This window comes from Drosophila sulfurigaster, chromosome 3 (genome assembly GCF_023558435.1).
Source record: "Drosophila sulfurigaster albostrigata strain 15112-1811.04 chromosome 3, ASM2355843v2, whole genome shotgun sequence".
Taxonomy (NCBI): Eukaryota; Metazoa; Arthropoda; class Insecta; order Diptera; family Drosophilidae; genus Drosophila; species Drosophila sulfurigaster.
The window spans coordinates 23,412,316-23,964,940 of NC_084883.1; the positions used below are offsets into that span (position 1 = coordinate 23,412,316).

General features: G+C 38.9%; 76 protein-coding genes, 5 long non-coding RNA genes, 3 other non-coding genes and 2 pseudogenes across 192 annotated transcripts; 36 read left to right on the forward strand and 50 right to left on the reverse strand.

The window, feature by feature from the left end:
- The first annotated feature begins 17,505 nt into the window (after positions 1-17,505).
- On the forward strand, positions 17,506-48,444 carry LOC133845576 (diacylglycerol kinase 1). Its single transcript, XM_062280065.1, has 19 exons — positions 17,506-17,583; positions 19,673-19,755; positions 25,437-25,635; positions 25,816-26,005; positions 26,092-26,273; positions 30,246-30,371; positions 30,569-30,693; positions 32,939-33,047; positions 33,432-33,563; positions 33,998-34,209; positions 37,224-37,355; positions 37,587-37,779; positions 37,957-38,043; positions 38,113-38,324; positions 38,475-39,542; positions 46,297-46,452; positions 46,533-46,761; positions 46,826-47,007; positions 47,584-48,444. Exons 1-19 carry the CDS (start codon positions 17,508-17,510, stop codon positions 47,671-47,673), a joined length of 3,783 nt encoding a protein of 1,260 aa, XP_062136049.1. The 5' UTR covers positions 17,506-17,507; the 3' UTR covers positions 47,674-48,444.
- A 2,175-nt stretch (positions 48,445-50,619) lies between these two features.
- On the reverse strand, positions 50,620-53,139 carry LOC133845582 (ubiquitin-like-conjugating enzyme ATG10). The gene is made up of 4 exons (XM_062280073.1): positions 53,022-53,139; positions 51,149-51,245; positions 50,949-51,093; positions 50,620-50,893 (listed from the first exon to the last, which is right to left on the reverse strand). Exons 1-4 carry the CDS (start codon positions 53,096-53,098, stop codon positions 50,625-50,627), a joined length of 588 nt encoding a protein of 195 aa, XP_062136057.1. The 5' UTR covers positions 53,099-53,139; the 3' UTR covers positions 50,620-50,624.
- LOC133845580 (uncharacterized) lies at positions 51,328-53,038 on the reverse strand. Of its 2 annotated transcripts, XM_062280069.1 has the most exons (5): positions 53,022-53,038; positions 52,851-52,960; positions 52,623-52,764; positions 52,078-52,558; positions 51,342-52,012 (listed from the first exon to the last, which is right to left on the reverse strand). In XM_062280069.1, the coding sequence occupies exons 2-5, from the start codon at positions 52,910-52,912 to the stop codon at positions 51,519-51,521; spliced, it is 1,179 nt and encodes a 392-aa protein (XP_062136053.1). In that variant the 5' UTR covers positions 52,913-52,960; positions 53,022-53,038; the 3' UTR covers positions 51,342-51,518. The 2 variants fall into 2 exon arrangements, with proteins under 2 accessions (XP_062136054.1, XP_062136053.1); XM_062280070.1 differs by lacking the exon at positions 53,022-53,038 and having other exon boundaries at positions 51,328-52,012; positions 52,851-53,014.
- Positions 53,140-53,303: 164 nt separating the features above from the next.
- LOC133845581 (proteasome subunit alpha type-6) lies at positions 53,304-54,515 on the forward strand. The gene is given in 6 exon segments (XM_062280071.1): positions 53,304-53,459; positions 53,523-53,623; positions 53,694-53,743; positions 53,745-53,871; positions 53,932-53,939; positions 53,941-54,515. Coding segments are annotated over 5 exon segments (735 nt in total). The 5' UTR covers positions 53,304-53,459; positions 53,523-53,547; the 3' UTR covers positions 54,415-54,515.
- A 69-nt stretch (positions 54,516-54,584) lies between these two features.
- Positions 54,585-56,718, reverse strand: LOC133845577 (deoxyribodipyrimidine photo-lyase-like). Its single transcript, XM_062280066.1, has 2 exons — positions 56,572-56,718; positions 54,585-56,515 (listed from the first exon to the last, which is right to left on the reverse strand). The coding sequence occupies exons 1-2, from the start codon at positions 56,601-56,603 to the stop codon at positions 54,910-54,912; spliced, it is 1,638 nt and encodes a 545-aa protein (XP_062136050.1). The 5' UTR covers positions 56,604-56,718; the 3' UTR covers positions 54,585-54,909.
- A 233-nt stretch (positions 56,719-56,951) lies between these two features.
- Positions 56,952-63,599, forward strand: LOC133845578 (uncharacterized). 2 transcript variants are annotated; one of them, XM_062280068.1, is made up of 3 exons: positions 56,952-57,111; positions 61,783-62,613; positions 62,679-63,599. In XM_062280068.1, exons 2-3 carry the CDS (start codon positions 61,886-61,888, stop codon positions 63,094-63,096), a joined length of 1,146 nt encoding a protein of 381 aa, XP_062136052.1. In that variant the 5' UTR covers positions 56,952-57,111; positions 61,783-61,885; the 3' UTR covers positions 63,097-63,599. The 2 variants fall into 2 exon arrangements, with proteins under 2 accessions (XP_062136052.1, XP_062136051.1); XM_062280067.1 differs by lacking the exon at positions 56,952-57,111 and adding an exon at positions 60,226-60,463.
- An 821-nt stretch (positions 63,600-64,420) lies between these two features.
- Positions 64,421-67,578, forward strand: LOC133840491 (origin recognition complex subunit 1). The gene is given in 4 exon segments (XM_062272349.1): positions 64,421-65,718; positions 65,721-65,877; positions 65,934-66,779; positions 66,842-67,578. Coding segments are annotated over 4 exon segments (2,745 nt in total). The 5' UTR covers positions 64,421-64,581; the 3' UTR covers positions 67,447-67,578.
- Positions 67,475-70,777, reverse strand: LOC133840490 (uncharacterized). Its single transcript, XM_062272348.1, has 7 exons — positions 70,511-70,777; positions 69,879-70,437; positions 69,686-69,816; positions 69,413-69,627; positions 69,140-69,354; positions 68,335-69,068; positions 67,475-68,280 (listed from the first exon to the last, which is right to left on the reverse strand). The coding sequence occupies exons 1-7, from the start codon at positions 70,678-70,680 to the stop codon at positions 67,503-67,505; spliced, it is 2,802 nt and encodes a 933-aa protein (XP_062128332.1). The 5' UTR covers positions 70,681-70,777; the 3' UTR covers positions 67,475-67,502.
- A 123-nt stretch (positions 70,778-70,900) lies between these two features.
- On the forward strand, positions 70,901-73,502 carry LOC133840494 (uncharacterized). Of its 2 annotated transcripts, XM_062272354.1 has the most exons (4): positions 70,901-71,563; positions 71,617-72,072; positions 72,132-72,488; positions 72,545-73,502. In XM_062272354.1, exons 1-4 carry the CDS (start codon positions 71,162-71,164, stop codon positions 73,499-73,501), a joined length of 2,172 nt encoding a protein of 723 aa, XP_062128338.1. In that variant the 5' UTR covers positions 70,901-71,161; the 3' UTR covers position 73,502. The 2 variants fall into 2 exon arrangements, with proteins under 2 accessions (XP_062128338.1, XP_062128339.1); XM_062272355.1 differs by lacking the exon at positions 72,545-73,502 and having other exon boundaries at positions 72,181-72,265.
- A 190-nt stretch (positions 73,503-73,692) lies between these two features.
- LOC133840496 (zinc finger protein 486) lies at positions 73,693-75,830 on the forward strand. The gene is made up of 4 exons (XM_062272357.1): positions 73,693-73,982; positions 74,041-74,376; positions 74,436-74,795; positions 74,854-75,830. Exons 1-4 carry the CDS (start codon positions 73,719-73,721, stop codon positions 75,688-75,690), a joined length of 1,797 nt encoding a protein of 598 aa, XP_062128341.1. The 5' UTR covers positions 73,693-73,718; the 3' UTR covers positions 75,691-75,830.
- An 81-nt stretch (positions 75,831-75,911) lies between these two features.
- Positions 75,912-78,098, forward strand: LOC133840495 (uncharacterized). Its single transcript, XM_062272356.1, has 4 exons — positions 75,912-76,404; positions 76,467-76,568; positions 76,625-76,987; positions 77,054-78,098. Exons 1-4 carry the CDS (start codon positions 76,021-76,023, stop codon positions 78,074-78,076), a joined length of 1,872 nt encoding a protein of 623 aa, XP_062128340.1. The 5' UTR covers positions 75,912-76,020; the 3' UTR covers positions 78,077-78,098.
- Positions 78,099-78,174: 76 nt separating this feature from the next.
- On the forward strand, positions 78,175-79,869 carry LOC133840497 (elongation factor Tu). The gene is made up of 3 exons (XM_062272358.1): positions 78,175-78,652; positions 78,705-79,470; positions 79,536-79,869. The coding sequence occupies exons 1-3, from the start codon at positions 78,263-78,265 to the stop codon at positions 79,733-79,735; spliced, it is 1,356 nt and encodes a 451-aa protein (XP_062128342.1). The 5' UTR covers positions 78,175-78,262; the 3' UTR covers positions 79,736-79,869.
- Positions 79,870-80,466: 597 nt separating this feature from the next.
- LOC133840488 (unconventional myosin-Vb) lies at positions 80,467-88,385 on the reverse strand. 3 transcript variants are annotated; one of them, XM_062272342.1, is made up of 17 exons: positions 87,865-88,385; positions 86,398-87,211; positions 86,088-86,326; positions 85,521-86,009; positions 85,363-85,456; positions 85,076-85,305; positions 84,846-84,869; positions 84,661-84,774; positions 83,705-84,591; positions 83,071-83,615; positions 82,874-83,009; positions 82,653-82,750; positions 81,864-82,563; positions 81,661-81,792; positions 81,086-81,608; positions 80,800-81,024; positions 80,467-80,744 (listed from the first exon to the last, which is right to left on the reverse strand). In XM_062272342.1, the coding sequence occupies exons 1-17, from the start codon at positions 87,892-87,894 to the stop codon at positions 80,607-80,609; spliced, it is 5,418 nt and encodes a 1,805-aa protein (XP_062128326.1). In that variant the 5' UTR covers positions 87,895-88,385; the 3' UTR covers positions 80,467-80,606. The 3 variants fall into 3 exon arrangements, with proteins under 3 accessions (XP_062128326.1, XP_062128328.1, XP_062128329.1); XM_062272344.1 differs by lacking the exon at positions 84,846-84,869; XM_062272345.1 differs by lacking the exons at positions 80,467-80,744; positions 80,800-81,024; positions 81,086-81,608; positions 81,661-81,792; positions 82,653-82,750 and having other exon boundaries at positions 82,324-82,563.
- A 285-nt stretch (positions 88,386-88,670) lies between these two features.
- On the forward strand, positions 88,671-91,786 carry LOC133840492 (DNA replication licensing factor MCM4). Its single transcript, XM_062272350.1, has 6 exons — positions 88,671-88,875; positions 88,941-89,251; positions 89,316-90,238; positions 90,296-90,667; positions 90,728-91,547; positions 91,609-91,786. Exons 1-6 carry the CDS (start codon positions 88,803-88,805, stop codon positions 91,702-91,704), a joined length of 2,595 nt encoding a protein of 864 aa, XP_062128334.1. The 5' UTR covers positions 88,671-88,802; the 3' UTR covers positions 91,705-91,786.
- A 347-nt stretch (positions 91,787-92,133) lies between these two features.
- LOC133840493 (oxysterol-binding protein-related protein 9) lies at positions 92,134-102,273 on the forward strand. Of its 2 annotated transcripts, XM_062272351.1 has the most exons (15): positions 92,134-92,580; positions 94,482-94,610; positions 95,279-95,500; positions 95,572-95,649; positions 97,171-97,426; positions 98,018-98,141; positions 99,291-99,725; positions 99,792-99,943; positions 100,006-100,107; positions 100,168-100,342; positions 100,402-100,537; positions 100,614-100,700; positions 101,234-101,355; positions 101,454-101,559; positions 101,623-102,273. In XM_062272351.1, exons 1-15 carry the CDS (start codon positions 92,458-92,460, stop codon positions 101,707-101,709), a joined length of 2,334 nt encoding a protein of 777 aa, XP_062128335.1. In that variant the 5' UTR covers positions 92,134-92,457; the 3' UTR covers positions 101,710-102,273. The 2 variants fall into 2 exon arrangements, with proteins under 2 accessions (XP_062128335.1, XP_062128337.1); XM_062272353.1 differs by lacking the exons at positions 92,134-92,580; positions 94,482-94,610; positions 95,279-95,500; ... (1 more) ...; positions 97,171-97,426; positions 98,018-98,141 and adding an exon at positions 98,817-99,033.
- On the reverse strand, positions 92,225-94,247 carry LOC133840501 (elongation of very long chain fatty acids protein 7). Its single transcript, XM_062272362.1, has 5 exons — positions 94,116-94,247; positions 93,951-94,041; positions 93,644-93,737; positions 93,333-93,579; positions 92,225-93,274 (listed from the first exon to the last, which is right to left on the reverse strand). The coding sequence occupies exons 1-5, from the start codon at positions 94,129-94,131 to the stop codon at positions 92,904-92,906; spliced, it is 819 nt and encodes a 272-aa protein (XP_062128346.1). The 5' UTR covers positions 94,132-94,247; the 3' UTR covers positions 92,225-92,903.
- On the reverse strand, positions 95,651-96,780 carry LOC133840500 (uncharacterized). The gene has a single exon (XM_062272361.1). The coding sequence runs from the start codon at positions 96,683-96,685 to the stop codon at positions 95,672-95,674; it is 1,014 nt and encodes a 337-aa protein (XP_062128345.1). The 5' UTR covers positions 96,686-96,780; the 3' UTR covers positions 95,651-95,671.
- Positions 102,274-103,434: 1,161 nt separating the features above from the next.
- Positions 103,435-110,577, forward strand: LOC133840489 (protein transport protein Sec24A). Of its 2 annotated transcripts, none has more exons than XM_062272346.1 (10): positions 103,435-104,029; positions 105,179-106,976; positions 107,032-107,158; positions 107,216-107,715; positions 107,781-108,006; positions 108,070-108,692; positions 108,752-108,978; positions 109,046-109,143; positions 109,204-109,342; positions 109,406-110,577. In XM_062272346.1, the coding sequence occupies exons 2-10, from the start codon at positions 105,201-105,203 to the stop codon at positions 109,515-109,517; spliced, it is 3,828 nt and encodes a 1,275-aa protein (XP_062128330.1). In that variant the 5' UTR covers positions 103,435-104,029; positions 105,179-105,200; the 3' UTR covers positions 109,518-110,577. The 2 variants fall into 2 exon arrangements, with proteins under 2 accessions (XP_062128330.1, XP_062128331.1); XM_062272347.1 differs by having other exon boundaries at positions 103,435-103,604.
- Positions 110,578-114,763: 4,186 nt separating this feature from the next.
- On the reverse strand, positions 114,764-116,561 carry LOC133840498 (sal-like protein 3). Its single transcript, XM_062272359.1, has 3 exons — positions 116,524-116,561; positions 115,355-116,463; positions 114,764-115,291 (listed from the first exon to the last, which is right to left on the reverse strand). Exons 1-3 carry the CDS (start codon positions 116,545-116,547, stop codon positions 115,255-115,257), a joined length of 1,170 nt encoding a protein of 389 aa, XP_062128343.1. The 5' UTR covers positions 116,548-116,561; the 3' UTR covers positions 114,764-115,254.
- A 7,614-nt stretch (positions 116,562-124,175) lies between these two features.
- Positions 124,176-147,051, reverse strand: LOC133844443 (protein spinster). Of its 14 annotated transcripts, none has more exons than XM_062278430.1 (11): positions 141,607-141,764; positions 140,080-141,035; positions 139,871-140,012; positions 130,144-130,501; positions 128,731-129,057; positions 128,382-128,643; positions 125,995-126,093; positions 125,787-125,933; positions 125,578-125,722; positions 125,300-125,469; positions 124,177-124,989 (listed from the first exon to the last, which is right to left on the reverse strand). In XM_062278430.1, the coding sequence occupies exons 1-10, from the start codon at positions 141,629-141,631 to the stop codon at positions 125,369-125,371; spliced, it is 2,562 nt and encodes an 853-aa protein (XP_062134414.1). In that variant the 5' UTR covers positions 141,632-141,764; the 3' UTR covers positions 124,177-124,989; positions 125,300-125,368. The 14 variants fall into 14 exon arrangements, with proteins under 14 accessions (XP_062134416.1, XP_062134414.1, XP_062134413.1 ...); XM_062278429.1 differs by lacking the exon at positions 141,607-141,764 and adding an exon at positions 141,195-141,352; XM_062278427.1 differs by lacking the exons at positions 128,382-128,643; positions 141,607-141,764 and adding exons at positions 127,943-128,204; positions 141,132-141,351.
- Positions 147,052-149,784: 2,733 nt separating this feature from the next.
- On the reverse strand, positions 149,785-156,468 carry LOC133846105 (uncharacterized). Its single transcript, XM_062280856.1, has 8 exons — positions 156,389-156,468; positions 155,221-156,137; positions 155,013-155,154; positions 154,726-154,853; positions 152,038-152,119; positions 150,858-151,759; positions 150,651-150,792; positions 149,785-149,977 (listed from the first exon to the last, which is right to left on the reverse strand). Exons 1-8 carry the CDS (start codon positions 156,420-156,422, stop codon positions 149,841-149,843), a joined length of 2,484 nt encoding a protein of 827 aa, XP_062136840.1. The 5' UTR covers positions 156,423-156,468; the 3' UTR covers positions 149,785-149,840.
- Positions 156,469-158,651: 2,183 nt separating this feature from the next.
- LOC133846106 (uncharacterized) lies at positions 158,652-163,766 on the reverse strand. The gene is made up of 8 exons (XM_062280857.1): positions 163,684-163,766; positions 162,486-163,402; positions 162,278-162,419; positions 161,964-162,097; positions 160,410-160,491; positions 159,229-160,130; positions 159,021-159,162; positions 158,652-158,846 (listed from the first exon to the last, which is right to left on the reverse strand). The coding sequence occupies exons 1-8, from the start codon at positions 163,727-163,729 to the stop codon at positions 158,713-158,715; spliced, it is 2,499 nt and encodes an 832-aa protein (XP_062136841.1). The 5' UTR covers positions 163,730-163,766; the 3' UTR covers positions 158,652-158,712.
- A 1,511-nt stretch (positions 163,767-165,277) lies between these two features.
- LOC133844448 (serine protease inhibitor 42Dd-like) lies at positions 165,278-167,136 on the reverse strand (annotated as a pseudogene).
- A 1,990-nt stretch (positions 167,137-169,126) lies between these two features.
- LOC133844445 (serine protease inhibitor 42Dd-like) lies at positions 169,127-170,893 on the reverse strand. Its single transcript, XM_062278442.1, has 4 exons — positions 170,768-170,893; positions 169,559-170,505; positions 169,353-169,494; positions 169,127-169,279 (listed from the first exon to the last, which is right to left on the reverse strand). The coding sequence occupies exons 1-4, from the start codon at positions 170,823-170,825 to the stop codon at positions 169,155-169,157; spliced, it is 1,272 nt and encodes a 423-aa protein (XP_062134426.1). The 5' UTR covers positions 170,826-170,893; the 3' UTR covers positions 169,127-169,154.
- A 953-nt stretch (positions 170,894-171,846) lies between these two features.
- On the reverse strand, positions 171,847-172,928 carry LOC133844449 (leukocyte elastase inhibitor-like). The gene is made up of 3 exons (XM_062278448.1): positions 172,587-172,928; positions 172,378-172,519; positions 171,847-172,114 (listed from the first exon to the last, which is right to left on the reverse strand). The coding sequence occupies exons 1-3, from the start codon at positions 172,848-172,850 to the stop codon at positions 171,981-171,983; spliced, it is 540 nt and encodes a 179-aa protein (XP_062134432.1). The 5' UTR covers positions 172,851-172,928; the 3' UTR covers positions 171,847-171,980.
- Positions 172,929-173,852: 924 nt separating this feature from the next.
- Positions 173,853-174,223, reverse strand: LOC133839953 (alpha-1-antitrypsin-like; the record flags this gene model as incomplete). Its single annotated transcript, XM_062271609.1, has 1 exon — positions 173,853-174,223. A coding segment is annotated over one exon (351 nt), but the record flags the coding sequence as incomplete, so codon positions are not given.
- A 1,664-nt stretch (positions 174,224-175,887) lies between these two features.
- On the reverse strand, positions 175,888-182,565 carry LOC133844446 (serine protease inhibitor 42Dd-like). 3 transcript variants are annotated; one of them, XM_062278446.1, is made up of 4 exons: positions 182,444-182,565; positions 181,248-182,179; positions 181,046-181,187; positions 175,888-176,108 (listed from the first exon to the last, which is right to left on the reverse strand). In XM_062278446.1, exons 1-4 carry the CDS (start codon positions 182,496-182,498, stop codon positions 175,984-175,986), a joined length of 1,254 nt encoding a protein of 417 aa, XP_062134430.1. In that variant the 5' UTR covers positions 182,499-182,565; the 3' UTR covers positions 175,888-175,983. The 3 variants fall into 3 exon arrangements, with proteins under 3 accessions (XP_062134430.1, XP_062134427.1, XP_062134428.1); XM_062278443.1 differs by lacking the exons at positions 181,046-181,187; positions 181,248-182,179; positions 182,444-182,565 and adding exons at positions 176,200-176,341; positions 176,402-177,333; positions 177,602-177,723; XM_062278444.1 differs by lacking the exon at positions 175,888-176,108 and adding an exon at positions 180,721-180,958.
- A 970-nt stretch (positions 182,566-183,535) lies between these two features.
- Positions 183,536-184,735, reverse strand: LOC133839955 (serine protease inhibitor 42Dd-like; annotated as a pseudogene).
- A 164-nt stretch (positions 184,736-184,899) lies between these two features.
- LOC133844447 (serine protease inhibitor 42Dd-like) lies at positions 184,900-186,740 on the reverse strand. The gene is made up of 4 exons (XM_062278447.1): positions 186,619-186,740; positions 185,419-186,350; positions 185,217-185,358; positions 184,900-185,135 (listed from the first exon to the last, which is right to left on the reverse strand). Exons 1-4 carry the CDS (start codon positions 186,671-186,673, stop codon positions 185,011-185,013), a joined length of 1,254 nt encoding a protein of 417 aa, XP_062134431.1. The 5' UTR covers positions 186,674-186,740; the 3' UTR covers positions 184,900-185,010.
- Positions 186,741-188,923: 2,183 nt separating this feature from the next.
- Positions 188,924-190,855, reverse strand: LOC133844319 (serine protease inhibitor 42Dd-like). Its single transcript, XM_062278246.1, has 4 exons — positions 190,748-190,855; positions 189,531-190,450; positions 189,329-189,470; positions 188,924-189,209 (listed from the first exon to the last, which is right to left on the reverse strand). The coding sequence occupies exons 1-4, from the start codon at positions 190,770-190,772 to the stop codon at positions 189,064-189,066; spliced, it is 1,233 nt and encodes a 410-aa protein (XP_062134230.1). The 5' UTR covers positions 190,773-190,855; the 3' UTR covers positions 188,924-189,063.
- A 1,030-nt stretch (positions 190,856-191,885) lies between these two features.
- LOC133842553 (alaserpin-like) lies at positions 191,886-195,747 on the reverse strand. 6 transcript variants are annotated; one of them, XM_062275698.1, is made up of 4 exons: positions 195,609-195,747; positions 194,151-195,112; positions 193,948-194,089; positions 191,886-192,022 (listed from the first exon to the last, which is right to left on the reverse strand). In XM_062275698.1, exons 1-4 carry the CDS (start codon positions 195,631-195,633, stop codon positions 191,901-191,903), a joined length of 1,251 nt encoding a protein of 416 aa, XP_062131682.1. In that variant the 5' UTR covers positions 195,634-195,747; the 3' UTR covers positions 191,886-191,900. The 6 variants fall into 6 exon arrangements, with proteins under 6 accessions (XP_062131682.1, XP_062131680.1, XP_062131679.1 ...); XM_062275696.1 differs by lacking the exon at positions 191,886-192,022 and adding an exon at positions 192,063-192,276 and having other exon boundaries at positions 195,609-195,746; XM_062275695.1 differs by lacking the exon at positions 191,886-192,022 and adding an exon at positions 192,394-192,975.
- A 498-nt stretch (positions 195,748-196,245) lies between these two features.
- On the forward strand, positions 196,246-198,321 carry LOC133843791 (serine protease inhibitor 42Dd-like). 4 transcript variants are annotated; one of them, XM_062277484.1, is made up of 4 exons: positions 196,246-196,279; positions 196,825-197,720; positions 197,789-197,930; positions 197,990-198,321. In XM_062277484.1, the coding sequence occupies exons 2-4, from the start codon at positions 196,854-196,856 to the stop codon at positions 198,208-198,210; spliced, it is 1,230 nt and encodes a 409-aa protein (XP_062133468.1). In that variant the 5' UTR covers positions 196,246-196,279; positions 196,825-196,853; the 3' UTR covers positions 198,211-198,321. The 4 variants fall into 4 exon arrangements, with proteins under 4 accessions (XP_062133468.1, XP_062133470.1, XP_062133469.1 ...); XM_062277486.1 differs by lacking the exon at positions 196,246-196,279 and adding an exon at positions 196,309-196,398; XM_062277485.1 differs by lacking the exon at positions 196,246-196,279 and adding an exon at positions 196,575-196,722.
- A 5,752-nt stretch (positions 198,322-204,073) lies between these two features.
- Positions 204,074-204,796, reverse strand: LOC133843486 (uncharacterized). Its single transcript, XR_009894513.1, has 2 exons — positions 204,310-204,796; positions 204,074-204,238 (listed from the first exon to the last, which is right to left on the reverse strand). It is a non-coding gene; the product is annotated as an uncharacterized LOC133843486 (long non-coding RNA).
- Positions 204,797-206,333: 1,537 nt separating this feature from the next.
- On the forward strand, positions 206,334-243,832 carry LOC133845667 (GTP-binding protein Di-Ras2). The gene is made up of 7 exons (XM_062280208.1): positions 206,334-206,518; positions 223,570-224,226; positions 228,078-228,245; positions 228,839-228,948; positions 235,964-236,154; positions 242,536-242,647; positions 242,753-243,832. Exons 2-7 carry the CDS (start codon positions 224,062-224,064, stop codon positions 242,826-242,828), a joined length of 822 nt encoding a protein of 273 aa, XP_062136192.1. The 5' UTR covers positions 206,334-206,518; positions 223,570-224,061; the 3' UTR covers positions 242,829-243,832.
- Positions 233,374-234,860, reverse strand: LOC133844357 (microfibril-associated glycoprotein 4-like). 2 transcript variants are annotated; one of them, XM_062278305.1, is made up of 3 exons: positions 234,648-234,860; positions 233,633-234,591; positions 233,374-233,574 (listed from the first exon to the last, which is right to left on the reverse strand). In XM_062278305.1, exons 1-3 carry the CDS (start codon positions 234,732-234,734, stop codon positions 233,454-233,456), a joined length of 1,167 nt encoding a protein of 388 aa, XP_062134289.1. In that variant the 5' UTR covers positions 234,735-234,860; the 3' UTR covers positions 233,374-233,453. The 2 variants fall into 2 exon arrangements, with proteins under 2 accessions (XP_062134289.1, XP_062134290.1); XM_062278306.1 differs by having other exon boundaries at positions 233,633-234,585; positions 234,648-234,859.
- LOC133845668 (uncharacterized) lies at positions 235,932-246,946 on the reverse strand. Of its 2 annotated transcripts, none has more exons than XR_009894802.1 (2): positions 246,733-246,946; positions 235,932-236,181 (listed from the first exon to the last, which is right to left on the reverse strand). It is a non-coding gene; the product is annotated as an uncharacterized LOC133845668 (long non-coding RNA). The 2 variants fall into 2 exon arrangements; XR_009894803.1 differs by lacking the exon at positions 246,733-246,946 and adding an exon at positions 236,745-236,849.
- Positions 246,947-247,020: 74 nt separating this feature from the next.
- Positions 247,021-248,412, forward strand: LOC133845665 (deoxyribonuclease TATDN1). Its single transcript, XM_062280207.1, has 5 exons — positions 247,021-247,104; positions 247,205-247,245; positions 247,305-247,488; positions 247,544-248,146; positions 248,208-248,412. Exons 2-5 carry the CDS (start codon positions 247,227-247,229, stop codon positions 248,311-248,313), a joined length of 912 nt encoding a protein of 303 aa, XP_062136191.1. The 5' UTR covers positions 247,021-247,104; positions 247,205-247,226; the 3' UTR covers positions 248,314-248,412.
- A 1,500-nt stretch (positions 248,413-249,912) lies between these two features.
- LOC133845664 (myb-like protein Q) lies at positions 249,913-291,907 on the reverse strand. 29 transcript variants are annotated; one of them, XM_062280180.1, is made up of 20 exons: positions 290,771-291,907; positions 280,106-280,442; positions 264,673-264,734; positions 263,713-263,786; positions 261,085-261,542; positions 260,757-261,014; positions 259,895-259,975; positions 259,454-259,762; positions 259,328-259,342; positions 259,019-259,133; positions 257,778-258,797; positions 255,459-257,333; positions 254,524-254,663; positions 253,946-254,260; positions 253,553-253,804; positions 252,912-253,254; positions 251,616-252,521; positions 250,688-250,839; positions 250,481-250,577; positions 249,913-250,254 (listed from the first exon to the last, which is right to left on the reverse strand). In XM_062280180.1, the coding sequence occupies exons 2-19, from the start codon at positions 280,175-280,177 to the stop codon at positions 250,482-250,484; spliced, it is 6,543 nt and encodes a 2,180-aa protein (XP_062136164.1). In that variant the 5' UTR covers positions 280,178-280,442; positions 290,771-291,907; the 3' UTR covers positions 249,913-250,254; position 250,481. The 29 variants fall into 29 exon arrangements, with proteins under 29 accessions (XP_062136164.1, XP_062136167.1, XP_062136177.1 ...); XM_062280183.1 differs by lacking the exon at positions 250,481-250,577 and having other exon boundaries at positions 255,459-257,279; XM_062280193.1 differs by lacking the exon at positions 250,481-250,577 and having other exon boundaries at positions 256,350-257,333.
- LOC133843392 (uncharacterized) lies at positions 271,442-272,350 on the reverse strand. Its single transcript, XM_062276911.1, has 3 exons — positions 272,078-272,350; positions 271,829-272,005; positions 271,442-271,773 (listed from the first exon to the last, which is right to left on the reverse strand). The coding sequence occupies exons 1-3, from the start codon at positions 272,324-272,326 to the stop codon at positions 271,603-271,605; spliced, it is 597 nt and encodes a 198-aa protein (XP_062132895.1). The 5' UTR covers positions 272,327-272,350; the 3' UTR covers positions 271,442-271,602.
- Trnak-cuu (transfer RNA lysine (anticodon CUU)) lies at positions 274,246-274,318 on the reverse strand. The gene has a single exon. It is a non-coding gene; the product is annotated as a tRNA-Lys (tRNA).
- On the forward strand, positions 274,639-276,992 carry LOC133843314 (acid-sensing ion channel 4-A). Its single transcript, XM_062276815.1, has 6 exons — positions 274,639-275,234; positions 275,292-275,585; positions 275,646-275,742; positions 275,800-275,991; positions 276,051-276,275; positions 276,334-276,992. The coding sequence occupies exons 1-6, from the start codon at positions 274,882-274,884 to the stop codon at positions 276,589-276,591; spliced, it is 1,419 nt and encodes a 472-aa protein (XP_062132799.1). The 5' UTR covers positions 274,639-274,881; the 3' UTR covers positions 276,592-276,992.
- Positions 288,327-289,828, forward strand: LOC133843736 (uncharacterized). 3 transcript variants are annotated; one of them, XR_009894536.1, is made up of 3 exons: positions 288,336-288,560; positions 288,617-289,247; positions 289,383-289,828. It is a non-coding gene; the product is annotated as an uncharacterized LOC133843736 (long non-coding RNA). The 3 variants fall into 3 exon arrangements; XR_009894535.1 differs by having other exon boundaries at positions 288,327-288,560; positions 288,617-289,828; XR_009894537.1 differs by having other exon boundaries at positions 288,327-288,560; positions 288,639-289,828.
- Positions 291,908-292,288: 381 nt separating the features above from the next.
- LOC133841206 (probable cytochrome P450 6u1) lies at positions 292,289-294,085 on the reverse strand. The gene is made up of 2 exons (XM_062273557.1): positions 293,045-294,085; positions 292,289-292,984 (listed from the first exon to the last, which is right to left on the reverse strand). Exons 1-2 carry the CDS (start codon positions 294,081-294,083, stop codon positions 292,563-292,565), a joined length of 1,461 nt encoding a protein of 486 aa, XP_062129541.1. The 5' UTR covers positions 294,084-294,085; the 3' UTR covers positions 292,289-292,562.
- Positions 294,086-294,234: 149 nt separating this feature from the next.
- LOC133841212 (probable Ufm1-specific protease 1) lies at positions 294,235-295,485 on the reverse strand. 2 transcript variants are annotated; one of them, XM_062273563.1, is made up of 3 exons: positions 294,775-295,485; positions 294,552-294,697; positions 294,235-294,329 (listed from the first exon to the last, which is right to left on the reverse strand). In XM_062273563.1, the coding sequence occupies exons 1-2, from the start codon at positions 295,342-295,344 to the stop codon at positions 294,572-294,574; spliced, it is 696 nt and encodes a 231-aa protein (XP_062129547.1). In that variant the 5' UTR covers positions 295,345-295,485; the 3' UTR covers positions 294,235-294,329; positions 294,552-294,571. The 2 variants fall into 2 exon arrangements, with proteins under 2 accessions (XP_062129547.1, XP_062129546.1); XM_062273562.1 differs by lacking the exon at positions 294,235-294,329 and having other exon boundaries at positions 294,503-294,697.
- Positions 295,486-295,833: 348 nt separating this feature from the next.
- On the reverse strand, positions 295,834-297,723 carry LOC133841208 (phosphorylated adapter RNA export protein). Its single transcript, XM_062273558.1, has 5 exons — positions 297,569-297,723; positions 296,725-297,508; positions 296,573-296,664; positions 296,246-296,510; positions 295,834-296,185 (listed from the first exon to the last, which is right to left on the reverse strand). The coding sequence occupies exons 1-5, from the start codon at positions 297,614-297,616 to the stop codon at positions 295,986-295,988; spliced, it is 1,389 nt and encodes a 462-aa protein (XP_062129542.1). The 5' UTR covers positions 297,617-297,723; the 3' UTR covers positions 295,834-295,985.
- A 570-nt stretch (positions 297,724-298,293) lies between these two features.
- Positions 298,294-300,691, forward strand: LOC133841202 (protein SDA1 homolog). Its single transcript, XM_062273544.1, has 3 exons — positions 298,294-298,849; positions 298,906-299,067; positions 299,121-300,691. The coding sequence occupies exons 1-3, from the start codon at positions 298,376-298,378 to the stop codon at positions 300,639-300,641; spliced, it is 2,157 nt and encodes a 718-aa protein (XP_062129528.1). The 5' UTR covers positions 298,294-298,375; the 3' UTR covers positions 300,642-300,691.
- LOC133841213 (RNA-binding protein 8A) lies at positions 300,646-301,448 on the reverse strand. The gene is made up of 2 exons (XM_062273564.1): positions 301,276-301,448; positions 300,646-301,218 (listed from the first exon to the last, which is right to left on the reverse strand). Exons 1-2 carry the CDS (start codon positions 301,334-301,336, stop codon positions 300,782-300,784), a joined length of 498 nt encoding a protein of 165 aa, XP_062129548.1. The 5' UTR covers positions 301,337-301,448; the 3' UTR covers positions 300,646-300,781.
- Positions 301,449-301,697: 249 nt separating this feature from the next.
- Positions 301,698-304,957, forward strand: LOC133841203 (phosphopentomutase). 3 transcript variants are annotated; one of them, XM_062273545.1, is made up of 5 exons: positions 301,698-301,841; positions 302,209-302,371; positions 302,437-302,538; positions 303,013-303,289; positions 303,357-304,957. In XM_062273545.1, exons 2-5 carry the CDS (start codon positions 302,232-302,234, stop codon positions 304,695-304,697), a joined length of 1,860 nt encoding a protein of 619 aa, XP_062129529.1. In that variant the 5' UTR covers positions 301,698-301,841; positions 302,209-302,231; the 3' UTR covers positions 304,698-304,957. The 3 variants fall into 3 exon arrangements, with proteins under 3 accessions (XP_062129529.1, XP_062129530.1, XP_062129531.1); XM_062273546.1 differs by having other exon boundaries at positions 301,734-301,841; positions 302,221-302,371; XM_062273547.1 differs by lacking the exon at positions 301,698-301,841 and adding an exon at positions 302,040-302,058.
- A 1,546-nt stretch (positions 304,958-306,503) lies between these two features.
- LOC133841204 (vang-like protein 1) lies at positions 306,504-309,245 on the reverse strand. The gene is made up of 2 exons (XM_062273549.1): positions 308,567-309,245; positions 306,504-308,508 (listed from the first exon to the last, which is right to left on the reverse strand). The coding sequence occupies exons 1-2, from the start codon at positions 308,793-308,795 to the stop codon at positions 307,004-307,006; spliced, it is 1,734 nt and encodes a 577-aa protein (XP_062129533.1). The 5' UTR covers positions 308,796-309,245; the 3' UTR covers positions 306,504-307,003.
- Positions 309,246-309,397: 152 nt separating this feature from the next.
- Positions 309,398-314,107, reverse strand: LOC133841200 (tetratricopeptide repeat protein 37). 2 transcript variants are annotated; one of them, XM_062273541.1, is made up of 13 exons: positions 313,940-314,107; positions 313,675-313,886; positions 313,341-313,533; positions 312,690-313,285; positions 312,551-312,628; positions 312,089-312,500; positions 311,846-312,028; positions 311,606-311,790; positions 310,754-311,542; positions 310,256-310,687; positions 310,026-310,200; positions 309,769-309,956; positions 309,398-309,704 (listed from the first exon to the last, which is right to left on the reverse strand). In XM_062273541.1, exons 1-13 carry the CDS (start codon positions 314,027-314,029, stop codon positions 309,545-309,547), a joined length of 3,693 nt encoding a protein of 1,230 aa, XP_062129525.1. In that variant the 5' UTR covers positions 314,030-314,107; the 3' UTR covers positions 309,398-309,544. The 2 variants fall into 2 exon arrangements, with proteins under 2 accessions (XP_062129525.1, XP_062129526.1); XM_062273542.1 differs by lacking the exons at positions 313,341-313,533; positions 313,675-313,886; positions 313,940-314,107 and having other exon boundaries at positions 312,089-312,486; positions 312,690-312,829.
- Trnay-gua (transfer RNA tyrosine (anticodon GUA)) lies at positions 309,404-309,494 on the forward strand. Its single transcript is given in 2 exon segments — positions 309,404-309,440; positions 309,459-309,494. It is a non-coding gene; the product is annotated as a tRNA-Tyr (tRNA).
- A 158-nt stretch (positions 314,108-314,265) lies between the features above and the next one.
- Positions 314,266-315,998, forward strand: LOC133841209 (uncharacterized). Its single transcript, XM_062273559.1, has 2 exons — positions 314,266-314,626; positions 314,682-315,998. The coding sequence occupies exons 1-2, from the start codon at positions 314,361-314,363 to the stop codon at positions 315,763-315,765; spliced, it is 1,350 nt and encodes a 449-aa protein (XP_062129543.1). The 5' UTR covers positions 314,266-314,360; the 3' UTR covers positions 315,766-315,998.
- LOC133841210 (NSFL1 cofactor p47) lies at positions 315,848-317,679 on the reverse strand. The gene is made up of 5 exons (XM_062273560.1): positions 317,477-317,679; positions 317,184-317,392; positions 316,679-317,104; positions 316,268-316,612; positions 315,848-316,203 (listed from the first exon to the last, which is right to left on the reverse strand). The coding sequence occupies exons 1-5, from the start codon at positions 317,576-317,578 to the stop codon at positions 316,071-316,073; spliced, it is 1,215 nt and encodes a 404-aa protein (XP_062129544.1). The 5' UTR covers positions 317,579-317,679; the 3' UTR covers positions 315,848-316,070.
- A 162-nt stretch (positions 317,680-317,841) lies between these two features.
- LOC133841205 (aldehyde dehydrogenase, dimeric NADP-preferring) lies at positions 317,842-325,706 on the reverse strand. 7 transcript variants are annotated; one of them, XM_062273554.1, is made up of 12 exons: positions 325,689-325,706; positions 324,520-324,593; positions 324,054-324,112; positions 321,481-321,661; positions 321,195-321,416; positions 320,968-321,131; positions 320,681-320,911; positions 320,421-320,618; positions 319,436-319,551; positions 318,777-318,912; positions 318,567-318,717; positions 317,842-317,990 (listed from the first exon to the last, which is right to left on the reverse strand). In XM_062273554.1, exons 2-12 carry the CDS (start codon positions 324,535-324,537, stop codon positions 317,976-317,978), a joined length of 1,491 nt encoding a protein of 496 aa, XP_062129538.1. In that variant the 5' UTR covers positions 324,538-324,593; positions 325,689-325,706; the 3' UTR covers positions 317,842-317,975. The 7 variants fall into 7 exon arrangements, with proteins under 7 accessions (XP_062129538.1, XP_062129536.1, XP_062129534.1 ...); XM_062273552.1 differs by lacking the exon at positions 317,842-317,990 and adding an exon at positions 318,278-318,393; XM_062273550.1 differs by lacking the exon at positions 317,842-317,990 and adding an exon at positions 318,278-318,393 and having other exon boundaries at positions 318,558-318,717.
- A 7,731-nt stretch (positions 325,707-333,437) lies between these two features.
- LOC133841201 (protein wech) lies at positions 333,438-339,577 on the reverse strand. The gene is made up of 5 exons (XM_062273543.1): positions 338,916-339,577; positions 336,398-336,788; positions 334,443-336,333; positions 334,222-334,374; positions 333,438-334,154 (listed from the first exon to the last, which is right to left on the reverse strand). The coding sequence occupies exons 2-5, from the start codon at positions 336,703-336,705 to the stop codon at positions 333,984-333,986; spliced, it is 2,523 nt and encodes an 840-aa protein (XP_062129527.1). The 5' UTR covers positions 336,706-336,788; positions 338,916-339,577; the 3' UTR covers positions 333,438-333,983.
- A 1,680-nt stretch (positions 339,578-341,257) lies between these two features.
- On the reverse strand, positions 341,258-343,945 carry LOC133842507 (uncharacterized). Its single transcript, XM_062275618.1, has 2 exons — positions 343,023-343,945; positions 341,258-342,400 (listed from the first exon to the last, which is right to left on the reverse strand). Exons 1-2 carry the CDS (start codon positions 343,261-343,263, stop codon positions 341,499-341,501), a joined length of 1,143 nt encoding a protein of 380 aa, XP_062131602.1. The 5' UTR covers positions 343,264-343,945; the 3' UTR covers positions 341,258-341,498.
- A 1,313-nt stretch (positions 343,946-345,258) lies between these two features.
- LOC133846251 (mesoderm induction early response protein 1) lies at positions 345,259-347,638 on the reverse strand. Its single transcript, XM_062281084.1, has 3 exons — positions 346,808-347,638; positions 346,127-346,734; positions 345,259-346,025 (listed from the first exon to the last, which is right to left on the reverse strand). Exons 1-3 carry the CDS (start codon positions 347,517-347,519, stop codon positions 345,555-345,557), a joined length of 1,791 nt encoding a protein of 596 aa, XP_062137068.1. The 5' UTR covers positions 347,520-347,638; the 3' UTR covers positions 345,259-345,554.
- Positions 347,639-348,155: 517 nt separating this feature from the next.
- On the forward strand, positions 348,156-360,753 carry LOC133846247 (lysophospholipid acyltransferase 6). Of its 3 annotated transcripts, none has more exons than XM_062281078.1 (8): positions 348,156-348,862; positions 357,846-358,069; positions 358,139-358,307; positions 358,382-358,552; positions 358,926-359,273; positions 359,332-359,664; positions 359,734-360,001; positions 360,100-360,312. In XM_062281078.1, the coding sequence occupies exons 1-8, from the start codon at positions 348,764-348,766 to the stop codon at positions 360,174-360,176; spliced, it is 1,689 nt and encodes a 562-aa protein (XP_062137062.1). In that variant the 5' UTR covers positions 348,156-348,763; the 3' UTR covers positions 360,177-360,312. The 3 variants fall into 3 exon arrangements, with proteins under 3 accessions (XP_062137062.1, XP_062137063.1, XP_062137061.1); XM_062281079.1 differs by having other exon boundaries at positions 359,734-359,986; XM_062281077.1 differs by having other exon boundaries at positions 348,160-348,862; positions 359,734-360,753.
- Positions 354,206-356,258, forward strand: LOC133846256 (proteoglycan 4-like). 12 transcript variants are annotated; one of them, XM_062281095.1, is made up of 3 exons: positions 354,206-354,635; positions 354,699-355,621; positions 355,652-356,258. In XM_062281095.1, exons 1-3 carry the CDS (start codon positions 354,626-354,628, stop codon positions 356,162-356,164), a joined length of 1,446 nt encoding a protein of 481 aa, XP_062137079.1. In that variant the 5' UTR covers positions 354,206-354,625; the 3' UTR covers positions 356,165-356,258. The 12 variants fall into 12 exon arrangements, with proteins under 12 accessions (XP_062137079.1, XP_062137088.1, XP_062137085.1 ...); XM_062281104.1 differs by having other exon boundaries at positions 354,208-354,635; positions 354,699-355,555; positions 355,625-356,258; XM_062281101.1 differs by having other exon boundaries at positions 354,213-354,635; positions 354,699-355,668; positions 355,729-356,258.
- Positions 360,754-361,783: 1,030 nt separating the features above from the next.
- On the reverse strand, positions 361,784-363,644 carry LOC133846261 (activating signal cointegrator 1 complex subunit 1). The gene is made up of 2 exons (XM_062281116.1): positions 363,252-363,644; positions 361,784-363,189 (listed from the first exon to the last, which is right to left on the reverse strand). The coding sequence occupies exons 1-2, from the start codon at positions 363,491-363,493 to the stop codon at positions 362,388-362,390; spliced, it is 1,044 nt and encodes a 347-aa protein (XP_062137100.1). The 5' UTR covers positions 363,494-363,644; the 3' UTR covers positions 361,784-362,387.
- A 206-nt stretch (positions 363,645-363,850) lies between these two features.
- Positions 363,851-365,617, forward strand: LOC133846255 (putative methyltransferase C9orf114). The gene is made up of 2 exons (XM_062281091.1): positions 363,851-364,691; positions 364,748-365,617. Exons 1-2 carry the CDS (start codon positions 363,980-363,982, stop codon positions 365,512-365,514), a joined length of 1,479 nt encoding a protein of 492 aa, XP_062137075.1. The 5' UTR covers positions 363,851-363,979; the 3' UTR covers positions 365,515-365,617.
- A 107-nt stretch (positions 365,618-365,724) lies between these two features.
- Positions 365,725-370,917, reverse strand: LOC133846257 (palmitoyltransferase ZDHHC20-B). Of its 6 annotated transcripts, none has more exons than XR_009894852.1 (8): positions 370,101-370,911; positions 369,911-370,032; positions 369,612-369,718; positions 369,304-369,541; positions 369,013-369,172; positions 368,813-368,942; positions 367,365-367,876; positions 366,857-367,283 (listed from the first exon to the last, which is right to left on the reverse strand). XR_009894852.1 is itself a non-coding variant. In XM_062281109.1 (8 exons), the coding sequence occupies exons 1-8, from the start codon at positions 370,234-370,236 to the stop codon at positions 367,682-367,684; spliced, it is 1,014 nt and encodes a 337-aa protein (XP_062137093.1). In that variant the 5' UTR covers positions 370,237-370,912; the 3' UTR covers positions 367,529-367,681. The 6 variants fall into 6 exon arrangements, 5 of the variants coding, with proteins under 5 accessions (XP_062137094.1, XP_062137092.1, XP_062137090.1 ...); XM_062281109.1 differs by lacking the exon at positions 366,857-367,283 and having other exon boundaries at positions 367,529-367,706; positions 367,781-367,876; positions 370,101-370,912; XM_062281110.1 differs by lacking the exons at positions 366,857-367,283; positions 367,365-367,876 and adding an exon at positions 365,725-366,340 and having other exon boundaries at positions 369,013-369,148; positions 370,101-370,917.
- Positions 370,918-371,538: 621 nt separating this feature from the next.
- LOC133845701 (cAMP-dependent protein kinase type II regulatory subunit) lies at positions 371,539-407,994 on the forward strand. The gene is given in 11 exon segments (XM_062280246.1): positions 371,539-371,690; positions 373,852-374,110; positions 399,226-399,448; positions 404,999-405,099; positions 405,101-405,181; positions 405,433-405,533; positions 405,775-405,870; positions 406,457-406,604; positions 406,947-407,022; positions 407,081-407,266; positions 407,691-407,994. Coding segments are annotated over 9 exon segments (1,119 nt in total). The 5' UTR covers positions 371,539-371,690; positions 373,852-374,110; positions 399,226-399,237; the 3' UTR covers positions 407,810-407,994.
- Positions 407,995-412,911: 4,917 nt separating this feature from the next.
- Positions 412,912-416,959, reverse strand: LOC133845700 (transitional endoplasmic reticulum ATPase TER94). 3 transcript variants are annotated; one of them, XM_062280244.1, is made up of 6 exons: positions 416,785-416,959; positions 415,849-415,954; positions 415,307-415,753; positions 413,616-415,205; positions 413,393-413,547; positions 412,912-413,322 (listed from the first exon to the last, which is right to left on the reverse strand). In XM_062280244.1, exons 1-6 carry the CDS (start codon positions 416,799-416,801, stop codon positions 413,229-413,231), a joined length of 2,409 nt encoding a protein of 802 aa, XP_062136228.1. In that variant the 5' UTR covers positions 416,802-416,959; the 3' UTR covers positions 412,912-413,228. The 3 variants fall into 3 exon arrangements, with proteins under 3 accessions (XP_062136228.1, XP_062136229.1, XP_062136227.1); XM_062280245.1 differs by having other exon boundaries at positions 415,849-415,951; positions 416,785-416,958; XM_062280243.1 differs by lacking the exon at positions 416,785-416,959 and adding an exon at positions 416,043-416,275 and having other exon boundaries at positions 415,849-415,951.
- Positions 416,960-417,231: 272 nt separating this feature from the next.
- LOC133846324 (uncharacterized) lies at positions 417,232-418,381 on the forward strand. The gene is made up of 2 exons (XR_009894863.1): positions 417,232-417,393; positions 417,474-418,381. It is a non-coding gene; the product is annotated as an uncharacterized LOC133846324 (long non-coding RNA).
- On the reverse strand, positions 417,617-420,341 carry LOC133846321 (flotillin-1). Of its 2 annotated transcripts, XM_062281227.1 has the most exons (8): positions 420,200-420,341; positions 419,811-419,886; positions 419,385-419,739; positions 419,220-419,231; positions 418,640-419,110; positions 418,441-418,584; positions 418,215-418,379; positions 417,617-417,912 (listed from the first exon to the last, which is right to left on the reverse strand). In XM_062281227.1, exons 1-8 carry the CDS (start codon positions 420,249-420,251, stop codon positions 417,895-417,897), a joined length of 1,293 nt encoding a protein of 430 aa, XP_062137211.1. In that variant the 5' UTR covers positions 420,252-420,341; the 3' UTR covers positions 417,617-417,894. The 2 variants fall into 2 exon arrangements, with proteins under 2 accessions (XP_062137211.1, XP_062137212.1); XM_062281228.1 differs by lacking the exon at positions 419,220-419,231.
- A 116-nt stretch (positions 420,342-420,457) lies between these two features.
- On the forward strand, positions 420,458-428,359 carry LOC133846319 (uncharacterized protein DDB_G0283357). Of its 6 annotated transcripts, none has more exons than XR_009894862.1 (4): positions 420,458-420,593; positions 422,285-423,385; positions 423,438-423,781; positions 424,371-424,750. XR_009894862.1 is itself a non-coding variant. In XM_062281223.1 (4 exons), exons 2-4 carry the CDS (start codon positions 424,746-424,748, stop codon positions 428,103-428,105), a joined length of 2,376 nt encoding a protein of 791 aa, XP_062137207.1. In that variant the 5' UTR covers positions 423,621-423,781; positions 424,371-424,745; the 3' UTR covers positions 428,106-428,359. The 6 variants fall into 6 exon arrangements, 4 of the variants coding, with proteins under 4 accessions (XP_062137207.1, XP_062137208.1, XP_062137209.1 ...); XR_009894861.1 differs by lacking the exon at positions 420,458-420,593 and adding an exon at positions 421,817-421,954; XM_062281223.1 differs by lacking the exons at positions 420,458-420,593; positions 422,285-423,385 and adding exons at positions 426,034-426,963; positions 427,028-428,359 and having other exon boundaries at positions 423,621-423,781; positions 424,371-425,113.
- Positions 420,809-422,074, reverse strand: LOC133846322 (cyclin-dependent kinase 5 homolog). Its single transcript, XM_062281230.1, has 4 exons — positions 421,832-422,074; positions 421,577-421,764; positions 421,159-421,523; positions 420,809-421,089 (listed from the first exon to the last, which is right to left on the reverse strand). Exons 1-4 carry the CDS (start codon positions 421,997-421,999, stop codon positions 420,926-420,928), a joined length of 885 nt encoding a protein of 294 aa, XP_062137214.1. The 5' UTR covers positions 422,000-422,074; the 3' UTR covers positions 420,809-420,925.
- An 837-nt stretch (positions 428,360-429,196) lies between the features above and the next one.
- LOC133846323 (natterin-4) lies at positions 429,197-430,318 on the reverse strand. The gene has a single exon (XM_062281231.1). It carries the CDS (start codon positions 430,156-430,158, stop codon positions 429,418-429,420), a length of 741 nt encoding a protein of 246 aa, XP_062137215.1. The 5' UTR covers positions 430,159-430,318; the 3' UTR covers positions 429,197-429,417.
- Positions 430,319-430,775: 457 nt separating this feature from the next.
- On the forward strand, positions 430,776-432,888 carry LOC133846252 (probable ATP-dependent RNA helicase Dbp45A). Its single transcript, XM_062281085.1, has 6 exons — positions 430,776-430,933; positions 430,996-431,537; positions 431,596-431,762; positions 431,832-432,190; positions 432,253-432,406; positions 432,463-432,888. The coding sequence occupies exons 1-6, from the start codon at positions 430,858-430,860 to the stop codon at positions 432,764-432,766; spliced, it is 1,602 nt and encodes a 533-aa protein (XP_062137069.1). The 5' UTR covers positions 430,776-430,857; the 3' UTR covers positions 432,767-432,888.
- LOC133846259 (NAD kinase 2, mitochondrial) lies at positions 432,778-435,003 on the reverse strand. 3 transcript variants are annotated; one of them, XM_062281115.1, is made up of 6 exons: positions 434,861-435,003; positions 434,357-434,603; positions 433,867-434,092; positions 433,599-433,805; positions 433,131-433,533; positions 432,778-433,068 (listed from the first exon to the last, which is right to left on the reverse strand). In XM_062281115.1, exons 1-6 carry the CDS (start codon positions 434,898-434,900, stop codon positions 432,965-432,967), a joined length of 1,227 nt encoding a protein of 408 aa, XP_062137099.1. In that variant the 5' UTR covers positions 434,901-435,003; the 3' UTR covers positions 432,778-432,964. The 3 variants fall into 3 exon arrangements, with proteins under 3 accessions (XP_062137099.1, XP_062137097.1, XP_062137096.1); XM_062281113.1 differs by having other exon boundaries at positions 433,867-434,095; XM_062281112.1 differs by having other exon boundaries at positions 433,867-434,107.
- Positions 435,004-435,047: 44 nt separating this feature from the next.
- LOC133846258 (putative uncharacterized protein DDB_G0286901) lies at positions 435,048-437,139 on the reverse strand. The gene is made up of 3 exons (XM_062281111.1): positions 437,001-437,139; positions 435,746-436,942; positions 435,048-435,673 (listed from the first exon to the last, which is right to left on the reverse strand). Exons 1-3 carry the CDS (start codon positions 437,038-437,040, stop codon positions 435,666-435,668), a joined length of 1,245 nt encoding a protein of 414 aa, XP_062137095.1. The 5' UTR covers positions 437,041-437,139; the 3' UTR covers positions 435,048-435,665.
- Positions 437,073-438,709, forward strand: LOC133846268 (uncharacterized). Of its 4 annotated transcripts, none has more exons than XR_009894855.1 (6): positions 437,073-437,087; positions 437,334-437,506; positions 437,759-437,819; positions 438,076-438,125; positions 438,318-438,409; positions 438,650-438,709. It is a non-coding gene; the product is annotated as an uncharacterized LOC133846268 (long non-coding RNA). The 4 variants fall into 4 exon arrangements; XR_009894856.1 differs by lacking the exon at positions 437,073-437,087 and adding an exon at positions 437,136-437,150 and having other exon boundaries at positions 437,381-437,506; positions 438,475-438,709; XR_009894853.1 differs by lacking the exon at positions 437,073-437,087 and adding an exon at positions 437,136-437,150 and having other exon boundaries at positions 437,381-437,506.
- LOC133846626 (small nucleolar RNA Me28S-Gm3255) lies at positions 438,163-438,245 on the forward strand. Its single transcript, XR_009894967.1, has one exon. It is a non-coding gene; the product is annotated as a small nucleolar RNA Me28S-Gm3255 (small nucleolar RNA).
- On the reverse strand, positions 438,694-439,954 carry LOC133846262 (cytoplasmic tRNA 2-thiolation protein 1). The gene is made up of 3 exons (XM_062281117.1): positions 439,798-439,954; positions 439,585-439,742; positions 438,694-439,529 (listed from the first exon to the last, which is right to left on the reverse strand). The coding sequence occupies exons 1-3, from the start codon at positions 439,843-439,845 to the stop codon at positions 438,698-438,700; spliced, it is 1,038 nt and encodes a 345-aa protein (XP_062137101.1). The 5' UTR covers positions 439,846-439,954; the 3' UTR covers positions 438,694-438,697.
- A 216-nt stretch (positions 439,955-440,170) lies between these two features.
- Positions 440,171-441,956, forward strand: LOC133846263 (transmembrane protein 183). Its single transcript, XM_062281119.1, has 2 exons — positions 440,171-440,334; positions 440,397-441,956. Exons 1-2 carry the CDS (start codon positions 440,268-440,270, stop codon positions 441,308-441,310), a joined length of 981 nt encoding a protein of 326 aa, XP_062137103.1. The 5' UTR covers positions 440,171-440,267; the 3' UTR covers positions 441,311-441,956.
- On the reverse strand, positions 441,672-445,284 carry LOC133846249 (sulfhydryl oxidase 1). Its single transcript, XM_062281082.1, has 2 exons — positions 443,671-445,284; positions 441,672-442,408 (listed from the first exon to the last, which is right to left on the reverse strand). Exons 1-2 carry the CDS (start codon positions 445,111-445,113, stop codon positions 441,908-441,910), a joined length of 1,944 nt encoding a protein of 647 aa, XP_062137066.1. The 5' UTR covers positions 445,114-445,284; the 3' UTR covers positions 441,672-441,907.
- Positions 445,285-445,641: 357 nt separating this feature from the next.
- LOC133846265 (probable palmitoyltransferase ZDHHC24) lies at positions 445,642-446,815 on the forward strand. Its single transcript, XM_062281121.1, has 2 exons — positions 445,642-445,963; positions 446,033-446,815. The coding sequence occupies exons 1-2, from the start codon at positions 445,723-445,725 to the stop codon at positions 446,632-446,634; spliced, it is 843 nt and encodes a 280-aa protein (XP_062137105.1). The 5' UTR covers positions 445,642-445,722; the 3' UTR covers positions 446,635-446,815.
- Positions 446,727-448,987, reverse strand: LOC133846248 (small ribosomal subunit protein mS39). Its single transcript, XM_062281080.1, has 2 exons — positions 448,535-448,987; positions 446,727-448,471 (listed from the first exon to the last, which is right to left on the reverse strand). The coding sequence occupies exons 1-2, from the start codon at positions 448,862-448,864 to the stop codon at positions 446,834-446,836; spliced, it is 1,968 nt and encodes a 655-aa protein (XP_062137064.1). The 5' UTR covers positions 448,865-448,987; the 3' UTR covers positions 446,727-446,833.
- A 297-nt stretch (positions 448,988-449,284) lies between these two features.
- Positions 449,285-450,356, forward strand: LOC133846266 (glutathione S-transferase E14). 2 transcript variants are annotated; one of them, XM_062281123.1, is made up of 4 exons: positions 449,285-449,507; positions 449,562-449,762; positions 449,829-449,951; positions 450,036-450,216. In XM_062281123.1, exons 1-4 carry the CDS (start codon positions 449,364-449,366, stop codon positions 450,066-450,068), a joined length of 501 nt encoding a protein of 166 aa, XP_062137107.1. In that variant the 5' UTR covers positions 449,285-449,363; the 3' UTR covers positions 450,069-450,216. The 2 variants fall into 2 exon arrangements, with proteins under 2 accessions (XP_062137107.1, XP_062137106.1); XM_062281122.1 differs by having other exon boundaries at positions 449,288-449,507; positions 450,055-450,356.
- Positions 450,357-457,526: 7,170 nt separating this feature from the next.
- LOC133846267 (muscle-specific protein 20) lies at positions 457,527-458,558 on the forward strand. Its single transcript, XM_062281124.1, has 3 exons — positions 457,527-457,678; positions 457,818-458,150; positions 458,219-458,558. Exons 1-3 carry the CDS (start codon positions 457,649-457,651, stop codon positions 458,408-458,410), a joined length of 555 nt encoding a protein of 184 aa, XP_062137108.1. The 5' UTR covers positions 457,527-457,648; the 3' UTR covers positions 458,411-458,558.
- Positions 458,559-463,407: 4,849 nt separating this feature from the next.
- Positions 463,408-464,053, forward strand: LOC133843439 (uncharacterized). Its single transcript, XM_062276994.1, has one exon. It carries the CDS (start codon positions 463,480-463,482, stop codon positions 463,975-463,977), a length of 498 nt encoding a protein of 165 aa, XP_062132978.1. The 5' UTR covers positions 463,408-463,479; the 3' UTR covers positions 463,978-464,053.
- Positions 464,054-465,281: 1,228 nt separating this feature from the next.
- LOC133846253 (PDZ and LIM domain protein 7) lies at positions 465,282-470,903 on the forward strand. Of its 5 annotated transcripts, none has more exons than XM_062281086.1 (6): positions 465,282-466,219; positions 467,991-468,142; positions 468,234-468,325; positions 469,131-470,023; positions 470,091-470,158; positions 470,224-470,903. In XM_062281086.1, the coding sequence occupies exons 1-6, from the start codon at positions 466,013-466,015 to the stop codon at positions 470,327-470,329; spliced, it is 1,518 nt and encodes a 505-aa protein (XP_062137070.1). In that variant the 5' UTR covers positions 465,282-466,012; the 3' UTR covers positions 470,330-470,903. The 5 variants fall into 5 exon arrangements, with proteins under 5 accessions (XP_062137070.1, XP_062137074.1, XP_062137071.1 ...); XM_062281087.1 differs by lacking the exon at positions 465,282-466,219 and adding an exon at positions 467,805-467,913; XM_062281089.1 differs by lacking the exon at positions 465,282-466,219 and adding an exon at positions 467,842-467,907.
- Positions 470,396-509,983, reverse strand: LOC133846250 (calcitonin gene-related peptide type 1 receptor). The gene is given in 11 exon segments (XM_062281083.1): positions 470,396-473,474; positions 473,841-473,969; positions 478,491-478,614; positions 479,024-479,200; positions 480,449-480,675; positions 480,743-480,869; positions 483,178-483,269; positions 483,342-483,448; positions 486,620-486,730; positions 486,856-486,994; positions 509,023-509,983. Coding segments are annotated over 10 exon segments (1,887 nt in total). The 5' UTR covers positions 486,986-486,994; positions 509,023-509,983; the 3' UTR covers positions 470,396-472,811.
- A 966-nt stretch (positions 509,984-510,949) lies between these two features.
- LOC133846264 (uncharacterized) lies at positions 510,950-512,170 on the reverse strand. Its single transcript, XM_062281120.1, has 3 exons — positions 511,477-512,170; positions 511,216-511,412; positions 510,950-511,141 (listed from the first exon to the last, which is right to left on the reverse strand). Exons 1-3 carry the CDS (start codon positions 512,145-512,147, stop codon positions 511,047-511,049), a joined length of 963 nt encoding a protein of 320 aa, XP_062137104.1. The 5' UTR covers positions 512,148-512,170; the 3' UTR covers positions 510,950-511,046.
- Positions 512,171-514,437: 2,267 nt separating this feature from the next.
- Positions 514,438-516,081, forward strand: LOC133843521 (uncharacterized). The gene is made up of 4 exons (XM_062277120.1): positions 514,438-514,834; positions 514,902-515,529; positions 515,605-515,798; positions 515,874-516,081. The coding sequence occupies exons 1-4, from the start codon at positions 514,570-514,572 to the stop codon at positions 515,978-515,980; spliced, it is 1,194 nt and encodes a 397-aa protein (XP_062133104.1). The 5' UTR covers positions 514,438-514,569; the 3' UTR covers positions 515,981-516,081.
- The last annotated feature ends 36,544 nt before the right edge of the window (positions 516,082-552,625 follow it).

The window sequence follows — 552,625 nt, forward strand, 5'->3', positions numbered from 1 at the left end:
AAATATAAAGTAAAGTTGTATCAAATGTTAGTAAAAAGTATTAAAGGATTAAAGTAAAGTTATATCAATTTGATGTAAGAAGTATTAAGAGATTAAAGTAAACAATAACTGATACACTAGTTGAGTCAAAAGCATCCTTTATGCAACACATTTATTTATGCGTTTACTTTAAAATACAATCCAAGTAAGTACTTGATGCATAAGCTGCATGCAAATATTTGTATATTCGTCATTGCAACGGCGCAATGCCAAAGTTCAAGTAATGCGCCGTTTAAGATAAATCAACAGCAGCAGCAGCAACGGAATAACGGAATAAGTTAACGAAGCGAAGCGCACTGAGACAATAGAGGCACAGTATGAAAGAAAGCCAGAAGGAATGAATGAAGGACAGCATAGAAAGAAAAACAGAGAAGAGCAGCATCAGCAGCAGCAGCAGCACAGAAAAGCAGCAACAATAGGATGAGCTCAACTTGACTTGCGGCTAAGCGTGCAATGTTAAATATCAGCATAGGGATACCAAACTAGAGTACGACAGAAAGAGAAAGAGGGCGATAGCAAGCGAGAGAGCATGCGAGAGTGTGGAGGAGAGAAATATTGTAAATAAACAAGACACTACAAGTCAGAGCCAGAGCTAGAGGCGTAAAAGGTTGCCTGCTAATTTATGGCTACTGCTCACACACAAACACACACACACTCACACAGACACGCACACACCAAGACAAAACCATGCTGTTAAGCACGTGCAATTTGGCAAATGAGCATTGCAGTGACGTCATAAGACTAGCCACACTGATAACGGTGCAGCATCGTGTGCTCTTACTCGCTCTTAAAATGCCATTCGCATCGAAGCAAAGAGCCATGCAAAACGGAGAGCGAATTCGCTGCGTAAGTGAAAGAGAAAGAGAGAGCGAACAAGGCGACAGCGTATAAAAAGGCGCGCACACTGCAAAAGCGCCTCAGTTCTTCAGTGGAAGTGCCGGTGTAAGCAAGCAGAAAAAAGCGCTTGCAGAGAGAGCTTTAGAAGCATAAAACACAGCCACAGCAACAACAACAAAACTGTGTGTGTGTGGTGTTCCAATATGTCTATAAAAAGTTAATAAAATTGTTAAATATTGCAGAAACCGAACCAACTAAAGTTATATTTTTGTAAACAAATGCAAATGAAAATGTGGCTTAAACTGCGTGCGGCGCGTGTGTGTGTGTAAATATGTGAGTGTTTTTTAAATACAAACAAAAAAAAAAAACAAAACCAAAAGTTAAATACTCGTATTTAGTTGTTAACCAATTAACTGATACTACGAAACGAACTGCGCAGCAAAATATGCTAAGAATCAAAGCACTCAATTGACACTTACTGGCGAGTAAAAAGAGCAATTAATATTTAAACAATAACAACAACAACAAGGCGAAGAAAACGAGCAGCCAACAATCAAAGGTAAGAGAAGCACAAGGCAACAGCAACAGCAACAGCAACAGCTTTCAGTGGGCTGAGCGCAAGGAGTAGAAATTTTCCAGGAAATATGTTAATTTCACATGTAAATAAAAAGAGAGCATGCAATAAACACACACACACACATATGAATTTATACACCTCACACAAAATCGCTTAAACAGTTCCTCAAAGCGTCTTTCGCAAGCCAACACAAAAAAAAAAAGACGAATGAGAACGAGAAATGTTAACAAATAAACAAACATTCAGTCAACATTGAAGGCGGCATGGCAAGAAAAGCCAATGTACTACGTACTCGACTCGACTCGACTCGACTCGAAATCGTACTCGGTCCAATGATGACATAAAAAATGAGCACAGGCCCATGAAGGCAGGCGGCAGACAAGCAGACAAAATAAAATATATACTTGTGCATATCAAAATAACAGAGAAAACGAAAAGTGGAATGTAAATAAATAAAAACGCGCTCGTTAATAGTACTAGGTACAACATGCCGTAGATACTTCTCGGATACAATTTACAATGCAAGCCATTTTCCAAGGGGCATAACATTTATTCGCATGATTCGTTTTTATTATTTTTAAAGCATCATCGAGCGCAGCGCAGCGAAAATTAATTGCGAATGGATTCTTTATGGACTCGCACACAAAAATGTTAATGTTGAAATGATGTGTTCGGAATTGGCAGGCGACAAAAATGCTTCGAAAATTCATTTCTAAAAATACACTTCGCCTTTCGATACAATATTATTCCCCAATTGAATTCACACCTCAGATATGCAAGTTGAGGAATCTATTTGTTGGTTTGCCTTCCTGTCTGTCTGTCTGTCTATTTGTTGCTAATAACTATCAGCAGTAATTAAGTCAATTTTATTATTCACTTGCCTCATAAAAGCATAATTTACGGCTAAAGTTAAGCCTTTTATGCCGCTTGTGCGACACAATAGGCACATTAAAGCCCAATAACGTATACGCCCCGTGGTGCGCAGGTATTTCAAGCACCACCACGAGCACAAGCACAAGCGACGAGCAACGTCAGCTAATAGTTTTGCGCAAGGTGCTGATCTGTTGAAATATAAACGAGTATGTATTTTGAGCAAGATAAACACACACACATCAAACATATATAAAAGTCGTTTTAAAAATAAAACGCATTCGTTGTGCGGGGAGGAGGCGGCGGAAAAATCATTCAATCAGAGATATTTTCCAGTTACAACAGCATTCAAAGTGTCATGTTTTATTAGTTGACTGCTGACTGATGATTGACGATTGATGTTTTCTGCTTTGAATGTGATTCATGCATCTTTAAAGTAAGCGAAATAATTTCAAGAAATGACTATTTAAAGCTTCTTCGTTTTTTTGCGACTTTCTAGTCTGATTGATGCGATGGCATTTAAGGCAAATCAAATTAGAATCTGCTCAGTCTGAGTTTCCATCTCATTCGCAGACCAAAAACAAAACACAAACAAAAACAGAAACAAAAAGCAACAAAAACAACTCTGACGCTGACGCTTGTCACTGTTGATGTTGCTGCTTGTTTGTTGTTGTTGCTTTTATCGTGCTGAGCTGTTTTTGTTGTAGTCTAATTTGCGATAAACTGACACAAGATTGCAGCTACTTTATTCAAATTATGTGATAAGCCGCAACGTCGCGCAGCGCCCCGTAAAGCAAACAAAATGTGAATGGAAATACGACAAACCAAAAGAAAACATGAAATACTATAGTATAGTATATAAAAAAGAATAACAATAAAAGCAAAAAGTTGCGACAGAAACCCCAAAACTAAACATGGGGCGTGGCAGTGATTGCCTCTTAAAAGTTTCCCTCTCTCTCTTCATCGCATCCCTCGAAATTTCCTTTCCGACACTTTTCCCTCACTTTACCCACTCTTATATTTTTTGTTGTTTTGTTTGCCGCGCGCTGATTACAGCTGATAATTTGCCTTTCGATAGTAGTACGTGGTGTGGCGAGTGCCGTCGGCAAACGAGGATGAGCCAAACGCTGAAGCTAAGCGAGGGGGGAAGGGGGAAATAGCTCCAAAAACACGTCGAAGTGCCAACTAATGAGCATTTAATGCGTCCATTCGAGCTTATCGAAAGAGCACACACACACACACACACTCGCACACACAAAAAGCACTCTTTTGCCACGCCCCCACGCCCATGGAAACACCCATCGATCAGCTAAGAGAATTGGGTAAAGTGAATGAAAATCAATCTATGTCACGTGTGCCTACGTTTTTGCTCCTCCTTCTTCTCCTTCGTCTTCTTCGTCTGTTCACATCAATGAAATGAATGCACTGCGTCTTTAGCACGTATACGCAACGTTGTCCGCATGCTACTATTAAGGCAGAGCAAGGAGTACAATCGAGCTATAGTCCAAGGTGTTAATGTACACGCTCGCATTCACAGCGCTTTTCAATTCACATTCATATGCGTGAATGAGATTTTGATGCTGATTGAGTGCACAGCAAGTATACGCACCGTTGTCTGCTTGCATTTGAATTGCAGATGGAAAGTGTTGCTGTTGCTGTTGCTGTAGTTATTAAATATACACACGATGTTGTCTTCGTTCGCATTGTAATTGTTTCGGTTGCTCGAACCATTAAACATACTCCTTTAAGTGCATAACAAGCATACGCACTGTTGTCGCGAACTAGCACCAAATGTTAAATTTCATTCACTGTGGGATTGGTTTCATAAGCTGGCGGCAGCAACTTGATTAAACTGTCATCTTTATGCAAGAAGAGCACTCAAGGGACAGCCCCAGAAAAACAACAGCAACAAGAAGAATTTCAATTTCACACATTAAACAAGAGGCAAATTATTTTAAGAGCACACTTGGCTAACAAACTCACACCGAGACACGCACACATGTGTGTGTTGTATAAAACTTTACCTTGTTGGCCACTTTGCAGCTCTTGTTTGGACAGTTTTCAGCATGACAAACACATGTTTGAAGTGCCTGGGCACAAAACTGTGGCACGAAATAAAGTTGTTACTACCACACAACAACTCCCAGTTCAACGCTGCAGGCTGCATGTTGCATGTTGCCGCATGTTGCAAGGTGCACACATACCTACACACCATTTGACATTCTTTGCACTTGCACTTAACTTTATTTGAGTTTCTTCTTTTGGCAACTTTATTAAATTGACAACTTTTATAACAGCTAATGATGGCAAAGCAAAGCAAAGAGATAGAGTGGGAAAAGAACTGTAAATATTTGTTAATACATCAAAATGATTCATAGTATAAATCTATTATTTTGCTGACATTATTTATTAACTACAATTCTTTTACAATCTGCATATTAAAGGAGCTTATCGTTTTATCTGTCTGATAAGCGACACTTTTGGACGGGGGAAAATGCATTGCTCGTGACAAAGCAACAACTTAACTTCTGTGCAAATATTTAGCGAGTGCTTTTTAGTTATTCATGGATCAACATATCCAACTTGTTCGCTCTGCAGGGTATCTCTCATGTGTGATCCCACTTGTCTGTTGTGTTGTCTGTTTAAATATTTTGTGTATTATTCATAGCGACTAATTTGATTAATTTCCCATATTTATTTCGCAGCATGCATTAGACAGCCCCCAAAAAGCAGGAGGAGAACCTTGAGTGGCGCACATTCTATACCCTGTGTTTTTTGTTGGTTTTCTTTTTTGGGTTTCCTGTCACCATTCTGGACGAGAGCAGCAAGAACAGAAAAAAAGGTGGGTAAACAGTTAATATAAATAGCAAAATCATCATGTTCATAAATTGTAAATAGCCGACGGTTGACGGGGTCGAGGTGAGGGGCAAAATGAGGAGAATACAAGAAATTCCTAGCTCCAAGTACATCGCTCGTTGAGCTCGTTGAGTTTCTGGTCCGCTGTGGCCCAACCTTAACCCCGAGGCCAGCTACGTGCTAAGCCTTCCTATACTATATATGTATATGCATACTCGTACACGTATAGTATATAACTGTATCTGGGTTTTGTTATTGTTTTTTTGTGTTTGTAGCCAGGAGCAACTCGTAAATTATTTGCGCGCGTGTTCAACAAAATGTTGAATAAATAAAAGTGGCATGTTTGTTGCTGTTGTTGCTGCTGTTGCTGCTGCTATAAAAATTGGAGAACGCACAAAATGTTCTCTACGATTATGCTCGTAAATGATTAAACTCAGTTTTGCTGCCACTTCTATAACTATTAGCATAATCATGTGTGATTCTATCTGCATGTGTGTGTGTTGCTTTTACGACTTGTATTCGAGAGTGGTGTGAGGGAGAGAGAGAGAGAGAGAGAGGGAGAGATGGCAAGGAGGGGCATAAAAAAAGCACCATTAAAGCCGCGGCACAAATTATGGTCATAAAACAATTTATCAAAATTTGTGACATTAACTACCCAAGCACACATCAGTCATGGATCCAACAAACGAGGATTCCGCAACAGGATGCGTGCACACACACACACACACACACGCACACGCTCACACATGCATTCTTCTGTTGTATGTGTGTGAGGCTGAACATGCTCATTAGGCGTAAAAATGTCATGACCACAGCCACACACACAGCCACACACACTCACTCACACACACACACTCAGACACACACACACACTCAGACACACACACTTGAATGGAGCATACATTTTAGTGTCATAATTATCTCACTTATTGAAGCAGAACTTCATGATACAGACTCTGTTTTACAGAGTCAATAACTTACTGAACAATACTCTGTAAGTGAATGTGAAAAGTTTGAACTTTATAAGTAGCGAAGCAGGTTCACTTCAGTTGACATTTCAATTATCTTGCACTGCAATTTAATTTTTATTTATTTATTCAAAGTTGAGAAAATCAAAGTAATTAATGAACTCTAATGAAAAAGTTTATTGTAGTTTTACCATTATTAGTTACTTCACAAATTCTTATACTAAATAAAATACATCATAGTATTACATGAGAGATTATATCGTAAATAAGTTAAAATTACAAGAAATAAGACTTTGAGATGTAACTAATTCAGCTAAATTGCAATTTGTAGGCGGTTATTTTATTTTCTAATTTTATTTATTTAATTAAAGTCGATTATCCGCACTCAACATTGAGAGAAACTAAATAATAATAATTAAATTATTTAAATTATTAAATAATAATTACATTACTTAAATTCCAATTTAAGTACTCAAAAAGTTCAAATAAAATTATTATAATATGGTATATAAATGTAAAATTTATAAATATGAATTCTGTGGGAATTTAATTTATGTTAGCCAATCAGTCAACAATTGAAAAAACAACCCATTCAGGTTGCTAGCGTAATTCAATCATTTGATTTAAATTCAATTTTAATTCAATTCAAGGCTAGACTAATAGTATTAATTTATGCTTGCTCACTAAATTATAATTTAGTTAGTTGTTTTTTTTTTTTTTTTTTTTTTGTTCACTCAATTTTAACATAGCTGTCAAAATAATAATTTGATAAACATTTTAATAGGTCTCTTTATTGATTTCTTTTCGATCGTTACTGACTCACTCTCGCTTATCACCGAGCTGCCAACTTATTGTTAGTACGAAGTGCTGCCAACGTCAATGAATTATCGAATAGGCGCTGGAGCTATCGATGTATCTCATTATCGATATACCTTCCTTAAGCTCTATCGCAACTTATCCACTACAAAATAGAGAATTATTTGCAGTGTTTTAATAACAATTTATGCATATACAATGAATCATTTAACATAATTTAATAATTAAATATGAATTAAATTATTTAGTTAATTAAACCTATAAATTCACATTAAAAATATATAAATGAAAATATTCAATTACCAATTAATTTATTCTAAATTATATTATTATATTAAATAACTTAATTGCTTAATTGAAGCACGCTCTAAATTCCCAAAGTCTAGTCTGCAACTCTATAAAATTGTTAACTTTTGCGATTGTTGCATTTAATTGTTGTTGAACCAAGAAACGTTTACGGCGCTGTGCCATCAATTACAATTAGCATTAAATGAGTTAAAGTTCGCTACACCCCTCAGCTAACGAGTGTAATAATGGGAATCGAACGTGACAGGCAACAGCAACAGCAACAGCAGCAACAAGGACACCGAGGACAATGAGGACACAAATAGTGGCAAATAGACAAATGGAAGAGCCGTGCCATTTGTTGCAAAACTGTTAACTGTTTTTCTCTATTGGTTTGTTGTTGTTGTTGTCTTTTTCCCCTGCTGTTGGTTTCTATTTTTACACTCGGTCTTGTTTGTGGTATTGGAGCAAGCATTGATGACGCCATCGTGGCCGCAGAGTCGTCCATTCTCCGCTCTCCCCTGTCCACTGTCCGTCGTCCGTTGTCCGCAGTCCATTGTCCATTGCCATTGTCCGGTTTTACGAGTCCAGTGCTCATGTTAATGAGATGCAAATAAGGCTAACCCACGCTCCATTTACGATTTGCATATGGCCGTACCCAGGCCACCTTCCTTTCTGCCCCCTGCCCCCTGTTCCCTTGCCACATGCCACATGTCGCTTGCCCCACTTTGCCACTTTTCCATTTGGCATATTTGCGCTTTACGACCAAAGTGACGTTGACGCGTCTCATTCACTTTCCTCTCTCTCTCTCTCTTGAGTTGTGACTCCTTCTCTCGCTCTCTCCTTGCTCACTTTCTCTCTCACACATTCTTGCTGCCTCCCTGCGTCTGTCTGAGTGCGAGTGTGTGTTTGATTATTTGGCCTGTCAGAGCAGGATATGTGTGCCAAGGAGTTCACCGCCTTTTGCCAAATGTCATTTGTTGAGGTATTTGCTTTAGCATACAGAAGCACCACCGCACCGCCAGCATCGCATCACAGCATTTCGCACCACCGCACAACGTATGTCAAATGTGCCAGTCAAAGTCAAAGTCAAATTCTTATTTGTATGCGTGTGTGTTGCACACTCCAATTAGGCGACAAAAATGCTGCTCGACGAGCGTTTTGTCATGTCTGTTTGATTTATTCGATTTTATGCGCCCGCACACATTACGTATACGCAGCGAGTACTTGAGTCACAAACAAAAAACAACACTTGCTTTCTCGCCAACTAATTGCCTACTTTTAGGCGACGTTGCAAGCTGCTTTTTGTTGCACCGAATAGAAGCGTAATCGCCCCATGAGAAATGTCAATAAACTAACTCACAGACACACACATAGAGAGAGAGAATCAAAACACTCGCAAATAACGAAAACAGCAACATTGCATTACCAAAATAATAACAACAACAACAACAGCAACGCGCTGGCAGAGACAAATCCGTTAGCTGGGCGTCCTCTGACGTCGCGCTGTAACATTTAAAGGCCATTTTCGTGCTGCGGTTTTTCGGGCAACAACAAAACGAACGAACGAACGAACAAACGAACGCAAAAACAGCAAAAATATAAAGTTCTGACGTCAGAAGCTGCTTCTGCTGCTGCTGTGGCGATGAGTGGTAAGCAGAATGCTTGCGTTATACCATATAGCGTCTATATCTATATCTGTGCATCTATGTTTGTGCTTGTGGTTGTAAATGTAGCTGTGGAGGTAACTGTAGTTGTAGTTGTTGCTGTAATTTTAGTTGTAGTTGTATTTGAGGTGACTGTATTTGTAGCTGTACTTGTATTTGATAGCTGTGACTGTATTTGCAGCTCTATTTGTATTTGAGGTGACTGTATTTCTAGCTCTACTTGTACTTGTATTTGTAGCTATATCTGTACTTGTATCTGTATCTGTATCTGTACTTGTATCTGTATCTGTATCTGCAGCTGAGTGTAGTTGTCAGACTGCGTGTATATTTTCATGCCAGCCGAGTGCTTGTGCTATTTCAGTTTCAGTTTGTTATTGTTGCTGCAAGCTGAATCGATTTCGATTTCGATTACGATTCGCCACACTCACAAACACACTAACATAAACACACACACACTCACACACATACACAAATATGCAGGCTGTCTGGCTGATGGCAGTTACACGTTGTGGCTGAGGAAATGACCCGTTACCAATTCTCATCGCAACGCCCAAATGATCTTCATTTGCGCATTCAAGTGCAGCACTGTAGGTGTATGTGTGTGTTTGTGTTTAGCTTCCGGACTTCTTCTTGCCACTTGAATGTATTTTGCTACTCTGCTGGCGTCTATTTACACGAAACTTCCGTGTTTATGCACTGCATTGCACAGCAAAATGTAAGCAAGCAAATCAAATCGAAGCAAATGTGCTGCTGCACTTAACTTGTCTCAAATCAATGCCCAAGTAAACACACAAATAGTTCAATCTTGTTAATTGCCAAGATTCTGCTTACAAACACACACACACGCCAACAGCTGTTCTATTATTATTGTTGCTCTTGTTGTTGGCAGGTGTTTTTGCAAATGTCTAAGGTTAGCCATAAGATCATTCTGTATTTTTATATGCGCCAGCCAACTCGCTGATGCGGCTGCTGCCTCTCGATTCATTTCTCTGTCTCTGTCTCTGTCTCTGTCTCTGTCTGTCTGTCTGTCCGTCCAGCCAGTCCGTCTCCATCTCCGTCTCCATCTATTTGTCTGTTTGTTTTGTTTTTTTTTTTTTTGTTTTCTGTCTATTTTTATAACGCTCAGTGGGGCCATCGAAAAGTCTGCTCTCCAGTTTTGAATGCCCGCCACGCTTGCTGTTTATCGAAGACAAAACAGTTTTTATTGTTCAAGAAATTATTTTCAGTAACACACACACACACACACCAATGCTGAGATTGATATACAAAGTTTCATTGGAAATTTTGTCCGCCGTCGATCAAAGTGAAAAGTGAAAAGTCAAAAACCAAAGGCGAAAGGCGAAAGGCTTCAACACCGCAAATTGCCATGCAAAAGCGTAAAGCGAAATGCGGAAATATGTTTTAGCACATCGCGTCTGGCTTTCCTAGGCCCCCCATTCCTTACACTTCGTTACAGACGTGGCCAAGACGCGGTCGCGGTTTGCTTCCGCCTCGTCGCTATTTTTGGGCCGAGCCAAGCATTAATTACGTATTCACGGCACGTACTTTGACAGGACTTTCGGGGGTAAATACAATTACTGCAGCCACTGTAACAACGCTCGCTCCATAAACAATTTCATTTCGCGCCTTTCCAACTCTGGCCTAGCAACACAGCTTAGCCGGCTAATTAACAGCAATTAAACGAGTTCATTTCCTTAAATAACTCTGCAAAAAACACAAAAATATTTAAAAACAAAACAAAACGTAATCAGCACTTGCAGCTCATTGTTGACGAGCACTTGAGCATTCTGCATAAAATACAAATAAAACTAATTTTATTTTTCCATGATAAAACCTAAAAAAAGAAAAGTGAAGCAAGTAAAAGCGAGAGAGAGGCAAAGCAAACAAAAAGCAATTGAGCGACGCTGTTCGCGTCTTTAGCTGACAGTTTGTTTTTTTCATTGTTTAATTTTGCGCTGGCGTTGGCCATGGCTTAAAGCAGAGCAGGGGTTGGGCTGTGGTGCAAACACATTTAGAAAGTTGCTAGGCAAAAATGTAGACAAAACTTTGAGCTCAAAGCGTATACTTGATGTGCAGCATGTGGTTAAAGCGCAAACTTGAAGATAAGATATTAAAATACTTGCTTGGTTGCATGCATATTTCATAATTGAAACCATGCAATAGCAGAACAGATAAGTTGCGCTCTGTCGCACATTGCGTATGCTTAATATGCACCTTTATTTCAGCAGCAACATAAATCAGAATTGTCTTATTACTGAATTGCATTGCACCGAATGCTGCGTATACTTAATTTAGTAACAAAAATAAAGGCAGCTTCAATATCTGTCAGTTTGATCGCATTGCATATACGTAATTTGCATACATTACGCCTTGATTGCGTTGCTGCTTGGATCACATTGCGTATACGTTATGTGATTGCCGAGATTACGCATTAGCTTGATCACATTGCGTATACGTATTAAGCTGATTCCGTAGCAACTGCAAGCGAATCACAAAACTTTAGACAATATATATGTATATAATCGTATCTATATAGAATATTCAAGCAAACTACTCGAACTACTCGCTGGCATTCAGTGTCGTTAGATTTTTCGTTGCAGCTGGTGCTTTTGGCATTGTTGACATTTTCATTGGTTTGGAGCGTCAAACGGCACTTAGGGGAAAAATCTACGCGCAAATCCCATTTATATTTAATTTTTCATTTTGAAACGTTTGCCGTCATACTTTGTGCACTTGATCCTCGTAAAGACAGGACGTGACATTACATGCCAAGACTGACAATGACAATGAAGCCAGCGGCGGGCGACAACAACAACGACGACGACGACAACGACGACGACGACGTTAGACGATGGACGAAAAATGCACGGCCATCGGATGTGAACAATAAATTTGATTCAATTGCTCTTGAGCACTTTGGTATTGGGTGAGCCTTTTGCAAACTAGAGTCCCTTGTCGGCACTCTCTCTGTCTCTCTCTTCCCTCTCTCTGTCTCGCATTTCCCGCTCTTTTGTCTGGCGTCTGCCTGACAGTCTGGCCGTCTGTCCGTCTGTCTGTCTGTCTTAGGTCGCTGTCACAACGGTCTGTCCCGTCCTGTCCTGTCCTGTCAGTGTGTCGCCGCCTGATTGTGCATGACCAGCATTCGATAAAGCAGCTGAGCTCAAGCGCAATAACAATGACAATGAGCTTTTTCGCCCATTCGCTTTGGCAGCAGTTTTAGCCGCTTCATCTGCGCCTTTGACAGGCCGGAAGTGAACAGCACAAAGAGCATAAGATACGCAGTTAGAAGCGCGCTTCCTGTGCGCAGTTATTCCATATACATAATATTTTTAGACAGTCGCCAGTTGTAAATTGTTGTTGTTGTTGTCTGCACCTCTACTTTTAATTGTCACAGCTTGCTGTTGCTGCTTGGTCTGCTCTGCCACAGAAACAGACCAGAAACGACACCAGCTCAGCTTAACTGACAGTTTATGGCTGAGTTTAAGCCGTTTAACTGCGTGCTGCCACATGCAGAAAAAAAAAGAACAAGCAAAAGTGCACAGCAAAAAACATTTCCATAAGCTGCTGGCCAAAAAGTTGTGTAGTTGTGTGTGTGTTGAGTGTGGGCAAAAATTCATTCGTGGCATAAATCCATGATATATTGTCATTTGCTTAACCATGCAAGCAGCCAGCTGGAAGAAGATGCCGCAGTCCCAAAGGACAAAACCCCAAATACACTTTGGCTCCTGTGCACTCATCTAAAAACGAAATGAAATACACGCACACACACACACATACACACACAGAGGAATAAATGCTGCTTTTGCTTTTCGCATTTATTTCTTCATGCTCTTGGCAATATGTTACATTACACACATTTGCATATATGCGTGTGTGTGTGCGTGTGTATGTGTGTGTGCGGAGAGAGACAATGGCAGTGCACACAACTGATAAACAATAATGTCAATTTCATGTAAGCAAATACGTATTCGGATGTAAAACAAACAGTTTGCCAGCAAAAAGAACAAAAAGCTACATAGCAAAAAGGTATGATTGCAAATGTCTGTATATACATGTGTGTGTGTGTGTGTATAGTTTTTTATGCATATTCAAATGCTTACACTTTGCGAAACATTGCAGAGAGAACTTAACACTCTTTATTGCAATAAAAACTTTGTAAATAATGAAAATATTATTTTCTTTTTAAATTAATTTCATTATTTGTCTATTAGATTAAATTATTTGTATAACTTTTATATCTAAACAGAATATGAAATGTTATTTAATATTTATTGTAGAGCGAAGTGAGTTTATTTCTTCTATTTTAAATAGACTTCAAATTTAATTTAATAATCAACAGTATGTATGTCAATATGCAAAACAGTAAAGAGTCAAGTAAATTCAAAACTTTTCAAAGCTAAAAATTAATTTTAAATTAATTCAATTATTTCTCTATTATATTAAATATGTATTTAGATGTAATTTAATATTTTTTGAAGAGTAAAGTTAGTTTTTTGTTTAAATTTAATTATTTAAATTTATTTTAGATTTATAACATTTCATTCGATTAAATGAGTAACCTGCTATTGAAGGACAGCTTCAGCTAATGTTTAATTTACAAATTATTAACATAGACTATATTAAAAAGGTAGTGAGAGATCCTTTTAATTAAAGACTATTTAAATTTCTACAAGATGTTCAGCATCTTCTTATATGCAGACGTATTTTCAACAATGGTTCATTGCATTGCATTTATTCTTGTTTATGTCTAAATTGAGTACAATTATAAAATGTAATTTGATAATCAAAAATATGTATAAAGATAGGCGAAATCTTGTACAGTAAAAATTTATTCATTTTATTTATTTGATAATTCTTTTAAATTACTTTTAATTTTCTATTATATATATAGATAAATAGATTTATCTGATTGCTTGGTTACTTTGAACAATTTACAATATAATTCAATATTCAACAATATGTCAATCCATAAATTGAATGTGTAAAGAAAATAAACTTTAGAATGTATTTACTCATTTTGAATTCATTGCCACATATTTAGTAAGTGTGACGAGTTTATGTTTGTTATTATTTATCTACCTTCACTACATACAATTTATATCCCTAGATTTCAGTTCGCATTAAAATTCATTTGCTGATTTGCACTTGTTCAAATAATTTATTCATCAAGTTTTTTGTTCCGCTCGATAGCAATTGATTGTGTTCAATAATTTAAGCGGAATTTTCAAATAATTCAAGACTTTAGCACAGGAAATAATTAAATGTTTATTTGGATGAGATGATGTCTAATGATGCTTATTCGAGGAAGCGCATTACTATTAAATCCAAATCGAAAGCGAATAAAATAAATACTAGAAAGCCGCAAGCACTTCATGAATTCCCCCAAAACGTTTTATGGATATTTGCAGATGGTGTTCAGTTTTTATCATTTCCATGCAAATATTTAGATTATTGTTTATAAACTGTGCTTGTGTTTATATCGAAATGCAAAGCGTTGCGTGTTTTTTAAGTGTTGAGCTTTTTTGGGGGTGTGGTTATTCAATTCATTGCAATATTTTTTTCGAGCATTTACAATTAAATGGTTGTAGATTTTTTCTTTTGCAATGTTTGCATTTAATTTGCATTCCCATTGGCAACTGTCAACGGCCAACAGATTTATTTGAATAAATCCGAACAAACTGCAAATCAAATAAAATGAATGTCGTCGAGTTACAATCAATGCAATATTGTCACATTTGATCGATTACAAGATACTCTTTGGGTCCTCATCCCTTTTCTGCTTTTGAATGTAGAGAAATCATCTTTGTTTTATTTTGTGTGTGGTTTAGCTGCTCACACTTTTAGGTATTCAAAATATGGCTTTAATTTTAAATAAATTGCTGTTGCTGGTCGTTCTTGTTATTGGTAAATTAACTTGGTGCCCAATCACATTTATCCAATCACCACAAACCCATTAAAAGAAGCCGCAAAGTTGAATGCCACAAAGAGTCACAACAATATGCCGCTGCTTTATTTGATACACTTTTATTGCTGTTCTTATAAAATAAGCAAATACATATGCTAAAGCTGTTCCGACTGGGAGATACCCTCAACTTAATAAAAACGTATTTTCATATATAAATTGAGTGGCCAGACATACGAATAAAGTCAGAGTATACTATATTATTGGCACCAAATTTGTGTAATGGTCACACTGCTGCAGTATATCGATATAGTCTATCGATAAATACGAACTAGCGTTGGGCAGCAACTGCGTGATTTTGCATTTATTTACCAATTTATAATTTCATGTAACGAAAATTATCTTCTCTTGTTATTAAAATAAAGTAAAATTGATTTAAAAAGAGCTTAAAATAATATATGCCAGCTAAACAGGGATTATTTAAAATCTAAGCAAGACAATTTAAATCTGCTGCTGCTAACAAATTCTCAAGAAAATATAGAATCTGATTAGTCTCTAGTCGAAGTGAATATATAACTGAAATGCTCTGTTTTTGCTATATGTAGCAAACCTCAACATTTCATTCGGCAATGTCTGCGTATTATGATCTGTTCCGTTCTGCCGTGTGTGTGTGGATATGCTGGCGCATAAAAAAGCGCTTCACTGTGTTGGACATTTATATGTTAGATTTAATGGCTATTTTGTTTGGACTAAAACAATAAGAGCACCAAGTTCTTTTCTATTTTATTTTTTAACACACGCAATACATTTTATCAAACAAAAGCCAGCACAGGGGTAGGAGACCAGGAGACGAGCAGCTCGTAAAAAGGACAAACACATTCGAGAGCCATTTTCATTTCGTTTTCCATGCTGATACCGCTGCTGCTGCTGCCGCTGCTGTCTTTGACGCTTATTGTATGCGAATTACATGCTCAGAATGGCGCATACAACAACGCATAATCTAATAATATTTTATGGCCAATGGGCCTCATAATGGCCAGCATAGTAGTCAGCATAGCAGCCATAGCCGTAGTAGACACTTGAAAGTCCGTTGAACCCGCAGAGGACGATCAATAAATAAGCAATGGCTGAAATGGAAATCTCAGTCATCTGTATGTGAATTTTCTACTCTTATTGTGGGCGACGTCATCAATTTGCTTGGACTTTTCATACATAATCTTTCCGTTCTTTCTTCCCAATTGAGCTTGGCACATTAACGCCGCAATTAAGAATGTTTATTGTTGCGCATACGCCATGTATGCGCCGTTTGGCACTGTGTTTTATTTATTGCTTTGCAATGCAATATTCAGTTCTATTTCTTTTATTGTTTGGCATTTTCATTAGTTGGCAACACAGTAAAAACTTTTAATACACACACAAAAGCGTCCTTGTTGAATTGAGGGAAACAGGAGAAGCAATCAAGAGGGTGAGGGTGAAGGAGAGGGAGAGGGAGGAGTGCCAAATGAGCGTAAGTGAGCTGTAAATAATGACTACTGTCAGGCATTGAGTGTGGAACTATATTACTAGACAGTACATTAGAGTGTGGGAGCGTATTTGTATTTTAGTGTCTCACATTGTTTTATTGTCGCACACATTGAGAACACACACACACACACACACAGACATAATATAAACACACACATGAAATGAGACGTGAGCAATACAAACGACAATGTTCTTGGCCACAAGACGAAATGATAATTCAGTCAATCAGTTGATACATTTTGGATTTGGAATAGTGATCTAAATATAGCTGAGTCGAGCAAGTCGAAGCGAATGTAGAGACAAAAGCTTTATAAAAATATTTGTGAAATGAATAAATGCCAAAAGGCCGAAGCGTAAAAATAAACGAAACGCGCTCGCATCGCATCGCAAATTGAGAACGCACAAAATACAAATGCAACAAGACAAACAAACAACAACAGAAATATATAAACATTTCGGCGGGAGTCCAATTATCAGTCTATCACTTGGGCACCTGCCCCCACGGGGCGTGTGTCGTTCTCATATAAGTGTGGGTGTAGAATACGAGAGACAAGTGTGGGTATGTGTGTGTGTCTGTGTGTTTGCGACTATTCCCTAGTTGCTATCAAACAGCGCAAAGACAAATGACATGCGCCACATCAGATGACGCCACGGATATGACGAAGCACACTTAACGTACTATGGATGAGGTACAGGGAAGAGGGAGGCAGCTGAGGAAGGTCATTATCGATTATCAAAATCAAACATAATTATGGCTAAGCTCATGAACAAAAAATCATGTCGATGTCCTCAAACTTCCTGTTGTTTCTAGTTTGGAAAATATCTAAAAATACAAATCAATTTATGTTCTCTCTCTCTGTGCAGATTGAATGCGTATAAGTGTGAGTGCGTGTATGTGTGTCAGAGGTCTGCCAAACAGTTTTTCAGCAATTTAGTTTTGATTGGCTATCACTGGGGGGCACGTCCCAAATGCCCAGAATTTCCTATTTGTACTCGTATTGGTGTGTTGAAATGAATCATTTTACATTTGCATATGGTAAAAGGTAATAAATTATGCCACAAACTCACACACACAGAAACACACTCATACATTTTGTAGTTGTATTTGTTTGGCCAAGAGCGCATTACAATTTGTCTTCATTTTTATTGCATACTTTCAGGCAAATATGAATATTGGCATTGCACACAAATGGGATAAATTATCGCCGCGCGAGTTTTTGCAGCTGCAGGAATTGGCCTCATGTAAGTGCAACAATCTATATACATATACAAATATATATATATATACAATTATGATGGTATTGTTCATCAATGCGTGCGGCTTTGGGTTCAAATTGAATTGGCTTCTCATTTGCCACCAGCAACAGCAACAACATAATGCAATTTGCATTTACTCTGTGTGGATTTATTGAATTTACAATTGTGCTGTGGCACTCGCATTTCATTAATAAGCAACTCTTGCAACATTGCAACTTTTGCAACAATATTCGAGTTACGCTCAGCGTGCGGAAACCTCAATAATGATGTGCGAGAGTTTCAAGTCAAACTTGATACTGAAGCAAATGCTAAGGCTTCTTCCATTGCTGATGCTGCTACTGCTGCTGCTGCTGATGATGATGATGATGATGATGCGTTGGCATCTTTGTGCAGCAGCTTTTCGATATACTTTAGTCTGTCTGTTTGGTAATCCCAACTGCAGCTCAAGCCAAATGCTTCTCCCTGACATTCTAAAGTAGTTACCTGTGTGTTACTCGAAATTTGGCTTTGGCTTTCAACTCAAACCGGATATTGCACTGGCTAAAGGTTGCTTTCAGCTCTCGCACTTACTTCGCCCATATAACTAAGTCCACTTGTCTGTGTGCGGCTTTTAAAGGCTCTCCATTTCACTATTCCAACTTCTGCTCCCTCTCCGTTCCCCTTAAAGTATGTTGGACTGCACTTTCTGGGAGAGTGTGATTAAAAATTGTGAGTGTGTGTGTGTACTCTCTCTGTCGTAGTAATAACAATCGAGGCTGTCAAGCACAGCAGAGCACAGACACTAATATGAAGCGCCTTCTGGGTGTGGCACTTTTGCTATTAAAGTGCTCTTCGAGTGGTTTCGACTGCCGAGTGTCAACGACAACGACAACAACAACGACAGCTGTGTGCAAGTGCAAGCACTCGCAACAACACTCACAATTCACTGCGGTTGCAGCTGCCCGCTTTATGTATGTGTGTGTGTGTGTCGTACATTCATTAAGTTAATAAAATGCTGCGGCAACTGCAACTGCCACAATTTGGGGCACATCAAGTGTGACTGCAAAAACATTTGTTTGTGGTCTGTCAATGTCCAACTGACCGCGCACTAAACTAAAACCAACTTTGTTTCCATTAGTTAATTATGGCTAGAGCTTTGCATACTCACCTGACGCAGCTGTCATTTAACCCACTTCCGTGTGGCGCACTTAAGGCGTCGATTAAATTGGCGCCAACGGAGCAATTGTCGCTTGTGTCCACGCTGGAGTACAGTGGACACATCTTCAATTCGAACGCAACAAAAATGGAGAGCTTAGTAGACAGAATATAAATAACAAATTATTAATTTAAATAATATTAATAATAAAAAAAAATATCAATATATAAATAATGTAATAATATCGTTAAAATTTACCCAATATATATTATTTATCCGAAATATACTGAAATATACCAATATAGTTATGTAGTATACAAATATACTAATGCATTAAAAATATATAATACAATGCAGGAAAAATATTCCAAACTTTCAATAAGACAGGCAATAAAATAATTTAGGCTAACCAAAAACTTTATCATCTTTAAAATATACAGAATATATGTTATATACTTAAAACGTACTGAAATATACCAAAACGTATAGGCAGTAAAAAATATACCACGGCATTAAAAATGTACTATACTGAAACAAATATTCCAGACTCCACCCAAAGCAATTACAGATCGAGATTTGCAAACTGTTTTTGCCATATAAAGTTATTTTTCATAAAAATATAAATTAAATTAAATATAGTTAACAATGATTATCTTCCTAGCACACTTAAAGCTTCTTAGTTAGTTTTGACGCATTAAAAGAAGTCAGCTTAGCAACCCAAATAATTCGTATATCTTCTATGCATTGAGTATAAAATAAAGATTAAATTAAATATATTTCATGCAGCTTATCTTTCTAACACACTCAAGTCTACTTAGTCTCAAAATAAACCCAAAACATAAACCCAACACAATTTCCTCATTTAATACATAAATTGTAATTTTATGCTTTATCTTTTTATTTTTTTTGTGTTTTGTTCTTTGTTTTTATTTATGGCAGATTCGACGCGTAAGCTGCAGGATGTGCTCCAGGAGTTTTGTGCGCCAAGTGCGACGGCCACGCCCAAATGCATACCAGATGGGGTAAGTGAACAGCAAGAGCAGATTACATTTATCTTTTATGGAAATATGTACACTTGTATATGTTCTGGCAAATTTAATGTGCCAGCTCGCTTCAATTTTCCAATTAATTCACATAAAGTAAGCGACGAGGCATCGCTGTCCGAGTCCGAGTCCGTGTCCGTGTCCGAGGCGGAGAGTGAGGAGTGAGGAGTTAGGACCCAAGAACTGAGACCCGCTTCAAGGTAGTTGGACAGAAGACAAGTCAAGGTTGCCGTTGCCGTTGCCGTTACCGATTACAACGATTAGGGCTTAGGGTTACAGTTACATACATACATAAGTATTTTGGACTAAGCCCCAGATATATCTACTTGTATACTAAGCATTTAAAGTGAGCTCAAGGCTCTATTGTAAGCTGATGAAAGACGAGCCAAAGCCAAAGAACAACTAAGAGTAAGAGCCAAAACTCGAATCACACCAACACAACTGACAAGGATACGGGCCAAAGCCAAACTCCTGTCGTTTTGTCTGTCTACTATGCCAGTGCTTTGTGCTCTCTCTCTCTGTCTCTCTCTCCCTCTCAGTCTCTGAATGCATTTTGTATCGCAAAAACGAAGTGAAAGATTGAAAGTAAATCTTCTTATACATACAATAAATCACAGGCATTTTTCAAGTTTACGCCTGAATGCCACAAATTGAAATCAAGTCAGAGAGAAGCAAAACTAAACTTTTGCCATAGAACATAGGGGCGAACGGACAGGTTGATGTTATATTAAATTGAAAACACATACAGACACACACACAACATTATCAATTTGTGCCAAGAAAGGAAAAGCTTCCGATTACCTGGCAACCATAATTTAAGCAAAACTCAAGTTCCCACTTTTCGGGCCATCAACAAATGTGCCAGCAGACAAATTAATAACTTGAGGGGTCCAAGACACAGATACAATTACGAACCCACCAACACAGTCAAACAAACAACAATATAGATAGACAGAAATTTGTATTTCAATTAACCTCGAGTTTTGAATATCTGAAATATGAATTTGAAACTCTTTAGCATTACGCTTTGTGTAGTTAATGCTTTAAATATTAATGCATTAATAACATGTTGTCAAATTTAATTCATTACCAATACATTATCATGCACAGACAGCTACACACACAGCCACATACACACACACACATAATGCAATCAAATTGAGCAAATAGACAGAACACTCAACACGAGGCGCACCGAGAATGATCCATGTTTGTGTGTTGAGCAGCAGCGCATTGGGTTTGCAATTTGTTGTCAAATCTACTCAGCCATGCTCATTTAACCTCAATACGAATGCAAACAGGACAAAACACACACACACACACACACACACAGAGATAGAGAGAGAAGCAGACTGAGAATGTTATTCGCTCGCATTGGGACTGTGTATCTTTTTGGCAGTGTAACGAAATGGAAAAAAAGTATAATTAAGTTTGTTCTGTTTCTGTGCATCGCACCCACACACACACATACTCTCGCTCACCTACACCTACACACTCACACACACAAATACATATTTAGCCAGCAATTTGATAGGAAGTGAATATTTTTTTAAGCTTTTACTGCATTCACTTTGATATTGAACACGTTCGACAGACACTACGAAAAATGGAATATCTCGTTTCTATTTGGTTCTCCCTTTCACCCCCTCCTCAACTCTCCTCTTAAAAGTTCGCACTTTTTGGCGCACTACAAATATGTTTGGCATGAATTTGTTGCTGCTGGATTTGACGCGCTGAAAGTAATTCCACTAAATATTCTATCAAATGAAAAGAAAGCAAAGTGCCATGTTATGTTGAAGTTGTTCCAACTGCCAGCTAACTAAATCCAGTTTTGGCCATACGAACTTACTATATATGTATGTATGTTAGTTAGTGTGTTACGTACTTTTGCCAGTTGTCTAAAATCAAACTGAGAGCGTACTCTTCTTTTCATACCCGACCTATGTATAAAGGATATATATTCTTGATTAGCAAAAAACGGCTGCAGCTGTAGAGTCTTAGTTGAAAAATCAGGTATAATTTGTAGTCCATGGTATGTATATATACTATTTTTTAGTATTTTGTTGGTATATTATTTTAGATGTTTGTATCAACTACATTTTTCGGTACATTTTATTGAATATATTAAATATAGCTTTTGAAATATTTTAGTCTATATACCATATATAGCTTTCAGTATATTTTAATTTATTAGATTGAACAACTTTTACACCTTACGACTTTCGCACTGTTTTCACTTTATTGAGAATGGTTAGCGGGTATCTCAACGTCGAGCACACTCGTCTACAGCTTTTCCACTTGTTTTTTTCCATACCATGGAAACCAAACTCAGGCTTAAGTGAAGTTGTATGTGGCTCTCAACTTTATTGTACGTTTATTAGAAGTTGGTTTAGTGCAGGATATTTGAGAATGTCACCCGCATTTGCAGTTTGCGTACATTTTTTATGAAAAGCTGCTTATATGGCTGCTTGGTCGCCTCGCAAAACGCTTGAGGTTGCTTTCAGTTGCGTTTTCTGTTGCTGTTTCAGCTCCTTCTACAATTTCAGCTTGAACGCTTCAATTAAGTTAATTAAAAGGCAACTGCTCATGGCTGCTGTTCAAGTGACTTGTTGTTGTTGTTGTTCTTGTTGTTTTTTACTGTTCAGAAGCTGTTGAAGCTTGAAGCGATTGGCTTTGCCATTGAGTTATGTTGTCGTCGTCGTCGTCGTCCTCTGACTTGATGAAATACTGTAAATTTATTTGAGTCGTCTTTGAGGCGGGTCTTGCTCATGTTTTCCTAATGCCCAGCATAATGAATCAGTTGAGAGAGTATCGAAGCAGCAGCAAATGCTGCAAACTGAGCTGCTTGTCAAATCGCCGGCAGCTGAAAGCGGAATTAACAACATTACATCAGCGACATTGAATCCAAGCTCAGCTTTCCTCCATTTTCCCCTGCGGCTGCTGTGTTTAATATGTAATTTCAGTATGTCAAGCTTCTACTGCTGATGATGCTGCTGCTGGTGTACTTAACTCAAGTGCAAGGCACTGCGATGGCTTGGCTCAAGCAGAGCTAATCCCGCATTGCTCCACATTTGCCATTGTTGCACAATGCGCATGCAATGAAAATGCATTTTCCGCTGACAATGGAAATTTATTTTCGGGAGAGGAATGCGCACATTTGTTGTCAGTGCAGATATCAAATGTGATTTGCACTGTGGGTTACGTGGCGTATACATAATTTACGCATAGCCAGCGCCGAAAAGTATGCTATGCTCTGTTCTCTGTGCTCTGTTCGTACATAATGCATGCAAAGCGCAGATTATACTCATGGATGACTTGCCATGGCATGCGGAGATGGAGGAGGAGGAGGAGATGGAGGTGTGAGTGTGCAGCGTATGATAAACTGGTCAAATGGCCCAAAAGCGCGACACGCTCGTGTGATTATCAGCGCCCGTATATGTGAGTGTGTGTGTGTGTGTGACTGTAATGGATATCACGCATACGCACTGTTCTCCCAGACCCTCAATATGCTTGAATATTTATTCATTAAACCACGCGCTCACGCATAACGACACTCACACACACACACATTGGAATGACACCAAAACTAGAGACGCACAACGGATTTTTAGGGGCAATTGCGTGGAGCCTAAAGAGGCTGCTGCCTCAGCAGTGTTTGAGACACTCTCTCTCATTTGCTGTTGCTGCTGCTATTGCTGCTGCTTTCACACGCGTATCTCGTTGCTTGCTAAATAAATTTTGTTAACGCAATTCGCGTGCCATTATTATAGTGCGAGTGTGAGTGTGGAAGTGTGAATGAGTGTGTTATACAATATGCCTCGACTATTTCTGCCACTGCTGCTGCTGTTGTATCACACACTAAGCGTGTCGTTGCTATTTGCGCTTGGCTCCACTCTTTAAGTCATTCCGCTATTGCTCTTCTTGCTGCCAGTTTGGTGTTGTTCTTGTCTTTGCTTTGCTTTGCTTTTGTTTCTGTTTGCGCTGTAGTCGTAATATAAATTTCCATTTGCCTGTATTCAGTTTCATTATGGCCCATGCCCAACACCAAAGTGCCAGCCTCAATCCCAGTTTCGTTTCCTCTCTCCTTCTCCTTCTCCTTTTCCCATCCCGGGACGAGTCGAGAGCTAAGTAAACTCCAACCTCGGCATATACTTAATGTTGTCGGGACTGTCATATATTTTGTTTTATGCACGAAATTTAAAACGCCAAAGTAACCAAGCAACCAGGCAACCAAGCAGTCGAGCAGCATCTTTGGCATGCACTAGATTGTGTGGCTCATTATAACGATGATAATAATGATAATGCCGCCTTTCTATAAAGCGTTTTGTGGCATCTACTCTATCCACGCAATATTCAAAGAGAGCGTATCGGTTGGTACTGAAATGGGGAATTAAAATATATGCTTAAAGACTTAAGACTAAACATTTTAAATTAATGGAGTAGCTTGTATTTTGTAATTGTATTCTGCGTTGGGAAATTTATTCCATGTTTACTTAATTTCGTTATATGTTATATTCACTTTTTTGGTTTTAAAAACAATAATAAAAGTAATACAAATTGAACAGGGTAGTCAGTGAGAAGTAAAATTAACTCAGGAATTAGAATATTTATTAAAAAGATAGTTAATTAATGGGTCAGCTTAAAAGAGTGCATCTAGTTTTCAGATCTTCTAAAGGTTGTGTTTTATTATAATTCTGCTGCAACCGCTTACTAGAAAATACTATTAATAGATTTTTAATAATAATAATATATTACTATTTATATAGTATATAAACATAGTATATTTATTTGTTTATAGTGTCCCAAAAAGTATAATTTCCTAAAAGTTCAAAGTCTTATTCAAATTTGCTCTTTTTATGCAGGGTATCTGTTAGTTGAGCACTTACTATTTGCTTATAAATTGGTCTTATGTTCGCTTCATTCGCTCGTTTTCCAATTAACGGTTTGTGCCCCACTCTGCGACGAACACGCGTAATGTCTGTTGCACAATGCCGCAGCATCGGAGTCCTTGATTAACTGTCGTCCTAGGCATAACCGCAGTAACGAGTAACGAGAGCAAGTAACGAGTAGCGAGTAAACCCATAACTGGTTACTGATAAATGGTAACTGGAAAATTGAGAATGGAGAATGGAGAATGGTTATATTGTAAGAGGCTTATATCGTCATTTATGCTTATACAACAAGGCATCCTTCACTCTACAATGCGTGTGTGTGTGCGTGTGTGTGTGGAGGCTGCGTGGCAAGTATGTCTATCAATGTCAGTGCGTTTTTGTATTGACAATACGTAGCTACACGTGCTGTTGACATGTAATTCAGCCAGAGGTTCCAGTGTCACTCTTCAAGGCCTATTGTGGAGACCATTGTGGCTTTGCCAGCCAACCAGCTATCCTGTCTCCTCCTTTCCATTGCCTCCTGAAAGTTGTTGTGAGCGCACAAAAATAAAACTGCGGTAGATCCTCAAAGGACATTTACAGTCACGTACATGACGCAAGGCAACCGAAATCACGGAGAATAATATAACCATTTTTGCTATTTGGGCTCTGTGCATCAAATAATTACAAATTCCACAAGCATCGACTATATGAAACCAATTTTAAAGTTCTAATTTAAAACACTCTCACACTCTCTCTCTCTCTCTTTTATCTTTCTTTCTGCGACAGGACATTGATTTCGATGGCTTTCGGCGGTTTTTGGACGCGTTTCTGGACTGCGAGACACCGCTGGACTTGGCCAAGCATTTGTTCGTGTCGTTCCTTAAGCCAAATGTCACCCAGGCACAGCTGCATGGCAAGGCGCTCAATCAAATGGCGGCCATTAGCAGCACCGCCGCCTGTGCCCCAGTCACGTCCCATACGAAGGGTAAGCTCTATGCTTTGCTGGATACCACACATCCGCATCCACATCCGAATTCACATCCATATTCATTTTCTGTCGCTGGACACGGAGATGGATGTGAATGTGGCTGAGTAAAAGAGAACCAAGCAAAAGTCAGTTTAATAATTGCAGCACATTTCTCTTTTGGGGGGGGTTTGTAATTAGGCTCCATACCGAACATCAACAGCATTGCCGAACTGATGCCACAATGCAGCATTGTTGGCGCCGGCGATGCCCCAAATCAGGCCCAGGCACGCACCAGCTTTGTGGATAAAATCCATGGCATTACGGACAAGTTGCAGCACTCTTTGGCTCTCGGTGGCCATTTGACACATGATCCCAGCAAGACAGGCAAGTATAACTTCGTGTGTGTGTCATTTTTGCAAAACACTTTAATTGTGTCTCTGTGTGTGTGTGTGTGTTTGTTCTTTTTGCAGGCAGTGTGCATCCAATGTTGACAGTAACGCCGAGTCCATTGGCCAGTGGACCGAGCATGTTCCAGGCGAACAACGCCGCTCGTCGTTCGGTCGACTCGAGTCCATCGCACTCGCAGACGAACCACTCGCAAATGTCGCGCAATTCCTCGAAGAAGAGCAACAATTCCGTTAATTGCAAAATTGATAGTGAGTATTAATTAGATTCGAGTGGGTGCACATGAGAGGGGGAAATGAGGGGAAAGGGGGGAGGGACATCGACAATTGAGAAATGAGAAAATTACACACAGCATATGAGTTACAGTTCGTCATTGAGTTGGAGCTTCAATTAGGCGGCCATTGTGCACAGCATACAGGCCAAGTCAACTGCAATTAGCCAACTGTGGGCGTGGTTAACAGTGTGGGCAGTGGCAGCCTCAATGGGCTGTGGCTTGCCTCAAAACTTACTTATAGATTGGGTTTACGGGAGAGAAACAGAAACAGGAAGAGCGTGAGGAGTATGCAAATTGTACGCGGCATCTTGAGAATTTCAATTGCAGCAGCTGCAAGCATTTGCAACTGTCAGCGTTGCGGCTGTCACTTGTAAACTGATTACTTTGGCGACAGACAGCTCGACATCGTGACAGTCGGGACAGCTTTACAGCCAATTCAGATGCAAAATTGCATGGCATTTGCCACGCAGCACGCGCATAATAAATGAGCAAAAGGAAGACAGCAGCGTTGAATAAGATTGAGACGGAGACTGAGATGGAGACAGAGACTGAAACAGTAGTTACAACCTATACCCAAGTAATCCAAGATCTCAAACCCGGAGTCCAATTACCGACTGACAGGCAGAGAGCGAGAAAGCGAGTGAGAGGGAGAGAGAGAATCGCCCCTCGCTTTATTCGTTGTTTACTAAAGCAAATCGAAAAGTTTTGGCTTACTTACTAATTAGTGAATGGAGCCCCAACTAGAGGTAAACACAAATCCGCAGCGCTAATTCGTGAGTGCAAGAGTTCATAAATTATGCAAAAATGGCAAGCAAATGCCGAAGCTCAACTGAAAACTGAGTCCTAAAAACCGACCCAAACAAGCGGAGACAAAAGTTACGACAAAAGGCGAAACAGCAAAAGAGCAAGCAGAAGCGGAAACGGAAGTGCTGGCATAACAAAAACAAGCCAAATACTTTAGCAGAGGCCGCACTGTAAGATATCTTATAAGACTCACTAAATAATCATGTAATCTCTAACAGATTACACTAAACACTTTGATGTGGAGTGTGATTCGTAAGAAAATGCAAAGATGGCCATTCTACTTGTATTAAGTTTAGGAGATTATAAATTTCTAGTAAACATTAAAGAGAACAAGAAAAATAGCTAAGAAAAAGAATAATTAAGTAAATAGCTACAAAAAACATTTATGAAAAAGCTTGATAAAAAAATAAAATAATAATTGAAATAAAAAATACAATTCCTTATTGCAATTCTATGATCCAGAGCGTCTAATACCTAAAATAACAAGAATATACGAAAGTATACAAAATATAACAAATAATTCAAATTTATTTTACTGTATATAGAAAAATCTAAGATAATTTTTAAAATGTTTTATTCATGACAAAATACTACACATATTTCCTTTAGCAAATACCATAATTAAATAATCAAAATTTGGTTTATTTCGTCCAGGCATTTTTAGGGTAATCTAAAGTACTCTCAAGTCTTTCTCATGCATTTAAAAATACAACAAACCTTTCCTTAAGCAAATACGCTAATTAAATACTGGGTCAGCTGGTCAGCTTAGCAACCCTCGTCAAAAACTTTAGCAGGGTATTCATTAGAGCAGGCGCCAATGTCTTAGATCATGTCGTAAATCAACGCCCAATTAGAGCATCTTTGCATTTTCTCAAAGTGCGCCGCGCCAATGCGTAAAATTAACATTCATTGCTTTCCGCACACAAACACACACACACACACATACAAACAGGCAGTCACAACAAGTACACACGCTCGCATACAGTAGAAAATACACGCCTAAAAGTATGCTGCGAAAAGTTATTTCACTGGCTTCGTTTGCAGCTTCTCCTTCTGATGCTGCTGCCTTCTCTACTTCCCGATTCCATTGCTGTTTCTACAGCTACAGTTCTTACTGCTGTGGCCAGTGTTCTCCTCTTAGGATGCTGATGCTGATGCTGCTTCGTATTCGCCATTTGGTTCCATTCATTTCGCTTCGTTTGAAATGTGCACGAATGATTAATGAACGTAAATTTCATTTCATTTTTTTCTCTTTTTGCGTTCATTTTTTTTTCGTTTTGTATGTGTGTGTGTTTTTTTCTTTTTGCCTTTTGTTTTCCATTGCTTTTTGTTCGGCCTGTCGTTTCACGCATTTTAGCAGCAATTGTGAGGCTGTCTCCCTTTCGCTCACTCTCTCTCTCCGTCTCTCTCTCCCTCTCTCACTTCGAACGTCCTTTGTCCTCATTTATGCCCGAACTGGGGAAAAATTGCGTTTGGGAAAAAAGGCAAAGAACAACAACAAACAATATGAGCACTGTGTGCCTTCCTTTTTTGCCAGAGCATTGCTATTAGCATTATATATTAAGTAAGTAAAACATGGCATAGGCTTTCCGCTCATTCCCCTTCCCCTTCCCCGCATCTGACCCCTCTGCGCTCAATGTGTGTGGGCGCTGTAAGCGCTAATTGGATTAGTTTTGCTTTGGTTTTTTTCCCACATACATTCTGCATACATTCTATATACATACATACATATATATTTTATTTCGCTGTGTGCTCAGCAAATTAAATTTATTGGCTGAAATGCGTTGACATTGATCAGAACGCACACACAGACAAATATACATAAACGTATGTGTGTGTGTGTGTGTAATTGATGCATTCATCAAGCGACAAATTGTTTGCTCTGGCCAAAGATAAAGACAAAGAGCAAAAGTCTGTCCTGGGCAAGTCTCATTTAGTTATTAATATCTAATGTAAATATTAACCAATGCTTAGGCCACACTCGACGCATATATTAGCATTTATTGGCAAACTACTCCTAATGCCATTCATCGAAATGTAAACATAATTAGCTGAAATACCACACACACACACACACATACAGACAGGCATACACACCCACACACACACACATACACGTACACTTGAGAGGTCCTTCTACCCTCGGCTAAGTAATTTGTAAGCCAACACACAAGGCCAATTACCAAGAGGCTCAAATGTGTTTATATAACTTATGAGAATTTGCCTAACATCCCATAAAAGTACTTGAATTACAGCCCAAAAAACATGAGAAGAAATCACGACAACATCAACATCAACAACAACAATAACGAAAAGAAAATAATGAAAACGAAATGAAATGAAGAATACTTCTCTGAATGGGACAACTCGCATTTTTTGTCGTGTCCTTACCTTTTTCTTTTTATTATTATTATTTGATTGTTTTGTGTGAAAATCGATAGAAATGTCGTTAGCAACAAGCTTTGAAAGAGCATTTCAAAAAATAAATAAATTAATATTTAATAAATACGCATTAAATAAAGAGGGCAACATTTCGGTCTGCATCTCTCTCTTTTTTGTTGTGTTTTATAATGTTGCGGATGATGAGGAAAGTTTGGGTCATAGGTTTATATTAATGAGACTTTGCTGAAAATTTTTGATTGGGTTCGTTCTTTGCAAGCTGGCGTTAAATTGCAAAAACATTTCCTGTTTCTCTCTCTTGCTCTCCCGTTCGATGGAAAAGTTTATTAAAAGCAAAAAGGCAAAGTTGAAAAAGCTTTTGGGTCGCGTAGGTCAATTGGTGGCAATCAGCATTAAACATTAATGAGTGTCGAAGAGAAAAACAAACGAGGGACAACTTTAAGCTGTCAAATGCAGCTGCAACGCGCTACAAGCAAAATATTTATTCACTCACTCAGTCAGTCGATCAGCGAGTCAGTCAGTCAGTCAGTCGAGTACTCAATCAATGACAACTGGGGAGAGTAAACAAAACCAACTGCTCAAAAATACACGAATTCAGCGACTTTAGATTGATTGAAAGCTTAACTAACAACACAGCGAATGTGTGTGTGTATTTTTGAAAGGACTTAAACTAAAACTGAAACTGCAACTGAAACTGAAACTGTATTGTTGAAACTTGTACTTTTGCTTTTGCTTTCACTTACAGCTGACATTAAGCTGCTGACACGTAAACTCTCACACTTTGATCCTTTGACACTTAAGGTTCCGCTGAAGGATGTCGTCTGCTATTTATCACTGCTCGAGGCCGGACGGCCAGAGGATAAGCTCGAATGTAAGTAAAGCAACAACAGCAACAACAACAACAACGATACCTTTAGATGACCAGCAGCAGCTGGCTGCTGCCTGCACACTTGACCTTTGGCTGGGGCCTTAACTGGCAGTCAGCTGTTGGTCATTCATTAATTTATGCACTCATTCATTCATTTATTCATGCCAGTCGTTTATTCATTTATTCATTTGTTATTACAGTCATGTTTCGCCTGTACGATACGGACAGCAATGGCGTGCTCGACACCGCCGAAATGGATGCCATTGTTAATCAGATGATGGCCGTGGCCGAATATCTTGGCTGGGATGTCAGCGAGTTGCGTCCGGTGAGTACAAAAACACACAAAACGTAAACGTAAACGTACCTACGTTAAGCGGTTTACATTTAAAACTGATTATTGCAATCAGTGCCAATCAATTGTGTTTATACTTAATGATGGCCAAACGCAAAAACAATCAAGCAATCATCAAATGCTTTCTGATTGCTTCTCCTCTCAACATGAGAGCCAGAGCCAAAGTCCGGGTAAAAGTTTTTCAATTACTTACGAGCATTTGGAAAAAGCAATCGAAATTAATTTCATTTTATTGTTTTGGAGGCAATCCAAGTTGCCGCCAGTAGCCAGTAGCCAATAGCTGGCTGGCATTCATTTCATTCTCGACCACAAACCGAAGACCAACTGCCAACTTAAGGGACTTAATAGTTTCGACAACTAACCGAAAACGAATGCTGGCGAAGTCTTCTCGACTGTGATCTACTTGTACCCTCACACCACACAGCGCAGCATAGTTAAGTAATCGCTCAACTTGTCAGAGCGAGAGTGAACTAGAAAAATAAGTAAGCACAACAACGACAAGAACAACCAGAAATGCCCCTTGGTAGCCACATTAAGGCCACAAATAAAGTCAAAGCGCCACAAAACTCAATTAACAAAATACCCTCGGGTTATGCCGCAATGATGGCGATGACTTTAAGATACTTCTGAACTGAGAGATAGATAGAGAGAGAGAGAGAGAGACAGCATTTGGAATTGGAATTGGGGTTTCGGCTCACTGTCATTTCCATTTCTATGATGGGTTTATGATGATGATGTCGAGGCGAAGAGCGGCGAGTAGAGGGTGCCACATACTTAAAATTCAAAGCAGATATAGAAAATATTTTAATCAAAATTCTTCTGCCCTTTTACTGTGACCAGCCAGCCTGCAGAGAGTCAACGAGCAAAAGGAGTTCGTTCGTGGCATAGTTGAAACAGAAATAATAATCAAAACACTTAATGAATTGCATAATTCTGAAATTCATTTCCGGTTAAAAGCGAAGCGAACGAAACCCCCAAAGGATGCCGCATAAATTTTATGGCCGGCCATTATGAATATCGATTATGTATTTGGGATTTCTGCGCCCGAGCCCGAGCCCGGAACGGCACGGCATTAAATTGATTAGTTGGAATTCAAAGTAAAGCGGATATTGATAGTTTCAGCCAAAAACCAAAAGAGAAATGAAAAATGCACTTTGATAGTGAATTTCGTATTTCTTTCAGTTTGAAAAGAAATGCAAAAGCAATGCAAACAAGTAAGAAAGCGAGAACAGTCGAGAGACTGTGAGATACCCGCTACCCACTTTGAATAAAAGCAAAACAGTGCGGTATTATTCTTAAAATATACCAAAGTAACTTTCCGCAAAAATACTAAAAATATACCGAATAATATATTTGGTTTTTTAATATAGTACTACACCCCAAATTTACCATTAAGTGCAAAATATACCAAAATATCAGCCAAAGGAACTAAGTCCCATATTTCTTAAATAACGTCTACAATTTTTATCAGTTCGCAATTTTTTCAGGAATCATCAATTCTGTAGGTTTTACTGTACATATGTACCGAAAATCGAAACTTTAGTTTCAAAATTAATTTAGCTATTCGATTTTTGTCGATTGGCGGGGACAGTAGTGGGCTTGGTAAAAATTTGAAACAAACTAGATTTACTTCTGAACATTATAAGTGCTGAAATCTAGGTGTTCAAACGGACAGACGGACTATAGAATACATATATGATACTATATACATACATATATGTATATACTTTATGGCTATAGAATATATGTACATATATACTTTATACAGGTCTCTGCCTGTTCAATCCATTTCCATTTCCCTCGGGTACAAAGTTATAATATCCCTCTACCATATAGATATCTGGTATTAAAATGTACATAGTTTTATATCCATAATTAAATACATATAATCAGCAGGCGATGCCTTAGTAAAATCTCAAGACAATCCATGCAGCAAAAAATATTTTGAAATTACATTTTGTAAGTTACGAAAAGGAAAAGAAGTGAGAAGAGAGAAGGACTGTCGTAATAGGTTTATCTGACGAGGATTACACTTTCGCTGCAATGAAAGTCAAAGTCAAAGTTGTGGGTACTTCTGGGTAAAATTACCTTTACTTTTCTGTATTTCACTTTGGCGGCCACAGAACGTCAATCAGGAAATCTTACAGCAAGCAGCAGCGAGCAGCATCAGCAGCCAGCGGCATTTTTCACACGCTCTGTGCAATTTTCCTACTTACAGATACTGCAAGAGATGATGGTTGAAATTGACTATGACGCCGATGGCACCGTGTCCTTGGAGGAGTGGCAACGTGGCGGCATGACAACCATACCGCTCCTCGTCCTGCTAGGTGAGTGAGCACAACAACAACAAAAAAAACAGCTGCAACTACTTCGGTAGACTGCTAACTGCCAGAGCGCCAAGTGGCTGTGAAGCTTTGAATGCGTTTACCGCCTCACTGCCTCGATTGCCTCTTGTGATTGCCTCTCCCCCCTTCGCCGCCTTCTACAGTATCTGTGTCTCTGCTCTGACTGCCTCAATAATCAAGTCATTTGCAGAAGGTTCACAGTGAGCAAAAAAAAAGCAAAATATACGACATACATATATGAAATCGTATCTATTCTGTGCAATTTTTCACCTTCGCAACGTACTATATGCAAAAAGTGCTCGCATCTCCCTCTCTCAGTGTTTTATGCAATCTCCAATATCGTTCTCTATCGCACCCATTTTACAGGCGTCGACAGCACCACACTGAAGGAGGATGGCATCCACGTGTGGCGCTTGAAGCACTTTAGCAAACCGGCGTACTGCAATCTCTGCCTAAATATGTTGGTCGGCCTTGGCAAGAAGGGTCTCTGCTGTGTCCGTAAGTATCGAGAAGTACATTTAAATACATATAGTATCGTAGTACTCAGAGCACACACTCCTTGACTGCAGACAGTGCGGCGGAAATTACACATTTTCAACTTTTAATATCAAAAAGGACATTTCGCAGAGCGCACATAAGTCATCTGTCAGTCGGAGTCGAGTCGAGTCGAGTTGAGTCTGTTTGATGATTACACATGTGTGTTTCGTCAGTTTTAATGGAAAACATTTAATATTGATGTCACAAATTGAGATTGTCAATTTCAAACGAAACGAAACAGTAGCACAAAGCTGCAACAAAAAAATACCATTGATCAAATAGATTTACAAATGATTGCAACTTCAATATGCATGAATGTCAATTTTAATCACACATTGTAAATGATTAAGACATATGCGAATGCTTTAAATATTTGTTTGCTCTTCATTCGACAGTTTGCAAATACACGGTGCACGAACGTTGCGTGCAACATGCGCCTGCCTCATGCATAACCACCTACGTCAAGTCAAAGAAGCCCAAATGTGGCGGCGATCTGTTGCATCATTGGGTCGAGGGCAACTGCTACGGACGTTGCTCAAAGTGCCGCAAACGCATCAAAGCATACCACGGCATCACAGGACTCACTTGTCGCTGGTGCCACATGATGGTGAGTGAAAGTATTTTTTTTTTTTAAGTTTTTTAGAAACAGTGAAAGACAGAAAAGCTCTTCTCTCATTAAGTTATTCAAATGCCAATATTGCATTTACATTTTGTACATGAAATTTCTCTTTTTGAGTAGTCAAATTCAAGATTTCGATAACAGAATTTAGTATTGTGAAATGTGAGAAGTACTAAAAATATAGAATATTTATTAAAATACATTTCAAACGTAATCAAATCAAAGAATATGTTCCTTATGCAGTGCACAAAATTGTGTATTTTCTTTTGGTTGCCAGTAGCAATTGCAAATTTATCCAGAAAAGAAAAATGTCTTTTCTGATTACATTTTTAAAATACAATTTCTATATTTATCAATACATATGTACATTTCAAATTCTATTCTATTTAAATGTTTTGCATTTGTTGACTCAATACCAACAGAATATAGTGAATTAAAATACCATATAATAGTACAAAATGAGTGTCTGTGAAAATTCATTTTACGTTCATTTAAATGTAAGAATTTATGACTTAATGAACATTTCAAATTCATTTATTATATTATATATTGAAATGTTTTGTATTTGCTGGATTTCATAACTACAGAATGAATATTTACAAAGATTTTTTAAGAGCAATTAAATGTAAGAATTTATGCTTTATGGAGTTTAAATATTTTGAGTTTCTTCAAATATAAAGTTACTTAAAGAAAAAATAATTTCTTTGCCGACTATTTTCTGTCGGTGTGAAAGCATCTTCTTTTATGTTAGTTGCCATTTGCAAACGCAAGTGTATCGAGTTCCATCAAAGTGTTGCATTGCTTGGCATTGTGTCGTGGCAAGTATTTATACAAATCGCATGGCAGTTGTGCCACATTCCACACAGTGCACAATTCTCAACAATTTTTCAAATACGAAGAATTTCAATTATTTTGATCAACTGAGCAAGCTGTGCATGTCCCGTAGTCATGCTCCTATTTGTTTTGTCTTTTGGCAAAAACTTGTTAAGCGCCACTGATTTGAGCTACAAGGCAAGCACACACAAAGTACACACACACACATACAGTTCATGCACTCACAACTAACACACACACACACAAACTAGTGTGCCACACATTGCTGCAAATGTAGAGGGAAGTGCCACACACTGTGCAGCATCGTGGCTTGGTTACGGGTTTTGGCCACGACGTCAGCTCCAGCTTCGTTATGGCTGGCAAATTGTCACGTCTCAAAGAAATTATGCTGCTGCATGCCACACGACCAGAGGCAGTCCCAGATTCCATCTCCGACACAATCCGCCAAAGAGACGCCACCGCTGCCGTCGTGTTTCCTTCGTCTTGCCCCCGGCATGCACAACTTTCTCAAGCGACTTTGACAAGTGCAGCATCAGTCGAGATAATGCCGAATTCGTTATCTCAGACGCCACAACAACAGCAACAAGAACAATCATGTGAAGAGCTGGAAGAGAAAATGAAGAAGCAGCTGCATCCAAAATGGCGGCAGGCATCGAGCAATGCAAGAAACTTCCTTCTTGGCTGCTTCAGCTGTAAACATTTCGTAAGCTAAACGTTGCCAAAGGCTGCAGCAGTCAATATTGGCCTTTGCTTTGCGAGGGTTGCTCGATTAGTATGCAGGCATGTTATAGACTAAAAATTGGTCAGCAAACTTAGCAACGAGTTGATCACTAAATGCGTAGATTATTCTTAATTTACAGTAAAAGACATTGTTTAAAAAAAAATGTATGTAAATAAGAAGAACTACTCATTGAGGGAACAGCTTTCTCTCAACAAATTTATAACAACTGTCGACTTAGTTCATCATTTTTTTAAATTTATTTATTTATCGTAAAGAAATTGAATATCTTAGAATTAGCAATTATCAATTAAACATAAATTTTGTTGATACTTGCACATCCATATTTTACATAAAATGAAATGAAATTTTTTGCAATGTTCTTCATATTTCATACACTCTTAGGTTTATTTTATATTTATTTGTGTACCATTAATCTAAGTACAATTGTAAACTGCATTCTGAATTTATTATTACGAATTTATTATTTAAATTGTTTTGTGTTGCCTTTTGTTTATTACCAATTACCAAATGAATTTATTATTATAAATTCATTATTTAGATTCTTTTTGATTCGTTCTTTCTTTTGTAATTATAATTCAATTTTATGCTGTATATTCAAAACAACCCCAAAACTATGTTGACTAGAGGAGTTATGTATAGAGAGTTATATTCATAGGAAATTACTATAAATTATGCAAATTTAATTATTTAAATGTCGTACATAATGCACATTTTGCGCAATCATTACTCAAACAGTCTAAGTACTTAATTTAATTTACTAGCATTGAATATCTATATTTACTGGCATCAGCTTAATCGGTTTTCCCAATTTAAACTGATTAAACTGCCCACGCATAATAATTGTATTTGTATGTGCATTTTGCATTTTATCAACGTTAAATTTGCAACGTGTGGCAGTGAAAAGTTCACACGTGACACAGCATTCTGTTTGTCAGCGATAATCAGTGCAGCAGGTTAAATTGTGTTGTTCCTTAGCAAAGAAGCTGCCACTGCATAGTAAAGTGGGGAAACCGAGGGAAGAACGAAAAGCTATCCGTAGTTGAATTTAAATTAAGGATCTGCGTTTAAATCCCATTTTGAGTGCAAATTAACAATTTGGCGGAAGCGCTAACACAAACTTTTAATCGCATTCATTAAAGCAAAATGAGTGCTTAAGTAAGCGTGCGGAGGGAGAGAGCGCTCATCAAATAAATACGTATACGCCAAGGATACCAGGAAGACCAGCGCTCTCCTTTTCCAATGCACAAGTTCTGCGGCCAGCTAGTCAAGTGTAAATTGAATTTAAGGCCCCTCGATTTCATTTCGTTTCGTTTTATTTTTTAACGTGCCAGATTTTTGGCTATCTTTTTTATGACTTTTTTTTCCTTTTGGGTAATTTAATGTGAAAATAATCTCTCTCTGTCTCTCTCTCTCCCGCTCGTTTCAGCTGCACAATCGTTGCGCCTCGTCGGTGAAGAAGGAGTGCACACTGGGTGAATTTGCTGAGCTAATTGTGCCACCCACTGCGATATGCCCGGCTGTCTTGGATCGCCAGCGTTCGGTTAATCAGGCGCATAAAGTGAGTTGATCCCAAAAAAGTTAACTCTCTACTTAATTCCATTTCCCTAACCAAAAATTGGCAAACTAATCGTACTAATACAATAAACTCTCAATGCACACGCTTTCCTCGCATTCGCCTACTTGTATATTGGCTTCCACATTGTTGTTGCTAAAAAAAAATTGTGTGTGTCATTCCCACAAAAAAAAAAACAATCAATATCATCTGCTAAATATAAACGAAACCGAGTAGAAATCACAAATGCATCATCATCACCAGGCGACGCATTTCCAAATCACGCCGCCCGACGAGCTGAGCTGCCCATTGCTGGTGTTTGTGAATCCAAAGAGTGGCGGTCGACAAGGTGATCGGATCTTGCGTAAATTTCAGTATATGCTCAATCCCAGGCAGGTGTACGATTTATCCAAGGGTGGACCCAAGGAAGGTGCGTATACACCACGGCGTATGCGTGATGATTACATGCGAGCCGCAAAGCAAACACAAACACACAAGGCAACACACACAATTTAAATGCAAATTACGTAGCAAGATACTTAAATTCTGATTTCTTGGTTACGTTTATACACGCGCTGCTGCTGCTGCCTCTTGACTGTCGACACAGGACTCACGCTCTTTAAGGATATGCCCAATTTCAAAGTAATCTGCTGTGGTGGCGACGGCACTGTCGGCTGGGTGCTCGAGGCAATGGGTAAGCTCCACACAATACCAAAACACTACTGCTTCCAGAGGCATTAAATTGTAATATCTCTATACACAGACTCCATCGAGCTGGTCACCCAGCCTGCCATTGGCGTCATTCCGCTGGGAACTGGCAACGATTTGGCACGTTGCCTGCGCTGGGGCGGCGGCTATGAGGGCGAGAACATACCCAAATTAATGGAAAAGATAAAGCGTGCCTCTACCGTAATGCTGGATCGATGGAGCATCGAGGTGACCAACAATCCGCCCGTTGAAGAACTGCGCCCCAAGGTAAGTTCAAGTAACAAACTTTACAAAATGGTCTAGTGATAAAGCAGCCTAAAAAACTGATTACACAAACTCGTTTTCGTGGCTTGCAATGCGGAGCAATGAGAGAAACTAACCAGTGAGGCGTGCCTCTTGTTTGTGCACCATTTGCAGGTGACTTTGCACTCGAACATGCAGAAAGTGATTGAGTTGTCACAGAGTGTTGTGGTCGACAAATCGCTGATTGAACGTTTCGAGGAAATCCAGCGGCAAAGCTTCAGTGGCACCACGGACAACATCGCAGCAGCAGGCACAGAAACAGACACAGCTGCAACTGCCACATCGATTATGATGGCAACGGAATATTCGCAGGATATGACAACGACAACAGCAACAGGGATGGGAACGGGAACGGGTCACGATGAGGTTGCAGCTGAGGTGGCTGTGGAGTCTGCCACGCGCACCACAACCACGAAAAGCATTTCAATGTCCACATTCGAAACGCGACGCATGCACAAAACATTGACAGCCACGCTGAGCAGCAGCAGCAGCAACAGCAACACAAGCAGCTCAAGTGGCAGTGCCACAGGCAGCATCAACACCAACCTGCCGCAACAATGCCAGCAGCAACAGCAACAGCAGCAGCAGGAAATGGGGTCGCCTATGGGCAAAGGTGTTCTATTCCCGCTAACACGCACAGATGTAACTGAAAAGCAATCACTCGAGACGTTGCTCGTGCAACACAAGCAACAGCAACAAAAGCTGGCAGCGGAAGCAGAAGCTGCTGCTACAGCAGCAGCAGCAGTTGCAGCTGCTACGACAGCAATGTCGGATGAAGAGGCAGCTGAGAATAATCAGAGCGATAATAATAGTCAGTCCAATAAGCCGTACAACATCGTTAAACAGCAAATTATATTGTCTTTGGATTTGTCGGACAAGTGCGAAACTTATGGCAACAGCAACGACATCAGCAACAACAGCAGCAACAACAACAACAACATTGAGCAGCAGCATAGACAAGGCCAAGTCGCCAGCACACCACAAACACCAAAGACTCCCATTACACCGCCAACGCCAACAGCAGCAACAGCTGCCACAGCAACAACACCCACAGCAGCAACACCAACTGCAACAACAGCAACCAGCAGCAGCAACATTCCACAGAAGCCCATCAAAGTGCAATCGGACAAGGACTGCACCGTGCCCTATAACATTATCAACAATTATTTCTCCGTCGGCGTGGTGAGTACAATTTCCTTTTTGCTTTTCCCTTTTGTGTAAATCAGTGAGCGCATTTACACGACTGCAACAGCAACCATAGCAATAGCAATAACAATAATAGCAACCAGAGTGCATATTTCCTTTGATTATCTTTCCTTTGGTTATTTGCGATAGCGTACTCAATGTCGAGTCCTATTTGGTAAACAGGAAGAAAAAAATCTAGTTTGAAAAACAGATTCCAAACATTGATTCATGATTTTTTCGATCTAATAAAAAATCTTGAAATAAGATTTTTGCAAGGAGATTTTTATGCTAAATTTGCACTTTAAGATTTAAAATATCTTATTTTAAGATTTAAATCTCGCTTCAAGAATATTTTATTCTTGATTGAAAAGAAGATTGCAAGTTTTGATTAAAAAAAACTTTTCTATCCTTAAAAAAATTGTGTAGTTTTAAAAATAAAACAAGTTTTTGTTCTTCAATCATCGTTTTAAGATTACAAAATCTTTTAAGATATCGAAGTCAAGAATTTTGTTTTTGTTTGTTAAAAACTTTGAATTCCCTTCCTTTAAAAGAAGAACCTACTATAATTTCTGGTATTGTTGCTGTCAACTATAATAGATATACCGCAAATCATTGTTTATACAAAAATACAATCTATTTTTTAAAAAGTTTAATCTTAATTTAAGATTTTGCTTTCTTGATTTAATTTTGAGATTTTTCCATTCTTGAAACAATATAATCTAGAATTTCAGGATTGGACAATCTAGAATTTCTTTATAACTTTGATGTTGGTTCAAGAATAAACCTTCTTGGTTCAAGATTTTATTCCTGATTTTATCAATCGGACCTTCTTGGTTCAAGATTGATTTTAACACGTTATTTCACTCTGTGGAAATGCAATAAAATTTGCATATTCATATATACTCATACACATGTCTTGAATGCGCATAAATCCAAATCAAAAGCAAAGATCTAACTGCTCTCTCAATTATGCAAATACAGATTCCGTAATATGCACTAAAATCACACAAGGATTAAGCATAAATGGATTCCACAATCATTTGTGGAAGCTCGTAAAAATAATATTAAGAGAAATATCTCAGGGTTTACTTAACTCAAGTTGAGTCAACACACGGGATTCTCGTTTCGTTTCTCAATAATTCATATAAATGTACATTTACACTCAATCATTTATTCAGCATTTCACCACCCCGAATTTTCCTGCCCAATTCCCTTGGATTTTCATATGCAAAGTTCAGCAAACTTTCGAGCTGCAATCAAAATGAAAGTGAAGAGCTTTCTAATTCGCATTTTCATTGAATTACGCGAGCGGAAAATGCTTGAAAACCCGGAAGGATTGACGGCTAACAAAACTCTGCTATACCCTGTGCCCAGTTTGATTTGAATCAATCATTCAATAGTCGTAATATAGGAAACGCAATCGCACAACATTTGCATATTCGCAATGTTTCAGGCAAAAAGGCAAGCGCTCAGCAGAGCTGCAAAAAGTGTTGGCCAATTGAGAATGCGGCCAGAAGCGAACACAAAGAACGGCGTCGAACCATCAGAGGCTCATTTGAATCATTGATGCATCGCTGCACTTTGTGGGCAAGGCAATCAACAACAGCGAATGCACACACGCAGGACTCACAGGACTTGGCCAACAATCGGCATTTGTCTGAGGTGCAAATGAAGTATAGGAGCTTATGCTTTAAGCTTAGTTTGAGGTCTGTTTTTATCTGCTGATAAGGCATCAAAGAGCAGCATAATTACACTAATTCGATTTGGAGAAAACTGCGAACTACGCACATTTAAATTAATGCGATGAGGGTGTGTGAGAACATGTCCAGGGGCTGGAGGCAGCTTGTCTAATTACAATTTGGGCCGAGTGTGGAATTGGTAAGTGCTGCCGCGCAAAAATAGTCGCAAGGAAAACAAAACACATTGCGCCCCAGGGACAATTTGACAAAGAGGAGCACACACAGTCGTAAATAGATGCAGGCAAAGCAATAAATTGAAATGGCAAAAATGTGAGAACGGGACTGAAATTGGGTATCGAAACGATGTAAAACTGAAATCTTACAAAGTTTTATCACAGGCTAAAGGCTTTTGAATAATTTACCATGAAACGAAGCCAACAAACAACAAAAAAAAGAAACCTGAACACGAACATGAAGATGAAGATGGCGATGACGATGAAGATGGAGATAAGACGGCTCAAGATATGAAAGGCTCGAGTGGAAATCAAAGATACTTTCTTGCTACGTGCGACTAAGTAGCTGGCCAAAAAGATTTAATGCGGTCATAAACAAAGGTTAAGTGAGAAATTTACTGGCCAAGCCCAAACCACAAGATGAAGCAACCAGCAAAACCACAGCAGGAAAAAAGTTAAGCGCAGAAGGAAAACGAAAACGAAAAAGAAATTCGTAATGAAACTGAAAAGAATGGCAACTACTAAAACGGATATGTTGTACAAATCAGCAAGGCGCTGCTCAAGTTCTGTCTCAGTGTGTGTGTGTGTGTGTGTTGTGTCCTCAATGCTCTCGTATCATCTAATCAAAAAGGAAACACGCCTCCTTGTCCAGATGCCCACTGATAGTAGTGTCCTTAGTGTTTTCTGATTTTATTTGCCAGTTGTTTGTGCCTTGCTTGTGTTTGTGTGTGTGTGTGTGTGTGTTTTGTAATGCTGCACCATTTGTCAAGTGCGGCTAAAGCTGAAATCCTTTTTGTGCAAACATTTTGCACTCTTACTTACTGTCTCCTCCTCCTTCTCCTTCTCCTCGTAATCCTGCCTGCCTGCCTGGCTGTCGCGTCTGGATACGTAACTGAATATCAGCCTAATACGCAATGAGCCCACACAATTGCAAGCCTTGCGATTAAGATCCACAAAATCCTTGCCAAAATAAAAATACACACAACAAAATGCCATAAAATGCGTCTGTTTCCTAGCAAAAGTATCTTCACGTGTGTGTATGTACTGTGTGTGTGTGTGTGTGGATGTCTTCGAGTAAGGGTGTTAGTTTATTTATGACCTGATGTGCGTCTGTTTAAACTGTAGGCGTCTACAGCAAACTGTCGACGATGTCGTTGTTGTTGTTGTTGCCGTTGTGGTTGTTGCTACACTCGCAACACCCTGCAAAGTAGTCAAACAATGCGGTATGCCAAACAAAACAGTTTCCAGATTCAAGTATGAGAGTTCAATTAAAATGAGATGAAACCACACAAAATAATCTTGATTTATTTGTAGCATTAAAACGGCAATTAATAAAAAACCATAAAAGTAGTACATATATATAGTTATTAAATTGTGTCTTCAAAGTTCATCACGTACCATTAATAATGCTTAATTTTGCATTTTTTTCTATGTTATATCAATGGCAGCAACTCATTTATAATGAAATTAAATTTGTCATAATTTTTACAGAAAAACAAATACAAATAAAGCCACTGCCCGATTTAAATTACATAAAATAATGTAGATTGTATTTAACTGAAATGTGTAGATGAAACATTTTACGAATAAGTTAAATATGATAAGCACAACTTCAAAATACATTCGAAATAATTTATTTCTATTACATTTTCATTATAATTGTGTATTATTTAAAGGTATTAAAGATACACAACTTCAAAATACATTCGAAATAATTTATTTCTATTACATTTTCATTATAATTGTGTATTATTTAAAGGTATTAAAGATACTATACATTAAAAAATGTTATTTCTATTATTTTTTCTTTATAATGGTTTATTATTTAAACGCCTCAACGTGTTATTTTCAATTTTTAAGGAAAAACAAGTGAATTCAAATAAAATATCTTTTTTTTATGCATATTATATTTGCAGTATAATATTTCATGAATAAATTTTGATAACAATATTAGAACAGATCAATAATTGATGGCAAATAAAGCATTCATTTAATTGTTATCTACATTTTAAAAATATCAGGACAGCTCAGAGTATTGAGATTTATAAATAGTACGTGAATTTCTTTTTCATATAATTTAATTGATATATGGTTAATTCTCCGGCGGAATTTATCGTGTGCGACACAATTTGCAATAATTTGAAATAATTTTAAAAATATTTAAAGGCGTTATTCTTATATCTCTGGATTAACACTACTTTTAGAGCTGAGATAGATTTTAGTATCGATTAATCTACGTTGTTTTTTCACTTAAGATATTGTTACACAGTTTGCAGATTAAATAATTTGTGTAAAATATGAAAATATATATATAAAATCAGTTTGGTTTGCAAAGTCGAACTATTTTTAGAGCACTCGCAGGGTATCGTTAGGTGGTTGATATGAAAACGTCTTGCTTCAATGTTATGGTTGTTCTGCGTATTGTTGCTGCTGGGATTTCACTTGTCGGCTTCATTTCACGCAGCCTCCTGGCTGTCCCCAGCACGAAATCCATTTAGCACTCATGTACATCATATGTGAATGTCTCAAGAAGAGTCCCGAATGTAACACAACCAACTTGTCATATACGAGTATGTGTGTAAATGTGTGTGTGTGTCAAGTGGCTGCCAATGCGCAGCAGTCACAACTTTGCTCCTTAAGTTAAAGGTTCAAGGGAAGCTGCTGCTGCTCGTCTGATGTTGTTGAAGAGCAAGCAGAGAGGTGGTGAGAGGAGGTGGGAGGTGCCGTGTAATACGGCATGAAAAGTATTTCACGCTGACGCTTTGGTTTAACGTCAATTGTTGACGTTAAGCGCGAACTTGTGCGTTGTTGATGACACTGCCAGGAAAAGACCATGAATCGCAGAGAGAAGTAGAGAGGGAAGTTGGGGAGGTCAGTGGGTGGGGAATTGAGGCGCGTACACATGTGTAATTGTGTGCGTTGCGCTTTTGCCTTTCCTTTGATTCACACTACTGCCGAAATGTCAGTGACACAAACAGAGACCGAGCCGTAGGTCTTATGTATTGTTAAAGGTATGGCAGTGAAACATTTTTATGGCATTCAGCGAACTCTGATAAGGATTTCACCATTCACCACCTCCATTCTGTGGGCTGGCTTTATGGCCGAAAGGCATTCATTGGCCAGCAGCACATGCTAATAAGCCGCTTGTCATCAAGTTAGTTTCGAGCCAGGTTGCATAAGCGTCAACTTTACACGAATGGCACTTTAGGATGGCAGGCTAATTAAAAAGTTTTTGCCAACCGAACCAGCCTGTCTCGCTTGACAATTAAATTTGCGCTCCAGCGGTAATTAATCTTATTTATGATGTAAAAGCTTTAACCGCAACTTTGGCTCCAAACCAAACTCACACTACACACACACACACACACACACACACACACACACACACACACACACACACACACACACACCTACCCACCCACCACATCTCCCACAGCGTGTCGCCTTTTCTGGTGTGCTGACATGCATAATAAATGCGCCTACAAATGTGCAACGTGTCGTATGTGTAATCCAAACTGGGGCCACGGCATGTGCTTAACCCCAAGCAACCAAGCACCACACAGCCACATTTAACTAGCAGGCAATCTCAGGTATTCAGACGCAAGCCCGAAAATGCAAATATAATATGCTCCCTCATGCTGTGCAACACTCGAGAGCCTATAGGGAAACAGCCATGTGCACTGGATAGGGATGCATTGCACCAACGAAATATCCATACATCAGCTTGATTTTGTTGTAATATACTATATTCGACCACATATGAAATTCTTTTTCAAATAGTGCAATTTACTTTGAACAAAATCCAACTCTGCATTTTCAAAATATATCATTTTTACTTCGTTTGCATAATTATTGATGACAACTTTTAAGCTATGTAAATTTAAAACTATTTCTTGTTTTTAGGGTCAATTCAATGGCCTTTGTCTAAAGCTCATCTCTAAATCCTTTTTTGATTATCACTATGAAAAATATTTTAAGTTAATTAACAAACCTTTGAAGGCTTGCAATTAATTTAGATTTTCCTCCTTTTCACATTTTAAATTCTATTTTTTCAAGCGAGTTCACTTTTAATTGAAATTAAAATATACAAATATTTTTATTATTTTCCAAAATATTAAATTTCATTAAAATTATATTTATTTTTTACGATTTTTCTGCACTTGTAATTAGTTTAGACTTTCTCACTTTTGCATATTGAATTCATTTTGAGACCAGAATTCAAATTGTATTTTATTAGGTATTTTTGTATACGCCCAATTCACTTTCAATTTCAATTAAAAGATTGTTAATACATTAGAATATTTACATTATATTTAAAATTGAGTATTATTCTAAAGTTTACTGCTATATTATATTTATATGTATGCGTTCTTTTTACTTTCCGAAATCCTTGTAAGCAGCACTTGAAATTAGTTTAGGCTTTCTCCTATTTTTATTGAGACCATTCCATTCCATTCAAATTAAAAGATTGTACAAGAATTAAAATATTTATATAATTTGTCAAATTTCGTTTCCATTCTAAATTCAATTTAATTAAAATTAAAGTTACTCTATATGGATTCGTTTTTTTTGTTTTAATTCAGTTTTAAAAATGAATTTAAAGACGCTAAAAAGTTTTAGACTGAATTTTATTTCCAATCCAACTTTGCACTATTGCAAATTGATAAATGTAGCAAGTTTATATCGCGTAGTTGCCATTAGTGGCATCTGCTTTCAATTGCAGTTGCTGTTGCAGCTACGTGACCAAACATAATGCATACACTCGTATCTTTGTGCTTCAGTTTGAACAACTATAGTACTGATTGATTATTATGATTATTGTTATTATTATTGCCACAGGATGCTGCAATTTGTGTAAAGTTTCATTTGGAACGCGAAAAGAATCCGCATAAATTCAACAGCCGCATGAAGAACAAGCTGTGGTACTTTGAATACGCCACCTCTGAAACCTTTGCCGCATCCTGCAAGAATCTGCATGAGAATATTGAGATTGTGGTGAGTGATGAGATGAGATGATGTAAACAGACAAGAACAAGAACCTACTTCAATTACTTTCCATTTTCTGTGGCATGCAGTGCGATGGCGTTGCCTTGGACCTGGCCAATGGGCCGCATCTGCAGGGCGTGGCACTGCTCAATATACCCTATACTCACGGCGGCTCCAATTTGTGGGGCGAGCACTTGTCCCAGAAGCGCATACGCAAGAGTGCCGGGCCATTTGGCAAGAGCAAAAAACTCAAGTCCAGCGACAAGGAATTTTCAGCCACCAGCTTTAATTCCGTGGATCTTTCAGTGGCCATACAGGGTAAGCATTAAATACGAGTATGTTATATTAAAGACAACTCCAATAATCGACACTTTTTCTACAGACTTTGGCGATCGTCTTATCGAAGTGATTGGCCTGGAGAACTGTTTGCACATGGGACAAGTGCGCACAGGATTGCGTGCTTCCGGCAGACGCTTGGCTCAATGCAGTGAAGTGATCATTAAAACCAAGAAGACATTTCCCATGCAAATCGATGGCGAGCCCTGGATGCAAATGCCCTGCACTGTAAGTGTTTTATACTTCACTATTATTTATACCCACTAGCTATAATGGAGAAGAAGGGGGAGAAGGGGGTTCTAAAACGTTTTGACTGCAATGATGTATGTGACAGACAAAAGGAGGGAAATTCTCGATCAGATTAAAATCTTAAATGTTAGCCATGAAAGATTTTTATAATGCAAAAGCCGGCAACAAATACTTTAGTAGGCAATCTGGTATATTATGTACTTTGTGGTATATTTTACACGTAATAGTATATTAACATACCAAATATATATTTTGGTATATTTTAGATTTTTTGGTATATTTATTTTTTATATTTTTAAGATAATACCTTCATACTGAATTTAGTATATTGTGTACTTTGTGGTATATTTTACATGGAATAGTATATTAATATACATTTAGGTATATTTTTGCAATTTTTCTTTATTTTTATTTGGTGTATTTGAAAGATAATACGGTTTTCCCAAAATTTTTATTAAAATTCCCTAACAGGTTTCTGACAGTCGAGCACACTCAACTTTAGCTTTCTTTTCTGTTTATCATACGTCTTATGTATATATTTCTTGTGTTTTGCAGATCAAAGTAACGCACAAGAATCAAGTTCCTATGCTGATGGCGCCGCGCTCAGAGAAAGGACGAGGATTTTTCAATATGCTGTGCAGCTGATTCAGGCGCAGCGCATCGAGCGACTTCATCGGCCACAGGCGACAGGCCGCTGAATCCGCCGATGAGCTGGATGATGAATTTCGTAAGGTCACCAGAAGCACCACCGTCCACAATTTACCTTAGTGCATTGCACTGTGATTATTATTTATCCCAACTCCAGCTCCAACTTCCACTCCCAAAATCAACCTGTTAATATTTATTTAAATGATTAGTGTGTGAGTTGCAGAGCTTTACAATGTTAAGTCATAAAAAAGGAAAAACGAAAAATGAAAAACAAATGCTTTACGGTGCGATTAAGAGTGCTTTAAGTACGAGTGCCAACTGTACTCCGAGTAGAACTGCAACGAATACTTCGAGTACGACTTTAACAGGTACTTCGAGTATTATGAGCAGGTCTACACCGAGTATAATTTCAACGGCCACATCGAGTGCGATGTTTCAACAATTAATCCGTGGTACTAAGTCGCTAGCATTCCAGGCATTTCCCCAAATAGGATAAGTGAATAATTGAATTGAATTGAATTGAAATCTCAGAGTTATGTGCGCATCAGTGTTAACCAAGTGAAAGCTTTAGATGTACTGTAGTACACACGTATTTGTTATTAATGTATATTAGATACTGTAAGAAGACAACAACAAACACACACATACACACACACACTTAAACAAAACTTGTCCAATAATGCAACTAAAATGAGACCAAACATTGTAGTGCGATTTTTAAAAATAGTGCACAATTTGTACACACAGATTAATAAATAAATATACAACTATATATACATACATTAAAGAAGAAAACAAAAACAAAAACAAACATACATATTTACAATTAAATCCGTCGTAATTAGTGCGTGCTGTGCATTTTCTTTCGTTAATTATCGTTTTATCAGAAATTCAATTTGCTTTTGATTAAAGTTCCTACTTAATGAAACAACATATCATTGGCTTCATTTCATTTCGGCTTAAATCTCGGAACACACAAACAAACAACAGGAATATAAAATGAATAAAAAAAAAATTATATTTTATATGCACAGTACAGCGACTAACTATATTACATGTAATTCAAAATATATACATATATATATTGAACGTTATATACGTGTTATTTATTTATTATATGTACATACATATATTGTATATAGAACAATGTAACTTGATATACACAATATCAATGAAATGGTGCAGCTTTAAATGAATTTTGATAAAATGAATACATATAATGAATTACAAAAGAAAGGCAAACTACGAGTTTATAATAAGAAATGTATATTTGATATAGTCATATATGTATATGTATAAAATGTATGAAATTGCCAAAGCAAATACTCGAAAATATTAACAAAGAACAGAAACCAAAAGTACACACAACTCGAGATATGAATCGAAATAAGTTTGTTAATAGATCTTACAAATAGTAGATTGTAAATAGTTACAAAAAAAAATCTATGGGAAAAACTTTAATTATTTAATCATAGAGGTGCATTAGTCGTTTTTAGAACAATAGATCGGTAATTAATCTAGATTAGATATAGTTTAACTGATATTATCAAAGCATTCCTTTCAAATGTAAACACATATAAGTATCCTCGATTTAGATACATCTATGGAAAGTATATGCATATACTCTTAATATAATAGTTATCCAAGTGAAAGTATAGTTAATTCTACAATAAAGAAATACTCATTTTTATCATAATATATTAATGGTTCCTCTTTTTCAAATTTATTTTGTAATATTTGTAGAGCTGAAGTACAGAAAAATGCATTTTTAAACCTTATGTTTGCAATAATGAGTGAATCATAGAACTTCTTTAAAAATTGTTCCCAATTCACAAACAATAATATTATAATATGTATTCTACTCTAAATGTATGTGTAAAGAAGTGTATTACATAAATACACATATAAAATATATACATACATATTTATTTCGACTACCAAAGCAAAGCAAATATATACACTGAAGAAGATGTGTAAATAAATTAATTTAATTTACGCAAAGAACATTTTTCAATGCAACTCCTCACGCCCACAAGCAAGGGTTATCCTTATTGTGACTTGGCGTCAGGATGCAAATGCCACACAGTAGCCAGTTAACATTAATTATAAATGAGATGAACTTAACTCTTAGGAACATAAATACGCAAATGCAAAACTGCATAACTTGACAAGTGAAAGTTAATTAGGAACTAACATTAAATGCAGGCACTACACAAAATGTAGAATGCATTGTAATTAGTTGTCACTAAGCGAATTAAACTACAGACTAAAGTGTATTTATTTACAAGCATAGAGAACAAAACAGCAAACAACAAACAGCAAAACAAGCAACAAAGCTTACAACAACAACTTCAATTTAGTGAGTAGAATCCGCATAGAATTAGGAAAATACTATAAATATATCAGGATTAGCCTAATGAAAATAAATTATTAACTCAATAACCAAAGCAACGCATACTTAACGAGTGAACATAGTAATTGTATATAAATAACTGTAATCTTTACCACATTCAGCATACACACTGAGTGCTTAAATAAATATAAATAAATGGAAGTATCATTGTTATATTGCTAACTATCGAAGCAAATTCATATATGTGCCATTAAATGTAGCTTCAAGTGCTAAAATATATAAACATACATATATAATTATGTATTCCTAAGTTAAGTACTCCAATTCAGTTTGAAACTTGCCTCCGCTTATTAATGATGATATATTAAACATTATTACACATACGCAGCGTAGTACTACACTTACTATGAAATGTAGTTGATCAAATGCGTATGTATTTGTATGTGTTGTACATGTATAGGTAGATCCACAATATATATAGACAATTAAGAATCATAACCATATATATTATATGTATGAATATATGTCAACCACGCCTGTAATCAGTGTTTAAAACAACCAATAATAAAAACTATTTATCAAGTATATCATATATTTATTTATTTATTTGCGAATGCAAACCGTAAGCGTTTGCTAAATTTAATTGCACATACGGCCCATATAAACTTATAAAAGTAATTAATACATTTTCACTGGGTTTGCCAAATTGTGCCAAGACTTCAGTGGTGCGACAGGGATGAAATGCCATGAAAGGACGAAACAACACCGGATGCTCCATTTGTGTCAGCATTTGATAGAGTTCACTACGCGATGTCTCCGGCAAAAAGGTTTTCCATGTCGCCTCCAAATCCAAGAGACTGCCGTCTGTAAAAAATGTGTAAATTTATTTACTTCCTAATGCTGCTTATTATTAATTTACCTGATCTGTGCGCTTGAAAGTAGAGCACAGGCACCTGATAAGAGATGCTATAGACTATATGGTACTCTACACTTATGAGATCCTCGCTGGCTTTGCCTTTGATCTTCTGCGTATACTTCAGATAGCTGTTGGGCTCCTGCTCATCCTAAGAACAAACGGCCTTAATTATTAAGACTTACAAAACAAAGAACCTCACTTACCTTTTCACACAATATCCAGCTATCATTTAATTGGTTTGATATTTCCAGTAGCTGCTTGGCCTGATACAGAAACTCTGGCCAAGTTAGCGTTGTCATGCTGCAAACAAAATGTTAAAATTAATATTTGCTTTATAGATAGATTGATCCTTAAAAAATTAACCATTATTTACAAATAAACACAATTTAATGTTTTGTTTTTTGCCTCGTATATTTAATATTTAACCGACAAATTGAAATTGTTTTTAAATGTTAAAGCTCCTCAACTGGTTTTACTTAAAATAACACGTAATTAACTCTACTACAAGCAGTTCGGGGAACAGAATGCAGAATCTAAAACTCATTTAAAATGCCCATTGGTTTTTGCTAAGCGTTAAGCGTTGCGTGGCTCGCCATCCAGCGCCGCCACCTGGATATTTTCATTACGTCGCACTTGGACAACAGTTACGCTGCCAGCCTTGTCATCAAACTTGCATGTAACTGTGACCTCGCTCAGCTGAAATGTGAAGATTTGTGAGCCGTATTTTGTGCGCAGATAAACGGAACGCGGATCAGCCTCCAAGATGTCAATGATGCATTGCTTATGAACTTGCAGCTCCAACAGCTGTGCCTCAGCATGCTCATTGAAGAGCACGCTTAGCCGATGACTGGCCACTACCCAGTTGGGAACCCGAACTGTGCTGGGCAACGGTGGAAGTGACAATGGTGTTGGCTGCATTGCATTGCCACTCAAGTCGTCTCCGTTCAAAGCGCTGGCCGAGTAACCAGCGGCGCCATATAATTCGAGATCAGACTCCTCGCCATCGGGTTCCTGGCGTGAATCATAAAAGTCTGCACTATTCTCATTGGGAATCACGGCAGGGCGAGCTAATTGTGCATAAAAATCAATATTACAAAACACATTTCCACATAAGCAAGGTTCAACAACTTGCCCAAATCAACACTTAGAGCTGGTGCATCATAATAGGGTATATAAGGCTTAATATCCAGCACTGGTGTACCATCTACCATATCCGTGCCATAGAAGCTAATAGTGGAACCTTCGATTTTTTCAATTTCCACCAAAGACAAGCCAATGGGACAGGGACGATGCGGCGAGCGGGTCGAGAAAACTCCTACACGTTCTCCACCCAAACGAGGTGGTGCAACCTTTGCCTTGGGATGCGTGTTGTTGCGATGGAAGTGATAGATGAGCCACATGTGCGAGAAGTCCGCTAATCCTTCCAGCGAATGTTCCGGATTTGTAAACACACTGTCGCCCAATTGGACAGTGCTGCGTAGGCGACTGCCAACGCTTGATTGACGGGGCACAGCACGCTTCTCTGGGAAGGCAGTGCGTATTATGCCAATGGGTTTGAAATGGGCCACATCATCGCCACATCCATTCACACTGTTCTTCTCATTGCCGCTTGTCTGCAATCAAGTGAGAAATGAGTATAGTTGCTTAGCCTTCGTGTGTTTACCTGTCTAAACGAACCTGCTGCAGCAGCATTGTGTCCAGTTTGTCCTTGCTCTTGACATTTTTGCTGGCGCAGCCTTCACAGCGAAAATCCTGCAGCAGCCGGTTTATTGTCTCAATGTCCTTGCGCTGCACATGCTGTAAGTTGCGCACTTGCTGTCTGCACATGTAATCGAATTCAAGGTAACATAAATAACATTGAACTTGAACTTCAACAAAAACATCAAGGATTTTTTTGTATTCTACCTCAAGTTGTTAATCTCGTTCCGCGCAATTGTTAATTGATTTTTTAAGTCATCCTCATGCATTTTCGTAATGCAGAACCGCGAAACCCCGATTTTACACTAAAGTTAACACTTTAACATACGCTTAAATATTATTTGTTTTTGTTACAAGCCTCTAAAATCGTATATTTACCTTATTATTTTGCCATTCGCACTAGTGCAAATGCCAATCCAAAAATGGTTGAATACCAATAAATTCACTATTGCCATTCAAACACAATCATAGTTGTGTGACCGTGCACCGAGTAACATATACTTTTTTGGTATTAAACTAATTTTTAAGAAAAACTGAAGCTTAAACTTTATTTAAAGAAAAACAATTATTAATAATTAAACTTATTTATTTTGAATTTGGACAAATTGAGGAATAAATAATTAAAACTTTAAAAATTTATTATTGGAATAACGATATTTTGAAAATTCATATTAAAAAATCTAATCGGTATCGATATAGTGTCATCGATGTTCCGCCATCTCTACGGAATGACTTTATAAAATTTCGTCTTCACGAAAAGCCAGCCGCCAGATCAGAGAGTTACAAGTTGTTTTGTTAATAATAATTCCAAGAAGTGTAAGTACGCCATGCAAAATGAATAAACAGAAATATCTGTATGTGCTTGATTACTTTTAGCAGCAGTCAAACTACATAAAACAACAATATGTCGCGAGGAAGTTCTGCCGGTTTCGATAGACACATTACCATTTTCTCTCCTGAGGGACGCCTCTATCAAGTGGGTAAGTTTCTGATCAAACAATCTAATAACAATATAAATAATTGACTGGGACGCTTTTGGGCAATACGCAGAGTATGCGTTTAAGGCCATTTCGCAGGAGAACATCACTTCGGTGGCTTTAAAAAAGCGGTGATTGTGCCGTTGTAGCTACACAGAAGAAGGTGACGGAGAAAAACATTGTACCCGAGACGGTGACCCATTTGTTTGGCATCACGAAAGAAATTGGCTGCGTCATGACTGGCCGCATTGGTAAGCATGCAAATATTTATATATATTAATAAGCTAATTACATTAAACATCGCCTTACAGCCGATTCCCCGCTCGCAGGTGCAGAAAGCACGTTACGAGGCCGCCAACTTCCGCTACAAATACGGTTATGAAATGCCGGTTGATATTCTCTGTCGCCGTATTGCCGACATCAATCAGGTGTACACACAGAACGCCGAGATGCGTCCACTAGGATGCAGCATGGTGCTAATCTCGTACGATGATGAGAAAGGACCTAGCGTGTACAAAACCGATCCAGCTGGTTATTATTGTGGTTTCCAGGCATGCTCGGTAGGTGCAAAAATGATTGAGGCCAATAGTTATCTGGAAAAGAAGTACAAGAACAACTTGTCCGAAGAGAAGGCCATCCAACTGGCCATCACCTGTTTGTCGAGCGTTTTGGCTGTTGACTTCAAGCCCAATGGCATTGAAATTGGAGTGGTGACCAAGTCGAATCGTCAGTTCCGCATTCTCGACGAGAAGGAAATTGAGGATCATCTTACAAAGATTGCTGAAAAGGATTAGAGCGCCAGGCGTGCCTAGCGATCTATAATAGATGTTAACTCTACTGCTATTTTATACCTTGCGAAAACAAATAATAAATGCTTCTGGTACATCATAATAAATTAACAGAAATGTAAACTTTTGAACGGGTATGGTTTAAGAATGTTCAAGAAATTTTTTTTGAAGCTATATACAAAATTATTAATAATGTTAATTACTGGCTATTACAGAATGGCTGCAAAATATAAGTGAGAATGTAAACTGAAGATAAGATTCCGTTAAATAAAAAAGGATTCTTATGCGGTGAAAGATGTTTTTATGTTGGACTGCAAATCAGATTTGGACAACTAATAAATAATTTATAAAGAAAATAAGGATTTTCTGCCACTGAAAAGGGTAAAAATAAAACAAGTTTTTTACTAACTTTATCAAATAAACAAAATGTGTAATTTTTCACAATCATAATACAAGAATACCGGATTACAAACTACATTTAACAAATATAAAAATACTGCATTAATTAGCATTATTTTTGTAGGCTTTTCCACCGTATCGCATGACAAATGCTGTTACATCAAATTTTCGTTTACATCCCTGGTAGTTCATATAGCGAATCTTGCCGAATATGGCACGCTCTTTCCATGCCGTATCATGGATACCACCGACGGACCACATGCAGCCGACATAACCGTTCGGATCGCGGCCATCCAGACTGTATTTGTCGTTCAGCAATATGCTATACTCCAGCGCCTGCTCTGGTGTTTCTGTCCATTCAAGTATCTTCTTGGCCCAATACATTCGCAGAAATCCATGCATTTTGCCCTCATTGACCAGCTGCAGTTGTGCTGAGTTCCAAAGGTCGTCATAGGTGCACGACTGCTCCAGTTCGTCCAAGGTATAGCATGGGCTGCGTTTATCCTTGCGATGGGCTTCGAGACTCTGATACGCCCATTCGGACACTCCCTTCAAGCTATCGTAGTTTTCGTTGTAATAACAAAAGTTATCCGCCAACTCGCGTCGCACTATGGTCTCCTCACAAAACCCTTCCACTGAAGCTTTGTACTTGCCCGCATATCGTTTCACCTCCAGAATGCAACGCTGCGCCGAAATTTGTCCGAAATGCAACCACGGCGACAGACCGGACACTGCATCGGCCATGGGGTCATTGCGCTTTTCATTAAAATCGCGCAAGCGATGCGTGCAGAATTCGTAGAGTTGACGGCAAGCAGCCTTGTAGCCCGGCTTGGCCCACTCCACTTCATCCACGCTCATGTCACAGGTGAGCTGCTGCTGTGCAGACGTCCAATTCACAGCTTTGACTTTTGACGCTTTGCCATGTGGATGCTTAATGAGAGGAGGAAACTCGGTAAGAAATTCTGGCAACTTGGAGTTGATTTTGCTGCGTATGGTGCGAGCAGCATACTCCTGTTTCTCGGAAGTCACCCAAACGGGCACAACATTGTGGGCATCCACTTGGAGCAAAGGCACGTTCTTTGGTAGGGCTTTTGTCACATCCGTAACCCATTGACGGGGCAATCTTAAAGGCGCAAAGTCACACACGACTGCCCCGATGTCCTGGGCAGTGACAAACTCCGGCAAACGTTCCACAGCGGGGCCAAGAAGCAAATGGAATGCAATGTTCAACTTGCGACACTCTTGCTCCACTTCCTGCAATCCTCCCAGCATGAATTTGTAGTGTCGCAAGGTCGCATTAAGGAACTTTGGTACCAAACAGAATACCACACTCAGCGGTAGTTCCAGTTTCAGTGCCGTACGCTGCGCATACAGAAGTGCCCAATTGTCCTGGACGCGAGCATCGCGGGACATCCAATAAACAACGCCACCTTTGCAGGATTCCTTCACATCATTTTCTGCGCTTAGCAAACGAACGCGATTCTTTCGGAACACAAAGTCGTGCACGTCGGCTGCGGATGCTAAGCGTTGATCTTGCATATGCCCGATAAACTGATCTACATTTTTGTAGCCGGGTGAAGTTGATTTTCGTTCCGGCGAGGATGTTCTTTCCAACTCTGTTTCCTCACCACTGCTACTACTTTCTTCTTTTTTGGGCTTCTTTTTGGCAGCCCCTGAAGTGGTCGCTTTCGTACGCTTCATGTGTAGTCTGCTTACAGAAAAACTTGTAAATAATGCAATTTATTTCAAAACAGAATCAATTACGTTCTAAACAATCGAGAACCGCCAAAAAACATTGTAGAGGTGGAGAAATACTATTGACACAATCGATTATGAAGTGCTATAGCTGTCAGCTTTGAGGCTGGTAGTTCATATCAAGCAGACATTTTCAAATGCAGCAATAAAATAGTGTTGAAAAATATACAAACAATGCCGTTATACTTGAAAACCAAACAATCATTTTCAGTTTATGCGCAGAATCGCTTCCTATATTTACACTTACATTTCGCTGTTTCGTTTGTATCCAGCAAAGGAGATTTCAAAGTCAAATGTGTCCTTCTGCGAGCTGTATGCCGTGCGGCAACGGTCCTGTGTAAAACAGTGAACAAGGATTTGCAAGCAAAACAAGAAGCGCAAAGAATTATTGCATTTTCTTAACGCTCCGGAAAGCGTGTGCATGGTTAACATTTAACAAGTGGAACGAAGGCCACACTGACTATTTTGATAAATAAAACAGTTATTCAAAAGCTTGGAAAAGCCAATTACCAACGACTTGAGTCGATTTACAATTTAAATTTTTATAAGGTAAGAGTTACAACAAATTACGCGACATTACGCAATTCTCTTTAAGACATATGGACAAGTGGAAGTTTCTATACTGTAATGTTTATTCTTACATATAATAACACATAATGGAATCAGGAGTTAGCATAAATTTGATTATTGACGCTCCTTTCAATGGTCACGTAGCGCTTCCCTGACATTCTCGCTGCGTAATTCAAAAGTCGCATGCCAAAATTGGGCGTCTGCGTAAACGCACACATTCACATACACACACATACACACATTGGTAAATACTTTTTGAGCATACATACATACATAAATATACATACCCAAAGCAACATAGTTTTTGAGCACGCAATATTATGTTAATACCTATATTCGGAATCTAATCAAAAGCAGTAGTACCCATTAAAGAAAACAAACCTTTTGCATAAACAACTATTCATTGCGATGACCATATTGATTAAGTGCATAACAAATAAATAAGCTACTCGTGGCCATTCTATCAGCCCCTGGAGATTCCACTCGACGTCAAAAGTGCTCCACAGTCCAGTCTTCAAATTGAAAACAAAAGAAAGCCACACGCAGCAATTAATAAATGCTAAGAGTGCGTTGTATACAAATCTATGTTTGTGTGAGTGTAGTTATATGAGGATTGTAAATTAAATTAATATCAATAATCATAATCACAACCCGCAAAGCACTTGCGATGGATGGCCTTTTGTGCTCGTTTGCGATCGTTGAGAATAACAAAACAAAGGGCCTATAAATAGCATCAAGATGTATAGAGAGTTCATTCCGGTTAAATGCAAGCAAAACGATTACAATAAAATTTAATGTCCCATTGCTGCTGCATAATCTCTGTTACATTATTTAGATGACTTGTAAATGATTTACAGGCCGCGTTAAAAACAACTGGACTACATTTTTAAGGCGCGACAAATGCAAATCATCATTTGATTGATTAAGAAATATGTATAATTGAATGGAAGAATTCCACAGAGACTCGCAACTGAGTTGCAAATGAATTTAATTGAAAAGTTTCTCAAAAACAATAACAAGAATCAAGAATTCATTTAACATTTGAAGAACGGCAACATATGCTGATCTCACAAGTCGAATTTTAGCAATTGATCCATCCTCTTTTTTTGCAATTGACATTGTTTTCATTTATTGAACACGACAACATAAATTGAACTTAATTAATACGCATACACACATACATATGTACTTGTATATATGTATGTTTTGTAAGACTGTGCGTGTTTTTCGATAAATTCGAATTGCCAAACTTAATGCTATAAAGTTTATGGCACTTTCGCTTCCACACCCTGTAAACACAACGTGAGTAAAAGGAGTTTTTTGAGCTGAAACGACACTAAAGTCAAATCAGTAAATCTGTGCCTTCATATTTACAGGGTAAAGGTTGTTTAACTCAATTTGAATCAAAGTGAAAAATTTCATTTGTTGAGTATGGTCGTTATCATGTTCTAAAAGTGAAAGCCAGAAAAATCCATAAACATGCCTAAGTAAACAATTATATTATGTAAGCGCAAATATATTCAGACATTGAAGATAATCATGTTTAAATTATGCATTGCGTTAATGTTAATAAAACTGTAAATTTCGTGAAATGACCTCAGACGCTTTCATTAAGGTTGCCAAAAAATTTCTGAGATTTTTATTATCAGGATGCAGATACATACGTACAAAATATTTATCAATGCAATTCTGTGTGTAAATTTATACGTATGTATATATGTATCTATATTTGTGGACAGTGTCCACTGGACACAACAAAGAACAAAGGCAGTTTTACGCACAAAAGAAGATGTATGCACATTCAGTTTCTATCTCCGTATTCCGTTTTCAGCGCTACGTTACCATAACTTTGCTGTGAGCAGCAAGCTGCGGCCAATGCGCTTTTTTTTCTCCAGTCAGATGGAGTTGGGGGTGAGACAGAGAGCGAGAACCAAAACAAGAGCACAGAGAGCACATGATTTTCTATGTGTGTAAACGAGTGAGAGAGTTTGGAAGAGAACAGAGCCGGCTGATGTACTGCATACATACGAGTTTTGCACGCGTTGAGTGCGTGATAATCACGCAGCACACACATGTTTGTTGTTGTTGTTTTTGTGGTAGTGTTGACCCTCATTTTCCATTCAAACATCTCTCGCCCGGTTAGCAAACAAAAAGTATACAGATATCTAAACAAGTACATACATACATACATAGGCCTTGTTATGTATGTATGTATTTAGATGTAGTAATTTGTTGATTTGTTTTTATTTGAAATAAATAACAATTTTCAATTGTAAATAAAGCTTATCGATAAGTGTTAGACCTCAATAGATCTTATTGTTTGTATGTAGGAATAATGAAATGCCCACACGCAAAGAGGGAGAACGTGACTAATTCAGCGTTTCATATAGAGATGCCCCCTAATATGTACATATATTCAAATGCACATAAACATTTAAAAATTTATTAGAACAATTTATAAATAAAAAAATATACTTAACGCCGCTTGACAACACATCCACGCGCCGGTGCTGTTTACCCCAACAAATATCAAAATAAATAAATATTTTTATTTGTTTTTGTTTTCAACTCTATGTTTTTTACAGACTGCCTTGTATTTGTTTTGTTCAGAATTCTTAATTCGATTGGTGACATATCTATATACATACATAAATGTATCTACATATATGTATATGTATGTACATATGTATGTATGAACGCACAAATCAAAACAAAAGATAAACAAAAACAAACTGTCTACACTGACAGAAATCACTCGATTTAATATAAAATCCATCATTAGTAGTAATTATTCAATTATAGTTGTTCTGTAATTTACGGCAAATTCATGCCTGAGATTTTTGTGCAAATATTCAAGCTTATTCATTTATTTAAGATATTTCCATTTCATTTCTTAGTGTGCACGCTCAGCGCATGCATTCTCTGCATGTACACACTTATGTGTGTGTGTGTGAGCTGAAAGAGTATGTGTACAGCTTTGTTTTTCAACTCATTCCACCACTGTTGACGCCGTCGCCGTCGCTGCTGCCGGTTTATTTTGCTTTTTAGAGCGCGCATCGTCTCAGGAAAATTTCAGTTGTTCTTTGGAAGTGCGCTCGACAAGTCCAGCAACTGGATCGCAAAACTAAAAAAGAAAAATCTGTTACGCGCTGTATAAACAGTGAAAGTGCTTGAAATAAAAAAACTCTAGCAATAAATTTAAACAACTTTATAAGGCTTTATCAATATAAAAAATAAAAAACATTACAAAAAGTGAAAGAAATATAAAAAATCAATACACAATGCCGGTCGATATTTGCAGTCAACAGCACAATTTGATTAGCTCAATAAGGTAAAATACCTATTTAGATTTATATGGGAGCTTTCAATAGCCGCCATAAAATGGAAATAACGATAATGGCATTCAGCTTCCCTAATAAGTGAAATAATGAATATGAGTACAGTGATAATATATCAATTGATAATTCCCCCTGGTGCCAACAGGTGTCAAGCCAAAGGCCTTGGGGCACTTCAATAGTTCTCTGTCAAATGGAAAAGTTGACATGACAAATGCTCAATAAATAAAACATAACGAAAATTATCGTATAATTGAATTCAACTCTATTGCATATTTATATCAAAATCCACCTGTCCACTTGACCTTTCGATTGTTCTCCAACATTGTCGTGTCTATCGCAACAAAGTACACAAATAAATATTTACCTCAAAATAATCGCTATTATTATTTATGGTTTTTTGTTGTTGTTTGTAACTATTGCGGTTGGCATTGAAACAATAGTTGTTCTAAATAAAGAATTACATAGGAAGTGAAACAAAATTTGATAAGTCATGATGTGCGCATTAAAGCCAACACCATAAGGATCATATAATAATATTACTTAATGGCTCTCTATAGATTCAACAATTCATTCGTGTTGTTTTGTAATGAGATTTCAAAGCAAAATCTATTATATGACCTTGTTCCAAATCGAGGCATGTAAATGATAAACTGCCTACTCATGCCCAAAAGCTAAAAAAGCAAAAATGTTATTAAATATTGTATTTTACGGAAGAAATACTTTTAGTAGATGAAATTACTTCCTTTCTCTGTAAAACTGATGACAAATCTTACCAAAAATTTCAAAGATTTTATTTGAAATTATATATTCCACATGCACTCAAACTTTTACAATTGAATATGAGATCATCACTGAATAGAATTATTCTACATTGTTTTTCATGAAAAATTTTGTATGAAATTATATTTTTCAATTAATATTGTTACGTTTTACAATAATTTTGTAAAACCAATTTAATTTTTTCAAATCCTACCAACTAATATAGTACTAGAATAATTATAATTATCTTAATGAACTGAAAAAATGAAAATAAATTTATATAAAAATTTGTTTTTTTTTTGCAATGAACTGACTAAATCATATAACTTTTTTAGTAAAACTCAAAATAGTGAACAAGACAGTTTATTCTCGATTTAAATTTGATAAACAAATGAAATGATACCAAATTTATTTATAATATTAAGATTAATCACTTAAAAGTGGAAATCTGGATGACGAACTGGACCGAAAAATCTTATTACTCAAATTCTTATGAAAAATATTGTGAAATATTTGACATATTTTAAATGGAAATTCGTATCTCTTCTTGCAGCGGAACAACAGATACCTCATCTTTGTCGCTTAACGGACTCTCCTTGACGTCTGCTTTGCCCCCAATTGATCCCGAGCATTCGCATCCATCACATACACACAACATGAATAAGTTGTGCCGACAGGTGTCAATTGAATCACCCGGACCGGGTGTAAAGAACTGCGTTTTTAATTTCTTCGTGCCTATTGAAGATACACCGGCACATGGCGCCCGCATCAAGATCGTGTGCGCTGGAGCCTGCTATCGTCGCAGGGATCGCTCCAACTCGATAACCAGCGTGTCGTCCGTGTCATCCGAATTGAGTGATTATTGCCCATCGGTGTCGTCGATCTCATCTCCAGCCCATCAGGGCATACGTGAGGGCTCATTCTTTCCGGGCTTCGAGGTGGCTGGCGTAATTGAGTCCTTGGGCTCGGAGATCACAGAGGCCAACAACTGCGGCCTAAGCATCGGACAGCGTGTCATTGTCTATCCATTCGACGATACTCCTGCCGGTTATGCTGAGCTGATGGTCGTGCCGGATTTGAAGCACATTGTACCGATACCAGATGGTCTCCCAATGGAAGAAGCCGCAATGCTGCCGACTGGCGCTCTGCTGGCCATGAATGCCGTCTTCAAGGCACAGGCCGTGGTGACTGAGATCCTGAATCAACGCGCTGCAACGGATCCGAATAAGAAGTGCAAGATCCTGATAGTTGGCACTGGCGGTTTGGCTCTTTGGGCGGTGCGCATTGCATCCTATCATTTCGCCTCGACCGGGGCGCACAATGTGGACATCACAGTGGCCAGTCTGCGCGACGAAGGATTCCGTTTAGCTACAGAGATCAAGAAGTAAGTCGAGCATAAAACAACCTCATTAACATATATTAAAAATGAATACTTCATCTACTTCACAGTGTCAGCGTCGTACAGTGGAACGAGTGTCTGTACGAGCCACAGCTCATTGAACGCACCAAGGATGTGTGCGGCGGTGCCGTTGATGTGGTCATTGACTTTGGCACAACCTCGAGAAGTCTCCATCGTTCCATGCACTGCCTGTCGAAGGGCGGCGTGGTTCTCATTAGCGAGGAGGTGGCTGAGAAGCTGCTGCCGAAATTCTCGCGTCTCTCGAATGAGTATCAACAGGAAATCATCCCAATATCGAATGGCAGCGCTGAACAGTTGGCGGAACTGGTGCAATTGGTGGCAAACAAAAAGATTGAGCCGCCACCGTATTCGGTGTTCCCATGCGAGCAAGCCGCTGAAGTCATCCAGAAGCTGTGCAACTCCGAGATACCCGGACGCGCCATTTTGCGCTTCCACGAAATTGAATAGATGGACTAGTGTAGAAGGCGCAATGGGCGCATGCATCTATCAAAGCATTAACTCATCTTATATAGATATCTGTTAGTTTTACTCAAGAGATCCCAACACACACACAAAACACTTGACGCACCGTCGACGCGAATCTAGCGGATCAGTACAAAGTGTACAACAACCTGTGCATACCCTTCCGCTAACAACAACATGTAATAGTTATGTGCTTAATATTTGCAGTAGGACTTTTGTTTTGTACTGTTTGAGTTGGTCATCGAGCAGCTTTCGAATTGACCAGTGATTTCATTTCCTTGATTTTGTAATTATTAAGAATTTTTTAGTATTATATATGTATTTTTTGTATACGTATGTATATGAATTGTGATTAATTTTAATTTAAGCATCACACACAATATAGTGATTTTATTTGCGTACTTAGAACACCCCCCTGGCCACAAACACACACAACCAATGCTTCTTTGTTGATTTATTTGATTGTGGACGAAACTTCATTGGCCATATTAAAAAGAAGCGAAGAAAAAAAACAAAATGTTCAAAATAAATGTTATATTATATATGAAAAACCAAAATGAAATTTGTTATGCATGCGATGCAAAATGTTTGATTCGATTTGCTTGATATTTGTACTCATTACGTACCCAAAAATACATTATACTCAACTACTACTACTAAAAGTCATAAATAAAAGCATACGCATATGTACTAATACTAGTGTGCAAGCCTCTCTGATGCCCCGACAACTATATATTTCAAATATATAATGAAAACTCGTCCAAATTCACATTTATAGCCATGTGTGAGTGAGGAATGCTTACGAAATATGACATTACACCACCTATAAAAACAGTTCTTCGCTGTCTTGTGCCGCAGATTGGGACAGGTCAGTAGCCAAGAAAGTGAATGCCTTATCAGTTATGGCACATATACATATAAAATCGTGCTGCCTCGCAAGTTAACGTAGCTTCATTTATTTATCATTTAAATAGATCCGGCACGAATTTAGGGGAAAATAATATGTAATTATAGTAAATCGCCGGCATAGCTCTACTTCCTTTGGTCTATGTTTCGTCCCTACTAGGGACCCACATATCTGCCTCTAAATACTTCAAATGTTTTTTGATCTAAAGTTTGAATTCCATATGAAACAAACATAGTTCATATTATGAACTTCATAACTTTATAGTCATTCCTAAGCATCTAAGCATTCATTAAATCCAGTTCCCTCCATTGATATAATTTGATCTTCGCGCCTACAAACGAATTCAGTGTTGAATAACAGCAATCTCACGACTGTCTTGAAAAAAATCGATTAGTCGAAAACGATCGTACGATTACAATTTTTAGCGCCAAAACTAGTGTGCAGCGCGGCAAGCTGCTGATTGGTGTATTATTTATTGTGTGAAGCGAAAAGAGAAAAAAAATTGGAACGCAACCCATTTCTCCAATTGCTGACTACGAATATTTGTTTGTGTACCGTTCGCGATGGTCAATAACGAAAATGCAATTTGTGCTGGTCTGCAGCAGGTCATTTGGATCGGCAGCCACGAGCCAAACACATATGTCAAAAGTCTGGAGCATCGCAACGTTTACTTCTACAAAAAGTGTGTGTACGGATCGCTGACGCTCTCCGTTGGCGACTACATACTCGTGGCGAACGCGGACGCAGCAGAACCCGATACTGTGGACGGCTGTGACATCGCCAAGATACTGCATCTGTATGAACTGCGGGAAATGAGCAGCAAAGAATCCTGTCGTGCTATTGTCCAGTGGTACTCACGTCCTCAGGCCCTACCGCACAAGTACTTTGATGACGACGACTTGGCCATTGACTTTGACATTGAAGTCATCGAAGAGCATCGTCCCTACGACAACGACGTAGCTCTGGGATCCATTTTTCGCAAGTGTCTTGTCTTTGAAGGCAGCAGTCAATTCACTGCCGAACAGCTAATGAAGCAGCATCTGCAGCGAAGCAAAGCTGCAATACCCAATTGTCCCATGTTTGTGACGCGCTACAAATTCGTTAAGGAGAAGAAATCATCATACCGTCTCATTCCACTGGAGATTCAACTTGAAGAGCAACAGGATGATAGACGTCGAAAATCTCAAACAAGCACAACAAAGGAAGTTGGCTCAGCACGAAAATCGATTGGACGTAGGCGCGTCTCGATTGCGGCTGCCAATGTGCCACCAGAATTTGTGGATGTCAATCATTTCAATAACTGCGAGAACAAAGTTTCGCCCATCAAGATTGTCGGCGGCTCGGTGGTTCGTTTGTCGGAGAAGAAAAAGACCCTCAGTACGTCGAAGACGGCGGCTGAGATCAATGCCAATTATTTGATGGCATCGCCACTCACCGAAAAGAATCCCAAAGTCGTTACACCAAAGTCCCGGGCATCGGCAGCGCGTCGCAATCTGAATCTCAGTCTGGACAAGGGAGCAGACACCACAGCCGATTCGGATTGTTTGAACTATTCGATAGTGCAGCAAACACCCGATCCAAAGACCCCCTCAAATGACATGAAAATCAAGCTACGCGTCTCCGAACGTAGGAAGTCCACACGACTTGCATCTATCGATTCTCGCGATCCCTTAGAACTGGTGTTGGAGGCCAACAGTCATACACCCATAAAGCAGGGCAGAAAAGATTGGGGGCCAGTAATGGCGATATTTACCACACGCCCACCAAGAAAACCAAAGAGCCGCTCGAGACGTTGGGCAACGAGCTGACGCCCTCCACGCGCCGCAAAAGCATTCTCAAATCAGCAACCACACGTTTAGGTAAGTAAACTGCCTTGACGCTTACAAATCTCTTTACTAATCTCACAAACTTGCAGCCGATGGCACGCCCAGACGCAGCATACAGCTCTCCAATATTGTGGAGCAGCGCATCTTTGACAACAACGAGATTATATCGACGCCAAAGCGCAGTCGCTCCAAACTCGCCGATGATGCGGATTACACACCAAAGAAGTCAACACATAAGTCGCCAGGACGTCCACGCCGTATGAGCACCACGGGAACGAACACTAAGCAGAAGGAGGATGCGCCTATGACGCCATCACAGAAGATGAAGAAAATACGCGCTGGCGAGCTCAGTCCGAGCATGGAGCAGCGTCATCAACCTCTGGACGTCGGCCACAAATCGCAGTTGCAACTGGCGCGCGAACAACTTCATGTCTCCGTGGTACCAAAGAGTCTGCCATGCCGCGAGAAGGAATTTGACAATATCTACAGCTTTCTGGAGGGTAAAATTCAGGATCAGTGCGGTGGTTGCATGTATGTCTCTGGTGTGCCGGGCACAGGCAAAACAGCCACGGTTACGGGAGTTATACGCACACTGCAGCGTCTGGTTGAGCAAGACAAGCTGCCAGCGTTTGAGTTTCTGGAGATAAATGGCATGCGATTGACGGAGCCACGTCAAGCTTATGTGCAAATCTACAAGCAACTGACGGGCAAAACTGTATCCTGGGAGCATGCACACTCTCTGCTGGAGAAGCGTTTCACAACGCCAGCGCCGCGTCGTCTTACCACAGTGCTGCTTGTGGATGAGCTGGATATATTGTGCAATCGCCGACAGGATGTTGTTTACAATCTGCTCGACTGGCCAACAAAATCAGCGGCACATCTGGTGGTTGTCACAATAGCAAACACCATGGATTTGCCCGAACGTCTGCTGATGGGTGAGTTGCATTGAAGCATCATGCGATTGTCATACAGGCAGCTAACTAAATCGTTCTTTCAGGCAAAGTAACATCACGTTTGGGCCTAACACGACTCACTTTCCAGCCGTACACGCACAAACAGCTGCAGGAGATTGTCACAGCGCGTTTAGCTGGCTCCGAGGCCTTCAAGGGCGAAGCGGTGCAGTTGGTGGCACGTAAAGTCGCCGCTGTGTCGGGAGATGCACGTCGTGCACTTGACATTTGTCGTCGTGCCACTGAAATTGCTGACACCGGCTCTGAACCAACGGCGACTGCGGCAACCAAATGCGTTACCATGCTGCATGTACAACAAGCGCTGGGCGAAATGATAGCTAGTGCCAAGGTGCAGGCTATCAAGAATTGTTCGCGTATGGAGCAGATCTTTCTGCAGGCCGTCGCTGCTGAGGTGACACGCACTGGCGTCGAGGAAACAATGTTCCATGGCGTCTACACGCAGATCGAAACAATTGCCACGTTTATGGGCGTTGCGCTACCAGCACCAGGACGTGCTCTGAACATTTGCTCCAAGCTGGGCGCAGAGCGTCTCATCATCTGCGAACACTCGCGCAACGATCTATTCCAGAAGATACTGCTCAACGTGAGTCCCGATGACATACATTACGCATTGCGCGTGGAAGGCAACTAACATAGATTACAATGAATTAGTAAAATACTTTTTAAAGCTTTTAAATTAATTAATATTTAAGCGTCGCGTTTAAACAATTTAAAGTACAAACTCGTTGATAGGAATACCAAGTAAAAGACTAATACAGTATAACAGTCGTACAGCACTTTGGGCGAAAAGACGGAATAGATAAATAAGTGATAACGAAAGCCAACCATTAGACACAGATAGAAAGCCGCTGGCAACATGACCAATGCGGCGTACAAGGGTGCCACAATGGAATCTGCTGCCTTGGCATATGAGGGCAATGATTGGATGATGCCCACGCTGCGTAAATCCGCACGCAACGTGTGCACAATCAGATAGAGGAAGGAATGTATTTCGGCGCTATACGTGTTGAGGGTGACAAAGAAGCCAACAATGACGGGATTATAGCTGGTCTGGCCAATGTAGCCGGGTGTCAAATCAATGGTGGACAAACTGTTCGAGTTGCCCTGATAAAAGTAAAACATTCTCGCCACAAAGATGGTCATGATGATCTTGTAGACATGCACTAAACGCACCGAGAACTTGCGCACTGTTGTGCCATAAGCCTCGCACAGTTTGTAGGTCTCGTCCAGTGTGATAAGAAGCGTGGGCAGCAGCACAATATTCTGCACCTTGTACAGCAGTGCAGTTAGTATTAGTGAGCATGTCAGATTTGTTTGCAGCAGCTTCAGCAGATTGCTCTTGGGTGGACCATCCAACAAGCTCTGACCACTCTGTTGTTGCGGCAAAGCTGTGCGATAGCCGAGCACAAAAACCAGAGCAAGACAGCACCAGAAGAGCACCAACAAGGCGAGCACATAACGAGCACTGCGGGAAGAAAAAGTTACATAAGGCATGATAATAATGTCAATTCTAACTTACGCCAATTGATCGGGCAGCACGAAGAATTGCACCTGCCCATTGAGACCTCTGAAACTGTAGACTAGCATAAATGCAATGCCGTTGAAGATGGCCTGCGGCGTGTCCGTAAACTTGCGCAGGCGTGCCCAGAACAGCAGCAATGAGAAGAGCATCAGTGTGCTCTTAATACTCGATAAGCGGTGCAGATAGCGCATCAGTGTGAGCAAAATAAGCACCACAAAGATCTTGCGCTGTTGCCACAGGCAAGCCGAGGCAATCTTATGCAAATGCCGTCCATCTAGCTCCACATTTGCCTTGGTGATGCGACGACGCAGCGTCTTCAATGCAACAAGCAATATTAGTGTATTGCCCAAATAATACCAGGTCTTGTATTCAAACTCAATGAAGGAGGATGAGCCCAATGTGAAAGTGCGTATAGCATAGCAGAGCAGAAGTGGTAATGGTAGTGGTATTGATAGCTTCAAGCGGCGTGCATATAGCGGCGGCAAGGCAATCTTAATGAGCGCCTGGGCCACATCAATAGATAGATAAACGGATGCCACTATTGGAAATAGCAACAGCAGGCTCTGCAGCATGGAGCTGGTCATTAATTGATCCAGCATATGACCCACTACATTTAACATAATGCCGATAACCAGTGACAGAAGCAGCTGCCCCAGTTTAAGTATATCCAGACCCAGTTGCTCCGTTGCTACATCCAGAAACAGAATGTTCAGCACTATGTGCAGCGATGTCTGTGTATTAAAGAGTATGGAAAAACTAATTAATAAAAATATATTTAAACCTAATTATGATAATTACTGACCGCTGTTGTTAGCGCCAATCCGACAGCTATTAAACCGTAATCGAATTTCACCAATGACTCGGACAACTGTTCGGATATCTCACGTGCCACACGCAAATAATTTAGTTTGGCGTTCTCATAGTGCACTTTGCTGGCACTGCTTCCGTCGCCCAAGCGCAATGGTTGCAGCAGATTCTTGTGCAACAGCGTTGCATTCTGATACCAAGCGAAGTAATCTGAGAAAGCAAAATTATAAATAGTTGAAATATTAATTTATGGGTTATTGCTGCTCACCGCTACGACGAACACTTTCGTGGCCAAACTTGACTCTCGCCTTGTTGAGCAGATGATGTGCATTGTAGAAATAGGCGTACATCTGCTGCTCCAAAGTTAAAGTCTGCAGCATTTCCGGTATTAGGCAACCAATGGACATGGTCGGTATCTCCACAGACAAGAGCAACGCCAGCGTGGGCGTTAAATCGATCTGATTATAACGCTTTGTGCTTGCCCTAAAAATGAATGATTTTAGAGCTACGTCATAGGGTACACAATTTATACTTTACTTACGCATATTTGCTGCAGTTCTTGGAATACAAATAGAGCGGCACAGAAGTCTCAGCGGGCGTATTGCCCCCATGGCCGCCGCCATCAGCCATACCATGATCTCCAGTCAACAGCAGCAGATAGTTCTCCATGTTCTAGAGTATATCAAACATTAAATTCATTTAAATTGCCTTTTTAATGTAACAGAGTCACTTGCCTTATGGTCCAATATCTTCTTTACCGCATCATCCATCTCTTTAAGCTTGTGATTTATTTTTGGGCTGGCATGACCTTCGACATGACCAATGTGATCCAAGCCCAGATAGTGTAATATAAGCAATTTCCAGTCTTGTTTCTCCAACTCCAATTCTAATGTTCGAGTCACATTCTTGTCGCCTTCATAGAAGTCATTTACGTAAAACGAATCATTATTTTCGGCCTTGCGTGTAAATTCACTGGGAAAGAGATGCACCCATGTGTGATCACCGGCAAATGAAACGACAGCATCGCGCTGCTTCAGGCGATGCAGCAGCGAATCTTCCACTTGCTCTGTGTGTCCCACATTGAGGGCAATATCAATGAAATTCGATAGTGTGCCAGTAGTTATGCTCTTTAATCGCGGCATCGTCACCGTCGGTATATCGACGTGCAGGCTAAGCTTGAGGCAAGCCCTCTCATGGGAAACCGGCATAGTGGACTCACTGGGGAAATCATTGCGCAAGGCATCGATCAGCAATAGTATGAACGAATTGTAGCTGGACGGTGGTGGTTCAAGCCTGCCAACAATATATTGATTGATTGTAGTATGTGGACCCAGCATATGTGGCAGTTACTGATAAACAAACTTACTTTTCGCCATGCAGTGTTGTTGGACGGTCGATGGGCACACTGCTTTCTTGCTCGGTAACAGAATACGAGGCAGGAAAGAAACCAATAAGAAACAGCACGGCACCGCACAGAAACAATGTTAGCATATAGAATGTGTAGACAAGGCGACTTTTATGCTCCTCCATTGCCATGGCGTATTCATAAACATGACACAAGATTCACAACAACGTCCCGGTCTGGTTGACAGGTAAACAAATACTCAGACTTTTTTCTGAAAGATGTACTGCGGTGTGACCACAAGTAACAATATACTACAAATGCAATTTGGTTACACTACATATAAGCGATGTATTTTCGACAGCGCTTCATTTGAAATAACAAAAGTAAAAAATCTTGTTGATAATTGAAATATTATTTTGGTCGTCATAAAAATAGACTCCTCCCACTGATTAGATTTCCGCTCAAAAACGTTGTAATTTTTTATTTGTATTTATAATTAATTTCTAAAGAATCGTTTGGCTATAAAAAACATCGAAAACATCGAAGTGGAGAAACATGCCGTTCAGCAAACATTGTGACGCAAGTTGGCAGCCTGTTGACAATCAGCTGTTTTAAAGCAACATTTTGAGTAACGATTGTTTATTTTTGGTTTAATTAAATGCTATTGCTATTATGGAGACTTGTGGCTTTATTATAACCAAAGGCAGCGACCTTGAAAGTTTCCTAATGCGATGTTCGTACTGCACCATAGATGTGGCGATTGATCAATGGCACGAGTTTGTGCTGCACTTTCGTACAACTCATGGAGCTACTTTTAAGGACACCACAAATCAATTAAAGAAAGAGGAAATTATTGATGACCACTGCATTCAGGATAAATCACTTGACGTCGCTATAAGTGAGAAAGAGATTGAAACTGAACTTAGAGCACTGATAGATGCCGATGTCACGGAACCAGCCTCGCCTATTTCGAATGGAAATGAATATGAATCAGGGGAAAATGCGCCCAAAGCTGAATCAGAGCCGGACGAAGAGGTCCTGGAAGAGGCTTCTTCATATTTGCCTACAAATCAGGTACATTTCATTATTAATATATATTTCATTTACTACAATATCTCGCTGTTTAGTTTTATCCTTCGTTCTATCGACGGGATGTGCGCACGTTGACATTTATAGAGTCTTATAAGAATCAACCATGTCTTTGGAATAGGAGTGACAGCAAGTATAAGGATCCAAGTGCTTGTAAAACAGCCTACGGTCAACTTAGATCGGAACTGCACACCAATATTGGCGTGATATTCACCGACCACTCCCTTAAGGCGGCAATCAAAAAGTTGCAAATGCAGTATAACGCAATACACAATCTCGTCTTGAATGGAAGTCAAAAAGAGGATTCAGTTCCCTTTAGCCACTACACAAGATGTGCGTTTCTAAAAGCCAGCACAGAGTCCTCAAGACCTCCCTCCTCCTTATCTGAATCTAGTTCGAGCGAAAATGAATCAATGGAAACTGGATCCAATGCTGAATCAGAAGAGAATGAGGGCAAGGACGACGAGGGTTCTTCGTATTTGCCCACAAATAAGGTACATACAAATATATATACATAGATATTTACGACTTACGAAAATATTTCACTATCTAGTTTAATCCCTCATTCTTTCGACGGGATGTGCGCACTTTGACATTTATAGAAGCGTATAAGAGCCAGCCATGTCTTTGGGATATTAGCGACAGCAAATATAAGGACTTGATTGCACGTAAAGCAGCTTATCGTCAACTTATTACTGAGCTGGAAACCAGTATTGCCGTCGTATTTACTGAACATTCTCTGAAGGTAGCAATCAAAAAGTTGCACACGCAATATAATACAGTAGGGAAGCGCATTTCAAACGGAATTCAAAAGCCGAACTCAGTTCCCTTTAATCACTACACAAGATGTGCCTTTCTAAAAGCAAGCGGCGCAAACTCTAAAAATTCCTTTGAAATTGGACTGATACAGGTAATTTAAAAGCCGTCGTGTTTTTTAAATTTGTACAATAACTTTTGTTCTTACAGTTGAATTTTTCTAAAAAAAATACGCTTACAACGAACTTCATTCGCCTATATAGCAATTATCCACAACTATATGATGACAAACATAAAGACTTCTCAAAGATGGATGTCCGCAAAAAAGCATATGATGAAATAAAAGCAGCCACTGTTGCGAGTATCGGGGACGTTAGCTGCAATGATATCTATCTTGCCATACAGAGCATTCGTCAATGGAATTTCAAGAGTACAAAGCATGTTAAGGAAGCCAATGAGGCGGAATTGTTTTATTTGAAGGCTTGCGACTTCTTGCCGAACAAAACATTAAAACAAAAGCTTATTTGCGAGATCTGTCAGCAGGAGACTTCATCCGATCATGTGCTCCAAGTACATATGCACAAAGTGCACAACATTGGCGACTTGCCCTTTAAGTGCCCCTCGTGTGAACGGAGATTTGTTGCACGCAGCGAAATGGCAACGCATATGCAACGTGTGCATATTGGTAAGACACACAAGTGCGATTACTGCGAGAGATCATTCGCTGTTATCTCAGATCTTCGCGTGCATATGCGCACACACACGGGCAATAGCATACTGTGTGAGCTATGCGGCAAGGCCTTCAGATTGAAATACCAGCTTAAGGCACATATCACAGCAATACACACTAAAATAAGGGCCTTTAAGTGTACCATGTGTCCAAAGGACTTCATAAAAAAGGTCGATCTTAAGGACCACATCAAAAGTCATTTAAATATACGTGATAAAATATGTTCAACATGTGGCAAAGGCTTTACTAGCTGCCACTCGCTTATTAGGCATCGACAAATACACTCGGATATCAAGAAATTCGTTTGCAAACTTTGTGATGCGCGATTCTCTCAATTTGTTGGCCTAAATTCTCATATGAAACGTACACACAACATTGTCCGCAATAGTGCTCAGAAATCAGCTGAAACTATAGTAGCAGACGAAACAGCTATTTAAAAATAAAGAAATTGAACAAATAAACTGAATAGTACCTTGTGTTTCTGCATATTTAAAAAAATGTTTCGATAGCAAGTGGGCGCCACTTTAATCGATAGGTTGTGATTGTAATCGTTAATATTTGTTTGCTATGCAACACTTCTCTGCCAACAGCTGGACTGAGCGCATTGGATTTTGGCATAAATTTGTTGTTTTTGTTAGTTAAACCAAAACAATAATGGAGATATGCGGAAGCATTATCACCAATACGGACTATGAGCAGTTCTACTTAACGTGCTTATATTGCTCAATTCAAACCGATCTAAAGGACTGGGCGCAATTCGCGTCCCACATTAAGAATGATCATTCATTGAATGACGAGACGGACAAAGATAATGTAAAACTTGAGAATGTTTCAAAACAAAACGAAGAGTATTACACAGATACAGAGAGCATGAATGAAGAACACATTGCTTGGACCCAGGATAATGTGGAATTTGATGTAAGTTGGTATATTTACAGTTTGCTCGACTTGTAACAATATACATATTTTGCCACAGGAAAATTACGAATATCTTGAAGAAGCGGAATATGACCCGCATGCCGAAAATGCGATTGCGGCGAGTGATTACTGTACCTCCACGGACCAGCATGAACTTCTAGACAATGAGGCACAATTCACCACACTGGATAATGATGTGCAATTCGATATTCAGCAGGAGCCAAATCTGATAGAACTGGCTGATTTAAAAACTGATCACTTAACAGACTCCTCATCTGACTATGATGATGACTTTAGGCAGGAGCTCGAATGCAGTTCTAGTGATTCTGATGATGATTCCGACGACCCTACAGAAAAACGCGGCAGGAACAAGCCATTGACTTTGAAGCGCAAAGTATGGCAATGAAATACGTTAAATACGGATTGTAAAAGTAATATACATTTAATTTTCAGTTGAAAGTGTCGTTTCTTCGTCACAATCCACGGGTATTGCGCTTTATTGAAGCATTTAAGGAGCACCCCTGCCTCTGGAATCGAGATCATCCATTATTTCAGGACGAAACTGCTAAAAGTGAGGCCTACAATTCAATAAGTAAAGTTATGGATAAGAAGGCCAATGTGCTGTTCACGAAAGGCGAATTGAGGAAAAGCATAGACCAATTGCTGAATCAATACGCAATTGCTGCCCAAAATGCTGAGGAGAAGAAATTGTCTGGAATTGCTGCGCGATACTTCAATAGATGTCAGTTTCTCTCAACTTCCAATTGCTCTGCATATTTGGACGACGAGGAGGGCAAAACGGATGTTATACAGGTAACAACTTTGCTATTAAAACAATTGACATTCAGATAAAAATATTAACATTTTGCAGCTGAACTTTAAATTCATCAACGACATGACAACCAACTTTATCGAAGCCTATGGCAACTTTCCGGTCCTCTACGATAGCTCTTTGCCAGAATTCAAGTGTGTAACAACCCGATCAGAAGCTTACATTAAAATCTCAGAACAACTGGCACCTTCTATGCGCGTCAATGAAACAGAAGTGCACATGGGCATTGTAAGATTACGGAAATGGGCTTATATGTGTCTGAGACGCGTTAAGTCGAAAGTCTTGCAAAGACCCTGCAACAAAGCCGAATTGCATTACTTACAGCTCTGCAGCTTCCTGCCACCTAAAGCAGAGAGCTTTGTTGTCAGCTGCGAATATTGCGACAAACGATTCTTTATTGACTACAGTCTGCGTGCTCACATGGTCAAAGCGCATAACATTGGTGAACTGCCCTACCTCTGTTCACAGTGTCCGCGTCGTTTTATGAATGCTACCGACATGGAGCGCCATAAGTTGCGGCAGCACTGTGAAAAGATGCTTAAGTGTGACTACTGTGATAGCACCTTCTCGCTGCAGACCGATCTGAAGGTTCACATACGATGCCACACCGGCGAAAAGCCGTACATCTGTGAGTTGTGCGGCAAGGGCTTTAGACTGAAACTATTACTCGACTATCACATCAATGGAACGCATCTTGACTTGCGACCTTACGCATGTGACTTATGTCCCAAGAAGTTTCGTAAGAGAATTCTGCTAAAGACCCATATGAAGAGTCATCTCAATATCAGGGATAAGAAGTGCAACGATTGCGGCGCTACATTTACGTGTCCAGCCGGTTTTAGTCGGCATCGCAAATCTCACCAAAAGCCATCTTAAATTAAGAAACACCTGATTTGTATATAATTTATTAGATACATAAAAAGTTGACATCATGAAAGCAAAACACAATTTCTGTTATTAATAAATTACTAATTTCCATTTGATATAATGGAATATTTATTATTTTTTATAAATATTTTTATATTTATATAAATCACAGTATTGGCGGTATTGTTTTTGAATTTTTACAACACTGTTTATCAGCTGGTGGCATATGTATCGATAAGTTGATTGGAGATTTAAGATGCAACAACAATTTGTGTTTTGTTTGTTTATAATTTGCAAATTTAAAGCCATCTGCTAAAAACAATATTCAATGTGCTCAAAATGGTGGTTTGTGGAACTCTTCTCGTTCGCAACAATTACAAAGAGTTCTTCTTGAGCTGCTCGCATTGCCAACAAGATTGCAACGTTGAAGTAAATCTGGAAAAGTGGCAAGAGTTCATTTTGCACATTAGAAATGCACACAAAGTGCGCTTCGAAGATGATGATAAAATATCCTGCAGTAGCTCAGTCGAGCATAAAACTCAATCAATTCCAAATGAAGACAGTAGTGAAACTGAAATCAATGATAATGATGTCGAGTTTGAAGGGGATGATGTCAATAAGGATTGTTTAGCCGAGGAAGCATTTGTTGATTTGCCAAGCGGTCTGACTTGCGAAGATGAGGACGATAACGATAACGACAGCGAGTTCGATAGTGATGATGAGGTAAAGCAACAGTTAATAGTTTCATAATCGATTGTGATTAATTTAAATTTTTATTTATTTAGATGTTAGAGAAATGCCCTATTATGGCCGTGTCTTGCCTTATGGATGATAATTCTCTAACTGACCAGAGCGGCGAAAAGAAACACTTTGCGCCAACAGTAAAAGTAAGAATTTTATAAATTAAAAACAAATCCTTAAATGCTTATAGTATTATTCTTAGTTCAATCCTACATTTTATCGCCGCAATCCTCGAATCACACAGTTTATTGAACTATATAAGGGACACCCATGTCTATGGGATCCCAAAAATGCTGCATATAAAAACAAGGAAAAACGCAGTGCTGCATACGCCAACTTAATTGATCAGCTAAAAGCCAGTGTAAATGTTCATCTCACACATTACAAGCTGAAGAAATGCATATCGAGTCTTCATAGTCAATATGCAGTGATAACACGTCAAAAACGTACAAAAAAATTGACCAAGTTACCATTGTATTATCATGAAATGTATAGTTTCCTAGGGAAACGCTGTGATCTTGATGATGCGGAAAGTGACGAGGACAGCGACGAGAATAAAATTAAGGTACTGCATTCATTAAATATTGTGTGATTTCATATAATTATTTTTTTTCTAAACTTTGTATTACAGCTATCGTTTATGGAATCAAACCATTTGACAACATACTTCATAGAGTTGTATGCTAAGTTTCCGCAATTATACGATTCAACAAACAAGGATTTCGCCAATCTTCAGGAACGCAAAAGGGCATACATCGAAATGACAGATCTGCTCACCAAGGAAATTCCACTTGGCATCATTACTCACTATGATGTTTACGACAGTGTGCTCTATTTGCGTCAATGGTATTCCCGCAAAATCAAAGGACTAACAGAGACCCAAACAATTGGATTGTTGAGGGCCGAAAAACATTACATTGAGACATGCAAGAGCTTCCTTAAAACGACAACATTCCGCCAGAAAATTCCATGTGACGTCTGTCAAAATAGCTTCAGCACCGATCACGCTTTACAGGCACATCAGTTTCGTGCTCATAAGGTTGGCGATGGCGGCTGGTTTAAGTGCACGCTGTGCGAGAATCATTTCGAGCGTCGTTGTCATTTACAGCAGCATAATCAACGTGTTCACATGGGCAAAACGTTTAACTGCAGTTTATGTGATCGCAGCTTCTCATTTGCCAGTCAACTGAGTGCACATATGCGTACCCACGATGATAGCCACATAGCCAAACCATTTGTCTGCGAATTCTGTGGTAAATCGTTTAAGCAAAAAATTCAAATGAGCAACCATGTGACAGCAGTTCATACCAAAATTCGGGCATTTAAATGCGCTATGTGCCCCAAGGATTTCCTAACAAAACGGGATCTCAAAGATCACATTAAAGCGCATCTAAACATACGTGACAAGGTGTGCGAAATTTGTCAAAAGTCGTTCACCAACGCTAATGCACTAGTGAAGCATCGCCACATCCATCGGGAGAAAACGCTTCAGTGCAGTCTCTGCAATACCAAGTTCTCCGAGCGTGTGAGTCTTGGTGTGCACATGAAGCGTACTCACAAAATCATTCGGAATAATGCGAAAGCTCCCGAGTCACCGGAAACCACACTGCAAACACAAACATTCCCAAAAGCCGAAAATAATTCAAATAAATAAAACGTTGCATGCAAAACTAAAACCGATTCGTTAGTTTGAATGAAGTTACGTTTGGATATTTTACAACACTGATTGCAATCAGCTGCTGTTCATCAGCCGCATAGCAAGGACAGCTGATATTGTTTTGGTGAAACAGCGGCGTGCAACTTGACGACGATTACGTATGTACTGCATACATTGCTGACAATGAGGCGTTTGCTTGGCAGACTTTGGAGGCATCGCGATGCAGTTGTTTTGCAAACATTGCCACGTTCATTGATTAATGGTAGCTGGAGTTGTGTTAGTTCCCGCTGGTTTTCGAGCAGTGTTAAACCAAATCCCAGTCACGGTGAGCAGGCCCATTGCAATGTTGGCACTATTGGGCATGTGGATCACGGGAAGACAACATTAACGGCGGCCATTACCAAGATCCAATCCGGCAAAGGTCTGGCCGACTATGTGTCCTACGACCAGATCGATCGAGCGCCTGAAGAAAAGGCACGCGGCATCACCATCAATGCCTGCCACATTGGCTATGCAACCAAGGAACGCACCTATGCACACACCGACTGTCCCGGTCATGCGGATTACATCAAGGTGAGTTGTGTAGCATTGGGCAACAATTGGTGTAATGTATTATCTTTTATAGAACATGATTTCTGGTGCCTCGCAAATGGATGGAGCCATTCTGGTGGTTGCAGCCACAGATGGACAAATGCCACAGACGCGCGAGCATTTGCTGCTCGCCAAGCAAGTGGGTATTCAACGCATTGTGGTGTTCATCAACAAGGCGGATTTGGTGGATCAAGAAGTACTCGAGCTAGTCGAGATTGAAATGCGTGAAATGTTAACGGACTTTGGTTTTGATGGCGTCAACAGCCCAGTAATTTGTGGCTCTGCGTTGCTAGCACTGCGTGGTGATCAGTCCAGTTTTGGTGTGCCGGCTATCGAGCAGCTTTTGCAACATTGTGATAACTATATTCCCACGCCCAAGCGTGACATAACTGCTCCGTTTATTCTGCCCATTGACAATGCATTTACGGTGCCCGGTCGCGGCACAGTTGTCGTGGGCACCATCAAACGTGGCACCATTCTGCGCAATGCCGATGCTGATCTGCTGGGCTTTAATCAAAACCTTAAGACCACCGTCAGTGATATACAGATCTTCCGGAAGAGCGTTCCACAGGCGTTGGCGGGTGAGAATGTGGGCGCTTTGCTGCGTGGTATTAAGATTTCAGCGGTGGAACGAGGCATGTTACTGTGTGCCACCGGCTCCGAGAATATATCCAATCACTTCGAGGCGTCAATGTATTTGCTGTCGCGTGCCGAGGGCGGACGTGTCAAACCCATGCTCTCCAAGTACATTCAACAACTGTTCAGCATGACATGGAACACGCCGGCTCGTATTGATATGGGTAAGCTAGGAAGCTCTTTAATGAAAAAACATACTGAGTAGTATACATACATATATTTCTTGCAGTGCCACACGAATCCATGTTGATGCCGGGCGAGCATAGCAAAGTGCGTGTGACACTGATGCGCAAGATGGTCATGACGCCGGGGCAAGCGTTCACAATACGCGAGAATGGAATGACTGTGGCAACGGGCATGATCACCCAACGATTGCCATCCCTCGATTTGCCCAAGAACAAGTTGTCCAAGGCGACAGTTGAATGCTAAATAAGAGTTTTCGTTTATTGAGACGAGTATTCTAGATCGCCTTAGTACAAATTCATTTGTTTAATTTCAGTGTACATGTGTATGTATATATTTAATAAATAAATACATATTAATCATATTCATAATCAAAGAAATGCCAACAGTTGGTTTCAATTAAATTATACATGTTTGCAGAAATCACTTTTTGAATCGCGCTAAGTGAGAATACACATTAATACATAGAAATAGGTAAATTTCACAAAAAAAAAGAATACATAAATGGAATACAGCTTCGTTACAGAGCCAAAAAGACACTCTTTATATATATACTATAGTATATATTATTATTGTATTGTAATGTATTGTTAAATGTGTGTATATAATTATCTTAACACTTTACAAGTCTCTGAATTGCAAACGTTTAAGGCAACATATCGGCCTTTGTATACATAGAGTTTCGTTTATCATTTACTATATAATTCATCTTTCACTTTCGTTTAAGTACTTTTTTCTTTCTAAGTTAAGGTACAAGGTTTTTTTATTTATTGCAACTTAGGAATGCTTTTGTTTTCTTCGTTTTGCGAGTCTAACTCCCGGCACACAGGCGATTTAAACATATTAAATAATTATTGCTGATATTGGTTTCGAACCAATTTGATTTCAAGGATTTATCGATATGGGGCTCACTTTAAACTAAACAGGAACTACATTTAGGCAATTGCTAGGCTCTCTAATCAAACATTTCACTAACATTTCTTTTTTTTTTTTTAGCTAATTTAAATTGTATTAACTTAGGAGGGTTTATTAAATATTAAAAACAAAATGCAATGACGGTCAAATGGCAACGATAAACTAATGCTGACAAAAATACACACGACGCTATACAAAACATTTATATCTTTGTGAGGAATTCGTCCAAATTTAAATGCGACGGCAACTCAATCTCCTCCAACTTGATGTCGCTGTACTTGAACACTACCTTAAAGGGATGTATGAAATTTTGATCCATCGTAAACTCATCGACCTTGGGCTGCAATCAATAATTATTAAACTCGTTTCTATAGCAAGACTCAGTTGTACATTACCATTTGGCGTTCATTCAACTTCTGGGTTAGTTTATCCAGAAATACGTTGGTTATTTCGCTTTCGTAGTCGTCCAGCTTGTAGGATTTCATCACCTTCAGCACTTGGGCTGTATTCAACGACGTGCACAGATCGCAAATGGTTTGCACATCTTCCTCGCTCTTACGCGATTGTAATAGCTGGGATACTTGATTCAGCGGTGCCAGCGGAGCCAATACATCATTCGACTAAATACAAAAAAATGTTTAGTTTCATACGGTAGAACTTAATGGGATTTATTCGACTGACCATTTTCTTGTCGCGCACCCAATCCTCAATGCAGCCAAGATTATAGCGAATTATCATGCCAGTTTCCCACATGCAAATGTCGCCACGCAGCATCAGACAATTGAGAGCCACGGCACAGACAAAGTACAACAGTTGACTGAATATTTGCTCGGCATAGACAGCAGCTAAGCCAAAGTGCTGGAATTGCTTATAGAAATGCTCGAGCTGACCAATCAACTGTTTCCATGCCGGAATATTGCCGTGCTCCGGCGACGATTGGGCATCAAAATTGCGATTGCGCATGCCATGCGGATGACGTGTCCGTTGTATTTCATCGTTGTTCAATATTGCTGGCACAATCTTTGGATCAAGTAGACCTTGTATTTGCATGACCAGTGCCTGGTACAGATTCACAATGAGATCGAGTATGACGCGTCGATATTCAAACAGATTGAAGTTCGTCAATTGCTGTAGATTCTGTTTGTCCGTATTAAACTTGACATATTCCTCGATGTCGCCGTATTGTTTCAATAGATTCAATAGACTGCAAATACAAATTGATTACAAACGAAACGAATAATTGGCTATTGACATACGTTATTGAATTGACCAGCCAGATGACGCGGTTCTCAATCGGATGTGGAGTGCGATGCATTTTCTTGATTTGCATCACAAATTTGCTAAGCAGTTCACGCACATCTTCCTCAGCATTAGTCAGATCAGTATATCTGCGAAATTGTTTAAAAATTGTTGGAGAATTTATTCTTTTCCAATAAACTCTTTTTTCGACATTGCTTACCGTATGCACATAAAGATGAGATAGGCTGGAAAGCCGGGTAGTAGTCCAACAACGGTGCGCGGCATCAGATTACTCAAGAGGCGTTGCAAGATTTTATCGAGATCACTATTGTGGAACTTCATCAGGCCAAGCGGATTCTGTGACTTTTGTTTGGCCACATTGGCGCCCACATCGCTATTGCTATTCGCCGCCTTGTTGCGTATCATTTCCTCTTCCAGTTTGTTCTCCAGCTTGCCACCGTCTTGCCTATAAGCGGACAGCTTGGCGTTAGCCAACTTAAGCTCCTCCTGCACCAGCAGATATTGTGTGATGGCCTTCTTCAGCTCAAGACGCAGATAGCGATCGTTCTGCTTCAGTGTATCCACATTGGCGTCGTCAAACTCATCGATGCTCTTAAATAGCGCCTCTTGCATTTCACCCTTCTCCTGTCCGATGCGTTCGATAGTCTGTGTCATTTCCATCAGTTTACTGTTGTGCTCCTCTGTTATGGCCTTCAGTTCGGACTCTAATTGCCTGTTGACCAGTTTCTGTGCCTGGAATGCCTCCATCAGCTCATTGACATGGCTGCCATCGGCACGCAATTGCAGGTTATCCGGATCAAAAGAGCGAAGCGCCTGGCTCTGTTGCAACAGGACAGCCTTCAGCTGAATGCATTCCTCCCGTCTGCGACGCACCTCCTCTTGAAGTGCGGCATGTTGTGCTACAAGACGGGAATAGAAGAGCAAAAAAGATTGTCAATGTAGATGGATCAAATGCTGTCGGCGTATCACCGATCTGGGCGAATTTTACCATTGAGCTCGTTGATCTCAACACCGTGTTTAATGCTTGTGCGCAGCTGATCGTAGTCGCTGCGGAGTTTCTCGTTCTCTACTTCAAGCTCGGAGACGCTATTGGCAAAGTGTATAGCAAACAATACATAATATACATAATCAGTGTTAGACTAGAACTAATTTGTGTATCTGTTGTGTGTGTGTGTGTTCAACTAAAAGCGGAAAGGATGCTGTGCTTACCGGAATGAATCCTCGGTGGGCTTGTTGCGGCTGGCTAACTTGACATACTGCTCTTGCAAATATTTGTGCTTCTGCTTCTCCTCCTCGAGTATGGAACGAAGCTTGACCACAATGCTCGTGCTGTCAAAGAATGAATCTGCAAGGAAGCATACATCAAATATCAAAATCAATCTTGGGAAATACTCTGTGATAAGTACCGCTCTTGTTGGTCAGATCTGGCGTTCTGTTAATGTCCAATGTGTTCCTAGCCGAGCCGTAGCCAACGTCCTCATCATTTTGACTGGACGCATTGCTGGCGGAGCGTGCATGATGCATGTTATAGGGGCCGAGGCCATTGTGATGCTGCTGCATGCGACTCAGTTCCTCCTTCAGCGTGTAGTTCTCATTCTCGATCACCTCCTTGTCCTTGATGGCGCGCTGGTAAGCTTCGTTTAGTTCCTTGTTGTCGATCTCGGTCAGCATACGTTCCTCACGTTCACGCTGATTGCTCTCCGAATTCTTGGCCATGTCAATCATGGAGTCCACCTGCTTGCGTAACTCCTCGTTCTCCATGCACCACATTTGCTTTTGCGCTGTCCAGTCCTCTTGGGCATGCCCGTTCTCTTCTAGCAGCTGCATTTTTTCGTCGCGCTCCGATTCGAGTTGCTTGTTAAGTGCCTCGATTAGCTTATCCTTATCATTACAGGCAGCTTTAATGGTTTTAAACTCAAACTCTAAGTTCTTTTTCATCTCCAGTTTCATTCTACAGAAATAACAAGCAAAAAAACAAGAAAAAAGAAAACATGAAACTATAAAATCAAACAATAAGCATAACCAATTCCAGATACTGACTTCAGCACACTAATCTCGCTGGTCTTGTGCTTCAGAGAACTATTGTCGCGATTAAGCTCATCGATGCGCTGCTGCATCGATATGATCTTGTTCTCCAGGCCCATGTACTTGTTCTCCATATGCGATATGGTCTTGGCCTCTGCCTTCATGCGCTTAAACTTGCGTCGCGCCAAGAATCGTCGCACCGCCGCCTGGCAAATGATAATGTTGCGTCGCCGCTTCTGATAGGTGCGACGTGCAAGGACGCCGCGCACAAAGCGCTGTATTTGCACGGCGCGATAGTAATCCCTCATCGCAAAGAAACGTTTGCGAGCCAGCATGCCACGTGCATATTGCTGAATGCCGGCAACCGAGTGACAAAGTCGCAAATAGCGACGCCGGCAAAGCCAGCCACGAGCGTACTTGGACAGGATGAGGGCCGCGCGCACTTCTCGCATTTTCTGAGCACGCACACGCGCCATATAGCCACGAGCATGTCGTTGTATGCCCGAGATGATGGCCTGCAGCTTAAGGTAGCGACGCCGCTTGATAAAGCGACGCACCACGGACTGCACTATGGTAATGTATTTCTTGCGTAGATTGGCGCGCACTTGCTCCAGATAGGCGACCTGACCGGCTCTGAAAAATATTTGTGTGTTGCCAAACCGATACTTGTCCTCGTCCTGAATCCACTTGAGCACAATGTTGCGGCACGATAGCTTCATGTCGTTTTTGTCGATCTGATTGCGATACGCCAGCAGCTGGTAACGCATATAGAAGTCGGGATACAACCAACGTGATGGGAAACCAGCTGCCGAGATGCGTACAGTCTCCAAGACGCCGCAAGCGCGGAGTTGTTGAATGATCTTTGCCGTTTCCCACTTGAAGGCCGTCTTGTCATCGTTGGGCTAGAAGAAAGCGTAGTGTGTGTTTTATAACAGTTCGAAATCGATAAGTCAATAAATATATATATTTACTTTAATACAGCGCACATAATGTGGCGTTGTGGCATGCAACGTGGAGATCAGCGAGGCCAGACTCTCCTGGAACTGTGAGCCAACAGTTTTCTTATGCTGCTTCGATGGCACCACCTGATGGCAATCAATAAAATAATTAAAATAATTGACAATAGAACGGAAAGTAGACAAAGATGGAAACTAACTCTTCGACGCGTTTCATTGAGTTGCTGTCGGCCAGCCAAGCCAAGTTGGAGACAGTGTATTCGATGGTGGACAGTGGACAATGTTGGACAGTGAAACAGTGAACGTAGATTGGTTTTAGTTTGGTTTGGATGATGTCAAGCGTATGGAAATACAATTTAGCAATACAAAGATTTAAGATTATGCGCAAGTTTAAACAGAAGCTAACATCATCGCCGACTGCTGAACAAACCTGTTTGCGATTAGCACTGATGACAACACGACCTCCCAGAGTGGTAGTATTCTTGTTGGCATCTGTGCTAAGTGTGTCCACTTCTTCCAGACTCATGACCTGTTTGCACAGCGACATGTTCGACTGTGCCATCACATTGGTCAGTTCCTTGGACACTGTGTCGCGATTCTTCTCTAAGAAACCATTTACATCATATTCGACAGTGTCCGAAAAGTGTTTAATAAAGAAACCTAAAAGTAAATTTGGATTTATCGAGCGTTTTTAGAATAATTTGTTTGAATACTCACTTGTGGTACCAAAGCGTGGCTTTTCAAAGTGTGGAAACTTGATGCACTTGTCGATTAGTTTGCCCGCCCAGCTCTCATCTGATCCCTTGGGCATCTACACAATGTACAAGAGAAAAACAGTCAATACGGCAATGTTACTAAATTTTTGAATTACTAACGCGACACTCTTCATCCAAAAGATCAAGCACACCAAGTCGACTCTCGATGAGATCAATGCACGGCTGATTGTCGTAGAAATCAATCATGGTCCAGGTGATACCTTCCTTAAGGTATTCCTCCTGCTCCAGTTTGAAGACGTGCTGATTGAACTGCTGCTGGAGCTTTTCGTTCGCATAGTTTATGCAAAACTGTTCGAACGAGTTCACCTCGAACGTTTCGAAGCCGTAGATATCGAGCACGCCAATGAAGCTGCACTGTTTGCTACCATTATTGAGGCTCTTATTCAACACACCCACAATGTACTGGAAGAGCTTGGCATAGATGTGCTTGGCCAGCGCATCGCGTGCGGCCATTGCCATCTCAATGTTGTTCGGTATCAGCACATATTCATTGACCGACTCTATCTTACGCATCAATAGCCAGCGACGCAAATCATCAGGGTTAATCTTCAGCAGATCGCCCGTCACCTGCAGGTGCATATTGTTTTGCTGTCAACGAATAGAGAGAGAGAGAGAGAGAGAGAGAGCTTAGTTGATTACAATTACAATTAGATGCAGTTTGCTTACAAATATGTCGCAGGATTCAGTGTCTTCTTCCTCGCTGCCATCCTTGTACTTTTTGCACACCTCAATGTTGCCTAAGTGCAGAATGCCAGCCAGGATCTTAACAATATCGGCGATCTGCTGAATGGAGAAACCCAACACAGTCATGGCCTGTACCGTTTCATTGAATTGATCAGCATCCGAGACACGCTCAATGTCCGGGGCACCGCCCATATTCAAGAACTGATATTTATCCTGATGCTCTGTAACCAAAAAAGAAAAGAATTAGTGAATACAGTATGCATTGTAATCGCAATCGCAATCGCAATCTTACCCAGCACTAGTTCAGGATATTTGGCACGCGCCGCGCACAGCTGATAGAATATGTGATAGTTGCGTTCGCCCTGCGCCTGATACACCACTCGTGACTTTTCCAACAGATACGTGTGCATGGTGGCACCCTGCAGATACATGACACCCATATGATTACGGAACAGCAGCTTGGTGAACTTGCCGAAACGCGAGCTGTTGTCGTTGCGTGTGGTCTTGGCATTGCCAAAGGCCTCCATGATCGGCGAAGATGCCAGCACCTTGCGCTCGACCTGCGTCTCCGACTCCGAGCCACCGACGGCGGCAAAGTAACGCATTGCATACTTGGCCGAAACGGTTTTGCCGGCACCCGATTCGCCGCTAACAATGATGCTGAGATTGCAATTCTCACGCTCCAGTTTCGTGTACGCCTCCTCAGCCAGGGCAAAGATGTGGGGCTCCAGTTCGCCCATGGCATGGCCACGATAGGCACGTATGATGTTGGGCCCGTACAGCGGCATCTCGGCATACGGATTAAAGGCCACCAGAATGATGCCGCAATACGTGTAAATGATTTGTCGTTCACAGAAGCGCACCCGCAAATTGTAGAGCACGCCGGGCTCATGCAGATATGATAGCGTGGTCAGGTCATTTTGGCCCACCAGGATGGCAGGATTGCGCAGTGGCGGCAGATTACTGCCATCCGGTTTCACCTTGATCTCCTTGAGGGCACCCGACTCAGTCTGGACCTTAAGGCAGGCAGCTCCCATGCGATAGCTATCCTCCAACGTGGCGCTCTCCCAGACCTGCTCCGGATGGGGTATCCATATTTTGGAGCCCTAAGACAGAAAGAAATCGATGTAAATCAAGAGTTGAGCCTGACCTGCGACAATAGAGAATGAGCAAGGCCGAACAGCTTGTAAGCTAACTAAAGCCGGGGCTAAGACTCTCTGCATAACGTAAACAAATACACACATACACACACACTCGCGCACAAACATACACTGACAGAGACGCGCGACAACTTATAATTGACATCCACTCAGAATCACCCGTACATTAAAAAAAGCGCAATGCTTATCAGAACACCCAAATTCTGATAAGACAGTGATTCATTCCCTCACTCACACTACATTCTCTTTTCTAAAAATGCACCATGACACTCTCTAGCAGGCATGACATCAATAACGGCGAATAGGCGGATGGGGTCAAATAGAAGAACTGAAGAATGGTACAAATGAAATGGGCGCACAAACACAGGCACACACACATACTCTTCACTCGCGCTTACTCACACACTTGCTCACATGCAATGCACGTTGTTATTGTTGTCATTATGTATGCGTCTTTTTTTATAAGCTCCCATTCTTAACACTATTGGGTGCTGTCGACAGCGACGTTGACTGCGACAACAACAACAACATTGACAACGACAACAGCGCGCAATTGCCAACAATGCACTTGTGGGGCATCAATATAACTTGTAATATACCTTAGCGTATAACATCTCTTCGCTTGACATGATTACACAGTGAGTGTATCCGAGATTGGAGCAATCAATTCAGCACTTATTTATTTATTACTCCGCATTGACTTCGACGGCAACGGCGGCAACGGTAACAGTGAGGGAGAGGAGACGATTGATTCCAATTTTATTATGTGCATAAAACCCGTTAGCTTTTTTCGCCTTCTTATTTCCAATAGAATTTCGCTTCCAACAATTTGACTTTATTCTCTTAACTTTTTCTTGTTTTGTTTGTTTTGCCTGGTTTTATTTTAATTTATGTGGTTGTTTTTTTTTTCTTATTATTGCTTCACTTGTGTTTAATTTACATTTTTTATTATTAATTTATTGCTTTATATGAACTTTAATTTGAAAATTAAGGCCAAAAGAAATGTTGAATTAAAGAAAACGGCACAATCGTCACATAAATATATTGCTAATTTGGTAATTTCGACGACACTGATACTGTCAATAAACTTCAGTCCGCCTTGTTGCCGTCTAAACCGACACTAAACTGACGTAGAATCTGTCTTGCTAAAGGGCAGGGTTGTCACCAAGTTTCAGAGTTCAGGCCAGGCTAACAACATTCGCTCAGCTGATCTATATTATGCTGACTTTGTGTCTAGCGTATATCATGCGCAATAATTTATTATTTTCTTTTGGATCAAAAGCATTTAAATGTCGCAAATTTCGAATTTGCAATTACGCGGCATATTAAAAGATTACATTTTACAGCACTGATATGTGCAACTGTTAGCGTTTCACAGCACTTCACATAAGCGTCGCAGCTGCAACTGTCATAATTTCCCGCGCAAAGTCAACAACGATAGCGCAGAGCAGCTCATATACAGAAACGCGGCAACAACAGATTGCATTTTTTTGCGGAAGAAATAAAGTCGTAACTAACTAAAGTGCTAAAATAAAATATGTCAAGTCCCGCTCGTTCACCGAATGTGGGAGGTGCTACACCAAAACAAGGAGCGCGAACGCCAACGCGAAGTAATTATGAGCTTTATTCATTTGTGTGGATTCCGTTCATAAACAATAATTGTTGGTTTTTTTAGGAATCGCTACGCAGGATGTGGAGACGCCAATGCGCATGGGTCCAGGGCGACAGCCAGGCAGGCCCTCGGACAACATAAGTCTGCCACCCACTTCGCCGGCCAACATCAGCTTGCCCGCAACGAGTCCGGCGCGTGGTTTGGGCGGCATGAGTGAGATTGACTTGAGTTCGCCGCTCAACTATGGCACGCCGAGTTCCATGGGCTCGATACGCACGCCACGCTCTGGAATACGCGGCACTCCACTACGTGCACGTCCAGATATACGCACGGATAAGCGCATTCGCCAAGTGGCCATTGGTGGCGCCTCGGGGGTAAGTGAAGAATGTAACTAACAATTCTTGGCAGTTGCTTAACACTCTATTCGGCTTCTCGCAGCTCGAGTCCATACCGGAGAAGGGCTCGGAGACCACAGACCCAGTGTCGGAGGCTTCAGCTGGACCCCAGCTGGTTGTCTGGGGCACCAATGTTGTCGTCAGCCAATGCAAGTCCAAATTCAAATCATTCATTATGCGCTTCATAGATCCGAGTGCCGAACAGGATGAGATTTCAGAGAATATTGATGTAAATCAGCCGTTGTACTTGCAAAAGCTGGAGGAGATTCATACCTTGGAGGAACCATATTTAAATCTGAACTGCTCCCATCTGAAAACTTTTGACCAGGATTTGTATCGCCAGTTGATTTGCTATCCACAGGAAGTTATACCTGGCTTCGATATGGCCATTAATGAAATGTTCTTTGAACGTTATCCAGCTGCGCTTTTGGAGCATCAGATCCAAGTGCGTCCCTTCAATGCAGACAAAACGCGTAACATGCGCTCCCTGAATCCCGAGGATATGGATCAATTGATCAGTATTAGCGGCATGGTCATTCGCTCTTCTAACGTCATACCTGAGATGCGTGAAGCATTCTTCATGTGCAACATTTGCTCCTACAGCACTACTGTGGAAGTGGATCGTGGTCGCATTGCGCAGCCAACGCTCTGCACCAACTGTAACACGAATCACTGCTTCCGAATCATTCACAATCGTAGTGAATTCACCGACAAACAGCTCATTAAGTTGCAGGAGTCGCCCGATGACATGGCTGCTGGTCAGACACCACACAATGTCATGTTGTATGCCCACAATGATCTGGTGGATCGAGTGCAGCCTGGTGATCGTGTCACTGTCACTGGCATCTATCGTGCCATGCCCCTCAAGGGAAAGGGTCTCAATGTGAAGAGTGTGTACAAGACGCACATCGATGTCGTTCATTTCCGCAAGGTGGACAACAAACGTCTCTATGAGGAGGAAGAGGGGTGAGTTTTTGTTACAGTACTTGACTGGGACTTTAGTTAATATATTTTGTTTTACAGTAAGGATCATATTTTCCCTCCTGAGCGTGTTGAGCTGCTCCAATTGCTGTCCAAGAAGCCCGATATCTATGATCGTTTGGCGCGGGCGATTGCTCCTTCAATATATGAGAATGATGACATTAAGAAGGGCATTCTGCTGCAGCTCTTTGGCGGCACCAAGAAGAAACATGCGACACTCGGTCGCCAGAACTTCAGATCAGAGATTCATCTTCTGCTATGCGGTGATCCCGGCACATCCAAGTCACAAATGCTGCAGTATGTCTACAATCTAGTGCCACGCTCTCAATACACATCGGGACGTGGTTCATCCGCTGTGGGTTTGACTGCCTATGTGACCAAGGATCCAGAGACACGTCAACTTGTCCTGCAGACGTAAGTGATGGGGATCTTAAGAAATACCAAGTATAAATTATAATAATCTTTGTATTCTAGTGGCGCTCTTGTGCTGGCGGACAATGGTGTCTGTTGCATCGATGAGTTTGATAAGATGAACGATTCGACGCGCAGTGTGCTCCACGAGGTCATGGAACAGCAGACTTTGAGTATTGCCAAGGCTGGCATCATTTGTCAACTTAATGCACGCACTTCCATACTGGCTGCAGCCAATCCCGCCGAGTCGCAGTGGAATAAGCGCAAGAACATCATCGACAATGTGCAGTTGCCGCACACGCTGCTGTCGCGTTTCGATTTGATCTTCTTGGTGCTGGATCCGCAGGATGAACTCTTCGATAAGCGGTTGGCTAGCCATTTGGTATCGCTGTACTATGTGACACGCCACGAGGAGGAGGACACCATGTTTGATATGAGCGTGCTGCGCGATTACATTGCCTATGCTCGGGAACATCTTTCGCCCACACTGTCAGATGAGGCGCAACAGCGTTTGATTCAGGCGTACGTCGATATGCGTAAAGTTGGCGCTGGTCGTGGCCAAATCTCTGCCTATCCTCGGCAGCTGGAGAGTTTGATTCGCCTTTCGGAGGCCCATGCCAAGGTGCGTCTTAGCAATGAGGTGGAACTGCGGGATGTGGAGGAAGCTTGGCGACTGCATCGCGAGGCCTTGAAACAATCGGCTACAGATCCATTGTCGGGCAAGATTGATGTGGGTATTTTGACCACCGGATTGTCGACAGCCGCACGCAAGAAACGTGCTGATCTCGTTGCTGCTATCAAGGAAAATCTCAAGAAAAAGGGCAAGGTGCCTACGGTTCCCTATCAAAAACTATTCAAGGAGATCAAGGAAGGCTCTCAAATTGTAAGTTAATACTTCATCTGTTAGAGTTCTTTCAGTTTTATTGATATTTGTATATTTTTAGATGATTACACGCGAGCAGTTCGAAGATGCCCTGAAGGAAGTACAAGATGAGGGCGCTATTGTTGTTATGGGCAAAAATACCATTCGAATTTGTTAATTTCATTACCACGCATACAAAACATTTCATTCATTCCTAATGTTAAGCTTGAAAATTAATAAAGATTGATTTTAAAAAAAAATTATTTCAAAGCAGTCGAACGAAATGCTTTTAATATAACGTCTTTTAAATCGCCATTGTTAACAGAGTGTTAACAGCGCTACTAGAGGTAAATATTGGAACGATGGAAAGAAACATTTAACAAGGTATCAAATTAACTATTACAGCCTTAAGACCTCGAGTTAAACATTTTGCGCATTTTATTTAACAAGATTACACAATAAATAAATGAAAAATGTATTTTATAAAAACTAAGAGTTAAATGCCCGCCGATAACTTATCGATAAGCATTGAATCAGAGTTGCTGCGCGGCCGAGAATTATTCTGCTGAAATGCGAATGTGGGGTGAAAACTCTAGAAGGTTAGCTCACTCGCTCTGATGAGCGAGACAACAAGCGAACCATTAATAAGCAGGCACAAGTACGGCATAACAATAAATGCTTTGTTTTTCAAACCCCGCTACGAGCGTAGTAAAGTTGGGATTGTACGTGCGAGTAGGAGGATTGTTACGTCACAGGGCACAAGCATCAACATCCGTCTCCCTCACAACATCCAGCGACGAGCGGCCAAAGAGATCAGCTGACGAGAACGACAACGACAACGACTACGGGGAAAAGGCGAACACTGCGCTACCTCACAGTATAACAGTAACATTAGCAACGGCAGCAGCAACAACAGCTCAGCAGATGTAACATGGCTTCAACCTCGGCCGGCACACTGGAGGGCACTCTGAGCAAATGGACGAACGTGATGAAGGGATGGCAGTATCGCTTCTTTGTGCTGGACGAGAACGCAGGCCTGCTATCCTACTACACGGTGAGTGATCAACATCGTCATTGTTATCGTGCCTGATGAGCCAGCGGATGGTGTTATTTTATCTACATATACTGGCTGTCGCAGTTTTAATTGTTATCTTATCTGTCAAGCCAAAGCAAACAATCAGCTTCCCCATCGCCTCCCTTCGCTTTCCCTCTCTCTGTCTCTCAATAGACGACCAATTAATCAAATTGTTAAATTGCACAGAGACACACAGCCAAGCCCACATACATTTTGGATTCAAATTCGTAAGCATGTATTTGTATATCGTATGTTGTACAAGATGTAGTATATACATACATATATGTATATTTGTATTTGGCCTAATTAACTTCCATCGTTTTTGTTGGCACTTCTCCAGCTGCAGCACGAGATGCAGCTGCGAATTCTCTGCGACTGAGCTCCTGTTTCTTATAGGAGCCTTGGTAGAAATCGTAGAATCCATAGAACATGAGGATTATCACCCCCATAAAGTATCCAAAAACGACGAGATTAACGCCACAATTGACGCTTGCCAATATCGCATGGAAGATGATGAGTGCAAACTGCGTCATCTGCATCATGGTAATGGATTTCTTCACTGGCGTCAGAGCACGCACAATGCTCGGATCCGCCACAGCAGCGATCAAGTAATATGTGTACATCACGATGTGCACAATCGAGTTTAGAAAGACGGGAAAGAGTGCATCAGTTCCTGCGGAAAGTCATTCAATTAAATCATTGATTGATATAGATATACAGATGGAACTTACCATTGTCATTATGATTGATCAGCATATAGATCAAAGTTATTGTGGTAATGTGATGGAAGATGTGCAGTTTAGTCACTTGATTCTGCTTGTGGCGCATCACAAAGATCACCGTCTCAATCAGCTCAGATAATTTAAGCCAGAAGAGGAAGTATGCCAAGCTGAAATGGCGCTTTGTGCGAGACTCTGTCATCTCCACTGCGTTGCATTTCCAAAATAAGAATATATTATTCTCTGTGATAGTCAGAACCTACGAATGATGAAAGTAGTTAATCGCAGAAATCGTCTAACAGAATGATGTAAACCGAATTTACCTCAAAGAGAACATATATACAGCTAACAACTTGCACAATATTGTGGGTGATGATTAACTTCTTGAGCTGGAACGGTTTTCGGAACAGCATGAATCTTAAAGTACAAAAACACAGACGTAAACAAATATATACGATTTACATTATTACATAGAGTATTTCAATTGTAAATCAATAAAATTCCATTGGGAATTGATCAAACGCAATATCCACTTTATACGCAATTGAATTGTTAATTTCAGTTCGGCCAAAGTGCGTAAAGTTCGTCACGACAATGGCCCTATATATAAATAGTTGTTTTTTAACATACTCTGGTCCAATTTTAGTGACCAGCAGCAGATATATGCCCAAGACTGTAACCATAAACGTGGGAGTCGACATGGTCCTCGGATGTTCAATAGCTGAAAAAATAAAAGATAAAATTATTTTTCTCAAAAAAAATGTAAAATTCTTCAAGACAAATCTTCAAACACACATATTTGCGATTCCATTTTGGGTAGTTCCTTAAGCGTCCTTCTGGTTGAATTAATATGAATCCTGTTGGGTGCGGCTTAGGGAAGCAGAACACGAACCAGCGTGTCCGACTTATCAAAGATATGTGAGCGTTTATCAAATGCTTCACTCGAATTTGAACTGCTGGGTTCAACACGTTCCAAAATCACTAATGTATGCAAAGAGACACACTTAGCAACTATACTAAGTGCACACAATGTATTTTGATGGATTGTAGACGCAACTGTACATACGTCATAAGACAGACGGATACTTTTCATTGTAAATTTCGTTCTTTTAATCGATATGCTATTAACATTTTATTTTTATTTTGTATGCTTTCGTTCAGTCCAAGGAGAAGATGATGAAGGGCGTACGACGTGGCTGTGTGCGCCTTAAAGACGCGCTTATCGGAATCGACGATCAGGAGGATAATACCTTCACCATCACTGTGGATCACAAAACCTTTCACTTTCAGGTAAGTGTTCTGAATGAAAGAAGTTATAGCTTCTATAAGAAGACGTTTCACACGAACATGTTAGCGGTTAATTCTGACTGACGGACTGATTGACTGATTGAAACGGTCAAAATTAGTGAGCTGCAATTACTATACGGATTTGATGAAGCCATAACGCGATTCACTTCACTTCAATCGAACACATTTAACGATTGATTGACTGACTGACTGACTGATTGATTGACTGACTGACTGATTGATTGACTGACTGATAGAAATATCAACTGACAGCCTAAACAGTCATTTTAGCAGTTAGCATTAATGTACGGATCAAGAAGGATAACGCCTAAATGTTAACTACAAATGCTTCAAATCGAGGCTTAGTCTCGTATACCCCTCACACATATGTATACTAGGGACAATACTTGACAAGGCATATTTTAAATGTCTAAATGTAAGAATGAACTGAATGCCTATTAATACATATGTACCTACTATGTATATACTCTATGCTTTACTATATAGTCTGCATTATAAACATTTCGTTTGTTTTGATGATTTCCTTTCGAGTCTTTTTCGCTGATTGTCTATCTGTCTTTTTTTGTTTTGCCCCTTTCCTTCCGCTCTGGCGCCATAAACGATAAAACTTATTGGCAAACCATCGCAACAACCCACACAATCCATTGCAGGCGCGGCACAGCGATGAGCGCGAACAGTGGGTGCGACGTCTGGAGGACACAATACGACGGCACGCGAATCGTTCGCGTCTGTGGGACAGTCAGAGCGCCTTCTACATTGCTGGCGGCTACACGAAAGAGTCGAGCGGCAAGCGTTCCAATCACTTGGAGCTCGTGGCGCGACGTGTTACCGAAGCGGATGCCTATCTGCAGCTCATGATAGAGCAGACCAATGTGAGTATTATATTATGCATTATAATTGCATAACCAGTTCACTGATTACATATCTTTAATCCACGTTTCAGGCGCTGGACAAACGCATTGCTGAGCTGAGCGACACTGCCGAGCAGGTCAAGTGCAAAGCGTTGCAGGACAACGCAAGTGTAAGTATTTATTCAAATTTATTCAACAAATTGCACTGCATGGAGTGGAGTGCTGAGCAATGACAACATCTAGATGCAGTTCATCACGAAAGTCATTCGATATCTTTTGTATTTCGTCATGCGACAAGCGCCAATAATCGCCATCCACGGCCAAAAACTCAGACGTCGTCGGGCAATCCTGCACTGGCCGCACATTCACTGTGCTGCTCGCCTGGACAGCTGCATCGCGTCCACAGAGACGCAGAGAAGCTTTCAGTTGTAACTGATGCTGCGGCGTCACCAGCCAGATGACAAACACTTGATGTCTGGCATCTGCCAGCAGATGAGTTGAAGTCTTGCACATCAATACCACAATCTGCACATTGCCATGCAGTTGACCCAATTCCTGGCTGAGAAAACTGCTGAAAATCCCACTGCAAGCTGGCAAATTGAAGCCAGTGTAGTCGAGCAACCCGATAACTTGCTGCTGCTGTAGCTCACAGCGCCTGGGGTCAAAGGATAGCACCACGTGCTGATCCTGCCACAGCTTGTGAGAGTGCAGAAAGTTGCAGGCATCATCAGCGTTGCTGTGGTCGCTGACGTAGTGCAGCAACAGCAGCTGACTGTCCACGCGCTTGCGACAGTTGGCAAAGAGACATGGACGCGAGTCGCAGCTAATCACGAGTTGGTCTCGGTCCACTAATGGCAGCTTCTTCAGCTCTTCCAGCTGCCTAGAAGGCATCTCAATTGAACTAGACGAGCAGTTAGGTACCTTCAGTGGCTGCTCCTCGATGCTCTCGCTGCTGATGCTGGATGGCAAGTCCTCGATGGCATCGACATTAGTCCAGCAGCTCAAGTCACTCTGCAGTTGATGCAGCTGATTCATTCCTAGGCGCAGTTCCTTCATATTCGAGTTTAACTCATTCATGGCAGATTCCAGCTTAAAGTGTCCAATTAGCTTGATGTGCTCCTCCCGTTGCAGCTCGCAGTGCAATTTGTGTTCCTCAAATTGAACACGCAGCTTCTCAATGCTAGCCAACTCCTGCTCATCATCCATTTGTTTGGGGGATGAGGATTCTGGGTAGAAACAAAAAACGACGTGTGAGAAATGTTTACACTGAAAAAACAAACAATGATTTTGTGTCAGATTAATTTGCAGGGTAACAGATGAAATATTGATTTTCAATTCAAGTTCAGGGTTAGCGTTCAGGGTTACCCCTCCTCCCACCCCCGCCCCGTTTGAGGCGTATTATTAGATATGCATTGGGCATGAGAATTTTCGCCAAGTTGCGCCAGCTGGCGACGCGACGCAAACAGCTGCTCATTTCTTTTGCAAACTTCGTGGCACAAACTGTTTTGTGTGTTCTGTTTACAGAGACATAACCCGGCAAATCCAACAGACGAGCCACTTTCGCTGGGCAGGTACTTTAAGCAGAGTCCGTTCAATCTGGTTATTTAATTAGTAGTTGTAGTTGGCCAGTGCATTGTAATAAACGTGCGCACTTGTTTTATTTTTATTTTGCGCTCTACTATATTTTACAGGCCATGTTGGATCATATCAAGCACTCAATTGTGAGTCTACAAATTGCCAAAAATATGGCGCACCCCATCAATGGCATTTACAATGGGCCGACGACGATGACAACTACAACAGCAACAACAATGGCAATGGCATCTGGCGACGCTGGTAACATTGGAGGAGGAGCAGGAGGTGGTGGAGGAAAGGGTAGCGAGGCCATCTCGGCACTCAAGAACGAAATGGCTGGCGACGATGAGGATGATTCAGCAACGGAAAACGGTAAATGTCATCCACGTACATACAACAAATATACCACATATATTTTGGGGGTCACACTTTCGCCATTTTTGTTTTGTGCGGTGATTGCTTGCACAACACTGTGAACAGTCCGTTCGCTGTGTATTTAGGTTTGCACTGATTCCAGACAAAAATTTATATTCAATAAGGAAACAAAATTCAGACGAATAATTTGCATTGATTGCAAAAACAATTCATTGTGAAGTGAGCAAGAGGAAATCGTATTTTGGGGGTCACACTTTCGACATGTTTTATTGTCTGCTCTCAACACTGTCAAGGAGTCATTCGCTGTGACGTTCGGTTTGTTCTGAACATTCAATCCCATGCGAATGGCTAATGCGTTCATTTTTATGCTCACTGAACAAAGTTTATTTCCTGTTCAGTGTATGTGTGATGCGGTGAGTATTTTATTATTCGATTGGTTTGGTTGAGATTTGCTCAGGGTCATGCTCAAGCCGAGTGGCTTGTTAATGAGCACGAAATCGATGACATTGGGAAATGGGGCAGAAATTGAAATACAATTGATTAATTTTTTGAATGTGAAATGCATGTTTTATTAATTTGTATTGGCAGCCACGACAGCACCGTTGGGTCTCGTTGTGCCAGAGACCTCTTATTCGAGCAGTGAAGGTGAAGAAGACTTCTATGATGCCTATGATGATCCGTTCACAAGCCTGGGCAGCTCACCAATTGGCTGGTAAGTGTGCAAAGCATAAAAGCTAAAGATAAAAAAAGAGGCAAGCTGCTGACATCACAGTACGAAGCGAGATAAACAGCAATTATCTCTCTGCGTTTGACGCTTTGAGCGGTTTGCCGGCTTACTCATTTGACACTACTACATCGCACACATTTTCCATTACACATATGTATATGTGTATGTGTGCGTGCACTTGTGCTATTCTTTTCCCACTCTATCTTTTCGTCAGTCGAGCAGCGCATGCGCTCTGTGAACTGCAAGCTGCAGCTCGCATACATATATGCACATATGGTCATGTATATATAGAAAGGTGTACGCACATGCATGCATACATATATACGTAGTATTTAAGTTGGTCAGTCGCCTGTTAATAATTCATGCAATTTTGCAAGGAGCGCGTAAGCCGATTTGGCAACACTGCCTCCGTCGTTCGTCGTCACAGCTGACGAGCACCGTTTGTCGGCATCGGTCGGCACATCGTACGACGACGAGTGACGATTGTCTGAGTCCTGTGTTGGTTTGTAGTTACGTTCGTCATTCGTCTGTTGACTGTTGACAGTTTGGCTTTCTTTGTTATTCTTGAAAAAAAATACAAAAAAAAAGGAAAAAAAAAACAACAAAAAATGTTGGCTCAATAATGGCGAAATTCGCATAGGTTCGATTTAGTTTACGTTCGTGTATTTATATGCATATGTGTATTCCTTATTGTATGTGTATGTGTTGTTGTTTGATTTGTTGCGCGCAGCTGGCGCCGTGAAATATGCAACGAAGGTTTACAGTCGCCATTTTAAAGTTTTGCATGCAGCGTCCACTGCAGTCGCATCCGCAGCTGAAAGCATCACACCACCAGTGTTACCATGTTTAAGAAGTGGGTTCGGCGTGTTAGCCTAAGGTAAGCAACACTTGCTCCTTGCTCTTGCTCTGCTTCCAGTGTTGTTGTATTTTATAAATACTAAATGAAGTTACCAACAAACATGTAGTGTGCCGAGGAGGGACACACAGATAGTGAGAAAGAGAGCGAGTAGACACTGACATCATATATGTACATTTAAATTTGAGCCGCTTATTAATTATGCATGTCCTTCAAACATTCTGTGAGCCGCATTTCAATGGATTCTGTATCTCTATTTTTTGTGTTAATATTTGCAGTGCCACGCGCGGCTTTGTGGAGACATCACCCACGCACGAAAAGCCGCCGGATAACTACGATTCAGCCGGAACAACGACAGCGGCAGCAGTAGCAACAACACCAATCGCACCAACATCAACAGCAGCAGCAACACCAGCCGCAACAACAGTGACGCCGTCGACGTTACCCGAAATCGAAGAGACCGAATCGAACAAAGTGCCGAGCTCACGTTCGTCGAGCTATGACAATGGCATCGATTACGATGCACTCTACGAGGAGGAGGAGGAGATGGACCTTAGCATGGAGGCGCATGGCTCAATGATAACGCATCTGTTGTCGCAGGTGAAGATTGGCATGGACCTCACCAAAGTGGTGCTACCCACGTTCATCTTGGAACGACGTTCTCTGCTCGAAATGTACGCCGATTACTTTGCCCATCCCGATTTGTTTCTTAAGTAAGTTACACAGCGATAATGAAAGATTTTCACTTACCACTGCATAATAATTTATGCTGCCTGTAGAATCTCAGAACTGGATGACCCCAGGGATCGTATTGTGCAAGTTTGCCGTTGGTATTTGAGTGCTTATCATGCTGGACGCAAGAGCGCGGTGGCCAAAAAACCCTACAATCCCATATTGGGTGAAGTATTTCAATGTCATTGGGATATTCCAGGTAAAATATATAGATAAAATACACAATTTAAGACTGTTTAATATCTTAATTCTTGGATGCAGGTGAATCCGAAGATGGCAAGGAGGTGCATGATGGTCCCGTGCCCTGGTGTCGACGGGATCAGCTAACATTCTTGGCTGAACAGGTGTCGCATCATCCACCAAGTAAGTGTTTATTATGATAGACATTTATTTTAAGGTTTAATTAACACGATTTTCTTACAGTTTCAGCCTTCTATGCAGAGCATTATAATAAGAAAATTACGTTTACTGCTCATGTCTGGACGAAATCAAAGTTCTTGGGTCTGTCCATTGGAGTGCACAACATTGGTGAGGGCGTTGTCACCCTTGTCGATCGTAGCGAAGAGTACATTGTAACTTTCCCAAATGGTTATGGCAGGTATATATACATTTTAGATTCTAATCTTTTCTGAATAACGAGAGATATTTGGGTTACAGATCTATTTTAACGGTGCCTTGGATTGAGTTGGGCGGCTCAGTTGAAATTAAATGCCCCCAAACTGGTTACTATGCCAATATTGAGTTTCTCACAAAACCCTTCTATGGCGGCAAACGCAATAAAGTCAGCGCTGAGGTTGGTTAATACGAAACATTGTAATTAAATCAACCCTCATGGGTAAATAATGCTTTGTCTCTGTTTATGTGCTTAGATATATTCGCCCAACGATAAGAAGCCATTTGTGTCGATTGCTGGCGAGTGGAGCGGTCTGATGGAAGCCAAGTGGCATGATAAGAACGTAAGTTGCAACTGGCATGCTGTAGATAACAAATTCCCTCTGTTGTATTTTGTGTCTGTAGAGTTGTGTATTAACTAATTTCTGCTAATGTTTTACTATCAGTACCCAGTATCTGTATCTGCGACCAAATCGCTGCAACAAACAACACACAACGAGTTGGCAGCTACATCCATGTATCTATCTATCTACCTAACCTACCTATCCATCCATCAATCTATATACTGTTTAACCTGCTCCAATTTGCCTACTACATGACATGTACCTATGCGATTCTTGTACTTTTCTCTTAAATAGTTTGGGACCACTTTTCTGTGTGTTTACTTTGTTTATCTAGAAAATGAATCCTCAACCTCAAGCCTTATCTCCAAAATTTTAAACTAAATTGCCTGTATAAAGATATATGTATATTGTATATGTATTTAATTCGTAATTCCCTATGCATCATATATTGTTGTGTAGATATGTTGTGTGTGTCTATTCCACGTGAACAACGTATGTCTAAATGGTGACCATGTTCAACTTTAATTTTCTAGAAAACCGAAGTATTCGTCGACGTAAATCGCATACCCATATTTAAGAAACAAGTTCGACCAATCGTTGAGCAGGATGAATATGAATCACGACGTGTTTGGAAGGAAGTAACGGCAGGACTCAAGTAAAACTTTTATTCCTATTTACAAGCAACTAGCAACTATGTTTAAAAACAATTTGTATTATTATTAATCTTTATATTTGATGTGCCATTTCGTACAGATTCAATGATATTGAACGCGCCACGAATGCCAAATTTGTTGTGGAGCAACAGCAACGAGATCAGGCTAAGGTGCGCAAGGAATACGATCTGGCTTGGGAGCACAAGGTGCGCAATTATTATATTTAATTTTCACCTGGAATCCTAATCCTTTTGTTCTCTTATATGCAGCACTTTAAGCCGATTGGTGAGAATTGGATCTACACGAAACCGCTGAGTCAGCGCATGTATTTGCAGGAGAAGGAGGCCAAAAGATAATGAATTTATTGGGAGCAATATGCAATGCCAATACACGATGTTTTTATACACACTCACACACACACACATTGATATATCTGTGTGTGATTCATATCAAGAATGAGCCTCAACTATTTGTATAATTTCCACAAGTGCGCAAAACAAAACCCCTTAAAAACACTGACGATGATACAACGTAACATATGCAGGAAACTAAATGTTTTACAGAAATATGAATTATGAGATAGGTTATAAGAAACCAGTTGGTGGCCAGTCTCGAGTGTCCGTTTATTAATTGTAAATAGTTTAAATACGCAAAAAGTCAAAATAACAAACGAAAAGAAAGCCAAGTTTAGGTAGTTAGTTGAGAACAATAGTCGAACGATGAGAACAGAGAACGACACAATACAACATAATGGTTGATAAAATGAATCTAATAAACTGCAAGACAAACAATATACAGAGCTAACACTTTAATAGTTTCTACGCAATATATTCGTATAAAGCAACTTATTATTAAATAAACTATGTACTAGAGTGTTTCAAAGGCAATCGCAGTAAACTGCAAAACAAAGAACACCTAAACAAACAAACAAATACGAAAATACCTTTTACAAAACAATACGCTATTATAACATACACAACACACACGCAACATACAAGCACACATGCCCACCCTTTATGGGATATGTATATCAGAAGTTGTAGATTACAAAAAAAGGATTAGGTATTTAAGCATAGAAATTCTATTTTTTAAATAAAAGACTCTAATAGACAAAATACAATACATGAGATATCTAATAGATACATATATATTACAAATAATTAATTCCTGTTTTCAAAACTTTAAATGCACAATTGATTTTGTCAAATAAAATAAAAAAAAAAAGAATAATAACTTTAGTATTATATTATACTTTCAATTCCATTGTCACAATAAAGATAAAAGCTTTACTTACAAACCCGCAGCCAAAACTCCAACGAATTATTTGCAGTATGCAGTAATTAGAAACAAACAAAACACAACAAAACTAAAAATATAGAATTAATAATAGTTAGCTTCTAATTTTGGTTGGAGTTTGCCAAAAATCCAACAGCCACAATGCAAAGCTGTTTTTCTTTGTAAACTACCGAATACTCTCACTCAAAACAAAGTTAACGCAAAATGAAACGAATAAAGAATATTACGCTTTTTCAACTGTTGAATAATAATAATTGAATATACATAAATATAGGTAACTCAATATAGAGACAGCCCCACTTAATTAAACATATAAAACAATACGTACATAAAATGTGTATACAAATAATACACCAATGAGTGCATATATTTTTACGAATTTCTTTCAAAAAGTGCAAACACCCTATTCCCCATAGCATTTAAATCAGCCATTATACTATTATTGCAAATAAAAATTAAAATCAAATTGTTTCTCATTGAAAATATAAAAGGTTCACCAATCGAGCTGGTATATTTCGAATTGTGTGTGTTGCGCGCGTAGCTATTTGTTCATTTGAACTTAATCTGTGGCAAGCAGAAAAAATACCAAAATACCACACGAAGTGTAACCAGGTGGTAATTGTTGTTGTGCGTCTTGTATTGCTATTTATCGGATCTTAATACATTTTTTCAGAAATGCTACGATTTAACGCAGGGCATCACTTTAAAAAAGACATAAAAAAATTAGGTAAACATATGAACCTTTTTCTTCAAGGGTGGCAGCACCAAAGTTTGACATTTGGCAGTGCTGCCAGCTTTTTTGATAAAAATTGACGTGGCTCTAAATTTTAGTGTTTAGTTTTTAGGAGGCTGAAATTGCAATGCGAAAAAATTTGCAAGCAATTGGTCCATTTAATTAAACGTCGAAATTGGTGCTGGGAAAGGTGATAAAAGATTGCATCAGCTGCGTACTAAGGTACACAACAAGATTAGGCGAAAACGCGAAAATCGCTCAGCGAGCAAAACCGAGGAGAGCGAGATAGTGAGTGTGTGTGAGATACGAGGCCGAGGCCCGCAAAGCAGCAGCGCCGTTGTTCATTGTCAGCCAAGAAAAAGCAAAAAAAAAGTTCATTTTCTTGTGTGTTATTTCCAAGTATAATTGGTAACAAAAGTCATCACTATAGCTGCAATTCGGACAATAAATTAAGTTAAAATATTGTGGCCGAAGAGAGGCAACAGTGAAAAGTGAGTGCATGCCTCAGTAGCCAATTAAGGCGAGAAGAGGAAGAGCCAACTACAAAGTGCAAGTGCTGGTCAAGTACAGAGTGACAAACACACATACACACATTTACGTTCCAACGCCCTTTTTCCAGCGTTACAATTAGTTTGGCAACAAAAACGGTGAGCTTTAGTTATTTGCATTATTCATTTATGCTTCTCACCATAAAATTCCACCTACCATTGCCATACAACTCGTGGCTCTGCGCCTCTTCCCCTTGGCGACGTCATCAACATTGTGCTCAGTTATCTTTTATCTCGACATAGCACTTACAATAGAGTTGTTTTGTTATCACATGGTCGTCTACACTTAAAGTTGATAAAGCATAAAGCGCAACATAAAAGCGCTCTGCACCTTCTCGCCAAAAGCAGAGAGAATGGAGAGTTGAGAGCACGAGAGAGGAAAATGTAGCAAGCTTTAAGCATCAGGCCGATCAGCAGCATGCCGAGCTTAAGCTCCACTTAAGCGTCCGCAGTCTCTGCCGACGTCGCCGCAGTGTCAGTGTCAGTTCAATAAACGCTTTATCAAGTCCGCAGTCCGTTTTATTGAAATTAAATTCGTCACGCATACGTTTGCAATGGTTTTCTTTCAATTAAATTAAGGCCTATATATGTATGTACAAGATAAGGGCTTCCAATTTGCAACCAACTCAAATTGGTTACGCAAAGTGCAGTGCAAATGACAATTACTATGCACTCCGGCAACAAAAGTTTCTAATTAGGATGTTATACTTTATCGATAATTCGCTCCATATTGGATTGTCTCACTTTTGTAACCTTGACTCCATTTTTTATTTTTATTTTTTTGGTGTTAGGGCGCCATTCGTGTTGGGAGTTGAGTGCACCGCCTCATTTCAATATTGTTGTTATCGATTTCAAATCCACATTCACTATTCTACTCACTAACTGTGTTCTCGTTGTCATCCCCACCCCGCACTTGAATAAACAAGTGAATATGGTAAATACGCGTGCAGACAATGTTATTGTTAATTGTAGTATTTGTCAACACTTCGTGGCAATGACCATGGTTGGCAATTGCTGTAATTGTTGTTCAGCGTCTGTTGTTATCGGAGCACGTTTGGTTCAACACTGAGTCAACCAAGCAACTATTTTCGGTTTCTTTTGCTCTTTTTTCACATGATAAGATAACACATTGCTCGTCTTCGCTCGGCCTTGTTGGCAAGAACAAGATATTAGCTTTAAATTTGAATTGATTAATTCGTGAGAAATGCCAAATGACTAATCGAGTTTCTTTTTCTCTATTGTTTGCAGCTGCATCCCATGAATTAGCAGAATGTCAGCATACAATACAAACTTTGTGCCACCTGCGGCAAATGGCAATCAAGCCGGCTTGGTAAATGGGCAGCCTTTACCTCTTCAACCGCATCTACAACAACAACAACAACAGCGGCAGCAGCAATTGCCTCCTCTTGGGGCGCCACTGAAACCAGTGCAATTCCAACAGCCGCAGCAGCAGGTGGCGGCGCAACCAACGCAGTATCCTTTAAATGCCACAGGCCAGATTCCCCCAGCGACGCAGCCGCAATTCGATAGCAATGTGATGAGCAAGTTTATGCCGCCGCCGCCGTCAGCCCTGAGCAATGGGCCAGCGACGATAGCTCCACCGAGTCATCTGCCACCGCAAGTTCGACCACCCACGTTGAATGGACCATCAACAGCGGCTGTGATTAGTAATGGCAGTAATGGGGCACTTAGTGCAACATCCTCGCGCACGGCATCGCCAGGATTGATACCGAGCAATTACACCTTGCCCTCAATGGAGTCGGCACCAGCGCCGCCGCCCTCCACAGTGTCATCCAATGTTCAGTTTGCGCCTGGGCCGCTGGGTGCGACAGCAGTGCCCAAGCAACTATCTGATAGGCAATTGGGATCGCCTATGCAACCCCAACAGCAACAATCAAGCAGTCAGTTGGGCCCCACGTTGGGCGCCACACTACCACCTCAACAACAGCCAGCAGCAGCAACGCAACCGCCCGTCAGTCAGGTTTCCAGCTTGGCTAGCAACTTGCAGAACATGAACTTGAATCCCAGCAACAGCTTTGCGCCATCTGTGACAACATCCTTGCCGCGCAATGACTTCCGTGGAGTTGCCACGGGTTTGGCTGGCGGAGTACCGCCGCTGGATAATATTGGCGCCAATGTATTGCTCGCATCGGGAGTTGTACCCAATATGCAGAATCCCATGGCTACACCGTTTAATGCCGCCGTGCCGCCTAGTCGGAACTCAGCCAGTGTGTTTGGGGGGCAGAATGGGCCACCCAAGGCTGCTCCGAAGCCTCAGCAGTTGGATAACCAGAAGGTGGCATATGGTGTTCCTCCCGTAACATCAGCTGCGGAACAGAACAACAACTTGCAGCGCACGACGGCAGCTGCTCCGCCGTCAGCCCAGCGGCCACCGCAATGGCAGCCTCAACTCAATCCTCAGCTGCAAATGAAGCAGCCGTTCGTTGCGCAACCGCCATTAACGCAAGCTATGCCCTCCCAGGTGCAGCTGCCGCCCTTTGGTCCGCCACCAACCACGGAAAAGCAGCAGCCAACGCAGCCGCCACAGCAACAGCCAACACAATATCCCTACAAGCACGCCTATCCACAGGCAATGCCGCCGCAGCAGCAGCAGTTCCAGCCCCAGCAACAGCAGATGCCGATGCCTCCCCAGCAGCAACAGTTTCCACCACAACCGTTGCCTCCACAACAGCAACATTTACAAGCGCCTGGCATGTTTGGAGCTCAGCAAATACCCAGCACGGCACCGTTGCAGTATCAAACACAGGGTACAACGACAGCGACGGCTCCGTTAAGTGTTGCTCAGCAAGGATTTAGTCGATTGTGGGGACAGGACACCATTGATCTAATGCAGAATAGGCATATACTATCGCCCGCAACGCTTGCACCACCAAAAGTGGTGTTGCACAATCAGTTCCATGAATCCATCAATTGCAATCCCAGCATCATACGCTGCACCCTGGCCAAAATCCCCGAGAGTAATTCGCTGCTGCAAAAGTCACGTTTGCCACTAGGCATAGTCATTCATCCCTTCCGCGATGTCAACGTAAGTAAAGAAATGCATTGGCCTATACCCTAACTAATGCACTTTTCTCATACAGAGCCTACCCGTGATCCAGTGCATGAATATTGTGCGCTGTCGACTGTGTCGCACCTACATCAATCCTTTCGTCTACTTTGTGGACAGTAAAATGTGGAAGTGCAATCTCTGCTATCGTGTCAATGAGCGTAAGTTAACCAGACTTGCATTCCAATTATGATTGTTTTAACTTTGTTATTTTGCAGTGCCCGATGATTTCCAGTTTGATCCGGCCACAAAGACCTACGGCGATGTCACGCGCCGTCCTGAGGTGCGTTCCAGCACCATCGAGTTCATTGCCCCATCGGAGTACATGCTGCGTCCACCACAGCCAGCCATGTATCTGTTCCTCTTCGATGTTTCCATCATTGCGCAACAGAGCGGTTATCTGGAGACAGCGTGTGCTGTACTGAATCGCCATCTGGATGAAATGCCTGGCGATGCAAGGACTCAAGTGGGTTTCATTTGCTACGACAGCTTTGTGCACTTTTATAGCATGGCAGAGGGTCTGAATCAACCGCATGAGATGACACTGCTGGATATTGATGATCCCTTCTTGCCGCGGCCAGACAGTTTGCTCGTTAATCTAAAGGAGTGCAAGGAGTTGGTCAAGGATCTGCTAAAGCAGCTGCCCAAACGTTTTGCGCACACGCATGATCCCGGCTCTGCTTTGGGTGCTGCGCTTCAGGTGGCCTTTAAGCTAATGGTGAGTGATGATTAACAGATAGAATTATTTATGACGAATCTAATTCGAAAATTTAATGTATACAGCAAGCATCTGGCGGTCGAATTACCGTTTTTCAATCGTGCCTTCCCAATAAGGGACCTGGGGCGCTGGAGCCGCGCGAAGATCCCAACAATCGATCGGCCAAAGATGTGGCGCATCTGAATCCAGCCACCGATTTCTACAAACGCTACGCTCTGGAATGCTCTGGCTATCAGATTGCTGTGGACATGTTTCTGATGAATCAACAGTACAGTGATATGGCCACCATCTGTAAGATTACATATATTGCACAGATTTTATATCGTTTCTAATGTCTGATCTTTATGCGAACAGCTGGCGTCAGCAAACACAGCGGTGGCTGCGTGCATCACTTCCCGCTCTACCAGAAGACAAAGCAGCATATGGTAGACTCGTTCAGACAGTGCTTTAAGCGCTATCTGACCCGCAAGATTGGATTCGAGGCCGTCATGCGCATACGGTGCACACGAGGCTTGCAGGTGCACACATTCCATGGCAACTTCTTTGTGCGCAGCACGGATCTGTTGTCGCTGCCCAATGTCAATCCAGATGCGGGCTATGGCATGCAAATATCGTACGAGGAGAGTCTCACCGATGTCAAGACCATTTGCTTCCAGGCCGCCTTGCTCTACACAAACAGCGAGGGCGAACGACGCATTCGTGTCCATACCATCTGTTTGCCGGTTACAGCATCGTTGCCTGAGGTGATGCATTCGGCAGACGCAGAAGCCATTGTGGGGTTACTTTCGAAAATGGCAGTGGATCGTTCGATAGCATCAAACTTGTCCGATGCTCGGGACGCTTTCATCAATGCAACCATCGACGTGTTCAATGCATTTAAGATTGCACAAAATCTTCCATCTGGTCAATCTGGCCAGTTGATAGCGCCACGCAGTCTGGCTCTTTTGCCACTTTACATTCTGGCGCTGCTTAAGCACGTGAGTATTACCTCGAACAAACTCTTGAATCTTTTTCTTAATGTCTATTGTTATTGCAGCCCGCTTTCCGCGTGGGCACCAGCACGCGTCTGGATGATCGCGTCTATTCGATGGACTGCATGAAGACGTTGCCGCTGGACCAGCTTATGAAGTACATCTATCCGGAGCTGTACAAAATCGATGGGCTCGTGTATCATGCGCGCAACTCAAATGTAACGCAAGACGAAGACGACGATGAAGATGATAGTTTACCTGAGGTGCCACGCCTGCAATTGTCTGCGGAACAGTAAGTTTATATCACCACAAGATAAATTTTCATTTTGGATTTCTTGTTAATCTATCTTGTGTTGCAGTTTGGACTCACGATCGATATTCTTAATGGACTGCGGCACGCTAATTATGCTGTATGTTGGCATTAACGTACCTGCCGATGTTCTACAGGCATTATTTGGTTAGTTTAAAGATATCACATGGTAAAATATTTGTCCTTAATGCTGTTATACGTTTGCAGGCATTAGCTCGACGGCGGAACTCACGGACTATGTATATGGTTTACCAAATGTGGCTAGCACTGAAAATGATGTGCTTAAACGTTTCATATTACGTTTGAATTACGATAAGCCCTATGCGCCTTTAGTGCAAATCATCAGGTAAATTCTGATATAACTTTAATGTACTCAATTCTCATTATTAATTGATTTTAATTGTTTTAGGGATACGAGCACGGCGAAGGGTCAATTTATTGAGAGATTAACGGACGATCGCAGTGAATCTAGTTTGTCATACTATGAATTTTTGCAACACATTCGGGCTCAGGTTAAATAGTATATAAGCAGAAAATCATCCTACTATTATTGTATACAACATAAATACGAGTTTCTTCGATCATAAACAACTCTGGTGACTAAACAACAAAAAAACAAAAACTCGACTCAACTCGACTAAACGCAGGCAGGCCTGGCAAACCAACTGCAATCAGCCAATAGCCAATTTATAAAGAAATGCATTATAGCATTCGAATGCATAAGACGTGTACACAAGAGAGAATGTTAAATATATGATATATAATTAAATTAATACCATCAAGTGCATGCCATGAGAACAATCCATGCGCTTTTGAAAAAGCGAAAAACAAAAATAGTTGTCCCCTTGGCATAGATAATTTAAAAAAGTGCATGTATTTATTTATTTGTTAATTTGTTGCACTTAAAAAAAAAAAAACAAAAAAAACGGGAATCACCAACTAAGATTATTTAATTCAATAAATTGATACAATGAAATGCAAAAATCCCTGTCACAACATATTTAGTCGTCATAGCCTGCAAATACTAGTTAGAAGAGTCAAGAGCAAAGTAATTTATTATAGCAATAAAAATACATTTTACAATTGTTTTTTTCTTCTCCTTTTAGTCAGATTTGCTTTGCGTTTCAAAAAACGAAGCATTAAGTTAAACAATGTTCGTTCCTTCCTGCTTATCTATATTTCTGTCACTAATATTTAGCTGCTTGCAACATTCACATGTACACCACACATTGTTATTGTTTTTTTAAATCTGATTTTTCCCTTGCTTTAGCTGTTTTCAGTAGTATTTATTTTCCAAATAATAATTGTATATCGATTTAATTATGTTTAAGTTGTCAGTATGACTAAACTATGGCATGGAGTTTATTGCGAGTAACACATAACATGTAGTTCATTGTAGTTAGCCAACTTATTTCAATATTTGTATTGGGAACAGATAGATATTTGGTATTGCGTGCATTATGCATTGGACTGGTAAGGAATGTTTGTCTTAAGCTTACAAAAAAACAAAAACAAAAAAAAACATTATGCAATAAAACAGTATACAAAAGAATAAAAAGTTAGTTAATTCTTAAAAGGTAGCTGGAAAAGCTGTTTTGTATGTTTCAAGAAACAAAATGATCCGAATTATTTCATTGAATGTATAAACTACCCGAACGAAATTAAATAACTTATGCTGTACTATAAACCAATTAATCTTACATATACATATTAGAAAGCGAAATAAAATTTTAAATAAAGCATCACTTTGTTTTTCATTTATTATAAATGATTTTTTAGATTAAAATTACATAATTAAACGATTAATTGCATGTCGAATTAGAATCAAGGAAACAATTGCAGTTTACCCAATATATGGATTTAAACATGATCATTGGGATTAATCCAGAGATTTCTGAAATTATTTGAAGGTGTAAATATTTTATGAAAGTGAGGCGGGATAAACACTTACGGATTAAAATATGGCGATCGAGGTGGATATTTTTGTTTTCGCTCTACTAATTGAATTGCTACATAAAGTTTGTCGGAGTGTTTTGCTCTCTTTGCTCTCTCTATTTTTGTGCCATGATGTGAGTCCATATGAAGTTGGAGACTTTTTTGCGATAAGTAAATATTCTCGCAGTATTTGCATTCGAAGCGCTGGTTTGCCTCATTGGCTTTCCTTAACATATTTGATTCGTGATAGTATTTATAATGTTTATTTAGTTCTTTTTCAGAGCGCAGACTCCGTTCGCAAACATTGCAGTTGAAATTCTGTTGCGTCGTAGTGTTTTGACTTGGGGGTTCCAAGGAATGCACAGATAAATGCTCCTGCAGCTCATCGATGTCCGTAAATATTCGCGGGCAGAGAAAACAATTCATTGCAAAACCACCGCATTCCTCACTATTATCGTTGCTTTTCATTTTTAGTGGAGTAGTTAAATTAGCGTGTCCATCAGAGATAAAATATTCTCCATTTAGGTCCATTTTAAGGTATTTTCGGCTGTTGAAAATCAATTATAATTTTACTTGATTAGTTTACAATATTAATATTGGAATGTTCGACACTAACTTTAAGTTTTCCACGCTTTATTAGCAAGTCTCACAGAAAAAATTGCATCTATAGTCTGGTGTGTACTCCTACATATATTTATGTACACATTTATTTACTTAGAATAAGCTTCGGTGTGTTTATGTTGTTAAGATACGACGACGCACACTCTCTTCACATCCGCAGCTGATGCGAGTTAAAACGAAACTGTTGAGAATGAGAGATAAACAGAATGCCTGCTTATACGTGTAGGGGTGTTTTTTTTTAGCGGAACGAAGAACGAAGTGCACATGCCGCATTAGTGTTGGAAAACAACTACAGAGACAAGTTTCTGTATGCACTGTACAGTGTGCAGTGTGTATGCTGTTAGAGTGCAAATTTTTCGGTATAATTTTAATTTATTGGGTTAAGTGAAGAGTGTCCTTTATATCACACGTTTATTAGGAAGAAGCTAACGAAGCTTCTTCTTCTCCATTCCATTTTTCCTACCTACCGAATGACGATGAGCACATTGAAATTAAATGGTTTCAATTAGTAGCCTAATATTAGGTTAAATATTTTAGAATTGTTATTTAATTTAGGGAATTTACTAGTTACTGTTTTACCAGTTTCTTGTGTATTTATTTAAATTGTCATATTTATTGAAAAAAATCCTAAGAATTCACTCCTTTTAAATATAGTGTCATCATTTACGATGTGAATAAGACACTTTTTAAGACGTGCTCCTAGAGGACTAATTGGTTTGATGACTTCAGCTCTATTTTTCCAATGAACATTACCTCTGCAGGTAACGAATTCAAAATCTACCTGTTCCTTTTAAGGATGCAAGTCAGTTTGCTTGACATCCTGGCAATAAATTCGATGATATGGGTCATTGGAAAACCTTACACAAAAAAAAAACAAGTAAGAAAGCTACAGTCGAGTATGCTCGACTGTGAGATACCCGCTACCCATTTTGAATAAAAGCAATATATTTTGCGGTATTATTCTCAAAACATACCAATTATACTACAAAAATACTAAAAATATATTTTGGGGTATTATTATTAAAATATACCAAATATACTAAAAACACTAAAAATACCAAATGGTATATAAGACCCCTAGTAAGTAGGCGTGTTTGCCCATACAAAAGTATTTCTTTAATAACTTCGACAATTTTTATCTGATCGCAACCAAATTTTCAGGAATCATAAATACTATACTTATTATTGTATATACCAAAATTCGCAATTCTAGTTTTATAATTACGCTTGTTATTCGATTTTTTTGATTTGCGGGGGCGGAAGTGGGTGTGGCAAAAATTTGAAACAAACTTGATCTGCGTGCAAACATAACAAATACTGTCGAAGAAAAATTATAGCTCTATCTCTTATAGTCTCTGAGATCTAGGTGTTCATACGGACGGACGGACAGACACACAGACACACAGACGGACAGACGGACATGGCCAGATCGTCTCGGCTGTTGACGCTGATCAAGAATATATATACTTTATAGGGTCGGAGATGCCTCCTTCTACCTGTTACATACATTTCCTGCCGGCACAAAGTTATAATACCCTTCTACCCTATGGGTAGCGGGTATAAAAATCTAGCAGAGATTTTTGCTTGTCATCCTGGTAATAAATTCGATGATATGGGTCATTAGAAAACCTTACACAAAAAAATCTAGTAGAGACTTTTAATTAAATCTGATTGGTTAACCATATACATAAGAGATCACGAATTTTGTCAAAACTATCGAGTTTATCACGCGTACACTTGTTTTTTATTTTTAGAACTTAAAATTCACTTGAAGCGCAAGATAGAATTTCAAGGGCCTTAAGTCTTTCAATGTGTTTCCAATTTCATTTTATTATTCTGCGCACATATGGGAGGATATAAAACGTATGAAAATTCATATATGTACATATGTATAACATTACTTCATGAATAAATTGTATAACAACTTGACTAACCGCTTATCCGCTGTTTTCTTTTACAAGTGCGAAGATTAGAATAGAATCAATATTATATAATAGAAATTCCAGAGCTGGAAAAGTTTTAAGTTCTATTTAGTTCTGATATTAACCCTTAGATTTACATACATTTATTTTATTATCAACAGAAACCGGAAAGAAATACATTCTTAATAAATGACTGAACCGGATTTCATCATATTTGATTTCGATTGTTTTTCCATGATCGCACAAATCATTTATTTCTTATCTCTATTGAAATAAACACATAGATTAAGGTAATTTTATAATGTATAGATTCCATTCAAGCCACTTTGTTAGTTATGATTATTCGTGTATGTAAATAATATTATAAATATTCATCTCTACTGATTGATTCACTCTTCGATAGAACCATCATCAATGTACAACAACCAAGTAAGAAAACTAGAGTCGAGTGTGCTCGACTGTGAGATACCCGCAACCCATTTTGAATAAAAGCAAAAAAATCAGGTAATATTCTCAAAATACACTGTAAAAATACTAAATATATGCCAAACTATATATTTTGAACATCGATATAGTACCACAAATCAAAATCACAATCAATCCACAGACGGCACAAAATACCAAATTCTAAGGAAAAGTAACTAAGACCCCTAGTAAGTGGGCGTTTTTGCCCATACAAAAGTATTTCTTTAATAACTTCAATTTTTATCAATCAATTTTTAGCTGACCTCAACCAATTTTTCAGGAATTACAACTACTATAGTTTTTATTGTATGTACCAAAATTCGCAACTTTAGCTTTAAAATTACGCTTGATATTTCATTTTTGTTGATTTTCCGGGGCGAAAATGGGCGTGGCAAAAATTTGAAACAAACTTGATCTGCGTGCAAACATAACAAATGCTGTCGAAAAAAAATATTGCTCTATCTCTTATAATCTCTGAGATCCAGTGTTTCATACAGACAAGCGGACATGGCTAGATCGTCTCTCCTGTTCTCGCCGATCAAGAATATACATACTTTATAGGGTCGGAGATGCTTCGTTATGCCTGTTACATACAATTCCTGCGAGTATAAAAACGGTAAAGGCTGGGAGGCTGAAACTTGTACAATATTTTGGAATGAGATTAAAAAATGTATTTCATTCAAATTGTCTGATAAGAAAATTGAAATTTTACTATCTTTTATAAAATGAATTCATTCATTCATTCAAAATGTATCAGATTGTCAGAAATGGTAGTTTTGTTTTTCTTATAAAAAATGCTTTTTTATTTGTTTATAATATTGGGGTTTTTATTGCATATAACGATTTGTTGGCACAGAGTATTCTAGTATACTTACAATAACTAGTAACGTCAATATCGCTGCTTTCCATTTTGAATTCAGTTCTCAACTACAACCGCATTATGCTGACATGCTTCATACTTGTAAGCGTAATCACATTTATTGTTTATTATTTCCAGTAAAATAAACGATGAACAGTGTCGTGGGTTTCTGATTTCATATACATATATGATTTTTTGCTTTATCAGCACAAAACAAAAAGTTTCTTTGAAAGCGCTCGCATACTCGATTGCAGGAGGAATATGGGGCGATATTGAATCGGATTTTAATGTCGTTTCATTGCCTCCGACGATGGAGCCCTATCATCGTCATTGAATTCAACTTCCCACGACAGCTTGTCATCGCAATTGCAATGAGCACATATTTAAATATGGACTCGTTCGACTTAACGCAAATCAACATGCACACATAGTGCACAAGTATTTAAGTCGAGATTATTATGGGATGTGATTATCATAGTCCGCCCACAGATTTCTAAAAGAATAGAATAATTTTATTATTATTACTGACAATTTGACGTTGATTTGAGCAACATACGGATTGCAGAAGGGGGAACGTAATGCATATTTCTGCTTTGGCGGTGGCCTAAAGATCGACGGTTGACTGCTCTCCTCCGTGGGTGCGATGTACTTGGAGGCGGATTCCACGGCAGGACTATAATTGGCAGCGGCGACGGCATTTAGCAGTTTGGTGCTCCAAATGATTGTTTTGCTCGGCTTGATATTCAGCTCATCATCTGGCGGTGGCTGAATTGGACGTGGAACTGTTTGCCTAACTGCTGGAGATTCTGCTGCGGCTGTTGGAGCTGCAGTTGCAGCCGCAGTTGGGATTGCAGCTGAAGCCGCATCAGAAGCTAGGGTGGGAACTGGATCTGCAGTAGGTCGTGGAAGTGGAGGTAGTGCTTCTGTGATGGGACGTATGCCATGTCTGCAGGTCATATGCTTCTGCAAATTGGACTGACGTCTGTAGGATTTTCTGCACATATGGCACTTGAATGGCTTTGCCACATACTTCTGTCGGTCCGGATTGTAGTGACTCCGCACATGGAGCGTCAGTCCCAGCATCGATCTCAGCACCCTGCCGCATATTTCACAAGTGAGAGTCTCCGTTGGTTCCGTTGCTGGCATTGTGACACTTGTAGGCGGAATGGGAGTTGGTGCACCAAGGGGAATTGCATGTTCTGTGCTCGTGCTTATTAACGGTGCTCCACTGAACAGATCAGTGGGCAGCATTGATTGTGTAGTTGGTCTAGGATTATTTATTAATGTTCCATTCAGTTGCTTGGCATGCATCGTGAGGTGCTCCTTCAGGCTGTTAATGTTGTTAAACGGTTCCTTGCACAGGAAACAGGGAATATGCACAATGTATCCAGTTGGAGTATGGCCAGAATAATTGTTCGATAACATGGCCGTAAGCGATGGCATATCTTTGGGTTGCAGGTTGTGAATGTCCTGTGGTGACATTGGCGGAGTTGTCAATACAGTTGCCATTTTTCCTAAATTTGAGGTTATATTCGGTACGTTTCCTTGATCTGTCATGGCTTCCATTAAATAAGTTCCAACAAATTCCACATCATCATCACTAGTATCTGTATTGTAATCCTCACTGGACTCTGGACTCGTGGGTAGTCCAAACATCGTCTTAAACTAAGTTGGAAATCCGATTTAATATTATTGTTTTATAAACTAAGATTAAATTAAAATTACCGATTTTCCCTCCATGCTGTACATTTGTTCTGTGCTATCAAAATCTTCGATCGCGTTGTGCTCGTCTCAGAGTTTCACAACGAACTGAAAACCCTAGTCACGCTGTTTAGGTGCTTATATACTTCCCAACACAAACGCAAGCACTTACATAAGTGCATGTGTATGTGTGCACACAGACTTATGTATGTACGTGCTGAGAACTAGGGGTTACCCTACTCCGATCGCTATTAGTTTTTATTGCAGGATAGAAAACCTCATTTCTGTGCGCACATTATTTTCAATCACTTCGGTAGTTGGGGCAACGTTCATGGGCGTTTTTGTCGAGATACTTCATCTGACGCAAAACAATTTATATTCTCAAAAAGAGCGATAAGATTTTGTTGAAAATGAATCGAGACTTGAATGTATGTGTGTGTTCATATACTCAAATACAAAAGATTAAATATAAATTTCAAAAATATGCAGTTACTAACATATGTAAAGAAATCTTTATATATTGTAAGTACTTTAGAGTAATTCATACATGTGTATTTTTTATACGTTGATAATTGTTTTTTAGAGTCAATAAACTGATTGCAATGCAATTTTGCGTATTTCACATGCTCATTATATATTTTAAAATAAATATAGAATTTTAAAACGATTAGACTGGCGAGCTAACAAATTGTATAAAACCTTTTGGCAAGATTATACATTCTCACTTTCATCTCCTTTACTTTTCCGTATTTACTAAGTAGGTAGGTTAGTTACAGGTAGATAAAATAGTAGATCTCCGACTTAAATACCTGAATATATAGCGTCAAATTGATATTATGGTATATCCCCTCTTGAGTTATAAACCCATTTTGATACCATATAATGGATTATTTTGCAAACCTAGTAAATAGTGGACAATAATACTTACTGTTTATATGTTAGCTGAAAAGTTTGTTTTTTGTCTGCCACCGGTTCTTGATACCAGTAACAATTTCGTTGCCGCAATCTGTACTTGAAACAAATTGAGCTCGGAGAAGTGAATACCACGAGTTTTCGTTAAGTACTAATTTTATTGTGGAATATGCAGGGTTTATATATACAATATCTTAAGAACTAATGTTTGTTTAGGTCTAATTATTACCTGTTTATAATTTACAATGGGTAGCCTTATAATCAATAGTTATCTCATAGTTTATTAGTCTGGACAGTTGTAAAGTAGGATAACCTTATCTTATATCGCTTGCAGGTCAAATCATGCATGCTGTGGCAGATGGTGTGAAGTCGTAAATACGCAGCGGTGCCTGTTTGTATAGAACTATCTGTTACCTATGTATCTGCAGCACACGATTTTCTGCTTGTCTCGAAATCGTACACTTACAAAATATTGATTGAGTTTAGAACTAATTACTTAATATGCTATTACTTCTAAATTTAAACCAGGAATTGTTCAATTAAATGTTGTTATTTATAAATCCCAATCCTGTCGTTATTTGCGACATTAAATATAGTATTGAACTGGTAAACTTTATTATGATAATAAAACCTAAAAAAATATTACAAAAACTAAAAGAAGACAAAATTTCCTCAAGCACATTGCGGTGTGAAGTGTTGGTTTAGATAAACAAAAATGTCCTTCTCAAATAAAAAAGGGTCCTTAAAGATATTTAGGGATTTAAATTTAATGTTTATAAACAAAAATGTCCTTTTCAAATAAAAAAGGGTCCTCAAAGAGAAGTTCTTTAGAGATTTAAATGCAATGTTTACTATATAAGGCCTAGGATCCTAAGAAATAAACATAAGTGCTTTAAATGATATTGTAGCAAGACATTAAAGAAACTACCTCTTTATCACAGGATCAAAATAGAAAGAGAAATTGCCGAATATACATTGAAATGTACGCTTTAACGAATGAACGAATTTTAAGTAGTATGAATTTTGAAGTAAAACTTTATTGTGGTCAAATAAAAAATATAGATTGTCTAAAAGATAGTTGTATATGGCAAAAAACAAGCTGGTGCAGTCGAGTTTTAGGTGCTTTGGTTGGCAAACTGGTATATTTTGTACTATATGTACTATATTTTGAAAGTAATACTATATATTTATTGTTGAAAATCCAATTAATCCGATTTAATCCGCACAGATAATATTTAGTTGAGCACGGCGACTTCTCTTTCATCAATCCTTTTGTTGTATCGCTTAATCAGTTTTATATATTTTTATTTAGTTTATCAAATAAAACACTTTTGTATTTTATTCAGCAACTAGCGGACACGCTTTTATTCTTTGATGGTTTCGACGAAAGAGGAAGAGATTTAGAAAAAGTGAGGCCATGTAAGGCCAAACAACAATCGCTATTCGATATCTTTACACATATATAATATACATAAACTGTTTTAACATTTTAGTGATGATGAGATATATATGTATATACTGTTTTTGCATCCAGTGTGATGGTACATTTCCACATTTATATATTCACTACCGCATTCACTACTTGAACATTACGCATTCACGTAATTATTCCCCTAACTTCCAAATGGTTTCTCATAAAGATCATATTCTAACATAAACTCGTCGCAACGGCGACTAATCAGCACAAACAAAAATATCCTATTGCATTGATAATTTAAAGTCCAAAGACCACTTAAAACTTTCCGTTGCAATTTGATAACACAGCATAACAAGTAAGAAAGTTACAGTCGAGTGTGCTCGACTGTGAGATACCCGCTACCCATTTTGAATAAAATGAAAATATTGCGGTATTTTTTACAATATACCAAAAATTCGAAAATACTAAAAATATAACAAATGGTATATTTGGCATATCGATACAGTACCACATTCAAAATATACCATAGACGGGACAATATACCAGATTGTTAGTCAAAGCAACTAAGACCCCTAGTAAGTAGGCGATTTTTCACATACAAAAGTATTTCTTTAATAACTTCCACAATTTGTATCTGATCGCAACCAAATTCCCGAAATTACTATAGTTATTATTGCATATAACTCTAAAGTTACGCGTATTATCCGATTTTTTTGATTTGCGGGGCGGAAGTTGGCGTGACAAAAATATGAAACAAACTCGATCTACGTGCAAACATAACAAATGCTGTCGAAAAAAAATAAAGCTCTATCTCTTATAGTCTCTGAGATCCAGTGTTTCATACGGACAGACGGGCATGTCTAGATCGTCTCGGCTATTGATGCTGATCAAGAATATATATACTTTTTAGGGTCGGAGATGCCTCATTCTACCTGTTACATATATTTCCTGCCGGCACAAAGTTATAATACCCTTCTACCCTATGGGTAGCGGGTATAAAAATTACAAGTAGTTAAACTCATCTAACAAAGCTATAATCGACTGTTCTCGACTGCGAGATACCAACTATGTTTGGACATATTTTCAATATTTTTCAATATTTTTGATTTGCGGGGGCGGAAGTGGGCGTGGCAAAAATTTGAAACAAACTTGATCTGCGTGCAAACATAACAAATGCTGTTGAAAAAAAATTATAGCTCTATCTCTTATAGTCTCTGAGATCTAGGTGTTCATACGGACAGACGGACGGACGGACAGACGGACATGGCTATATCGTCTCGGCTGTTGACGCTGATCAAGAATATATATACTTTATAGGGTCGGAGATGCCTCCTTCTACCTGTTACATACATTTCCTGCCGGCACAAAGTTATAATACCCTTCTACCCTATGGGTAGCGGGTATAAAAATCGAATAACAAGCGTAATTTTAAAGCTAGAGTTACGCATTTTGGTATATACAGTAATAACTATAGTAGTTATGATTCCTACAAATTTGCGATCGGATAGAAATTGTCAAAGTTATTAAAGAAATACTGAGTTGTTTTGGCTGACAATCTAGTATATTGTGTCGTCTATGGTATACTTTGAGCGCGGTACTATATCGATATACCAAATATACCACTTGGTATATTTTTGACATTTTTGTAGTATATTTGGTATATTTTGAGAAAAATACCGCAAAATATTTTCCTTTTATTCAAAATGGGTAGCGGGTATCTCACAGTCGAGTACACTCGACTGAAGCTTTCTTACTTGTTGTAATTATGCGATCGACATATTTTAAATTTTGTACTACTGCTGCTTATATTAAATTTGGTTTAATAGGTCAACGCTGAAACACATATAGAAGAAACAATTCCCCCTTTTAAATACCCACTCATGAGTGAATGCTTTGACATTTTCTGACTGCTAGAATCATTTGAATTGGATAAAAACAGAAAACTCTTTCTATCATACTACTTATATAAATACAAACCGATGAGCACCAAATTATCATTAGTCAAATATCATACTCCAAACTTGAGTCACAAAACATGTTTCAACATTCAACATTCTCAAAGTTCGTCCTGCAGGCGCTCACAAAACTCAGTGTCGCACTCTTCGGACAAGTAGTCCACGATCTTCATCACTCCAGTACTTATTTTACCAGTCATCATGATTTATAAAAATGTCTTCCGATTTTCAACTTAAGCATCCTTCTATTTTCAGTTATTGGTTACGAAAGCGATCCAAATGAGATGAAGTGCTAAGGAATCTCTTAATGACATAAGAGTGGAAACAAAATAACAAGTCCTTTATTGCTTTAATTATGTTGTTTTATTAACTTTATATTTAGGAGTTCTTTTTTCTATTCCATCCAAACAAACAAACAAAAAACCTAATAGAATCATAAACTTTGTTTTGTATTGCCACGCTCAAGAAGAGAGCGCAATGATGAACATCAACAACACTCATGTTCCATGTTACTCGGGGCGCGAAAGCGAGAGAGGTCAATCGAGTTGTTTTATGATAATCCGTCTGGTATTCCGTTTCGCATATTGATGAATGTTATTCTTCTGGCATGGGACATTGCCACATTGCCACATTTCCACTTATTGATAAGCCCATATACAATTGCCAATTACACATCTTATTTCCCACTTTTTAAATATGGGTAATTCCATGGCGAAATTTTTCCTGTGCGAGACTTTTTGCAGTGCACTGCAGTGAAAATAACATAAACTGAAACTATTTTAAAAATAACTGAATGTTATTCTTAAAGCTTTAGATAAGCACTATATTTAGAGCTTAGATTGATAGGAACTTCATCTGTTTTACGAAAAAATATATAAATTCGTTCATTTTTTGGTTGTGCGTACGAATTGGTTAATTTTTGCAATTAACACAACAGAAAACAAAACAGAACGAAAATTCCAAAACCATTCTTAGCTCTAATTAAAGTACTTATCTATAGCCATAAAAATAAACTTTTCTTATTTTTTAAATTGTTTCAGTTAATGTTATTTTCAATGTAAAGAGTCTCGCACGGGACAAATTCCCTCATGGAATAACCCATATATAATTTCCGCATGTAAAGCAATCTTAATGTAAGTACGATCCGCCTCCATTATTTTCATTCCACTAGCATGTATTCGCACAAATGTGAATATTATGACTAAGTTTGTGAGTAGAAATTATGAATAGCTAAGCCACGATTTAGAATAAAGGCAGCCGATTTACAATAAGAGATAACGCTGCTCTCGCAAGAGTTGTGAGAGTCAGTTTGCTGCTGCTTCGTAAAACTCATCTATGTCAAACTAGAAAAGACAAATTACTCATTTAGCTCTTTTTATATTTGTGTATAGATTATATAAGAACCAAACTCATACTATACGTTTTCGTATAATCAATTTCAAATATATAATTTTTGAGCTACCAGTATGTAGAGTGAATTTGAATTTTTATTTTAATTGGCGAATATTGTATTTAATTAAATAAAGTGAATCTTTTCCGGCGGGTAATGCATATAACAGAGGAAGAAGGTATTTCCGACCACATAAAGTATATGTACATATATGTATTCTAGATCAGCGTCAACTTCCGAGGCGAGTTAACCGAGTCCGTCTGTTTGTCCGTACGAACACATAGATCTCATTGCTATAATTTTTTTGACAGTACTTGTTATTTCAATATACCAAATTCAATATTTAAATATTTTTTCGGTATATTAAGATTGTATATTTAAATGCACTGTTTTGCTTTTATTGAAAATGGGTTGCTGGTATCTTACAGTTGGGTACACTCGACCTTACCGTTCTTAGTTTTCATACTGAGCGCACTCGCATGTTTATACCCGCTACCCATAGGGTAGAAGGATATTATAACTTTGTGTCGGCAGGAAATGTGTGTATGTACCAGGTAGAAGAAGGCATCTCCGACCCTACAAAGCCTATATATTCTTGATCAGCGTCAACAGGAGAGACGATCTAGTCATGTTCGTATAAACATCTAGATCTCAGAGACTTTAAAAGATAGAGCTATAATTTTTTTTCGTCAGAATTTGTTATGTTTGCAGGCAGATCAAGTTTGTTTCAAACTTTTGCCACGTCCACTTCCGCCCCACAAATTGACAAAACTCTATTAACAAGCGTAATTTTAAAGCTAGAGTTGCGAGTTTTGGTACATACAACAATAACTATAGTCTTTGTGATTCCTGAATACTAGAACTGACAATCTGGTATATTTTTCACTCTATAGTATATCTTGAACGAAGTATCATATTAATATACCATTTGGCATTTTAAAGTAATTTTATGGTATATAATTTTGGTATATTTTGATAATAATACAGCAATATTTTGCTTTTATTCAAAATGGGTAGCAAGTATCTCACAGTCGAGCACACTCGACTGTAGCTTTCTTGTTTTAAATTTGTATACAAGAATATATTATTTTCCATCAGAATAGAAATTAAGTTTGATTAAGCTTTCATGCATGCACAGAGAGATTAATTAAAAAAAATACGAACGTAATCAATACATAATATAGGTCAAACCGCTTAACCTCCGTGGCAAATTCATTATCAGCTCGTTGTGAAGTCCTCACAAGTAATAAGCTATTTTTCACATTTTACTCGTTGTGTTGGAAAAAACACATATTATTATGGAATAATCAAATGGTTTTAAGTTTTATGGAGCCATGGAACACAAGTACAGTAGAAAACTCGATGGCTTGGTTGGCCCCATACAAACTTATATGAAAGGGATTCTGCTTAATACGTCTCCGCTTTTAGCTACTAACCGCTTATACCGACGAAATTTTTAAGAATTCAACCGGATATAGCGACGAAAAAAAAAAATACAGCGAAATAATTCCAACAAATTTGAGCATCAAATGACGTACATAATTATAAATGTATGTATTTATCAGTGATCCAGACCCTTGCTTGTATGCTTAGCAGCGATACGAAGGTTCTTACATTCCCACTAATCTCTGTTTTAGCTGACGCCTAAGGAACATGCAAGTATACGATTTATTATGGAACAACCATGCTATTTAATTAAATTTATACTTTTTTTTGTTTTGTTTAAAAAATTAATTTGTTTTGCCTTAAAAACCTATTTCGAACATGGCAACCATAAAAAAACAAAACAAAAATTTGTTTTGCTTCTTTCGGTTAGTGCGTCTTCCGGGTATAACGACGTAAAATCGTCGGTCCCTTGAAGGTCGCAATAACCGGATTCTACTGTATATTATATTCTTGAATTTATTTTCTTGGAAATGTTGCGATACTCTAATATATAAAATACTTACGAATTAAAGAACGCATACCATATAGAATGAACCGAATTAATCTCGAATTATTATATATTATATTATTTCAGATTGCTTTTATTTCCTTTTCGCTTTTGGTTTAAAGACCAATTTGTTAAACGCACTAACTACGGTTACAGATACAAATAAATGTAATAATATATAATTAAAATATTTATAATATGCATATATCTACGTATGTATATAGAGACTTCGCGCTTAACACTTATGGCCGGGCGTTAAATATATTAATTTTATATACACAATTTTTATATAATACCCCATTCATGCCTGAGATAAACGAGAGAGTTCATTTAATTCAAACTGAAATTCCAATTTATGCCGAACTATTTACAATAAATGGGGTTTGTTCATATATATTTGTTAAATCAGGTAAAACTTAAAGACAAAGGAGCAAATGTTTTTGTGGTGTAAAATTAAATATGACCTAAAAGTAATTACTTTTCTATGCAATAGGAGGAGTACAGAATATGATGATTATGACTTGTGATTCACGCGCTTTTGATAAGTGTGTAGCTGTCTGTCGTTATCAACTGATTTGATAGGAACATGCGCCCTAATGAATACACATTGCTTTTGTCTTACAAATAATACGACAAAATGTGTGTGTGTTTGTGTGTGTGTTAAATTATACGTATGCAGTGTGATTATTGATTTACGTACGTAGATGTATGTATGTATGTATGTGCATGAGGTGTATTCATAAATTATTTTATAGATGATTTTCAGTCAGTAACATTTCACCCAAAAGACCTACGCATTGAGTGCGCTGTAGGACTTCATGGATCGCTCGATATTAGCCCATTAGCTCTGGCCTGTTAGCGATCTGTGGCGGATTGTTGGATTCTGCAAGAATATATATTGGATTGAATTAAATAAGAATCAGTCGGAATTATTAAAAGATAACATTAAACGAGATGTTAGGGACAGATAAAGCGATCGCATCACGAATTGGGCAGCATTAACATTTCTACGAGAGCGTTTTTGGCGTTTTTGTACGTGTATATGTAAATGTGTATGTGTATGTGTGTGTAGGTATTATGACTATGGGATCACGGAAGTTTAACCTTCTCAACATGTTTTTCGGTTAGTTTCAACCAACGACAAACAAACGAAACGAAACAGAATTTGGAAAATTTTGGTAAAGACCACCTACCGAGAACATTTGGCCAAAATAAGTAGGTAGCTACAAATACTAGGAGTCATAGAGGCGTGGATAATGTTGTCACGCACGCTCTCGCAGTGCAATATCGGTGCACATGACCAGACACTCCGAATCGAAGATATCTTTCTTGTTCTCGCCTGGCGCCAGTCTCAATTCTTTAGCTAATGTTGAGAGCGGCGCCAAAAGTGTGCCAAAATCGAAGTAAAGAATTTAGATAAGATTGGACTTGGCATACCCCGGGGTATTTGCTAGTTTAGTTTAATGCTTACCCATAGACTCTTGAGCGGCTCTGCGTCTGTCCTTGATCACATAGCATGCGGTGAACAGGAAGAAAATTCCGCCCAACACTTCCACAAAGGTCGTGGAGAAAAGTGAATACTGTAGCGCCTCGAATTTGATAACATCCTCCGAACTCTGTGGGTGGAAGGTAGAAATTTACTTAATATACGAATAACAAAAAAAAGTGAGATTTACTTACGCCTACTCTTGGGCTCAAGGACATGTCTTTGAGAGTATTGGTAACGGTTTCCGTTGCGTTTTCCAACACTTGCGACATGCTCTGGAAACTCTGATTGCTGATCATCTTTGGCTCCGAGCTCAGATGGTTTTTAATTGCAACGGAAATCTAAAGTTAGAAAAGGTTAATTAATCAAATTGTTCTTTTCTCGTTGATTAGTTTTACTTACTGCGCCCACCAAATACGGACTGCCGGCATCGCCCAGAGCATGTGAGATTAAAATTTGGAAGGCTTCGGCAGTTGAACGGCGTGTGGGCACCACCACATACTGTATAAAGCAAGAGGTTCAATTAGTGATGTACTTTAAAGTGATACAGCTAAACAAGCAGTGTTACCGACAACAACAACAACAAGAACAACAGCATAAATTAGAATAGCAAGTAGTTACAAGCAGTGCCAATAGGTTAAAGATGTGCAAAAGCCACAGTCAAAAGTTCTACAGCTTCGAAAGCTCTCAAGAGATGGCGCCACTTCAGCACAAGGTCGCAGCGGAAACGCCAATTGGGTTTGCGTCGCCGCTTACATTAATCGAAAGTGGGAACAGCTGGCTTATGCGCGCATGGGAACAGTTCTAACCGACCGACCGTCTGCTGCGACTGACCGAAACATAATAATGTTCGACTTTGACTGTGGCAATTTGTTGTCTACATTTTCGCAAAGTTTTTCTTTTTACAACAAAAATCAAATATCTACATTAACTGTTTACTGTTATAAACAAAAAATAAATGTGTGTGTACAAGGGGTATGTGCGATGCAAGGTGTGAGCGTGTTTAGAAAAGCAAAAAAATAAAATAAATATAAAAAGCAAAGAAACATTTAAAATATTCGATATCCATTGCAATGAAATACAGCTAAATCATAGGCGTAAACAATAACAAAAGCAAACTACAAGCCTAAAATGTACAATAATAAATACTATTTATTATACATTATCTACAAAATACGGCAATGCGATGGCGCCACTTCTCAGCTCTTTTGGACCTGGTTAGATAATCAGCGCTGAGAACGAAAGGCCAATTAAAATTTGGCTATTTGCGGAGCAAACGCAAACGCAAACAGCTGAGGAAGCGAACGCACATTGCTCATACGCCGCGTAGCCAAAGCGGAACTGATGCGCGCCCCAAAATAGTCAAAGCTATTCTAATGTGCCTCAGCTGATGATCAGCTGAAAAAAGAAATGAGGTTGTGCAACTGTTTGTTGAAACGTGACTGACACATAAATAATCTCTCCCATTCCAAAGGAATGTCTAGTTCAAACTCATCGCTCGGTATGGAATGGTGGAGGATGCAAAATGGTTTTTTTTTGGGGGAGGATGCAAGAATGAATGCGTAATGTAATTTCTGACTTGCTTTTGCAGTATAGCACCCTCAGGGGGTTTGACTTCTGTTTTGGGGGTGGTTATCTCCCCCAATTCCATGTGCATAAGAATGTGATTCAACTGCAGGCGAGTCTGCTCGACTTTGAGATACCCGTAATAGTTGATTTTCATTCTATAAAACTGATTCTTTAATAACTTTCTTGTTTTTTAACCGATCGTAATGAAATTTTAAGGATTCAGAAAGTAATTAGTATTATGACCAAAAGTAAAGCCAAGTTTTCACCATTAGCTACTTACTACAATCCTTGGGATCTTGAACAGTTTTCTCATTTCAGATATTATTGTAATAGATTTGAACCATCTGCCTGTTACATGCATTTTCAATTGCACCATAAGACCCTTCTACCTTTTTCATAGCGGGTATCAAAGCTAAGGAAGTCAAGGAGGATGAGTTTAGGGGGAACTTTCACCAATGAACAAAATGAATGCACCGCAACCAAGGAATGAGGCTAAGGGTATTAGAGGGTGTGTCTATGTGTGTGAGAGTGTGTATGGAGTAAGCGTGGCGTGTATGTGTGGGATATTGTGGTATTATAACAGTAAAAAGTTAATAAATGTTTACACACAAATTCAATATCAACTAAAGTGCAAAATTACGAAAGCAAAAAGAAGTGTACATTTTGTATACAACAATTTGGTGATAGTAGTTACAAAATTAATTTTGTTAGCAATGTGTGTTTTATCATACATTCTTTCGATTGGTTTCGATTTGGTTTTCGTTGTATGCGTTTCTCTTACCAGCAAAATGTCCGCAACAATTGCCCAGTTCATGTTTAAAGCTAATTGACCGAAAAAGATTAATACATATGTGACAGCCGTTTGGCTGGAAACAATCAAACAGGCGCCGGTCAAAAGCGGAGCGCTAAGCAGCAGGCCAACGGCACAGATGACTGGATCGGCGGTGGGGAAGCGTTTCCTTAGCTTTTGCGATAGAACTGAACCCAGCGGCACGCCCAGCAACCCAGCGATCATTGTAATAAGGCCAAACACGAATGAGACTCTATTGAAAGGATGGCGGGTTAACAAGAGGCAAAAGAGGCAGGCAAAAAAAAGGTTAACAAAATGTGTGTTAATCAAAAAAGGGAGCTTTTCATACTGAGACTGAGACTGGGACAAATAGTTAGTTGCTGTTGCTGTTGTTGCACTTGCTGTTGCTGTTGTCGAGAGAGATGCTTACCAGCAACATGTCGGCGACAATGGACCAGCTCAGATTGAGCGTCACCTGCGCAATGAACACAAAGATGAAGCACATCGTGCCATTCGTCTGTGGCAAGATGAGCGCGGCAAAGACCATGGGCGCCGATATAAACAATCCAACCGCACAGATGTACGGATCACAGTTCTCGATGCGACCGCGCAATCGCTGGGCGAGCACAGATCCCAATGGCACTCCGATGAGGCCAGCGCCCATTGCGACGATTCCGAATTTGTAGCTAACACTATTCGTTGAACGCAACAACAACAGATGATGTGATGTGAAAGGACTATTCTCAGAAAGGGTCGCACTGTGCAAGGACTATACTTACTCATCCAGCTGCAGGTCCTCGTTGCCGGGCTGCATCCTGAGACCCATGTGGATGTAGGTTGGTCCCCACCAGGCGAGTGCACCGGCCACAAAGGCCACGCACGTGAACCCGGCCGTGGAGAGCATGAACGAACGATTCTTCACCAGCTCCTTGACGTCCGTCATGAAGGATGTGGGCTGCAGATTGTGCGATGCTTCGCTGGCGCCACGCTTGGGATCCTTGATGAGGAAGATCAGCACGACGGCGATCAAGCCCAGAATGGGAGTCACACGCAGTGCCCAGCGCCAGTTGTTGGCCAAATGCGCTGTCTTTGAGCCAACAATGTAACTGCGTGTATAGAAATGGGCGTAAATTAGTTGTTGAGGAATTGACGAAGTGCCATTGCATTGGCAGCCAATTGCACAAATGTTTTTTTTTGTTGCCGCCCCAATTGACCCCACTTGAGTGAATTCCACTTAATTGAGTTTAAATTTTCGCATTTGATTTGCTATAAATAACTAAAGCACTAAATTTATGTGCAATTAAACTTTCAACTCAACCCCGTAAGTGATCAAATCATCAACAGCGAACACAGCACAGCGACAGCTTCTCACGCGAGAATAGCCAAAAGTCTGTGGCAGGCAAACACGTGACTACGCGGAACTAGACAGCTGATAACAGAGCAGCGACTTGTCTCTTATCAGGCGAGTAATCATAATCGTAGCCTCGTCTGCGCAACTATCTATGTGGCACACTTGCTGAGATAGATTACCCCCCGAGTTATGACTAGACTACCGATGACCTGTATTCGAAAGTCGCCTGCAACAATTGTTTCGAATCGAATATGACACTGAGATAAGGTTCTAACAGTACTTTTATGTTCATATTTTATTGAACTCTCTGGACTTTGATTTAACAATAATACTATATTTTGATTGTCAGGGAATAATCATTATAATATGAAAGCATCAACTATGCTGATAAGGTCTGTTTATATTCTGTATTTCTTAACAGTTGCACTGTATTTAGATTCTACATGGCATAATCATTTGAATAGGAAAGTATTTCTATGATAAGGTTAAAAAACAGTCTGTTAGATGCTATTGTATTTGAGATTCTGTGTATTGAATACTCATTTCAAATAGAAAGTCAGGCTGTGATATTTTTTAATCAGAGTTTCCTAGCATTTTGTTGGAAGTTGTTAAGGATTCAGAAATTTTGAATTTAGCTTGTAAATGGCATATTTTCCAAAAGATAAAGTCTGTTAAAATACTCTTTTTTAATATTTCATAAATATGCTGTCTCCATTTTTGTACTTCCTACTGTCTTTATTTATAGAATTCGACTTCTCCTTTTCAAGACTGCTATTTCAACCTTACTATATACTCTATACCCCATCTAACTATATCATATTTCCATTTGTTGATAACTCACCCGAGTCCAGAGCCTACGGGTATGGCAAAGTAGAAAAGGGCCAGCATTTGGGATCGCACACTGCCCACAAACAGATCCGAGATGATCGTTGGCGCTATTGTGCTGTAGGAGGCCTCGCCGATGCCGACCATGGCACGGAAGGTGAGGAACCATCCAAACTGATGCATAAACGAGCCCAAAATTGTTGTCGTTGACCATAATGTGACACCCACGGCCATAAGCAGGCGACGTGGATAGCGATCTCCCAGATAGCCAAAGAGGGGGGCAAACACCATATACGAGACGACAAAGGCTGTCTGCAATAATCCCGCTCTATCGTTGTCTATACCGAAGTCTGTCTTTACATCAGTTAGCACACCTGCAAGAAAGAGAGAGAAAAAGGAGAAAGATATAGTTTACTCAAGTGCTGCTGTTAGTTAGGTATAGATTAGCGCGTGATTGTTAAATCTAGTATATAGCTAGTTGCTGGGTCTGGTGTTGCTAATTGCTTGGGTAAACGCAGTATTCATATAACGAATGTTTTATGTAAGTAAACGATCGACGAGAGAAACTATTTGTGCTTAACCTTTAATGGCCGCCCATTGAAATAAGGTAAACTTTAGCAGTTGCCTAATTACTGTTAACCTGCTGCCCTTAACAGCACTGTTAACATTCCCATAGCAGCAGTATTGATGTTGCCATGTTAAGAAATACTAACTGCAACATACTTAACATTTCATAATGGCACTTCAATGTCAAAAGGAAAGCTAATTTGTGGCTTGTCTAAATACCATCGAATGGCAGTGTAAACAAATAAAAGTAAGCAAATAATTGGTAACCTTATTCATATCGCAATTATTTTCAATTATCAGCTTGGCCAATGTCGGGCCAATTTGTTGATAAATATATCAGTTTGTTTTGTTTCTGCCAACGTTGATAAGAACAAACAGAACTGAAATCACGAATTCAGCCAGAACATTTTATAAATTATGCATATGATTTATCATTTCAAGCTGGTTTTCCGTATGCGCGTGCTCGTATTTCCGGCTGATCATCTATCTATATATATATTTGACTGTATTTATATATTTCTCATTAACTGGCGGATATGCAAGTCACTTAAATGGCCATAAATTATATTGTCAACACGACCTAGACAATAACTGTTCATCGCTTAAAATTTGAAATCAACGTTGCGTTTATTATGCTTGAATTTCCTATAATTAACGATGCACAATCCAAACGTATTCGAATTTTTATAGATACGTGCATTGGCCTTTAATAACTGCCCACAGCTAACGGCATAAGGTTCTATGGGTGCGTAAGCACTCACCAAATAATATGGCGAAGATATAAACCCAAAAAAAGATTCGTTAGTCAATGAGTTGTGAGAAATATCGAGGGGAAGGCCGGCCGCAAGAGCCGGCATTAGCAATATCAATAGCAGCACACACCAATACCAATACCAATACCATTAGTAACATTAACACACCAGCAACGATAATACAGCTTGGCCGAAAAGCTCAACAAGTTGTGACCGTCGTTCGTCGAGCGAGCGACAGAGCGAGCACGAAACGAACGCTGCGCTCGACGTGGCACGAAGTCAAACGAAGTGAATCAGCAGCCACCGCAAACGGTCGGCTGACGTTTTATGTTTAATTATTTCATTTTCTGGGTCTTTTGCACATTTCGCTTTTGAGAAATTTATCGTACGATTTTTTCAACCAATCAGCGCGTTTGTTTGGCCAGTGACGTAACGATACGAGGACGCCAACTGAGCAGCGAGCGCCACGCGATAAAAGCAATGTGGGGTGTGTAAAATACACACATATGTACATACGTATGCATCCATACGTTGTGTTGGTCTCTCTCAACGCCTGCATTGGTGAGTGCGTGTGTTTGTGAGTATGAGCTTCGATCCACAAGCGTGCGGGCGCGAGTGTGTGGGTGTGTACATGTAAGCAAGCAAACATGTACAGGCAAAAATTTGCAAGTTTCGCCCGTTCACCCGTTTGTTTATGGCATTTTTAGCATTGTGCTGTCTTCGTTGTTGGACGGACGGAGGAGCATGAGAGCCAAGATTGGCAGGGGGCCAGACGTCGCGACGAAGGCTTGGTGCGTTGTGTTCTTGTTGTTGTTATTATAAGTGTATACCAAATACAATATTGCGAGAGAGAATCGACATATTTTGCCGGTTATAGAAACTGGAGAGTAATTCGAGAACCAGTTTTGGTTGTTCTCGCTCTCGCACTCTCTTTCTCTCTGTAGCTCTGTTCCCATTGTTTGCGTTCGCTCGCACTCAGACTGTCGGTTACATTTTGTCAGACGGAACTTAAGCGCTTCCAGTTAGTAGCAGACACTTGACTAGCCGCACTTGGAGACTAAGAATGGAGATATTGCAATATTATACATGGAGTGGAGACATAAAACAAGTTAAGCAGCTCTCTGGCTCATTAATATGAATGAAAATGTTTCTGGCAATTCTGATTGGCCTTGAAAAGTCGCGCGATCTGCAGCGTCAGTTAAAAGGCTTCTTCAGAGCGTTAACTGATGTTATTAAAAAACAAATTTCCCCTTTCGTTTTATTTCGGGAAAGCTTAAAAGACTTTCATTTGGAAAAAGTAGAAATCGCTTTAAGCAGCTCTGCGCGCTTCGATTATCATAGACAAAACCGACTGACCGACCGACCGATCGCAGCCTCTCATTCTCTCCTCTTCTCTCTATCTCTGTCACTCTCAAAGTGTTAACATTTCTATTGTTGCGGTTGTTTTAGTTGTTGTTTTTGCTTATTCAATTTGTGCTTTTTACAGGTTGTTGCTGTCCACACTTGTCGTTTGTCTTCGTGCGACGGTCATTGACATAGAAAACAAAAAACGAAAATGAGAAATGCGAAAAGAAAAAAGGGAAATAATGTAAAATGCAGCTAAAAACAACACGATGTCAACATCTGACAGTTTTTGACGGCAATGCAAATCACAAAATCGGAGCAAGCATTGTACGAAAATTACGAAACGTTGAACAAAATTGCAAATGTTTATTTAGTTGTGAATATTTATGTGTAAGGTTCGAAGAGATCACAATTATACTCTGCTTATATTTAAATATAAACATATATATGTACATATATGAAAACTTATTTAAAAATTAACTAAAAGACGCCCCATTTCAGTGAAATTTTGATTGAGGTCGCTGTCAAAACGAAAGTTTTGAATGGGAATTTCAATTTTGGTTACATTTTGCAATAATTTAACCAAAAGTTTGACAATAGTTTCAATTTTGTGTTATGCAAAATGAAATAAAGCGACTGAGGGAATAAAATTTTAAATATTATCTATGAGGCGGCGTTCCAAATATTGAATAGTCAAACATCACGTAATACTTTAGCAAGTGTTAATTTAGCATATGGTCAGAATGGTCAGTATCATAGCTTTTAGTTTTCTCATTTATTTTTTGAATTTCAAATTCCAACTGCAATCGACCACAAATTGTTGACAATTATTGCACGAGTTTTGTTTGGGGGAGGCATTAAGGGGTGTTTTGGAATGTTGCCAAAAGATTACGTAGAGAAGCATCAGGCAATGCATGGCCTGTTTTCAAAATATACACAATTGTATACAGATGTCTGTCTATATATATTCACACAATTATATAGCTAAGCAAGCATATTCACACACTTATATTTAAATCTATATCACTGTTAGCTGTTTTGGCAAAAGAGCGAACAAAGTTCACTGTGAATATATAATATAACATATATATAAATGTAGTTTGTCAACAATTTGCATCAGCAGATATTTTGCTGAATGAATGAAACACCCAAAATTGTTTTGTTGGGGAACGTGAATTACAATGAGGCGGCAATGAGAGGATTACCCAGGCAATGAAATATCAGGCGATAAAATGTGGCTCGTGTCATGCGATTATTTATAAAATCTGAGATCATTTGTACAGTGGGGTCAAAGTGGGAGACTTTGAGGCCACGGCTCACGCTTTAAGTTATAATTAAACGTATATCATTAAACGAAGCAGACATCAGGCGATGTTACTTGAGTCTGAATGTGCCATAAAAACCAAAAAAGTTTCGCCACATTCAACGCAGTTTTGTCGAGTACGATACGATTATGATAATGAGCATGTCGTGGCCGTGTGTCGCAACATAATAAATCCAAGCACAATCGAAAATTTGCAACATTGAAGGTTAGCCAACCAAATTTGACTATAAAACATATGCCACTCACACAATTTAGTTTGAGCTTGTTCTGGCCACGTGCCCTATCTATGTATGTATGTATGTGCATTGCTAAATGCAATTTATTCCACGTTTGCTAAATTCAACTGCAGATAAGAAGCAAATAGTCGTAAATTGTGCGATAACCGAAGCTCTTATCAACTGTTATCAGCTGCAACCGCATCCGAACTAATTGTTAACGAGCCGATAACTTGAACAAACAAAGCCCCACACCCAACGGCTACAAGATAACATAACAGCAACGTCTCACTATCATGTTAATGTCATGTTAAAGCACTGTTAAGTTACAGATTTCAGTGAGGTGGCGAGAGGTTATAAGCTCTGTACACTGCTTTAACCTGTTGATACCTAATAACCATAAAAACAAATACAAGGAGAATGAGAAGAGAGCATCACATCATCTTTTGTTTTTGTTTTGGCAACAATGCCCACTCTCCATGAGAGTGGAGAGAAGAGTTAACTAATTACCCCCACGCCCGAATGACAAACAAAGTGGCGTGAGTGTGACTTTCAATGTACGATGAATACGAATACGAATATGAATGTGAATCATGAATAAGCATATAAATATCCCGCATGACGCTAAATCTGCATATCGCGTATGAGCTCGCATAATATAAGTATGATAAACTTATCGCTCAATTTGTGTAAATTATTGTAATTTTATATATAGTATGTAGAATAATGAGCGGTCATGAGTCTCGGACAACTTAATTTCGATTAAAAAAGAATCATACGATTGTTTGTGGTTTGGTTGGCAATTAAGGGCTTAGCAAATGTGCAAGTCAATTAAGAAAGCTTTCAGGGGCTTAAAAAGTACTGTAATTGTATTGCCAAAATGCAAGAGTATTGGTTAACGACTTTCTCGAATGTTGTTTGCCCTTGGGTTGCTTGCAGTGTTGCCTCGCAATGTTATCATCAATGACAAGTGTCATTGGTCATGTTGCAAATGTGATGATTAAGCTGAAAAGTTCAAGTTTAAATTATGCCCAACAGACAAAAAAAAACACACAAAAAAGTTGAATGTGCAAAACCGGAATGCAAAATTCTAAAATACAGTGCAGAAAGGTTGCCATTAATTAAAAATAAACACCCATAAATATAGTAGATTTCACGATGATTAAGTGGAACGTGGAGATGTATAATAAGTGTACCTAATCAGGCCATTTGTGCAACTGGTTTGAGTATTATTTGCCATGAAATGAGCTAGCGTAATCTTTCCCCATAAACAAGTTTCCAATTATTTTTCCTTACAGAGTCGAGATTGTAAAAAAAGCTGTGATTCACGCAATGATCACGCCACACGATTAAAATAGTTACAAGTAAATACACACAATTGTAACTGATAAGCAGTGGAGTGACGAGTTTCCTGGCGAGTATTTGTTGACACTCTAAATAAATATTCACTTTATGAAATTTCTTTCCTATGCGATGCAGACCTAGAATAAACAGTCTCCGATCACGAGGAACATTTGGAGTCGAAATAATACCCGCATAGCCGTCGAGACGGATTTGCGATATCGCACCATGTCAGGCGGTTATTTCGCATAATAGTGTTAAGATTTCACGAAATTTGAATAGACCAGTGATTGATTGTTGAGGAGTAAGTCGTATCATGGTGTGATATACAGAAAACAATGTGAGTACACGATAAGAGAATTCTATTAGCGCAGGTCGTATGATTCAAATGTAAACTCTGATTACTCATCGCGACGCTTGTTTATGCCGTGATATTCCGCTGTGCGCAATTCGGACACGCAGTCATAAAAATAGCTCAATTTAGTAGCTGTGACGTAACAAAATTAATCCAACGTATTACCTTGCGTTATCTTTATAAACAGTGTTTAGAGAGAGAGAGAGAGTAATGAAACACGCGATGATAACAACATCAACAAAATCAAGCTAGAACTTAAATGCGCCTGCGCATCCTTCTCTTTTGAAGCAGTGGATGTCATGTGGGCTTATGTACATACATTATAAAGATTTCAAGACACCGATAGAAGAGAGAGGACTTAGGTTATTTAAAAAAAAAATAATGGATCACCCTCTCGTAAGAGTGGATATCATGTCTTTTTATACGCATAATAATGCCCTCTTGCAATTCCGCGAATTTCGAGCCGCGCGAAGAATTTAAGAGTGCGGCAGGAATTGAAAGAGAATTATTCTAATACGGTGCACATGCAAGTGTTCGATTAATTTACTAGGGGCGCTCTCTTTATTAGAACAATAGCTCTTTTTAACTCCAATTAGAGCAAGTGATGTTGCTGATGGGCAATTTAAGCGTTGCATGCGTGACCCGCACTCTTTGCATTTGATGCAATTGCTCTCTAATCGAATTAAATGAACCCAATTGAACTTACCCGCAATTGTGAAGCGATCCATATAGTTGATGAGATTGACAAAACAAAGGACGCCAACGGTGAACCATTGGCTAACGGTTATGGCGCGGGGTTGTGTTGGCACGCTCTCGTTGCCCCTTAGTCGCTCCATCGAATCGAAATCTGATGCTACGAGTTGTTGTGACGAGTATGTCGCAGGCAAACCGTGTGGCTCCAAACCGGCAACGTCATCGTTGCTGCCACTGCTGCTACTGCTGTTGCTCATCGCCGGATTATCCATGGCTGCCGCGGCAGTTGCAAGCGGTTGATAGGCCTGATGGTGTTTCTGCGACATTCACGTGCCTCTTGTTGCACTTCTCTCTCACACACACACACTCTCACTGGCAGCGGGACAACAGCAAAACACTGAAGTCGAAAGTTTACTCAGCGAATTTGATAGCAAAACGTTGCCGCAAAGTATATGTGTGTATATTTTTGCAGTCTCTTTTGACTCTCGTTTACACACAAAAAAACACTCACTCGCACACACACACACGCACGCTTTATGCCGCGCAAACACACGCGATGCACGAGCACGAAGAAACTGTATAGGAAGCGAGAATGTGGAAATATGTGTTGGTGGCAGATTTCTATTCGCTCGCTCACTGTACAATACAAAAATTACTCTTTGGCAACGTTTCAAATCCCTTATAAATATATATAGCTTATCACTTTTGTTCTTGCACACGTATTTATTATTTAATTAGCTTTTTGAAATGCTTTTATACTCTAGAATGCACTGTTGACTAATCGAATGCGGCGTTTACTTTTTATATGCATTTGCAGTGCTTCGATTTTTATTTAATATGAAGTCCGCGACACGTCCGCATTCACTCAAAAACTAATTGGACTGAGCTTTTATAAGAAAGCTATTTTCTTCAACATCTGTGGTGGAGTGTGACCGCAAGCAACATTTCAAACAAATACATTTCAAAGCCAGAAAAATATACCAAAAAATACTAAACTCCAACACAATTTCCAGCTGGCAATACTTTTCAAAGTAAATGAGTATTTGTTTTTAAATAAAATTTTTGTTCGCGACGTTGAAGTCGTTTTAAATCCAACTGTTGGTATACCAAATTAATATATAATTATTAACAAAATTGTCAATTAAATTAAGAAAAGTTAATAGTATTTTGAACACAAGGATTTTCTTTTTGCGCATGGGTAAATTCTTTTTATTCGTTAATTTATTAAAATATAATTAAACTTAATTTTTGATGTAATATCAACAATATATTATACAAATATATACTTCCTAGTTAACCGACATGCTTGCCTTGGAACAGCAAGACATTATTTTGGGACTTAATAAAGAATGCAAACGGATGTCTAGCGAAGAAGCGTTTGCGAACGAGCATCGATACTGCCATTATACGAAGTCCTGAGGTTATTGAAATTTAATTATTAGAGGATTTAGAGAGCGTTTATTACAAGACAAATAAATTCATGTTTAGTACTGAAGATATTATTATATTGATTGTCATCATAGAAATGCATCGATATTAGATCATACATATCACATTTATGGTTTAATTAACTTCCCAGCAAAGAGCACAGTTCTTTGTCTATTGATGATATAGTAGTTAAATGGCCGATCTGCATAGAATCGATTGGGCTCCTGTGGCATCATGGGCATGGAGAACCCAACCATGACCATAGCTGTTAAAATGACAGAGACATGAACAAAACAAATAAGATTGTAGTATATAATTTGCTTATGATTGTCCAAGATATAATACGTAGATATTGGTTAGCGTGTTAGTTTTAGATGATAGATGATATATGAGTGCACCTATATAATTTACTCTTAATATGAGAGTTGTAATAAAGCAAACAATATGAACAGAACTGTATTTAATTACGATTTTTAATATTGAGTAACAACAAACTTTATATACATATGTAGAGCTAGTCATGCTGTTTAAACGTTCCAATTAAGGTACCTAATTAAAGTACATCATTTATACTGTAGACTATAGATAGTATTATAAAGTATGGAAATATTTCTCAAAATTGTTAAATTGCTTGCCAGCAAAGAGAACTGTATTCCTTGCATTAATAATATAATAACAGAATGGATGATCAACAAAGAAATCCAGGGGCGTCGTCAGTTCGAATGAGAATTTACCATTAGCAACCGTTGCTGTGAAAAAGACAAAAAAAAAAACAAAAACAAAAAAAAAACACACACACACGACATGCACCGATGTAAAGTTTTGAACATTGGGGGCAATTAATAATTAATAAAGTAATTGAAATAATTTAATTAAGCTAGAAATAAAACATAAATGAACATGCCCGATAATCGACCAAACGAGATTGCATTTGAAGACTCTGTTTGAATACTTTTATTATTATCACAAATAGTTGTAATACATATCAAAATATATATTTCGCAGTTTCAAATCATTAATCAAATATTTAGATAACATCTGGAAATTGTTGCTTTTTGCCGGCAAAGAGGATGATTCCCTGCTTATTGGCAATATAGTAGAAAAAGGGTTTGTTTGCGTAGAAGAACATGGGTGGTGGTTCGAAGTGAAGGGATGTGCCGCGACACATGATTACAGCTGTAGAATTGAAAGACATAAAACATTTGGATAAAAGCCCATTATTAATCATATACGATATAATGCAAAGTATGGATTGATGAAAGGTGAACTTAATACTAAAAGTTACCACGATTATTGCAGTTAATGTTCGTACACCATTGTAACAAGCATAATTTATTATTCTATAAAAATACCCGTAATTTAAAGATGTTTTTATAAACAATTATATCTATTTGCGATGCCATCAAAGCTCGTCGCGTTCGTTGAGTTTTGGGGCACAAGAGGCGGAAGTTCCCGCTTCGAGTCGCACAACGGTGCCCAAGAATAATGGAAGACTCTGCTGATGGACCAGCATATAGATGAATGGATGATCTGCATGGAACTCGATGGGTTCCTCGAGCGATATGATGCTGCGTTTGGTACGCACCACCACGCCTACCAAATGAGAACAGACAAGAGTGAAGAGACAACGTGAACAAACGTGAATAAAGAGGCATGCAACCTCAACGTGCAACACAATGATGAAGTGCAATTAATGAAATAGCGACAAAACTTTTAAAACTTACCGGTGGCAGCAGCTGCCTCAGTGCCCTTCTCATTCACATCGATAAAGGCCTTGTGAATAATTTTCGACACCTTCAATTCCTCTGGACTCTGGAGCATTTTGCTAAAGTCCGCTTCATTTGAGAACAAGTGAGTCATACCCAACTATTGATAGTTCCAAGTAGTGGATTAGTAAAATTCATAATTTAACTAGGGCTTATCCTGAACTCACCTGTTTAAATGTCTCTGATAACTCCACCTCGAGCTCAGACTTGAACTTCGGTAGTTTGACAATCACTTCGGTCGAGTAGAGTGCTCCTGTAATCTCGGAAAGGGGAGTGCTGCGAAGTTTCTCCTCCAGTTGTGATAGACCAGTTTTGCTATTCGGCAACACGATCAGCATGGACAAGTCCGAGTCTTTGTAGGGCAATTCCAGTGCTGTGGCATCCAGATCACCTAGGTTCGCATATCGGAAACGTTTCTTCAAGTTCATCATGGGAACTTCAATGCTATCAGCGTCGTTCAAATGGAAAGGTTCATTGCGGGTATCACGTTCTGGGAATTGATGAACCCAATTTCCTTTGAAGTGTATCGCATTTATCAACACCAATCGCGAATCCTTATCCAAAGCACTGGGCGGAACGAGATCTTTTATCAAGTTGTTGGTACGCTGTTCAACCCATGAATTAATTTGTCCTGCAGCCTCTACATTTTTGGCAAAGTCTACGGGTTCGACAGCGGATAGAAACTGTTTGGAGATCAGTGAACTGAACTCATCTTTGAGTTCGAAACCAGTCATGATATAGATCTTGTTGGCAATATGCAGAATGCTACTGTTCTCGTAATCTGCGAGCACTTTGTGGAAACTCTCGGCAATCTGTGCTTCATTGTTCGAAATCAGTCCAAGGCCGCGATCCAATTGGGCAGCTGTTTCACCTACGGCTCCCAGGCGGGCCATGGCTGCACAGGTTTGGATTGAGAAGGGTGAGAAGATGATGTTCTGATTGGGTTTCTGCGTGATCAGTTTGTTGTACACATTGATCGAGAATGTGGCCAAGCGGCGCGAGAACTCGGCTACATTGTTACTATCGGGGCTGGTCATACTGTATCTGGATTGATGCTGGACTTGGGCGAAATGCAGAGGTGGCTGTAAAAGCAGAAGCAGCAGAAGAGAGTGTGTCGCCCAGACTGTGGAGGAGAAAAGAGCATTTGAGATGTCGATGTGTGGGATAATAGAATGCGAATGATTTCATTATTTTATGTAATTCCCACTGGCTGAGTCACCTCGGTAGATGTTGTTCGTTATCTGACGTTGTTTAGCCGTTTTGCGTTGTTTGTTTAACTCACGAATTAAATATGGATTTTGTTTCAAGTGGAGCCACCGTATGTGCGTGTCTCTGTTTGTAGCTTTCTCCAATGTTTTGTTTTTTTCTTGATTTTTTTCCGACTCTAAGCGCTTCGCTCTCAGTTCTGTTTGCATTGGCGTCAAATTGCTGACTGAATAAATGCGCTCTGTTCACATTTGTTTTTCCACACAATAAACACAAGCAAACACGTAGTCTCACATGCATATACACACTAACACACATTTAAATGGATGAATATGTATACAACAGGTTTGGACACTCAGTTCATTTGATTTCTCTTAAATAACAGATTCTCTTTACTGCCGTTCGCTCTTTTGTTCAAAATTATTCCGCTCCCTAATATCATACGTACATATGTATGTATGTTAATCAGCTGTTTGTTTTTTGCTTACCACTAATTTGCAAAACTCGACGCATTTTACAATAAATGTCTCCGTTCCGTTTTTCAGAATTTAAATAAAACAAACTGCCGTTTAGTTAAATATACGTGTTGTTTAAACAGAAGCTCGATTTAGACTGTCGGCAACAAGTGAACAATAATCAATTGTCGACGTTGTACTGCTTATCAATCAGTGAATTGAACACGGTTGTTTTGAACTTACGCTTCATTGTCGACGACATACATACATACATATGTATGTATATAGAAGATTTAGTACGTACATATGTATATGAACAGTTCCGTGAGGAGGTCCGTCGCGATAATAAATTAAATTTGTTTTTGATATGATTGTAGTTGTATAAGAGTAAATTCTATATAAAAATTATAAAAACTTTATTTTAAAATTCGTTTTCAACGTATTCCGACTTATTTAGGTTTAAAACTACTTATTTTTGGCTTTGAAGATCTATATCCATTTATCAAGAGCTATAATATATTCGACAATAAAGTAAAAAAAAATTGTTGTGCATGGATATTAGTATTTCAATGTTCAAATTATATGTTGTTTTTTTTTTTTTTGTTTTGAAGGTTTCAGTAATTTTTCCGCAAAATATACTGTCTTGCGCTATCATATCATATAGAATTTAAAACTAAACACGACTTAGAAAAGGATCTCTTACCATCCGACCCATGACACGATCTGAGAAAGCAAAATCTTTCCTCTAGTTTTGCTATTTGGCAGCACGATCAGTATGAACAAGTCCGAGTCCTTGTAGAGTGATTGCATTGTAGTGATATCTACGAGTAAATCACCTAGACTATTAAAATGGGAGACAGAAAAATTTCAATTATTATTTATTTTTATTATAATTAAAAAAAAAATGAGAAGGTGACACGTGTAAATATAATTTAGTTTAATTATATTTATACAACTATTTAAATGTATAATGAATACAAATATAGAACTTATCAAATTATGCAGATCATATCCAACAGCATTATTATGAAGTATTCAATAACATTGTTATAATCTATTTAAATATGATATATTGGAACACACTTAACGGAGGCTGAAGCTGCATCTGCTGCAGTCGCATCTGCTCGACTTGCGGTATTAATTTTAAAATATACCAAATTAATATACCGAAAAAATATTAAAACAAGTAAGAAAGCTACAGTCGAGTGTGCTCGACTGTGAAATACCCGCTACCCATTTTGAATAAAAGCAATATATTGCGGTAATAATCTCAAAATATTTAAAATAAATATGCATGTATTTTCGATCGGAATTTGAAATCGAGCACCACCGACCGGGTGGTTAAAAAAAAGTTTGTACTTCGAGCAGGTTTGAACCCGGGCACCACAACATGCGCGGCTTGCACTCTACCACCTGAGCTATCGCATTGCTTAAGAACCCTTATGCATACAGATGCTAATATAGACGAGCATGTATATACGTATACGCATACATACAATACATACTTAGCAGGTGGTTTTGCTCATACAAAATATTTCTTTAACAAAATCCACAATTTTTATTTATAATTGTTGTAAATACGACTAAAAAAAAAAAAAAAATTTTGTACCCCGAGCGGACTCGAACCCGAGTCCCCCGACTACCACAGCAGTAATAAGCTTGCACTCTACCAATAGAGCTATCGCAGTGCCTCTTGCATACATATACAAATATAGAGGCGAGCATGTAAATACGTATACGCATACATACAACACATGCATAGAAAGCGTTTTTGCCCATACAAAACTATTTCTTTAATAACTTCTACAATTTTTATCTGATCGCAACCAAATTTTCAGCAATCATAAATGCTATAGTTATTATTGTATATACCAAAATTCGTAATTCTAGCTTTACAATTACGCTTGTTATTCGATTTTTTGATTTGCGGGGGCGGAAGTGGGCGTGGCAAAAATTTGAAACAAACTTGATCTGCGTGCAAACATAACAAATGCTGTCGAAAAAAAATTATAGCTCTATCTCTTATAGTCTCTGAGATCCAGTGTTTCATACGGACAGACGGACAGACGGACAGACACACAGACGGACAGACGGACATGGCTAGATCGTCTCGGCTGTTGACGCTGATCAAGAATATATATACTTTATAGGGTCGGAGATGACTCCTTCTACCTGTTACATACATTTCCTGCCGGCACAAAGTTATAATACCCTTCTACCCTATGGGTAGCGGGTATAATTATATTAAAGGCTAATTTAGGTACTATATTTAAAATATACCATAGAGTGCAAGATATACCAGATTGTCAGCCAAAGCAACTAAGACCCCTAGTAAGTAGGCGGTTTCCCCATACAACATTTTATCTTAAATATCATCAACATTTTTTACATGAGCAACCAAACTTTCAGAAATCATATTGACTGTAGATATTATTGAATGTACCAAAAATTACACTTGTTATTCGACTTTTGTCAATTTTTGGGGGCGGAAGAGGGCGTGACAAAAATTTGAAATATACTTGATCTGCCTCCAGATTTAACAATTGCTGTCGAATAAAACAAGTAAGAAAGTTACAGTCGAGTGTGCTCGACTGTGAGATACCCGCTACCCATTTTTAATAAGGGCAAAATATTGCGGTATTATTTTCAAAATATACCGATTTGCGGGGGCGGAAGTGGGCGTGGCAAAAATTTGAAACAAACTTGACCTGCGTGCAAACATAACAAATGCTGTCGAAAAATTATAGCGCTATCTCTCATAGACTCTGAGATCCAGTGTTTCATACGGACAGACGGACAGACACACAGACGGACAGACGGACATGGCTATATCGTCTCGGCTATTGACGCTGATCAAGAATATATGAACTTTATAGGGTTGGAGATGACTCCTTCTACGTGTTACATAAATTTCCTGCTGGCCCAAAGTTATAATACCCTTCTACCCTATGAGTAGCGGGAATAAAAGTAGAAGTAAAGGTATGTAAGAGTATATAAAATTAAATTGATATGGTACTGAATTACGTAAAGGGCACAATTTTTTCCATATGTAACATTTAGCTAATGCTTTCACTTCTAATGATGTTTGTGGTTATTGTTGTTTTTGAATTCTTTAAAATGTTTGCGTCGAAGTCCCAATACTGTCAACATAATGTTAACATAATGAATCAGATATTAGGAATTGAAGGCTTTACTTAAGATTGCGTTTATTGATATTAATCAGATTAAACATTTTAAATTCCCTTTGCATTTAAGGATTAAGTAGCTTTCCAGCAAAAAGCACAGTACTCTGATTATTGATGATATAGTAGTTAAATGGATGGTCCGCATAGAAATTTTTCGGCTTCTGTGGGGGTATGCGAGACCTCGTAAGTTCGTTGATCAATGCTGTTAAATAAATAATAAATAGAAACGAAATAAATGGTTAGATAAGGTTTAAACCCATATAAAAGGTGTTGGACTAGCACTAACATAAAAACGATTAACAAGTGAGAAAACTACAGTCGAGTGTGATCGACATACCCGGTTTCCATTTTTAATGAAATCAAAACAGTGCGGTATTATTTTTAAAGTTTGCCAAATTAATATTACACAAAAATACTAATATCTACCAAAAGCTATATTTGGTATATTGATATAGTACTCAATACAAAATATACCATAGAGTACAACGAGATTAACCATAGAGTACGAGGCCCATACAAAATAATTTCTTCAATAACTTAAATTTTTACCTAATTTTCAAGAATTATAAGTATTGCAGCTATTATGGGATATACCATCGTGTCCCTAGCTTCAAAATAACACTTATTTTTCGATTTGCGTGGTCGTCGATTTGCAAACGAGGTGCTTATACGGACAAATGGATGGACGGACAAATGGTGATCAAGAATATATATACTTAATAGGGTCGACGATGTATCATTCTGCCTGCTACATGCATTTTCTGCAGGCACAGAGTTATGTTACCCTATGGGCACCTGGAAAACCTTTTAACTTACCTGTGGCTGCAGCTGCCTCAGTGCCCCTTTCATTGACGTCGATAACAGCCTTGTGAAAGATTTTCGACACTTTTAACTGGTCCGGACTTGTGATCATTCTGCTAAAGTCAGCATTATTCGAGAACATTTCGGACATTCCCAGCTATTGGTAGTCTCACATAAGAATTAGTTATATTCATTGTTAGTAAGCCTTTAAACTATATATACCTGCTCAAAAGTGTTTTTCAACTCCACCTTGAATTCAGATTTGAACTTTGGCAATCTCACAATTACGTCGGTCGAGTAAAGTTCTTTCCTAATTTGGGAAAGCTGAGTTCTGCGAAGTTTCCTCTCCAGTTGTGGCAAACCAGTCTTCCTATTAGGTAACAAAATTAGCAGGGACCAGTCCGAGTCTTTGTAGGGCAGTTCCAGTGCAGTGGCATCAAGAAAATCTAGTTCCGCATATCTGAAAATCTTCGTCAATTTCATCATGGGTACTTTGATGCTATTGTCCTTGTTCAAATAAAAATTTTCATTTCTGGTGTTAATCTTTGGGAATTGATGGGCCCAGGTTCCCTTAAAATGTACCGCATTGATCAACACCAATTGCGTATCTTCATCCAAAGCACTTGGTGAAATCAGATCTTTTATAAGGTTTTCGGTTCGTTGTTCCACCCAGGAATTAATGGCACGTGCAGCCTTTTCTTTTTGGGTAAAGTCTATAGGCTCGACACCGGATAGAAACTTTTTGAAGATTAGTGAACTAAACTCATCCCTCAGCTGATAGCCAGTCTTGATGTAGATTTTGTTGGCAATGCGAAGAACGCTACTTTTTTCGAATGCTGCTAGTACTTTGTGGAAACTCTCCGCAATCTCTACCGCATTATTGGAAATCAGATTAAGACCGCGATCCAATTGGGCTGCTGTTCTGCCGCTGGCTCCTAAGCGCGCCATGGCTGCACAGGTTTGGATTGAGAAGGGTGAGAAAATGATGTTGTCATTGGGGTTGTCTGCTACAAGCTTGGTGTACACGTTGTTGGAGAATTTAGCCAAGCCGCGCGAGAATATATTGGACTGGTCTTGGCCTTGTAATAGGGCCTGGATCAGGAGCAGCATTTTTGCTATAAGGCCTGTGCCAGGGAAAATCAAATAAATGAGTATGAGAATGCATTAATTTATCTATGTCTTAATGACCACCGAATAGGACCAAAATCTGTGCGTTATTGGAAATAATTATTCTATATGTAAATTGTCCACTTGGTTCTACTTACAATATATGTTATAATTATCCTTTTCCTAGAGATTTTTGTTTCTTTTTAATTTAATGTGATAATATAATTTCATATCACTAATTGTGATTCTGTCCGATTCTCGCTTTTATTTGTATAAATTTAAATTTCTTTACTTACCACTGATTTGTGGAAGTTTATAAATCAACGCCATCACCTCTAACACCAAATACTCAAGTTGATTCCAGAAGTGCAAAATTAACTTTGCATAGAAAGTGAATAATACGAGTATTTATAGTATTCATCAATGTTGTTCTGGTAATTAGTGATTTTTAACGAAGTTAGACTCGCTATTTTCGAACGAATGATTATTCTCGCTACAATATTAATACATTTGTATTTAAGTTCATTTATGAAACAAATAGGCAATCATTTATAAATTCCTAATCAGCTTTGTCAGCTGATACGTAATATAATTGAAGTGTGGCCAATTAGATAAAATGTGATAAATCTTAAACTTTTCGCATTTTTAAAAATGTTTATTTAAAATCTTCAGAAGAGTGTTTAAAACAATAAATATTTGATACCCCATCCTTGATACATAAATCATTTTGCTGCAGCTGCCTCCTCCGCCATTCTTATTGACATTAATAAGACTAGGATGAATAATTTTTGTTATCCGTATCGGCTCCACATTGTTAATTTACACATTTAACGCAAGAAAATGTTCTTCAACTTCTTCTAACTACAACAACCGATTCTGATTTTCAATAAAAGCAAAAGAGTTTGGTTATCAGTGACACGACTAACACTTTTGTGAATCATTTTTAATACCCGCAACTGCTCCGCATTATTTAATTCATTGGTTAAGCTCGTCACAAAGTTACATTAAACAAAATAAACCAGATTATAAACCGAGGTAATTGAAGACTTTTTGAACATTATTTCTTGCACATATTACTACAGCTACTATTAAAATTATGGAGAGCAACAAATATATATAAATTTAAAATCTTTCATTAAGTTGTGAATATAAAATTGGAAAACCAAGTGACTGACAATTCGTCTCTTTCATTCACGTCGATTTGTGAATGAATTTCGACACTTTCAGATTCTCCGAGATTTGTATCATTCTGTTCAAGTAAGCTTTCAGTCATTCCCTAGAGGTAGTTTAACAAATGGATTAGTTAAGCTAATTATTAGTAGAAGTGTTAATAATTAATATACATAACTGCTTGAAGATTTATAGTATGTCAACTCTATGTCGAGTTCGGACTTGAACTTCGGCAGTTAAACAATTACGTTGGTCGAGAAGAGTGCTTCCATAATTTGAGAAAACGGATTTTGGGAAAGTTTCTTCTCCAGCTGTGGCAAACCATTATTGGTATTAGGCAACACGATCAGCAGGGACAAGTCCGAGTCTTTGTTGGGCATTTCCTGTGCCCACTGCAGTGACATCAAGATCAAATAGTGTTGCATACCTCAAACTCTTTTCCAAGTTCATCATGGGTACTTTGATGATTCTGGCATTGTCCAAATAGAAATCTTCATTTCTGGAGCCAGTATCTGGGAATTAATGCACTCCAGAAATGCCTGTGATGGAACTTGCATCAGGATCATGTTTGTCATACTGGCTGTGCCAGTATCTATGAATCTATCTATGTCTCACTTATTGTATTATTTGAATAAATTGCAATTCAAGCAGTGTAAAGAAAGTGGATAATACGAATACTTATTGTCAATGTCGTTCTGCTAATTAATGATTTTTAACGGAGTTAGACTCGGTATTTTCGAGCTTAGGATTATTCTCGCTACAATACTAATACCTTCGTGCTTAAGTACAGTTATAAAATAAACAGACAGCCATCAATATATTTCAGCCGAATTTATATAAATATGTACATATAATATATATATATTGAGATTTTCGCAAATCGTAACGTAAAAACTTATTCCAATTATTATATATTTTTATCATAAATAAAATACGATTTTTTTAAGAATGTGACACGTGTAAATATAATTTAGTTTAATTATATTTATACACTTATTTAAATGTATAATGAATACAAATATAGAACTTATCAAATTATGCAGATCATATCCAACAGCATTATTATGAAGTATTCAATAACATTGTTATAATCTATTTAAATATGATATATTGGAACACACTTAACGGAGGCTGAAGCTGCATCTGCTGCAGTCGCATCTGCTCGACTTTGGGTATTAATATTAAAATGTACCAAATTAATATACCGAAAAAATACTACAATTATATTAAAGGCTAATTTAGGTACTACATTTAAAATAGACCATAGAGTGCAAGATATACCAGATTGTCAGCCAAAGCAACTAAGACCCCTAGTAAGTAGGCGGTTTCCCCATACAACATTTTATCTTAAATATCAACATTTTTTATATGAGCAACCAAACTTTCAGAAATCATATTGACTGTAGATATTATTGAATGTACCAAAAATTACACTTGTTATTCGACTTTTGGCAATTTTCGGGGGCGGAAGAGGGCGTGACAAAAATTTGAAATATACTTGATCTGCCTGCAGATATAACAATTGCTGTCGAATAAAAATATGATATCTCTAACTCTTATAGTCTCTGAGATCTAGGTGAAAGACGGACATGGCTATATCATCTGGGCTGTTGACCCTGATCAAGAATATATATACTTTAATTATATTTCCTGCTGGCACAAAGTTATAGTACCCTTCTACCCTATGGATAAAAGTACAAGTAAAGATACATATGTAACAACTTTGATAAAAATCATTAGGAGTGTATAAAATTAAATTGATATGGTACTGAATTACGTAAAGGGCACAATTTCTTTCCATATGTAACATTTAGCTAATGTCTTTACTCCTAATGATGTTTGCGGTTATTGTTGTTTTTGAATTCTTTAAAATGTATGCGACGAAGTCCCATTACTGTCAATATAATGTTAACATAATAAATCAAATATTAGGAATTGAAGGCTTTAGGATTGCGTTTATTGATATTAATCAGATTAAATATTATATTATAAATTCCCTTTTCCTTAAGGATTAAGTAGCTTTCCAGCAAAAAGAACAGTACTCTGATTATTGATGATATAGTAGTTAAATGGATGGTCCGCATAGAAATTTTTCGGCTTCTGTGGGGGTATGGGAAGACTCGTAAGTTCGACGATCAATGCTGTTAAATAAATAATAAATAGAAACGAAATAAATGGTTAGATAAGTTTTAAACCCATACAAAAGTGTTGGACTAGCAGTAACATAAAAACGATTAACAAGTGAGAAAACTACAGTCGAGTGTGATCGACATACCCGCTTCCCATTTTTAATGAAATCAAAACAGTGCGGTATTATTTTTAAAGTTTGCTAAATTAATATTACACAAAAATACGAATATCTACCAAAAGCTATATTTGGTATATTGATATAGTACTCAATACAAAATATACCATAGAGTACAACGAGATTAACCATAGAGTGTACGAGATTGTCAGCCAAAGCTACGAAGGCCCATACACAATAATTTCTTCAATAACTTAAATTTGTACCTAATTTTCAAGAATTATAAGTATTGCAGCTATTATGGCCCTAGCTTCAAAATAACACTAATTTTTCGATTTGCGTGGTCGTCGATTTGCAAACAACATGCAGTCGGAAAAAAATATATTTGCATCTCGTATAGTTTCGGATATCGAGGTGCTTATACGGACAAATGGATGGACGGACAAAGGGTGATCAAGAATATATATACTTAATAGGGTCGACGATGTATCATTCTGCCTGCTACATACATTTTCTGCAGGCCCAAAGTTATTATATCCTATGGGCACCTGGAAAACCTTTAAACTTACCTGTCGCTGCAGCTGCCTCAGTGCCCCTTTCATTGACGTCGATAACAGCCTTGTGAAAGATTTTCGACACTTTTAACTGGTCCGGACTTGTGATCATTCTGCTAAAGTCAGCATTATTCGAGAACATTTCGGACATTCCCAGCTATTGGTAGTCTCACATAAGAATTAGTTATATTCATTGTTAGTAAGCCTTTAAACTAAATATACCTGCTCAAAAGTGTTTTTCAACTCCACCTTGAATTCTGATTTGAACTTTGGCAGTTTCACAATTACATCGGTCGAGTAAAGTTCTTTCCTAATTTGGGAAAGCTGAGTTCTGCCAAGTTTCCTCTCCAATTGTGGCAAACCAGTCTTCCTATTAGGCAACAAAATCAGCAGGGACCAGTCCGAGTCTTTGTAGGGCAGTTCCAGTGCAGTGGCATCAAGAAAATCTAGTTCCGCATATCTGAAACTCTCCGTCAATTTCATCATGGGTACTTTGATGCTATTGTCATTGTTTAAATAGAAATTTTCATTTCTGGTGTTAATCTTTCGGAATTGATGGGCCCAGGTTCCCTTAAAATGTACCGCATTGATCAACACCAATTGCGTATCTTCATCCAAAGCACTTGGTGAAATCAGATCTTTTATAAGGTTTTCGGTTCGTTGTTCCACCCAGGAATTAATTTCACGTGCAGCCTTTTCATTTTGGGTAAAGTCTATAGGCTCGACACCGGATAGAAACTTTTTGAAGATTAGTGAACTAAACTCATCCCTCAGCTGATAGCCAGTCTTGATGTAGATTTTGTTGGCAATGCGAAGAACGCTACTTTTTTCGAATGCTGCTAGTACTTTCTGGAAACTCTCCGCAATCTCTACCGCATTATTGGAAATCAGATTAAGACCGCGATCCAATTGGGCTGCTGTTCTGCCGCTGGCTCCTAAGCGCGCCATGGCTGCACAGGTTTGGATTGAGAAGGGTGAGAAAATGATGTTGTCATTGGGGTTGTCTGCTACAAGCTTGGTGTACACGTTGTTGGAGAATTTAGCCAAGCCGCGCGAGAATATATTGGACTGGTCTTGGCCTTGTAATAGGGCCTGGATCAGGAGCAGCATTTTTGCTATATGGCCTGTGCCAGGGAAAATCAAATAAATGAGTATGAGAATGCATTAATTTATCTATGTCTTAATGACCACTAAAAAGGACCAAAATCTGTGCGTTATTGGAAATAATTATTCTATATATAAATTGTCCACTTGGTTCTACTTACAATATATGTTATAATTATCCTTTTCCTAGAGATTTTTGTTTCTTTTAATTTAATGTGATAATATAATTTCATATCACAAATTGTGATTCTGTCCGATTCTCGCTTTTATTTGTATAAATTTAAATTTCTTTACTTACCACTGATTTGTGGAAGTTTATAAATCAACGCCATCACCTCTAACACCAAATACTCAAGTTGATTCCAGAAGTGCAAAATTAACTTTGCATAGAAAGTGAATAATACGAGTATTTATAGTATTCATCAATGTTGTTCTGGTAATTAGTGATTTTTAACGAAGTTAGACTCGCTATTTTCGAACGAATGATTATTCTCGCTACAATATTAATACATTTGTATTTAAGTTCATTTATGAAACAAATAGGCAATCATTTATAAATTCCTAATCAGCTTTGTCAGCTGATACGTAATATAATTGAAGTGTGGCCAATTAGATAAAATGTGATAAATATTAAACTTTTCGCATTTTTAAAAATGTTTATTTAAAATCTTCAGAAGAGTGTTTAAAACAATAAATATTTGATACCCCATCCTTGATACATAAATCATTTTGCTGCAGCTGCCTCCTCCGCCATTCTTATTGACATTAATAAGACTAGGATGAATAATTTTTGTTATCCGTATCGGCTCCACATTGTTAATTTACACATTTAACGCAAGAAAATGTTCTTCAACTTCTTCTAACTACAACAACCTCTGCTGATTTTCAATAAAAGCAAAAGAGTTTGGTTTTCAGTGACACGACTAACACTTTTGTAAATAATTTTTAACATCCGCGCCCGCAATATTTAATTCATTGGTTAAGCTCTTCACAAAGTTACATTAAACAAAATAAACGAGATTGTAAACCGGGGTAATTGAGGACATTTTGAACATTATTTCTTGAGCATCTAATCATAATGATTGATGTTATAATAGTATTTAATATTACGCTTGCTAATTTAAAATAAAACAAGTGAGAAAGCTACAGTCGAGATACCCGCTACCCATTTTGAATAAAAGCAAAATATTGCGGAAATAATCTCAAAATAAAAAAAAAAAGATACTAATATAGGCGACCATGTATATACGTATACGCATATATATATATGTATATACATACATAGAAAGCGTTTTTGCCCATACAAAACTATTTCTTTAATAACTTAAACAATTTTTATCTGATCGCAACCAAATTCAGGAATCATAACTACTATTGTTATTAGCAGCTCTAGCTTTAAAATTACGCTTCTTATTCGGTTTTTATACCCGCTACCCATAGGGTAGAAGGGTATTATAACTTTATGCCGGCAGGAAATGTATGTAACAGGTAGAAAGAGGCATCTCCGACCCTATAAAGTATATATATTCTTGATCAGCGTCAACAGCCGAGACGATATAGCCATGTCCGTCTGTCCGTCTATGTGTCTGTGTGTCTGTCCGTCTGTCCGTATGAAACACTGGATCTCAGAGACTATAAGAGAAAAAGCTATAATTTTTTTTCGACAACATTTGTTATGTTTGCACGCAGATCAAGTTTGTTTCAAATTTTTTCCACGCCACTTCCGCCCCCGCAAATCAAAAAAATCGAATAACAAGCGTAATTTTAAAGCTAGAGTTGCGAATTTTGATATATACTATAATTACTATAGTAGTTATGATTCCTGAAAATTTGGTTGCGATCAGATAAAAATTGTGGAAATTATTAAAGATATACTTTTGTATGGGCAAAAACGCCTACTTACTAGGGCTCTTAGTTGCTTTGGCCGACAATCTGGTACATTGTGCCGACTATGGTATATTTTGAATGGTGTGCTGTATCGATATACCAAACATACCATTTGGTATATTTTTAGTTTTTTTGGAATTTCGGTATATTTTGAAAATAATACCGCAATATTTTGCCCTTATTAAAAATGGGTAGCGGGTATCTCACAGTCGAGCACATTCGTCTGTAACTTTCTTACTTGTTTGATTTGTGGTGGCGGAAGGGGGCGCGACAAAAATGTGAAACAAACTTGATCTGCGTGCAAACATAACAAATGCTGTCGGAAAAAAAATTAGAGCTCTATCTCTTATAGTCTCTGAGATCCAGTGTTTCATACGGACGGGCGGACGGACGGACAGACGGACATGGCTAGATCGTCTCGGCTGTTGATGCTGATGAAGAATATATATACTTCATAGAGTCGAAGATGCCTCCTTCTACAAATGTTACATACATTTCCTGCCGGCACAAAGTTATAATTTTGTATAACCCTTCTACCCTATGGGTAGCGGGTATAATTAACTTGTGTGCAACAACAACATTGATAGTGAACACTTTATAAAGTAGGAGATGCCGTTTGTCTTTTAGTTACATTTCCTCTTGGTACAAAGTTATAATAAAACTCTACACTATGGCGTTTACAAAATGTGAAAATTTCATGTTCATATATGATACATCCAAGTCAATGTTTTTCTGAATGGAAATTAGAAACAATTAACTCAAATTTACGGTTCATTTTGAACCTATATGAAAAGTACAAGTAATTTATGTAACAACTTTGATAAAAATCATTAAGAGTGTATAAAATTAAATTGATTTGGTACTGAATTACGTAAAGGGCACAGTTTTTTTTTCATATGTAACGTTTAGCTAATGCCTTTGCTTCTAATGATGTTTGCGGTTATTGTTGTTTTTGAATTCTTTAAAGTATTGGCGACGAAGTCTCATTACTGTCATGTCAACATAATGAATCAAATATTAGGAATTGAAGGCTTTTACATAGATTGCGTTTATTGATATTAATCAGATTAAATATTATAACTTCCCTTTTCATTTAAGGATTAAGTAGCTTTCCAGCAAAGAGCACAGTACTCTGTTTATTGATGATATAGTAGTTGAATGGATGGTCTGCAAAGAATTCTTTCGCCCACGGTATTACGAGTGCTGAGACAGGTGTAGCTACAATTGCTGTTGAGATGAAAGACAGAAACAAAACAAAAATATATAAAAGGTACTGGGAAAGGATTACCTTAAAAAAGGATTAAATAGCATATAGAAATGAAAAAAAAAGTGAAATCCAAAAAGAACTTGCCACTTCTACATGCAACACACAACTTTTAAACTTACATGTGGCTGCAGCTGCCTCAGTGCCCCTTTCATTAACGTCGATAACAGCCTTGTGAAAGATATTCGACACTTTTAACTGCTTCGGACTTGTGATCATTCTGCTAAAGTCAGCATTATCCGAGAACATTTCGGACATTCCCAGCTATTGTAGTTTCACATAAAGATTAATTATATTCATTGTTAGTAGAAGTCTTTAAATTAAATATACCTGCTCAAAAGTGTTTTTCAACTCCACCTTGAATTCAGATTTGAACTTTGGCAGTTTCACAGTTACTTCGGTCAAGTAGAGTTTTTCCCTAATTTGAGAAAGCTGAGTTCCGCGAAGTTTCCTCTCCAGATGTGGCAAACCAGTCTTCCTATTAGGCAACAAAATTAGCAGGCACCAGTCTGAGTCTTCGTAGGGCAATTCCAGTGCAGTGGCATCAAGAAAATCTAGTTTCGCATATCTGAATCTCTCCCTCATTGTCATTATGGGCACTTTGATGCTATTGTCATTGTTCAAATAAAACTTTTCATTTCTGGTGTCAATCTTTGGGAATTGATGGGCCCAGGTTCCCTTAAAGTGTACTGCATTGATCAACACCAATTGCGTATTTTCATCCAAATCACTTGGTGAAATCAGATCTTTTATAAGGTTTTCGGTTCGTTGTTCCACCCAGGAATTAATTTCACGTGCAGCCTTTTCATTTTGGGTAAAGTCTATAGGCTCGACACCGGATAGAAACTTTTTGAAGATTAGTGAACTAAACTCATCCCTCAGCTGATAGCCAGTCTTGATGTAGATTTTGTTGGCAATGCGAAGAACGCTACTTTTTTCGAATGCTGCTAGTACTTTGTGGAAACTCTCCGCAATCTCTACCGCATTATTGGAAATCAGATTAAGACCGCGATCCAATTGGGCTGCTGTTCTGCCGCTGGCTCCTAAGCGCGCCATGGCTGCACAGGTTTGGATTGAGAAGGGTGAGAAAATGATGTTGTCATTGGGGTTGTCTGCTACAAGCTTGGTGTACACGTTGTTGGAGAATTTAGCCAAGCCGCGCGAGAATATACTGGACTGGTCTTGGGCGAAGGGCAGAGCAGCCTGTAATAGCACCACGATGAGGAGCAGCATGTTTGCCATACGGGCTGTGTCAGGGATAATCAAATAAATGAGTCTGAGAATGCATTAATTTATCTATGTCTAAATAGGACCAAATTGGAAATAATTATTCTTTATGTAAATTTTCTACACGGTTCTACTTATAGTATATAATTATCATTTTTCTAAAGAATTTTGTTTCTTTTTAATTTAATGTGATAATATAATTTCATATCACTAATTATGATTCTGTCCGATTCTCGCTTTTATTTGTATAAATTTAAATTTCTTTACTTACCACTGATTTGTGGAAGTTTATAAATCAACGCCATCACCTCTAACACCAAATACTCAGGCTGATTCCACAAGTGAAAAATTAACTTTGCGTAGAAAGTGAATAATACGAGTATTTATATTATTCATCAATGATGTTCTGGTAATTAGTGATTTTTAACGGAGTTAGACTCGCTATTTTCGAACGAATGATTATTCTCGCTACAAAATTAATACATTTGTATTTAAGTTCATTTATGAAAAATTTATAAATTCCTAATCAGTTTCATCAGCTGATACGTTATATAATTGAAGTGTGGCCAATTAGATAAAATGTGATAAATAGTAAACTTTTCGCATTTTTAAAAATGTTTATTTAAAATCTTCAGAATAGGGTTTAAAACAATAAATATTTGATACCTCATCCTTGATACATAAATCATTTTGCTGCAGCTGCCAACTCCGCCTTTCTTGTTGACATTAATAAGACTAGGATGAATAATTTTTGTTATCCGTATCGGCTCCACATTGTTTAACACATTTAAGTTAGATTAACGCAAGAAAATATTCTTCAACTTCTTCTAACTATAACAACCGATTCTGATTTTCAATAAAATCAAAAGAGTTTGGTTTTCAGTGACACGAATAACACTTTTGTGAATCATTTTTAACATCCGCACCCGCAATATTTAATTCATTGGTTAAGCTCGTCACAAAGTTACATTAAACAAAATAAACCAGATTGTACACCGGAGTAATTGAGGACGTTTTTGAACATTATTTCTTGAGCATCTAATAATGACTGATGTTATAATAGTATTAATATTACGCTGGCCATTTTAAAATAAAACAAGTGAGAAAGCAACAGATACCTGCTACACATTTTGAATAAAAGCCAAAATAATCTCAAAATACATATAAAAAAAAAAAATATGCATGTATTCTCGATCGAGATTTAAACACCACCGACAGGGATTAAAACTCGCACACCACAATTACTATAGTAATTATTGTATTTACCATTAAAAAAAATGTATATACAATAAACATGTTCAACTTGCACTCTACCACCAGAGCTATCGCAGTCCTTCTGAACTCTCTATGCAAACAGATACTAATATAGGCGAGCATGTATATACGTATACGCATACATACAATACATACATAGCAGGTATTTTTGCGCATACAAAAGTATTTCTTTAATACCATCCACAATTTTTATTTATAATTGTTGTAAATACGATTAAAAAACGCAAGTATCCCGAGTACCACAACATGAAGGGCTTGCACTCTCCCACCAGATGCGAGTATGTATGTATATACGCATACGCTTACATTCATTATATTCATAGAAGGCGTTTTTGCCCATTCAAAACTATTTCTTTAATAACTTAGACAATTTTTATCTGATCGCAACCAAATTTTCAGGAATCATAACTACTATTGTTATTATTGTATACTTCAAAATTCGCTCTAGCTCTAATATGACGCTTGTTATTCGGGTTTTTGATTTGTTGGGGCGCAAGGGGGCGTGGCAAAAATTTGAAACAAACTTGATCTGCGTGCAAACATAGCAAATGCTTTCGAAAAAAAATTAAAGTTTTATCTCTTAAAGTCTCTGAGATCCAGTGTTTCATACGGATGGACGGACAGATGGACATGGCTAGATCGTCTCGGCTGTTGATGCTGATGAAGAATATATATACTTTATAGGGTCGGTGATGCCTCGTTCTACCTTGTTACATAAATTTCCTGCCGGCACAAAGTTATAACTTTGTATAACCGTTCTTCCCTATGGGTAGCGGGTATAATTAACTTGTGTGCAACATTGATAGTGAACACTTTATAAAGTTGGAGATGCCTCCGTTTGTCTTTTAGTCACATTTTTTCTTGGCACAAAGTTATAATACAATTCTACACTATGGGTAGCGATTACAAAATGTGAAAATTTCATATTCATATATATACATCTAAGTCAATGTTTTTCCGAAAGGAAATTATAAACAAATTACTCAAATTTACGCTTCATTTTGAACCTATATGAAAAATACAAGTAATTTATGTAACAACTTTGATAAAAATCATTAAGAGTGTATAAAATTAAATTTATTTGGTACTGAATTACTTAAAAGGCACAATTTCTTTCCATATGTTGTTACATAGCTAATGTCTTTGCTTCTAATGATGTTTGTAGTCATTGTTGTTTTTGAATTCTTTAAAATGTTTGCGACGAAGTCTCATTACTGTCAACATAATGTTAACATAATGAATAAAATATAAGGAATTGAAGGCTTTTAGATTGCGTTTATTGATATTAATTAGATTAAATATTATAAATTCCCTTTTCATTTAAGGATTAAGTAGCTTTCCAGCAAAGAGCACAGTACTCTGTTTATTGATGATATAGTAGTTGAATGGATGGTCTGCATAGAATTTTTTCGCCCACGGTTTTATGTTACTTGAGAGAACTATAGATGAAATTGCTGTTGAGATGAAAGACAGAAACAAAACAAAAATGGTTAGACAAATTTTAAAATTATATATGAAACGTATTGGGAAAGGATTAACTTAAAAAAAGATTAAATAACATATAGAAATGGAAAAAAGTGAAATCCAAAAAAAACATGCCACTTGCAAAACAAAACCTTTAAACTTACATGTGGCTGCAGCTGCCTCAGTGCCCCTTTCATTCACGTCGATAACAGCCTTGTGAAAGATTTTCGACACTTTTAACTGCTCCGGACTTGTGATCATTCTGCTAAAGTCAGCATTATCCGAGAACATTTCGGACATTCCCAGCTATTGTAGTTTCACATAAAGATTAATTATATTCATTGTTAGTAGAAGTCTTTAAATTAAATATACCTGCTCAAAAGTGTTTTTCAACTCCACCTTGAATTCAGATTTGAACTTTGGCAGTTTCACAGTTACTTCGGTCAAGTAGAGTTTTTCCCTAATTTGAGAAAGCTGAGTTCCGCGAAGTTTCCTCTCCAGATGTGGCAAACCAGTCTTCCTATTAGGCAACAAAATTAGCAGGCACCAGTCTGAGTCTTCGTAGGGCAATTCCAGTGCAGTGGCATCAAGAAAATCTAGTTTCGCATATCTGAATCTCTCCCTCATTGTCATTATGGGCACTTTGATGCTATTGTCATTGTTCAAATAAAACTTTTCATTTCTGGTGTCAAACTCTAGGAATTGATGAGCCCACGTTCCCTTAAAGTGTACTGCATTGATCAACACCAATTGCGTATTTTCATCCAAATCACTTGGTGAAATCAGATCTTTTATAAGGTTTTCGGTTCGTTGTTCCACCCAGGAATTAATTTCACGTGCAGCCTTTTCTTTTTGGGTAAAGTCTATAGGCTCGACACCGGATAGAAACTTTTTGAAGATTAGTGAACTAAACTCATCCCTCAGCTGATAGCCAGTCTTGATGTAGATTTTGTTGGCAATGCGAAGAACGCTACTTTTTTCGAATGCTGCTAGTACTTTGTGGAAACTCTCGGCAATCTCTACCGCATTATTGGAAATCAGATTAAGACCGCGATCCAATTGGGCTGCTGTTCTGCCGCTGGCTCCCAAGCGCGCCATGGCTGCACAGGTTTGGATTGAGAAGGGTGAGAAAATGATGTTGTCATTGGGGTTGTCTGCTACAAGCTTGGTGTACACGTTGTTGGAGAATTTAGCCAAGCCGCGCGAGAATATATTGGACTGGTCTTGGCCTTGTAATAGGGCCTGGATCAGGAGCAGCATTTTTGCTATATGGCCTGTGCCAGGGAAAATCAAATAAATGAGTATGAGAATGTATTAATTTATCTAGGTCTTAATGACCACTAAATAGGACCAAAATCTGTGCGTTATTGGAAATAATTATTCTATATGTAAATTGTCCACTTGGTTCTACTTACAGTATATGTTATAATTATCCTTTTCCTAGAGATTTTTGTTTCTTTTTTATTTAACGTGATAATATAATTTCATATCACTAATTGTGATTCTGTCCGATTCTCGCTTTTATTTGTATAAATTTAAATTTCTCTACTTACCACTGATTTGTTCAAGTTTATAAATCAACGCCATCACCTCTAACACCAAATACTCAAGTTGATTCCACAAGTACAAAATTAACTTTGTGTAGAAAGTGAATAATACGAGTATTTATAGTATTGATCAATGTTGTTCTGGTAATTAGTGATTTTTAACGGAATTAGACTCGCTATTTTCGGTAGTACGATTATTCTCGCTACAATATTAATACATTTGTATTTAAGTTTATTTATGAAACAAATAGGCAATCATTTATAAATTCCTAATCAGTTTCATCAGCTGATACGTTATATAATTGAAGTGTGGCCAATTAGATAAAATGTGATAAATAGTAAACTTTTCTCATTTTTAAAAATGTTTATTTAAAATCTTCAGAATAGTGTTTAAAAAATAAATATTTGACACCCCATCCTTGATACATAAATCATTATTTTGCTGCAGCTGCCAACTCCGCCTTTCTTGTTGACATTAATAAGACTAGGATGAATAATTTTTGTTATCCGTATCGGCTCCATATTGTTTAACACATTTAAGTTAGATTAACGCAAGAAAATGTTCTTCAACTTCTTCTAACTACAACAACCGCTGCTGATTTTCAATAAAAGCAAAAGAGTTTGGTTTTCAGTGACACGAATAACACTTTTGTGAATCATTTTTAACACCCGCAACTGCTCCGCACTATTTAATTCATTGGTTAAGCTCGTCACAAAGTTACATTAAACAAAATAAACCAGATTGTACACCGGAGTAATTGAAGAAGTTTTTGAACATTATTTCTTGAGCATCTAATAATGACTGATGTTATAATAGTTTTTATACTCGTACCCGCTACCCATAGGGTAGAATGCTATTTATATTCTTGATCAGCGTCAACAGCCGAGACGATCTAGTCTAGTCCGCCTGTCTGTCTGTCCGTCTGTATGTCTATCCGTCTGTCCGCATGAACACCTAGATTTCAGAGACTATACGAGATAGAGCTATAATTCGACAGCATTTGTTATGTTTGCACGCAGATCAAGTTTGTTTAAAATTTTTGCCACGCCCCCGTCCGCCCCCGCAAATCAACAAAATCGAATAACTAGCGTAATTTAAAGCTAGAGCTGCGAGTTTTGGTTTATACAATAATAACTATAGTATTTATGAGTCCTGAAAGTTTGATTGGGATCAGATAAAAATTGTGGAAGGTATTAAAGAAGTACTTTTGTATGGGCAAAACGCCTACTTACTAGGGGTCTTAGTTGCTTTGGCTGACAATCTGGTATATTGTGCCGTCTAAGTAACAATTTTGATAAAAATCATTAAGGGTATATAAAATTAAATTGATTTGGTACTGAATTACGTAAAGGGCACAATTTCTTTCCATATGTAATGCCTTTGCTTCTAATGATGTTTGTGGTCATTGTTGTTTTTGAATTCTTTAAAATGTTTGCGACGAAGTCCCATTACTTTCAACATAACGTCAACATAATAAATCAAATATTAGAAATTGAAGGCTTTTAGATTGCGTTTATTTTTATTAATCAGATTAAATATTATAAATTCCCTTTTCCTTAAGGATTAAGTAGCTTTCCAGCAAAGAGCACAGTACTCTGTTTATTGATGATATAGTAGTTAAATGGATGATCTGCATTGAATTTTTTTGGCTTCAGTGGTTTTATGTGACCCCTTTTAGGAAGAAGTACAATTGCTGTTGAAATGAAAGACAGAAACCAAACAAAAATGGTTAGTTAAATTTCAAAATTATATATAAAAGGTACTGGGAAAGGATTACCTTAAAAAAAGGATTAATAACATAAAGAAATGAATAAAAGAGAAATCCAAAAAGAACTTGCCACTTCTACATGCAACACACAACTTTTAAACTTACATGTGGCTGCAGCTGCCTCAGTGCCCCTTTCATTAACGTCGATAACAGCCTTGTGAAAGATTTTCGACACTTTTAACTGCTCCGGACTTGTGATCATTCTACTAAAATCAGCCTTATCCGAGAACATTTCGGACATTCCCAGCTATTGTAGTTTCACATAAAGATTAATTATATTCATTGTTAGTAGAAGTCTTTAAATTAAATATACCTGCTCAAAAGTGTTTTTCAATTCCACCTTGAATTCTGATTTGAACTTCGGCAGTTTCACAATTACGTCGGTCGAGTAAAGTTCTTTCCTAATTTGGGAAAGCTGAGTTCCGCGAAGATTCCTCTCCAGATGTGGCAAACCAGTCTTCCTATTAGGCAACAAAATCAGCAGGGACCAGTCCGAGTCCTTGTAGGGCAATTCCAGTGCAGTGGCATCAAGAAAATCTAGTTCCGCATATCTGAATCTCTTCGTCAATTTCATCATGGGTACTTTGATGCTATTGTCATTGTTCAAATAAAACTTTTCATTTCTGGTGTCAATCTTTGGGAATTGATGGGCCCAGGTTCCCTTAAAGTGTACCGCATTGATCAACACCAATCGCGTATCTGCATCCAAAGCACTTGGTGAAATCAGATCTTTTATAAGGTTTTCGGTTCGTTGTTCCACCCAGGAATTAATTTCACGTGCAGCCTTTTCATTTTGGGTAAAGTCTATAGGCTCGACACCGGATAGAAACTTTTTGAAGATTAGTGAACTAAACTCATCCCTCAGCTGATAGCCAGTCTTGATGTAGATTTTGTTGGCAATGCGAAGAACGCTACTTTTTTCGAATGCTGCTAGTACTTTGTGGAAACTCTCGGCAATCTCTACCGCATTATTGGAAATCAGATTAAGACCGCGATCCAATTGGGCTGCTGTTCTGCCGCTGGCTCCCAAGCGCGCCATGGCTGCACAGGTTTGGATTGAGAAGGGTGAGAAAATGATGTTGTCATTGGGGTTGTCTGCTACAAGCTTGGTGTACACGTTGTTGGAGAATTTAGCCAAGCCACGGGAGAATATACTGGACTGGTCTTGGGCGAAGGGCAGAGCAGCCTGTAATAGCACCACGATGAGGAGCAGCATGTTTGCCATACGGGCTGTGTCAGGGATAATCAAATAAATGAGTCTGAGAATGCATTAATTTATCTATGTCTAAATAGGACCAAATTGGAAATAATTATTCTTTATGTAAATTGTCTACACGGTTCTACTTATAGTATATAATTATCATTTTCCTAGAGATGTTTGTTTCTTTTTAATTTAATGTGATAATATAATTTCATATTACTAATTATGATTCTGTCCGATTCTCGCTTTTATTTGTATAAATTTAAATTTCTCTAGCATTTTGTTTCTCATGTATTTGCAAGTTACTTACCACTGATTTGTGGAAGTTTATAAATCAACGCCATCACCTCTAACATCAAATACTCAAGTTGATTCCACAAGTACAAAATTAACTTTTCGTATAAAGAAAATAATACGAGTATTTATATTATTCATCAATGTTGTTCTGGTGATTAGTGATTTTTAACGGAATTAGACTCGCTATTTTCGGTGGTACGATTATTCTCGCTACAATATTAATACATTTGTAATTAAGTTAATTTATGAAACAAATAGACAATAATTTATATAATTGCAGTGTGGCCAATTAGATAAAAGTGATAAGTATTAAACTTTTCGCATTTTTAAAAATGTTTATTTAAAATCTTCAGAAGAGTGTTTAAAAAATAAAATATTTGATACCTCATCCATTTTACATAAATCATTATTTTGCTGCAGCTGCCTCCTCCGCCTTTCTTATTGACACTAATAAGACTAGGTTTAATAATTTTTGTTTAACGAAAGAAAATGTTCTTCAACTTCTTCTAACTACAACAACCGCTGCTGATTTTCAATAAAAGCAAAAGAGTTTGGTTTTCAGTGACACGACTAACACTTTTGTGAATAATTTTTAACACCCGCAACTGCTCTGCACTATTTAATTCATTGGATAAGCGCGTCAGAAAATTACATTAAACAAAATAAACTAGATTGTAAACCGGAGAAATTGAGGACGTTTTTGAACATACAAAATTATTTCATGAGTATCTTATCATACTGACTGATGTTATAATAGTTTTTATACCCGGTACCCATAGGGTAGAATGGTATTTTAACTTTGTGCCGGCAGGAAATGTATGTAACAGGTCGAAGGAGGCATCTCCGACCCCATAAAGTATATATATTCTTGATCAGCGTCAACAGCCGAGACGATCTAGTCATGTTCGTCTGTCTGTCTGTCCGTCCGTCCGTATGAACACCTAGATCTCAGAGACTATTCTATAATTTTTTCGTCAGCATTTGTTATGTTCGCATGCAGATCAAGTTTGTTTCAAATTTTTGCCACGCCCCCTCCGCCCCCACAAATCAAAAAATCGAATAACAAGCTAAAGCTAGAGCTGCGAAGTTTAGTGTATACAATAATAACTATAGTATTTATGAGTTCTGAAAATTTGATTGCGATCAGATTAAAATTGTGGAATGTATTAAATAAATATTTTTGTAAGGGCCAAAACGCCTACTTTCTAGGGGTCTTACTTGCATTGGCTGACAATATTGTACCGTCTATGGTATATTTTGAATACTATATGTACTATACTGTGTACTATATCGATATACCAAATATACCACTTGGAATATTTTTTTAGTATTTTTGGTATATTTTGAGATTAATTCAGAAAAATATAATGCTTTTATTTAAAATGGGTAGCGGGTATCTCACACTCGACTGTAGCTTTCTTACTTGTTAATACTACCTTGCCATTCTAAAATAATAACAATTTCTTTCCATATGTAAAATTTAGCTAATCCCTTTGCTTCTAATGATGTTTGTGATTATTGTTGTTTTTGAATTATTTAAAATGTTTGCGACGAAGTCCCATTACTATCAACATAATGTCAATATAATAAATCAAATATTAGGAATTGAAGGCTTTTATATTGCGTTTATTGATATTAATCAGATTAAATATAATATTATAAATTCCCATTTCCTTAAGGATTAAGTAGCTTTCCAGCAAAGAGCACCGTACTCTGATTATTGATGATATAGTAGTTAAATGGATGGTCTGCATAGAATTTTTTCGGCTTCATTGGTTGTATGTGACCCATGAGAGGAACTATTAGAATTGCTGTTGAGATGAAAGATGGAAACAAAACAAAAATGGTTAGACAAATTGTAAAATTATATATGAAAGGTACTGGGAAAGGATTACCTTAAAAAAGGATTAAATAACATATAGAAATGAAAAAAAATTAAAAATTAAAAAAAGAACTTGCCACTTCTACATGCAACACACAACTTTTAAACTTACATGTGGCTGCAGCTGCCTCAGTGCCCCTTTCATTCACGTCGATAACAGCCTTGTGAAAGATTTTCGACACTTTTAACTGCTCCGGACTTGTGATCATTCTGCTAAAGTCAGCATTATCCGAGAACATTTCGGACATTCCCAGCTATTGGTAGTCTCACATAAAAATTAGTTATATTCATTGTTAGTAGAAGTTTTTAAATTAAATATACCTGCTCAAAAGTGTTTTTCAACTCCACCTTGAATTCGGACTTGAACTTTGGCAATTTCACAATTACGTCGGTCGAGTAAAGTTTTTTCCTAATTTGGGAAAGCTGAGTTCTGCCAAGTTTCCTCTCCAGTTGTGGCAAACCAGTCTTCTTATTAGGCAACAAAATTAGCAGGGACCAGTCCGAGTCTTTGTATGGTAATTCCAGTGCAGTGGCATCAAGAAAATCTAGTTCAGCATATCTGAAAATCTTCGTCAATTTCATTATGGGTACTTTGATGCTATTGTCATTGTTCAAATAAAACTTTTCATTTCTGGTGTCAATCTTTGGGAATTGATGGGCCCAGGTTCCCTTAAAATGTACCGCATTGATCAACACCAATCGCGTATCTGCATCCAAAGCACTTGGTGAAATCAGATCTTTTATAAGGTTTTCGGTTCGTTGTTCCACCCAGGAATTAATGGCACGTGCAGCCTTTTCTTTTTTGGGTAAAGTCTATAGGCTCGACACCAGATAGAAACTTTTTGAAGATTAGTGAACTAAACTCATTCCTCAGCTGATAGCCAGTCTTGATGTAGATTTTGTTGGCAATGCGAAGAATGCTACTTTTTTCGAATGCTGCTAGTACTTTGTGGAAACTATCCGCAATCTCTACCGCATTATTGGAAATCAGATTAAGACCGCGATCCCAATTGGGCTGCTGTTCTGCCGCTGGCTCCCAAGCGCGCCATGGCTGCACAGGTTTGGATTGAGAAGGGTGAGAAAATGATGTTGTCATTGGGGTTGTCTGCTACAAGCTTGGTGTACACGTTGTTGGAGAATTTAGCCAAGCCGCGCGAGAATATACTGGTATGGTCTTGGGCAAAGGGCAGAGCAGCCTGTAATAGCACCACGATGAGGAGCAGCATGTTTGTCATACGGGCTGTGTCAGGGATAATCAAATAAATGAGTCTGAGAATGCATTAATTTATCTATGTCTTAATGACCACTAAATAGGACCAAATTCTGTGCGTTATTGGAAATAATTATTCTTTATATAAATTGTCGACTCGGTCGACTTTAGTATATAATTATCCTTTTCCTAAAGAATTTTGTTTCTTTTTAATTTAATGTGATAATATAATTTCATATCACTAATTGTGATTCTGTCCGATTCTCGATTTTATTTGTATAAATTTAAATTTCTTTACTTACCACTGATTTGTGGAAGTTTATAAATCAACGCCATCACCTCTAACACCAAATACTCAAGTTGATTCCAGAAGTGCAAAATTAACTTTGCGTAGAAAGTGAATAATACGAGTATTTATATTATTCATCAATGATGTTCTGGTAATTAGTGATTTTTAACGGAATTAGACTCGCCATTTTCGAACGAATGATTATTTTCGCTACACTACTAATACATTTGTGTTTAGGTCCATTAATAAAACAAATGGGAAATCATTTATAAATCCCTGATCAGCTTCATCAGCTGATACGTTGTATAATTGAAGTGTGGAGAATTAGGTAAATTGTGATAAATATTCAACTTGTAGCATTTTCAAACATGTTTATTTAAAAACAACAGAAACGTGTTTTTAAAAAAGCCTCTGCATTGTTCAACACTTTACCTAGGGTAGTTTAATGAAAGATAAGGTTCTGTGTATACGCTCGACTATGCGACAACCGCTACTGATTTTCAATAAAAGCAAATGAGTGTGGTGTATCGTTTAAGTATACTAAGAAATACTAAGTATGAAAAACTGGATCTCAGGGATAGATATGAGATAGAGCTCTTCGGTAGCACTAGTTTTTGTTGGATCATGTTTTTTTCGATTTTTGTCACGCTCCCTTCTGCCCCATAAATCGCAAAAAAAGAAAAAATCAAAACGCTGGCGTAATGTTCAAGCTGGATACAGTAATAACTACGTTCTTCACGGTTCCGGAAAATTTGACTGCGATTTTTAATAATTTTATAATAGAAACAAGTAAGAAGGTTACAGTCGAGTGTGCTCGACTGTGAGATACCCGCTACCCATTTTTAGTAAAGTCAAAATATTGCGGTATTATTTTCAAAATATTCCGAAAATACTAAAAAAATATTAAAAAAGCAACTTAGACCCCTAGTAAGTAGGCGTTTTTGCCCATACAAAAGTATTTCTGTAATAACTTCCACAATTGTTATCTGATCGCAACTAAATTTTCAGGAATCATAACTACTATAGTAATTATTGTATATACCAAATTTAAAATTTTAAAATTTCTCTTGTTATTTGTTTAAATTGCGGGGGCGGAAGTGGGCGTGGCAAAAATTTGAAATAAACTTGATCTGCGTGCAAACATAACAAATGCTGTCGAAAAAAAATTATAGCTCTATCTCTCATAGTCTCTGAGATCCAGTGTTTCATACGGACAGACGGACATGGCTAGATCGTCTCGGCTGTTGATCAAGAATATATATACTTTATAGGGTCGGAGATGCCTCCTTCTACCTGTTACATACATTTTCTGCCGGCCCAAAGTTATAATACCCTTCTACCCTGTGGGTAACGGGTATGAAAACTGCTGCTGCAGTAATAATCAATATGGCATATTTTGTAGTTTATGGTATATTTTTATTGTAATAGTGTCACATTTAACTATTTTTTAGATTTATAAAATTTTTTATATTTTAAGAATAATTGCAGTATTAAAACCGGGTATATTGCAGTCTTTTTGGCTGGATGGATAAATGGACATGCTATATCTTCTTGGGTATTGACGCTAATAAGAATATAAATATTTTACGGGTCTAAAAAGATACGAGCTATTCTAGCAACGAAATTTAAACAGTCTAAAAACATTATTTTTTTTTAAATTTCGAAATAAAATTTATAGATATTATGTTTGTATATGATTATGAAATATTTACAGTAACGAAGTCAATTTAAATTTAATTATAATAACCAAATATGTTATATTCAGATTGTATTTAAGCATTAGCAAACTGGCGTTTGCGTTAAAAAATTAAAAAATTATAGACTCGCTGAACCTTTTCCTGGAAATTTCCATTGCTGATTGACCACGACCTCTTTTGCAAAGCATTCCCAAATAAAGCGTTCTGTATTTGAACCGCATACTCAAGATTAGTCTCTCTCAATTAATACTCGTAAGCCTGCTAACCCATTGCCTTTGTTTACCCAGTGCCCATTGAAAATGTGATCAATATATTTAATTTTAAAATTCTTTAAAATGTTATGATAAAAGATATTACAAGAGCTTGTTGACAGTCTCAACAGTGAAGTCTTCTTAAGTATATCATTTTATTTTGTTGGGTTTACAAGCTTTCCAGCAAATATTATCATGTTATGATCCTTGACAATGTAATAATTAAATGGATGGTCGGCATTAAATATACGTGTCGTTGTATGTGTAACTTTTTCTATTCCTATTAAAATTATAGAAATAAACAATCAAGTGAGAAGAGAGAAACCAAGTGAATGCTAATTCTTCACACTTACCGGAGGCTTTAGCTGCCTCAGTGCCCCTCTCATTCACTTCGATAACAGCCTTGTGAATGATTTTCGACACTTTCAGTTTTTCCGAGCCTTTGATTATTCTGCTTAATTCAGCCTTATCCGAAAATATTTCGTTCATATATAGCTATTTTGTATAAGGATTAGTTAAGATCATTGTTAGTAGAAGTATTAATAAAAAATATACATACCTTCTTGAAGGTTTCTGTCAACTCTATATCGAATTCGGCCTTGAACTTCGGCAGTTTGACAATTACATCCGTCGAGTAGAGCGCTTCAGTAACTTGAGAAAACGGTATATTCGAAAGTTTCTTCTCCAGCTGTGGTAAACCGGTATTGCTATTAGGCAACACGATCAGCAGGGACAAGTCCGAGTCTTTGTAGGGCAATTCCAGTGCAGTGGCATCAAGTGCAGATAGTTCTGCATATTTCAAACGCTTTAGCATGTTCATCGTAGGTACTCTGATGCCGCTGGAATCGCTCAAATAGAAAGCATCATTTCTGGTGTATTTTTCTGAGAATTGATGCACCCAGTTTCCTTTGAAGTGTATTGCATTGATCAACACCAATTGCGTATCCCCATTCAATGTACTTGGTGGAACTATATCTTTTATCTGGTTGTTGGTTCGCAGTGAGACCCAGTAATTAATTTGGTTTGCAGCCTCCACATTTCTGTCAAAGTTTATGGACTTGACATCGGATAGAAACTGTTTGGACATTATTGAACTGAACTCATCCTTCAGCTCATAGCCAGCCTTGATATAAATCCTGTTGGCAATACGCAGAATGCTACTCTTCTCGAAAGCGTCGAGCACATTGTGAAAACTCTCGGGAATCTCTGCTTCTTTTTTGTAAACCAGTACAAGGCCGTTATCTAAATTCCCTCTTGTAATTCCTTTGGCTCCCATCCGGATCATGGCTCCTCCTGTTCGAATTGACAAGGGCGAGAAAATGATGTTCTGATTGGGTTTCTGCTTGATCAGTTGGTTGTACACTCGGAAGGAGAATTTGGCCAAGCCGCGCGAGAAATCAACCATATTTATGGTCTTTGTGCTGTCTGGACTAGACTGGTCTTGGGCGAAGTGCAGAGGTGCCTGTAATAGGAACAGGGTCAGGAGCAGCATGTTTGTCACACGGGCTGTGCAAGGGAGAATCAAGTAAATGAATGTGTGATGCATTAATTGAACTATGGGAAATTATTATTATTTATATAAATTTTACACACGGTTCTACGTATTGTATTTAATAATCTATTTGCTTGCGATTGTTTTTCCAATTTAATTTAATGTTAAAATTTCATTTAATATTATGATGTGTGATTCTATTCGATTCTCGCTTTTAGTTGAATAAATTTAAATTTCTTTCGCTTCTTGTTTCTCATGTATTTGTACGTTACTTACCACCGATTTGCGAAACTTTACAAATATAACTGAATAACTCTTTTTTTACCAACGCCATCACCTCTAACACCAAATACTTCAGTTGATTCAGAAGTACCAAATTAACTTTCCGTAGAAAGTAAATACTACGAGTATTTATAGTGCTCGTCAATGTTGTTCTCATAATTGGTGATTTTCAACGGAATTAGACTCGCCATTTTCGATCTGAGAGTTATTCATGATACACTAATGCTCTACACAATTGTGGTTGAGTACATTTAAACAAACACACCGGCATACATATTTACATTCTTGCTCAGCTTCATCAGCTGAGACTATATATTTTAAGTGAGGATAATTACATTTTTAGCATTTTAATAAATATTTCATTGAAAAATTCGCAAGAATGTTTTTAAAAATAAATATTTGATACATAAATCATATAATTTATTGGATTCATTCCACCCTTTTGAGAGGCTGCAGCTGAAATTGCTTCATTCTCATTGACATTAGTTAAGTTTATTCTTCATGCAATAATGCACTATTCTGATTAAACAAACAAAACAATGCGTTATTGATGTTAAGACATATTAAAAATACTAAGCAAATATAATAGAAATTAATTTTTATATGATCGCTAGCAATTTTCAGAAATCAAGCTAGTAGTTTTAATTGTAGATACAAAAAATTCGATTTGTTTTTGTCGATTAACAACCGTTGATGTCGAAAAATTACAGCCATTTAGTCTCTGAGCTCTAAATGATCATACGGCCAGACAGTCAGACGCTGATCAAAAATATATAATCTTTATGATATGTGGACGAAGGTGCTTCCCTCTGGTTGTACCATACATTTCCTGTTGGCACAAAGTTATTATACAATTCTATGTTATGTGTAGCGTATACAAAAAGTGAAAATTTTGTATTATGTTGTTCTGGTCACCTTTGACCTTTAGCTATTAGACACCTTTATTTAGAGTTTACGGTTTGCTTTAAACATGCATGCATAATACATTTAAAGGCTCATAGAAACTCTGAAATAGAAACCGTTGTGTTTCATTTTCATACATAATTTTAATTACACACTAGAATTAGAGCGAGTAAAATTAAATTTATTTGGCACTGAATTATATGTTTTATATATAGTATGTAATAAGTAAAATATTATAAATTGAAGGTTTTTAAATTGTTTTAACTAATAGACAAATACATTATGAAATAGATTCCCTCTTAATTTAAGGGTTAATTAACTTCCCAGCAAAGAGCACAATGCTCTGCTTATTGATGATATAGTAGTTAAATGGATGGTCTGCGTAGAATCGATTGGGCTCCTGTGGGTGCTTGGCAGCTCTGCTATAAATGTTTGTTACTGTTAAAATAAGAGATAGAAACGAAACAAATTGGTTAGATTATACCTTTTGATCAAGTGTTTTGAAAGGAGTTTGAAACATGAAAAATGTTTATTTAATATAGTAATTTTAATGTACTTTGGAAAATATATTAAATATGCTGGGGAACTTAAATAATGGTTAGCAGACTGAGAATTGAGAACAAAGTAAAAACTGTAAACAATATGCAAATTCTGCATGTAACACGAGGATGCATATATAGAAACAAAACCTTTAACCTTACCTGTGGCTGCAGCTGCCTCAGTGCCCCTTTCATTCACGTCGATAACAGCCTTGTGAATGATTTTCGACACTTTTAACTGCTCCGGACTTGTGATCATTCTACTAAAATCAGCATTATTCGAGAACATTTCGGACATTCCCAGCTATTGGTAGTTTCACATCAGAATTAGTTATATTAATTGTTAGTAGAAGTCTTGAAATTAAATATACCTGCTCAAAAGTTTTTGTCAACTCCACCTCGTATTCGGACTTGAACTTTGGCAGCTTGACAATTACGTCGGTCGAGTATAGCTTTTCCGTAATCTGGCTAAGCGGAATAATGCGAAGCTTCCTCTCCAGTTGTGACAAACCTGTCTTTCTATTAGGCAACACGATCAGTAGAGACAAGTCAGAGTCTTTGTAGGGCAATTCCAGTGCAGTGGCATCAAGGTTATAGAATGTTGCATATCTCAAAAGCTTTACCAAGTTCATCATGGGTATATCGATGCTTTGACAGTGTTCAAATAGAATGGTTCATTTCTGGTGTCTTTTTCTGAGAATTGATGCACCCAGTTTCCTTTGAAGTGAAGTTTCCTTTGATCAACAACAATCGCGTATCCGCACCCAATGTTCTAGGTGAAACTATATCTTTTATGAGGTTGTTGGTTCGCAGTGCCACCCAGGAATTGATTTGGTCTGCAGCCCTTACATTTTGAGTAAAGTCTATGGGCTCGACAGCAGATAAAAACTTTTTGTAAATTATTGAACTAAACTCATCCCTCAGCTGATACCCAGTCTTGATGTAGATCTTGTTGACAATGTGAAGAATGCTACTTTTTATACCCGCTACCCATAGGGTAGAAGGGTATTATAACTTTGTGCCGGCAGGAAATGTATGTAACAGGTAGAAGGAGGCATCTCCGACCCTATAAAGTATATATATTCTTGATCAGCGTCAACAGCCGAGACGATATAGCCATGTCCGTCTGTCCGTCTGTGTGTCTGTGTGTCTGTGTGTCCGTCCGTCTGTCCGTATGAACACCTAGATCTCAGAGACTACGAGAGATAGAGCTATAATTTTTTTTCGACAGCATTTGTTATGTTTGCACGCAGATCAAGTTTGTTTCAAATTTTAGCCACGCCCACTTCCGCCCCCGCAAATCAAAAAATCGAATAACAAGCGTAATTTTAAAGCTAGAGTTGCGAATTTTGGTATATATAATAATAACTATAGTAGTTATGATTCCTGAAAATTTGGTTGCGATCAGATAAAAATTGTCGAAGTTATAAAAGAAATACTATTGTATGGGCAAAAACGCCTACTTATAAGGGTCTTAGTTACTTTGGCTGACAATCTGGTATATTGAGCCGTCTATGGTATATTTTGAATGCGGTACTATATTGATATACCAAACATACCATTTGGTATATTTTTAGTATTTTTTAAAGTATTTTCGGTATATTTTCAAAATGATACCGCAATAATTTGCCTTTATTAAAAATGGGTAGCGGGTATCTCACAGTCGAGCACACTCGACTGTAACGTTCATACTTGTTTCGTATGTAGCGAGTACTTTGTGGAAACTCTCGGCAATCTGTGCTTCATTCTTGGAAATCAGCTCAAGACCGCGATCCAATTGAGTAGCTGTTTTACCTTTGGCACCCATGCGCGCCATAGCTGCACAGGTTTGGATTGAGAAGGGTGAGAAGATGATGTTTTGATTGGAGTTCTGCGCGACTAGTTTGGTGTACACATTGATGGAGAATTTGGCCAAGCGGCGCGAGAATATACTGGACTGGTCTTGGGCGAACGGTAGAGGTGCCTGTAAGGAGCAGCATGTTTGCCATACGGGCTGTGCAAGTGAGAATTAAATAAGTGAATGTATGAATGCATAAATTTATCTATGTCTCAATGGCCACTTAATCTGACCCAATTTTGTGCTACTTATAGTCTTCTCTCTTCGGCTGTCTTTAAAGCCGCAAATAATTTATATAAATTGTCGACACACTTCTATTATTATAAGTAGGGTATATGCAATACTCCATTATCATTAAATCTTAATAATTGTAATTGTGTTCTATTTGAATATTTGTGATTTACTTACAAAATAATTTTCTTTTTATCAAATCTTACTCGAAATACTCAAGTTGCTTTAACAAGTGAAAGAATAACTTTACATAGAATGTGAATAATACGAGTACTTATATTAATTGTCAATGCTGTTCTGCTAATCAAGCGAAATTTAACAGAATTATACACGGAATTATTCCGAATTCCGGATTATTCTTACTACGTTACATTAATTTATAAAATAAACAGGTAAACATTTAGAAATTCTTGGTCAGCTTCATAAGTTGACCCGAGATATATTTTTGCAAAATAAATATTGAATAGCGTAGGCTTGAGATATAAAACATCTTATTTTATTTGGATTCATTTCGAAATTACCGTGGGCTGCAGATTTAGCGCCTTCAAAAATGACATCACAATTGTGAATAATATTTGACATCCGGCATTTCTCCGCATTCTGTAATAAGTTAATACTAGCTATTGTGACTTCCACAAGAAACAAACCTACAGCTGAATATATCCATATTTCGTAGATCGATTTACTTTTAGATTCCAAATATTATATAACAAAATATACCTATGTAATTAAAATCCGAATGCATTAACCGTTTTATACCATATAAAATTGTGTCGTCAACATCTTCTATTATTATACTCGTTACCTTAGTTTATGCGTCTGTCCGTATGATACTTTGGATCTCAGAGACTTTAAGAGATAGAAATAACACTTCGATAGCACTTGATTTTTGTTATGTCCCCTTCTCAACACACAAATCGAAAAATATTGAAGATCGAGCGCAGTTTTAAAACTAGAGAAGGTGAATACAATAATAACGACAAACTTTGTGATTTTTTTAATAATAATAATAAATAATAATTTTATAATGCAAAAAACCGCAGCTGCACTCGGGTCTTTATTGTTTTGTTTAACAATCTGGTATATTTTGAAGTTTATGGTATATTTTAAATTAAGTCATCAGTATTTTTAAGTAATTTTTTTGGGGGTATTGTATTTGAGAAATAATATCGGAATGTTTTACTTTTGTTGAAAATGGTTAGCGACAGTTAGTGACGGTACATTACACAAGTTCCGAGTGAAAAGTAGTGATTAAACATAATTCAAAACCACCTACATTCATTATTATATATACTTTTGTCTATTTCATGAAATATAAGATTATATATGGAATATATGTATATCCACACAAAAAATATAACATTATCAGCATTGCGCTAAATATATACAAACATATTTGAATTTCATTTAATAAATGTTTTTGGCTGAACCTTTCTATGGAAATGCCCATATGGCGATTGAGCACGACACATTATTGAAAAGCATTTTCGACTAAAGCGTTCTTGATGTGATCTAGCAGTAATATTCGTTCCTTTATGCTGTGAACCCAAGATCATGGCTTAGGTACTCAATTACAGTTCTGATTAAATTCATTTTACTAAATATGTTTAATACGTTTAATTTTCAAATTCTTTTAAATGTTATATTATATGAGCTTGTTAACAGTCGCAACAGTAAAGTTCTCATGTATATTTTACATTTTATTTTGTTGGGTTTATTAGCCTTCCAGCAAATAGCACCATATTGTGATCCTTGACAATGTAATAATTAAATGGATGGTTGGCAATAAATCCAGGCTTTAACATTTTGACTCCCACGCCCATAGCTATTAAAATGAGAGAGAGAGAGAGAGAGAAAAAATATATAAATTTAAAATCGTTCCTTAAATCCTAAATGGGAAACAAAGATACACTTACCAGTGACTGCAGCTGCCTCAGTGCCTCTCTCATTCACTTCGATAAAAGCCTTGTGAATGATACTCGACACATGCAGGGGTTCTGGGCTGTTGAGCATTCTGCTAAAGTCAGCCCTATCCGTAAATATATCTGTCATTCCCAACTATTTCACATAAAGATTAGTTAAAGTCATTGTTAATAGTAGTGTTAAAACTATAGATACCTTCTTGAAGGTATCTGTCAACTCCAAACCGAACTCGGTTTTGAACTTGGGCAGATAGACAATCACTTCTTCAAAGTGGAGGGCATTCGTGATCTGCGAAATCGGAAAGCGGAGAAGTTTCCTCTCCAGCTGGGGCAAACCAGTTTTGCTATTAGGCAACACAATCAACATAGACAAGTCAGAGTCTTTATAGGGCAATTCCAATGCAGTGGCATCTAGAGCATGTAGTTTTCCATATTTCAAACGGTTTGTCATCGTCATCATGGGTACCCAGATGCTTTTGGCATCGTTCAAATAGAAAGGTAGATTCCTGGTGTTTTTTTCTGGGAATTGATGCACCCAGTTTCCTTTGAAGTGTATTGCATTGATCAACAACAATCGCGTATCCGAACTTAATATACTAGGTGAAACTATATTTTTTATGAGGTTGTTAGTTCGCAATGCGACCCAGGAATTGATTTGGTCTGCAGCCAATTTTGGGTTTTCAAAATTTATAGGCTCGACAGCAGATAGAAACTTTTTGGAGACTAGTGAACTAAACTCATCCCTCAGCTGATACCCAGTCTTGATGTAGATCTTGTTGGCAATGTGAAGAATGCTACTTTTTTCGTATGTAGCAAGCACTTCGTGGAAACTATCGGCAATCTTCGCGTTATTATTGGAAATCAGTTTCAAACCGCGATCCAATTGAGCAGCTGTGTTACCTTTGGCCCCCATCCTGGCCATGGCTGCACAGGTTTGGATTGAGAAAGGTGAGAATATGATGTTCTGATTGGCATTATTCGCGACCAGCGTGGTGTACACGTTGGTAGAGAATATGGCCAAACGACGCGAGAATTCGGGTATACCACTCCAATCTGGGCTTGTTATGGCGAAATACAGAGGCGCCTGAAATAGGACCAGCATCAGGAGGAGCATGCTTGTCATACGGGCTGTGCAAGAGAGAATCATATGTATAAATGAGTGTGTGAATTTACCTAAATCTCAATGGCGACTTAAAGCTGCATTTTCTTTTTTCAACTTATTTTTGGTGTTAAAGTTTAGTGGAAATAAAGACAGATTATTTATATAATTTTCCACAACCTTAAACTTATTAAACATTTTGGCTCCTAATATATATTGATATGCGTTATTCTGTTCGATTCTCACTTTTATTATAGTAATTTGCCATTTGTAATTCGCTTTTTCGGATTTACTTACCACCGATTTGCGGAAGTTTGTGGAGAAAACTGAAGTTTCTTTTTACCAACGCCATCACGCCTAACTTCAAACAATCAAGTTGCAAGTGCAAAATTAACTTTGCGTAGAAAGTGAATAATACGAGTATTTATAGTAATTGTCAATGTTGTTTTGGTAATTAGTGATTTTTAACGGAATTAGACTCGCTATTTTCGATCGAAGGATTATTCTCGCTATATTACTAATACATTTGTGTGTAAGTACATTTATAAATTTACATATAAATTTTCTTGATCAGCTTTATAAGCTGATACGTTATATAATTGAAGTGTGGACAATTAAATAAAATGTTATAATTGTACATTTTGTAGCATTAAAAAATATTTATTTATGAACTTCGCAAGGGTGTTTAAAAAGTAAATATTTTACAGCGCCCTTTTCTTTCTCTTATAGTCTCTGAGCTCTAGGTGTTCGGTCAGTTGAATAGACGCAGATCAAAACATGTAAGAAAGCTACAATTAAGTATTCTCGACTGTGAGATATCCGCTAACCATTAATATGTAGGAAAAAGTACGAAGGTATATAAATTGTGATTTGCGTATATAGAGATAATACCACATTTAAAATGTACCATAGAGTACAAAATATTCCAGATGGTCAGCAACAAGGAACGTTTTGCAGAAGACCTTTTTGGCATACAAAAGTAGTTCATAAATAATTTAAAAAATTTGTATCTGATCGCAATTGTAGTTATAACTTAAGAAAATTATTTTCTTATCTTTTATAGTTTCTGAGATTCAGTGTTTCATATGAACGGGCGGACAGACTGTCTGTCGCAAATGGCTATATCGACTCGGCAGTTGATGCTGGTCAACAATGTATAAACTTTATGGTTTCTTCTGGCTGTTACAAACATTTTCTGTTGGCACAAAATTATATAATTCCACTTTATGGGTAGCGTATATTTATATATAGAATTTTTTAGTAGTCAATGTTGTTCTATTCACCATTTATTTAATATAGTAATTTTAATATATTAAATATGCTGGGGAACTTTAACTGAGAATTGAAAACAAAGTAAAAACAGAAAACAATATGCAACTTCTGCATATAACATGCGAATGATGTGCTATTACATATGTATATACATACAAACAAAATCTTTAAACTTACATGTGGCTGCAGCTGCCTCAGTGCCCCTTTCATTCACGTCGAATGGCAATGTGAAGAATTCTACTTTTTATACCCGATAGGGTAGAAGGGTATTATAACTTTATGCCGGCAGGAAATGTATGTAACAGGTAGAAGGAGGCATCTCCGACCCTATAAAGTATATACATTCTTGATCAGCGTCAACAGCCGAGACGATCTAGTCATGTCCGTCTGTCTGTCTGTCCGTCTGTCCGTCCGTCCGTATGAACACCTAGATGTCTGAGACTATAAGAGATAGAGCTCTAATTTTTTCCCGACAGCATTTGTTATGTTTGCACGTAGATCAAGTTTGTTTCAAATTTACCTCGCCCACTTCTGCCCCCGCAAATCAAAACAAGTAAGAAAGCTACAGTCGAGTGTACTCTACTATGAGATACCCGCTACCCATTTTGAATAAAAGAAATATATTTTGTAGTATTTTTCCCAAAATATACCGAATATACTGCAAAAAAATCTAAAAATATACCAAATGGTATATTTGATATATCGGTAAAGTATCGATTTCAAAATATACCATAGACGGCACAATATACCAGATTGTCAGCCAAAGCAACTAAGACCCCTAGTAAGTAGGCGTTTTGCCCATCCAAAAGTATTTCTTTAATAACTTGGACAATTTTTATCTGATCGCAACGAAATTTTCAGGAATCATAACTACTATAGTAATTATTGTATATACCAAAATTCGCAACTAGCTTTAAAATTACGCTTGTTATTCGATTTTTTTTGATTTGTGGGGACGCAAGTGGGCGTGGCAAAAATTTGAAACAAACTTGATCTGCGTGCAAAGATAACAAATGCTGTCGAAGAAAAATTATAGCTCTACCTCTTATAGTCTCGCCTATATATCTGTATCTGTATGCATAGAGGCACTGCGATAGCTCTATTGGTAGAGAGCAAGCATATGCGTGTTGTAGTAACCGGCGTACTCGGGTTCGAGCCCGCTCGGGGTACAAACTTTTTTTTTTTTAACTCGAGTTCAAATCCCGATCGAGAATACATGCATATTTCTTTTTTAATATTTTGAGGTTATTACCGCAATATTTTGCTTTTATTCAAAATGGGTAGCCGGTATCTCATAGTCGAGCACACTTGACTGTAGCTTTCTTACTTGTTTATTAGTCAATGTTATTCTATTCACCATTTATTTGATATAGTAATTTTAATACTGGGGAACTTAAACTGAGAATTGAGAACAAAGTAAAAACAGAAAACAATATGCAACTTCTGCATGTAACACGAGGATGATGTGCTATTACATATGGGTAATTCTCTGACGGGTGTCGGGTGCGACCATCTTTTCAGTGAACAAAAGAAACATAACCTGAAACAATTTTAAAAATAAGAAAAGGTTACTCTTATAGCTCTAGATTAGTACTTTAATTAGAGCCAACAATGGTTTTGGAATTTTCTTTCTGTTTTGTTTTCTGTTCTGATAATTGCAAAAATTACAATGCTACTATTTTCGTATGCAGCGAGTACTTTGTGGAAACTCTCGGCAATCTGTGCTTCATTATTGGAAATCAGCTCAAAACCGCGGTCCAATTGAGCAGCTGTCTTACCTTTGGCACCCATGCGCGCCATAGCTGCACAGGTTTGGATTGAGAAGGGTGAGAAGATGATGTTTTGATTGGAGTTCTGCGCGACTAGTTTGGTGTACACATTGATGGAGAATTTGGCCAAGTGGCGCGAGAAAATACTGGACTGGTCTTGGGCGAACGGTAGAGGTGCCTGTAATAGGACCAGCATCAGGAGCAGCATGTTTGCTGTACAAGTGAGAATTAAGTAAGTAAGTAAATTTATCTATGTCTCAATGGCCACTCAATATGACCCAATTTTGTGCTTCTTTTAGTCTTCTCTCTTCGGCTGTCTTTAAAGCCGCGGGTTTTCGTAGAATGTTTTTGTTTTGAAATACAATTTTGATTAAATTAATTTTACTAAAATATGTTCAATATATTTAAATTTCAAATTCTTTTAAATGTTATATTAGATGAGCTTGTTAACAGTTGCAACAATAAAGTTCTCATGTATATTTTACATTTTATTTTGTTGGGTTTATTAGCCTTCCAGCAAATATCACCATATTGTGATCCTTGACAATGTAATAATTAAATGGATGGTTGGCATTAAATGTAGGCTTCAACATTTTGTCCTCTAAGCCTAAAACTATTAAAGTGAGAGAGAGAGAGAGAAAAAATATATAAATTTAAAATCGTTCCTTAAATCCTGAATGGGAAACAAAGATACACTTACCAGTGGCTGCAGCTGCCTCAGTGCCTATCTCATTCACTTCGATAAAAGCCTTGTGAATGATTTTCGACACTTGCAGTGTTTCTGGGCTTTTGAGCATTCTGCTAAGGTCAGCCCTATTCGTAAATATATCTGTCATTCCCAACTATTTCACATAAAGATTAGTTAAAGTCATTGTTAATAGTAGTATTAAAACTATAGATACCTTCTTGAAGGTCTCTGTCAACTCCAAATTGAACTCGGTTTTGAACTTGGGTAGATGGACAGTCAATTCTCCAAAGTGGAGGGCCTTCGTGATCCGCGAAATCGGAAAGCGGAGAAGTTTCCTCTCCAGCTGTGGCAAACCAGTTTTGCTATTAGGTAACACAATCAACATAGACAAGTCAGAGTCTTTATAGGGCAATTCCAATGCAGCGGCTTCAAGAGCAGGTAGGTTTGCATATTTCAAACGGTTTGTCATCGTCATAATGGGTACCCTGATGCTTTTGGCATCGTTCAAATAAAAAGGTTGATTCCAGGTGTTAATCTCTGGGAATTGATGCACCCAGTTTCCTTTGAAGTGTATTGCATTGATCAATAACAATCGCGTATCCGAACTTAATATACTGGGTGAAACTATATCTTTTATGAGGTTGTTAGTTCGCAATGCGACCCAGGAATTGATTTGGTCTGCAGCCAATTTTGGGTTTTCAAAATTTATAGGCTCGACAGCAGATAGAAACTTTTTGGAGACTAGTGAACTAAACTCATCCCTCAGCTGATACCCAGTCTTGATGTAGATCTTGTTGGCAATGTGAAGAATGCTACTTTTTTCGTATGTAGCAAGCACTTCGTGGAAACTATCGGCAATCTTCGCGTTATTATTGGAAATCAGTTTCAGACCGCGATCCAATTGAGCAGCTGTGTTACCTTTAGCCCCCATCCTGGCCATGGCTGCACAGGTTTGGATTGAGAAAGGTGAGAATATGATGTTCTGATTGGCATTATTCGCGACCAGCGTGGTGTACACGTTGGTAGAGAATATGGCCAAACGACGCGAGAATTCGGGTATACCACTCCAATCTGGGCTTGTTATGGCGAAATACAGAGGCGCCTGAAATAGGACCAGCATCAGGAGGAGCATGCTTGTCATACGGGCTGTGCAAGAGAGAATCATATGTATAAATGAGTGTGTGAATTTACCTAAATCTCAATGGCGACTTAAAGCTGCATTTTCTTTTTTCAACTTATTTTTGGTGTTAAAGTTTAGTGGAAATAAAGAAAATTATATAAACTTTCCACAACCTTAAACTTATTAAACATTTTGGCTCCTAATATATAATGATATGCGTTATTCTGTTCGATTCTCACTTTTATTATAGTAATTTGCCATTTGTAATTCGCTTTTTCGGATTTACTTACCACCGATTTGCGGAAGTTTGTGGAGAAAACTGAAGTTTCTTTTTACCAACGCCATCACGCCTAACTTCAAACAATCAAGTTGCAAGTGCAAAATTAACTTTGCGTAGAAAGTGAATAATACGAGTATTTATAGTAATTGTCAATGTTGTTTTGGTAATTAGTGATTTTTAACGGAATTAGACTCGCTATTTTCGATCGAAGGATTATTTTCGCTATATTACTAATACATTTGTGTGAAAGTACATTTATAAAGGAAATAGGTATACATATAAATTTTCTTGATCAGCTTTATAAGCTGATATGTTATATAATTGAAGTGTGGACAATTAAATAAAATGTGATAATTGTAAATTTTGTAGCATTAAAAAATATTTATTTATGAACTTCACAAGTGTGTTTAAAAAGTAAATATTTTAGAGCGCAGTCCCTTATTCTTATAGTCCCTGAGCTCTAGGTGTTCGGTCAGTTGAATAGACGCAGATCAAAACATGTAAGAAAGCTACAATTAAGTATTCTCGACTGTGAGATATCCGCTAACCATTAATATGTAGAAAAAAGTACTAAGGTTTATATAAATTGTGATTTGCGTATATAGAGATTATACCACATTTAAAATGTACCATAGAATACAAAATAGAGATGGTCAGCCAAAGCATCTAGGAACGTTTTGCAGAAGACCTTTTTGGCATACAAAAGTAGTTCATAAATAATTTAAAAAATTTGTATCTGATCGCAACTGTAGTTATTATACTTTAGAAAATTCTTTTCTTATCTTATCTTTTATAGTTTCTGAGATTCAGTGTTTCATATAAACGGGCGGACAGACTATCTGACGGACATGACTATATCGACTCGGCTGTTGATGCTGTTCAAGAATGGTGTCGAAACTGATTTCTGATTGTATGTAACAGCCACAAAGTTATATAATTCCACCCTATGGGGAGCGTATATTCATATATATATTATATAAATGTGAGAATTTTTTATTAGTCAATGTTGTTTTATTCACCATTTATTTAATATAGTAATTTTAATACTGGGGAACTTAAACTGAGAATTGAGAACAAAGTAAAAACAGAAAACAATATGCAACTTCAGCATATAACACGCGAATGATGTGCTATTACATATGTATATACAAACAAAATTTTTTAACTTACATGTGGCTGCAGCTGCCTCAGTGCCCCTTTCATTCACGTCGATAACAGCCTTGTGAATAACTTTCGACACTTACTATATAACTGCTCTGGACTTGCGATCATTCTGGTAAAATCAGCATTATTCGAGAACATTTCGCACATTCCCAGCTATTGGTAGTTTCACATCAGAATTAGTTATATTAATTGTTAGTAGAAGTCTTGAAATTAAATATACCTGCTCAAAAGTTTTTGTCAACTCCACCTCGTATTCGGACTTGAGCTTTGGCAGCTTGACAATTACGTCGGTCGAGTATAGCTTTTCCGTAATCTGGCTAACCGGAATAATGCGAAGCTTCTTCTCCAGTTGTGTCAAACCTGTCTTTCTATTAGGCAACACGATCAGTAGAGACAAGTCAGAGTCTTTGTAGGGCAATTCCAGTGCAGTGGCATCAAGGTTGTAGAATGTTGCATATCTCAAACGCTTTACCAAGTTCATCATGGGTACATCGATGCTTTTGACAGTGTTCAAAGAGAAAGGTTCATTTCTTGTGTCAATCTGGGATTCTGGGAATTGATGCTCCCAGTTTCCTTTGAAATGTATCGCATTGATCAAAACACATTTCATATCTCCATTAAATGTATTTGATGGAACTATATCTTCTATGAGGTTGTTGGTTCGCAGTGCGACCCAGGAATTAATTTGGTCTGCATCCCTTACATTTTGAGTAAAGTCAATGGGCTCGACAGCAGATAAAAACTTTTTGAAAATTATTGAACTGAACTTATTCCTCAGCTAATAGCCAGCTTTTTTGTAGATCTTGTTGGCAATGTGAACAATGCTACTTTTTTCGTATGCAGCGAGTACTTTGTGGGAACTCTCGGCAATCTGTGCTTCATTATTGGAAATCAGCTCAAGACCGCGATCCAATTGAGTAGCTGTTTTACCTTTGGCACCCATGCGCGCCATAGCTGCACAGGTTTGGATTGAGAAGGGTGAGAAGATGATGTTTTGATTGGAGTTCTGCGCGACTAGTTTGGTGTACACATTGATGGAGAATTTGGCCAAGTGGCGCGAGAAAATACTGGACTGGTCTTGGGCGAAGGGTAGAGGTGCCTGTAATAGGACCAGCATCAGGAGCAGCATGTTTGCCATACGGGCTCAAGTGAGAATTAAGTAAGTAAGTAAATTTATCTATGTCTCAATAGCCACTCAATATGACCCAATTTTGTGCTACTTCTAGTCTTCACTCTTCGGCTGTCTTTAAAGCCGCGGTTTTTCGCTGAATGTTTTTGTTTTCAATTACAATTTTGATTAAATTCATTTTACTAAAATATGTTCAATATATTTAATTTTCAAATTCGTTTAAATGTTATATTAGATGATCTTGTTAACAGTCGCAACAGTAAAGTTTTTATGTATATACCATTTTATTTTGTTGGGTTTACTAGCCTTCCAGCAAATATCACCATATTGTGATCCTTGACAATGTAATAAATAAATGGATGGTTGGCATTAAATCTAGGCTTCAACCTTCTGGTGTCTATACCAATAACTATTAAAATGAGAGAGAGAAAAAATATATAAATTTAAAATCGTTCCTAAAATCCTGAATGGGAAACAAAGCCACACTTACCAGTGGCTGCAGCTGCCTCAGTGCCTATCTCATTCACTTCGATAAAAGCCTTGTGAATGATTTTCGACACTTGCAGTGGTGCTGGGCTTTTGAGCATTCTGCTAAGGTCAGCCCTATTCGTAAATATATCTGTCATTCCCAACTATTTCACATAAAGATTGGTTAAAGTCATTGTTAATATTAGTGTTAAAACTATAGATACCTTCTTGAAGGTCTCTGTCAACTCCAAATCGAACTCGGTTTTGAACTTGGGTAGATGGACAGTCAATTTTCCAAAGCGGAGGGCCTTCGTGATCTGCGAAATCGGAAAGCGGAGAAGTTTCCTCTCCAGCTGTGGCAAACCAGTATTGCTATTAGGCAACACAATCAGTAGAGACAAGTCAGAGTCTTTATAGGGCAATTCCAATGCAGCGGCATCAAGAGCAGGTAGGTTTGCATATTTCAAACGGTTTGACATCGTCATAATGGGTACCCTGATGCTTTTGGCATCGTTCAAATAGAAAGGTTGATTCCTGGTGTTGTTTTCTGGGAATTGATGCACCCAGTTTCCTTTGAAGTGTATTGCATTGATCAATAACAATCGCGTATCCGAAGTTAATATACTGGGTGGAACTATATCTTTTATGAGGTTGTTAGTTCGCAATGCGATCCAGGAATTGATTTGGTCTGCAGCCAAATTTTGGTTTTCAAAGTTTATAGGCTCGACAGCAGACAGAAACTTTTTGGAGACTAGTGAACTAAACTCATCCCTCAGCTGATACCCAGTCTTGATGTAGATCTTGTTGGCAATGTGAAGAATGCTACTTTTTTCGTATGTAGCAAGCACTTCGTGGAAACTATCGGCAATCTGTGCTTCATTATTGGAAATCAGCTCAAGACCGCGATCCAATTGAGCAGCTGTGTTACCTTTGGCCCCCATCCTGGCCATGGCTGCACAGGTTTGGATTGAGAAAGGTGAGAATATGATGTTCTGATTGGCATTATTCGCGACCAGCGTGGTGTACACGTTGGTAGAGAATATGGCCAAACGACGCGAGAATTCGGGTATACCACTCCAATCTGGGCTTGTTATGGCGAAATACAGAGGCGCCTGAAATAGGACCAGCATCAGGAGGAGCATGCTTGTCATACGGGCTGTGCAAGAGAGAATCATATGTATAAATGAGTGTGTGAATTTACCTAAATCTCAATGGCGACTTAAAGCTGCATTTTCTTTTTTCAACTTATTTTTGGTGTTAAAGTTTAGTGGAAATAAAGACAAATTATTTACATAATTTTCCACAACCTTAAACTTATTAAACATTTTGGCTCCTAATATATAATGATATGCGTTATTCTGTTCGATTCTCACTTTTATTATAGTAATTTGCCATTTGTAATTCGCTTTTTCGGATTTACTTACCACCGATTTGCGGAAGTTTGTGGAGAAAACTGAAGTTTCTTTTTACCAACGCCATCACGCCTAACTTCAAACAATCAAGTTGCAAGTGCAAAATTAACTTTGCGTAGAAAGTGAATAATACGAGTATTTATAGTAATTGTCAATGTTGTTTTGGTAATTAGTGATTTTTAACGGAATTAGACTCGCTATTTTCGATCGAAGGATTATTTTCGCTATATTACTAATACATTTGTGTGAAAGTACATTTATAAAGGAAATAGGTATACATATAAATTTTCTTGATCAGCTTTATAAGGTGATATGTTATATAATTGAAGTGTGGACAATTAAATAAAATGTGATATTTGTAAATTTTGTAGCATTATAAAATATTAATTTATGAACTTCACAAGTGTGTTTAAAAAGTAAATATTTTACAGCGCAGTCTCTTTCTCTTATACTCTCTGAGCTCTAGGTGTTCGATCAGATGAAGAGACTCATTTACGCAAAATATTCCAGATGGTCAGCCAAAGCAACTAGGAACGTATTGCAGAAGACCTTTTTGGCATACAAAAGTAGTTCTAATATAATTTAAAAAATTTGTATCTGATCGCAACTGTAGTTATTATACTTTAGAAAATTCTTTTCTTATCTTATCTTATCTTATCTTTTATAGTTTCTGAGATTCAGTGTTTCATATAAACGGGCGGACAGACTGTCTGACGGACATGGCTATATCGACTCGGCTGTTGATGCTGTTCAAGAATGGTGTCGAAACTGATTTCTGATTGTATGTAACAGCCACAAAGTTATATAATTATACCCTGTGGGTAGCGTAAATTCATATATATTATTATATAAATGTGAGAATTTTTTATTTGTCAATGCTGTTCTAGTCACCATTAAATTTGAATAGGAATTAGAAATATTTGTACTTACACATGTTTATACCCGCTACCCATAGGGTAGAAGGGTATTATAACTTTGTGCCGGCAGGAAATGTATGTAACAGGTAGAACGAGGCATCTCCGACCCTATAAAGTATATATATTCTTGATCAGCGTCAACAGCCGAGACGATATAGCCATGTCCGTCTGTCCGTCTGTGTGTCTGTCCGTCTGTCCGTATGAACACCTAGTTCTCAGAGACTATAAGAGATAGAGCTATAGATAGATATAGATAGATTATAGATAGATAAAAATTGTGGAAGTTATTAAAGAAATAATTTTGTATGGGCAAAAACGACTACTTACTAGGACTCTTAGTTGCTTTGTGCTGTATCGATATACCAAACATACCATTTGGTATATTTTTAGTATTTTTAGTATTTTCGGTATATTTTGAAAATAATACCAATATTTTGGCCTTATTAAAAATGGGTAGCGGGTATCTCACAGTCGAGCACACTCGACTGTAACTTTCTTACTTGTTTTTGTATAAGTTAGTACATTTAAAGGACGGGAACAAATTTGATAAAAAACAAGTAAGAAAGATACAGTCGAGTGTGCTCGACTGTGAGATACCCGCTACCCATTTTTAATAAAGGCAAAATATTGCGGTATTATTTTCAAAATTTACCGAAAATACTTAAAAATACTAAAAGTATACCAAATGGTATGTTTGGTATATCTATATAGTACACCATTCAAAATATACCATAGACGGCACAGTGGACCAGATTATCGGCCAAAGCAACTAAGAGCCCTAGTGAGTAGTCGTTTTTGCCCATACAAAAGTATTTCTTTAATAACTCCCACAATTTTTATCTGATCGCAACCAAATCAGGAATCATAACTACTATAGTAATTATTGTATATACCAAATTTAAAATTTTAAAATTTCTCTTGTTATTTTTTTAAATTGCGGGGGCGGAAGTGGACATGGCAAAAATTTGAAACAAACTTGATCTGCGTGCAAACATAACAAATACTGTTGAAAAAAATTATAGCTCTATATTTTATAGTCTCTGAGATCCAGTGTTTCATATGGACGGACGGACAGACGGGCAGACAGACATGGCTAGATCGTCTCGGCTGTTGACGCTAATCAAGAATATACATATGTATATACTTTATGGGGTCGGAGATGCCTCCTTCTACCTGTTCCATACATTTCCTGCCGGCACAAAGTTATAATACCCTTCTACCCTATGGGTATAAAAACCGTTGTGATTACATTTTCATTTTAATCATACATACATAATTTCAATTTCACAATGCATTTAGAGCGAGTAAAATTAAATTTATTTGGTACTGGATTGTGTAAGAAAAATACTGTATCTAGATATTTTTATTTGTTTCAACTTGATCAATTTTTATTTTTATTTTTTTTTTATTTATTTGTGTTTTCTTTATTTTATACTTTTTAATTTATTGTTAATGTTTAAATGCCTGAAATTGTATTGAAGACATTAAAATTGCGTTTATTAAGATTACTTGGGCTAAGAATAATAAATTCAATTTTAATTTAAGGTTTAAGTAACTTCCCAGCAAAAAGTACAACACCCTGATTATTGATGATATAGTAGTTAAATGGGTGGTTTGCATAGAATTGTATCTGCTGAGCGGCATGTAAGATCATCGGTATGAAAGCTCTGAAATCGATTTTATTTGCTGTTAAAATAAAAGACAGAAACAAAAAACAAATGGTTATATAAGTATAAAATGTATATTTAAAGGATGCTGGGAAAAGAGTGCAATTAAAAATAAGGAAACAAAACCTTTGGACTTACCGTTGGACGCAGTGGCTTGGACACCCCTCTCATTTACGTCTATAAAAGCCCTGTGAATGAATTTCGAGACTTTTAAGCCATGTTGACTTTTGATCATTCTGCTAAAGTCAGCATTATTCGAAAACATGTTTGTCATTCCCAGCTATTTCACATAAATATCAGTTAATCTCATTGTTAGTAGAAGTGCTAATAATTAATATACCTGCTTAAATGATTCTGACAACTCCACCTTGAATTCGGCCTTGAACTTCGGCAGTTTGACAATCACTTCTTCAGAGTTGAGTGCTCTCGTGATCTGGGAAAGCGGAGTGCTGCGAAGTTTCTTCTCCAGTTGTGGCAAACCATTATTGCTATTAGGCAACACGATCAGCATGGACAAGTCCGAGTTGTTGTAGGGCAATTCCAATGCAGTGGCATCAAGATCACGTAGTTCAGCATATCTCAAACGCTCCCTCAAATTCATCATAGGTACTTTAATGCTTTTGGCATTATTCAAATAGAAAGGTTCTTTTCTGGTCTTCTTTGGGAATTCATGCACCCAGATTCCTTTAAAGTGTACCGCATTAATTAACACTATTTGCGTATTATTATCTAATTCACTCGGTGGAACTAGATCTCTTATGAGGTTGTTGGTTCGTTGTTCCACCCAGGAATTAATTTTGCCTGCAGCCCTTATATTTTTGGTAAAGTCTATGGGCTCGGCAGCGGATAGAAACTGTTTGGAGATTATTGAATTGAACTCATCCCTCAGATGATAGCCATCTTTAATGTAGATCTTGCTTTCAATATGAATATAACTACTTTTGTCGTATGCAGTTAGTACTTTGTGGAAACTATCGGCAATTTGTGCTTCATTGTTAGAAATCAGTCCAAGCCCGCGATCCAATTGGGCAGCTGTTTCGCCTCTGGCCCCCATCCTGGTCATAGCTGCACAGCTTTGGATAGAGAGGGGAGAGAAGATGATGTTCTGATTGGGGTTCTGCGTTACTAGTTTGGTGTACACATTGGTGGAGAATATTGCCAAGCGATGCGAGAATCCAGAGGAGTTATCTTGGACCTGGGCAGTATGGAGAGGAATCTCCGTAAGCAGCAGCAGCAGCAGGATCGAGTATGTCACACTCACTGTGAAGGGGGAAAAGAAATATTCGACTTGACAATGCACAGTGGTTGCGCCCATAGGCCAAAATTTAAAAAATCCCCATTACCAAAATGTACGATGATAGTTAATATATAGTTGACACTATATCCGTTAGTCTGCTCTGAGCTACTGATCTAGTTCTTGATAGTCTTAATAGAGATTAAGGCTATGTTCAACTTTGGACCACAAGGTAAATATGTGTATCATTTAGGTAATTTATAGGAGATACTTTAAATTGCACAAATTAATATTCTCTTTTTGTTTGCATATCATACGCTTACCACCGTTGTGCGATAGTCGATTCATTTCACTAAATAAATTGCGTTTATATCAAACAGATTGAACCGTTCAGTTAAATACACAAGTTGTCACTAGTCAGACTACAAAAACTGAAAATTTCAAACTAGTTAATGATTTTCTGCTTACTACAGAAATTAAATGGGAATTGGTCACGTTCATTTCGAATTTACGGTTCATTTTCGACATTCCTAAAAAGGTATTGTAAATTCAAAGAGCCGTAACTACTTGGATTTAAGACCAGTTGTGATTTCACTTTTCATTGTAACCAAGTATACTTAATATTATTATACCTGCTATCCATAGTGTACTAGTGTATTATAACTTTGTGACTACAGGAAATGTATGTAACAGGCCGCAGGGGACATATTCGACCCCATAAACTATATACACCACCGAGAATATGGAGCCGTGTCCGTCTGTCTGCCTGTTCGTCTGTCTTTTAGTATGAAATTCTAGTTTTCAGAGTCTACAAGAGATTAAACTATAATTTTTATTTCGTCAGCAGTTGTTATTTTGGCACGTCAAGTTTGCTTTCGATTTTTGGCAACGCCCCTTTCCGTTCTTGAGGCTAGAATTGTGAGTTTTGGTACATATAGTAAATACTGCAAGTGTTTATGATTTAGTTGTCAGATAAAAAGAATAACAATCCAAAAAATTGACAATATGATATATTTTGTATGGTATATTTTGAATGTATGTAGTACCCATCGGAATATTTTAGTATTTTTTGATATATTTTAAGAATGATATCGCACTGTTTTGCTCTTATTAAAAATGGGTATCCGGTATCTCACAGTCAAGTACTTATGACTGTAGCTTTCTTACATGATTAATTCAGTATGTAGATTAAGTAAGTTACCTTGTTTTAAAGTTTTAAGGACTATTGTTTTTAAATAGCTTTGCTACCAATCGCAATTCATATTTGTTTCCGAACATGTTCTTTAGACAGGCCGTTGTTATTTGCGATAATTATTTTCTTCTGGCACTATTTTTGAAAGGCTGTTGCATACAAATTATTGCTCTCTTCCAATTATATATAGTATAAATGAAAAACTCATTTATTAAGAAGTGTATTTCTTTTATTACTTTATTATGTTTCACTTAAGATATTAAGTTGTATCTTTTCTTTTCAAATTAACCCACATGCTTGCCTTGAAAAAGCAGGACATTATTGTGGGACTTTATAAAATAGGCAAACGGATGCCTAGCATAAAAATGTTTGCGACGGAGTCCCATTACTGGCATTATGCGAAAAACTGTGAATAAGTCAATAGTCAATGAGTCAAATATTACGAATTTATGTTTCTAAGATTGCTTTTATTAAAAGATAAATACATGCTTGATTAAATATATGAAAAAGATTCCCTTTAAATTTAAGGTTTAATTAACTTCCCAGCAAAGAGCACAGAGCTCTGCTTATTGATGATGTAGTAGTTAAATGGATGGTCTGCGTAGAATCGATTGGGCTCCTGTGGGAACATGGGCATGCTGCACATTACCATGACCATTGCTGTTAAAATGAGAGTCAGAAACGAAACAAACATTGTTAGATTATACCCTTTGAATATGAGTGAGGTAATCTGTGATTGCAAGTGTATAAAATGTCAAAGGAACAACAAAGATGTAAAAAATGTTTATTTAATATTATAGTCTTCCACATACTTAAAATATGTTCTTAGTAGCTTTTTATTAATGACAAAATATTTAAATATATGCTCTGCTGGTAATGATTGGACTCCTAATCGAGCAAGGACAATTATTTACAAATAATGAAAATAATGCGTGACGAACTGGACGAACAGCAACTGAGACTGAGAGATACTAAAATACTAGAGCATATAAAATACTATATGTTGTGTATATTTTTTATGATTACCCCATTAAGGAAAGTAGATAAATATGTTTTGTGCCGAAATATGTTGTGGATTCTTTGATATATAAATTATTCGTCTTAATGTAAATGTAATTAAATATTATTTTTATTGTAATTTAGAAGCTGCCAATAAATAACTTTTCTTTAATTAGCGTTGACTTTAATTTTAGACAAAATTTTGTTTTCTTTAAATTTAAAATTGTCCACATTGCCTGCCAGCAAACAGCACCGCATTATTCTTATTGATAATGTAATAAGAGAATGGATGTTCAACGAAAAACTCGATGGGCTCCGGTTCAAATGAGATGATCATCATTTCACAAGATACAACCATTGCTGTGTAAATGAGAGACAAAAATAGACACATGACATACACAGATGATTAGAAAATGTGGCCAATTGGGTTGACGAAAATGTCGGATAATAAAATAAAATATTTACAATTAAATTCAATGAAAAATATGATGGTAAACAATTAGTAAGCAGAGAACTCTTAATTAAGTGTTTGACCCAGTACAATTAAAGAAAGAGCACTTAATATATTGAAGTTTACGAGGTAAGTCTACATTTTGTGTTACAAGTGGAATAAAACGATAGATTTAAAATTGAAGGTGTTTTTATTTAGTGGAATGATGATATGTTACACAAACTAATTACAGCCTCGTTGATAGGATAAACGGTAAATGATAAGCATTTTAGAATTGTTCTATTTTGCCAGCAAAAACATTTAGTGCCTGCTTATTGACAATATAATAAATAAATGGTTGGTTCGCATAGAACAACTTGGGCTTTGCCTCGTGTTGAAGAGATCTAGCGCGATTCATGAACATGGCTGTACAAATGGAAATTATTAATTAATAAATACCTGAATCTAGGTGGAATTTAAACAGGAAATGATTTATTGAACAATATGAAATAACGACCAAAACTACCACGATGGAATAAGTTCTCAGATATGTTATGCAATTTTCAAGTTAAATTTATTGATCTACATAAGAACTCGCACATTAAACTGGGTGTAATAAATAATTATTTTTATTTGCTAGGCGATGACTCAAGTTGCACAACAGTGCCCAAGAACAAGGGCAGACTTTGCTGATGGGCCAGTATATAGATGAATGGATGATCTACATTAAATTCGATGGGTTCCACGAGCGATATGATGCACGATTTGGCGCATACTTCTATGTCTACCAAATGAGAACAGATATGAAGAACATAGTGAACACAGAAAAAAAGACATGCTCAACGCCTCAACATACATCACAGATATGAAATCCAATATAGAAACAAAATCTTTAAACTTACCGGTGGCTGCAGCTGCCTCAGTGCCCTTCTCATTCACATCGATAAAGGCCTTGTGAATGATTTTTGATACCTTCAACGCCTCAGGATTCTGGAGCATTTTGCTGAAGTCCGCATCATTCGAGAACAAATGCGTCATGCCCAACTATTGATAATTCCAAAGATTGATTAGTTGAGTTCATGATTTGAATTAATAGTAAGCTTACCTGCTTGAAGGTCTCTGTCAACTCTATCTCAAACTCAGACTTGAACTTCGGCAGTTTGACAATCACATCGGTCGAGTAGAGTGCTCCCGTGATCTGGGAGAGCGGAGTGCTGCGAAGTTTCTCCTCCAGTTGTGATAGACCAGTTTTGCTATTCGGCAACACGATCAGCATGGACAAGTCCGAGTCTTTGTAGGGCAATTCCAGTGCAGTGGCATCCAGATCACCTAGGTTCGCATATCGGAAACGTTTCTTCAAGTTCATCATGGGAACTTCAATGCTATCAGCGTCGTTCAAATGGAAAGGTTCATTGTGGGTCATATGCTCTGGGAATTGATGCACCCAATTTCCCTTGAAGTGTATAGCATTGATCAGCACCAACCGCGAGTCTTGACCCAATGCACTTGGAGATACCAGATTTTTGATGAGATTGTTGGTGCGCTGTTCCACCCAGGAGTTAATTTTGCCTGCAGCCTCAACATTTTTGGAGAAGTCTACGGGTTCTACAGCGGATAGAAATTGTTTGGAGATCAGTGAACTGAATTCATCCTTGAGTTGGAAACCAGTCATGATATAGATCTTGTTGGCAATATGCAGAATGCTACTGTTCTCGTAATCTGCGAGCACATTGTGGAAACTCTCAGCAATCTGTGCTTCATTGTTCGAAATCAGTCCAAGGCCGCGATCCAATTGGGCAGCTGTTTCGCCTACGGCTCCCAGGCGGGCCATGGCTGCACAGGTTTGGATTGAGAAGGGTGAGAAGATGATGTTCTGATTGGGTTTCTGCGTGATCAGTTTGTTGTACACATTGATCGAGAATGTGGCCAAGCGGCGCGAGAACTCGGCCACAGTGTTGCTATCGGAGCTAGCCATACTGTTTCTGGATTGGTGATGGACGTGGATTTGGGCGTAGTTCAGAGGTGGCTGTAAAATCAGCAGTAGTAGCAGCGAGTGTGTCACACAAACTGTGAAGGAGAAAAATAAACATTTGAGTAAACTATGCGGGGCGTAATGAATGAGGGTACGATTTAATTAATTATTGTAATTCCCAAGGGCTGAGTCATCATCTATATAGTTTCTGTTTTTTTACTCACGAATTAATACTGATTTCGTTTGAAGTAGATTTACAATCGGTGCTTGGGTCGCTCTAATGCTTTCTGTGGTTTTGTTTTTATTTATATTTGGTTTCTGATATCTGTTTGTCTTCGCGTCGAGTTGATGACTGAATGCTCGCGGTCTTTTCACAGTCGCTTTTTACTTGCTCATTCACACGCAAACCCACATACTTAAATAGACGAGCGAATATATATGTGTACATCCACATAACAATAGCTTTGACCTCTTAATTAATTTCACTTCTCTTAAAAGCACAAATTCTCTTTTGTTTCGTTCGCTCTTTTGGTTGAATTCGTTTACACTCTCGCTTGCTGAGTTCTTATCAGTTGTTGTTAAATTGCTTACCACTAATTTGCAAAAGTCGCTGCATTTTACGAAACAATTTGCCTTTTTATCAGAAAGAAGCAATAACTTATTTAACTCAATCCTCCGCTTAAACAAATATACGAGTGGTTTAGACAGAAGCACGAATCAGACTGTCTGAAAACAAATGAATAATCCTCATGTGTAGATGTCGTTGGTCTTATCTATGAATTTCAGTGAATATTGTTGTTTTGTGAATTTTCTATACATACGTAAATAAGTAAATATATAAGACAAACTGAGCTGATAATTTTTATAGACATTCGAAAACAAACTCGATTTCATTTTGGTGTAGTTCCCAAATTGTTGATAATGTATTAATAACACATTGTATTTTATGTGGAGTAACGAAAATAATTGTTGAGTTAAACTAACTAATATATAATATTGATGGCCTACTTTCGATTTGCACTTAATCGAACTTAGATTAGAGTTTCAATCGCAATAATGCATTTGCAAAACAATTGATATTACTCTTTCTTTTTAACAGTATTCAATGAGCGTAGACTATACAGTACAACATAAAATTTCAGCCAGGCGGTCTGCTCTTTACAATCTTGTTCTTTATTATCTTATCTTGCGAAATATTTCTGACAATGCTTCTAGGCTGATTCACCGCGTACTTAGTCAGTTCTATATATTCACTTTAAACGGTTAGTTCTGTTATAGCTTTTGTCCACTGCTGCCAATAAAGTGGCTTAATTCTCTTGTGTTATTCAAAACAAATTTTTGAAACGTACTTCCCCTTACTTCCTGCTCAGATATGTGCTGTGTAAATATATATTTCAGTTTTAATTGAATGTTGACAGAGCTAGCAATAGGAATTGAGTATCTTATCAGTTGGAATTTCAAGTGTTGTGAATACCCAAATTAATTAAATGTAAATAATATATATAATGAAATTGAAATAAGTATTTTATTTGGAATTCGTAACAAAAATAGTGCAGAGATGTTAAATCTGTTTCAAACATATTCCAAATATAAACTAATTAAGACAACATTTTATTGCCACAAAAAAAAAAAATAATAGATATGATATACCTTTGGTATAGATATGTTTCTTATCGTAAGTGGGTCGAACGTATGATAACTTAAGGTAATCAACAAAGTGAAAAATTCTATGAAGGGAACTTAACAAATTAAATATAAACAAAGTAGTTCGGTTACGGATATGAAATAAATACTTCATTTTCGACAGTTCTAGTGCTGTGCTGAAACATAATCGAGATGAAGGAAAGCTTTAATGAATTTGCAAATGATGTGTTCGACGCATTGGTAGCTGGCAAAAATGCCGGCGGAAATCTAGACTCTTCCTCGAATGTTATAATCTCACCCCTTTCGATACAATCATCCCTGCTTTATGCGTTAATGGGCGCTGATGGAGATACAGCCGCTGAATTGCGGAATGGACTAAAGCTCGAATCTGACGATCGACAGCAAATCGCCAAGGAATTTCAAGAGTTTTGGAAGAAGAATTGTATTTATGGTGACAAATTGACATTGCGATCTGTGAATCGTCTTTTTGTAAATCAAACGCAAACATTGAAGACTGATTTCAAAAAACTCGCTGAGGATTATTTCTTATCAGAGCCCGAAACACTGAAGTTTGCCGATGCAGTGCAAGCCACGAAGAGAATTAACGACTTGGTCATGACCGACACTGAGAACAAGATTAACCATCTTCTGTCTCCAGAATGTGTGAATGGCGACACAAGTGCGGTGTTAGTGAATGCTCTATACTTTAAGGGTAAATTCGAGAAGCCATTTACTCCGGAATCAACAATGAGCGATGACTTCTATGTGGACAAGGACAATCGAATTGAGGTGGACATGATGTATCAAGAGGATAAATTCAAATATGCTGATTTGCCTGATCTGGATGCCAGAGCTTGTCAGTTACCCTACGAGGGCTCTAACATATCTTTGCTGATCCTATTGCCCAAACGGACAACTGGTCTACTCGATTTACAACAGAAATTGAAGAGCATCAATTTGTGTGATATTGAACGTCGAATGGCGATAGAAGATGTGGAGATTGCCATGCCCAAGTTTTGTCTAGAGTTTGACTTGGAACTCAAGGAAACTCTAAACGAGGTAAACGTTATTTGAATCACCTGCATTTTGGAAGTCGACATTTTATAATATTCTAATTTATTATTTAGCTTGGCATCTCGAGTCTCTTTGAAGATTCAGCTGATTTGAGCCGCCTTTTCACAACGTCAAGCGGACAGAAGATTTCAGCTGCCAAGCATCGTGGCTACATTTCTGTTAACGAAGCGGGTTCTGAGGCTGCCGCAGCAACATGTAAATATAATCATAAATGCTGACAGACCATTTCCAACAATAATTTACTATTTTATCAGATATGAAAATTGTACCCATGATGTTGAATATGCAGAAGAAAACTTTCAAGGTCGATCATCCATTCCTTTTCTTCATTCGCAACTCCAAAGTCGTCTTTTTCGCCGGTCGCTTTATGGAGCCTCGAAGAAAAACGAATCCAATTGAATACGCGCAGAAGCGATCTCTTACTGATTCTATGATACCAGAAACAAGTCTTAATTCTCCTCGAAACTCATCATAAACTAGATTAATATTCACATATTATATTATAATAATATAATAATAATTATCACATTTGTCATTAATGTTGAATCATTAAATAACATATCTTGGGGGCGTTGCCTGATATTTACATCAAAGATTACAAATCTTTAACATATGATTCCAATATCAATTTCTTTTTTTTTATGATTAGAGGCAAGTTTAACTCAAAGTACTTCCTATATATTCCCCTATAATCTTTTGTAAAGAAAACTTGACAAAATCTTTAACCGCTGAATTCAATTCAAATCTGATTGTTGCTTTTGATTTGTAATTATGATTATATACAATTTTTTACTTTTGGTCATTTTGGAAGGGTTTTTTTTTCGTTATAAAGATAATATTCATTTAATGGTTTTTCGATAAAGCATTATTTAATCTAATCGGCACTCCTATTCATATAATTTTCCATAAGCATTTGACCAACGTGGGTTGTACCGGAAACTTAAAAATGTTCTGTTCTTTTTGAGGTTTTAAAAATAAGAATTTGGCAATATGCATAGCAAAGAAAACAACTTGAATTATGTGTTCCATTATTGAAGTGACTCTATGCTGTTAGGAAATTTTCCATTTCGATGGAATGAAGTCTATTCCCAAGTCATTCAAAAATGTGAAAGCAGCTGGCGCTACGTTGAGTATACGCAATGCTGGCCCTTATCTATTTATAAGTCTGATTTTAAATGCATTTATATTCATTTTGTAAATGAGTTTTTTGTATGCATCCAAAATACGTTCACGGTGGTTTTTTGTTTTTTTGAATATTTGTAAATGTGTCTCGTGAAATGACATCATCGTATGTATAGTTTACATTGCTGAGAGAAAGCCAAGTGGGAGAGAAAAACAAACTGACAACGAGAAGAGAATAAATTATAAAGAGTGCGTTGGAGCGCGAGTAAAAGAGGTGGCTGATTGAATACTCTTTTGTTTTGGTTTCTGTAACAAATGTTGACGTCAGCTCAGAGTGTTTTATTACACAAACTAAGAAATAAATTAAAGCTGACCTTCTGATGTATGCTACTACTATACAACTCTATATGCCACCGCTGGCAATACAAAGTTGGCGTCAAAGCTTTGGCATGCATCAACCTGGGGGTCAAGCGGACTTGGAGGGTGACAATCCCATCATCATTTTGGCAGGCTTCCATTAAGGCCTTCAACGGCTTACGTATGCCTCAAGCTCCAATGCAAAACTGTGAGCCTGGCCGCGGGCAACGACAACGACAACAGCAATGGTTGGCCAGAGTGAGAGAGAGAGAAAGAGAGTTCGACACAGTTCGCACAGCTGCTGTCAAAAGCCGATTGGATTTGGGTCGTAGTCGAAATTGAAAAACGCCAAGCGCATTTATGGACGCTGGCTAATACGACTTGGCCCCGCTTTATTAGTCCTTGCTTCTGACCACCGAGAAAGGATACCATAAAAGCCAGAAATAGCCAAGAGCTCGAACTGCAACAAGCAAGTTCTGAGTGCTATGCTCGAAAAGTGTTGATGTGCTCTACAGTTCGACTTGACTAAGCGGAACGTTGAATATGATTTAATTGATTCTTGCAGTTTGCATAAAACTCAACGCACAAAGTTGTTTGGCAATTTAATTTGCAGTTACTTAAGTGCATTGTGGCACAAACAAAGCCCAAAAAAAGTACAAGAGCTCAAGTGCTTCAGTTTGGCTAAACAGACACAAAGCTAATAAACGTCTGTTGGTTTAGGGCTTTTGTGTGTGGGCTTTTTGGGTTGTGTTATGGGTTTTGGTTAAACCAAGCGGAAGCATATAAATGCCACAGCTCGGTTTCATGCTGTAAAGCATTCAGTGTCAAGTGCAGCTCGTAAATTGCAACCCAAGACATGAGGCAGGAGCAATGGCAACGGCAACAACTCGATGAGTTTTAGCTGGCCAATGCCAACCTGTTTTGTTGGCCCAGAGACAACTAACGTTGTTGCCATCATTTGCCAATGTCCAGTGGAAGAAGCGATAGTTTGGCAATGCCGATGCCATATCGTCAGCACCACGGGGACTGCAACCACTCAAACTCGGACTCGAACACAGAGTCTACACTCACGTGTCCAGGCAACCGGTTGGCAATAAATCAAAGTTACTGTGGCTATCAATCCACGACAAAGGAACAACAAAATAACTACCAGATGCACTAGCGAAATTTGAATGCCAGCGATAAGTGGCATACGGCATAAGACATAGACACACACATACACACATTCGCACACATAGTCAGGGACAAAAATCAACAACTGCGTCGACAATTTGCTGCAATCATCCTTAGCCTCCTCTAAGCTCCTCTTCTGTCTTCCCTTTGGCCATTTCATGTTTCTCTTTTTTCCGGGTTTTTTTTCCCCAGAGTTTGTGAGTAGGCCAAGGCAAGAGCTTGAGTCCAAAAATGTTTATGATGCTGCCAATGTGCAAGTTGTTTTCTGTTGCCTACTTTTAGGTGCGAATGCATTAAACAAACGTCTGTAAATTTAATTTGTTAAGTTTCCGGAATTTGACCAGAGCATTCGCATGGCTGTCATTTATGACGCTGCGACATAATTAAAGTTTATTGTTGTCGAACTGACAAAAGCATCAACAGCAGCAACAGCAACAGCAACAGAAGCAGTAGGAGGCAGCAGCAACAATAAAATCGGAGTCATCAGCAACAGTCAAGTGAAAACAATTAGTGCGGATTTACGCACGTGTAAAACATTTTAATTAAATCCGTTCGCCTTTTGTTTCATTTTCGTTTTATTTGTCATTTCGTGCGATTTTGTTACACTCTTGCCGAAGGACTCGACTTTGCTGCTTGCTACTTGCCGCTCGCTGTGGCATTCCAAACAACACTAATTGGTGGCAACGCGGCCAAAGGGAATACGCATCGGGTTAGCTTGCGTCAAACTTCTGTGCGTTGTCCCGGGCAACGTTTCACGTTTCCGTCAGCAAATTGAAATTGAAATGCCACCACAAACCGCTGCGGCAAACAGCATCGACAGCTTCAATGGAGGCGGAAACGGAAGGAAATGCAATGCCGCCACACGCAACTGCAAATAAGAAATTTCACGGCTCAAGGTAGCGGTAGCAGTCGAGGTAGAAGTACTAGCAGCAACAGTCGCAGCCGTGGAATGCCAATTGCAGGCACTGTACTTTGCATATACACTCACTGACAGTGCCGCAAAAACTTGCCACGCTTCACTGACTATTGCAACAGGCATTGATACAGCTGCCCCTCTTGATTTCCATTTCCCGCTTTTCATCCTATGTCTTCTGCCCAGTGGCACTGTCACTGCCACTGACGACTGACTACTGACGACGACTGACGATTGACGACTGATGACTGACTGACGACTCCTTTGAAATATTTACCCAAATTGGCACACCGCTGTTAGTGCAAGCTGTCAGCTTGGAGTTTCGATTGTTAGACGGCCGTGTGAGCAACCGAAAGTTCGCATAACTTCAAATAAGTTATTAATTTAAGTTTGACTTTGGCTATATTTATCAAAAGAACTTTTTGTTGATGTTGATAAACTACAAATTGAACGCTAACCGAACAGCAAATTATTTCGATAATATTGAAAAGTAAAATAGTGATAGAAAACATCAAAGAAATTATTATTTATGTAATGTTGGTTATATAAAGAATCTTTGACTATTTCATCCTATCCTATATATGGATAATTGATAATAAGTGTTAAAGTATTGTTTGATAAGTCTTAAATAATACTGCTTCCTGCTGACAACTGATTGATGACTGCTGCTGTTTCTTTTCTACTTTTGACGACTGCTGTTCAATTTCTGACAACTGATCTTCGTGACGGATGTCAAACGATATCGTTGGGTCTATCGACTAGCCTCCATCTCTTTTACATTTATATTATATCGCCATCTTACACATTAACTTTACAGATTTCTTTGTTGAATTAATTTAAATGCCAATTTAAAGATAAAATTTAATTTCAGCAATACTCGATATAATTTTGCATTTGATTTCGAAGTAATATTTAAAAACTTAGTAGCAAATATTATATAAATATTTCAATGATTAACTAAATATAAAAACTCGATAATTTAATTTGTAATCGAATTAAGGGTCAGGTTAAAAATTTCTAAAAAATAAAAATATCGCAATGCACTGAAATATTTATTAAAATGAATTCCTCCAATTCTAGATTATTTGATTTTTTATTAAATTAATTCTGTAGCATAGAATTTAAAACAATGTTTATTTATGAAAATATATATTAATTGTGGATATAATGTATCCACATATATGTATGTATGTATATAACATAGTCAGAAAGTATAAATGCATACAGAAAATTCGTTTGCAAGATAAGAATCAAATTTCATTTCACTTCGACGCCCGTTTTATGGAAATGAATCCTTTTTTCTCTTCAATGATCTTTTCAACTATGAATGTCATTTTTATCTCACAGAGTTGAAATTATTCTTGTATTTGAAACGAGACTGTGGTATTGTGTATTTTTTTGGGGTAAAATATCTGCCTAGAAGCAGCATAGTTCACATGACAGTTACAGTTGCAATGTAACCAATGCACAACGAAGCAGACTAGACAGCAACAATATCAGTACCAACAACAGCAACAACAACAACAGCGATAACAACTACAACCGCATGGAGAAATGGAGAAGCAGTAGTTTCCTTCGGCTTTCAGGTGCACATGACAACTTTGGTAATTAAGGAATTATGTCATGCGCACATTTGCGCTTACTTTGTGAGTGTGTCGACTATGTCTATGTCTCTGTATTTGTGTAGTTTTGTATGTGTGTGTGTGTGTAGGTGAGTGGAAAGCATATTTTTGATAGCTTCTGGTAACCATGGAGTTGCTTTGTGTAGATGTGATTTTTTTTTTGAGTGCATATTGCAATTGGCATTTAATTTAAAAAGTTACCTGCAAGCATTTTGCATTTCACAGTGACATTTGTCGCATTTCTTTCCCTCTCTCTTTGTGTGTGATATCCACTCGAAGAACTAACCGACCCGAGCGGAGAAAGAACTTTATGTGACCATGAAATGAAAACATTTACGTATTCCACAGGCTTATTTCATGAATTGGACATTCCGGTGCGTTCCTTGTGCGTTTCATGGTTAAATGTCAGACACAGTTCAAAGGATGCGAGCCAACAAAAAATAAAAGGGGCCAAAGGAAGCAAATTGAAATAAATATTGAGGTGGAGAATGCCCAAAAACTTGTATGCTCTTGGACACACACACACACATATATTGTAGTTACCACAGGAATGATAATAAAATACGTGTTGGGGCTGCTGTTGCCATTGACTCTCAATGTCAGGCCAAAGTATCATTAAAAACAAAACGACAAAGCAACGAAAAGCAAAACAAATAAAAGTAGTTATTACGGAAAGTAAGTGACCAGAAGATGCCCTGTAAATAAATCAAGTTAATATTCTAAAAAGTAACATTTTATATAGTAAATATGAAGAATTGAAATAATGTCAATGAAAGCAGCTTCCGTACATTATTAAACCCCATTTTTGCCATGTTAACTGAGGGTATAGTGAACAAAAAAAAAAGTGAGCAGGTTTGTTCCCCTTTTACGGAGAAAACAAGTTAACACTTTTGCAGAGACAGCTGCCAACACATACATACATACATTCTGCTATCGTACGTATCTGGTCGAGTCAGGTTAATGAAAAACTTGGACATGTGAGTAGAAAGTTGTTGCCATCAATGGAAGCTGGAGTTCAATGCCTGTCAACACACGGTCACTTCGGATCGCACCCGGTTGTCCTTTTTTTATTTTTGGCTTTGGAATGCAAAGTGCAAAATGTTGTCAAACACTTTAAATTTCAATCCAATGAATATTGAATAAATACTCACAAGTTATTCACCATTCGCTGCATTGCTGGTAGCCAGATGCTCTTCTCGATGTGCTAAACAAATAATAATAATACTACGAGAGTGAACATAATAATAAATCTCTCAGTCCATCATAGACACTTTCCGGATTGTTTGTTTTCTTCTTCTGGTCTTGTTGTTTGCGCTCTTGTTGGTTAATTAACATTTCATCTGTCAATATTGACAAGAGCCACAAAATTGAAATAAATTTCACTCACCTGCTTGTAACTCTCAGACTCTGAGAGTCGACTTCAATGACAGGTGCTTATCAGAGCCCAACATGTTGACCATGGCATGCTGAATGGCCATTTGTAGTGCGTAAGCATAGCTAATTGTAAGCCTATCGGTTGCCGTTGGCATTCGATTGTGGTTAATCTGACTATGTAGACCTCCTACATACTTCTGACCCCTATCCTATCCTGCCCTCTAGCTGGCCAGCCAAACAGCATACCTGAGCTGGGCAATGGTTGCTAGGCTACATCAAGGACATTTGCAGGAGGCCACTTTAAGCCTGGCAACGTCTGGCTTTAATTGCTTTTCAACATGCTCTGATTTAAGCTTGCGGCTAGTTCAATTTATTCATAAATATGTTTCAAATTGCGTATTTTTTCTTCTATTAATTGAAAATTAATTTCAACTTGACTGCGCTGCAGAGGATGACTGCAAAAATAAAATAAAATATGCCAAAAATATAATTCTATGACGATTTGAATTTCAATAAATCTGAATTGATATAAGCAGTGGAAGATGGATGGTATTTTAAGATTATGCATGATATTTTTAATTAATTTGAAATGTCAATAAAGTTATTTTATGTATTTATGTTTAGCATAAAATAAATTTTAGTTTGTCCACAACATTTCTCATGATTCAATTGATAACATTTTGCAAATAAATATTTGTTTTTTAACTTATTTATTTTTATAGCTTCTGCATCAGTTGGCATAAGTAGTCTAATGATATTCTAATTCATTTTCATGTGGCATTAAATTATATGTTATAAACAGAATTGCATTAAAACTTTGATATTTTCACCAATATGTGCAATTATTATTTCTCATAAATAAATTGATTAGATTATGCATATTAAAAACATGTATGTGGAAAAATCTTGTTGATTTTTAAGTCTTTTTTATGCATACAATATTTCATTTAACCGTCAATGAAAGTCGAATGATTCTAAGGAATAAATCCATCAAGTCAATTGCATTTAATTACTCTTATTTTCTCAATTAAATAGTCGACAAAGGTTGAATAATTCTAAGCAATAAATGCATCAACAAATGTATTTAATAACTCTTATTTTCTCAATTTCATTTCAAATGGAAATGTAAATTTTGTATTCACTGGAAATGAGCTTCACAATATTTACCTAAATGCTATTATTATACATTTAATATGCAGTCTTAATTAGCTATAAAATTCTGGGAACTCTTTCATTTGCGTACATTCAAAACGGATTTGTTGATAAAGTAATTTATGAAACTAAGCTGATGTTTCCATTGTGCGTTTAACTTAATTGTATTAGTCTGCCAATTTCTAGGAAACATACTAAACTCAGAATTCAAAATTCCGCCCTCTGAACGTATGAGTATAATGCATTCTTGACACTGCAAACGTGCAACGTGCAACGAGCGCACTTGCTTGCAACGTAAAACGTGAAACGTAAATTAAACTGTCAGACGAATCAGGGCCAAAAGCAGGGCAGCAATTGGCAACGCGAAGTTGGTAGTAACGCAGCGAACATGTTCAAGGCAAACACTTCCAGTCGCGAGGGGCAACATTCATTTCCAAGTGAAAGCAGAAAGCTTTGGTTGGGGTTCTGGCTAAATGTAAGGCAAAGGCTGGCATGCCATAAATAAGTTGAGCTCTTGCCTCTGCTTGGCGACTGCGCAGTGGCTGGCTGGAAGTATTGTTGTTAGTTGCAAGCACACGTGCAACATGTTGTGTTTTGAATGCCATAGCCGCAATCAGTTGGCGGCTTTATAAAAGCAACTCGACTCGCTGCCAACCAAACAGTTCTCGACTTGTACGCAACGCGCGCGCTTCTCTTTAGCGAACAATAGGCAGAGGACAAAAGCAAAGCGAAGGTGTTGCCAATTCGCCAAAGAGTGACGGTTAAATGAGTTTAGCGTTTTGAAAGCCCATTTGTAATAGCGAACGCGCTGTGCGGAAGTGTTCGACTAGAATACTCATTGTTTGGCACTGAGCATACACACACACACACACACACACACACACACACACACACACACACAGTTAATATATATGCCAGGAACAATAAATCAGACGTTTAATCAATCTCACGTGCCAGTGCGCTGTTGACCTTTCGTCTTTGCCACGAGTGTTGCCATCGCGGCTGCGAAGGATTCGTTTCAGTTACAGTGTTATGGTGTTTTACAGCTTTGGTGATTAAGTATACGCCAGGTAAGCCGCAACATGAAATAACTAAATCTCTTTGACCTACTAAGTGACAAAAACAATGTGCGAGTGTCTCTGTGTGTGTGTACGTGTGGTCATTTAGTGCGCGTCCTTATGGCCTTACTGCCTGTCTTAGCCTTGCTGTGACCTGCCTTGCATTTTACGAGCGCATTAAAACATAAACAACACAAAAAGAAACAACAGCAACAACAACAGCTTTCCTGCCTGCAAGTGGCGACATTTTAAAGGACACTCAATTCAAATTTTTGTTTCCTGCACTCCCGAATGCAGCAACAACAACAACAACAATAAAAAGTGGTCGCTTGGATCAAAGTTAACGGCAACATTCGCGCGTCTAATGAAAATTTATCGTAAGCGCATTAAATTTGTAGCTGGCGCAAGTTTCATTTGCCATTTTGCCATTCAACTGGCGAATGGCAAATCGAACCCAGATCCTCGACAGTCGCTCCCTTGCGTCTCTGCCAGGTGGAGGCTTGGGACTGGGATACACACACACACACACACACACACACAACAGGAAACATCAGCCAGGGATGAGAATAGAATGCTTCTTGGTCACACAATGCCAACGCCATGTTGTGCATTTTTATTATGCTCGCACATGGCTCGCACCCTCCGAAAATCCAGAGGGTACTGGAGTCTGAGTGCTTGCGGCACTCTTCGGCACCAAGGATGTGTGTGAGCAAGCGAGAGTCTATAATAAATTCTAAAATTGTCAAATAAATATGAAAAAAATAAAAATAAAAATAAAGAAGAGAAGCGAAAGCGTATTTATGTCCCTTTACATTTACATTGCTGCGATATTCTCTATAATCGGATTTGATTCTGCACTTGAGCAGTTTCTCCCTTTTGTATAGATTACTTCAGCTCAGCGATGTCCTGCAGTTATTTGCCAACCAAATGCTCAGCTTAGCAAAAATATTTTAATTTTGATGCGAGCATGGGCAAATAATGTACAAGCAAATGCATGCTCAAAGTATTCTATTCAAAATGATTGTATTATATCGAAAGCATGGCATTTTCAGTCAAGAAAATAAAATCAAAGAATTTCCATATGTATATAAGATTCCTGGAAGTGAATGAAACAAAATTCCAAAAATCAACAAAAATTGCATGAATATTTAATTGATTAATATGTAATTTGTTGAATGTACCTAAAAAGTATGCTACAAAATTGCAGTTTATTTGCTCAACTTGAAAAGAGAATTTCAACTCAGTCAATTTTATTCTAATTACTTAAAAGTTCATTGGTTCTTTTTTCATTCTAAGTAATCCCGTTGGTTTAAAATTTATGTTGACTAGTGTAGAGGTAATGTTAGACAAACTCCTTTGTACTTGTAGAGTAAACACATGAATAATGAATTGAAGTGTGCGTAAGTTGTCGAAAAGTCGCTTAAAGCTGGCTGCTTTAAAGCCAGCTGCAATGAATTACTTAAGCTTTGGTTGAATCCCTAAAAAGGATTCAACTTATTGACTGAGCACCATTCAAAATACTCGCAAGGGAACAGCAGCAGCAAGAAAAAAACGAAAATCAGAACAGCTTAGCAAAAACACTCACCTGTCGAGCCACTCGCACTCACACTCCTGTACTCATAAATACTCAGTCATGTGTTTATGGTAGATTAAACATTCTGCTGCCAACTGCAAATGGGGAATAACAAGCACTCGCAGACTCACGCACTTACAGCCAGCGGCGCACAAACATAAGTACATGGATAAGCATGTGGCACGCCTGCCGCTGGCTGATATTCATTCTTTTTAATTTTTTCCTTTTGCTTCGTATGTATCTTTAAGTACGCATCTTTGGTGAACAGCTGCTCGTTTGGCGCCAGGCAACTGCACAGCACAGCACGAGCACAAGCTCAGGCAGGCTCAAGCGGCAGCTAGAATTTGACTGTGATAATGAAGTCTAGACCGGATGCCTGAAAAGGCGGCATTGGCACTTAGTTAGCTTTATATCCGGCCTGCTTCGGCACAAATTTCCCCATGGGCCACATTAAAGTTGTCATTGGCAGTTATTAAAGTTTCAGGAGGGAGGCCGCATGTCATTTCGGTTTAGGTTTCGGTTGCTTTGACCGCATCGTCGCATCATTTGTCAGACAAAAGCCAACGTCAAGGCACGCATGTGTTTTGTTTGGCTATTAATTACATTTATTCCGTCTCCATACTTGGCATTGATAATGCGTGCATGTGGCCGAGTACGAGTATGCCACTTCAAATGTGGCATTTTGTAAGCTGTCTTCAATTGTCTGCAGTCATTGGACTGCTGCTTGACACCTTGAGCATGTAATTAATTGCAATTCTCTCTAATGAGCCCAATGAAGTGGCCTCAAAAAGTCAAGAATTGGAGCTGGAGCCGAGTGTACTTTAATTTTCGATGATGACTCTGCCATCTTTATTAATGGATCGCATTAGCTGAGTCACAGACCACGCTAGAGGGCGTAGTAAGCCATTGGAGGCATCGCTTAACGCACGCATTTGCATATCACGTATACGCCAGGTCGTCTGAGAATGGCAGCAGCTGTGGGTGAAAAATGCAGTGCTTATGTAAAGTGCAAATTGAAAATGCGACCAACGCATGGAAATACAATCAGAAGTGAGGAAATCAGCTCAGCAGCCCACACGAACGCAACGATTTTTATATTTTTTTTTTTAATTTTTTTATTAAAATTAAAAGCACATAAAAGGTTCAAAAGGTCTACCTACTTTAGTTTGTCAACGATGACGCGCTCATGCGTCGAATAGGGTAGCAGCCAAGTACCCTGTTCTATTTGGCTCTCTCATGTGTACACGCCCTAATGCGCCCATTTCCACTTACTTTAATAGTTTTTGTTCTTTTTGGCAGCACTTGTAAGCATCTCTTCTCGGCACTCAAGTCGCACAATGCTTGCCAGATGATGGCTTCATTGAAATCTCATACACAAACAAGCACACACACACACACACAAACACAAAGTTGTGTGGGACGTGTGTTTATGGATGAACTGCCTTCATGGGCTTTTGTGGCCGCAGTTTGTGCCCTAACCAGGCATTGATTAAAGTGCCACAAACATTTGATTGAGCTTGAGTGTGCCCTGTGTGTGTGTATTTGTGTGCGTTGATCTTCTGGTCAGCCAGATTTTGATTTAAGTTTAAGGCATTTTATTGAAATTTTTCACTATACTTCTAAAGAAGGCAGATAAAGAAAAGAACTGATAACAAGTTCTAAGAGTTGTGTGTGAGTGTGTGTTTGATAGCACTTAATGACTACAAAATGTTCATTTTGAGCATCGTCTAAATGCCGGGCATTCCTGGAATGTGGGACAAGCCGAAAGCCGAAAGCAAACAGAAATTGTATTTTATTAAAAGCAATTTCAACTTGGCGACAAATGCCCACGTCCCTCAATCCCAATTCAAGCAAGCGAGAAGCATCAGAGGGGGGGGGGAAAGTCAAGGTGGTTGAGGGGGAGGAGGCAGGAAAAATGGTTTCAGGCACGTTTTGCAACTTGGATGCCATAATGGCGGTAGTTGAGAGAATAAATTATGTATGCTTCAAACCCAATGCGAAATTCATGAGTATAAATGTTGTCAACAATTTGTGTAATTGCTGCTGCGTCTGCTGCTGCTGTTGGATGTTGAAAGTGTTGCCACGTTTCAAACTAAACACAACTTGTTCAACTTGTGTAAATGATACACATCATTTGCGATAAAGTACAAGTGCAACAAAATGAATAAATGAATGAGTGAGTAAGTGAATGAATGAGTGGCAGATTGAATGCATGATGAGTGGTGTAACCTAATTAATGTAACGATGAATATTTACCGCTCATTAACAATGAATTTGCAAGGCGAAATGTTTATAATTTGATATTACACCTGGCTGCACAGGGCGATGCCATGAATTTGCACTCCATCAAGTGGAAAATCAAAACTAAAAGCACACAAATACTTACACAGCACGCTCTTTCTCTCCTTCTCCGTCTCTCTCTTTCTCTCTCTCTTTCTTGTTTCATGAGCTCCTTTGTCTTTTGCTTGTGGCACAGTTGCAACTGTTAGAGCATGCCACAAGCTACACGACAGTTGAATGTCGTTTCCTATTGACAGTTTTAATAAGGATGAATTGGCCAGCTGCACTGCCGGCTTATGCTCCGTTGGCCAAGCAAGCTGACGGGCAGTCAACTAACTTGGCTTAAACACGCCACAAACACAGTGCAAACTTTCACTGACATTGTTTGCCAACTGCTGCACGCCTTCAAGACCACGTTCACAAGATATGCAATTGTTGTTGCTGATAATGCGGCTAAACTTTGCTGTTGTTGTGCCAAGTGCAGCTGAATGGGCTCTGGGTGGCGATAAACCCAGAAAAAAAACAGCAACAAATCAAAGCACGCCATATGCCTGACTAAACCACTCAGCCAGACAGGGTCACAAACACACACAAACACACACACACACACACACAAACACCAGATATACGAGCAGCATGTGCGTTTGCCACCATTTAGTTGTTGTTGCTGTTGTTGTTGTTTAGCTATTTGCAATCTCTGCTTAACTTCCGCTTGCCAAACACACAGGACAGGACACAGCATCCACGTGCTGGGATCACGCATACATATACATAGTATAAATGTTCAATATTTTTTTGTGCCTTCGCTTTGGCGGGGCAATCAATAAGTTCCTATATATCCATCCATCGTTCGATTCGATGCTATGCAAAGTGGTTGAATGAGTTTTCTAAAACTTTTTTTCCTTTACAGTTTTGTTGTGTGTGTGTGTTTTGTCCGTCTCTTTCCTCCTCATCCTCTATCTCGCTCGGACAGCAACAGCAGCGTTAATAATATCAAATTGAGGGCATTTTGTTAGAGAGCGCCTGAAAGTAGGCAACGAATTTTGAATGTTAAATGTTGCCCCCTTTTATTTGGGTTTGGAGCATAATTAAAGAAAGTCATTAATGGAAAGACTCTGAGCGGCTTTTTAACGAGCCCTGTTTACAAAGCCAGCAGCATAGCATAACCTTCGGCTTAAAGTTAAACAAATCGTTTTGGGCCATTTGCAGGCATTCGCATTTATTTATGGCCCATTGAGAGCATTTCACATAATAAAATCAAATCCTAAATTCCACCATAAATAGCGCATTAAATATTAAGCAGTTATGCACAACTTGCTGGAATTTGAATTATTATCAAAGCATTCGCTTGGTCGTCTAATCTTTGCCCTGATCCCATCGAATCAATCTTACTGTAGGCTCTCTAAATCCTGTTGCTGCTTCAAAGAGATTGCGTCCGATTTGGTTTTTTTTGTTCTCTCCAGTTTTTTGTTGTGCCTTTAACTTGATTACATCTAATATGACCTATATTTCTTGATAGCTTTATATAGCTTCTGTTTCCTGATATTTAACGTGGCCAATAGCTGACAATCTGGCAGGGCAAAGATAACAAACTGCCGCAACATTGCTGCTGATAACGATTACTATATTATTATCATAATCGTGATTGTGATGACAGTCATCAACGGCTCATCAGCATCATTGGCAATGGGTCCGCGTACGATTCAAGGGTCTGGGTTCTATTCTCTCATCTTGCCAACGCTTCTTCTCCCTTTTGTTGCTTACTCCCCGCCAGACACACAAATCTCTTTATAATCGTCTTGGCTCTGCGCTGTATTCTGCTTTGCTCTTCTCTGCCCTGTCTCAACTCTATTCTTCTCTGTGCTGTTCCTTCGTTGGCGGCCCAATGACCTCAGGCCACGGGGGCGGCAACCTGTAGGCGGATAGACGGACGAGCGAACGAACGAATGGATGGATGGATAGACGGATGGCTGGATGAGCCATCGGGTAGAGCGGAGCTGAGGTGGTTTTTATGCCTATACTTACACATTTTTTATTTGTTGGCATTTCGCAATTTATTTTATATTTGTTTTACTTGAAACGACCGCGACAGTCGGCTCTTGTTTGGTCTTTCCTCTGCTTTGTCGTCGTTGTTGGTGTTGTCGCTGTTGTCGCTGGTTGTACGCCCATCTCAGCTGTTTGCTTGTCCTGTCTGTTTGTCCCTCGCACCGTCCGTCCGCCTGTCTGTTTGTCTGGCGTGTCGTTCTGTCAATGCCGCCGGCAGCTGGCAACGCCTCGTGTTGCTCTTTTCCGGTCTGCACTTTGAGAAATCTTTTCAAACAGTTTGCATACCAACTGTGCAAAGAAATTTCCTTTATAGATGATAAAAAAGAATACTATATATTGTACGTACATATATAGTGTGCTTATGATTTGTGATGCTCATAAATTGCCTACGGTTGCAGCTGATGCGCTTACGCAAATATTCTGTCAGCTTACAGAATACATATTTAAATGTAATTTTGGGCAATCAAATGTGACTGACAATATACTATTGCTGTCATTGTAAGTTTTTGTCATTACATCTACTTAATGCCAATCAACTTTTTGTCGACAAAAGTTAATCATTTCTGCGTAAAACTCATAAAGATGAGACCTATATTTCGACCTAAGTTTAATAATCATATATTAGCCAAGAGTGAGGCGGCACTCGAGTGCTTCTCACATTTTCTTAGAACTCAATGCTTCAGTTGTGTAAAGTGTATATTTCAAGTTTTGTCAATTTGCTCATTTGCTCTCAACGCGTTCTTTGCGTTCCGCTCGTGCCTTTCGCTCTTCTCGCTCTCCCTCTCTCGCTCTCTTTGATAAAGTCTGCAGTTGGTTTCGTTTGGCTGTCGTATGGCCTTTTGTAATGTTGGGAATGTTGTTTGTGATTTTCCTGCGAGTTTTCTTGGGGTTCTGGGTCTGGGGGCGTGTTTTTTCCGCTTGTTCATTTTGCTTCTTTTTTTTTTTGTATTTTCGTCGGTCGACTCCTTCCCAGTTCCCCGTAAAATTCAGTCACGCGTAAAGCGCGTTGCTCGTTGCGTGCTTTATGAATTTCTGGGTGCTTCTCTATTACTTCTAGTACTTCGTCTTTCAGCGCAATTTTTATTTGCGACTTTTGTGTTTTTTGCCGCCAGCAAGGAGCAGCAAATAGCAAGAACCAAGTGCAGAAGATGGAGGAGGAGGAGGAGGAAGAGGCTACGGTCTTGGACTTTGACGCTGGACTCCCCAGATGCTACCAGCTGGTGGCGTCTTTGGTATTCGTGTTTATTAAGTCTAATTCAATTTTGTGTGAATTTTATTTGTTGCATACATTAGGGCGCTCTGAACTGCTTTCTCATTGGGGCCGAGCCCCCTTCGAAACTGATGACGTCGAATAATCGTCTGGTTGCGATGCTTTGAGGTGTGCTCTCCAAACCGTTTTCATGACTTTTTATTTTGTATTTCGTATTTCGCATTTCGCTTTTTTTTTCGTTGTTGTTGCTGCCGTCAACGCAGCTGTAATTACACACTTAGCAATTTAGAGATTGCTGCTATGAAGTTTTTTAATTAAAACTTTGATAAATAAGCTCAATTTATCCGTCAGATATTTGCCATTTAACTTTAGCAAGGCGCTGAGCGCATATATTCGCACTCTGTATAATGCTCGTGTCGTTCGGTTCAGCCTTGTGCTCAGTTGACTTCAGCTGAGTCGTGTTCTGTTGTGTCTAAGTATTGGTTGGCATTTCTTTGACAATGCAGGTTTTTCATTTAAATTGAAATTTCACTGGAAGTGAAAACGGAAAACCGGAGCGGAACGGAACAGCACAGAGCGGAGCGGAGAGAAGGAATGGGGAATGGAAATTAAACCAAACGCCGAAGACTTTGTAATGTCAAAACGTGCTCCGGAGCAGCAAACGAATTTGCTGCCGGAGTCGATTAAAAACAGAGAAAAGCTGCACAAAATAAAAATAAATCAACGAAAACACATTATGCCAAAGAATAATAATGCCAATAGCATGACTTACTAATTAACAGTGATTCAGCTAACCTGGCGTATACGCAATTTATTATGGTTGCATTGGAATTTCAAATGTCAACATTAAAGGCAATAGTAGTGAAAATAATAATAATATATTTTGACATTACGTATACGCTATATTGTTATATTTAAATATAAAATGTTATAATTGCATATTCATGTAAACAGGATAACACAAAGTCGAGCACAAGTTCAGTTTAATTTTCCACTTGTGCTTTTTGTCGCCAAATTCAATTTCAAACGCTGCCTTTGTTACTTTAGACGCGTGTTTCTAAACATAACATACGATAACAAAAGTCAAAACGCAAAAAATAAATGCAAATTTGTGACTTATAGAATTTCAATATTTATTTCAATTATTCACACAGATTCGATACAATTCAAATGTTGAATATCAATTGGATTTCTTTCTTTTTTTTGTGCTACCACAAGTGAATAAAATGTTGAGCAAACTGTTCGCTTTTTATTGCCACGCGACCACACACACACATACACATGCATAGTAATGGCCAGGCGTTGGGCAAACACACATGAGCTGCCAAAATTGGAATAAAGAGAACAGGGGGGAAAAGACAACCGCCACAGACTGAGGGTCAAAGTTGTGGCAAATGCAATCCTTGGCGTGAAAAGCGCACACACACATTGGTTTGTCTAAGCGATTAACCTACATAGCGAATGACACTGCAACAGACAGACACACAAAGAAAGAAAAGACAGAGAGAAACACATAACAGCAAAGTCAGAGGGCAATTGGGGCAAAGTTCGGTCGGTAGATGTCCGCGAAGTGGAGATGACTTTTGCACTCCGAGTGCGAATACGTGAGACTTTCAAAGCACACGTCGAGGCGAGGCAAGGCGAATCGAGTCGAATCGAGTTGACAATGAAAGTGCATTGATGATGATTATGATGCGGATGCTCATCGTGAGCACAATGATGGTGATGATGATGATGATAAAAGCTTTGCATGCTTTTGGGGCCAAAAGACAAACACAAAAGGAGCAACAGCAAGCAGCAGCACGACAGAAACTTGCCAAGTGAGAATGTTGCCCCAATACGTGCTAGTGTCTCTACGTGTCTCGCTCTTTCTTCCCGCTTGCTGCCTGCCACTTGCGTCGTGTTTGTGTTTAATTTGTGGCCCAGCCACAGATGTTGACAATCGATGTCGTCATTGGAACGTGACGTACACATTCAAGATGTTGCTGCAGCTGTACTGAGAGCGAAAAGGGGAAGCAATCTGTGAGAGAGAACTGAGACTGGGACTTTGACTGGACCGGGGATGTCAATGTCAACCGCAGGCGTTTAAGTTTGCAACTGCAGCCGCAGTTGTTCAACATTATGTTCGTTCACCCCTGCTGGCAATTGCAACTTCATTTCTCGCCTGATTAAGTTTTTGCATTCCATTTTACCAGCTACGCCTTGTTTGCTCATCTATTAGCTACTGCAACAGATACTGACTGAAGCTTGGCCGCAATCCTTGTGAAACTGCGATGAGGTCTCGCAATAATCTGTTGCGATTGCGGTCGCCCATTTGCGTTGGCTTTCACGCTTCAATCGCAATCAAATTTATTAGAGACACGCCAAGCGCAAAGTCAAATTACAGTCACTCGATGGCAAATGCTTGAATTGCTGTTCTACAGTCTTCTATTTTGCAATTTAATTATAAGAATTGTTGCCCAATTAGCCAACTGGTTAGCCACATGGCAGCTATTAGCTTTCGCACTGCGCTAATCCAATTTGCATAAAACAAAATGCCAAAATGCCAACCAATTGCAGCTGCAATGTGCAAAAGTTGCTCATTAAGTTTTGCCAAGTGCAGCAGCAGCAGCAACAGTATAATGAGAACTACAATACAAGGAGCAAAAGTGTTGGCCAAGTGCTGAGAACAGGTTAAGGACTTTCTCTTCTCTCTCAACTTTGGCGCAGCTCATTGTGTAGCTAAATTTAGGTACCTCAACAAAGTTTTTAATAACACTTAAGGCATCAGATAAAAGCAAAATGCTGGAATACGAGCAGCAACCTCCAAATAACACACAGAGCAATAGACCTGCTCGCGACCCAGTCCTGAGGGCAGAACAAAGTCACCACTCGGCACTTCAGATGCTCAACCTGACCTCCACTACTGGAGCTGCTTCTGAGTATCATCGTCAACGCGACTCGACGCGACGATGTCGCCCTGATTAGTATAAATAAGTAACAGTTAGTGACCCATTTTCTGCACACCATTGAACCAGAAAAAGGCTTTAATGCTCTTCGTCCAGGTGCTTTTGTTTTCGTGTACAGTCGTGCCTCCCTTACCTGTGTGTGTGAGTGCTGGTGCTTATGTGTGTGTGCGTGTATCGGTCATAAAAGACGGCGGCATCATCAGCGCAGCCATCAACAGTTTAACAGCATCGCTTCTGGCCCTGTTCTTAATCGTCGTCTGACGCCAGTTTGTAATCATTAAACCCGTGTCTGCAGCAACTGCGAATAACTACATACACACACACACACACATACGCAGCACACACACACTTTGGGAAATTTAATGCTCGCCTGGTTGGGATCATAAAATAATTTGTTTATTGCTGCGGTCGTTACTCCATTAAGAGTTTAAATTAATTGCAATAAATTTGCCGAAAACAAGTCAAAAGCTTAGCATACATTTCAGCGCAGCATGTGTTTTGAATTGGCCACACACACACACACAACTCGTTGTTTTGTATGGCAGCATTAAAATAGATTTTATGATTTAGGGGCAGAAAGCCACAACACAACCCCCATTACCATAACCAAAAACATTTAAATTAAATGGTGTGGTTCTAGCATAAATGCAACTAATTATCTACTTTTGTTAGAATTCAAATCGTGTTATTTATAAGTAAGGATAAAGTAGTATTAATAGATTCTGTCTTCTGTTTCGACTTGAGCAATTACTGAAGTGAATTGCTTTCTAGTTGTCTGGCTATAATTAATAGTTGCGCCTACAACAATTCGTATTCGTATCGGGATATATGTACTATAAACACAGTTGCTGGGAAAGGAAAACCTAAGGCCATTCTAGTCCAAACTGAAGGTTGTGCAAGCTATCAGTATTGACCTCCAATCTTCAATTGGCGGCCAGTGCGATCAAGCGGAAGTAGTGCGCAGCTATCATACATTCGTATGCTTGTATACACTCTCATATACATAAACTCTGACGCATGTCGAGTACCATCAATGCACCATGGGAAAAATTACAATTTTTTTTTAATTACTAGAAAACTTAAGCAAAGCAATATTGAATCTTTTTCATATTTGAGGATAGTAATCTTTCAAGTGAATCCAGATTTCTAAGTACTTTGCGTAGCATATGTGATTAAATAAATTAATGCGAAATTGTAGTGGTTTTATTTAAAAGAAAATTTTGCAAACAAATTTTTTTGGAGTCATAAATGCTGCAATAGTTAACTGACTAATGGACATTCGCATAGTCCATATATTTTTCTTATTAGTCTTAAGGTTTACAAGATATCCAGAAATTTGCAATGTGAAATATATCCAACAATGCGTAATTAAAAGATCCATCAAAAGAATTACCAGGCAAACATAAATATGCAGCAAGTAGAAATTCAAAAATATGAAGCCCAGTAAAAGTATGCTGCAAAATATTAGTTATGAAATATTAAAACTATACATCCTAAAAGTATGCCACAATAAATTTTCGCAATTTCAAATTTCATGTGTTAGCAGTCATTAATTCGCATCCTAAAAGTATGCTTTGAAATTGCATCAGCTAAGATTCAGAAATAAAGGTAAAAGTATGCTGCACAAAATGTCTATGATTCCAAAAATGTCCTGTATTTCGGCCATTTGACTGCCGATCGTGATGTCCTTTTGCCCAAGAATTTTTCTTATAATGACAAGCTGATCACTGAACTAAAAAGGACGAAAATCTCTACAGGATCCGAGATAAAATCTGTGAAGAATATAGCGTATATTTCGGACATATCCTTTTTGATCTCTGCATGTCATGTGTTGATCGATGGGTACTCGTGAGGTCTTTTATCCTGCCAAATTTGATCCTGATCGTCCTTGTGATTCTCGAGTTATCGTCAAATTATTAATTTACATATTTTTCATATGGCCAACGGAACTGAAAAATTACAAGCTTTAGATTCCAATCGATAGAGTTTTTCCTTACGAACCTTGCAATACATATCCTTTGAAAATCGAATACGATATAGCTGAGATATACGCATTTTTAACTTTTATATGTAATATTAGTTGCATTAATTTGCATCCTAAAAGTATGCTTTAAAATAATTGTGCCCAACAATTGGGCAAATCCCCGAATCCACAGCGAGATCGAAGATCACTTGTAAAATGCTAGTTGGCCAAAGGCAAATACCAGGCGAACATAAATCAGCAGCAAGCAGAAATACAAAATCTGAGGGGGTGCAATAAAAGTATGCTGCAAAATATTAATTGTGGAATACTAAAAATGGCACGTCCTAAAAGTATGCCACAATAATTTTGCGCAATTTAAAATGTTATGCTCCTCATTACTCTTATTAATTCGCATCCTAAAAGTATGCTTTGAAATAGTATCAGCGGAAAATTTAGAATTAGATGTAAAAGTATGCTGCACATTATATAAAATGGAAATGCAATGTGCTGTAGTTATTCTATGCCAACAAAAAATTAAGTACTCTTGTTATTCTTTTTTTATTTGCAATTCAAAAGAAACTTAATCTGCGTGTGAAAAATAAAGTAATGGCAAATAAAATTTTATAATAGTGTAAAATTTAGAGCTCTTTTAAAGTAGCACCTAGGACATTTAAGAATCGTATTGAAGATGGCTTGCTGAATTCAATTCAATTTAATTCGCTACAATACTGATTTTACTCCACAGTGCAATGTTGCTAACGTTTTTTCGCGAGTTTTGTGGCCATCTCTTTCTCACGTTTTATCCTGGTCGTCAACTGCCAGTGGCGCTGCTTGTCAGCTTCCATCTCGGTTATCTTGCGGTATTCGAGGCATTTTAATAAACTACATACCGAAAACCTTCTCGACCAGCTGGCAATGCGTTACAATAGAATTTTAACGCATGCCAACGTTGCGGCTAATGAATATTTATAAATTCTCCGGGCCAACTATTAGACATTGCCTGGCCGAGAGCAGATAATGGCCGGAAGTGTAAGCGTGTGTGTGCGTATGTGAGTATACATGTGACTAAAGCTAGCTTCGTTATTTGTTGAGCACTTTCTGTCAGCTGCGAACTCCATGAGCCGTGGTCAGGCCAACGGAGCCCCCAACATGCTCTCAATGTACTCGTATGTCACATGCTGTCGCTCTCACTCTCGCTTTCGCTTTAGCTCTCCTTTCTCTGTCTGTGATCCCTCCTTGGGTTAGTTGTTATATGTTTGTGGGTGTGTGTTGTGAGTTTTTAAGCCTCTGTACTGGGTTTTTATCGTGTCACATGTGTGCTATGCGTTGACATTACGAGTGTTGCACACAAAGCAACCTTGAGTGCAGCTCCGTTGTTGTTATTCATCTTACGCTTGCTGCTGTTGCTGTTGTTGCTGCTGTTGCTGCTGCTTGTGGTTGAAGTGACAAATGTGCTTTTGATGACATCTCAAACGGCACTGTGTCGGTTAATGTCAGGCAACTTGACTCGACTCGTCTTTAAGTTGGTGTCTCTTATCAATAAAACGTTGCGCCAAAAACAACCTGTTCAATCTGTGCAAACATATGATTCAATAAAATCGAGTCAAAAATAAAAAATTGCGTTCTGCACAAACAAAAAATTGATTACATATATAAGAAGGGAAAGTCTCGCATTTGGTTTTTTTACTTTCCACTTTTCACTCGAACTGGCAAGCAAAACAAACAACGACCAAAAATTACACGCATCGTAAAAGTTTTAGGGGCACAAAAAAACACACAGAAAGGAGATACGAGTATATTTCATACCTTGACAACAAAGAGAGAGAAGAATATGAAGCAGCAGCAGCAGAAATGTCAACAACAGTCATATTTTTATTTGAGAAATCTTTTTTGGCCTGTATAAAATGCGAAAAGAATTAATTCAAGTCCTGAGACTCAAGTTGCTTTAAAATGTAAAGCGAATGGACGGCGACAACAATACAAAAGTTCAGTTTAGGAATTCACAATTGTTCTTGTCCTTTTCCCTGACTCTTGTTCTTGTTGTTGTTGTTGTTGTTGTAACACAGCTGCTATCCTGCTCAGCTTGCTTTTGTGTGTCTCTGTGTGTGCATGTAAAAGTGTAGGCCTAGTAGATTTAATTAAAATTTTATTCAGAAAACCATGGCAAAGGTTGAGCTCTCACTGTGCTGCTGCCTTAAATTGAATTAATTCTTTGTTTTTTAAGCTTAAATTCGATTTTGATTTTTGTTGTTGAAGCTGTTGAAATTATTAAGAGCTCTCTCCCAACACTAATTGCAATTTTATAAATAATATTATCATAATATTTACAACGACAACAAACTCGCTGCGCGTATAATTACATGAATTATCCACATGCTTTCATGACCCTGCTGCCTGCCTGGCAGCTGTCGCCCTTTTTTGCCGGCATACTTTGAAATGAAATGCAAATGAAAAATGCATTTTAAGCCATGAGTGTTCCGAGTTTTCATAACAAGTTTGGTACGAAACAAAATAAAACAAACATGCATGCAGCATTAAAGGGGAATGCTGAGCTGGCAGACATCCTTCAATAAGATAGTAATTAAACTTCTCGTTGATGTTTGTTGTTATAAACCTCGCATTTGAATACCTTATAATTGTGGTAAGGTTGAAGAGTTGAATTTGCTGAACGCTCTCAAAGGAAATGCTTATGTTTACTCTGCAGCGCATGAAATATCATAAACACAATGTTAAACGAGCACCCAATTTGCATTTGCATGTGCAAAGCTCTTGTAATTTGTCGACTAACTCGTGTTCAGTTTCCTCGTGTGGACAACTTGTCCCAGCTCAAATAAATTGCCATGCTCACTCGTAAAACCACAGACAGGCAACAGCACACTCAAACACACCAAAGCAGTCTCAGATACACAGATACAGATACGGATACGGATACTGTTGAAGTTGCAGCTGTAGCTGGAGTTGAAATTGCAGCTTGTGTCGTCTGGTGGGCAACAAAAGCTTTGGCATGCTATTCGGTTAAACTATTTTCAATTTCCACAATTGCCTGGCCCTCAGATGACAACTTGTTTGGTGTTAGTCAAGTGGCGACGCTTGAAAGCAACAATGCCAATTGCATGACGACACACCAATAGGAGTCCGATTACTACACGTTTCTGTGTAAGCCAATAAGCTGCTACCAGGAGATTTCTATTTAAATTTAATGGATTCAACATCAGCACAATTTGTATTCTCTTCAGTATTTTTTCGTTATTTTTTATATTTTGTAATTAACACTTTGCTGTTACGAATATAATCGAAATTGTCAGGCTTGGGGATGCAAGTGAAAGGTGCAATCATGTTGAGCGACCCAACTGTCGCTCAATCTTAGCAGCTGATTGCAAGAAATTGCATTTTCCCCGTAACGTAATTATATCACGTTGCTATTGCAATTAGACAGGCACCAACAACAACAGCTGCAGCTGCAGCTGCAGCATCGCATTGACATCAGCATCGAGTGACGTATCAGGTAAAGAGGACAGGGGCATACCTGTGCAGCATCAGCAAAGCTATCAACGCTGCATCTGAAACAGTTGGTGTGCTTTAAGAAACTGCTTCAATGTGCTGCTGCTTTTCCACTAACAAATTGAATTGCCTGCTGCACTTAGCATGTGAATTACATGGATACAAACGGATAGACAGATTCAGAGACAGACCGTCTGACAGACAGACAGGCAGACAGACAGACAGTTAGGTTTACTGACTAACAGATAGAGTCTCAAAGAGGCTGCTAGCTTTGGGCTTCTTAACTCGGTTCGGATGCACAAAGCTTTTGCTGTCTGAAGGGTTTATTTGCAATTTGCCATCTAGTTTTGCTACTACTCTATTTCCCCCCGTGGCAAGCAGCAAGTCACAAAGTTCTGTGCACCAAATGAGTCCTCACAATCCATTGATGCTATTTTATTTTGTACTGTATCCTACTAGTTTTGACTAGTTTACTAGTTCAGTAACTCATATTTAACTTACCTTAGGTTGGTGTCAGTTTCAAAACGTATAATGCAGAGTCTCGACAATATCTTAAACTTTAGTGGAATAATAACAATTTTTATACGAATCGTTTACACAATTCAATTTAATTAAGTTTATTTTAATCTCGTTTTTTTCACAGTTTATTCTTTGAAATTAATCTTTTATTGATATCATTTCATTTATTTAAATTATCGATATTTTCTTGCATGTATAAATACTAAAAGTGGTTCGTCTTCTTAATTAAATTATTACACTATTTTGATAGTTTTCTGAAATGTATATCGTATGCTCCCATTGCCATTGAAATTGTTAATATTTATGTTTAAGCCCACAGTCATTTGGTTGGGCTACAGGGTATTTGCAGGTCATCAGTTTGAAAGCGTGTTTGCATTTGCAATCGTGCACACATTTTTAAGTTCATCATATTTGTAAATGCACCTAGCATCCTTTGCCAGCTACGAAGCATATCCATGCGAACACGTGCGCAGATTGTGATTACAGCAACATACTCGAATACCAATCCACTCACAAAATCATGCACACACACACACAAATTGACTGAGATACATTTGTTTGAAGTTTAGTTGGTTGCAATTTATGGGAATTTATGTGGAATATCTGAACACGAACTTTCACATGAACATATTTTGCCTGAATTGAGAGTGAAATAAGTCTAAAGCAGCGCTGTTCTATTCGCAAATAGATTAACACAGCTGGCCGCAATTCTTGATGTTGTTGTTGTTGCTGCAATTGCGATGTTGATGTTACCGATTTTGGCAAACTGCCAAAATTTGCAATTATCATAAAATAATAAACAAAAGCCACCGAAAACAAACACAAATTACGTGCTAGGAAATCCAAATCGGTATTCTCCCCTTTGTAGTACAACATCGTTATGTCTATAGTGATGCCCTAGGCAACAGCATTTTTGTCCTTCCTTCCTCCTTCCTTCTTCCGCCTTCGTCCTCGTCCTCGAAAAGGAAAACGAGTTTGGCTTTAAAATGTTTCGTTCTGCTTTTGCTTTGTATCCATCCACAGCGCACCACGCACACACACCCACACACACGCACACATCTCGCCCAGCGGAAACGGAAGTCAAAAGTTACGCAACGGAAGCTTAAGCTGTTGTTATTAAGCCAGCCAGTCAGACGGAGGTGCAAGTGTTGCCGATAAGTTCAACAAATTTAATAGCTCAAGTCAAACAGGATAGAGCCAAGAAAGGGCTGCTCGCTTGCTTGCTTGCTTGTTCCAGAACAATATAATGACGAAATTCAAGTTGAAATGTACGAGTGAAAGCACAATGCATCAGCGGAATAATAAAAAGTGAATTATTGCCCTAATAGCAGCGCACATTCAGAAGCAGAAGCAAAGGCAGGACTTCTGCGACAACAATAGACAAACATAAATACTACTCTAATACAAACGACAAACGATTTATAAACTGCTCTCAAAAGTAGGCAACACCGAAGCACCAGCAATAACAACAGTAACAGTAACAACAACAACAGCGACGATAACAACAGCAACAAAATGGCGGACATGGAACGCATTCGACTCGTGTTACTGGGCGGAGCGGGCGTGGGCAAGAGCTCGATTCTAAAGCGCTTTCTATTCAAGTCGTACACGGACAAATATCGTGCCACAGTCGAGGATCTCTACAATCGTGAATATGACCTGGGTGGCGTCACGCTAAAGGTAAGTAAGATATTAAATACACCAAAAGAGTCCTTCAGAGGGACACAAGCTTTTAGTGCAATGCTTTCACATTGCAATTGTACTTTAACGTTTGCGAAATATGAAAAGTCTGACGACTTACTCGACAAATCTATTTTATAAATTTGTTATATGTAGTAGTTACTTTTGCATTTCATTCGTAGCTTGTAATTTGCGTCTTAAATTCATGTTTCGTATAAATTCAATTCATGCGTTTATTATTCTCCATTTTACTCAGCAATTTGAAAGCATTCTCGGAGGTCACATGAGAGTATTTCAGTTGCTTGACATTGAGAAATATTTGCAATTTGTTTCAGTTTTAAGTGACAACCAGAGAGCAGGTCATTTAAGCAACAATTTACTCGTATTGTTGGCTGCCATTCTCGGTGCACTCAAGTTGCAGTTGCCATAGTCGTTGCAGTAATGTTTACGGCAACTGTAGATTTCGTAGTCAAGTAATTTGAAGTGAGCCACTAATTAAATCAAAGCGGCGGTCAATGAGGACATGGTCAGTGGCAAAGTGCAGTTGATGCCGAATTGTAAGGTTTCTCTCTATCTCTCTCTGCGTGTGTCTGGTTGCTAACTAACTGAATTACAAGTGGTTTTAACATGATGATTACGCTGCAAGCATAAGCTTGTCTGCCAAATTTGCCCGGAGTAAACGTGAACTCATATGATACGAGCTTATGCCAAGTTATTAGCCAAAGTTAGGACTTGGTTTATAATTCCGACACGTGTGTCTGTGCGTGGGAAGGCTCTAAGCTGTTGCCTTAACAACTGAGTGCAGAATAGGCATGAAATGCCATCAGAGAGCTCAGATGAAGTCGGAGAATGAGATTGACATGAGCAAATGAATGGCTTGGGGAGGGGCAGACAAGATGGAAATGATAATGCTTGTGGCCATAACGAAAGTTGATTAAACATTTAAGTGCTAGAAACGCAAATTGAGCATATGTAAAATGCTGTAAATGGTAAATGGTAAAATGCTTGAATGAAAGGCAAATGGATTAATAGTGTAGCTGGCGACGCCGCCTCCTTGTGGCAACAAAAAGTGCTCACAACATGGGCATGCTTCGGGACTGGAGACTGGAGACTGGCAGACAGGCAGACAGGCTGTTAGACAGGCTTGCTCATTAATCAAATTTACACACTCTGCCTCAAAACTGTGGCAACTTCAAAATATCCGAACACAGACACACACATGCACGCCCGAGTGCACAACATGTTATGGATATTATCTGCTTTGATGGTACAAGGAGGCGGCAGAAGGATGCCAGCTCGGCCAACTTACTTTTGATGGCACATCCTTCAAGCTCGCTATACGAGCTGATTATTCGCCGTTTTCAAAGTTGCCCCCAACATACAGACACAAACACAGATACCGACATCGACACAGACACGCACACAGAGAGAGAGAAAGAGAGAGAGACGCAGCAGCCACAGTACACAACGCCGACTCGCCGCAAAAGTTGTAACAAAAAGTTGATTAATAGGTATGATGCTGATGCTCTGCTTCTACTTTTTGATGCTGCTTCTCTGCTGTTGCTGCTGCTGCTGCTGTTGGTTGCTATGGCAGGACGCAGGCTAAATTGATGTTGACTAAACTGCGTTGAGGGCGAGGTGAGGCGAGGCTAGGACGTTGGCGACATTGACACCCTTGGTGGTGGCGTCGTCTGCTATCATCGACAGTGTCATCATCGCCAGCATTTTTGTTTTAATTAATTTCATTTTAACGCTTGATACCGTGACCAAAATGCCTCAAGCCCCCACACAGCGGCGGGTGCCTGCAACTAATGCTTAAAAGTTGAACCCAAAATGCCAAAACATTTGATTGAATTTACCAGCCGCAGGCATGCGTACTTTCAAAGCAATGCTTTAACATTGCGCATACGCCGCGTACTCTGCCCCCAAAATCAATTTCGCTACAAAAGTATCCTACTTCCTCTCACTCACTCTCTCTCTCTGTCTCTGTCTAGTAGCTGGCGGACATTAACTAAAACCCCGGACATGAGGTTGCGTTTAACAGATTGTTTGCTGTGCGTTGTTGCATCCCGCTGCGGTCGCGACCATCAAAATGGGCCTCATACACACACACACATACACACACGCACACATTACACGCATTACACACGCCAAGTCGAGTTGAGTATTGAGCAGCGTTAAGCGTTTTGTGGCCACAAACAGCGCACGACCTTAATGGCAATATTGTGTCAACGCAGCTGGAGGACAAAGCAAATGCAAAAGATGGGGACCTTGGAACAGAGATATTTCTCCGTATAAAGTATGTGTTTATATTGCGCGCATTTTCGCGCAATTTTTAATAAAATTACTTGGCCAACGGTCGCGACTGCAACAATGCACTACAAATTGCCGAACAATGGCCTCCAACCCAAACAATGGACCACTTTAGTCGGTTGCTGCTGGCTGTTGGGCTTCGCCTCATGAATGTGTCAGTTGGGTGTCGCTAAAAACCACGCCATCGCTAAATGCTCAGCTTTTGTATGCTGTTGACATTGCGGGCGGCCAATTGTGGAAAACGGTGCCCCGTGTTGGCCCCGTTTGGTTCCCTGGCTTGGCTAAGTGTCTGGGGAACAATGCGTATCGCGAGAGAGAGAAATACTGTATTTATGTATAACAGATGCTGACACTTGGGATTATTTGGCATCAACTGAGCATTGAACGACGACGAGCACATCTACATCGAGATAACATCGCTCGCTCTCTCTCTCTCTCTCTCTTTCGATATCCCATTATACTGTCTCGCTTCATCATCATCCGGCTGTCTGCCAATCACAGTTCATTTGTGGGTTCACTGAGGTCGCTGTCACCGACAAAATTTGGTGCCGCAACGGAACCATTCAAGAGCCGTTCAATTTAAATTTCGAAATTAAATGGCAATTTTGCCAGATTTGTCTAATACAGTTTTTAAATCGGATTAAAGCGGAGACTCGTTTAAAATATAAAACAAAAGCCTCAAGAGTGCAACATGAAAAATGAGTTTTGAATATGAACAATGCTTTTGACCTGTGCATAAATAAATATGATACATTTCTTTTCGATTGTTTTTATTATAAATTTAAATTGCAAGGCATAAACCCATAAACAATAGTGCAACGAAGTATTTCAAAATGTATCTAGATTTTCAATTACCATTTCGTGTGGAATGCGTGTTTCATATTAAGTAACTAGCTTCAACATACTTCGATTACTTCTATTTTTTGCCAGATTTTCTATCGTTTTCTTTTTTTCTTATACCCCAAACAATAGACGGAATCCTCTTTGCGGTCATGTTTGATAATCCATTTCGTATCAATTACCTTTTATTTCATTTTATTGCGTTTCCATCGGCCAGAGAAGCATGAAATCAATTTGTGAAATAAATTTCGGCCATAAACTTGCTAACAAGATAAGGATTGCAGCATTTTGGAATATAAATTTGAATTTCTATGTGAATTTGCAATTTGAATTTAAATTAATATTTCTCTGTAGGAAATTTATTGCTTGACCAGCTTGTGGCACGCAAATCAAGCTGTTTATGGGGTTAATGTGCTAGAGAACGGAGCATTAAAAGCATAGTTCACTTGGCGTATACGTGATGGAAGGCATCTCAAATATTAAAGGGCGTTGAGCCTACAGATCAATCAATTTGCTCATACGTAAACGCAAACACGATGTCAGCCCTGAATAAATTTACACTATAATGTATTACTTTGCATACTTTGTTTTCATTTTCATGGACCAAACATTCAATTATCCCGCCTGCGCTTTGTGCTTTGTTCTGGGAAATACATGCGAGTATATTGTATTTAAAATGTTGTTGTTTTTTGTTGCAGGTGGACATTTTGGACACATCCGGTGACATGCAATTCCCCGCCATGCGACGCCTCTCCATTGCGACGGCACACGCCTTCATGCTCGTCTATGCCACAACATCCGCGCCCAGCTTTCAGTGTGTTAAGCAGTGCTTCGAGGAGATTCGCGAGCAGCGTGCCGACTTTCAGGTGGGTTTGCATTTTCAATGCAATTAGCAGCACAGCGCTGGAACTGAAGCTGACAAGCGACGTTGTTGAATGGACAGCAAGAGCAAGAACAGCAACTGGCAAAACATAGAACACGATAAAAAAAAATATGGAAGAGAAATACGCATACGCCATGTAAACCAATTTCAATGCCCCAAAGCAATTAAAAATATAAAACTTGTCCCCAAGTCGTTTGGGGCTCTGAATTTTGGTTTACGCTGGTTGCTTTTCATAAATCTATTGTTGTTGCTGTTATTGTTCTTTGCTGTTGTTGTTGTTGCCGTTGTCGTTGTCAACTTTCTTTCTGCGTTGCTATTGTTGTTGTTGTTGTGCTTTCGCTCGCGTTTCGCTGGCATTGTGAGTGTGCGAGAGTGTCAATTATAGCCGAGCCGCCTTTGTCTAGGGCTTGACTAACGCTTTGAGCCGCAGCGGCAACCAGCACAAAACGCAGCAGCAGCAGCAGCAGCAGCAGCGGCAGCAGCTTAGTTGCTGTGGAGAGCTAGCTGCTCGTCTTCTTATGGGTTAACGTAGTATGACTAATTCTCATCTCGCATCTCTCATCTCTTCATCTACAGGACATTCCCATTGTCATAGCTGGCAACAAAGCGGACTTGGCCAGCTCTCACAGAGAGGTCAGGCAGGAGGAGGTCACAGATTGGGTATTCTGCGAATTGCCACGACTCAGGTAAGTTTTGCGACGCAATCCTAGCTGCTTTAATTTACCATTTCAACATTTCCTGCATCGACAAATACCAAATAGCAAATGCCAAATGCAAATGCGAACTGCAATTAGGGCAAATGCGAACAAATGCTGCATAATGAAAGCGTCACAAGAACCGCAAAGCAGCAATTTTCATAAGTAATGCCAAGTAATAGTAGCAAAAAGCAAAAACCCAAAAAGCGCAATAAAATGGGCCATAAATTTGTGCACCTCCCTGCACCCGCCCAAAACAAATGTGAAACGTGGCTGCAACACGAAACAAGGATCCGTGTACCCCAAAAACAGCAGCAACAACACAACAGCAGCAACAGCAGCAGCAGCTGTTGCCGCCGACAAATGCAATTAAATGCAACAAATGAAATTAAGCGACAAAAAGCGTGACTGCCAGCCATGAGGTGGCAATTTTGGGGCGTGGCACGCCTCGTTGGTCGCTGCCATCGTCAAAAATCATTTGGACCTTGTTAAATGCCATTTGCCAGCGTAAGCGCCCGGAAAAATATGTTTTCCATTGCATTGCAATGGGCACGAAAAAACAAGTCGCGAAAATTGCATTTGGACAGTCCCAAAGCTTCAGCTATCATAGAACTACTACAGCATATTTCCCTCTAATAGAGACTGTAAAGAATACACTCTAATTGCCACGCACTTGGCGGCAACTTGAATTGATATTCGCCATTTGCTGTTCGCCATTTTCCCATCTTCAGCCATTGTGCAAGGCCGTTCAATGCACTCGACGGGCGAGCGACATAAATGCGCTTTGCATGCTAAACAGCGTGAAAAAGACGCTGAGTCTGTGAAACGGAGACAAGGATGCATGCATATGCATGAGCACCATGTCCTGAGTAGCTAGTTCTACATCGCGACAACGCTTTCGAGTGCCAATGCTCTCCTGCTGTTCATTGAACATTAAACTTATTAAAGATTGCACAAGAATTTCCGACAATTTTTGGAATAAATAATGTGCTCAAATTAAATCAGACTTTTTTAAAATATTCATTGATGTGGCTAGAAATATATCAAATTCCAAAGAAATTTTAATGCGTTCTTGCTTATTCCTAAAGAAAGGTGTACTCATAAAATAGTATATAAAAGTCTTTGTCTTTAAATAAATTTTACAATTCAGATTCTGTATTAATTAATTAACTATAGATGTATACTATTATTAATATACCAAAGTCTAATATCAGTGAATACTAAAATATATTAGAAAGTATTTTTCGTATATTTATATACAAGCACATTTCAAATATACCAGATTTTTAATCAACGTAATTAAGTTACTGCACGAATTTTCATTTAAAATAAAACTATAAAGTATTATCATTATAATATACCAAATAATAATACCCGAAAATGCTAAAATACCGAAAACCCTTTGTGGTATATTGATATACTAGTACGTTCAAAATATACTAAATTGTCAATCAAAGCATTTAAGACAAAACATCAGAAACCTTTCCCTCTACTTTCACTGCAATCTTATGAACTAGAGAACTACCTTAAGTCATAATATTATAAATAACTCAACTCTTGGAGTAAATTAACAAAGACAATCAAACATAAGAATACTTCAAATTACTCGATAGCTTAGTTAGGTGACTAATTGACAAGAACTTGGGAACTTTTAATCTTCTACCCTGTGGATTACCATAAACACATTGTTTGAGAAACTTAACATCTTGTGTGACATTAAACAAAATCTTTTGAACTTCCACGCAACGTAAACAAGTCAATGCAAATCTTGCGGCGGAATTGCAAAGTTGATACATTAATCTTTGAAAATTGTAAATTTATACTCATACTCGTATATAGTATATAATAAATTTTATGCGGATTGGAGGCGCGACAAATTTCCAAGAATCGAGCTGTGCGCTGTTGAATTCAACACGAAAACACGACGTCGACAGTCAAGACGACTTAAAGTTGATTTCCGTTTGTCGCTGTCGTTGCTCACATTTACTTCTTCACTTGCTATTTACCTTTGATGAACATCGAACAACGTAGTACACATAATTGTGTCCTTAATAAACTGCACGCTCATAAAAATCACTTAAAATCGAGCAGGAGAGAGGGAACGAAGTCGGGTTGATTTGCCACCTGGATCTGGGCAATGTGGTGGCCGCATTTACCATAAAGTTCACCAAGGTAGATGGGCTGGGGTGTCAAGGGGCGTGACTCGCTCGTGTTGCTGTTTAAGCAAGCGTGTATAAACTTATTTAAAACCAAGTGAGAGGCGAATACACGTTGCGCATATTACAACCAGCAGATACTCAGTAAAAAGTAGCACTCCTCCTGGTTTTATTAACTACGATAAAGCGCTGAGACTCTCGATGAATACAGGGCATAATTATATAAAAGCGGACACGCAAAAGGCGCACGCACTCAAGCACAGATTTCATAGTATATACACACACACACACACACTTTGATATCCATTTATACATATAGTTATACTGTATATGCAAATACATACAAATCTCGGTGGGATTAAACATTTAAGCAGATTGATGGTGTGGCTGCAGTGAACGCACCTTGAACTTTTCGCCTGCTCTCCACCTGACCGAAGCAAGCCCATGCCATCGTCCGTCTCTTTCTCACGCGCTATCTCTGTCTCTGTCTCTATCATCTCATCTGTGGCCGTTGCAACTGCCACTGCTCATCACACATTTCCACTTCACGTGCCAACTTTGCACTTTTTTTTCCTGGTGGTTTAAGCCTCTGTGGTTTGTATCTTTCTGTGTTCCCTGCTCCGTGGCTCTTAACATGTTGCAGTGGCAGCAACAGTGGCAAGAGAGCGTTGCAATTTGTTGCTGCGTGTCTGTCTGCGGTTAAACGCTTCACGAGTGCATAACCCAAAGTGCATTTATCTCTCTCAGCTGCCATGTTTGCAATTGCACAAGTTATTTATTTAGCACACAACACCAAAAAAAAAGGGGGAAGAAAATAAAAGAAATCTTTTGACTATTTGCCAGTTCACTGATTTTTAATGCAAAACTGCTAATAACCAAAACAAACAAATAAACAAACGCTCACACTTTGATTTACTGCAATTGCACTTATTACATTAATAATTCATGCTTTTTTTGCCAAGCTAGCATATATTTATGCCATTAAATAATAAAATATGTGTGTGCAAAGCCAATAAATAAATGTACGAGTTTGAGATATGAATAAATATTTACGCATGTTGTACGTAAAATAAGTTTTGCCCGGCATCTCAACAACTGTTTTGTGTGGCATTTGAGTCTGTCACACCAATAATTGGCCCACTATTCAGAACTGAACTGTTAAGTGGGCAAAACTAGCAAGTTGCGAACACGTTGCGTATACGTAACTCTGGCTAAATGCATAATACGACTAATTTAGCCATTTAGAGCCATCGTTAGCTGTCCAACCTGACTCTGCCAGCAGCATGTTGTCCTGTCAAAGAGTCACCAGCATTGCCACTGTCTCGTTTCGCAATTCGCTTTCGTGTCCTGTCGCCTGTTGTCATTGAATGTTCTTTCTCGCTTGTAGCACCCACAAAAAAAACCAAAAAGAATTCCTACACCGTTGATGTGTGCCACGAGTACGTTGTAAAATGAACATTTTGTTGAAATTGTTAGACTATCTAACAATGCAATCGCATAGCACAGTTCAGTTCTCAATTACTCGGTTCTATCGCAGGGCATTTGACTGTCGAGTAATACGCCCAAAAACGTGCATTTCAATTTACACATTTTGTGCTTTTACAACGCTTTCTTTTTTATACCCTATTCCCATTAAAAATGTTTACAACGTCATACCAGCTATGCAAATGTTTATCCGACCCTATAGCGTATAAATATTTTTGGTTAAAAGTGTATCTTAAAGATTACATTAGCTACATACCATAATCTTGTATTTCTTACCAATAACGAGTTTATTGCTATTTAAAAGTCAATTTCGTAATCATATATTTTTTACTACTGTTTGCTCTCGCTGCTACTTTAGACTTTTAAACAAAATATAAAAGGGTCTATTGAATTTGTCAATTGAAAATTTGCGTAAATGCAGATAGAGAACATTTAATCCACCGGAACTATACCAATGATACAAACACACAACATTTTGCTTATACTCAAGTAAAACTCTATTTTTCACGCCCTTTTATTACGATTTATGAATATGTTTTCCAAGTGATGAGCTCTGAAAATTCCACAACTTCAACGGAAAGAATTCCATTGTGTAAAAGACGACCAAACCGAATTTAATGCATGCCATGCTCTAACATTCAAAGTTGTCAAAGCTGCGAACCATGCTAGAAGTTCGTTACGTCTTATATAAGTTTTAGCCTGCTTTTGCCACGATTTAATTAAGCGTCAAATATGGATGACTACACCTGCAATAATATTACAAAAAAGACTAAGCTTCACAGCAAACATTTTCCACAATTTATTACCTTCGTAGTTCTAAACTCGCGACGCACAAATACAGACATTTTATAAAGATCAATCCCTTGGGCGGATCATCATTTTGACAGCTCGCAAAGTCTTGTATCCCTTCCATCTGTACCACCAGATGCCTTGCTTATCCTCTACCTCAGAGTGAAAGAATTTGCCAAAAAGATTGCTGTGAAGAGCATTTGAATGAAAATTAATTTGTATAGTCAATTTAGCTTTAAGTCTACCTATTAGCACATCGATCGTACCATCCGCCACTTGAATAATAAATGGCACAATTTCCTTCAAGCCATTTATCGTTATCCGAATCGAAAGTTGTGAATTTCTGCCCAACATTGTAGGGCAGGGCATCTGCAAGATCTCCCTCATAAGATCCCAGATCCTTCAGTTCATACGCCTCCTCTTCGCTGCCAATGATAAAATTGTTATAGTTGGCTTTGCGAACATTATTTTGGAAATCCTTAAGCTCAATGTGCAATTCATAGCGTTGATATGTTGTCATCTGATGCAATACTTCCAATCCTATGAAAAGCTCTCCCTGCAGATTACCAAAACCTTTGCGATAATCAAACCAGTTCCTATAAAAATCTTCACTACCATCGAATCGATTCAGAATCACTGTCCAACCACTTTCATTACACAGCACTTGAAGTCTGCCCACATTTGGCACCATTATTTCGTTAATATCCGATGAATTCTCATAGCCAAGACAATTTAGAGGCAACTCGTCAATCTGAAACCCTTCTGTCTGGTTAGCATAACTGAAGTTGAAAGCTTGGAATTTGAAAACCTCTCTACTTTCATGACCAATCGAATCAGCTTCCATTTGGTTCGAACTGTTAGAGTTCGATTCTTGGGAAACCTCAATGGTTTCATTCTTTTTGGCCTCAAGCAAACCAGCTCGTTTTCCGCTTTTCTTGTTGCTGTTGTTGTTAGAACAAGTTCTTTGCTGGAGGAGCATAATCAGCTCATCCTTTTGTTTAATCCTCTCATTGTACAACACCGCATTAGTTTGAAAATTCGCTAGTTTCCTTTTCAATGCTAGAATCTGTTCATTTTTGGATCGAATGAAATCTTCATAGAAGTTAAGTTGAATCTTTGTTTCCTCTATAGTTGGTAGCACAGGCTTCAGCATTTTAAAACAATAAGCATCGCATGGACCATTCGACTCGCCAATTTCCTTCAACTCGAGAAATAAATTGAAACATATCTATTTAAGATTTAGATTTTTAGAATACTCACATAATCACTTGTAATGCCTTTGATCTGCGCTGTGGCAGATCCGAAAAGCAGCAACAACTTTAAAATAATCACGTAATTTAATAGCATTTTGTGTTTAAAATGAAAATAAAGCTTAGTCCTAAGTGTCAGCTTTATTTAACATTTTAAATTAACCGCTTTTATCACTAACTGAATTCTTGTCTCTCACCAAAAAAAAAATTCAATATTGTCTATATTTCTTGACGTATTATACATATAATTCAATGTATATGAGTAAAGTAGATAGTAAAACAAAAACAACAAAATGTTTGGTGTTAGAATCGATGCAGGGCAACTAAGTTTCTAATTTAGATGTGGTCTTCTTTTTGGCTTCTTTAAGTTCACAGCAACTGAACTTAGTTTCGCTATGCACATGCAATATTTTTCTTATACTATGTTCTCTTCTTTTAAACCTCTCAAAGAAAGTACAAAATGAAGAAGATAAATTCATAAAAATGAAAAAAAATTTCGCAAAAAAAAAGAACTCTTTATGTAATATTTTTTAACCATATTGAAAATAGTTTTAATGTGTGGCGAGAAATATCACGTGCCACACTATTTACAGAGAAAAAATATAAACTAAAACAGCTTTACAAATAAGTAAAGATTATTCTTACAACTCTGGATTAGCCTTATATATAGAGCTAAGATTGACTCTAGGAACCTTTTCTGTTTTTAGAAAAAAGTACATAAATTCGTGTATTTCTTATTTTTTCAACGAATTCGTTAGTTTTTATAAATATCTCAAAACATAACAATAATTTCAAAATCATTTTTAGCTCTAGTTAAAGTCCTAATCAAGAGCTATAGGATTCATATTTATTTTTTTCACTTTAATAAGTTTCGCCATAAGCAATCTAAACATTTTACAATTTGGCGATCTAAAATATTAGTTTAGGTATCAATGCTTTGAACCGTGTCTTCATTTTGCCTTTTGTCAAAACAAAATATTATATTTAAGTCTGGTTCTCTTCACATTGAGTATATCCCTCTTTTTTTAAGATTAAGTATGCCCCTAAAAAGGTCTGCTACTGTCTAAATTTAACTAGCTTGCTTGTAGTTTTTGTTTTTTGCTCAAAGTTGGCATGTAAATGTGCATGATTATTCCAGGCTGGCTACTTACAGGCACACGCGTTACGTATACGTAATGTAGCATTTGCACAGACATACGCATTACGTATACGTAATTTATTCGGACCGCTGTTGGTCTAAAAACTTTACAACTCTTTTTGCATAGTTTGGCAGTAACCTGTACGTTTTTTCACATTTTCGCTTTTTTCGCCTTTTTTCGTTTGCAGGGCCAAGGTGCTTGAGTGCTCAGCGAAGGAGGACACCAGCGTGACCGAACTGTTCAAGACCCTGCTCTCCCTCTCCCGTTTCCTGCCCGCCAGCAGCAGCAGCGGTGGCACAGGCGGTGCCGGTGGCGAGGCAGCGCCCAGCGGTTTCAAACGACGTTCCTCCGCCTATGTCAGCGCATCGTCCAGTCGCAGTAAGTATCGCACTCTAGTTCCCCCCGCTAGAATGAATTTTGGAAAAGTTTTCAACGTTGGTTTTTTATGTGACGACGCAGAAAAAAAATGACACTGCCAAATTGTTTGGCTGCAATCGACGTGAATCTGCCAAATAGTAAGAGAATGTGACATTCAGATACCCTTTAGACAATGCTGAAGTATACAAAGATATCCATCAGCAAAGCTACTCGACTCGATGTGGCTTTTATCTTGCGCATACAAACGGCAAATGTTGCAACTTTGCCAACCGGTAACTGACAACGGAAATAATTTCGAACTTGTCTGCCAGAAAATGCCTTTGTGTCTGCTGCAGTTTCAAATATCAATTTGCCATTTGATTGCAAAAATAAAAGGACGTTAGCAACCGAACATCGAGAATCTTGCAGACGCATTCATAACTGAAAAGTTTGGCATCAAAAAGAAATATCTGAAAATGTATAGAGTTCAGAAATTAACGATTTATGGAACCGTAAACAGCTGACGACGACTTCGCTGTGCAATCACAGAGTAATTAATGCCAAATTAAACTACGATGTGCAATAATTAAGCATATTAAGTGCGTGGCTACCTGGAGTGTGTGTAAATATGCACACAGATAATCCGTAAACTCCACAAACAATAAATATATATATTGCGCAATTATTCCGCAATTGCTGTTGCTTGTAATTGCGACTTTAAATTGCTGAAATTCATCTAGGCAATTATGCCTTAAATATGACATGTACAATTGAAGTTGTAAGCGCACCTGTTTCTTTTTATCTACAAGAAATTCAGCACGTCTTGGCGTGTTACATTTCGAAATCAGCTCGCAATTAGCAGAAATTGAATTGAGTTTTGTCAAAAACGTGTACATAACATTGACAAATTGTCGACAATTTGGCTAATTGAGTGTAATTAACATTCCTCTTGCCTGTGTTGTGTCGTATGGCGATGCGGCTTCTTCTGTATTTGACCCAAATTAATTGTTAAAATTTGGCAAACGAACATGAAAGAAGAATAATAATGATAAAGGCACCGAGCACAAGTCCCTATTCTATTCCTATCCTATCCAGTTGTTGCCAAGACAAACCCTTTTCATTATTTATACACCGCCAAATAGAAACAAAAAAACAGACTTAAAAACGAAGAAAAACAAATTAGAAATACAAGAACAAGCCACACGACAAAGGATGAAACAAAGAACAGGAATACGCATAAGAAAATAAGTTAGGAATTGTTTCTTGTATTTGAAGTGTTTTTTATTTGCTCAACTCGTAGCTTGTAAAATCCAAGGCAAGCTTGTTAAAATTTTGCACATTCTTTGCCAAATAGTTGAACAACATTCCTTTTGAAAGAATTCTATTTTGTTTAACAACTAACAAATTTACCCCCAAACAAATAATCAATTCAAACAGATAAGTTCTCATATTGAAGCGGATTCATGTTGTCAATTTCGCATATCTTGCTGTCAAGAAGTTTTTTTTTTCGAAAAGTTTGATTGCAAAAATTATTGAACAAATCGAAAGAGTTCTATTGGCATTTTTAACATAAAATACCACCAAAAAATTTGCATATTTATAATTAAATTGATTTGGCCACCGGCAATAATGCATTTACAATTGAATATCAAATTTATATTAAAATTCATTTTATTGTAATCATTCACCCACATTAAATTAACCTCTATTATGTTTGATAATGTGCAAAAATATATTGCTGCTACTGCTGCTTTAATAGGATTAGTTCACATAAAATTCTATAAATTTAACTCGGACTATAATTAATTGGAAATTGATCTTGTTAGCCTGCCCTTTTTCCAAAAGAGAGAGAGAAAGAGTGTGGTAAAAGGACAAAACAAGCTATTCTCAGACATTAATAAGATTCCATCGAAATGGAAAGTCGGACAAAAGTTGAGCAGCACGTGTATTAATTATGTAAATATCTTGACCTTCTAATTAGCCGTAAAAGCATTTAATTTCCATCACCCAGGTATATTATCTCATTAAAAACTTTCTTGCCCTGCACTTTTGTATGTGTTGTGAGTGAAATATCCGAGTTACAGAAGACAAGAAGTTTTCAATTTTCCTCGCAACGCCTGTTACAATTATAAATAAACAGTTAATTAATGCTGCCGAAGTGGCACGCACTACTCCCACGGCCACGGCCACGCCCACTGCCCAATGCCCATTGCCGAACGTCTCACGTCCGTCGCCTCGTTCCATTGGGGGCTTCAACAAAATAATGAATATAATTTCCGTGCTTAAAAGTTGTTAGGATGCTTGTGTCCAGTCTTTAGCCCAGCACTCCACTCGCTCTCTCTCACTCTATCCTCTATGCTATGGCGACCAGGCCAATAATTTAATTGTTTGCTGGCGGCATTTGATAAAATTTAACTTGGGCAACCCGTCGACCCTCTATGCCTCTCTCTGCCAGCCCACAAAAGTCATATAAATGGCAGTGCAAAGTTGGCCGAAAGCAAAGCAAAGTGGAAATTAAATGCAATTTAAAGCTTTAATGGCGCAGCTCGAGTGAGAACAGTTTTCTTATTCTATTGTGCGCCCAAAATGCTGCTACACAATTTGTATTGCCTGCTGTTCCCTTTGTGTGTACACACCCATACATACATACATACTTGTAGTTACACACACATGTGCTCACATTAAATGTGAGTAATAAAGCGACAGGCGGCAAATTTGTAAATTATTTTTGGCCAAATAGAGACAAGCATTGTCCAAGTCCGACAGCAACAACTGTCGATGACAGCAATGCTCACGAATATGTTTGTGTATGTGGGTGTGTGTGTGTAGAGGAGAATAAGGTGGAGGGGGGAGGTTGGTACTCTGTATTGATGATGCCTGTGAATGGTGAAGGTCAAAAGCCAAATGGAAGCAAATACTTGTGACAGCTCAATTGACAAAGAAACGTCAGCATCGATAGCATTAAGTATGTGCATAAGTCGGAGTACTCCCTTTCAATACCCATACACCTGATCCATAGCAAACATAGAGTATTTGGGGATGAGGGCGGCGAGACAGAAGACCCACCCACATCAAAATCCAAGTCCTCGCGCCACTACAACAAATACGAATATGTAAGTCTGAGCAGTTAATCACGCGAATTGAGGCCATGCCAGGGCCACCACAAGTAATTGCCTTAAAAGTGCTCGTACACTGCGCCACAAAATGCAAAAACAAATCACTCACGTTTTGCTTTAAGGTGTGCTACTTAATATCCACAGTTCTATGTGTGTGTGTTGGGGTCTTTCTACACACGTGCTGACAACTCAATGAGCGTGTGTGAGTGTGTCTGGGTGATGGCGCATAAAAAATAGCTGGGCGCGTAAGCGCTTTGTGAGCACCCAAAGCCAAACAGCCGGAACAAGGAGCACCACACACACATCGTCTGCTCCTATGCGTAGCGTAGAAATAAGTTCCTCTCTCTCTCTACCGTCCACCCTCCCCCCTTTTGCCGTAGTGGCGAGACGAGGCAACGTAATGTGGTCTGGGTCTGTGGCTTTTGGGGCCGACGCGTCGCAACCGCAAGCAGTTTTATTCACAGTCAGCCAACTGAAGCCGTAACTCAATTGAAACTTTTACATGCTCGTTTGTAGTACTCTATGAAGAATGCCACACTTGCTGCCTAGAGTTTTGCATACGAATATTTTTGTATCACAGCAAAAATGTTATTTAGCAAACATCTTTACAGCTGGCGACTCGCTCATGTTTTTAAGCCATTTGAAACACCAGCCAGCTAACCAACCAGCTCCATCCTGCTGATGAAAACCTTTTGTGTAACCAGTAAAAACGGAAACGAAAAAAATTTATGAAATAAGTAAATTTACTCGTGCTGTCAGCCGTGCTAGTAGACCAGCAAATACTCTGTTTAGAGCAGTTTTGAAATAGCAACTGATAATATATTGTATTTATACTTTGTTACTTTATTTACAATAAATTTAATACCGAAACGATCAAATATATTTATTTTTAAGATATTTTAAACATGTTTTACTTTCATAGGAAATAAATAAATTTTGTCAGTGAACGAAAATATATTCCGCTTAAAGTAGAACCCATTTTTCAATGAACCCTTCAAACTATAATTTCTTTGTTCTACTTTGTCAACCCATTTGCAGCAAATAAATTACCGAAATTGGTTTAATTTTACTGACATTTTGAATATATGTTACCTATATATGATAAAAACAAAAATTACTCGTAATGTGAGTAGAATTCGTATACCCAGCGATTCTCTTTTGAAAATAAAATAGCTTTTGTCAATGGGCACCTGAAAGTATGCTACAGTTTTTGAGTTATACATTGTCAGCCAATTTGCAACAAACAAATTAACGTCGCTCTTTTTCTGCAAAAAAGTATATTTAATTTGTACTATTCTTTTAATATTTTTCTCTTTCATGTGCATAATACCCCTCTTGACTCTCAGTGGGTATTAAAAATAAAAATGTAATTTAAATTTGGGCTGTTCGGTCTGCCTCAAAATACTGCCACATATGCACAATTTTTTTGGCTCTGAAGGGGAGCTGAGCATCGCCCCAGACTCTAATGAATACAGTCGGCACAAATGGTTCCGTAGTCTTATTACTCGCAGTGTTCGCAGTACTCGCATATTCCATCTATGTATATGAGAGTGTGTGTGTTTGCCTTTGTGCCCGAATGGGTTTACTATGTGCATTTGTAGCACAGGCGTGTAATAAGCCAAAAAAAAGAGAAAAACGAAAAAGGCAACACAATGTGCGTGTGTAATGTATGTGTGTGTGTGGGTGAATGTGTTTGGTTCGCAGCGTGTGGCGAGGCAACACACAAAACTCGAATTTCCCATGATTCTAGCAGTTTTTGAGGCATTTTTCGCGCGTTTTGTGTCAGCGACAGCATTTTCATCGCATCAAACAACAACCAAAACAAGAACAACAACAACAAGAACAACTAGCGTAACAATGGCACTGGATGGCATTTTGTTTGCACTTGACACAACTGTACGAGAACACACTCGTATTTGCCTTATGCATATATTATGAGGTTGCAAAGTTCAACGAAATATTAAATAATATACAATTTTAAAGAATACATTTTGTACCAGGTTCCCTTGGGTGCGTTTAACCAAACCACCAAATGGCAAATTGATGGAAACCCCATGAGAAATTCATTTAGTAACTTTACTTTTATCATTAAATCCAAACTGGAAACTTTTAATTTATGAAGCTCATTACAGCTAATGAAATACTTACAGAAACTTGCGTTCTTTGTAAGTAGAAGTTAAACTGTCTTGATGATAGCTGTCCTGGGTCTGTCGGTCTGTTCAAGTAGCAAACAAGGCAAATCTATTCTTTATTAGCAGCAGTTTTCTGCTTTAACGCGCAGCCTGTCGCTGTTGTTAAATATTTATTCATCATCATGCTAGATTACACCTTTTGTTTCAGGTTGAATGAAAGCGCTTTAAATGGATATCAAATCAGTTAATCAATATGCGCAGTTTAATCGAATCATTTAGCCTTAGAGCTCAGACGTCTGTTCACTCTCTTTTCTTAGAATTCAGATTACAAAACTGTTTGGCGAGAAATGAAATGAAAACATTGGGAGTATGGAAGATAATGTGTTATGTCTGCAGCTTGTTTCATTTAATAGAATGTCGTTAAAAACACATAAAGTTTGAGTTACTCATGGGAATACTAAATTTTAACTTTATAACAACATTTTCCTTTCATACTTTCTTGGGAAGCAAGCTCAAGTCGCAAAATTTCGTAACAGTAGCAGCAGAGAGGAGAAAACTTTAAAATTAAGTTGGTTAACCATTCATCATGGTTTCATTTAAATCTACCTCAAGTCGGATCCATCAGAAAACAGTCAACTGGGAAATGCATTTCCTTGAACACTGAGTTTTCTGTGTACTCTGAGATCTCTGAGGTTTTTGGTCTCTCGACATCTCCCGCATCAGCATCAGCTAATTGCTGAAGGTAACTTTGCCAGAAATCGATGCAGCCGTATTTCACTGAATTGTCAGTTGCCTGGCTACCAAACATGGCTGAGTTTCTTGCCATATCCTTTGATTACGCTGAGGCCAGTAACTGCGTCTCTCGGATGAGCGGCTCTTTGGCTTTTACGGAAGAAGAAAACCATCAGCATTGCAATGATACCTGGAAATTGGATTTTCATATTTATACTCGCATTGCCATATATATTGGTAACCACTCTGCGCTGGGGGAAATTGTCATGCGTGAATCACACACACGAAATTTAGAAAATGTTATCATAATAATTTGATATTATTTGCATATGAGTTGATGTTTAAATTGCTCAACCAGTTGAATTCAAAATTGAAAATATGCACACATTTTAATAATAGAATTTTATTTGTTTCGCTTGCAGATAAAAATCGCATGAACAGTCCCGCAGTGGGCGGTGATAAAAAATCGAATCTGGTTGATGCCGTCGATGTGGCAAGTACCAGTGCAGAAGCCAAATTAAAGCCACGTTCCAGGTGAGACAACAGCAGCAGAATAAATAAATTGCTTGCATGATATCTGCCAATACTCAATACTCACTACTCAATACTCAATCGTTTGTTTATTCCGATTTTTCACAGATCACTCATACGACGTGCGTCACGCAAGACCAAACAGCAAATTAACAACGCATCCGATGACTGTAATTTGCAGTAAATACAGATGCCAAACGATGGTGACATGAAGCGCATAAATGTGTTGGGCATAAATACATGTTAATATTAACTATGATAAATAACAATTATTATTAATAATAATAAAGTCAAGTTTATTGCGCGAGTAAAACAACTGACAATTTAAATGAGATAATTATGAGAATATAAATCGATTATCGTGAATTTAAATATGTTATTTTGCTCAATATGCAAACTAAGCGAACAAAAAACTAAGTATGAGTATTCTAGTTGTTTATAATCAATGTGCGGAATCGATAATAATTTGTTAGATTATTGATATCAAAAACAAAAAGCATTAGGCACATTAGAATCTAATCTCATCATTATTTGCATGGGACCAGTTTTATTTGAAGTCATTTTTATAACTTCATCAAAGTCTGTCCTTCTGTTTACTTTTTTTGTGAGAGCAAATCTTCTGCTTTTAGTTATTAAGCGTCGTAGAGTATGTGAGCTTCGGATTACCGACGAATCGATTTTATAATGCCAATTTGATTTTGCCATAAATTTACGTTTCTATTAGATAGCAATTTGTGTATGTGTGTGTGTGTGTGTGTATCTGTGAGTGGAATTTATAAGATATGCGACAGTCTTTGAACAAAGTCGAAATCATACAGTTCCTTTGATGATAAAATAATAGGAGTAACTCGGATTATGTGTGCGTGTAGCATAAGAATACTAAGTTAATTATGTTTTTTATTTTGAATACAATTATTCATAATCATTTAATTACGAGCATGTTGCGATAGCTTTAAAAATAGATTATTAACAAGTGTAGTCGAGTAAGTTAGATTGGTGAGATTGTTTGGTATACTAGCATTATTTAAATACAATGTATTCAAATCTTAAAAAAATGTAGTTGTTAAGCAAAAGAACAAATTAGAAAAATGCTGATGGCAGTCTTACAATTTGAATGTGGTTGCAAGATTTGATTACGTTGCAGGTTGCAAGTTCTTTGGCAACGCGTGCCACTCAAGTCGCTTTGACTTTGGAAGCAGCACCCCATGTTGACCTTTTTTAAACAGAGTCAAAGCACAGAAATGTTTGAGCAATTTATGGCATTTTCTTTTCTCCCATTTTCGAGAGAAGAAAAAAACCCAAGCCAAAGCCAAAGGAAAATGGTAATATGCAACTATAAACAAAACAATTTATTATGCAAAAGCGAGATACTAATTAATGTTTGTGTTTATGTTTATGTTCGTCCTCGTTATGCTACTAGCGCATAATTTGTGATGATTTCAATTGAAAATGATATCTTTCGCAGCACAAAGGACAACAGCTTAAGACATATTCAAGGATAATACAGGGTGCATGCTTATATTGCCAAATGAAGAGCCAATCAAATTAAACTTACTTACTAAAAATATCGCATTAACTATGAGTATTAGCTGCAGCTATAGGTGTTTATTTAGTAGCTCAAATAACTAAATGTTTTTTAAACAATTGAATGATATATGCGAATGTATGCGTGTGTTTGTGTGCTTGTGTGTTTGTGTGTATGCGATTGAGTGCATATTTATTTAAGCAACAATTTACTAACAAATTGATATTTGATTTGTGGGTGTTTTTATTCGGTATGCTTAGCAAATAGCAAATAGAAGTTATTTCAAACAGACCGAAATCCAAGGAAAACTGCGCTAGTTGATTGGGGCGCTTTGTAAATGAATAAATCAATATACGGCAGATGCAAAGTGAATTGTGATGAAATAATATTTAACGATAATGATTTACTCAATAATAAATTGAATAAATGGTTTAGCTGGATAAGGGAATAACCTGTGGTTATTTGTTTTTGTTATATCCTTTGGATGCTTGCATTGAGGCTGACGTCCACTAAAATATACATATACATATTGACATACATATGTTCTTATATGTAGGCTAAGGCTAAGGCATGCTAATTGTAAGGATAATATATTACAGTATATACATACATATATATATATATAAAGAATTTCTACCAGCATATGTTTATACATTGTTATTAAATGTAGTTAAATGAAACTAGCAACAAATCTGATGAGCCCAAAAAGAATGTATCAAAAACTATCCAGTTATCTAAAACCAACAAAAAAATATCAGCGACAAACGGGAACACTTTGGCGATCAGCATTTTACAGTTATATATCTATATATATATACTATATATACTCATTAATCGTTGACAGGCAAGAAAACATAAAGGAAACTAATTAATTATCTATAGATTTTGTTAAAAATGAGAATCAAATTTTGAAATATATATTTGTGTACGTAATTCGATTGTTCATAATGAAACTTTAAAACTAGAAACCCGAAAAAAAATAACTCAAAAAACGAGTTGAATTTATTCAATAAAATATAAAAACAAAACAAAACTGAGCAGAGATTAAATATATGAAATAATGAGAAAATGTACTTATTTTTAAAATATTAAATTGAAACCAAATAAAACTACTAAGTGTGTCCATTAAAAAATAAATCAACTAAATGTGTTTTAATATGATATCTATTTTTAACGAAGTTATTATTTTTATATCTTCAATGGGAGACCAGAAGCGATTTAAATATAATTCTGTTGGTAGCCCTAGATTGGCAATTACTCTCTGTTAAATAGACTAATTATATTTGAATTGACATTAAACTTGTACCGAAGCCATTAAAATAAACCGCACTGTAGCTGACACGCTCTGATTGGTCACCTGTTTATATCATCTGGTTGCACTACATTATAAATTACCTCCATATATTGCATGTATAGATGCTTAGTTGCTGCTGTTGTCGCTGACAAGGTTGCTGGGAAAATGCATCAACAATTGCAGCCACTAAATCAATTAAACAACTGACCACCCACCCAACTGGTTCTCCCGCTTGCATGGTAACCATGCAATGTATAGTAGTACATTGTATGCTAGCCACAGCATCCATTAAAAGTAACTAATGGAATTTTATTCAAATTATAAATTGCATTTGCAGTAAATTCCAAAGCGTACGCAATGAAAATGTAAATGCCACTGCATTTAAATCAATTGAACTCCTAATGCCAAATGGGTAGCAATACACACCAAAACTGCGATTTATTCACAGGACATCACAATATGAAATTGCCACATATGGTTCGCGATGTTTCTTCGCTAAGTGAATGGTTGCGAATTTATGCAAATGTGGGAGAATTTCGAAGTAACTTTTGGGCGGAATGCGTGAAGCACTAAACAGCTTTGGCAGCGACCTAATTAGTTAATATTATGCACATTGCCAAATGCAATTTTCTCTGGCATTGATTCCGTATTAAAGTGACTTAAACGATTTAATGACTGCAGTTTATAAATATATGGCAACATTTTCCATTGAGGTCACACGTACTTAATGCTTGTTGTTTTATGCAAGGGTCAATTGAAATTAAATACAAATAACAACACTTATGAAACTACAAGTATTAATTGAGCATGCATGAATTAATCTATATTTATGTATATAGAGAAAAAAATTTACAGAATTACGACACCCTCGGCAAAATAATACATAATAAATTAAATTATTTTAAAATGAAAATGAGTAAACAGTATACGATGCAGAACAAACATGACTATCAGCATCAGACTATATTATAGTCCCATTCGTTACAATTTCATAATTTTAATTTCGATTTATAATTAATAAATATGTAAAATATACGGATCAATTTTAAATTTCAAACTGACAGAAAATTACGCCATCTATCGTCAAATTTACCAACGTATTGTAGAATATGCTCAATAGAGTAAGCACCGCCATCTGTTGAACACAAGGTTCACAACTGACTTAGCAGTATTTTAACTGTGCAGTGTAAACGGCCTAATATACTTTTGCTATAAAAGCACATCTGGTACTTTTCGGTATTTCTGAAGTTTTAATCAACTGTCACTTACCAAAGTTTGCTTAGGAAGAAAATGCCGTTACTTCGAGTAAATTCCTCATTTTTCGGTTTTACTGTTTTCAAAAATAGATGTGTTTAACGGAAACTTGATTAGTTCTCACTGATCGCACTAAAGAACAGCTGATGATGCGGAAAACGAGGTTAAGATATTTAGAGAAACAAACAAATTAAACGCTAATCAAGGGACGCGACTTTTTCACACGCGTTGGAAATATACTGTACTAAGAGAGAAGAGTAACCAGGTGACCACTTTTTGGAATTTCTTTATTTTAGTAGATATCGTATATTTCCGAAATATAACGAATGGTCACACACCCACACCGGCGTTTAATAAAACAGCTTTTATTAAGTTTTAAAGAAAAAGGTATGAATTATTGGAAGAAATTTCAATTATTAACTAATTAATAATATTTGAATGCGAACCACTCATCGATGTTTGCTATAAAAAATCGTTGCTTCTCCAGCTCTACACAGAACTTTTTTAGAATGGCTTTAAAATATATTGGTAAGTGAACGCAAATCATAAACAAATTCAATTAATCTTAAATATTATTAATTCCTAAGATATTGGCGCAAATCTAACGGATCCTATGTTCCGTGGCTGCTATGGTGGCTCTACCAAACACAAGGCTGACCTCGACATTGTCTTGCATCGCGCGTGGCAACATGGACTGCAAAAGCTGATAGTCACATCTGGATGCGTGAGCGACGTGGACGAAGCTCTGGAACTGGTAGCCAAAGATGGCAAGTAGCAAGAAAAAACAATAGCTTAATGAAATTTCAATAACTTCCGTTGCAGAGAGACTCGTCACAACAGTGGGCGCGCATCCCACACGCTGTGGTGAATTCGTGGCAGAGCCAGAGCAATACTACAATGAGCTGCGCTCCAGAATCAAGGCGAATCCACAAAAAGTAGTCGCTGTTGGAGAATGCGGTCTAGACTACGATCGTCTGCACTTCTGTGACAAAGAAACACAAAAGCAATACTTTGAGAAGCAGCTGAGTTTAGCCGAAGAATTTAAATTACCTTTATTCTTGCATATGCGGAACGCCCACGAGGACTTTATGGCTATATTAGAACGTAATAGAGATAAACTGAAAGCCTGTGGTGGAGGCGTGGTGCACAGCTTCACTGGCACACTAGAGGAGGCTCAGAGCATACTGGCATTCGGTGGCCTCTACATTGGTTTGAATGGTTGCTCTTTGAAAACAGAAGAAAACGTTGAAGTGGTACGACAACTGCCCAATGATCGGATAATGCTGGAAACAGATTGTCCATGGTGCGGCATTCGGCCCTCTCATGCGAGTCACAAGCACGTGACCACCAAGTTTCCGACTGTCAAGAAGAAGGAGAAATGGACCGCGGAGACATTGATAGATGGTCGCAACGAACCCTGTCAGATTACGTGAGTTTATCTCAGTATATAATTATAATCTAAACATTATTCATATCGTTTTTAATTGCAGTCAAGTACTGGAGGCAATAGCGGGAATTAAGCAGGAGCCCAAGGAGAAACTGGCCGAACTCTACTATCAGAATACAGAGGATTTGTTCTTTAGCAAAACGAAATAAAAGAAATTGTTACATTTTATGCTTTTACATTTATTGTATGTATTATTGTTTCTCATGTCCTAAATGCAAATGAATTCAAAAATACGCATTACAACTTGATGTATTTGTTTTGTATATGAATTATTAGTTTAGCGGTTGCTTTTGCTTTTTGCAATAAACACACGGAAACACATTAAGATTAACATTTAGATTTGTAAATAATTGTATTTGTTAATTAACTTTTGTTTTGTTAAGTATGTATGCGTGTATAGAGATGATCGCCAAAAATATATATATGTATGGATGTGTGTAGACCCCAAGTGTGTTGTGTATGTATGTATACAATATATCTATATATGTATGTATTTGTATATTTAGATTCTGTTTATACTTTAAATACTAATGGGGTATGTAGCTTAGTTATTGCCATTTTGATTACGATACGACGTTTTGCAATAGACCAATGGATGTCAATAGTAAGATTAGTTATTGATTACAATTGAAGCCTTAAAAAGCGTATATACAAAATATTTTGTAAATATTTAAAAAGTCTGTTAACTAGCCATAGAACTTTTTTCGAGTATAATATCAAATGTTAGAAATGTGTAAATGCTATCAACAAGTTGGTTTACTTGTGGTTATTTTGTAATACTTATATTTTGCTGTAAGAATGCAATAGTTAAAACGAAAATCTCTATAAAATGTCTGTTAAAACTGTCGATATAGCTCTATGTATTTCTTGTTTCGAAACTGATATGAACGAAAATGATATATGTGTATATTAGATTTTTGTAATTTAATTGAGAAACTGCTCTCTAGTCTACTCAGTTTTGCATTTTAAATGACAATTTATTTGGTAGCACAATTAAAAGATTCAGTCAAATTGAAATATTTATAGCTTAATGCTTCTTTGATATGAACTCGTTCATACTATATAGCACACTACGATTAAGCGCTGAATTCGATTCCGAATCCTTGGCAGAGTTTGCAGTTCGAGATATAAGATAAAAAGTTAGAATCAGTTACAGTGGGATGTCTTTAAGTTCCTATCAACTATTTATGCGCGTGTCCTTAAGATAAAGTCTATAGCGTCTATAGCTATTTATCAATATAATTGTAAATGTTTTTGTCGAATTTGCTCAGTCCCTTTCAATTGACTCGCAGTTGAATTTGGGGTCTTCATAAAAATAAGTCAATCAAATTATAAAATCCAAATCAATAAATATAGATGAATACGACAAGTTCGTTTATTGGGAGTCACATTAGTTTTGTATTGTAAATTAAATCATACATATGTACATAAACATAGAGAAATTATAAATAATATTAAATAGTGGGCGCAGCAACTATGGTTCACTAATAGTAAATTCGAGTTGAAATTATAAATAAATAATCCATGAAAATAATCCAACATAACTTCAATTGTCTTCCACTTTTCACATTTCACTTAACAAAACGAGTGTTACTTAAAATACATTTAAATATAATTTAAATAAATGTATATTTATATATATTAATGGGCATATTTTAAGGAAAAATCAAAAGAAATGCCAAATGTTATTTCAACGTTTGCAACTAGAGAATTTTCCAAAACCCTTTTTGATTTTCTTTCTTTCTTTCTTTTTGTTTTTGTTGTTTTATGTATAAATATATTTGTAGTATTCATTTTGTTGTATTCTGTATGCGCATATTTATCATATGTATCGTATTATCGTATGTAGTTTAAGTTTTATATTGTATATACGAGTTTCTTAGTTTCAAACTAAACTCTGCGACCTGCAATCGAGCAGGCGATGCCGCCTCATAGTTAAATTTGGATTAATAATAAATAATATTCGTTTGCTAAATTAATAATTAATGTATTTTGGGCGCACTGCGATCGTTGATCTTCTGATTCCTCTTCAGGGTCGCGCCTCGTTTTATCTGATCCATCAACGACTCATGACATATACGTGGATCCGGCTGAAAGTGTAAAAATTAAATGCGATTAAAATTTTAGCTATATTCATCTTAAACAAGCTTTGGCACTGTATATAGAAATAGTATACATAAGTAGTTAATGCTTGGCACTTTTTGGGGAAGGGATTAGGTGTCTCCGCTGGGACGGGACAAACATGAACAAAACGCAATAAACAAAACAAAACATGAACAGAGAACAGAGAACACAAAACAAACAAAGACAAAATACCTTAACACTGCTCATCACAAGTGCTGGAGTTGGGATAGGTGGGTGGTCTACGATATAGTGCACTGGGACGCGATAGATTTTGTGGATTTTGATACATCTAAGTGGCACAACACAGCACAAATAGATCATTGAGACGAGGAATGAATGAGAGATAGAGAGACAGTGGGATATCTCGCAGAAATGTTATGGATGCCTTGTAGTACTTACCAGGGCCTTGCTATTGATCAGATTTCGCACTGCAAATGCACGTCCAGACATGCCCTGCTTGGCCAACTTCGCATTGAGATTCTCGAGAAATTCAGCCTTGGTCTTGGCACGTATGCTGCCAGTCTTTTCGATATTGGTGCTTGTGGCATAGTCTATGCGGTTTCGAATCGAATAGCGTTTGGAATGTGTGTGTTTGTTTGGTGCACAAAGCGCACATATAAAAGAAAAAGAAGCAAACGAATGTTTGACAAATGTTTTCATAAGAATGTGTTTGTGTTGAGATGTGTGTGTGTGTGCGATGTGACAAAGTTTAAGAATGAGTTAAGAATTTTGTTGATATATGCAAACGATTTATTATTTGAAAGAAAAAAAGAGATAAAACGAAAATAAACAGTTGCCAAGTATAAACAGTAGTAGAATTAAGAAAGGGGTGCAATGAAATGTTTTAAAAGTTGATGTGAAAGTCGCTGTTGCCAGTTGCTTCATCGAACAGACGGCAACAGCAGTTGGTCAGGTGATCAGGTCAAGAAATGAGATGAAATTCTTATCCTGTTCCTTCGCTGGAGACGCTCGTTAAGGTTAATTGGCAACACTTTCTGATACATCATTGTTTAATTTCATTTATTTACAATCCAAATTCAAATCCAAAGTTGAAAATCAAAAACAAAGAACAACAAAAGCAACATGCAATTTGCAAAAAAAAAGAAGAATTTCATTCGACGGCGCGCAACATCATGAAAACAACAAAAGATAAAAAAAAGAAACTAAAGAAAAATGCAAGGAATTAAAAATTCAATTATCCACATGTCAATAAGACAAAACAAATCAAATCAAATCAGCAACAAGAAATGAAAAACTGAAAGAACGAATAAATAAACTCCGCTGAACAACTTGCAATCAAATCATATCAAATCAAACGCGCGCTCACTTGAATGATGTGCCTGGACATGGGGCATATGGGGCGTATGCGCATTCGCATTCGCGTTCACATTTGCGTTGGCATTGGCGTGTGCGTGGGCGTTCGAGTGTCCGTGGGCATGGACGTTATTGTGGCTGGCATAATAAACGCCGCCATTGCTGTTGCCGCCAGCAACATCGCGATAATAATGTTGTTGCTGCTGCTGCTGCTGCTGTTGATGTTGCTGTTGCTGATGATGGTATTGCTGCTGCTGTTGCTGCTGATGGTGTGCAGCACCGCCACGAGCCGTGGTGCCATAAATGCTGGCCATGGTTGCCGATGATGCGGGCGAGCCACAGGTGGGCGAGGCAGCTGGCGTCGAGTGCACCGACGATGGCGAATGAAACTTGACGGCTGTGGTTTGAATGAATGGATTCGTTGATACGAATATCTTTTGCTGCACACTGGAATGACGCGATGGTATGGGTGGCTGTCGCTGTTGTTGCTGCTGCTGCTGCTGGGCATGTTGCTGCTGCTGTGGCAGCGGCATCGGAGGTCGCTGATTAGCATGCCCATTGCCAACGTTGATGCCTGTTGGCTGTTGATATTGCTGCTGTTGTAGTTGCTGCTGTTGCAATTGCTGCTGGTGCTGCTGCTGTTGTTGTTGCTGCAAGCGTTGCTGCTGCAATATGTTTTTGGGCAACGTGGCACTGTTGGAGGCAGCAGCATATGCGTTGACCAAATGGTTGCCCATGTTGTTGCTGTTGCTGTGACCAACACTGGGGCGTGCCATTTTCTTGGGCATGGTTGCTGAATAAATGGGCGGCGGTGGCGGATCTTCAAGCGGTGGTGGACATGTATAATGTTGCTGTTGTTGCTGTTGCAGCTGGTGCTGCTGTTGGTGTTGTCGCATGTTTGCTGTTGCTTGCGCAGCTGCTGAATTTTTTGTAAACGAATTTGAAAAGTTGCCAAAGTCTTTGCTATTTACTGCTGCTGCTGCTGCTGCAGCGGCGGCGGCAGCTGCAATTGGCGCTTGTGGCGGCTGATAATGCGATGCATTGTTGGCTGTCGTTGTTGATGACGTTGAGTTTGAAAATGAACTGACTTTAGAGAGCAACGATGATGTGGATGATGATAGCGGAAAATGTGGCAAAGCATTGAATGAAGAGGAGGTGGAAGAGTTAGAAGTTGTTGCAGCCGCAGCTGCAGCATTGTTTGTCAATGCTGCAGGCGTTGCGGCTGTCGATGAAGATGCTGATGCAGATGATGTGCCGAAACTAGCATAAATTCTATGTTGCTGTTGTGCAAGTTTATGTTCAGATTTACCGTCGTAGTGTTGCTGCTGTTGCTGCTGCTGTGACATGGACAAACCATTGCCGCCACGCATGTAAATGGATTCACCTCCTCCTACTCCTACTCCACCAGCGTTGCCATAAATGCCCTCGGCAACATGTTGCTGTTGTTGTTGTTGGTGCTGTTGCTGTTGCTGCTTGCTGTTGAGCCGTGCATTGAGCTGTGCAATTAGATTCGGATTCGCCTTGGGCTGTGTCGGTGGCAGTGGATGGGCATGGCCATTGGGGCTGGGGCTGCTGGTGCGAAAGCTGGACATGTTGTTCACCAGTTTGGGTTGCGCATAGATGCTGCCACTAGGCGATGAAGTGCGGAACGACTGCGTGAATTGTGTGTGCGCGTGTGCATGAGAGAAAGAAGAACAATAAAAGGCAATATAAATTAAAATGCGAACGAGAATTAAATATATGTGTTAGCTATGCATCTCCATCTAGAACGAGATGTTGTTGGTACTATATGCATGATAAACTAAGCTAAATGGTATTATTACAACTAAACTAAGCAGACAAATTAGAACGATTAGTGGGCACGATGAGCAAAGGGCAGTTGTTAAACGCAGTTGCAGTTGCAGCTCAGCTTGGTTAGTGGCGCAGTCAACTGAATGTTGTTGCACTTACGGCGGCATCTACCTGTGGTGGCCCATGGTATGGAGGCGGTGTTGGCGGCAGCTGCTCATGATGATTATGATGATGTGTTTGATGTGACGTATGATGTTGCTGAGCAAAGCGTTGTTGTTGTTGCTGTTGTTGCTGATGTTGCTGCTGCTGCTGTTGAGGTGGCAGGGCTTGAGCATATGCATGCAGCTCCATATAGGAATTATAATAAGCTTCATATTCAGCATCGTCGTTGGGGGAGGGCTTGTGCATGGGCTGTGATGTCAGTTAATTGTGTGTACGTGTGTGTGTGTGTGTTTTCGTTGTGATAAGGCAAAGCAAATGGAAATAAAAAATGTAAAGAAATCATAGTAAACAGAAGAGTTAAAAGCCCGTAGCCAATAGATGAGCACACACCTGCAATAAAGACTGTTGCTGCTGTTGTTGCAATTGTTGTTGTTGCTGCTGCTGCTGATGCATGCGACGCAGAGCAACAGGCGAGGCAGGCTGATGCCGCATGGCGGCCAGAGCACGCACTGTCTCCGACACCTTGAGCGCTGAGCTGGGCATCGCTGCTGGCGGCGTGGGCGATGTGGAATATGCTGTTGTTGCCTCCAGCATAAAAGCCGGCGGCGGCGGCAAATGCTCGCTAGAGTTGCTCAGCGATAGCGACTGTTGCTGATATGCGTGAGAGTTGTGGTTGCTGCTGCTGTGCTGCTGATGCTGCGGCTGCTGTTGCATTTGGTGCATCATTAAAATCATAAGTGAGAAACGAAATCAACAACATAAGCGAAACAAAGAAACAGAAACTTGTGTTGTTGTTGTTGTTCTTGTTGTGTGGCAAGATCGATTAATCACGCAATCAATCAATCGCTTTGGCCTTCCTCTTACCTGTCGCCTAACTTAACTCGAGCTTAAGCACTAACTTAATTAAGTGAATGTATCTTATTTAACCAAAAACAAAAAAAAAATTAAATAACTGGTCGAAAACTTACCCCGACATTGTTGGGGCTTGGAGTCACCGATGAACTGCGTCTCACCGGTGGCGGCGGTTTGGCCTGATTAATGGATGAACGACGTGCGATGCGTGTTGAGCTGCCCATTGCTGCTCCTCCTCCTCCGCCTCCTGCTCCTCCTGTGAAATGTAGCAAAGTCGATTAACAAGTGAAAGCAGAACTTTTGGATGTTCAAAGTTAATAACAATTATACATGTATATAGTACAAATATGTACACAGTTGAGGACACACGCACACCAGATACCAGTTAGAAAACGACGAGTTTTATTTGCTAGTAGTTGCTACTAAACTAATACAAGAGAGTATCTCACGGATACTTGAACTGTTAGCACAACATTGAAGTGAGTTCCCATTCAAAATACCCTACACCAAAGACGATGAATAACCACACAAGTATGAGCTTAGTATATTGATTGATCGCAGTAGTAGTTGATCAAAAGTAGTTCCGGAAATTAGTTAAGCCTGATTAGTGTGAAGCTGTGTCGCAATAAGTTGCAGTTAAAGTGCTATGTGTGTGTGTACAGCTAAGATCATATAAATATAATGTATTTAGTGAAATTTTTTCCTTTATACTTTTATGACCTTAGCTTGCTGTGGTTGCTGTTATGAATGAATGAGTGAGTGGTGATTATTTGCGTTGAGTGTTGGGGAGTTAAAGCATCAAGTTAGGAAACAAAAGCGAAAGGTTAAGACAACACAATGAGAAAACATATAATAGTATTCGTATATAAATATTAGAACCAAAACGAATCGAACGTGAGGTAAACCAAAGCCAAAAAGGTAGATGATGAGACGGAAGCAGAGAGAGAGAAAAAAACGAGAAATAATCGATTGTTAAACAAAATAATCAACTTAAAGGAGTGAAGAATATTTTGCAAAAATGAAAATCAACAAAAAGAAAAGTAAAACGAACCCGACAGCGATGCCGGCCTTGGCGTTATGCACGGTTTGGCTTGGGGATTGGCATTGGCATTGGCATTGAGATTGGAGCACGCATATGAATTGGTTGTGGGTGGTGGAAGTTGTGGTGTAGTTGTTGTTGTTGTTGGCGTGGGCGTGGACGTTGGCTTAGCGGGCACATGGGGCGGAGGCAGCGCAGTTGCTGATAATGCAGATGATGATGATGATAATGATGGCAATGACAATTTGGCCCCAGGAGAACTTGCTGATAATGATGATGGTGATGCAGATGCATTTGATGTTGGTGATGAGAATGTTGCTGTTGTTGTGGGCGTTTTGTATGGCGCATGATTTGATGTTGCTGATGATGATAATGATGTTTGATTTGGCATTCTATGATTTTGGTTTATGGATGCGGATGCAATTGCGCTTGCAATAACGGCAGGTTTATTAGTGACATTACAGTTTGCTGTTGATGTTGCTGTTGTTGTTGTTGCTGTGTTGGCGTTTTGGGGCGACTGTGGTGAGTGTTGTTGTGGTGATTGTTGCTGCTGCTGATCTTGTTGCGGACTGTTGAGCTGCTGTTGTTGTTGCTGCTGCTGCTGCTGCTGCAATTGCTGCTGCACTTTCTGTTTCTGCTGGCGTATCTTGGCATCTAAATCGGCCTTAAAGTCAAACTTTCTAGGTATCACTGGCTTACTGCTGTTGCTGCTGGCCACATCTAGCGCTGGCCCATTAAATATGCTCAGGCTGATGGGCTTTGGCGGCAGCTTGCGCCGCACGGCACCAGCAACATTACTGCTGCTATCACTCAGCAACTGTTGCTGTTGCTGCTGCTGTTGTTGTGGCTGCGGTTGCTGTGGCTGTTGCCGTTGCTCTTCACTAACTCTAAGCTTATCCGTACCTCTGTGTTGTGGACTAGCGCGTCCCAGCAACTGCAGCTGTTGCTCGCTGGATGCCCGAAACGATGAGAGGCGTTGCTTGGCCGGCGCCACAGTTGCTGTGGCCGGCTGTAAACGGCCACCGCCTCCAACTCCCCCGCCAGAAGCGGCATCAGGCGACTCGGGTGAGCCAGCCAAATTGTCGGGCAACTGTTGCAGCTCGCGCATTTCGTGCAACTGCAATTGCTGCGGATCTTTGGTGCGCAACAGCACAATCTCCGAGTTCTGCTTGACAAACTCAATGTCCGGCGTATTGGGTATAGTATGGTCATAGATCACAACGACAGCACTGCCGCCATCACTGCAATTGTCCACATACGCATGTCGCGGCTGCTGGCTCATGCACACGCTGTCGGATGCAGCCAACGAAATGCTATCGGCCGCCGAGGCGTACAGCGATCGACTGTCGCTGCCATTGCCGCTGCCATTGTAGGGATCATCACGATTGGCGGCAAAGTGCGCGAACGTGGGATTCTCATAGCCACCAGCCAATATGCCGCCGGTCAGCGAACTCGTCTCGCTCACATAGCAACGACTCAGCTCCGAGTCGCTGGCACCCAGTTGCTGATGTCGCCTGGCTGCTGCCAGACTGCCTTCCTCGCCGGCCAGTTCCTCCGACGTGGTGTCGGAGATATCGGTGCCACAGCCACTGGAGTTCGTCTGGTTGCTGATGGCACAGCAGTCGATGTTGCTGCTGGGTAGCAGGAGATCAGTGTTGCAGTTGTTGTTGTCGTTGCTGGTGTTGCTGCTGGCACCGCTGTTGCTGCTGTTATTGTTGTTGCTGCCGCTGTTGCTATTGTTGCCACTGATGTTGTTGCTGTTGATGTTGCTGCTGTGCTGTTGTTGCTGCTGCTGCTTGCCCTTGCCCTCATCGATCTCACGTTGAAAAGAGTCTAATTCGCCAATTAAATTGTTAAGTGCTTGAATCGAGTCTTCGAAAGATTTGTCTAATTATCAAAAGGCAATTTTGTGTTGTGGTGTGGTGCAAAAGTTCACGAAATATTGCGCGAAATTAAACGAAATTGTTTTTGGAATAATTTACAATTTGTTGTCAGAGTGTGTGTGTGTGTGGGTGTGTGTGTGTTGATTTTTATGTGTGTGAGGAATACACAACAACAAAAAAACCAAATGAGAGAAATGTGGTGGGAAAAAAGAAAACAAAAACAGAAAAAAGATAAATCGGGTTAAATATAGCAAATCACAAAGGGGCAAAGAGGTATGTAGTTTGATAGGTAGGGGCAGGGAGGGGAGGGCAGGGTTCAAAACAATTGTCGAGGGGGAAACAAGACGAAGTATTGAACTGTGCACGAAGAGTGGAGTTGGCTGTACTCCTCCTCCCCCCGAATTGAGTGCATGTCGAGTGCTGTTGTTGTGCTCTCTACTTGACTTACCCATTTCCTGTTGCTCCACAGCGCGCAGTTCCTCCGAGCGTCGAGCAACGCCACCAATGACTCCGCCAACTGCTCCGGTTGTGACTCCTCCTCCACCGCCAGCTACAGCTGCAGCTATAGTTGTGGGGATTGGAGCTGCTGCAGCGGCTGCTGCCTGCTTCTCAAACATGGATGCCTTCTGCAGCACCGAGGCACGAGAACGCTCATCGCTCTCGGTGGTTTCGCTGGCTTCGGCTGTCGTCGGTTGTCCTGGCTCGGTGATCTTTAGCACATCGGTGGTGGAGTTGGCGGAGGCGGGGGGCGTGGGTGAGCTGACCTGATAGACGAAGCCGAGACCGAGACCGCTGGCAATGCTGCCGCCGCTTGGAGTACCTGCAGCAGTGGACGTGGGTGAGTTGGTTAACAGTGGTGAATAGTGATTCTGTGGCGTTGAGCAGCCGCTCGAGGGCGTTGTGGTGCTTGTGTTGGTGTTGGTATTGGTGTTGTTTGTATGCCCGCCACCACCAGCAACACAGCCCACAAGCGAGGCGGCCACAGCCGAGTCAATGGATGGATGCGAGTGCAACGATGAGGCTGTGCTTGTGGACACCGACGACGATATGGAATGGGAGCGTGTGCCAAGGCCACTGCCATGTACTGATTGCTGCTGCTGTTGTTGCTGTTGCTGCTGATGATTGAGGCTGCTGCTGCTGTTGCTGATGTGCGCTTGCTGCGATTGCTGATGCTGCAGCAACTGTTGCTGCAACGAACTTGTCGAAGAGTCATTCGAATGCTGCGAACAAATCGAATCAATGCTGCTTTGTTGCTGCAACAATGGTTGATGTTGTTGCTGATGCTGCTGTTGTGTCTGTGTCTGTGGTTGCTGTTGCTGCTGTGACTGTTGCTGATTGGTTAGTTTGATTGCCGCCAGCTCAGATAGGTTAGCATAGGTTGGCGGGGTTTGTGGTTGCTGTGGCTGTGATTGCTGCTGTTGTTGCTGTTGCTGCTGTTGTTGTTGTGCATGATGTGCTGCTGACAGCTCTGTGTTTGGACATTAACATGAACGTTGGACAAAGCATGCGCATGGTGATCGTGTTGGTGTTGGGATGTTGTTCAGGGTAAAGAGAGAAAGAGTAGCACAATAAAACAAATGGAGATTAGTAAGAGACTCGATGGATTAGGCATTGAAGCGTGCACACAAGGACACAACAAATAAAACACAAGATGATGTACAAAGAGACATTTCGTATCAATTTTCTTACCTTTCGTGATATGAGCCGGAATCGGTGAGGGGCACTGACGCTGCAGCAGATTCTGGCCACTGTTCTGGCGATGATTGCTCTGCGCCGACAACGGACGCTCCAGCGACGAGCAGCGCTGCAATATGAACACAATTAGCTGACAGTTTGCGACAAAAGTGTATTGAAAGAGTAGTAATTGTAGATGAGACAATGACGACGACTGACTAATTGGCAACTGGGTTGAAGTAGCTTGGGACATTAGCTGATGAGCGAGCGCATGCAAATGAGCGCGTCTAGGTCTAGGATTTTAAGGACTACGCTGCCACTTACCACATGTGCCGGCTTCTATACACGCAGTATTTACATTTTCGATGGTTGCCACACAGCAAATGTTAACGAGAAACAACTTAATCACTAACAGAACACAAAAAGAACTCCCCAAAAACCGATGCTTACCACTGGCAATGGAGGACGACTGAGCGATGCTGCCGGCGATTTCTGTGTTGCCGGCGTATTCTGACCCGAGGCGGAACCGTTGCCAGTCGGCACCGTTGCGGGTATGAGGCTGCCGCTGCTGTTGGACTCGTGTATGGTCTCGGGATTCTGGAACGTGTATACAGTCAATGGCGGACGCTGATGACCCTTCTCATAGGTGGTTGAAATCGTATGCGGACGATCAGCAGTCGGTGGCAGCGCGTCCACAGCATCCTGGGAATGTGGCGGCCAAGTGGATACAGCGTGCGTCTGGTTGGTGGCATTCGAAACCTGTCAAAAGCGACAATTAGTAAATGAATAACATAAAGCGATAATTGCACAAAACACAATAATTAATAATCATCTTTTTTTTGGCAAACAAAATTAAATTTAAAAAAACAAATTAGAGAATTAAATGAAAACCTGTGTTGTTAGCGCTGGCGATGAGCAAAAGCCACTATCACTGGATTCACCAGGTTTCAAGCGAATTGCGGGCGTTACAAACTAAAACAATAAAAAAAAGAACACAAAAGACAAAAGAACGTTTTGATGAAAGCCCCAAAAACAAATGGATAGGCGAACACAAAAGAATGACAACATTTACACACACAGACATTACTTCAGTCTTCACACTATGCAATAAAAACTTGAGAGCAGTTAAATGTACTAAGATTCCATAAAGGTTTCATTTTTAGGCAGAAACCTGACACAAAAAAACAATTGTTCGTGTAGAGAATATGTTAAATTGGTTACAATAACTGTTTTGTTTAGACTGGCATTCAAATTATAGATAAATGTTTGAAAACAACAAAATTGACAAGATCTACCCGTAAAGGATTCATTATTTAAAATTTGACATGAACATTATTTCCTTAAAAATTATTTTAAATTTGTTACAATAAGTTTTTGTTAATTAAACCTTCAATGAAATTGTTAATTGTTTAAAAAACAAAATTTATAACATGACAAAAAAATATTTTTAAAATCCTGCATATACTATAGTTCTATTAAAGATATTCTTTGAATCCGATCGATAGACCTTTTCTAACAATTACAGTACAATCGCAATTACTTTATTCCTAAATTTTTACATGAAATAGGCTTTGTAACAAATGAACTTTGATTAAGACGAGTTATAGTAAAAGTTATTCGAAATATTTTGTCAATTTCTTCTACATTTTAAACAGAATCATAACACACATTCAATATTTCTGCACTTCACATCTAGTTTTTATTACATAGTGTTGTCAGTCAATGCAGCAGCTGTTGACGCAACAGCACAAACCTGCGATAGCGAGCGTTGATAGTGATGATGTCCCGGCGAGTTGCTGGAGCCGCTGCTGTTCATGCTGCTAATGGAGCAGACGGAACTCTTGCGTGAGCCCAAGGAATTGGAACAGCCGCCACCTTGGGAGCCAGAGCCACCGCCAGGCGATTCGGGATATAGATTAATGCTAGCCTTGGCATCGTGAATCAGTTCCTCCGAAGCCTGTGGCAAAACGCTGGGCTCCTTGGTGACCAAAGCAATGGATTCCATAGCCTCCTAGAGTAGGGAAGAAAACAGGGTTTTAATTTCCAGCACTAATAAAAGATGCAATTAACTTCACACTTACCTGCAGATGACCGAGTTCGGACATCACCTCGCATTCCTCATGCACCACGGGCTGCAGCATGTGCACAAAGCTGCAGTAACGCAATCGTTCCTCGACCATCGCCGCACGTAGTGACTTCTTCTCGACCTCCTCGAGTTCGGCGCGTCGCAAAGTCACATCTTGCATGTGCGAATCCATCAATGACTGCAGGCTGTTGTCCGTCTGTCCCTTGCGTGCCTTCTTCTGCAGACGCAGCGTGTCGCTGGAGCGCTTCTTTAGTTCACTGCGACAGCGTTTATACTCTTTGGCATGATCCTTATCGATGGTGGCCACTGTGCGCTTCCAGTCCTCGATCTTGTCCTGCAGCGGCTGCACCAGGCAATCCATAATTGCGCTGGTGAAGGTCTTCAAACGGGTCTCGACCGCCTTGTGGCGCAGACAAACACGGGTCAGGGCGGTGCCAATCTCCTTGGATGCACCTGCAAATCGGAAAGCAGAGCAAATTGAATTATAGTACACAAAGTTGATAGTTGATGCCTGTGCTCTGATTTGTGAACTGACTACTGACTCGACTGCCTGTGAACGGAAATGTTAGTTATTGTGTGTAGTTGTCGTGTCGTCTATGGACACGCCACAATGTCTGGACGACGTCGCTTCAATTTGGCAGCGCATCGTTGCATGCCACACGGACTTTAGGAGGGGCTTTGAAGTCGGTCAACAACCGGTCTCGTGTGTGCCCATTATGCCAGCTAACAGCTATGAGCTACTGCTAAGCTTCAGGCACAACTGCCTATCAACCGTGTGACAGCAGCACATGCTTAATAATCTATGCACGCTCTCTTGTTGCGCCTCCTCTTTCTCATTCTCCTTCCCCTCTGCCTCCTGCTCCTCATCCAAATCAAATTATCTGTGCAACTGATGAGCGAATGCTATTATCCTATTGATTTCTACTTTTTCCCAACTGAACTGCGAAAAGTACTCCTCATAATGCGAGACCAAAGCAAATGCCATTTAAAGCACTTTATGGACACCCCCAAATCCAAGTTAATTGAATAAAAGATAGCAATATCTGTTGCCATTCCAACCACCAACCACTGAGCGAAACGCATATGCAAATTATTGAGTTTTACCCTCGTGACAGACTCGACTGTCTGCCAAGACCGTATTGCCGACCGTTGGTCCCATTAAGGACAATTGACACTTGTCCTGGCGCTTGCTTGACTTGCTTGAGCCACACACACACAGCAGAGCAGACACATGGACTCGATAGCCTACTCTGCATGCACATAAGCCAAGTAACCACTAAAACTAATGAAACCATTTAGTAAGTGCAAAGTACAGTTTTTGGCACACAATTGCCAACAACAGTTGCCCTCAAAGGGTGGCTCAAAACAGGCCAAAAGCAGACACATTACATGGTCAGGTGGACTGATGGGTTTATGAAGATTCTACTACAAGTCTCTCCCCTGTTTGTCTTGTGTAAGTTGCATTTTGGCGCAGGGAAAGTGCAAGCCTCGCAAGTGGATCAATAAATGCTAATGAAGGGGAGCACACAGCGAACGAAAACAGTTCAAAGATAATAGATAAATAATGAAACGCATTGGGAATAGCGCAGAAATATGCATGCTTAATATATGTAAATGGAGCGTGACATCAATTAAGCGTTTGACAGGAAAATTGTGAATAAAAATCAACAAGGAAATTCACATTCATTAATATTCTATAAGAGGAATAGAAGAATTATTATGATAACTTCATTTCGCTATAAGTAGATGCCAAGAGTTTTGTGAATAACACAAATTAAGTATTACAATTAAATACACAAAAACTTTACTAATTGTATTGAAGCATTAAAAAAAGAACAACATGTTGAAATATCATTAGCAACTCTTTCGATGTAGTTCACTTCTAGCTGAGATTCACTTCAACTGCAATCAGCAGACAGCTTAAACTATAATCAGCATAAACTAGGTCAATTTGTTGTGTAATTTCGGTAGTTGAATTTGGCTTAAAGCGCTTCTATTCTAGCCATTCTTAGCAGCTGTAACTGTAACTAATTGAATGAGAACTTCTGCGAAATGTCAACTGGGAGCAATCGTCTAAGTATATACCATTGATATAAATGCATGTTGTCTGTGGTCTTTGATCTTCGTCTGCTTGCCAGTTAAACTGCCCACAGACATTGGCGCTGTCGCTTCCCATTCCCCATTCCTCAATCCCGATGGACGATTGCCCAGGTGAGTAAGATTGCATAATCAAGCAGAACGCGCATGAAGCGGCCCAGTCGAGAGGCGTTCAATAAATAAATAAATATAAATAGCCAAAGCTGAAATGCGTGAGTAGCCATCGAATAGAACACAGAGCAGCGAATACAAGAAAAACAAAACACAACTGAACTGAACTAAACGAACAGGCGTGAAATGTTGTAAAATCAGATCGATGACCGACGTTGACGCTGACGCTGATGTTGATGTTGCTTTTCCGAGTGAACGCATAAATAATAGATGGATGTACAAATAGTATATCTAATTTATATATAGAGGCTATCTCTCTTTCTCTGTATACTATTCGAGTCAATAGTCGACAATTACGTGAGAGGCGGTCAGTTGTTTTTTCAGTTGTTTTGATGTTTACGACTTTTGAACTTACCTCTGGAATTGGTGGCCGCATCGGCAATCTTTTGGAAGGCATCCAAATAGGCGGCAATTGCCTGAATGGCAGCGCTGTAAACAGAGAAAAGCAAACACAGAAAACTCAGATTATATAGATGGTAGTAGAGTTGAGCGAGCAACGAAAGATGCCATTGATTATAGTACGGCGCGAGAGCAACAAAATCTAATAAACTTTTGCAGCAAACTTTATTGGCCGTGGGCGACATTTCAATTGAAAATGGCAGACGCAGACGGACAAACAGACAGACGGACAGACAGTCGGACACGACTGCACCCAAGCGCTGATGATGATGATGGAGATGAAGATGCTGGTCTGGAAGCTGTGACTGTAACTGTGACTGGGTTCGGTCCCGGGGCCAGAGACCTGTATATCTCGAGTGTAGCGCGCGGCCAACGTTGCGTATGTGTGTCAAGCGCATTCGGCAAACACTTGGCGCAGAATTTCTTTCTGGCAAAAAGACAACAAACGTTTTTAGCATGATTTTGAGGCAGCCCATGATTAATGCAAGTTGTATGCTTACGACTGTATCTCATATATATATATATGTTTGTATATGTACACTACTTATGTATATAAGGTAATGCCAGACATTGCTGCTGGCGTCACAAATTGGGGCCAAGTCTGAGCATAAAACAACAGACAAACTATAAAGCAAACGCAAAAAGCATAAACAAAACGCGAAAAGCAAAATGAAGAAGACAATGATATATACACACACACACAGACATACAGGTCGTCTCGCCAGCCGGCAAATGGCCAAAAAGCCAAGCCAAAAATAATCATAGACTGTGAAGGAAATGGTAGGCATAAAACCAAACTATTTCAAGATACTTTCAGCGCCGTAATATAATCAAATAATGAGACTTGTTGTTTATGTTAATTTGAGAATGCTTTAGCAATTGCTGCAAATGTTGCAACTCGATAACCAAAACTTACCGCAGGCATGTGTGCAGCTTACTCGCCTTTGCCACAAAATCCTCCCACAGTGGCGAAGTGTTCTGCAAAAATAGAAAAGAAAAATAAATATTAGCAATTTGCTAGGAATTTGTCATGTCAATAAGAGTATTATACATATATTTAACTAAAAACCATTTGACATTTATTTATTGCCTCAAATGATTCCAATTTCAGCTCTTGCAAAAATATTGTTGCAACAAAAAAAAAAATACATGTGACATGACAACAGAAGAACAATGACAACATTGACGGCCAATCAAATATATCGTGTTCAGCGTCTGAACGAAGATATAATAACGTTGCCAAATACTATGAGAATAGCGAATACGCTACAGGAAAATGACAAGTATACACTTGTTCGAAAATATAGAATTCACATAAAAACTTTGCAAATTTATTTACAATTTGATTTTGATAGTTCAAAGTAAATGTAAAAGAATCTCCTACTCAATCAATAATAAGATTCAAACAACCTTGGGTTTATAAGGGAAATAACAATCAATAAAACCCCAAAAGCAAATATATATTTCAAGTTGAGCAATAAACAGCTGATCAAAGGCAAATGTCTTTGGAATTGGGCCTAAATGAAATAAAAAGTCAACCCGCACACAAACAGATATAAAAGCCCTGACAAATTGTGCGTACGTGTTGCGTTCAATCGTAAATAGGAAAAAGGTTTGCAATACGTCCAGTCCACCAGTTGGACAAGAAAAAGGACGAGAAATTGGCAAATAAAAAAGGCAATGAAACGTTAAGACTTATTGATTTGGCCCTCTTATTAACCAACATTTGCTTAGGCACAACTATAACCATTGTAGTTCTATTATAGAAATTCGATATAAGAGATGAATTTATGACATATCCAATTAATGACTTAAAGCCAAAAGTTTATTCTCTTTAATAAGCAAACGAGAGCTTTGCATACTTTTTGTCTCATGTTCTGCGGTTGCCAATTAGTTAGTGTGTTTGCCTTGTACTTTTCCCCCACAGATTTTCCTTGTCAAAAAACTTTTTTAAGAGAAATATGAAAGAAAATATCTTGTGGCGCAAACTTATTAAAAGTTATTGGACAAGCGAATGTTCAACATGGGATAAAGTGAGTAAATGTAGTCTGCACATTCTGTTTGTATTGTGTTTAATCTCATTGAGTTTGCGACTTTTGTTGTCTGTGCATTTCATTAAATCTGATAAAAAGCGCAAAAATTTCATATGTACACAATAATTTAATTCAATAAAGTTGATCAATTCAATTGGCTGCACTTTGCGAGATGATATCACAATTTTCATTTAAAATTTAAATTGGAATAGTTAAACGAAGAAGCAATCTTTATAGGGACTGCAATTAGCACCCCAAGAGAGTCACTTTGCAGCAGCCTGTGGTGCGTTTAATTAAGTTTTTATACCTTCGTATTCTTTGCTTTTACAGAATGAAAGTGATTGAGCAGGAATCGATTGATAGGCCAACGACCGTTGACCAGCTTAGTAAGCACTTCCAATACAGATTCTCACAATGGCAAAATGTTGACGCTCAAAATATGGTCAAAACCACACAGCACAGCAGGAATGAGACGCGACCAGTTAAAAAGTCGTTTGCTACTCTTTTTTTTCTTTTTGTTTTTTACTAGTTTCATTGTCAGGCCATAAAAGACAAATAGCAGCAAATTGCGCACTCCATAAAAAGTGGGGAAAAAGATTTATACATAATTTGAGAATAATCGCAAGTTAAGAAGCGCAAATGGTCAATAAAAGTGAAAACGGGTTTTTTGGGTGTGATGAACATATGTATAGAATATCAAATAAAAATAATATTGCACCACTTGCTTCATTCATTATTCTTTATTCTTTAGTTTCGCTAGTCAGCTTCAATTCAACCAAATTGACATTGAAATCGAGAATGATGGATACCGAGTCCGAGTCAATGCATCAATTTAATGGCCAATCAAGCGGAGCAGAAGCTGCGAGCGAGCAACAATTCGTTTTCAATTCGTTTTCAATTCGCATTTCCAATGCGATTCGCTCCGCTCTGCTCTGAATTGATTGTTTTTAGCCCTTTTATTTTAGGCAAAAGGTCTACAATGCAATTTGGATTCGCTTTCGATTTCGTTTTCGATTTTTGCATTCAAGCGCAAAAGGCAACGGCAACAACAAATACGAATCGAATACAATAAAAGACTGTGTGCAAATGCCAATCGGCAAAATCCATTTAAAAAAAAAGCCCCAAAATGCAAACAACAATCCACTGCAATTGTTGGAGAATGAGGTGAGTGGTGAATGCATTGCTGTTGCGCGCGGCATGAAAAAGGTGCAACAAAAATGAACGGAAATCGATTTCGGTTATTTCGCTTTTGCGACAACAAAACCAAGTAAAGTACTGCAACAAGGAAACGCAATTGATGTACAAAAATATGCCCTAGAGTATGTAGAATAAACTGTAATTACTATATTATACCCGATACGCATAGGATAGAAGGCTATAAGTATGTGTCTGCAATCTGGTACATTTTGTACGCTTTGGTATATTTTGGGTGTAGTACTATAACTATATACCAAATATAGCATTCGGTATATTTTAGTATTTATACCCGCTACCCATAGGGTAGAAGGGTATTATAACTTTGTGCCGGCAGGAAATGTATGTAACAGGTAGAAGGAGGCATCTCCGACCCTATAAAGTATATATATTCTTGATCAGCGTCAACAGCCGAGACGATATAGCCATGTCCGTCTGTCCGTCTGTGTGTCTGTGTGTCTGTGTGTCTGTCCGTCCGTCCGTATGAACACCTAGATCTCAGAGACTATAAGAGATAGAGCTATAATTTTTTTTCGACAGCATTCGTTATGTTTGCACGCAGATCAAGTTTGTTTCAAATTTTTGCCACGCCCACTTCCGCCCCCGCAAATCACAAAAATCGAATAACAAGCGTAATTTTAAAGATAGAGTTGCGAATTTTGGTATATATAATAATAACTATATTAGTTATGATTTCTGAAAATTTGGTTGCGATCAGATGAAAATTGTTGAAGTTATTAAAGAAGTTAATAAAGTTAATAAAGAAAATAGTATGGGCAAACACGCCTACTTACTCGGGGTCTTAGTTGCTTTAGATGACAATCTGGTATATTGTGCCGTCTATGGTATATTTTGAATGCGGTACTATATCAATATACCAAATATACTATTTGGCATATTTTTAGTATTTTTGCACTATATTCGGTATATTTTGAGAAAAATATCGCAAAATATATTTCTTTTATTCAAAATGGGTAGCGGGTATCTCACAGTCGAGTACACTCGACTGTAGCTTTCTTTCTTGTTTTACAGTATATTAATTCAGTATACTTTAACCATGTTCGTATTACACCAATATACCTAATATACCATTTAGTATAATTTAGTATTTTTGTGGCATATTAATTTGGAATATTTTAAGAATACGGTTTTATTCAAAATGGGTAGCAGGTATTTCACAGTCGAGCACACTCGTAGCTCTCTTACTTGATTCTGTACTGCTACAACAAATACACCCGTCGAGTCTAAGAACAGGGTATAGCCAGTTTTGCCCCCTAATGGGCACAAAAGTGGCATCCACACACAATAATAAAGCCGGTATATGTCAACTTACGACGACAAAAGGTTTATAATTCATAACACGACGAGGCAGACGAAGACAAAAGACATCGAGGAGGATGAGAGACCATGTTAGTTGTGGTTGCTACGGACCGGAGTGATGTGGGAAGGAGGAGCGAGGTCTGTGGTGTCAGTCAACGGCCCCCAACGACAAACTGTCTGTTGCGCCATATTTGGCATACGTCGTGTGTTGTATTTAAGGTTCTTCTTCTTCTTGTTCATTGTGTGATTCTGAAATCACAGCCATATGTCTGACAAACTGAGGAAGGAGATGGGGACACACAATACGATTGATTACTTGACCTACCGCAAGCAATTGTATGTTAATCTGCTTACAGCTTTGATTGCAAATCAATTTCTAAAGGTAAAAGGCTAACGTCGAGTAATCCCAAGACTCTATTAAATAAAATGATGGATCAGAAATTGATGGGATAAAAATACTTATGACATACTCAAAATATTGTAAATAAAAGCTGCTCAGCTGTCACCATCTCAACGATTTGTTTTTGACAGCCGCAAATCGTTTTCTCAACATTCTTGCGAGCCTACAAAGTATAGCGTGGGTTATACACATACAAATATAGAGAATATTATACTTATGTCTTGCACAAGGCGAGCAGAAAATGTCATGCCCAAAGCAAAATGCTCAGATAGATAATTTGACAATATTTTTTTGAGCAAAACTGCATATAAAACCGAAAAAATCATTTAAAAATCACACGATTTCCGTATGATTGACAAAGCGTGGCACAAATGTCGGCCCACATGCAATTTTTGCGATACATAAAAATAGAGAAAAATGAAGAAAAAGAGACTGATGAAAAATTATAATAATATTTATACAACAATTTTTGTTCAATAACCCGATTTGGCGACAACAACAGCAACAACTTGATAAGCGTATTTTTCGCTGTGATGTTGTGTGGGCTTGAGGTTGTTATGTTGACGTGACTTGGACTTGTCGGCATTTTATGAATGAAATTTTTCGTATTACAGATCCCAAGTCGCAATGGTCAACACACACACACACACACTGAAAGCACATGCAAGGCTGTTATTACGAGTATTCTGACCAAAGTTGATGGCGTTGGCTTTAACGTTGTGGCGTTGGCGTCGGCGTTGTTGGCTCCTCTGCGCGCCTTAAACTCGCATGTTAACATTTTGTTATGATACTTATGAATGGAATTGAGGCCTAGCAGCGGCTGGTGCTGCTGATGCTTTGCTGTGTGGCCATCAAAGTGAAGTAAGCAACATTATTCTAAGACTGTGTGCACATTAAGCCGATGCCACAACAAACAAATTGAGCCAAGAAACACGGTTGCCACATTAGGCATATAATCAACTTATCCAAGAGAATGAACAAAAAAAAACACAACTCAAAAGGAAGCCAAACACAATCGTTGTGAAATGTGTAAAGAGGCAAACACTTTCCAGTTTAACTGCAGGCTGTAGGCAGCTGCCAAATGCATCTGTATTTGTATCTGTATCTGTATCTTTTGTGTGTGAGTGTAGTTGTGTGTATCTATTTAACTGCAACTGTGCGAGACACCTAAAAACCCACAATTTATGCCAAACAACAGCAGCGAGAGGCGGCAACGGCAGCAGCCACACAAAACTGGAAAGGTTCTCACAGATACACACACACACACACACATACACAGAGTGAGAGAGAGATACTTCGCTGGCATTATAAACTCTTGATCTTTCCAATAGCCTACAAACATCCTACACGAGTTTAAAACGTTGCTCGCCAACTTGCAACCAGCCTCTCAGCTCTCAGCTGGTTCACAGCCATTCATGCAACCATTTCATGCCCCATGTTGCTGTTTGCCATCGACGTCGCCGTCGCCGTCGCTGTCGCCGTCACCGTTGTTGTTTGATAATTTTTCATGTGCTTTCCGTGAGCTTGTGAATCTTGGCTAGAAGAGAGATGAGATGCAAAACTGGGAAGCTAGCTGGCCAAACGGGTTCAGCACCAGCAACAACAGCAGCAGCAACATAGCTTCGTCCTACATTGCACTTTTTGGGTTAAATAAAATAAAAATATTAAGACTTTTTGGCACAATATGCAAAAAGCGCCCCAGCGAGGCACTTTTTTTTATGTATGACTAACGGCCATTAAACAAAGTTCTACCAATTGATTTTCCATACATCAACTTGGGGGCCAAGCTTCTCTTCTCGTATTTTTTTGCCTGTTTTTTGTTGCCTTGGGGGCCAATAAATTTCCAGGCTGCTGGACAAAATCGTGCGCAGCTAATTTGCACCTTTTTGGCCAGATTTTTGTTGTCTTGTATGTTGTGTTTAGAAAGTTGCACACAGAGCGATTATATATTGTGTGTGTACAAAACTATCAAGGAATTTGAAATGAAAGTGTTGCAAGATCAACTCGTCTGATTGAAGGCGATTATTACGATCTTGCTGCTGCTGTTGTTGATGGTGAATAATAACTTCTTTTTGCACAATTTCCACTCTCAATTCAAAATCAAATGAAATGAAAGTTTTCATCCAGCAAAAAGAAAAAAGGGCAATGAGTTTGCAAAATCAAGTATTGAAGTAATATTAAAGCAAAACCAATTGACAATCGTGAGTCCAAGCTGAGCTGAGCTGAGCTGACTGACTGAGAATATTCACCACGAACTTATGCCATTCATCAAGTAATTTAATAACTGACAGCTGTGCATTTGCATATGCCATTTACCATTAACAATCGCAGCAGACTCGTAGACTCTGTCTATTCATTACAATATACAACCGATTACAAATACACAAATTGCCACATGGCAGTGCAAAGCAATGCAAAGCAAGGCAATATTTGCTGGCGGAATACTAGTGGCAGTCACTGTGAAACCATGTAATGTAATCCAAAGCATTGCAAGTCTCTTGCTGGCTTGCAACATGCGGCAAGCACACACAACATGCATAAACGCAACGCTTGAAGAACTCTACACACACACACACACACACATACACAAAAATCAAAGGCAACTCGTATGACAGTTGAATGACTGTTGACATCAGCGCGTGCCAAAGCCACAAAATCCAAATGCGGGATTAGACTAAAGGCAAAAACTTGACTCAAGCTATTCAACATGATTGAAATTTTAAATAAGAAAACTTTTAAGAGATGTTTGTAAAATTAAATTCAATGATTACAGTTAATATTGATTATAGTGGCATTTAGTATACAATTTAACAAAAAAGAAAATTGAATCACCAATAAAAATACATATTTATAAACTGAATAGACCACTGTTTTAGAAATAGGAATGCACCGCCTGAAATTATATTTTCTCCATATCTCCTTTGATCTCAAAGCAAATGCTGGTTGGCCGCTTAACTTTCTTTTCATCAAAGGCCTCCATAGTAAGAACGAATTTGTAATTGCCATCCAAAGTAGCACGCACATTTGTAAATGTCATATTGACGTCAAAAGGATTGTGCTGCATCACGGTCTAAAGACAAAAGAACCGATTAAGAACAGAACATCTCATGGCTCAGAAAACTTACTCCTTTATGGTTGACACATTTAGTTCGCACTTCATCAGTATCTATCACAAATTGAGTCCAATATTGATACCAATACTGATCCTTATCGTACATAATACTACAGAAGTCATTCGAGGCAATGCTAAAGATGGTTGGCTCCCAATTTCCTCGCTCGAAATGCAACAATCTACCCGATACCTAATAATAAGCGAAACGAAGGATTAAGCTAGGCGCAGCTAAGACTCCTCAGGACTATCAGTATGGACATACCGCAACTCGATCATCTGGTTCGATATCCCAGACTAATGTCGTATTTCCCTCTATATGGATAGTCTCCCCATCGAGAGCAAATTCCAGCTGGTCCATGTTGAACAGGCCCGTGACATCTAAAGCATCAGGAGGCGCTTCCTTGCAGGGCATGAAAACGTCCGGATCGTCTATAACCAGCTTGTAGTCATTGACGGAGCCCGAAAGGCAACCGCAACAGCAGTAGAACATAACGAACAATATTATCCACATTTTCACTGAATTATGACCTAATCACGTTCGATCGAGTCATATTTATATGCGATTTATAATTGCAGTTGCAATTGTGAAAATTGGTGGCACAATGTAACGAAAGTTATCAAACATATTGTTAACATTGCAACTTGTTGCAAGTTAACACAAAATGCGATATCATCGACAAGCTAAAAGTTTACCTCACTTTGTTCATTTGTTGAACACGCGCAAATCTGTGACTTGATATGCATTCTAATTGCCGTATACTCTATACTGCATTTCATCTGACATTGAGTGCTGATTTGGCCAATAAGAAATGCCGGCTATCCTGTCCAGACACATTATGAATAATTGGGCGTGTAGACGACAACGTGTAGAGAACTACACTTAACCCGACACACCCACACACTCTCATCAACCCACACACGAGCCTAGATACATCTGCATAGCTCGACAGCAGTTTGTGTTAATATCAGAGTGCAATTTTCATATTAATTATAATTAATTGCAGCTCGTTCACGTTGCTACAATGAAATTCCCCCTCTCGAGACTCGGTCATAAACAGTGCTTCTAAATCGCATTTCAATCACAGCGCACAATTTCACATGCACATCATGTCAAAATGCCAAGCTAAACGAGATTCGTCGTCGTCGTCTCCTCATCCACACACAGTTACAGCAAACAAGCATTGCCCGCACATTGGTTTAAACAATAATGCAAAGTAATTAATACAACGACAATGTCGACAAGCAGTTGACTCCACATCCACATCCACAACAATAACAACAACAACAATGCCCCACGTTCTCATTGTCTGTGGCGCCTGAAGAGGAAACGCTTTTCGCATGCCTCAGATTACAATTCGAGCATGCGGGGGATCGTTCGTTGTCTGTGGCAAGAAGATGCGATCCCATCCCATCCGATCCGATCCGATCCCATTCCATTTCATCCGACATTTCGTTGTGTGAAATTTCATTTACATACTTTAGTTTACCAAGTGTTCATCGTGTTAAACGAACAAAAGATCTTCAAAATATCTTGAAAGCACTTGATATACCTGATATCACAAAGTGTTGCAGTTAAAAGTCGTGGATAACTGTTATTATCTTGTAAGTACTATAAACGTTATGGGATACTTGCACTAAAGTTTTACGAGTTAAAAATGTAACAATGGATATAAAATTTCTCAAGCGTATGCGAATCGTTATAAAACTATAAAAAATTCGTTTAATATTGATTTTGCAATGTTCATAAATCAAATTCACACGTATAAAAATCTTTCTTTAGTTGCAAAAAATATATGTTTATATTTCTGTGCCGTAACTGTAACTCTCTAACAGTAGTTTACTCATAACTGTTTCATTCTTATGGCATTAGCATGGTCACAACCTTGTGCCAGTTTCTAGTGTTTGATGTTTCACATCCTGCGCACATCCTGTGCACTTCCTGCCACTCTCGTTTTGTTGAGATTGACAACAATGAGCCAAGCTACAATATCAGCCCAGTTAATTCATATGGCACAAATATAAATGCACACAACAACTCTGGGCCATTTCACATCCAGTTGAGCTTTTGGCCTTGATTGCGGCTTTTAGCCATTTCCAACCGATGCGAGAAAAACGAGATGTTGTCATACCAACCAACCAACAGCAGCAGCAAATGACAGCGTATTGCGTCATTCACTATTTGACATTGTTGTTGATATTATTATTGTGTTCAGTGTTCAGGTTGAGTGCTATAAATAAAAACTTATTAGCTCTACATAAATACTATAAATATTCTATGTATAAATTGGACCAAGTCCCACTGCTCACGCACCGAGACAAAAGAGGAATATTTTTCAACATTTTCGTAGTAAGATAAAAGTTAAAGCAAGAAAACCAAGAGAAGAAATTAAAAATGAGTTTATAAAAAAAAAAACGAAAAAAATTTATTTTCGCCCAACGTGGGGCTCGAACCCACGACCCTGAGATTAAGAGTCTCATGCTCTACCGACTGAGCTAGCCGGGCACTTGCCAGCGAGGCGCCAAAGTTTTATTAAGGGGATCATCATCGCCACCTGATCGTAAAATGTGCTTTGCTTATTTCGACTTTTCATTTGATCATTTTCACATTTATAAATTCCACATACCGGTTAAGGTTAGGGCCTTGTGCAGCAGCAAATGTGGCCCAATTTTGATGCATTTAAATGTTTAACTGGTTTCTCATCTCTTGGTTAATTAATAACTAATGAATTGAGTGTTAAACTAATTTAGGCATTTACATGGAAATTATCAAATTAATTTAGTATATTTATTTATGAGTTTCTTTTCATAGTACACAACAAGTTTTGCTTGAACAAGCCACAATACATATCTCCATAAGGTCTGCGATTCTACATGCATTTGATTTGTTGTTTTCAAGGCTAATTTAAAATGCATGTCAAATCTACTTTCGTAAACAACAGAATACCATTAGAGGACTCCCCCTGTGAACCACCCAGTGAAGCAATTAGTCGAGCTCATCGTTTACAGGACTATAATAGTAGCCTCTATAAAAGCCAATGAACGTCATGTTGAGCTCCATAGTTTACCATGACGCATCAAGTCGGGAAGGAGAAAAAGAGCAAGCCACAAGCGGAAGATTCTCTTGTGCCCGCAGAGCACGATTGGTGGGCAGAGTTTTGCCAGGAATCTTCGGTACATGGGATGCCGTATTTGGCTCGCAGGGATCTGCATTGGACCGAACGAATATTCTGGTTGCTGACTATTGTGGCAGCCACTTACTATGCGATCAGCAGTTGCTTTTTGCAATGGAAGCGTTTTCGCGATAATCCCCTCGTTTACGAATATGAATACATTTATATGCTCCGCAATTTCTCTTTGCCGGGAATCACAATTTGTACGTTATTCCCCAGACTAACAAACGCAGATAAACTGATTTACGAGTGAGTAGTTAAATGAAAGCCAAGTTATTGTATATTAATCAATTGTATTTTTGCTAGCACTTGGAATGTAAAACCAAACGAAGACATAGCAAAGGGCGATTATTATCGCTCCTTTCTGGTTACACTAACAAACGTGCAGTACAACAACATGCAAATTCTGGAGCCCTACGAAAAAGATCCGACTCTGGCGGACATTGACATAGTTAAACTATTGCTAGAACTGCATAAGGAAATCAGTCCTGCGGTTAACAAAAGCAACGAACCTCAACCGCTTGTACCGAACCTCACCGAAATGGGACTGTGTCAGACGAACTCCAGACTAACTCGCTATGGAAATCCATATGGAAAGCTGTTTGTATTGACTTTAAAATAAACAGATACATTTCAAGATACATTCGAACTATTTTACAGAAAGGATATGAAAGTGATACCGGTAAGAAATGGCAGCTTTTTCAGTCCCACTCAGATACAGCTAAAGCCATACTATAACTACACCGTAGTGCAATTGGTAAGTTAATAGTATCTTCGATATGGTTATAGTATTTTAAATCTAAACTGTTCTTAGTTCATGCATGATGTCAACGAGATGATGCTGCCTCAAGATCGTCGCACGGTGAGCGTCTATACAGGTATCAAAGTATTCTATTCGATAAGGGTAAAGCTTAACACAATATCGGCTGAGGATGAAGTGACTCATGTGCCCATTGCCTATCGCAAGTGTCGCTATACCAATGAAGCTAACCTCAAGTATTACAGTGTAATTAATAGAATAATGATCATTCATTGAAATATTTTAAATCATCAACGCTTTTGCAGGTTTATTATCCTAGTCTGTGTCGCATGGAGTGTCGCATCAATCGCGCCCTGGAACTGTGCAAATGTAAACCATTCTTCTATGCCGCTGGACCCAAAAATGTAATCTGCAATATCAATGGAATGCTGTGTTTGCAGCGCAGAAAGTGGCTGGACAAACCCTGTGATTGCTTGCCCTTATGTAAAGAGAATAGCTTCATTGTCACAGAAGATCTCGGTCAGAATTCAGTGAGTGGCTCTTTGACAAATTTTAGTTAATTGTTAATCCTTAATTGTTTTCTTAAAGGGCGGCGACGATTACAAAGGTGAAGGTTATGAACGAATGATCCAAATCCATGTGGAGTTGCCCAAAATGGGCATGAAGCGCAGAGTTGTCTTTAGCACGGATCAACTGATTATGTCCTTTGGCGGTGCTATTGGACTTTTTCTAGGTGCTAGCTTCATGACCATATATGGCTTGATATATTTGGTATTGTATTTCATAATAGTCAAATGCAAATCTACGACTTTTTGTAAGAAAAAAGCTACAGTACAAAATGCTTAGGTAACACGTTATAAGCTATGTTCAAAATATCTAATAACTTTATCTATTTATATCACAATCTTGCCCAATTTTATAACACATTTAACAATGTTGAAGTTGGTGTTGTGATAAAGTTTTTCACCATGTTTTTGTCTAGCTTTTTAGGTAAAGTAAAAACGTGTTGTTTTAAAGTAGAAACTAATTTTCTTGCCTATTACGTAGTCATTAATGAGCTTAATGTGTATATGAGTGGCTAGAAAAGCAGCAACAATAAAAAAAACCTTTAAGACGCACACACCACACAATTTCTATTGTTGTTAGTGTTGTTGTTGCCTCAAGTGAGGAAGCCAAAAAAGTGGCAAACGTGGCAAGGGAAAGAAAGCGTTGCTCTAAAGCGAATTTCACTTTTGCGGAAAATAAAAGAAAAATAATATAAAATATATGATTATAAAAGACATGCAGTTGGCATTGTGTGTTGTACATATATAAGTGTTCAGCGCCTTGTCGAGTGTCATCAGATGCGACAATTTGACTAAATGACTGAATGACAGAATGAGAGAAGAGACTCACGGATTTCCACTCGCCGGGCACAAAGTCAGCGAGCGGTAATCAACGGTGCGAAACATTTGTTCACTTGAAAATGTGAACAACCTTTCAAAGTGCGGCACTTGCTTAATTTTTTCGAAAAGCAAAAAAAAAACAATGATAAACTTTGGACTTGGACTGCGTTTTAAGTAGTCCACTTAATTGAAATTAGCCGCATTTAATTGCAGCTACTTACGAATGCCGTTAACAATTGAAGCCACACACACACAGACACACACGCTTACCTATTTCTCCAGACTGATATTTGCCTTGGCGGCATAAATTTGTTCTGGTCTGATGGCATTTAAGATCTTTTTCGTTTCTGCTAAAAATGTATATATGTATGTACAGCAAACGCAGCGAACCAATTAAAACAAAAGCAAACAACTAATTTTAGTTGCTCGAAAAAAATTATAAACTTTGCTCACCATTTGCATCTGTTAGAGACGCGAGCATAAATCAAAAACAACAAAAAAAAAACACCTTGCTGACATTTACATTGGCATTTCTCGTGCTCTCGAGTCTCGAGCTTTCAACCTTAAACGAATAATCTTCTCAGTAAGATGATGCCCAGACGGGGCAATGCCAATTGGCAATTGCAAAGTAACCAAGCGCAGCACACACAGACAAAGACAGAGACAGAGACAGAGACTGTTCCACAGATGATGCACATGCTCCAAGGCATGTTTATGCTCTAATTCGCACTCAGGCCAAACACAAGCAATATGAACAAACTTACAACGAACAACGAACTTCTCTGCACAATTGCGTGGCAAGAGCGCACATTTCCAAATTTCATAAATACTAAATGCAACCGCCCGCATCCAGTCTCGAGTTGTTGTGTCTATATCGAAGTCTTTGAATCTCCAGCCTGTACCTGGTCTCAGTGTCTGTGTCTGTCTCTATGTTTTTTGTCTAGGCCTCAGCGTGATCCCAACGGGTGCGCAACGGGTCGTTCATAGGCCACATCACATAGAAAAGAGCTGTGCTGTCATGATGGCATTATAAATAGCAACAGCAGCGGCGTACTTTTATCTGCAGCCACTGGAGGAGTTTCGCCTCTGTGTTTTGAAGTTGGCAGGCGGCAGCTGAGAAGACAACAGCAACAGCAGCAGCAGCAGCAGCAAAAGGCGGCAGCCAAAAAATTCTCAACACCTGTCGGTGGCAGTGGCAAGTCGGAAACGAAATTGTGGAAATTGTAAATGGAAATGGAAATGGGATTTACAAGGTCTGCAAAGTCCAGGAAGCTGACAACAACAACGTGCTAAAGAATTCCATTTCAACAGCCCAGTAAATGTGGCACATGTAAATTCTTGTTAACTTTCTAGCTATGCAACACAGCAAAGTGTTATTGCTCTCCACACAAAAATAGAACAACCTCCTCCACATTGCCATAAGTTTGTGAAGCTATAAATTAGACATAGCTGAAATAGAGGAAGACAGAGAGAGCGAGAGAGGATTAGCCTGACAACAGAGCTTAAGTCAGAATGAGGCATTGACTTGGACCAAAAGACACAACAAGCGCCAAGGTATTAAACAATCATGACTGTTGCCCATAAATAGCAGAACAGCACAGAAATTGAAAACTTTTAATTACCAAATAGCTCGAAAACGAAAAAAAAAAACCCCCAAAGGTCACTCGTCCTATCTCTATCTCTACTGCGAATTGACTATTATATATCAACATCATACAATATTTGCTTTGATAGCGTTAATTGAAATTGCTATTAAGTTTCATATAATAGATACATTTATGTAGGAAAGTAGTCGACACAAATGGCGTCACGATTGCTATAAATTATTGATTGACTGCATTGAGATACATAAATACATATGGACGAGTTTGTATCTAGAGGCGATGCTACAACGCACTGAGAAAAGCTGGCGGCTGATAGACTATAGTTATATCCTGTAAGTTGTTGAAAAAGAAAACTTCGATGAAGTAAAATCCACATCAATCTTAATTTCCTAATCAATATTGCAACTTTATTAGCTAATAATTTTTATACATCTTCAATATTTACTTCTCTAACTATAATATTTATAAAATATTCCAGCTCTTTATCAACTCGCATTCCATCAATTTGACATGCTGTCTGTGTGTCTAATACTTAAATGAAACTCTATTAATTTAAGCTACAGGGTATAAAAATCAATTAAAGATAAAAGCGAACGTATCTTTTTTATTGAATTGAAATGCGCTGTTTCGCGTAGATTAATTGGAAAATTTTGGCAAAAAAAAACCAAATCAATTAGGATCTGTTGAAATATTTATGCCTAAGCCTTGACGGAAAAATAAAATGCATGGCATAAATATACAAAACCGAGAGATACCAAATATCTGTATCTATAGTTTGAAACATTTCGAATACAATTGTTTATCTGAAACTCTCAGCTTGCCGTTTTCGCATTGTTTACACATTACTTATGACTCGGGATTGACCTTGGCATTAATTATTATTTTTGCTGGCTTTTGTTTACACAAAGAGAATATTTAAACCCAAGACCCAGCGCACAGCATGAGAGTTCTTGACATACTCAGCAGCCGATACATAAACGACAACATGTGTAGCAAAGCGTTTTCTTTACTTTCTCATTTGACAAAAAAACAAAAAACCAAAAAGGTTATTTTTTGTGATTTATGTTGTGGTTGTCATTTGATAGGGTAGTAAAACAAAAACAAAAAAAGCAAGAAATCTGGGTTCATTATTTGAATTGCACATTACACGGTTTTCGGAGCACGTGTCCGGTTCAATTCGCGGAAATAAACCAGAACAAAACTTTCAATTTTACTGGTTTTAACTTGAATTTGAAAGTCAAGCAACCGCAGTTCGTGAGGAAACTCAACTCTGGCTTTCCCTTGTGTTTTGTTTTCCACCGCGAGTTCTGTCACTTCCGTATGATATCACAACACTTAAGGATTGCTAAATACATCGATAACAACACTCACCTTCATGTCATTTATGATCTGTTGAAACAGACTGCCCAGCGCAGAGCTGTCGCGTTCGAGACTGAGATCCATTTCCGTTTTTTGAATGTGCCTGTCTCCGGTTTGGACTTCCAACTAATGCTATGCTATATGCAATGCAATCGATCGAATATTCGTATTCGTTTTCGTTACTGCTAAGACGTTGTTGTTGTTGTTCTCAAATTGATTTTGGGATATATTTCAATTCACTTCTTTTCGATGGCTTGCAGCACCTCGAACATAACTATTTCTTTGAGCTTGTTATTCTTACGTTTAATCGACATTTTATTCGGTGCGAATTCGAGATTATCGGACGCAGCTGTAAGAAATAAAAGATATAAACAAGTTAATAATAATAAATTGAGTTATTCTATGAAAGCTACAATTAGTTTTCTTCTATGTAAACAATCAATTCTTTACACTATTAATATTGTATACTAACTAATGATTACGATAATAATAAACAACATCCCCCCCCAAAGTAAACTAAATTTTTATCAGCGTCTCGCGAATGATTCATTCACTGCCAGAGTCATCACACTTCCGATTCCATGTATAAATATATATATAAACTATACACCATGTGTAATACCCATTGAGGCAGCCATTCATGAGTGTGTTCCACATGCATTTCTTCGGAGCAGACATACAATAAATTTTCGAAATTTGTCTTGGGCGATGTAATAATGTGCTCGTAAATAATATAATGAAAACTAGCGCGTATTTCAAAACAAAAATTATGCTTAATTATGCTTATTAATAAGCTTTTGCTTTCGAGTTGGGGGTGAGCTGGAGCGGGGGAAAGATGGCGGGTGAATGGCGTGTGGTTTTCGGGCGAAGCGTAGGCGCAACATTAAAATTGTGGCACAGAAATACACAATGTACATACACATGGAGAAATAAGTATTAAAGCTGCAGAAGAGAGCGCTCGACTGTGAGATATGAGAAACCAATTTTTAAGAAAAGCTGTACGTTATGATTATTTAAATATATCAAGTTAATATACCAAAAATACTAACATATACCGAAGGCTATATTTGGTATATCATCAGCAGATACCAGCAAAAAATTTTCAGGAAAAGCAGTATATTCGTATATTCTTCAAAATAATATATACCAAAAAATAATAACATTTACTGAAGGCTATATTTAGTATATCGAAAGCTATTATACTTCATACAATAACATAATATCAGTCCCTAAAACAAAATTAGTAAAATGAGCATTGTGTAAAACTTGTTAATCTACTATCGATTAGCAACAATCTGTTTTTTAGAATTAGTCTCGATTCTCTTAAATTATGAAAACAAGCCATTTTTTCTTGCTGTGTACTTGTTGTACATATGTGTGGCGGGATCACTGAACGGAAAATGAAAGCAATGCAATGCAATGTGACCCAAATAATGATATCAGAGTTTTGATTTATTTGTTGCTATTGTTGTTGTTGTTTCTGTTGTGTGTGTTGTGTTCGACAAGTGTGCGCAGCACTTTAATCATACCAGGCTAATTGCCTTAATGCAATTGTTAATTGTTAATTGTTAATTGATATGTCAGCAGCAGGCGATGGACAATGCCAAAGTCAGAGTGCACAGGAAGTTGCAACTGCTGTCATTGCAGTTAAGTTTTATGTTTTACGAGTTATGAGCGTATAAATAATGCCATTAGCAAGCCATTCCATTGCTTTACACATTTGGTGTTGCTTAGGAAGTGCAATAGTTGACCCCAATACGTGCTTTACAACCCTACTCAAAAATTCCGAGACTTTGGATTCAATATTGATGTCTTGAAAGCTTTGCTCAAGCGTTGCGATACTTGTGGCAGTGAAGTTGAAGTGTCGTCGCTGATTATGACACTGACAGCAACTGTCAGCGTGCGCGTTCTGAGCGCGGCAATTACAAACAAGATACATACAGATATACAGATACACAGATACGCACTTACATAGAAGATACAAGTGCTCAGGCGCAAAGCGAAGCGAAACGGAGAGAGCTCGAACACAAAGCACAATGCTCAAATGATAAATACTTGCAACAAAAAGCGCGGCGACAACAACAGCAACAACAACAACAAGAGGAGCAGCCGTTGAAAGAGTGGCAGCCCAACACAAAAGCTGATTGCCCGGCCACGCAGCGAATGTATCTGTATCTGTAAGTACGCTTCTATGCATTTTCCGCTGTCTCTATGTGTGTGTGTGTATGTGTGTGTGTTTGTTAGGAAAGTGCAGAGAAAAGCATCAAGAACAAGTTGAAGAAAACAACGCACAGCTGAAAGAGCTGCAGCCAGCGCGTCTTTGGCCAGTGTAAATGACCTCTCAAGATAAAGTTGTTGCCACCAAGCAGCCGCAATGGCGGCAAAGTTGTTGTCGCTGTTGTTGTTGTTGCTGTTGTTGCTATTGTTGTTGCTGTCGCTGCTTTTGCAGTTGTTTTTGTCGCGGCTAGTAGACTTGCAATTTCCGTCAGCGCGGAAATAAGTTTTTGGGGTTTTACCTACTATTGTGAGCCTGCTAAACAAATCAGTTTATGAAGATGTATCTTAAAGATACATTTGCAGATAAGCACATATTAGGTTGTTGACAACTGGTTCTATTGCAGCCCTTATCTTGTTTGTTGAACGGAAGGAAATGAAATCTGAATAGCTTTTATGAAAGCCACAGCTAAAGAAAGGCTAAAGATTGCAGTTTTGAAATTGGGGTTTTAGGTTTTCTAGGTGCTTCAGGGCTAAACAAAGCCAAAAGCAAAGATGCGCAACAGGAATAACAACGAGGCAACGGGTTCGGTAATTGCAAGACCAGTCTTAAAACTCATCCACAACGTCATGAGGTCACGCTGCAAAACGTGATGTGATCTACTGTGAATGTTTGCCGCTTAGCGGTGCCACAGATACGAGACCACAGAGAGCTGGGCCAGTCGAGGCCCAGATTCTCTCTCGGCCAGTAGCAGGCAAAACAAATTACCAAATCGTGCATAAAAACGTCCAAAAACAGGAAAACGACAATTTCGCAAGCTGTTTGGGAAACCATTTAAAGTAAAGCTGCCTGCCAAAACAATGCAAGCGAAGGGAACATCTCCGAGCAGGGGAAAGGAAAGGAGAACCCGCATCACAAATGTCAAGTTGAGGTCGTTGTCGTCGTCGTCGTTGTTGTCGTTGTTGTTGTCGTTGTTTCTCCCAGTTTTGCTGTGAATGCGTTTTAATTTCAACTATGTTGTACGCATAATTTTCCGCCCTATTTACGTTTGATCTGTTGATGCTGTTGCTGTCTGTTCGAGTCTGGTTTTGAGTCTGATCTGATTGTCGCCGTCTGTGCGGTTGGTTTCAACGGCGCCCTGAGATTTGCATCTGTTTTCTGTGGCGGAAGCTGATCCAAGCAGGCTGTGTGCTGTGTGTGTGTGTGTGCCGCCTCTGATACGGCAAATAGATTTGTGTACACGTTACACATTTATGTTTTGTGTTGTAGTTGCATGCTGCACGTTCAGCTTCGGTTCGGTTTCTATTACAGGAAGTGACTTGACAGAGTTCGTCTGCCTGCAGCCAGCCACCGTCTCCCCCCTTCATCAACTACGTCGATCAACGGAGCCCCTCTCAGTGAGAATTCCTAATTGCGCCCAAAGATGTGTGAGCACACGCACACAGCGAAGTGGAGTGGAGTGGAGTGTTGTACTGTCTGTAATTATGCGTAAATGTTATCGACATCGTGCCAGTGCAACACTTGGCCAGACTTTCCTAGAAAAATCCCTTCCCCTATCCCCTATCTTCATGGAGTAAAGCGAAAAGCTACTGCGGATATGAGTAAGTGTTGAATAAATCTTGCTCGCATAAATATTTATTTAACTGCTGAGCAAACACATTTACATACGTTTTGTCTAACATGCACTGTTATCAACAACTGTTAAATATTAACAGCAGCTTCACATTGCCAATTGCAATTCGTTCACTAAGCTTTATGGTAATCGATAATTGGAAGCACTTTTATACTATTTGGAAAAGGAGAGAACCAAAACGGGAAAAACTTGAATTCCACTTGAATTAGGCATTAAAAGAAAACTGACATTCTAATCGCAGAGCATCGCCTGCATCATCATAGACCATTAGGCTGGTGGTGTACACATACTCACATACATATATAAATATCTAAGAATATGATTATATTGTAGTATGGCAGAAACCTCTTAAAAGTTCTAAGGCCTTCAGTTAAACAAACATGTTTACAGCCTGTTTCGACATTACGTCTCGCTGTTTTAGCTGTAGCAGATTTATGAGCTTAAGAGGAAAACGCTGAAGATTGAGGTGAGCAAAACTATGGTTGGGGTTGCTGCTGTTGCTGTTGCTGATGCTGTTGCAGCCACAAGGTAAACGATATACGGATGGCAAATTGAACGACGCGCATCATGACTTTACACTTTCACCGCACACAACACAACACAACACTCTGTGCAACAAACACTCCACACAGCTGTGGTCAACAATGAGATGGTGTCTCCACTCTCCCCACCCGCTCTTCTGCTGCTCTGTTTGATCCGTAGGTTGCCTATATAGACACAGGGCTGGGGCGTAGGTTGTCAACGTTTTGGGTTGGGAAAGCGCTGACATCGAATGTGTGTTTTCTTTCTTTTTTCGAAAATGCATTTAAAAGCGAAAAGAACTCATCAGACAAAGATGATGTTGATGATGATAATCTAAAGTTCGTTTTTTTCCCCGTCTCTGTCTCTGTCTCTGTCTCTGTCTTTGTCTTTTATTTTATGAATGTTTTTATTTGATATCAACGAGATGAGCACACACACATGCGTGTATCTGGCTGGCAAATGTATCTATATCTATATCTGTGCATCTTTGACTGCGTTTTCAAGTTTGTGAAGAGGCGAGAGATGTTTGGCATCTGTGTTTGCTCTCAGCTTCTACGTCATTAACCCAAATATCTAAAAATACCATTTAGCAATTGGATAAACGCAATGCCAGCCTATTGATATACCCAGTGTTGAGTAACCCGCAACGTGCAATGCGAGTCGAATTTATGTTCCAATAAAATTCAATTTTTTCGCAGCTCATTAACGAAAACGAAAATGAAAACAAGTTTACGCAAAAATCATTTAACACTAATTGCTGCACCGGCAAAGTGTTTCCCGTTTGTGTTTTGCCATCTTTATTTCTTTATGTGTGTGTGTGTGTGCTTCTTGTTGCCACTTCTTGGCCGTATCTTTTGCTGTCCATGTCTGTTTTTTTCTGTGATAAGCGTGCGTGAGTGAAATACTCGCTTATCTAATCTGCTTAGATGTCAACACGAGTTCGTTTTTGGCGCAAATGTTGCAATCGATTATCGATCGGAAAGTTATCAAACGTAATGCGATGCATATAAACCGGGAGGCAGCAGCAGCAAAAGCAGCAGCAACCAAAAGTAGAACACAGCACAAATTTCGCAATGGCAACGCCCACAATATGTAAACAACCAAGTGATTGTATGTGTCTGTGTCTGTGTGTGTGAGTAGTGTGTGTATATGAATGTGTGTGCTTGCCTCTAGAAATAAACTTTCGGCACATTAACGCCTAACAGTTTAATCGGGCATAAAATTAGATGATTAAACATTGAAAACATGGCTAAAACATGAGTGGAAAGTATCTACACACACACACACACACACACACACACACACACACACACACACACACACACACACACACACACACACACACACACACACATTTACAACGCACACATACATGCATACACATTGTATTTATATTACACGGAATCCATATTAATTAACTTGTTAAAGCTATGCCTAACGAAGTCTTAAAAGAGAAGTTTTTCAAACATTGATACGAAATAGGGGAAAAATGTGTATAACATTTGTATTATTCATGCTCAGAACGATAAAGTTTGTTGTTTAAAATTTAAGCATATGGCGCATACCACAAAAAAAGATAATGAAGAACGATTGAAATGTTTTTTGATGGAGAATTTAACAATATTTATTACGCCACTCGATGAAATATTGCTTATCATAAATGGAATATATTCGAAAGTAAAATATAAAAATTGTACGAGAGTCTGCTCTACATCAATATCCTAAATGTTCTAAAGTTTATTATGCATTGTTTCCTCGCCCAAATGTGAATTACTTCACTTCGAGTTGAATGTACTTCATCAGCATCTTTTGCAAGTATCTAGAACTCCGGATCTAACTAGGTTGATAGACTGATTGCTGAAACCGAGTTCTCAGTATGGGTCAAGCAGCAGCTGCGGCACTTTGATGGATACGTTGGGCAGGCATTAGCGTTGGGATGAACATTATTCATTAAGACTATTATTCACAATTCACTCGTTGGCGATCCGCTGCAAACGAATGCTAATTAAAATCCATTCAACAACTGCGAGAAACTTTCCACCGAAAATTCGTAAGAATATTGTTGATGATTTTAAGACCATTTTCTTAAGATTTTTTTTTTTTGCACAAATGCGAATAGAAGTACATATGTATGCACATCTACTTTGGTACAGTGTGCACCCGCCCCTCGGCGCCACAGACAACACTCATTAATGATAAACAAAAGTACCGTTAGCCGGCACATGTTGTTATTTTGTTCTCTTTCGCCTTCTTGCTCATGTTTAGTTGTTTTTCAGTCGCCGTTTTGCCGGCTCGCTCTGACGCTTTTCTAAGCCGTATTCTGTCTGTCTGTCCGTCCGTCTGTCTGTCCGTCTGTCTGTCTGTCTTCTTGGCCCCACACAGATTTCTTTTCTTAATGTACACAACTAGTACACGTCTCTGTCTCTGTGTATATGCACATATATATTTTGTTTACATAGCAATGGCAACTTTGTAGTCAACACATGTCAATTTTCACTGTTCCCTTTTGTTGGCTCAAAAGCTCTGCAGCTCAAATCGTTTAATGGCTCGCATGCAGATTGCTAAGCACACACACTCAGAAGGAAAAAAAGCGAGACAAGTCATTAAAGAGAATTTACTAATTTGCTGGCATAACAAATAATTAATTCAAGCGACGACTGTGCGCCTAATTGGACAAAGCTTTTTGATTAATCGCATAATTCCACAGTAATAAGACTCCGACGACAGAGCTCAGCTCTTCACATTACCACTATCGATCTCTGGTTGAGCATCTGAAATATGGATTTTCGTACATGTTTTATTCAATGCGATACAAGCAAAGTCTACAAAACGCTAAAGAACTCTGGGAAAAGTCCATTAGGTTGCCAAGCGTTCAACTTTTGACATTTTCCCAGGGCGTGCGACAAAATGAAAACTTTTTTAATGAGCTTTGCATTGGTTTTTTTTGTTTGCCGCTGCCCGTTTGAGTCGTCGACACGCAAGAGGCGATAGTTAAATTAAACACGACGCTCATTAGGGTTCAAAAGTGGTAGATGAAGAAGAGGTTGCGGGACAAGGAGTTGAAGATTAGCAAAGCTTAATGGCTCGTGGGCAGCAACCTTATACATTATGTATGTGTGTGTGAGTGAGTGAGTGTGAGTGAGTATATAGCACGCCTCTCCTTTAATATGCATGTGTGAGCGTCTGTATGTATGTATATTCATGAATTCATTCATACATTCAAATTTTACACCCATGCATCGGGGCAACGAAAACGAAATCGAAAACGAAACGAAAATGCTTTGCAAGTGTGGGTGTCAGACAGCAACAACAACAACAACAACAACAACGAAACGAATAAACGACGAGCGAACGAATGAACATGATGCAAAACAAATGCATTCATTCATGCAGTTACTCGACTCGAAAGACTCAAAGGGGCCAGTTTATAACTTTCAAGAGTCACAGCAGAGACTCTCAAAAAGTTCCCAGTTCCCGCCAGCTGTTTACCAACAACAGCAACAACAACAACAACTACAGCTACAACAACAACAAAACAACTTTAACAACAACGATGCGTTGGCGTATGCAAACACCAAACAAACAGCAAACAGGCTCGGCCAGACTATCGGCCATTATATTCACATACATATAGTATTTCTCTAGTTGTGTTGTTGTATATAGCAGATTTGTTTGCAGACATAGTCTTCTATTGCCCAAAGTATAATTAAAAATTACACGCCTCAAAGCAAAAAAGCGAAACGGCGATAGCAAAGCAAACACAAGTTGAACAAAAACCTACATTTGAGTCTTTTTGACTGTGTTGCTTATTTTTAGGAAATATAATACAACTTACTGAGACTAAAGCAAACAATTTAGAAGTTAATTTGATGTCAACAATTTTGTTTTATGAATAGCTTTCAAGTTCGTCACCAAATTTGGTAATTATAACTCTTCCAAATACTTTTTAATGTGGCACATTTTATTACCTATGAACTATATTACCCTTCGACATTTAAAATAAACTTAAAGAGTATTTCAAGTTGCACACTTCGCAATTGTTTTAGCTTGCTCAGAAGAACAACAGTTGCTGCTGTACCAGAGTTTTAAATAGATGGGTAAATAAATTGCCATTCTTTATTTCTTCACTTCATATGTATAAAATGCTGTGCAGTTCTGTTTGCTTGTTGATACAGCCGAGGAGGAGAACAGGCCATAAACATACCACCGATCCAAACCATCCCATATCGTGGCATTCCATAACCACCAACCATAACCAGGAGGTGCCCAAGCTATTTCGGTGCCAGCAGCTGTCTGTGTTCTGTGTTCTTAAACAGTTGAACAGGTGCAGAGGCAGCTGAATGCCTTTTGGGATTAGGTTACACATTTGCTGAATGTTGCTCGTGGCCAGCAAGTATCTGATAAGCAAAAGATACTTCTACCTTCCAGTAGTCCAAACTCGGTGCATTCCATGCATATCAAATGCATACAGAACCGAATAGAATTCAAATAGAACACGAAACTGCTTGAATTAAGTCTGAGAAAAAGTCTGACCGAGAGTCGGGAAAAGTAAATAGCAAACTATATAGTTAAATAAACAATATATGATGCATTTTACGGTAACAATTGTGGAATTGAATGCAAATCTCAACTGAAATTAGTAGCTCAACTATCAGTGAGAGAGATCTCACAAAGAGAAATAGTACTGTAATATTTCGTATTGTATGTACTTGTGTGTGATATGTGAGTGTCAGTTTCTTATCAGTGTGTTAGCCCCGTAACCCCGTAGCAAAGTCGTTTGAAAGGTATGCAAAGAAATGAGACATGAAATTTCAAACAAACGCCAAGATAAGAAAACTCAAAAACAACAACAATTAGTGGAAGTGAACGGCATTTGTACATACAACAAAATGAAATTCTAATTAAACAACAATTTACAGTTACACACGATGACGAAGACGACGGCGACGACGACGACGATTGTTGGCAACGTGCTGCTCCGGTTCCTGCTCTGATTACGACACACGCAGCCAGCCAATTTCCACTGCAAAATGGAGACTAACAAAAACTCGTTGCTTGAGCACCAAAAATAAACAACCCCATTTAATATGTAATATATAGTACTACAATCTATAAATGTTACCCCCAAATAAGGTAAACGAACGACAACAACAACAACAACAAAACACAACCAAAAACGAAAAAGTTCTAAGTCTCGGAAATATAGATTGCCCCTAGATATATGACTGCTTGATAGCTAAACAAAGTCAATGACCCTTTTTGGATGCTGTCCGCCAACGCATTATGATTATCTTCAATTTCCTATTTTTTACTTTTCAGCGATAGGCACGTAAAAAGGTTAATAAGTAGCCCACACACACAGACATAATGCAAAATATTTAAGCCTAAAGTGTGCACATTATTAGAATGGGGGGAAAACAAACAATACAAACAGCAGTAACATAAAAGAGGTGAAAGAAGCAGACGCTGAGTACAGATTAGAGATGAGCAAAAGTTGAAGTGCTCAGTAATGAAACTGAGTTGCAAGTGAGTGAGGAAATATAACTTTTATATTTAAACTGTGGTTCGTTTTTTTGTAAATACCTTTTTGGTTTTAGAGTGTATAATTTATGTCCCTAAAATAGTTCCATTAATAAAATTGTTAAGTTAAAAGGGTCAAATGTTTTCAACTCTTTATTTGTTAGTATTAAAAGCAGAAAAGGTCTCAAAATTGGGAAATACATCAGATTTATAAGAAGTGACTCTGTAATTTAATATCGTCTGCATATGGTCAACATCAATCGTAACAATGCACGCAACTATCGTGTCACGACGCGACACGCACACACATCTAGAAAAGAGTCCCTGCACTTGCGCAAATAGCGCGACAACTTCAAAAAGGGAGCATACAATTGCTGTTGCTGCTTTTGCTGCTGTTTCAGATGTTGTTGTTGCTCTTGCTGGTGCTGTTGTTGGATGGCAATGAAAGGAGTTTTCATGGCTTACGCTGACTGGAATTGGCACTGGAAGGCCTTGGAATACTTTCGTCTCTTGCCTGATGCTCTGTGTGTGCGTGAGAATTGGAAGCTGTTGTGAAGCTTAACTTGTTGTTTGCTTCATTTGTTGTCTGCTGCCAGGTCAGAGCAGCACTCAACCTAATTACATTTTTCCAAATCATTTTCATAATTAGCACACTCGAAAGAAGAGCGCAAAAAGTGAATGAGCGAGTGAACAGAATGGGGAAAAGAGCGGCAACAACAAAAGTCTTTATAAAGTGTAAGAAGATGAAACACACGCACACACACACTTAAAATAAAAGGATACTCACATTCTATGCTTGCAAAATTTCAAGCGGCGTCATCGAGAGTTCGATAATCTATTTGTCCGAAATGCATTCACATCTGTATACGAATCATCATCATCAGCATCAGAGTGCACTCGTTTGTTTGATGGATGCTGCTGTTGCCTCCTGCAAACAATTAAACAGCGTTTCCTCCCCTTTCCACTGTTGCCGGTGGGTAAGTGTGTGTGTCTGTTCGCTGTTGTTGTTTTTGTTGTTGGGCTGCAGCGCATTCCAGGCGGCAAAAGCGCACAAAAGAGAAGAGAACACTCGCCTCGCCTCACTGTGTCCTCGTCTTGCCCTCAGCCCACCGTCTGTGTCACTCTATATGTGGATGTTAGGCTTTGGCTTTGTTCAAACAAACTACCCTGACGGCGACGGCAGCGTTGTCGTTGATCCTTGCACAGTTGGTTGATGTTATTGCTGCTGCTGCTTTTGTTACTCGCCTTGTTGTTTTTGGTTTTGTTATTTTTGTTGTAGACACCACACTCTCACAATCACAATCACGGGAAATCACACACACACTGCAAACACAGACAGTTGATGTTGCATGAATGTGTGTGTGTGTGTGCGTTGCATAAAATTATTCACTTAAATATTTAAATACAATATGTACACACTTTTGGCAATTTTAGCTTCACGTCGTTTCACACTCCTCCTATTTTTCCTTTTCTCTTTTTTTGCACTACCTTCTTCATTCGACCAAACAACAGTTATAAAGTGCTGTCGCCTTTGCCGCCGCCGTTAGCAGTTACTTTTTCTCGTGCTTATTTCGTTTCAATTTTTCATATGCATCAAACAGCCGTTTCGATATTATTCGTTTAATTTATGAAATTTTTATTGGGGACTCACATAGACACTTCGTATAGACAAAAAAAAACAACCGAACTGGAAGAAATGCAGTTACCGCAAACAAATGCCTTGCATATACATTTATACATGCGAGCTTTGTGGAAATAAATCCAAATTCTTGTTACACAAACTTTGATTTATTAAGACGCGCGAGTTTCGACATGGGCAGCAATGTGTTATCGAATAGCGTTTAATTATTTAACAAATTACACTTAAAATCCCGCGCACCGACGGTCGCACGTCCGACTCGCTCGGCTTTGTTTTTGCTTCTAAACAGAAGCGTGACCGCAAGCTCTATTTGATAAATCTACTATTTTGCGATACAAATTATACCAAAATAAAATACTAAATATTTCCACTGTTTTGCTATGGGAAAATTTTCTATGTGTATTCAATACAGCCTTTTTTTGAACCAATTTCTTTCTATCAGTAGTATTTGAATTGTTTTTTAAAAAAAATATAATTGTAATGACATAAAATGTTCCGATATTTTAGTATAACCTGTATAATATTCTAAGGGCGGTCACACTATATGTTACCCACAGATACGGAGTGTTGGGCAGCGTACTTTTAACCTTATCGATCATTGAAACCGAAATGTAAAATTAATGCCGCCCTCGTTTGAATTTGAATGGTTCTTGATTGAATATTGAATACGTTAATTTTAGATCTATAACAATTGTGGTGTTTATTTGTTCATTCATTTGTTTCAAGTGCGGGTCAAAAACCACAAACCTACAGCTAAGAATTTAAGGTATCTGTCAGCATTATCACACAAGCCTACGCCTTATAAAATAACAGAAATTAGTGCATAAAACAAATCAAGCGTACTTGTATATAAAAACAACATTAAAGGGAATTATGTATACATATATAAACAAAAGCAAAAACGACAATCTCCCCCAAAAAATTCGTTGACCTTAAATGTCTAGGTGTCCACATATTCAACGCTCAGTTGAATGTCCGTTTTTGGCATCAATAAGAGCTTCCGATTGTCATACTGTAAAGGTATTTGTGTCTCAGCGCACGGAGCGTACTTATGATGCTGCAGCAGTGCAACAAGACCAATCAGCAACTGCTGCTCGGCCAGTTGCATTGCGATGCATCCACGCAATCCCTGGCCAAATGGTAGAAATGACATTGCTGGACGTGCTTTCACAGCGGCCGCCTCAAAGCGATCGGGATCAAATCGCAATGGATCGGGATATATTGAAGGATCACGGTGAATCGCGGCCACTGGTATGATTAGATTGTTGCCTCGCGCAATCACAAACACCGACTTGGCCAACTCGAACTCCTTGGTGGCGCGTCGCAGTAAAAATGGATATGGCGTATGTAAGCGAAGCGTTTCTATTGAAAATAAATTTGATAAGCTGTTCTGAAATTTTTTTTAGGAAATGCAACACTTACCATTTAATACTTGCTTCGTGTACTTCAGCTGCTTTAAGCTGTCCGCCGTCAGTTGTCCATCGTGTTGGTGTAGCAGCTGCTGGATCTCGCTTCTTACCCGATCCTGCAGGTCCGGCTGCAATGCCAGCTCGTAAAGGCAGAAGCTCAACGTCGCATTCAATGGCTCCAGACCCGCTAAGATGAAGCCAAAAGCTTGGGCTGCAATTTGCGCGTCACTCAGCGCATCATCTACAGCGGAGAACAACTGCAAAAAGTTCTGGAGCGGTTGGCGATCTCTCAAACGCTGCTGATACAATTGCGCATGCACGAGATTATAGAAGTAATTCGTAGCTAGCTCATCGTAGCTAGTGTACTGCACCAGACGCGCTAGCAGTGGCAATTCCAAAGCTAAGTAGGCACGCCATAGACTAAAATTGTTCCAATAGCTGCGAGACATCTTTCGGAACTCGACCTGATCTCCGGTCAGTCCAAATCCAAGTAAGCCAATCACTTCAATGTTGTAGCTATCCACCAGTTGACTGACATTCAATTGCTGCAGCTTTTGCTCACCAATTCGGCTTCCAAAAATATTAGACACTTGCAGCAGGCGTGGCATCAACTTATGTAAGTTGCTGGACGTAAACACAGTCACAGATTTGGCATGAAGCGAACGCCATTTGTGGCCATCCAACTGCAGCAGATTCCCCGACAGCGGTTCATTGCTCACATTGTTATAGAGGCCACGACTGGTAAAGTAGCCCTCATCGCTGACTAGAATATTGTGCACCAGCTCCAGATCTAGCACCATAACAAATGGTTTAAGCAGCGCATAGCAACCAACGAATGGTGCTTGCCCCTTGTGTGTGTCATAAATGGTTTGCAGCGCATCCAGCACATGTCGTTTTCCACCCACAACTCCTTTGATGTTGCCCCACAGAAACTTGGGCTTCTCGTGCAGTATGCCACGACGCTTCCAATAACCCAGACTTATCTTGACGACCACATAGAAGAGCGTCAAGGTGCCGAATGCAGTGAATAAGACACGATGTAGCAAATCCATGCTGCAAGTGGGGAGGAATTTCCTTCTACTGTTTTTTTGTTTCTATCGTTATCTATCGATGTGTGTTTCACCAGGTTTGCGTTGTTTTGTCTTTTATGGTTTCGTCAGTGGCAGTGTGTGAACACTCTATCGTTGATTGGTAACCGTTCAGTGTCGCCGGCTTATCAGCGCCATTTCCATGGGAATAAACTGCTTAAATGTATGTGTGCGATTTACTTATCAATACATACGATCCATAATAACGAGCTAAAATTAAAAAGAGAAAAAAAACGCAAATATAAACAAATGTATTCTCTTTTCACTAATTTGAGTACATAAAATATAATTAGTGGATACTACAGCTACAGTTACTATCGGTTATATGCGAACCTTTTTGGAATGACAACACAAACATTTTCTGTTTGCTTATAGGTAATACAGCATATAACCGATATACTGTGTGTTAAATGCTAATGCGGTCTTTTATACGTGGCAGCCATTAAAGTAAACTATTTCTGCAGTATGAAGCAAAGATTATAGGCACTCTCTCGAAACTCATCCATGTGCATCCAACGCACGTAACCCGCGTCAATCAACTGTTGCTTGCTGCTCGGCACGCCCGAGAAGTGCGGATCCTAAAACAATGAAAAGATAGCACGTATAACTTATATGTTGTTACAAATTGGAGTCAAGCAGGGTTCAATTGACTCACCACAACCAGCAAAAATGTGCCGGCCACTGGACTCTGATGTATGCCCGCTATGCCCTTTGATGCTGTGTCGCTTAACCCGCCCATGGCAATGAAACCAGCGTACTCAACAAAGTATTGACGTATCTGGTCAATCACCTGGTCGCAGTTCAGCTGTTTAACGTGTTGAATCTTACACGGCACGTCGAACAGCGTATCCAACACATAACACTCCTCCAGCGTGCCAATCCAATCGCGTGAGCCAATAAAACGCGGCAATTTGTCACCGATCTTAACCAGAATGCTCTGAATCTCACGTATTGAGGGCACATTTGTTGCAGTGGCATTGCGCTTATTAATAATCCATGAGATGGCCGTTTGTAAAGTGCGATAGCCGCAGCCCCAACCTGCATCAATAGTGCCATCGCAGCCGTAATGAAAATAGTTGAAATGTCCGCGAGTCTGCAGCGTTTCTCCTTGACCTGGTGCCGCTGACAGCGCGAGATGCACATCTTCGAATAGCGCATAACTATAGGTTTTTGGACTTATTTCGATTGCATTTGCAGACGATTCCAATTCACAGGTTGTCGTCATTGTGTTGTTTACAAGTTCAAAATTAGATCACAGCACTTTGTTTTTTGACCTACCGCCAACGCAAACGTTTAACGTGGGCCTTATTTATGTGTACATATATATGTACGTATGGTTTACACATATAAATATATATTTTTTGTTATGTATTTACCTTTTTCGCTACGTTGCAACAACAATAATTTTAGAAATTTAGAAATCATCTGCTTGCAACAGCGCTGCGCGACCACAGCCTGAATTTCTCAATATACTACATTACGTAGCGAAATATACCGAAATACTGCAGTACAATTATTAGCCTGGTAACACATTTATTTGTTTGGCGCAACTATTTGAACTATTGGTTTGAGTTCTCAAAAACATGTCGCTAAAAATTATTTTTCTAATAAATGATAACGATCGAAATTTCCCCCGATAGTAAGTCAATTCTTTTAAGTCTTGCCGCAACATTTTCAACACAAACTGTATTTGAAAAATTGCAAATCATAAATCTTTCTAAAAATCTTACATACTATTTATTTATTTAGATGTACAATTATGGGTCTAGCTATTTAGATGTAAAACTGATCGCCACAAATATATATATTTTTTCGAATATAAATAAATGGCCGACCGCATAATGTAACGCTTTGCGTTTTGTTCATTTAGAATAGGTCCATTTCGCCGCAATTAATATCCAAGATATCATCATCATAGCTGACCAACTCCTTAAGGCCCACCGTCGCTGCTGCAGCTTTTGAAGTTGAGGGTAGATCAGCATCAATGAGATTTATGTTTATTTCATGTGTCTTATACTCAGGGCTATTCTGTTCGTGTCCAACTGGCGATGGCGGCGGATTAGATACTGTAATTAAACAAATAAACATATTGTTACCATGTAATTAACATTAATTGCCACACTTACAACTGCCAGGCTGATAGTTTTGATTCAAAGACTCGTGCTCTTTGCGTATTAGCAATGAAGGCAATTCGGTGCTCTTGTCGCTCAGACATTTTTTCAGTTCCTCGACCTTGCGATCGCGTATCAATGTCTCAATTTGCTTGCGAGATTTGGTGTCATTTTGGCGATCTTCAGTAAAAATTGACTTTTGTTGCGCTGGCGTTATACTATCATGATGCTTCAAAAGAAATAAAAATACTCCACCCGGCGTGCGACGACGTCTTCCATTCTATAACAGTATCAAAATAATTGTTAATATTGAAAAGCTTTTGTATCATCTCAAGTAATTACTTTGATCATCATGCCTCCATCAGCTTCAATACGTTGAGTTTCCTTGTATAGTTCCAAAGGCACGTCTAAACCAAGAATTTCAACAACTCGCACTGCAAAGAATCATAATAATTAATATAGCTTAGATTTCGATAATAGTTCAGATATGTTACCCAAGAGTTCGTCCTTCTCCTCGTAGAGTTTGCTGGCCATTTCCCTGGCCACATCACATGCATCTCGTCCGCCCGTTTCCTGCAAGTCGGGTATATGCCTTGGCTCACTCGAATTATCCGAGGAACCGCTAGTCGATGAATTGCCACGACGTGAACGCGAACGCTGTCCAAGGCGGCTCTTCACCGAATTTCTCGCCCGTTGGCTTTCTACTGTCGAAGGACGCATTGATTGACGACCCCTTTTGTGGGCTGGATGTGAGCTACCCTCATCGGAGGAGTTAGATAGGCGACGCTTTAATGTATTCTCACCATTCATACGATATCGCATTGAAAAATCATAATTCTCCACATTGCGGTCGCTGCTGCTTCGGGTGACATCGCAACCTCGCATATTTTCGCTAAGCGCATCCTCCTGTAACGCTGCAGTCCACACGTTGTATTTCTTGAAACGTGCTCGATTTGATTCGGTGTCTGTTGGCGGCGCCACTCGTACCATAACCGTACGTCGTATGCGCTTCTTGCGTTTCTTCTGATTGAGCCCAGTTGAGGCTGTGGAGGCGGCATCGGTGCGTAACTTTTTGATGCAACCCTCTTCGGAGGATTCGCCCGATGAAGATTCGGTATTGGACTGTGACTCGTCATCGTCGAGGGCGCTTTGTATTTGGTGGCATGTGGCAAGCGGACTTGCAACGCTCTCTATGGCGATTGCAGCAGGTGTGGTTGCAATTTTGGGAGCCGGTCGTTGCAGTGGCGTATAGATTTCGTCGTCCCCACTCGCTGACAACTGCAATTGATGATGAATTCTTGTAAAATTGTGATTTATGCATTTGTTCGTCGAATATACCTCTCCATCTTCCAAATCAATGTCGTCGTTGGACTGCAAGTCCATCATTTTTGCGGAAAAAAATTAATTCTACTGCGACCACTAGTGTTAGTAAAGGACACAAAGTATAGCTGCTCCAAACCAGTGCTGCCAGATTCTGCTAAGTAAAAATAGCTAGAATTAAAATACAAATTTTGCTAAAAAAAAATATGTGGAAATTGCCAACAAAAAAAAACCTTAATAAATAAAATTTTGCAATCTAAAGAGAGAAAAAGTTATTTACGTACCAAGATCAAAGCCACTATATTACCTTTCGTGATGTTGGGATATTAATTCTATTTTAATATGCAAGCACATTTTTCCTCTTTCTTTTGGTTGAATTTAAATTTGTCCCCTTACCGATATGTTTAAATGTTTAAAATATATGGGTATGTTAAAAAAAAAATAAAAAAAAAACTAAAAATCACTATGAAAAAAAGAAAAGTTGCAGCACTGCTCTGAACTGGTTTCATTTTAACCGTTGCGGAACTGTTGCGTTAAACTTTTATTGCGGAAAAGTAAAGTTTTTCAATAGAAATAGATAACTATGGTAAGTTACAAAACAAAAAACTATGAAAATGAAAAATTCATATTAACTAGCTAGTAGAATTTTTAAATAAATTGTAGATGTTAGCTAATAATTATCGTGAACAGCTGATTGGCAAGTTTGATAAAGCAACACAGTGGCAACCCCAAAAACCTGCAGTAAGAAGAAGAAGACACGTGCATTCCTTTTCTTATAATATTTTGAACGTGGTTTCATCGCTCGGCGTATAATTTACGTCGAAAATGGTGCGGCCCAACAATCAACTGCCGGAAAATCTTCCGCAACTGCAAAATCTCATCAAGCGAGATCCCGAATCATACACCGATGAGTTCCACACACAGTACGAGCATTTCCTCAGTTTGCTTGAAATTTTCGCCCTCAATCCAAGCGAGGAAAACAAATCGTTGGACGAAACTGTGATGTTCATTGCACAGGTGGCGCAATGTTATCCACAGGTGTGTCTACAGTTTCCGAAACACCTCACCGATCTGCTGAGAAATAGTGCCACCGTTCTGGATCCAGCGATGCGTAATTGTTTTGTCAAGGCTTTGATACTGCTGCGCAATAAGAATCTTGTGCCTGCTCTGGACATCTTGGAGCTGTTTTTCCATTTACTGCGCTGTCAGGACAAAAATCTGCGTACCTTTTTGCAGACGCACATTATCACGGACATCAAGAACATGAATGCCAAGCACAAGGACATGAAGCTCAACTCGGTGAGTACTAGAAATTAAACAACAAATAGAAAAAGTTCAAATATTTTGCTTTTTAGAGTCTGCAAAATTTTATGTACGGCATGTTAAGGGATGCGAATCCCAAGGCGGCCAAAATGTCCGTTGACATCATGATTGATCTGTACAAGAAGAACATCTGGAACGACACCAAGACCGTCAATGTGATTGCCAACGTTGGTTGCTTTTCGCCCATTACCAAGGTTTTTTTCATTTCTAATTTATATACAATTCATAACATTTCTTACATTTTTAGGTTCTTGTCACATCGTTGAAATTCTTCCTTGGTCACGACGATGAGGACGAAGCCAACTCAGACAGCGAGAGCGAGAATGAAGTGGACTTAAAAGGTGCTCTAATGCAGAATCGAGTGAACAAGAAGACAAAAAAACGTCAAAAGCAGCTTCAACAGATCAAGAAGCAAGCGATAAAAGCACAGAAGAAAAAGAAGAACGCACCCGCCTTCAATTTCTCCGGCATCCACTTGATCCATAATCCTCAGGGCATGGCTGAGGCACTTTTCAAGCAGTTGCAATCGACCAACGACAGATTCGAAGTGAAAATTATGCATCTGGACGTGATTTCGCGTCTCATTGGCATACACGAGCTCTTCCTCTTCGGCTACTATCCATACATCACCCGTTTCCTGCAGCCACATCAACGGCTCGTGACACGTGTCCTTCAGTTCGCTGCCCAGGCATCGCATCCTCTGGTGCCCGGCGACATTATTGAGCCTATCTTGAAAACTATTGCAAATAATTTTATCACCGAACGTAATTCAAGTGATGTCATGGCCATTGGATTGAATGCCACACGCGAGATTTGCATGCGTTGTCCGCTGGCCATGGGCGAGGACTTGTTGCAGGATCTGGCTATGTACAAAGCTTATAAGGAGAAGTCAGTGATGATGGCGGCGCGCTCTTTAATCTCACTGTATCGTGAACAATTGCCAGCATTGCTGCACAAAAAGGATCGCGGGCGACCGACAGAAGCTCAGGCGGAGCGCAAGGTGCTTGCATATGGAGAGCGTGATGTTCAGGACACTGTGCTGGGTGCTGAAGCGCTGCTAAAGAACTCCAAGACCATTGACATCGACACCGATGGTGATGACAGTGACTCCAATGATGGAGAATGGGTGGATGTGCAGCATAGCGATGGCGAGGGTGCTGCTGATAGTGATGATGATAACAATGATGATGATGATAATGATGACAATGATGAAGATGATGAGGAGGAGGAGGCGGATGGCAGCGATGAAGAGAATGACGAAGATGATGGAGAATCGGATGAGGGTATTGCAAGTGAGGGTGCCGAGTTGACGGAAACCGAGAAGAAGGAGAAGGCCAAGCTGAAGATTCTAAATCAAAAGGAAGCAGCTCAGGAATTGGCACTGACGCGCATCTTCACCGACGAGGACTTTAAGCGGATAAATGCGGCCAATCTGAAAAAGACGGTGACAAATGCACGCAAACGTCCCTTGGAAACGGAGCGCAGTGATTTCGTCAAGCTGAATAACATTGAGATGATTTACAAGAAGCGCAAACACGATAAGGAAACGCGTCTGGAGACGGTGCAAGCAGGACGCCAGGATCGCGAGCGTTTCGGCTGGAAGGATGGACGTGTCAACGAGAACTGCTCGAAGACCAACAAGGAGAAGCGTAAGACGAAAAACTTTGGCATGCTGCGGCACAAAGCCCGTTCCAAGGTGAAGAAGAGTTTCCGCGACAAACAGATGGCGATGCGCAAACATTTGTTGCACCAAAAGAAGATGAAATAGTTAATTATATTCAAACTGTTGCTGCTGCAATAAATTTTATTTCATTTGTATTTCGGTTTCTTTGTGTATGTTAAAGACAAGTTGGGATTATGCTAATTTAAGTTACATATAATGTATTTCATTGGCCTCCAAATCGTCGTTTATCTGCGTCTCTTCTCCGACTTTTTGACGCGTTTCGGTCCTTTGACGAAACACCAATCTACTTGAATCGTCTGGCCCATGATGTCAGCGCCATGCAGCGCTTCCTTGGCAGCCAGCGCTTGCTTGTGCGTCTCATACTCAACCAGAGCATAGCCCTTTGAGAAGCCCGTGCGACGGTCCAAATTCAAATGGATGTTTTTAATCTCGCCGTAATCGCAAAACTTCTCTTGGATCTCATCCTCTTGCGCCTCTTCGTGAATGGATGTCACAAATAGAATCCAGCCCTCGACGGATCGCTGTGGCCCTGGTTCCAGTTCATCGTCGTCCTCGTTGCGCACTCTTTCGTAACTGTGAATAGCCTCGCGCGTGTTGCTGTCGCTGCCAAAGCCGCGTCCCTTGCGATGCTTTGCTTTCTCCTTTAAGCGCACGATGCCCTCTGTGTGTGGGAGTTAATGGTTAAATTAAAGTACACTAGCCAGTTTTTGCAACTTACGGTCACCATCTTCGTCAACCTCAAACTCTTCTGCATTATCGATATCTAGCACATCAGCCATGGTTCTTTAGTAGGCTTAATTTAACTATTTTATGACTGTTTTTGCAGATTTTGTATAATTTTCGCCGCGTGTTGTTCTTGTTTTTTTTTACATCGGCGTTCAATTGCCGAAAATTAAGGTGACCAGTTTGAATTGCAAAAAAACCAAATTTATTTCGGAGCTAGTACTGCACTATTAAGGAACCAGTGATTGGTATATTAAATAACAACATTTAATTGCACCCTACTTAAAAAATGCGGTTATTTACCTTTGTTATAATATTTCTTTTGTGAAATTAATTTTAGCTATTTAAAATAGTCTCTCTGCCTTTTTTTTAAATTGTTCTTGTAGACATAAAGGTGGTATATTTTGGGATCTAAGAAGTAGTATATTTTCAAGTTCACGTTGCGGTCACACTATTGGTTTGTCGCGGTTTTGCTGTCCGGGTCGATGCAGCAGTGCGATTAATTGTTTTTGTTGATCAAGTTCAAGACTTCGTAAGGGGTCTTCAATTAAAAATTACTGAGTGAGTTTAGCGATAAGTAGCAATTCATAAAAACAAACTGTATATATGTACATATGTAATGTGCGTGCGTTTATGTATAAACTGTCCATCTGAAGGTGTGTCATCAGCACACAACGACTGTTCCTATCAATTAAGGGTGAAACAATAACAACATCCGACCATTTTAATCTACGAACAATGCTTTAATTAGTGATCTTCTATTTGTTCTTTCTGCCGAGTGCGTATGGTGAAATTAATATAATATGCTTTGTTTTATTAGGTCAAGGCACTTTCGCATGCCTTTGTTAATGTTAAGATGTTTTAATACTGAACCAGATTCCCGTTCTATCTAATTTCCATATTTGTAAATACTACAACTTTATTATAGACTTATTTCTAGACTTTTCGGCAATGGCCCAAGAACTGAATAATCTGACGCTGTCCGGCGACCAAAAACTAGATGAACAATTAAATAAGTGGCTTGAATGGGATGGAAATTCAAAGACCAGAAATGACATCTTGCAGCTGGCCAAGTCGGAAAAATGGGATACGTGAGTAATGAAAAATTCAGAGGATTAAAGAAAATTAAAAAGCAAGTAAAATTTTCCTAAAACAGTCTTCGATGCCGTCTCTGCAATCGAATTTCGTTTGGAACTGCGGGGCTTAGAGGTGAAATGCGAGCTGGCTTCGATTCCATGAACGAATTGGTTGTTGTGCAGTAAGTTTCTTTTTTCTATTTGAGTAAATAAACAAAGTTTATCTTTGAGTATACGTGGAAAATTATACACCTATCTTTTACACGTCAAATAGTAATAGTATCTGTAATAAGCACTTAAAATAATAGTTTTGTTTGGTTTAGTTTTGTTTTAAACCAAAATGATCTAATATCTTATAGTTTATAAATGCTCAAACCTAACAGCTGTTTTTGCATTTAACGGAAATTTTTCATAATAAAAGAACAGTCGATTATAAAATATTTTTGAAACCTAAAAACCTTTTAACAACTTTTGTGCAATTAACTCAACATAGTTCTATCAATTCATATAATTTCATGTGTTTAAAAATTATGCAATTAACAGAAATTTGAAATAACAGCATAATAATATATAAATTGCAGTCACATTACAGTTAGTTTTAGTTAAAATATTGTTACTCAATTATTCACATTATATAATATATCTAAACTTTTCAGAACCGCCCAAGGTCTGTGTGCGTACATCAAGGAACAATATCCGGATAAATCGATTTGGTCAGAGCGTGGCATTGTCATCGGTTATGATGCCCGTCATAACAGCAAGCGCTTTGCCGAGCTATCCGCTTTCGTATTTCTAGCCAACGGATTTCGTGTGTACTTGTTTAAACGTTTCGTTGCCACGCCCTTTGTGCCCTTTACGATCAAGCAGCGCAATTGCTTGGCTGGCGTGCAGGTGACAGCATCTCACAATCCCAAGCAAGACAACGGCTACAAGGTACGTCAGCTAATCTATTATTAAAATATGTATGTTTGCACATACTGAAGAGATAAGCATATTGCAGGTTTATTGGAGTAACGGTGCACAGATTATTACGCCCCATGACAGTGGAATCCACAAGTCCATACTTCAGAACTTGCAACCGCAGGGCGATGTTTGGAATACAAATGAGGCAACTTTGTGGAAAAATGAATTACTCATCGATCCCTATGACATCGTTGCACCCGCCTATTATGCAGCGCTGCTCAGCACGATTCCCGAAAAGCTTGTAAAGGCTAATGCTGAATCTCCCATTCGATTCACATACACGGCCATGCATGGTGTGGGTTATCCTTATGTCGAGGAGGCCTTCAGGAAAGTTAACCTGCAGCCAGTGATTCCTGTGGTTGAGCAGGTTGAACCCGATCCAGAGTTTCCAACGACTCCCATGCCAAATCCCGAAGAGGGCAAACAATCGCTGGACTTGTCCATTAAAACGGCAACGGAGCACAAAAGTCAAATCATATTGGCAAATGATCCGGATGCTGATCGTCTGGCTGTGGCTGAAATTAGTGAGAACAATAAGTACAAGCTCTTCAACGGCAACGAAGTGGGAGCCTTACTTGCATGGTGGAGCATCGAACTGCACAAGATTAACGAACCCAATTTTCCACTATCGAATTGTGTGATGATTGCCAGCACGGTTAGTTCCAAGATTTTAAAGTCCATGGCGGCCGTTGATGGTTTCACTGCCTACGAGACGTTGACGGGTTTCAAGTGGATGGGCAACAAGGCCATCGAAGAGGAGTCGGCTGGCCGCAAAGTGTTGTTTGCGTTCGAGGAAGCCATCGGTTTCATGGTGTCAACCAATGTGCTGGACAAGGATGGTGTCAGTGCCGCAGCACATGTGGCCACAATGGCCAATTACTTACGCGCCGAGAAGAACTTGACGCTGCAGCAGAAGCTGCAGGAAATTTACAATACCTACGGCTATCATACAAGCAACTGCTCCTATGTGCTGTGCCACGATCAGGAGATAATCACGCGTGTATTTAATCGCTTACGCACCTTCGACAATGGCAAACCGAATACGTATCCCACCAGCATTCTGTATGGGGAATTTGAAATTCAGGATGTTCGCGATTTGACCACCGGCTATGACAGCAGTGCTGCTGATAAACGCGCCACGCTGCCGGTCAGTTCGAGTTCCCAGATGATAACGTTTACCTTCAAGAACGGCCTCGTTGTCACCCTCCGCACCAGCGGCACAGAGCCAAAGATGAAGTACTATGCCGAGATGTGCGGCAAGCCAGAAGATAAGCAATGGGATAAGCTGACGGCGACACTTAATCGCATGGTCGAGGCCATTGTCAATGATTTCTACGAGCCCGAGAAGAACAATCTTCGGCGCAAGGCCGCCGATTAATCACCAGATCCAACGAATTTGATTTGATGTCCTCACTTTGCACAGTTACCGACGAAAGAGCGGCAAACAACATTTGATCACTATAGCAAACCAAATATATGTAGGCACAAAGATGTTATAAATTATTCATTATTAACGAATATATCTACAATATATTTATGTATGTGTGTGTAATCATATAATAGCATTAAATTATCCACATATTTATATAAAGAAAACTTACGGATTTTACGTAAATAAACATTTCCATCTAGCACAAACAAATCACGAAAATATCTTCTCATCGCCACTTGGATTAATTATAATCAACTTTTCATTCAATGCTTATCAAAAATAATCAAAAGCCTTGAGTGGCAATCATTAAAAACTTAAAGCCAAATGTCAGTCTATCAATTTGGGAAAGTTATATTCGACGTCATTATAAACGACTGGCTGCAAAAAAAAGCGTAATCGTAATGATCAATATTCAATGAATCGATTTTTATTTGAACTGCTCTTTTTAATAAAAGTTATTAACTCACAGTTGAAAAAAAAGAGTAATACAGCTTCGTCACTCTTTTTTTGAAATACACAAGGAAGCGACGCTGTTGCTGACGTGATCATAAATACTAAATATAGTATATGTACATATACTTATTTAGTCCGATGACTTCTAGATTAGAAATTCGAGATTAGCACAGTTTATGGGGGGGTCTTGACAGATTGTATTAAGTAAACAAAACGCTGAATTAAAGCTGGTGAAAAAGTTGTTGCATTTATTTATACAGCTTGTGTGTATCGCTTAGCTATATATGTTTATGTATGTATGTAATTACAGACACAATTATGATATTAATTAAATTCTATAAATATGTGTATTCGGTTTAAAATTGCTTCACATTCGGTTTTATTGCTACAATTAGATTCTCTGATAAAAAGCATTCAGCTAGAAAAAACGAAATAAAAATATCGCTCGGACCAGAAGTCGCCAAAATGATGAAAAGTTTTCTAAGTAGTTTGTAAATATGTATATAGATATATATATATATTCTTGAAGGTTTTGTTTCTGTATATAGGTGTATCAATTGAATACTCGCACTTAGCATTAAAATGGTTTCAATCTTTAGTTCGTCTAAAATATATGTATGTATATATATATTTTGTGCTCTATTGTTGCTATGCACAGATTAGTAGTACAAATATTAGTTGGCAATTTTTGTCAGTGTATATAAAATGCATTAATAGCAGTCTCTTGCTTAAGTTATTATGTATTTGTCACAAGTTACATTCGAGTTGCAGTTGCAGTTGCCGCATGCGGCAATTTAGTGGAACATTGGGGAACTGTTTAATGTTGAGTATTCGATTTAAGCTTAAAATGCACTTATTAAATCGGTAAAAAAAAACCCCATTTGAATCGCGCCAACAGTGTCGAAACACTCTTGGTGCAAGTCTTTTGTTTTTTGTCTAACCACAACCAAATTCTGGAAAATGGATTAGTTTGTTTTGACAGTGTTTTCTTTTAAGTATTTAAATTTTTAGCGATAACACTCCTGACTTTTTTTTGAATAACCACAACCTAAATTTAGAAAATGGAAAAGTTCTTCAGGAGTGTTCTCATTTAAGTATTTAAATTATAAAAGATAACTCTTCGGGTTAAAGTCTATGGTTTTGTTTTTGTCTAACCACAATCTGGAATAGTTTTTTTTCTGGGGGGAATTTTGTCATTTAAGTACTTAAATTCTAAGTGATATTATCTAAAAATAATAATTATGCACACTTGCTAATGAAGAAAGGCAGTAAAGATTTAAGCTGATAAATGGAAAATTGTTTTGTTTTTCTTTTTTGTGGGAGCCGAGGCAACCAGACTTAAGATTAATACTTTGGGAACTTGTAAATCAGTTTGTAAGTCATTTCAAGGGACGTGTGATATGTGTGCGTTGTTGGCTTAGGATATTACACTGGGCTTGAGCATCGTTCACTCTAATCATATGCTGGCCGTAAGTTCAGTTTCAGTTTCGAGTTCTATATAAATTAATACTTAAAATAATAATTGAAACCCGCTAATAATAACGACTACAAGCAGCTTTTCTTAATGGGGATTAAAAATAGTATAAAAGAAACTGGAATTGGCTTAAAATAATTCAGATATTAACTAATTTTGATAGGTTTCTAATCCCGTTTAAGAAGCGCTGCCCTCCATACAATTTAATGTATCAGACAAAGACATGCAAGTACGAAGATTGCGTTTGATTGCTATGCGTAGGCGTTATCATTGGCGGTGTTCTGGGATTGGATTGTTGCGATTGATGGTGCATATGATGGTGGTGTCATACAGATGTCTCTGAGTTGAGCTTGAGCACAAACTTATTGCTCTTGGGATCAACCACCTCCTCGGCAAGATTGAAATGCGGCAACTTGTGCACGGTGATCATCAGGGAGACATCGTTCTGTATGAGCTGGAACGTGCATTCGTTGCTAATGGGTCGCGAGACGATATCGTCACAGATCAGTGACCACGACTGCACCCAACGACGCTCCTTTTCGCTCTGCATCACCGGCGATTCGGTCAGATATGGTTCGAGAAAGGCACGTGGCGACAGATCATGCTTCAGACAGTGCGCCAAATGCTTGAGAATGCTCTCAAATGTGTGACGCGGCTGCTGGCGTGTCACTCGCAGATATTTCTGCAGCGCACGCGCCATCGATGGGAACACCGCCTGGGCCGCCTCCTGTGGATCCAAGGGCAATGCTGGCGCCGGCTCGTTGTGGATGCGTTTGATGTGCGTGAATGCTTCCTCGGCGGCAGTGATGAGACGTGCACGACGCTTCTTCACTCGACGCTCGTATTCGTGCTCCTCGTAGAAACGTTCATTGTGCGAGGAGTCGCGTCTTCGTGCATTAGCTGCTAACACAGCACGGCTCTGGCTCTGCTGCTGCGAATTGCTGACGCCATCCACTTCGTAATACTTGAAACTATTCGAGATTTTGTTGCGTTGCGATTTCGATATAGAAATGGGTATGCGCTCCAAATATGGATTGAAGATGGGGAAGTCCACATAGTAATGCTGCAGCACCCAAACTGCAGCACGTTGTATGCTCAACTGTCCCAGCATATAGGAGCGCGACACGCCGTCGGGTGAGCGTATGATCTTAATGTAGTAACAGGGCTGTTGATGGCGCAGCTCCAGCAGCACAACAGCCACATAGTGTATGAAGAGCAGAGTGTCCACAAAGTTCGTGGCGTAGGTAACCAGCGATTTATAGTCGACAACATCGCCTCCTGTTTCCACAACAATCTTGGCGCCATTCAACACCTGCACAATGTAAAAGAGCCAATAGGCAAAGGTGCAGATGGTCACCAGCAACAGTACAAGAGCGCGATATAAAAATATTCTGGGCATGCTGGCGGCCGTGCGTCGCATAAACACCGCCCACAAACCAATGGCAAGGAGCACCAGGCGGGCAGCCAACGACACCAATTTACCCTTGCACTGTTCACTGCACGCCAACAGATGTGTACGCCTGGTTTGCGTCAGTTCCGGATGATCGAAGGCGGTCGGAAAGAAGCCAATGTGTGGCATAACGACCATGGCAACAGGTGAGAAGAATGCAGCACAGCCGAGCAGAAAGTAGAAAGTGGATTCAACGTAACGGCGACAAGCGAAACCGAAACCTTTGTCGTTCTCACGATGCCACATATTATTGATATCCTCCATGGAAATGCTTTGTTCCGAAGTGTTGCCGGTCACTGCTGTGGTATTCTCACCCCAATTTTCATCTTGCGGCAGAATCTGCACTTCAATGACCTCCTGACCATCGCGAGACTCATCACCTACAACAAAAGGCAATGATGTTCAGGTTGAGCTTGGAAATTGTTAAGAATTTCTCACCTGTCATGTTGACGCTTGTTTGATAGGGCGCCATGTCGTTACGACCTTTGCCAGACTTGGAGGAATGTGTGCTGCGGTGTGAATGTCGGGAACGATCTCTGTGGTAGCCGTTGTTTACAGTGCCACCGCCACCGCCTCCTCCGCCACCTCCCCCGCTGCTGTTGTTATTGTGATTGCGAGAGCGTCGCGAGCGTCCACTGTGTTCCGATTTGACGGAGTCGTTTTCCATTGCAAGCCTTGCAAATTGGGAGCGTGCGTGGGCGTCTTTTGCCACCACCACCGCCTCAAACACAGGCAGCTAGCTTTTTTGTTCCTTAATTAACTGACCGACCGTGTTGCTATTTTAGTGTCTAACTGTAATTACGACCAACTGCAGCAGGTTTTTTTTCACGTACATATGCTTGTCTGTGGTTGTGACTGTGTGTTGAATGCATGTGTTTGTGTGTGTACATTCATAGGTATTTGGTGCAAGCGGTGCAGGGTGTGGAGTCTGGGAAACGTTGCAAGAGATGCCGTTCTTACAGCGTACACATTGCCAACCTTTTCACTATTTATTCTATTTAACAAGGCATCGCGTTAACACTTTTACACAAAAACATGTTGCTTTCATTGATATTTGCACTATTTTATACACATTTTACTACATTTATTTTCCCATTGACTTTTTTGCCAGAAAGAATGGTGGCCAGTGTAACCACACCATTTTAGATACAATATTTTTAAACATTACATGCACGCACATTTTCCGGCATTGTACAACACTTGGCAGCTAATGCTTTTGGCGTTAGTGTATCTGCTGGCTTTTGTACATGCTTTTTGGACCGCAGCTGCTACCCACCTTCGATAGCTCAGTTGGTAGAGCGATGGACTGTAGTGAGAAATTCTTGTAGACATCCACAGGTCGCTGGTTCGACTCCGGCTCGAAGGATTTTTTGCAACAAATTTTATTTTTTCAGAATTACAAAATTGTACTTTATGCTAATGTGCAGTTATCGCTGCAAGTAACTGTCTGGCCTCCGTGTTGCTGGGATTTAAACGAAGAGCACATTGGATTTGCTTTTCAGATTGAGTCTTATCCACAGGTTCCAAAGCACGACTTACATAAATTCTTGTTTCCGCCTCCTCGCTGGCTTTAATGCTGCAAATGGTAAAAATAATTTACTAACATACTAGAAATCACACATAAATTAATTAAAACATACCTGCTACGCAAGCTATTATGTCCCAATTTGAGGGTCATCAATGCAGTGTTGGCGGTGGCAAGTTCGTAGAGCGAATCCTCTCGGAAATAATCTAGTAGAAACTTCAGAAACACCCTGCGCAAGCCGGCATTCAGCGGGAACATGCGAACTTGTGTCTGCAAATAGTTAAGCGCTTGTCGGGCACCCACCTGAAATAATTATAGCAATTGCATGGCATTAAATATTATTGATTCTCAACAACATGTGTTGCAACTCACATTAATTAACCAGTAGTAGGCCGTGAGATAGGCAATATTAGCGCAATGTTCCTCATTGAATTGATAGGCTTTAAACTCGGACATAATCATCTCACACAGGTCGTTGTCCTCATGAAGGACACCCAAAGCACATGCCGAGTACAAGGCTTGAATAGGCACGCCCTTTAGGAGAATGCTACGATGCAAACAAATTAGAAGTTTCGCAAGAATAGTAGTTAGACAATAATTACCATTGATAGAGCACGGTTTTTGTATCCCTTTCGCCTTGGAATGCATAGACCATCGATGCCATAGCCACTAAAATCGTTGCTGCCTTCTCATCGTCCTGACCAACAACGCTGCCGAGCACAGAGTTGTATATTGAATAGGATTGTTCCAGTTGCCCAGATCGATAGTAGGCTAATGCCAAGCCAATGATGGGTTTAAATGTTGCATGCGCAACAGTATTAAAAGCATTAACGGCCTGTTCAGGTTGGCCAATCTTCAGGTATAAATAGCCAAGATTCGTGTAAAGCTTATCGCGATCCGCGCCAGGATCTGATTGTTTGCAAGCGCGGCTGAAGGCTTTGATGGCTTGCTGATAAAGTTTCTGGCGAATGCAGAGGAATCCTTGAAAGGTAAGCGCCGAAACACTAGCATCTGCTTCCTCATTTTGCACATACCTTAGGGGAATAATAAATTGTATTAGCAATAGCTAATTTCAATTAGCAATTTAAATAAACACAAACCAATTGATGGCATCCAACGCATAAATGTCTGCATGCCAATTTTCGATGGCATACTTATTGTGTGGTTTCTCTCGCAACTCAGGATCTGATATCACCTGGCATACCCAATGGGCATAGCCGATAGCTGCTTCCGGATGATACTCAAACTGCTGGCAATGCCGGAAGAGATCGAATGCTTCTTCCTGATCGCCAATTAGCTCAGCTACCATCGCCTGTCCAATCCAAGCATTTGGATAAATTGGGCTTGATTGTTGAGCTCGCTTAAATGCCTCGTTTGCCAGCCGAATATCGCTCAGCTTAAGGTACAGCACACCCAGATTTGTCCACGACGTATAAGATCGACGCTCCAGATTAAGCGATTGAATAAAGCAATGTTGTGCCACAGCTAGATTCTCATTGGCAGCATGCATATTGATCACTCCAAGTAGATTCCAGTTTTGCCAGCGATTCGTGTTCTCTTTGATGGCCATTTTGCAGACCTTCGCAGCCGTCTCCAGATGATCCTTGGCTTCCTCTGGCATGTAGACGGCACTGTAGTAGCTACACAATGCCAATTCGTACCACAGAAAAGTGTTTTGCTTAAACTTCAAGGCGCACAGATAAAATCGCTGCGCCAATTGCAAAAGATCTTTTCGCGATAAGTAAGCTATCTCCTCCTCACGTTTGGCCAAACTGCCGGCAACATCTAAATTAGCCAAAGACTGCGGCAATTGTGCTGTCTGAACAAAAACATTAGCTGTAAGCCGCCATAGCCAAATCATTCCCTGTGCTTTGGGTTGCAAAAAGGCGCTGTGATAATAAGGAAAATATCAGATCAGGAAATCATAAACATATCTTTTAAATCACTACAACCTTTGCAGATGTCCCACAGCCAGCTGGAAATGATCCTTAGCGCGCCCATAAATGTTCTGCGACTTTAGGTTATTGGCCAGGCCAATGTGAGCCTCGGCAGCGCCTTTTAAAGCCGGCAAGTAATCTGGATGATCTTTTAGCAGCAAGTCAAAATCAGCAATTGCCTCTGGATACATGCGTATAGTCTGCAAAGTAAAACAAGTATAAATAAAAGCATAACATATCAAGCATAATATTTACCGTCTTGATAACCGCCAGTTGAAGTAGTGCATAACAATTGCCAGGAGAGAGCTCGAGTATTTTCTGAAAGACACGTATGCCAGAATTGTAAGAACCGCGTCCAGCATAAGCATCACCCAGCGATTCCCAATAAACCATGCATTTAACATCATATTTGATGGCCAAGCGGAAGCATTGAATGGCCTGAAAATTATATGAGAGAGTATTAATACCATATAAACTCAAGTGACAACTTGAACCTACATTATCCCACTTGTGCACATGCAAAAAATGCAATCCTAGCTTGTACTGCAGGCGAACAGCTTCGTCGTCGCTCAAGTAACGCAGCGTATTCAGCAACAATGTTTCATTAAGATCCTCCTCGCCGAGTTGCTGATAGATGGAGCTCAATGAATCGACAGCCTGCTGGGATAACGCATTCAGGCTGATGCACTTTTCGAAACATTTGCGAGCACGAGAAATGTCACCATTGGCCTGATACAAGCGAGCCAAATAGTCAAAGCATTCGGCAATATGCGGCTGCAATCGAGCGGCTTTCAACATGCAGTTGAGTGCCTCACCATAGTCCTTGAGTTCCATATGTAGCTTGCCACAAAGCAGCAACGCTTCAAACGACTCCTTGCCAGCCATGGCTTTCACAGCTTCGTTAGGGGATCTAAAAGTTAGATTTCAAATAAATACGAATATCCTAGAGGCTTTACTTACAGCAAATATTCGGCCCGCGTAATATCATCCAGTTGTAAGGATTTTAGTTTTTCTGCTTCCCCAAGCTTGTGATAACAGCTAAAAATATAGATTACTAAATTAATTCTAGATCAACCTACAATCTTTTGATTATACTAACCGTGCCAAAGCTTTGACATTTAATTCGCTTTGTGGGAATCCAGTGAGCAATTCAGCAGCTTCCTTCAACTTGCTAACATCTTTCTCGTACGATTGACACTGCGCAAACTCTTCGTTTTGACGGCCCAGCTCTTGCCACAACAGCGATGCCAGACGATATGCTCCGAACTTCATGTGAATGCGTGCCAGCAATTGTAGAGTCACCTTATAGCTGGGATGGCATTGTTGTGCCTGCAATGTCAGTTGTCTTGCTGCCACATATTGCTCTTGCTTGAATAAATCAAACGCCTTGATTAGCAGTGCCAAATTTGAGTTGGCATTAAACTCCAAAAGTTGTTCGGCATATGTTTGTATGGGTAGTTTTAGTTCTTTCATCCATTCTTCAGTATTTGGCTGATCATGGTTTTCGCAATAGATTTTACAGATCCATTCGTAGCCATAGACAGCGCGAGGATGAGATACTGTCATGTTGCAGGCGTTACGTAGACAAGCCACCAGATCTTGGTTCTTATAGAGCCATTTCAGATAACGTTTATATACGTTGCTCTTTAGCTCTGCATCTCCAATGCGTAGTAAAGTCTCCATGCTGTTTTCGTACTAATCATACAAGTAGTTAAAGGGCTGTGCTTTAAAAGATGTAGGTAAAACTCACCAACTCATGATCAGCAGCTGCAATTTCGACATCATTGGCAAACCAAATTCTTCCGAGATACTCTTGAATCTTAGCACTATTGACATCCTCATGATTTAGCGCTCTCTTTTTGAATATGTTTAAACAAGCCTGCCACAATGTAGCGTCCGATGATAGCGTAAAGAGCTTCTCATAGTAATCCAACGTTTTTTCACTGGAATCACAAAAAGAAGGAATAATGTAGGTAAAACTAAACATAGAGAATACTATTTATAATAAGTATTGCGGGTTAAGAGTAACTGCGAGTATTGCAGCTGACCCTCCCCCTAAATTATATTTCACCCGGCATAATTACGGTATTAAATCGAGCAGCTGATCATAAATGTCGGGTAGCTCGGTGTTCGGTGCGCAGTTAGCCAATCCTTGCAGGGCAACTGTAGCCGGACCTTCCGTGTACTCAATGGATTTGTGCAAGTATTTCGCCGCCTCGGACTTATCAACATTTTGGTAGGCGGCGCCGAGCAACAAGTAACCCATATAATTCTTTGGGTCGCCTTTCAGCAGGCGCTGCAATAAATGTCAGTAAGCGACTAATAAAAATACTCGGATTCTCAGCTTACTTGACACTTGTGTATGGCGTCACCATATTTAGCCAGCTTTATGGTTTCGCGAATGTCTTTAATAAGCGCCTTTGTTTCCTTGGAACTCATTTCGGTGGATATCTGTTAAACAATAAACTAGCTTTTTCATACAGCAAAGTTGGCAGAAACAGTGTGACCCTACAGTATATTTGTATTTGAATAATAAATAAAATGTACATTTTGAGCAGTAAAAAAAGTAATAGTTGTTAAAATAAATAATATGAAAAATAGAAAATATAATTAATTTTGTATTTTAGCATTTATTATATACTTAATCTGCACTAGTGCGCTGCAGGTTGTTGCAGCAATAACCTGTTGAGCAATAGAGCAACACTGACCATTGTTTGTCTCATACGGAAGAAAAGTGTTTGCAACTCAAAAAGGCAATAAATAAATAAAAATGCGAAAGTATCAACAATTAGCGTTATTGCTAATATCATGCTTTAGTATTGGTGTGCTGATGATGTATAAAAGCGAAAATAATCGGCTTAAATATGTGCTCAAGTATGTAAACTTCTTTGGACGCAACGATGCTGCTGTCTTGCGACGCCTCCAAAATGGCACAGGCATCGAGGATGAGGATCATCTGATCAAGAGCGCGTTCTCCAAGCCGTTGCCAGTTTGGCAACTAATAGGCGACTCCTTTCATGCATATTCCGCTTACTGGTAAGTCATTTCAGTAAAGGTAATTGTGATAAAGACTAAACTATTGCCTTTAAAGGAAACGCAACGAGCTGGTCGCTGGCGGAGAAGCCCACGTTATTGTTGTGGGCATAAAGGGTGCTGTGGTTGACTTTCGCTGCAGTTTCGACGTCGGCGGACGCAGTGTGCAAGGCAAATTTCGCTTTCAACGTGATGCCACTGAGGGTGTGGTCGACAACAATGATGCTACATTCACCTACTACAATTTCTTCTGTCAAGTGAGCCGTAATTTTGGTGAACCGGAATATGTTGCCTTCAGTGACACGAGATCAACAACGAAACGACAGGTTAAGCTACGCTTGCGCTATGTTAAACCGGCAAATGCCAATACAAATAGCAATGCAGTGGCTAAGACCACCATAAAACCACACGCACATGTCAGATTACCGGCAACGATGTGTGTGGATCTTGTTAGCTTTAATATGAGCTCACCATTCGGACGGAATGCAGATGCTATGCTGCAGTTCTTTCTGTTCCATCAAGCTCTTGGTGTCGAACACTTTCTAGTGTACAACTATGATGAGCTGCCCGAGAAAGTTGTACGTCTACTGGAGCGCACCAATTTGCATCTCTATGGACTGCCCTTTAATTTCCCATTCCAACAAACGAATACGACAACTGCCCGCATTCGGCAATTGATGCTGACGGATTGCCTGCTGCGCAATGTGAACTATGCTGCCTTCACCATGCTTCTGGCTCCCAATGAGATTGTCTATCCAAATGCCCGATTTGCCAGCGACACAAATCGTGCACTGCAACAGCAGCTGCGTCATTATGCCACAGAAACCTCACGCTTTGAGCTGGCCACGTTTGCCGTGTGCTTTGACGAACGCAAGAAATTACTCATCGATAATGTGCAGTATGATCCTGAGGTAAAGCCACCACATGCCACACTTCTGTATCGCTTGGAATTGCCGCCAGCGCAGCTGCTGCTGCCGACAGCGACTTCGGTGGAATTGCCGCTTTCAAGTGGATTCGCTCATCGATATGTGGACTGCCAGCATGTGGGGAAGGATGGATTGCACGACTGGCGCAACGGAGTGCGCGAGGATTTGATGAGTCACATTAATACTCTGCGCAGCGAGGTCGATTTGCTCATTTAAATTTAAGCCCTAGATAGGTAGCACTTTAGTTAGAGTGAGGACATCAATCAGACATTATTAGACTGCCATAAAAAACGTTGGATTACGATTCAATTTTATATTGTACAATAATAAATAGACAATTATAAAACGTTTCGAATGTGTGCAATACAAGGTAATTTCGAATGTTGTAGTTGTTTGTATTTGTGTATTGCCTGTTGAGTGTACCATATCCAATATTATCATTATGATTATTTATTTTGTAGTGTTAATGGGTCTTCTTCCATCTTATTTGTTTTTGGGAACGCTTCAGTTGCATCGCTTAATTATTTAAGGCGCTGCATAAGCGCAGCATTCTTAAGGCCAGCCTTCTCAATTGTTGAGTCGTCATCGCTCAGCTCGCGTGTAGGAAACGATGAAACCAGCACAAAGTTGCTATTAGAGTACTGCGGACGAGCACTACAAATATAAGAGAAACAATTGAATAAAATTGGCTAAATGAAATTGCAATAAAATCAATTACGTTTGTATGAAGCGGCGAATGTCTGAAACAGTGTGTGACAAATTGAATTGAGCTGCCAAACGTGATCCGTCGGCAAGTCGAATTTGCAACGTTGTCAACGGAGCCTCGGCATTCACATTTAGCTCGTCACGTGCGCTTGCCTCCTGGTTAGCAACTTCGCCGGGAGTCGCAGCAGCTGCTACTGGATCTTTATTCGTAACAATATTGCCAACGGGACTGCCCAAAGTTTGGCCCGATCCTTTGAAAGTTTGTGGCACTGCCTGACGCTTGAAATCCTCATGTCGATGATCTTCAACATCAACGTTCACCATGCGTCCCATTTCCAACAGCTCTTGTGGAATTTCTCTAAAATAAAAGAAAGGAAATGCTGCTTAATATCAGCTATATTTATATGCACTGCTTGTAATTTACCCTCGCATCACTGTCTCCAGGAATTCCTTGTTCTGCGGATCATCATAGTGACGCAACTCGCCGCCATCGATTGAGAATCCTTGGCTCCATAGTTTCAATACCACTACAGGTTTATTTTCAGCGGGCTGTGCACTGCGACTTGCCCCCACAGCTGTATGATCGTTGTCAGTCATGCCCAGACGCATACCTTGGCCCCAAACATTGCCACCGGCACTGGCTGTTCCACTTGTGGACGGTCCGACGCCAACTTCAGCTATATTCTGCTCTTGGGCCGAGCGCATCATGTCGGTGAGTTGTTCACGGAAATTCTTTCGCTTCGCCGGCCCCAGCACTTGCTGTCCCGAACGATCCGAGCCGCCGGCATAGAAAGCCTGATGCTCTTCATCACTGCTCGACTGCTTCGACATGTCACTGAGCGTGGCAAACCTGTGTGAATTTATAGCACGTGAATGCATATATATATATTATAGATATATAACTGCTGATGAATATTTACACTGCTTACTTTGGTTTAGCAGTCGTTCCCTTTGGTGGAACATCACTAGACGCTGTCTTCGTTGTTGCAGACGCTGTTGCTGCCTTTGTAGCAGCGGCGCCGGCTCCGCTAGAAGTTGTTGTTGTTGGCGCCGGTGTCGGATTGCCTGATTGGCCGACAACAGCTGCATCTGTTGATGGCATATCAGACTGTGTAGTCCAGTAGTTGCCAAGTGCTTGCTTTTGTGTCGCAAAAAAATTAAGCTTTTATATTGACCTTTCATTGTTTATAGCTAGCAAAAAATATAATTTGCATTACTTTACCTCAATATCCCATTCGCAACTGGTTAAGTAGAATTTCGCAGTATTTTCATCGGTGCCAGTTATCTCAATGAATTGTGCAATAATATCGCCGCGAGCGGCCATTCTTACAATATTTTCGTTAAATGTATTTCTCTCGGAAAACAAAATAAATTGAAAGCCAAGTGAACTTATAATGATAGACAAAAAATCAGTGTGACTCTACAAAAAAATTATTGATCCCAGTGTGCCCCTATGCACTCACAGCAAATATGTTAAAACTGCCATACATGCTCACTTTGAAAACTTATCGATAAGTGCCGTTATTCTGCACACCAATCTGGCAGCACTGCGCTTAAAATTTAAACAAATAAAACGGTCGTCTGGTATTGAGTTTTTAACATTCACATTTTTTATTAAATAGCAACTAAATAACAATAACTAATATAGTATTTCTTCGATTCCAATAGCATTTAGATCACCCACCGATATGCGTATTAAAAGTACAAGTACATGCTTTTATTTAGTTTGATTCTTTCTGAAAATATAAATTGGTATACATGGCATAAATAAATCAATATAATCATATAAAGATAAATACACGTAATACAAGTGGTTTGTTTTCTAAGTGCAGACATCATATAAAGTATTTACACGAAACCCTCTTTTAAATCCCAGTTACATTGATATCAAAAAAGATCAGAAATGACGTATTAGTTTTTAAATCTAAATGCAAGTATGTTTTGAAATTAGTATAATTACACCCAGCGATAATAATAATAATGAAGAAAAAACTAATACATATTTATGCATAAATGCATTTACTGCGATGTATTCCAAATGTAAATGTAATTAAAAGTCCACTGGCTCATGGTGCAACGATTTATATCCGCCATTGATGTATAAATTGTGTTTTATTTTTAACGCGACAACAGCTTGCCCTAAAAAGGTGGACAATGTGTGTATGAATTGGATTTGGGGATTTTGGCGATTACAGAATGTGTGTGGTTCAAATGTTGGCCAGTTAAATAGTGTGAATGATACGCATGGAAAATAATCACAATCATTAATACATATTCGCACAGACAATGGCTGCGAAATCTACCTTTCTTACCTGTAGGTAATAATTGGCAAGCACCGTCAATCCCACGCCAAGACCAACTGCAAGCACATGCGAAAGATACAAGTTCGGAAGCGGGCGGCGTTTGCGTAACAGGAAAGAGAGCAGCGAGGCCTTGCGATCCGAGTAAGGTGGATAACGAGCTCTGCAGTGGGTTATAACATAATTAATAACAATAATAATGTATATGTAGTTGCTACTTACGATGCCATCTTTTCGCCAATCGCTGCCAGATTCTTGCCCAGACACGATTTCTTGTGTGTAAACGTGTCGAATCCAAATTTGCCATGATAGCTGCCCATGCCGCTCATGCCGACGCCGCCGAAGGGAATTGTGTCAACTGGGGAAGGAAAGCCCCAACAGAAATGTTAGCAAAAGCCTAAGTAAATTTATTATTCATTTCAATAAGCGTTAAATGCAATATTGCAATATTGCCTAGTCATAGCTCACACCAATCACCAGTTGTTAATTAAAAATTCGCACTAGTTTTATTAATAAATTGCAAAATTTTGTTCAAGCAAGCATTTGGTAAGCGCTTCAAACCGTAAAACCAATAGTAATAATTAATATATAATTTATTAAATGCATAGCAATAATAATTTACTCTGTCGTGTGTGTACTTAAGTCTGTAAAACGTTTTTGTATTCTGTGGATATTTTGTGATCGGATCGGCCAAATTGTCGTGATGATTTTGACCAAATAATGAAAACTAATTTGAAGCTGTGGTCGAAACGGTGTCAACAATAAAATATTTGTGCATTGGCTTGATTATGTGCGTAGAGAAAAACATTGCAGCTAATTAAAAGCTTTTGGCAGCTGTAAACTACAATATTAACATAATTATATACAATACTCATATATACCTCCGACATGCATTATAGTTTCGTTGCTGCAGAATCCGCCGCTAGTTGTGTTTTCCCTAAACTCTTTTACCAACTTGTTAGAGTTAGAGAATACGTAGATTACAAGAGGCTTTTCTCTATTTAAGTTTGCAAATTTGGGGGAAGGAAAAACATTTAGTATTACAGTACTATCATATGGGTATATTAAACAAAAAGGTAAAAACACAAAAAATGTACAATTCATAGATATGATCTTGATGAATTACAAATTGGTATGTTTCTGTGTAGGGTCTTCAAGAAGGGGTCTACAATCTACGGGCTAGCTGTACACACGATTGTTTCGATAACAAAATTTACAATCCAATTACAAAATAACCATCACCAATTAGCTATACATACTAGTTACAGATAAATAGAGAGACAGAAAGAAGGTAAGGATAAGGGTTTGTTTTTTGCCGTAACCATATCATTATTGAAGCATCTTTAGACAGTAGTACTTTGTAGCAGAATTACAGAACACAATTGGAGAAGTTTTGCTGGGTTGTTTGGTATTTGCCAGGGCTTAGCTCCATGGTTGAAACATTTATCATTAACCGTAGCCGTAATATTGCATCCACATACTGTTGTACTTTGTTGATAATGGCTTACCGGCATAATGCATTATCGTGTCATTCACGCACATTCCGCCCGATTGTGTGCCGTTAACGAACAGATCGAGCACATCTGTTTCCGTTGTGAAAATATACAGGACGAGTGGGTTTTCTCTAATATGCGTTTGCGTTTCAAACAAGACGTTATTATTTTATATTTTCATCAATCGATTATGAACGATGCAATTGAATTTTGCAGGGGTCGCAAAATAAGAATTTTTGTTCGTGTGTTGGTGTTGGTGTAATGACAAAATGGGATAAAACGAAAAATATATAATTATGTATGTGTATGAAAATATACGCTGAAGAGATGATGAATATGCATCAATTTTGAGTTGGCGCACTGATCAACATACCTGGCATTGATGAACTTAATCGCATCGTAGGCATTCTCGACTGTGTAAATGGGCAAGATTGGGCCGAAGATTTCCTCCTCCATGATGGGATCATCGGGCTTCACATCAACCAGAATTGTGGGCTCAATAAACTTCTCGCTGACATCGTATTTGCCACCCAATGCGACACGTCCCGACTTCATCAGTCCAAGAAGTCGCCTGTAAGCAAGGACATTGAATTATCACAAAATCGAAAAATATATATTAATAAGTGTAATTACTGGAAATTGTTTTGGTTGATGATGCGACTTAGATCGGGACTGCTCTGTATGCTTTCGCCGTACCACTCCTTGAGCACTTCCCTGGCTTCCTCCACAAATTTATCCTGCACCTCCTTGGAGCACAGAACGTAATCGGGTGCGATGCATGTCTGGCCGCAATTGATGAGTTTTCCCCACAAGATGCGCTTCACCGCTGTGCGCAGCTCCACGGACTTGTCAATGTAGCAAGGGCTGCAGAAACAAACATTATGTCATCTGAGTGATTTACATTTGAAATCTTAACTCACCTCTTGCCACCCAGCTCAAGGGTTGTGGGTGTCAAATAGTTGTTGGCTGCAGCATGAATAATTTTGCCGACGCGCGTAGATCCCGTATAGAATATGTAATCGAAACGTTGCTTCAGCAGTTCAGCTGTTTCACTGGGTCCGCCACAGACAACTGGATAGCAATCCTATTAACATAAACAAAACAGAACTATAAACACAGAAGGCAAATTTGAAGTCTGCTCACGCACATTATCTAGATATTTGGGAATTGTCTCGGCAATAAATTTGGCACAATTGCCGGCAATCTCGCTTGGCTTGAGGACCACACAATTGCCAGCGGCAATTGCAGCTGCAACGGGAACTAAAAGCAATTGCAAAGGATAATTCCAGGCGCCAATGACGAGGACAACACCAAAGGGATCGTTGTAGACTTGCACATCATCAAGCATATTAACAAACGACTTTTCCGGCTAGAAGTTTATTGCAAAATAATGATTAATTATATTTAAATTTGTCGAAGTTTTAGATGCTTACCCTGTCGGCCTTGACCCAGTCGTTGAGATGGAATAATATGTGCTTGATGTCATTCTTCATGAATTCTGTTTCCACAATCAAACTTTCCTGTTTTGGTCGTCGCAAGTCAGCCTCCAATGCGCTGATAATCTCATTCTCATGCTCCTCATAGCAACGCAGCAAATTCTCTAATTGCTTGCGACTGAAAATATAATTTGAAAGCGATTAGATAAATTATAAATAATAATAAAAGTCAATAATCCCCCAAATAAGCTTAAAATACACTGTATAATTAAAAGACACCTTTTTTAAAAAGAAGTTTAGCCAAACTAGATCTAAAATTGGCTGTTCATTAATGAAAATATATTCGTCTGCTGAATTGTTTTGGAATTTCGTCGCAAGCCAATAGAAATAGAATATCATGAATGCTTAAAGCCCAGTCATCGTGTTGTAACAAGTTTATCTAACTTATCCATTATCATGTAAATTTACCTCAAATTTTTGTCACTTGTCAGTTTTTGAATCAACGAAATATTGTTCGCGTTTAAAGCTAATTAAATTTTGTACGGTTTTATCTATGACTCGAAAGCCAAGCACCTCTCGCATCTGAGCATCTGAACATTAAAAAAAGATGAACAATGCAAAAGACAAGTACTAATATGAGTATGGCAAATATCTAAAGTCATTGTCGGTGTGGTTTGCTGTTGCCTTTGTTGCTGAGTAAGATGGAGAAGGTCAATGCTAATTCGCCGTTTCGATAATAAATTATGCAATGCTTGCCTTTAAAAAACGAAAATGAAAAAAAATACTATTCTACGTTCATATGACGCCACTAATCGTAATCATCAGCTGCTGCTGCTGTTGCGGTGGCTTGAATAAAAATGAAATCAAGTCTGATTAGAACAATGAAAACCGGTTACCGTATACCGGCTAGTGGGATGGCCAATGGCTAACAGGATTTCAGTTTAACTAGGGCTTCATTTAGAGGTTATCAACCAACAAGTAGTTTGTTCTACATATCTGAGTAAACAAAATTAGAAAACACGTTTATGGCTTAATATGTCGTGATTCGCTAATAATAATGCACCAGAAGCTGCACATTTAATTGGCAAACATTAAACCCATAATTATAAATTATACACACTATATTATGTATATAAGTTAGATGATGGATAGAGAGATAGAGATACTTGAATAAACGAACGTTGTGCATGACAATGAAGCAATTATAACGATTAGGCGGCGCAATGAAATTCTCGCTGATATTCAATATCAATATTTTTAGAAACGCTTTGACTTTGGGCGACAACGCTCAAATGTATTTCTTCGATATATATTTTTGTTTTTATTATGTATTTATTTATTTATGTATACTACTTATATACGAATTATATTGCGTATACGTCTCGTATTCGAGCTTAGGTATTAGGTATTTCAATGCGCTTCTATGAAGAAGTAGAAGAAGTAGCTTAAAAAGGCGAAAACAATCGAAGAACTCGACACGTTTGTTCCGAGTTCATTTGAAAATACAAAATAAAAGAAAAAGATCATGAAATTAAATGGCTATCAACCTTGGGGGTGCCAAAGATTTTTGTCCGCACTTCCGTTTCACACTTGACGCTCAAAAGTATTCTCTGCATGTATGTGTATACCAATAAATTTGTGTATGCCTAAGCATAAACTTTTTTTCTTCTTTTGTTTATTAACATATCAACTTTGATCTTGAAAATGCGTTGTGCATGTGCTGTAGATAGAGTTCCATGTGTTGCTCTGCTGCTTTTGCTGCCTTAGACCAAGGGCTAAAGTGCGCTTAGAAACTGGATTAGTAAAAATGTTCTAGTTGCTTTTGCACATTTAATCGCTATTACAAACATGTACTATATTTCAACCAGCTCGTATCGTTAAACAAATTGCGAATTATACAGCCAAAGTGCAAAGATCCCAACCTGATTGCCTCTAAAGCACATACATACATATATGTATATGCATATGCACGAGTATATAGAAAGGGAAATGATATGTGTTGTATAAACAAAGCAAGAGACAACAAAATACACAATTATATTATATAATGTACATATGACTCCATTTTTGGGTTCAGTGTATTGTTATAAATACTTATCTACATTTCTTATCAGAGAGAGCTCCGAAGCAAGCGACAAAGTTCAAGTGAAATGAGTCCAAAAAGCTTTCAGTCTCCCACATTGCTGTGAGTGTATGTGTGTAAGTGTGCGTGCGTGTCTGTGTTTATGTCTGTGGCTGTGTCTGATCTCACATTCAACTAGAGATGTACTTAAGTGCTTGTTTCTACATATGAACCTATGTATGTTTATGTATAGTACTAAAAATATGAATGTATTTGTTTATTTCGACTACTTTCAAAAGCCGTCAACAAAGTTGCGACAACTCTTGTAATTTACATTACATTTAACATCAACGTAATAACGCCGACGACCTAGTTACTTGTACTAGTCAAAAACCAAAACAAAAACAAAAAGCAGCAAAAACCAAAAATGCAGCTTTAACTACTGTTGCTTTTTGGGCTTTTTGTTGAGTGGGGGAAGGGGTGTTTTGGCTAACAAACAGTTACTTACCGAAAGCTTACGTTCCTAGTCTTGCCGCTTGCGAATGCGAGACGGGCTCGCTGCAATGTCTGCGCGTTGTGGTTGTTGTTGTTGTTCATCGCAATTGTTGGATGGGTGTCGTCGTTGTTGTTGTTGGTGTTGGATTTTTACATTCGCAATGACCAAATTGTGTGTGGCGAAGATATCGAGTACATACAAACGTAGTGGGTAGTATGCACGTATATAGGAAGATAACGAAAACAAAAACGTAAGGCAAACGCAAAAATCAAATAAAATCTAACAAAAAAAATAAGGCTTAATGTTTGTTACGTGCACAAATGTTCGTTAATAATCGTTATTGTTACTGTTGTTGCTGCTGTGCTCGCATTAAATTGCATGCACAAGTAGTTTTGTATTTGTTTTGCTTTTTTTTCAATTTGCTATTTCGAGTCATTTATTTACGAAACATTTGCAATTGCAACTGCAAAACACTCACATCATCGAAGTTTGCCATTATGTCAGGCTCTTGTTGTTTAGCGGGCGCGACGATTTCGTTTTCTGATTCGGATTCTGCGAAATAAATACAAGAAGAATTACACAAACAACCATGAAACTTTTATTGAGTCGACGTTAAAACACAGATTTAACTAGCACTATCACTTTTATACGGATTCTATGTTCATTTCCATGTGTATGTATTTACTTTTACTGTATTGGTGGGGCACCGAGAAACACGCAAACCTCTGAGGCTGTGGCAGAGTCGACGGGGCGGAAAACCAAACAACGATTAGTCAACCAACAAAAACACACACAATATTTACGCGCGACGCACAACCGACTGCGTTCACGTCAACGAGAAGATTGAAATTGAAACGTCGAGCAAGTTGACTACATGAGCCGCAGCCACTGCTTTAATTGTATTCAATTCTAAAAACCCGTTTCAAAAAAACGCAAATGCCGCCTGCTCTCGCCTGGATGCCCAACAAAAAAAATATACAAATCGGACTGACTGAACAGCTGTTTTAAACGAACGATGCCATTTTCAGACTGAGTATGAGTACGAGTACTGAGTACAAGTATAAAAAGCGATTACTTAGTATTTGCTATCGCTTTATCGAAATAGTGCTCGATAAAAAAGCATAAGAAATACGTTATTTTGAATACAAATAACTAAATTACATTTTCATTTTAAACTGAATTCTGACTAACGCAAAAAGGGTGTTAATTTGTAAACCTGCCACAATAATAATAATTATTTATTTTTGTTCAACTTTACCTCAGGAACACACAAGTGTTTCAGCTGAAATGCCGGTTGGTACTGAATGAAAACTTTTCCAAAAAATCAATTGGGGGTTCGCTATCGGCTTTACTAATCTGTGCGTGTCTAACCCAAACAACTGTATGGGTAACATACAATTGGACTTGATAAGGAAGTTGGGTCTAAAAGTTCGTAAGTGCATCTACACGAACGTTCTATCAGCTTTATTTAAAAATACGACTGCATAATCTATGTTTCTTTTATTATAGTAAGTATGATAAGGCTGAAATGGAGTCTCTGTATTGGCTTAAACAAAAAAGTTTGCTGAGTAATGATGAGATAATAGTTTTAATGTATTTAATGTCACAGTCACCATGATGAAGTACTCAATTGTAAGTATTACTTACCAATATTAATAACCGTTGTCTGCTTTTCAACATCTAAGAAATTACACATAGTTTGTTGTAAGTATTAATGAAGTTAAACTATTATATTATGAATTTATTAATTACCATTTGATGTATTTTTATCGCTCACTAATATAATGGGCATGGGCTGGGTTTGTTGTATATTATTCTTATGCTCCGCCATGTTAAAAGCTTTTATTTGTAAACCTTGCCTTCAGTCAGATGTATAATTACAATCGATGTCCTCGCGTACACAGTTTAAGTGCGACTGAAATAATAAAACACAACCAGACTTAGGGTTACTAATAGCGGTCAGAGCTCTGCTGAACCCATTTGCTACTGTTTGTTTAATTACACGTGAATCAAAGTTATCTATAGCCACATCGTAACAAGTTATTGGCGAAGGCCTACAGAAAAGTTTGAGTGCAATTTGTAACGTGCGGCTTTGAAATGCCAGGACATTTAATAATGTCAACTAAGAACTGGGAAAACATGTGTGAAATACACATGTTGGTAAGCTATGAAATATGCACAAAGCTAGAATTCACATGAGCTAAATACTTGGGCTGTCAATATAATTGTTTGACCAACTGTTGAAAGGGTTTCAATTGCGTTTGAAAAATCCATTGTTTACCGAGCCAAAGCCCACATCGAAATCGACAACGACATCGTCATCGAAGCCAAAGCATATGTGTATACGGCAAGTTAACACCCCGTCATAAATTTATATTTCAAGGTCACAGTCATGTGTAAGCCCGGCTAACACCTGAGCCCATTTTAGCCGCATTGTATTGCATAATTGTTAATGCATTTATGATGCACACACAATGACGCCATTACATGCACTTTTCACAGCTAGGTCGACGACACTATGTCACGTTTCTGGGTTTATAATTCATCATCAATTAAATTAGAATTCATTAATTATTAATGGCGTTTCACTTTCATTAGGGCATCTCGTGGGGAATTCATAATTAAGCAATCAATAACTGTTGTTAACTTTGGTACACATAATATATATATGTTATGTACTTAATCTACTTTTGCGTTGATAATGTTTAAACTTTAATCGCGGCAGTTGAGAAAATCCGATCGTGTTATTTGTTACACAGCCAAAGCGAAAAACCAATTGTGCACTGAGTGATAGCGTTGAGTGGACTGAGCGGATAACGAGGCGACTTAGCGGAGCTGGTTGCCATGGCTGTGGACACCGGAGCTGAGAGCTGGATTGGACAGGTCTGGTGTGTCTATGGAACGCTGCACTCTCGCCTTGCAAATTTTGCTATAATTACATGTGTTGTGTGCGACTCCAATCTCGGATTTGTATGCACAACCTGTCGCCGCTTGACGAAACCAAAAACCATTGAAAATTATATTGAAATCTTGACAGCACGCACCGACCGATACCGAATTCAAAAACAAAAGCAAACAACAACACGAAAATAACACTCCTCCGCGCCGTAAATTACCCAGAGAGTGTGGCTAAGTAATAGCTAGACGAGTATATGCTTGACCAATTCGAATAGATTCGAATAGATTCACTTGCCGCGCCAACGCTCGAAACACGTCTGTTGCCCGCGTCCGGACCAGACCGGCAGCTAGCTCTGCTTCAAGTTAGGCTCTCGGGCTTGGCCAGTTCCACTCGCATACATTACATTAGCTTTGTTTTTATTTTCTGTTTCTTTCTTAGTTTGTATAGTTAGAGGTATTTCATATATGTTCAATTTTCGCGCACTCCAACTATCGCAACGACTATGCCGAAATTTGTGATATTCCAGTTTCAATTTTGATCTTTCGCGATTATTACAAAATTACTTAATTGGACTAATCTCTCGGGTTTGGTAAGAGGCAAGCTGCGTGTATCAGATAAAATGATCATTTACCGAACAACATTATAATAAAAATGTTATAACATAACATTCTTGACAAAAAGAGACTGTTTTCGCTTATTCTCTCATCCAACTTCTGCACATTAAAATATTTTTGAACTAAACTATAAAAAAAACCTACACCAACTTTTTGGCATGCCGAAGAGTCAATACCCTTTCCCCACAGCCAATGTTATAATAGTTCTCTTAGTGCCCTACCTCTACTCGTAATCTATGGCCATAAACCAGTACACCTTGTTTTTACTCTATCCGGTAGCTACGTCAAAATTTTTAAAGACTTCTTCCGTACAATTTTTAATTTTTTGCTTAACCTTTGCGATTTTCAAGTTAAAGAATACCGTTGAAAATAGTATATTAAATAAACACATACGAGATCAGCTAAGGTTACTACGAAATGGACTCTCTGCCTCTTCAATGATTGAAGCTCGTCTGGAGATCAGTTGTTTACTTTTTCTACAACAGCTGTTTGTCTCTAAACAAGCGAACCGGTTATTCGAAAAAAAAGAGCTTCAGCTTATATTTCGATTGCGCATTACACAGTTTTCGATCAAGCCCTGACCATGGAGATCAAACTTAGACCCGTAAGCCCGAATGTCATTGTCAACTGCTGGAGCCATGATTTGTAACTTGAAACTCATCTAATGACTCGCAACAATAAGATATGCATTACTTGGCACCTCCATATATAATTCGGTTTCATGTGCTGCCGCTGGACTTTGGTTTAAACAAACTGCTGAGGCTTTAATTCACGTACATTAGCTAGACATTTTCGTTAATTGTTCTAGTCGAAAGTCACGCAATACTAAAAAAACAAATATAAAGCTACAATCAGACATTTCAGCAATGATGATCATGCAATTAGGTAGACAAACGATTTTTTGTTTATTAGACTGGTTCTTATTTCTCAAAATGATTTTTTTTTATAGTATTTGCTGATTTCTATGAATCCAAAGTAAACGCAAATATTACTAATTATCACAATTGATTACAGACCAGTTTCAAATAATAATTGTGTACCGACTTGTTGGTAAAAATGTGTGGCATACTTTTAGGGATTTCGTTAAACGACCTATTTTTAGTTTTCTACCCCAAAAATAATTAGGTGCAATTTCAGTATTTTAAAGGTATCGAAAAATCCACAGCATCTCTTCAGGCGTTGATTCTTTGATCATTGATTTTCGAAATGAAACAAATGCGTATTATTAGTGTATAATTTATTATTTAAATATGTTATAAAATTTGTTTATCGTATAAAATATACTCTTACTCTTGTCTCACATATATATATTCACATATATATGTATATATATTTATGTATGCATGTATATAGAAAAATTACAATTCAAGTATTGTAGTATTTTTTTCTTTTCCTCACTATTACACAATTACAATTTTTAACTGCAACTCGTTATTGTTTATAATTTGTCGCCTTGATCTAAGAGCATTTTCATTTTTCGTATTTTTAATTAAATTTTTGTTTGCTTTATTATGTTTTACTTATGCAAAATAGCTGCAATATTGTGTATGTATGTATTTACTTGTGTACCTAGTACATGCTTCTTTTCTATGTAAATATGTTATTTATTTAAGTGACAAATGTATGAATGTATGCGTAGGTTTTTCTAAAAAGTTATGCCGAAAAAATGATTGGAGCTCTCGAAGCAAATCAAATAGAGGAGGAGAGTTCACATTTTCTTTTTTTTTTTTTGCTTTTTATTAGTTTAAACGTTTTTTTGGTAATTTCGATTTAGAGTAGTATTTAGTAATTACTATTTATGTATGCATATATGTATGTATGAAGTAAGTATGTATATATGTATATGTATGTTGGTATCGTATCTATTATTTAAGTAGTATTCGCACACGCATTAAATGAATACAAATACATTCGATCGCCATTTGATGAATCAAGCATTTTGTGTGAGTCGTCGTGTGTGTGAGTGATACAAATATACAATTCGCAGGTAGACTATATGCCTATATGTAGTATTCGTTATAGCTATTTTCATTTCATTATGAATATGAGAAACCAGTAGCTGGCCTACAGTATTTTTTTCTTCTTTTTCCATTACGTTTTTTTTTTTGTATTTTTTCTTGATTTTTTTTTGTGGTATTTTTCTTTTTATTTAATCCTTTAGCGTATTTTCTTTTCTGATCATGCTTATAAATTAAATTTGTACTCGTTTTGTACTCAATTGCTCCATAATTATTACATATATGTATGTTAGTATGTATGCATGCGTATGTTTATGTATATGTTGTATGTATGTATGTTTGCCGAATGAAACATGTGAATTTTAAATACAATATTGATGCGTTCTTTTCGAATTCGTTTTTCTTTTTGTTTTGTTTTTTTTTTTTGGGAGTTTGTCACAAACTTAATTGCTAATGCTAAATGTTGTTTTGCAGTTAAATATTTCTTTAGTCAAATATTTGTTATTACCGCCTCTTGGTCTCTCTCTCTCTTTCTCTCTGCAATCTGAGAGAAACTGTTGTCATATATAAAATTTATTCAAAATTGTATTTTGATATAAGAATTCATTCTTGTTTTTGTTTGTTTGTTTGTTTTGCAATCATCGTTAATCGACATTTTATAAAAATTTGATTTATAAATACATTTTGTTGTTTCTTACATTTGGGAGTTCTTTTTTTTAGTTTGTTGTTAGCTGCTGTTACATTTTTTAAGATATTTGTAATTTTATATATATATATATATCTATATATTCATTGACTTAGGTCTAAGTACACATATATACATATGTATAAATGTATGTATAAGTATGACAAAAAATTGAATACCTGATTTAAGTTTTGGATTCGTTTTAGTTCGTTAATAAGCTACTTGTATATGAGCATTTACTTATTCATTTTTTGTTTTTTTGTATTTTTTTTTAGCAAAGTTTTGTTTTTTGGAATATTTGTTGTATTTGAAAAATAAAATACCTGCTTGAAATTATTATTTTGTTTTGTTTTGTTTTTTTGGTATGTATGTTTAATTATCTATTTAATGCATAGGCTAGCTGTGGGTGTGGGTGAATGTGAATGTGGGTGTATATATGATATTCATGATTCTATATATTGATTTTAATTTAATTTTTGTTTTTTTGATTCTTAAGCCTTTGGCAAATTGTTCAGTATTCATGACTTTTAGTTGGTTTTTTTTTTAGTGTTTAACATACTTTAATAATCTTTAGATATACATATATAATATATGTTGTTTATAAATGCTTTTTATTTTGAATTATGGCATTCGGTAGTACTTAAATCTCAATCTTGGTTTACCATTTGTTTTTTTTATGTTTTTTTTTTTACACAATTTCAAAACTGTGGCTTTTAGAAAACGGCGCTCATTTGTAATGATTTTAGTATTTGCTTTTTTGTTTTGTTTTTCATTTAGTAAATCTCACACATGTAGAAATATTAGTAAAATATGGCATTTCTCATATGTTTCTCATATATATAATATATATAAGTACATATATGTACTGTATGTGTATATAAGTAGATGCATATTTAATATTACTATTACTATTATTATTTTTATGGTATGGTTTCGCAAAATGTGAGGAAATGCTTTGATCTGGTTGCTACCAGCAATCACATAAAATGAACGGCGCTTTAAGGTATATAAGTGTGTGTGTGTGTTCGTGTGTGTTTGTGTGTGTGTGTAAATGAGTTTATGGCAGTTGTCAAAAATAAAATACTAAATTATTCGAAACGGAATTTAAAACAAAAACACATATTAAAATGTAATATAGTTGTTGTATATAATATGGCTAAGGTAAAATGTTCTCTTAAACGTTACGATACAGTTTTGTTTTTCTTTCTTTTTTTATCATTTAACTCTAGTTACACATTTTAGTATATACTTGTTGTATATATTCATTAGATTTCTATATATATATCTATATGTATATTGAGATATATATATGTATGTATGTATATATGTTTACTGCATTTACTCTCGTAGAGCAAATTGCATACAATCTGTGTTTAGTTTCATATTTTTGCGCATTTTATGCGTGTTGCTTTATACGTGGAAGGAGTGTTAGCTCAATGCTCAATGCACAATTCTCGTCAAGATTCACAAACTCAATTGTTCTTTCGTTCGTTCGTTCATACGTTCGTTTGATCGGTCAGTAGTAAGTTGATGCAGGGGGTGGGGGGGAAACGAATACAAAAATACAGTTACAGATACAGATACAAACACAGAAGAGAGTTTTGAGAGTAAGCAAATGAAGACAATAAGTTTTGGCTAAAATACACTAAAAAACAAATGTATTTCGATATTTTAGGCGCATTTCAAACGCATTGCAACATTTATGTATGTGAGTGTGTGTGTCTCTATGTATGTATGCGCTTTTCGCATCTACATTCTACGTCCTACGGTAATCTCGTTAGTCTCGCAGTGCAGTGCGTGTATCTCGAAGATACGCGAGTATCTCGCAGATACACGCACACGCACGCTACACGTTAATTCGGCTAATATATGTAAGTAAGTATATTGTATGTATTTGTAGTAAGTATGTATTTTAATTCTTCTTTCTTCGTTCTTGTTCTAATTATTTTGCTTTTACTTTTACTTTTGTTTAGTTTGCGAGGAACATGTCACCTAAATATGTATTCAATACGCGCATATTGCTCTGGATTTTTCATATGTTTCGCGACGTTCGAGAATTTATTCAGCTCTCTCTCTACTAAATGCTAATGAACACATTCGAGTCAAAAATTATGATAACGTTTTGTTTTTGTTTTTCTTTTTACTTTTACTTTTTGCTAATAATTTGCTGTGTACCTGTACGTAATTAATTAATAATACAATTCATAATCATACAATAATAATTAATATAATACAAAATGTAAAGAAATCAATCGTTTCTTGCTCATGTGATGCAACGTATGTATTATGTATGTATGTATGTATGTATATGTATGTATGTATGTATGTATATGTATGTATGTATGTATGTATATGTCAGTTAAACTCGGTTTAAGCTATGCCCATATTATGATAATTTGATGTGAATTGCGATTTGTGAATTGTTGTTGTGACTGTTTGTTTTATGTGGCGCTGAGTTATGCATATATTCTTTATATAATAACATATAGAGTATATAGTACATATGTATGTTGTGTTTATGTTAAGCTATGTTATTTTAAGTTACGTTACGTTACGTTTATCAATGTCATTGCAATTTTTTTTTTGGCCTCACCATATATGGTGTTTCAGTTGGCTCCACAATTGCCGTTTAGTTAATCAGTCTTCGTTAAAGAGTTCAACCAAAAGTCAGCGGGTTTCATTTATAATTACCATCATAATTTTTGTTTTTGTTTTGTTTTGTGTTTTCATTAATTAATTAATTAATTATACCATTTATACCTTTTACAAAGTTTCATACTCACTTTCTCAGTCTCAATTATAAGAAATTAGTCATAATAAACAATACTAAAAAAAAATATATCTATATCAACTTTGACATTACCACAATTAAAATTGGAAAATATATATATCTATATACGTATATGTAACTATAGTTAAAAAAAAATAAACTCTAATTGAGTAACTCGTCAAAAATGGAAAACGAATCCAAAACAATCCAACAAATATACAAAAGGAAGAAAGTACAAATAAAACAAAACTTAGTGGTTCTCCTCTGTCTCTCTATATATCGTTTTTTTTTTCTAGTAGCTCTCCTACCACTTTCAACTTTTAGCTAGCAAACTGCTCTCAGTCTAACTAACAGGTAATAATATTTTCATCTAGTACATACTTTGTGTGTGTGTGTGTGTGTTTGTGTCTGTTTTGTTTCCTTCCCTTTTTTCTTTTTTCGTTTTCTTGTATATAAAGTGTTTTGCTTTGTTTTGTTTTTTCTCTAGTTTTTCCTCATTTCCTTTTCTCGTTTTTTTCTAGGATCTCTAGCCTAAAAATCTACTGAACGCGTTGTCTGTTGTTGGTATTTTTCTTTTTTTTTTGTTAAGTTCTCTAGTTGGTTGGTTGGTTGCTTGTTGCATCTTGTATATTCGCTAAATACATGTATATCTATGCATCTATATACATATCGTATGTATGTATAATTTATGTAAATTACCAAATCGTAACCGTGTTTAATAACTCTTAAGCATTATCGAGGTAATCGTTGTAGCACTTATGCTAAAAATTTTCACTAATTTTAATGCCGTATTTTGTTTTTTGTTTTTTTTTTGTTTCTTTTGCTTTTGTTTTGTTTTGTTTCGTTTCTGTTTTTGTTTTTTGTTTTGGATTCATTTTTTTATGCTAAACATTTTAGCGCTTGTAAATGGTCTAAAAAAACGTCGTCGTCATCGTCATCGTCATCTTCGTCGTCTGTCTCTTTGATCTGGCCTTTTGTGTTTTGTTTTTTGTGTGTGTTTTGCTTTATAAACTAATTTAGAATACATGCACAAACCGCTTATAAGGGTTAGACCCTTCTTTGGAGTCCGGCGACAGCTCTATGAGGAATACGATGCGTCCATCCGGCATCAATGCCACATCGCAAGTGCGATCCTTTTCATCCAACGTTGGCGGCATTAGCGGATTGATGGATGGACGTACTTCGATCTGCAAATCAAATCAAATTTGAGTTAGCTATTTAAGAGAGAGAGTTTAGAAACTGTTGAGCACTTACATCCCACATAAAGTCGAGATTCTGATTAAAGACGAGTATGCGTTGATTCTTTGAATCGGCGACTATAATGCGGCCCTCGTCATCGCAGCACAGACCCGAGGGGCGATTGAACTCATGGAAACCAGATCCCTCATGGCCCTTGACAGACAGAATCTGCAACGAATAAAGCAAACATAAATTAGTTGAAAGTATTCTAGAGCAAAACAAAAAATCAAACTTACATCATTGATATCGGGATCAATCAGATACAAACAGTGGTTGTCAAAGTCGGATACAATGATGTTGCCCGTCGGTGTATAGCAGACGCCTCGTGGCGATGCAATGCCCTTTGTCTGGCCATGGTTGTCGAACACAATCTGGCGTATGAAGCGTCCCTCGGAATCGAATTGCTGTATGCGATGATTGCGCGAATCGGTGACGACAATCTGACGACGCGAATTGACAGCCACATCCCAGGGATACTGGAACTGTCCATACTCCTTGCCATAGCTGCCGAATTTGAGAAGAAAGACGCCGCTGGCTGTGAAGATCTGCACACGATGATTATCCTTGTCCACGACAATGATGCGATTATCGACATCAACGCAAATGCCAGCGGGCAAATCGAACTCGCCATTGCCGACACCCTTGCGACCGAATTTGAACTTGAGCGAACCATCCGGATTGAAGACCTGAACACGATTGTTGCGTCTATCGGAGACGAGCACATGTCCCATCTTATCGACGCACAGGCCCCAGGGACGGCTCACCTGGCCATCCTCGTGACCCTCGGTGGCAAACGACAGCGACAGCGAATTGGAATTGCGCACCTTGACCAGATCCATGCAACCGGGAATCGCTTGAGTGGTGCGTGGCGCACTGAAGTGCAAACCCGGTGAGCTACGCAATCCGTTCAGCTCCCAGTCGAGTGCAGCACTCGACATGCCACAGGCGCTGCCACCACGCGGCTGCATGATGGGCGATGGGATGCGGAAGCTGTTGTCGCGCAGCAGCGGACGTCGCACTGTTGTGGAGGCGACCGTTAAGGGTCCCGTGCTGGCCATGCTGGGCATGGTGAAGCCCATGTCGATGGCGGTGGCTGCTGTGGGTGCGGTGACCACATTGTTGGCCACAATGCCATTGCTGCTGGACACAATTGGCATGTTCTTGTCATCGACCAAAATCACGCCGCCTTGATTGCGAATATCCTGCAGCAGACTGTAGTCGGGTGGCGCAAAGGCAAAGACCTCCTGCTTGGGCTGCAGATCCTTGTAGATGCCCGCAAACTGTTCCATCTGTCGCTGGCCATTTGTCAGTTTCATGGCAATCTCAATTTGATCCATGCTACAGGCATTGTCCGCCACCTTGCTGAGCATATCCGAGGTCTCCGAGAGACCAGCTAGTGCAGACTTCAAGCCGGCCATTTGATCGTGCAGTATGGCAAGTCGACGCTGACGCAGCTTCTCCACGAAGTCGAGCAGAAAACGTTCGCGATCCTCGATGGCAATGATGAACTGTCGGAAGGCCTTGCGTATGTTGTCGCTGAGCTCGCTGCAGTTGCGCTCGATGAGCCGAATGAAGGCCAAAGCCTTGTCAATGCTGCTCTTGATGCAACGTGTGCCCACCTGACTACTCTCGATGGCACCCTCAAGCTTCTCCTTGGAGCCAACCATGAAGTTCTGTATGGACGCATAGCTGTGCTCCTTGTGTTCGTGCAGTGTGCAGAATTGGCAGACGAGTTTGCGGCAATAGTCGCAGACGTAGCGCAGCATCTCGTTGTGTATGTCACAGATGAAATTGCTGCTCGGTGGCGTGTGTGCGTTGGCCGAGCTGCCGCCGGTGGGTGAGGCGCCAATGGGCGTGGGCAGTGAGACAATTGAATGGTTCGAGGATAGCGGACTGTTGCGATGCTCGCGCAGGCAATCGTTGCACATGAACTCGTTGCATTCGAGGCAACGTATCGAGGCGCTAACCTCACACCAGCCGCAGCTGATGCTCGAGTTGTTTGACGATTCCGGTGACATTTTGGGATTGCGCGATGAGCCGCTGCCAATGGGGCCAATGCTAAAATCGCCATGTGTATCCAAACCGCCCAGGAAATTGTTGATAAAGAAATCAGTGCGTGGCGGCGAGCTGTGGAAAATGCATTCAAAATTATAGTGATGCACTTGTCGTCTTCACAAATCATACAACTTACCCATTATTTTGGCCCACATTGGGCATTAGACCGACATTGAGATCCCAGGAGGGAAACGACTCGAGGATGCCGGCGAGGAGGCGTTCGGATGAGTTGCTGGCATTGCTGCTGATGCTGCCACTGCCGCTGCCACCGCCGCTGCCGCCACCATTGATGACGCCAACGTTGACGCTGCCATTGGCACCGACACCGACTCCGACACCGACCACATTGGATGCAGCATTCACTGCTGCAACATTGGAGGCGCTGGGCGCATTGCTGCTGGCCATTTGTTGCGGAACCGAATTGTTTGACAAGAGTTCCATCATAAGAAGATTGTTGAGATCACGTTTGTTGCAGCAACTTCGTTTGCGGCGTTGTTGCCTTTGGCAGTCAATGAGACACTTTCAAGCTGCAAAATGCGTTAACGATAATTTCACTTCAGTTCAATTGATGACTCAATGTAATGATGACAAAATTTAAAGACACTAGGATTGCTCTTTGGGGGCACGTTCGACGTTATTATTATTATTATTATTATGCGTATTTCTAACTGCGTTTGGAACGCGTCAAATTGCAGTCGGATATGTGTTGACTTGAGGGGGGGAACGGAACGTGCGCGATTTTTCTTTTCTTTTTTCGTTTTTTCGTTGTTTGTTTGACGACGAAGTTGACAGATGCCGAGTGAGAAGCTAACTAAATTGCCCAGACTCACTGCTGTGCATTAAGTAGTCCAAATTGCTCATGGCGTCGTCTCAAAGTGCAGCAAAAGGACTCGAGTGCGTGTGTGTGTGTGTGTGTATTTGAGTGTATGAGTGCAGCTGCATGCAACTTAGGTAGGCAAAGAAAATGGCTTTGGGAAATTCGACGATGCGCCATTGTTATTACTAAGATCCCTTAAGCAAAAAAGCAAGCGACCCGAATTTGAATCCGGATACCTAGCAGATGTCTTGGCAGGTCAGAATTTTCTATTCTATATTTCTATTTCTATCTCCTTCTCCCTCCTTCTTATTTGTAATTCTTTTGTTGGAATAACCTCGCAAGAAATCTTGGAATTTGGCACGCCAGAGCCGAGGATTTAAATTTATGACAGTGTTTTTCTTGCCATTGTTGCCACAATTCCGTTTAGTTTTCTAAAGAAAATGGCGGCGTTTTGGGCGCGCAATTTATCGATAAATATTATTCGGAAACGTCGTAGTATTCGTATTACACCTAAAATCCGTCTCTTTGGCGGCTGTACCTTTCTGCTTTCTGCTTTCTTCTTTCTATTTTGAGGGAGCGACGAGTGTGACCCACAAAAGTGAAATGCGTATTTTCGAAAATTCACTATTTATAGGACATAGCTAGATAACACGTTCAAAACCACCCCCATAATGTCCCCAACCGCTCGATGCGTCAAGTTCTAGCTGTTTCCGTGTAACGAAAAAAAAAAAAAACTGGTTGTTGTTTGGTTGCCATCTTCAAGATGGAGCACGACATACGCCCAAAACGCCCGACCGACTTTCATCCCCTCTCACAACAATAACAACAACAACAAGGATAACAATGACTACGTCGACAGCAACAACAATAACAACAAAAGGCAGACAGTAGATTTCAAAAAACGCTCGTCTACACTCAAAGAAAAAGGTTAGAAACTTGTTTTTGTCATTTTTCTCTTTTGACTTTTGAATAGAATAGAAATTACAAACTAATTATAACTAAAATTATGCTTTGTATACTATTTGTGTTTTAGTGTTTTTTTGTTATGGGGTAGTCTAGATAATCATCTGCTAATTGTAATCCAATTTTCAAAACGTAAATAATGCTTTTAAGGGAAGTTTCTAAGCATATCATTCTTGCGTATCTCTTTGACTCTCTTGCTCAGCCGGCAGCAGAAAATACACATGTACGTGTGTACACACACACAGACACACATCATGCAACGCCCCACCAAGGATGATGCACTTCTCGAATCTAGATTTTGGGCCGTGTAGACACCGAGCAAGCGAACGAGCAGAGAAACTACCCTTGTCACCCTTGAACATTTCCATTGAAACAGTCTGTCTCAAAACATGAACAACAACAACAACAAAACACGTACCAAGAAGTTAAAGTCCTTTTTGCATTTGTATACACACTCACACACACACACACACACACACAGATTGTGAAAGTGTCCGCGTGTGTGTATGTGTGTGTGTGGAGTACGTGCAAAGCAACAACGCAAAAGCGGCAAGGGATGAGGGTTGTATTTATACAAGTTTCTATGTGGGGTATCGTTGTCAATGTGTACGTGCGTGAGCGTATCCGTGTCTGTGCGTGTGTGAGTGTATACGATATGCGATACATACAAACAGGCGCATCAACGGTACAATGAAATCTCGATATAATTGCAAAATCTCGCCATTTGTCGCACAATCAATAATATTGTTGTTAAACTTGGGTTAATCAGAGTGTTTTAATTTTCTTTTTTTTCTTTTTTTTTTGGTTAATGAATTGCCTGTTGACGACGTCGTTGATGATGATTACATACAGAGAGATGATGATGATTACACACCTTTTTTAGCAGCCTCATGCAAGCCGCTCGCAACTGCACACTTTCAATGAAATGATGTTTAAAGTGGCGTTGCCTTTTGCTGAAAATATCGTTGTCGATTCCGTTCTTGCTTGTATTTTACTTTTTTTTTATTGTTTATCTTTTAAAGTTTATATAGTTTCTTGTAAATACACACAATCACACACATACATATTCATTCATGGATTTTACGAATTTAGTTTTAGATGTTTGTTCTTCTCGTATTGTTTGATTATTTTTGTGAATACAAAATTTATTGATTTACGAGTTGAGTTGATGATGATTTTCGTTTTGGCTGTTTTTCTTTATTATTTTTATGTTTTATTTATTTGGTGCGTTTCGAAAATGCGAGATTCTTGTGTTGTGTACCAAGAAGGCAAGACCGAGGAGAGATCTCTTCATGCGTAATTCGTTTGTGGCCCGTTGCGACTCCGACATTCGTGTATTCCTTTTCCCGACTAAAAGATACATTCGACTAAAAACACAACATAATAATCATGCCTCCTCGTTTCTGTAAATGTGTGTGTGAGTGTGTGCGGTATGTTTGTGTATGAGTGTTGCTTCTTGCTCTGTTGTTTTTTGTCGCTGCTGCGCTAGTGTTGTTGTTGTTGCTGTTGTTGTTATTGCTGTTCTTGTTATTGCTGCGCTTGCTCATCATCTATGGTAGCTAAACAAAAAAATAAAATAAAACCAAATGTATCTCACACAGTCAGTTTTTGATTTTGGTGTTTGCGTGCGCGCGCGCTCCAAAATGTTGCTCGTGCTTGTCGCTCTTTCGATTTTTGCCGTGCTTCTTTCCGTTGCTCTCACTGCCGCTCGTTCGCTCACTGTCCCTCTCTTTCACTCTCGCGCTCGCTCGCTCACTCACTCTATCACTCTTTTCTCCCTCCCGTACTTTTGCGTGTATGTGTATGTATTGTTCACATACATGGACACATTTAACATTAATACATGCATACATACGCTTGTATGTGTGCGCTTGTTTTATCTTCTATTTATTTTCACTTATGCGGCGCAAGAAATGCAATCAAAACTCGCCCCATTACCAATAATATTATGCACTTTTCTTTTCGCTTTTTGTTAAAATTATAAACATACTTTTTTTTGATCAATGTTGTTAAAAACTCGGCGGCGTTCGTTCCTCTTCTCCTCTCTATTTCTGACGTGTGCGTGTGTGTGTTGTGATTTGAACAACGGTCATGTTTGCTGGCTGGTGCGGTGCGTTGTTTTGTTTAGTTCTCAAATAATTTTGACCCACTTCTTCTGCGCTTAGTGGCTTGTTTCGTTTCGTTTCGTTTTGGGGGACTAGGGCTCCTTTTGCACTCTCGAAATAATCCAACCTTCACGCACGCATTTAAACATGAAACTGGATGCATGTTCATGCGCCGACAACGCTTCTGCTGCCCCTTTGGCGTGTTGTTTTTTTGTTGTGCACACCCTTCTTAAGCGGCGACCATATGACACTATGTCATGCCCAATGCGAACAAGTCTTCTTAACCTCGAATTCACTTGATGGAATTTAACAAAAACATTTTGTTTAATATAGTTTACTAAAATATAAATATTATTTCTTTATTTATCTATTAATTAATTTCTAGCTTAACATATTTGAAAAATATAATCAGCAATTTTAATTTCAGAAGACCGACTAGTTATACAAAAAAAAAATAATAATAATAATTTATCTTAATTGTAATATGTGAACATTGTTTTTAATATGTATATTTATTATATGTTTGTATTCGAAAGCATTAAAGAAAAACCACTTAAGTTACAAGTACTCTTTTATAATAAGCAACAATGACGCTTCAAATATTTTACACCTCAGTAAAGAGCATTCAACGGTCGCATTGAGAGTGAACTAAACGTGAGCACACAAAGAGAACGAAAGCGAAAGAGCGCAAAAGAGAGCGAGCACATTAACGGCGCATGTGGCGGTGGCGCGAAAATATGGCCGGTGGTGGCGCGCATTTGTTTTTGTTGTTCTGCTTGTTGTTGTTTCTCTGGCCCGTTTGTGGTTGTAGTTGTTGTGTTGTCGCTTGCCAGAAACAACACCCTTAAGGAACTTGTTTTCATCTCGTGCCTTGGCGATTGCACTGACAGAAAAATGTTGTGCTCGCTGGCTTGAAAATTCAATTTAAACGGTCGAGCGATCGTCCGATCCGTCCGTGGCCAATTCGTCTCTGCCCTTGTTGTTGGCCAGGCGAATCATCAACGATACACTATAGTGTATACATGGGCATTGCGGATGAAGAGAAGAGAGAAGAGGGGCAGGTAAGAAGCAGGTGCTTAACATTTAACAGGTAAACGCAAGACAGACATCCTTTTGACAAAACATCATACGTATGTAGCTACGTAGATTTTTCTGTATTTTTGTTACTGCTAGAAAACTGATTACATTTTATGTATGTGGTAATGTAAGTGTATGTGAGTTTGGGAGAGCGAACGTGTGAGAGTGTGTGTGTCTTCTTTTTGTCAGTCATTTCGTTAAGGACTTTAATACTGTAAGCTAAGCTTAAAATGTACCATAAAATTATGTTCAATGTTGAGCCGCCGACTTGGCTGTCAGCCAAATTCCAACTCCTCGATCAGCACATTTTGGAGCTTTTGGCGCACGCGTAGCTTGCGACGCTCGTCGAGACGCTGCAGGAATGGCATCAGACTCAACAGGAACATGCGATCCGCGTCATCGGCCGCGTCAGCGATGCTCGATGCCTCGGTGTTTGTGGCAGCATCCATGCTGATGTACTTGAAAGGCAAATCGGATGTAGGGTGTTGCGATTGCAACTGCAACTGAGGTGGCTTCGTATCGGGTTCACTTTTGAGGCTGCTGTCATTGGATTTGCTTGGCTTGCTTTTGCTTATGGGCAACGCCATTTCCTCGTCATCGTCCAGCACTTCGATAGTAAAGAGACTGGGATCTGGTGTGCAACTGTCGCTATGCTGTTTATGCTGATTGTTGCCATCCTCATCAATCTCTGAGGCAGCATCCTCATCAAAGTCATCGTCGTTCAGTTCTTCGCTATTCACATCACCATTGCTGGCTTCCAGTTTAACACGTTTGCAGCGAGCTGGCTTGCAATCACGATCCTCGAAGAACGAGCTGATGTCCGAGAAACTCGGTTGATGCAACTCTGAGTCGTAGCTGTCGCTCAGCTCACAAATGGGTTCGGTGGCCACCATGGGCTCAAATTTCATGCCCCCATCATGAAGTATCAGATTGTTGTTCTCTGTCCAATGGGAAATTGGCGGTGTTGCACGTTTCTTGTGGTTGTTGCTAACACCACCACCACCACCACCCCGAGTGCGTGCCTGACGCAGGATATTCTCATGCACAGCATGCTCCATAAATCGCATGTCGTTGTAGAAGCGCCATGAGGAGGGCGATTCATTCGACAGATTGTTGCGTATGTACACCTTGCGAAAATTGTCCCGCAGATGTCCCCATTTGACCCGGCAAACGTCAGCTGCACGTCAACGAAAAGGAGAGAAGAGAATGTATGATCATTTCTATGTACATGTGTGTATGAGTGTGTGTCGTTGTGTATGTGTGTATAGTGACTGTGAGCGGCAACAAGAAAAACCGCAATACGTAATGCAAGCACAAACAAATACGGTGATTACTCGTTATGGTGCACACTGCACGCATAAGATCAATTGATCATGTGAGCAATAAATAAGATATAAATACTTCAAGTATATATACTTATATATTTGTAATACTATATCTGATTGAAATGTAAGTATCTACAATATAAATATATATAAAAAAAAGTTATATAAATAAAAGTTATCTTAATTATTATTAAATATATGAATATGTACATATGTATATATATATACATATATTCTACATTTACAGTTTATTGCCGCTCTTGCATAACTATGCAGCGGCACCTGTTCGCCATTTTATTTGTTTGTGCTATTCTTGCAAAAGTTTGTTTGCAGTAACGGCAACATTTCGCCATCTTGTACTCAAATTATCAGTACACAGACAAAAGCTCATTGGTATACGTGTATGTATGTATTGTAGGAATGTGACAATCCGAGTTTTAGAGTTGTTAGCTCGATCTTTCGTTTGTTACTCACCTGGCAAATTAACATCCTTGCCGACGTCAAACCAAATTGGCGTAATATCGCTGCGCTTTTGGCCGCTCGCATTGTTTCGCAACCAGAGCACTGGGCGACGCGAGACGGCCGCAATGAGACGCTTGACTGTCTCAACTGGCAGCTTGGCGGTGTTGGTAAACGTAAAGGAGGCAGGCGGGAGCGGCGGTGAAGCCGTTGATGATGATGACGCATTGTAAGCCAGATCCATGTTGCTACTCATGATGTTCACTTTATTATTGTTGATGTTGGTTGGTGATAGGTCCGACTCGCGCAGCTCAAGCGCTACACCAAGACTAAAACAGAGAGCGGCAAGAGCAACAGCAGAAAAAACAAACTACGGGCACGCCACGCCGACCACGACGAGACGAGACATCGAGACACTGCTTTTGCTTGCTGTACGGGCAACAACGACGACAACCAGTTTACGTGCCTTTTGGCTGCGGCTTCTCACCAAGACCAAGACGAAGGCAAGGCGAAGGCGAAGGCGCAATGGAAATGCTCAAGACTGAGAGTAAGAGAGAGGAGTAGTTGTGTCTGTGTGTATGTGAGCCGACGTGATAGGGCGAGAGAGAAAGAGATCAGAAGGCAGGCAGCACAGGGCTCACAAAAAAAAAAAACAGCAGACAGGCTTCACTTTGCTTTGCTTTGCGTTGTAGTTGATGGTGAAGAACACAACACCGGCCGACGACGCTCTTCAGAAACTGGCAACGACGGCAGCGAGGCGACGACTACTATCCGGATGTTAAGCTTCCGCTGGCGTCGTGGGCTGGCCGAATGTCGCCGCTGTCTCGTGTTCGCTTTACGGTTGTTAACTCGCTTTCTGCGGTTTCGGCCCGTGACGAATCGCAAGTACGCTGCTTTACAGTGGAGCACTATGTCAAGTTTTTAGTGCTGGATTGCTCAAAAGCTACAAATTTAAAACAATTTTCCAATTCATAATGACAAACAGATGACAAAAAGTGGGATGTAATATGAGTTTTTGCTTAAATATATTTATTTGTATACACAACAAGCAAAATGGCCTAATATAATCATATAATATTAATTCACTAGTACCTGTAAAATAGTTATTTAAATTTATTACAAATAAAATGATCCATATAAATTAAATAGTTAAATTCAGCGTAATTGAATATAGTTACAATTTATTTATTTATTTTGTATTACTATAAGGATATGATTAATTACTCATAATCATTCAAATGAGATTCTGAAAAATCACCAACTTGGATCAAATGAAGAATATTCCACTGTAAGAATATTCGTATGAATTCTCTGTATACATAAGTATACGTTGTATTGTCTGTGTTTATTTATGCAATCAAAATCAGCAGGTGTTGCTATTTGTTGTTGGCATCTATATCAAAGGACCTTACGCTTAGAAGAAGGAGCAGAGAGTAGAGTGCACATCAAAGGCCACAACACAAATATGCTGCACTACGCTGAGGATTGTAGCGTGCTCTCTGTTGCGCTTTGTTTATTTTTAACAAAACTGGATTTTCACTACGGTCCGCTGGCTGGACGGACGGACGGCTGGATTGTGGAGCCCATGGAACGTGAACGTAAAATGTTCACGCTACGTCAGTGAAGCTTGCGGAAAAAAAGAGAGAAGAGGCTATACACACATGTGCACGATAGATACACAGGCACGCACACATAGAGAGCATTACGAGCGTAAACACAAAATCCAAGCCCCAAAGCACAAAACTTCATTTTGCACGATCGTCAGTCGGTCGATCGCCGGTTTTGCCATTCGCCTGGCTGCTTCTACTATCTCCAATAAGTGTTCTCTATGCTCGTGTGTACGTGCCTGTGGCTTCGTACGTACACACAGACAGAGGCACACATGCTCACTCTGGCAAAGCTATCTCTGTGTGTTTGCGAAAATGCAAGCAAAGCGAATACGAGAATTGGCTACTTGGAATTTCTTGACAAGGGGAGGAGGTAGTTATTTTATATGTAGCTGGCAACGTTGTGCACATTGCTGAGCTGACATTTGATCCTTGAAATTGAAGGAAGAAACAAGAGGAATAAATGTGATAAACAATCAACTCAACAATTATTCACGTAAAATGCTTTGGTAATAAATCCAGCTTAAATTAAATATCCTCAAAGCAAACCCTTTTTTTTGGCATTACGTTTTTAAATAAGCTTTTTAACGAAGCTTTTGCACCTGCTAAGGACTTCCATTTCGATTAATAGAGCTGCGATTTCATTTCGATAATTGCGAGTTGGTATTTGATGTATTAGAGAATCGACAATTATATTTATGTATTATCTGTATGCTACACATGTAATGAATGTTGGATTTCGTTTTCAACCTAATAGTAATTAATGCAAAATGCCATCCATGATGTCCACAGCTGCCACCATCGTTTGTTGAGTCGAAAGCGCCTGCGCATTTTGGCTCAATTGCTGTGTGTGTTATCGAACCGATTTTATCGATGCCCCTGCCCCACTGGTTGAGAACATTGTATGCATCCCATGACTGTGGCCCCCAATAACAATGATTCAGCTTAAACTATCGATCGTTACATTTTCAGCGTCCTGCTCATTATCCTCGTTGTCCAGAGCAAAGGATGCGCCGCGTTTGCGACTAGTAGCGGATGCGTTTCCTCCTCCACCACCAGGTTGGCTGCCTGTCATAATCGAGTAGTTTTTCGTTGTGGATTTGCGTGAAACTGTTGCTGCAGCCTCTTTGTCCAGTGCGGAGGCTTCGTTGTTGACATTCGCATTGCTATGACCATTACTGCTGCTGCAGCTGCTCGCTTGAGACGAGCAACTGCCATTCCCATTCCCACTGCCATTGCCAACACCTGCTGCGGTTGCAACATTGCTGGTAATGTTGCCATTGCCACCTTCGTTAAGGAAAACATCCATGTGATCGATGGTATCGTTGAGGGCAAAGCTCTGATCGCGACGTTCGCTCTTCTTCCACAGGTAATAGAACTGTACAAGTTCGCGCATGGTTCTTGTGCGCACCTGAAACGATCAGGATACAGGATTTGTTGTAGTTTTGTTTAGAAGTCGCTGTCGCCAGTGCTTGTTGCTGTTTGTGGCGACGACGGCGTCACGGCCTTTACCTGATTCTGCCGGATCTGATAGAAGTCCTTGCCAAACTTATGAATGCCCTCCTCGAATTTCTGGCATTCCTCCTCCGACCAGCTACTCATCGTATCGCTCAGTGGCAGGACATTTAAGCGTTTTCGGCGCAGCGCCTCCTTGAAGTCGTAACCGCATTGCACCAGTAGATGCAACGCTTGCTCATTATCCTTGACCACCGATTCCGAGTCCAAGTTAGCTGTAGTTGGATTCGCTGTTGCAACTGTGGCAGGCGTTGCTATTGCAGCTGCGTCTTCTGTGACAGCTGTAGTGTTCTCTTCGCCCTCGGCCATGTCAGCGACAGCAACAGCAGCCTCATCTGTTGATGATGTGGTTAGTGCACGAGTCTCCTGGATCTTGGCTAGATAATCCTCGACCTCACGCTCCGTGACTTGACTGGGCTCCCAGATGAGCTGATCCTCGTTTTCGTACGGCAATATGTCGCCATACTGTGAAAGTCCTTCAGGAATATCAGCCTGATAGTCGGGCCCAACCATAATGATCTTTCTCGCATCATCCGACTCCGTGTCACTTTCATCCTCTTCCTCCTCCTCCTCGACTTCATCGAAGAGTGTTTGCAGCGGTGTAACTAAAAGCAAAGTTCAAGATTTTGGCTTATTGTAAAATACATTTAAGTACATATGTATATACCATTGACTTACAACTTTTTAGATCTTCCATGGCGTGCAGTGTTTGCTGTGCACTGTTGGGAAAGGTTTCACCCGGATACAAGTCCAACAAATGCGAACGATGCTTTTTACTGACTTCTGGTGGCAAAACACCTGGTGTTTCATGGTGACCAGCGTCAGCATCATTGGATGATTCCGCTGGCAACGTTGTGCAATCGTCTGCAGTCATCGTATCATCATCTGTTTGAACAACAGAGCTGCCAGCCTCTTGGCCAGTTGCAGTAGTTATTGGTTCATTGTAGACCTCGTCAGCGCCTGTTGACGTTGGCACATTAGCAGCCGAGTCTGTTTCCTGATGCTGTCGTTTTGGGGCACGTCGTCGCCTCGAACTGCCGCTGGAACGCTTAAAGCTGCTGGTTGCGACCGGCGAAGTGGTTGGCATACTGCTGTACTTGGCCAGCAGTTCTTCGATGGGCATTTCGCTCTCTTCGCGCAGCGTGGCGATCTCATCTTCGGGATTATGTGCCTCTTGGTCGGCGAGTGCTTCCTCTTCATTTAATGTAGCCTCGTCGTCAAAGTCGTTTACCATCATATCAATAGTTGGCTCAAATGTGGTATCTGCCACCGACGAGGTGGGCGACATTGGTGGAGGCTGCACACTGCTGCTGTCCGAGGTGAAGCTCATTGCTGGCGATTTGCGGCGCTCGCGCTTCGTTGGCGTTATTGTTAATTCGCGTCCCGCCATTGCAAGAGTTGCTGGCTTGTTTGTTTGCCCTCCTCAAATTGTCAACGATTCGGCGTGACCGTACGATGATATTGCGAATATGCTGGTCGCTTCTAAACAGAAAATGTATACAAAATATGCAGTATTCCAGCTTACTGAGCATACACGGTTGCTTTTAAAATTTACTATCGATAAAACTGTGTTACAAACGAGTTGTCAGTCCTTTTTTTAAATACTGCAAAGACTACAAAAAGTATATAGTAAATTGTATATTTCTATTTCTGGCGGTTATTCAATTAATCAGGTTTTTTTTTCAATAATAATTATTGCTATAAGTGTTCCAATATACTAACAAATATTTGTAAGTTTATTTGTTGTAATAAAATATGTGAAGATATTTATAATTCGCTTCTAATAATATTATGTCGTTAGAAAAAAATGTAGCAAAATATGCCAAACGAATATATTTAAAAAATTGTAATAATTTTTTTAAATTTATTTATCTGACCAAACGTTTATTCTTCGGTATATTTAAGTAGAGTGGTATATTCGATAGTTAAAAGTACGGTCACCCTAGACAGCACACATATGTAGGGGCGAACCGCGCCATCAAAATTAATAATAATATTTTGTTACTCTTTTGTATAATTGTCGTAGTTTCACATACGACAGTTTGAGTACTTAGCACACTTTTGCTCAATAATTTAGACTTTCGTGAAACACACACACAGAAGTGGATGTGTATATTTTTCGGCATAACACACAACATTTTTTAATTAAATCGAATCGCAGTCAGTCAGTTTCATTCTCTCTTTCAATCGTGTCGGACGCGAGCAGCGCAAGTACGAATTGTAGCGCAAAGAGAACGGCCATTTTGACGCACGCATTTTGTGCGATTACAAAATACAAAAAAATACATACATAATCCACAAGTAATAAATATACTTCCAAAAATTATTGCACAAAAATTTACAAGTGAAGCAAAACGTGACCCAAATTTGTGGGCGGAAGAAGAAGCCACAGGCGAGACAGCAGCAAAAAAGGTGCTAGACGACGCGTCGTGTCTTTATCTGTGAATTAAGTGCAAGAATTTTCCATTCGCGTTGAGAACGTACGCGCGACGGTGGCGGCGACGGCGTTTCCTTTGTATACAGCAAGGCAGGCAACACGCGCTTTATCATCAACGTTCCCAATTCTTCAGTTCAAATGAAGCAATAACGAGGACAACGCCGAAATCAAAACCGCAAAGCAGCAACTAAGCTAAAATGCTCGAATCACCAACAAATATTGAGAGTAGTGATTGCTATGATGGCAGCCGCATTTTTACCTGGCTGGCCGACATGGTTGGGCTCTCTGTTGATTTGGTAAGTAAAATTGCTGCTTCCCCCTCATTCTGTTCCCCTTCTGTGTTGTGCCCGCATTTGTAATAATCGTGTGTGTGAGTGCAGCATTTATTAATTGTTAAACACTATCAAAAAATATAGCACAGGATTATTTTGCCTTGTGTTATGAACGTGTGTGTCTCTTTGTATGTATGAAATATTTGTGAGTGCTGTCAATATTTCACTGAAGGCTAAACGCCGGCTGCATATGTATTTCGTTTTAAGGTTACATTTCAGCTATTTCTGCCTCCCTCCCTCATTGCAAGCATACTATTGCTTTGTTACTCCCTCCCACTTCAACAAAAACAGGCGCAACACGTCATTGGGCAAAGTTTTCGATTGTAAGGTGTTTCTTTTTGTTTTGCAAGCACGCGCTCATTCATGTTGGATTTAGAAGGCGAGCTTTAATCCGATTGGAATTTATGTAATTTATTCCTATTTGAAGCAGAATTGCAAACAGTTTTAGCGCTTCCAATTAGCCGTTTAACAAAAGCACTTTTTATTGACCGTTTATATTTTTATGGATGTATTCTGCTCTACTTTGTGTACATTTCGCTCTATCTCGCTGTCATTAACCTCTGTTGTTCTGTTGTCGTGTGTGAATGTTTGCATACAAATAAATATACGTACATATATATTTATTACTTGTGCAATCTGGCGGCACACGGAATAAACTGACTTAAATCAGTGTTTTCATATCAGCGAATTAAATTAATACAAGGTTGCTTTTGTCCACAAGCTACCATTATACGTATATTTATGAACTATTTTGATTAGTCAGTCGGCACGTGTATTTAAAACTGATGCATCACTTCATCAAATTGTGTAATTGAACGAGTTGGGTGCGAATTAATCACAGCACTTGTCGCCCGTTCTGCCAATTGAACAAACAGTTGAAACTGCAGTAGATGAGACACGTTTAACCTATTCTCGCGCTCTCTCAAAAACACACACACACATGCACATATTAAACACATGGATAGCATTTCACATTTGCATAAATGAACACGGCATGAGAACAACGAATAAGTACGAGCGAGGTGGCACGCTTTAAGAAGAACGAGAGGTTATTAACGGTGCACGTTAAAAGCACTTGAAACGCATATGCACATGCACTTTATGCTTGTAGTAGTAGTAGTAAGCTCGTCTTGTGGTCCACTTGAACGACATTAAACCCGTATTATTGAAGGGTTGCCTGCTAATCTAATGCAAATGCAAGCTAGTTACCTTTACATAGTGGTTTTTACTTACTTTGTCAATTGTGTATTAAAGTCAGTTGGATGATCTAATCCGCAATGCCGTCAGCGTTGCCGACAAATGTAAATGTGAGAGCAGCACGTCAAAATATTTGTTAATGTGCTTCACACAATACATTCTACACAAACGCATATATAAAGCCGATAAATTTGTGGCCTGATGTTTCACACAGTTGCCTCTTGGGGGAATTCTTCTGTTTTTTTAAATAACGCTTCTGAAAAATTCAAATTCAAAATGTCGCTTTTTGTTTGTAAACAAAAATTAGCAACAGCTGTGCATGAGAGAAAGAGAAAGAGAGACGGGCAGCGTGTGAGTCGATGACTCAGACAGCGGAGTTGAGTCGTCATGGCGAGACATAGCTCACGTTCACAGGGTGTTTCAGGTACTATTTATGGTGACTGCTCTATAATAAAGAGTTAATTGGCTCGCTCAAAGCTTTTTACTGTATTTTCGTATTACGTGTGACACATTTCAATTCGCAAGAAGGTCGCCCACTGTGGTGTGTATATGTTTGTGTGGGTGGTGTGGTGTGATGTCTGTTGGCGTGGTGTGGTGTAATCGAGCAATCGTTGCTACCAGCTTATCATTTAGCACCAAATATTTTATTAGCTTTTTTTTTATTATGTAAATTGTTTCGAAGGCCAAACCCAAGCACGCAAATACACAAAATAAATATTATATATCTACTTATGTACACTCGACACTTTATAAGCATTTTCTGCTTAAGCTACAAAATTGGCCAAAATACAATGTATTATTTCGTACATACATATGTGTGTGTTTTGTCAGTATTAATTAATGAACTGCCGCAAAACAGCTCCCAGCCGGCTAGAAGACAACTGTATATCTCGAATCTCCTCTTTTCGCTTGTTGTTTTCCTTTCATCATCACCCACGTTTTTGGCCCTCTTTCTTTCCGACTGCATGTGGTTTTGTTGAATTTATTATTTTTTGCGCATTTTTGACATTTTTGCTGCTTATGCGCCGCACTCAAATGCCACAACAACAAAGCTAAATGCGCAGCAACAGTTTTTGACTCTGCAAATTCTGTGAACCTGAACTGGTTCATGTGTGCACAGAGCAAAGGCCAAAGTATCAACAGTAATAATAACAAAAAAAAAAGTCTGTAAATCGTAATTGACATGCGTGTCAACCAGTTGCGTCGACTACATTGAGAAGAGCGTAATAGAGAGGGAGGAAGAACGAATGTGTGGAAAGTGAGAGCGCGATAACAATTGTTGCCATTTTCACTTTATCGAGTTGGGGGACAAAATGTATTCATTTACGAACGTTTGTGACCTTGAGTTATTTGATATATTAATGCTAGAATGAGTTGTTGCCAGCAAATTGCGTCAGTTTGCTACCATCAGATAGTCGCACCCTCTCCCTCTCTCTCTCTTTTTTAGCTGACAACCATCAGCTGTTGCTTCCAAATGGCGCCACTTTATTAGTTTTTGTTTTTTTTTGCTTTTTATCATAGATGTGGAAATTGCCGGTTTGTTTCGGTGATTGTTTGCTCAGCTGTTGGCAAGCTCATCTCTCGATCAAATAATATTTAAATGGGGGGTTTAATAACAATCGTAGATCGGTAAGCGATATGTATCCACGTTCTGGTCTGTAGCAATTTAGCCAAGCTTCGGCGCACAGAAGATGTATTTAACGTATTTTTATTGCGCGTACACACAAAAATTTGTTGTTGCTGCTTTTATTGTTTTTATATTTATTTATAGTCATCACGCCACCTTTCTGAATGCGGCTATTTGGCGATTTTGCTTTTTCACATTTGTGTTTGATGTTTGGCAAACTTGAGACGGACAACAACAGAGTATTTAATTAAATGATTTATAGTCTGCTATTTTTTATTGACTGCATGTGCATGCAACAATAGCAACAACATGTAGTGTAAAAGTCATTCACACGTCCGCCAAGTGTTTAATGATTGATCGATGCGTTCTATTGGCAACTGATTGTCTGATAAAATTCTAAAAGTCGCTGCACGCGGCTGAATTTAAGAGCTTTCGACATTGCAAGTGGTTTAAGCTGCCCCAAACAAAAGAAAACAAGTAAGAAAGCTACAGTCGAGTGTACTCGACTGTGAGATACCCGCTACCCAATTTGATTAAAAGCAATATATTTTGCGGTATTATTCTCAAAATATACCGAATATAGTGCAAATATACTAAAAAAAAATACTAAGAATATACCAAATGGTATGTTTGGTATATCGATATAGTACACCATTCAAAATATACCATAGACGGCACAATATACCAGATTGTCAGCCAAAGCAACTAAGACCCCTAGTAAGTAGGCGTTTTTGCCCATACAGAAGTATTTCTTTAATAACTTCCACAATTTTTATCTGATCGCAACCAAATTTTCAGGAATCATAACTACTATAGAAATTATTGTATATACCAAAATTCGCATTTTTACGCTTGCTATTCGATTTTTTTTATTCGCGGGGGCGGAAGTGGGAGTGGCAAAAAATTTGAAACAAACTTGATCTGCGTGCAAACATAACAACTGCTGTCGAAAAAAAATTATAGCTCTATCTCTTATAGTCTCTGAGATCTAGGTGTTCATACGGACGGACGGACAGACACACAGACGGACAGACGGACATGGCTAGATCGTCTCAGCTGTTGACGCTGATCAAGAATATATATACTTTATAGGGTCGGAGATGCCTCCTTCTACCTGTTACATAAATTTCCTGTCGGCACAAAGTTATAATACCCTTCTACCCTATGGGTAGCGGGTATAATCAATGGAAGCGAGAAGGGTAGGCAGAATGAAGAGTGTCTGCAGCAACAAATTGCTGCATGCAGCCAGATTAAATGCATTGTTGTGATGCCACCGTGAAGTAGGGCTTATCTGTGGCATCCAGCTTTATATGTCGTGGATGGGATGAAATTAAGAGGAAGGAGCATAAAGAATATTTGAATTTCAGTCAATTGTATTTCAATGTTATGGCTTAAAGAACTGTTGTCACAATTATATGACGATAACTACGTTGTGTCTGCTTGGCTGAGCTCATTTGCTCAATTTACCCGTTTTACCTTGGGCTCATAAAGAGACCAGTTTCGGGCAAACCAACCGCACAATAGGTGAGGGCTCTACTCTGTTTCTGTCTGTTCGCCCCACCCGACTGAGAAACAAAGGCCTTGGCATTAGCTCAGCAAGTCGTTCGACGACTTCCTTCCGCATACTGTACTTGTAGTCATCATTATGTATGTAACTTGCGGCCCATTTAATGCAATAGTTGCTGACAGTATTGTTTAATATTCTGAAAATACTTGAAACATATTAAATGATGTGCAAGTTGCGCTAGTCCTCGGTATACGATTATATATATTATATATGTATGTAGTCAGAGCAAGAAGAAAAAGTACAATTTTCAAATTTGCTTCGCTTCCAATCTTCTAAGACAAGATTTCCCTTTCATTGGCCGCATAACTGAGAGCTTGGTAAACACGAATGTTGCTTGTGCTCCATGAATTCCACCAGATGCTATCTTGAAAACTGGTTGATCAACATTCGTTGTGTGTGCCTTGCAACAGTAGAAGTGATTACAACATAAAATGAGTTTGGTTGCGAGATTCCGTTGATGGACAGCTTGGCAGATGACATTGTAGCTTCAAGATCGAATGAAAGCAGTGAAAAACGCTTTAGAAACATCATTATGCGAGGTCTCAAACCTTTAACTGTAATTGTTATAATTAACACAATAATGAGCAACAATGCATTAACCTTCGATACTGGAAATTCAAATAACTAAAAGTCCAAAGAGCATCCCGGTGAAAAAACCGTAAATGAATTCTCATTTTTGTAATAGGATTATTGTCTTGATTCGAAGGTATCAGTGCATTTATATTTCGACTGAGGTTCTTATATCTGAAATGCGTCAATCGCAAAATAGCGCTAAAAACACCTCGAACCTAAACTTATCTTTATGACGCACAAATGTGGTCCCCATCAGGCCACGATCGCCTTTGTTTTTGAGACCTGCGACGCACTTATCGACGTGGTTCTTTATGCTTCACTTTGTAAATATAGGAATACAGTGGTGGCTTGTAGAATGAGCATGCTTTGAAGTTACAGTTGTAGGCTCTCAAGAAAATAACAAAATTCTTTGTTGACTTTGTTTTTACTAGTCCTTGAACTTTAAAAAATATACTGCGTTTTGTTTTCAACAATAACAAACATTTCCGAGAACTTGTAAAACATAAGATAAAAATGCAGTGTGTGTGTGGGACCGAGTGCCAATGTACTTTACTTGCATTACACTCATTAATGCTACTTTTTACTCTAATTAACCAAATTACCAAGGGTCTAGTTAACATGAAAACACTTGAGACTGGTTAGATAGTAAGATGGTGTATAAAAGCCCTTGTAGGTTGGTCCAGCTACAATAATTACAAAGCGAAAGCGGTAAAGTAACATAGTGCCCTAGTTAGTTATCCTTTCTACCAAAGCCGTGCTAAACATGACATCTTGTAAGTCTTGCATTTCACATGCTGAAATAGCCAATTGTTTCACAGTTGGGTTTCTCCTTTCAGTTCATATTAAACTTGTAGCCTTTGTGGCTGCAGCAATCACCATTGCATCCTCAAATGCCCAACACAGAGATCTGCGTCCAAGTTGTAACAGTCTAGCCGAAGGCGTACATCTAGTTGATCCTTCCAGATGCGACGGCTATTATGTCTGTACGAGGGGCAGATCCGTTCATTATAGCTGTCGCTTTGGTCAATTCTATGATGAACTCAGCAACTCGTGCAAATTGTCCAATTTGGTTAACTGTTTACATTTTCGTGGCATAGGCTTGCGTGTTACGGCAAGTGTAGAAAACCGTCTACAGGCCACAACAACTCCCTCTAGTACATCCACTACAACTCCTTGCACCCAACCACTGACCACCACCACCTGTGAACCAGAGAAAACAACGACACCTCCCTGTGAACCAGAGAAAACAACGACACCTCCCTGTGAACCAGAGAAACCAACTACCACGACTCCGTGTGAACCAGAGAAACCAACTACTACTACCTGCGAACCAGAGAAACCAACTACCACTCCTTGTGAACCAGAGAAACCAACTACTACTACCTGTGAACCCGAGAAACCAACTACTCCATGTGAACCAGTGACACCATCTACCACCCCTCCTTGTGAACCAGAGAAACCAACTACTACTACCTGCGAACCAGAGAAACCAACTACGACTTCTCCTTGTGAACCAGAGAAACCAACTACTACTCCCTGCGAGCCAGAGAAACCAACTACTACTCCCTGTGAACCAGGGAAACCAACTACTCCATGTGAACCAGTAAAACCAACTACCACTCCATGTGAACCAGAGAAACCAACTACGACTACTCCCTGCGAACCCGAGAAACCAACTACTCCTTGTGAACCAGTGACACCATCTACCACCCCTCCTTGTGAACCAGAGAAACCAACTACGACTACTCCTTGTGAACCAGAGAAACCAACTACTACTCCCTGCGAACCCGAGAAACCAACTACTCCCTGTGAACCAGTGACACCATCTACCACCCCTCCTTGTGAGCCAGAGAAACCAACTACTACTACCTGTGAACCAGAGAAACCAACTACCACCCCTCCTTGTGAACCAGTGACACCATCTACCACTCCTCCTTGTAAACCAGTGGAACTAACCACCCCTCCTTGTGAATCAGTGAAATCAACTACTACCTGTGAACCAGAGAAGACATCGACATCTACCCGTGTACCAGAGATAGAAACTACTCCTCCCTCATTAACACCTCCTTCCAGACGTATTCCCAGACCTCTTGTAACCTTCATGAGCTTTTCTAAGGAAGACTGTCACACCAGGGCAGATGGCACTTTCCTTCAGGACGCAATCCACTGTCGTCAATACTACGAGTGCCAGGGCGGAGTACGTCTGTCACGCAGATGTCCAATTGGCAATTGGTTCGATGTCGAAGCGAGAGAGTGTCGACGAAGTAGGCTTGTGCTCAACTGTCCTGCAAACCGAAATTAATTGGTGATGAATTTTTTAAATAACTTCGGCATTTTTTGATATATATGATATACTACAAATAATTGAATAAAATTTAATATATTATTAAACATTATATTGGGTTTTACTGTAGACCCGTGTCGCTTTGCTCTAAAGCTTCATTGTGGTTTGTGTTTTTGTGCTATCTCCAGGGTTAGGCGCATTCCACTTACTGACCGATAACCCACAAAGTCATTTCAATCGCAATTATTTATTTCGTTTCTTTAAATGTTGATAAGCTATCGTATGATATTTTTGGAAACATGTTCTTTGTTTGAAATGCAAATAAGTCCCCAGTATTGAAATAGAGAATAACTGCTATTAATGCTTGCAGTTACATATTTATCCTATTAGTGAACAGCTTGACATAAAATTAACAGCTGTTTTTAGCTGCATGTTTATAGATTTGTGTCGTTGATGGATGATTGGGTAATGCTCTATTTTCTTTGTTGCTCATTTCACGTTAAGTGGCAGCTGATTACATGGTCTGAGATTGATTACAGCACATTAGCATTTACTTTTGCACTGATTTCAAGTGGGGCAGACAACAACAAACATAATATAATAATATGTGTATATATTTGTGCGAATTAAGATTGAAGTTGCAAGTCTGGTGTCGTTAATTGATAACACTCTCCACTCACATCCGCCCCATGAGGGGTTTTAAGAATAGTAATGCCTTGACAATGAATAATCACTGTGCACCGAGTTATCGGTGCATGATTAGTGATGGTCTGATTTGTCGGGGCCTGTCGTTATCACTATAGCGCTAAATTTGCCTCACCCAGGCGCTATCATGAAAATTATAAACTACTCAAAGAAAAATTAAATGAAACCAAAAGAGTGGGCAATAAGTTCAGGATCCGAAAGTTGACAATTACCATTTTCATTTGTATTTAGATTTATAAATAAGCTCAAAATGTTATTTTCTAAGACGTTCTGCTCTTTAAAAATACAAAAATCAATGAAATTGCGAATGAAATAGAATTTGAATTGAACTCGAAATTAAGCAAGTCCATAAATTAGCAATTAGCAGTGCAATGTCGCCAAGGTGCATGGTACAACATATGTATGCACATTTGTATGTTCTTATGTATGCGCATATTGAAGAAGACAACTGCCCTACGAATTTAGAGATAGTTGTTTGCTTTGACGATGACTGCTCGGGGCAGTTGAAACAAACTGACAGCATTTGCATAGAAAGTCAAGCAACGGCCAAGGTCAGTGCAACTGCAACTGTACATCGATCAGAACGCGTGATTCTGATCTGTGATCACGTTCAAGAGCAATGTACCGACAACAGCTTCGAGTATAAATTTATACAATACGTATACGTAAGTGTATCTGGTAGATGCGCATACGTAAACGTATCTGCTAGATGCTGTATATGGCAAGCGTTGCGGTTGAGAATTACGACTGCTTGGAGGGGAAATCAATTGCTGAACTGAAAACAAGTGCATCCATAATTGATGTGTATGACGAAAATACTATATAAAGAACTGTTATCAACTACGTTGGAATAAGACGCAATTTGAATACTGCTTACTTTTTTACAGATAATTGATTCATATCGTAAATCAATATACTATCATTAAAATTAAGACTAGTTTGTGTTTTCTTTCGTAGTTAATTAATGTCATTTATCATTAATTTTGTGTTGCAGGTCAACTTCTTAATATGCCAAATATCAGCGCTCTTCCTAGCCTCGCTCTTCCGTTCGTTTCTCCATCCATCCAAGGTGTCCTGCGAGGTGCGTCACGCATTTGGATTGTCATTGGGACTGACCTTTGGCTACTTTTGCTTTGGCCAACAGGCAATTCACATCGCTGGACTTCCCTTAATATGCTACATTGTCATACGCACACAAGATCCACGCATTGTCCAGAGGTAAGAGACCCTTCGAAATTTGTCGCTTTCTTGTCGACTTTTAAACTGATGTAAAATATATTTCCACAGGAGCGTCATGCTGGTGGCCATGGGCTATTTGCTGTGCGTGCATCTGATGCGTCAGTTCTATGATTACGGCTCCTATGCTTTGGACATCACGGGACCACTGATGATCATCACACAGAAGGTGACCAGTCTGGCGTTCAGCATACACGATGGCTTTGTGCGCAAGGATGAGGTGAGAGCTGCACACGCATTCTGATGACACTCTCGTCAATTAATTGCTAATGATTCAATTATTGCATTGATCAGGACATGACAAAGGCGCAACAGTACCATGCCATTAGGAAAATGCCGTCGGCACTGGAATACTTCTCGTATGTATGGCATTTCCAAAGCCTGATGGCCGGCCCCTTGGTGTTCTACAAGGATTACATTGAATTTGTCGAGGGCTACAATCTATTGAAACGTCCAGCATCAAACGTAAGTGGAGCTCACACACAGGCATGTGCCGACAGCTTGAGGGGCAGGTGATTATGTGGTCGCCTGCATAATAGAACTGCAGTGATTTCATTATCTCTGCTGCTGCCTGGCTGAATGGGTTGGTCTGACAGCTTGAAATGCGGCCACACAACAACAGAAAGAGGGGGGCGAACAGGCCAATAAGGGTTGACCTTACTATTCCTCCACTGTCTGGCATTTGGCTTCAGCTTTTTTGTTGTCTGGCATCTGCCATCTGCTGCTGCTGTTTGTCAGTCAGTCTGTCTGTGAGTCTGTCGGCCTGACTCATCAATTTTCATTTGCAGTTGCAGCATTTACAATGATTTTCGATTTCATTTCATTTTTGGTTTTGCAGGCCAGCTTGGACAATGGCAAATCGGAATTGGTGGTGGAGCCGTCACCTACGAAAACCGTCATACGCAAGGTCCTTGGCAGCTTGGTGTGTGCATTCATCTTCATGAAGTTTGTCAAAATCTATCCCGTAAAGAATATGAAAGATGATGACTTTATCAATGGCACCAGCATACCCTATAAGTTCTGGTATGCCATGATGGCAACCACCTGCATACGCTTTAAGTATTATCACGCCTGGCTGCTGGCCGATGCAATTTGCAACAATTCGGGCTTGGGTTTTACCGGCTACGATAAGGACGGCAATGCCAAATGGGATCTCATATCCAACATTAATGTGCTATCATTTGAGGTAAGTTCTCAAATGTCTTCCAATTTACTATGTCACCTAATCATTATTTCTAATACAGTTTGCGTCCAATATGCGAGACGCGATCAGCAACTGGAATTGCGGCACAAATCGCTGGCTGCGCACACTCGTCTATGAGCGTGTGCCCAAGAAGTATGGCACACTGTTGACGTTCACATTGAGCGCCGTGTGGCATGGCTTCTATCCGGGCTACTACTTGACCTTTGCCACTGGCGCCCTGATGGTTACAGCGGCGCGTACAGCACGTCGCATGTTCCGACACCGCTTCCAGAGCACACAGGTTACGCGCATGTTCTACGACATTCTTACCTGCATCACCACACGCATTGTGATGGGCTACGCTACATTCCCATTTGTTCTGCTTGAATTCATGGTAAGATCACAATTAATTAATGATTTCAACTAAATTACTGATGACATTTTCTTTATGTTTGCATTACAGGGCAGCATCAAATTGTACCTGAGATTTTTTTTGTGCCTTCATCTTATTTCACTAGTGACCATATTTATTCTACCAAAATTCATACGGGGTGAGCCGCGCACACAACGGTCCAGCAGGAGTTCCGCCGGGGCGAATGTGCCGGTTTCCACGCAGAGCGATGGCAATATTACGGCTGCTGTCGATCAACCGCTGGCGGTGGCCGCCAGCACCGATGATCTCAATGCCAATGATGAGAAGGAGGACGGAGTGGAGAGTAAGCATGCTAAACGTAATAATGACACAATGCCACAGCAACAACAACAACAGCAATCGCTACAACACGATCTAAAGCAGAATCAGTCACCAATACTCCAACCACGCCCACAGCTTCTGCAGCAGCAACAAAGTCCGAACGGAATGCAACACCACAACGGTCAACAGATTTGCGCTCGAGACGCGGTTAGTGTGCCGCACGATCAGTGTGAAATGGATCAATTGTCCAGCAAGCTGAAGGAGAAGATTGAAGCGGAAACCAAAAATATTGAGGAATTTATCGATAAGACTGTTACCGAAACTGTTAGCGGCATCGTTGAGTTTAAAAACGATCTGATGCGCGACATTGAGTTTCCCAAACTGAAGCTAGCCGCCGGCTCAGTTAGTAGCGGTGCCGCCAATCTGGTGGACGCTGCTGCCGCCGGTCTACGCAAACGCAACATATCCTCTGCCCACGATAGCAACAGCAACAACACAAACAACACTAGCACCGCCAATACATGCGCCGACCATGCCCCCGAGGAGAACAGTGGTGCGTTCTTGAAGAAGGAAATCGATGCAATCAATGCTGTCGTCCAGCAGGCAAATGTTTTGCCGGCTGTGCTAAGCAATGGTCATGCCAAATAGTAGCTGGTCAATGGATACAAATGCCAGCTGCATTAATCTGGACAATTAACAATTGATGATGAATCGGCTGGGACTGGTCTATTGGGGAGGACAGACATAGGGAGTAGGTGCTGCACACACACACACACACACACACACACACACATAAGACACACGCTGAACAATCGCACACTCTGAAACAAAAACTAAAACACTAAACGCACACAAAATTATGAAGAATTATTATGGATAAACCTAAAATATATATTTTGGTTTCAACAATATTATTTATAAAAGAAATCAAATTGAAAAGAGTTTATAAATTGTTTTTTACAATGCATGTATGTATAATTGATGATATATACACACATATATATAACAAACGAAATATTGTATAGTTGTCTAAACTAAATAGCCAAAATAATAGTTAAGTACAACAAAGGATATCGATTGATTCATGTTCAAGTGTTTTTTGCTCATCAATTTGTATGTATGTTTACCATTATTATTATTGTGAGCAACAGTAAATGAATAATGCTATATGAAATGAGTATGAATTCGAAGATGTATATCATTTTTTTGTATATTGAAATATCTAAATGTGCTTCTTTAAATGATGACGTATAATTGTTGTTAATTGTATGTAAAACTATGATGCATGTATTTCGTTGTTGGTTTGTTAAGCGTGAGCCACGTCGTAATGGATACTTATGGTATCTACATATAAAAAATGTATGTATTTAAGAATTCTTCCACTATGTACAATTTGTTTACATGTTTACCATATAGTCTATGTATGTACAAGTGCAAAAACAAACGATAAATGATAACTAGGAACAGCTTATTTTAACCAATCTTTATATGTGTATATATATGAAGAAGGCAGAAACCCCACAAAGCGCAACGCGCACGAACAAAACGTAAACTAATCCTACAAAAATGGCACCAATCAAATTCTCTTTCCAGCCTTTAAATAAAACTGAAACAAATATGAATTGATAAAGAAATATCACATTTAAAATAACAAGTCAACCAAAACTCAACTTTAGACTGAAGCTATTGAAAAGTAAATACTGAATATGAAGCAAACAAAAACGAAACACGCGTAGTTCAAGTTAGTTATTAAGGAACATTAATTTTAAACCCGTTCGATATTAATATTATTTGTTGTTCACATATTTTTTTCTTGCAATATATATGTATGTGTGCCTGTGTGACAAGAACAACTAAAACAACAAAACAATACAGAGACTGTTGAGACAGACGAGCAGCCTCAATGATCTTTGTACTCCCCCCCTATCTTCCCCAGCAATATTGCTGGACTTTTTGTATGTTTATATTCAAATCAAACCTCTACTCCTTTTTGTAGCTTAAGCACATTTCACTCCTACTACTACTATGCGTATATAGTAATTTGTTTAAACCATTTTTTGTTATATTGAAATAAATGTAATCATCACACACAAGTATATATATATGTACATATATATATATATATATATGCATATGTATATTTTTTATATTTATAGTAATAAAAGAGAAACCACAGAATCAACAAACAATACAAATACAATGCCAGAGCACAAAATGTTTGGATTGTTAACGTTCCTCGACCTAACAGAAGGGAGAGTCCTTGTCAGAGTGCCAACAGGGACAAGAGTAATGCACAAACTAAATGCTCACATACACACATGTATATGTAATAATAATAATAACAAGACAATTTAAACAAAATAAAATGAATTCAATCGTGTATGTGTGTAACATTTGATGTTGGTTTTATTTCGATTGGTTCGTTAGAATTTCAGACTGCCCGTTATCTTGTAGAAGTCCTCGACCTCCTTGGATGACTTGAGCACACACAAATGAACCTCGTTGCATTGTGCAGTGCCAAAATCAAAGTCGCTAAAGCGTTTGAGTATCTCGCGGCCATCGAAGGAGCTGTTATTTTCCTCACGATAGCGGCTATTCAACACCGTCATGTGGAGCTTGATGTTATCGCGCGTATTGTTATCCGTGGCAGACAATCCGGTTGTTTGGAAATGCTTAAGACATTTGTCGGCAAATTGTTGTAGCTGTGGGGACTCTACACAGGCGTAGAGAACTCGTACTGAGCTGGGATCATCGTTCATGATTTCAAGACCCTTGACTTTTAGTTCAAATGGTGTGGTCAAGTCAGCCAACCATTGGCGACAAGTTTGCAACTCATTGACAGCGTTTTTACGCTCCGCATCATCCAAGAGCACATAGATGCCCAGAGTTAAATGAATACAACGTTCCGATATGAATAGCTCCGAGTCTATGCCAGGTAGTTGGGCATCTAATATCTTTTGTTTCAGCTCCATAAAGCGATCTTTTACTTGACCAGAGTTTAATGGTACTGCTAGGAAATGAGTTGGCCGCATTCGTTTGCGTAGGGAATCCAATAGAAGACGAACTTTTCGCAGAGCGGAGCACACATTACTGCGTTCATTAGACCTGATGATTAAATCGTTAGAGACATCCGTTTGACGTGGCACGTGGATGGTAGTTTTGCTCTCCGTTTCAATGCGACGCTTTGTTGAGCCCTTGAAACCAATTAAACCACCATAAAACGATCTGTCAAAGTGTGGCCAATTTAATTATAATGCATACGAATATGAAGGCAAGATAGAACTCACTTGGGCACATGCAATGCCAGCTTGAAGCTGCCGTCGGGCTGTTCTTCAATGTTGCACTCGGTGCCGTCGTCCTCGTAGTCATCTTCTCCATAGAGATCCGGTTCCTCGTAACCCTTGGAAGTTGAGCTCTGCTTTTTGGAATTCCATTTGCTGCCACCGAAATCGTCATGTACAACGTTAACACGGTAGTTGCGATTGTGGCTCAGCCGTTGAGTTGGCGGCGCCAGAACGTTCCGGCTCATTTTATTATAAAAAAAATTAATGGAAACTTAAACGATCTGATGCCTTTAACAGGGAAAGCCCAAATGTCTGTTTCCTTGCCGGTTTGTGTCAGCGATGTCACATTTTCGATGTCACATTCCGATTTCGATAGATATCGGAATAATACTGGTACCTTTAAAATTACCTATTATGTGTTTTGATCTTGAGTGATAGGATGACTTAGTTCAGAATATAAATACTATTTAATATAGATTTTCCATAATTATTGCCTTAGAAATTGAATTAAATAATTTTTTTTTATATTAACGTCAATTCATTATCTTTTGTTACGTTGTAGCCCTGGATATATAAACTTATTTTGGTATGTTAAGAAAAGCAATGATGGTATTGATTTACGGTCACACTTGGCTCACTACACGTGCGGCTGCTGTTGTTTTTGCAACTTGCAGTTGTTTTTAATGTTATCATCAACCTGTTGAGCTATATATTGACATAAACACAACACAATGTCAGCAATAACAGCCGCCAGCAGAAATACAAAGCCCACAGAGCCTCACAAATCGTGGAAAAAGATTAACGAGGAGCGTAAGGCGCTCAAACGACAACGTAAGCAGGACAAAGCTCTTAAGGATTTGCAGCGCGTGCAGGATGAGGAAGCGGCTGCCAAAGATGCCACCGAAGCAGCCAAATCAGTAAAACCAAACCCGTCTACAGTAAGCATTGCAGTGCCGGGCTCTATACTGGAGAATGCACAATCCGCCGAGTTGCGTGCCTATGTTGCTGGTCAAATAGCTCGGGCTGCTTGTATTTTCCGTGTCAACGAGGTGATTGTATTCGACGACGTGGGTGTTGCCACAGCTCGTGAAACGAAACGTAGCTACGAGCAGGACGATGCCCAAGGCAATGCCTCGGCAACGGTTCGAAGTAGTTCACTGCAATTGGCGCGTATTCTGCAATATCTGGAGTGTCCACAGTATCTGCGCAAGTACTTCTTTCCGCTGCACAAGGATCTGAAGTACTCTGGTTTGCTAAATCCATTGGATACCCCACATCATCTGCGGCAACAGAGCAAGTTTCGTTATCGCGAGGGCGTTGTCTGCGACAAGCAAGCCAAGGATGGTCATAGCTATGCCAATGTAGGCTTGTTGAACGATGTGCTCATCGATAAGGCCCTGGAACCTGGTGTACGTGTAACGGTTAAAATGGATCCACCAAGCGGTAAGCTTAGCATGCTCTTCAAGAGTCAGTCAAATTAAGTTCCATTTGGTTTGCAGAGACAACGAGGAAGCAGCGTGGTACTTTGGTCAGTCCGGATGAGCCACGTCGTGAAACTGGCGTCTACTGGGGCTATCAGGTGCGCATTGCCCACTCGTTGTCGGAGATATTCACAAAATCGCCCTACGATGGTGGTTATGATGTGACCGTCGGCACATCTGATCGCGGCACCAGCGTCCATGAAGTTCCCAGCAAATCCTACGAATTTAATCATATGCTAATTGTCTTCGGCGGTCTGCAGGGCCTGGAGGAGGCGCTGGCCAACGACGAGAAGCTTACGGTCGATGATCCGGAAATGCTCTTTGATCACTATGTGAATGTGCTGCCCAAACAGGGATCACGGACAATACGCACGGAGGAGGCGTTACTCATTGCGCTGGCCGCGTTGCAAGAGAAGTTGCAGCCCCAGCATGCAGATATTGAAACCGACTTGAGTGATCTGCTGCCACGCAGCGAGGATACGGGCGTAACCATGCGGCGTGATGTGCTGGTGAGCAAGAAAAAGAAGCGCAAACTCGAAGAGAACCCTGACAGTGAGGCGATTGAAGCAATAGAAGCTACGCCAGCTCCAGCTCCAACGCCCTCTCCCAAACCCGCTCCAAAGCCAGTTCCATTGCATGCAAATCCATTCAATGGCCGCGTCGCACAAGCGGCTCCGCCATCTGCAGAAGAGGCAGACTTTGAAGTTGTCTCCAGCACACTTGGTGTGGCAACTGAGGCGAAGTCGAGAGTGGCTAATAATGAGGATTTGAGTCGATTCGATTGAGTCAACTTAGTTTTACAGTTTTCAATTTATTGATTTTTACTATATATTGTTAACTATATTGTACTCGCCCCTAACACACTTAATATATAGACCTACAGATTGATGACATTGCAGTGCTTTCTTTTCTTTTCTTTTTTGTTTTGCATAACTCTAGCTGTATCTATCGTCCATCTCCCCCTTTTTGAATTTGTTCATAACGCTCTAATAACATTTTGACTTGTGCAACTATACAATTATGTTTTTTGGAATTTTCTCCTACTCTATCGTTTAATACAATACTCGCAATGTGGAATGATTTGGTTGCATCTCTGGTGGTTAGCAGCGATTGATATACATAGGCAGATAAGCAGCTATTGGCATTTTGTGTTACATACATATATACGAGTAATAGGCGTGTTATTCAGTCAAGTCACTTGCACTGTCAACATAAGACACAAAGAATTTGATAACAATGGTGCGCTTATATCATACAGTTTTAACTTAATATATATATATCAACTAGTACAAAATATGTATACTATATGACTAAGTAAATATCTAGTAAACTAGAGACACACATACGCCACTTTTAAATTTCTGCTGTCCGTATTTACATTGAAGTTCATTTCATTCTAAGCCAAAGATTGATTTCATTCACGTTCTCTAAATGTAATAAGTGGCCACATTATCGCTGGTCATGATTAGCTATGGAATGATGGAGTCCTGAAAGCGTCCCTCTGTCAGAAAGTCCTCTTCCAGTTCGATGCGTGTATCGCTGTGATATCCCAGTAGGGATTCGGTATCTTCCTCTAGATGTCGAATCGGATAACTAATGCCATCGCCAAAGCTAAGAGATTGCATTTCATCGGGAACAAGATTCATAAATAATACAGTACAGAAATACAGAATAGACAACATTGAGACGGGATAGTTAAAGAGATTTCAGCATGGATTAATGGAAATGGAAAATTGATGTGTGTGTTTTGTTTTTGCTAACTGTGCTGGACTTGTTGTGTGATATGATGTAGATGTTGATGCAGTGCAAGAAGCAATGACTGAAGAAACTGCGATTACGTTTTCAGATTGGCAAATTAAAAACAAACCTGAGCATTTTATATATATAGTAGTTTATATGTATTTTCGTCTTCAACATTATCGATTTCATTTCAAGTGTACAAAATATTGTCATATCAAAAAAGTAAAGGCCATAAGTCTAAAGAAATTAAACAAAACTTGCAAAATGTAAACAACTAACTACGAGTATGTAATTTAAAGTTATAGATTAAATAAAAGCATCAATAATGCCACCGTTTCAAAATTCGTATCTATCATGGGCTCTGTGTGTTGATTGTGTTCTGGATCATTTGTGTTTTGGTTTTACAGCATGTCTTAAGCATTTGAAATGATTTCTAAGATAAGTTTAAACAATTTGCTCATCGAATGATTATTATTAAAAATATAAATTACTAGTTGTATGTATGTGCTCACAAGATTCAACAAGTTTCCAATTAAATGCTACTACTTAATATTGCCAAAAATGTTCAAACCATTAATCGTGTCCTGTGCCTGTCTGGCAATGTTAATTCATACATTTAATAGAAAAAACAATTATTTAGCTTACATTATGAGTCCTTAAATAAATATATATGTTAATATGGTATATTGATAGTCTCTTTATAACTGATGTATGTATAAAACATAGTGTATTTGAGGGACAATTTTCAAGTGCTTTCTCACACGCCGTTTGTGGAGGGGGGAAATGAGGAGGATTCTGAGAACTCGGCAAGTAGCTGTAGCAGGTATTAGAGGTTTACATATTACAGATACAGATATAGATACAGATGATCGCAAATCGTTGTTTTAAAACTTACGAATATAGATTAAATACACATTTACAAAACACTTCATTCGACTGGCAGCAGCTACCATACTCAATGGATACATCTCTTGATTCTTAATTCTGGCATTCTATACAACACAAAATGAAATGCACGCTCTTCTTTATACGATTTTATCGGCAGTGCCATTGGCAGACAATGGATGGCCACCATTTAGAACCGCAGCATCCTTGGCAGCCGTCTGATCACCGATTAAATCAATGACTACGTTGCATGAGTCTGCTGCTGCTGTTGCTGCTGCAGCCGCGGATGCTTCGGCAACTCTTTGCTCAATATTGACAATGACTTGACTAGACGGGATGCGCTGGCCGTTGTCTAGCTCCAGATGAGGTTGATGATTATTGAGGGGAATTGCGTCAATCAACTTATCTGTCGGTTGGACATCTAACCTGTTGGCGGTGCTCTGATTGGTGTGGCCCATCGCATCGTAACTCTGGTTGCCCGTCTGCTCTGTGGCCGTCGGATAGCTCAATCCATCACCCTTACTAATCAGGGTTAATTCGATGTGGTTTTGTTTTGGATTTGTGAATAAGCAGAAGGTTTAAGGTATTCGTTAACAGAAATTGTAAACAGAAAACGAAACGTTTTTTTATTGTTGTTGTTGTTTGTGGGAAATTGCATTTTTTTTTGTTGGTTTGGTTTGTTTTTGTTTGTTAGATTTACTATAGTTTGCACTTTATACAGTTTAAGAAAGTTGGTTTGTTGTTGTTCTTAATGTTGTGATTTGAGTAAACATTTTGGTTATTCATGATTAGTTACAGCTCTGCAGTGACACGCTTACAACGACTATGTAAAGTATGTAGTATATAGACAACTGTCTGACTGAGACACTGCAGAGACTCTTTGAGCTTACACAAATGATAAACAAATTATAATTTATGGCAAGATCGACATTGTTCATTATTCGTTATTTGCACTCAATGCTAATATTAGGCCAATTTTAGTAACGATTTTGGTTATTGCTTACAACTAAATTACAAACAAAGAGAGCGAGAGAGAGATTTACAGCATTTGCTTTCAACACTCCCTGCAGGGGTCTTCTTCATTTAACAATAACACATTATTGACTTAAACTACTAAAAACAATCAATTTAAACTAATTTCGTGTTCTTGGTTAGATTAAGGTGCACAATACATTCAGAGAGTCAAAACAAATGTGAAAGAAAGGGTGTCTCTTATAACTTATATTGAAACATGCCTTTAATTTGCCAAATTGTAAGGTAAAAGTAGTCGAAGAAAGCGAATAAAAAATAACAAAAAAAATAATGAACAACAAAACACACACAAATAACAACAACTAAAGAGAAGGTTGGAACTTCTTTGGTTTCTTTTTTGGTTCTTTAGAGTGCAGTAGAAATTAGTAGTAAATGCAATGAACGAATGAAGTGAAATAGATGCGAATCTAGCATCGAAATACATACCTGGTAAAGATGGGCAGAAACCAATACTGCCAATCGTCGCCAAACACCTCACAAAAGTTTGCATAACGTCCCAGATTATAGCCATTCTTATCCGGTCCGCCAATGCGAAAGACGGGCGCTCTAAACGATTCTGTGTGTGGGTGGAGGAAAATATGATATTAAAAAAATTTTTATTTATTAGTATTAAGCTGATTACTCACCCAAAGTGGTGCGATTGACGAGCACCAAGTATATGTGATAGCCGAAAAGGCTCACCAAACTAATGGCAAACATGATCGAGATGAAGAATAGGAATAGGATGTGAAAGCGACCCATGCCGCTGCCATTGAGTTGTCCCTGTTCCGATAATTGGTTTTCGGTCTTTATAAATTATTGCATAAGACGCATATATGTATTGTATATCGTATGTACAAGGATTATTTAGATATATAATGTGTAGACATCATGCAGGAAGTAAATGAGTGCGTAAACAGGGTGAAAAGAAAGCTTACCTGCCAGAATTGGATGAAATCGTGTAGCGTGGTGAAGGCAACGTACAAACAGTAGATCAATGCGTAGCCCAGAAACAATACAAAGAATTTGTAATTGAAGAAGTTAACGCAATTGTTCACCCAGGGACAATGATGATCCATTTTGAGGACACAACAACTGCAGACGCTGCAATGATGCGATCGATCCGGTTTGATGATCTTGCACTTATCACAAAAACGCACAGAGCCATTCATTGTGCTGAAAACATAGAAGAGATTGACAATAATTAATTGAGTGATAAGGAAGAGCAAGTGTTTATAAATCTCACCGATTTGTAACCGGTAAATTGCGCGCAAAATTATTTAAAATACGTTTTTGTGTCTCTGGATTGTCGGCACGGAACAAATGATTGACCTCGTCATCTGGTATGCGCCACTAAAAATATAAATTATAAATTTCAAATTTAACTAATTATAACAAAACATCTGGTTAGTGTCACAGCGATATGAATTTTAGAATTAAGGTAAATTATGGAAACTATAATTGCGAACACTCGAATGTTATCGCTTTGCTTATCTCACACAAAAAACCGTAAAGTGATTCAGCGCAAACGCCCGGTGCACTTACATGATCCGGCACGCGGCCTACTGATGTTGAAATGGTTTTCCAATACGACCAGAGGAATAGTATCAGTGTGATATGATAAAAGAACAGCATGAATATCATGGCAACCCGATTTTCCGTGTTTACTGCAACGCAAAGAACGATGGGAATTATTAGTAATCGAATGTTGTAGGAACAACAACGAAGTACTCACGAACACATAGTTCCACCACATAGGCGTAGTAGGACCAGCCGATCACGGCGAAGATGAAGAGCACGGGTATCCACTTGAACACAGACATGCAACAGCCGCAAGGTGTCTTCCGCCGACGATTGTCGTCGTTGCCCATGCTATATTGTTTGTTACGCAGACAGAATTAATGCCGTCTCGTCTCGATGATCGAATCGTCTTTGGCCTCGCCTTGCGTGGGCGTAATAATTAGCTCTATTCCGTTGCTAACGCCGTGATTAGACGTTGCCTTCGCTGTTATTCTTGTACTATGAATGTTTCTTACTTTTGAGGTGGCGATTTAATCTTTATCTGCCGTTATTTTATACTGTTAATTGAGGTGAATCACAGTTATGTGGTCACAAAACAAAACACGAACACTCATTGACACATTGGTGCTTTACGTATTTGGGTTTTTTTTTTCTGGTGCACCAAAGACACTTTTGCTTTTCTCTTCGCCCGCGATGAGTCCGATTAAAGCAGCTGAGGGTAAGTGAAAGTGTTTTGGAATCTAGTTGGACGCCATGTTCTGAAATGCCTGTTTATTCTGAATAAGCCGACGCCTGCTTGCTCACAAACCGTTTAGAGAAACGATTACTTTGATAACCTGATTATATTTCCTCACAAAATCACTATAAATTAAACTGTGTGCATACACACTCACACACACACGCGCGTCGTATACACATACCCGAATGAATCTGAAAGTGGCGAAGGCAGTGTGACCGCAGATTTAAGTTCAACATTTACTAATTTACTCTGAACAGTTATACCAAAATATACCCTATACATTGATAGAGGCGATACAACAAATAAATAAATTAATACAAATAATTTAAGGCTTGCTTTGTTTGTATTTTACGTCTATTTTAAACAATGCTTGTTTCAAACTAGCTAGTTCATTTGAACAAAATCCAATTGCATTGACTAATGCTGCCACCTGGCTTCATTTAATGACGACAAAATGTATTCCATTACTGTGAGATGGTAATGCCCAAGAAGCTTTTTTAGTATGAATGAAATATTGGAAAATTATCCTTGGAGTTCAGTTGAAAACTGCTCTTGCTTTGATGTGGATCTTTTGATTTGTTACTGAAAGTTCCCAACGAATAAAATAATTCTAATGGTATATATCAGAGGAGCGTTAATAAGTTTATATGTGTTTGGTTTTAAAATGAAGAATTTAGGAAAATAATAGCTTTATCATTTTTGCAATAAATTACATCTTAAATTTTTAAAAATCTATAGTGACCAATTATAGAAAGTCTCTATTTCTTAAATGAAAAATATATTCGAAAAGTGCGCCCTTTTTACATTTTTGGTATATACCCATAAATACAAAGAAGTGTTACCGAGCCATAAATGATGGGAATAGTATATTTTGGTATATGTCGACATTAAATAGCAAGTACCAAACTCGCATTTTCGGTCACGTTGACCGGCTGACAAAAGTATCGAATCAGTCCAATAAGAATCCGAGTTTCAGTATTATAGTAACGTGTGCCGTCGCCAGTGGTAGATATATTCTGTCGCATATCGGATTATGCGTACTGCGGTGCGTTTAAAAATTAAAAAGTAATTACACACAAAAAAAATTAATTAAAATCCTAGAGTGTTTACTGGCCATTACCAAACGGACAGCGTCGTTGTCGTAAACCTTTTGCCTCTTACAACAATTCTCATTAGAAATTTCGATTGTGCAAGTGTATGTAAAATGTGCGCGTAATAAAAAACGAGGGCGCGATATGCACGAGGAGTGAACGGCAGGCGGTGGGCAGCAGTCGGCAGTCGACAGGCTCCCACAAAAAATATACATACAAAAATCTACCTATCACTTGCCTGCTTGTTTTTGGTGGCTGCTGTCGTTGTCGTCGACGTCGTCGTTGGCGTCGGCGTTGTCGGCAAGGTTTTTGGGGACGCCTGTTGGGGCTTCTACTCGTTTGCTGCTGCCTCACTTTTTTTGGGGGGACAATCAATAAACGCGCTTAGGCATAGCTAGAGAGTGTGTTGCACTGCTGTCGCCGTTGACGTAGACGTCGACGTCGTTGGTTGCTCGTGGTCAAAAATGCGCTTAGTCTTAGCGAAGGCTTTTGGACTCAGTGCGAACGTTATTATCGTTTAAGGGAGGGGAAGTGAGTGGGAGTCCGAGCAATTTGTGTACGCTTGCGATTTAAATGCCGGTTTTTGAAAAGTTTGATGAACAAGTGCGACCCCCACTCATTATATTACCTTTTGTTGTTTTTTTTGTTTGTTCGTAATCAGTTGATCTACACAATTGCGATTGCGATAAGCATTGCTTACATTCGCTTGTATGAGTGTGTTTGTGAAAGTTTGTGGCCCTATTACTCAATTAATGAATATGCCGCGCAATCGTTCATTAATTAATTGCGTTTAACTCTGCTAAATTAATTAAAATTATAAGATTGTTAACACCTCGACCTCATACCGACACTGCGGGCTGTTATACAACTGATTGGAATGATATCTTAATCCAATTGGGAAGGTATATTGGTTATCGAAATACAGCTCTCAATTGGGTCAGGGTCATTGATATTAACCGTCCGTCTTGTTGTACTTTCTAATGGAGGCGACAATTTTAATAAGTCAACTGCCAATCACAGCAGGTGCACTTCATGCAAAGGCGCAAACAACAAACACACACGCAAACAGAGGCCGTCAGACACACACACGCACCCCTCGTGTGCACGCACTCAAAAATCCGCACAGTGGAAACGCACATCCAAGTTTTGTAGGCCTGTGTGGGAGTTGTGCAAGCAGGCACACAGACAAGCGAAGTGAAGAGAGCGCAGAGAGCAAACTGCTGTCTACTACGAGCAGCAGGCCCAAAAGCACAAAGCACAAGTGCAAATAAACAATACAAACGAAACGTACGAAGCATACCTATCATACATACATACGCACTTGTGTGTGTGCTCGTGTATGTGTGTAGGTGTACATATTGTAGGTACAATATAGTATGTACATTTATTTGTATATATTTATATGTATTACTGTACACAGACTTAACAAATTGCTGTGCACACACGCAGAAAATATTAAATGTTTATTTAAGCGCAAATAATTCACACAGACAGAGGCACACACGTATATATACAAGCATATACATATATGTAGATTCGATTAATTGAGCAATTACATTGCCAAAAGTGCAAAAATGCGTGCGAATGAGTTGTTGAGCTTTACAAGTTTAGCTGATTAAGCAAACATAAATCAACAATTCTTATTGGACTGCAAACGCGAACTAACGGTTAAACAAGCTGTCGCCTTAAATTTAACAACTGATATTTCCAGTCACTTTCTGTATGTATTTGGTATATTTTTGAGTGAATACATAGCACATTCACAATTTCAATCAAATCTCATAAAATATTTCGTTTAAACATCAAAGTCAAGCACACAAACAAATAGAGAATAAACGCGGGCTAGCAGCAGCAACAGCAGCAGCAACAGCAGTAGTATTGCCGTCGTAACGTCAGCAGCAACCAACAACAACAGCAGCAGCAAAAATTGAAGCTTTGATTTTGCCGTAAGAGCCTTCAACTTCGCCTTCGTCGTCGTTGTCGTTGTGCCCGACGCGCCCTCACCCTTGCCCACCGCTTTGGTTGTACCTTCGCCATCGCCTTTGCCTTTGCCTTCGTTTTCGTTTGCGTTTTCGCCCCCGATGATAAACCCAAAACAACCAAACCCAAGAGTAACAAATTAAATTTGGTTTTAGCCAATAGCAGCAGCAACAACAACAACTACAGCACAGCAACAACAATCATCATCATAAGAAAGAAGTAAAAAGTCACTGAGTGGAGACAGAGAGTGCGAACGAGCAAGCGAGAAAGAGAGTGAGTGAGTGTGTGCGAGCTAAAGTGCGAGACAGAGAAAGATAGAGAGAAAGACAATCATCAGCGTTGTCGTCGTCGTCGTTGCCGTCGCCGTCGTCGTCGTTCCGTTTTGTGGTTTAGCAGCAGCAGCGTCAAAGTCAGGTGAGTGTTTGCACATTGTTGTTGGTGTTGTGTTATTGTCATTATTATTATTATTTTTAGTTGTTGTAGTTGTTGCTCTCTGTTTGCTTCTCCACGCGATTAAATATTTTACGCGCTTATCAATAGCTCCAAGGGTGGCATTGCTTGATAAACAAATAAAGCGCTTAGCACGCGTTTTCAACTCTGGTGCTTAGAGGGGGACGTATTGCATCGGAGAAGAAGGGGGAGGAGAGCAACAATGACAATTGCTGATTTCAAATGTGCATCAAGTGGCGGGGGGATTATCATTGAGTTGGCTATGTACACACATGTATCACCTCAAGTTAATAGTTTCTGTTGCCTTTTGGAGTGACAAATATTCAACTACATTCTTCTTCCTTGTCTCTAGACATAATTTCCTATAACTCCACTCTGTAAACTTTTTCTAACCTATACTACGAATAAAAAAAAAAAAAAAAAAAACACGCACACACATCCATCAAACTCCATCATCTATCAGCATTAGCGGGGCCACCGGTCACCGTTAGTCACGCGCATAGCAGTACCAAAAGCAGAGCAGCGACCAGCTGGTGACGTACTTACATAGAGATGGGAGTGGGGGGTATTGAGATGGTGCTAGTGATGGCAAAATGGAGCTGTCGCTAGAGATGGCAAGTGGGAGTAGGAGTGGAAGTGGAGTTGGGGGATGGAACTGTGCAAATACTTACATACCAAATACCGTATAGCATTCAATAGCCTGCGGCAAGGTTTGACTGTGGGTCCAAAGCATGGCTACGTTTACGGCCTTTTCGCTCCCTCTCTCTCTCTTTCCCTCTCGCTCGTTTTGCGTTAACGTTTTTGCTCTTATTCACTTGTGCCCGTAAGCCAGATTCCTTGCATGTCCGCACGTTTCCTGGCCGAGGAGCCACGCTTATGGCCCTACGATGCCCTTGCTCTGGCGTCTTATTTCATTTTCGACTGGGGGCTGTTGCTTTATTGATTGAGCTGCGCCCGATACACAATTTCAAGATGAATGTAATACATTATTGGAGCTTAACGTTACAGATAGCTGGCTACTCCTCCTCCTCCTCCTCTTCTGTAGTTTACTCTTGTGGACTCTCATCCTGTAATTAAGCGTAACGCATACGTAAAGCTTATAATGAGCTTTGTTTTCTTCTCTGAATTCTTTTTTTTTTTTTTTTTGGCTTTGGTTTTTTGCATAATGAAGCAGCTTAAAAGCATCGAGAGAGCATATATTTGATACCATATTTTCCTTTTACAGCTGTTAATTATGTGGTGACAAAGGGAGCGGGGAGAGGGGAGAGGGGCGGCGAAGTTGTTTTTTCGGGATCCCCGGGTTCGTTGTGTTCAGTTTCGTAATAAGTCATGAAAAACTTTTTTGTGTGTGTATGCCGCAGCTCAAAGGCATTTTTATTGACAGACACTGTGAAGGCAGAGCGCAGGAGGCATCTGTCCTTTTTTGTATGTGTATGTGTGTGTGTGTGTGTGTGCTTGTATTTGTGTGTGGGCGTGCCGGGCTTCTGCCAGTGACAAGGGTTTTGTTGTTGCCTTTTCTGCTGCTTCTTGTTGCACGTGAAAATCCCATCATAAAGACAAGAGAGCAACCTTTGTGCAGGTTTTTGTTGTTCTTTCCATTGTTGTTGTTTTAGTTGTTGTTTTTTCTTTTTGCTGATACCTTTATTACTTTTTCATTTCTTTTAGCGTTCAATTTTCCCATTCTAGTAGCATTTTGATTGCGAGTATGCTTCCTTCTTTCTTTTTTTCTCGTTGTGAATTTCCAATTTATGTGCAATACTTTTGCTCATTCGGAAATTTCTCAATCTTTCGGATACACGTAGATCTCTCCAATTGCAGGTGCAAAGAATCGCAATAATAATAATAATAATAATGTTGCAAGTTCCAATGAAAATTGTTTTTGGCGCGAGCATGATAGCGAAAAAACAATGGGAATCGTTGCCAGAACTCCCCGGCGCATATGCAAATTAATTTCGGCATAAGGTTTTTGCCATAGCTACGGGCCAAAAATAGCAGCGAGCACACATAAAATTTTAGCATTGCGCTAAATAAACAAAACTCAAAGACTAACAATATAATTTGGTTTCTTTTTTTTTGGTTTTTGTTTTCGATAGAGGAAAGGAAAACCAAGCTGTAGTCGTATGTACATATATGGACAAACTACATGGCGTATGCGCAATAATTTGGATCGTGTGTTTTTCTTTCGACTAGCTAGCTGCTACCTGGCGTCGAAAAAGTTAATGCGTCGTGGGGCTTAATTCAATTTGCAAGCGACCAGCACTAAGACCAAAGTTTGTTCAATGAATTTAACAAACTTAACTTTAACTTAAGTTACCTAAACTTAATGTTATTAATTAGTTTGCTGCTGTTGCTGTTGTTACTGCTGCTTGGCCGACTTAACGCTAATTTAACTAGCTTCCAAACAAATACCATTTAAATACTCTCGCTTGTCTTTTTGCTTTCGTGACGTCAAATGTGAAATGTGCTGCGATTGATTATTTGTAAACAAAACTCGAATACAACACGAATCGGTTGTGATTGTGTTTTTCGATTCGAATGAATCACAAATACTGCAAATATGAGAATTGCTCATAATTTGCAAAAAAAAAACAACAATTTGTTATTAACAAAGTGGCCAAGAGTTTGTCCTCTTTTTTATTGCGTGGGAGTTTTGCCAAATTAAAAACCAAAACAAATAAAACAACAAAACACTCTTGAATAAGAACAATCATTAGAATAAATATTCACAATTTTCCTCATAAATGCTGCGTATATCAAATAAAATGAAAATCCACATAAAAAACGTACGTCGAAGATTTCATACACTTTGTTCTGAAATTTTCAACGAAGCAGAAATTAATCACTTTCGAATTCGTTTCTCAATTCGCAGTGTATAAAAAGATTTTCGTTTCATTTTTTTTGTTGCGTCGAAAATGTGTTCGGCAATCAGCAAGAAAATGAAAATCTGTTTAATTGCCTTGCTACAAAAAATATAAAAGCAAGAGCAAGAGCAACAAAAAAGAATACGAAAGCGAAAACCAACACACAAAAACCGACAACAAACAAAAAGTCGTACAATAAAAGCAACGACCTTCGATAGATGCCAACAGTTCAGACCCAGTTCCTCCCCAACCATCTCCCATTCCATTATCTCTCTCTCTCTCTCTCTAGGTCTCTCTCTTTCTTTATCTCGACAGCAACAGCTTCCCTAAGCCAACGGCAAGCAAACAAAATCCCAAGTTCATCAATATTTCTATCTCATTTTTGTGGTATTCTTGGTTTTTGTGGGAGGCGCAAATTTCTTACAAGCTCTGGCTCTGAACAATTAGCAGCTGTCGACTAGGCCAAAACGATAAGAGCCAACACAGAGCACCACGACTAAACGAAGTTGCCATTTAGTTATAGCCATAAAATTTGATGCCTAGCATAAATTCTATATTCTTGGGAAGGAAGTGAAAACGATGTGCAAATTGTAATTAATACAAGTATTGTCAATGCCATAGGATACGAGTAATCGTAATACATAATGGCTCACTCTCTAGTTGATGTCCTTAAAGTCAAATACACATTAAGTAATTGCTAACATCGTTGTTAATAGCTTTAACCTATGAAGCTGTCCTTCATCATTGGACTCTTATCCTGAATCTTAAATCCGCTTTTGGACACTCCATTGGGTTTGACAAATGGGTTCTCTTCTCTTCTGTTCTCTTTAATCCCTAGATGTGTGAACTTGTTAGGTATGTTTTTGGGGCTTAGTTGAAAATTCTTAAGTCATTCATTTGATTGCTTCGCAACTTTTGTTGTTTAGCATATTTTACTTTGAAAAAGTCACCAAACTAATTAGACCGGGATGCGGTCGTGACTGCCAAAAACTTTCTATAGAAAATTCCAAGAATGAACTCACATATCAACCCTTATAGACTTTACATTTACATAAATTGCTTTTCCCCATTTCAAGGCGAAATATTTAAAAAGTGTCATAAACAATGGAATAGAAAAATGTTTAACGCGAGAGCGCAATGATAAGGAAAAATAATAGAGATAAATTGGAATATGGGGTACCTAAAGTATATATACATACTATATAAGTAAATTGGCTGCGATAGTGCTTTGCTGCTGGCCAGACGATAAGCAGGCCAAGCACGTGAGTTGGCCAATTCCAAAGCAATTTTCTGTCACATTTAAGTAACGCACAAAGAGCCAAAAGCCAAGTGGCAAAAGCCAAAAAGATTGCGTATGCGTCGCGTTGTACACAAGACGACAAGAGCCTAGCTAGCTAACAACAAACACTAAATGACTTTTAAAAGCCAATTAACGCACGATATGAGCCACGAATCGACTCGACTCGACATGGACACGCCAATATGGTCTGTCAATATGCTCAGTTTGTCAATGGAAAATCGGTCGATATGTCGCACGTCGACGTCGACGTCGAAGTCGACGTCGCACGCCCGCACATTTGACAACTTTGCCGCTCGTTTTGACAGTTATTGTTGTTGTTGTTGTTGTTCGTGTTGTTGTTATTATTACTGTGGTTGCTGGCGGTAGTGTGGTTGCCTCTATTGTTATTCCCTTGGCGGCTGTGACAATTCCTTTTTTTTTTGTTTGTTTGTGCCCGACCAAAAAAAAAGAAATGAAGAAAATGAATTTTCTGTATGTATGCCACTTCTGGCCATTTTATTTTTTATTGCTGCCGCCGCTGTTGCTGCCTGAAACGTAAGAAGCATTTTTCCCGTCGCGTTTTTTTATTAGCAGTAAATTAGACTTTGTGTCGTCGCTCCACTTACAAAAACGTTATAAATATACGAGTGTACTGCAGGCAACGTGGGTGAATCAAAGATTCATTGAAAGATTAACTCAAAATGCTGATTCTGGCAAATAGTTTCAATTTATGTCTCGCCATTTTGAGCATTGTACTTAGTGACTTTTCCAGCATTTGGCCAACACAGCTTGAAGTTTTTAACCTTCCTTCAGTTAGCTACACAGAAAGAAAAGTAATTGAGAAATTTAAGGATTGATTTGCAGATGGATTTTTATAATTTTTAAGGATGTGCATTCAGTATAAAATTGTTAAACTACACAATACACTTAAAATATTAGATTAAGTATTTACAATTTCAATTAGTTTATAGCTCAGTTAGTTAGAATTCTCGCAAATCATTCTTTTTCATATAGTGTGAGGTCTTTGGTTCAATTACTGTGATATAAACGGTTATAAGTATTTTTTAAATACCATATGGTATTAAATTTTAATCCCGAACTTAAGTATGTTGGGAAAATTGAATCCCAAAATTAAAGAATTCCTGGAATAAAAACATCAAGTATAGTTTGTCGCACTTTCGTTAAGAAGACACACAAGATTATTCATATATTTAAAGATCCCATTCGATGTATTTATCCCCGTTTTTTTCTGTGTAGCTTATCTAACTATCTCGCCTTGTCCTTCAGCGTCTAAAGCTCCCTCTCGAAAGTTTACAATGATAGTAACACAGTGAACTAGTTTGGGAAAGCAGTAACAGCTTGTGAGAACTTGTGTAACTGCAGTAAAAATGATTATTAAATATGATATTTGTAGGTCAAGTTAGCTCACCTGTGTACCTGTGTGATTACTAAGTTCACAAAACTTACAGATACGCCCTCGCATCCATATATTCTACGCTTAATTTGTTTGTCTTTTGTTCTTTTATGAAACGCATAAATTGAAAGCATTAAAAAAATCTATATGTGTACGTACGTATATAATATATAAATGTGTGTATATACATTTAATATAATGCGATGCACAAAATGAAACGAGAGCAAGTAATGAAATGATGGAAAAAAAAGCGACACCCACGCAGAGCAAAAAATCGAGTCAACAACTACAGTCAGCAAATAAGGAATTCAATGGAATTGACCCAGTCTGTGGTGTTTGGTGTGTGGGGAAATTTTGCAGACTCAATTTCGAATGAAACTCTCTAATTTTAATCTCATTTTGTTGGAGTCTGAGAGTCGTCAAAGTTCTCTTTCTATTCTGCCTGCCTGCCTGCCTGATAAGTTATCTACTTAAGTTGATTGTGTTGACGCATTTGATAAATCCCCACACCCTCCTCCTCCTTCTCCTCTTGCATTCTAAGCAATTTGCTTCCCCTTTTGCGTAACTTTTTAGCTGCTTTAATTTTCGTTCGGTCTTATCAAAAGTCATATAAGCGAAGTAAATACAAAAAACTGGCAACGCATTTGGTGACGTCTTTTGGTCAATCAACTGGCCGGGGATTTTGGCTTTTTGATGACACCTGAGTACCGTTAGCTGTCGCTGTGGAAAATGGCTTGGCTAATTAGAAAAACTTTTAGTAGTAGAGTAGCGTAGAAAACTTTTGATTTTACTGATTGCAAAACTTTGCACTCTTGTGTACATGGTATTAATATAGACAAAATATCCAACTGATTGACTGACTGACTGACTGACTAGCTGACATTATCAGGCTCTTAGCTGTTGCTGCTGCTGCTGTGGTTGCTGCAAGTTTCTTTTTGTGGGCCTCTCTCACTCTCTCGTTTAGCTGGAAACTTTGCGTTTTAATCGATTTAACAATTTGCCTTGGCGAGGCCAGTTGTGAGAGAGGCAAACATAAAAGTCATGCTTACAACTTACATACAATAAGGCGGAGCACTAGCTGTGTGACGTCAATCGACGCTGTGATGGCTAATGGCCAATAGCCAGCAGGCAACAGATATCCAAGAGCGCCAAGTGTGATCAAAACACGAATAGCCAAAGCAAAAGCTAAAGCTAAAGCTGAAGCTATAGTCGAAGCCACAGCCAACATCCATGGCTAAAAGTTTGCTTAAGCTCGGCGCCCACATTGAACACAACTTTCAATAGGTACACCATAACATATAGTAGGTGTACTTATAGTCATACTTTGTTACTGTTATTATTGCAGCAGTGTGTGTGTGTGTGTGTGTGGGGGCCAAGTCAACGTTGCAAACTTGCTTGCACAGCCAACACATTAAAACTATTATGTTTTCACTTCATTTCGGCTCAATAAAACTGCCTTAAAAGGGGTTGAAGTTCATTCATTGATTTGAGGCATGCATTAAGGTTATTTTTTCGAAAGATTTTTCTTTTTATAAATATCTAATCTGAAAGAGTGCGAAAAAGTCTGGCGAAAAGTAAACGCTGGTTAAAAGTTTTACGAAAAATGAAAGTGACAAGTGCTTAGCAAAGTAAACTTGCAAAATATTTGCGCAAAACTTTTACTCCTAACTAAGCGCCAGCTAGTTTAGTTAAGAATAGAACGAGTAAAGCAGAGTGCTGAAAATAGAAGCATAATTAGCAAAATGAGAAATACGAGATTGAACAACATGGCTGACTAACGAGCGGAGCTTGTAAGTTTTCCTGAACTGATTTCTATCTCTTGTTGATTAATCACTTAAATGTTATCCTTTCAATGTCCTCTCCATTTGTCTGTGTGTGTGTGTGTGTGTGTGTGTGTGTGTGTGTGTGTGTGTGTGTGTGTGTGTGTGTGTGTGTGTGGGTGTCGTAAAGGCAACAAGAAACAGTGCATTGGACTCGACTCTGATTTGATTAGCTTTTAAGAGACATGTGTTGCCGTAACCGTTGCTGCTGCTGCTGCTGTTGGCTGCTAATTGATGCCAGTTCAGTTGGTTGTGGCAGTCTCTTGGCCAATGGCATCCGCATTTCCATTTGCCATTGGCCATCAACTGTGTGGCCAACTATCGAAAGTTGGCTAAGCAAATTATGGGTTGTCCTCTGTTCTCGTCTAAACTAATTGCTGATCTCGGACGTTTGCAACCCGAGGCAATCAAATCAACAGTTATTGTTCGTGTGTGGAGCATGCAACTGCATCTTTTGCTGCTTCCAAATTTGATCTACAAATTGTGCGTTCAACAACTTTTCATCTGCTCTTTCCGCTCTTTTCAAATCAAAAAAAAAACATGCTGATTAGTTTTTGTTTTTTTGTTGTTGTCTTCTTTCCTTCTACCTCACTTCTTATGCTTTTTGTTTGCTTCGTTTTTTGTTGGCAAAGTTTTTTAAAAAATTGACTTTCATTGTTTGTTGAAAATTGTTTGCTTATGTTTTCGTCATTGTTGTTGTAGCTGTTTTGCTTTGGCTGCTTGTTAAAAATTGTCGCAAGTTTTTTTTTGAGTGCGCCTTGTTTGCCTTTTGCCCTTTGCTCCTTCTGTCTTTCAACAGTCTCATCAATTTGGTGTGTATGCTTGTGTTTCAGCCTCTTTCTCTCTCTCTCTCTCTGTTGAAAAAAAGGTTCAGATTTCATTGTTGCCTTTGGGTGGCGTTGCTATCTCGAGCGGCTTAAAAATGTCGCTGCATGTTAAGATGCTTAAAGTGCGGTAAATTTGTCAAAGCTGGCGACCCAAAGCGACCCTTGTACAGCAGTCCACAGACATAGACACAGAGACTGAGATAACATTTGACTTTGCTTCATAACGCAACGCAACGCAGAGAGATGTCGAGCTGGAGCCTTCGTTTAAGGAGTTAGGTCAACATTTGCTAGGCCAGTGCATAAATTCTTATGCAAAAGTGAAAAACCTGCATGCTACCTATGCATAACTACATACATATACATGTACATGTAGTCCTCGTATATAGACAGTTATGTGTTTCCGTTGCAGCTTGCAACATGGGGAGCTTGGGCTTTGTGGCATTACGCTGTTGGAAGTTAAGGGCTTCCAGGCTACATGTTGCGCTTTTGTATTGCGGCTCAAAACGTGCACATGCAGAATGTCCGTGTGTCTGTGTGTGTGTGTGTGTGTGAACACGCATGAGGGCTCACACACACACACTCACACATGCTGAGAAAGACTCGCAGCATATGCAGCCATAAATAAACATAAGTTGTCGCTTTTCTCGCTCCCTTTTTTTCCATTTCCTATTTCCTCTCTTTTCATATGGATGCCACAAGCAACAGTTTTTCATTTTATTTTAGATTTTTCTTTCTTTTTTTTTTGTTGTATACTCCCGCATTGTCCTTTGGTCAAAAGCGTGTGGGCGTGGCACGATGCTTGTGCCACAATCCGGCCATGTGTGCGCTCACATATACATTCATATATGTACTATATAGTAGATATAGCTGTGGTCGTTGTGTTGTTCCTGTTGCGGTTGTTTACTTAACTGCGCAAAGTTTGAAGTGCTTTTTGCATGACACAACAACTTTGTTATTGCAAATGGCCATTTTCAAATACAAAATCCCACTCATTATCTATTTTGCTTTCGAAGAAGAATAAATAAAAGTTTTCTTCACATAAAAGATTTCACTTCCCACGGAAAAACATTCTACCGCACACTGCGGTTCTTGTTTGTGAATGAAATTCAGTATTCATTTAATATTAATATTCAATACCTTACAATAAATATAGAAATGCAAGGAATAGTTTTCTATAGATATAATACTTATTTTGTTTTTTTGTGTAAGCATCAAAGTATTATATAGACATCCTTCATCAAATTAAGTTTATTTATTAGTATTTTAAATAAGGAATAAATAAGAAAGAATTTCTTCTAATCATTAATATTTAAAGAAACACAGTGCGGTGCAATTATTAAAATATACCAAATTAATATACCGAAAAAATACTAAAATATAGCATATTTGTATAATATATCTAAATACTTCAACATTTAAAATACATCAAAAGAATATATGAAATACTGCTAAAATATACTAAAACTTTTAGTATACCTAATACTACCACATTTTAAATATACCTTCATTTAATACTACTACATTTAAAATACATCATATGAATATACTAAATAATACTAACTTATACTAAAAGCTTTACTTCGAATTTCTAAATACTACCACATTTTAAATATACCTTCATTTAATACTACTCCGTTTAAAATACATCATATGAATATACGAAATAATACTAAATAATACCAAAAGCTTTATTTCGTATATTTAAATACTACCACATTTTAAATATACCCTAGTTAATTTGGACGAATGTCAAGATTTGTGTTCACAAATTATTTAGTCAATGTTCTTGCTAGTATATAAACATTTCACACTTTGTTTAGTATTTAGTAGACATAAATATTACATTAAGAAAAGTCCTAATTAATTGTATTTATAAACACACATTTATTCTATTTGAAATTTATAAAAATCAAATAGCTAAGAGGATATAAAACTGCTTTACTCAATTGATTATTATAATTTAATTAAAAATAGATAGTTGAATGAAATTTCAATAAGTTAATAGCAATCAATGGCAAAGTAGACAACAATTAAGTACTTTTTTACGAAGAGTATTTCAGCCACTTGTTTCAGACGCCAATCCATATGAATAATCTATTTTAAATTATGCAATTAATTTGCGTTCTCTCTGGGCAAACAAATTGCCAGCTATTTGTTTGGCAATTGTCTGAGTGGCAGTGTGCTGCTTGCTGCTTGCTGCTTGTTAGCCCCGTTCACTCTTAGCCCGGTTCTGGGTTAAGTGCCCATAGCCGCATTAGCCGCAATCATGGGCTGGCATTTTGGCATGTATGTTTCTACCAAGCACTGTTTTTTTGCGTTTAAAAGCAAATCTATCTGTCACATTTTCCCATATCAATAATGAGTGTCACAGAATGTTGGCAAACATACTCGTATATATATGTATATAGAGTGTAGTACAATCCGTTGTTGTTGTTGTTGATTCTGTCACATTTCGTAAATAAGTGCGACAATTTAAACATTTGAATATTTAAATATGCATATGGCAAGTGTGTCGTCTAAATGGCCTTTAGTTTTATTTATCGCTCTCACAAATGTCACTCGAGCGTTTCATTGTTGTTGTTGTCAGTTGTTGTTGCCAAACAGTGACAGCTAACATTCCATTGCCGGGCATACGATATCTTTATGACTTGGCACAGTTTTGTAATGTGGGTGAATTGATTGCCACTGCCACACACCGCATTCATTTAAAACTTAGCTGGTAGTTGGTAGCTGGCAGACTGGTCTGCATATATAATATATTAAGTATACGCCACATGTGACGTCAGAGACGTGCACTACCTGCATTTGTCTTATGTCGTATTGTTTATTCAGTTGGTTCAGTCCAAATCCAGGCGATATTAAGTGCAAATTTCAATGCAGCTCCGTCTCTCTGTGTGTGTGTGTGTGTGTGTGTGTGTGTGTTTCCCACACTTGACCAATGACAGGATCACGACACATACACACACTTGACGTCAGTTGCCGCAATCTAGGCAATGGAAAGACTGAGGGAGGCGGAGGGGAACGGACGCAGCGCACTTGTGCCACATTTGTGTCGGCATGGACATGACATTAATAGGCCCTGGGCGAGAGGGAGCCGGAGAGTGAGCGAGAGAGACAGAAAGAGAGAGAGAGAGAGTAGCTTGCCTTGTTATAAAGTGATTTCCAATGCAGTTGCATTTGTCGTACAAGTCATTTGCATATCTCCGCTTCGCAAAATGTTTAAGTGGCCTTTGCAAGCAGCATATGAAAAACGGCAATGGGAAAACAACTGAAATTTAGGTTTATTTAACATTTTGCCGCTTGTTTAGCACATTTTGCACATTAACCCACATGCAAAAAAAAACACACACACACTCATAGAAAAAAGGAAGTCAGCGAAGGCTGCAAGAGGGTGGCATGAATGTGAATACATATGCAAAAAAAATGGCGAAAGTTTTATGGGTTAGGGGAGGGAAGGGAGGGCGGCACACTTTGAAGGTGTGCCTGTGTCTATTGTTTCGCTCATGGCGGCCATTTTGCATTGTTATGGCCAAAGACGAAGGCAATTTTCCAACTGCTTTTTACATAATTATCCATTTGGCGTATTTCTTATCCTCTTTTTTTTAATTTTTTGCTTTACGTCTTTTTAAGCAATGCCGCGACCCACTTTATAAAGAACTCTGTTGCTATCTGGCTTACGTATCGTTGTATATATGCAAAGCAACTGTTTTTAATTCTGTTCCCTTTGATTAAGGAACAGTTTCAACAAATTGCACGAAATTCGAATTTGAATTCTTTACGTATGATTAGATTCTGTTCTAAAACGAAGTTGATTGCAAACTGAATTAGTCAGTTGTTTTGTAATTTACAGAGTCGCACACGCACAATTTATCGGCTTTCATCTATTTATTTGCAAATTAGCAATAACAATTGCAGTGACTAATTTAAGATAATTGCATATTTGTAACTGAAATTGTGTTTGTCAGTCGTTGCGCATAAATGTATGCTACACAAATTGGGCGCAATTCATGCGTGTGAGCCTGCACGTGTGTGTGTGTATGGGTGTGTGAGGAGCAGGTGAGGAGTGAGAGTGAGGAGCATGTGCAGTTCTCTCTCTCTCTCTTGCTCCATCTTTGTCTGCCGTTGTTATTGGTTTTGTTTTCTCTGCTTGTTAATGGCGCAACAAAACACTTTTAATTATCACCGCATATACACACGCACACACACATACATCTCTGTGTGTGTGTATGTGTGTGTGTGTACAGGCCTGGTTCAGTTATCGACTTCAGCATGGCATGCAATCAAAGCAACCCAACGAACTGGAACTTTTAATGGGAAACGACACTGCATATCGGGGCTGTTGACTGTTCTGCTGAGGGGGAGGTGGGGAAGGGTGGGATTGTGTCGGGGTCTCCAGGCCTTCAGTCCTCAATTTGCCACCTCCTTCTCGTTATTATCTGGTGCCACTTGCCATGTTGTTAATTGCCAAAAAGAAGCAGACGCCAAGAGGAAGAGAGAACAAAACAACACAAAAAACAAAAAAACAACGCTCATGCGCAAGTTGAGCTGTCTTTTATTTTATTTTATTTTATTCTCCGTTTTTTTTTTTCTGTGTGAGACTCGTTTGCCCTCAGCACGCGCCGTTTAACAGACACGCGCTACAAATTTACCAAAAAGTGAGTTTAAAATTAAATGGAGACAACAGCGACAGCCAGCAACAAACATATTTCGATGTGCGGGGACGACGGCGACGAAGCGACAAATGCGTCATGTAGATAAACGTTTTGTTACAACACATAATCACCGTAGATACACCGCACTTGTAGCTAGACACACACACACACACAGTAGCAGGGTTTTATGTGTGTGTGTGTGTGTGTGGGAGAGGAGAGCTAGCTACCTTTTTAAAGCAGCTGCTTTGCCTCGTAATTGCGCTCTAATTTAACGCTAATGAGCGCCAAATCATTCGGCCAGGCAGTTTATCATTCCATCATCATCATCAACATCATCTCAGCGCATCATTGTGATTAAATATCAACTCAACAATGAAAGGAAAAGGAATACCGAAGGGGACAAAGGATAGAGCTCTCTGACAGTGACAGTCTTCATAAAATGTGCGTAGGCACTTTGCATACTTAAAGTGTGTCTATTTATTTATAGCTTGCTTCGGCTTCTCAGCCGGTTCATCTTCATCTTTAGCTTGTCTCTCATGGAATTCCATTGGCAAAGGCAGAGAAGAAACGATAGCCAGATAACCTAGGCACCAAGTTCAAGTCCAACGTCCGGCATCCAGCACAGCTGCTTCTGTTTCTGTTGCTGCTTTTGTTACTGCTCTTCCATTGTTTGGCTTTTGTTTCAAGGATTAGTTTTAAAAGCATTAACTTTGCGGCCAAGTTTTTGCTAAGGTCAGGCACATTAAGTGTGAGATTTAGCCTCCGGAGGGCAGGAGATGCCAACCTTCACCAAAAACTGTCGCACAAAGTTGCATTTAATAGTGGCTACTTTGAAATTGTTGCAGTCAAGCTAAATGGATAAGTTATTTGGCATCACTATTAAAGCTATTCACTGTAAGCGCAACCAGTGTTCATAATTTAAGTAGAACGAACTTAATTCTATCTATTTTACATATGTTACAATCCCTAACCCAATTCTAACCCAAGGTTTTTATTAAAACATAAATCACTTTAAGGCATGCCATTTCAGTAAACCACAATGGTTGAGTTGACAACAATTTAAAGTGCAAACTTGTGACAGTCATGAGCACATTTTGTGTTGAACTCAAATAAATTGCGTTTGCTAGACAATTTTATGCGCCATGATTTCTCATTTTGGGTTGTCGTCTCGGGCAGTAGAAATGTAAAGAAAAATCTCGAATGCTTTGGAATATTGCAAAACGATTTTAAGTTTTATGCATGCAAGAGGGAATTCAATAGATTATAATATAATTGAATCAGAGGAGGCAAAAGACAAAAACCACACAACGAGACAGCGCCAAAACAGGGAATAGAATGAGGCGACCAAAAGGAAGACAGAGTGAATGAAAAGAGACAGAGAAAGAGAGAGAGAAAGAGACTGATAACGTCAAAGGTTAAATGACAAGTCGTCGTTGGCGTTGCACACACTCAAAAACCAAATGCGAACAAATTGCGTTGAATTGACAACGAAATGTGATATATATACAAGTCGTTGGACCGCCCTAAGTCCTTCTATTTCTGCCATGCTTCCACCTCTTCCTCTACATCTTCTTCTTGCCAGTCCTCCCACTGCTTTGGCTTGTCTCCTGTGAAATTCCTTTTGACAGCGACATCTTAAAGACGTGCCAATACCATTGTGAGATCCTTTATGCCTTAGCCTTGCTTTGCTCAGCGCGCAAACGAATATTTCACATGCCCCAGACATGCGAGTGTGAGTGCGAGTGTGAGTGTACTCACTACGAGTACTCACGCGATTGTGAGTGCGGGTGTGCTTAGTGAGTATGAGTCAGCAAGCAGCATGGTAAAATTGTTAATGCCTTCTGAATACCAATTGCAAAGTCTCCCTTTTCTCATTACGCATACGACATGTGTAGCCTCCACGCCTCCACGTCTTCGCCTTCGCCCACGTCTCTGACTCTGCTTCTCTCCGCTTTTAGCTCGTTACTCGCCAACTCGTCCTTTCGCAACATCGAGCGCGTTAATAAATCAATACCCAGGCGTCGTATTTTGACAAACATTTCAAGCTGATAACCTTTTTACTTTAACACCGGTAGAGCTGATGAACGGGCCAAAAGGGCCAGCACACACCTTGAATACACACACACACACACACACGCATACACACATACATTCACACACACACGCATATATTGCAAAAACAAATAAGCATTTTGCCATTAAAGTTGCGTGACGAACTGAAATTTGCGCCAAAGACTCGCGGGACTCGTTTTTTTTTTCTTCCCTTCTTTTTTGTTGTTGTATTTTTTTTTTATGAAGCCCCCCACGTCACTTGTCTCTGCATGTGTGTGTGTGTGTGTGTGTGTGTGTGTGCTGATTCTGACATTTACGGTTGTTGCGCTGCTCGCTGTTGCTGTTGCTGCCCGGTTCTGGTTTTTTGGTTTTGGGTCTTGCTACGTCTTCAGCTCATAGTCTGCGTTCAGCGCCCTGAAGTATGCCTCGAAATTGCTTTGATGCCTCTTGCGTATGTGTGTGTGTGTGTGAGCGAGTGTGTGTGTGTCATTTTTTGTTGTCACAATGAGCGAGACGCGTGTTTTAGTGAGGCGACTTCATGCTTTACTTGATGTAAGTCGTCTGTGCACCCACTCAGGACAGCTTTTGCTTGACTTGCGGAAAATTAAGTGCTTGTCGCATGGCAAAAGCGGCTTTCTTCTCGTTTTTCTCCCCATTTCGCATTCCTCATTCCGCATTTTTTGTCGTTCGCCGTTTTTGGCCTTGCTTCGCTTTGCTTTGGCTGCCACTTTGATGCATTGACCGGAAACGACTGAATGCAAAAGCCAAGAAGAAATGGCCATATAAGTAGTTGGGCATACGTTTTCCTAAATGTCACTGAATACCACTTGAATATATTATAAAGTTACATTTACATTTACAAAATGAAGGATAGATGGAGAAATAATAGCTTGACTGGAGATTATGCGAATTTGAAAACGCAAATCGAAAGTGAATTGTGAAAAGTGACTTTAAAGCTTTAATGATGGAGATGAATGATAATAGTGATGAAAGCTATTTATTTTATAAAATAAATATTCTTAATATCACTACTATTAAGTACTTGTTAAAAGTAATACTAATAATCTCTAATACTTGAAAACTTTAAATAGAATTTAAATAAACACAAAGATGAGTGATAGAATTAGAAATAGAATATTTTCAGGTGGCAGTTCTTTTATTTTTGTTATATATTTTATTATTGTCTAGTTTAGAACCGAAATATGCTGTTTTCATTTAAATTTGGCTGAAGTAATATATTTCAATTTAATATTGCAATAATGTTGTACTTAAAGAGAAATGTTTGATGTGAGCGATAGCTTAACATATTTTCAGATGTGACTTCTTTTATTTTTTTAATAGATTGTATTATTGTCTAGTTTGGAACTAAAATATTTTGCTGTTTTCATATTAATTTGGTTAAAAGTTATATTAAAGGAATATATTTCAATTTAATATTGCAATAATGTTTTGCAAAAAAAAATGTTGATGTGAGTGAGAACTTTAAAATATTTCCAAATGAAACTTCTTTAATTTATTTTTTAAATTACGATACTTTTATTTTAATGTGCTCTAAAGCAATAAAGATTTCAAATGAAAACTCAAGAATTTCCCAGAAGTTGCTGCAATATTCAGGAAGCACTTCATTTTATTTAGCCACTTGTTTGTTATTTCCTTCAAGTTTTTCCCTCCCGCGATTGCTGCTTTAATTTTTAAACACTTTTCTCAAAAGCGCTTTTGGTAATTGGTGAAAAATCAATTCTCCATTATTTATCAATTAGATATTCAACCCTCGCGCTCTCTCTCTCTGGACACACAAAACAAGCATTTATAGATAGATTTATGTACTCGCATATTGATTTACGGGGGCAATTGAAAATGTTGTTTGGTATCTCTCTCTCTCGCTGTCTATATTTCGGGTTTCGGGGGGTGGAAGTAGTCAAGTGGCAAGTGGTTCAAGTGGTGCATAAATTGGCTATTTAATGGATCGTGTGTGCACAGTTTTATACTCGCATTTTGTTGTTTGTTTCACCGCCCCCGAAAAACAATTGCAATGAAAATCAAAATTTTAATTATGCATTTCTAGGCATTTCAACCGGCCACAAAATCTGGCCGAAAATGCGGGTCAAAACTTTTTGTGTGCACCCGGCAAACGACGACAAAAACAACAAAGAGAGAGAGAGCTACAACAGCGGCAACAGCGGAACAAAATTCAAGTGTTGCCACAGGGGAATTTTCATTTATAAAATTCTTGATTGTTATTCAGCTTGTTGTTCCTCTTGGCTGTTATTCGTTTTTTTTTTTGGTTGTTGTTTGCCAGGTGGTGCGTCAATTGAAAACATGCATTTTCCACCTGGCTATATAAAATTTCAATTTTTCAACAGCTTTGCTTTTTTCACAAGCGCTGCAAACTTTATTTTTCAGCGTGTGTTTGATCTGCAAATACTCTCGAAAAACGTGAAAAAAGAGCAAGCTATAGATAGTTTGTTTCTATATACTGTGTAGATACATAGTTTTCTCTTTTCATATAGATAAAAGTAGCCAAAATTAATTGTAGGAGTCTTGTGTTGGTATGAATTTTTGGTACCTTAAAAAAAGACTTCGTCTCCTGCTTTATTTACAATTTTTTGCATTTCTATAACTATTTCGTTTTGGAATTTTATCAGGATATATTCTGGAGATAAAGTTATAGACAGTTTGTTTTGTGACTATGCTTGATTTCCCCTTTATTTCCTCGCTATCCATTTTGAATAAAAGTTAAAATAGTGCAGCATTAATTTTAAAATTTTCCAAGTTAACATACCGCAAAATACTTAAAATATGCCAGTACTACATTGAAAATATACCATATAGTACAAAATATAACATATAATAACTTCTACAATTTGTATCTGATCAGAACCAAATCATGAAGACTATAGTTATAAATATATGTCTCATAAATCGCGACGCAAGCTTCAAAATTACGCTTGTTATTCGATTTTTATCGATGCGATGCTGGATTCTCAGATACGTTGGATATATTTATTAGATTCTTATAAATACATTTTTCGTCTCTGTTGATAGTTGCTTCCTGTTTTGATATTAATCTTTGCTGCCCCAAGACTTCGTATCTTACTTTTTATACTGTTTTGCATATCTACATTTATTTCCATTTACACTTTTATGTTTATTTGCATTCATGCATTCAATTTGAAATTCAATTCCTATGCAGAATAGAATTTTATTTAGAAACTTTTTTCGGAAAAGTGATAAAGAGAAACTTATAGAAACTTAATTTTTAGATTGCGCTCACTTTCCAATCATGTTGGATATATTTGCTTCAATATAAATTATTTTACTCTGTTGACAGCTGTTTCCACCCTTGATATTAATCTTTGCTGCCTTAAGTAAAGATTCCGTATTCAACTTCTTGTACTATTTTGCATATCTATATCTATTTGAATTTGCAATTTTATCTTTATTTGCATCATTGATTCATTCTACAATCCATTCCCTATGCAGAATATTTTACTGCATATTGCATATTGAATTGTTTTTATTAGCCTGCCTAAAAATTCAGTCGTGTTAAGGCCTATCTGGCATATTTATGGACTTGTTATTCTTTTTTTTTTTGGGCCATCAGCTTATAGCATTGCACTTGAGTTACTGTCCTGGCCTTGCCTGGCCGAACCCGAACGGTGTAAAGTTTCAGATACCCTCTGTGTGTGGGGATCCATGTCGTGTGTGTATGCATTTTGTATATGCGGAATTGATTTTGCCGCCCATTAACTCTTGACCCAATTCGACGAACACAAACTAAGGCAAATACACTCACAACGCTCACTTGAGCTGAGGTCAAGTTAGCTGTAGTTGTTTTTGGTCGGGGGCCTCTGTCAATGACAGAGGGCCAATGACAGAGCGGCCGAATGTGCGAGCTGGACATAATAAGTAGTTAGCACGTAGTATATACCATGTATAGTATTTAGTATATGTTAAACGTAGACCGACACACACACACATACTCACAACTGTTGTCAGTGTTACTGCTGAGGCTCTCATTCACTTTGGCTAATTATGGACAAGCCTGCGGAGTGTGTCCAGCGCCACACACACATTATGAAGTCATTTAAAACCCACGCACAGGTGTTCCACATTTTGTTGTTGACGTAATTTGATAGCTGCCGTTGCCATTTACTGTTAGCGGAGCGCTCTCTATTACCTGTTACCTGGAAAAAGGAACAGCTTCTATGTATTTTTTTGTGTTTTTTTGGGCAGCTGTTGCCTGTGGCAAATCAAGACTTCAAGGACAAGGTCAGCATCATACACACCCACACACAGAGCAAATCGTATTACGCAACAATTGGCAACATTTGCGTTGCGTTGCGTTTGCAACATGCTCGAAATTAAATTACAACTCAACTCAACTCGAAATGCATTTTGCCTTAATGCACTTGCAAGAAGATGAAATGCGGTTGCGCTGCAGTTAAGAGACCTCAACGGCTGATTAATGTGCACAAGAGTCCTGCAAATGTTGCCAAGGAATGCCACTGGTAGACCATAATCATTTTATGCGCACATCAAAAATCCCCCGAGGAAGAGAGACCGACAGAGAGGAAGAGAGAGACGGAGAGAGAGGGTTAAGCGGGTGAAAACAGGTGAAGCACATTTCTCCTATAGACTGCTGCAATGGCGACAAAAATGTGCAAAATTAAATTGGTTAATTCCATAAGAGCTGCGCAACCCGCTGGCTGACGATTATGACGTTGACGATGACGATAATAACGTTGATGACGATGATGATGATGATCATTATGTGGCCATATGCCAACTTGTGGTTGAAAAACGTGAGTGTACTGACGACCAACGATAAATGGAGTGTGCGTGTGTCACACACACAGCTCAGAGCTCAGCTCTGCAGGAGGTTGCCATTAGCAAAATTGCTAAAACAGATTTCGTATATAAAAATGTGACATTATTGCATAAAAAGTTATTGCATTCAGTCTTAATGTGGCTACTTAAAGTAAACGATAATTTAAATAGTAGATTCTTTAAAAATAGATAAACGCTATCCATGTCAACTGCAACGGCAATTGCAGACAATTAAAATGTCTTGCTGCTTCTGCTGCTGCAGCTGACATTACGCATACGCCGGGTATACAATTGCAGGTTACATGCTGAGCTTTCTCTATGCGTGTGTATGTGCGTGTGTGTGTGTGTGTTGCAGACAGTCATCTGCTCTTCTCTGTGGCGGAACTAGCTACGGAAATTGTAAGGAAATGAAAATGGCTGAAGTTCTTTTTCTGCTGTGTGTTCTGCTCTGGTTTTTTTGTTTGTCTTCGCACACTTAAAAAATTGCAACTGTTGCCTGCATGTGGTGCGTGGATGCAGTCGCTTAACTACATGCACTGAGAGAGAAAAGTGACGTTCGAAAAACAGCAATCAAAAGTTTAAGAACTTTTCGAACTTCAAGAAATTTGAGTGTATGGAGATTGCTCATTTAAGTGATCTTGAAACACGACTTTTCGATTTTAAAATGCTTGAAAGAAGAATATATTCATCCAGAATTAATATAGAATTTTGATCTTGATTAAAAAAACCACTGAGAGAATAGAGATTTCTCGATTTAAGAGATCTAGAAACACGAATTGTCGACTTACAAACAGCAACATATTCTAGAAATTCATTCATCATTTTTATAGAATTTTGATCTTGATTAAAAACAACTGAAAGAATGAAGATTTCTCGATTTAATAGATATTGAAACTAGAATTTTTGATTTATAAATGCTTGAAACAAGAATTTATTCTGGAATTATCTTGATTAAAAAAACAACTGAGAGAATGGAGATTTCTTGATTTAAAAGATATTGAAATAGAATTTTCAATTTATAAATGCAAGAATATATTCTGGAATTTCATCTAGAATTCTTGTAGAATTATGAGTTTGATTCCAAATTTGATCTTGTTGCTTCTGTTCTGATATTACATCATCATAATTTAGTAATATTATTTTTATTTTGGCACTTGTTTTTTTGTCTCTGTGTAGACAACTGAATAGCACTCGAGTTGCAATCGAACAGCTCACGCAATTGCAGCCTGCTGTCGTATCTGTCGCTATTTTAAGTTGTTGCTTTCAAAGTGTGTAATTTATTTATGCAGTACAGTGCAGTGCGTATTACGAGTAAACCACCTTGACCCACTAATTGGACGCCTCGTCGACAACAACAACAACAGCAACACAAATAATAAAAAGTCGTCGCAAATAGTTTTTCGCTCTCTGAATTGTATTTGCTTTTTTCTGTGCTGCGCCTATCGAGTTAAGATCGTGAGGTGAGAAATACAAAAAGACTGCAAAATGGTTGATAACAAAATATTTTTCCAAATTAGCAAATTAAACGTTAATCTTAGTTGAAAGTTTTGCCAATTGAAGAAGAAGAAGGAGTGGAAAACAAAGCAATTTTCGCATTTATTATGCATGAGTTGTATGGGGGGAGTTGGCAAGGTAGTGGGCGTGGTTCTGCTGATGGTTGTGGTTTACTGCAGCACTTAGTCGCTCACTTAGAGAGCAGGACATGGGGCCAAACCCATTTAGCTGTCAAGTGGCAATTGGCAACTACCAACCTGGCAAACTGGCAACTGGCAATTGGCAGTTAGCAGTTGGTTGTTGGCTGTTGGCAGTTGGGCAACACAAACACACGCCCACTAGAGAGACAAGCCACAGGCTGATTTGGTGGCAGCCTTTATTAGTTTGTAATTTTGATTTTAATATTTATTTATTCGCACCGCATTCTCTCTCTCTCTCTCTCTGGCCGCAGGACAAGTTGAATATTAATGAACTTAATTGAAAAACTTGGCTCAAAACAAAACTGTGTGTATGTGTGTGTGTGTGTGTGTTGATCCACAACAATAATGCTGTTATAACTGCTCTTTTTGCCTTGTGCTCTGTTCTGTTCTGCGCGCCCGCAAGCAAAGGCAAAAATTAATTTCCAAAATTACGACAAATACTTAAAATGTTGCGGGTAACTTTGCAACAAAGCGCGGCAGCAGCCAACGGCAGGAAGCACACCAGACTTCTGGGGGGGCGGCATGGGGCACAAACCAGAAGGGGAGAGGAAGGTGCAGAGGGGTTGCCAGCGGGAAACTCGAGTATAACAACAATAACTGTATCTCAATGCACAATTTACATAATTACGCATATTTGGCATAAACTTATAAATATTTATGTGCTGGATTTTAAATGAAGTTGTTGTGCTCCAAGTTGTTTGCTGCTCTCTCTCTCTCTCTCTCTCTCCCTCTCTCTCCTCTTGAACTATTCGCAAAGAGTGCAGGAAGCCAAAGGATTGCAGCTGAGCCAAGCCAGGATGTGAATAGAGTCATGCATGCGTGTGTGTGTGTGTGTGTGTTGCAGCTCTAAAATTGCGACGGCAATTTATAAATGAAATTGAAATTTAGTGCACAGCGCATAGCGTATTAAATGTGCATGGCAAATAAATGTTGACTTTACGATACTGTGAACACATTGAAAATGGGTTTTATAAATAGTCGTGTAGCATTGTTGAAGGCTACAATAAGGCACACAACATTCATTTGTAGTTATTATCGACAGTATAAAATATTATAATTGCCACTTTTGGGGAGACTTTCAAAATAAATCAAACAAAAATTTGAACCACAAAAATAATATATTCAAATTGAGTGCAACATCATTTGTAATCAAGTGCGTCAAAGTTAAAGTATTTCAAATGATTATATCAAAAAATACTAAAATATACCAAAATATATATTTGGTATTGATATATTTCAAATTAATATATCAAAAAATACTAAAATATACCAAAAGATATATGTGGTATATCAAGCACATATATGAGAGAGTGCAATATATACCAGACTATCAACCAAAGTTGGTGGTATTTTTTACATGTAGTAGTATATCGATATACCAAATATTACTTTTGGTATACTTGGTAATAACTTATTGTGTCTGCAAATGAATTGAGTAGATTAATATACATTACATGCATTACAGAAAACGTAAACTATAAGAAAAAGATAAAATAAGAAATAGATAATTTCTGATATGACATAGCTCAATATGAATTGAGTGCAATTTGAATTCTAAGAAATTGAATAGCAAATCTTCCGCACTTTTTGCTTTAACTCTAGCTTAAGCATTGTTATTAGTTTAAAAATGAATATTGATTGATTGAACGAATTCGAAAGCACGATAACAAGCTTCCATACTCTAGTCTTAAACACTGTTATTAAGTGAGCGATAAATGCTGATTGATAGCTAAAGGTACTGCTAATTCTGTGAACTTTATGTGAACTCGTAGTTAAGGTCGTCAATCAGCACATTTGGCAATGCCACCGAAAATACGTAAAAACACGGCAAATTCAAGAGAAATTGAGTGCTCAAGTGCCTAAAAGCTGTGAGTATACGTTAAGAAGTGCACATTATGCATACTACGTACTTACTACATAAATAAATACGTTCTTATTGTACGTATGTATGTATCTGTATAAAGTGTTTGTTTGTATTTGTGCATACAATATGCATGAATGTAATTTTGGCGCCCCTCGCTGCAAACAGCAAATTAGCATGAAGCTCACGTTCAACGTTTTTCTACGAACGCAACAAACCGGCGACAAATCTGAGCGACACACAGTCAGAAAAAAAGGCAACTGAAATACAATTTTAAAATAAATAAATAATATACCTCGACGTAATAAAAACGAAAATGAAAATTTCCAAATTGTGCAACGTTGAATCACGCGCCAAACGATGACGCGAATGATTCTCCCGCTCAACAACAAACCAAATGAGCTAGTTACAGTTTATGGTAAGGTTGCTGTTTGTTTGTTATTGTCGTATCCAATTGCTGTGTTTACACTTGTATATTGTTGTTGTTGTTGCTGTTGCTGTTGCTGATGAGGTGTTGTTGCTATTTGTTTTGCTGGTTGGTGTTGGGAATAGCTCCCCCGGGGGCAGCCTAAAAAAATGACCAATGGGAGACACTCAACTGTGGCTCGAGGTCAGACACACGCGTTGACAAATTACAGACTGCGGGCAAGTAGAGTGCGAGAGATATATGGATATATGTGTGACCCTACGGTCAGCAGCTCATCCAGTGCACAAGTATGAATTATGATTATCTCATGCACTGCATGTCTGTCTCTCAGTCTGTGTTCACTGTTCAAATTCAGTCGTGTGTTGTTTGGGATACTTGATTTCGTGTTTCGTGTGTCTCTGTTGCAATTAGTCGTAAATTGATTTGGTAATCGCTGACCTGGCTACGTTCATGGGAATGCCCTACACTTGACACAGTACACTTTGGAGACCATCTGCTACCCAATCGCCTCTCTCTCTCATCACATTATTTTCGCATTTACATTTCCAATGAATCGAAATTGTGTATTATACCTTTGTGACAAATGGAAATTTATGCAATAGGTAGAAGGAGTCATTTCTGGTTCCCTTAAGTATAAGTGTCTGTCCGTATATTCACTCAGATCTCAGATATTGTAAACGTTAAAGACAGACACTAGTTGACGACACTAGTTCTAATTGCTCTGGTTGAAAATCTGGTACATTTTCTTCTATATGGTATATTTTGAATGTAGTAGAATATCTATATACCAAATACAGCTTTAGATATATTTTAGTATTTAATCGGGGTTGAAAATCTGGTACATTTTGTTCTATATGGTATATTTTGAATGTAGTAGTATATCTATACACCAAACACAGTTTTAGGAATATTTTAGTATCTGGTCGGGATTGAAAATCTGATATATTTTATTCTTTATGGCATGTTCTGAAAGTGCCTATCTACCAAATACAGCTTAAGGTATATTTTAATAATTTCTCGTGCTAGTGATTTAGCAAATTTAATCGGGTAACTGGTATCTTTTAGTCGAGCACACTCGATTGTAGCTTTTTTGCTGGCTTTCAACTGAAATTGTGAATTTGAAATGAATGCCAGCCCATCGCTGCTATATTTAAAGATATCTGCACCTAAAGTACTATATATAGTACTTGAATTTTATACTCCTACTCGCATGTCGGCTGATAAACGCTATAAATAGCTGCTGACAGTCAGTCCTAATAATGAATTAATCAAATTGTCATTTATCATTATTTCTTGTGGCTCGCATAATAATAATTTGATTACGGTTTTCGTTTTCGTTTCCGTTTCTGTTTCTTGCCGCAGCACAGCACAAATATGTCTAGCGATTCAAGTCGACGCATTCAGGTGCCAGACGAACTGAAGGAGGTGCTACTGCAGTTCTCCATAGCATATCTGGTCGAACAGCCGGTGGATCTGATTGACTTTGCCGCCGAATACTTTAACAAACTGCAGGCACATCGCCCCAACACAACAACAAGCGACTTAAACGATGATAATCAGAGCATCAACTCACAGGAAGGCGACGGTAAGTTCAAATACATAACAATATATACAATAGTATATACTAAAGAGTATAGTATGTAAATAATATTATATCGATCGAATTGAAGATGTGCCTACTTGAGTTACTTCTTCAAATGGAACTTTTGAGTTGTTTTTGTGTGTATAAGTAATTCATCTTTTGCTTAACAGAAAATCAATAGTTGTGTATAGGGGGGAAACTGTCTGAAAATGAACAATACGAACATTGCGTGTCTCAACAACAACAACAACAGCAAAAGCAACAGCAATTCCTTTCACTCGTTGTCACGTCTGTGTCGTCAATGGGCCGAGGCACATTTCAGGCATTGCTTTAACTACTTTAACTGCGTGCTGCAGTTTCTCCATTTTTTTTTTGCGATTGCTTTTTATTTTGATATTTTTAGCTTTTAACTTTTTGCTATTGCCGTCATGCAATTTGACGTCAAATGGGGCGTATGCGCAATACGCATAAATAACCGCTGAAGGTCTCGGCCCAAGCAAGATTTGGCCTAAAACTCTGCACTAAATTCTAATTATAAAAGTGAGAAGCAACAAAATGAAAGCGTAGAAGGTAAACTCGCAACAATTTGTTTTTTATTTTTCTTCTTTTTTGTTGCTCTTGTTGTTGCGAATTGAAAAGTTTTTCGGGCTGCTGCACAAAGTTTGCGCCTCTCCCAAAAAAAAAAAAACTTCAAACTGTGTGTGTGTGTGTGAGTGTGTGTGTGTGTGTGTGTGTGTGTGTATCTGATACTGTATCTCATTATTTCGCATAATGCGGCGCACGTGTGCAGACAATTAGCGGCAGCTGGTCACGCATCTTGAGCTATCCCTGCATTTCTTTGAGGGTCATACATCTTCGACCAGTGGCCACCACAGCCAGCAAATTAAATAATAATGTTGATAAAGCTGTCAGGAGTCTCCAGGACCTGGACGAGCAGGTTGCCAAGTGGTGACGCTCTCTCTCTCTCTCTCTCTGTGAGAGGCTGCTGACTGCTGCCTTGCGTGTTTATCTTCCGGTTAATCAAACACGCAGCACGCTCAAGGGACGTCAATGCGGCATGTCAAGTGAGAAAACGTTGCTTGCCGCAACTGCTGTGCGATATCCTTTTGCTTCCTGTATCCTGCCTGCGACGCTGCGTTTGTCATTAAAAATCTATTAATTGCGCACACAGCTCAAGAGCAGGATAAACAGGCAAACAGGAAGAGAGTGTCCTTTTCTCTGTATCTCTCTCTCTCTCTCTCTGTCCCCTTTGCCCTGGGTATTTAATTAAAGTTTGAAGCGTCTCGTCTCGTCTCGTCTGACTATTAGCCAGCCAGGCAGCAGTCGCATTGACCTTTTTTTTTGTTCTAATACTGCTCGGTACTAGAAATTATCTTTAGCTTTGCTCAGCGAAGCCTTCAAAGGTTCCGCAGGCGAGTTCAGCTGAGCGAAAGGAGCACGCAAATAGCACAACTCTATATGTGTTTGTGTGTATGTGTGTGTGGCCACGCCCTCCGTTTGCATCGATTGTCGGCTTTGATGTCTATTTATGGTCAGCTTGTTTCGTTTTTATTTAAAATGGCTTAAAGCGCTCAACACGAATACCAAGCAACAACAGCAAAAATATAAAACGAAAAAAAAAGAAGCCAAGCAACTCGGCATATTAAGCATACGCCGTGCGGTACGCACAACAATTTTTGCGGGTGCCAAAATGTGGCTTAATAAGGTGTGCCGCCGTATGTGTATACGCTGTGTGAATGATGGGCATGTTGTACATTTTATTAACGCTCACGTTGGCCACAAAAAAAAGGAGCAGAAAAGGAGGAGAGATAGCGAGCGAGCGAGTGAGAGAGGAGTTAAAGCAATGGGCGCCCATTGAAGCATGCCAATGAACAGAGGCAGCAGCAGTTTCGCAGTTTTCCTGCCTGGCTTACGCTTCAGCAGGCACACAGGAGAACAACAGAGAGAGAGAGGGTGAGAGAGAGAGAGAGAGAGGGGTGTGGACTGGGGATTATGCCTGACATGGGCTATGCTTGGCAGTTACATTTCAACATTATTGACATGCCAGCGGCGTTTGCAGCACAAAACTCACGGAAATTGCTAGCCATGTATGTGTATGTGTGATAGAGTTATGTGTGTGTATGTGTGTGTGCGCCTCCTGTTGCGCTTAATGATAAATATAAAAACCAAAAAGAGAAAAAAAGAATGTTCATGTTAATCGAGACAAAGAGCTGCTCTCAGAGTTTCACTCTATATTTATACCCAGCATACAAAGCAGGCGACAGACGGACAGACAGACAGACAACAGCAGCCGCTGTCTATGTATTGTGTGAAGAAGACACACACACACACACTCACTCGTGTAGTTGACAGCTCTTGTGTGTTGCCTACTTACCGAGTGTACCAGGCACTATTTCCGCTTCGGTTTGTCGCTTTGTGTCGACCATTTTCCTGCTCAAAGGCTGCTGCGGCTCCATCAGCGGCTTTAGTCGCAGCTCAGACGTCACTCCGTTAACAGGAAAAAGCCCAGATAGACAGACAGTCAAACAGTCAGTCAGTTGTTATTCGCATTGTCAGTCGTGTCATTCAGTCAGTTAGTTAACTCTGCGTGTCGCGTTGTCAACATCATCTCCATCATCATCGTCATCATCATCATCGTCAGCGTCAGCGTCATTCTCGGTCTCCTGCTCCTGCTGCTAATGAAATTAATGCAGTCAACTTTTATTTGCCATTTTTAATTAAATTTCTGACGCGAATGTGATGTGGATGTGTGTGTGTGTGTGTTTGCTCTCGCTCATGTTGAAGCCAAACGAATTTAAATACACAACTATAAAGAAAATAATTATATATAAAAGTGTTTAAAGTTCCCTCAACTTATGCCATTTAATCACACACAAGTTCGGCACTTAAAACAAACAAACAACGAGTGCTGAGAGGGACTTTAAGCTGTTTGATGCACTCAATTATTAATACGTTGATGTCAATCTCTAGAGTTTATACACTCACAGCCAAAAGCTATGCAGAGCATTAATTAATCAATTACGAATATTTGAGTGCCAATCTATGTTTTCGTCTATTGTTTTAGCAAAGCCCAAATGCATGTTGTTTAATAATTGAATAGCAGTCGAAAACAAATGAAAGCAATTTGCAACTTCAGTTGAACACTCAATTGTTCTCAGTCCGATTAAATGCCACACAGCAAAATATTAAATAATTTTCTAAATAATTTCCCATCCATTTAACATAGTGAAAGGCAATAATAATGCGTAAAAGTTCTTTTGAATCAAAGAGGTTTAAAAGCAATTAGAGTTTGTTCAAATCGTTTAATTTATTAACAGGCATCAACTAGACAAGGTTTTTAAAGTGCGGCCTTTGAAGTGCGCTTAAATCGAATGAACTGAATGCATTAACACAGTTCAACCACAAGACGGTGGCTAAACGTGACACCACAAAACAACAATCCCACACACACACACACATACATACACACAGAGACGTGAGGACGTATCCTTGTCCTTGCATCCTGTCGCATTGCGAGCTAAAATAAATAGTGTTGCTTTGTAACAGCTTTAGTCGAAGGATATCTCGTCCAATCTAGCATGCCTGCTTGCTGATTGTGTGTGTGTGTGTGTGCGCTATATAATATACACTAGTGTGTGTGTGTTCGATTGTGTGTGTAATTGCATCATCAAAGTGGCAAGTGCCACACTTGACACGACTTTAACGAATGGCAATGCAAACAGTTTGTTGCATTTTCATGATAAATCCAAGTGTGCAAAGTGTGTGTGAAGTGTTAAGTGCGATTTCTCTCTCTCTCTCCGATACTCTGATTCCCGATTCTCTGACTCAAAGTTAACAGCGCGAGTGCATAAATATTTATAAAGCATACGCAGCGTGTGACGGGCGTAATCTCGTGTGCGTACAAAATACATCATGTTGTGTGTTGTGTGTTGTGTGTGCTCACCTTGAGTCTTAAAGTTTTTTCTATTTTTTTTTTTTTTTCGAAACGTGTTTGTGCATAACAGGTTAGCAACAACAACAACAACGACAAAAAAAACACGATTGCAGGCTGCTGCAGCTTAAAAGTATTTAATAATAAAGCAGCACAAACGAAAAGTTTAGTGCAATGTCTACGCAAGTGTCTAGCAATTTATTGGCCGGTAAGAAAAAAACAATACAGAAACAGCAAACACAACCAATAACAGCATGCCAAATACGAGTGCAAAAAAGTAAAACATTTTTTGGCCAGACCATGTCACAGATGCAGCCAACATATAGATACAGATACAGCGACAGCAATAGATACAGATGCAGATACAGATACAGATGCAGATACTGAGAGAGTGAGAGATGAATGAATAACAAACTGTAGTGCTTAAACAAGCCCGATGATGATGGATGTTGTATGCTGGCTGTTGTTGTGTCGAGAGAAATGAATAATTAGTGCAGCAATAGGTTTAGTGGTTTTTGTGGTTTAACTAGTTCAATTGTTTGCCAGTGACATGATGAATTGCAAACATATTTATCTACGGATAAATTGTCGGTATCGTCAGCAGCAACTTAAGAAGTGGTCGGCAGCAGCAAAAGTGCGATGCGAGCACAATTATTTGCAAACTGTAAACTGCAAACTGCAAAGTGCAAACTGCAGATGCGATTGCATTTGCATCTCGTATGAATGTATCTTTTGAATGTATCTATCTATCTGTCTGTCTGTATGCAGATAGAAGATGTGTGGGCAGCTGGACACATGCATTTCTCCTCTGTATTTCGGTCGGTCCGTCTGTTTGCGCTTCATTTCCATTTACATTGCGAGTGCATTTCATTTCGCTCGTTCTCGTTTATATTCGATTTACTCGAGACACACAGCGCTGCAACTTGACGCAGCTGGATAGTGCAAAACAAAAATGTATGTACACTATGTCTGCTGACGCAATGCATTGTGAGTTATGAGCATGAGTCCGCTGAGTGCATCGCTTTAAGATGCTGCTAATGATATGAGCTAAAAACCGCATCCGTCAGCAGATCTGATCATCAGCCATCCACGAATATCGCAGCTATTTGTCCTCCATGTTTGCATTTAATGTGCTCTATCAACCCAAAAAGTCAAGCGTTCTTCCTAACTAAGCATTGTGCGAGTGTGTGCTTAAGCTAATGTGCGCAAACATTAAAGAGAACTGGGGCCGAGGCAGGACATTGTCCTCGATAGAGAGAGAGTGAGAGCCATGCAAACAGACAGACAAACGGACAACAAATGAATTGTCCATTTTCATTAATTAGGCACATTGAATAAAACACTTTTCGACTTTGGCAAGTTAAAAAGCTTAATTAAGCCACGTTAATTACAAAGTTGCACATAAAATGCCATTAATTTCAGCTTGATTTTTATGATAAACTTCGCGAAAAAAAACGAAAAAACTATTCAGAGAATTCCTTTGGAAAATGTGACCAGCTTAACTATGTGTGTGGCCAGTCAATTAACAGTGTGACAGTTGTCTGTTAATTTAGGTATTATTTAGACAGATGTTCGACAGTTAAAACTAATTTGTTGTTACCTTGTTTAATTCCCATTCGCAGCGGAACCACCAATAGTACAAAGCTCACGTCGCAAATCAGTTTTCGCAGAAGCATACGATCCGGAGGCGGACGATGATGATGAGGGCGCCACCGCCGTATTCCCCCAAGACAGATGAACAGCGGGCACGTCTCATCGAGTCTGTGAAGAATGTGCTGCTCTTCCGTTCGCTAGAAAAGGAACAGGTATGCTCTCGAGCTTAGCTCATAAATTGCCGCAGCATATGTCAAGGCAGGAACTGAGGCAACCAAAAAAAAGAAGAAAAAGGAAAACACTCGAGACAACCGCAAAAACCGAATCACGTTGTGTTTTGCGGTTGTCTGTTGTGGCAGAGGGTGTTAGCTGCTATCTCTCTCTTCAGTCTTGTGTCTTGTGTGTGTGTGTTATCCTTGCTCATAAATGCCTTTTTTGCCATTTTTCCATTCCCACCACGTAGATGAACCAAGTGCTGGATGCGATGTTTGAACGCAAGGTGCAGCCGGGCGATTTCATCATACGCCAGGGCGATGATGGCGATAACTTTTATGTTATTGAATCGTAAGTGCCAAAGTAGAACAATGTGCCGCAAATTGCGCATACGTCATGTGGAGCGACCTCCCTTCGTTCTTCGCGCTTGCCAAACAGACGGCAAAGTAGGCAACATTATTTTCACACGGCGTATGCGCAATTAATTTACATTTATTCCGCATTTTACCGTAACGCAACGCAATGCATACTGGATATATGTATACATATTTTTACGCAAACTCACGCTCAATTTACCATCTCTCTTCCACAGTGGCGTCTACAAAGTCTACATTAATGACAAACACATTAGCACCTACAATCATACCGGATTATTTGGTGAATTAGCGCTGCTTTACAATATGCCCAGGTGAGAATAAGCAGAAATTGAGGCTTTATGTCTCTAAGTACACATAGACATAGTCTACATTATTCTTGATCTCATTCGATCACCTTTTGATTAGGCCAAGCAATGTGCTAATTTCTTAATTTCAATTCAACACTCGCACAATTTTCATATGGCTATAAATAGTATCGAATTAAAATGAACTTCAGTTTGAATTTCAGTTGGAAAAATTTCAACTTTTAACTAGATCGCTGGCAGATTGCACAATACTGCAAACATGTTAATTTATTTCGATTGTATTATTTTTTATACGAATTTTTTATGTTTCTTATATTGTTTTCATCGCTTAGCTTATCTATTCAAGTAGATTTTCTGGTAGTCTTTTTTCGTCTCTTTTATACAATATCTTTTCACATATTTTAATAAAGTTTTATTTAAAAAAACGAGTCGATTCTAATTGTTGCTTACCAGTTTTAGTAATTTAAAATAATGAATACATTAAATTACATTTGTTAAACATTTTATAACAATTTTGTGAAATTTATTATTTAATTTAAGCAACTAACTCAATTAAATTATAATCGTTTATCATTGTATTACTCACTCTTAGAGCGGCCACCGTGCAGGCAGAAACAAATGGCCTCCTCTGGGCCATGGATCGTCAGACATTCCGACGTATCTTGCTCAAGTCGGCATTCAAGAAGCGAAAAATGTACGAGGAGCTGCTGAACAGCGTGCCGATGCTAAAGGCGCTGCAGGTGAGTTCATTTTGATATGCAACTAAGTCATAAAATAATAATAGAAGGACTATATAACATCTAATTATTCGGGTTATAATCAGTTCCTTGCAAATTTAATACGTTTGCCCTATTTCACAACACTTCTTCTAGCGTCGATCACACATAGGTGGCGCTTTTTATCGATTTCATAATTTCTTCCTTTCGATAACTCCTTATTTTAAGTGTTGTAAAGTATTATTTAATTCAAGTGCTGAGTAGTGTTTAAATTTAACTTAATATACGTGCTGTGTAATGCATAAAGATTAACGAATATTAAAAGAAGCCACTCTACAATATATTAACTTCGCTTTCTCTTGGCAGAACTACGAACGTATGAATCTGGCCGATGCTTTGGTTTCCAAGACCTACGAGAATGGTGATCGTATCATTAAGCAGGGTAAGTTCCTCAATTTGCAATCTTTAAGCATTTGCTAAGGATATCTTTATCTTTATAGGCGATGCCGCCGATGGCATGTACTTTATTGAGGAGGGCACCGTGTCGGTGCGCATGGATCAGGACGATTCGGAAATTGAGATTTCCAAGCTGGGCAAGGGCCAATACTTTGGCGAACTGGCGCTGGTGACACATCGGCCACGTGCCGCATCCGTTTACGCTACGGGCGGCGTTGTTAAGCTCGCATGTAAGTCGATTTCTTACGAATTTTATAACCCAATCTAAACCGAAGTCGAACATCGAAAACCTTTTAAATGCCTTGCTAGCCATCGCTTTTAATGCTTTTGTTTATTGTTTCTTTTTTTTTCTTCTTTTAATTTGTTTATGCACTTTGACGTACATTTTGCACTGTGTTGCGTGTTTTCTGTGTTGTACTGTGATTTGTGCCGTATTGTTTTGTTTTGTGTTGTGTTGTGTGCTTTATGTAGTCCTCGATATTGTTTGCTTTGAGCGTCTGTTAGGACGTTGCAGTCGTCTCCTGCAGCGCGGCATACGAGACTATCGCTACCTGGAATTGGATCTGCGCGCTTATTTCGATAGCCTGCAGGCATTGTAGAGTAGACTGGGTTATGCGCCCTTTGAAAACGTAGCTTTAATCAAATTCCGTCCAGTCCTAGACACGGAAGCCTTTGAGCGTATCCTGGGCTTCCTCACCGATGTCCTCAAGCGCAACATACTGATGTACGAGCAAATGTTCACGGAAATGGCTCGACGCAATACGAATCTGTGACCTGATGCATATAGAGCGATAGGCTTAGCAAGTAACATCATCATCATCACCAGGCCAATCACAATCACGAACTAATTGTTTATTGTTTTACAATTTGTTGCTTTAAAACTTGAATTTCATTTCGCCATAAATTTATTGTACATCGAAAGATGATTAAAAATTGTACAGTTTACAAGCAAATATTCCATTTTCTGCAGTTTTTCATTCACAAAAGTTCACAAACACAGACACACAGATATTACGTATACGCAACGTTAAGCCTACCCCCCACAGATATAAATGTCTGCAGCCGACACAGACAAAACTGCAAATCCTCTTCCCTCCTCCCCACACGCAAATAAAATAAACAAAAGAGAGAGAAAGAGAAAGAGAGGGTGCAAAAAATATGTTTCCATTGTGAATGGTAAGCGCAGCTCCCTAGATTATTTATGAGTTGAGGCGCCTGTGGTTGGGAAACGGGTTCAACATCAAATGGGAGTGCAAATCTTATGGGCAATCGACTGGTGGCTCTCTCTGTGAATTGGGAATTGCAATGGAAATGGCAAACCGGGGCATGCAATCTTAATTTTACTGTCTGTCATGTATACTAACACAAATTTCAATTATTATTATTGTTTTGCAAGTTTGTAAGTTCCTAAGGCATGTTATGTGTGTACTATATATGTTCTTTCCCTTAAGTATTGCAAGTATATATCATTTACTATAATATGTCTAATACAAATTCTACGATTTTCGTTTATCAGTCCTCGATGTGAGAGCATTTGAGCGTCTGCTTGGACCCTGCATGGACATTATGAAGCGCAACATTGACGATTATGAATCGCAGCTGGTGAAGATATTTGGCAGCAAAAATAATATCACCGATACACGATAAAAAGTCTGAACAACAACCACAACAACAACAACAACAGCAGCAGCAGCAGCAGCTACAACAACAACAACCACTACCAGGCTAATGGGTTATTAGGACTCTACACATTTAAACGAAGGCAGCAAAAAACAACAACAACAAAAACAACAGAAATATAACAGAAAGCAGAAATAAAAACAACATCAACAAAAAGCACAGCAAATACCAATGCAAGCGCAAGCCAAACACAAACACATACACACACACACACAAGCACACACGAATTCTTGATTCTTGATATGTTTTAAGCTGAGGCTGGATAATGAAATTCAAAAACAATGATAACGATAATATGATAAAACTATAATGATAATGAAAAGTTGATGCTACACATAAAGAAAAAAACAACAACAACAAAAAAAAAACAAAGAAAAAACAAAACTAAAGAAAAAAGAAAAGAAATATTGTATTGTATGTATTAGCAATTGTAATTTAATGTATTTAATTGAAACAAAATGAGAAAAACTCACAAGAGAAAACCAATTGGGCGAATCAAGAAAGAAGAAATTAAAGAAATGTAATTTATTTCGTGTGTCATTCGCTCAAATGAAATGTTAAGTGCATAGTTAATAGTCTTGTTTTTTCATACTTTTATTATGATTATTATTAATATATTATAATACTAATTTGTTATCAATTGATTTACGCATAATTTAGCACAATATAGAAGCAAAAACTATACAAAAAATAAAAATAAAACTCGTTTGGCTTAATGAAATAAGTTTAATAATCGAAACAACAACAACAAGAAGAACAAGAAACCACGTTTATTGTTTAAATAAATATAATAAAAGAAAGATATCAAATAGTCGCAAATGAACACACATCAAGCAAAGAGTTTATATCTACAAATGCAAAACAACCAATACAAATACTTATATAAAGTAACAAACTACACATATGCATAAAACAAATCTAATTTATTTATAAAATAAAGTAAAAAACCAATCATTGTACTAGTCTATATGTAAAATTGCTGCTTGCAGTCTTTACGAAAAAAAAAAACAAAACAAAAACAACAAAAGTAAAAAAAAAGCATAACAAAAAGAAAGAAACATAAAAAAGCTGATGAAATGTTTCAGCTAATACATTAATTCAAAATAAAATACTTTGAAATTGTTTAATGAAAAATTATATATATGAGACACGCTAATGAAATGTTATGGCCCCTTTACCCGTCAAATATTAAGAGATACTTTTTGTTTTTGGGTTTCCAGCGAGCCAAAAACTAGCTCTTTCAACATTTTCCACAGATCTATTTAACAAACATACAATTTTCCACCTTCCAAGAATTTTTAAGCTCACCCAGCACAAAATGATCGATCTCAATATACGCGAAATTTTATTATTAATAACATTTTATTCAAATCATTTTTTTGGAAAAAAAAACTTTCAATTTCCATTTCAATTGGCTCTACAAAAAGAGAAGGCTAAAGGCACAATCAATATATATGTTGCATGGGATCAACTTAGAAAATCTTTGAATATGAATATGAAATATCTAGCGCAAGCATACATATAATCAGATCTGCTCAGTTATTATATGGTATTTGGTATTATGGTTTATAAATGATAGGACTCAATATAGCGAGTCCTTCTCTATAGTAGTTAGAGAGCAAAAGCAAAAGCAAAAGCAATATCAAAGGCCTAGATGTGTACTTAGTAGAGTTTTGTTTGCAATTTCAAGAACTAACATACAACAAATAGATACTATTTATGCGTTTTACCTAAACTAAACCTATCCCTACCCTCTCCCATCCCCGCACTCCTACCCATTGTACTCTATACTCTAGCACATAAATACATATTACATAGAGAAAGGGAGAGAGAAGCATGTAAATGTATCTGTATTTATATACTTATAACTGAAATGAGCTTAAATATGGTAAACCCAAACTCCAGTACTTTATAAACGTTACTTTATTGTTTGTAAAATGCGTAACTAAAACAAATCTTAGACACTTAATCAAGAACATAATACTACAACAACAAATAATAAGAAATAATAATTCAAAACAAAAACATATACTTTCGAGTATATAGCTATGTAAAAGCATAAAAACAATTTAACTGGCATACCAACAGTCGACAGGTGTTCACAAAACTACTTATAATAATAATAATAATAATAATAATAATAATAATAATAATAATAATAATAATAATAATAATAATAATAATGAAAACATTTACATATATCATAATTTAATAAAAAACAAACTTGTTACAGAAACAAAACAAAACAAAACGAAAGGAAACAAAATAAAAGAAAAGAGAAATTAGTAAAATATGAAATCAAGCAAAATATGATTAATCCTAAAACTACAACTAATTGGTGTCTAGTCTATGTTCAAGACTTTAAAAGCAACAAAATTCTTGAAAACAAAAACCAGGCGTACATTAACAACAAAAAAAAGTATCAAGCAAAACATAAAATAAATACGATAGAAATTATGAAGCGAAACTAATTATATAAGAAAGCTGAAAGTGCTGGCCATTTTCTTCCAACAAAACAACACAACACGCATACACACACGCACACACCAACAGCTACACACACACGATCGCACACTTAAACACACAAAAACACAAACACTGACTAAACCTAAAACCAACAACAAGCAAAGCTCAATGAAAACGTTGAAAAATAAACAAAACATGAAACATTTTGAAATAAAAAACGCGCTATAAATAACAATTGAAACTATTTGTATTTTAACTGTTGTGTTGTAATTTATGCATAAAGCATATTTAATTATGTATGTGTAACAAAACAAAAGAAAACAACAAAAAAAAAACAAAGCAAAAAACATGTATGTATGTATTTAATGAGAATATTTAAAGTGTAGACACTGCTAAAGAAAAAGGAAAAAAGCCGAAAGAAAATATTTCATTGGAAACTTGCAATAGGCGTTAATAAATTTAAGAAAAACAAATTATATTCAATTGAAAACGCCGCAGAAGCTGCTGATAATACTAAAACAAAAATCAACTTACAATTTGTTTGCTTTTCATTTACCAATGCCAAAATATCTATTTATTTGAATTTGTCATTTAAGCGCAGCAGACATTGGCATGGATATCTTAAATAGCAAAACTAACTATATAAGTTATAGGATCAAAACCCGGGTAATGTGTCGCAATCAGTGCAGAGGCAAACATGACGAATGAATACAAGTTTAATAAAAGCGATTAAAACACAAATTACGAAAACGTCTTCTTATTTCCAATTGAGAAATGGGGTAAACATCTTAGCGTAGCGTCTTTTTATATTCGCTACCCATAGGGTAGAAGGGTATTATAACTTTGTGCCGGCAGAAAATGTATGTAACAGGTAGAAGGAGGCATCTCTGACCCTATAAAGTATATATATTCTTGATCAGCGTCAACAGCCGAGACGATATAGCCATGTCCGTCTGTGTGTCTGTCCGTCCGTCCGTATGAAGTTCACACTATGAACACCTAGATCTCAGAGACTATAAGAGATAGAGCTATAATTTTTTTTTCGACAGCATTTGTTATGTTTGCACGCAGATCAAGTTTGTTTCAAATTTTTGTCACGCCCACTTCCGCCCCTGCAAATCAAAAAAATCGAGTAACAAGCGTAATTTTAAAGCTAGAGTAATGAATTTTGGTATATACAGTAATAACTATAGTAGTTATGATCCCTGAAAATTTGGTTGCGGAAAAAATTGTGGAAGCTATTAAAGAAATACTTTTGTATGGGCAAAAACACCTACTTACTAGGGGTCTTAGTTGCTTTGGCTGACTATCTGGTATATTGTGGCATCTATGGTATATTTTGAATGCGGTACTATATCGATATACCACATATACCATTTGGTATATTTTTGGTATTTTTGCAGTATATTTGGTATATTTTGAGAACAATACCGCAAAATATATTGCTTTTATTCAAAATGGGTAGCGGGTATCTCACAGTCGAGTACACTCGACTGTAGCTTTCTTACTTGTTTATTTTAAGAATTGCTAAATGGAAACCCTCCCATTTTTCGAAGCCATTTTTTTACCGACTTTATAATTTTTATTCACTTAAAAACGTAGTTCCAAATACACTTATAATTTTACGGTGTTTATTATATGTTTATGTATTTATCTTTATGTATGTGTGTATGTGTATTGTTTATTATCGTTATATAATGTATAAAGAACTCCGATTTCAATCGATCAGTTTCAATCGATAATGCACGAATGATAAGTGATTCTAATTCTTGTTCTTTTTCTACCACATTTTTTTGGGTGTACCAATTACAAATTACGTTCTGATCCATTAATTTGGTATCAAAACTTTTTTGAAACTTATTTACGTTATTGATATAAGCTGCTGATGTTGGATGTTATAGCTGGAGGTGGATGTTACCCATGGATGCCGTATTTTGTCCTCCAGACTGCAATTGTGTGATTTAAAATTGTTGGTTTGCTTTGTTGGTTTGTTTTTAGGAGGAAAAATTCATTTAAAAAATTGTTGTCTTGTGTAAAACTAGAAATCTAACTGTAAAGATCATCATCGCCATTGTCGCCTGGCGAGTTAGCTGGCATATTGGTGCCAGACCCTGAGGTGTTGCCGGAGTTACCGGGGAATCTGGAAGCAATTCAATGAAAACCCAGTTAAAAATCAATTGATAAGAGGGTAAATGCTTCTCGAAACTCACCTGAAGTTCTGTCCAAAGCCACGCGACTGCTGCAAAGTCTGAGCAAACATTTCGTATTTGCGAATGTCATTGTCCGAAACAGAACGGCGAGCAAACTTCATGGCCTCCTCGAAGTGTGCACGTGTAATCTCCGGCACTGGATCATCCTCATCCATCTGTGATATAAAAACAACATAGTAATACCGAAGACAATTTGATATACGGTGCAAACTTTAATACTTACGTCCATGGCGGAGTTCTGGTTCTCGGCACGATCCTTTTCGCGACGAATCTCGGCCTCGATGGCCTGGCGAATAGCCAGTTTGCAGGCACGTTGACAGATCTCAGTCAAATCAGCGCCAGAGAAGCCCTGCGTAACCTTGGCAATGTATGTTAGATCAACCTCCTTAGCGAGTGGCGATTTTCGGAGATTGGCTTTCAGAATAGCCTCACGCGACTTGTCGTCGGGCAATGGAATATAGATCAACTGATCTAAACGACCAGGACGCAAGATGGCCGGATCAATGATGTCGGGTCTGTTGGTTGCGCCAATGATAAACACATTCTTCTTGGCACCCATGCCGTCCATTTCGGTCAAAATCTGATTGATGACACGATCGGCAGCGCCACCAGCGTCACCCACATTGCCGCCACGAGCCTTGGCAATCGAATCCAACTCATCGAAGAAGAGCACACATGGAGCAGCCGAGCGTGCCTTGTCAAAAATGTCGCGCACATTAGCCTCAGACTCGCCGAACCACATGGTCAGCAACTCGGGACCCTTGACGGAAATGAAATTGGCCTGGCACTCGTTGGCGATGGCCTTGGCCAGCAACGTCTTACCGCAACCGGGTGGACCGTAGAAGAGCACGCCACGGCTGGGTTGCATGCCAAACTTGAGGAACTTGTCGGGATGCTCGACTGGATATTGAACCAGTTCCTGCAGCTCCTTCTTCACGTTCTCCAGACCGCCAATATCTGTCCAGGTGGTGTTGGGCACCTCCACAACCGTTTCGCGCAGAGCCGATGGACTGGACTTGGTCATCGCATAGCGGAAGTTCTCCATAGTGACAGCCAACGATGCAAGCACTTCCGCATCAATCTTGTCATCCTCCAAATCAATCAGATCCATCTTCTCACGAATTTGTTGAAGAGCAGCCTCCGAGCAAAGCGAGGCCAGATCGGCACCAACATGACCGTGTGTCTCGGCCGCAATTTGCTCAAGATCAACATCATCGTGGAGTTTCATGTTCTTGGTGTGAATACGAAGTACCTCCAAACGGCCAGTGGCATCGGGAATGCCGATATCGATTTCACGATCGAAACGACCGAAGCGACGCAGTGCCGGATCAATAGAATTGGGACGATTGGTGGCCGCCATGACAATCAAGTGGGAGCTCTTCTTCATGCCGTCCATCAGGGTCAACAGCTGCGACACAATACGACGCTCCACTTCGCCGTGAGTCTTGTCACGCTTGGGCGCAATCGCATCGATTTCATCAATGAAAATAATAGCCGGCGAGTTCTTCTCAGCCTCCTCGAATGCTTTGCGCAGATTCGATTCTGATTCACCGGCCAGCTTAGACATAATCTCCGGACCGTTGATCAAAAAGAAGAAGGCGCCCGTCTCGTTGGCCACAGCCCGTGCAATCAGAGTTTTGCCGGTACCAGGTGGACCGTACATCAGAATTCCGCGTGGTGGCTTAACACCAATTGCCTTGAACAGCGATGGATGACGCAGTGGCAGCTCAACCATCTCCTTAATTTGGGCCAATTGCTTGCGGCAACCACCAATATCATCATAACCAACGGCATTCAAAGACTCCTCTTCCTCCTATAGCAACAGGAGAATATATATTGGACAATATGACATTGGATACTCAAATATATTCTAAAATAAATTACAATATAAGAGGTAATACAACGAAAGCTTACCTCACGCTTGATGGGATCGCCATCACAGAAGATCACAGTCTCGGGTGCAACAATACAATAGGGTTCAGGATCGGTGAGCACCACTTTGAACTCAATGGGACGCATAGCGGCACGAACAATGAAGTTGTCGCCCATGTGGATGGGACGATACGCCTCCAAGAAGTATGGTTTTAGGTATATCTCAAAGAGATTGCCAGTAACGCCCTCGGTGGTGTCATCAATAGGTAAGATGCGAACACGCTTACCGTACTTGACATCCGGGCACGATTGCACGGACACAACATCCGACAAATGGACGCAGAGATTGTTGCGCACTACGCGATTCATACGGATCTTCTCGTCGGGACAGGTGTCATCCGTTAGCACAATGCAAACGGTCTCCTTGCGGCGCTTGCCCTTCAGAATGACGGTGTCGCCACGGAAGAGCTGGAGCTCATCCATTTTCGCCTAAAACACAACACGAAGAAAAACATTACATACGATAAGGTTAATATTCGCTCTATTGCTGATGACGTGGCCTTCATAAATTTATGGGAACTTACCTGCGAAAGCGACACGACGGAATTGTCGTCATTCTGAGCCTCTTCAACGATCAGACGATTGGGGCGATCTTTACGCTTCAAAATTGCCGTAGCTAGGTCTTCGCTGCTGAAACAAAGCGCAATATTAATAACCACTTAATCACAAAAACACTAGAGAACCAAAATAAAAACAAGGGATCGAATTGGTTATTAACCGTTTATCGGTTGAGGGTTGTAATTTTGGGTTTCCCAGAATTTCTTGCTTTTTCAACTGTCTTTCATCTTGCTCGCTTCGATAACTTCTCACAATATCTGTTATATCGATGTCCATCGGACAGACTTCATTATGCTGTTCACCGTTATCGGCATTGCTCTGGTTAATCGAAGAATGCAAGCTATTATTTTCATCGTTGGTGTTCGACATTTTGTTTCTTTTTTTAGATAGTTTGTGACTTTATTCTTTTTATTAACAAACAGAAAGAATATAAGAAGCACACCTAGTAATGTTGTCATTAATCAAATCAATTGAATATTGTGAAATGTCTCCATGCTAACTAAGTTGCCCAGATATAATACAAAATCCCTCAACTCAACCCCAACAACTACAAATCCCTTTGTTACAAAGAGAGAAGGACTGCAACAACACCAATTGGACAAATGGCGTTTTTAGTTTGCATGCCCTAGTTTCGCAATTGCAATAGCAAATGCATAAATCGTGTAGTATGCCATTTGTAATTAACTATCAATACATTGCAAGAAAGTCTGAAACTGTTTTAGTAAAATCTATGAGAAGCGCATTTGTAAACAGTTTTCACTTAATTTTCTTATGTGGCCTTTGCATACTATTTTTTCTCTCGGGCCAATGACTGCGCGAAATTGAAGCTGTCTCATCGCCAGCAGTTCCGCTGTGCGTGTCGGCTTTCTTTTATCGCTGTTTTTTACACAAAATACACTTACCCCTTGGAATCACCCATGTTTAATGACTTATGATGAGACTTGTGAACTTAAATATAACAATTCCCGCTTTTTCCAATTAATTATATGCCTTTAAAAGCGAGCACAACTTCTTTTCAAAATCACAAATGATTTAGCTAAATGTCTGCACGGCCTGCCAACTAAATATAAGCAATCGAGTTGGCAGCTTGTTGGTTGAAAAGTGCTGAGTCGTTTGATAATTAGGGTTGTCATGAATTCAACAGACAGTTGAAAATAAAAATACTGTTTTATGTATGCATGCTAAAAGATACCATTTTACCAATTTCATGTATGGTTACACTTTTTATTTTTTACTTATCTAAACTTTTTTTAGATATCTTGAGTTTTTAAAACAAATTAAATTCCAACTAAACAACACGGAAGAAGAGTCGTAAAGTGACGTATAATAATATATACATATATATATACAAATTCCTTTTTATAGGAAATATGTTCAGTGGCAGAAGAACCTCGATAGGAAAGCAAATTACGGTTTAAAAAATGTTTAAATTTATTGAAAGAATACGAGATGTTTAAAACAACGCGCCATTTTCAACGCATCTTGAAAATATACCAATTACCTAAGTTTCTGTACTTTGAATTTTTTCCCCCTTATGTTTAATCAAAAGAAGAGATCTTTCACATATTTTTCTTATTATTATATTCCTCAGGAAACTATACAAATTCATTGCATTTTGCAAATAATACCCACGGACAAAAGCCTCATATTGTCAAGCTAGACAACTTATCGGTGTTGCCACCTCGTGCCAAGTTTACCGCATTATTTCAAAACCAAAATTAAACAAACGTTCGCTTTATGTTCAAGAAAATATCTTTATTTTACGACCGTGTTGAACGATTATATAAAGACATATATAAATACATATATTTCTTATATTGAATACAAAATATGCTTTTGCTATTTGACCTTTTTTTGTGCTAAATACACCGTTACATACAAAAATTTGTTGAACCAAAACAACGAGTAAATGCGGTTTAGTATTCAATTATGAACATTTTGTTTCGTATTTGTTAAATATATATTCTTTTCATTGTTGTTTGTATTTTTTGGAGTAATTTGGATTCGAACTTTTAGCCGGCATGCACAGACTGAAACGAAGAATAAAGAGATAAATCAAATTAAAGCAAAATCATATACCACATATAGAATACAGAAAACGCAAAAATTAGAAAGCTTAAAATTATAGAAATATGTACATATACAGTAATTGTCACATTTGAGTAGATGAAACATTCGAACTATAGTAGAACTTCACTGTTACTGTTTGCTACATTTCTTTCTCTACCAAGTCTTTTGATTGCCATTTGTTATGCTTTGCTTTGTAGTATTGTTTCTTACAGTAGTTTTTCACGAAGTTATTTGCTTATATAAACTCTGAATTGGAACGTACCCTGGCAATGTCCACGCCAGTAATGTTCTTGACCAGCTCCGGCACTTTGTTGACAATCGACAGCACTTCGCCGGTCAACTTGGCAGCACCAATATCGCCTTGGCCGCTGGACACCATCGTGATCTTTCTAGCCTGAGAAAGAGGAGCAGCCACTTCGGCGGCAACCTGCAAGCGAATCAAATTTGTTATCACTATTCTATTGATTTGGCAAATAAGCTTATGTTACCTTTGGAAGTGTGTCCAAAAGCATCTCCACCATGGCGGCTTCACGATATTCACGATAAGCATCGGCCTTTTGTGCCATTTGCTCAGCTTCAGCCTTAGCCTTGGCAGCAATGGCAAATGCTTCAGCTTCACCGCGAATTTTAATCTGCAAGAAATGTATTATAAATTAAATTTCGTATGGTGTTTAATTCTTGACTTACTGATTCTGCCTCAGCCTCGGCCTCCATAACTACACGCAACTTGTTGGCCTCGGCCAATTTCTCGAGACGATACTTTTCTGCCTCGGCCGGACAACGAATGGTGGCATCCAGTTCCTTTTCGCGACGCATGATTTCCTGCTCCTGCACGGCAATCTCTTGGGTGCGCTCAATAACCTTCACCTGCATCTGCTCCTCCTTGATGCGTTGCTTGGTCTTTGCCGCCTGCAATTCATAGGCCATGTCCGCTTCGGCTTTTTTGGTCTGCACCTCCAAGTCGTAGGCTGCTCGCTTCAGCTCGAAGTCACGCTGTGCCTTGGCAATGTCGGTGTCGTTAAGGAAACGCGCAGCCATGCGCTGCTCCTCGGCAATAGCCTCCTTAATATGAGCTTCGGCACGTGCCTCAGCCTCGCCAATGCGAGCATCGCGCTTAACTTCAGCTGTACGCGCCATACCCAAAGATTTCAGATAGCCCTGCAAAAGAATAGTGCAATAAACGTATAATCAATCACAAAAAGAATGTCGCAATGGGATAAGGAAGACTCCAACACCACCACCACAACCACGATCAATCCATACGCACCTTGGAGTCGCCCTGATTCGTATGTACATGCAAAAATATACAATATATTGTTTTTTGGGGTTACTTAAACATAAATTTTGTGCTTGGTATCAAATTATTTGTATATAGTGCATTTTTATATTAGTATTATTGTTGTATCGGGGTTTATTGAAAGAATGAACTTACCTCTTCGTCACGCAAATCCTTAATGGTGTACGACACAACAGTAATGCCCATGTTGGCCAAATCACTGGAAGCTACTTCGAACACCTGCTTGCTGAACTTCTTGCGATCTTTGTAGATCTCCTCCACAGTCATCGAACCCATGATGGCACGCTGGTGTCCTTCGAGCGTCACGAGTGCCACATGATTAATTTCCGCCTCGGATTTGCCCAGAAACTGTTCACAGGCTGTCAGCAGCATGTCCTCATTCTGACCCTGCACCTTGACCTGGGCAATGCCCGTCACAGAGATTGGCACACCCTGGCTAGTGTAGACACACGGACTCTCCACTTGTAGCGTCATCGTATTCAGCGAAATTCTACAAAAGCCCAATTGATGAGAAAAAATGATGTCACGTACTGTATCAAGGTCATATTGATTAATTATTACCGCTGTACTTGTTGAATCGTTGGCCAAACGAAGGCGCGTCCGCCAGGAACCAACAGTGGCTTCATGTAACAGCATCCTATCAAAAATAAAAAGAACCGTATGTATGTATGTATTTTGCTTTCTTGTTTACAAACAAAAAATGCATGTGCATAACCGTGTGCGCGTATGTACATGTACGTATGTGTGTGTGTATGTGTTATTTTGCCGCAACGGCGTTATTTGGGTGCGCACGCACGGCTTCGGCGTCTAGTTAGAATTTTGCTTGTACATAAAAATCGATAAGCAATGACGTCATTTGGGGGTGCTGCCGTCGAACAACGAACCCATTATTATTTACAAATGTTTAATCTACATTTTTTTAATTTATCTATTTATAGTTCAATATATACCTGATACTACTAGTGCCTCGTTTGGGCCACACGTCACAAAACCCCAAGTCATTGCAAAAAACTATAAAACTAAAACAGATTCGATTTCGTTTGTCGATTTTTTAGTTGCGCTTAGTATATAATTTGTAGGCGAGGCTCTTATCAGACCCGCACTAAAAATAACGTAACGTGGTAAGGAATAAATGAGATTCGGAATATAAATATATATATTAATCTGAATTTTTAGCTTTCGATAAAAAAAACTACGGAAAAGGCGACCGGTCCGTGAAACACACAGAAAGCAACTAATTTTTTTGGCGTGCGCGCACTGCGCATTGGATTCTCGCATTAACCCTTAGCTGATGCTGTGGGTTGCCACAGACATGTGTTGATCTGATAAGAAGGCATTTTTTGGGTAAGTAAATTTTTTGTAAGATTTATTCTATATATTTTGAGTGACTAGGTACAGATGCAAATTTGGTTCTTAACTTACTTAAATATATTTAAAATATTACAACTGATGGCATTCTACTCACGGTTTATAATTTTGGTAAAAAATATGTAATAGGATTGCATTGTATTGAATTGAGGATAAAACCAAATGTGTAAATAAACTAAAAAGGAATTCGATTCTAAAATATACATACATACAATTTTATATTCAAATATTATTGAAACAGTCGTTAAAACTACATCTATTATTTATATTGTGTTATGTGTATAGTGAACTTGTTTGCCATCAATTAACTAATGGCCCGAAGATGAGCTGTCTGTAAAATACGGATGCTGCATGGCAGCTTCGGCGCTAATTCTTTGATTCGGACGGCACACGAGCAGTTTTTGCAATAAGTCACGGCCCTTAGAGTTCAGTCTTGGTACAAGTTGGCTCCACGAAGTAATTGGTGGAAATGCTAAAAGCGAAAGATAACATTATTAGCACAGAATTATTATCAATATGTTAGAATGAATAAGGTAATTACATGGAAGCGCAACATAATCGGAGAGGTGCGAGACACCGGGCCAAGATTCCTCAGTTGGTGTGCCAAGCACTCGGAATATTTTCAGCAATTGATCGATCACATCAGAGCCAGGAAATAGTGGACGACCTGCGTCAGCCAATTCAGCCAATATGCAACCAGCCGACCACATGTCAATGCTAGTCGTATATAATTTGGCGCCAAAGAGCACATCTGGGGGACGATACCACAGCGTTACCACCTCGGCAGAATAGCATTTGACTGGAATCCCAAAGGCGCGGGCTAAACCAAAGTCGGCCAGCTTAAGTTCACCATTCTTATTGATGAGCAAGTTTTGTGGCTTTAGATCTCGATGTAGCACATTGTGGCTGTAGACAAATAATTGTTTAAATTGCATAAATAGATAATATGTTGTGCTCACCTGTGACAAAAGGCCAAACCGCGCAACAGTTGCAGCATAAAACTTCGACACACTGCCATATCGATTTCTCCATTCAAACTGTCAAAGTACTTTTTTAGGTCCTGATCGCAATGCTCAAACACGAGTGTCAGTTTTTTATCGGAGTGCAGCACGTCGCATAACCGAACAATGTTTTTGTGCTTCAATTCCTAGGGAAATATAAAAGTGACGTTATGAATTTAGAGCAAAGACAACAAAGAAGCAAAAACAACAAACCTTCAGTAGGCATATCTCTCTCAGCGCGGAACTAGGCACGCCTTCGTCGTCCTCATCTAAACGTACTCTTTTTAGTGCTACTATTTCCATAGTATCTCGGTTCCGGCCCTTGAACACTGTCCCGTAAGTGCCCTCACCAATTTTTTCCATTTTGTCATATTTTTGCATGTTTATAAATTAATTTTGTCGCGATTATCTGAAAAAACTGAGTATGTTGCCAGACTGTCATAAATCAGCTGTATTTTGTCAGCTTATCTAACAGCCCTGGCTGCATCAACTTGTCTAAGTAGGGCTGCAGAGAATTTTAATTTTTGCAGAATCGATAAATTCCATTTAATTTACAATCGGAATTGAAAATCTAAATTGTTTTATAAAAGAATAGACTTTTTTTTATAATTAAACTACAACTTTGCGTTTTATAAATAAAATATTTTTTCTCACTTCTTATTTAAGGTTACAATGGATATATTAAACGATGACACTTTAATGCGTATATTTGGATATTTAGATCTAAAATCGCAACAAATTATAACAACTATCCATCCACGTTTCTACGATTTAATGCCAAATGTGTGGATTTTGCAGTACAAAACCGTGAATTTATCATTATTTGAAGCAAATTTATCGGCAGAATCTTTTGAATATTTCCTTGAAGCCATTCGTTGCACAGTAAAGGCAATCCGGCTGAGATTGATGACATGGGAGCATTATGAAGTTCTTATCAGCAAAATATTTCCGAAAGTTGAAGACTTTCGTTTTTCAACAGTTCCCAGCAATCTTTTAACCGACGTTGAGATACCAAAAATAGCCAAATCCTTCCCAAATCTACTAACGTTCAGCCCACAAGGCCATTTTTGTGGAGTGCATTTCAATACTTTTCCCAAATTAGAGCGACTTACGCTCACTTATTGCCGTCGTTTTTTCATAAACAATCTGTTAATAATTATGAAAGTATGTCAACTTAAAGAAATTAAGCTTTGCATGTCTGAGCAACATCACTTTCAATCAGTTGCTTTCCGTCTGCCTTTTGATTGTGTGCAACATTTAGAATCTATTAAAATAGATATAGACGAATTGCCCTGGTTCGAGCGCGAATTAAGTAAACTCCAACATTTAAAAGAACTGACCATTTGTGGGCCTAGGCAAAGATCCACCCTCTATTTTCTCATCGATAAATTAGATTGTTTTAGGCATAAAAGGCATTTAAAAATCTTAGAAACATGCAACGCTTCCAATACATTGGGCACTGTTATTAACGCTGGACTTCAAGTGGATGCTCTGAAAATTGTCACAGATAACTTATTATTAGATGGTTTTGGATTTTTTACTAATCAAATGTTTGCAAATATAAAAGAATTGTTTTTTAAAACATGTTCGATCTCAGAAGAGCAGAGCTTTGAAAGTTTAATACAAAACACACGACATTTAGAACTTGTAAGCGTTGAACAATGTTTATTTGGCTTTGATAATTACAAGTTTGACATACCACAAATTGTTCAAAACCGTTTCCAACCCATACGAATAAATCTATATCAAAATGTCTTCGAGCCGACAGTAAGTAATTATTAACCTGTATCTATATTTTTTTAATAATTAATTATTATAGTCACTTCCTTGGAAATGGAGCACCATTGGTGATAGTTATATGCTTCAAATCATCGAGGGGAGAAACTACGAATACTCCTTTGAGCCCGTTTATATTGCTTTCAAATAAATAAATTTATTGAATATTGCAATAACATTATAACATTGTCTATTAAGTCAAAATCAAATAAAAAGTTCTATTCTATTCATTCTATAACACAATATATCCAAATAGGGAAAATTTTATCAGAAAAATAGCTTCTGACAAAAAGCCATTTTATTTTTCAAAAAGTAACTGCATTGTGGGGACATTCTGTTAAAAATTGGCGTAGCCCGTTAACAGAATTATCGCTCGCTATATTGGAGGTATGTACGCTAACATCGATACTAATAGTATTTTCATATCAAACATCGGCGAAACATCGATGGTTTTGTAGAGAATTTAAACTTTTTGATAATGCAACACAGCCTAGTGAGACCGTATTTATATGGTTTTGTTTTGTAAACATTGAAGAACTGTCCCCAATCTTCGCTTCACCTTCAATTGTATGAACAAATTTGTCTACTTGTCTTATCAGTAGATCCAAAACACTTGAATGGCAATTAAAGATATTCTTTTAATGTCTACATTAAAATAACGTCTTCTTAATACGTGAAATGTACCAATTGCGATATCAGTTGGCACTTTCAGTATATTACCCCCAAGGCAGAACACAAGTGTTAAAAAAACTGAAAAAGCTAATTGTTTAAAGAAAAAAGTCATACTCATCTAATAGTATAAGATCTTAAATAGGTAAATATGCATACAAATTGTTTATAAAAGAAACCATCGATGATTATAATAAGAAATCGGTGTGGAGATAATTTCAAAATCGTCGATACATCGATAGTGCCATCGATGTTTCTCCACCTCTACTATAAATTATTTCGGTATAAAATAAATGAAATAAAATAGTTTTTAATAGACTTGTGCATTTAAGTGAACATTCTCGCGAAGATTTAATCAACATCCAATCTTTGGTGAGTTCCATGCAGCTGTGCGCAGTGAAGGAAAGGTGAAAATTTATGCGCATTTCGACACCTTTGTTTTGTCAACGCTTATTTTTTGCGCAAAATAATAAGTTGAGTTGTTGTTGTTGGGTAGTCGTCCAACACCAACCACAGCAGCACAAACACAGACGGAGACAGCGAAGTTGGCTCGCTTGGCGCAGGCAGAAATAGAGCAGAGAACAACAACAGCAGCGGGAAAAACGCAAAACAACAAGAATCAACTAAAGAAATACATAAAAACAATACTAACAAGAGCAAGAACAGCAACAATATTAAGGAAATGGCTAATACAAACATGATTAGCAGTAATCACAACAGTAACAACAACACCGCCGCCTACACTTACAATAATTACAACAGTGTTAGTGCAGACAGCGGCAATAGCAGCGGCAGCAACAACAATAACAATAACAACGGTGGCGTCGTTGTCGTTGGCAGCGAGGTGCAAACGTTGCGTGAAGTCTGCAACATGCTGAATACGGGCGCCGCAAGCCATTATATGATACCAACAGGTGGTTGTCCATACGATCACATTATCACAATGATGCGTGGTCTCAACCTGCAGGACGATGGCATCGTGTTAAACAACAAAATAAAGGCCATCGAGACCGATTTCTGCAACATTGTGCGAGACGAATCGATGCTATGGTATGTATATTTGTAAATATAGATACATATATAACCGTAAGTGTGTGTGTCTGCTTGGCGTCGTCCATTGATGATTAATACATAAAAATATAAGTATGTAGAGTAGTGTATGCTAGTATGTACGTTTATTTCCGTAAAAACATGCATACATACACATATACATATCTATTAACGTCTTCACACACACACACACACACACTCTCACGTACTTACGTATATCTGTAAGTTGCACGTACGTCAGAACGCTTGTATATAAAAAAAAAATTTACAACCTTTTATAAACGGTGTCGCAATTCACAATTTTCATCCATGTAAATTCACTTTGCAGAGCAAAAGCAGAATTGAGAGTTTGGTAGATCAACACAGACAGAGAGAGAGAGAGAGAGAGAAAAAGCGCCAAAGCGAGAACGAATAGAAATATGTCATTTTCCCGCCAGTTGGATAAAAAATATTCTGATGCACGTTGTCGTTGTACAAGTGTATATACATATGTGTGTGTGTGTGTTGTGTATGAATGTGTAGCATACATATTATTATTATTTATTTAAGCTTGAGCAGTGCAAACAAAAGTTTATGCAGCTTATCAACAATGCTCATATTTTTCAGTTCGAATATAAATTAGTTGTTGCATTAGCTTATTTTAGTCGAATTTTCTGCTAGTAACAAAGCTAGCTATGGACATACATACAGTTTTGTTTGCAATTGAATTGTTGTCTTTTATTGGCGTTTCAATACGTAAATAAAGTGAGTCAGCATTCCCGTAAAAAAGAAAGCTGATCTTCCTTTAACATAATCAGGGCTGGAACGCATTCTGAATCGTTAATGAACCGGTTAGAATTCGCATAGCTTTTTCATTGTACACAAACAAAAACACTTCTTATTATTGTTTTTTGCTAATTGTTTATGACCTTTATTTACAGCGAATCGATGGACTACATGAACAACAAAGCTTTAAGCGACGCTGAGACTGCACTTAAATTCGCTCTCTTGTTTTCGTCACGCAACTTTGACGCCTTGGCGATGAAGGAAACAAAGGTTCGCAGTGCCATGCTGAAAATCCTGGAGACAAACTTTATCAATGCGGATGCGTATCGACAGCACGATAAGAATCGATTGTACAACTCGATAACACTGTTGGGCGAGTATTATCATCGTGTGCGGCTGGCCGATAACGCGCCGATAACTATTCTGGGGGATTCTCTGCTCAATTTGCTAACTCGCGAAATCAATGACATTTCGGTGGTGATGAGCACTCGGCTGGCACGCTTGGTCCTGTCGCAGATCACGTTGAACGGAGAAATAATGCGAACGCGTCATAAGGCGGATATCGATCAGTTGCTGTACCATGTTAGGCGGCATCTGATCATGCAACCGGCATTGACTGCCAAGGTCAAAGCGATGCTTTTGATGGTGCTCGACCTGTTCTACAGTCACTTCAAGCATGTGGGCAACGATTTGGAGGCCATGTACACAGATTATCTGGTTGTGGATGACGACGAGGATGAAAGTTTCAACAACAACACCAGTGGTGAGGAAGTGCCGCAGTCACAGGCCACGGAGTCCTACAACAGACAGCATGAGTCCGCCTCGTACAGTGAGGAGGAGAACGGCAGCAGTGCGAACACTTCGGCGCAGGAAAAGCCAAAGAAATGGAGTGAACAGGTCTGCGAGGATTCCCTCTGTGACATTGGATATGGCGATGAGCAACAGCCGTTTGGCAATGAGAACCCAGCACTTGCATACCAGAACAATGAAGCTTCCAATGTGGGACGTCAGGCCAGACGAGGATATCAGCCACGACATGTGCCGCGACCCCTGAAACAATCACTCAACCAAGCGCCTCAAGCCGAGTAAGTAATGTAGTAAATGCCAATGTGAGAATGTAAGTGTAAATCAGCTTGATATTCTTTGCAGCAGTGTTGGCTCCGATCAGTATCCATCCATGGCTAGCAGCGAGGATCGTGACGAGACAAAGCCATTGCCCAGCTGGCGGAAGACACGCTTCAATCGGAATAATGATGAGCAAAATGGACGCTCACGTCACGATCAGCAGCGCCGCTATAGCATCAGTTGCGATGACGATCATCAAAGTGTGCGCAGCGATAATGGCGGTAATCTGCGTCTCTATAGCATACACGATCGCAGGAAGCACTCGCAGGAGCGTTACGAACGCAATCTTGGCGGTGGCGCCAATTACAATAGCATTGTTAACTCGAATTGGGACCAGCGCGATGATCGCAGCGAACGCTCGTACATAAGCAACTATGAGCGAGGCAACAACTACAAACGTGGTGGACGATACAACAATCACAATCGTAACACGTACGACAAGCCACCACGCTTCCAGAAGCAACAACAGCAGCAGCAACAACAACAGCAGCAACAGCAGCATAGCCAACAGCAACACAAGGACCATCAGAAAATACACAGCGAGACCTGGCGTCGATCCAATACGGCTATCAACAATGCATATCAGGATGAAAATTGTGCGTTTAATTCAAATGGACCAGAGTCAAACAGTCGCAGTTCATCGCGTGCACGGACGCTACCACGTCCACCCAAATCCCAAATGGAGGAAGGTGGCCGTAAATCGAACTATCGCTACACACAGAGTCCAACGCGTGGTGCTGGCAGTCAAGGAGGTGGTGGAGGAGGAGGAGGGTCCGGTGGACCGCGCAGCTTTCCGCGTTATAGCAGTCAGAGCAGCCTGGCCAGTGAGGCCTCGAGCACGTTTGATCGCCGACAGCCGCCTCCGCCACGACACACACAAAATCAGCATCAACATCAACCACAGCGCCATCGTAACTTTACACGTCGCTCACAGCCGAATATCCATCAGCCGGAAGAGCATCAAGAAGGACACCAAAATTCACAACAGCAGCGCCAAAGCTCTGACAACAACTGGCATGAAGCTGGCAAGGACGACAGCGAGTTGGTGCGCAATGCACAGCAAACCACAAAATACATGAACTATCTGTCGGCGAAGAAATGAGAACGAAGCGCGCGCTGCAAAAGAGCAAGAGAGCATCGTTGCAGCACAAACGGCGGCAGCAGAAGCATCTACAAATTAATGGAGTGATTACAATAAGCACGAGTATCATTTTTGTAAAGTAATTTTATAGTTGAAAAGTCTGCAACGAGATTTTGTTTGTAACATTTATATTTGCCTACTCCCTCCTCCTTCTCCTGTAACAATTTTTGCTCCCACTAAAACTTTGTAATTTTTGGCATGCTGTGTTTAGCATATTTTTAATTTTTTTATATTTTGCATTTTAAGCTAATTTTCAATTGATAGATAATAGTTGTGCCGTTCGTTGTGTGTACTTTACCACTATATAGAGACCTGTTTGTAATCTACAATTGAGCTCAAATGTTGACCTTATCTCGTGGCCATTAATCGTCTAATCTCCAAGTCCCGCCTCAAATAAATAGAACTAATCACAAAACTAGCCAGGCTCAAGTTAAACCATACATCCACAACAAATACACAAATATAAATAGTAAAATGGAAAAGATGCCCCTGCTATGTGACCATAAAACAATTGTAAATATCTATTGTAATCACGACAGATCAACCAACCAGCACCCCACATATACATATACATACATATATATACATAGGTTCATACATACATAAATATACACCAGCATGTTATATACATTTCTTGTTAGCAACTAAGTACAAAACGAGAGTCATAAAATCATGAAACAAAAATCCTATTTCTATTAGAAGTGTATGAAGAAAATTTTGTTGTTTAAATGTTACATATGCTCATAGCGCAAGTTGTATTTTAGCTAAATATATACATATACATATATCTAAATGTCATGTTACAATTCAGATTGAAAAGGTTTATTAAGATAAAATATACATCAAGATATATATACATACAAAGTCACGTGCATAGCTTAACATAAATGAAAGTGAGTTATTTTAAATAATTAACAGATTTGTTGAAACAACAAGGAGCCAGAAAGTGAATTGAAAATATTAAACTTGGAACACATACAACACATACATATATATGGCATAGTAATAGTATTTTAAGTATAACAAGCGTTTAAAACATAGTTGATATAAATATATATATATACATACATATATGTATATATGTTAATATATGTATACATGAATATGTTTGCCAACATATTTAAGTACATAACACTAACAACTTTAATAAACAACAAATTTTCAAGACTTTGATTTCAAATTCGAAATTGTACATATATGTTTTTAAAGCTAAGTGGTAATATTATAAAAATAATAATCATGCTTAGATGAAATTCAGATTCAGAGTGTAAGACTAGCGTTCGGCCTGTTCCTTGGGTATGACCACCAGCACTTCATAAGTGCTAGCATTTACTTCCTGGTCATTGTAAGGCATGTAGAGCACATGATGCGATGGATGCACTTTGCCCAAGATTGTATGGCCCTGATGAACGCCACGACCGGTGTACAAGACTTCACCCAACTCCGAGTAACCCGCCACAAGGGCATTCGTTGGAACCTGACCATTTTGGGACGTCTCCCATTTATATTCGCAATCCGTGAGTATCAACAGGTCCACTATAGAACTGAGTTGACGAGCATGACACCCATGCGATGCAAAGACAGCTCGCGCTTGAGGTGCATAGCCACCAGGCAAAAGATCTTCCTGATAATATGCACGAGCCACGTACGTATCGTATCCCTGTGGTGTGGATCCACTTTGAATAGCACCGTCGAGCTCAATCGCAACAGAAGGATCACTTAAATCGATGGGCACCCACTGAATTGGCAAACGTCCCATATCATTATTGTCATCGTGAGAGCGCGCAGCGAAATTCAAGTAAATGCGATGTATACGTTGGCGGTGACAAACGGCTCGGCATTGTGGACAGGTAGTAGAGCGCCTTAGCCAACGATTCAGACAGCCCAGATGGAAAATATGGCCACAGGAACTTGTAGAATATATTATATCGTTTGCATTGTAAAATTCGTTACAAATTGCGCACAAAACATTGAGTGACTCAGCTTCTGTTTCGGGCTCTGACACCACAGACATGTTTTTTGTACTTGCGGCTTGTGCTTTTACTAATTGCAATTTGGTTAAGCTCCGCCCTTTTTATGTTCAAGTTCTATTTCACCAGAAACAATTACTATGCACACAAGATCACAAAATAGCCGATGAGTGTTTGTGTTATATTCGTTACCACAACTTGAGTTGAAGAATGTCCTATTTTACGTCTTGAAAATATACCGACTGGTAGATGAGAACGAATTTGGCTGTTATGTTTATATTTTGTTATATTTTGGTTGTGTATTTACTAAATACATTTTAATAGTGCATTGGTAGAGGTCAGTGACTTTCAACTGAAAATACAAGGTAAATACAAATATTGTTAATCTAAATATGCTCCAATTTGAATGGCAAAAGCCCAGCATTTGTTATTTTTCGAGGACAAAGTCTGAGAGCTACGAAACGTTTCTGACAATTTTAAATGAATTATTGTATATACAGTAGTGTAGTAAGAATTAGGATAATTTATAATAATCTTTGTTTGTTAATTATGGTTTTGGTTTGTTTTTCCATTTATTTACTAACAGATAATCCACATAGTATTGGCTATTTTCCGTTACTTTGTCATAAAAATATACCGATTTCTAGAATTTGCACAAATACTAGTTTATTGATACATTTCTTCAACCTGCGGTCACACTGGTATTGTGCACGTTGTGTTTATATTCTGGTTGAGCTCGGAGAATGCAGAGAAAGGAACCGAATCCCTTCATAAAAGTTGGCTTGCGTCCTTGGCTAGCCAAGCAGCTGCTGCGGCTAGGTGAGTCGAATATTATTTGGTGCAACAACCAATATGTTATTGAAACGAATTACGAATTAAAGGCCTCAAGGAAGCTACACCCATACAAGAAAATTGCATACCAGCTATTTTAGCTGGCAAGGATTGCATTGGAGCAGCAAAGACTGGATCTGGCAAAACGTTTGCGTTTGCCTTACCCATTTTGGAGAAACTAAGCGAAGAGCCTGTCAGTCATTTTGCCTTAGTGCTAACGCCCACACATGAACTGGCGTATCAAATATCCGAGCAGTTTCTGGTGGCTGGTCAACCAATGGGTGTTCGAGTTTGCGTTGTTTCTGGCGGCACCGATCAGATGATTGAGAGCCAGAAGCTGATGCAACGACCACACATTGTTGTGGCGATGCCAGGTCGCTTGGCAGATCATCTGACTGGCTGCACTACGTTTTCATTTGATAACTTGAAGTATCTCGTGGTGGATGAAGCGGATCGCATGCTAAATGGTGATTTTGATGAGAGCTTGGCCATCATCGAAAGTTGCCTGCCAAAGACACGACAGAACTTGTTCTTCTCGGCCACCATGAAGGACTTTATCAAAGAGTCTAGCATATTTCCCATAGCCAACGATGTAAGTATACAAATTCACATAAAAAAATGGATTCCTTTTAAATATGTTTTTAATGTAGTGCTTAGAATGGTCCCAGGATTCGGATGTGGCCACCGTGGAGACGCTGGATCAACGTTATTTGCTGTGCGCTGATTATGATCGCGATATGGTGCTCATCGAATCTTTGCGCAAATATCGCGAACAACATGAACACGCAAATGTTATGATTTTTACCAACACAAAGAAGTATGTTGAGACATCCATGCATTACAGAATAATCCTCGTTAAGGAAATGAATTTTATTTACTTCTTTAGGTACTGTCAACTGTTGTCTATGACCTTGGCCAGCATGGAGATTGAGAATGTTTGCTTGCATGGTTTCATGCGGCAAAAGGAACGTGTCGCCGCCTTGGGTCGCTTCAAATCGAATCAAGTGCGTACCCTAATAGCCACAGATGTCGCCGCACGCGGTCTTGACATACCTAGTGTGCAGCTGGTGATCAATCATATGCTGCCACGCACCCCAAAGGAATATATACATCGAGTGGGACGCACTGCAAGGGCCGGACGCAATGGACTGGCCATATCGATATTCCGGTTTCCCCGTGATATGGAATTGCTGGCCGCAATCGAGGCCGAGATCAATACGAAGCTAACGGAACATCCCATTGACCGTAAGTGTGAAAAGTGTTGGCAAAGAGGGTTTAATTCATATTCTGTCAATTATGCAATTTAGAGCGCATGGTGGAGCGCATATTCATGCAAGTGAATGTCACTAGACGCGAGTCAGAGATGCAGCTGGATAACAACGATTTTGATGAGCGTGCTCAAAACTACAGACGCAAAACATGGATAATGGAGGGCAAGGATCCTGACCAAATGGAGGCACTGTAAGTGTATTAAATGACGACTGAAAACTTGATTACAACTTCAATACTTTTGACAGCTATCGCAAGAAACAAAAGGATAAACTGCGGGAAATACGACGCAAGCGTAAGCAACAGCAAGCTGAGTCTGCAGCTAGTGAGGAAACCAAGACAATGTTGTTGGATGAGCGTTTTAAGTCTGTGGATAGTGCGCGCTTTGAAAAGAAGTTCAAAAAGCGTTCGACAAAGCAAACAGAAACTGACAGCAACAAATCAAAAACGCTAACAAAACTGTTTAAAGCAAAAGCACCAGCCAAGACGACATCGACATCAAAAGTAAAGCAGACTGCGAATGCGAAGCGCAAGGCGAAAGTAAAGAGATAAAATGGTTTAAATAAATTGTGTATATGTATATTTTATTATAACAAAATAACTTTCGAGCTTACACTACTAAGCAGAGTTGCGAAAGAACGCATCATTAAATATGTTTTGTATGTAATTTCAAATGTTCCGACAATGCTTAATCGAAATGCAGCCTTTGGGATTAAGAGCAGGCACTTTGCGTACTTCATGTTCCAAGTTTCAGTCTAAATTAATTGTTAGCAGCGCATCCTCGGGATAGGTTTCCAGCAGCACTTTGGCACCATCGTTAAACGGGTACGAAATGCTGCCATCAATCACCAGATCTGGGAGAAGGATAACTAGTTAATATGAAAAATTCTATTGAAGGTGTGACGAAGTCACTTACTGGCATCGATGCAATGCGACTCGATGAATACGCTCTGCACGAAATCGCGCGATTTGAACGTTTTCGGAGATGGCCAGACACCAACACAGATTTGTTCGCGAATCGAGTAGCAGATACGCGGATCATCAGGCGCAAAGAGCAATCCTTGATTATAACCATGCGCAATACTATCCACATTCTCCAGCATTTCAATCATATCCGGCGAACTTGCATTGGGCAACGATCGCAATAGATCACCAACATCACAGCTGGTGATGCGATTGATGCTTGTGTGCCACGATGTGGATCCTGTCCCAGTGCTCACGCATAAGCCAGAGCACTTTGTTTTGTTAACCACATCCTGATGGTTCAGCACCAGCTGCAAATGTGACACTCGCGCCGACAGATTTTCCCCAATGAAAACCTGTTGCGGATGATGATTTATACTGCTTTGATTCGTCTTGGTTAGCTTATTTCTAAGCAGCTTACCTCGTTGAGTGCCAGATAGGGAAGCACTCGTTTCATTTTGGCCTTGTATTTGGCAGACATTTGCTCATCGAGCAGTTCCGGCGACGTTGTCACCTGCTCCATTTTGACAGCCGTGTGGCGAAACAAGTCCGTTGACTCAGGAATTGTGCCATTGCTGCCCAGGAGCGTGGTGCGAATGCGCGAGCGATGTATCCACTTGAAGTCGCCCTAAAATAGTTATTTAATATTGGTTATTTGCACTATTTATACTATTATATAGTAGACTCACGTTCTTGATGCGCTCGACCGCCTCGGCGGGATTCTCTGAGTACTGCTTAGGCAACATGAGACGACCCTCCGAGTGCTTGGGATCCGAATTGAACCCCACTATTGGCGTCTTCTGCTGACTGAGCGCAAACAATGGACTGGCCCGATTGGCCGAGAGCAGAAAGGTGCCATCGCCACCAACAGGCACGATGACATCTGCCCAGCTCATGACATCCTTGCTCAGAGAGCTTCTAAATTCAAGTCTGCTTGTTTATTAAAGTCCAACAGCGGACGGGGCACAAGGTGAGTAGTGAATGGAGGAGGGAGAAATCAGGATGATGACATTTAACGACGATGACAATACACCAGAGGACATAGACACAATAAAGCCAACAGACAGAACAAACAGACGTTAGAAATAGTATACAATTGTAATCAATATCAAGATCATCAATATAGCAAGGCCAGGATTGCAAACACAGGCATCAAAACAATTGCGTCAATTCACTCACCTGCTGGACATTTTAACCTCGCATCCCACATTCTCAAAGCTCTGCACAATGCGACGCTCAAAGTCCTTGTGGAGATTGTGCAAATAGAGCAGCATTTCAACGTCGGTGCCCCGATCGCGCAGCTTCTGATCCAATTGTTCCCGCGACAGTTGCGGATGACGCAGTTGCTCGACCTCATAACGCGACAGTTTCGTGACGACCAGCGCACGCTTTAGCTCGAAATGCGCGGGTGCAAAGTTGGAATATTCTGTTGAATTGAGAATGAATTAATAATGCAACTGACAATTCCTGACATTAACGAATGCTTAGCAAAGCCAACACAATCTTACATGTGCCTCACATGGCAAAGCTGATAACAAAAAAACGGAAATCGCAAACACAAAGATGACGAGAAAGTAAACAACAGAAAAGCACTTCAGAGGCGATTGCCCCAAAAATGAAATTGCGATCTATAGAAATGATCAAAAATACCATACAAATGCAATGTAATCTTTTCTTTCTTACCTTTGGCAAATTGTTTTAGCAATTGCTTCGTTTTCAACATGCTGAGCAACAATTATGTATATATTTTGTTTTTCACGTATTTGATAAGTTCTTTATTGAAATTCTTAAAATCCGTATATAAATTCAAATAATTATAATTTTATGAAAAGGAAATAAATTTATACATATGTTTTGATTTTCTTGTTTATGTTTTGTTTTCATACATTCGATTTAAATGTACATTTAAATTGTTGATTAGACTGCCATCAATTTATCCACACCACAACACACAAAACTGCAAATATTATCCGTTGGCATTAAACATTTTTTTGTTTGGTAATATAACGTCCACGTTCTTAGGCTTAATTAGATTAACTGATTGATTGTTATTTCGTATTTTAGGTTTCGCCGTCACATTTAATTCTCGGGTACGAAAAAGTTTGCTTTTAGTCGTCATTTATCGTCGTTTGTTTCTATTTTCGTTCGCTTTCGCTTCACCACATCCATCTATCTATCTCTTTCTGTCAGTGTTCGTTCTTTCTTGTTGTGCATTGCTGATAAGCGGCACGGCCTTTTCTTATCAGCCAAAAATAATAAAAATTAAAACAAAAACACAAATACTTCTCTTTAGAATTTTCAGTGTATGTGTGCTGCTGTTCACAGCGATTGAACCGGCATCTGCTGCTGCTTCTTGTTCTACGATTATTCACATGGCTTAAGTGTGGCCATATCTGATAAAAAAAAAACACTTTGATCGTTATAACTTAAACTTAATAATAGTTGGCCCTTTTCGAATTTTTGTTAACGTCATTGTCTTGATGATCCATTATTTATCTGTTTAACCAAATGGGAATTATTATATTTAGGTAAATCAAAATTGTAAAATAAAATCAAAGCAACAATTACCTTTATTTATGAGCTTGTCTGCTGAATGTTGTTCCGTGGTTCTTAGCAACATGATTGCATTTTTGGCCACTGTCATGTTTGCAAAGGTGTTTCTGTCCATATTTACCAAGTCGGCTAAGCGCAAAGAATTATTAGGTACGATTCTGGTTTGGGTATTGCCATTAGTTTGCTCACGAATATTACCCAAAGCAAAATCATTCGCTGGACGAGCTTGATATTGAGGGCCCAAGCGATTTTGCATATTATTATTGGAAATTTGATTGGCTGGATTTATCAACGAAGTCAACAAATTCGAATTTTCAAAGTTGCGTTCAATAATCAATGAACTATAAAACTGATTATCATTAACATGGTTGAAACGCACCAAATTTGGCATCTCTCTAGAAGCTCGCAGTGAATTCTGAAATTCATTGCTCGAATTAATTGACATCTGTTGTTGCGGATTATATCCATTATTATAGTTTGAATTATTCATGTTGCTATTGAACATGTTTGGATTATAGTTCGCATTGTTATTATTATTATAATTGCCACTATTTATATTAAAGTTGGCATTATTATTATTATAGTTGTTGTTATGGTTAAATGCATTTGAAGGGCCTCCATTGTAATTGCCAATATTGTGATTGTTCAATAATGTATTCGATCCGTTGCGCATTAGGAACTGTTCGCGTTGATTTGTGGGTCCCAATCGCTGTTGAACAGGAATCCTGTTGCGATTATTATTGTTAAAAGGCACAAATCGTTTTCTTTTTCGTTGGTTAGCACGAAGATTTCCGCTTCCATCTGTATCGTTGAGATCTATAGAAGCCGCACCAGGCGGTCTGTTCATATTATTGGTGGCTTGGCTTCGCTGCTGACCAGATCCAACAGATGTTTCAGACGTTTCTGGAGTGATACTTTGCTCAGTTTTCTTTTGGCTATTGTCGTCTTCGTACAATTGATTAAACTCATTGGTCTCGTAGTCAATTTGATTATTAGTCGAGTCCTGAATTGACGAATCAAACTCATCATCGATCGATATGGTCTGCTCTAATTCCAATTCGTCGTCATCACCATCGTGTTCATCGTCTGCTGCGTCATTATCCTTATAGGATTGCAAATGAGCTGCCTGTCGTTTTTTTGTTTGCCCAGAAAAGCCCGGATAGGGTTTGGGAATTTCCGGCTTGGGAACCACAAAATGGTCGTAATATTCATCTGTTAAATAAATGCATTATATACAAATAACTATGTTTTTTCATTAATTTACTTTTACCTAAATTCATAGACACAGCAGCAGTGTTGAACGAAGTCATTGTAACAAATTCAGTAAATTTAACAATTCAAGCAGCGCGGATTTACAGTTAGCAAACGCAATGTCAGCTGGGAGAAAAAGCGGTTTCTTTAAGCTATTTTATTTGTCGTGGTGTGGCCATAAGATATCTAAAATATACCATAGAGTGTAAAGCATTCGAAAATACAGAAAATCCATTAATTAGCGCACTTCCATAAAGATAAATAAAATGTGCAAATAAAGTATTTTAATAAATTTATATTTAAAAACAATTTAATTATTATTAATTATTTATTTGTTATTTGCTTCGCACAGTTTGATGAATACTGGCCAGGCTTCTATTATATTCGATTTCTCTGCAGAGTTGCAATCCATTCATCAGTTTAAGATGGAGTAATCGATGCAAGAAGTACAGCTAACTTCACTTGATTCCGCCACTTTATTTCTGACTGCAGAAAGCGCGATACGTGCAATGAAGATTTAAAAATGTAAGTTTCTGGTAAATAAATTAAGTGAATTGTAAATTGTGATTGCAGCACATATAACTGTGATTAGTGTATGATCTGCCTATTTGCAGAACTTAATGTTGCAAGATCAAATCATAGTGCAAGACAGCATTCCCTTTAGCCGGCTATAATTTACATTCTAGTCACGTGGTTTTTGGGACTGTGTTTTGTTCTAGACAATTACAAACCTACAAATTTGATTCATGCATTAATTATATGGTTTTATTTTTACAGGTGAAATACCAACAAATTGGCTTGTTTTAACAGGCGTGTTAAAAAATTGAAAATTGAGTAAGTGTAAATTAAAGCTTGTTATTAGTTAAATTTTCATTTGCGAACACGAGTCGCTGGTGTAAAGAAAATCTCCACTTTAGCTAGTGCTTTTTATTTGTTCGCAGAACAATGCCTTCGCCCAAGCATAACCCAAATTTGTCTTGCCAGAAATTTGCGGTGCATATTTTTTTTGTGAAGTCGACATTAAAACATTTCAAAAGCTTCGAAGTGCTTTCAACATTTATTATTTTACTAATTAGATGTTTTCTTTTGCAGAGAATGAAACAAATGCTTCAATGGATTTGATTGAAGATGGCAACAAAATGAGGTGAGATTTTATATATTTATTTTAATATTTTGAGTGCATTTATCTGATGATATTTTACATTTCTGACACCTCATATGAACCGCTGTGATTCATTTCAATTGTAATTAATTTACTGAAGTTGCTATTACAACAGCAAACTCTTTCATTTATTATTATTGGTTTCTAATGAAGGTTATTCGATTTTTTTTGTAGGTTAACAATGTTCATCGTGTGTGACATTTCCTTGGCCGCCATTTTGGGTTTCCTCTCTACTCGATTGTGCCGGAAATAATGCCTAGAATTAGGTTAGTGTTCACATATCTCAACATTCCCGATTCTACAATATGATGAAATCATAAACCATTCACAGACGCCATATAAAGGCGAAGCGTTGACAAACTCCTCCAATATTCTTTTGGAGATAGCGAGTCTTGCCTAGCTGGTTATGGACCATGGTTAAAAACTTGGCACTGACTGCTTTCATTTATTATAAATTGGTTTTGATTTTATCAAGTGTACTAATGCTTTGCATTTCTTGTTTACAGGTGTTCCGTTGAATAAATGATAAAAAAGATTTTCAATAAAACACTTTTTTAAATCAAAAATCGTTTTTTTACTAAGTTTGCACGCTCCCTGAGCGCAAGTTCTTGATTCTGTTTAGCTATCATGCGATCACCCTTTGACTTCTTTCCAATGCCCAGCTTGGGTAACCCGCGATTCAGACCCTCGAGCAGCACACATGCTTTGCACGGCTGTTGTGACGACACAAACCCGCAACGTTCGCAGATGCCACGCACAGGCTTTTTAACCGTATCCTTGAAGCGCAGCTGTTCGCCCGAGTAAATTATGTCCATAATAACCGAGGGGCGCACCTTCTCCAGATCTTTGAGGAAAGCACGTGCATGGCCGCGATATGCGTTTGGTGCGAAAACGCATTCGGTGGAAAAGTAGACCAATTTCTTATAGTGTGCGTACATGACGATTTCCTTCTCATAGCTATATTTCAATGGCTTGACTCGTGAAATTGAATCCTCACCACCACCAGTTCTAATGTCCGTACAGCGACGCAATCGTGCAGTGTCTCCACGCAGAATATTCATTAGCACTGTTTCCGCAATGTCGTCGGCATTGTGACCGGTGGCAATGCTGTCGACAGCCAACAGTTTTGCCCCACGATCCAAAGCTTGACGACGAAATACGCCACAGAATGTACAGTTGTTAGATCGTCCGATTTGAGCCACTATGCGATCCATTGTCCAGCCATATAGCTCCTCGTAGGAAAGAATCTTAAGAGGCATTTTGTAATCATCTCTATTTTGTTTGACCGTCTCCAAACTGTCGTCACGATAACCCGTAATTCCCTCGTCAATAGAGAGCAGCACCAGGTCGAGGCCATAATCGTGTCTTTCGTTGAGCAGCTTTAATCTGTATTATTATATATTAGTTAATCAGTTGACAGTAGCTAAGATGCGTAACTTACACATGTGCCAACACTGTTGAATCCTTGCCACCGCTTGCAGCAACAGCAACCTTCTCTCCTCGACGAAATAGATTGCTCGATGTGATGGTGTGATGAATTTCTGCTTCGAAGGCAGCAAAGAAGCAATCTTTGCAGAGTGCGTCACCAGTTTTGGGGCGCTTAATACGGAATTTAATTAATATTTATAGTTGATATTAATTGGAATTAACTCACTTTTAAAGTGGCCCGGTTGCCACATTTCGCTTTACACTCGATGGGCATTTTCAGCAGCTGCTTAAATATTAAATTGTTTACAAATAAAGAGCATGCTGTTTGTTATCGATAAATAACAATTCAGTGTTGCTAAATGTCATATGGTACTTGCAACATGGGTTGTGTTGTAAAATTTAATATCAACAGGTGCTCCCAAGTCGCTTGATATTTAATGTAATGAAATTATATGAATTAATTTATTGATGACAAAATGCATATTTTTAGTAAGAATTTACACAGCATTTTAAAATTTAATTTATTTTTCTTTTAAAAAAACGATTATATATTTATCGTTTTGCGCCACTTGTGTATTAAGCTTTACAATACTGTTAACGTATAGCAAGTGTTAAACGCAATTCAACAACACTGCCGCTACTACAATAATAAATAACAGTTTGGAATGCGACAAAAACCAAAATTAATTAGAAGTGATGAGTTTAGATGACGAAAGCGCGGAATATATACATCAGAAACTATACCGTAGCAAGGGGAAATGTGGTAATGTCAAATTGGATGTCAGTTCTTATTAAATTTTCAATAATTCAATGATTATAACACAGCAATCTACGCTCGTCAAACAGATGTTTACGTTGAACCTAAGCTAAAATCCATCACAAATGCAAGAATACCAGCTACAACGATGGCTGGAAGTCCAAACGCCATCGATATTGGCGCAGAACACGATGTTTGGTTTCACATTGCCATGCGTCTAGATCCGGAGGATGTGCAGAGATTTGGTCTGGTCTGCAAGCAGTTTGCCCACCTGGTGAACTCTCGAGTATTCTGGCGTAACATGTATAGACGCTACTGCCTGAAGAGTGGGTCATCCAAGGCCTGGAACTTGCAGCTACCTGCCCAGCTGCAGTTGGAGCAAACACGCAATTGTGATACGAAAACCTTGCGCTCTCTTGTAACCGAAGCGTTTTTCCATTGCTATCGCCCGTTGAAGGAGCGATTGGAACTGGGTTACAGCCTGGACTGGTTATTGCAACGGTCATTTGTGTCCTGCACCCAGAACAAGTATCCATGCCTGTGGATTGTATGTTATACTCTGAGTAATAAGCAATCCAATCACATTCAATTCCGACACGGAGAGCAAGAAGTGAAGACGACAAATGATGACGTTGAAGTGGTCAATGATTGGGAAGCTCTTGCGAATGATGAAGCTACTTCTTCACTCCCGAGCTATAATTATGAGCATCGCCACGAAGGTGTTGTTCTCTTAATAGTCTTGTGCCGCCAATATATGCCTCTTCCGCTGCAGCTGCTCTACAATCAGCAGCAGTCGCGATTCCGTGTCAAAGCCACCCGTGAAATGCTCTGCACGGATATGAGGGCAAAGAACCTTGAACTGGATTTTGTGGACGACAATAATAGCAATAGTAAATTGAGTGTGACTGTGAAGTACTCGCGTATAGAAAAATACAAGGTTTTGCCCTGGTGGCATCCCGATTTTAAAAGGTTTTTTAAATAAAACTGTTTCCAAGTACAAATCGGTTGTTTGTTCGCTGTTAAGTTACAATAAGTTGGAACACTAATCATAGCACATATTTCAATCGGTGCTTATCGAAGACACTAACTGGTTGTAGCTTTCAAAAGTATTTCTAAATGCAACTGGTTAGAATTCTGTTACCATTAATGTCACTCAAAATGTCATTTTAATGTCCAACCTGATGTTATCTTGAGTGTGTGGGAACATGTTGAACAGATGTTGTACATGAGTATGAACTACTGGTAACAAAACATTTCTTTTGACTCGTAGATACACAATTGATAATGGTATTTATCTGCCTTATCTTTGATCAGCTGGCAATAAATAATCAAAACGCAAAGTGTGGAAAACGAAGGTACATATCGATACGTAATTTTTATAAAAGCGAATGCAATTCTATAGATTACAACTGGAAGATTATTGATATATACACTTTGATCTTAAATATAACTGTGGGCTACATACAAAAAACATTCAGAAGTGCTTTCGATATACATATAAAAATTCCGATCACTTTTGGTGTCCGCGTCTTTTAAATGGAGTGCATTGTCCTCCCCTGAGTTTGCCAACGATAAAAATTTACACCTTGCCAAGCATATCGTGTCCATAGGGCTTCTTGCGATAACCACCTTTGAAGGCAAATAGCTTGAAGGCCACCACCATCATGATAATGCAGAAGGCATATAGAAACATGCCCATTCGCATGTCCATGTCAGAGAAGACGTTTGCGATTTGGCGTTTCTGCCGCATCGTGTCCAGGGTCTCATGCAGCAGCTCCTCTCGCTGCACGCCGTAGCGACTTACATACTCCGGATTATGGATGTTCTTCAGGAAACTCAACACAGCATCCTTGTTCCAAGTAATGTCCGCATTGGATTTCGATGCAGTTGAAGTTGTTGTTGCGTTGCGACGACATTGCGCACAGCTACTTGCACTGGGGAACTGCACTTTGAGGAATTGCGGATCCTCGGTGGCATCGCCGGCCAGGCGCTGATTGACCTCATTATGGGCTTCCCACAGCCACAGCACGGCTTCGTCCTTTGATGTCACATTCCAGATTTTGCGTCGCGACGCCATTGCCTATAATTGCAAGAGAATTGAAAATATATATTCGATACTCACAAGCTATCTCAATAGCGCTTAAGTTATTTAAACAGCTGATATTAAAGACAATAAATGAATGGAGGGCGTAGTTTGTGTACTCTAGACAAATCGACCCAAAGCAGTCATTTTTAATGGTAGGCTGTCGATTTTTGTTGCATAACGAAAATCGCAGTGGAAATATTTTCTGAACAATTTCACAACGCATAGATCACAGAATATGGTAAACATCATTACGGAAACGTGACTGGTCAATTAAACTTATTTATCAGCATAATACTTGTTATTCTTGCATTATTATTGGGTCTTTGACCTCTCATAAGAATGAAAGTTCTGTATTATGCATTCGCTTAATCTGCAACAAAGTTCAAGAAACATCTGCTTAAACAGCGACCTAACTGGGTTACGTATTCATAACGTATGTAGTAATTTTGGGGTTTTGGAAATCATCTACTGAAAGAATTATTATACGTTTTTTATTTTGGGCATCAACTTCCGTCAGATAATTGCAAGGAAATAAAGGTATAAATTTGACTATTGTTAGAGTCGTGTAATCGCCTTTATTTGCCATAAATAATAGATAATATGTATTTCAGCAGTTGGAAAAATGTATTTTTGGTTAATTGAAAAGTCGTGACTAAGCATTTAATTTAAAGCAAATGAATAGTAGATAAATGAGCATGATCATTTGAGGTCTACTAGTCTTTATACCCAATAAATACTGATAACAAGGGTAGTGCAGAGCATTGCAAGTTAGAAAATCCAAAACTTCCCTTGCCTTATCTGTTTAAATATACATTTTTTATGTTGTGATGAAAAAAAACCCAAAAGGTAGAGCAAGGAGGTTGAAATTTGTAGATTTTTAGCTTGCATCGGGTCAAATTAAAAGCGGAAAGTTTGCGAGTAATGAAAATAATTAGATTAGCTAAGGTATTCGAGAAAATATATTATTAAAAATACTCACTCGCTCCTCTTGTTATATGACTCAATAATATACAAAAACAACGAAACAAAGTCGTGATCAACATGACCCTATAGTTAGAGCTATGGTAATAACTAAATATTTGAAATGAATGTATACAATAACACTCCGACTTTTCATCAAAACAACTTGGGGGTTGAGAGTGATGATCTCATTAAGTGAAAGCGCCTACTACAAATAATAGCAACTAATCCCCATCATTACCACGTAGTCGTCGTTAAATTATACCTATAGCTGTCTGTGTGCTGCGATGACTCACCTGAAAGTGTTCGCTACAATCGGTGCAGCCAAAGAAGTTCTTGATGTAGCCATGCATAGCCTGCAGGACCTCGAGTGGATCCTGTGCAGCTTCGTTTTTCGCTGCCTGTACGCTCATAAAGTGGAAGAGCGTCCATAGCGAGCAGCTGTAGCCACGCAAATGCGGACTGGAGCCAGTGCATCCCACAAAATGGGTGGCTGAGTAAATGGGGCCCAGTTTGGCCTCCAGACGCTGCAGCTCCTGTTCGAAGGATTTGCCTGGCAGCTGCTGATTGAACTGTACCACGTAATCCTTCAGCTTGGACACAAGCTGCCGTCCATTGGTGCCCAGGGGATTATAGCGCTGCAGCACGGTCAGGAATCGTTGCAATGCCAGCAAACGCTCGCCACCAATCTCATTCACCTTGGGTACCTCGTTGTGCAGTATGGTGCGTATGGCCATCTCCAGATCGGCCTGGTAAATGAGGTGTTTGTTGCGACGCACCTCCTTGATGATGTCGTTGAGGGCTCCACTCTTTGCCGTGGTGCTCGCCTGCTCTTGGTGCTCGTCTGCTGCTAAAAGTTCAAGTCGCGGCGCGAAATTTAGTGCAGTAAGTGCCGTCTCAATGGTCTTGGCATAGACCTCGCTAGTGGGTGCAGTCGGCGAAAGGGTCTTAACAACGCCCTTGCGGTCCACGAGGGCGATCACATCCTTGGAGGTGTCCAGTTTGTATTTGGCAGCAACGGCAGCCTCGCTGAAATGACGCACCTGGACTACAGGCCATTGCAGCAAGAAGAGCGCTGTTTGAATGGCCAGTGTTGAGTTCTCCGGCTCATGGATCAGGGCAACAAACTGTCGTTGGTTGTTCACGCCCTCGAATAGTGAGACTTCGGCATCAATGACTGGGGTGAAGTTCGGCCACAAAGTGTTATTAACCGTTTGATTCTCGGCAGCCACTAAGCCGGCCAACAGATTGCGTATTTCCTCGGGTTTTTGTGACTCAATTTTGTGACCGTATTGCTGATCATTGGGGTGGAATCCGGGTGGCATATAACGCAAAGTTGGATAGCCCATCACTTCGTAGGTGCGACAGATGCCGTTGTTCTCCTCAGCGGCACAGTCAATGGCACTCACAATGACCACATCATGCCAAGCGTGCAATTGCTGCGCCAACTCCTTATACGTGGGCGCAAAGCGTCTGCAATGTCCGCAATACGTGTTGTAGAATTCGACGAGCGAACCGCGATTTTGTTCCAGCACCGTTTCATTGAAATTACCCACCGTCAACCTGACCACCTTATCTTGATCGTCATAGAGGCCAAGTGTTTCGTCCGCCGGCTCGGACCTCTTGTTAACAAGAGCTTCGAATCTGCTGAGTGGAACGCCAGCTGTAACCAGTTGTTCCACTGTGAGCATTGTGCCCACAAGAATTGAAAGTGCCAGCTGCGCACCTGGTCGCGTCATTGTTACTGCTAGTTTCGCTTCTAGCTACGCTCGTTCAGAGGTGTTCAGAGTGCAATGCAGTGAGAACGACTGATATGATATTACTACCTAACCATTTGGAATGTTTTATGGTTTCAATAACTTTTGATTAGCTGCTGTGGCGTTCAATATACTCTTTCGCTCTCTCTTTTTGTTCTGCCTCTGCTTCTTCTTTTCTTCTGCCAATTTACTCACTCAGCAGCAGCAATGAGCAATGTCTATGAACGTGAATCACAGTGACTCAATGTTAACAGCTGGCTACTATTCTCCCATTGTTGATCTATCAAATAAAGTTAATTTATATATATGACAATGTCGTTAGTTGCATAATTATTAGCAATTAAAATAAAAGTATTCATGGGCTTAATTTAATTTTTATTTCTTGATTTTGCTTAAATACAACAAAACAGTGACTCGATTTCTCGGCGTAATTGAGAGTTGAGCATCTCCGAAGGCTGCATTTGATGCGATATACCATATTCAATGTTATCGATAGCCGCTCGATACACTCTACATTTGTTTATTGACAAGTTTGCTTTTGCAAACAAAAAATTCAGAATATTAAAAAATTGTATTTTTTGTGTAGTCTAAATGATTTTACGTCCATTGAGTAAGGCTTTTAAGCCTCCATCCACATCAGATGCAGCCTGTATATTGCTTGTAGCCGTATTTGTGCCCCTTACCTACATATTTCACGTCACTGTTGTGATGCCGGAGCTGCATGTTGTGGGAGGATTTTGGTATACATTGGTATGGCTAGCTGCGCTGTTTGTGTTGTTTAACATTACGTCGAATTTGCTAGCCTGTATGCTTGTGGATACCACCATTAAAAGCAAGTGCATGACCATTCAAATACTTAGTTAACTGCTCCTAATTTAATCAGACTCTTTATTTTGTGCAGAGGAAATACTTAAGCCCCCTTTGGAGCCGGAACTTCTGCGTCAGTGGCACATGTGCGATGCTTGCCAGGCACTGGTGCCGCCACGCACCTGGCACTGTGACGTCTGCGATGTGTGCATTATCAAGCGAGATCATCATTGCCGCTTCTCCGGCTGCTGCATCGGACATCACAATTATCGCTATTTCTTCTATTTTCTGGTCTACATGTGCATTGGCGCCGGCTTTGTAGTGATCAATGCCAGCATTTATCTGTGGTATCTGCACGCGGACTATTATTGGCGGCCTTATACGGTTATTGCCTTATTTGTGCCTGCTCTGAGTTTTACCTTGTTTGCGAGCTGGGAAAATTTTTACTTGTTTTTGTACGAACTCAATATTCTGGCATTTGGCATCTCGTTGTTGATGCTGATTTATCACTTCCCCATATTTAAGCGTGGCGCAGTGATGAAGCAGCGCAACAGCACCAAACATGATCTCGGCCTGCGCGCTAATGCCGAAATGGTGCTGGGCAAGCGCATGCATTTGACCTGGCTGTCACCATTTCTGCGCAGTGATTTGCCACACGATGGCATTAATTGGATACCGGGATCGAAAGCAGAATGAATCTCTTAGTATTTTGAATCTAGTCAACAAATAATCTCTCACCTCATAGCTCGAATTCTTTTCACAGTTCCAATAATAGTGATTGCAACACGTTTTAGTAGAATTAAGTAATATATATTACTTGCATTTATTTCAATTTCGTATTTATTGCAATTATACAACGACATTAACAACTCTCATATATGTACAGCTCACGGACTTATTTATCTAGGAAACCATCGCCAACCAGCGATTTCAGCTTGGCCAAATGCACTTCACTCAACGTGAACCCCTCGTTGATGCGCTGAGCCAGCGTCGTCGCCTCCATGTTATTCTCCACAGCATACTGCAGCGTAGCCAGCGCTTGGCTGGGAGCCTTGTTCTTAACAGTGGCCTCCACGTATTCGAGCAATGCACTTTCGGCTGGCGTGCCGGGAATGCGATGCTGCTGCTTGTCAATGTAGGAGAATACTTCGCTGGCTTTATCGAAGCTGCTGCTATCACCGCGTACAATCAGTGTTAGAATGTCACCCAGCATGTGGCCGGTAAAGGAGACTTTGCGTACTCGCTTCGACGACTCTTCGATCTTGTTGTACATGTCGATTGCCACCCTTGCGCATTGTTCGGGCAACTGCTGTTGGCCAGGCGCATCTGCATTGGGACGATTATCAACCATGATGCGCAGCAATAAGAGCAAAAGGCTTTCGCGATGGGTGTGATCGAAGATTACCATATCGGACCAGATCCGGGGTATGTGCTCAACGGCGGCATTGATCTCCAAGGCTCGCAGTATCTCCTCCATGATGCCTGGCTCAGGTATATAGATGTTTGGCACCAGCAGATCGTATGTGCGCATGAAATCCTCAATGGTTTCGGTCTGGCATAAGAGTGCCAAATAATTGCGATAGTAAATGGATTCTTTAAAGGAGTCGCCAACTAAGTCGTAGTTGTTGCCTGTGTGCAGCAGTTCATCCACCTTCTTGGCCAGCGCTTTATCGTGTAAATGATTGCGACAGACATCCATGGCCGTGGCAAAGAAATATGTGTCCCGTTGATGTTCGATCTTGAAGTGCTTGCCAGCAATTTCATTCAGAATATCCACGATGACGTGCGAGACTGGAGCACGCTCGCGACAGAATATAATCAGTAAAAAGTAATAAGTCCCTAGACTGGGAACCACACCGAGTTGCTTGAATTCCGATAGTATCTTCAGGGCAGAGCTGCGAGCCAATTTAAAGTTGCCAAAAGAACTGATGCACTGCAGCGCGGCGTTAAGGGTGCCCAGATTGGGACGCAATTGTTGCTCGGCCATTTGCTGCAACAGATCATTGCACAGCTGCCAACGTTGATCGGCTGTTTCTTTCAAAAAACTGATAATCTGGATAATAGAATTATAGGTATTGGTGTCGAGTTGTATCCGCTTTTCGTTAGCTTCCTGTAACAATGCATATGCTCGCTCGCACTGCAGATACTTAGCCATGCCACGGATGAGAGCTGCATAGGACTGCGGTGTCTTTGGCTCTAGGGCAGCGTACAGTTTCTCGGCCAGATCACCATCTTTCCAGGTTTTACCGTGACGTTCACGACGCCGGCTATTCTCACTGAACCAACGTTCCTCCAAGAAATCCTCCGGCAACGGCTCCTGATTGTTGTAGAAACAAACAAGCTCCAGTAGGCTTTGCTTTAGTTCATCACTGACCTCGATGCCCTTCTGTTCCAACAGATTATACACCAACACAGCATCCGTTAATTCACCTTGTGCAATTATCTGCTGCAGCGAGCTGGCATCCACCTCCGATTCTTCAGTGTAAACCATGCGGGGAGCAAATTTCTCTATGGGTGGTTGTGCTTCTTGATGCTACAGTGTCAATTATATGATAGTTAATTGTATGTGATCAATTTAGTATATTTAGCTACTTACCAAAAATAACTCGCGATGCTCTTCCTTAATCCAGCTAGCTGCTTTACGTCCCGCCTCCTTGGATAGCGTATAAGCCCGCTTGGCCACATTTGACATAGGTATCAGAAAAGGATCATCGTGGTATTTGTAATGCGCCGCGGTCGGATCGCGTCCCACAGTGCTGGCCAATGCCTGCAATAGATCTGTGGGGGAGCGTTCAATGCGATTGGGAATTTCAATGTGCTCTTCTGCAGCCGGTGTTGTGGTTGTGTAATGTGTCCCATTGCCACTTGTAATGTGCCGCACAAGACTCGACTTGGGCAACAGGCGGAACTGACGCGTTAGATACATTGTAAGCGATTTTAATTATAAATCTGATTATTTTCAGTTAAAATAAAGTATTTTTTAATTTATAAATAAAACGTTGCTTAAGATATGTTACAGCTAGTGTGACCGAGGCCAAGAAGTGAACCAATGTCTAACATTAATGGTCACACTTCAAACAGCTGATTTGTTATTGTCGATAAAAGGTGGCGGTTGGCTGATTAAATACTTAACGAAAGTTGCATTTCACTTAACTTTTTATTTAAATTTGAAATTAACCGACAAATGAATTGGTTAAGTTTTATATTTGTATATCTTTAAATTGTTCAGATAATTATTCAAATTGGTTATAAAGGTTATTTTGAATTAAATTTGTGTTATATTCTGAAGTGCAACTCACTACGCAGCAATACTTCCCTGGATCTTGCTTATCTCACCTTTTGATATTGCTGGCGTATCAGTTGCTCGTTTGCACTGCGGGTGATCGCTTGTTGAGCTGTCTGTCATTTTTACCTGCTTCGGAAAAATGCCGAAACCGATCTTGTACTACGATGATCGCAGTCCGCCGGTGCGCAGCTGTCTGATGTTAATTAAAATGCTGAAGATCGACATTGAGCTGCGATTTATTGATTTATTCCGGGGGGAACAGTTCGGGAAAGAGTTCTTGGCGGTAAGTAATGCAAATCTATGCCAAGCTGGCAATAGTTATTTTCTGTTCCAACAGCTGAATCCGCAGCATAGTGTGCCAACGCTGGTACATGATGAGCTTGTGCTCACTGACAGCCATGTGATACTGATATATCTGGTGGAACAGTTTGACGCAGACGGCACTCTCTGGCCAAAGGATTACTTGGCGCGGATGAAGGTGTTGAATCGCTTGTTCTTCGAGTGCTCCTTTCTATTTCGCCGTGACAGTGATTTAATGGTAGTAGTATTAATTATACTTGTACGCTATACACTCTCCTACTGATACTCTTACCACATCATCTAGTCGGAAATCGTGCGCAAGCAGTTTTCTAATGTTGATGTGGCCTACCACGAACGAAAGCTCTGCGAGGCATATGGCATCATGGAGCAGTATCTGGGCGAGCAACAGTATATGGCTGCTGACCAGGTAATGTGTGGCGTGTGGAAGAAAGCAAAACCACAAAATCTGAATCCATTCTCTCGTTCTCTATGTGCGTTTAATTGAGTTTAGCATTACGCTTTGGTTTCAGCTGACGCTCGCTGATGTATCCATTGTGACCACACTCAGCACAGTGAATCTCATGTTTCCCGTCGCGTCAGCGGAGGCACAACGTTGGCCGCGATTGCAGCGTTGGTTCGCCACAATGCAGCAATTGGATGCCTACGATGAGAATCGCATTGGCTTGGAAAAGCTCCGTCAAATTGTGGAGCAAATGGGCAAATTTGAGTTTCCCAAGCAGGAACTGGATAAGGCTGCTTAACCAAATATGATTGTAATTTCTGCTGGTGAAAAGGATATTAATATACTTCTGAAATACAACATAAAAAACACCGCTAATTATATTCTAAAACAGTTGTGCTTGCGGTATGAGCCACCTTAATTAGCATACAACTGAACGAGTGAACTTGAAGCCTGTTGTTGATTTCGAGGGTTACGCGTTTCGGTTTCGTTTTGTGTTTGCACTCGAATTGTTGGCTAAATATTTGTTTTGGACCGCGTACGCTTTGAGGACTGACGACAGCATGTCATGCCTAATGGCCATATCGAGTGCGCAAAATTTGAGTAGGGTAATCCTTGAAGTACTCCTACAGGCCGCTAATTACACGCACTCCGCGAATTCGCTTCTGGACATTCATAAACATCGCACCCAAATCAAACACAGTTTAACGCATGTACATTATATAAATAACTTTCCGAGAACATGACTTTGCCCGTTTCCCAATCCTTTTCTATGTTACAAGCAGCCATCCCAGCAGCAGGTGCAGCTGCTGCTAGAAGCTGACATTTCTCTGAAGCAAAAGTGCAACAAGCCACACACACATTGTATATGCATCTTCGTTGAGCACGCAGAAAACTTTGGTCAACAAGTTTTTCAATTTATCTGCCCCATCGCGATGACCGAGCGTGTTTAGACTTTAGTTGCATGACGGTTTAGCTTTGCTTTAGCTGTAAATAGCAATGGCCAGTTGGAACATCAGCTCACACAATGGCACATCCGGCTTAGTTACATAAACATTATAGTATAGTCTTACATATACGGCTTTGCAGATACATACAACAAATGGCGGAGGAAGTACTAAATATGTCATGGGGAGCTGGCAATGCATGTACGCTGTTTACTTTAACTATAAACAAATATTATTAGTTTTCTCATGTAAGTGGTAGAGCAAAGTTAGTGCCATGCATATGTGCAGTTAATGTACGGAGACATGTCGAAAGCTACTTTAACTAGACCCAAATGTGTGCTGTGTTATTGTTAACAACTTAAATGTACTTTGAACTTTATTAACTTTTACACATATGAATTTCAAACTCCCTGGCTAACAATTATTATAATTAACTAACTAATTATCTCCTTCGGTTTGCCAAATTTTCAACAAATTTGCATAACATACTTTTCGGGGGCATTTTCATTTAATTTGCAACTGCGCTCGAAAGTATGCACTATTTATTTGCACTGAGTTTGAATGCGAATCAGGATTTCCTATTATTAATAATGCAAGGGCTTAAAATGATAATATAATTTTATTAATTGCCGCATGACGGGATATAAGCAAATTATAACTGTTTCGCTTTTCGTACGGAACTCGATTAAATTTTAAACCGGCGAATGAAAAAAAGCTCCCACAATGCAATTCGTGTTGAACATAAACAACTACGAATCGAATGAGGTAAAACTGAATATAGCGGATATTTAATTGGCTTTAATAAATATATAATAATTACGCAATTTTCACTGTTTTTTTTTGTTTGTAGTAGAAATACGATGCCATTGTTAGCACAGAATTCCAAAAGGAAAGGTGATGCTAAACAAATGCCTAAAAGTAGGCAACACCTTTTTTTCTTGTCAAGAGGTGCCATAATTAAGAGCATAATGAGTGTAAATTAGCAGGACTGCTCAAAAATTAGAAGTCGGGCACCCTCGACACGTAAATCGAGTTATAATGACAAACGACAGCAGAAACACAGCAACATATTTTGTTACCCTCTTCAAAGTTTGAAGTGGAGAGGGCAACATGAGCCTAATGCTAAAAAATACATTTTGCAAATTGATTTACCGAGAATGTTGCTTTGAAGTTTCTTGAAACAATTCATAGCGTTAGCACCCTCACGTTTTACTGTACAACATTTACTGACTTCTCCTTTAGCTGGTTGCGAGTTGTGCCAGCAAAATCGTATTATGTGCTTCGGCTACTTAGCAGGCCCAGCTGCTGTCTTTAAAGTGTTAGTCAGGAAATTCAATTAGGCGATCCACACTCGCGACAGGCGGGAAACGATTCGAGTGTCGAAAATAAATATTGCTAAAGTTTATGGCCAACTCAAGACAGACAACGATTTCTGGTCAAGCATTCCATCATCACTTTAAGCAACACATTTCATCTTGATTTTATTTGGGTCAGGCAAGTTTTTCCCCTTTACCAACTACAACCACTGGACTTTAGTTGCCTTGTGGGCAATAAATTGAAACTCAGCCGGAGCTGAATTATTGATTAAAGAGCCTTTCAACTTTCTACTTTTGGGCCAATTATTACCTGAACCTTTTTTTTTTTTTGTATTTTTTCGATATTTGCTTTTTTACTAATTTTTATCTTCTTCAAGCTTGAATGAATGCCAATATTACATATTGGTGGGGAGCCAACCTTTTTGATTTGGTCGAGTTCCTTTGGCTGGGAATTTGAAATTGAGGTTTGTGTTATTAAATAACTTCAGTAACAGCAATCGAACATCTTTCACTTAGTCAAACTTAAATGAATTGAGTGTTTTGCGGTCAGACATACTGAAAACATTTGCAAAAAATGCTGAACAAAAATGCAAACAATTAAAATTTAAGTAAATAAACGAATTGCAAAGTTTATGTATATTCTCAGAAAAGAGAAAGGGTAAACATAAATGAATATGGTTGCTTCTTTTGCCTTAGGGTAGCTCATTTAGACGTTTGCTCATTAAATTATAATTGTTGATGGGAAATAACGAAGCAATTTTAACGAACGAGCGTCGAGAAGAAGATGGCTTCGAAAAGTTATAAATATCCATTTCGCATCTATTCCTGTTGTCTATGATTTAACATTGACCAACGGGTCGTATACTCGATGCGAGATATTTATTTTTATAGCAAAATGACGACATTGAGGCGAGATTTTCCAATTAAATGTTAAGGCAGCAGCCGTCGACTGTTGTTTAAATAAATAATGTGTTTATTTTTAGCACGCTGTCTGCGTTGGGATGGAGCAAAACTATTTTGCTACATTTCATTTTCAAGTGGCGTTAATGTGGTTTGTTTACGTCTTTCAAATCCTTTTTTTTCTATTCCTAGATGGTGCTAAAAGTCAAGTGCGAACAGTTATGCAGCCGCAGCAGTAGTAGAAGCAGCATCAGCAGCAATGTTTGACTTCATTTCCGTTTCCGGGCTGTAAAACAACGGAAATACGAAGCAAAGTCCTTTAAACAATAGCCACAAGTGGAAATGCCCAAACAAAATAGCCAAAGCAACGGCAACGGCAACTCGAACGACGTCGACGATGCCGGAGGCAACAGCAAAAGCAACAGCAACAGCAAAAACAACACACAACTCGCAACTCCCCCTTGAGTAAACGCATTGATCCCATTTTCGCTTGACTTCATTTAAGGGATATGAGTTGGCATTTGAAATACACTACTTGCCGGAGTACATTGCTTGCGTCATTGCTTTTGAATGCACACACATTGAATTAAAGTAAAAGTTTGCATTTTGAAAACATTTTATGGCTGAAAACATTTAGCAGAGCATTTGCAGTGTGTGGCTCATTCGCCTTTGCTGTTTTCGCTCGCAATTTGGCCATTTTCATTTTCTAGAACGTGGCCTTTGTTGCGTTTTTATGTTGATTTATGTGAAAATAATCCTGCCGCATTTAGCATTGGAGTGCCAGACGTCCTCTGGGGTCATGTTAAGCTTCTCTTTGAGGTTGTCTTTCGTCTCCTTTATGAGTCTTGAAGTGTTTGCCCAGCCGACTGCAAATCAAATTTAGCAAGCAAACAGGAAATTCGAAAGTGTTGAAGTGGCTAACTTGGCATTTAGGCCTCAAAAGAAGTTGACTGAGCCGCGGCTGAGACTGAGACTGAGACTCGACAATGAGAGAGCGGATTTGCCAGATTTAAAAATATTTAAACGATTTTCAATTAATTCAATTCGAGCGCACGCACATTCCACATTTTGCAACTTATCTGTTATTCATTATTAATTGAATTCCGCAGCTCACTTAAATTATTTGAAAACTGTTGGTTGTTGGAATTTAAGGCAAAAGCAATTGCAATTATAATAATGTAATTGTAATCATAATTTGTGCGCATCTGCGGGCCATTCATTTCATGCTCGTTCTTGCCTCCTCCGCCGTTCCTCTGTTTGTCGGTTCCATAAAGTGCCGACAGGCGAATTTAATTCACTTAAATGTAAAATGACAGTAGACTGGCTATTTGTAATACCAAAATTTTTGTTAATTAAAAAATTACTGCCTTCGGGGGCAGCTTTAGCTACTACACTGTCCGCTAGCTTCGCCTTCGCCACACACAGTGCCTTTAAAAATAAACGAACACGCCATTCCGACAGAATGTGTGAACAACAAATGTGAGCAAAACACAAAAAAACATCGTCGTCGTCAGGTTTGCCCGTTGGGGCAGCAGCGGGCCTGGAAAATCTCAAACGCTGACGCAGCGAAACTATTTCAGTTGACTTTTCCACCTGTTCAATGTGTGCGCTGTGCCATCCACAGCGCAACGTGATCTATAAATAGACTCAACCCAGAGCACAATTTGTTAAACGCTCTGCGCCTTATACGCGTATGCTTCGATGGTTATCGAAATTGTATCCGCTCTAGCAAAAAACTTATCGTCTCTACTTCGCAGTCGACGTCGACGTCGACATCGTTTTCTGCCATCTTCATCGTCATCGACGTTGCCGGCACACTCAACGTAACAAGGTCATTCGTGAAAGATATTTTTCTCCATCTTCTTTCACGCCATGTTGATGCTGTCTTTGGCTTTATCCAAATGAATGTAATTTCTGTGTTCGTGTTGTTATTATAAATAAAATATTACATTTAGTAAGGGCATGAATTTCGATTGCCTCGGCAACAAAAGAATTAGAAATCTCTCTGTGGCAGACAAGCGTCAGAAACAGTCTTGTTTTTTCTTGAATACTCTAGAAAAGAGTACATTCAATATTACATGTTTTTTGTATTACAATTTTGCAATTAATATCAATTTGAATAATTTTATTAAACAAGTTATTTGTAGTAATTTGAATACCCAATTCTCATTCTAATTTTAATATTTTCGATAAGAGTATTTCATAGCCAGCATTATGCTAAAAGTTAAAATATGTTTTCTTGTTCACTTTGTCATTTGCCATAATTTAAATTTGTTGCCTGCCCTAAAGCGATTTTCAATAACGAAGTGCGTATAAATTAATTTAATTGCCTGGACATAAAAATTACTTTGACCTTGTGTATCTCAAATGTTGCTGTCAGTCTTCACATTCCATTCGATTCTAATGGCATGTATCATGGCTATTGTACCCAAAATTCCTTTGTAATATTTACATTTTTATGTCATTTATTCGTAAGTGATAAAAGCGTCTCAAATGTATTTAAAACTAATTCAACAATTGGTAATAAAACTTTGCATGGGACGCTTAGAAATCCTTAAGGCTCTTTTATGTCAAATGTACCACAAGTAATTTGCATGATGCTTGAAAAATGAATACATTAAACTTCAGATTGAAGTTATAAAATGTAACATAAGCTCTGACAAAATTATGATAATCAGTATTTATGCATCATCTGGATCCTGTGAAATATCGGACAATGAGGGAATCTTAAAAAGCTTTAAGAAATCTGCTTTGGCTTTGATTGAGTCATATTCAGGAGGAGTATGCTCTACAATATATTCCACATCTTTGTCATACTCTGAACTCGGCATTTTACTTGTAATTTCGGCAGTATTTGAAGATACTGAAGTACTAGAACTTTTTGGATTTGTGCGCAATAAAAACTCGTCAGAGAAATCGACTGAAATATCAGATAATGATGGCACTTGAAACAATGTTAAAAAATCGGTCTTAGCTTGAATGGAATCCACGACAGTTGATTGGTTTGATACAACATCTTCCATTTCCTTGTCTTCATCATCATAAAGCAACTTTCCAATTTCGGAATCTGAAATCATTTCAAAATCATCATCATAAAGCAATTTTTCAATTTCAGAATCTGAAATCATTTCAAAATTTTCAGTATGTAATTTTTATTACAGCTTCTTTCTTCTGGATCAAAGAAATTTCAGTATTCTTCAGACGCGCTTTTAAAGCTTTCTGTTTTCGTTCCTCAGCTTGTACTTCTATCTCACCTATATCTTCTCTTCAATCTAATTTGTTCCCAAGTGATAGAATTGCTTTAGAAATTAAGCTCTTCTGGAAAATTTTAATCCATTCACTTATCTGTTCAACCAGTTTATTTTCAATATCCTGATCACGTTGCCATTAAATTGTAGAGTCAGCCGAGTGTGTTTTGTATTGAGTCAATTGGTTATTAACATCAGATGCTGTTGCTAATCGAATGGAAGTTATTACAAAAGTTTCCTTTAATTGAATATCCCTGTCCGTCCAATTTAGATGACTAATCCCTATTTTTGGGATAATTAAAATGTGTTAAAATTACACAAACAGCCCCAAGGCAAGCTTGTTGAATTTATGTTTGACAATTGGATTAAAGCAACATTGTGTTACACTTAAATAATGTGATTGCGCACAAATAAATTTTGCGGTAATTTCATTTGTTTATAAATTTGCGAATTTTTCTTTTGCAATTTCACACAAATTTCAACACTTTTTCACTTTTGGAAGGCATTCCAACCACTTATTGAAATAAACTCAATGCCAATTTTAAGCATGAGCCAATGCATTCGAAATCCCATTTGGAAATTAAGATCGCAAAAAAAAAGTGCACGAAAAAAGCAACAAATAAGTGCAGCTAGACAGCTGGCTGAAGAGGCGAAAAGGCAAAACAATATTTGTCTAGTCCGAAATCAAATGTGGAAATTTTTTCGGATGAGCAAAGTATGATGAAATTGTGTGTATACGTTAATTGGATGGTGGGAAAACAAGAAACAGCAACAATAACAAGATGGAAAAGTAGTTTGTAAAAATTTACTTCAGGGCGCGCGTCTATCTACGTGTGAGAAAATTATTGAAATTGATTTTGTTAAGTTTTTGGATGTTGCCGGTCTAAAATTAAAACGGACGACTCATGCCATGGCGACGCTCAAAGTCGGCAAAAAGTGAGCAAATATTATTCACACACACACACACACTTACAAAATAAAAGCACACACATGTTGTGCTGACTGACGCCTACGCATTGGCCGCAAAAATCTCACAGCTTTCGCTCGTTCGTGAAGACGACTCCGAATTCGGATATATTTTTGGAAAATTCTTGAAAATCACCTGCACTTGTGTGTGTGCGCCAATCTCTCGCTCTCGCGCTTTAAAAGCCGCATACGCCCTGTGGACTGGCATCAGTGTAGGCTTGCAATAGCTTTGGTGAAGATCATACAAACCGAGTAAACCTCCCCCCAAAAAAACAAATCACAACAAAATGTCTCTTGAACGTGCTGTTCGTGCCAAGGTGAATACAAAAAAAAAAGAAAAATCAAAATGAAATAATATTTGAGATTTCGGACAAAGTGAAAAAATCGAAAATGAATTGCAAATGAAAGTGTTAAAGTGCCAAAACAAAATGTTAATTGCTTTGTTTAATTGTGCAGATTGCCGGCAAACGCAATCCCGAGATGGACAAGGAGGCCCAGGAATGGATTGAGGCCATTCTCGGTGAGAAATTCCCCGGTGGCCAGGCATACGAGGATGTGCTCAAGGACGGCCAGGTGCTCTGCAATCTGATCAACAAACTGTCCCCCAACGCTGTCGCCAAGATCAACTCATCTGGTGGCCAGTTCAAGTTCATGGAGAACATCAACAACTTCCAGAAGGCCCTCAAGGAATACGGTGTGCCCGACATTGATGTCTTCCAGACCGTCGACTTGTACGAAAAGAAGGACATTGCCAACGTCACCAACACCATCTTCGCTCTGGGCCGTGCTGTAAGTAATCACCTGACTCTTTCTTATCGATCGGCATTAATTCGTTTGCTTTGATCTTATTCTTGCAGACCTACAAGCACGCTGACTTCAAGGGTCCCTTCTTGGGCCCCAAGCCCGCCGATGAGTGCAAGCGTGACTTCAGCGAGGAGCAGCTGAAGGCTGGCCAGACCATCGTTGGCCTGCAGGCTGGTTCCAACAAGGGTGCCACCCAGGCTGGTCAGAACTTGGGCGCTGGCCGCAAGATCTTGCTCGGCAAGTAAATTGGCTCTTGGTCGTTCCGTCTGGAGTTCTCATTTATTCTGTCTGTCTTTCTATAATTTTTTAACTGTTAAGTTTAACTGCAACATTAAACAAAACAAAACAAAAAATATTCCTCACAAATACAACAAAAAAAAAAAGAAAGAAAAACACATACACACACACTCACACACAAATGCAAATGCATATGCAACACTCAAAGGCTTGTAGATGCGCCTTATATTAAGTATACGCCTAAGTTTATTTATACAACAAAAAATTACAAAAAATAAAGATGATGATGAAAATGTGGAGAAAATGAAAACGAAACCCAAAACTGATTTAACTCTAAACGAATAACGAAAACGCGTTTCGGCCATTAAACTTAATGGCACATTTGCGAGACATTTCGCCCAACTACATAGGAGAATTCAATTCCAGCAGCGCATTTCGATATAACCTTCAGCTAATACAGTGTTTGTGTTTGTCTAGATTTTTATGTGTGCTGCCTTTGTGTGTGTGTGTGTGTGAGGGTGTGTGGGTGTTTATCTTATTATTTATTCATTCGAATCTATGTCTATGTATATATCTCGACGTACATATATCTTGCTATTTACGCTCTCAAATCTATTCACACATACGATCTAAATATGGCTGCCTTCTATGATATATATATATAGTATAGATATATCTATAAGTAATAATACTTATATGTATACCTGTGTGTATATAATAGACATAGCCTGTTTTACAAGTGTGTGCGAAAAATTCCACTGAAGCATGCTGAGGTCATTGCAAACGCCTACTTAGAAGATAATCAGATACATCTAGCTAGATGGATGCAGGCGCATGGCCAGAACTTTGGTAATTAAATGGAAATAAGGAAAAACATCTCGGTCATTTTGTAAGCAGCACTTTGGTTGGCATCTTTATTTATTAATTTATTTGACATGGCATAAAATGCAGGTGTGATACATCGCAAAATTATTGGCAATGGCCTGCAACAGCAGCAGACCAGACCCGCATTCTGAAACTGAATTTCACGCCCCCATTTAATTTGTTATGCAGCTGACAAATTCCTTAGCTTGCTTTTGATTTATTTATCATAATTTTCAACTTTTGTTCGTCATTTTTTTCGCGTTTCACATTGTTGCATTGTATGTGCGGTAAATGAAAAATGTACTTAATTAGTTTTTGCTAATTGCGAGCGCGACTTTTCTAAATATAATTCGCTTAGTAATCAACATTTCCACAAATTGACTTGCTAAAAATGATTAAGTGAAAAAATATAGTTTATTTTTGGTGGGTTGATGAAGATAAAGTAGCTTGAAAGATATGTAAATTTTCATTTTTTACCAACTTTGATATATTTAATATTTAAATACAATTTAATATTCTTTTTTAATTAGCAATTATTAGATATTATTATTCCACCGTTTTTTCAGATCCATCTTAATTCTTCATTCAGTGACAAACTAGACTATACAGATACTATATTCTTTTACCCGTTGCCCGTCGGGTAGAAGGGTATAAAATTGTGTGCCTGCAGGAAATGTATGATGAAGCAGGCATCTCTGATCGATAAAGTATAGAAGACGATTTGACCATCTGTCCGTCTGTCTGTTTTGTATGAATTTGGTTGCGGTCTAGTAAAAATTGTTAAGAAAAACTGTTGTATGGCTGACAATCTGGTGTATTTTGTACTCTATAGTATATTTTGCAAGTAGTAAATCTACCAAATACAGCTTTCGGTATATAATCTATTATATTGTAAGAATAATACCGCACTGTTTTGCACTTATTCAAAATGGCAAGCGGGTATCTCGCAGTCGAGCACACTGGACTTTAGCTTTCCTTCTTGTTTTTTAGTTGGCATGCCAAATTTAAGGCATCCACCATCAAAACAAATGACAGAGGGACCGACGACAGAGACGACTCATTAATGGAGACAATTTGAACCGCATGAATTATAGGGTATATACTGTATATTCACGATCAGGAAGATAGGCAGTGTTATTTTTGCTTGTCTATTTATATTACTCATAGATTTATTTATAATATGCTATACTTGTTTAATAACAATTCAATTTAATTATTTTATTAGCCGAACATCATGTTAATGCAGATATGAAAATAGTTTCAGATTTTAATCAATATTAATCATACCATAATGAGATTTTTAGGTATGATATAATTCCATTTCAGAATTATAAATATTTATAAGACTGCGTAATAATATTGTGCGCGTGGCACCCTTTCAATTTGTTTACAACTTGATATTGTGCGCAATTGTTTACAAATTTCCAAGGCAGAAATGCACAAATATGTATATACGAAATTTAAAAATAATTCCCCTATACCATGTATATGCATAATTTATATAAATAAAAATTAACAACGTATTTTCATGCAATTAATTATGATAGTGTGTTAAATATATAACGGAAAGGAAAGACAAAAACCGCCAACATTCGAATATTTATAAGCAAAAAAAGAAAAACAAACATAAAGTATCAAACTTGACACTGAAAATGTGGAGATATTTCTTGTTTGTTCATTAAAAGATTTGCTGTCCATTTCATGGCTAAATAATAAGATATGTTATGTGTGTGTGTAGGTTGGTTTGATAAATAGCAAATCATAATTTTAATTTTGATTATTTATTTAGTTTTTGGTATTTTGTTATACTCAACATAATTAACTTTTTTCTATACAGTTGACAATGAAAATAGATATATTGCAATGCTTTTTTTATTATGTTAGGTAATATAATTTTTTAAAAAATCTTTCACCAAATGCGGCTTGCTCTTTAGTTCTTTGTGACTTGACATACTCATGACATTTTACGCCCAAGCAAATCTTTGTGCTTTAAAACTGATTGATGGCTTCGCAAACTTATGACATTGATTAATTTTTAATAAATATGAAAAGAAAAGCACATACCAAAGCACACAAACACACAATCTCGTAAAAAAAAATGGCTGGCAAATATTTTGTTAGGACACCAGGTGTCAGTTGATTTCCATAAAATGCTGCAATGCGCGCCGTCGCACTCAAACAAATCGTAATTTGCATAAAATGTATAAACTCCAAATATGCGAACAGTTGCCAGACAAATACATTTCTTTTTTCCAGCTTTGGCGCTATTAAAGTTATGACAACCACAAAAATGAAAGCGGTTTCCAAAAAAAAAAATATAAGCTGGGCATTAATATTGACTGAGAGTAGTTGAATTTTAGCGCAGCTTAAAAGTATGCATCGAAATCAAAGCAAACATTTAAAGGTTGTATGAGCTGAGAGGCACTCTCAAAAGTAGGCAATGAAATCTAATCAAATATTTGAACTTTGGAGAAGCTACTTTGTGCTCGTTTAGTATTTTTAGCGTAGCCCTGAAAGAGGGCAACGAAACCAAAAAGCAAAGATGCCGTTAACAAGCCCACTTGCCGTCTTGAGTTTGCTTAAGTAAACGTAACTTATAAAATTCAATTAATCAGGCTGAGTGAGTATAGAAGATATTATTTTTTTTTGTTGTCTTTCGACTTTCGACTTCGACATTTCTGCATACCCATTAACCCTTTGTGTCTGGGCCAGGGTATATGAAGCGAGGCATCTAAATTATATATTCTGTTAAATTATGCAGTAGCTTTTCATTTGAATTCGTTTCGTTTCGTTTCGTCACTTGGCTTTTTGATGTTTCTAACTTATGCAATGGAATATGTATTTGCTTTGTGCTGAAGTGGCAGGACATTCATCAGGGGAATCAGATTCAATCATCGCATTTTATTTTTGGGAATTCAGTTATGCTGCGTAAGCTTTAAAACTTTTCCCAGCTACTTAACGCCATAAGCCAAGACTGTTAAATATTTGCTTTTAATTTCGCCAAATGCTAAACCAATTTCTCGCCCACCTTTTCAGCTTCTCTTACTATGCTAATATTTTATATCAATTTTGAGTCCAGTTGCGTTTATTGCGCGTGAGCTCGAAAGTGTTGGACAAATACTTATAAAAGCAGCGGCATTTTTGAATGACACTCCAGAAATGTTTTAGGAGTTCATTTGAGTGTTGAGTATGCCGCTCACGTTGCTCCTTATCAATGGGAATCCTTTTCAGGGCTAGCCAACACCATCACAAACGACGCCGAAGCGGATTAACTGGCATTTGCCTGGTGTTAGCCTGGTCAACAGCCGGCGTCTAGCCGGCAATCGCAGTTAATGCTCGCCAATCCATTCAATTTATACGCACTGTGGTACACACTTTGACTTGATGTTGACACAATTTAATTGCGCGCTGCGTCATTTGAAATAATAATAAACAATGTTTCATCAGAGGTAAGCATAGAATTATTCACACACACACACACACTTTTTGAGTTCATTTGAGTGTTTTCAGTTGTTGTTTTATTAGTGTGTCAGGTTTTTGCATACGTCTCGTCGATAATCACGCAAATTGCGCGTTCTGTTCAGTTGATCTTCGCTGATCTCACTTATCTGCCTTATCAATTTCGTAGAGAAACAGCTCAATTTGTATTTATTATGCAAGTCAAGTTGAAATTTGCACACACAGAATGCTAAGGCAGTGCCAGTAAATTGCGCATTCCGAAATAAGTATGAAGCAAAGATTGAGCAAACCAAATGCATACTTATTTTGGTCACGGCACTTTGTATACTCTTTCAATAGTATTGAGCAAAAGTAACATAGAGAAAAGTGTATACAGGAATTATTTAAATTTGTCAAACTGAAATAATCATAGAAATGCTTGTTGATAAAGTGAGTGTACTTTTAGTTAGTGTATATTGCAAATGATTTGGGGAAAACCTGCCAGCAAAGAGAGACTGAAATTCTCGATATGGATTCTCTTTGCCGGTTGAATCGGTTGCAGCTTTGCAACTCGCTAATCGATGACGCTTTAATTAGACTTGGGGCATTGTCAGCTGTGCTTTGATGTGCCTGTCATCAACCAATCGTAAGACCAGACTCTTCAGACTGATAATAAGTGATGTTTCATAAGAAACTGTAGACAGCGCTAGCATTCAGTTCAAAAACACAATTCGCAGCGTGAGGTACACAATACAATACAACAAGCACATCAAGGATGCGTTCATGGATCTTAATAGTTGCACTGGCAGCCGTAATGCTGAATGTGGCATTTACGCTGCCGGTGAATCTCGAGGATACCGAAGACACTAAAGTGAGCGATGAAGAGTTGCTCAAGCTGCTGGAAGGCCACAGCAATGAGATCGACACCGACAGCTCGGAGCTTACACGCCGAACGCGTTCAGCTAGCGATGGCTCAAACAGCAGTTCAGCTGAGAAAAACAAGGAGCAGAAGAAGGCACAAGATCCCAACGATACAAGCAGTGCATCAACTGAGGAGCACACCGACGAACCTGCAAAGGCCCATTCAGCACGTCGCAAGCGTGCAGCCCCAGCAGGTGAAGAAGCTCTTGATGAAACTCTGGACACCAAGGACGTAAGCAATGTGGATGAGGCAGATGAGCTGCATGTAGAGAATCCGGAGGACTATGCTCAGGGTTGTGAGGTGCTCGAGGTGAATTCCAAAGAGGCCAACAACGAGACCTTCCTAGAATAGGGTTAGCCTTAGCTTTAATGAATCCCTGAACACTAGCAATAATGAATAAAAATCTTAAAAAAAAAAATAAAAACAACTTTTCGTTATCTGCAAACATGAACAGAGCATCATCGTCTTCATTCTCGCCGTGACTTTTTATTTCCATTATCTTCATATTTGGGATGAAGAGAGAGGAGGGAATTGAATTCCAAACGACGTGTCCGGTCGATAAGAAGACACGCTGCAGATTTTTCACCTGCTCCTGGGAATTGCCTTCGGCTTGAAGATAAATTTTCAAAGAACTCTTAAAGTTTATGGGCTCGGTAACCTTTTGTCTGACAACTGTCAAATATGGTGCACCTTCATCTCGCTGACATCAACAAGTCAAGGCAAAGTTTAAATAAAGAAAGTGTCTTTCCTTTAAAAAGATTATCGGCAAATTTAATTTCGAAATGTTTTTCAGAATTCACAATATTTCCACGAAAAGAAAAAAACATAAACAAATTTATAACCTTTTGACACCAAAGTGCGATAGGGCGACACACTTATAAACAAAACAAATTTTGAGTTCAAATTCGAAGAAAGACATTAATCAGCAGTAAACAACCTGAATAATAATAGCAAATCACGTATTTTGCTGACAAGACAATTTACCTTTTCTAGTAAAATAGTTGCACTATCGCTTGCAATCTATTGATGGAATCTCCACGTTTTATTTGTGGATTTTTAAACATTTTCTAGGGGCAGCAACAATCTTCGCTGTCAGCTAAAAAAGCTGAGAAAAAAACGCAATATCAAAAATAGAAACTAACAAAAAAGTACAACAACAGCAACAATTTGTAGCCGGCAAAAAGTTTTCTGGACCTATCCCAATAAACAACACGACGATAACGCGACGAGAAACAGAATAAAAGGCCGAAAAAAGCATCAGGAAATGATGTGAAGTGGGCAAACGACTTTAATATACCCCACATACAAATGTCGAGGACAAAATTTACAAATTTATAAGTATAATTGACAAATTATTTTAATTACAAATTTATTTCGAGACTATTTGCAAATGAAAGAAAATACAAAAAAAATTAAACTTATTAGCACAATAAACTAATCAGTTTTACTTGATTGAGATGATTAATTTCCAAAATTACAAATAGAAAGACTTGTATATGTTTTAGAGTCTCTAGGAAAACATATATACCCTTTTTTGATATAGGGTATTATAAAAGCAGCATCCGTCGCCGTGTGGCGACTATAAAAAAGCGAATGCACCACAAAGGCAAACTTCTCGAAATTATTTTAGCGCTTTGCCTTTTAGTTTTAGTTGCCCGAGTCGTGTGCAATCGTGTGGAAGCCAAAGAAAGAAGAAATATTCGTGGACAAACGCAAAGCTTCAAGCTAGATAAAAACTAAAGAAAAAAATAAAGGGCGCACCCTCATTAAGTTTTTGCTTGATAATTAAGCAAATATAAAGTATAATAAACTACGAATGCTGTGCTAATCGAATTGGAAACAAAAACCCGACAATTTCATCGACAGTTTCTTGCATTGTGCAATGCGTGAATGAGGATTATATAAGCCAGAGCGACAGTTGGCAATTGTTAGCAATTGTGGTAATGGGACTCGTGGCCAAATGCGATTGATTATGCTATTTGCCCAAAGTCATTGGCCAACAGCACGCTAAAAGCCGGCAAAATATAAATAAATATTGTTTTTTTTTGCACGGGTTATTTTCTTTTTTGGCAAACTGAATTTTGACAGCACACACAAAAAAAAAGCAAAGAAACGAGGAAAGAAAAACAGCGAAGAAAAATATAAAAACTGTTGCAACCAAGAGAAAGAGAGAGAGACGAACAAAGAGCAAGCGAGTGTGTGAGAACGAGAGCGCAAAGATTTATAAATAAAACGAGCAGATACGCAAAATAAGAGCATACGCAAAAGAAACCTCTACAATAAAACCGAAAAAAAGACAGAAAAAAAAAACAGAAATATAAACAAACAAAAAGGAAAAGAGCAAAAGCAACGGCCATAACAATAAGAACAACAAGAAAATTACAATATGCCGGAGCCAGTGGGAATTCTGTGGTCGATGCCAGAGACAAAGAAGAAGGCGCCCATTATCAAGGTATCCTGCGGCATTGGCGATACGGATGGCTTTCCCGCCTTTGACGTGGAGTCCGATGCCTATGACTCCAAAGATGACACGAAATGGGGTTTCCTGATAACCGGCGGCGCTGAATTTCATATGCCCTTAACCGTCTTTCAGGTGAGTGTTCCGTTATCTTCTGTGTTGTGTTGTGTTCTGTTCTGTTCCTTACGCTCGGTTAACTATGCATAAGGCATCGTGTATTGGCACTCTGAGAGACCCAACAAACTGCCGCATCATGCGGCATGTGGCAATGTGGCAGCTGCAACGTTTGTTTCGTCATTGCTGTCGACTCTTTTGGTCGGTGGCCAAAAAGAACACGCATTTCGTTGTCGTATTTCAAATTATTCGGCTATGACGAAATCAACGAAATGAATATTTCACTTTACGCTGTCGCGCGCTGCTTGTTGGTCCGATGGGGCGTATGAGCGACAATTGTCAAATGGCAAGACAAATATAAAGACCCGGAGCGAGAGCGCTAAAGAAGCAGGAGAGAGACCGAGTGACACTTTGTGCTCGATTCAATTGCCCCACACTTGAGCCGAGGGAATGTACAATATTTGGGTTAGCTCTATGTATTTCGCGTATTGCTATCCATTTTGACGTCTGTCTGCCTGTTTTTTTCAGTTCAGTTTTAAAACAGCAAAACGACAAAGCGGCGAAGAATACATAAATTGTTATTTTTCGTGGCGTGTGGCCTGCGCTACCATTAAGGCATAGATGACTTGACAGAACGCTGTAATGAGTCTTGTCATTGTAATTGTAATTGGTCTTGTAATTAATCAGTTTGCTATTAATTATTTAGGTGGGAAATTAATTAGCATAGAAGGAGCAAAGCTATTTAGTAATGTTTATGTATTGATTCCTCATGTATTTGTAAGCTTTCAGTACTTCTAATAGTACTATTAAAGTTGAAATAGTTCAGAGGCAATTAAGCTAAGAAAATTACTTTAAATGTATGATGAAAGTATTGAATTTTATTTTTATACCCCCTACACAATGGGTAGAAGCTGATTATAACATTGTGCCCCCAGCCAATGTATGGTATATTTTAAATATAATAGTATATTTATATACAAATATAGACTTTGGTTTATTTTATTATTAGCGTATTTTAATATTGTACTTCTTATTATTTAGGTTTATTTTGAATGTTCTAATATATTTATATACCAAGTAAAGGCTTCTTTATATTTAGTATTTTTCAGTATTTTACACATTTTCAGAATAATACCGAAATGTCTTGCCTTTATTAAAAATCATACAGTGTAGCTTTCTAACTTGTTTGAATTAAAGTTAAACTTTATCAAATTATTTTAAAGAACTATGATTACTACTTACAATATTAGTTTTAAATTTGATTTCCAAATAACATAGGCAGTGCTTAGAACAAAATATTTACCAAAAATATTGATTTTAAAACGTATATTTCATTAAATCAATTTTATTCATTCTGTAGCCTGTAATTATATTTATTTTTGAATTTTTGTACGATATATTATATACGTTTATATAGTCATTGCATGAGAAAAGTTAATATACTAAACACATATCTTAGGCAAATTCAACTGCAGGGTACACATTGAAAGCAGACAGTTTTTGAAATACATAGAAGTATCTCATTGTGTTTTGGGAGCAAACTCTTGTATCTATAGGCGCACTCGCTATATCCATCTGTATCTGTCTGTCATATATCAGCGAGTGAGCGAGCGAGTATATAAGCATTTTGCTTGACCTAAACTCGAACTACGCAACATTTGCGATCAATTGCGCCTCGACTGTTGCCCCGTTCGGAGTAATCGACTGCTGTTGGTGTCAGTAAAAGTGAAATTGAAAGTGTAAAACACAGCTGCATCATTAAGAATCTCAATCTCAATCAATCTGCCTGCAGGTTACACCCGATGGTCTAGCTGACAAATCGGGGATACGTCTGGGCGATATCATACTCGAAATAAACGAAGAGGACGCATCGCAGCTGACACTGGCCCAGGCACACGAGCGCATCAACGCGACCCCAAAGAAAGTGCAGTTCCTAATGCGCAAGTAGGTCGACCCACTTAACAATTGCAGCGTGTGCACACAGCTAGCTCACAGAGCCTTCTCTTTCATTTTTGCTTATGTAATCTGGTGGCAGCATGGAGGAGGATGATCCCACTGGAATGTTTGAAGCTGGCGAGGAGAAGTCGATTGTGATGCGAGTGCCAAAGCCGATGCCACCGCCGAAAGGTTAGTTGTCAATGATCAAAATCAATTCAATTTTGCATGCGATAGATACGAAACACAAATGTATACACACCACAATACCCGGCATGAAATGTGTTGCATGAAACAAAAGAAAAACAAAAGAATTTAGCTGTATCTTTTTGTAGACTTCACCCCAACCCCATTGCTTGGCTCGCGTTGTTGGCATCCCATAATGTGGCAAGAGCCACCAGAGCCGCCCAAGCCCAAGAAAAAGAAAACCAAAACCCAAATCGATGAGGAGGGCAACGAGGTGATCATTGAATTGAGCGAGGACGAGTCCTCCGACGAAGAGGAGCAGGTGAATCTCTCTCACAATGCCAACAACATGTTGCAAAGCGATATTAACTGCATCTCTGTTCTCTCCCCCTCTCAAACAAACAAAACTTGCCACACCTCGCGCAGGAGTTGCCTCATCATCGCATTGTGCGGAACATTCGACGCTTCTTTGCGGAGGTCGGCGATAACAAGGAGCTGCGCAGCAGCACCATTGAGAACATGCTGTTGGCCCTGCCCACGGCATCCAAATCGAAGTGATGTCTCAACCATAACCATAACCATAACCATAACTATAACCACAATCCCGCTACCACTTCTTCCCCCACTCCTCGTAACCTTGTGCATCAGCTGTTAACCTCTTAATGCCCGCATCTATTTGCTATTTCTATTCTATATGTATGTGTATGTATTCGCCTTTGTGCCTGCGTGTGTGTTATTACAATAAAATCGTATTCTATCAACCATAAACACCTGTGTGAGAGTCCAATGTGCCAAATGCTTCTTCGTGCAGGCCGCGTGCTTCCCACTTCCATTGAGCTGCGTCTGCTGGAGATGCAACGCAAGCTCTCCGCTATTGCTGAAATACCCAAAATTCTCAGTTCCACGTTGGCAACGGTGTCACAATCATTCGACTCCTTGGAGGCCGAGGCGAGCTATAAGCGTAAATGTTCCTACGACGAGGATGCGCTCGACTATGAGTTACACGAGCAGCCGGAAAGTGAGTGTGACAGTGAACTCGACGAGTCGGATGATGCTGAGGATGATGAGGAAGATGATCTGGTGCAGGTGCAAGATGACAATGACGCTGAAGATGCTGTGCACAAATTAAAATCAGAGTCACTGAAGGATGCGACGCCGGAATCGGATTATGCATCGGAAGCCAATTATGCGACAAATGAGACAAGTGATGAGCCAGACAATGGCAACGACTACGAAGATGATGAGGTCCGTTATGATGAGGAGGCTGTTTTTTATCTGAAGCTGCCTGCAGGCGCAGACATCGACGCCGACGCCGACACCGACAACACAACACGGCACACGGAAATAGCAGCAAGAGCAACAGCTCAACTCAGAGCAGACGCTGTGAAGAATATCAGTTCCGAGTGCGACAGCAGCGACCTGGATGAGGATGAGGATGAGGTTGCCAAGGATAATAATGACAGTGACTTCTTGAGCACCACTTATACGTGGAATCTGCGAAATGTGCCCAAGCTGCGCATAAACGATGCCGAGGGCGTATGTAATTTGACGCTGCTGAGCCCGCAGCTGGAGCAGCACAATACGATTGACGACACTTCAAAGGTGCGAGCTGCGACGCCAACACCAACACCAACGCCAACACCAGCATCAATGTCAACGTCAACAACTTCAACGGAGGAGGCGGCACACTCGCAGTCACAAAAGGTAAGAAGCAATCAATGTGTCGCCTCATTAGGTACACACAATATTATCACATTGTCACATTCTGCAGCTGCTCTTCAAACTGGATAACCTCGAACGTTCCTGGCCCTGGGCAGATCGCGAGAAAATCATCTACAAGTGAGTCAAGTAAACGGCAACAACTGCCTGTTGATGTTGTTAATGTGTCTTTCGCATTTTGGCAGGCAATCAACCTGTCATCTGGTGCCACGTAAACCGCTGGGAATTGTTGGCCAACGCATTCAATTGCTCGCCAAACAGGAGCTGCAACGCAAGGACAAAGCGCAATAGTCTAACGACGAGAAGAGCACAACTCCAACAAATATCAACTTTATTTTTATTTTATTTTCCATATACATATTATATTCCCTTCTCGTCATTAGTGAGGTGTCGCCTCAGACTCGCAGACTCTGCGCTTGGCAGGCAACCGAACTTTTAATTGAGTTCATTATGCAAATGCGTCAGACGCACACTCCACTTAACAGACACAGGAACAAGTAGCCCGAGCGCCGGCACACGCACACGCACACGCACAACAGGGCGTATGCGCAACTTTATTTAAACTCATATAGGATGCAAGAGTAGTCTTCAACTTTGACTCAACAAAAGCAGCACACACTTCTGCCGGCTGTTTTTAATTAAAAAAGTGCATCGCAAGTAAAGCCAAAATCTGTGGCCAACAATTGCCAAGATAATTTCACACGCATTATCCTTTCAATTAAACTTTTTAATCAATTCATTATTGAATTGAATTGTAAATTATGAGATTTCAGCTTTCAAACGTTCATTTTCTATTTTTAAATACTAAATGTAGAATTAAATTGTGAACTGTTTAAGAAATATATAAATTTTATTTGAAATTTTATTCGAAGTAAGTGTTTTCGTTTCTTTTATTTTTTGTTACTCGTGAAGCATTTGCAGAAAATAGTTGAAATGCTTTGTGTCTCTCAAGTAGTGCCAAAGGTGTCCAGTTCAGGCCGCTTGAGTACGTTTTGAGTTCTTTTGTGATTGCTGCACTTGAGTTCTCAGGCAAAAGAAATGCGCTCTGAAAATGCTGCTGGCGCTTAAAGCTTGTCATGCACTTAACTTAGACACACCTCACAAAGGCGAACACACTCTCGCACACTCTCTGCATTCATATTTGCATTTTCCAACACATAACAAACTTTCGCACACACTCACTCAATTAAGCAGCTCATTTGCTTGCTTCCTACACGTTTGATGAGTAAAGTTTTGCTTGTCGGCATATGTGGCGTATGAGTAATGCGACCGCCTTGCAGCAGAAGAGCGCGGAACAATTTGTGAAATATGTAAACATCAGCAACGGTGCGACGTGTAGCTCGACTTAACACATTTTGAGCAGCAATAAAAGGCCACTTATCGCGTAACTTTACACGCATAAAACATGCACGCCATAACCTAAAGGCCCATAAAATGTTGTGTAGCAGCTGCTGCATTTACTTGCAACTGGCAGCTGATAAACTGCGAACTGCCAACTGGCAACTGGCAACTGGCAACAGGCATGGCAACGCAGTTACATCATTAAAATCACATCAACGCGGTTGCCACGAGGCTGTCAAATGTCCGCTGGCTGTGTGCTGAAACAAAAGTCAACTTCAACAAATAAGTTTCAATAAATGTCAAACAAAAAGCAATGGTGGCTCTTATTTACCCTTTGTTGTTTTTGTTGCTGCTGCTGTTGTGGTTACTGTTGCGTTGCCGACAAAATTAGCGCGTTAATAAACAAAGCGGCAAGTCCAGCAGAATTTATCATTCTTAACAACGACAGCGACTGAGTGGAAGCAGTCTGAAGTGAGCTCTCTTCAGCATTCATGAAACGAGCACAAAACTTGGCTAATTAAATGTCGTTTTTGCCAGCCACCAGAATGGACAAAAACATGTTTATAATTCACATTTATATATAGTATATATATATATTTATTTTCTTTATGATATACACAGATTTGAAGCATACTCTTGTATAATGGCGATAAAACGATAAAGCGTTTGGTTTGGTTTTAAGTTTGTGTGTTTTTTTGTTGAAAATGTCAGAAAGCTGAGCTTACCACATCGATTTAGCCAATTTTTCGTTTTTTTCTTTGTTTGTTTTTGTTTGTAGAGACATCTAACACTTAGGACAACAATGATATTTCATATCCACATAAATTCTTACATTCATATACATATACATATATGTGTGTGTTGATAATAGTAATAATAATAATAATAATCATAATTAAATATGCATTAACTTAGTTCGTGCAAAGTTGCCATTTCACACTAACACTAACACTGACAACAACAACTTTTGTGCAGCATACTTTCGGGCAGCATTCAAAATGCCAAAATGCATGCAGTTGAGAGCAACAACAAGACGTGAAGCGTGAGGTAAATAGCACATATTTTGGAATTTATCATCTTGATAGCGCTCCGACAAAGTATGCAAGCCCTTAAGTTGTGGCATTTCCCTGTGTTTTGTTTTCTGTCTGCTGCTGAAATGCAACTTTGCCATGATATTTGCTAGTTTTACTCCTTTCATCTCTGCCCTGGGAAAATCGTTGGTGGGGTGCTCTGTGTGTGTGTTTTTGTGTTTTGGTTTGTTTGGTTCTCTATTACATTTATCTAGTGGGCGGGTAACTACCATCCAGTAATCGTACTTAAAATTGTTTCTTTTTTTGTTTTGTGTTTTGCTTAGATTATGAGATTTCGTTACAAGCTTTTGTGACTTCCTCAAAATGCGAGGAATGGGACTATTTTGCTGCCTCAGTTACGCTTAAAGTGCCTCATCTGCAATGTTCTGTTGGCCTCCATTCGCATCGGCATCCATGCTGACAATGACTACACCCCTGCCCATTCCCATACTCATTCCCATTCCCATGCCCATGCCCATTGCCATGCTTCGGCCATTTCGTTGCTGGTCAGTTGCATCATTCATAGTAGTCGTCGTCGTTGTTGTTGTTGTTGTTTTTGCTGTAGTTGTAGTTGCAGATGTTGCTGCTTCGGCGGTATCTTCCGCAATTGTCGTCATCAGTGTAGGTTTGGCTGCGGCCTCCGTTTCTGTGTCCGCCTCCGTCTCCGCTTCCACCTCAGTATTGGCTGCCAGTTTCAGTTGCATTGTATTGCCAGCTGTTTCCTCCATGAGCGGCTGTCGTTGGTGCGCATTATCGATAGTCTGGCGACGCAGGAAATGCATTTTATTGCGCCATCCATCGATAATACGCGACGATGTGGACGCTGAACCTGCCATTGCCATGCTCTGGCTACGTCCACGCTGATGTTCTTGCTGCTGTTGTTGTTGGTGTTGCTGCTGCTGCTGATGTTGTTGGTGTTGGTGTTGCCGATGAGGCGCTGAGGAGGCACGCCGCTTGGCCGATGACGACAAGTCCTTTAGTCATACCTTCTCCTCGCCAGGCATTGGCGGACCGCATCGTACGAACTACAATCAAAAGAACTGAGAATTTGCTATCATGATGGTTGGCAGGTTTGGAAACGGTGCGCTGCATTTGTTATCGATTTGGAAATTTTGATATCAAGTTGTTTGGTCTATGTGGCGTATGCTTAACATGCGATTATAAGCCAGAACCATGTCGAGAAGCCAATTATAATGCTAATGTGTGCTTGTGTGTGAGTGTTTGTAGTTTTGCGTGAGTGTGTGGGTGTGTGTGTGTGTGTGTGTGTCAGTATTATTGTTGTAAATTGCAGTCATTAGCTTGCATTACTCATACGCGCCGTAACCCGTAATATAGGCAAAAAAAAGTAACAGAGAAGAATAAAAGCATGTGAAGCTCATTACAAATCTTACCGAGACCTGAGTGGCTGTATAAGAGTTGGTTCGTGGCCGATTGCTAAAGCAGAGTGTCCGCCACTTGCGCTTCACTTGGGCAATCACCTCACCGTTGAAGAAGCAGAACAATGTCGCCACACACAAACCCTGCAAGACGAGAACAAACACAGTAAGGGAAAATTATTACTACAAGTATCCAGAAGACATCACAGTTGGAGACGCAACGCAGTGTGTCACAAGTGTCTCCTCCTTATTAGATTGCCAGCCAGCCGGCGAAAACGGTCCTAAAACCTAATGCAATTTTGTTTATTTGCTATTTCGGCAGGCTCAACAGTTTCCAATTCATTTTGCCTGTCTCATTTCGCTGGCATTACGAGTTGGTCCCCCCTCTGCTTTCCCTTCTAAGTAGACAACGTGTTCTGTAAATGTAAATGTGTGTATTTGTATCTTTGTGTCTGTCAATGTATCTTTCGTTCGTTTCACTGTTGTCTGTTGTTGGCCACTTGAGTTGTTTTTGTCATTTGTCTTTTCTCTCTGTCTGTGTGTGTTGAATCTAACTATGTGTATACGTATTTAATGCATAGTTGCGTACGTGCAGGATCTGTTGCCTGGATTTCATATTCACACATTGCCTGCATATAAATGAAATTGGTAAAAGGCTTCATTTGATTGCCAGTGCACACGTCGACACCCTCAGACACCATCATCATCATCATCATTGGCCAAAGACATACAAGTAGATTCGCAAATGTTCTACCGTAAATACTGAGAAAACTTTGTTATTCTTTTGTTATACTTTTCATACATATTGAATACGTTTTATGAATTTTCCAACCAACTTACAATCAATCTTTTACAAGCATTTGGAAAGCCCACTCTTTTCTAAGAGCCTTGAGTATATATTGTATTAAGTCAACAGCTGTAACTAGTTGGCTACAATTTACATTTCTTTTAAAGCATTAAAGAAAATTGGTATATTATGACTTTGTGCTTGCAGAAAATGATTGTAACATGCAGAAGCAGACATCTCCGACCACATAACGTATTATAACTATTACTATATATTTTTGATCAGCGTCAGCAAGCGAGTCAATATAGCTTCATCTGTCTTTCTGTCTGTCCGCCCGTATGAACACTTATACACTATAGAAGATAGTAATTTTAAACTGTACTTGTTATGTTTGCATGCAAATCCAATTTGTTTTCAACATTTGCCACGCCCATTTCCGCCCTCAAAAATCGAATCTAATTTTGAATCTAGAGTAACAATTGTTTGGGACAAACAACAATAACTACAGTATTTATGATATAAATACAGTATATAAAATGGTAGAAATTATTTTGGACAATGTAGTAAATTTTAGTACTTAATGGTATATTTTAAGTATAATGCTTTATTTATATACCAAATAGACTTTGGCCTACTTTAGTATTTTACGTTATTTTTGTAGCTTGTTTCTTGTTTTAAATTTTCAACTTTCACTAACTCATTTCATAAACAATACTTCAATGTTAAACAAGAGTTTAATTTAGTGCTGCTCTTGGCTAGCTTTAGTCGTAAATATAATTGAGAGCTTCTATCTACAAATCTCTGCAAAAAAATAAAATGTAATGCACATTTTTATTAAAGCTTAAAGTGTCAAGATTACAGGGGTCAGAGTGCTTGAGCCACAGAGTAGCTTGGGGGTTTGTTTATTTGTATTTATTCGCATGCCTTTTTGTGGTGGTTGCGCATTTATAAAGCTTTTCTCCCCCCACTCGTTCGTGCTTTGCCGTTTTGCTTTTATCTGCTGACTTTAATTCAAATAATTCCAGCTGCTGTGTTTACAGAGCTCAACTTACATTAAGTTGAAGTGTATTTAGCTAGTTATTATTCAGCATGATGTTGGCCATCACTCAACTGACAACTGGCAGCTGGAAGTTGTGAGCTTTGTAGTTGTAGCCTAGAAATAAAATCCTTATAATACCTGTAAGTAGAATCTGCTCGAGATTTGCATGACTTTGAGTTCTTAACACTTTTCACGAGAATGACTAGTTAATTATTTGAGTGAAGAGCGACAAAAATGCAAAACTGTTTGCAAAAGTAATTAGTTAAAGTATACAACCGAAATTCGTATCAAATGTATGAGTTTACTCTCTAGAGATGTCAAAGTGCACAAAACTTGTGACGCATTTGTATACCAACTTTTGTGTCAAGTGCAACTTTTCAATTCAATTTTCACATTTGGGAAAAAAAAAACAGAAAACAAAACAGCTGCTAGAATCGTGATGGAGTTTTCAAAAGTACTTTTGCCAAATATTTTTGCTTAAGCTTTATTAAAATTCCAATTGAAGAATGAAAAACACTCGCAAATGAAATGAAATTATTTCTCTAAGGAACTTTGGATCTAATTGCACTGCTGTCCATAGATATTATAAAGCAATGACGATGATTGCTTCCATTTGATGCGTGGGATTTCATATTTGTTGACATACAACAAATTCCAGCAATGTGGAAAGACAATGGCAGAAATAATGTTGAGAAGAACGAGAATTAAATGAATACTTAAAAAATAAAGTGAACTGTTATACCAAACTTTTAGTTTAATAACTTAGTTTAATATTAAAGTTCATATGACTTTTGTTTTTTTGTGGTTTTCCAAATGACTTTCAACTGCATCAGCAAAATAAGTACATACACACTGTTTATATATTTTTGGGTTTTAATGCGAATACTAGATTAAATCATTTTATATGCTGCATTATCTATATACGAGTGTTTATACTTTATGACGCTCAAAAGTTGTGCCCCGTCTTTTATGACTCGCAATGCAGCTGACACAATAAATCCAAATTATATCCGTGCCAGTGAAAGTGGCTCTTGTAAGAACTTTGCAATTTGTGGAGCAGCAACGAAAATAACAAAAACAAAACAACAACGAAACAAAAACAAAAACAAAAAAACAACATATAAAAAGTTGCGACTGGCTTTAAAACCATTCTGAAAAAGTATTTTGCTTTTGCATTTGTCACTTGCTTTTCATTTTGTGTGCCATTTTTTCTCTCCCTCTTTTGAGCTGCTATCGAATAAAGGAAAAACGTCGCAGATAAACAGAGCATTTTGTTTCAAATACTCTGCAGACAAGTGAGGTAGATAAAAAGGTTTTGATGTCTATTATAAAGAGACCTTAGGCAAAACTTCATACAAAAGATAAAAGCTACACTTTCTTTGCTAATTGCTTAAAGCGGTATTTTGTAATAATGAATTGATATATTTTATGTTTGGTTAAAAATGAAATTTCACTTCCAGAGCAGGACATCTCGCAGTCGAATTGACTTTATTTACATTCAGTTGCTTTCGGATAAAGTCTTGTAACTGTAATTCAACTGCAGCTTTAGGCCACGCCCCAAAGCGGCCACAAGACATGACAATTTAGATTTATATGTGAGGGAACCGCAGACATTGGAATTTAGCCTTTTTGCTCAAGCATTTGTTCAACAGCTTTTTATAGTTATTTGCACTAACACAAGCCAACAGCGAAAGGAACAGATGAAGACGAGATGTTGCTCGATTTGGTTTTATGGGTTTACGCGTCTTTGCACGCCTTTGGCTTTGGCTTTCGCTCTCCCCCCTTCCCGCACTTTTACTTGTACTCTTAGTTTTAGTTTTAGTTTTTATTCTTATTTCGTATTCGTATCTATATTTTTATTTTTACTGACAATGCATTTTATGCTCGAGTCGCTTGTGGAGTTTTGTCTTCAGCTGTCTCTGTCTCTCTCTTGGCTGGAATCTCTGTTTCATCTAATTTAATATGCATGCTGATGAAAATATCTGACAAAATACCAAAGTACATTTTTGCATAACGCATTTGTTATATTGATTTTGCCATCGTCTCCCTTTAACTTTATTGTCTTCTCTCTTCTCGACAACGCATTTAGATAAGCTGCGGGGGAGTTTCTGAACATGTGCCTGGCATTTTAATAATTTAGAACATTGGTTTTTTGCGGAAACTGAGAGAAAGAGAGAGAGAAATAATAAACAAGCTCACTGACAACGGATTTCGCGTATTTGCATAAATTACGGCAAATATTCGATGTTAAAATCGGCAAATTTTTAGCCAATTAAATGTGCATGTTTTGACCATAAAACACGTTCGACGCTCAGCTGCAGCGAAATGGAAGCTGAAAAATGCCAAGCTTGGGATTTAAGTTTAGCACGAAATGTGGCCAAAGCAGCTGAGAGAATTTACATAACTAACATCATAAAGTGTTCAACCTGTGCAGAGTCATAAAACAATATTAAAAGCAACAGGAAGTCAGCTTCAGCAGCATGACAGACTATCGGATGCTCTGCGCTGGATAATGGCATATTAAATAAATAAATACAGAAAAATAAAAAGTTTATAGTTAATTATCACATAACAGAAAGATCCCAAACGCTTTAAAATAATTATCTGAAATTTGTTGAACTTCGCTTGGAATTAAAATTGAAATATGGTCTTAAATAAACGAGTCGAAGTGCAAACAATAATAAGGCTTTTAACTGCTTGACCCGTGTATTACATGTAAAATAATTTCCACTAATGCTTCGAAGAAGAGTTCAACTTTGTGCAGGGTATAAAAATGAAAAAGGGAATTTAAAAAAAAAAGCCAGCAAAATGGAAAAGAGAGAAAAAGAGAATTACTTACTTGAAATGAGGCCGTAAACGCCGAGATGACTTGGTATGTAGTCTCCCAGGAATGTCCGGGGTCTGGGCGAAACGGTGTTAGCATATACTGGAGGCCAAGCAGCGGCACTAGCAACAGCGTCGCCCTGCAAAGGGCAGCAGGAAGAGAACGGAAGAAGGAGAGCGGCATTGTAATAATACTTATACTTATGTATAATTCGTTCGTCGACGAGCGTATTAAAATGCAAGTCAACGCGGCGTATGCGTAATTTAAAATGTAAAATGAAGTAAACTTTCAAACGAAACGAAGCGATGTGTAACGAAACGATACCGAATAAAACAAAAACAGCAACAAAAAAAAAAAAAAAAACAGCAAAGAGAGAATGAAAGCAAACAAACAAGTTTATTACGCATACGCCCCGCGGATGCCAGCACTTAAGAGTGTGCTGTGACGTTCCAAAAAATTATTATTATTGAATTGAAGTTTGCTTTTAACTTGGCAACAACAAACGAACGAGCGAACGAACGAAGGAAAAAAGAATTCGACAAACTTACCGAAATGCCTGAAGGACGGTTCGGGATGGGCCGCAGCTGCCTTGAATGCTGGCTGGGGCATTTAGCTTGAGCAGCACGACGCGCACAATATTGCACAGGAACAACAGATTGAGGAATATCGAAATGCAGACGGGCACCATCAATATGTAGTTGAAGTCGTTGTCAACCATCCAGCAGCTGAGATAGACAACGAAGAGAGAGACAGAGTTGGGTAATGTCATCTAATGAATTGCAAACGAGCTCGTTCGCAATTGATTTGATTTGAGTTTGCGAATCATCATGCATGTGTGCGTGTGCACAATCAATTTAACCAGCCACACACACACTCACACACACACACCAGAGCACTATGGGGCATTTTCCATTTTAGCTGGCATTTAGGCGTTTTTGAAAAGTGTTCCAATTAGAAAAATGTTAATGTCAATGCATTAACAGAACATCAAACTGTTATGGCTCATACCAAAAACATGTATATCTAACAGCTCTTTTGAGCACAACAGCTGTAAAGTCAGTTGTTGCATCCGAAAGCACGCTTGCTAAGTTTGCATATTTTTTATTGAGTGAACTTTGTTATTCATTTATTTATTTTGAAAGCTATTATCAAAAAAAATAAGTGATGGATAATAATTTCGCATGTTTGTACTATATGTTAAAAGTAAATAATTAATCAAATTGTGTGTGTTTATACTAAGATTTTGTAATTTTTAAAAGCTTTTAAGCTGGATTTTGAAGAACAATTTTCAACTTTGGAAAGGATTTTGAAAATGAAGTTAGCAAAAGTTAGCAAAACCTTCAAGTGTATGTTGTAGTGTTGTCAATTCTTAATCCACCAATAGTTGTCTTTTTCTGCACTTTTGCGCACAATTGGCGCAATTCGCATTTTTCTCAGAGAACCTCACGTTTTCCAACACCGATTTGTGCTCTGCAGAGCTCTGTAGGAAATAGAGAGAAGGGCCGTCTGAAGCAATGTTTTGTGAATAACTTCCTTGTTTTTGATCCGATCGGCACAAAATTTGCAGTGCACATCCGGGATAGGATTTACATTATGTCTTCCAAGAATGGGGTCGTTTGCTCTAAAATTGCTCAAAATATTCATTTTTTTTTAAATTTTGAGGGCGGAAGGGGCGGGGAAAAATTTTAAGGGGCGTGTCGAATTCTGAAGGGTAAGTATATATTGGTGTACAAATTTTATAATACTAACTCCATAGGTGTCCGTAATATTCAATTTTTTCCGATTCTTGGGGGCGGTAGAGGTGTTGCCACGCCCACTTTTCTATGATAGATTCCTTGGGAATATAGTAACATAATACCGAAAACTGCAGTAAAAAATCTTGTATGGTTTACTCGTAATATTAAATGCCAGCTAAAATGGAAAATGCCCCATAGTGCAGAGAGAGAGAGAGACACATACACAGTTGCACTTACTGTTGGTTTTGAATGTGGGTGCCAGTGAGGCCGCGTGCCAGGCCATAGATGCAGATGACAATGGCCGGCGAACCCCAGCCGAAGGCAATCAACCATTTGACCAGCTTTTTCTCCGAAATAAAAGCAGCCACCAGCACAGTATGCAGATAGAAGCCCTCGCACAGCATCCACGAGTAGTTGGTCAGCAGAAAATAGTGCAGTATTATGTGAAGTGCCACGCAATAGCCCTGCAAGCGTTTCGATATATGGATGAATATAGAAGAGAACAATTACAACTCTCGTGTGCTTACTTACCGGACTGCTTTGGACCATTTCGGCGTTGGCTATCACCACCAGATACCAAATGAGCCACAGCGAATTGTTGGCAGCAAATGAGCTAAACAGATGCATGTGCAGTGTGATGCGGGCGCATTTCAGCGATCTGCAAATGCGTGATGAATTTGTTTTGTATAAATGTTATTATTTGCTTTAGATTTTTCAAACAAAAGTTGTTGTCACAAACTGTTGACACACGTATTGCCAATACACACCCAGAGTGCCCACCACAAAGGAATACGGGTTAGTGAGTAAGAGTTGGCAATTGGATATACATGAGGGGCATGTCAACGCCATCAACATTGGCCGCACGTACGCCTCTTTTCTCTTTTCTGTTTTCTCTCTCTTCAAACTCTTCTTTCACTGATGTTCTATGTTATTCTTTTATCCATTCTCTGCCATTCTCTCTGTGCTGTTCAATTTGGCAACCGACCAAGGGGCAAGCTGCATATTAATGGAAACATGTTGGCTCTTTGCAAATTAATGCATGTCATGCAAATTGAGTTCGGCTTTTTCTGTTTGCACATTGCATAGTAGAAGTTCTTTTCAACTAGTATATATGTATATCGAATACATTCATTCAATGCGAGGACTGTCATCAGCTTTCAATGCACACACACACACACTGCCTGCCAGTAACTAGATTTAGATGGGTAAAGCCATTGTCTGATATTGAAAGCTACTCTCTCCCTCTCTATCTGACAAAAGTATTAGTTTAGCTTTGCCTCGGTCGTGTTAGTTCGTAGAACGTTTTGAGCTATAAATGAATTTGAATTCATTTAAATGAAATTCCAATAGATAACTAAATCAATATGTTTCGAATGCTAGTTAAAAGCAATGTTAAATAATATAAACTGAATAGTTTAACTAAATAATAAATAGTTCTGGCGGGTATTGTTTTTATACCCGATACACATAGGCTAGAAGGGTATTATAAGTTTGAGCATCCAGGAAATGTATGTATGTAACAGGCAGATGGAAGCATCTCTGACCCTATAAAGAACATATATAAATTCTTGATCAGCGTCAGTAGCCGGTATAGCCATGTCCGTCTGTCTGTCCGTCTGTCTGTCCGTCTGTCTGTCCGTCCGTCTGTCTGTCCGTCTGTCTGTCTGTCCGTCTGCCTGTCTGTCTGTATATATGGACACCTAGATCTCAGAGACTATAATAAAAAATTAATTTAAAATCTTCGGATAAGAAGCTAAGTTTCGATTTTTGGTTTTTACATAAATATGTTTAATTTTTATGATTCCTAAAAATTTGATTGCGATCAACCATAATTTTAGAAGTGAATTAAGAAATCCAAAAACACATACTTAGTTGTTTTGGCTGACAATTTGGTATATTTTGCATTCTTTGGTATATTTTGGATATACCAAATATAACTTTCGTTTTTTTTGCGGTATAGTTCTATATAAATGTATCAAATATAGGAAATATTATATTTTTTTAGTAATTTTGCGGTATAATCAGTAGGTATATGTAATACATATTATGTATCTAAAAATTAAAAATTAAATTTCCGTTTTATCACAATAGATCTCCCAGTCGAGTACAATCGACTGTAGCTTCCTTACTTGTTCGAATTAAAAGTAAGAAAATTGATAGTTAATTGTAAGTGATTTTCAATTGATTTGTTTGCTTTTATCGTGTAACCTTACTGCTACAATGTATGTATTGTCTGCACTGCTTGCAAGTACTGTTGATAGTCAATTGAAAATGACATTTAATTATCACTCTCTCAATGTGAAGTCGTTGCGAAAATAATCGAAATTCCAGAACACGCCGTGTCACGTTTTATTTGCCTTTTGCAACCAATTTAAAACGCTTTCACATTTTGTCTGTCTCTCGTTCTCTCTGTGTGTGTCTGAGCTGATAATAAACAAGCCGAGAGCACTAATTGTGCTGCAGACAAGTGGAAATTAATCGATATCCTGCTTGAAGTAGACACACAATCTAATACTTAGGTGACGTGTGGCATTGGAAAGGCGTTGAGTTGAGTTGAGGCGGCCAAGAAAGCAAATATTTTCTCATTTCCTACATCAAGTGTGTTGGATTAAATGAGCGTAAGTAAGTAAAAATGCAATGAGCATTTAAAGCAACAAAGATAAACAAGCACACACACACATATACACACAAACACCCTTGGATAGGACCCAGGTTGGCAGTTGATTAGGCCATTGGCATCTTTGTTTAACAATAAAATTTGGCGCCAAGCGCACAGCGGTCATAACTGGCAATGGCAAATGAAGCTCATTAGTTCTGAGTGGTTTTCCATGTGCGGCTTGTGCCAATTTGTGCCGCACAACAACAACAAGAACGATGGCATCATAAGATGGATTATCAGCTGTTGCTGCGTGGCTGCAACTAATTGATGCAGAGCCACTTAGCTTAAAGTGTGATGAAAAACTTACTTGAAGTACCCGAGAATGGCCAGCGAAAGCAGGATAGCCAGCAAGGAGATGCCATAGCCCACTTCATAGATCAGGGTTACATTGTGATTCCACTGGCAATTGAAAATAAAATCGTTAAAGTAAGCAATTAAGTACAATTACATCAAACGGAGCGCTGCACTCACGGCAAAATCGTCCATATTAATGCAGGTGGTGTAATTCGACCAGGTTTTGTTGGTCAGCGGGTGCTTGAACCATTCGCCATCCGCGTCACACTCTTTGTGCGCAGATCCTGCAAAGCAGATAGAGAGAAAGAGAACGAGAGAATCAAGTTTAATTGAAATTCATATCACAGTTCTTTGTTTGTTTAAGCTAAAACACGCTCTGTTTAGTTTCTTCTTTCGCTAAGCTGACAGCTAATTCCTTAATTGTTATACACCCATTCTCCTCAGTTCAGTAACAGGGTATCATTACATTGTAATTAATTTTTAGATAATTTCATATTTGCATATTCCATTAGCCAAACCAAGACAAATAATTGCATTAGCACCTGACTAAAAAGCTAATTGCGTATACGCCATGTAATCGATTCAACCGCAGCTAATTGATTTGATGTGGTCTATACTCTATTATGTAACAACCTGGGATGTGCATATTTAATAATTGAAGTGCGGCCTCAATGGACGGCAATTGACCCGAGTTGATGTTTAAGTTTTTGCGCTCATCGAAACTTTTGCAGTGCTTTTGGCATTGTCAAAGTGCTTCGAGTTGAGTTATCAAGTTTTTGTGTGCCATTGTAATCGAAGTTGTTGAAACTACTGTTGCCAGACACTATGTCGATGACAAAGAGATGCCAGCGTAAGGAATTTTTTGCAGGTAACTTGTTTTCATGCAATTCTTTGCTGACTTCCATTCTCTATGCGATTTTATGGCCTTTTGGCACGCAGAGTCGAAAAATCACGTATACGCGCTGCTGGGTGGCAGATAAGTAGACAGCACGACATCGGCAGTAATAGAAGCAAAAATCCGCAAAAAAAACATCGTTGCGTCTACTGTTCCTGTTGCTGCTGTTGGCAACCACATCCGCCAAACGGAAGTGCCATAAAAGTTAATGGCGGCGCAGTGCAAAGCACATAATCTTGTACAAGCTGGCGACCCCGAGGCGCTGCCTCAGCCATGGGCAAGCACGGACACAAGCACAGGCACACACAGGCACACACGACACAGGCGACACAGACATAAGGCGGCGAGTTGAGCCATAACAGTCATAAGCCAAATGTAGTGAAAGCAACATTTGCTATTTCCCAACTCCAAACTCACTTTGCTGTTCCTCCTCTTTCCTCTCCTCTTCCCTTCTTGGGCGTCTAAAAACTAGTGCTAGTCGCCTTGTTACATTTTTGGCGCAAACAACACACAAAAAAGTCATTCAACTTTTGCCATTCACATTCACGTGACGCCACTTTCACTGTGCTTCGCTGTGCGCCCTTGCATGGGCGTGGAGGCGTGGCATGCTCGATTAATGCAAATTGACAGGGCACATGATTTATGCCACGAAATTGCCACAAACAATTTTACACTTAATTATTATTATTTCATTTCAAGCATTTTGTTCTCGTTATACGCTGTTTGAGTCGTGTTTGAGGATGTGCTAAACTGATGTAAATGATTTAAAAAATAATAACATTTAAGCAAGCAATATTTTGGTTAAATTTAAGAAGACATTCGATATGTTATTTCCAAGACATAAGTTTAAGGTTGTGCTGAGTATGTGCTCTTTAAATTGTTGTTATGGTAATAATAAATCTCAATTTAATATGCTTTCTATTTAATTACTTTACAGGGTATCTTCTCTGTTCACACTCACAAATAGACAACATTTTTGTTTATTTGCTTTCTGTATTTTGCTTCGTTGCAATTGTTTGTTTTCCTGTATTTGCCGAACATACATAAACAAATGCACACAATTTACATAATTCATAATTATTACGTGTGGATTTTTGCAAATTTTACTTGATGGATGAACGTTGTTTTAGTTGTTGTAGCTGTTGTTCTGGCTGTTGTAGAATAAACAGCAAAAAGCCGCGAGCTAACGATGGCAATACATTTGGTTAATTCATGATGAGGCATCCTCCATGGTAAACGGATATGATATTCTATTTATTTGCGAATACCAATTCCATAAAATGGGAAAACCAAAAGGGGCGAAGGCGAAAGGGAAAATTGTGGTTTAGCTGCTGAAAGGGTGCGGTTTTTGTGTTTTTGATAGCGTCAAAATACAATGGTGGCTAAATGCATAATTAAGCTGCGTACACTATATAATTAGTGGGTTATCAAGCGAACTGCTTGTTGGCGTTGATAAATAATTTACACACAAAATACTCTACGTTGCTAAACAAGATAGTTTGCTTTTAGCTGTTGGCTAAAAGCACGTATATATAAATTAGTTGTTTAATGAGAGCTTTCTAAGTTAAATTGGATTTAAAATGAATGTTTCTTTTTATTATTGCCAGCAAAACAAGCGATAAATGGCTTCCTATGACCTTTTGTTTTCGATGTTGTGTTGGGCAATATCAAAAAACAAAACTCAATTTAAGTTGCCAGTGATTCCAGTGAACTTTGAACTTAAGACTTTAAGTGAAAAAGTCAATTGTAAGGACTGCGTGTGTAATGTTGTTGTGGGTATTTGTATTCCTCTTTATTAATTTCGTTTGAGACATCTGCAGACATCGGTTATTGAATGGCACCTTGTAGAGTTCACAGGCAGCTCAGGTTGAAAACATATTTACATATTCATATTTGCCGAAGGAAGAAAAAGAAAACACGGACAAACCCAATAGGCAAATGAGCTCAAAAGTAAGAGTTGTGTATGTGTGTGTGAGTGTGTTCTGTGTACTTAAAATGAAATTCTTTGCGAAAAACATGAATTCAATTGATTTGACTGGCAAAGAGAAAAAGAAAATAACCCTCATACTTAAATGCTCGAAGAGCAGCAGCTTATGCGATGCGGGGACGCAGCCAATTAGGTTACCCACCTGGTTTGTGGTTTGTTTATGCATGACAGAGTGAGTGAGTGAGCGAGTGTGAGTGAGTGAGAGTATGTGGGAGTGGGAGTGCGTGTGTGTGCACGGTTGTTTGGCCTGCGGTGCTGAAACTGAGTCAACGTCGGCCTTCATTAGCCACTGCTTGACTGGGTGGATGGTTGGCTGGCTGGCTGATTACCGCATACCGTATACCTTATGTCATATACCATTTCCGTTTCCGCTGAAATATTGTGCCTGACATTTGACTGCGTCGTCGCCGGGTTTATTTATGTGCTTTGCTTATTCGGTATTCAGATTGTCTGTGTTGTCAAATGCAGATCTTTATGCGCTGACCCCAAAGCTAAGGCCAAAGCCAAATGCCTTTTGCCTGAAGCGGATGCTGCTTTTGTGGAATTCAATAAACAACAAATTGCGTCACTTACGTGTTGGATCAAAGCCGGGTATGAAGTCTGGGCACGGCATCAAGGCCGATTCGCCGGGATCTGTGTCGGGCCAACAAAGCCAGCCATCAAAGGTACCGGCACAGTGGGGGCCTGCAATCACGCATCACGGTACACAAATACGAGAATACAATATTACGATTAATAATGAAATTATTCGAGCATGTATGTGCAGTTACAGTACACAGTTGACACATTTCCTGTTGCAATCAACTTACCTTTCAGCTGTTGGCTACTGTTCGACAGCAACTTCTCGCAGGCTTCGCGAAGAGCACCGAAATCGGGACCACTATCTGCAGAGCCGCTGCTGCTGCTGTCGCCGCTGCTGTTGCTGCTCTGCTCGCCCATATTGAAGCGCTGTAAAACAAGGCGAAACATACATACATTGCAATTAGTTACGCGTATTTTTGAGCATGCTTGCACTGGGCTTTCAATTCGTTTGCCAAATGTCGAAATAGCTTTTAGTTCGCGCTTAAAACTAGGCAATACATTCACAGAATCTCACTGAATTCCATGCACGCTTCATTGCATTTTTGTGTGCAGATTTTTGTGTTTTACAGTTCGCTTGAGCCACAATTTAATTGGTTTTCCTGCCAGTTGAATGGTGTGTTGTCAGTGTGAGTGCGTGCGTGTTCATGTGAGTGCCTGCTCTACATATGCACAGTTTATTCAGTTCATGTTATTTTATTGCTTTTTTCCCCCATACAGCTGCAGGTCAACTTATTTAATATGGCCGCCCAAAAGTATGCAACATTTTTTATGCACACAGCTCCCACGTTCAAATGCAATGAACATACATTTTATTGGCATTGTAATTGTCTGACGAATAAGTAATTATCGAAAGAGGGCAGTAAAAATCACAATTAAAGAAACGCACAACAATATTATTATAACAAAGTTTACTGCCAGTCACCTCATTAACTATGCATTTGATTTGCATTATTTTGTTATAACGAATTGTAAATCAAATTGTTAGTCGAAATTAATTAGAGACTGAAGTGTAGTGAAATGTAATAGCATTGTAACAAATCAAGTATTCAAAATATTTATTTTGTGAATACATAACTTTCATCGACTGTCCAATATGTGATTTTCCAATAAAATTGAGAAATTCCACAATTGTCCATTTGCCATGCAAGCAAACACAAATACGACTATGAGAAGGACTCTGCAAATAAGTTGCTCGACAATGGCATTTCGACAGAAACATTCTCACATTTTCCGTGCTACGACCACTTAGTTGATCGTTTGCCTAGAGCTAAATCAACATTCGTACCACAGAAGTTTACAGGCAAGTGGTCGACAAGGATGCATCTGCATTCAACTGGAAGCTGGGGACGAGTCAAACACTCCGAAACAAAGCGAATCAATGGCAGCAACTGTCTAGAGTCGTCAGTCGACATTCGTCAGTTGAAAGTTAACAGTCAACAGACACATGCAAGCTGGAAGCTAAACCATTTAGTCGACGCACCGCAGAAGCGTGTAGATTTCAGAAGCCACACTGCAAATTGCCAGAAGGACGAACCAACACTAAACACTAAACGGAACTGCAATCATGCGTGGCACAACGATAAGGTGTAGTATGAGTCACTCTCTCTCTCTCTCTCTCGCTCTGTGATTTGTGGGAGTCACAAATGAATGCACTCATACGCACACACACACACACACACTCTCTGGCATGTTGTAATCTTCTTATTTAGGCAAATTGCAGCTAGCACTTAAAGGAACTGCAAGGAATGCATAAAAGCCGCAGTATAAACGCCAGATGAACGAATTGTGGGGGAAACTGGCATTCATTCGGCCTTGGATTAGCCAAGGGATGTGAATGCTTTTGCTGTTGGTGTTGCTTCTGCAACAGTGCTGCTTGAAGCACTCTTAATGCATAAAATCGTAAGCGTTTTATGGCAACATCAATATCTGTTGTTGTACTTGTTGTTGTTGCTACTGCTCATCGCATTTATAAGGCAAATTACACGCCAAGAAGGAAGATGGTGGGCTGAGCTCAGCTGAGCTGAGCTCCAATTACGTTAAAGCTGAGCAGACAAATTTGGTTATTAACTGGCAATAGCCATACTCGTAAATTTACTGTCGATTTGCACTGGGCGCGGGGCGAAACAAGACTGTTTAATTTTGAGCACGGGACCACTTAAATTTTATGACGGTGACGCGACAAACTTGCGCGCGAGGCCTTAAAGTACTTTGAACCACACACACTCACACCCCATAACTTTACACACACACTTGAGTGATGGCTAAGTAAAGAGGTGTCCAATGAATATTAATATAAAACTTGAGCTATCGATGAGGTAGGCACACGTTAAATGTCATTGTATTAGTAATCAGTTAGCCTAATGCTCATGCACGGAAAAAAATTAGCAGAAATAGGCTGAATAAAGCAAGTTGTTAATATCTAGGCTGAAGTGGAAAAAATTTTCTTTTTAACCAATTGTCGTATTAATTTTGTATTTTTGCTTCATTGATTAAATTAATCCATTTTAAATTACAACATTTTTTTATTCTGCTACTAACAATAAGAAAGCTTAAAGGAAGTTTTAATGTAATAAAATAAACAACCACTATGGCAAAACTTAGTTGAAGTATCCACATAACTAAAACTAATTAAATTATTCAAAAATGAACATAGATAATTATATTCATATATACAATGTTAATATATGAATTATATTGAGTAATGTTCTTAACAGGCAGATGCTGTGACTGACATACTTTCGGTCGCTTTTTATATTAAGAGGTGGAAGTTTAAATAGCATTTAGGATCTTTTGCTAGATTTTGTTATAGTCACTATTTAAAATGCTTAATTTATAATTCGATTAAGCTACCCTGCTGCCAAATACTAAGTTAATTAAAAGGAATACTATAAAACTAAAATAAATTAAAGCATTTCTTGGAACAAATGGCAGTGTAAATAGCATAGCATACTTTCTTGCGCCCATTAAGCTAGGTTGAAGCATTTGGGTTGGGGGAACTCCGGAAGAGGGGGCGAATGCGATCGCTTTGAGGGCGTGAGCGCCTTGTGATAATAAAAATATTTTTACGAGTGTACACAGGCCGCACGCAACGGGCAAAGCGTTTGGCAATAACAGAAATTAGCAATAAAAGACGCCTAGGCAAGTCAAGGCGTACTCTATATATAGTATATAGGTGGGTAGCTGGGAACTCTCATCAACTCGCCATCCGCAACAAGCTTGGCGCAAATTACGTTTGCTGCAAGTGTGTGCGTGTAACAAATATGTGTGTGAGAGTGTGTGAGAACGTGTGTGGAAATGGGGAGGACTTTGTGTAACTTCAATAAAAGCAGCAAGTCAACTCGACATAAAACAGCAAATGTACGAGAATTTCGCCATATATCTAAAACATCTATTCGTTTGGTTCCCCCCTCTCCACCAACACAGGCTTCGATTACACGTAGGATAGTGAAAAACATTGTTAAAATCTTTTATGTGCCACATGGATATTGCAGAACATATTAAAAAACAAAAAGCTAGCCAGGCGCGTGAAATTCGTTGCCATTTGACCTGCATTCACATGTGCCACAAATACCCAAACATATAGAAAAACTTCGATTTTTTCTGCTCTGCTTGCCTCGCCTCGACTTTTATGACAGCTCGCATTTCCGCCTGACGCCCATGTGACGTATGTGTAATGGAAATGCCGCTAAAATCACACACAGATGCCAAAACATTTGAGTTCGAATTGCGGACGGTGTCGGTGTTAGTTCTAGTGAGTTATTTCCAATTCGTTTGCTGTCAAAACTTTCAACATCAATACATAGTTTATGGCAAATCTTTCAAGTATTGTGCTTCTAGGATTTCCTTAGCTGTAAATAAATCACTTTTATTTCAAATTTATTTGATACATAAATCATAAATTATCATAATGAATTTCCCACTACATTGAACCAAATCACTTTTTAGTTGCCGATTGACTAAAAAATGTTCAATGGAAACTTAAGTAAACAATTGATCTCTATTAACGCATCCATTAAATGCCATTAAAAATAACATTAAATCCATTGCTCATGTTTTCTTCAACAACAATCAGCGTTGAGTAGCTTCGAACTGGCCTTGAATTGAACATGAAAAGCGATAAAAACAAAACACATTGTATCTGATTCAACACGTTGTCATTTCGTGTTGTGTTTTTAATACCCTGTGAAGTCGTGAAAAAGGGTAAGCAATAGATCAAAATAAGTGTCTGATGTATACTTATATTTATTAAAAGGGTATCTCAATGGCTGCCAATCATGACTTCGCAGTGTTAACAGCATGTTTTCAATTGTGCATTTGCATTTGTTTTGATAAAAGCCTTTTTTTCCATTTGCCTGAAACTGAACATTGACAATTGATTTTTTTTTTTTTAAAGCATTGTCAACGCTGGGATTTGCTCAATGAAAATATTGCTCAATTGAATATTCGTATATGAGTGTTTTCAACGGAGATTTATTTTTATTTTCGATTGCAACTGGAAATATTGGTTGATACTTTCAAAGGGATTTACAGTGGAAATTGAACAATTGATGATGGCAATTGTTGTTGTTTTGCTTCGAATAACGTACTCTATATTCAGCTTATGAATTGCTGCAGTGCGACTTGGGGATTATAGTCGCAAAACTTTGACAAAAACTTTTGTCAAACAATCGTATAACAAGTCCATTTATTTATTGCCTTCAAGTTGTGAAAATGCTATTGAGAAAGAACTTTAATTTTAAATTTAAGAACTTTTTTCGGAATGTGGAATTCTTTAAATTGTGGCTTTGGGGTATGCAGATAAATCAACCATAAATAACTCATGCCAGCTGTCAGGAAACTGTAAATATCAAGTATACGCAAGAGTGAGCAGGACTAAAGCGGCACACAAAACATTTAAATGCCATCAGACGCGTATCTATCAATCTATATATCATAAGAGATGCGATTATTTTGAAAGCAAAAGCCAAAACGAAACGTTTTGCGTTAGAGCGTTTTTTAAAATGCGAAAACTCGTAACGAACATTAACTGACAGCTGCCATAGCAACAGTCCGTTGATTTATAAATGTATATGTTTTGTGGTGTATGTTCGAGAGATATCAAGTGCACACAAAAGTAGCTAATATATCAAATAAATATGAAGAGCAAATATGAAATAACTCATAGCAGTTGACGGGCATTTACAGGATATACCCAGCAGCCCCAGCTCAATGTCAGAGCAGAGGAAAGCAAGGCAGCAAAAAACATTGTTACATCAAAATTACATATGCTCTTTATGTCTCGAGTCCAGAGTCCGGAATGCGCCCGAGGATTATGGCTGGCGGACAGCAAAAGCATGCGGAGCCAAATAGCTTGTAAAGAGCGAGCGAGAGGCGAGCGTGCGAGAGATAGAGACAAAGTGGGACTCTGCGCTAAAGAGGAATAAAATATTGATAAAAATGCTGCTGCAGATTATAAAGAGCAAAAGCAATTTATTTATTTAGCACATGGTTTTCATTTCTCCATTTTTTTTGTTGCTTTTGCTTATTTTAAATAAGCTGTCGACGCTGTGGCAAGCAGCATAAATAATTTATAAACCACAGCTAAGGTGCTCAAGTGCGCTTAACTAACCCAAGCAGAAGTTTAGCCGCAGTTAAAGGTGAACCTTAAAGCACATTGCAATGCAATGAAGACAGGCTACACCAACAAAAAATAGAATGTTTGTGCTGCGTTCAAAAGGTAAAGAAGCAGTACACGAAGCGAGAGCAACATGCTGCAGGCTGCAGTCTTGTGGTTTTTTGCTTTGTGCCGCATTCTGACTTTGTTGCCCACGTTCACGTCCACTGTCTCATTTTCTGAGCTTTACTGCCTGTGGCCAGAGTGTGGAAATTTCCTCATGAACTACGTGTCCCGCTTTCTGTCCGCCGTCGTATATACGTATATTTTTTTGCCTTTGCTTATGCTTCTCATCCGTGCGATGGCATTGTTACGCATACGTCAGGTTGGCCGGGCCCAAGGTTCATTGCTTCTCGCTTAACTAACCGACATTTTGCTTAGGGTTTTCGGTGCGGTACGGTTTTAAAATGAAATACGTGCCACACGTGTTAAATGCGGCTTTTTACCTACAGTTTGTTATCCCGGGCAACAATTGCACAATTTGACAACACGCAGACTGAGGAAATTTGCATATGTTGTCCCACACACACCCAAACACACACATAAACATAAAAAACTTGGCAACTTATGTATGTGTGTGTGTGTGTTTGGATCGTTTGTAATGTGAGCTGTTCTTGTTTTGTTTTGCTTTGTTTACTTTGCTTTGGCTGTTTGTTCTTTTTAATTGTCTCGCGGTTGTAAAGTCGACCATCTTACAGATACGCACATGGATACACCTACAATTCAGATACAAGATACAAGATACACCCGCCACATCCACCACAGCAACTGTTACAGCAACAGCAACAGCTTAAGCAAAACAACAGCTGCTCAACACGTTTGTCCTGCTCAAAGCCACATGCCAAGCATATCCTTTTCAAAGTGTATGACGTCCTTAGCTGAAAGCAGACTCATGCCCTTTCCTTTCCATTCCTTTCCACTTTCCTTCGCTTCATGAATTTGCACTTCTCAGTTGAATTTTACTTTACTGTCACTTGGCAAAGTAAGTTAAAACTTGGCACCGAGCTTATTTGTACTTTATGTACTTTATATACTTTGATTTTCGACAACTTTTTTCAAGCAGGCTTTTGTCTGCTGGCAATTGTTTGTTGTTTTTGCGTTGGGCCTAGATAACGTTAAGATCTGGCCAAAGCCTTAGCAGCTCAACTAAAGTACTCAGAACTTGGCCAGAGGCTTTTAGCCGCTGGTAAAGGGAAGCAAAGCAAATGCGAAAAACTCTAGCAGAAGAAAAGAAAAACAATTCGCAATTTGATTTGACTGTGCTACACAGAAAATTTGTAGCACTAAGTTGAAATTCATTTGCATTTCGGCGGATAACTCAATAATGTAGACAACAATTCATAGCAATTAATATGAATAATTTGTATGAATACATTTATTCTCTCTCGTTTTCTTTTTTGTGCACTTTGTGTGTTTATTTAGCCAACTCACGCGCCTGCACTTCCAGTTCCGATCAATGTCTAAATATCGCAGTCAATTCATAACAATAACATTTCTGCGGCACGTAAAATCGACAGTCTACTTACTGCTTTATATATAAAAAAACACCCTCACACTCACACACACCCACACATTTAAACACCTACAGCACACGCACTTTCCCAGACATCAGCAATTTTCCGCACGTTTCGCTGAGTTTTGTTTAAAATGTTTTTACAATTGACTTGCCCTCGCTTCACTTTGTGCGGAGGTTAAAAGGCTACTCACACTCACTCTCTCATTTATTCACTCACACTCGAGAGACACATTTAGTTGGCAATTGAGGCATCTTCTTTTTTCATCCCATACTTCTCCCTGACCCGGGTCACCCCATTCGGTTAATGTCAATGAAAGGCAGTTTGATTTTCATATTTCATTTCATTTCATTTGCAATTTTCTTTTGCCTTTTTTTCTTTTTTAGACAATTGTTGCTCAATTCATATGGAAATGTAAGCTCCTCTTTCTTTCGCTGCCTTCTCTGTTTCTTCGCATTTTGTTGCTGTTATTATTGTTGTCTGGTTGTCTGGGAGGCTGGCTGGGTGGCTGTGTGTTGGCTTCCCCCTCTATTCCGTGTGTATCTGCATAATGAAGTGTTATGGCCTCAATAGCCGAACAATAGCCCAAGCTAACGCCACAGCCACAGCCAAGGCACAGGCACAGCTGTCGTCTTCCATAATTCTCAATGATTTCGTTCTCTCTCGTGTCGACCTTTTGCAAACGAGAGCCTAATAAATATTCTTTCTTTGTTGTTGCTGCTTGTTTACATGGAAAAGTTGAAGAAAAGTCAAAAAGTTGCTTGACTTGACCAGCATTTAGTTTATTTACTTGTTGCTTCAACTTTTTTATTGGCTTTTGTAAAATTTCAATTTATTTGTGATTTATGGCGATTTGATTTACTCGAAAAAGCATCGAACAGATAATTGAGGTTGTATCCGCTGCCCATAATATTCTTCTTGAGCAACTAAAATAAGTGCATCAATTCAGTTAGCATTTATTATTCATAAACCGTTAAATTACTTAGAGCATATTCTTTTAGTCTTGTGACTTTCATATTCTAGTTGTGCATAGCTAGTATTTGACTCTGGCAAATAACTCTTGTTGTTTGTTTTGCACTCAGCAGTTAAACTATCAAATGGCCAGTAAGTGAAACATTTCAACTTTTGCTTCGGCTTGACATAAAATTCTTGTGTAATTTCTTTTTCGATTCGCAAAAAAACTTTTAATTAAACGCAAAAGTTGCACGTTGCATGCTGAAAGTCGAAGCGAACAGCAGAATAAAACACCAGAACAACTGCAATTATAAAGGAGCGTAGCGAAAATCCAATCAAAATCAATAAGAAACTTCCAAGGGAGAGTGCGCGGTGCTGTCGGTCAGGTGTTCAGTGGAGCAGCAACGATTGATCAGATCGGCTTAAGACTTAATTAATTCCATCTATAGGTGTCTATGTGTATGTGTGTGTGTGGGTAGTCCATCGAGGCGCGGAGATACATTAGTATCTTTTAGCTACACGGATACGCAACGCTTAAGCACAGCACGTGCTTAATCTTAAAGTTAACTGCGATGCACTTTCACGCCAAAAGTAAAGATGAAAACAGAAACTGAATAGAGAGATAACAAGAGAAGAGAAGACTTTCACCAAGTTGTTCATTGCACTATGTAAGAGCAGCAGCCGCAGCAGCAGTCTGTTGACTTATTTGATAAGCTCAAGAAGTCGCCAGCTAACTTTGTGGTAAGTGTATTTACCCAGCCGCAACTTACAGCTGCAACTTGCTAATGAAGCGCCCCGTTCATTGGCTTAATTAATTCAGTTGTGTGCGGTCGTATTTTTGTGTTTTCCATACCCTCCTCACAGCGCATTGGGAGACAAAATTACTATAGTAGGGTATATTGGTATGCAAGAATGATTATGTTGTTGTAGATTGTTGTTGAAATTAGTGGATCCTCCACAAACGAACTATAAAGTCATCCTTACATTTTGTTCATGTTTGTTCTTTAGTTTGTTCTTGTTAAGTAGTTAAGTATGTATGCTTAGTTCATTCTTGTTTGGTTGTTCACTTTTGATATTTAGTTAGTTCTTTTTTTTTAGGTTCCATTTTAAATTGGTAGTTTTTATGGTTGGTTGTCTTTCTCTATCCTCACAAATATTTAAACTTGGTTGGCACCATTAAGTTTTGTGTTTTTATCGCTTTATATGCATTTTTTTGATTTTTATTATACCTTTCAATTTTAAAGTAAAAACAATACATCTATAAAACATAACAAACAAAACATAACATTATGGGAATTAGTATCTCATAAAAATAATGGCATATATTAAAAAAAAGAGCAAATAAAATTGGCGAACAAAAACGTAGCTAAAACCCTATTATCGAAGACGAACTATGAACGAAACAATCGATAAACAAAATTGAATATATTGAACGATGAACGAGATCGAACGATGAACGATATCGACGAGCATAATCGAGCGACGAACCAATTCGAACAAGCGAATTGAATGATCTAGTTCACTAAATAATAATGAATGCGCAAACTTTGTTAGTCAATTGAGCGACACAACACTAATAGAAAGCGATCTTTCGGTTTGAATTGAAGCAATCGCATTTATAAACCATATATGCAATACAGTATTAAATCTAATTTAAACAAAATTCCCTCTCTGTAATGTACATACAGGGTATTTCAAGGTTGTGCTGCATTCGCCTTGAAGTTTTAGGGGCCAGTTTTCTCAATGCTCGGTGCGGACATTTAATTAGTAAGTGCGCTCAACAACAACAAACAACAAACGGCAATAAGAGCAATGGCAAAAACAAAAAAACCCAAAAAACACAACAAGAATAACATGAGCATAAATCTGGATGCCAATACAAGCAAATGAGTGTGCATGTATGCATGTGTATATGTGTGTGAGTGAATAACACAAATGTATCTGTCGGATACAATCACAAGCTCATTACAAGGCGTGTGTTCTTTATTCGTTTGTTGTGATGCCTTGTTGTCTGTAGTATGCTTTTATATGTGAATGTATGTGTGTATGTACTCGTATTTGTTGTGAGTTGTTTCCCTAAAACCAGTTGACTGTCTGCCGTGTCCAGCGGCACACAACAAGCGGAACGCATTGTGCCTGCCATTTGGCTTTATCTGATTTGCCTTCTGCCTTCTGCTTTGTGCCCCATGTTGGCCCGTTTGGCCCGTTGGCCAATTGAATTCGAGTTTCCTTTTGTTGCTTTGAACCTTGTTGTGTGGGTCGCCTTGCGTGCTGTTATCTGAGGCAGATACATTCTGATATTTCTGATTGCTCGCCTGGCTGCCAATTAAAATGACGTTCACGATTTGGTTTGCAAGATTTCACGCAGTTACTTTCCCTTCCCCCCCTGTCTCTTTTTATCTGCTTTACTGGCTGCCATTTCCGACTAATTCAATAAACTTGCAATAATTTATGTGCCATTAAGGCGAGAGTCCGGCCACTGTGTGTGTGTGTGTGTGTGTGGGCACAAAGTTTTGCGCTCAACTAAAAACAAATCCGAGCTCAAAGCAGAAGATACACTCCAGCTCGTATAATTGAGCTAGTGTCTGGTCGGGTGTGCAGCATTTAGCAAATTATGGCCATTAAAGCAGTATGGCAAGTGCACAAGAAAAGCCACAACAATATGCGAAATGACTGCTCTCAGATCCGTAGACCACAGCTCGTGCCGTTTCGATTCCCATTCCTATTTTGATTTCCATTCTGATTCCCAATCCCAATTCAACCATATTTCCATGGCGATTTCCATTCCCATTTTCATTTCCATTTCTTGTAGATAAGCACAACAATTTCAGTTGGCAGCTGCAAAATGCTTGTTTTCTTTGTACGCTGTTTGCTGCATAATTTTGCATAGTTCATGTTGCATGCAATAAATGCGGCAAGCATGCATGCCACACAGCACTCAACTGGGTTAACCGAATGCAACATTTTCTGTTATGCATAACAAAATATGATTGGTTCTTTCCTTCCTTTCTATACCAAACACAACCCACAAAGAAAACCAATTCAAAACTCTTTCCCAAGTCGGACTTAATGAACATTTTATTTTTGCTCAGTCATTTAATCTCTTCCTTTGATTATTCTTTTTGTTACTGTTGCAAAAGCCTAGAGAATGTTGCTGAATTGATTTTAGACTGATAATAAAATGCACAAATTTGCACAACTTCAATAACAAACGATTTTCAATTAACATGCAGGAAAGGATAAGCTGAAGGAGTGTCATGTTATTGATTATTCTATTATTATTTTTTATATTTATTTGCATATGCTGAGGTAGCTGCAGCTTCACATATGAGCTATAAATATTTATAATGATTTGGCTTAACTTAGGCAAGTGGAAACTCTTGACTCACAAACCTTTATTAACAAATTAAAGAAATGCTTTCATGTTGAAGATTCTTGGGCTCGCAGCTTAACTTGAAGCATTTCACACTCAATCGCCTAAGTTCTAGCCAAGGGTCTTCACAAAATTAAAAAATAAGCCTTCACGCACAATGGAAGACCATTTAGGTGGGCAAGGGACAAGAAGGACTCGAGCAGAGAACGGAATGCCCACTTAATGCCAGGCGAAGGCGTGAAAAGGAAGCATACCAAAAATGAAATTCAGACAGTGAATTATGTTGATGTTGGGGTTTTGTTCTATTCCACTGCGTGTACTTGTTGGGGGAGGGTTGAACGGGGTTTGAGGTGGGGGTAGCTTAATTACCTGCAATATTGCAGCCACAAAAAACGAAAAACGGCAAACGAAATGGGCCAAAAAGGGAACAAAAGGCTTGCGGCCAAGAGTGGCGAGCAAAGGCAAGTCAAGGCAAGGCAACAACAAGTCAAAGGGACGAGGAACAACAACTTCAATTAAGCGTTTTAATTTCAGTGGCTGGCAACGGTTGCCATAGTCGGTTGGTTGTTGGTAAAAGGATATTCTTAATGCCATCGGATTTGCCTTTTGCCTTTCAACTTTTCTCTGCTCTGTTTGCACACTTACTCATCTTTCGCCTAGTTTGTTTTGGCCATAAAAGTCAGCAGAAACTGGCCGCAATGCTCGTTGATATAATATGCAATAATTTAGCATAAATTACGTAGGCGTCGCGTCGCGTCGCGCAGCATCGCAGGATATATAGTATATAGATTATATCCGATGCGTTGCTCGCGCTTTTTACACTTCACTTAATTGCTTCTTATGCATATTTAATCAACTCACAAGGCCAACAACGCGATCCAATTAAAACTGCCCACAAAACCAAAAGAAAAAAAATGTGTAAAAAAAAACGATATAGAAGAATAGTCTTTGAATCAATGCATAAGTAGGCAATCTGATGCTGGGTCACGAACTTCAAATATTCTGCTTAAACTTAAATTAGTTTTGGTTCAATGAATGTTTTTTTGCGTACTCGCATTCGCACTCGAAGTTGAAGCAGGGCTTGGTAAACAGCATGAAGAAAACAAAAGCCAATTGTCGAGTCAGCCACCCAGCTCTCAGCCATAAATAATACGAGTAAACAAGGCTCTGATTTGATTGCCATTGCGTGCAGTTCCAGCCCAAAAGGATATCGACAGGATATCAATATCCTTGCCAACCACCATAAACACAAGGAATGTGGTAAGAAGGACTTTCTTTCTATATATACCGACCTGACAGTCATGTGAAGATGGACATTTGTTCAACCATTTACATTCACATTTACAAATGAACATTCACATGTTACACACGGCGTATGAGTATTTCGGACTAGTTGCTCAATTTGCTGCCTGTCTCTCTGCGTGTCTGCCTGTCTGTCTGTCTGTTTGTCTGTCTGTCAAACTGCCAGCCGTCGCCCTTTAAGTGTAGTTATGAAACACTTTGCATTATTTATACTCAAAGTCCCACATTGTTAGTTCGAAACTCATTAGCCCGGACTCTGATATTGCCTACAGAATATGGACAAATTTCGGTAGCTTTTTTCACTTGTGTCTTATCATAACTATGAGATACCCTTGAAAAAGTCAAAGTATCAGATTTTTATATGCTTGCAAGTTTGATAGACTTACTTATAAGGCATTGTAATAAACTGTAGAGCCTATTAAATGCATTGATTGCAATTCTTATCGTTATTTTTATAAGACCATCTAAATTTATGATCTAATTGACAACTGCATATAAGTAGTCGATATTTTTTTAAATTTATGATCTAATTAACAATGTCTTATATAGAGATGTAGTCTTTATATTATTGCAATTTTATTAACTACCTAATTCGATTCGAATTCTAAAGAGTCTTTAATTTTTATGAAGGCCGTAAAACGTGATCAATAAATTTAATTTCAAGTGATTAAACTATGCCATTTATATACCCCTTTTGCGATTAATGTATACAGGGTATTTGTTAAAGCAGTTAGCCCATTAAGTGCACCCGTTGTTGGCACTTTCAAGTTCTAGCTTTAATTTGGCTTCTCCCTTTGAATCGTACAACTGGAGACGGCAATGCGTTTAGTACCAAGGTTAGAACTCTCTCTGAGAGAGGCTAAGAGGATTTCCCTTGGTTACAGTTCCATCTGCATACGAATCCAATTGATCGCTCAGCTTCTGACCCGTAGCTTTCACCGGGGTTTGTCACGCAGTGGCAACAACAACAACTCCATCCCCTGACTTGGCCACAGCCACAGTCAGTGGTGGCACTTCTGCCTCTGCCACTGCCCCTGACAAATGTGGCAAGTTCAGAGTGCTGCCAGCCACAAGCCAGAACTTTTTAGTTTGTCTAATTGAAAGAAAATGTGTAGCCAACGGTTTTTGTGGTTTTAATTAATGTTGCTACACATTTATTTTCAGCAGAGTTTTGGCATGTAGCAGCCATGAATAGGGGAAGAGGGGGGAAGGGGGAAAGAGGAAAAAACACAAGAGGGGAGCAAACTAATTAGCGGCTGTCAGAATGTTTAACTCTCAGTTAGCAGTTGACACGAAGATTGCCCATTAAACAAACAAGTTAAAGTAAATTTGAACAAGCGGCAAACAAAGTGAAATGAAGTCGTGAATTTGGCAACATTTTAAATGATTGACACTCGCTCACACTCACACTTGCCACAAGTGGCAAGTTGACACCGTGTGTCATTTCTTTGCACTCGTCTTCTTGTTGTCGGTGTCGTCGTATCTTTTTTATTTTTAATTAAATTATGTGCAGCATTTTAATTACTCATTACAGTTGAATGGGAACAAAGTCAGAGACGATGTGGGTGTGTCTCAATATATGTATGTGTGCGTGTGTGTGTAAGTGTGTGGGTGCAACTAGCATACGCCCTACTCTCTAATGCAATTTTCATGTTGTCTGCCTTTGAGTTGCATGCTGAATCCGCAAGAAGCAGCTGCTGTTGCAGTGGCTTTTTCTGCGGCTACACAGCACCACACAAATGTGTTTATTTATGCCACGCGCCGACGTTGTCTCACTTGGAACGCTGCCACATGTGCCCAGGCGGGCAACGTCATATAAATATTACGCATACGCCAGGTTGCCAAAAGACTAACCTGATTTACGCATTAACATGCAGAAGATGCAACACTCTAATGCCATACATGCACATCGATTTATTTGGCTTTGGATTCCCAGCAGCAATGAAGCATGATTTCAGCTTTATCGCATGCAAAAGACCATAAATCGCAAGTCATATGTCGCAACATCAGTTAAATTTCATGAATGAGTTCCAAATTATGGCAATTTTGTTCTGCAACTTTTTGAAAGTTGATCAAGAGACATGTGTCGCAAAAGCTGTTAAATTTCATGAACGATGACATGCTTAGCTAAATGAAGTTGTAAAAAATTTGATTTATTATTTGAAATTGCAGTTGCAGTTGAGCAATTTTAGACAGATTAAATTATGCAGAAAAATGTGAGCTGTTCGAGAAAGAGTAATTGATTGAATATGCAGAAACGTCAACAAAGATAACTTTACATTTTTTTGAATATTTTTATATTGACACAGACAAGAATAAAGAAAGATATGGTCGAGTGTGCTCGCTATCCCTTTTGAACAAAAGCAAAAGAGTGCGATATTATTCTTAAAGTATACCAAATAATCTACCACAAATATGCCATAATTGGTATATCGTTGTAGAACTACATTCGTAGTATACTATAGAGGTTAAACTATACCAGATTTTGAACCAAAGCAACTATGACCCGATTGTAGTATTCGTAATTTGTCGTACATGAAACTTGTGTTTTACAATTGCAGTAAAATATTCTCTGCTTTAATTTACTTGATGTCATTGCCTGCTAAACGTTTCATAACTGTTTGGTTTATTTAATCAATTCCGTGGGAAAGTCATGTGCTATATCAATGACACACCCATGGAAGACACGCATCATTTACGCACGCTAAAAGTTTGCTGAAATTCTGCATATTGCTGAAGATGTTGTTGTTGCTGCTCAAGTTATCGCTGTTGTTGTTGTTGCTGTTGTGGTCGCGGTGTTTTTCTGGAGCCGTGCCCAGAAGATTTTACAGTGAGTGTTGTAAATTTGAAATGACATTTTGTTTGGCGTTGCTTTGATTTGCAGCTGTCGAATGGCGTTTGACATGCGACTTCCGGTTTTGTGGCTAGCGAACGCTTGATAAGACACCGATTCATATACGTAACACACATACATACATATATGCGTGTGTGAGTTTGTATGTGTCACACTCTCAACGCTTGATGTGTCAATCAAGTGTGTGTTAAGTCAACGGCTTTGGGGCGGCAACAAATTTAGCGAATGTCGTGCGGGAGCTTAACGTATTTGCGGCGGCTTCTTCTTGCAGCTAATGGCAACAAGTGTCTCACAAGTGCGAAGAAGAAGAGTGTGAACGTGTGTGTCCCCAAGTGGGTGAGTGTGTGTGTGTGAGCTGTGTGTAGTTGGCAATTTGCGCGTGATTTATGTGCTTGACAGCGCGACATGTAAAACATTGTTGCTCAAGTGTCGACGAAAGTTGCACATTCTTCGACTGTTCTTGCTACACCTCACTCGCAGGCTTTCTCACTCTCTCTCTCACTCTCCCATTATTTCTCTTTCTCACGCACTTTTGTGTGTGTGGCAAGCAAGTCAACGTTATCTTAAGAGCATATCGGTGTTCAGCCTTAAAAGACGTTGCAAATCATCTTTCGTATCGCAGCAACTGAAAAAAACCAAAAAACGGAAGTGGCCACCAAAAGCGACAAAGTGCATACAACACATGGCAACAGGTGTTTGCCACACAGCCATCCCAGCTAGCTGCCACATCTTTAATTTATGGCCAACTCTGGCCTCGCCGCTTCGTGCCGGGTCCTTCTGACCATTGCAATTGATTAATGTCAGCGACGCGGCGTGCGGCCCAAATTGAGCATGACTGGCCACTGACAGTGGCCAGAGTGGAGAGATGTTGCATGGACACAGATGGGGGCACGGCCACAAAGAAGGCGCCCGCATCGTCCTCTACCTTGTATAGCGTGTATTCGTTTGCTTTTCAAACCAGTTGACTGCCTTTTGGTTTATCAAAAGATGCGGCACGTGTGACATGTGCATTTTTTTCTTTTTCGTTCGTTCGTTTTCGTTTATTTTTCTTTTCATTTTGCTTGTTGCCTCTTTTGGTTTTCAGTTGCCGTTGGCTCCTGTTGCTGCTTCATTAGCGCTGACAGCGACACAAAAGGTGCGCTAACGCTGCGGCGTGAGCTGTCAGCAACATCTGTAGTGGCAGCATCAGCATCAGCAGTGGCTTGTGTCCCGAAAAAGCAAGCAAAGCCCCCATGTTGCCACGTTTTGCCCCCTTTGCGAATTGCTAGTTGCCAGTTGCCAGTTGCCTGTCAAAGGCAGCAATATCAGCAGCACCACACTAAAGTAATCAAAAGTTAGATGGAAACTATTTTGCAACTTTAAACAAAATGTATTGTTCGCAATTAGATCGACCTACGCGTTGTTTCAATATTGGAATTTAACCGATGGAATTTTCATTCAAATTTTGTATTTAGAGATTCAAGAGAATATCAAAGTGAAATTCTTGAGGTTTCACTTTTCAATTAAATATTTCAATTGCTCGCTTTTTGCAAATTTCAAGTATTCAAATTGTAGTCTTGTCACCTTTGCTGATTTTAATAAGAAATATTCAATATCTAAATTTTATTTATTCAGAAATGAAAGTGCATTTTTGAGGTTTCACTTTTCAATTAAATATTTTAATTCAAAATATTTTAATGGTTGTCCTTGCATCTCTGCTAAATATTGTTTTATATTTATAGCTTTTTATAGGGAATTTTGTTTAATTATTTTAATTTGAGTAATTTACGTTTGTGCTATTTTGATTTTTATGAATTATTTGTTCTTTGCAATTTAAAATATTTTAATGGTGGTCTTGTTATGCAACTTTTTCTTTTCTTTTAAGATTTTTTTTTATGAATTTTATGAATATAACTAATTCTGTAATTATATTATATTTGTAATATTTAAATCTTTACGAGATGTGCGAAATATATTATATGTGAGTTGTAGTCTAGTTATTATTTATTATTTACTGTTTTCGTCTTTCTCTAAATATTCTATATTTAAGCGACGACATAGACATGTTCGTCAGCCATTCTGTTCTATCTCTCAGAGACTGTAAGAGATAGACCTATAATCGAATAAAAATTGTAAAAGTTATTTAAAAATACTCTTTATGAGAATTAAGGCATACTGTAATCGGGTTTTAACTTTGGCTGACAATCCGACTTGTAGATAGTGCTTCATTTGATTATAGTACTTCATCGATATAACAAATTTGGTATTTTTTAAGTATAATACTGCACTGTTTTGTTCTTACTCCAAATTGGAATCGGAAATCTCACATTTGAGAACACTTAACAGTAACTTTCTTATTTGTTACTTCTTAAAATTTCTGTTAAATATTTGCTTATTACAATTCAATATATTATAAATGTAGTCTTGTGATTCTTGTGTATCTATATTCGATAAATATTTTAAATACTGGATATACAAATTTCAATAATTCTTACAATTTACATTTATATATATTGTATGCTTAATGTAATTTACAATATTTTAAAGGTTTTCCAAAACTTTGCAATAACTTATTTTGAGTTAAATGGTAATTTAGCAATTTGCAATTTGATTTGCTCAAATTTCTTTGAATTAAAGAAACAAGTACTTTATCAAATAGTTCATTAAAATGCTGACTGCAGTGTAACAAGTAGTTTGTTAAAAGCGCGACTTCACTGTTCGCTGAAGTACATAGTTCATTAAGTGCTTGAAGTAACTGCGCGCTGGAGGCGTAATTAGATGTCAAATTGCAAATGAAATTCGTTGACCCTCGTAATTTCTTTACAAATTATGCACGGGGTGCACATAAAGAGGCTAGACTGTAGCTGCAGGAGTGGAGAGACAATTGCATGCTCCGAGATGACTTGGATGGACAACAGTGGAATGCAGCGATGGACAATCACGACTCTGACTGCCGCTGGGAATGGGCATGCCATAGCCAGTTCTCTCTTGCTCTCTGTTTCTCTGCCTGTTTCTGCTGGGGATTGGGGACTGGCAAATGAAGTATGACATCTAGGGGCAGCGGGGGAAGGGGATAGGAGGAGATAGGCCTTCGCTATCAGTTGTAGCTGAAGCAGCTGGCTTGGCTTTGAAATGTTTAGTCGAGACAGACAAATAAGTTGATTGTTTTGTGTGTTTGCAGCCAGCACGTAAATGATACTGACAGGCCCATGACGGTTGGATCTCAACGCCAATGGCTCGTCAAGTGGCAGCAACAGCAAGAGCTACAGCAGCAGCAGCATCAGATGAGACAAAACTTAATTTCTACATTTGCTGACACGATAACAACAACAAAAACAATGACAACTAGAAGGAACAACAAGGCATATCAGAGTAAATTTAGTGCGGCGGTTGAGTGGGTAAACTGGTCAGTGAGAAGTAATCGAAGTGGCAAGCGGTGGTAAGTGGTAAGTGGTAAGCGGCAACAGTAGCACATCGATTGGGATAGCCAGCATTTTGTTTAGTTTAGCTCATCTCTGGGCGTCTATTCCATTAGACGCTTTTAGTGCTTGTTAAATTCCAATTAACAACTTTTTCTGCCAGTTTTTTTGTTTTTGTCGATTAACGATTTGCTGCACGTTGCATGTTGCACGTTGCAGTATGGTGCAGGCTGCCATTTAAGGGGAGAGTTGCCTCCTCAATCTCAATCTTAGTCGCTCAGTCTTGGCCTCAACTTGTTGCTCGCTGTCAGCAGCATCTTGCATCGCTCACGATGCCTTTGCGTTAATTGAACCCGCACACAGTTGGCCATGTTAGAGTCACATTAGTTGTGTAGTTTGTTTACCTGTCTGTTGGTTTGTTTGTCTGCCTGTCACGCAACTGTTGCACGTTGCACGTTGTCAATTTCAAAAACCTGAACCCATCCGGATGAGTGAGTCAGTCACTCAACTAGCATTTCTTGCTGTTTTTTTATTTCCTTTGCATTGTAATTCTTTATGGAGATCAATAACAATTAATTTTAATTCTAATTTCGACTTTTAGCCGTTTGAGTATTCAACTTATTAATGATTGACCATTCATGCCGACGACGAGGCGATGAGGAAAACGATTTGAAGGCATAATGAAAATTAATTGATCCTATGCACAGCTCAGCGCACACAATTCAATTTCAATCATCAACAACTTTTGCGCGCCAAAATGGTTTGTTTTTTTTTCTCTTTCGTTTTTGTTCGCTATCTTATACAATATTTTTTTGTTATTTGTTTAGATTTAGCAGACAAAATTTCAACCCAGCCCAATTTTGATGGAAAATGCGGTTTTGATGTTTTCAACCGAAAATAGATTTCGATTTCGATGGCGATGGCGATTGCGATTGCAATTAATTAAAAATGCTTCGTGCAATAAACATTCTGTATGCGCGATGAGAAACGTCTAATGATAATCCATGCCAGTGAGAAAATTAATTGTTTAAATGTATCTTGGCTGTGGGCCAAAGTGAACAAGATTTACATCTCGTTCGTTGTGTGTTAGTTGTGGCAGCACATTTTCTGCTGATAAATGAAGTTTAATGGCCAACCAATAATCGAAACGGAAACATGAAAAGTCTACGAGTAATGTGCGGCGCATAGACTAAAATTGTATTTTTAAAAATGTGGCATATACTTTACTTTTTTTTTGTTTATTTTATATCGAATTTTACGACCACTGCAGGGGTTTTCATAACAAACATATTGGATAAAAAGACAAAAACAAACAGAATTTAGAAGCAACCAATTTAAAATAAAATCGTGAGCGGGAAAATCGTATGGAAACAATTAAAATAGATCATTTTAAAAATAATGATTTATTTGTTTGTGCAGTTTGGTTGTGTTTATTTGTAATTATGTGGTAAATATTTGCACAAAGTGGAAAATGGAATTAATAAATACCAGAAACAAACAGTAACAAAATACATAGAAGCATTAAATTTGAAATTTAAATTAATAAGCAACAGACAACTATGTTTTTAATTGATTTTAAAGATGTTTATTGTAACATATTCATAAATATGTAGATGTTTAAAACATTCTTATAGTGTACTTGGTACTCTATTTAAATAAATCAATAAACAATATTGAATTTTCAAGAAATATATTACAACTATGATATGGGTATTATAACTTTGTACTTCCAGGAAATTTATTTAATAGGCAGAAGGAGGATCCTCTGACCCCTTGCTTTGGCTGACAACATGGTATATTTTATACTTAATGGTATATTTTTGAAATGCAGTACTATGCTAATATACTGTTATGGTATTAACTCTGCATATTTTAAGAATTATACTGCACTCGACTGAAGCTTTCTTTCTTGTTAAATCGTTCGAAAGATATTTATAGCAATGCATATTCAGAGCTATATATCCCTATATTAATAGCGAATATACAAATGTATAAGCAGATATTGAAAATGTCCAAATATTAGTGTCTAGTATTCAATCATCGTCATCGCGCTTATGATCAGCTGAATTAGAATCATCTGACTCAGTTTATTTGCTTTTTCAATTTAAGAGAAAAACATATATAGTGTATATGTGTGTATAATATGAACAATTTGTATAGTATAGTATAGTATATAGTATAGTATTTCCATTACTCGTGTACAGATTTCTTGGATATCTTGAAAGCGTCGCGTCGCCAATTCCCCAGCAAAAATCTGACTGTTTGCGTATGCGAATACTCGTATGATAAATAAATCTAGTGTCTGCCATTATTTACTTATAGCGGTTGCATTAGCGACCACGTGCACTACAATAACAGCACAGAGAACAACAACAAAGTTAAACAAAAGCCACCCACAAGCCCACACCGATCCACGGAATCGTAGTCGACGTCGTCATCGTCGTCGCATTTTGGCCAAAGAATCGTGTGCATTTTGCCTGCTGCCAAGTTTATTGTTTAAACTCAAATGCTGATAAATATGTAAGTAAAAGCCAACTGATAGTATGTAGTATGTAGCTATCACAACAAGTGGCGAGGGGTGAGGGAGGAGCGACAGCTAAGCGCCTAATGTCAAATAGACAATAAACGGCATGTTTCACTAGCAAAATTGTATTTGCTTTAGGATCGCTTCGCTCGTTAGGCTTTACTTGTGTTGTATGTACGTAAGCAGTTGGGGGAGAGGAAGGCGGAAAGGGAATGAATGGGTGACAAATGGTTGCAGATACATCATGATCGTGCCACAATGATAGCACCACAGTCACAGTCAAACAGTCGCGCCGCATGAAATCATCGATTACGTTCGATAACGATTTCGATTTGTCTTCACTTTGATGCATTTGATTTGAATTGGTAAAGTTAACGCAGTTCAGAGACGAACAATTAAAGACATTTACCTTAAGCTGGCGCAAGATTTATGGCTTTGCAACGTGGGCGCATGTCAGCATTTGAATTGGGGGGGCGTGTCAAATGGGCAAAAGTCAAAATGTTGGCTTTGATTTATGCAGCTGAGATTTTTCGGCGCATAGTAAAATATAAGAAAAGGAGCCAACGAAAATTTGCATAAGCGCAACCCAAAAATGTTTTATATAGTCAGTCGTATAAAGTATGTAGTACATAGGTGAATTCCCAGCTAGAGCTTTAACAAAGACCTGGGCTAGGTGTTTTTCAATTTACAGTTTCATAATTGTGCCACGCCCCCAGCCCCCGCCCCGCATGCGAGAGTGTGTGTGTGGCAGGTGTGTGTGTGTGTGTGTGTGTGTGTATGTGTGGCTCTTTAGAAAAGCGGCCTTATTGTAAATCAACTTACCGGAATGCGGAAGGTGGCGTTGCCTCGTTATGTGAGTGGAAGGTGGTGGAGTGTGGTGTGGTGTGGTGTGGAGGACGGGGCAGAGATGCCTCTAAGCAACTTGTCGCATATCCTGCAACAGTGCAGTGGCAGCTAGGAGAGCGTTGCCCGTTGCGCCCCTGGCTGCCTCGCTGCTCGCTGCCTCGTCGTTGACGTTGTCAGCAGTTAATTGAATTAGTTGTTAATTTATGGCTATGTTTTCACTGGGAATTTTGTGAATGTGCGCGTTGCTAACAATGAAGATCCACTCCAGGGGGAAGCTCAAGCTAAAGCTGATGCTGATGTTGAAGCTGAAGCTGAGGTTGCCTGTTGTTGCACGATACACTCAGCAAGCGGTAAGCGACACTCGGTGGCATGCGAAGGACGCCGCCGCGACGCTGCTGCTTCTCTGTGACAATGCGGCAACTTGAGTTCACTTGATTAAATGCCTGCCACTTAAATTGGCGCTTAAGCGGCACGCACTGCAAGCGGCGATAACAAATCGTCAACCAGCAAAACGCGTATTTGTTTCTTTTCTTTTTTTTCCTTCTTGTTTTTTTTTTTTAATGGTCTTTTATGTCCACTTGCAGTACGTTTATAGAATATACATATACACAAACACTTGTCGCGTTGTTATTATTATTAGTATTGTTGTGTACTTCAATTTGATGTCACATTGAAATTCTCTTTGATATTTTCTTTTTGTTGCGCTTTTTTTTTTTTATTTCATTGCCCGACACATTCTTTATTCTTCATTCATTCACAATATGCGATTTTTTTTAGTGCTCACAATAAAGTGAAGCGTTTAACTGTTGTTGAGTTTCGCAACATTTGTTTGAGTTGCGCGCCACAGAGAAATAATGTTGACATCCGCGTGGGACGTTCTGAATTCGCGGCAGTTGAACGGCAACTGAAAATCCGCATGCCGCAACATTCATTTCAAAGGCCACGCAACAATTGCGCCGGCCGGCTGCTTGGAGCTTTCTATACGCTGCTCTGCTGTTGTGCTGCTCATGTCTCATTTCCTACTGGGTGTCTGCTTTCTTAACAGCGCGCTAACAGACTGCTGCCTCGCTTAACACTGCCATTTCGAGTATAACATGCAAGATGTTGCCGCGCTTACATTGCATTGTTTGAATTGATTGTGTGGTAGCCAAAACAAACTAAATGATTGATAATTATGTAAAGTTTTGTTATTTTTTTTTATAGTTCATTGAAATCTACATTGGTCTGCGCTGCGTGTGGCACAGATAGATTCCCGTCGGATCAGAGTGAGCATTCTTTGGGACTGAGTGCTGATAAGAAACTATACTATTGCCGTTATTCTTCAAGTATTGTGATTTATATACATTTTTTTGTTGTATTTTATTTGGATGACGCAGTACGAAAATCACAATCTTTATGCATTCTAATTGTGCTCTAATTAAATTCTGCTGTGCCCGTAAATTTTGGGAAATTATAAATATTTAATATTCTATAAATAAACACTGAACGCTAAAAAGGGGCGCGTATTACGTAAATATTCTGATTAGTCTTTCGATTAATAAAAACATAGTAAAGCCCACACACTTGTTGCTCAGCCATGTGTGTTTGCATTCACAATAGACAGCTCAAGCTTAAGCAAAGCTCTGCAAAGCTCTTATACTCAGCTCTGTGTTAAGCTGTTAATTCAAATTACGTTTTGATGTGTCGTTTTCAAGTGTAGCTAGACAAGTTGACATACAAATTTGTAACGCTTCTTGAGATAGTCGCTTATCATGGCTGTAATTATCAGTGATAAGCATTGTCAAGTTGTCAACTCAAGTTGATGATTTCTGATAGTTGTGCAAATACATATATATCTAGAATTGATACGAGTCAGAGTCAGAGATACGATAGAACACAACAACAACAACAACAAGAACAACACTTCTTTCTAGATAGCAAAGTTATTTTCGTCAATAAATCAGTTAACAAGTTAAATGTTTATTTTAACCGCTGCTGCTGCACGCTCCCCTCGAAGCTTTTTATTGAACTGTATAAGTGAAAGCGAAGCCCTCATCATGTGGTTCATAGATGCCATCGCTGTTGAAAAGCACAATCAAAGGACCTGGGTTGTCGCCTGGAATAGAAAGAGAGAGAGAGGGAGATATGTAGTAAAAGGAGCTTTTTGGACAAAAGCTGCTTTGAACTTACTGGTTATGACCACATCGCCACTGGTGGCGCCACAGAAGTAGGTGGCGCGTTCGTTGTTCGCCACCAATGTGGCTTGTGGCACCATCAGAAAATCGGCATTCTGCACGCTGGAGCTGCCGCTGCGATAACACGAGCTATCGGTGAGCAAAGTGGTCGCTTCCGAAGTGGCGCCCACATGGAAGAAGTACGAGCGAATGCTGTGGAAACATGAAGGAATCAATTCGAAATTCAATTCAATTTAAACCTCTTGCTTTAACTCACGTGAGTGCTGTTGTGGAAGTATCGCGACGGAAGCAAATGGCATAGTTCAAATGCGATGGATAAATACCGGCGCCCTCGTTGTAGTTGAAGGACTTGACCACGCCTTTGGCATCTGGGAAATACTGCAGACAACCGGGTGGCGCCACTTGGAAGCCATCAGTGTAAGAGGTGGCACGCTGCTCAATCTCCAGCTCACGCACCGAAGCGCCAGCGGGACATTCCAATTGGCTCACCACCATGTTCCAGTCGGGTGTGGGCAGCGAAACGCCGCCGGCACGATTTGCCAGAGCAATCAACAGATCGATGCGTGAGACGCCAGCGGTGGCATTGAAGGGAACATAGATGTGCTGCCAGACCTCAACACCGCACAGTCTCAGACCGTTGACCTCGAAGTAATCCTGATCGCACTCGGCCGTCTTCAGTCCTCCAGATTGTTCGTGCAACGTTGGCTGAGCGAGTGTCATGGCGAAATCAATGCGCAGCTGGCACACATATTTGCTGTATGCATTGATGTGGTACTCGCATTCTCTGGGCGGATTCGTTGGAATCACCAGATTGATGTCCTTAGACGAGGTGGTGCCACCGCAGGTGGGTTTCGCCACCGAAGCAGCTTGAACGCTGACTCCAACTACGCCCACAATGAGCACGGCAATTGCAATGGAACTCTTCATATTCGGTTTTGAGTCTATGGCCAAGTGTTGCCTGCTTTTTATATTCGCTGGCTTCTGCTCCCCATTCCCTCCATTATCAGGGGCTGGTTGGCAAACTAATTACCCGTGTAAGGCGCCTCGATAACGAATCGATAATGTTATAGCGCACAGGTGCACAGGGGGTCTTCGATTCGATTCAATTCGATTCGAGAATTCCCATACTCCATTCCAATGTACAGCAATTCACTGACATTTCCAATTAGAATGCATGTAATTGCCTGGGAAGACAAGCCGCAAGCTTTATAAATAAACATAGTGCGATGGCGATGCGACGTTGGTTTTTGGGTTTGGGCAAAAAGTGAGATTAATTTATAAAGTATACAATGTATTGATTAATTGTTTATTGTACGTAATGAGACAGCGACCTAATAAATATTTACAAGCGCTTATGCTGCGGTCTTGATTTCCTCTGCTCACCGATGCATTCAACACGCATGTAAAGTTGCATTTTATGTACAAAAGGTTATGCAGTTTAAATTGCCGCATAATTTAATTGAGCAAATTTGTAATTAATTAAAAGGTGGTTACTTTCATCACATGTCATAAGTAAACATTAAAGCATTAAACAATCTAACTTCAGAGTAAGGCACTGATGAAAATATGGTTATAAAATTTATCAATTTAATTTGTAAACTATTTACATATTTATAAATATTAGACACTTTAAAGTAGGGACCGCAATAATAATTATTTGGAGTTGGTAAAAATCATACCCCAAAATTCTTCAGGGCAAATAGAAAAATGCCATATTAGAAAAGTTTAATTATTATTAAAATAAAAATAATCATAATAAATAAAAATCAATTTTTATTATAAAAATCAAGCAAAATATTTATTATTGATTTGTATTTTAAAAATCTTTGCAGATCATACATAAATTTTATTTTCGCCCTCGAAATTCGAAAAATAATTGAATAAAGAACGTAATTTTGAAGCTGCAGTTGTAATATGTTGGTACATTTATAAAAATTTTAGAAGTTATGTACATAAGAAATACTTTTGTATGGCAAAACAAACAAGAAAATTATAGTAGGTCTGGTGTATGTATTTCGTACTCTTGGTAAATTTTGAATGTAGTACTGGAAAATTCGGTTTTTTTTTTAATTTTTCGGTAATGTAATAGTAATGTAGTACTGGATAATTCGGTATATTTCGTAATCTATGGTATATTTTGAATGTAGTCGAACACTCTCGACTATAGCTTCCTTAATTGATTTTCATCGCCAAATTAAAAATAAACATAATAATAAAATCAATAGGAATATTGCAAATAATTTTTTGATGCGTATAATTTTCAAATATGTACTTTAAAAATATAACTCTATAATTCTAAACAAAATAAAATAAATTATGAAAATGGATATTGGTTGTTAATTTTTTCTACATTTTAATTTATACATACTTTACTTTCAATTTGAAAAGGTGGTAAATTTGATTGCGTATAAAAAAACATTTTTTTCCCTCTTCTTTTTTAAGTTTAATTATTATTTTATATTTACTACTACTACTAATAAATTTAGAACGTTTACGAAAATATAAAGATAAAAAAGCTTTCATCCCATAATTTTAAAATAATAAAATTAATTGATTTTCACACTCGAATCAAAATGTGTATTGGAGGCTATTTTTGGGTTGGGCATGTTGCATTTATCGTTCCCAAAATTGGCATTGTGCAATTGCTATTGCTTTTCTAGCTATCAGCAAATTGATTGATAATTTTTTCTGTCATATTCACACACCAATTTATCGGGCCAACAAAATGGGAGAAATGGGAGAGAATGAGAGAGAACGGAATGTGTTTTCTCCTTCTATTCACTTTTTGACATCACATCTCATTCATATACCAGATATACATATACATACATACATACATAAATGATATGAAGTCAACGATGGAGACATTTTGACAGTGCAAACATAACCCAGTTTGTCACATTCAAGCATAGCACGGATGATGTTGTTGATGATGATTTAGTTATTTTTTTTTTTAGTAAAGGTTCAATGACTCGCTAACTTGTGGAGTGTCTTGGCTTGGCTTGGGTAGGCAAACAAATCTTATGGATGCCCCTGTTGAATATTCATAGGAATAGTTTGTACTATTCACTGACCACATAATGATCGATCCCGGACTTGTGTCGCCTTTTAAATTCTACTTACTAAATATTGACATAAAGTGCTTCTAACACGAAAATCTCATCAATGCCGAGACGTCGCAGTCGCAGTCGCTGTCGACGTCGCAACTCTTCCGCTGCCACAGTCGCAGTCGACGCTGGCGTCGTATAAAAGCAGCAGCGCTGAAGAATTAAACGCTCATAGTAAATGTGAAAGTGTAGGCGTAAGCAACGTCAAACGAACATACTCAACAACAACTTCAATAAGGATTATGCAGACTCTCTTTTGGATCTTCACGCTGAGCTTTTGCGCCTGCGCGCATGTGCAACATGTGGCAGCGCAGCTCAATCAAACGGAGTCGCCGCCAACGCTTGTGGAGCCGGGCATGTGGCGACAGGCGCGTCGACGCAGCAATCTCGCCGATAGTTGCACCACAAATAGTGGCGCCACGGGCACCTGCCTCACGCGCTTTAAGTGCATGCGTCAAGGCGGCACGGTCAACGGCTATTGTGGCACCTACGGCGTCTGCTGTGAAAGTAGGTGCAACCAAGAGTGATTCTACTCGTTCTACTTACACAACACTCTCTTCTTTCCACTTCACAGCCAACATGGCGTGTGGCACAACGACTCGCTTGAAGCGCACCATCATCAGGAATCCAGCAACATTTGCCAGCGACACTTGCCAATACACCATCGAGGCGTTCAGTGCGAATGTGCAACAGCTGCGCATTGATTTCGAGCAGTTCGAGTTGCCACAGCCGGTGGTAAGTACCACCGATGAACGGGTGATAGAGTGCCAGGATTACTTCGAGGCGGGCGCCTTTAAGCTGTGCGGCGTCAATGCCGGTCAGCATTTGTATTTGCCCTTCAATGTGGCCGCTGGCATCGATCAGATCACGCTGACGTTTGCGGTGCCAACGCGTTGGACTCAAACCAATTGGCGTCTGATTGTCACACAGCTGGAGGCGCCACAAACGACAACGAAACATCGATCGACAACGCTGGGCAACTTTGGGGCAAGCACAAATAGTCTGCAGGATCTGCGCAACATATTCGCCTCTCATCATGCCGACTACGAGCTTCTGGCGCCTGCTGGCTGCCAACAGTATTACACGGAGTTGACTGGCAACATACGTAGCTTCAACTATCAGCCAACGTTGAGTTATCCGTACATGCCGGAAACCAGCTACACCATCTGCATCAAGTCGACGCCGAGTGCCAGCATGATTGAGTAAGATTGAGTGGAGTGTGGAGAGGGAAGAGGGAAGTGAAGAGAGGTGACTTAATGCCACAATTTGTATTGCAGATACAGTTTCAGCAAGTTCAGCATGTCGGTGCAAACGGACGATGTCGAGGGCTACGATGAGGCATGCCACGCGACGGTGCATACGCAGGGCAGACAGGAGGATTATCTGCTGATACCGCAGTCCATACTGGCCAAGAATACGGCCTATCAGCCAACCTACTACTGTGGCACCAACGATAACCTAATAGTGTATGGTAAGTGCAACGTGCCTGCTCTTGATATTTTGGCTTTTCGCTTGAGTTTCACCTTTCACCTCTCCTCCCTGACAGCCCAACCGCCTTATATGATGCACTTCTCCAGCGACGATTTGACCCTCGATGCCACACAGGAGACAGGCTTCAGTATGACTTATCGCCTGCGAACATCAATTCTCTAAAGTGGCAGTGGCAAGTTGTCCCAGTTAAGTGGCCATTAGATTAAGCAACACATTTTAGCCGGTGTGCATAGCATTTTAGCATTTACTCGTAATAAAGTCAAGTGAAAACAATTCAACAACCTCAACATCTTTCAATTCACATGTAATATATTAACTAGACTTAGTCACGAGTGACTTTTACTATGGCTGTGGCTATGTGCTGGCTAATACCAGTTTAAGTGAATCAGTTAGCACAATAAAGCACAAAGTAAACAAATGCCAAGCAAAGACATTCAATATTTACAAACGTGGTCCACATGAATATTAAAATACGAGTTTGTGGGTGTCTTAACATTGGACAAGTATTTGTCACGGCTATGGAAACCTTTTACACCTCAGCTCAAGCCAACACTCTCTCCCTTTGAAGGTGCTAGAAATTTAAATTAGTCACTGTTTGATTTGAGTAATGTATTTTAATTGCTAATGCATATGCCAAAATAACTATGCATCAAATTATTATGCTGTTGATATAAGTAATGAAGTCATAAACAGTTTCCTTTGTTTTTTAAAAGCTGAACTAAAATGAACTAGGTCGGGTGTGCTCGACTGTGAGATACCCGCTAACCATTTGTAATAATATCAGTGCGATATTATTCTAAACTTATACAAAATTAATATGGTGAACAAATACCAAAATAAACCGACCTCATTATTTGGTATATCTATAATCTATTACGTTCAAAATATACCATTTTATTAAACAAAGAAATTAAGTCCCGACAGCAGCAGCCTTCATAAAAAGTTAACCCTAAGTTCTGAAGTATTTTGCTACAGCATAAAAAAGATTTAAAATTGCAGAATTATTAAAAACATAATTGTATTATTAATGGTTTTTATAAGTGACTTATGACATTAATTGCCACCACAATAAAATGTGAGTTACAAAATTTAAAGTAAATGTAAAATCAATTAAACTAAAATGAAGCTTTAAATGATTAAAATATGTATTAGATTCGCAGCTGTTAATTCATTTTGAATTTACATGAAATTTGGCTTTGCTTCAATCAAGTAATTTTATGATAATAATCAAGTATTTTACCACGTGATAAGTTTTATTAAATAAAACATTTAATTGAAAATTTGTTAACAACACTAATAGTGAATTTAAATGAACTAAGATAAATAAATTTATAAATACAAAATAAATACTTTCGTCTGTATTTAAATTGTAATATTGCTTTATAAAAATGTGAATTCTATTTTTAACTGCGTAATTCACATGCAATTCTTTTTGAATTTGCTAAAAATGTTAGCTTAAAGGGAAAGTTAATAAATAAAGTTAGTCAAATGATGATTGTTGGCCAAGTTACTTGTGCCCAATATTATGTCACGTGTGGGCTAAAAGTTGCACAACAAAAAGACTAAAACACTTTTGGGTTACACAAGCCAAAAAAAAAGAGAGTAAAGAATATGCGGGATAACGCATTAGGAAGCTGAATTTGAGTCACAAGCGTGCGTTAAAGCTAAAACCAAAAGTTGAAGCTAAAGCTGAACCTGAACTTGTTGCGGTCAGCGACACGATTATCCTTTTAGCCATGTAATTAGTGTGATTAAAGTTAAGCAGCTTTCGGTCAAAGCGCCATGGGACGCCCCTAACAAACAGCAACAGCAACAGAAACAGCGACAACAAATACAAATACAAACACAAACGCAAACACGAATGCGATTGGGAATAGAAATGTTAATATCATACGGGGCGTATGAGCGATAAGTTAAGACATCAAATAAGAGAAGTTCAGTTGAGTTTGCTGTTGTTGCTGTTGCCGTTACTGTTTATTCAGTTACGCACTCACCCACTTTGGGAACTCTTTGCTTAAATGGATGCATAAAACGGGCAATTGACAGCATTAAGATGTTGCCCCACCCACCGCAAGAATCGCAGGTAGCTTGGGCCTTTCACTTTGACAAGGTGTTAGATTTTGGACACTGCGCTAATTGATACCGCTGAGCCGAGCAGCATATTTCTTTATCTTTTCTACGCTCATTATACTCCGTCTTTTTACTGGAATTTTTCACACTTAACGGCGGCAGCAAGTGCAAATAAATGTGTAAGTACAATCTAAGTCAAGCAGAAACAACAAACTATTTTAGATAAGCAAGAGAGAAAGAGAGAGAGAGCGAGAGAGGCGCAGGCACGTGTGTGGGGGACTTAGCACTTAATCTGCTGGTCAATATTGTTGATTGACTATTGGCCGAGCCATGACGAATGCTTTCGAGTCATATGGATTAACATGTTCCTCTCATCTTCTCTCACCTCAGACATGTGACCACCTCGTGTCGATTGGCCATTTAACAGCGACCGCCCACCAAATGTATGTACATATATATGTGTGTGTGTGTGTGTTTGAGTAATCGTATGAATATTCATAATGGCAGCCAATTTGTGTTCGCTAATCTCTTAGGGCAATAAATGTGCGATTTATATGTTAAGCAGTCGCCATTCGTGTCTCAGGTACAAAATGCAAGCTCATAAATTAAGTGCCAACAAAACTGCAACAAGGTGCAAACAAAGTGCAGCACTCTCTATCTCCCCCTCTTCCACTCTCTCTCCCTCTTTCTCCCCTCTTTGCTGTTGTATCTCTGTTTGCAACACATAAAGGATTGTGGCACCTTCTACCATGGCGTGTTGCCTGCCCCGTGCTGAGTGTGGCGCGACGCAGCTGCAGTGAAAATAACGAAAATGCATTTTAAAACTAGCCAAAAGCAAACGAGCCAAAAAGGCGAAGGGCGCCACTTGGCAGTTCACTGGACACTCGACACTTGCCGCATGCCACTGCTGCTGCTGCTGCCTTCGTCCACCCTCCATCCCCCATCCTCGCACTCCTCGTGTATTTAAGTAATGATTTTGCAAAATATGCGCAAAAGTGCCAACAGCAACACCGCAATATGGTGCCCCTAAATGGACTGTAACCGGAAGTGCGAATAGCGCGCAGCTGGGACAAGGACGAGAGACAGAAGACAGAAGAAGGGGACAGAGACAGGGGACAGCAGCAGAGACAGAGTCGAAAGGCAGACAACGAAAGCAAGCTGGACCTAAAAGATGTTGCAACTTGCTGCCTGTCTAATAAAGTGTGACCAACGGCACACAAACACACACACTCTCACACTCAAACACACATTCAGTGTCACAGACAGGCTTGAATATGGACAGAGTTCAACAAGCGGCAACTTGAAGGCTTTAAGGCTTTAAGCTTTTTGGCTAATAAGCATACACAACAATTTATCATGGCCACACGCAAACACACACACACACAGACACGGTAGCTAACACACACATACACACACAGAGACAGAGCCGACATGGCATTAAGTGCGCAAAATGTATGCAAAAGTGGATCACAACTGACAGCGGCCTCAATTTCGATGTGAAAGCGAGTGAATGGAGAGTGGAGAGAGTGTGGAGAGTGGCGACTGGTCAACACCGGAAACGGAAATTGTAACGAGCATGTAAGGCGACATGCTTGTGCTCCCTCCCCCCTTTGGTGCCCCATTTTATTTTTCGGGGGGCATTCTGTGTTGTCTTATCAACACATTGGGTCGTGAACAACGTTGAAAATGAAACGAAAATATTGCAACTGTCCCCTTGATGCTTTCTCGCTCTCTCTCTCTCTCTCTCTCTCTCTCTCTCTCTTGCTCTCCCACTCTTTTTGCGCCGTCTGTTTTTCAGCCTGTTTCCTTCTAAAGATACAAGCAATAAAATCGAAATACAATTGCAATGAGACACACATTCACATAGTTTCTCTCTTTCTCTCTTTCTGTCGTTCTTTTTTTTTTGTTGTTTTATTCTCTGGCATGGCATGCGGCGTGAGAATTTTACGATTGCTGCGAACTGAAAACTGCAAACTGAGGCTCATTCACGTGTATTTTGTGAGTGTTGCAAGTGCTCTCTGTGTGTGGTGTGTTGTGTGTGTGTGTGTGTGTGTGTGTATGTGTATCTGCTGGGCATGCATTTTTGTTGATTTTCATGGCATATTTTACAGTGCATGTAAATACACACACACACACACATAGTAGAGTGAATGTGTGTGTGTGTGGATCGGCAAGAAATAAAATTGAAATGAAATATGCAAACATGAAAAATATGCACGAGCCCGAAATATGCTTCGAAAAAATTGCCAATACTCAGCCACACACACACACATGCACACACTGCAAACACACACACACACAGTTGCAATACACCCACTGGCTGCGATTTATTGCATTATCAATAAAGTGAATAAATTTTGAGGTTATTGTGGCGTGATAACGGCCATTTTTCCTTTTTGTTGTGCCTTGCACTCTATGTGTGTATCATTGTGTATGTGTCTGAATAAATGCCTGTGAGTGTGCGTGTGTGTGTGTTGTATTCATTTGTATGTGTGTGTGTGTGCATGGTAATGCTGTGTAAATGGCGCTGTTAATTAAAAAATCCATGGCAAACCTACTTGGCCATCTTGTTGCATGAACCATGCCAAACAACAATTAACTGATTAAGTGTTTAAGCCACATGGCTTAAATCTCGTTACCCATTTAACGTTTTCCAATTCTCTGCCATATGTGTGCTGCAAACGTTTTTAAGTTTGCCAATAAACCGTCGAAGTCGGCTTATTTATTGGCCAGCTGAGCTGCGTACTGACTTCTTAAGTATTCACAAAAAAAACTATACTACATAAATTATATCTGTAAAAACTTTTCATTCATTTTGACAGCAGCTTTGTTAGACTTCGGACTCATTAAAGTAACTCAATAATTTTATCAGTTACTATTTCTAAAATTATAATTCATAATTTTATTACTAAAATTACTTAAATTATAATTTATTTAAAAATAACTTATTTCTTACCTTCTCCGACTAATTATGAGCGCTTCATCGGTGTTTGTTACATAGCTATTAAAAACAATAAATAAATAAATTTGGGAAATTTTGTGCTGGACTTTTAGATTATTATTATATGTTATTTGGGGTAAAAACGTATTTATTCCGCTGAAAATGAATCATTTTAAAGCACTGCAAAACAAGCGTGATAAGAGAACAGCAATTATGATAAATTATGGCAACAAGATATACGAATGACAACTCAAGTTCAAAGATAGCAATAATATAACAATATTTGCATTGGATACCGATTGATTATAGTTCAATTAATATCGATTTACTAATAACATTCTATGAATATTCACCGGTAATTTTAATCAGAAATAATGATTGTTGACTGTTTCAATATCTTTACTTAAGACTTAATCATTTTGTTTGCGCTTTTTTAGACATAAAATTTAATTGAACGAAACATTTTCTAGATGCGTAATAATGATTCTCATTTTTTTAAGTGGCATAAACTTGCAAATTTTTGAGTAAATTCAATAAAAATTTCGCCACTTAGAGCAGGCTTCTTTAGTGTTAGGTAGGCTTGACTTGACTTGACCCACATTTGCCAATTAATTTAGAAAATGTTAAAATTGTCAACACACACAGTCATAAAACACGCTAAGAGGCGTTCAACTGTAGCATTCTTTTGCACGTTTGCTTATTTGGGAACACTTTTAAGGTGTTTGCCTGAGAACATTTGCATTGTCTTACCACCTGTAAATCGATTAACGCTTTTGGCAAATTAGTTGACTCATCATTAGTTCGTTTCTTTTGCGCATCTCTTAGACTATCTGGCGGTATGCCTTTGTGTTGTTATTTGCTGTTCATCTTAAGTCAATACATTGGTATGCACATTATACATACATACATAGTAGCATAGGGAGAAAACGATAATAGCGAATGTTGATCAACTTCCTCTCGCTGCGTGTTTCTTCCGACTATGCCAATACAACAATATATAGATTGTTTGAACTATGGAATTCTCATCAATAGAAATTTTCCCGAATTTATGCAAAACGTCGCTGATGCAACGTGCACACACATACACACATACAAACTGGCAAACAAATAAATAAGCAAACAAAACAAAACACACACACACATACACATGTATTTTAACACCTTGAATGGGTGAATGTGTGTGCGTGTTGTATGAGTTATAATATGTTAATAGCTGCCGTTTGCATGTTTGCATATTGAATAATTACCGTTATGCGTTTGCATGAGTTATTGTTTATACCCGCTAAACGTAGGGTTGAAGGGTATTACAGCGTTTTGCATACGGGCAATGTTGGTAACAGACAAAGGAAAGTTTAAAGTATATATATTCTTAATCAGTGTCTGTATTTCTGTCTATATGAACCTCTCAATTGCAGAGACTGTAAGAGATAGAGCTATTATTTTTTTGACTTCTTACTGTTGAACGAAAATTAAGTTCGTTTTAGATTTCCCCACAGTAATACGTCAAAATTTGTTTGCGATCAGATAAAAATTGTAAAAGTTTTTTATATGGTATATTTTGTAATCTATTGTATATTTTGAAAGTAATAGTATATAGGTATATTTCCGAATTTTTTTGGTATATTAGTTTTATATAGTCGAACACTTGACACTCGAACACACTTGACTGCAGCTTTCTTGCGTGTTGGTTAAATGGATTTATATGGCATATTTTGCACCTTCTGGTATATTTTTAATGTAATAGCATACTTAGTACTTTTATGGTATAATGTTTTTTTTTTTGTAGCGATATTGGGTATCTGACAGTCAAACACACTCGATTGCAGTTGTTTTTACTTGTTTGGTTGACTGTATTTAAATGGTACATTTTGTATTCTGTGGTGTATTTTGAATGTAACAGTATATCGACATATTTAGGTTTTTTTTTATATATATATTAGTATAACATATGAAGCAGTACCGGGTATCTGACAGTCGAGCACACTTGACTATAGCTTTCTGCCGTGTTTCGTTGCTGTTGCTGTCGCTGTTAACATTGTAGTTGTTGTTGTTGTTTTCGTTGTTGTTGTTATTGTCAAATGAGGTAAATTATGTATGGCAGCATGTTTGAAATAACTGCGATTAGTTTGTTGCAATCAACTCACAGAACATTCTCATTATAATTCTTTTCATTCGTGGTTCACATTCTCATCATTGCAATGCGTCCACTTGCCCATTGAGAGAGGGTTAAGCTAAGGGTATGATGACATCAGCAGCAGCAGCAGTCGAAAAACACCTTTCGCATCATGCTCATGCCATTAAAAATCCACCCCAGAGCAGAGCAGAGAATGGAGACGAAGTCATCGCACCCCACACACAACAGGCAACCAAATGAGCGAGCTGAGCGAACGTTTTAATAAATTTGTAAACAGATTTGTTAATTTCAGCATTAAATTTTGATGAGAATTTGGCCATATTGTGCACGAAGCATCCCGTGTATGTCTATGTGTGTCTGTCAGTGTTTGTGTGTGTGCGTGTGTTTGCTGGCGTTGGTGTTAAGTATGCGTGTTCAACACAAATAACGATAAAAACACAAAGTTAACTGCAAACTTGGGAGCAGGGGAGAGCAACGACAGCCGAAGCCGAAGCAGAGTTAAAAATCCAACTCTCGCTTTGCTAGGCTATCTCCCTCACTCTCTCTCTCCCTCACTGTCTCTCTCTCTCGCTCTCACTCTTGCTCTCTCTGTCTGTCTCTGTATATGCTTAAAGGCATTATAAGCCAACCGACAACATTGTCGACAAAAGGCGTAAGAATTTAATGAAAATCATTAACAAAGTGTTGCCGAGAACTGGCTGGGAAAACTTTAAGATCGACGGGGGCGCCAGGCTGAGGGGAAGTTGTAACCCAAGTTTATGATGAGCCACGAAAATTAAGACTACAAATGTTTGTTTGGCTTAAATGAGTTTGCCAGTCAGGTTGCTCTGTCTCTGTCCCTGTCTCTGTCTGTGTGTGTGTGTGTTTTTCTGCCTGCCTTTCAGGCCAACCAATAAAAATGGCACAAAACTGACGAAAAGTTTCAAACTTGAAATGATGAAACTGTCACAAAGGGGGCGACGGAAGGGAAGCAACAGAGACAACACGCTGGGCGATTGGATAAGGGAGGGGAACTGCGGGATAGCTTACATAATGAATGAACTGTGCGGCCCGTGTGCTTTTTATGGCCATGTTAATTATTAGATTGAATTCCAAATGAGCCTTTTGACTTTTTGTTGATGTCCGCTTTAAATTTAAATGGTCAGCTCAAATGTCTTTCACTCGCTCCATCTAACGCTTCTGTTTTGTGGGTCACAACACAAGGGCTAGCAAAACTAATAAGGATAATGCGCCGCAGCGCCAACGTTCGTCCTGTGCGGCGTGGCCTTGCCCTGGCAAATTGCCAGCAAAAATGCTTTAAAAAAAATATATGGCGGAAAAAAAATCGCATTTCTAATTGCATTTGCAACAATTTCGTGCTGCTGCTGCCGCCGCTTGTGCTGTGGCTGCGGCTGCAATTAACGCGAATAGGCAAAAAAAAAGGAAGTATAAATGAGTCGCCTACTTTTAGAGGGGACTGTTGTCGACGTTTCAACGCCTCTCTCTCTTTCTCTCGCTCAACGAGAATGCCTTCAACTTTGACTTTGTAATGCCAGCAATGGAAAGTGCTAAAATTAAACGCATCAACGGCAACATTTGATGGCATTAAGGCCAAAATGCTTAAACGCATTTTGATTATTTGCGGTAGCAAAGCTTTGAGCGCAAAGAGATTTTTCAGCTTAAAGAAGAAATAGAAATGATGTCAAGCCTTTCTGCTCATCACATATCTTTGTATTAATTCATTTTAACTGAACTTTTAACTGTGAATTTGAAAAAGTTAAATACGAAGTTGGCATATGCAGCTTTCATCTAAAAGATTTAATTGATAATATTGCACATGCAGCTTGGCACATTTTATTTTAAAATGAATTTTAGGCAAAATATCTATTGGTAAAATATTTATTTGAGCTAAAATATTGCTCAATAGAATTTCAAATACACTTCAAAGCTAAAGTCAATCAGAAATTAATTTAATATATATTTCAAAATAATGGAACTTTAATCACTAAAATTCAACATTAAAATATAGCATAAAATTTGACTATAAGAAAGTAAATGTTGAATAAATAAATAATTTGTGATGCAAAGCTAAAATCAATCAATTGACTTTTAAAGTGAAAAATTTGAATACAAATTTGTATAGCTTCATCTAAGTGTTTTAATTGATATTATTTCATATTCAGCTTGACCCATTTTAAAATGAATTAAATATACAAAATCGATGCATATTTAATTGAACTAAAATATTGCACAGTAAGTATACTTAAATGAATTTCTAAAACACTTCAAACTAAAATCAATCGGGAATTTATTGGAAATATTTTCAAAGTAATAAAGTTTTAATTTTTTAAAAATTGGCTAATGTTACTTAAATGAATTTTAAAAATCATTCATAAATAGTTAACAAAAGTAACGAAAAATACAAATAATGAAAGTGAACGTTGGTTGAATAACCAAATTAATTGTGTTACAAAACTAAAATCAATAAGAAATTTATTGGAAATATTTTCAAAGTAATAAAGTTTTAATTTGTTAAAAATCGGCTAAAGCTGAATTTTTTAAATCTTTCATAAACTGTCAACAAAAGTGGCTTAGAGCAAGTAATCGTTGGCTAAATAAATAAATTATTTGTGCTGTTAAATCTGCCCCCGGAATCTAAAGGAATCAACTTTTGGAAAAGAAAACGCGCGAGTCAATGCTTAAATAATTTATTTGCCACCATCTAATGCATCAGTTCCCTCTCTCTCTCTCTCTTTCTGTCTTTGTCACAGCCTGTTGTCAGGCTGCTTCTCGTTCCCAACCGAAATTCCATGGTGTGTCTTTAGAGTTTGCGCTACAACCGCAAAAGTGCGGCATTTAGCTGCCACATTTTGTTGCGCGTTACGCTTTAAAATATATAATATCCCCCAAACGCGCGCTCGCGCTTAAAAGTAGGCAACACAATTTAAATAAATTTTCAGCTAATTTGTAAAATGAGCCCAGCGAAAAGTTTTGTGTTCATTTCGTTCTCTTTCACTCTCGCTCTGTCTCGCTCTGGTGTGCTTTCGCTTTTTCGCTGCCTGCGATTTAAATATGCTGAGAGCTATTAAATGTATATACAGAAATTTATATCTATAACGGGGCGAGAACAGTGCGTGACAGTTTTTTTCTTCTTTTTTTTATTTTGGGGGGGTTGGGGAGCCCGCCTCATTTCAATTTGTATGTCGTGCTGTTTGGCTTGTTAGCCGCCCGCTGGCAGACAGTGTCCTTAACACACACAGGACCCTATGCATCAATTTTGACTGCCTGTGGTCGACTGTCAGCACTGACTGTTGTTGCTGCTGTTGTTGTTGTTGTGTTGCGTGTTTCCGCTTTTCGACAGAGATTAAAAAATTTTCAATTTTCCGTGGCATAAGCGCAGCAACTCATAGCGTTTTGTTTGCTTAGTCGGTGGTGGGGGTCACAAGGTCTCTTTGCTGCTTATGCAACGTGGAAGTTATTGTGTCGCCACACACACACACACACACACATACACATTATTTGTGACTTGGTGTGTGGACATTAGCTTGGCAGTTTTGTGGTTTTGTTGTTGTCCTTGGCCAATGGCAAACGGAGATTAATGTTTTCGCTAGTTGCCAATAAGGCCAACAAATGCGCAGGACACGCATTCACACACACATAGACACACACACACACACACACACTCAGACTCTCAGACAGACAAAATGTGACACAGTTTGTTTTGTTTTTAACAAGCTCAATCAAAGGCCAAAGCAAATGAGCCTCGTGTACGCTGGCGCGTTTTTCAATTAACTTAATGTGCATAAAAACAACTGAAGCTCTGCACTCTCATACTCAAAAAGCACACTCACAAATATACTCCCACCCACACACACAAACACACACGCTCACATTCACAGAGTGTAACATGAGCAGCATAAAAAAAAGGAGTAAAGCGTTGAAAATTTATGACATTTTGTTTTTTTATGGCCAAGAGCGTCGGTGTCGATATGCGATATGCGCTCGATTGGCCCACAGGTGCTGCAGGGACAGCACATTCATATGTGTGTGCGTGTGTTGCAGGTGTGTGTGCGTGTGTGTGTGGGGCAACTGTAGGTTGTGCTGTCAATTCAATCAAATGCTTCATACATCAATGGACAGCGACAGCATTGCCTGCATATGTACCAAACACGTATGCAGATGTGGTTCAAATGGGGTTGAGAAGGGGGGTGGTGGAGGGGCAAGGCAACCCTGCTGGCAACCCTTTGCAGCAACAACAACAACAACAACAGCATGTTGTAACATCATCTAGTACAACACTAACAAAACACGAACGATGCCACTAAGCGACAGTAAAGTGCAAAATTCTTTGCATGAAATGCCGATGAAATTCATAAAAACTGCTCACGTTTTATTGAAATAAAATATTTATGTAATGGACAGTGAACTGTTTGTTGTTGTTACATTCACTTTTGCCGTTATTGTTGCCGGGACTAAAGGTTAACATGCGCTTAAAAGTGGGCGGAGGCGGCTGCGACATGCAGATGGAGTAGCTACATATGTAACTGTATCTCTATCTAACGAATTCGTAAAGAACCCTCACGCCCGTTGTTGTTGTGGTTACATTTCAAGTCGTAAATTTGTCGCACGTAAAGGTTTAAGCAGCCATGTTATGAGTGCCCTTCCCTCCTCCTCTCTCCTCCTCTCCTCCCCTCACTTGCAGTCGCTCGTCTTGCCTTCGTTTGCGTGACTAAAAGGTTCATCAGATAGCCCAGAAAATTATGTTTCAGCTTTCCACTGCTACCCCTCACTCTCCACCTCCCTGCCGCATGCTGGCATCATCCTTGGTGAGGTAGACACCGTGTGGCAGAGTCAAAAATTCATTGAATTGCGGCCGCTGCATTATTAATAAGCCCGAAAAATTGTTGTTGCCTGCTACTTGGGAACACTTCGTGGATGATGTGCTTTTTGGCTGGGCTTTGTGAGATTGAGAGTGGAGAGTGGAGCGGGCGGGTGGTCGAGGGGGGGCGGTGGAAACTGCAAACGCAATTGAAACGTGCGACGGCAACTTTAACAGTCGTCTTGCATTTATTTCAATTTACCGTCTACGGTCTACGATTCCATACTGAACTTTGTTGCTGTTGTTGTTGCTGTTGCTTTGGCTGTCGTTGTCGTTGTTGCTTTGGTACTTTTTGTCCATGGAGCAGTCACAATTCTTTTGTCTTTTAACTGCCTTTTGGGGCTGTCGCACGTTTCTCTTTTTCTTTCTCTGCCTTGCCTTGCCTTGCCTTTCCTTTTCATCTCTCTCATCTCTATCTCTCTCTTCCTTGAATTTGCCTGCCACACGAAACGTTGCATAGTTTTAGGGGCTGTGCGATAAACAAAAGAAAGCCAGAACATGAAAAAGGTGGAAAAGGCTATGTGTGTGTGTGTGTGTGTGTGGGGGGGAACACTCGGAGCTCTGAGTTTTTGGCTTCTTTTGTGGGTTTTTGGCCTAAAGTGCCGCAGCAATTGAATCTGAGCAGCACTTGAGTGTGGCGATCAATAAACTGATATCAAATGCCCTTGACAAGTTTAGCGAAAATTTAACATTGTCAGTGGCAAATGAGCTCAAATTAATTTGTAGAACAATGCCCAAAAGTCCCTAAATACAATTGCCACTTAAGTGTGTACAAGTAATTAAAGCATTCTTTTAGGCGCCTCATTTAATGTATAATGTTATCTTTAAGCCAGTTTTTCTTTACCTTTTAGTGAGCTTAATTAAGTTGTGATGTAATGACGGAAATTAAAAAATGTATTGTTTATTAAAGATAAAAAAGAGTCCTAATATGTTTTTAATAGTATAGCTTAATTTTAATTATTTGAATAAAAATAATTTGTGGAAATTTTTAATTTATTTGTATGTTTGACAAAGTATAAAACAGTGTACAATAATAAATTTTATAGCAATGTTTTGGTTAGCTTAGAATATTATGGTCGAGTCTTAAAACTAGGTGAATTGAGGTAATTTTTTTACATAAGAAATGATAAAATCGTTCATGCAGTTAAGTAATTGGTTAGAGAACGATTAGTACAAGAGGCATTGTCTAAAAATAATTAAAAAGGTGGCTTTCACAAAAAAGAAAATGTTGATTTCAAATAGACAATAGTTAGGAAAAGATTCTAAAACATTTTCAACGTCATGTATGTTAACTATTCTAATTTTCTTAACATAAATATCTTGTTTCAAGATTTTGCTTAAGATCCACAAGTTGTTAAATTAAAACTTGCAATTTTCTCTTAAGTCTAAAATAAAAATGTCTTTATAACGATTTTAATCTTAAAATTAGATTTTTTATCTTAAAATGCAAATGTATAATAGTATAAAATTTTTATTTTTAAAATTTTTGTTATCTCAAAATCTTTTTTCCAGGTTTTTTTTATGACCAAAAAGTTTTTTAATCAAATATTGCAATAAGGTTTTTAATTTACATTTTCTTCTGTTTCTGTTCTTTTATTTGTATTAGTTTAATGCAATGCGCAATGCTAAATTGAAAGGCAATGCTTTGAAGAGCTTAGAAAATTTGTGACTACTCTATGGTGAATTGTTAAAATGTATTAATCAATCAAACTATTAAGTCTTGTATGTAGTTTAGTGATAGGTTAGAGTAAAAGTAATGCTAAAGGTATCATTAAAAAAACCAAATTACAAAACAGATATTTTCAGAAAGTGTATATTAGCAAACAGCAAAGCATTTGATAAATGACTTAAGCAACTATTTACATTTGTCAATACTTCTGCTGCTCATAAGCTTAAAAGCTTAATTTGTTGTCATTTGGCATACAGAAATGCCAAGGCTGCTGGATGTGAGCAAATGTTTTTCGCATTGATTGATTTTTCATTACATATGAGCGACATCCGCCAGAGAGAATGGAGCGAAGGCAGTGCAAAGGGTTCAGGACATGTCAGGCATGGCCACCATGGACTGCGTGTGTGTGTGTGTGTGTCTTTGCCTGAATGTTTACCACTTCCGGTTTCCGCAACAGCAACAGTCCAACCAATGGAATCGGCAACAATGCCAAACGGCAACTGCAACTGCAACTGAAATTTGCTGAGGCAGAGACTGCAGCAGCAATTGTGACAATGAAACAACTGCATTTTTGGCAGCACACTCCCACACACAAACACAGACGAGTGCAGCGGAAGAGAAAGAGAATCGTTTGTTTCACATTTCCGTCACACATGCGAACCGCCCACATGTGTCAATGTGGACAAGTTCAGTTTAAGCGAAGCTGCCATACGATTGCAAGCACCAGCATCAGGATCAGCATCAGCATCAGAAGCCGGACAAAGGACTGGGACTGAGGCTGAGACTGGGCCTCGAAACTGGGCATTTAGCTGCCTTGAGAGTGAGCGAGAACGAGAGAGAGAGAGACAGCACACAAAGAGGACCTTAGTAGGGAATTGACGATATCTTGGTGCCTCGGCTCTGCTCTTTGACACGCGCTCGATTGCAATTTCGTTTTTGCATGTGAAAATGTGTGTGCAATGCAACCAAAATGTATAAAATGACAGGCAGCAGCCCGCACAGCAGCATTGCCCATTGCTCTGCCTGTAGCTCTTGTGTGCCCCAAACGGGCCAAAAACAGAGTGTTGCACTGTGTGCCAAATTGCTCAAATGCCCTGCAAATGCTGTCCATGTGCCATTTGCGGCTCCCATTCGCTTTAAAGAAACATTTTTCATTTGCACCGACTGTGCGTCTATGTGTGTGCAACATATGTGTGAGTGCATGTGTGTGTGTGTGTGTGTGTGTGTGTTTGTGCAAATATGCAATATCCTGTGCGGCGACGACTTGGAGGCTTTGCCCTGTCGCTGTGCCACATCTCTGAATTGAGCGCAAGAGTGCCAATGTTTGTCATTTTGGAGGCCTGTTAATTTTGTACTAAAATCGATTTTTCATACGCCCCGCTGCTCTCCTTTCCATCGATCGTTCGTTCATTCGTTCGGTCGACTGTTTCTCAGACTGAGAATGTGGAAAATTTGCCGGAAAATATTGAATGTAGAGTCTGAGTCTGAGGCTGAGTCTGCATGCATGTGTCTGGCATTCCCATGTGTGCGGCATGTTTAACCTCGTTTGCAGGCAACAAAAAACAACAACAATAACAACAACAACAATGGAAGCAGTGGGAGGAAATAGAAGTTGCAACAGAAACGGACACGGAGACAGACACTTGTCTAATGTTTTATTGGCGCTTGCAATTGCTATTTTGGTCTCAGACGACGTCGTCTGAATGCTGCAAGTAGCGAGCAGCAATTGTATAAGACTTAAATTAATTAATTTGCCACAGAGACGAACACACACACACACACACACTCGTAACATACATTCAAGAACATTTGCTGGAGCAAATCCTTTGGCAAGTGTCTGGCCTAATGAGTTGATGCCGCTCAATGCTTAAGCTTGCCACGTTTCCGTCGCAATTGGCTGCCATTGCACTGTTGTTGCTGTTGCTGCTTATGCAATGGTCACAGTGGCTGCCAAAAAGTAATGTGCCAAGCGTAGTTAACACGAAAGTTTGCTGTCGATAAACGACTCTGAGATATCGTGTAATAATTAGAAATTCGATAAATAGTAACTAGACATAAATAAATTTTACTGCAATTAAACTTAGGCAATAAAACAAATTATAATCTAACGAGTGTACGAGTATCAATATTTTTAATGTATTCCACTAAATTATCTATAGGCGATAGTTATTCCAAATCTATCGATATTATTGGTTATATTTTATAATTATTGTTATGTATATTACATTCTAGTAAAACAAAATAATAATTAGAAACCCTTTTCTGTAATTGTACCAAAAATAATCGATAGTAAAAATTTTATTTTATAATTTGTTTCTGTTACAAGAGCTATTAAAGAAAAAATAACTGATATTTGTTAAATTTACATCACTAATTCAGTGTAAAAGTGTGAGCGAAATAAAGGAGAAAATATATACTTGCTATAAAAATAATCGATATATTTACAATCGATAGTAAGAAATATGATTTGTTTAGAGAAAAGATCATTGTTTAATGCAAAACAATTGCAATACATTGCAATAAATAATAATATAGAAGAAAACCTAATAATTTCATAATATTTGACTAATCGATTGTATTAAAATCGATAGTACAAAAATTCTAATATGTTTAAGGAAAAGATCTTTGTCTAGTGCAAAACAGTTGCATTACTTTGCAATAAATAATATTATAGAAGAAAACTTAATAATTTCATAACACTTAACTAATCGATAGTAAAAAATGCTAATTTGCTTAGAGAAAAGATCTTTGTTTAATGTAAAACATTTGCATTACTTTGTAATAAATAATAATATAGAAGATAACTTAATAATTTATACTTGACTATGACATATTATCGTTAGAAGTATTGATAGCAAAGTAGTTTATTTTTACACTTAATTTTCATGCTAACGGGGCAGCCCCCGTTGCACAGCTAAGGCTCCAGTATGGAATGAGCTTGGGGAAGCTTGGGAATCAAACGTAGCTGCCACACAATTAGATGTCGCTTTGGCTGCTTGCTCTTTGATGCTGCTCCTGCTGCTGCTGCTGTCTTGTGGCACAGTTTGTGTCTTGTCTCGAAGCACACACCCCACCGCCCTTCTTGCAGCCAGGAACACGCCAAAAAATTGCCCCTTTAGAGCAATTTGTGGCAATCAGCAAATGGGCAAAAGCCCAAGCGATCCCCGACGCTGCATTAGCTTCAGCATCAGAATGTGGCAGGGCGACACTTTTGCGTTTTTCGTAATTAAATTAGTGCCACTGTCCGAGCATTAGTTACACTTACCACCCACACATTTGAGAGTAAGAGAAGAGAAAGAAGCAAATAGATAGATAGTGTGTGAGCGAGATAGGTAGCGAACACAACCACTATACACATGGCATGCTGGCAGTTTAAAGTTGGCCACAAACCTCAGACAGGAGATGCGGTGGTGCGGTGGTGCTGTGGTGCGGTGGTGCATGGACATTGTCAGCAACTGATTTTGTGAGAATTTTAAACGTTTTATTTGTTCGTTACGGATTTCACAGTTTTATTTCAGTCAGCTTAGTTTTGTGGCATTTTGCGGTTAGCAACTCTCTGTCTATGACTGTCTGTGTGTGTGTGTGTGTGTTGTACGCCACGCCCAGCACTGCTAACGCCCACATTTTGCTGTTTGCCTTTTGCTCTCGTGTGTGTGTGTGTGCGGGCAGTTGAAGAGCTTAGGCAGCTACTTAAGAGTTGTTGAGGGGATGTTCAAAGTTTAATGTTTGTGTTTGTGTGTGAGTGTGCATTGTGATTTTTGCTGTATTTGAATTGTGATTCTTCTTTTTTTGCTATTGCATAAAGTGTTACTGCATTCGTTGATTGCAGTGTGCAGTGTGACCATCGTACTTTGACTTTTTTGTGTTGCATTTTCTAAGCTCAATTTCATTTGGTTGCTGAAACTGGTCAACAGACAATTCCCAGTTTTATTTTTGTTTTGTTTTCCCATTGCTGTTGTTTTTGGCCCTGTTTCTGCCTGCCTGCGCTTGTGTAAAACTATTTTCGAAGATTTACGACGAAATTGTTTCAAACTTTTTGATTTCGTCGCACGTTGCTCGCAACACTGTCCTTTCCCCTTCCCCACTCTCTCTCTCTCTCTCTCTCTTTGGGTTGCCCAAAGTATCCGGGAATAAAGCTGGAAGTGCACTCGACCCGCTGGCTAGAGAGTTGGCCTCTGGGAATCTCCATTGCCGTTCGCAGGTCGATTTGTTTGTTTGGCTGTTGAGGCCCGCATGAGAAGCAAGCGACGCGAATTGTCGACTCCATCCACACACATTCAAACACACACAAGGTAGAAGCACGCACACACATTGAGAAAAAAGGATTAGGAAGTACGTGCATGTAACCGTTGTGCACTCGCCTGTCCCTTGGCACCATATCGTGCACCCGTTTGTCCCCCTTTCCGCTTACCCCTTTCACCATTCTTCTGCAGCCGCTGCTCTGCTTGGACATGTTGCGGTGCAGAGCCGTTTGTTTCTCTCTCGGCGAGCGCAATTTAAAGTGCCCTGAAGCGTGCCACACACAGTAACACACACACAAACACACACACACACATAGTCTGGGCATGCATACACTCACAGTGGTGTGCACGTCCTTGATGCCAACTTAATTACACGTAGCTGAGACCAAAGCACTCATTTTCACTTTTTCCTGGACTCGAGTTAAAGCTGATGCCGATTATTATCTAGCATTTGCATTCGGCTCTAAAGCACTGAGTACTCACTAGATTGTGCTTACATATTCCGATTCGCAGTCGCAGTCAGAGTCGTAGTGCGATTCTCGTTGAGGCACTTTTAATACGCTTAAGTGCACTGGGAGCCCCTAAAACTATGCTATGAAAAATAGTTCAACAACTTTATTATGAAATTTTTCACAAGCTCTCTGACGCGACAGAGCAGGACGAAGGGCTCTGTAGGGGCCTTCGCCAGGCAGCAACAAAGACAGAAAAATAAATAAAAATAGCATTTATACATATACGTACACACACATATGTAAACGTGTATATCTTTGTGTAATTGTGTCCATATGTGTGAGTGTGTGGAGAGAAGTCGACTGAAGCGCTTGGCAAATAGAAAACAACAGAATAGAACAGAACAAGCACAAGCGCAAGCAGAAGAAGAACAAGTACAAGAGCCCAAAAACAGCAACACACAAAAGTAGACAGAGATTTGATGCTGAGCGAGATGGAGGTGAAATGATAGAGTGAGAGAGAGCGAGAGAGTAAGAGAGTGAGAGCGACAGTTACAAGACAAACTGACAAGTGTGCTTAGTGGGCCGTGCAAAGGTTTTTGCGAGTCTGAGCTGTGTGTAATTGTTAGGAATGCAACAGAGAGAGGGAGAGAACAGTTGATATTCCCACGAATACGAAAACGAATACGAGTGCGAATACCTGTAACTACGACTGTCTTTTGAGCCAGCCACTCATAGTCAAGTGATGGGGCAGACAGGTGCAATACAACTGCTGTACAACTGTAACTGACACAGATTATAATTCCTTGTTGTCAGGAGATGCGAGCATTGAAGATATTAGAGCTCTTAGCTCTAGCCGTTGAGACTCTTGTCTTTTAACAATCATTAGGTTATTGTCTGTGACGTCGAAACAATTGGAAGATAAACACAGTTATGCAGGTCAGTGTGAAAATGAAAAGAATATCTATATACACAGAAATTATTGCTATTAATTTGCAAGATTATGTTCAGTACAATTATTATATTCCAAGCAGAGTAAAACTATTAATTAAGTTGTCAAGCATCACATGTTTATATCAATCAATTAACTGCTGACAGCGCACCAAGACAGATTTGCATATTTTGCTTAAATTAATCATTAGTTTCAAAGTCTAATTACCTGGGAATCTAAATTTGTATGCCAAATTATGTTTAATAATCAATGAAAGCTATTAAAAACATTTTGCCACAAGTTGAAATGTATTTGCGTAGCTTAGACGTTAAATATTAAATGTAGCTTAGCCAAAGTTTTAGTACAAACAATTTAGATAATCGAAATTTAATAACAAAGTTAAGTAAAAGTATTTATTTTTAAATGTTTAAAATAACTATGAAAAGACGCTAGGATTGTTGAAAACATTTAATGCAAAATGTATATAATATTCAACCAAGTCATTAAACTCTAATAAAAAGTTACTTAATTAACATAATATCTTTTAAGAATATGCATTTTTTTTCTCTAAAAAGAAGATACTTATTTGAATAAGGTTTTAACAAACAACTTATGCTCGAGAAAACTTAGTTTTACAATCTAATTTAGAGAAATTGATCAATTCAAATCAAAGTCTTCATAGTATTTTAAATTTGTGTCTTAAAAATATTAAAAAAAATTCTAAAATATTTTTAAAATACCGAATACTTCCACAGAATGAGGTTTCAATTCATAATTTAAGCTCGAGGTACTTATGTTAACATTCTATTAAAATGTATTTATTTAAAAATGTTTAGAGTAATTGTTCAATGTAATGCAAAATCTTGACATTTATGGATATTAAAAAACTACTAAAATCTTTTAAAATATCGAATTTGTATTTTTTCTAAACTAATCAATGCAAGTTTGCTTGGCTATATATTTAAATGAAGAGTGATAATGCAATTTGCAAGAACTGATCACAATATTTACTCCAATATGTATATAAACTCTAAAAACAGTTTATGTTTAATCATTTGGAAATGCTAATAAATATTAAAAAACTCTGAAATGTATTTCTTATGTTTAGACAGAAGCAACTTGCTGGAATTACATGTTAACGAATGATTTAAATTTAAGGAACGGTGACATGATTTTATTTCAGATTTAAAATGTAGCAAAAAACTTTCAAAGATTTCATTAAGAGTCAAATACTTGCTTTCAGCTTGCCACAGTTTGTGAGGCTTCTCCTTGCTCCTTCAGTTGACTTCATCTTTGCAGATACTTAAGTATTACATAACGTAACTGATTAAGTAATGGCAGTCGTGATTGTCGTTTGAGGCGCAGGCAGCCACTGCTCCAAGTAATAGTAATAGTAATAGTAATAGTAATTACATAGATAGTTAGTACTCGTTAGCTGGTATCTGTTGTAATTTGTGGGCTTTGAGGAATGGCCATTATAGCGTAAGTCGCCTGTCAGCAGTCACCAGAGGGAGGGAGAGAGAGAGAGAACAACTGTGGAAGCAGAAAGCGAAGCAGAGACAGAAACAGAGATGGAAACCGAAACAGAAACAGATGCAGAGACAGAGAACAGAAGCACAGAAGAGAAACATAAACTAACAGCCCAACGTATCGTTAATGTGCTTGTGAGCCAAGGGCTTCTGATGGGGTTGATGGGGGTGTGAAGGGGTTGGGGGAGGAAGCGTGCATGGAAATGAAGGCTTTACTCGTACACTCACTCAGAGTGCGAAGGGTAGGAGACGGGAGGCAACGGGAATGAGTTGGTTGCATGCGCTTAATGCAAATCCTTGAAACCACTTGCGGCCCACTCGAAATTTTTAATTTTTGCCACAAAAGCCGCACTCGACAGAACTCGAGGCGCATCAACCAACCAGCCAACAACTCAACACAGGCCCAACCATGTGTGTGCGTTGTCTCTGTATGCGTTTGAGTATGAGTGTGGGTGTGGGTGTGTGAGTGAGTGTGTGCGGCATTGCCATTGCAAGTTGCAACTGTTGCAATGGGCATGAAACTGAAACACTTTGGGCTGCCATGCACCTAGGCGGAATTACAAGTGTGAGCTTGTTCGTTTGTGGGTGTGCCGCTGCAAGCGTGTCTGTGTAACATATACTGAAGAATATGTGTGTGTATGTGTGTGTGGCTGCATTTTGCCGCACTAACAGATAACATAGCGTTGGCCAGAGCGGAAAGAAAGCGCTCAACGGGCGTGGCATATTTTGCAAATAGTGTGGCGAACTTTTACTCAAGACGACGTAAGTGATGCTCTATTCAATTAATGTATTTCAATTTGAATAATTGATAATTGCAATTGATACCGATTAAGATACCATATAAATTGATTTTTAAGTCAATGAATTTGAAAATAATTTGATATAAATAAATTTCGAAGAATGAAAAGTGCTATACAACTGTTTTGTAAGCCAAGTAAAAATACATTTATTTTTACAAGATTTGACTAAACTACATCACAGTTAACATAATTATTTATCTCAATTTTTATTTTTTATCTAAACAATTTCAAATCAAAAAAATTTAATGCCTATTTTCTTGTAAGTGAATTAAAAAAAATGCTATTATAAAATTTGATTAAATTTAAAAAAAAAAGTCTTTTAAGAAGTAGACATTATCAATTCTTATTATTAAAATTACGTCCATAACATATAATATCAGTATGAGGTTTGGCCTGAATGAGTGTTCCCTTTAATGTGTTGTTATGACACATTATTGCTTATTAGTTCAATTTTCTAATAAATCAAAAATATAAAAATATTTTTAAAATAAATTAACAACAAAATAAAAGCGCTATACAATTATGTAGTAAGTTTATTTAAAAGTTACGATTTCAAATAAATAAAATTAAGAAAATTATAAATAAAATATGGAAAATGTCATATATAATTTTTAATAAAAATGAATAGTCTATATTACAGTTTTAGGTTTATTTGTCTCAAGTCTATGTATTTTTGTCTATATTTGTATATATATATTTCAAATATTTGTCTATTTAAATAAAATTAAAAGAAAGGAAAGCTCTACACAACGTTTTTGCTAAGTCAATTAAAAACAAATGCTTTGCATTAAAATAAATCAAGTTTCAATAGTTATAAAAAAGGTTTTATATTATTTTATTAAGCATTATGTAGATTACAGAATAATTGTAAGATTTATGTTGGGTATTAAAATCAAATCAGTTTAAAAAATATAATCAAATTACGTAAAATGTATTGTATTATTTTCAATATACATAAATCTATTACTATATCATATGACAATTTGTAGTACTATTAATCTGAATTCATAATTTCGTCAAGTGTTGATTTGCTTGCAAATTAAAGAAAACACTAAATTGAAAGTAACTGTCAAGTATCCACTAATAAACACCTCTATCATTGTTGCCATTTACTAAGATTTCATGCGACTCATTTGGAAGTTTATTAAATTGTCTATTGGCTAACTAAATCCCTACGGCAGCTTCAGCTGTATTTGAGAGCATTAAGCAGCCAACTTTAGGCGCACACATTGCATTTTCATTGCTGTTGACTAACTGAGCATAGTGCAGCAAAGTTGCAAGTGTAAGTCACTATGTGTGTGTGTGTATGTGTGTGTGTGTATTTGTGTGTTTGTTGGCAAACTTACTCATAACGCGTACAGCTCGGCGCTCATTGCATTCGTGAACTTTATTAATAATGGCGCCAAACAACATGAGCGCCCCGGCATAAACCTCGTCTCCGTCTTGCCATCGTCCTTTTCCTTCTCCATCTCCTTCTCCATCTCCTTCTCCTTTGCTGTCCATGTGCACGTCCAAGTGTCTATGTGTCTATCTACTCGTATATGTGTGAAAATCGGCGAGAGAAATTGCATCAGCAGTTGGCTAGCAGAAAAAAAGGTATGCGAGGTTGAAATATAACAACATAAAAGCGGGCAAACAGCAGAAGCTGGCAAATAAAAAGTGGCACAACAAAAAAATGTAATAAAAAAAAAGAAAAATGAAGGCAGATGAGAAGCAACAGCAGCGGCAACTTGCACTGCAAATTATTATTTTTGCCAGCGGCTGAGCTGCTGAGCTGAAGAGAGAGAAAGAGGATAAGGGAGAAGAGCAGCTGAAGGAGTTAACGTAGTTTTACATATAAACAAATTAAAGCTGCTTTAAGGCACAGTAAAGCATCATCACTCCCACACTCGCACTTTAGCTTTAGCAGAGTGGAGCACACATACATTAACGTTGGCAGAGATGGCATTCATAATTATGGTGCCACGCCCTGTTTCTCACATGCTTGGCAAAGACATTCATCTTTTGGCAGTCTCCCCTCCACTCCACTCCGTTTCGCTTCCCTCTCTTTCTCTCTCTCTCTGGTGTCCCCTTCGTGGCTGCCTTCTAAGCTGCCATCGCATCGCATCACTCAGTCAAAAAATTTCAGCGCGTCAAGTTGTGTTAACGGCAACAACAACATGAACAACAACGAAAACGACAACGAGAAGGAGAATGAGAAGGAGAACCAGGCTAACACTCAACGCGTCGCTCGGCTTTCGCTCAGCTGTGCTAATTACAGCTGACAGTTTTCTTTTGCTCCTTGCGCACAACGTGACGTATGAGCAATGTACGTGCGGCAATTAATAAACGATGCGAGCAGCCGCAGCAAAACGAAGCGGGCAAGCGACAAAATTCTGCTATTGATTTTTGTTTGCCAGCGTAATTGAATTTAGATGCATGTATTTGTGTTCAATTGCAGAACTTTACGTTGTACCTTCGTCCCTCTCCTTTTCTCCTTTCCATTCTGTACTCTGCGCCTGTTTCTATTAATTAAGTGCGCCCTGACCTGAAAAATCAAAAAGTTGACATTATAAATTACAAAACAGGCAACAGCAACAGCAGAGAAACAACTCGAATTGCCAACAATCAGTGCGGCACCCACAAAAAAAAGGACATCAAAATGGCCAAGGAGCTACCAACTAGAGCTGAGAGGGGAGAAGAGTGGAGGATGTGGCAGCCGCAGCGCAGCAGAAAACTGTCAAGAGTCTCATTAATTGAACAAAGCATTCGAGTGGAGCCAACAGTCAGCCATAGGCTGTGATGAGTGCAGAGAGAGAAAGAGAGAGAGAGAGAGTGTTGAGAGAGGGGGTACAGGGGTTGGGCAGCAAATTAGCAACAGCAGTTTGAGTGGGCAGCAAATGAGCAAGCAATTTTTTATATACAGCAAAGATGACAACAACAAGCTGCAGCAACTGTGGCAGCAACTGTGGCAAACTCTTGTAACTTTTCGCCGTTTTGTTTGTTGCGCCAGGCGACTTTTAAGCAGTTACCTCCCCCCCTTCTTCTCCTGCTGTTTGCCAGGCAGCGAAGCGACAATGATGATGATGCCGTTGCTCCTTCAGCTCGTCCTTTCTGCCCAGTTTTGCCAGAGAGTTCTCTCTAGTCTCGGACTCTGACTCTGGTCCTGGCGCTTTGTGTGCTTCCGTTTCCGATTTTGTTAGTTTTTCGAGTAGCCAGCAGCCAAGGGGACATGAAGAAGGGACAAGCCAGCCAGCCAACCAACTACTGCAAACTGCTTCGTATTTCACTTCACAGTTGGATGGGTGGCGGGGGGGGAGGCAAAGGAGGTTAGGGTTGCGCTTCCTGTTGTTCCACAGTTCCCTGCCGCCTGCCTGCGTTGTGTCCCGCTTATGCAACGAAATGTTTTGCAAAGCGGCACTTAAGCGCACTTTTTGCCACAGCAAATATGTTGCTGCATCTCGCTCTAACACACCTCCTTCGCCTTCCCCTTCCTCCCCCCCCCCCCATCCGCGCTGTGTCTTGCTGGCAGCGCAATTTCATTTGGCCATTTGGCCATTTCGCTCGCTGCTTTATGGCTTGCACTTTGCTATTTGGCTTGCAAGCTGAGGTAGCATCAGCGTAATTGCGGTTATTTCACCTGTCGAAAATAAAACAAAATGCAGCCGGGCGAAAACAAGCTGCAATTTGTACTCGCAGTTGCAAACAGTTCAATTTCGCTTCACTTCGTGCCACCACCAACCACAGTCATAGTCACAGTCACAGTCACAGCCATCGCCACAACTTCCACAGCAGCAGCTTGAATTGCTTAGTTGACAAGTTTGTGGCATGTGCAACGCCCCCTTCAACACACACACACCCAAAGAGAGAGACACACATTTGTACGCCTTCGTCTTGCAGGCGCTTTAATTCCAAACAGAAAAAGTCAATTTTCTGGTAAATTTGCTGGACTCGTTATAACTCTCAATCACTTAGTTTTCTATTTCCTATAGTTACCCCCGCTATATAGTGACTACTACATGTGCGTCTGTCTGTGTGTTTGTATTGGTGTTTACTTTTTTCCTGCTGCTGCTGCTTGTTGAACTTGTGGGCAGCAAGCGAAGAGTGAGAGAGAGAGAGACAGCAAAGAGCTGGAACACTTTTCTTTGGGCCATTTCATAAATGCAGCCATAAATCAGCTTTCAGTTTGCCACGAATTGATTTTTAACTTTTGTCGTGCCGTTTTCCTTTTTCATTTCCTGTCGCCCCTCCGAATTTCTCTTTTCAGCTTTTTCCACTCTCTTTTTTTTTTGTGTTATTTTCCCATCTGCGTTCTTATCGCATTTCTTTGGCTGTTGGCTGCGCCTTGTTAACAGTTTGCCTTAAAAAAACGAATGTTATTTAATATTTCATTTCTCTTGGCTCTTTTTCTTTCTTTTGCTTTCTCTTGCTTCAGCTCCTTCTCATACCTTTTTTTCTTCTCGCTGCTCGCTTTTAATCAATTTCTGGTGTCATTTTATGCCAATTATTTGCTTGTCAGCTGCCTCAGCTTTTGTTGTCCCCATTCTGGGCGTAATGCGCCATTGATATGCATATTTGTTGCTTAACTGATTTAACTTTTACTTACATGACATTGGAATTTTATCAAAAGTTTCATAATTTTATTATCCTGCTATACTTCCTGGCCACAAATCTTTGCTTTAAATACAATTCTCTTTGAAGGGAATTTGTGAAGATATTACTTTAAATTATTCTCAGCTTTTATTTTATATATAATTTGAAGTGTTGTCTAGTTGGGTATCTTCTAGTCGATGTCTTGCGGTTGCAAAGATTCGACGTGTTTTATTGAACATTTCAAAGAAACTTTCTTGATTTATGACTTTGCGGTGTCACGTGTGATAATCGTTAAATTGCTCATAGTCCGGCTTTTTATAGATACTTGCACCTAGGTAGAAAAGAACAAAGCAAATGCTGAGAAATTAAAGAAGTGAAAAAGGAGATTTCTATAAGTAGAGCAAGAAGATATAGTTTCTATGTTCGTATATCTTACCTAAATTCATGTTGAATTCAATTGTATACAGAGAATAACAAGCTAGCAAAACGTTGCTCTATTAAAGCAAATATTCGTTCACTTAATCGTAGCATTCAATTGGAGAGAGAGAAATATTTAGAGCAGAGTCCTAGGCATGTGGTCGATGGCCATTCGTATGGCTTTGTGAAGATGCTCGAACAGCTTGTCAGGCGGTCGATGTTCAATGGATTGTGATGATTGTGCTGGCTGGCTATAAGCATAACTGCAGCTTGTGTACAGCTGTTGGCTTTAAGTAAACCATAAAAGTGCAGCAACAACAACAACAACAACTACATTGGAGAGAAAATAGATTCAAAGATGCTCGGTCCACATAAACCCATTTACCAGACACTTTCGTTTTTCGATTCTGCTATTATTGCTCAATGAAAAATGACAAAGACTTAGTCTACTATCCTACACATATATGTAGTACTCTATATGTGCATGTATAGTATAGTGTTCATCCCTCTCACTCACACCATCTGTGTACTATTTCTTTTTCATTTTGGCTGACTAGAAATCTGTCTTTTACTGGTCTTTTGTGATTGTCTTCTCTGCGCTGTGTGTCCATCGCGTGCTCGACAACACTTGACAGCACTGCAAGCGCAAGTGCAGCAAGGACATGAAGACGGTGGAGGGGGCGGAAGGGGGCGGAAGGGGGCGTGGAAGTGGCAGTGCAATGGCAGCTGCTTTTGCTGTTGCTGCTGGCCCAACTTTAAAGTGGATTTCCGTTGGATTTGTTGCGGTTGCGTGTCACTGACATTGCTTCACTATCGAATGGCTTTGGTCTCTCGCTGGGAAAACGCACAGCGGGGCAAGGCAAGGGGTAAAGAGAAAAAGAGAGAGAGAGACATAGAGGGGGCAACAGGGCAGCGGGCAACACTTTGCTTTTATGTCTTCCGGCCAACATAAACACTTGAGTTGTTGTTGGCGATCCCATTGCTTTTGCTGTTGTTGTTGCTGTAGTAGTTGCTGCCGTCGAATGTCAAAAGAAGAGCAAGGCAAAGCAAAGTTTCGCTGACAGTCATAGCCACAGCAAAAAAGAATAGAAAAGAAAAGCAAAGCACCGTGACAAATGTTCTCGTCTATGCGTGTGTGTGGGTGTGTGTGCGGGGGTGTGTGTGTGTGTGCCTGCAACTGGAGAAAAGTTCGTGTTGGCACTGTACAACTTTTGCAAGTTTTACAGCTAAACGCCTTGCAATTGCTAAGCGTCTGTCGATGCAATTGTGTATCTGCCTCACCTGTTTCATCTTCTTTTTCTTCCTCTTCAGCAACTGCGTGTAATATGTATGTTTGCCTGTCTGCGTGCAAGTGTATGGGTGTGTGTGTGTGTGTGCGAGCGTGCTGCCATTACTGCGTTTATTGGCTTAAAGTGTTTGACAATTCATTAAGTGGCAAGCTTGCACATTGGCAGCGCCATCTGCTTGTGTCTTGAGCTGCTTACAGGCGCGTAAATTGCATTGTCGGCATTTGTCGGGGGATCAAATAGCTAAGCAGACAGACACGTTAATTTCGGGGGCTTAAATTGCTTCGGGATTTGCCATTTTCGGTGCAGAAGTGTCAACAAATTGGCTGGCCATTAAATTGCGTTTGCATAAGCAGTTGAGTAAGCAGTGCACTGCAGTGCACTGGACTGAGCAGCTTTTGTCAGACATCTCATTTGATGTGGGCAGCCCGAAAGTATGCAGTAGAATACTTGCATTAGGTCATGCTCCAGACTTTCTAATCTTTTCATTGCTTTGCCAAGCATTTATTAATAGATTATGTTATTTAGATATTTTAGGATAATTAATTGATCAGCTACACAATGTTAGGCCATAGTTAAATTACGTTAGTTAATTGAGTTATTAACTTTATTTAGATATTAAATCGCCATCCCGAAAGTATGCAACAAAAATTTACATTTTATCCTGCTTTAAAAGAGCTTCATTAATTGATCCTGAGATCTCAATATTTTGGGGTGTTATCGCAATTTTGGTGGCTTTAAAACTTGTAGTTTGATCAGATTGCAATAACACATGAGAATTTAAGCTGTGGGCAAATTTAGTTAATTAAGTGAACTATATATTTTCAATGAAAACTGCTGAACTAAGCGCTACAGTTTCACAGACGCATACACACACACACATACACTTAAACGTATGCACACGTGCCAAACTATAAAATAATAAACCAAATTTGTTGAGGAAGTTTAAGTGAAAATGTTAAAAGTAAAGTTTTTGCTACAGAAATAAAGACAAACATTGTTATCACCTACAAAACAGAGAGAGCAGGCTGCCACAGAGTTACAGCAGCAACAGCAGTAACAACAATAGCTGTTGAGCAACAAGCAGGCCATCAAGAAGGCCATCAAAATGTTCAAAAGGGATGGAGAATACATACATACTCGTACATACTTACACACATTCATAGCCTGTGGGGTTGACGTTGCCGATGCCTTTGGCGTTGTCGTTGGTGGTGTTGGTGATGATGTTGGTGTTGGCGCTGGAGACGTGCAAATAAGTTGAGCAACAAAGCGAAGCAAAGGCAAAATATTTATACAAATAGGTTATGCAAACAAACTTAGACCAAGTCACACACACACACTGCCACACTGGGAGATAAGATGAAGGCGCTGCAGACACGCATCCAGAAAGGGGACACATTGGGATGCGGCACGACATGAGTTTTCCCTGACTGGCGCCAGACGCAGCAGGACATAATGAAGTTTGAGCGTCAGACTCAATGAAATGTCAACAACGCTGCTGCTTCTGATGCTGATGCTGCTCTAGCTGACAATGTTATGTAGCTAGTCGAGGCTGAGAAAGATGGAAGATTGGCAGGAGTATGGCTTCAATTGCCTCGATGTTGCTGTTGCTGCTGATGGTGATGCTGATGTGGATGGTATAAAAAATAGCGCTGAATGACAACTGACGCATATCGCATTACAAAGTGCGGCAGTAACATTCACCGCAGTTGCATCAAAATAACTTTGAAAGTGGGGAGAGAGCTTTGAGAGTGGGGAGAGAGGAAATGGATGCGGGAGGCAAGCTGTGAAATGCATGGAATATTAACAGCGGGAGATTGTGGCGTATCGCGTTCGACAAATTTACTTTTATCATTTAATTACAATAAATTAATTATGACTAGTTTTGGCACAGCCAGCCAAAATATGAAGGCGAACCCCAAATATGAGAATCAACCTCGAACCTCGAACCTCAAACTAGTGTCGTTGTATTCTAACTCTGCGAAACTGAACCCCAATCCAATTTTCTGTGCGGGTGAATGCAGATTACATAGAATATTCAAAACTCTAAGGATATGTCTCCACTATACAAGTTATGTGTGTGTTTGTGTGTGTGTGTGTGTGAGGGGTGTGCACATGCACATAAAACACGCAGCCGCAAAACATATTAAATTTATTATCAATAAATTTTCATTAGCTTCGTGTAGCAGTTAGACTAGCTATGCCTCTCCCTGTATCTGGGCGTATACGTATATGAACTTGTGTGTGTGAGAGTGTGAGAGTATGTGTGTGTGTGTCTCTGGATATCGCACTCCAACTATAACGAGCTCTGTGGGTCGTGGCCAGTTGACATAATTTACAATTTTAGTCATAAAAACACACACACACTCTCTCACACATACTTCAAACACTCACAGACACACACACACTCACATATGCTGGCAAAACTGATGCCCCATCAGCATACACACACACACACATACACACACATAGACTCAGCCTCTAAACTTGGCCTTTTGCTACGCTAAAGTTATCTACAACCGCATCAACGGCTAAGCCACAGCTTAGAGCGGGGAAGCGGCACATGAAGCTTGGCATCTAGGATAACTATTGAAGTTGGGGGCGTGGCACAGAGGCTGGATTCTCTAGTTCTCTCTAGAGGGGGGTCCGATGTCTTTGTTGTCGTTGTTGTTGTTGCCGCCAAGCATTTGTTATGTTGCATGCAATAGACGAAACGGAACTTGCCGAGTATCACAAAGTGTCTGAAATATATTTGTATATTTATCAAGTTCGCTCTCCACTTTATATATACTTTAGCTTCACTTTACTTTACTTTACTTTCCTTCACTTTGCTTTACTTACAATACAAATTTAGTCTATATTTTGCATGGTTTATGAAAGAGATTAAAATGAAACTTTATTATATGTATTCGAAATAAAGTGATAGTTCAGACTTTACGAAGTCTGAAGCAAACGCTTGACTCGAGATTGCCTTCGAAAATATTCAATTTCAGTTGCTTAAATATAATATTTAAGAAACTATACTAAATACATACTTGCTTTCATTGAAAAACATTATTTTTAAATAAACATTTAGTTTTTAATATTGAAAAGTATTTTAGGTCCGCCATCTATTTAAAAAGCATTTCCGGTTTTTATCAGCGAGAATTTAACTTAATTTTAATGGTAATGAAAATATTGTTATTAAGCTGTTACTCCACAAAAATGTATTTATTTTAAAGTAATTATAGAAGAAGGGTATTATAGCTGTATACCTGTAGGAAATGTATTTAGCAGGCAGAAGGAGGTATCTCCGACCCTATAAAGTAGCCCCATATTGTCATCCCAGTTCCCATAGAGACCATAAGATGTAGATCTGTTTTTTGACAGCACTTATTATGTTTGCATGCAGATTAAGTTTGTTTCAAATTTCAAGAATCGTCATTTTAAAGTAAGAGTCGATTTTTGTTACGAGGGTTGCTATTTAAGTTTCTCGCCTAGGTCACTTCTTGCCATATTAGGACCAATTGGCTATTTCCTAAAAATGTTTGGACTTTTATCGATAAAAGCTCCATACAACTGTTTCATGTGCGACCACGTTTGATATCGATAAACGATTAATCAAAAACTTACCTCGGCAGAAAAATTAAATTAACTCGTGAAGACTTTAGAGAACTTTCGACGTACATACTTGTATATACAGCATTTCAGATGACTTATTTACTATTTAAGAAATACTTTTGTATGAATAAAAAAACGATTACTGCAATCGGTTAATAGTTTCTTTGATTGACGATCTGTTATATCTATATACCAAATGCAGCCCTCGGTAAATTTTTATATTTTTGTGGTATATTTGTTTTATGGTTTACGGTTTTATTGAAAATGAGTAGCGAGTATCTCAGAGTCGAGCAATTGCTCTGCTTCAATAAAAATAAATTTTCTCTAAAACACAATCACAATTTTCGAATTTAAAGCAAAGTATTTATCTAGCAACAAATATTTTTTCCTTAGTATTTAAATAAAAAGTTAAACAAATAAAAATCAATAGAAAATACTAGAAATATAATTTGTATATTTATAATTTCTGTTAATGGAATTGAATTGAAATGAACTGTAGCAAACATTTTGGCCATAATCAAATTCGGTTTAACGTTTATTGAATCAAACAGAAAACTGTAAAATGCTAAAATTGTAAACTGAAACCCGTATACACACTTTGCTGTAGTTGCTGTTGTTTTTTAGTTTACAACTGGGATATCAACGTCAGCTTCAGCTTCAGCGTCAGCGTCAGCGTCATTGGCATTTCTATCGTCATACACTGCAGAGGCATCAGAGAGCAGCAGCAGAAGCAGAAGCAGCAGCAACAAGGACGACGCCATTTTATTTTCTCTTTGTGTTATGTGCTGTCATTCTGTTGTAGTTGCTGTTGTTGTTCTAGCCTTGTTGTTGTTGTTTCTGTGTTCTTGTTGCTGTTGTATTATAATGCCAACTCATATTGCGCTCGTTATCCTTTTGTGTGTCGTGCAACGGAATTGACCCTTTTTGCTGCGTGACATGGTAACGCTAGCGGAGGTTAAAACCCCTCCTCCACCTCCATCATCGTCCCCTTTATCCTCTCGTATCCAAGGCAACTCTGGTCTCTTTGCCGTCAACATCCACCGCCCCCGCCTCCGCCCTCGATTGTCATTGAAGGTGAAACGCGACGATACTAAAGCATCAAAAGTGATGGATGACAGGTTAATATGCGGCGACATTTTCATGCTGATGCTGATAAAATTTTCGTTTTGCATGCCACTGGGGCTGGCAACAATTGGGACTGCCAACTTGCTACCGCGTTAGCGCTAACGGATCACACGGACTACCATTTGGTGACAGTTGCGGTGCACTGCGACGACAGCAGCAGCAGCGGCAGCGGCGGGGTTCTGTGTTTGGTGACATTTTAAATGCACAGCAGACAAGTTTAATTTTACAACGTTCACAGCAAATTAAGCGTAACACAAAGCAAGCAAGCAAAAGAGAGAGAGAAAGAGAGAGAGAGATAGAGAAAGAGTTGTATCTCCGACAATTGCATTAAATTTGAGCTGCACAACATTGCGTATGCGTAATGTTTAATTGCTGGCAACAGCAGCTTCATTAGCAGCACTGCTAAATAACAGTTTGCCCCGACGGACAAACAACAACAACAACAATTGCAAATGAAACAAAACGAGAGAGCTGCAACTCATCTGCATGCTATGCGAATGCGCTTGAAAATGGCCAACTGACTGACTGACTGACTGACTGGCTCTCAGTCTGTCTGCCTGCTTGGAATATCTGCTGCTGCAGTTAGAGTTTAGGGATAGGAGGCAGAGAGGAGAGCAGGGAGGAGGCGTATGCCAGTCATTCGAATGCTTTGGAAAAACTTCCGCTCCATTAGTCTGCCAGTTTCCGGCAAACGTTTTCCTAGCACAATTTACGCAAATTGATGTCATCAACAGGGGCCAGCCCACAACTCGTATTCGTATTCGCATTCGCATTCGCATCCACATTCACATTCACAATCGCATTGGCTGTCGTGTGAGTGTGCGTAACTCGGTAAATGAAGTGAATGAATGAGTGCATGTTGTGTGCTCGTATGTTGCGCCGGATGGCTAGACATTTTGGGGTCAATCCGGCAACGTTAACTGTGTGCGGGGGCAGAGAGTGGGGCATGGAGGGGGAAGGGGGGGCTTAACTCTTGAAACGCGCTGTGGCCCAACCAAAAGATCTGTTGACATACACAAGCTGTGCAGCTGCTTGGGAGGGTACTAGGGAGAGGGAGAGCGGGGGGGTGTGACTGACTGTGGCCTGCGCCTGTGGCAATGCCTTCCGCTTGAAATGCATTTTGCTCATTTAACGCTTGCCGCGAGCAACTTTAAGTGCAATGCTCACCACGTGCCACTGCAGCTGATGCTGCTGTTGCACCTGAGGCTGCTATTTTTGTGTGTGTGACGCTTTAAAAGAGACGACGACACGATTAAACACTATGTGCAGCAAGCGAGCGGCAGCTCGGAAAATCTAATGAAAACAACTTTAGAGTCCTCCTAGAGACTGCGGCTGAGGCGCCGCAAAATGTGCAACATCATGTTGCACTCAAAACTGTGGCACAGACAACAACAGCTTGCAGTCAGCAAAAACTTTTGCAAAGCGCAAACAAACAAACAGACATAGATAGAGAGACAGAGACAAAGATAGAGACAGAGGCAGAGAGAGAGACAGAGAGAGAGATAGACTACGAAAAACTCTCAACTCTCAACTTTGAACAGGACTTCAAGTGAGTTTCGAAAGTCAAGTGCGTGTCGCTGTTGGCAGCTCCTGAAGGCTCCTTTTGTCTATCGCTCTATCCATCTCAACGATGTGTGTGTGTGAGTGTGAATATGTGTTGATCTATAAATATTTGGATTGCAGATGCGCCAAGCCGTGGGTTATGTGTGTAATTGTGGCAGCACACAACAACCGATTTGCTCTTTTCGTTTCGTACTTAATGAATAAATACGTTCAAAGCTATGAATTGCTCTCCAAATTAGAGCGAACACAATATATTCCTGGAAAATATGAGATTCAATTATGGTATATAGCTTAAGACTTTGATTAAGTTTGTTAACACTTTATTAGAATATTCGAGAAGATATTTACAAGTTTACATGCTTAATAAGATAAAAAATACGGTAAAAAAGTTAAAATCTGACCCTATTCCAAAATGAGAGAAGATCACTGCGATATTATAAGCAAAATATACTAAACGAATATGTCACAACATACAAAAATATACCGAAGTCTAATGGCAGCGAGTATAAAAAGAGTACAAGTCATTTTGTTTGTTTTTTTCAATAAAACTTTGCGATAAAAGACCATGGAATGGATATAATTGAACATATATATAGAAAATATATATTTCAAAATAAAATTAATTTAAATTAAATTTGTTTTAATAATATGTAAAATGAGAACACTAAAAAATTCTAAAATATGCCAAAACTAAATACTATATATTAACATAACAAGTGGTGTTAACAAATTAACTTAAATTCTTTATAATACAATATATACATACATATATTAAATATTCTAAAAAAATACTGAAATATAATTTTATATCATATATATTTATATGTTATTAATATATATCATATATGTTATTGATATAGCAAGTGCTGTTAAAAATATTATAGCTTTATCTCTTATAGTATAAAAATTAGGAAAAAATTGCTAAAATTGTCCTAGATAATAAGTCGACCAACGTAATTGAATTCTCAGTAGCTTTATATATATAACAGATTATCTGCATACAAATTAATACAAATTTTCAAGTCCTACATTTAGGTTTAATAAAATGCTTAATACACGTATTAAACTTTACAGCTAAACATATTTTTTTTTATTGAAATCTGTATTAAAGGAGAACTATTAAAATTTGAATATATTTTCAATTGAAATTCAATCATGTATAAAAACAAATTTCATTGCAAGTTAATTGTACACCAATGAAAGAGAAGGGCGCTAAATTTGACACCACAAAATAATGCTAATATGATGTCGCTTGTTGTATAATATATTAGTGTTGAAATTGTTGTAGTTTGCGCGTTGTTTTAAATACATAATGTTGTGCCTAATTACCACAGCGGCTGACCACAAAAACCTTGTAAACAAAACAAGCTCGCAAAAAAAAAAAAATGATCAACAAAAAAGTGTGGAATAAAAGTGTTTACATTTGCATTCACTTGGCACCATTTTAAATTATTAAAACTAATTTGAAATTATTTGCGACTTTAAATGCTTGAAGAACTGAGATATCGTTAAACTATAAATGTCTATTTACTAAATGAATTCACGTCTCACTTTTGACTTCGGCTTGAGGTGAAGCCATAAAAAAAAGAAGTTGCTGCAAAACTTAATTCCAATTGAGTTCTCAACTGCAAGTTTATGTGTTTGTTTGGCGAATGCGAACGAGAATGAGAATGAGAACGTAAACTAGAATGCAGAGAATGTCGCAGATATTTTTCGCCAAATTCGTGACAGCTTTCGTGGCACTTTATAGCAGCAGTTGCTGCTGCAGAACTTAATAGAAAATTAGGTGCTGAAAGTGTTGTTTGAACTTGCCACTGCAACCTGCAACCTGCAACGTGCCAAATTCGTTTTGCAGTGTGCAAATCTCAGTCGTTGTAAATGTCGTTGCGGTTGCGTTTTCCTTCAGCTGCTGGCGAGCAGTTCATAAACCAAATTGCATTTCATTGGCAGGGCCAAAAGCGAAAAGCAAAGTCAGGTACAACAGCGTAAATTTGGTGGCAAGTTGCTTAAGTTTTAGCCGCATAATCTGCGCTGGCACCGCCATAAATATTCAATGGCTTTGTCTGTGCGGCGTGTGGCAGCAAATGCAATCAATGCCTTAAAGCACAAAACCGTTTTCGTGGAACGCTGCCAACTTCATTATGGCCAAGTAACTCATATACTAACATATATAGTACACTGGCAGACTCGTAAAGTCGTCCCTCTTTCTCTCTGTGTGGCAGTAGCAACGCAGGCTCAATCTATTCGTGGGCTGCTCACTCGTGTGGCAAGTGGAGGCCATCGATTAAGCCACGCAGAGGGCGCAGGCTGTAACACCTGGCGTATGAGCAACCTAACTCTCTCTCCGTCTCTGTCTCTGTCTCTGTGATAAGACAGCACTTTCAATTGGAAGACAAAGCAATAAGAGGAACAGTGTTTGGGGCTACACTTTGGGGCAGCACACGCGCCAACAACTGGGGAGTCGTATGTTGCCTCAACTCTCCTCTCTCTCTCTCTCTCTTAATATTGCAGCACTCAGCTTGTTTGTGTCTTTTTTTTGTTGTTGTTTTTTGTTTTCCACTTCAATTGCTGCAGCATCGATTGCACGATTGCACGTATGTTGCATGAAGTTCCCAGCAGACT

What these genes read in the sequence shown, in the direction of transcription:
- LOC133844319 (XM_062278246.1), bottom strand. Translation starts at nt 190,772, where the DNA reads ATGAATCGACTATCGCACAACGGTG. An exon ending in TCGACTATCGCACAACGGTG is followed by an intron (nt 190,451 to 190,747) that starts GTAAGCGTATGA and finishes CCCCCTTCACAG; the next exon opens with TGAGTGTGACATACTCGATC. An exon ending in TGTCAGAATCATTTAAGCAG is followed by an intron (nt 189,471 to 189,530) that starts GTATATTAATTA and finishes TATGTGAAATAG; the next exon opens with CTGGGAATGACAAACATGTT.
- LOC133840489 (XM_062272346.1), top strand. Translation starts at nt 105,201, where the DNA reads ATGTCAGCATACAATACAAACTTTGTGCCACCTGCGGCAAATGGCAAT. An exon ending in CTGCTATCGTGTCAATGAGC is followed by an intron (nt 107,159 to 107,215) that starts GTAAGTTAACCA and finishes GTTATTTTGCAG; the next exon opens with TGCCCGATGATTTCCAGTTT. An exon ending in AGGTGGCCTTTAAGCTAATG is followed by an intron (nt 107,716 to 107,780) that starts GTGAGTGATGAT and finishes TAATGTATACAG; the next exon opens with CAAGCATCTGGCGGTCGAAT.
- LOC133844446 (XM_062278446.1), bottom strand. Translation starts at nt 182,498, where the DNA reads ATGGCGTTGGTAAAAAGAAACTTCAGTTTTCTCCACAAACTTCCGCAA. An exon ending in TGACAGAGACCTTCAAGAAG is followed by an intron (nt 181,188 to 181,247) that starts GTATCTATAGTT and finishes TATGTGAAATAG; the next exon opens with TTGGGAATGACAGATATATT. An exon ending in TGAGGCAGCTGCAGCCACTG is followed by an intron (nt 176,109 to 181,045) that starts GTAAGTGTATCT and finishes TCATTTTAATAG; the next exon opens with CTATGGGCGTGGGAGTCAAA.
- LOC133845667 (XM_062280208.1), top strand. Translation starts at nt 224,062, where the DNA reads ATGGCGGACATGGAACGCATTCGACTCGTGTTACTGGGCGGAGCGGGC. An exon ending in TGGGTGGCGTCACGCTAAAG is followed by an intron (nt 224,227 to 228,077) that starts GTAAGTAAGATA and finishes TTTTTGTTGCAG; the next exon opens with GTGGACATTTTGGACACATC. An exon ending in AGCAGCGTGCCGACTTTCAG is followed by an intron (nt 228,246 to 228,838) that starts GTGGGTTTGCAT and finishes CTTCATCTACAG; the next exon opens with GACATTCCCATTGTCATAGC.
- LOC133840492 (XM_062272350.1), top strand. Translation starts at nt 88,803, where the DNA reads ATGTCAAGTCCCGCTCGTTCACCGAATGTGGGAGGTGCTACACCAAAA. An exon ending in CTCTATGAGGAGGAAGAGGG is followed by an intron (nt 90,239 to 90,295) that starts GTGAGTTTTTGT and finishes TTTGTTTTACAG; the next exon opens with TAAGGATCATATTTTCCCTC. An exon ending in CGTCAACTTGTCCTGCAGAC is followed by an intron (nt 90,668 to 90,727) that starts GTAAGTGATGGG and finishes TTTGTATTCTAG; the next exon opens with TGGCGCTCTTGTGCTGGCGG.
- LOC133840497 (XM_062272358.1), top strand. Translation starts at nt 78,263, where the DNA reads ATGAGGCGTTTGCTTGGCAGACTTTGGAGGCATCGCGATGCAGTTGTT. An exon ending in GTCATGCGGATTACATCAAG is followed by an intron (nt 78,653 to 78,704) that starts GTGAGTTGTGTA and finishes TATCTTTTATAG; the next exon opens with AACATGATTTCTGGTGCCTC. An exon ending in GCCGGCTCGTATTGATATGG is followed by an intron (nt 79,471 to 79,535) that starts GTAAGCTAGGAA and finishes TATTTCTTGCAG; the next exon opens with TGCCACACGAATCCATGTTG.
- LOC133844357 (XM_062278305.1), bottom strand. Translation starts at nt 234,734, where the DNA reads ATGCTATTAAATTACGTGATTATTTTAAAGTTGTTGCTGCTTTTCGGA. An exon ending in AAGGCATTACAAGTGATTAT is followed by an intron (nt 234,592 to 234,647) that starts GTGAGTATTCTA and finishes TTATTTCTCGAG; the next exon opens with TTGAAGGAAATTGGCGAGTC. An exon ending in TACGATCGATGTGCTAATAG is followed by an intron (nt 233,575 to 233,632) that starts GTAGACTTAAAG and finishes TGCTCTTCACAG; the next exon opens with CAATCTTTTTGGCAAATTCT.
- LOC133844449 (XM_062278448.1), bottom strand. Translation starts at nt 172,850, where the DNA reads ATGATGAACTTGGTAAAGCTTTTGAGATATGCAACATTCTATAACCTT. An exon ending in TGACAAAAACTTTTGAGCAG is followed by an intron (nt 172,520 to 172,586) that starts GTATATTTAATT and finishes AACTACCAATAG; the next exon opens with CTGGGAATGTCCGAAATGTT. An exon ending in TGAGGCAGCTGCAGCCACAG is followed by an intron (nt 172,115 to 172,377) that starts GTAAGGTTAAAG and finishes TTATTTTAACAG; the next exon opens with TAACAAACATTTATAGCAGA.
- LOC133846253 (XM_062281086.1), top strand. Translation starts at nt 466,013, where the DNA reads ATGCCGGAGCCAGTGGGAATTCTGTGGTCGATGCCAGAGACAAAGAAG. An exon ending in GTGCAGTTCCTAATGCGCAA is followed by an intron (nt 468,143 to 468,233) that starts GTAGGTCGACCC and finishes ATCTGGTGGCAG; the next exon opens with CATGGAGGAGGATGATCCCA. An exon ending in GCCGATGCCACCGCCGAAAG is followed by an intron (nt 468,326 to 469,130) that starts GTTAGTTGTCAA and finishes TTCTTCGTGCAG; the next exon opens with GCCGCGTGCTTCCCACTTCC.
- LOC133840490 (XM_062272348.1), bottom strand. Translation starts at nt 70,680, where the DNA reads ATGGCAATGGAGGAGCATAAAAGTCGCCTTGTCTACACATTCTATATG. An exon ending in AGAAGATATTGGACCATAAG is followed by an intron (nt 69,817 to 69,878) that starts GCAAGTGACTCT and finishes GATATACTCTAG; the next exon opens with AACATGGAGAACTATCTGCT. An exon ending in CGAAAGTGTTCGTCGTAGCG is followed by an intron (nt 69,355 to 69,412) that starts GTGAGCAGCAAT and finishes TTGCTTTCTCAG; the next exon opens with ATTACTTCGCTTGGTATCAG.
- LOC133840494 (XM_062272354.1), top strand. Translation starts at nt 71,162, where the DNA reads ATGGAGACTTGTGGCTTTATTATAACCAAAGGCAGCGACCTTGAAAGT. An exon ending in CATATTTGCCTACAAATCAG is followed by an intron (nt 71,564 to 71,616) that starts GTACATTTCATT and finishes CTCGCTGTTTAG; the next exon opens with TTTTATCCTTCGTTCTATCG. An exon ending in CGTATTTGCCCACAAATAAG is followed by an intron (nt 72,073 to 72,131) that starts GTACATACAAAT and finishes TTCACTATCTAG; the next exon opens with TTTAATCCCTCATTCTTTCG.
- LOC133841209 (XM_062273559.1), top strand. Translation starts at nt 314,361, where the DNA reads ATGCGAAAGTATCAACAATTAGCGTTATTGCTAATATCATGCTTTAGT. An exon ending in CATGCATATTCCGCTTACTG is followed by an intron (nt 314,627 to 314,681) that starts GTAAGTCATTTC and finishes TTGCCTTTAAAG; the next exon opens with GAAACGCAACGAGCTGGTCG.
- LOC133846263 (XM_062281119.1), top strand. Translation starts at nt 440,268, where the DNA reads ATGAGTTTAGATGACGAAAGCGCGGAATATATACATCAGAAACTATAC. An exon ending in CCGTAGCAAGGGGAAATGTG is followed by an intron (nt 440,335 to 440,396) that starts GTAATGTCAAAT and finishes ATTATAACACAG; the next exon opens with CAATCTACGCTCGTCAAACA.
- LOC133841210 (XM_062273560.1), bottom strand. Translation starts at nt 317,578, where the DNA reads ATGGCCGCTCGCGGCGATATTATTGCACAATTCATTGAGATAACTGGC. An exon ending in CTGGAGACAGTGATGCGAGG is followed by an intron (nt 316,613 to 316,678) that starts GTAAATTACAAG and finishes CTTTTATTTTAG; the next exon opens with AGAAATTCCACAAGAGCTGT. An exon ending in ATTCGCCGCTTCATACAAAC is followed by an intron (nt 316,204 to 316,267) that starts GTAATTGATTTT and finishes TTATATTTGTAG; the next exon opens with TGCTCGTCCGCAGTACTCTA.
- LOC133845700 (XM_062280243.1), bottom strand. Translation starts at nt 416,251, where the DNA reads ATGTCGAACACCAACGATGAAAATAATAGCTTGCATTCTTCGATTAAC. An exon ending in CAACCCTCAACCGATAAACG is followed by an intron (nt 415,952 to 416,042) that starts GTTAATAACCAA and finishes TTGTTTCAGCAG; the next exon opens with CGAAGACCTAGCTACGGCAA. An exon ending in CCGTCGTGTCGCTTTCGCAG is followed by an intron (nt 415,754 to 415,848) that starts GTAAGTTCCCAT and finishes GTTGTGTTTTAG; the next exon opens with GCGAAAATGGATGAGCTCCA.
- LOC133840500 (XM_062272361.1), bottom strand. Translation starts at nt 96,685, where the DNA reads ATGGATGATGAGCAGGAGTTGGCTAGCATTGAGAAGCTGCGTGTTCAA.
- LOC133846265 (XM_062281121.1), top strand. Translation starts at nt 445,723, where the DNA reads ATGATTTTACGTCCATTGAGTAAGGCTTTTAAGCCTCCATCCACATCA. An exon ending in TGTGGATACCACCATTAAAA is followed by an intron (nt 445,964 to 446,032) that starts GCAAGTGCATGA and finishes TATTTTGTGCAG; the next exon opens with AGGAAATACTTAAGCCCCCT.
- LOC133845582 (XM_062280073.1), bottom strand. Translation starts at nt 53,098, where the DNA reads ATGGCAATAGTGAATTTATTGGTATTCAACCATTTTTGGATTGGCATT. An exon ending in GCGAATGGCAAAATAATAAG is followed by an intron (nt 51,246 to 53,021) that starts GTAAATATACGA and finishes TTTTGTTTGCAG; the next exon opens with CATGACAACGCTAACTTGGC. An exon ending in CTTTCAAGCGCACAGATCAG is followed by an intron (nt 50,894 to 50,948) that starts GTAAATTAATAA and finishes CATTTTTTACAG; the next exon opens with ACGGCAGTCTCTTGGATTTG.
- LOC133846322 (XM_062281230.1), bottom strand. Translation starts at nt 421,999, where the DNA reads ATGCAAAAATATGACAAAATGGAAAAAATTGGTGAGGGCACTTACGGG. An exon ending in GAGAGATATGCCTACTGAAG is followed by an intron (nt 421,765 to 421,831) that starts GTTTGTTGTTTT and finishes ATATTTCCCTAG; the next exon opens with GAATTGAAGCACAAAAACAT. An exon ending in GGTTTGGCCTTTTGTCACAG is followed by an intron (nt 421,524 to 421,576) that starts GTGAGCACAACA and finishes ATTTGTCTACAG; the next exon opens with CCACAATGTGCTACATCGAG.
- LOC133844443 (XM_062278427.1), bottom strand. Translation starts at nt 141,327, where the DNA reads ATGCAAACAGAACTGAGAGCGAAGCGCTTAGAGTCGGAAAAAAATCAA. An exon ending in AACGAACAACATCTACCGAG is followed by an intron (nt 141,036 to 141,131) that starts GTGACTCAGCCA and finishes TCTCCTCCACAG; the next exon opens with TCTGGGCGACACACTCTCTT. An exon ending in TGAGGCAGCTGCTGCCACCG is followed by an intron (nt 130,502 to 139,870) that starts GTAAGTTTTAAA and finishes TCTTTCTTGCAG; the next exon opens with GTGTGCTAACTGATGTAAAG.
- LOC133841208 (XM_062273558.1), bottom strand. Translation starts at nt 297,616, where the DNA reads ATGATGGACTTGCAGTCCAACGACGACATTGATTTGGAAGATGGAGAG. An exon ending in TTGATTTGGAAGATGGAGAG is followed by an intron (nt 297,509 to 297,568) that starts GTATATTCGACG and finishes CATCAATTGCAG; the next exon opens with TTGTCAGCGAGTGGGGACGA. An exon ending in AAACTATCAGCCTGGCAGTT is followed by an intron (nt 296,186 to 296,245) that starts GTAAGTGTGGCA and finishes GTTTAATTACAG; the next exon opens with TATCTAATCCGCCGCCATCG.
- LOC133840501 (XM_062272362.1), bottom strand. An exon ending in GTCACTAAAATTGGACCAGA is followed by an intron (nt 93,738 to 93,950) that starts GTATGTTAAAAA and finishes TTGTACTTTAAG; the next exon opens with ATTCATGCTGTTCCGAAAAC. An exon ending in GTATATATGTTCTCTTTGAG is followed by an intron (nt 93,580 to 93,643) that starts GTAAATTCGGTT and finishes CATCATTCGTAG; the next exon opens with GTTCTGACTATCACAGAGAA.
- LOC133842553 (XM_062275694.1), bottom strand. Translation starts at nt 195,633, where the DNA reads ATGCAGCGACTTTTGCAAATTAGTG. An exon ending in GCGACTTTTGCAAATTAGTG is followed by an intron (nt 195,113 to 195,608) that starts GTAAGCAATTTA and finishes TCTCCTTCACAG; the next exon opens with TTTGTGTGACACACTCGCTG. An exon ending in TGACAGAGACCTTCAAGCAG is followed by an intron (nt 194,090 to 194,150) that starts GTAAGCTTACTA and finishes AATTATCAATAG; the next exon opens with TTGGGCATGACGCATTTGTT.
- LOC133844445 (XM_062278442.1), bottom strand. Translation starts at nt 170,825, where the DNA reads ATGGCGTTGGTAAAAAAAGAGTTATTCAGTTATATTTGTAAAGTTTCG. An exon ending in TGACAGAAACCTTCAAGAAG is followed by an intron (nt 169,495 to 169,558) that starts GTATGTATATTT and finishes TATACAAAATAG; the next exon opens with CTATATATGAACGAAATATT. An exon ending in TGAGGCAGCTAAAGCCTCCG is followed by an intron (nt 169,280 to 169,352) that starts GTAAGTGTGAAG and finishes TAATTTTAATAG; the next exon opens with GAATAGAAAAAGTTACACAT.
- LOC133844447 (XM_062278447.1), bottom strand. Translation starts at nt 186,673, where the DNA reads ATGGCGTTGGTAAAAAGAAACTTCAGTTTTCTCCACAAACTTCCGCAA. An exon ending in TGACAGAGACCTTCAAGAAG is followed by an intron (nt 185,359 to 185,418) that starts GTATCTATAGTT and finishes TATGTGAAATAG; the next exon opens with TTGGGAATGACAGATATATT. An exon ending in TGAGGCAGCTGCAGCCACTG is followed by an intron (nt 185,136 to 185,216) that starts GTAAGTGTGGCT and finishes TCATTTTAATAG; the next exon opens with TTATTGGTATAGACACCAGA.
- LOC133846262 (XM_062281117.1), bottom strand. Translation starts at nt 439,845, where the DNA reads ATGCCCATCGAGTGTAAAGCGAAATGTGGCAACCGGGCCACTTTAAAA. An exon ending in GCAACCGGGCCACTTTAAAA is followed by an intron (nt 439,743 to 439,797) that starts GTGAGTTAATTC and finishes TTCCGTATTAAG; the next exon opens with CGCCCCAAAACTGGTGACGC. An exon ending in TCAACAGTGTTGGCACATGT is followed by an intron (nt 439,530 to 439,584) that starts GTAAGTTACGCA and finishes ATAATAATACAG; the next exon opens with ATTAAAGCTGCTCAACGAAA.
- LOC133841202 (XM_062273544.1), top strand. Translation starts at nt 298,376, where the DNA reads ATGGTGCGGCCCAACAATCAACTGCCGGAAAATCTTCCGCAACTGCAA. An exon ending in AGGACATGAAGCTCAACTCG is followed by an intron (nt 298,850 to 298,905) that starts GTGAGTACTAGA and finishes TTTGCTTTTTAG; the next exon opens with AGTCTGCAAAATTTTATGTA. An exon ending in GCTTTTCGCCCATTACCAAG is followed by an intron (nt 299,068 to 299,120) that starts GTTTTTTTCATT and finishes TTACATTTTTAG; the next exon opens with GTTCTTGTCACATCGTTGAA.
- LOC133841205 (XM_062273550.1), bottom strand. An exon ending in ACTAGGAACGTAAGCTTTCG is followed by an intron (nt 321,662 to 324,053) that starts GTAAGTAACTGT and finishes TTATATTTTCAG; the next exon opens with TCGCAAGCAATTAGAGAATT. An exon ending in ATCAACCAAAACAATTTCCA is followed by an intron (nt 320,619 to 320,680) that starts GTAATTACACTT and finishes CCTTGCTTACAG; the next exon opens with GCGACTTCTTGGACTGATGA.
- LOC133846258 (XM_062281111.1), bottom strand. Translation starts at nt 437,040, where the DNA reads ATGACTTCGTTCAACACTGCTGCTGTGTCTATGAATTTAG. An exon ending in TGCTGTGTCTATGAATTTAG is followed by an intron (nt 436,943 to 437,000) that starts GTAAAAGTAAAT and finishes TTTATTTAACAG; the next exon opens with ATGAATATTACGACCATTTT.
- LOC133842507 (XM_062275618.1), bottom strand. Translation starts at nt 343,263, where the DNA reads ATGAGTAGCAACATGGATCTGGCTTACAATGCGTCATCATCATCAACG. An exon ending in CAAGGATGTTAATTTGCCAG is followed by an intron (nt 342,401 to 343,022) that starts GTGAGTAACAAA and finishes GTTGACGTGCAG; the next exon opens with CTGACGTTTGCCGGGTCAAA.
- LOC133841213 (XM_062273564.1), bottom strand. Translation starts at nt 301,336, where the DNA reads ATGGCTGATGTGCTAGATATCGATAATGCAGAAGAGTTTGAGGTTGAC. An exon ending in GGTTGACGAAGATGGTGACC is followed by an intron (nt 301,219 to 301,275) that starts GTAAGTTGCAAA and finishes TCCCACACACAG; the next exon opens with AGGGCATCGTGCGCTTAAAG.
- LOC133840488 (XM_062272342.1), bottom strand. Translation starts at nt 87,894, where the DNA reads ATGTCAAGCGAAGAGATGTTATACGCTAAG. An exon ending in TCAGTGCTAATCGCAAACAG is followed by an intron (nt 84,870 to 85,075) that starts GTTTGTTCAGCA and finishes GCTGGCCGACAG; the next exon opens with CAACTCAATGAAACGCGTCG. An exon ending in GGGTGCGCGACAAGAAAATG is followed by an intron (nt 81,025 to 81,085) that starts GTCAGTCGAATA and finishes TTTTGTATTTAG; the next exon opens with TCGAATGATGTATTGGCTCC.
- LOC133846319 (XM_062281223.1), top strand. Translation starts at nt 424,746, where the DNA reads ATGGCTAATACAAACATGATTAGCAGTAATCACAACAGTAACAACAAC. An exon ending in CGAGACGAATCGATGCTATG is followed by an intron (nt 425,114 to 426,033) that starts GTATGTATATTT and finishes CTTTATTTACAG; the next exon opens with CGAATCGATGGACTACATGA. An exon ending in AACCAAGCGCCTCAAGCCGA is followed by an intron (nt 426,964 to 427,027) that starts GTAAGTAATGTA and finishes TATTCTTTGCAG; the next exon opens with CAGTGTTGGCTCCGATCAGT.
- LOC133846264 (XM_062281120.1), bottom strand. Translation starts at nt 512,147, where the DNA reads ATGAAGAGTTCCATTGCAATTGCCGTGCTCATTGTGGGCGTAGTTGGA. An exon ending in ACTTCCACAACAGCACTCAC is followed by an intron (nt 511,413 to 511,476) that starts GTGAGTTAAAGC and finishes ATGTTTCCACAG; the next exon opens with CATTCGCTCGTACTTCTTCC. An exon ending in TGGCGATGTGGTCATAACCA is followed by an intron (nt 511,142 to 511,215) that starts GTAAGTTCAAAG and finishes TTTCTATTCCAG; the next exon opens with GCGACAACCCAGGTCCTTTG.
- LOC133841200 (XM_062273541.1), bottom strand. Translation starts at nt 314,029, where the DNA reads ATGAGTTCCAAGGAAACAAAGGCGCTTATTAAAGACATTCGCGAAACC. An exon ending in CAGCTGCTGATCATGAGTTG is followed by an intron (nt 313,286 to 313,340) that starts GTGAGTTTTACC and finishes TTGTATGATTAG; the next exon opens with TACGAAAACAGCATGGAGAC. An exon ending in CCTACTACTGGTTAATTAAT is followed by an intron (nt 309,957 to 310,025) that starts GTGAGTTGCAAC and finishes TAATTATTTCAG; the next exon opens with GTGGGTGCCCGACAAGCGCT.
- LOC133841212 (XM_062273563.1), bottom strand. Translation starts at nt 295,344, where the DNA reads ATGACGACAACCTGTGAATTGGAATCGTCTGCAAATGCAATCGAAATA. An exon ending in GCACATTTTTGCTGGTTGTG is followed by an intron (nt 294,698 to 294,774) that starts GTGAGTCAATTG and finishes TCATTGTTTTAG; the next exon opens with GATCCGCACTTCTCGGGCGT.
- LOC133846247 (XM_062281077.1), top strand. Translation starts at nt 348,764, where the DNA reads ATGCTCGAATCACCAACAAATATTGAGAGTAGTGATTGCTATGATGGC. An exon ending in GCTTTGTGCGCAAGGATGAG is followed by an intron (nt 358,308 to 358,381) that starts GTGAGAGCTGCA and finishes TGCATTGATCAG; the next exon opens with GACATGACAAAGGCGCAACA. An exon ending in TGAAACGTCCAGCATCAAAC is followed by an intron (nt 358,553 to 358,925) that starts GTAAGTGGAGCT and finishes TTGGTTTTGCAG; the next exon opens with GCCAGCTTGGACAATGGCAA.
- LOC133843314 (XM_062276815.1), top strand. Translation starts at nt 274,882, where the DNA reads ATGACGCATCAAGTCGGGAAGGAGAAAAAGAGCAAGCCACAAGCGGAA. An exon ending in GCAGATAAACTGATTTACGA is followed by an intron (nt 275,235 to 275,291) that starts GTGAGTAGTTAA and finishes TATTTTTGCTAG; the next exon opens with CACTTGGAATGTAAAACCAA. An exon ending in GGAAATCCATATGGAAAGCT is followed by an intron (nt 275,586 to 275,645) that starts GTTTGTATTGAC and finishes ACTATTTTACAG; the next exon opens with AAAGGATATGAAAGTGATAC.
- LOC133846248 (XM_062281080.1), bottom strand. Translation starts at nt 448,864, where the DNA reads ATGTATCTAACGCGTCAGTTCCGCCTGTTGCCCAAGTCGAGTCTTGTG. An exon ending in AGCATCGCGAGTTATTTTTG is followed by an intron (nt 448,472 to 448,534) that starts GTAAGTAGCTAA and finishes TTGACACTGTAG; the next exon opens with CATCAAGAAGCACAACCACC.
- LOC133841204 (XM_062273549.1), bottom strand. Translation starts at nt 308,795, where the DNA reads ATGGAAAACGACTCCGTCAAATCGGAACACAGTGGACGCTCGCGACGC. An exon ending in AACAAGCGTCAACATGACAG is followed by an intron (nt 308,509 to 308,566) that starts GTGAGAAATTCT and finishes CTTTTGTTGTAG; the next exon opens with GTGATGAGTCTCGCGATGGT.
- LOC133846255 (XM_062281091.1), top strand. Translation starts at nt 363,980, where the DNA reads ATGTCAGCAATAACAGCCGCCAGCAGAAATACAAAGCCCACAGAGCCT. An exon ending in TAAAATGGATCCACCAAGCG is followed by an intron (nt 364,692 to 364,747) that starts GTAAGCTTAGCA and finishes TTTGGTTTGCAG; the next exon opens with AGACAACGAGGAAGCAGCGT.
- LOC133846249 (XM_062281082.1), bottom strand. Translation starts at nt 445,113, where the DNA reads ATGACGCGACCAGGTGCGCAGCTGGCACTTTCAATTCTTGTGGGCACA. An exon ending in ATTGTAGCGAACACTTTCAG is followed by an intron (nt 442,409 to 443,670) that starts GTGAGTCATCGC and finishes TTGCAATTATAG; the next exon opens with GCAATGGCGTCGCGACGCAA.
- LOC133846251 (XM_062281084.1), bottom strand. Translation starts at nt 347,519, where the DNA reads ATGGCGGGACGCGAATTAACAATAACGCCAACGAAGCGCGAGCGCCGC. An exon ending in CATGGAAGATCTAAAAAGTT is followed by an intron (nt 346,735 to 346,807) that starts GTAAGTCAATGG and finishes CTTTGCTTTTAG; the next exon opens with TTACACCGCTGCAAACACTC. An exon ending in ATCAGATCCGGCAGAATCAG is followed by an intron (nt 346,026 to 346,126) that starts GTAAAGGCCGTG and finishes TGATCGTTTCAG; the next exon opens with GTGCGCACAAGAACCATGCG.
- LOC133846259 (XM_062281112.1), bottom strand. Translation starts at nt 434,900, where the DNA reads ATGTTGAAAACGAAGCAATTGCTAAAACAATTTGCCAAAG. An exon ending in CGGTCGAGCGCATCAAGAAC is followed by an intron (nt 433,806 to 433,866) that starts GTGAGTCTACTA and finishes TAACTATTTTAG; the next exon opens with GGCGACTTCAAGTGGATACA. An exon ending in CCTATCTGGCACTCAACGAG is followed by an intron (nt 433,534 to 433,598) that starts GTAAGCTGCTTA and finishes CATCCGCAACAG; the next exon opens with GTTTTCATTGGGGAAAATCT.
- LOC133843439 (XM_062276994.1), top strand. Translation starts at nt 463,480, where the DNA reads ATGCGTTCATGGATCTTAATAGTTGCACTGGCAGCCGTAATGCTGAAT.
- LOC133841206 (XM_062273557.1), bottom strand. Translation starts at nt 294,083, where the DNA reads ATGGATTTGCTACATCGTGTCTTATTCACTGCATTCGGCACCTTGACG. An exon ending in CACGAAGCAAGTATTAAATG is followed by an intron (nt 292,985 to 293,044) that starts GTAAGTGTTGCA and finishes TATTTTCAATAG; the next exon opens with AAACGCTTCGCTTACATACG.
- LOC133846261 (XM_062281116.1), bottom strand. Translation starts at nt 363,493, where the DNA reads ATGAGCCGGAACGTTCTGGCGCCGCCAACTCAACGGCTGAGCCACAAT. An exon ending in CTGGCATTGCATGTGCCCAA is followed by an intron (nt 363,190 to 363,251) that starts GTGAGTTCTATC and finishes ACACTTTGACAG; the next exon opens with ATCGTTTTATGGTGGTTTAA.
- LOC133843521 (XM_062277120.1), top strand. Translation starts at nt 514,570, where the DNA reads ATGCAGACTCTCTTTTGGATCTTCACGCTGAGCTTTTGCGCCTGCGCG. An exon ending in CTACGGCGTCTGCTGTGAAA is followed by an intron (nt 514,835 to 514,901) that starts GTAGGTGCAACC and finishes TCCACTTCACAG; the next exon opens with CCAACATGGCGTGTGGCACA. An exon ending in CGATAACCTAATAGTGTATG is followed by an intron (nt 515,799 to 515,873) that starts GTAAGTGCAACG and finishes CCTCCCTGACAG; the next exon opens with CCCAACCGCCTTATATGATG.
- LOC133840493 (XM_062272351.1), top strand. Translation starts at nt 92,458, where the DNA reads ATGGCTTCAACCTCGGCCGGCACACTGGAGGGCACTCTGAGCAAATGG. An exon ending in GCCTGCTATCCTACTACACG is followed by an intron (nt 92,581 to 94,481) that starts GTGAGTGATCAA and finishes GCTTTCGTTCAG; the next exon opens with TCCAAGGAGAAGATGATGAA. An exon ending in TCATGATAGAGCAGACCAAT is followed by an intron (nt 95,501 to 95,571) that starts GTGAGTATTATA and finishes TCCACGTTTCAG; the next exon opens with GCGCTGGACAAACGCATTGC.
- LOC133845577 (XM_062280066.1), bottom strand. Translation starts at nt 56,603, where the DNA reads ATGTTTTTTGGCGGTTCTCGATTGTTTAGAAC. An exon ending in GGTTCTCGATTGTTTAGAAC is followed by an intron (nt 56,516 to 56,571) that starts GTAATTGATTCT and finishes TTCTGTAAGCAG; the next exon opens with ACTACACATGAAGCGTACGA.
- LOC133846106 (XM_062280857.1), bottom strand. Translation starts at nt 163,729, where the DNA reads ATGTTAGAGGTGATGGCGTTGATTTATAAACTTCCACAAATCAGTG. An exon ending in CTGGAAAGCTACTTAATCCT is followed by an intron (nt 160,492 to 161,963) that starts TAAGGAAAAGGG and finishes TTCTACACAAAG; the next exon opens with TTAATTTTGTACTTGTGGAA. An exon ending in TGAGGCAGCTGCAGCCACAT is followed by an intron (nt 158,847 to 159,020) that starts GTAAGTTTAAAG and finishes TCATCTCAACAG; the next exon opens with CAATTTCATCTATAGTTCTC.
- LOC133845664 (XM_062280176.1), bottom strand. Translation starts at nt 280,177, where the DNA reads ATGGATCTCAGTCTCGAACGCGACAGCTCTGCGCTGGGCAGTCTGTTT. An exon ending in CACCACAGGTAGATGCCGCC is followed by an intron (nt 253,255 to 253,552) that starts GTAAGTGCAACA and finishes CAATTCACGCAG; the next exon opens with TCGTTCCGCACTTCATCGCC. An exon ending in ACAGCAGCAACACTACGACG is followed by an intron (nt 252,522 to 252,911) that starts GTAAATCTGAAC and finishes CAAAAAATTCAG; the next exon opens with CAGCTGCGCAAGCAACAGCA.
- LOC133846323 (XM_062281231.1), bottom strand. Translation starts at nt 430,158, where the DNA reads ATGTCTGTGGTGTCAGAGCCCGAAACAGAAGCTGAGTCACTCAATGTT.
- LOC133846321 (XM_062281227.1), bottom strand. Translation starts at nt 420,251, where the DNA reads ATGACTTGGGGTTTTGTGACGTGTGGCCCAAACGAGGCACTAGTAGTA. An exon ending in CGAGGCACTAGTAGTATCAG is followed by an intron (nt 419,887 to 420,199) that starts GTATATATTGAA and finishes TATTTTTGATAG; the next exon opens with GATGCTGTTACATGAAGCCA. An exon ending in CCGAGGCTGAGGCAGAATCA is followed by an intron (nt 418,585 to 418,639) that starts GTAAGTCAAGAA and finishes CATTTCTTGCAG; the next exon opens with ATTAAAATTCGCGGTGAAGC.
- LOC133845665 (XM_062280207.1), top strand. An exon ending in CTGGTAGCCAAAGATGGCAA is followed by an intron (nt 247,489 to 247,543) that starts GTAGCAAGAAAA and finishes CGTTGCAGAGAG; the next exon opens with ACTCGTCACAACAGTGGGCG. An exon ending in AACGAACCCTGTCAGATTAC is followed by an intron (nt 248,147 to 248,207) that starts GTGAGTTTATCT and finishes TTTTAATTGCAG; the next exon opens with TCAAGTACTGGAGGCAATAG.
- LOC133846266 (XM_062281122.1), top strand. Translation starts at nt 449,364, where the DNA reads ATGCCGAAACCGATCTTGTACTACGATGATCGCAGTCCGCCGGTGCGC. An exon ending in GCCGTGACAGTGATTTAATG is followed by an intron (nt 449,763 to 449,828) that starts GTAGTAGTATTA and finishes CACATCATCTAG; the next exon opens with TCGGAAATCGTGCGCAAGCA. An exon ending in AGTATATGGCTGCTGACCAG is followed by an intron (nt 449,952 to 450,054) that starts GTAATGTGTGGC and finishes CTTTGGTTTCAG; the next exon opens with CTGACGCTCGCTGATGTATC.
- LOC133843791 (XM_062277484.1), top strand. Translation starts at nt 196,854, where the DNA reads ATGAAGGAAAGCTTTAATGAATTTGCAAATGATGTGTTCGACGCATTG. An exon ending in TCAAGGAAACTCTAAACGAG is followed by an intron (nt 197,721 to 197,788) that starts GTAAACGTTATT and finishes TTTATTATTTAG; the next exon opens with CTTGGCATCTCGAGTCTCTT. An exon ending in TGAGGCTGCCGCAGCAACAT is followed by an intron (nt 197,931 to 197,989) that starts GTAAATATAATC and finishes CTATTTTATCAG; the next exon opens with ATATGAAAATTGTACCCATG.
- LOC133840496 (XM_062272357.1), top strand. Translation starts at nt 73,719, where the DNA reads ATGGAGATATGCGGAAGCATTATCACCAATACGGACTATGAGCAGTTC. An exon ending in AGGATAATGTGGAATTTGAT is followed by an intron (nt 73,983 to 74,040) that starts GTAAGTTGGTAT and finishes ATTTTGCCACAG; the next exon opens with GAAAATTACGAATATCTTGA. An exon ending in GCAAAACGGATGTTATACAG is followed by an intron (nt 74,796 to 74,853) that starts GTAACAACTTTG and finishes AACATTTTGCAG; the next exon opens with CTGAACTTTAAATTCATCAA.
- LOC133840495 (XM_062272356.1), top strand. Translation starts at nt 76,021, where the DNA reads ATGGTGGTTTGTGGAACTCTTCTCGTTCGCAACAATTACAAAGAGTTC. An exon ending in AGTTCGATAGTGATGATGAG is followed by an intron (nt 76,405 to 76,466) that starts GTAAAGCAACAG and finishes TTATTTATTTAG; the next exon opens with ATGTTAGAGAAATGCCCTAT. An exon ending in GCGACGAGAATAAAATTAAG is followed by an intron (nt 76,988 to 77,053) that starts GTACTGCATTCA and finishes TTTGTATTACAG; the next exon opens with CTATCGTTTATGGAATCAAA.
- LOC133846105 (XM_062280856.1), bottom strand. Translation starts at nt 156,422, where the DNA reads ATGGCGTTGATTTATAAACTTCCACAAATCAGTG. An exon ending in TAAACTTCCACAAATCAGTG is followed by an intron (nt 151,760 to 152,037) that starts GTAAGTAAAGAA and finishes TCCCTGGCACAG; the next exon opens with GCCATATAGCAAAAATGCTG. An exon ending in TGAGGCAGCTGCAGCGACAG is followed by an intron (nt 149,978 to 150,650) that starts GTAAGTTTAAAG and finishes TTTATTTAACAG; the next exon opens with CATTGATCGTCGAACTTACG.
- LOC133846257 (XM_062281106.1), bottom strand. Translation starts at nt 370,236, where the DNA reads ATGGGCAACGACGACAATCGTCGGCGGAAGACACCTTGCGGCTGTTGC. An exon ending in ATTTCATCCAATTCTGGCAG is followed by an intron (nt 369,173 to 369,303) that starts GTAAGCTTTCTT and finishes TAATTTATAAAG; the next exon opens with ACCGAAAACCAATTATCGGA. An exon ending in CGTCAATCGCACCACTTTGG is followed by an intron (nt 368,943 to 369,012) that starts GTGAGTAATCAG and finishes ACCCACACACAG; the next exon opens with AATCGTTTAGAGCGCCCGTC.
- LOC133846252 (XM_062281085.1), top strand. Translation starts at nt 430,858, where the DNA reads ATGCAGAGAAAGGAACCGAATCCCTTCATAAAAGTTGGCTTGCGTCCT. An exon ending in TATTTCCCATAGCCAACGAT is followed by an intron (nt 431,538 to 431,595) that starts GTAAGTATACAA and finishes TTTTTAATGTAG; the next exon opens with TGCTTAGAATGGTCCCAGGA. An exon ending in AACGGAACATCCCATTGACC is followed by an intron (nt 432,191 to 432,252) that starts GTAAGTGTGAAA and finishes TATGCAATTTAG; the next exon opens with AGCGCATGGTGGAGCGCATA.
- LOC133846267 (XM_062281124.1), top strand. Translation starts at nt 457,649, where the DNA reads ATGTCTCTTGAACGTGCTGTTCGTGCCAAG. An exon ending in AACGTGCTGTTCGTGCCAAG is followed by an intron (nt 457,679 to 457,817) that starts GTGAATACAAAA and finishes TTAATTGTGCAG; the next exon opens with ATTGCCGGCAAACGCAATCC. An exon ending in TCTTCGCTCTGGGCCGTGCT is followed by an intron (nt 458,151 to 458,218) that starts GTAAGTAATCAC and finishes TTATTCTTGCAG; the next exon opens with ACCTACAAGCACGCTGACTT.
- LOC133845578 (XM_062280067.1), top strand. Translation starts at nt 60,414, where the DNA reads ATGCCGGTCGATATTTGCAGTCAACAGCACAATTTGATTAGCTCAATA. An exon ending in AATTTGATTAGCTCAATAAG is followed by an intron (nt 60,464 to 61,782) that starts GTAAAATACCTA and finishes CTCTTCTTGCAG; the next exon opens with CGGAACAACAGATACCTCAT. An exon ending in TTAGCTACAGAGATCAAGAA is followed by an intron (nt 62,614 to 62,678) that starts GTAAGTCGAGCA and finishes TCTACTTCACAG; the next exon opens with TGTCAGCGTCGTACAGTGGA.
- LOC133841203 (XM_062273545.1), top strand. Translation starts at nt 302,232, where the DNA reads ATGGCCCAAGAACTGAATAATCTGACGCTGTCCGGCGACCAAAAACTA. An exon ending in AAGTCGGAAAAATGGGATAC is followed by an intron (nt 302,372 to 302,436) that starts GTGAGTAATGAA and finishes TTCCTAAAACAG; the next exon opens with TCTTCGATGCCGTCTCTGCA. An exon ending in AACGAATTGGTTGTTGTGCA is followed by an intron (nt 302,539 to 303,012) that starts GTAAGTTTCTTT and finishes TAAACTTTTCAG; the next exon opens with AACCGCCCAAGGTCTGTGTG.
- LOC133841201 (XM_062273543.1), bottom strand. Translation starts at nt 336,705, where the DNA reads ATGATGGAACTCTTGTCAAACAATTCGGTTCCGCAACAAATGGCCAGC. An exon ending in AATGTGGGCCAAAATAATGG is followed by an intron (nt 336,334 to 336,397) that starts GTAAGTTGTATG and finishes CATTTTCCACAG; the next exon opens with CTCGCCGCCACGCACTGATT. An exon ending in TTGATCCCGATATCAATGAT is followed by an intron (nt 334,375 to 334,442) that starts GTAAGTTTGATT and finishes TATTCGTTGCAG; the next exon opens with ATTCTGTCTGTCAAGGGCCA.
- LOC133840498 (XM_062272359.1), bottom strand. Translation starts at nt 116,547, where the DNA reads ATGTACAGCATGGAGGGAAAATCG. An exon ending in ACAGCATGGAGGGAAAATCG is followed by an intron (nt 116,464 to 116,523) that starts GTAATTTTAATT and finishes TTTCCAACTTAG; the next exon opens with TTTAAGACGATGTTTGGACT. An exon ending in CGTTCCCCCTTCTGCAATCC is followed by an intron (nt 115,292 to 115,354) that starts GTATGTTGCTCA and finishes CTATTCTTTTAG; the next exon opens with AAATCTGTGGGCGGACTATG.
- LOC133845576 (XM_062280065.1), top strand. Translation starts at nt 17,508, where the DNA reads ATGAATATTGGCATTGCACACAAATGGGATAAATTATCGCCGCGCGAG. An exon ending in CGTTAATTGCAAAATTGATA is followed by an intron (nt 26,274 to 30,245) that starts GTGAGTATTAAT and finishes TTTCACTTACAG; the next exon opens with CTGACATTAAGCTGCTGACA. An exon ending in ATGAGAATATTGAGATTGTG is followed by an intron (nt 46,453 to 46,532) that starts GTGAGTGATGAG and finishes TGTGGCATGCAG; the next exon opens with TGCGATGGCGTTGCCTTGGA.
- LOC133845580 (XM_062280070.1), bottom strand. Translation starts at nt 52,912, where the DNA reads ATGCATGAGGATGACTTAAAAAATCAATTAACAATTGCGCGGAACGAG. An exon ending in AACGAGATTAACAACTTGAG is followed by an intron (nt 52,765 to 52,850) that starts GTAGAATACAAA and finishes TTACATGTGCAG; the next exon opens with ACAGCAAGTGCGCAACTTAC. An exon ending in ACACAATGCTGCTGCAGCAG is followed by an intron (nt 52,559 to 52,622) that starts GTTCGTTTAGAC and finishes ACTTGATTGCAG; the next exon opens with ACAAGCGGCAATGAGAAGAA.
- LOC133843392 (XM_062276911.1), bottom strand. Translation starts at nt 272,326, where the DNA reads ATGTGGATAATATTGTTCGTTATGTTCTACTGCTGTTGCGGTTGCCTT. An exon ending in AACCAGATGATCGAGTTGCG is followed by an intron (nt 272,006 to 272,077) that starts GTATGTCCATAC and finishes GCTTATTATTAG; the next exon opens with GTATCGGGTAGATTGTTGCA. An exon ending in AATGTGTCAACCATAAAGGA is followed by an intron (nt 271,774 to 271,828) that starts GTAAGTTTTCTG and finishes TTTTGTCTTTAG; the next exon opens with ACCGTGATGCAGCACAATCC.